The sequence below is a fragment of the Canis lupus genome, chromosome 15, assembly GCF_003254725.2.
Source record: "Canis lupus dingo isolate Sandy chromosome 15, ASM325472v2, whole genome shotgun sequence".
NCBI classification, from domain to species: domain Eukaryota; kingdom Metazoa; phylum Chordata; class Mammalia; order Carnivora; family Canidae; genus Canis; species Canis lupus.
Window position 1 is genome coordinate 36,197,997 of NC_064257.1, and position 542,101 is coordinate 36,740,097.

The 542,101-nt window shown below is 38.1% G+C and overlaps 2 protein-coding genes, 3 long non-coding RNA genes and 2 pseudogenes across 23 annotated transcripts; 5 read left to right on the forward strand and 2 right to left on the reverse strand.

The window, feature by feature from the left end:
- The first annotated feature begins 7,841 nt into the window (after positions 1 to 7,841).
- On the forward strand, positions 7,842 to 14,458 carry LOC112654847 (uncharacterized). The gene is made up of 2 exons (XR_004805242.2): positions 7,842 to 8,470; positions 13,116 to 14,458. It is a non-coding gene; the product is annotated as an uncharacterized LOC112654847 (long non-coding RNA).
- A 15,760-nt stretch (positions 14,459 to 30,218) lies between these two features.
- LOC112654410 (uncharacterized) lies at positions 30,219 to 78,670 on the reverse strand. Of its 2 annotated transcripts, none has more exons than XR_003133017.3 (7): positions 78,602 to 78,670; positions 78,298 to 78,363; positions 71,444 to 71,524; positions 63,718 to 63,889; positions 31,308 to 31,420; positions 30,874 to 31,085; positions 30,219 to 30,420 (listed from the first exon to the last, which is right to left on the reverse strand). It is a non-coding gene; the product is annotated as an uncharacterized LOC112654410 (long non-coding RNA). The 2 variants fall into 2 exon arrangements; XR_004805243.2 differs by having other exon boundaries at positions 78,488 to 78,609.
- CFAP54 (cilia and flagella associated protein 54) lies at positions 50,355 to 341,400 on the forward strand. 13 transcript variants are annotated; one of them, XR_003133013.3, is made up of 69 exons: positions 50,361 to 50,737; positions 59,096 to 59,201; positions 61,896 to 62,039; positions 66,343 to 66,514; positions 70,759 to 70,817; positions 76,067 to 76,210; positions 78,090 to 78,203; positions 78,327 to 78,428; positions 80,966 to 81,164; positions 87,496 to 87,677; positions 87,764 to 87,929; positions 88,861 to 88,946; positions 94,408 to 94,542; positions 95,609 to 95,759; positions 100,269 to 100,345; positions 106,110 to 106,238; positions 106,599 to 106,728; positions 112,834 to 112,920; positions 113,032 to 113,153; positions 135,782 to 135,958; positions 139,246 to 139,338; positions 139,607 to 139,792; positions 147,663 to 147,799; positions 152,158 to 152,305; positions 155,073 to 155,228; positions 159,529 to 159,651; positions 166,387 to 166,515; positions 168,335 to 168,449; positions 169,646 to 169,735; positions 170,267 to 170,393; positions 181,984 to 182,098; positions 182,637 to 182,737; positions 188,512 to 188,742; positions 190,779 to 190,921; positions 192,665 to 192,846; positions 194,390 to 194,617; positions 202,233 to 202,456; positions 202,557 to 202,692; positions 206,493 to 206,601; positions 214,240 to 214,392; positions 216,606 to 216,800; positions 218,646 to 218,733; positions 219,041 to 219,247; positions 221,389 to 221,455; positions 223,218 to 223,400; positions 226,264 to 226,350; positions 231,338 to 231,460; positions 235,313 to 235,366; positions 240,611 to 240,818; positions 242,542 to 242,621; positions 244,370 to 244,539; positions 251,925 to 252,030; positions 254,234 to 254,381; positions 255,203 to 255,360; positions 255,528 to 255,704; positions 255,806 to 255,932; positions 260,562 to 260,717; positions 262,290 to 262,395; positions 263,579 to 263,672; positions 269,642 to 269,740; positions 270,277 to 270,418; positions 284,025 to 284,198; positions 285,542 to 285,762; positions 289,619 to 289,786; positions 302,303 to 302,412; positions 306,235 to 306,376; positions 312,209 to 312,304; positions 315,253 to 315,327; positions 340,721 to 340,764. XR_003133013.3 is itself a non-coding variant. In XM_025438907.3 (69 exons), the coding sequence occupies exons 1-69, from the start codon at positions 50,409 to 50,411 to the stop codon at positions 340,729 to 340,731; spliced, it is 9,471 nt and encodes a 3,156-aa protein (XP_025294692.3). In that variant the 5' UTR covers positions 50,361 to 50,408; the 3' UTR covers positions 340,732 to 341,400. The 13 variants fall into 13 exon arrangements, 9 of the variants coding, with proteins under 9 accessions (XP_025294692.3, XP_025294687.3, XP_025294690.3 ...); XR_003133014.3 differs by lacking the exon at positions 312,209 to 312,304 and adding an exon at positions 310,912 to 311,057 and having other exon boundaries at positions 340,721 to 340,757; XM_025438907.3 differs by lacking the exon at positions 312,209 to 312,304 and adding an exon at positions 315,885 to 315,942 and having other exon boundaries at positions 340,721 to 341,400.
- On the forward strand, positions 197,244 to 199,034 carry LOC112654409 (translationally-controlled tumor protein-like; annotated as a pseudogene).
- A 3,708-nt stretch (positions 341,401 to 345,108) lies between the features above and the next one.
- LOC112654757 (eukaryotic initiation factor 4A-I-like) lies at positions 345,109 to 346,409 on the forward strand (annotated as a pseudogene).
- A 39,463-nt stretch (positions 346,410 to 385,872) lies between these two features.
- NEDD1 (NEDD1 gamma-tubulin ring complex targeting factor) lies at positions 385,873 to 433,136 on the forward strand. Of its 6 annotated transcripts, none has more exons than XM_035699227.2 (15): positions 385,873 to 386,023; positions 388,404 to 388,547; positions 390,387 to 390,481; positions 393,140 to 393,256; positions 396,496 to 396,636; positions 409,595 to 409,824; positions 411,243 to 411,444; positions 411,826 to 412,021; positions 417,267 to 417,395; positions 419,959 to 420,003; positions 421,152 to 421,354; positions 422,235 to 422,388; positions 423,518 to 423,674; positions 430,936 to 431,002; positions 431,471 to 433,136. In XM_035699227.2, exons 2-15 carry the CDS (start codon positions 388,412 to 388,414, stop codon positions 431,573 to 431,575), a joined length of 1,977 nt encoding a protein of 658 aa, XP_035555120.1. In that variant the 5' UTR covers positions 385,873 to 386,023; positions 388,404 to 388,411; the 3' UTR covers positions 431,576 to 433,136. The 6 variants fall into 6 exon arrangements, 5 of the variants coding, with proteins under 5 accessions (XP_035555120.1, XP_025294759.2, XP_025294760.1 ...); XM_025438974.3 differs by having other exon boundaries at positions 385,894 to 386,023; positions 411,856 to 412,021; XM_025438972.3 differs by lacking the exon at positions 385,873 to 386,023 and adding an exon at positions 386,151 to 386,272.
- A 23,719-nt stretch (positions 433,137 to 456,855) lies between these two features.
- Positions 456,856 to 461,572, reverse strand: LOC112654668 (uncharacterized). Its single transcript, XR_003133220.3, has 3 exons — positions 458,118 to 461,572; positions 457,897 to 458,040; positions 456,856 to 456,984 (listed from the first exon to the last, which is right to left on the reverse strand). It is a non-coding gene; the product is annotated as an uncharacterized LOC112654668 (long non-coding RNA).
- Positions 461,573 to 542,101: the final 80,529 nt, after the last annotated feature.

Consider the following 542,101-nt stretch of genomic DNA (forward strand, 5'->3'; position numbering starts at 1 on the left):
ATCGTTCTATAAAGATATATATTTTTTGACCGTTTGCATTTTTAACTTTAAGCTCAAGACAAAACTTCTCTGTACAAAGTCCAGGAGAAGATAAATTCTCCCTCACAGGACTATGAGCTGTTTGAGGGCAGAGACTGTATCTCTAGCAACGCCCCCAATACATGGTATGGAATAGAGGCTCTATTAATATTTCTGAAATATTAAATTAGTATGAAATTGTTGAAGGAATGACAAGTGGCATTTTACCATTCTTTATAAGAAAAAAAATATTGTGGATAATAAAAGACAAAGACAACGGTGAGTAAGAATTTTTGAAGCCAAATGGAGTTAACCTAGGAAAAAACTTTGGAGTGTTTAGCTACTATTTGGAAGCAGGGGAAGAGATACAGGCTGGCAGAGGGGAGGCCTAAGTAGTCTCCTCAGGAAGCAGGATGTGTAAGTCCTGTTAAATTTTATGCAGAAAATGGTGAAATATGTGTGAAAGCCATTGAGAGGACAGAACCTGGGTGGGTCAGCGGTTGAGGGTCTGCCTTCAGCTCAGGCCATGACCCCAGGGTCCTAGGAACAAGTCCCGCATCGATGCTCCCTGCATGGAGCCTGCTTCTCCTTCTACCTGTGTCTCTGCCTCTCTGTGTGTGTGTGTGTGTGTCTCTCATGAATAAATAAATAAAATCTTTTATTTTTTAAAGGGGGGTTTGAAAGCCCACTGGTTAAAAAAAAAAAAAAAGAAACCCATCGAGAGGAGAACAAGGTGAAGGAAATGCACTAAGTGAGGGCAGAGAGAGGAGGAGGGGGAGGTGAGCCAGGGACCTGGAGAGGGCATCAGTCTGCCTTGACTTGCTTTTACTTACAAGTCAGTTATGAGCCAGAAAATATGCATGGATGTGTACATGTGGATAGTGAAGTCACCCAGAATATGGCAGGATCCTTCTAGCACTTGTTACCAGGAGTCACCAAGACACTACACACAGGGGACATTTCAGTTCTCTTCACACCTGACCTTTCAGCAGCATGGGACTCTGTTGACCTCTCTCCTTAAAAAAAAAAAAAAAAAAAGTGCTAACAGCAAAGGCCTGGAATATTTATATTTTTTTAATCAGACACTTAAACACCCCAAGCCCCTCTTATTTTGTTGTCTCAAGTGCAATTTCTGGTGTTTCACTTTGCACACCCACTAGCTACTAACAATCTGGTTTCCTTTTTTCTTGAAATTTCTCCTACACTTCAGCATTTGGTTTGCTTGCTATCCACAGGCTGACCACCATATGTTTTTTTGTTTGTTTTAAAGATTTTACTTATTTATTTATTTGATAAAAAGAGAGAGCACAAGCAGGGGGAGCAGCAGGCAGAGGGAGAGGAAGCAGCAGGTTCCTGGCAGGAAGCCCAATGCGGGGTTCGATTCCATGACCCCAGGATCATGACCTGAGCCGAAACAGACACTTAACCAACTAAGCCACCCAGGGTCCCCTGATCACCACATGGTAACTGATAATGTGACACCCTCTCTCAGAAGAAGAATTAAATTTAGGAAGTTAGGACTGACAAGGGGATGGAGCAAAGCATTTGTGATGGCTTATTCTCCTCTGGCTAGGAAAATCTGTAGGCATGTTTTCAATTGTGTGTGGAAAGGAATTATTCTGTGCAATAAGTTTGCATGGCATGAAAGAGTAAATGGGATTTCAAAGAAATTAAGTAAATGTTTCAGAAATTTGCCAAAAAATATTAAAATTTAAAAATATGCTAAAATACACATAACACAGAAAGGAAAGACATATAATACAAAATTGACCATCTCAACTGCCTTGAAGTGTGCATCTCAGTGGCATTAAGTACATTCATATTGTCATGCAACCATCACTGTGGTCTATCCCCCACATTCTTTTTATCTCGCAAAAGGGAAACTCTATCCCAGTTAAACAATAATCCCAACCGCCTTCCTCCAGACCTTGGTAACCCCCATTCTACTTTCTTCCTCTATGAATCTGACTCTAGGTTCTTCACATAAGTGGAATTATGCAGGATTTCTCCTTTTGTGATTGGCTTATTTCACTTAGTGTGATGTCCTCAAAGTTCACCTATGCTGTAGCATGAGTCAGAATTTCCTTCCTTTTTAAGGCTGAATAATATTCCATTGTATGTATGTGGATCTGCCACATTTTGTTTACAACCTCTCTAGTTTTTGAGGCCCTCTCTTTCCTTAGCTTCCCCAATTGTTTTCCCTGGTTTTCCTCTGACCTCTCTGACTTCTGTTTCTCTGTTTCATTCCAAGCTCGCTCTCTACCACGTAGCCATTTAACGTTGAAGTTCACTGATACTTGGTCCCAAGCCCCTCCTCTCCTCTTACCCAAGACCAAGGCTTTCCTTCCTGTTTATTTGTCGTTACTTCCATGTGTACAGCTTCTTGGGTTGGGGGGAAGGGTGCGTGGGGAACAGTGAGGGAAGAGGGGGGACATCTGCCTCCTCAATCAGATCAGTAGACTCAACACTGATGAACAAAGGGCCAACAGATGTCTCAGCCAAATCGCTCTCACAGCTGGATTGGGAGTTTAAGTATGATTTGAAAGGCATGAGGCCAAATAATGCTTGAGGAAGTTGACCTGTGCCCCGGTTTCACAGAAAAGAATAGAGTAAGAATAAGCTGTTGGTGGCAGTTTAGCCACAAGGGGACTGGGATCCAGGCAAAATATGTTTTTGAGGAAAAGTGGGCACAAACTGGTGGTTGAAAATGTGGATAAAAGAAGTGATAAACAGTGAAGTTAATGTTTCCTCTAAGGCTCTTGCCTTCTTTTTGATCATGCTTGAGGTCCAAAGAGCGCTTCCTCCGAAGATTAAACAAAAAGACCCAGTTAGACCACTGAGATGTTTTCTCACTAATTCCTTGAACCCCCCCCCTTTTTTTTTTTCATCCTCTTGGGATGATTTATTTTATTTAATAAATAAATTTAAAAGTTTAGAAAAGGTTGCAGATAGGATGACTATGTAGCGTCCCCAATTGTCTATGTTTTCCTCTACTGTTTGTCTTTAATAGTGATAGTTTTTTGGTTAACAACCTCACCTATAGTCTACTGCCCCCACTCTTCAAAAACAACCGTGTTATATCCCTTTATAATTATCATTAACAGGCTTCCTGCACTTAAAAAAAAAGCCAAAAAAGGAACATGTGGGTTTTTTTAGATCAAACCTTAAAAATACCAATGATCAGTGTTATAAGTCAAGTTATATAAGAATAAACAACAAATCTCGAACATCAATAACGGCTGTAATAGGATAGTAGGCAATGAAATGGATTAAGCATAATCCTTGTTTGATAAACATAATATAATAAATATGGAGTAACCAATGAATGTAGTTAGATTGTTTGTTTTCCACTTTACTCCTTCTTCTGGTGACAGCACTCCAAGTTTGCTTTGGGCCACTGTTGGAGACAGCAACCAAAGTCCTTTTTCAGCCAAACCAAGAGGGGGGGCTGACCCAAGCTAGGCCAATCAGACGCTTGCTCTGAGGAATTTGTATTATTTTATTTAATTTTGTTTTAAAGATTTTATTTATTTACTCATGAGAGACAAAGAGAGTGAGGCAGAGACAGGGGCAGAGGGAGAAGCAGGCTCCCTGTGGGGACCCCGATACGGGACTCGATCCCTGGGCCCCTGGGCCCCGGGATCACACCCTGAACCAAAGGCAGACACTCAACTGCTGAGCCACCCAAGCATCCCAGGAATTTTAATTTTGAGTAGTGGAATGAAAAATTGAAAAAGATCACTTTCTGCTTGCTATCTGAATCCCCAAGCCTGCCCCAGTCCTTGGCTTTTCTGGGCCAGCTTATCAAGCTGGACTTTCCATTCTATGAGCTAATGCATTGAATGGAAATTTCCTTTTTGGCCTACCTTAGCTAGTTTCCTTTACTTCCAATCAGCATTTTATCTTGAATGCTCTGCAAGTGCCAGGCACTATCGTGAAGGCATTGTGTGGATGTCATTTGATCTTCACAACAACCCTCCAATTATTATTCCCCTTTGACAGAAGCTGAGCCTCAGAAAAATTAAAGCAACTTGTCAAAGTTTTCACAGCTAGCAAGAAATGAAACTGAGATTTAGACTCAGGTCACATGACTCCTGGTCTTTAGAATCTCATCTCTTGGGAAAATTCTTTAGGAAAACTCATTAAGTGGGTCTTTTGGTAATGAAGTGGTGGGCAGGGGACCCCAGAGGCTAGATGAGTGAAGCTGAGACAAACCCTTTTTTATCCAGTAAAGTACTAGAATTTGAGGAGGTTTTCTTTGACCTCTAGAGAGAGTAGATTTGGGGAGCCTGGGACTCAAAGAAGGCTGCAGATGGTGGGAGAATGAATCCTTGTAGTAGCAGCAGGCTGGAGTCTTAGAAGAGAGAAGCCAAAGCATCCATTAAAATAGGTTTCATTGGGGCAGCCCGGGTGGCTCAGCAGTTTGGCGCCACCTTCGGCCCAGGGTGTGATCCTGGGGACCTGGGGTCGAGTCCCATGTTGGGTTCCCTGCATGGAGCCTGCTTCTCTCTCTGCCTCTCTCTCTCTGTGTGTCTCTCATGAATAAATAGATAAAATCTTTTTTTAAAAAAAAAGATAAAATAGTTTTCATTGTAAGAGAAAACTGAACTCAAAGTGGGTCTAAATAATAACACTATAATTCCAGGAAGCACAGACATAGAAATGTTTAAGATTAAATATTTTGAAAAAAAAAGATTAAATATTTTGGTGAGCCAACAATAAACACTGGGTTTTATTCTATCTTTCCTTCTGTATCCTGTGTTGTGTTGCCTTTGCCCTCAGGGTAACTTTCTTTCAGTTCTAAGACAACCACAGCAGTTCCTCCTGTCACCTTTGCACAAGACAACGGTCAGAGGAGAGACTACCTCTTTCTGTGTATCTCTTTTGTTTCATTTTGTTTTCTTTAGATTGCATTTATTTATTCATGAGAGACACAGAGAGAGTGGCAGAGACACAGGCAGAGGGAGAAGCAGGCTCTCTGCAGGGAGCCAGATGCAGAACTCAATCCCCAGGACTCCAAGATCACCCTCTGAGCCAAGTGGCTCAACCACTAAGCCACTCAGGTGTCCCTATGTATCTCTTTTGGCAAGAGGAAACTTTTCCTAGAAGGAGCCCAGAAGATTTCTTTGCATGTCTTACTGGCCAAAATGCATCCTGTGCCCATGCCCACACCAGTGACTGCCAACCATAATTGGTGAGAAGAACCAGGATGCAGATCTCAGGGATGGGACTTGAAGAAGTTGGGTTCCTGAACAAAATCAAAGTCCTAGAAGAAGTAGAGAAAAGAAATGGAGTTAAACATGGATAGGTGACCACACACTCTACTAATACAGTAAGAGATTCTCTCAGGACCATGAACTTTAAGAACAGTAAAGATTATGGCAAGCCCTAGAGCCAAAAAGAAAGACTTGGACTTGAATGATGGCTCCTTCACTTACCAGCTGTATGATAGTGGGTGTAAGGATGCTCTGAATACTACATAAAATAAGGTATGTAAAATGCTTGGCACAGGACCTGGCCCATGTTAATTGCTCAGTAATTGGTAATTATTTTGATGATCATATACAACTTTTCATCATTTTCTATTCTAAGCGAGGCTACTCTCCATTATTCTCAAATGTTTAGTAAAAATCCATTACATGAAACAGCTTTGTGTTAGTGAAGCATTTAGGAATGAAAGAGAAGAGGCGCCTGGGTGGCTCAGTTGGTTAAGTGTCCCCTGTAGGCTCAAGTCATGGTCCCAGGGTCCTAGGATGGAGCCCCACCTTGGGTTCTGTGCTCAGGGGGGAATCTGCTTCTCCCTCTGCCCCTATTCATGCATGTGTGCTCTCCCTCAAATGAATGAATGAATGAATGAATGAATGAATGAATGAATAAATCTTTTTTTAAAAAAGGAACGAAGGAGAAGAGCTGGCTCCTCTTCTTGGGGAAAAGGAACATTAAGAGAGGCTACAAATGCAGGAGGCAGGGTGGTGAGAGAGGATCAAGAATTGAGCTAGGAGCAAGATGTGAGACTCAGTAATTCCAAGGGTTCTCAGGAGAGCAGAGCAATATCCAATAGGAGCTTGACTTGTTCTGTTTAATACTAAAAGAGAAGGCCGAGTGTTGGAAACATTTGGGTTACATGCACATTTAAAAAGAAGACTTCACAGTGCAAGGAAAACATGCACGAAGGGTGACACACATACTGAGTGCTCTAGGAACTCAGAAGAAAGAGAAGCCACTGTGGATTACAGTGGTCAGGAAAGGCTGCACAGGGCATGCGAAACTGGGACTTAGCTTTGAAGTTAAGGGAAGACAAGAGAGTATTCTAGATGGAGAGAATAATAAAAGAGCAAAATCATGGAATCAAGAACCTGCAAAAGATACAAAAATACCAACTGGGGTTTTTGCAATGGTCAAAGAGTAAAATGATAATTCTGTGAGCCAGGAAGCTGGCTACTGATGAGCTAAATAAAGCTACTGAGAAAATAAAGTTCTGTTTTTGCAATAGAAAAAGAAAAAACCAAATGCTTGTGCAATTATAAAGGTAGATCTAGTTAAAAATTATTTTAAAAAATAATTATAATAAACAGAAACTTAAATTCAAAATATCATAGTTGCTCAAATTTGTTAATTTACTGAAGTCAACAACACTAATGACCATTTTTTAAAAAGTTTTATTTCCTTAAGTAGTCTCTACACCCAACAAGGTGCTTGAATTCACAGCCCTGAGATCAAGAGTTGCACGCTCCTCCGACTGAGCTAGCCAGGCACCCCACTAAGGATCATTTTAAAGGGTGTTTTCATATCACCATAAAGTCATAAGATCACACAAACAATAGATGGCCATCAAGAAAAAAATATTAAGGTAGACATAACTTAGGAGAATAATGGCTATTTACTGCACACTTAAAGTGATTCACTTATATAATCAGTAGATGTTGTCATATCATCCGATAACCAGTCAATATTGTTTAATCTAAAATACATGATACAGGATAAAGGCTAAGGGTAAAAAAAAATCTGTCTTGAATAGTTACTGAAAATTACTGCACATAAGCTGTTGCTCTAAGAACTGTGAGAGACAGAAGGTTGTGACTTGGAACTGTTCTCAAGAGACCATAGTCTACCTTGATGAGTCCCTGAGTGGCAAGATGACGAAGGACTCTAGAAGCCCGACTTTTCAGGGAGGTGCCATGGAAGGTTTCAAAGTGTGGAGTAACAGAACTGATAGGCAATCTGGCTACCGTGTCCAGAGTGGGTTGGAAGGTAGAGACCCAAGATAGGAGACTAGTCACACATGTAAGATTGCACGTATTAGGCAACAAGGATCTGGGCTAAGGTGCGCTACAGAGAAAAGTCAAGGGAGCTGTGGCTTTCCCAGATGGCTAGCTCTGCACTGACTCTAGAAGCAGCCCCCTCTCCCGCGCTCAACCCCCGCCCCCCCCCACGCCCCCCAGCCCCAGCACCCTGCGGGAGGCCTCCAGGAGAGCCCAGGACACACTCCCAGTCCTGAACGTGTTCCCAACCTGTTTCCCACACTGCAGGCTGACATGCTCTTGGCCCCCTTCTCGCACTTTCCACCGACCCTGTGGACTCCACCCCCAGCACTATTTCCCTGGTTACTGATTTGGTTCCTCCCAGTTAGAGGATGTCTTTTCCAGCTACAAGAAACAAACAAACAAAAAACCCCTAATAAATAGTGACCTAAGACCCTAAGTGTATTTGGTGCTTACTTAACAAGATGCTTGTCTCCAGGCTGGTTTGGTAACTCAACAATGTTATCAAAGAGGGCAGATTGCGCCCTGCCTCCTGCGTGAGTCAGCAAGGGCTCTGCAACCCCGAAGGCGGCCACTGCCCGTGCGCAGAGGCCTTCACGCTGGAGGCAAAAGGGTTTTCTCCTCCCTTTGCCTTCTGCTATCAGGAAGTGAAATCTCTCCTCCAAGCCCTCCACCGACTTCTGCTGGCCCCGCACCAGTCAGGTCGGGCTCTGGTGCCCGCTCCCGGGTGTTGGCAGCCGCTGGCCAAGGAGAAGGGCCCACCCGGTGGCGGGCAGGGAGGGCGACGCCCCGGAGCCGGTGAGTCCAGGCCCCGCCACCCCGAGCCCGGCCTCCCCAGCCCTTTAGACGGGAAGCTGTGGACCTGATTTGACCTTTACCCTGGAGCTGCCCTGGAGCAAGCAAAATGTTGCCGGTAGCGTCTAGAAGGAAGAACCCACCGGCCCTCACCTAGCCCCGCAGGGCAAAGCTGAGCAAAGGGCAAAGCCCGTGAGATCCTTGGAACCTCGGCTACTATTTTTCTCTTCCACCTAAAGGGTTGGTAATCCAGTGCCCTTGTTTTTAAGCCCGGGAGTCTGCAGATTGTTGGATTTTGAAGAGGAGGAGGATATAAACATCAAGGATTAGAGGACAGGAGAGGCCGAAGGAAGAGCAGAGAGACTGCCAATGCGTCTGCCGACGGCAGAGCTTTTGTAAGCCTCTCACTTATCATCGCTTTCCTGTGGTTTATTTCACATTAAAATTTCACTCAGTGTTTTGGCATGAATAAACCTTGGCAATGTCTCTTTGGAAAAATAATTATCATATTTTTTTTCTTGTTAAAGCCAACTAGATTTAAAAAAAAAAATGATTACAGCTCTGGGGTATCCATCAGTACAATCGACGGGGCATTTAGTAAGTGGGTATCATTAGGGTTCTCCGATGCAGCGAATTTCACTTCACTGACCTCTCTTTGCATCTACCTTTTTATTGTTCTTTATCCTTACAGTTTTAATTACCATAAACAGAAGAGGGATATACATTTCCTCAGTTTTTATATAAGTTTTTACTTTATTTCACCTTCGATGCTGATCCTTACAAACATGCCCATTAGCCTTCATGCCCCAGAATTTTTTTGTTTGAGAAGAAGACGGCTCGTGACTAATAGGGTCCAACTCTCTCTAACTTAGTGAGCTTCTTCCTCTTCCTTAAAATAGGTTGTTTTTACATCACCCCAAGCTGTATTTATTCTAGGGCTTTCCATCTATGCCAAAAAAAAATTTATAAGGAAATTTGAGCTTGGTTGTGAAGAACCCTAAGGAAGAAAAGCTCTTAATTTTTAATTAAAGGGTGACTTCATCTTTCATTCTGCCCCTCTCTCATACCCCTCACTTGGACGGACACACACACACCCTCCCTGTTCTCTGGTCACCCTAGATCAGCCATCATTCGCAGGAAGACCTCAGACCCCATACCTTAGCTCATTCTGTTTCCTTTGTATAGAAGGGCCATACCTCTGCTTGCTTGTTCCACCCTATCCTTCAAGGCCTTACTCAAAAGTCATCTCAGTGTGTGACCTTTCCAAACCTTACTTCCCTCCTCTTTGCTGCGTTCCCACAGCAGTCTGAAAACACCTTTACTCTCGTGCTTACACTGTCTCCATCCTTGCCTGTCCCAGCCCTGTCTACTCTTAGCTGGAGTCAGGCTTCATCCTTAGCAGTTTTTCTTAGAATTGGGGCACTGCGCTTCATTCCCCTCCAAATAAGCCCTGGTACTGCTTAGACATGCCAGCGGCACCTTGTGCCTTTGGGTACCAATATCACCCATCATCAGCGAAGTGTTTCTCGCTTCTCTGGGTGTTATCATTGGAACAGCTGGATCTTCTTCAGTCTAATTTGCTCCCTTTCCCCCACCATCTTCCTTTATTGCTAGACTGAAGGGGCTGAGTGTGGGGACCAGACTTTGCAACGTGGAGATGGTATAAATTGCAGTATCTCAAGTAGTGAGATGAGAGTTGTGTTAAAGTCCTCAATTTAATTTGGTTTGAGTCTGGTGCACAGGGTTTTAAAAATAGAGGCGCCAAAGATTGTTCCCTTGGTGAAGGCTTCTTCACAAACAAACAGCTCACAGAAAAGGAAAAACAAATGGCTCTTGAATGTCTAAAATTATATTTAACCTCCCTTATAGTAAGAGAAGTACAATTTAAATGTATGTTGAGATAGCGTTTTTCACTAACCAAACTGACAAAAAGTGAAAACTTCAACACACTGTATTGTCAGATACCTAATAACAGATGCTTTTTTTTTTTTTTAAGATTTTATTTATTTATTCATGAGAGACACAGAGAGAGACAGAGGCAGAGACACAGGCAGAGGGAGAAGCAGGCTCCATGCAGGAAGCCTGATGTGGGACTTGATCCCAGGTCTCCAAGGATTAGGCCCTGGGCCGAAGGTGGCACTGAACCGCTGAGCCACCCAGGCTGCCCATAACAGATGCTCTTATGCAAATATAATTTGACCTGCAAATATCATTTCTAGAAATTCAGCCGATAGCTATACAGGTATGCGTGCAAAATAGCTTACATATAATGGTATTTATTTCTGTATTCTTTGTAAGAGGATCAGAGTGAAACAACCTAGAGTTTCATCTCTACTAGAATGAGTAAGTAAATCGTGGCACATCTACATGTTAGGAAGCCATGCAGGCAAAATCGTGTGGAAGTTTTTAATTTACTGATTGGAACAATTTCCCAGATATATTACTGGAAAGGAAACAGAGTGCAGAAGGCATGAAGTACCATGCACATGTATGGGGGAGGGAGGTTTTCACTGTATCTTTCCTTTTTTGAACCATGTGAATGCATTGTCTACGAAAGAACAATGTATATAGAAAGAGCATTTGTAACTAGAGAGCACTAGGTCTTTCCCCTAACACTAAGCACAGGGTTTGGCGTTTGACAGATGTTCAGTTTCCCTAGAAAATAGAGCAGGAGGTAGGAGTTTACATGGCCATGATTTAGGGAGGGGGGCAATCCTAGGGAAGTAAGAGTGAAGAGAAGGGCATGAGTCAGAGAAGGAAGGAGAGCGAATACAAGGAGGTGTCACTGAGCTGGCCGCTCACAACAGAACACTGCTGATTGGTGCCCAGAGAGGCTACAGGAAACCAGACAGGCCATGGATGGATGAAGGACAATTTATCTGTTGAGTTTCTCCCGCCTTCTATCTCTCACTGATTAAAGTCTACTCCACTGGGGGCATTAACTCCATGTGCCCTTCTGCGATTTTCAGCCAGCCCGGGCAAGTCTGGTAGAAGGCAGCACCTCCAGGGGTCCAAGCCACGTGCAAATACAGTGATCCCTCCTTGTCATGTGACATCATACAACAGGGACTCCAGATTTGATCGCAGTGATGATGGAAGCACGTCAAGGGGTTGAGGTTTGGGAGCGGAGACCGGATACTGTCGAGTGCAGTATCTAAACTGGTTTAATACACTGGGTACTCAAGTTTTTCTTTTTTCCTTAAATAAACTTTATTTTTAGAGCAATTTTAGGTTCACAGAGCAAAATTGATCAGAAAGTACAGAGATTTCCCATATATTCCTCGCCCCTCCCCACACACAGCCTCCTCCACTATCAATATCCTACACTGGAGGGGCACATTTGTTACAATCGATGAAACTGTATCACTATTACCCAAACTCAGAAGAGGTTTTATTTAAAAACAAATTTTTTTTAAAGATTCTATTTATTTGAGAGCGAGAGAGAGCATGAGCAGGGGCAAGGGGCAGAAAGAGAGGGAGAAGCAGACTCCCCGCTGAGCAGGGAGCCTGATGCAGGACTCAATCCCAGGACCCTGGGATATGACCTGAGCTGAAGGCAAATACTTGGTTGATTGAGCCACCCAGGTGCTCCTCAGAGGAGTTTTTTATTTGCTTTTGTTTGCTTAATAGATTGGTTGATTGGCTGATGAAAGTAGTCAAGGTATTTCCTATTAAATCACAAATCTGAGCGTCTGTAAGAACCTGACTACTTAAATTCCCCAAACGCATGATTATCTTATTGTATGCTAGATTATTCCTCTCCACTTACGTTTTTATTAAAATAGTTCATTTATTCATGAGAGGCACACAGAGAGAGGCAGACACAGGCAGAGGGAGAAGCAGGCTCCATGTAGGGAGCCCATTGCGGGACTCAATCCCAGGACCCCTGGAATCACAACCTGAGCCAAAGGCAGATGTTCAATCACTGAGCAACCCAGGCGTCTCTCCACTTAAGTTCATACATGATTGTGTCTGTTTCTGTTTAATATCGTGCGCTTTCAAAAAATTAATCTAAAAGATGTATTGCTGAATTGAAGGCCTTTTCTGGGTTGGGTGCAGGCATATAAAGAAGTAAGCCAGGGGCACCTGAGTAGCTCAGTTGGTTAAGGTCTGCCTTCAGCTCAGGTCATGATCTCGGGGTCCTGGAATCGAGCCCCACATCAGGCTCCCTGCACAACAGGGAGCCAGCTTCTCCCCCCCCCGCCCCTCCCACTGCCTGTGCTCTCTCACTGTCTCTCTCCTGTGTTCTCTCTCTCAAAAAAAAGTAAACTATATAACCTTCCAGAATTATTACAAAAGCATACAGACCCAAACAGGAATGCAAGAATTAAGAAGTCACACAACAAAACAGCACAAAATGTGCTCAGCGAAATGATCTATGGCTAAGGGAGAAGTAGATATGAGAAATACTATAAGGTTAGTGCAATTTCTTTGTACCTAGAATAATCAGGGAAGATTTGACGGAGAAACAGCAACTTGAACATGAATTATGGTTAAGTCATGGAGGGAAGAATAGCAATAGGGAGATCATTTTGGATGACCTAGCCTGAGCCAAAGCTCTGGAACTTGGGACACCACATGCACACAGTTTTGTTTTGTTTTGCTTTTTTGTTTTTTGTTTGTTTGTTTGTTTTTAAATGATAGTAGTAAGATAGTTTGAGACAAGTTCTGGAAAGGTAGGTAGGGACCTTGAGCCTTATTTAAGGCTTTCAAACCATTTGCAAATAAACTAGAATTCCATTCAGTAATTAAGGGAAAGTCATTGGCATTTTTGAGTAGGGCAGTCACGTGTCCTATAGGGAAAGTCTCTAATGAAATGTCTCCAACATACCCTTACCCTGGCCTAAATCCGAAGACATTCTCCCCATCCTCCCATGGAAATGTCTGTATCAGCTGACCGAATTCTCAAGGAGCCCATGTCCCTCGAAACAGATCTTGGGTCTTTCTGGAGGAAAGCAGTTGGTGGATCAGCAGGGGGCTGGTTGTGAAGGAAATAGTTTAACTATTGGCCCTCTCTCTCTCTCTCTCTCTCTTACACAGGATGAAGCATTTTAAAGGTCTGGGCAGTTAAGAAGCGGTTTTTAAAGTCTGAATGGAGATGAAGTTGGTGGAGAACCCTGAATCACTAGCCCCTGATGGGAAGGTGGCAGCGTTTATCAGCAGCATCTAGGAGCCCAGGGCCAGCGCCTATGACATCACGTCCTCTCCTGTCTGCTATCAGTTGGATGCAACAGGAAATTGACGAAGGTGCTAGGCAGTTTCCTTTCTGCTCTGACCCGACCAGCTTCCTCTGCAGCTTGCTCCCGGCTTATTGTAAAGGAAAATCATGAAATACCAGTCCGTTTCCTCCAGTTGGATCAAGCCTAGGACAAGGAAGGAAAAACACATTTCTAAGATTAGTCAGTTTCCCTTTGCAGTTGTGGGGTTGGTTCCGGGCCTCCAGCTGACCCTTCTCTTCGACGTGTATGGCTCGCAGCTCAGCTTTACATCATAGGCACGATAAGGACTTGTGGCAAAGTGAGCAAACGCGTGTTATGTAATTCTTGGAGGAAATCACGGGTTCATTCATGGGAAAGCTGCCCCATGACGAACAGCTTATCTGATTAGCTTTCTATTCTTCTCTGACTTCTGTCGAACTCGTTGGTTCCAGGAGGTCAAACAAAATGCAGGTACTTCTAATGGGTGTACCTGGATGAGTTCTTTTGCTCTTTTCTCAGTCTCAGACTGAGACTCAGAAGGAGCCGTTTCAATGGAGAATCTTTATGTAAAATTGACAAACGAATGGAGTCAGTTTAGTGAAAGAGCCAGGCTGGACTACTCCAAAGAGCAGGAAGTTATGTCTGGTGTCCCAGAAGGAAATGTGAATTCTGTTGGGTATGAGAGGGAGATGCTATTACCTGTTGGAAAACGTAACGGAGAGACTGGCATCCAGGGAATGCAACTGGCTTACTTTGTAGAAGTAATTCAACTTGAAGATGGGAATTACCACTTAAAATACCCTTTCAGGGGGCTCCTGGGGTGGGGGGGCTCAGGTCATGATCCCAGGGTCCTGGGATGGAGCCCTGCATTAGGCTCCCTGCTCCCTGTGGGGAGTCTACTTCCCCCTCTCCCTCTGCCTGCTGCTCCCTCTCCTCGTGCTCTTTTTCTCTCTCTCTCCCAAATAAATAAATAAAATCTTTAAAAAATCCTTTCAGCAAACTTAACAATGTGCAGGAACAATGCATCGGTGTTCACACTGAATGGGACTATATTAATTTAGCAGGTGGACGGTTCTTCATCACATTCCATTTCCTGTTATTTTAACGTACCTGTTTTTAATTTCCCTTTGAAAAGTTTCCTCATTTCTGTATTCATAGCTATTATTAAAATAATATTCCCACCAATTTCTCTTGTATAGCTTTGTATGATCTCTAATATTTATACTGTAAAAATTCCTCTAGCTAAGACATCAACTGTGCTGAAATGGGTAATGTGTTAAGAATATGACTATCTGCAGCTTTGAGATATGAACAGTTGATAAACAGACTGGAAGCATAAATAAGGTAAGAATTTGAGGTTTAACTTTCATAGCATTTGGAGCAGCCACTGTAATAGGCATCTGGGAAGGAACAGATTTGCGGGGGCTGTGGCATCCTCCTCCTCTTTTTCCTGGGGACTAATTATCTATTACTTTACAGACTTGCCAAAATACTGTGGAGCTCTTAAAAACAACTTGGTTGATCAACGAGCAGTAGCATTATTAAACTAAAAAAACAAAAGAGCTTGCACAAATATGGGGCTTACTAATCTTTCCAGGGGATCTGTAGACTTTTTCCTAACACAAGAATATGTGATACATACCAAAGGTATGTACCTTTTCTTTTGGAAGATAAATCATATCTGTGCAGAGGCATGAATACCCAGAAGTTTTTACTTAATTATCCTGAATCAGTAAAAGGATTTCCACTGTCATCCTTCACAAACACCATCATGTCCCATTTTTAACAAAAATCTATTGAATTAGGTGCCAGGCTGGCTATGCTATTGCCATTGGGATTGACCCAGTGAGCAAGGCAAGGTTTCCATTCTTGTGGAGTTTATCAAGATTTTGAAAGAGTGAGCATGAGAGAGTACAGAGAGAGGGAGAAACAACTCCCAACAACAACAACAAAAACAAAACAAAACAAAACAAAAACCAACAACTTGGGTGAACTTGCCTCACTAACATTTAGAACAAAAATAGGGCAGGTTATTAATTTAATGTGGTCAAAATTTCAGCCAGTCTTATATCCACTGCATTGAAAATGGTTTACATTTTCTGAGTAACCTGTGAATATTTTATGATATATACTTCGATAGACCTACCATACTTGTGCGAATGTTTTAGGTCTGTTTTGCCCCCATCCCTCCATCTTTTTCATCTTCCTCAGGTGTTGACATCAAGGGTGCTCATTAATAAACATCCTGCATACTACAAACTCTGTGGCAAGAGCCTGCTTCCCAGTGAACTCAGCCATCAACAGTGACTCTGTTAAAAGCATCATTGACCAACTAGAGTGTGAGTCAAAGGACAGGGTGAAAGGGATGGAGGATCCTATCATATGAGGAGGGGCTGAAGGGGGGAGCAAGAAATAGGGAGGAAAATCTTGTGTAACATGCTGACTGATTGCATAGACTCAAACCCTCATTTGAACACCTACTAAATGTGAGAGCACAGCAAATGTCTTAACCTCTCTCTGCCTCAATTTTCCAGGGTGCCAATGACAATAATAGCCCCTTGGGTTGTTGAGAAAGTTAAGTAAAACACATTGAAGACTGCCTGGCTGATAACAGTTAAGTAAAACACATTGAAGACTATCCTGGCTGATAACAGGCAAGTGTTTGCTGTTATTATTACTACTCTACTCATCAGGTAGGTGAAGGATTATTCTGAACAAAAGGGTCTGACCTGTTTGAATGGCTCTAGAGGGAGTTACTAGGACCAGAGGGTAAGAACCATAGCAAGCTTGACTTTGGCTCAAAGATTAGATCTGACAGGGAAGTGTTTGGCTCCTTGTCACCCGAGCTTGGGACTCCTTGATAGGGATGTTAAGGGTTGAGGATGGACTGGGCTGCAAATAGATGAGTTCTCTGACTCTATGACAGTAAGCCTCTCCTCCCATTATGAAAGGGAGGACATTCTCCTTCCTCCTAAGATCAGCTGTGGGCTTGAAGGAAGAAAGAAGCAGGGCAGCCCCGGAGGCTTAGCGGTTTAGCGCCGCCTTCAGCCCGGGGTGTGATCCTAGAAACCCCGGAATCGAGTCCCGCGTCGGGCTCCATGCACGGAGCCTGCTTTTCCCTCTGCCTGTATCTCTCTCTCTCACTCTCATTCACTGTGTCTCTAATAAATAAATAAAATCTTAAAAAAAAAAAAAAAAAAAGAAGCAGAAATCAGAGCTCCAGCTCACAGTGATTTGAACACCTTTTCTCCCAAACAGAGGCAGAGTGCCCTTGGCATGCACCGAGCCATCTTCTTACATCCTCTGCCTTTTCCCTTCCTGTCATCCCCAATGAGATAAAGGCATTTGGTGGGTATGTAGGCTCGGGCTGGTTAAAATTATGAGTTGGACCAAATATTTCTTTCTTTCCTCATTCTTTTCTGCTTTTTGCCATTTTCTCCTCAAATTTTGACAGAGAAATAATCTTGGAGTTAAGAGGCTTATGATTTAGTCTTAGCATAGTGAAATTCTACTTCTGTGGCTATGAACAAATGGAGGAATCTCTCTGAGCTAAGCTCTTACTTTCGTAAACGGTGTCTTTCTGTGGATGTGGTAATGCAGGAGTTGTGGTAGGTAATATTCAAGATTTCTTCAATTTACAACATTCCATTTCAGGTTAAGACACCAAATCTACAGGGTATACAGCACCTTTATGGTTTCATTTAACTGCTAAGGTCCCTCTGTCACAGCTTTTTTTTTTTTTTTTTTTTTTTTTACAGAGAACTTGATCCTTAATAGACTTTTAGATTATGTGTTAAAATGTATGTGGAAGGTATTTTATTCCTTTGGGAATCCACTTTTAGTAGTTTGTTATTAAGTTGTAGTTTAACTGTTAAATCAATCCATGGATTTGTCTATTAGAATATCTTCCTCAGAGGAGACAAACTTTGCTAACATTCTAGGGTACATTATTTAACCCCAAAAGTGACATAAATGGTAACAACATCGCAGTATATGGAGAAGAATTTGGGGGACAATGGCCTTCAATGGCCTGTGCATATTGTAATCACCATTCTAACTGTGCAGTGTAATCAGCTATTTAGTTTACCTGTTCATGCGATTAACCCATGACAGTACATAGCATCAGTGGTGGTAAATGGACTAGCACAATATTTGAGAATATAGACTTTGGATTAGAAAGCTCTTTAAACAGAACCCAGGGACAGCCCCGGTGGCGCAGTGGTTTAGCGCCGCCTGTGGCCCGGGGTGTGATCCTGGAGACCCGGGATCGAGTCCCACGTTGGCTCCCTCCATGGAGCCTGCTTGTGTCTCTGCCTCTCTCTTGGAATGAATAAATAAATAAATCTTTAAAAAAAAAAAAAAAACAGAACCCAGATTCAATCTCTTTCAGCCTATGTGACACTAGCCATTGCTAAGTCTCAGTTTTTGAATTTATAAAATAAGGTTGTTGTGAAAAATATTTCAAATCAGCAAGTATACATCATGTGTCTGGCGCATAGTGAGTACTCAACAAATGGTGTTTTTTATTCTCATCATTATTAGAAACTTGAAAATGGCTAACTGGTTGATTTTCTTCTTGATCTCAAGATCAGATTGTCTCCACATAAAAAAAGAATGCAGCCAGCTATTGTTTCACTCACATTAATTTACAAGGCAAATATTCTTAACCCTAACTCAGTACAAACTCAGGAAAAAGTTGGTGAATATGAATAGATTTTGGAAATGGTGGGACATTTCCAAGTGATGATTGAAGTGGGCAAGGTGTGAGAGTTGATAGCTGCTCTTTGATATCCCAGTGCCCAAGATGCTCTGAAGCTTCAAGGGAGACAAATAAATTATTCCCCAATTAGCCAAGGCCACTTCAGCTTTAGTTCTATTAAATTTGGCAAGATAGTTTTCTTGGCTTGCTTTTCACAAAGTCACATCCCGGAAACAGCTTGTCTTACCTCTTATCATTCAGGAGTGACTCAAATACTGAAGATCAGGGCTTTATTTCAGTAGCAATGATTTGCAAGGGAAGGGTGAACAGAGCCGCCTTGAAAGCTCTTGACAAGATAAACTCAGTGGTTTTTAATTGGTTTGGCTTTGACCATCCTGGCTGATAAGATAATCAATAATTAGCTGGTTAATCCATGCAAAATCAGAAAAATCCCTACTCTGAGGATACACTATCTTGAAGTTATTATGACTAGTTTTTGTGTTTTGTTTTTTTATGTAAGTATAAACTATGTTATCATGCATTTTTAACTTTTATTCTGCAATATTATGCTTCTGAGATTTATCCATGTGGATAGATTTCTCTTGTTTATTTATTACTATACTAAAGTCAGTTTAGTGGATACACTGTTTCAATTGTTTAGGACTAAGTTTGGCTAAAGAAGATCAACAACAACAACAAAAAACACAAAACAGAGTCTTTTTTTTTTAAAAAAAAAAAAAAAACAGAGTCTTAAAGAAGATAAAAAAAATCTTCCTTCTTGTGTGTAAGTCCAAAGCTAGTTTTCCAGAAATGGTATTGAGTGCCACAAGTTCAGGACCCAGGCTCCCTCCGTCTTATTACTCCTCTATACAGGTCCCCTTGGACTTCAAAAGAACGGCTCCAGCTTTAGTGGACATTATTTGCATTCTTACAGTAGAGAGAAGAAAAGGAGGATGTTTCATTCTCTAATTTTGCTTACATCCCATTATCTAAAACTAATTTACATGATCACAACTAAGAGAGAGTGGGAAAGGGAATCTTTATTCCTAGTGACCACATGTCAAAAATTTGGTTGTTCAGTTACCAATAAGAAGGGGAAGGTGAATTTTGGAGACCAAGTAAAAGTCTCTACCACAATGGACATTTGGGGGATTTCCAAATTTTTGCTGTTACAATGCTGTAACAAACACTCATATATAGGTCTTCTCTTGCTCAAGCGAGAGAGCTTTTCTAGGGGAATATGTTATGTTGTTGGTAATTTATTTTCAACTTTACCTATTACTCTTCAGAATGGTTCTGCCATTTTTCCCCCATGTGTAAGAAAGTTCCTCTTTTTCCACATATTCCTAACACTTGGTGTCAGATTTCTGTTTTGAAAATGGTTTTACAATCCGATGGGATTATGAGGTGGTGACCTTGGCAAATGCGGTTTTGATAGAGTTGTGGAAAGAGAAACCAGAATATCTGGGTTGAGAGAGAGTAAAATCAAACTAGTGGGTGTAAACTCCTCTTTAAGCTCAGCTGAGGAAGGAAGGAAGTAAAGCCTTAAATAGACTTGATGGAGCATTTGTGTTACAACAATTGTAGAGTCCAGAGCTTTTGGAAACAATGCAGTAGAGAATGTACCAGAGAAAGAGGGCATAGCCACTGGAGCAAATTTCCATGAGGTTTAAAATTTCAGAGGTGGGACATTTCCAAGTGATGATTGAAGTGGGCAAGGTGTGAGAGTTGATAGCTGCTCTTTGATATCCCAGTGCCCAAGATGCTCTGAAGCTTCAAGGGAGACAAATAAATTATTCATTCAACAAATATTTTTAAGCACCTCCTAGGTGTCAGGCATTGTTCTAGAAACTGGAGTTGCATGTTGAGTAAAACAGATAGAGTCTTCTCTAAAAAGAGCCGACAGACAACAAAATATGTAAGCATGAGATAACTTGTGATAGCAAAAAGAGCTATAAAGAAAATTCAGCAGGAAAAGATACTATTTTAGCTAGGATTAACAGGAGTGTAGGTGGGATGTTCTCCCGAGAGGAGGAACTGGAGGCATCAGTGTCAAGAGGCAAATGGCTGGGTAGGTGATTGTGGGTGGAAAGAGATGGGGGATTTTGCTGACTCCAAATAAATGCATCTGCTGAGGGAATTATGGATCACCTGATTGTCCTGAAAGCTGGAGATAGTGTTAGCAGATTTTCTAGCTCTGGTGCTCTCTTAGCGGAGACAGTAAAGGAGAAAAGATAGAGCTATTAATGGACAAGGATTATTGCTTTTTATCTTGAACTATGGCTTATGAACAATAGACATTTTATTTATTTTTATTTTTTTAACAATAGACATTTTAGAATGTAGTTTCCAAAATGCTTCCAAATAGATTAGAGTATTGGTAGCTATTTCTTCCCCATAACAAATAATACAATAAAATAGCTTATTTTGACTTGTTTTTCCTTTTTCCTTCTACAACATTTCCTTTTAGTCCTGGATAAGAAGACCATTTTAGAGGGATCCCTGGGTGGCTCAGCGGTTTAGCGCCTGCCTTTGGCCCAGGGCGCGATCCTGGAGTCACGGGTTCGCGTTCCGCGTCGGGTTCCCGGCATGGAGCCTGCTTCTCCCTCTGCCTGTGTCTCTGCCTCTCTCTCCGTCTATCATAAATAAATCTTTAAAAAAAGAAGACCATTTTATTTCTTTTAGAACGAAATATTCATCTCTTGATAAATTAAGAAATATCGTGTAATTCTTCTCCTTTCTCTTTACCTAAAGCCCCCTACCCCCCACTTCTAACCTTCCCAATGTTGCAATTTCTAGAATATATCTGTAACCCCAAAAGCCAATTGCTATCAGGAAAAACAGGAAAAAGAAAAGGCTTTCATTTTTCAAAGTTCATTAAGCCTTAGAGTAGAATATTTATTTAATCCAGCGGAGGGGTGATGTGGATTCTGCTGGGAACTGGCACAAAAGCCTGTTGCTCCTCGCAAGTGAGTCAGTTGAGATGAAAATGTTAATATATTTGAACAGATATCAGTCAATGCTATTTTGGAGGTGAAAAGAAGCGTGGTTTACTGTACTAGCATGTGTATCACAGAAAAACCTGAAAAATAGCGTAGGGAACCATGACAGATATGGCAATCAAACCTTTCAAACCGAGATAGTAATTTTTACAAAAGCATGGGTCCAGAAAGAACATCTAGATCAAACCTACACAAAACAATCATTTCTGGACATACAATAACACGATTTTAATGATTTTTCTCTTTTTGTTCCCAAAGCAACCAAATAAAGCAGCGAGACAAAATGAAAAAAAAAAAAAAAAGATTCTTAGGACATCCCTTCTGGCCTTATCACTAATTATACTAATTAGCTGGGAGATGATGGGTAAATCACTTGATCTCTGTGCAATTAGTTTTCTTATTTGCAAAATAATGGATCAGCCTCGGTTGCCACTCTTTCTGATTTAAAATGATACAATTTAGGTCTTCATGCTGTAAAGGGAGGCCCTGTCACAACCCTGGAGTGGCCCACAATGTACCTGCCGTGGAGTTTCCCCGAGCTGCGTGGAAATTTCCATGGCACAGTTCCTGCTTTTATGCCAGCTCCTCAGCCAGCCTTTTAGCCAAAGCAGTGGGAAGTGGTTTGCGAATGTTTGTGCACGTTAGCAACGGTAGGCTCACAGAAGGTTTAGACTGACTGTAAAACAATGATCACTTAGACCAGAACCTTCTTCAGTATTACAGACTCCTCGAGTTTGGTAAAAATACTTTGATAAGGTCAGCTTCGGGTTCAAGATATTACCTGACCTCATGAGGTAACTAACCCCTTGGTCCTCTCAAAGCCCCGTAGGAATGACAACTGTATACAGGTGCTAAACCCCAGGCAGCTCCAGAAAGCCAGGGAAAGGGCTGTCGTCTGAGATAAGGGGTTTAGGTGGTGGCTTAGGATGTAAGCTCTGGACTCAAGTGCTGGGTTATTGGTAAGTTGCTTCCTCTGTGTCTTTCAGCCCTTGGGTAAATTACTTTCCCTCTCCGTGCCTCAGTTTCCATAACTGAAAAATGGAGATGAAAGTACCTATCTCATAGTGTGCTATGAGGATTAATACAGGTAAAGTGCTTTGAACAGCACTTGACATAATAAGTTCTCCCATCCCGCCTATAATTATTGTTATTTTAGGGCAGCCCGGGTGGCTCAGCGATTTAGCGCCACCTTCAGTCCCGGGCGTGATCCTAGAGACTCAGGATCGAGTCCCAGGTCAGGCTCCCCGCATGGAGCCTGCTTCTCCCTCTGCTTGTATTTCCGCCTCTCTCTCTCTCTCTCTCTCTCTCTCTGTGTGTGTCTCTCATGAATAAATAAATACAATCTTTAAAAAATTATTGTTATTATAGATGATATTATAGGTTTAATATTGGATACTAAAGCAGATGGGGTTAGTCATGGGTGATAATAACATCCACCAGAGATTAAAAAAACACACCCTATAATCCTATTTAGGCAAAAGCAACTCTGATGACTCCTGAAAAAGAAACCTAAGATGCTAAGTAATAGGGCAGAGGAGGGCAGCCCGGAGGGTAATTAATTACAGTGCTGTGGAGTAACTGTATCGGTCTTTTATTCTTCGAGTGACTGCTATAGCATTTGCCCCCTGGATGAGGCTGTGAATGCTGCTCTCTAAATCTACTGGCATATTTGGCACCAGACACTCCCAGGTGGGTGCTGGGACTAGAGAGAGAAATAGGACAATATCCCAGCTAGCTTCCATCTGTCATAATAAGGATGAAAGTATAATTTGTTGTCTAAACTGGGACACTTTTGAGTAAAAGCAAGCACTATTTATAATTGTGCCAGGATAAGAAGTATAACCTGTGGTCATCCCAGGCAAAACAGGACATTATTTTCCTTGGTCATAAGATATGGAGAGCAGTTGCATTCAGAAAGCAAGCTTGCTATTTTCCATAAAGAAAAGACTATTTGTCCACACTCTCTTCCCTACTCAAGAATTGCATAGATTGCCAAGAAAACAAGGATTTCATGAGCTCAAACACTCCAGCTATCTAAATGGGTCAATCTAAACCGTGAAATCATTACGTGGGAGAAACCAAGAATTCCCAAACCCTTGAGGAAAACCAACAGCATGAAAGAATGACACCACAATGTAGAAAAGAAAGAATTTCCTGTGAGGAAACAGAATTAATTCAGGGAACAGAGAGATCCATGCGAATTTCTTATATCCATAAAAAAGAGCAGGCTGCTATTTTTAAAAGAAGCAATTTAAGTTCTGGGAAATTAAAAAAGAATGGCCTCTCGCTTCGGGTTGCCAGAATGAGCAAATAAAAATAAAAAACACTCAGTTAAATTTTAATTATTTCTAATTGGCTATGCATATGTGCATTAAGAAAATATTGCTTGGGGCATACTTATGCTAAAAATTACTTATTTATCCAAAATAAATTCTAAATATCTAAATTTTGTGCCACTTTTTAAAGTTATATTCCCTTTGTCTCTCCTTTTTTTTTTTTTTTTAAAGATTTTATTCCTTTATTCATGAGAGAGAATGAGAGAGAGAGAGAGAGAGAGGCAGAGACACAGGCAGAGGGAGAAGCAGGCTCCGTGCAAGGAGCCCAACGTGGGACTTGATCCCAGGTTTCCAGGATCACGCCATGGGCTGAAGGCAGGGGCCAAACCACTGAGCCACCTAGGGATCTCTCCTCCTTTGTCTCTCCTTAATTCTTTGTTATGCAGAATTTGCTTATGGAATTTCTTTCATTTTTAGCCTATGTTCCATTTACATAGCATAGTTTCCACAGTAGTCCACTTATTTCATTCTTTTGTCCACTGAACATTTATTAGTGAAAAAGTATGCTAAAAATTAACAATATGAGTTGGTAGACTGAACATACACTGGCATAAAGTCAACAACTTGGAGAAGTGGCATCCAAATTTGACTTGTTGAAGCACATAATCCCATCTTTCGGGTATAACTTGCTTTTTTATTCTTCAGGATTATGCTGTGATCTCTTGATCAATAACTTTTAAGAACTCTGTCCACTGACAAGGAGGAATATTGTCAATTTTTCTTCCCTCTTCTATGACACTACCCATATGATTCCACTAGCTGCCCTGTTGGAAGAGTAACATCCATATGAAACAGTAGAGTTCTTCAAGGGATGAAATTGTCATGGCAAGTGCCATTATAATCGTCCATTTCAAGTTGCAGGCCCATTTCTTTTCTTGTCTGTTAGTAATGTTATTCCTTTTATGGATAACCTTTATCCTGAAAAGGGTACACGTTTCCTAAGTTTTTTTCTTAAAAATTCATTCAATAAATTCTTGTAAGCAATAGGAGTGCTGCAGCTAGGTCATTTGAGCTGAAAGATTATGCTGATAACATGGTGTGGAAGGTCATTACCGCTGCTCCTCTGATTGTTTTATCTTCTGCATCTGAATTTCTCTTAATAACAAGTTGTTATTTTATCACTTTGGTACTAGTTCAAAATGCTGTATCAGTGAATGCTGATCAGTGAATGCTGTATCTCGTGTTACGTATTATTGGTTCACATTTGACTTTCCACCGTTTTTGATACTAAATAAACAACTGCATACTGAGAGCTTCAAAATGACGTTTTCCTTATTTAACGAAAATCCACCGTTCAGAAAATTCATCACAAAATGTACACTTGGGGATTGGCATTTTGGGTTCACATACACACCAATAAACAAAAATAGGTAATGGCAAGCACTGCCAACAACAAAGAAACTGAATTCGATAATCTCACAGGAGCATCAGTGTGTCTGTCACTCCCAAGTCCAACTCGCATAAACAGCGGTTGAGGGGATCCCTGGGTGGCTCAGTGGTTTAGCGCCTGCCTTTGGCCCAGGGCACGATCCTGGAGTCCTGGGATCGAGTCCCGCATCGGGCTCCCTGCATGGAGCCTGCTTCTCCCTCTGCCTGTGTCTCTGCCTCTCTCTCTGTGTCTATCATGAATAAATAAAAATAAAATCTAAAAAAAAAAAAAAAGTGGTTGAACCATTGAGAAAGCTGTGAATTCATGGACTAATGACACATTGGACTCTCTAGCTAATGCAGAAGAAGTAAAACTCTGGTTTGCTTGTAAACAAAGCCAAATCTGATCTTCTGGGAGGTTTTAGGGAGTCTGGCATTCAGGCTTTGGTGGGCTTTTAGAAGTGGAGTATTTGGGGGCTGCCTGATTTTCAGGTTCATTCCTTCAGCCTCCCGAGTAAGGCTGACTTTGAGGCATTTGCTGATGGCCTGTGGTCTAGGAGGGCAGAGCTGTCAGAGATGGGCTGACTTTAAGGACTTTGGGTTAGCTGGTTTCTGGAAGCCGGGAGCTGTCTTGATTTGCCAACTTTCAGAAACTGTGAGGTTATTGTTAGCTGATAGTCAGAGCATGTGCATTAACATGGAAGGATGCTTGTTCATAATTTGGGTCTTTGACCAAAGAACAGTCTTTTCCTTTCTCATATATGGAAAAATAAGTACTTTTAATGCTCAGTCCCCCTTTTGGTCTTCCTTCACGAAAGATTGTGGGACTGTCTAAATCTTCTTGCAGAGGTAGGTGGTCCTTTAAGTGACTTAAGCGCCAATTTCTGTTTTGGAAAAAAATAGCTAACTGCTGTTGTTTGTAATTTATTGGGGGGAAAACGCAAATAAACAACATGTAGGGTGTCTTGAGAAGACTAATGTAGTACATAGGACAAAATCATTAAATAGATGACATGTGCTGTAAATACAGAACACCTGGCAAGCCTCTCCTATGGCACAAAACTCCTACAACACAGCCTACAGCTCATTAGCTCAAAAGATGGGCTGAATAACAGAATGGATGTGGAGGAAAGGTTGAATAATAAACATGTACCATTGATTATAGATAGGTCTTAAACCATAAATGATTCATATTTTTCAAAAATGCTGAAAACAGTCACTCAACAAAGAAACGTAATGATATTTTAGTACCTAGCTAGAGCAAGTATACTGGAATACCAGAATTACCAAAAAATGGTAACCATTCTTGTCCAGGCCAAGTACCTTTCAGTCTCTAACATCTCCCTTTCTCTGCCACTTCAAATTCCCATCAAGGGATCCTCTCTACCTTTAAAATGTATCCAGAATCCAACCACAACCTCCATCCGACTTCCATCCAACTTCCTTCCTACCACCAACCTCCCTTAATTTCCCTTTAAATGCTAAGGTCTCTTGCTACTATAAGAGCCTCCAACTGGCATCCCAGCTTCTGCTCTTGCCCATCTACAGTCTATTATTTCCTCCTCAATAGCCAAAGTAATCAATTAACACGTAATCTGATCATGTCTCCACCCTCCAGTAGCTTCCTATTCCAAGATCCTTATCAAGGTTTATAAGCCCCTGCAGGAGCTTAGCCTCTGGCTACCACTTCAACCCTCAGCCCTCTTTTCTTCCATCTTCTCACACCCAGTCAATTCCAGCCAAGCTGGTATTCCCGCCATTCCAGGAAAATGCTAAAGGTTTATCTATCTATCTATCTATCTATCTATCTATCTATCTATCTATCATTCATTCATTCATGAGAAACACAGAGAGAAAGAGAGAGAGAGGCAGAGACACAGGCAGAGGGAGAAGCAGGCTCCATGCAGGAAGCCTGATGTGGGACTTGATCCCAGGACTCCAGGGTCACACCATGGGCTGAAGGCAGACGCTCAACCACTGAGCCACCCAGGCATCCCTAAAAGTTCCTTTAATGTCTTAGGGTCTTTTCCCTTGCTCTTCCTTCTTGCTGAAATGCTCATCCCCCAGACATCTAGCTTGTTTATTTTTACCTCTTTCAGACAGGGCTTCCCTGGCCACCTGTCTAAATAGCATAACCCCCACCTGTCTTTAGTGTTGGCTTTTTGTATATCCCATCTAGAATGTAAACTCCATTGGTGATAGGCTCTTTCTCCTCTGCTGTGTCTTGAGTTCCAGTTGCAGGACTCAGCACATACTATGCACTCCAATAAATAATTGTGGAATGAATGAGCTAGTCTAAGCTAAAGGGAGTTTTATCATAAGGAAATGAGTATATCTTACAGAGCCTAAAGAAAAAGATTAGAGGGCTTCAGACTCAAACTGTATCCAAAAAACCATCTCCCAGTCTGTATCTGTGTGTTTCTCTGTATATCTACTTTACTCACCTCTTTCCAGTTCAGTTTCTTTTACTCATAGCTGGTGGCAGTACCCATGCCATCTGTGCTTTGCATGGTACAGCTTCAATCACTGGTGAGTCTCACAATCCCAAGCAATGATTTTCAGGAAGAAATTGTTGGCCCAGACCTACTACTTGGACCAATCCACTGGCAAAAGTGGGGGTTATATTTTAGCATGGCTGCTGCTCAGAATGCAAAAAGTGTCCGTGAAACAAACAAAATTTATATGGATAAGTAAAATCTACTAAAAAGAGATAATAAGGTGGAACAGTATTATCTCAACAATATAGCGTCAAAAAATCTATGAAATAAAACTGTTAGAAACTATTAGAGGGGCACCTGGGTGGCTCAACGGTTGAGCGTCTGCCTTTGGCTCAGGGTGTGATCCCGGGGTTCTGGGATCGAGTCCAGAATCGGGCTCCCCGCAAGGAAGCTGCTTCTTCCTCTGCCTATGTCTCTGCCTCTCTCTCTGTGTCTCTCATGGATAAATAAATAAAATCTTAAAAAAAAAAAACTATTAGAAAAGGAGAATTTGAGAAACTAGAATCATGGTGGAAAACTTTTTTTTTTTTAAGATTTTATTTATTTATTCATGAGAGACACAGACACACACACACACAGAGGCAGAGACACAGGCAGAGGGAGAAGCAGACTCCATGCAGGGAGCCCAATGCAGGACTAGATCCCCAGTCTTCAGGATCAGGACCTGGACTGAAGGCAGCACCAAACCGCTGAGCCACCAGGGCTGCCCACACGGTGGAAAACTTTAAAACACATCTGTCTGAGAAACTGACTGATAAAGTAGACCAAAAATAAGTAAGCACTTGGAAGATTAGGACAAAACAATCCACGAACTTGAGTATATAGTATGCCCAAGCAGTCAGGCAACTACCATAAACATGCAGATGGGATAAACTTCAACAAATGTGTTCAATATGCTTTTCAGCTTCCAGATAACTTTTTGGATGAAACACCACTAAATTTAAAGCAATGTATAAAAATTTTAATCTGCCTGAGAAAAATAAAATACCTGATCTTCGATATAGTGTTTTCACAGTTTTTAGACTTTTGGAATAAAAGCTGATTTTTTGAAACAACCAATTCAGATAGACAAGCCTTAGCCTATTCAAAACGATAAAGAGAGAGAAGATTCAGAGAAGCAGTATTAAAAATCTGAAGGAGACATAGTTGCAGAGGTGGAAGAAACTTTGAAAAATTAAAGGAGAATATTAAGTACAAATTGAGAAAGAAAGCTTTGGAAAAATAAATGAAATACATACTTCAGAAGTAAAAATGTTTTAAAATTTCAAGAAGAGGTAAGGAAACTTGCATAGTTTAGTAATTGTAGAAAAAGTGGAAAGTGAGCAAAGATCTTTCTCCACCAAAAGACATTCTCCTTAGTTGACTTTACAAGTGAGTTTTTCAAATATTCAGGGAAAAAAAGATATCTTATTGAACCTTATAGAACATTGGAAAATGAAATTTCTGAATTTTGTTCTACAGGATAGAATATTCCTGATGAGACTAGGCAAATGCTGTATACACACACACACACACACACACACACACACCCCTATTAACCAATCTCTAACATGAAAGTATGGACAAAGATATTCCATAAATAGTCGGACACATTAAAGGTATATAAAATGACCAAGAAAGGGTTACATAAAATGAAAATGTGTTTATTTTATTTTTAAAAATATTTTATTTATTTATGAGAGACACAGAGAAAGAAAGAGGCAGAGACATAGGCAGAGAGAGACGCAGGCTCCCTGCGGGGACCCTGACGTGGGACTCGATCCTAGGACTCCAGGATCACGCCCTGGGCCGAAAGCAGGCGCTCAACCGCTGAGCCATCCAGGCATCCCTGAAAATATCTTTTAATATTTAGGATATATGTTATATATTATACTATATTAAGGAAATAAAACAGGGCAGCCCGAGTGGCTCAGCAGTACAGCGCCACCTTCAGCCCAGGGCGTGATCCTGGAGACCTGGGATTGAGTCCCATGTCTGGCTCCCTGCATGAAGCCTGCTTCTCCCTCTGTCTGTGTCTCTGCCTCTCTCTCTGCCTCTGTGTTTCTCATGAATAAATAAATAAAATCTTAAAAAAGAAATAAAACAGTAAATTAAATAGAGAGGAAAGGCATTTGGATAAAATATAAGATCCATCCTAATTTAACAACAGCAACAATAAAAAAAAAATCCTTTTTTTGAAGATTTTATTTATTTATTTGACAGAGAGAGAGAGAGAGAGCTCACAAGCAGGAGGAGGGCCAGAGGGGAGGGAGAAGCAGGCTCCCTGCTGAGCAGGGAGACCAATGCAAGGCTCCATCCCAGGACCCTGGGATCATGAGCCAAGCTGAAGGCAAATGCTTAACTGACTGAGCCACCCAGGTGCCCCACATACCTTTTTAAAAGCTGGTAATAGAAGGAGGTTTCCATAACCTGATAAAAGGCTTTTTATCAAATCACTATGAAGCGTTTAATGGTTATTTAATGGTTAACTACTAATGAAATTTTATTTAAAATGAAAAGTAGGCAAAAAAGCTACCACTACTATTTTTCAACACTATTTTCAAGATCCTAGCAGATGTGCAAAAAAAAAAAAAAAGTATCTGGAGAAGGAGGAGGTAAAACTGTTTGCTAGAAATAATGCAAGAAATGAAACCAGTGAGCCAATGACACAAAGAAGATTCTGTAAGATAATAAAAGACAATCCTATAAAAGCAAACATTCTGTATATGTACAAGCAATAGTCAAACAGAAAATGTCATGGAAAAGGATTGCAGCTGCACTACAACAAGAATATAAAGTATATAGAAGTAAACTTAGTAAGAAATGTTTAGGATCTGCATAAAGAAAACAACAAAGCTTTATTGAAGGTTGCAAAAGTAGACCAGAAATGCAAAAATGGGATTTCTCCCAGATATGAAAACTCAATATTGAGATGTCAATCCTCTTTAACTTAATCTCTAAATAAAATGCGCTCCCAATTAAAATCCTAATTGAATTCTTAAAAAATGCCGTTTATAATCCATCTTCTGTATATTAGTTAAGGTAATAGATAAACTCCTAAATTTTATTGGCTTATTACAACAAATGATTTATATCTTACTCTTAGTCAAGTGTAAGAGTTTGTGGTTAGGCTGACTTCCATAAGATCATTCTGGAAATCAGGCATCTTCCATTCTGTAGGTCTGTCCTCCTGTGGGGGTCCTTGGAGTCCTTGGATAGGGACAATGACCATGAAGAAGGCATCCTGCTTCCGCATCACTTTGAACTGAAGATGACATACAATGTATTTGCTTATATCCCATTGGTGAAAATTAGTCACATGGGCCTACCTAGCTATAAAGGGCTAGAGCTGAGAAATGTTCTCCCCAAGTAGGTGGCTGCTTTCTAGAAACAATACTAACTTATGAAAGATAAACATTAGTTTTTGGTGGGCAGCTGGACATCTCTGCCATAATGTGCAACAGTATAGTGCAGGAATAAGTTTTAAAAAGAATATAAAGTTAACAGATACTGAAACTTACTACAATTTTGTAGTAACAACTAAAGTAATAGGGTACTCTCTGAGAAAGACAAATGTTTCGATGAAAAAAATAGTAGAAACTGAGCTATGTATATATGGAAATTAAGTATTTAATAAGAGTATAATTTCAAAGAAGTCGGGAATAGAAAATGGCAATGGAACAATTGGTTATCTAACAAAAATAAAGTTGATCTCTACCTTATATCACACAAAAAATCTGGGTTATTAAAAGCCCAAATATGATGGGGCATCTGGGTGGTGGAGTCAGCTGAATGTGGGACTCCTGGTTTTGGCTCAGGTGGTGATTTCAGGAGTGTGACAGTGAGCCCCGAGCCTGGCTTGTGGTCAGTGTAGAGTCTGCTTGGGATCCTTTCTCCTTCTCTCTCTGTTCTCCCTCTCATGCCTTCTGTCTTTAAAATAAATAAATACATCTTAAAAAAAGAAAAAAAGAAACAAACCCAAACATGAAATACATACAAAAATATCTGGGTTATTAAAAGCTCAAACATGAAACACACACCCATACCCCATATAGGGAAAAGATCGTCTTAATATGTAACGGTATGAATATAAGTTGGCATATTTTAGAAGGGAAATTCAGAAGAATCTCAAATACACTTTAAAATATTTACCTCTTCTGATCCATCCATTTCTTCTCTAGGCATTTATACTTCAGGAGTATTCAAGTATAGGCATGAAGATATTAGCATTCTTACAGCATTCTTTTTGAGTACATTGGAGCAATCTGTCCATATAACAACAAAAAATGTATTACACGACTTATAGTAAATCCATACCATGGTAGTGTTTGGGCCTTGGGAAAAAAATGAAGTGGAGGAAAGAGGTCCACAATATAATCTTGAGTAAGATCATAAACTGCATGATAATAACTGACATTGGTTGGGTTCTTAGAATGTGCCAGGCTCTGTTCTAGGTGATTATGAGTATTCATTTTTTTATAATAATGCTATGACATATGTACTAATATTATTTACATTTTATTTTATTTATGTTATTTTTTAAAGATTTTATTTACTTATTCATGAGAGACACAGAGAAAGAGAGAGAGGCAGAGACACAGGCAGAGGGAGAAGCAGGCCCCACACAGGGAGTCTAACGTGGGACCCCATCCTGGGACTCCAGGATCACGCCCTGGGCCAAAGGCAGGCGCTAAACCACTGAGCCATCCAGGGATCCCCTATTATTTCCATTTTAAAGATTAGAAAATTTTGGCATTGAGATGTGTAGTAATTTACAAAAGGTTAGGGCAGACCTGGGATTTGCATTGAGGTGGTATTGCTTAAAGACCATGCTCTCAAGAGGCATGCTGACCTGGCTCTGTGCATAGTATGATATACCATTTTTGTTTCTAAAAAAGGCTTTTGTGTGTATTTGTATGTGCTTATTTGTATGTGCTTCAAGACGTGTGAAAAGATACCCTGTAATGTAATAGTGGTTACCCCACCTAGTGGTGGTAGTTATGGAAAGTCTGTCACTCTATCTATAGTTGAATCTTTTTTTTTTTTTAATATATTTTTATTTTATTTTTTATTTTTATTTATTTATGATAGTCAGAGAGAGAGAGAGGCAGAGACACAGGCAGAGGGAGAAGCAGGCTCCATGCACCGGAAGCCCGACATGGGATTCGATCCCGGGTCTCCAGGATCGCGCCCTGGGCCAAAGGCAGGCGCTAAACCGCTGCGCCACCCAGGGATCCCTAGTTGAATCTTTTTTTAAAAAACATGTATTCCTTGTAATATAATAAGATCTTAGAATGAAAGTTTAAACTTGTTGACATAGGTTCAAGTATTCCAAGCTATACTACAATAATTAAGATTTAATACCCAGTGAAGTATCTTTTTTAGAAAAAAGATTTTATTTACTTACTCATGAGAGACACACAGAGAGAGGCAGAGACATAGGCTGAGAGGCTATCCCTGCAGGGAGCCTGATGCAGACTTGATCCCAGGACTTTGGGATCACAACCTGGGCTGAAGACAGACGCTCAATCACTGAGCCACCCAGGAGTCCCCCACCAGTGAAGTATCTTAATTAAAATTTTTGGGGAGCCTCGGTGGCCCAGTCAACTGAGCATCATACTCTTGATTTTGGCTCAGGTCATGATCTCAGGGTCATGCGATCCAGCCTCAGCATCAGGCTCTGTGTTCAACAGGGAGTCTGCTTGGAAGTCTCTCCCTCTCCCTGTGCTCCTCCCTGTGCTGGCACTCTCTCTCTTTCAAATAAATAAATAAATCTTTAAAAAACCCCACAACTTATTGAATGAATGGATGACCAACCTTTTTTTTAATTTTTTTTTTTTTTATTTATGATAGTCACACAGAGAGAGGGGGAGAGGCAGAGACACAGGCAGAGGGAGAAGCAGGCTCCATGCACCGGGAGCCTGACGTGGGATTCGATTCCAGGTCTCCAGGATCGTGCCCTGGGCCAAAGGCAGGAGCTAAACCGCTGCGCCACCCAGGGATCCCTGAATGAATGGATGACCAACCATTTTATATCCAACTGGTGCCTACTTTGTTATTGTGCTCTCACTCAATATATACTTGTTAAGCTTACGTATATACATACACCCATTAAATTGAAATGTTCTTACATATTTCCTGCCATAGTTTCCCTCTTTTTTCATCATAGTCTTAAACTTTGGCCTAAATTTTGTTTGTATTATTGACTTAAAAATTCAGTCTCTTGTAATACATCTCCTCAATAGTAGTCATCAATGCATATTAGGAATAAATATTTTCAGTAGCATGTTATGATTGTCATTCCTAATGAAGTGAGGCTAATAACATAAAACTAATCTATAAATCATCTTTGGGTTCCACGTTGTAAAATAATATTATTGAATTTTAGAGCTCATGAGCTTTCCTTTGCTTTGGGAAATCAGTTTTAATTTGAACTGATTGGAATCTAACAGTACTCTTCCCCCCCCCCCCCCCCCCCCCCCCCCCCCCCCGCTTTAGAGAATATTGTATTTGAAAGACAATGATTTTGCTTCCAATTAGAAGAACATCTTTTGCATTTGAGAGAAGTGTAGAGCCTCTGGAACATACTGTGACAATCCAGTGCACTTAGCAACTGAAAGAGCGTGGGCTGTGAATGTGTGGAGCCTAGTGACATTAAGAAATCCATTTGCAAAGAGGTAGTTTGAAATTTGCAGACTTCTTTTCAAGGTGTTGTGAAGAGGTGTTGAAGCTTCCAAATGATTAGAAAATGACATGAATTTCACTGCTTGTATAATATTTTGTAGCTCAAATTTTCCCTGCTCTATCTGTTCATTTATTCATTCAATCATTTGTTCATTCAACAAGTATTTGTAGAGTATCAGGCACTGTTCTAAGCACTTGGATATAATAATCAACACACCAAAACAAAAACAAAGGCAGAAAACAAAAGAAAAAAACCCAAACCCCAAATCTAACCCCAGCGTCACTATCAAATTCTATTAACTCTTCACTGATTATGGCTTTGCTTTTCAGTTCATTCAACCACAGCTTTGATTCAGACCCATGGTGATTGATCGCTATGGTTTAATGGAATCATAATTAAGGAGTTAGAGATTGATATATAATTCATTAACTTGTAAATATTTTTTAACTCTGGAGGTAGGTCCAGAGGATCAAAGGGGCTGAGAATGTTGGGAAAACATCCTTAACAACGCCCATAGGTGTTGTTTATTCCTGAACTATAGACATATGAAAAGAAGAATTCTGAGTAAGATGTTGAGGGATTCACTGATGAGCCCTGGGAAAAAGAATGTGTTGTTTCAGTGGGCTGATAATGTCATTTGGGGAACAGCGTTTGATGAACTGTGCTAGTGGTGCGTGTGTCTCTGACAGGCTAATTGAGAGTTGAGGTGAATATATGTGTTTACACAGGTAAGTACTCTGAGGCAGAAAACAAAACTTGTACTTGTTTTGATCTGTGTTTCCTGCTGAACTATCACCCTGGGGAATTGATATGTCACCTATTTCTCACCTGCAGTCGTCTCTTTATCTGTTTTTCTTCTACTTTACATGTACCTGTATTCTGTACTTTATAATGCCATTTGCTGTAGCTTATTGCTTCACAAGTTGAGTTTTTTCTCTCACCATGGATATGTCGCAGTATACTAGAGGTGATCAAAGTCACCAGGTAAATAGGGAGTGACGTCTACATTGGCCTTGGCATATTATGGCCTGCAGACCAAATCTGGCTGACTGCCTTTTTTTTTAAATAAAGTTTTATTGGAACACAGCCACACTTTTATTTACTATTGTCTGTGGCTTCTTTGGGGCTACAGTGGGAGAATTGAGTAGTGGCAACAGAGATCTAGGGCCTGAAAAGTCATAAATATTTATTATCTGGACCTAACAGAAAAGGTTTGTGAGCTATGTTCTAAGAAATTAAATTACTTGAAGATATTTGAGGAAAAGATGTTTTGAAGTTTGAGGCTTTTAAAAGTTTTGCCATACTTAAGTGTGAGCAAAATCAGCAGAATCTCACTCCTTTTGTCTATGTGTTGGTGTATGTGTATGTGTGTGTGTGTATAAAACCCAGAGAGTTAAAACAATTTTCATATGTGGTGAGAACTGGAAAAAAATGAACTTTTGTTGACAGGGAACTTGGTGATTTTAACTTTGTACTCACGATACTGTTAAAAGGATTTGTTATTGAGATGAAAATTGAAAATGTACTTCAGTGGATAAGCAGAAATCTGATATTTCTCTGGTAATTTTGCAGAGTTTTGCAAACAAGTCTTTTGAAAAAATGAGCTTGTCATCTTACTGATTGCTTTTTGTATTATCCAAACAACCAATGGCTTACATTGTAGGCACTTCACTAGTTTTAAGTCATTTAATTCTTACAACAAACATATGAGGGAATTGCTATTCCTTTCATCTCCATTTTACAGATGAAGAAATTGATGTACAGAGAGGCTAAATGCATTTTCCAGAGTCACACAACTAGCAAGTGGTTGAGCCAGGCAGTCTGATTCTGGAACCCATGTCCCTAATCACTCTCCTATACTCCCTATAACCATTCACATAGTGACCTTGACAGTGAACTTGGTGACAACACTATGGCAACTACAATGGGAGAATCAATAACAATCATCATTTGTCCATCTAAACAGCATCATATATGCATATATGTTTACTTATTATATGAGCTCAATAATTAAACCTTGACATTTAAAAAAAAGATTTTATGTATTTATTCATGAGACACACAGAGAGAGGCAGAGACATAGGTAGAGACATCCCCAAAGGGAACCTAATGTGGGACTTGATTGCAGGACCTCAGGATCATGACTTGAGCCAAAGGCAGATACTCAACCACTGAGCCAGCCAGGTGTTCCAAATACCTTAGTATTTTTTGTTTAAAAAATAAGACACCCTAGTAATAACTGCTTGAAACTACTCTTTTAGCAACACTTAAAAATAATCAAACACATTTTGGAGGAAAAAACAACTCATTTGACTAATGAAAGGAGAGAAGTCTTGGTAAAGAGTACTATGGTGATAATAAAAATTGAATAGAAAAAAATTGCATCTTCCTTCAAGTTTATTTTATAAAGTGCAATGAAAATCAAAGCTCACATAATAGAAGAAAATTTGTGAAGCTCCTGTATAGCAAAACTGAAAAGTATTCTTTTCTGATGATGCCATCAAATAAGCAGGAGTCGTAGTGAGTAACTAGCTGGGGGAAGAGGGTGAAGGAGAATGTTCTGAGGAGCCCTGAAGCTGACAATAGCTAGGTAGGCTGAGTCTTGAGTAAAGCTGGATCTAGGAAGGAGTGTGTGAGTGCATGTGCATGTTGTGTATTGGGGAGGAGTGCTGGTGCTTATAGGAATATGAGTAGGACGTCATGAGCAATGGGCTAGTTAATGGTTCTCACAGTTTCTTGTCTATTCCCTAAAAGATTTTCCAAAACTTCTATATTCCTGAGTATTTTAAAATATGTATTGTGAATATTGTATTGGCAATAAGTCTTACAATGAGTAAGAATGTGGTTATGGTACCTTGTTTAAATTAAACAGTTGTTTCATCAAAGCCACATGGTGAGATTCTAGATATCTTTCTTTTGTCAGAAAGATAAGAAAAATGGTGAAAGGGGAGGAGGGGAGAGAACTTTGACTGCAGATGCCTTTGAAGGCATAAATATGTGGAAAATATGAAAGCTCCACTTCAGGAAATAGAGTCACTTAAAACCAGGGGTCTGGATCATCAGGAAAGACTATATATATGGAGTGACAAATTTAAAGTCAATGGAAGAGACTCATGGAACAGTATTAAGCTGTTTGAGCATGATTTGATTTCTGTTTTAAAAGATCTTTCTGGCCACTTTGTAGAATCAGTTGGAGAAAGGCCATACTGGAGACAGAAAGGCTAGTTAGGAGGTTTTGATAGAAACCTCACCAAAAGAAGATGAAAGCCTAAGCTAGGGCTGGAACTGTGGCGATGAAGAGGAAAAAACAGCCTAGAGTAGTGTCCTCCAACAGAAGTTTAATGTAAGCTGCAAACAAGAACCACATATGTAATTTTCAAGTGTCTAGAAGCCACATCAAAAAGATTTGAATTAATCTTAATTAATTTTAATATATTTTATTTAATCCAATATTTTATTTTTTATTTTTTTAAGATTTTATTTATTCATGAGAAGAGAGAAAGAGACAGAGACACAGCAGAGGGAGAAGCAGGCTCCACGCAGGGAGCCCTACATGGGGCTCGATCCCTGGTCTCTAGGATCAGGCCCTGGGCTGAAGGCAGCTCTAAACCGCTGGGCCATCCGGGCTGCCCTAATCCAATACTTTAAAAGATCGTCATTTCAAAATGCCAGCAATATAAAAATGACATATTTGTATTCTTTTCCATTATGGCGTCTTTGGTTTTTTTTTTTTTTTTTTTTTTTTAAATTTTTTTTTTTTTTATTTATTCATGATAGTCACAGAGAGAGAGAGAGGCAGAGACACAGGCAGAGGGAGAAGCAGGCTCCATGCACCGGGAGCCCGACGTGGGATTCGATCCGGGGTCTCCAGGATCGCGCCCTGGGCTCAAGGCAGGCGCCAAACCGCTGCGCCACCCAGGGATCCCTGGTTTTTTTTTTAAAGATTTATTTTTTATTTGAGAGAGAGAGCACATATGAGTGCACGTGGCAGGGAGGGGCAGAAGCAGAGGGGACAGAGATTCCATGTAGAACCCAACTCTGAGCTTGAATTCAGGACTCTGAGATCACAACCTGGGCTGGATGCTTAACTGACTGCGACCCAGCCACTCAGCCACCCCTCTTTATGAAGTCTTTGAGATCTGCTGTGCACTTTACATTTATAGCATATCTCAATTCAGACCAGCTGCATTTCAAATCCTTATTAGCTACATGTAGCTGATGGCTGCCATATTGGACAGTGCAGTTGTAGAATTTGGGAGTGGAAGAAATTAGGACTGGAAGTAGGATCAGAGGACTCAAAGATATCATTGTTTCTTGTTTGGGTAACTACAATGGTAGCAACCAGTTGAAGGACAACTGGGACAATTTCAACCAACTCCATCAAGTCAACTTAAATGACCATACAATCTAAATGAAAATTACATGTTTGCTTGGAAGATGCAGATTCAAAACTAGTCACCTAGCTCTTTTTTTATAAATGAATTGCCACACCAACCTTCTTCTAGTATGAATATCCTGGAGCCTCTACTAATGCTATCTATTATATACTGAAAGAAAGCAGCAGAGGTGTAGATTGGGAGAAAGATGTGTGTTTAGTTCAGATTATGTTAAAATTTAGGTACTCTGGTAGATTGAATTATTGTTCAAAATATTTACTGTTCCTCTCTGTAGAAGGATTATGCTTGTTGGGACCACTGAGAACAGCCTTGACCATTTGAGTTGTTTTAGAAAATAAAATGTAAGGGGAGGTGAGACTTGCAGTGTCCCAGATATGACTTGCTCCTTTAGCCTTAGTCCCAGAGTGAAGATAGTGCATGGAGCAGAGCTCCAGCTGATCCACATTATTCACACATGTGAATGAGGAATGAAACTTTGTTCTTCTATACTATGGAGACGTATGATTGCTTTTTTACCTTAGCATAAGTTAGTCTAAAGAGAGTGATGTAGTGTTTTGTACCAGCATTTGGGTGTTGTAAGAAAAACTTAAAATGTGTAGCATTCACTTCAGAGCCAAAGACTGGGCAGCAAGGAAACTGTTATTGGAGCCTAGAAAGATGGCGACTCATGTTATTTAATGATGAGATAGTTAATAAAACTGTTATTTGCTGTAACTTGGTAGCATGAAATATACTGAATAAACTTGGGGTTTTAGGCAAAGGGTTTGGAAACAAAAAGCATATGTTGGTTGCTACTGATTGTATTTGCCAACATATTATAGGAAAGATATGAACTCAGAAAAGAATTGGCTGGTTTTCAAGCAGGAGGAATGAAACAGTCCCAAAACTCTACGACTTTGCAGGGTTGAATTTTTATCTCAATCTGGTAAGAGATACAACTAAAGGAATTAAATATGCAGCCTCCTGACAAGAACAAAATTAAAAGTATAGTCATCATACTTTTTGTATTTCTTGCCATGAATTATGGTAAGAAGGTTTGGAAATCATTAGCCTACGGTTTATGACCAATCCCAAAAGTCAGATAAAATTTCAGCTTTTCTTTGAACAGTATATTATATGATAGACCTGATATCAAGAAAGACCTCCTCATGGTGCTCTTCCAATCTCTGCTCTTCTTAAGCTTTTCCTTGGGGGAGCCAGTTTTTGGGGTCACTATGTATCTTTGCATATTTCCTTTTACTTCCTGCTTTGTAGTAAGCTTGGAATCATAGTGTTTGGATTTGTGTGTAATGAAGAAAGTTGGTGGTAGGGGAATGGTAAGGAGAGATAAGAGTGGTAGGACATGGAGTTAAGGAAAATATGCCTATTTTAATGGTCCATGTGGACCCTAAGTCTTAAAAATGCCCGAATGTATCAAAAACTTCTGCCTCTTTTTTGATTTAGTAAATGAAGCAAATAGTACATAGTCCAAGAATGTGCTTCTAGATAAGTCCCCTCAAGTGATATAGTTATGGAAATTCTGTGTAATTCGTGCATATGGAATTTCTATTTTTAATTTGTAGTTTTGTTATTGTGTATATGTATCTTTATGCTTTAGTTAAAAAGTATTAGTTTTTTACAATGAAAATAATACATATTCACTGTGGAAAGGTTGGAATGTACAGAAAAGTATACAGAACAAAGATTCTTGCAATTCTATCTTTCTAGGAAAACAAACTATTAATAGTTTTACTTTCACATTTTTATTTTATTTTTTTATTTTTATTTATTTATGATAGTCACAGAGAGAGAGAGAAAGAGGCAGAGACACAGGCAGAGGGAGAAGCAGGCTCCATGCACTGGGAGCACGATGTGGGATTCGATCCTGGTTCTCCAGGATCGCGCCCTGGGCCAAAGGCAGGCGCCAAACCGCTGCGCCACCCAGGGATCCCTACTTTCACATTTTTAAAAAGATTTATTTATTTATTTGAGAGAGCGAGCAAGCAGGGGGAGGAGCATAGGGAGAGGGAGAAAGAGAATCAAGCAGACTGCTTTATACTTACTGTAAATGATTATCCATGCTGATTTCAAGACATGAAATTTCGTTTTTTTAAATTTTTATTTATTTATGATAGTGAGAGAGAGAGAGAGAGAGAGAGGCAGAGGGAGAGCAGGCTCCATGCACCGGGAGCCCGACGTGGGATTCGATCCCGAGTCTCCAGGATCGCGCCCTGGGCCAAACGCAGGCGCTAAACTGCTGCGCCACCCAGGGATCCCCAGACATGAAATTTCTAAGACATATGGCTTATTATAGCTTTGGGTACTCCTACAACGACTGGTCCTTAAACAAAATGGGAGTTTATTTTTTATCTCACATAATAATCTGGGTGTGGGTGGTCCAGGACTAGTATTGTAGCTTCACAGGGTTGGGCATCCAGGCTCTTTCCATGTTGCTGTTCTGCTTTCCTTAGAGTATTGCTAACATTGGCATTCAAGAGAATTTGTATTTTGGACATACTGTATGCACTGCCTTGGATTTCTTTGTCTTCACTCAATTACTGGGCCCTCAACCATTTGCTTCATTCCAGCAGCTGCTGTGGCGACTGACTCCATGCGGCCTGCTTGGTTCCACCACCTGAAGCTACCATATGGAGTTTCTGGCTCCTTCCATCACTTTTGAAGTAGGATGAAACACTATATCACAAGGTACAAAATTCAGCATCCCCAGTAGCTGCCTATGGTGCCAGGGATCCAACCTGGGAGCATGGAAATGAGTCTTGACCAATGGGGTACAGAGGATGGGAAGAAAACAGCGGGGACCTTTTCTCTCCACCTCCCCTTCTTATAGAGTATTCCAAGATATGAAACATTAAAAAGTTATATAGCCTGTTGGGAGCTATCCCACATGGCTGAGCAAATGGCTATGTGTTTCATGATTCATTGGCCAGCATTGTATTTCCTTTCCATCTGTCCTCATCTTAGTCTTTTTGGGCTGCTATAACAAAAATACCATAATTTGGGTATATTACACAGCAGAACTTTATTTTTTTGGTTCTAGAGCTTAGAAGTCTGATCAAATCACTGGAAGATTCAATGTCTGGTGAGAGTCCATTTCTTGCTTCATAGATGGTAGGCTTCTTGCTGTGTCCTCGCATAGCAGATGGGTAGAGAGAGGTCTCTGGGGTCTCTTTTATACAAGCACTAATGCCATTCACAAGGGCTTCATTCTCAGGACCTCATCAATTGCTAAAGTCCCCACCTCCAAATACCATCACATTAGATTTTGGGATTTGACATATGAACTTTTTCAGTGGTAGGGTGGCCACAAACATTTGGTCTACAGCATTCTACTTCTACCCCCCCCCAAATTCATGTTCTTATCATATGCAAAATACATTCATTTCTTTCCAATAGTCCCCTCAAATCTTAACCTGTTCTGCACCAACTTTAAAGCCTACGTGTAAAGTCTCATCTAAATATCATCTACATCAGATATGAGTGAAACTTGAGGTAAGATTTCTCCTGAGGCAAATTCCTGTCTTGCTGTGAACCTGTGAAACCAAACATGTAATGTGCTTCCAAAATACAATGGTGGGGAAGGCACAGGATAGACATTTTCTTTCCAAAAGGGAGAAATAGGCAAGAAGATAGGAGTGACAGGTTCTAAGTAAGTCCAGAAGCCTAATGAGGCCAATAACGTTAAGTCTTAAAGCTGAAGAATAATCCTTTTTAGCTTGAGGCTCTGTCTTTCAAGCCCACTGAGGTAGCAATGTTGCCCCCATAGCTCAGTGGTGCAGCCCTACAGGGGCTCTCTCAAGGTGGTTCTCCGCCCTAGGCTGGAGTCTTCAGGACTGGGGACCTGAAACTTATGTAGAGGCATCTATATGCCCCGGGCCTGTGCATTCTGTGCACTGGCAGAGATCACCAGTGTTTGCTGCTTGTTCTTCTGGAGGGGAGGCCACTGAAGCCTGATGGAGCTGCCCTTGGGGCTGTCAAGGATCTTGTGATGTGATGGGTGCTGGGTACCACTCTGTCCCCCAGCCCTTGCAACCTGGGTCTGTGATAGTAGTAGTGCCAGCCCAGCTGGTTTCTGAATTGCCTTTGAGGTCATTCTTTTTTTTTTTTTAATATTTTATTTATTTATTCATGAGACACACACACACACATACACACACACACACACAGAGGCAGAGACACAGGCAGAGGGAGAAGCATGCTCCATGCAAGGAGCCCAATGTGGGACTTGATCTTGGGCCTCCAGGATCAGGCCCTGGGCTGAAGGCAGCACTAAACCGCTGAGCCACCAGGGCTGCCTGAGGTCATTCTTTTCTTGTCTCAATTACTAGCTCCTGGCCATTGTTGAGATGGCTGATTTGTACTAATCTTATCAAATGGTCACTCAGCCACACTCTTAGTGTTCTCTTCCAAATAGCATTCTCAATTTTTACAATATGAATAGGCTGAGAATTTTCCGAATCTTTAAATTCTGTTTCTTTTTTGCTTGACAATTCCATCCTGAAGTCATTTCTCTCCTCTCACATTTTATTATAAGCAGTCAGGAGGAGCCAAGCTGCACCTTCAACACTTTGCTTAGAAATAGCTTCAGTTAAATATCCAATTTCATCATTCACAAGTTTTATCTTCCACAAAACAGCAGAATGTGAACGCAATTCATCCATGTTCTTTGCCACTTTATAACAAGATGGCCGTTCCTCCATTGTCCAATAACATGTTCCTTATTTGCATCTCAGGCCTCATCAAAATGGCCTCTACCATCAGTATTTCTATCAAAAGTCTGTTCAGGATTACTTAGGTATTCTCTAAGAAGACTGAGGCTTTCTCTGTAGCTATCCTCTTCCTTCCTAGGTGCTCAGTAGAATTTCTCTTAGGCGCCCGTTCACAGCAACATAGACTTTTCTAGCATGCACCTTGAAAGTCTTCCAGCCTTTACCCATCCCTCAGATCCAAAGTCACTTTGACAGTTTAGGGTATTCATTCTCCAGTGACATGTCTTAGTACCAATATTTGTATTAGGATTCTCCAGAGAAACAGGACCAATAAGATATATATATATATTTACATAAGGTATTAATACACATGATTATGGAGGCTAAGGTGTTCCATGCTCTGCCATCTGCAAATGAGAGAACTAGGAAAGCCAGAGGTATAGTTCAATTGAAGTCCAAAGGCCTGAGAACTAGAGTTGTCAGTGGTTTAAATTCCAGCCCAAGACCAAAAAGCTCAAGAACCAGGAAAGCTGATGTCTAAGTCAGAAGAAAATGGATGTGCCAGCTCCGACAGAGAGAGCAAATTCACCTTTTCTTTGTGTTCTTGTTTTATTTGGATCTTCAGTGACTGATGGTACCCACCCACATTGGTGAGATGATCTTCTTTACTCAGTCTATCAAATATTTTCCAGGAACACCCTCACAGACACACCAGAAATAATATTTTGCTGGCTATCCAGGCAGATATTGGCCTAGTCAAGTGGACACATAAAATTAATCATTGCAGTCCCTGTCTGGCTTCCCATTTCCCTCTTTCTTGCCTCAGGGAATTGCACTACCAAACAAAGCAGTAACACTTAAGCTTTTGCCTCAAACTCTTGTTTTCCAGAAAACCTAGGTTAACACAGAGGAGTGAGCTATAAAAAGTGGACCCTCAGGATGGGATTTTAGAGCTGAATTGCCCACTGTCTGAAAGCAATAGGGAGCCAATTGCAGTGGTAGGTGGTGTGGTAATAATCCCTGGCATGCAGTGATTTCACCCATAGTTTAATTGTGATGAGATGCAGATACAAGGTTTGGGGAGATCAAATAGCTATTGTGCTTAGTCAGTATGAGGGCAATATTAATTAAAGGAATTGTGATGTGGCTTCTTTTGTAGGCATTGACAGTCTTGCAAAAAATTTTTGTACACACACCACACACACAGACTTTCTCTCTCTTTCTAGTTTTAGGGCAATTATTTGACAACTTAAGTCATGCTCTGAAAGTCAGAGTGGCTTTGTTACAGCTCGGGGCAACTGTAGGTAGACTTTGCTCAAAATCAGGCCAAGGATCTGATCATATAGCAAAGATTCCAAGAAAAGAATGGGGCCAGAGACTTGAAATGAAGATGTTTAGGTAGACAAGGCTAAGAATTTTGAGCTCCTAGATTACTCTGAGCCTTCCAGGCGGGTAGAAATAGCCTCTAACCATTTGTCACAGCAAAACAGTCTCTGCTTGCCTGGGGGAACATACAATAATCTAATCTGAAGCAGGTGCCTTTCAAGATGATTCTTGTTTTCTTCAAGATATGCCCCAACACCCTCCATTACCTACCTGGCTAAAAACCAAAGTCAGGTTTCAGCACAGCCTGAACAGGAAAATACAAGCTCTGGGAAGAAACAGCCCACATGCCAGAGGAATTGCAGGATCTGGCTAATAGGTGTTAGCTGAAACTGGGCAAATGTGTATAGGAGTGTATCTTGAGTACGTTAGACCAGGAGGACAGAACACAAAGCTAAATAGAGTAGAATTCATTAATATGGGGGTACTTAGCCGTGATTCAGGATTCCTAATAATTTAACAGGATGGCTTTTTGAAGTGTGGACCTGATAATGTTCTTTAGCAAATGAAGTAGATGGCAAAACCTCCTTGGTATAATATTGAAGAAAGGACCAGAAGGCTTAGAAAGGTGGGAATCTTAGAATACACTTATTATGTACGTCCTGAGAACCCACCGGTTGGCTATGTTCCCTGGGATGGTCAGGGAATGTTCGCTTCCCTGAGAATGTAGAGAATGCAGTGATAACGGGAGCACCAGGATCTTTGGAGAAGCTTGATACAGTTTCTGTCTTCTGTGGGCCAGAGTTGACAGTAGAGCATCCTGCTAAGGAGTTTAGCTTCATAATATTAGTCGAGACATTGCAATTCCAGAATGGCAAAAGCCAGGTAGTAGCAGCTAACAGAGGCTACTGATGTAATTACTATAATGGACAGGCAGACAAGAGTGACAACCAAGGTACCTTTACCTATAGGGGTGTCTGGTGTTGGCTAACTGACCATGGTTTTATAAGGCAAGATGGATGAGGAGGCAACGAAAATGTCGCTCAATGTGTGTAACCAGAAAATTCAAGACAGACTAGGCAAAAATATGATATTAATTGCTGTGATGGAAATTATGGGCCCTCACTACCCTCGAAGAGGAGATTTAATATTTAGCAGAGCCCTAATCCTGGATCCCTAACCTGTGGCACTAGAGTTGTTATGGGTGGAAGGGCCAGGCAGGAGTATCTGAAAACTGTTCACACCAAAGTGTTAAGTTGGAAGCAATAGTGCACCCCAGAGGAATTGCAGATACTTGTTCAAGCACAAAAGACTTGGAAGCTTCAGGGATATTACCACCTAGAACTGTGTACCACATGGGAAGATTTTGGGTTTTAGAAACAGATATCCCCATCTATCCTGGGTAATGTTGCTGTTCTCTTTGCTATATGTCCTGACTACACACTGACTTCCTTTGGGAGCCTGTGATAAGTAAACCTGTTTAATTCACCCAAGCAGTATCTTTATCTGAAGTATCTTTATCTGAACCTGCTGTTGATATTTATCGACGTAGTGCTCACACAGTAGGCTATATATTACAAATATATTTTTCCAGGTGTGTGGCTTTTCTACTTTAGGCTGTGCTATCTTTCACCCTTCCAAAAATTTATAATATATTCAAGTTCATTAGTATTTTTCTTTCTTTTACTTCCTTTTACTTTTACTTTTGTACTTTTTAGGAAAGTCTTTACTTCAAGACCATAAATACATTACATGTTAGAATAATGGATACAGGGGTGCCTGGGTGGCTCAGTTGGTTAAGCATCTGCCTTCAGCTTAGGTCATGATCCTGGGGTGCTAGAATCGAGTCCCACATCTGGTTCCCTGCTCAGCCGGGAATCTCCTTCTCCCTCTGCCCTTACCCCTGCTCATGCTATCTTTTGCTATTTCTCTCTCTCAAATAAATAAATAAATAAATAAAATCCTAAGGGAAAAAAAATAATAAATGCATGTTAGAATTTCTTCTACTATTTTTACAACTATTTTGTATATATTACATACATACTATATTCATAATTATTATATCAATTACATGTTACTCTGTGACTCGACTCTTCTTTTACTATATTGATTAAAATTTAGTTTCCTATGGATTCTCCTTCAATGTCTATCTGTGGTTTTAGTTTGGCTCCTTCTGTCTCATGATTGACAGTATATAATCATTGTGATAATTTGTGTACCTGAGATCAGATGTAACCTTCTTGACTCCAATCCATCTTTTATTCTGCTATCATTGTTTCCCTTCTAAAACACGAAAAATACAGGCTGGATTGTATTCTTTTCTGTTTAGGAACTTCTGGTAGTTCCAAGTGAGTAATTATCTCAGCAAACATTTATATAGCCTTTACTATATGCCAGGCGCTGTTTTATGGGTTTTACACACTATTAATTCCTTTAATTCTAAACAAAACAAAACTGAGTTAAGTAGTAGTATTATTTTGCTCCATCTTACAGATGAGGAAACCACAACACAGTGAAGTTAAGCAACGTGGAAGGAGTGGGAATTCAAACCATGTTTGCTGGCTCCAGAATTTGGGTTTTTAATCTTTACTGTTTTAAATTACACTATTTTTCCACGGATTCCCACTGAATACATAACTAAATCAAAATTTCTTAGCACATCTTCCAACTACGCCTTATATTTGATCATGCTTCTCTTTCTGCTTCACCTTTTGCCCCTGGATCTACTATAGTCTTTGGTTCACCACACTAGACAGATGATTTATGGAACTCACCATGTATGTTTATAACTTTGTTCCTAACTCAGGCTTTTCTCTCAATCAGTGATATCCTTTTAAATGTTGTCTTATTTTTTTTCCCATTCATTCATTCCAACAAAGATTTATGAAGCCATACTACTCTGTACCAGGTTCCAGGCTCTGGTGCTGGGTTATCACAGTAAATAGGCAAATCCCTGTTGCAAGGGGCTTTCTATTAATGAGGAGCAGAGACAGCCTAGCGCTAAAATATAACCTCCAGAATCGTCTGTTCTTTCTCCAGTTCCAAACTTCATCTTTGGACTCCTACAGTGTTTAAAAAATCTTTATTACGGCACATTTCACAGCATACCTTTTTTTTTTTTTTATTGTGGTTAGTTGTGTGTCATCTGCTTCTTATGAGGAATGTGTGGGTTCACCTATGCATTGTACGACATGCTAAAGAAATTGTTGTGTTTGACTAAATGAAAGGATGGAGAAGTTTTTTAAAAAGTTTAAATATTAGGTGGTGAGGTAGGAAAAGGAGATCTTTGGAGGCTTTTTTTTTTTTTTAAAGATCATATATAGGTACATGTTTGGGACAGCCCAAATGATTAACTACTAAATTAGGAATAGAAAGAGTACTAACCTTATTTATTCCTTCTCTAACAGTAACTTTAGATGAGAAAGACTTTTGAATGAGCACAAAGGATCCTTGCAGCCTGCAGAGACGCTAATTATAAGGAAACAGCAATTTACATTATTTATAAGGAAGCTATTTACATTATTTAGCCCTTCCAGACACAATAGTTGCCGGGTTCCATTCTTTCACTACAGTGGAAAGAATAAAGTGAAGTGACAAGGGAGTAGAAAAGATATTCTAATAGCTTCATCTCATTACAAGAAAGATAATACTTTGAAAAATGTAAAAAAAGTGCTTCAAATATAAACTGAACAAAATGGAAACTTCCATCTTAGCACGATGATGATTCAGAGTACAGCAGCCATTTAAATATTCAGACAAGCTTTTAAAAACTACTGCAAGTGAAGCATTGTCAACTGTGTATTTGCAAGGAAGAAAATGACTAAGATGCAATGCTATGACTAAGATACATAATTCAAGTATCTGAATTTAATAAGTCACTTTTTCTTTTACTGGTGATATTGAAATGTAAGTGCCTGCACACTTAGTAAGATTGTGAGAATAGACAGATCGAGAGGGGAAAGAACCCCCACTTCATGTGTTTTATTTTTCTTTTCCTTCCTCCTCTATGACCACTTTAATTTTATCCTGCAGTTTCACATTCATCGATATAATAGGTAGAACTCAGTGGCAAATTACATCAGCTTTTGATCCGAAATAGACCAGTCCGTTATGTGAGAAAAAGGAGAAGATGAGAACAGAAAGAATTTATCAAGCTCATTTTTTCAAAAAGAAGATCTATTAATACTTTTTGTAAATGCCCCAAGAATGAATTACTTCTTTAGGCCTAAAATCTTTTTTTTTTTTTTTTTTAATTTTTATTTATTCATGATAGGCACACAGTGAGAGAGAGAGAGGCAGAGGGAGAAGCAGGCTCCATGCACCGGGAGCCTGACATGGGATTCGATCCCGGATCTCCAGGATCGCGCCATGGGCCAAAGGCAGGCGCCAAACCGCTGCGCCACCCAGGGATCCCTAGGCCTAAAATCTTAAAGGCCTAAACATTTTTACTGCTCACTTAGAGACAAGATAAAATCTTAAATAATGATTTTAACATTTTTACTGCTCACTTAGAGACAAGATAAAATCTTAAATAATGATTTCTATATCCTGACTGGAGAATTGAACTCCTACAGTGAAGTGTCTTGACAAGAAAGGTTCTTGGGTCACAATTACCTGTTCTGAAGAACAAAATCATCATCATTTTCCTTCAAAGAATATTAGAGTACAGTGCACATGACATATTAGGCCAGCCTCATAAATTAGCACAGGCCCACAGAGCCTGCAAGAAATTAGGTCAGACCTGAAAGAAATCAGGCTGTGGTCCAATAAGCTTCTTAATCTTAAGTGGAAAATTGGGCTCACAGGGTGTTAGGGTCACTATCTTTATTTATTCTTATGTGTGACAGAACCAGTAACACTTTTCAGTGTTAAAAATCTATTTTTCTAAGACATCAAACATTTGTTTCTTCTCTTAATTTTTGGCATTGCCTAATTTATAAAGCAAGCAGGTTCTCTATGAGTTAAAACTTATACCTTAAGTAAGTAAATGAACTTATTGTTGCCCATAATACGCAGGGAAAGAAGAACTTCCCTTGTCCTCACATATTTTCCTTAGGGCATACAGTTTTCCCAATCAGAAGACCTAAAATCAGTTTAAAACGCTAAAGTATTTTGAGAGTTAACACTTGAAGCCGCAAGTATGCATTAATATCCGGCAGTTAATTTCAAGTGAAATGCTTATTTAGAATACAGTGATAATTAGAGTAAGGGGAAACATAAATGAAGAACTATAATGTAACCTTATTAGGCACAGACATCATTTCCACAGTTACAGACCTCAAGGTACAAAAGGAGGGAAGAGAATGGATCATTTGCATGCACTTGATTTTATTTGTTTACTCATGAGAGACACACAGAAAGAGGCAGAGACACAGGCAGAGGGAGAAGCAGGCTCCTCCATGGGGAACCCGACGCGGGACTCGATTCCAGGACCCCGGGATCACGACCTGAGCTGAAGACAGATGCTCAACCACTGAGCCACCCAGGCGTCCCACGAACTTGATTCTTAAATTGTCAGATATTTCCTAATTTTGATTTTATTGATAAGGTTAGGTTTTTTTTTTTTGGATGGCCAGTGAAGCTTATTCATTTTGAGCCCAGGCTTTGGAGTCCGAAGGCTGGGGGATCTGGTCCCCGACACTACGGTTTACTCTGACTTTGATGCGTGAACTTTGGTGTATTAAATTGGGAAATGGAGCTACTCCTAATACCCTACGTGATAAAGCTGTTATCACGATTAAATGAGATCAATGAGATTATGTGACAAACGCTTAGAACAACGCCTGGCACATGTTAATAATCGTTATCGTCATTAAGTGGTCGAAATGGAAAACGAGTATAGTCTGAATTTGCTATTGTAAGTTTTTGGCTCTACTATCCGCGGGCTCTCTGCGCACAATCTTCTCTCTTCTCTCCTACCGCGGGGGGCCAGTGAGCAAGAGGGCAAAAGAAAAAAAAAAAGAAAGAAAGAAAGAAAAAAAGTCCCCAGGAGCGTCGTTCCTTTCTGGACCGGGCTCTCTCTTCCTTCGCCCTCCAGGGGTCGCTGTGTTTTCCCGAAAGCGCGCGGGAGGCCCGGTTGCCGCGAGACCGTCGCCAGGCAACCGCGTGTACACACACTTCGGCCGGCCGGGGTCCCGCCAACATGGCGGCGCTCGGCGCCTCCGCGACCTCTCCCTTCAACCACTCTCCCACTTCCCTGTCCCCGCCGGGACCGCCGCCGACCCCTCCCCCGACCTCGAACGCCCTCTCCGAGTCGCCCGCGGAGTCCAAGGAGAGCTCCCCGAGCCCAGTGCCTCGCTCCGCCTGCCTCGAGAGCTCTCTGCCCCTCGCCGTGTTTTATGGGCCCCTGGACGCTAAAAACCCGCTGCTGGCCTCCTGCGAGAGGGAAATCCGGGAATTACTAGGCTTTATGAGGAGAAAGAAGGCGTTGGCGACAACGGAGGAGCAGAAGCACGAGTTCCACCGGCACTGGTAAGCGGAGGCAGGGCGCGGGCGCCGGGCGCCGGCCGGAGAAGGGCGGCTCGTGGGGAGATGCCCTGGAGGCTGCGCCCGCGGGGCCGCAGCTAGGTCAGCGCGGAGGCCCTGGAGACGACCACGACGATTCGGAAGTGGAGGCTCGTTGCGAGGACAGTCCTTAACCCCTGGTCAGGGTTATACCTTGGCTTCCTGCCCGGGTCAAACTCAAAACCTACCCAGAAGCGTTCTCCTAACTCACCGTTCCCCGGAGTGCCCCGCAGTCCCTCCCACTTGCCAAGAAAATGTGTGACGCACTCAGGGCCTCACTTGCCACGTGGTGGGTACAGTTTTGTGTGTGAAGCAAAAGGCATGACTTTGAGGTAGCTTCGGTTTTTGAAAAAGTTCTTGATGCCGCGAAGTATGTGATTCTGTGAACGTGCACGTGAATTCCGTTTTGTATTGCTGTTAGGATCACAATGATTTTTTTTTTTTTTTTTTTACTGATTTTTGTAACTCATTTTGCACATGTGTTTGCCTTTTTGGGGGCTTTCTATCCCCATGTTATCACCGAACGTCAAATGACTTATTTTTAAAGGATCTTTCTTGATTATGTTACCATCTTTCTTTCCCAGTCAAAATACCTTGCAAACCGAACAGTTACCAATGTAGACAAATGTCAAAGAATACCAGCTGAAGTAATTTCCACTTTTATTTTTTAATTGTTTTTAAGATTTTATTTATTTATGCGTGAGAGACACAGAGAGAGAGACAGAGAGAGAGAGGCAGAGACACAGGCAGAGGGAGAAGCAGGCTCCATGCAGGAAGCCTGACAAGGGACTCCATCCCGGGACTCCAGGTTCAGGCCCTGGGCTGAAGGCAGGCGCTCAACCGCTGAGCCACCCAGGGATCCCTCCACTTTTATTTTTTATTCATGCATTTAATTAATATGAAGACATAGTTTTAACTTATATTTGTTATTCATTAATAAATTCAACTATTTATTGAACATCTGTGTAGCAGGTACCATTCTAGGAACTAGGAAAACATCAAATTCACAAAAGGTAGGACAATTTGTACCCTCACGGAGCATATATTTTTGTTACTACAGACAGCTACTAAGCAAATAAGAGAAATCATTTTATGGGGAAAGAAGTGCTAGGGAGAAGATTAGAGCAGAGTGTGAGGATGGAAGGTAAGTTATGACACTGAAATTTAGAATGGGGGTGGCTGGGAGCATGGTCAGGGTAAATTGAGAAAAGTGGCCTTTGAGAAAGATGAAAAAAGAGATAGAACAGCAAGTGATGAAGATTTCTGTAGGAAGAGTTAGACACAAGGGAGAATGAAGTGTGAGGTTCCTGGCATGGGATTGAGACTGTGGGAAGAACAGGTTTCTGGTAGGAGAGAGGCAGATAAAGAGTTTAGGTGTTTTTTTTTTGTTTTTTTTTTTTTTAATTTTTAAGTAATTTCTATACTCAATACGGGGCTGGAACCCAGCCACAAGATCAAGAGTCACATGCTCCACTGACTGAGCCAGCCAGGCATCCCAAGAGTTTAATTTCAGATATATTAAGATTGAAATGTAATTCAACATCCCAGCAGAACTATTATGTAGATAGTTGGTCATTTGAGTCTGGAGGTCAAAGCAGAGAGACATTTGAGATTTGTCAGCATATTAATGATATTTAAATCATGACACTTGATGGGATAGCTAAGGGAGTTGGTGTAGACGGAGAAAAGGAGAGTCTGAAGACTGAACCATGGGACGCTCCAACACTGACCTGTAGAGAAGATAAGAAAGTGGCAGAGACTAAGAAGGAGTGGCCAAGGAGGTGGGAGGAAAACCAGTAAGTGTGTGGTGTGCTGGAAGTCAGGGAGACAAACTGTTTGAAAGTAGGAAGGAATAGTTGATTAACGGTGGCAAATCCTGGGACACCTGGGCGGCTCAGTGGTTGAGCATCTGCCTTTGGCTCAGGGTGTGATCCCAGGGTCCTGGGATCTAGTCCCACATTGGGCTCCCTGCGTGGAGCCTGCTTCTCCCTCGACCTCTGTCTCTGCCTCTCTCTGTGTGTCTCTCGGAGCCTGCTTCTCCCTCGACCTCTGTCTCTGCCTCTCTCTGTGTGTCTCTCATAAATAAATAAAATCTTTGGAAAAAAAAACAAAACAAAAAACGATGGCAAATCCTGCTGATGGGCCAAGTAAGATGAGAACCACGACTTGACCAAGGAAAATGCATTACATACCTAGCTATATATATTTCTATTTAAAACACTTCTGCTCTTGTGCCTTAGATAGCACATTTTCTTCACATTTCGAGAACGAGCATTATAGTTCAAACCACTATATATTGTGCTTTCCCCACAGCCTCTGGAGTCTCAAGTCTATCCTTCACTTTAGCAGTCGGGGTAACCTTTATAAATCAACCACCCACTCTCCTATCTCAAGACTTTCTATTGCTTCCCATTCCTTTTAGAATAAATTTACGACTTCTGTCTTCTAGGGTCTGAGCATCTGGCTCTGCCTGCTTCTTCCATCTCAACCCATCCCTCACTTCTCTCTCAGGACTTTCCAGGGAGGCAGATACTGTATTTTTCATCCCAGGGCCTTTATATTTGCTGTCGCCTTTGTCTGAAATGTTTTATCCTCAGCTTTTCAAATATCTGGCTCCTTCTTTTCCATCAGGGCTTAGCTCAGTTCTTACCTCTGTTGAGTGGCCTTTCCTACTTAGTGCAGGTTCAACCACCCATTTATGTTTTTTATTTATTTGTTTTCTCGTGCATTATCCATTTCCCCCATTAGAATATAACCTCCCTGCTGACTTTGGATAATGTGTCTGTTTTTCATTTTTGTATCTAGCAACTAGCCTGGTGATTGGGGTAGAGCAAACTTTCAATGAGTATTTGATATTGAAAGAATTCAAGGATTATTATCCTTGTATTTTCAATAATTATTATTATATATGGGAAAGTAGACCTGGGCCAGTTGTTAAGTACAGTATCTGTCCCATCTTTAAAGAGACTGTAAGAGAATCACAAACATTAATGATTGACATGGTCCTTAGCAATCTAACAACCTCTTACACAATTTAGGTATTTATTTATTTATTTACACAGCTTTTATTGAATGCCTGCTATGTACCCAGCAATGCATTAGCCATAGGTTATATAATGATGAGCAAAATAGATAGGGAATCTGTGCTCATGGAGTTTACAGTCAAGAGAGCAAGAACGAGAGAGAGAGAGACAGAGAGAGGTTAGGTTTCAATGAGTCATTAAGTCAGCATACAAACAAGTGCTATGAAAGAAGAAGCTACTGAGCACTTAACATGTGCCAGGCATTGTACTAGGTGTGGGGGATACAGCAGTGCACCAAACAAGGATCCTTGTCTTCATGGTGCTTATATTCTAGAGGAGGAAGTAGGCAATAAACAGTAAAGAAGTTCATTTTATGGTAACCTCGAAAGTAATAAATGCTGGGACGAAAGCTAAAGAGAGGAAGGGTTATGGAGTAGGAGATAGGAGATTGCAATTTCCAATAATGTGGTCAGAATAGGTGAAACTTAAGCAGAGGCTTAAAGAGAACGCAGCAGGGACCTACTTTCAGACAAACGATGAAGGAGGTGACATTAAGCTGAGATTAGAAGGCTACCAGGCAAGGAGAGAGGATAAACAGAGGGAACAAGCATATAGGAAGATCTTGGCAGGAAAGAGCCAGAGACTTGGGAGGAATGAACAGAGGCCCAGTAAGCATGGCTTAGTGAGTATGAGTGCAGTGGTATGAGGTGAGATAAGAGGCATAGGTGAGGCTGTGGAAGGTTTTAGAGGCCTTTTATGGCGTTTGCCTTTATTCCAAATGCAGTGGGAAACCATTGGGTAGTTTTGGGCAAGGGATTAACCTCATTTAATATTTTATATATGTTTATCTAATCTTTTCCAAATGGAGCAAGAATGACAATTTGGAGGCCAATTAAGAATACAGGAGGTAGGATTTGCTTTTATAACATATTTGATAAATGATTATTTTTTAGAATAAAAAAGTTTTTATGACTATAGGAACTTACATAAGCATAAAGATTCACAGTATCTAAAATACAGAGTTTGATCATACTGGCAATGTTATTATATTCAGAGTATGATAGATCTTTTTAAAGATATGCTTTTGTTATAACCAAATGAGATTAACATATTCTGTTTATATAGTCTTGATTTTCTATTTTAGAGATTTCTAACTATTCAGCAGCAACTATAATAAATCAGCAATCCAAAAGATATTAATGTTTTCTTAAATGATGCACATTATATAGTGTATATTATATTTTCCTTGTTTAGTCATTACGTAAGCCATTCCCAGTGAACAGTCTTAACTTGAACTTAAAGTTCATTTAAAAAAATTATCTTATTATATAACCTTGATTGATTTAACAAAGTGGGTATTTTTCTTTTATGAGTAATAAACATAGTCATCATTATCTCATCTTTAAGGTTGGAAAGCATTAAGTCTTTCATCTACATAATTTAAGAATTCTAGCTGACTTTTGGGATCCATTGTATTTATTCTAATACTGTGACATTTCATGAAGCAGCAAATGAAAGTGAAAAGTTAAAAAAAAATCTCTTCCTTTTAAAACTTCTATGGCTGTATTTGGTACATGTATATATTTTCACATATATACAAGTATATACATATATTTCCAAAATATATTTTTTAAAGATTTTATTTATTTATTCATGAGAGACACACAGAGAGAGAGAGAGAGAGAGAGAGAGAGAGAGAGGCAGAGATACAGGCAGAGGGAGAAGCAGGCTCCATGCAGGGACTCAATCCCAGGTCTCCAGGATCGCACCCTGGACTGAAGGCGGCGCTAAACTGCTGAACCACCCAGGCTGCCCGCCAAAATATTATTTATCAGTTGAAGAAGGCAAGAATATCCTGTCCCCTACCTCTCCCTTGTAATCAATCACTGTCACTTAATTATTTGAATTAATTGACATGTTTCTGTTGAGGTTGTTCTGATAAGATCTAAACATATATATCATAAGTACTTGAGCCATCTTCAGTCCCTAAGTTTACATTCCAACCTGTATTAGTCAATTTGGGCTATTAATTACTAATTAGTAATTACAAATTAGTTTGGGCTGCCATAACAGAACACCATAGTTTGGGTGGCTTAAACAACAGACATTTATTTTCTCACAGTTCTGGAGACTAGAAGTCCCAGGTTAAGGTCTTGCAAGGTCAGTTTCTGGTGTCCGCGCTCTTCCTGGCTTGCAGAAGACCACTTTGTCTTCATATAACCTTGCCTCTGAGCAAGTACAAAGAAGGAGAGAAAGCAAATTCTCTAGTGTTCTTAGATGGGTGTTAATGCTATCAGACCAGGGCCCCACCCTTATGACCTTATTTAACCTGAATTATTGAACCTTAATTACTTCCTCAGAGCACCTTTTTCCAAATACAGCCTCACCATGGGCGAGGACTTCAACATAAGAATTTCATGAGGACACATATTCATTTAGTACACAGCGCTGTCCTCATCTAGAAATTTATGAGATAGGATTCAAAAACTGTTAAGGAAAATTTGGATTTTTCCTAGAGGCATTTGTAATTTCTGAGAGAGTGGGAAGGATTAATGTTAACTAAATGAATGAACAAAATAAGCAGTAATCTGCTACCCTTTGAAACTAATTAGAAACCATTTTGAGAATACTATATGTTTTATTTTGGTTTACATGGTGAAAAGAAATAGAACCCTAATGGACTGACTCGATAGTGAAATCCTTGAACTCTTACTAAGAACAAGGAATTTTTTTCCTAGTCATTTATTCATTTTTTCTTTCAACAAATAATTGTTGAGGACATATATATACTAGATATTCACTACTCTTGAGGCTGGGCAATGAATAACATAGTCAAAGTCCTTGCCCTCAGATAGTTTACATTCCAGAGGACAGGCAAGTATAGTGATAATACTAGTTAAGATCGTGGATATAATGAGCTTCAGTTTTATCAACTATATACCTGGGATATTGATATTACCTATCTGAAGGTTGTTGTGGAATGAAATGAAAACAAAAACGCATGTGGCAAAAGACCCAGAACAGCCAATCCAGTTCTCCAAATTTGGAGGAGAACAAATTTGTAAGACTGATACAGCTTGACTTCAATCAAGACTTCCTCTAAAGCTACAGTAATCAAGACAGTGTGGCATCAGTGAAAGAATGAAAATATACATCATTGAGACAGAACAGAGAGCCAAGAAATAGACATATATACATGTAATCAATTGATTCTTTGACAGAAGAGCAAAGGCAATACGATAGAGCAAAGATAGTCTTCTTAAAAATGGTGCTGGGAAAACTGGACATCCACATGCAAAAATTGAATCTTAGCACATACTTTATACCTTTCACAAAGATTAACTCAAAATTGATCACAAACCTAAATGTAAAATTCTATGGAACTCCTGAAAGATAACCGAAGAAATCTAGATGACTTTGGGTTTGACAATGACTTTGTTGATAGAACACCAAAGCCACAGTCCATGAGGAAAGAGTTGATAAGCAAGACTTCATTAAAATTAAAAATCTTTGGTTTGTGAAACACACCATCAAGAAAATGAAAAGACAAGCCACAGACTGGGAGAAAGTATTTCTCCAGGACATCTGATAAAGGACTGTTATCCAAAATATATGAACAACTCTTAAAAACTCAATTAATAAAAAAACAAACAACTTGACTTAAAAAATGGATCAAAGACTTTAACAGACATTTCATCAAAGAAGATAATACAAGTGGCAAATAAACATATGAAAAGATGCTCCCCAAAATATATATTATCAGGAAGATGAAAATTAAAACAATGAGATACCACTACACACCTATTAGAATGGCCAAAATCCAGAACACTGACATCACCCAATGCTGGGGAGGATGTGGAGCAACAGGGACTCTGCATTCATTGCTAGTGGGAATGCAAAGTGGTACAGCCACTTTGGAAGATAGTTTGGTGGTTTCTTACAAAACTAAGCATACTCTTACCATACAATCCAGCAATCAGGCTTTTTGGTATTTACCCGAAGGAATTGAAAACTTATGTCCATACAAAAATCTGCCCATGGATGTGTATAGCAGCTTTATTCCGATTGCCACAACTTGAAAGCAAAAAAGATACCCTTAAGTAAGTGAATGGATGAATAAAATGTGGTATATCTAGACAATGGAATATTATTTAGCATTAAAATGAGATGAGCTATCAAGCCATAAAAAATATGAGGGAATATTAAATGTGTATTACTAAGTGAAAGAAGCTAGTTTGAAAAGGCTACATGTTGTATGGTTCCAACCAAATGGCATTTTGAAACAGGCAAAACTGTAGGGATAATAAAAAGCTCAGTGGTTGCCTGGGGTTCTGGGAGGGAGAGAGTGATGCATACATAGGCAGAGCACAGAAGATTTTTAGGGCAGTGGAACTATTCTGTGTGATAGTATAATGATGGATACACATCATTATACATTTTTCCAGACCCAGAGGATGTATAACTGCTAATACTAAACCGTAAAATAAACTGTAGATGTTGGGTGATAATGATGTGTCAATGTAGATTCATGAGTTGTAACAAATATACCACTATGGTGGAGGATGTTGGTAACTGGGGGGAGGTGGTGGGTTGGAAGGCTGTGCATATGTGTGGGACATGCAGTGTATGGGGATACTGCATAACTTTTGCTCAATTTTTCTATGAACCTGAAACTACTTTAGAAAGCAAAATCTGGGGATCCCTGGGTGGCGCAGCGGTTTAGCGCCTGCCTTTGGCCCAGGGCGCGATCCTGGAGACCCGGGATCGGATCCCACGTCGGGCTCCCGGTGCATGGAGCTTGCTTCTCCCTCTGCCTATGTCTCTGCCTCTCTCTTCTCTCTCTCTCTCTCTCTCTGTGACTACCATAAATAATTAAAAAAAAAAAAAAAAAAGAAAGCAAAATCTGTTTTAAAAAATGCATATAAAGAGCTTGGATCAGGGGCGCCTGGGTGGCTTAGTCTGTTAAGCATCTGCCTTTGGCTTAGGTCATGATCCCAGAGTCCTGGGATGAAGCCCTGCCTCAGGCTTCCTGCTCAGCGGGGAGTCTGCTTCTCCCTCTGCCCCTTCTGCTTGTGCTCTCTCCCCACTCTCTCTTTCAAATGAATAATTTTTTTTTTTTAAAGAGCTTCAATCAGTGCATAGAATAAAGGAAGCAATTATTTTAACTATTTAGTAATAATTAGACATTAACAGTAAGGCACATTGGAAAGACAGTACAAAATAACTTTTTAAGGATTGTTAGTAATTAATTGAGGTTTCCTGCTGACTTTGAAAATAAGATTTTATTTTATGATTTTTACAGTGCCACCTCTTTGTTTAATATCTGGACCAAATATGCCCCCCGGCTGCCAGCTGCCTATTACAATGAAAAGCTTCTGAAGGTTGGAGATAGCCTTTGTGAAATGAAAGTAAGTGCCTCTGGAGTAAAAAGGGCCTAAATGAAACTTACTTGGGTAATTATTATTATTTAGTTTGATACGATTCCTGTTTTACATTATTTGATTTTTTTTCTTGGAAAAATATGAATGAATGCTACAAATTTTAATGAGGCACAGTAACCAAAAAAGTGTTTGTTTTTTAATTTTGTAGTTGAGATTCTCCAGAGGTGAGAGATTCCCGAATAGAAAGATAGCTGGCTGGGGTTGGGCAGGCACACAGCCCCTAGTTAACCAGGGTGTGGTAGGTGTCCAACAGGAAATGCTGAGTCATCATGTTCCTACTTCATACAAAGGAGCCCAGACACCACTTCCTGTTATTTTTCACATGGCTGACCTTGCCCAGTGACAACTTTCATGGTTCCTTGCCTTGCTGCTATGTTGTCTGGTTTCCAGTGCCCTGTTTTAATGATTTTCAGCTCCTTAATGTTTTGCTATATGTAATTATAGCAGTTATTCCTTGCATGCCCTGTTTCTTGCTTAGCACTGAGTTCCAAACTGAGCTTGTGCCCAATTTCTGGTTCCTATCAATGCCTGGGTCTTGAATTGCTGTGGACTTGGTTCGGTAAGACCACACCATAGCTGGGTTTTTAGTTAATGATAATGTACATTTTCCCTTTAGGCTCTGGTATAGGCCCCAAACTTTCCAAGGATGATTGTTTGACACATCTAGAATCCTTGGACCAAAAGTTTTTTTTTTTTTTTTTATCCAAAGTGTTCTTAAAGTATTTTCAATGTTTTCTTGAGCTTCAGTTTTTTCAGCTTTGTTCTCCTCCTCCATTTCTATTTTCTGGACTTGAATTTTTAAATTTTTATTTATTTATTTTTTGGTGAAAGGGAAATTTAGCAAATGGAGGATGAGATGTGGAGGAAATTTTATGATGAAGACAATCTATTGTCTGCTGCCAAAATTAGAGCATCAGCTTAGCTTCATGTAATTGGACCGTGGTTCTTAGGAAGTTAAAAATAAAGGAAAACTGTAGACTAAAAAGTTTCTCCAAAGGATAACTATAGAAAGCAAACAAACTGATGGACAAAATCCAACCTGTGAGCTATATTCATGTAAAGTGTAATCACTGTTTTGACAAACATTAGAAGAGTGTTCCCTCTGCTTTTATGCTTCTCCTAAATGTAAGAAGCTGGTGATATACACCACAGTTTGGTGTTGTTTATGGAGTATTTAGGTGAGTGGAGTGGATATTGGTGGAGAGAGGATGGAAGAACATGTTAGAAGTTGGTGATATTTAAGGATTCAGAATATTTCAGATAGAAAGGCCCAGATAGGGTATTGTAAAATTTACTTAAAGGAGTAAGCAAAACATTTTTATCTACTTTTCAATGATGAGAATAGTGGGCTGATAAAGGTATTTAGAATCCTGAAAATGAACTTGAGTTGTGACTTTGGTTCTAGAATCTCTTTATTTTTATTTAATTCCAGTAAAGATCATTTTGTTGGAATAGTCCTGTTTTGAACCTAGTTTTGAATTCATTATATGAATTAAGTTAGAAAGGCAAAGATTCAGAATTAGTGAAGAGTAACAAGTCAATTGAAATAGAAACAAAAGTTTGTGTATCCCTCCTATCGGGCTAGGTAACTCTGCTGGTAGTAGACACCTAGAATAGTTGCTTTTCCTGGAGACAGTTGTAGGGGAGGAAGCTGATGAAGGTGTGCAGTTGACTCATATCCACAACCCTGCTCATCAACCCTGCCCTGAAACTCCAGGTCAACTGTGCCCTGTGTGCTGTAGAAATGAGCCTTAATTTTGTTATGGAAACAGAAGCATGACTTGGGGGGTTACTGGGTGGCTCAGTAGTTGAGCGTCTGCCTTCAGCATAGGGCATGATCCTGGGGTCCTGGGCTAGAGTCCTGCATTGGGCTCCCTGCAGGGAGCCTGCTTCTCCCTCTGCCTATGTCTCTGCCTCTCTATGTCCCTCATGAATAAATAAATAAAATCTTAAAAAAAAAAAAAAGAAGCATGAATTAGGACTAACAAGAATCCTAACTATAACAGTAGCTCAGACTTTTAAAAATTTGTCCTGATGCAGCTTCAGAGACTGTTGACAGAAGAGAGTGAGCATGTTTCCTTGCCTCTCCTCTCTCTTCCTTCCTTCCTTTCTCTTTCTCTCCCTCCTTCCTCCTTTTCTCCTTCCTTTGCTCATCTCCCCACCCCCCCTCACCTCCTTTCTTTTCTCTTTTGGAACTTAGGATGTGTCAGAGAGGCAAGGCCAGTTATGCAACTCATCTGCCTCTCTGAGTAGGTGGATTACCATGACACAGTGATGTTGAATTTTTTGGATTTTGAGTATATATAGATAGATATTACTGCACACACCCTGGTGAATATTCTCATTTTTATATCATCATTATTCACACCCTGGTAAATATTCTCCTCCTTGAGATTGTGATGGCCTTATTTCACAATAGGCTTGTTGGGAGGGGATTAATGTAATTGTGTACATGAAATACCCAGTGCATGTCTTCACATAATATGTGTTTAGAAATGCTAGTGATAACGGTAGTAATAAGGTAGTGGTGGTAGTAAGAGTGTTATAGTAATAATCGGCATTGATACTATTAAGAATAATATGAATATTACCAAATTTTAATAATGATAAGCAAAATGATACTTTGAAACTTTCATCAAGTTCTCTTTTTATTTCCTCCAGGAATATAAACTGGCCCTTTTACAATGCTATGGAAGATATCTTCAGCAGTTCAGTATCAGCTTTGATGAGAATAAAGCAGATGTGAATCAGTTCAAAACTGCTTTTTTTCCAAAAGGCTTTGGAGACCAAGCTGCTGCACATACAGTAAGATGAAAGCAGTAGCTATTTTAGCTACCATTTATGATTAGCCATGTGATGCATTCTTTAGTTGACAGCTTCTAAATGTCTTTCATTTGCTCAGCATGGCATTTGTTTGTGTGCTATAAGTTACTTAATAAATGTTCTTAGTTATGGATAAGAAAGTGTACTTATTAAACTTTGTAAAGATTTTGGAGATTGTGTCACAATAATCACTCATTCTTCCAGCAGATGATTATTATCATTATAATGACTGATATTTGTAGAGTGCTTTTAGTTTACAAAGTGCTTTGGAAAACATATTTGATCCTCGGTAACTTTATGAATTAGATATTATTATTATCCTCATTTTACAAAAGAGAAAAAGAAAGCTAAGGGCACAGTTAGTTAACTAGTGGCTCAGGAGATCAAACATAGATCTTTTAATACAAAAAATGTCATGCTTTTTTCCTAATATAACCAATATTATTGTTATGTTGATTGCTACCATTGATACACAGGTTGAGTGGTTGCCAGGTGCTCGGTACTCTTCTGTATGCATTATATGAATTGTCTCCTTGTAGCTTCATTACAGTCCCAGAAGGTGGGTACTGCAATGCCTCTTTTACAGATGTGGAAACAGGGACTAAGAAATCCAGCCCACTTAAAGCAATGGGCAGAGTTGGTGTTTGAGCCCTAATCAGTCTGATTCCAAAACTATGTTATTCCGAACTTGGTGATTATTCAAGATTTCAGAAACAATATACAGTTTAATAGTGGTTTAAATCTCAAGGCATGTTTGGAGCACTTTGAGCAGTTCAATTTGGCTGTACCATAAGTACATGAATAAGAATACTAGGCAATGTAAATTGGCACCCCGCTGGGAGGAGTACTGGATGAAAAGCTTAGGAGTTTAGACTTTTTAAGGCTCCTTCTCTACCACCCCGGTCCAGGGTCCCGTCTTTTTCTCTTGTACTATTACGTGATTCTGCTTCCACCCAGCCTCTTGGTTTAATACCAGTGTACTGGTGAGCTCCTTCTAGAAAGCTCATATCCTAGATATCTGTGTGGTTCATCTCTTACTTCCTTCAGGTCTCTTGCACTTCATGATTTATTTTTCTTTATATTACTTATTATCACCAGATACACTTTTATTTGTTTATGTTTTTATTGCCTGCCTCCGCTTCTAGAATTTGAGCTTCACGAGGACAGGGACTGCTCTAATCTTTGACCTCTAGTGCCTAGAACAGTGCCGGGTATGTAATACATACTCAATAAAGCTTTACAAAATGAATGAATAAATAAAGTGATATAGTCAGAATGATTAATCTAGAAACACTACTAATAGATTAGAAGGACAAAGACTAGAGGCAGATGGGAAAGCAATGAAGCCAATGGAAGAGTGTGCCAGGAGGACCGTCATGAAAGGCATGAGAAATCTGTGAAGACTTTGGTTTTTTTTTTTTCTTACATGCTAAGTTTGAGGTTCTGGCACACTGTTTCTCAATAAATGTCTATAAAAATAAGTGAGTAAGAGAATGAATGGATTGAAAATGTAGTCCAGTAAGAGCTGGACAATAAACTTAGAGGTCTTGAGAAATTTTGTTAGAGAAATAGATTTTGGAGTTAAATACATAAAAATCATAGATGAAGCAATAATAATGTAAAATTTACTGTCAAGATATTTTTGTGCAAAGATACTTACTCATGTTCTTTAATGATCCCCCTTGTATGTACTGTAGGGAGGCATTATGGTGGGGTTGGTAAGAATTTAGTCTCTAGAGCCAGCCTGCCTGGGTTCAAAGATCTGCTGTGCACTTCCTAATGATGGGATCCTGGAGAAGTTATGTAATTTCTTTGTGTTTTAGTTTCCTCATCTGTAAAACAGAAATAACAATAAGAACTCAAAGAATTGTATTAGGTTTGGCGAGATAATAAAAGAGTTAGAATAGGGCTTGACACTCAAAAAATATGAGGTTTCACTATTGGCTTCTAAGAGAGAGAACATTTTGAAGATAACTATTCCAACATGTACATGCAGTCAATAAATCTCTTTTTTTCTGTGAAACTAGTTATATAATGGCTAGAAATAGTATATATGTATCCTAGTGGGAAATCTCATGTGGTAGAGGAAGGCCCATTTGTATTATTGTGTGTGCACTTCCACACGTTTAGCAGTAGTGATGATTCTCTAGCCAAAATCTCTCTTCTGAGATTTATGTCATGAACATCTCAAACTCCACATATCCTAAACTTAACTCATTCCTCTTCCTCCATAATTGGCACGAGCCACTCCCCCAAGGAGGAAATCACTGTATACTGTTTTCTCTCTCTTACCTCCCACATCTAAATCCTCTTGAATCTTGGGCACCTGAGTGGCTCCGTTGGTTAAGCATCCACCTTTTGCTAAGGTCGTGATCCCAGGATCCTGGGATCAGAGCCTTGCATTGGGCTCCCTGATGAGGGAGGAGTCAGCTTCTCTTTTTGCCCCTCCCCCCACTCATGTTTTTTTCTCTCTCATTCACTTTCTCTCTCTCTCAAAAAAATAAAATCTTAAAAAAATATTAAATCCTATTGAGTCAGATAAAACTTAAATCTTGAGACAAAACTTAAATCTTTCCTTTTTTTGGGGTGTCTGGGTGATGTAGTCAGTTGGGCATCTGACTCTGTTCTGGCTGCAGTCTTGGTCTCCAGTCCTGGGATCAAACCCTATGTCAGGCTCTGCACTTGGGGTTCTGCTTGGGATTCTCTCTCCCTCTCTTTCTGCCCCTCCCCCACCCCACTGTGAACATGCGTGCTCTCAAATCAATCAATCAATCAATCACTTTCTCTTCATCCCTGATCCCAGCACCCATGTCAGGACTGTGTTATCTCTGGACTACCTCAAAGGCCTTTGATTTTTCCTAGCCTCTCTGCTTGTAGCTTTGTGCCCCATCCTCTGCTTTTTATCTTGCACAATTTGTCAGGATTAACTTCTAAACTTCTAAACTATAAATCAAATCATTTTATTCCACTGCCTTTTGGCTAAAGTCCATATTCCTTGGAATGATGTGGAATACACTCCATGTTCTGACCAGGGACTACCTTAATAGCTTAATTGCTCTTTTTTTTTTTTTTTTTGAAGATTTTATTTTTAAGTAATCTCTACACCAACGTGGGGCTCAAACTCAATGGCCCTGAGATCAAGAGTGGCATGCTTCACCATCTGAGCCAGCCAGGTGCCCCAAAGTTTATTTATTTTTTTGTAGTAATTTCTACACCCAACATGGGGCTCAAACTCATAAACTCCCAAGATCAAAAATTGAATGCTCTTCTAACTGAGCCAGCCAGGCATGCCTAATCTCTTTATTTTAAGCTTTTTAACCCAACCTTATAAAAGACTTTCAATTCAGTGACCACAGCAACCACTTTAAGCATTCCTAACATTGCATGTGCCTAGAATGCTTTTCCTTCTGCCAAGAGCAGGAACCATGTCTTCGACCTTGAGTCCCTGTTGCTTTAAGAGGCAAATAGAGGTACGCAACAAACAATTGCTGAATGAATTGTGTAAATGGTAACAGTTGCATCCAAATTAATAAGTTAAAATGCTGTGAAGAATCACAAAATGTGATTCAATTCTATGTTCTTGGAAATAGAATTTTGTACCTTTTTTGACTTTTGAAGTTTTTATGACTAAGGACAAGTAAGCTTGACTAAATGGAAGCTTTGAAGAAACTTGTTTTACCACATTTCTTTCCATATGTCTTAGTCCTTGAAGGCTGTTATAACAAAAATTCATAGACTGGATGGTCTAAATAACATACATACATTTATTTATTTATTTATTTATTTATTTATTTATTTATTATTTATTTATTTATTTATTTATTTATTTATTTATTTATTTATATAACATTTATTTCTCTTAGTTCTGGAGGCTGGCAACCACTACGTTAAGGTGCTAGAAGATTTGGTGTCTGGTGAGGGCCCACTTCCTGATTCATGGATGTCTGTCTTCTCTCTGCGTCCTCATAAGGCAGAAGGCAGTAGGGAGCTCCTTGGGGTCTCTTTTATAAGGGTACTAATCCTGTTCATGAAAGCTCCACCTTTGTGACAGCCTCTCCCGAAAGACCCCATTATCCAAATACCATCACGCTAGGTGTTAGGTTTCAGTGTAGAAAATGTGTGTGTGTGTGTGGAGGGGGGAAGAATTCAAACATTCAGTCTATAGTACTATATAATTTATTTAAGCAGAATCATTTCTGTTTTGCTGTTTCACATTTTAAGAAATACTTTTCTAAGTTGCATAAACCTTATTTATATTCCTATTTATATTTTCCCTGTGTTTCAGTTTCATGCTTTAAGTGGCAAAAATATTTGCAACTATGAGCTGGTCTGTGACAATGATGTGAACCTGCAGAATAAAGATTCTGTGACCCAGTGTCTGCATATTTTGTCCTCTTTAAGACTCATCATGCAGGTGGCTTTGCCCCAGGAGCATCTTTGCTGGATTATCTTCAATGGTATATGTCAATGTCTTCTATTTTTTATCATGACTTTCAGAAAGTTATTTAAATGCCAAATTTGATCATAATTTGATTGGTTAACTTGGTTAAATGGGCGATGGATATTAAGGAGGGCCCTTGTTTTGAGCACTGGGTGTTATATATAAGTGATGAATCACTAAATTCTACTCCTGAAACTAATATTATACTATATGTTAACTAGAATTTAAATAAAAATAAAAACGACAAAAAATTATGTATCCAAATTCTAAAAAATTTCTTATAATATATTAAAATGGTGATGATTATGAAGTTTTTGTTTTTGTCTTTTTATATTTTTGTTGCATTTTAGTTTATCCTTATAAGCAGGGACTTAAAAAGCATGTCTTTGAATTTTCTGCTCAAGGGAGGGTCAGAGGCTGTGGGGATAGTCAGTTTCAGGTGTATAGAAGTGGGGGCCATGGTTAATAAGTAAATATAAATGGAGAAGGATCAAAGGACCACTGCAGGTTAGATTAGTTCTAAGCATCATCCATTTATTGGTCTTTTGCTCAAATACCTAGTCCCGTGACTATTGCTTTCTACATATCAACCTTCTCCTACTTGCTTTTGAGTGAGGAGCTCTGAGAATGTATGTGTATGTGTGTGTATAGTGGATTTATATACATATCTACATTGTATAGATACACATATATACATTATATTGGTCTTGGTAAAGAGTCTTATCTATCAAAATATAGCATCTGCTTTTCTCTTTAAGGAGTTACCATTTAAATTCAATTTAAATTATTTTTAAAGTTACCGTCAGTCACCTGCTTTATTGATCTCTGGATAATTTCTTAAAAGAAAAATGACAGTGTATTCTATGTGTGTAAGACCAGGGCAAAATCACTTAAAAGAAAATGTATTGGATTTTTCCTCATCCATGGCAACTGAAAGTATGTTTCCTAGCCTTTTCCTTCTTCTTCCTCCCCAAATAATTTTTTTTTTTGACATTTTGATTGAAACTGGACCTTACATTTGCTGCCAGAGATGAGTCCGATTTTGGAAGAAATTTTCAGTCCAGTGACTGTTAAGCTTTTGTGCCTGATGGTCTTCAAGAAGATCTGTGATTCCCTGAATAGCTATTACCTTCCTTCCCCCTGAGTTGTTTACATATCCTGGCAGGGACTGAGCAGGACCAGAGGTTCTGTGCTCAAGACAGAGTGGTGGGCCTGAGGGTTGGGTCCTACTCGAGAGGTGGAAATGATGCAATGTAATTCCTTGTCTGCAGTCTTTTTAAGATCACATGCAAATAATCCTAATATTCTAAAAACAAAACAAAACAACAATTTCTGTGTCTTCTAGATGCCTTTATTTGGTGTGTGCTTTTTTATATACATATGGTATCATGCTCTGGATTTTGTTCTGTTTCCTAAATATTTTTTCACTCAATAACATAGTTTTGGAGCCAAACCAGGTTCCTATATGTAAATCTAGTTCATTAAATTCTGCCTGTTGAATTGTATTCCAGATATCCCTACAGCCTTCAAGGTGGGCACCTGGTTTGCCCTACCTCTATAGTTGCACAAATAATTCTGCAGTGAATATCCTTGCACACGTCCTTTTACAAACCTGTGTTAGAGTTTTCCGGGATTTATGTCCAGGATTAGGATTGCTGGGTTGTGGGAGATACATATACTTAGTTTTGCTAATTAGTGTCCCTGTTTTAATGAACTCACCTCAAAGTTATTAAGTACCAGACATTGTTCTAAGTGCTAGGGACATAGGAGTAGGAGTGGACAATAGACAAAAACTCTGTCCTCATGCTTACATAATGCTTCAGGGAGATGATAAACAAATCAAAATTAAATGGTGTGCCAGGTAGTGATGAGTACTATGGAGAAAAACAAAGCTAAGAAGGGGATAGGGAGAGCAGAGGTTGGGTTGGGGCTGGGCTGCTATTTTTTTGGGGGGGGGGCTGCTATTTTAAACAATGGTCAGGGAAGGCGTCACTGAGATGACATTTGAGTAAACACCCGACTGAGACGTCTGGATATTTGGAGGGATGGGCATTCCAACTGGGGGATTAACAAGTGCAAAAACCTTGTAGTTTTAAAAGTTTGGAGTTAAAGTAAAGAAAAATAAATTGGCCTGCAGTCAGTTTATCAAAATACATTTACCTTTTCTATTAGACATTAATACTGATTCTCTTTACTTTTAATTGACTATTACACATACACACTCTTGGTTTCTTAAGATAGTTAACTGATTTTGGTTCTTTTGCAAACTCAAACTGGATGTGTGACTATTGCATAATACCTTACTTCACAACCAACCCAATCCTGACTCATTTCAACCCTCACATAGCCGGATTATTTTGGTGGTGGCCATCTTGGATAAAAAGGAGTCACACACAAGGCAATAAACTCCGTATTAGGGATTTGGTTAAAAATAAAACAAATTTTCAGAGACATCCTGAGATTGTAAAGATTTAGTCTGTGTTCCATTTTATGTCATTTACTCTCTATCAGGCTTCTGCTGTGGAAATTTGAACCATCAAAGGAGGATTCAGGTATAGTTAGGGCATACTAGGTCTGGAAAGGTTAAATCTTATTTTAAAAATACAGAGGGCCCTTGTCATTCTTGAGGGCAGTCTTCTGAGGTCTTCTGAAATTCCCCAGTTCCCATTACTGACATGTTTATACAGACTCCTGGCTAACACCTGAATCACGTGTTCTGCAGGGAGGCATGAGTTTGCTGTGGGTATCCTTACTTGGTGACTTTTAAAATAAAGAAACACAGACAATTTCATTTTTAAAGATTAAGAGCAGAGGTCAATGAAGCCTAGTTGAGGTAAGAACACTGGATTTGAGCTGTTACTAGCCAAGTGGTTTCTTCCTCAGTAAATCTTATGTGAAATAACTAATGCCATGTCGTGGGGGCAGTCACACTAAGAAGGCTGAGTCCTTGAATGTTAAGGACCTATGGCATTCTCTATAAAGTTTATGTTGCTGTAGTTTAAAAGTTTATTTGATATTTTTTTGTCACTTATGTAATTAATGTTTAGTATGCCATGCTTACAAGTGTATTTTAATCAAATGATGTGTATTTTGGAGCAGATGCTGTTTTCTCAGAAGCTTTTAAAGTTTAAGTGTGAACACGGATTTGTAATTGTTGAATTTGGATGGTTATGAATTTTAGATCACATATTTTATAGAAAATATTTAGACTACTTGTCATTATAATTACATGATTTTTAAGGCATGTTACCATCTTTGGGGTATGTTTATAGTATGATAATGTCCTTTATATATAGAGAGAGTTGTCTGGTGATGTTTTTCCCCACCCCTACCTCCATCTCTGCCAGTTTTTTAGCCTTATGGTTTTTTTTAAAATTTATTTTTATTTTTATTTTTTTTTAGCCTTATGTTTTCATTTAATTAATGGCCTGACCAAAAAAAAAAAAAAATTCATACTTGAATGGTCTTTAATAAGAACTGGAAATGCCGTTTTTCACTAGAGTGCTTATAGGACATAATTTAATAAAGGAGTAAATATTATGAGACTGCAAATAAATAAAATGCAACCTATTATACATTTTGATTTTTAAATTATCATGAATTTCCTTGTTTAGTATTGTGCCATTTTGATAAATATGTATTCTAATATTATTGGAGATAAATCTTTAGTTTTTCAATCATAAAGAAACCATAGGCACTAATAGCATTTTGTATGAATTAATAAAAGCACAGGGTACATAAATTATGCTACTAAAATATTATTTTGTTCAATATATTTCAGAACTTAAACTGCCTTTCACATGGGGATAGAAGATTTCCTATGTCAACTTACTTAAAATATGGTCAAATTAGTTTTTTATTTTATTTATTTATTTAAAGATTTTATTTATTCATGAGAGACAGAGAGAGAGAGAGAGAGAGAGAGAGGCAGAGACACAGGCAGAGGGAGAAGCAGGCTCCATGCAGGGAGCCCGACGTGGGACTCGATCCCAGGACTCCAGGATCACACCCTCGGCCGAAGGCAGCGATAAACCACTGAGCCACCCAGGGATCCCTCTAATTAGTTTTTTAAATTATTTGGCTGCAAGTTACAAAAAAATTGTAATGATTATAACTAACTCTCTAATAACCATTACCAGACTTTTTCATAAGATAATAGCACTTGTTTTAGGAACTACAGACTTAAACTATAGAAATTAGAATATAAAATTTCCCATTATGTAACTGTAAAACATGTTAACAATCTTTTTCTTTCTTTAGGTACCATTTACATTTACACCATTTGCAGAAAACTGATGGTCATAGGTCAGTCTTCCAAGGTATGAAATTTACTGACAAAATATCTTACCCCGTATTTCCTGTTCTTCTCAAGACTTTTTTTTTCTCAAGACTTTTGTTAGCACATTTGAGTGCTCAACAAAATTATTGAATCATATAGCAGTATTTAATAAATATTTGTCATATAGTTTTCCTGTTCTTTTGTTTTAACATGATCATCTGTGAAAATAAAAATCTAAAAAAAGACAATAAAGTATTAATGAAAAAAAAAAACAAATTCCTAAAATTGATAGGTAATCTCCAGTGTCCCTCAGTCTCCCAGATTAGTCATTACTTGTCAACTTGATACTAAACATCCCTCTGGTAACTATATCTTTAGGTAGGGTGACCATCCATCCTGGCTTGCCAGGACAGTTCTGGTTTATGTCCGTTGTCCTAGAGTAATTATTAATAGTACTCCTTTTTGCTCTTTAAAGTATTCTGGTTTGGGTGATAAAATATGGTTATTCTATTTATATATGCTATGAAGTTTGGACTTCATTTTCTTCGAACAGCTTGGACCTTTTTAATGGCCCATATGCTTGTTGGGTGAATATCTACCTAAACACTGTCCCAGTTATGAGCTGAGGGTAAAGGGCCTTTGTTTTATAATAAGATCTGTACTTACTGGTACTTACTGCTCAGTTTTAGCTTGATGAAGTGGCTGACACTTCTATTGACTTCCCTTCAATGTGGGTAGCACTTCTGTCTGTAGGAGACATATTTATTCCCTGTGTCAATGTCCAGTCATTGGAATATAGGCCAAGAATGGAGAATACACTCCCACTGAGACCATGCTTGAATTGTTTCTGGTGTCTGAAACATTATTACTTTATATTTCTTTAATGCATGCAAAACCTTATGCTGAATATTCTAACAGTGCAGATACTTTTTTTTTTATTTCTTCAAGATATAGCCAAGTATCCTAAAATTTGACAATGCTTAAGAAATAGAAATGGAAAAAAAAAAAAAAGGAAATAGAAATGGAAGCAAAGGTACTTGCATGCTCAATGCATAACATTAATTATGTGTTCTCTCTCTGTTTTGTTCCTCAAATTTAAAGGCTCTATTACTGACAGTGACTTGAGCAAGCTCTGTGCCAGTGTTTTGAATGTAAATTAAAATGAGGGGAGACTGTCTCATGAATAATGTAAATCTGGCCTACACACTATTCCAACAATTCTACATTCAGTTCCAGATGATTTCCTAAAGATAATTTGCATACTCCTATTGCACTTGCTGTAGCAACAAATACTGCTGCACAGAGTCATCATAGTTTGGTCTGTTACAGCATTTGTCTGCCAAAGTCTTGAAGGGCAGAGATATCTGTGTCAAAATGTAACTGTTAGTGTTTGTACTTGTTAATGCTGAGAGAATTTTAGTTTAATGTGATAGTTATTTTAAAATAATTTCTTATTTAGATCCTATGTAAGACTTGTCCTCTCCCTTCTATTGAATTTGAGCTTTTGTCTGACAAAATAAAGACTGAGGAGGATAGTTCTATAGTCCCAGTCTTATGGGATAGGAATGTAGGGAGTGAGAGATGCAAGAATTTTTGGGGTGGTGGGTGCAGTTGGCATTTAAAGATTGGAATGAGATTCTTTCAGTTTGTTCACTATAATAAGTTTCAAGGAAATTGATAATTTTCACTCAGAAATTCCCTCAGTCAGTGAGTTGATTCCTGAGCTGAGGCTATAAATGAACTTGATGGGTCCATTTAATGAGGAAAAGCCCTTGGAGGTCCAGCCACATCTGAGTACTTCTGGGTATGAGGGATCCTGATTCTCTCTCTTTTTAAAAAATATTTTATTTATTTATTCATGAGAAACAGAGAGAGGCAGAGACACAGGCAGAAGGAGAAGCAGGCTCCCAGTGGGGAGCACCATACGGGACTCTCTCCCAGGACCCCAGGATCACGACTTGAACCAAAGACAGACGCTCAACCACTGAGCCACGTAGGCACCCAGAGGGATCATGATTCTGTAGCAGTTTTAGAGTTTGAATCTGTTGTAGCTTACAACAGAAAGAGAAACAGACATGGGATCCTCGGGCTTTTCGTGGTATCATCCTAGAGTAATCTAAACTCCTATTCCTGTCGGCTCTAGACATGATGGCTACCTCATTGTTGATATTATTGATTCCTTACTATGAATTGGCTATTGTGTAACAGGCTTTGCATATATAATGTTCAGTACCATCTTATGATGTGGGCACCACCATCATCTTCATAATTTGTTGAATGAATGCCTACCATTTATCAGGTATGCTGCTAAGCACTTTCTTCACATATTATCTCATATAAGCCTCATGCCACCACTTTGAGAAAGGTGCTACTATTACCTTTATCTTAAAGATGAGGAAGCTGAAGCTCAATGTCTCACAGAGAAGTGTAACTGAGGCCAGTGCCGCAGTATACTGCCTCGCAACACCATTAGAGTAACGCATGTCTGTTGACTATGTTTAATCCTATCATGACCCATCCTATTTTGGTTCACCCACTCAAATGGAGGACCCATGTAGGTGGATTAATAGTTTTTGACATGAAGTGTGTATTCCTGAAGATATTCTGAAGACCCGAACTGACCAGGGATTTTTCTCTAGAGGAAACACTTACCTTTGTGCTCAGACAGGTCACCAGTATAACCTTACGGAATGGAGGGAGGACAGATTTATGAAGCCTCTTTCCCTAAAGACATCTAACAACATGGCTTTCACTTATAGTATTTATTTATTTATTTATAATTTAATTCTTAAGTTTCTTTTTATTTTAAAGATTTTATTTATTCATGAGAGACACAGAGAGAGGCAGAGAAACAGGCAGAGGGAGAAGCAGGCTCCCCGGACCCTGGGATCACGACTGGCACCAAAGGCAGACGCTCAACCACAGAGCCACCAGGTGTCCCTCCTTTAAGGTTTAATCTGTAGTTAAGGTTAATCTGAAGCATTTAAAACTCTATGGTACTCAGCAAACAGAATATCTACTCATTCTAAAAAAGTTGATTTTTGTTCCCTTTTGCTACAGAACTGAAATGGTTTGGTAAAATTTTGTAGCATGAAAATTATTATTATTGTCAAATTATTCCATGTACCATTTTTATTATTATTATTGTCAAATTATTCCACGTACCATTATGTAGACTTCAAATCCCACTTTGAAATGTTTCTTAGTGTTGTTTGCATCCAGTGCTACACACTGACATAAATGATGCTGCAGTGCCATCCTGTGGCTGAGCTGATTAATCGTGTGTGTTTTTCCTATGCAACACCTGAGCCATGCCCTTGCAGGGTTCTTATAACTTGGTTTTTCACATTTTTTTTCCCCTATGAAGAGAACAGTTTGCTGAAAGCACATCAACTTTTTTTTATTAATAGAAATTGTTCTTCCTAGCTTTTAGGGGCAAGAAAAAAGTCTGCAAATTAAGATTTGTTTTGTTTTTTGTTTTGTTTTAGAAATGGCTTTTCATTTTTAAACCTGACACTTTTCCAGAACCCCAAGTAGGATGATGGGTTTTCAGAACTCCCCCTTTGTCAAGGCTGCCCCACATAGTGGATAGATCGCAGCTGTATTTGGGAGTCCAAAGACCTGAATTCTATCCCCAGCTCTGTTGCTTACTAGCAGTTCAACCTCTTAGACGGTCCCTTCTGGCACTAAGATATGTTGTTGGGGTCTTTTATTCTAAGTCTGAGTGTGAACCCAAATATAATGGTAGCGTTGGTGACTGAAGCTATTTTTATTTTGAAATGTGAAATTTCTAATATTAGGGATCCCAAGGGGTTTTGAAAAGATATGTGAATTTAAAGGGAGAAAATTTATGCATGGTTCGATCCCATATCCCCACAAACCACAACAGTCCATATGCAAAAATCCACAATAGAATTTTAGTGCAGCAAATGTGAGAAAACTCGTTTGGGTGACTGTTAATTCCACCTCAGTTCACAATGTGGCAAGGTTGGCAAACAACAATGACAATAACAAAAACAACAAGAAAGCAACCCCGGGCCCACTTAGTAGAGATGTAGTATTCATTTTACTGTGGAGAAGTCATGCACTGTAAAGGTCTTTGGCAACCTGGAGCAAAGCCACAGGAGACTAGCCATGATGGAGAAGGGAAGTGCAGGCCTAGGAGATACAAAAGCGCCCAGGGATATTTGCCCTGGAGAGAGAGATGGGGGAGAAAACAGGATACATAGGTGTTTTCTAATTCATGGAAGGCTGTAACCTGGGAGTGGACTTGGGGCGGTTTTATGCTGTTCCAGAAGGCATGACCAGAACCAATGCACTGGAAGTATATCGAGGTGAATTTCATTTCAGATATAGGAAACACTTTTCATGTTTTAGAATCGCCTTCCGACACCATGTGGCATGTTCCTTGTCACTAGATATGAGAACGCTTGGACAGGGAAGGTATAGGACATCTGGTTGTGGTGCTGGTGATACTGGAGGGGATGAAATTAGATTGACTTTCAGCCCTCTGATTCTATGGCTACTTGACACAGTTCCACATTAGTACCATTAACTGGAGCTTTTTAATGAAAATCAGACAGTCAATGGATTTCAGTCATTTCAAGACTTGACTATTTTAGACATATTTTTCCTTAATTACTTCCTCAATTATTGAAGGCCGAATTTGTTACCAGAAGAAGGACTTTATTCTGTTGTCCAAATTTATTATTGTTATTTTCTTGAGAATCTCAAATACTTGTTAGCTCTCCTATGTTGTTGGTTCTGCCGACTTTAAGGTTTCTACTGAATTCAATTAATAGCACTTGGGGATATCTGCTATGAACCTGGTACTCTTCTAGGTGCTGGTGATGGAGTAACAAGGTAAGTAACAAAGTAATAAGATTCTTATTTTCAAAGAGACTGCAGTCTCACTTTGGAACTGCACACATGAGCATATTAATGGAATTGGATGGAATGTAAGTATATAGAGATATAAACATGTATGTAAATTACCTCCTACACTGCTGTTGACACTTGACAGATATTAATAAAAACGAGTCGAGTTCATGGCACTTTAGGAGCTAAGAAGGAAGACATTCTAAAATAGTTAACTTGAAAATTTTGAGTTCTTTAAATTATTCCTTTACTTTTTAAATGCTTATTTTTTTCTTGCCTCACTGTTTATGGTCTTTTGGGTTTAAGCAGTCAGCAACCATACTCACAACTTATAATTTGATTATATTGGATAGAAATCAGCATGGTTAGCTTAAAATGAAAATACATTCGAGTGTGCTCCTTTTTCCTCAGGCCTTAGAATACCTCCTGTGGGCCAGTATGTGTATGGAGTTCTCGGTGCCACTCCTGTCTGTCAGGTACCTGACGTGGAGAGCTACTCTTTACACTGCCGTCTGCCAGTGCTACTATGACTCCCAAGCTGGCATTCATGGAGAGGTAGGCCACTTTTCAATCTCAGGATTCCAATATTTAAAAATATGAGCTACTCAGCATTTTGTTCTTCAGATGCCCAGCAACACAAACACAGACAGAATCCAAAGAATTGCATTGGAGCAAAGATAAAAGTCCTGGCCAGGGTTTAGTTGCAGAAATGTGCTTGGCTTCTCCCTTGTGTTGAACCTTGGGCTCTGCATTCTGCTCTCTCCTTTATTCTCTGTTCACATTCACCTTCTTTGTCCCCTTTCTGAATAAGATTTTGGCTATCCTACCTTCCTCATTGGATTCTTGTATACAAGTCACTTTCCTTCCCTATTTAGTTTTATATTTTATATTTATATAACCCCACAGTCCATTTGTTTTGCTTTTCTCTGCTTCCAGCTACCATTTGTTTAATACACTCTATTTCTTGTTTTTCTTTCTTTTCCTGTATATCTTTTAGACCGAATACTTGGAATGTAACTTATCTGTTAGGAGTACCTATTGGCCTATATGGTACCTCTGTGTAGATGAAAAAAGACATCCTTTCTACAGCACATGGTACCTGGCTTGTCAATAGATGAGGGCTTGGTGAGTATTAGAAGTAGGCGCCCCTTCCTTTAGGCCAGCACATCCCTGTACCAGTGTGCGTGGTCTGTTGAGTGCAGTGGGGGGCTGGATTTTGGCCCTTACTCAACCTCTTGGCTGTAGCCTTATGCAGGACAGAGCCTTCACAGCTGTACAAATCTTCTTTTCATATCCTGTTCACAGCCATCTGGCTAGTTAATGGCTTTTTTACATTTAGTGTTTTCTGCCCAAATTAATTCTGAAGGATTGGATGGTAGTAGCTCATCCTATATAGCCTAATATAGCCCTTGTGGGTACATTTTCTAGCCCAAGATACATTCTAAAAACTACTCACCATGCATGTACAGTTAGTTGGCATATTTCTGTAGCTATTAAAATGGTATACACAGTTTTGACTATTTGATTCCTGTTGGAATTCTTCCTTATTGGGAAATTTAACCCTTCATGTATGTTATGTCTAGAAGCATCTTCATAAAAAATGATAAATTATAGATGAAATATTTCAAAGAAATGGTAAAATGAGGGAAGCCTGGGTGGCTCAGCAGTTTGGCGCCTGCCTTCGGCCCAGGGTGTGATCTTGGAGTCCTGGGACTGAGTCCCACATCAGGCTTCCTGCATGGAGCCTGCTTCTCCCTCTGCCTGTGTCTCTGCCTCTCTCTCTCTCTCTCTCTCTGTCTCTCATGAATAAATAAATAAAATCTAAAAAAAAAAGAAATGGTAAAATGAATTCTATAAATTGAACTATAGAGAATCATAATAATAATCATAATCATGATCTGATTAAATAAGCAGTACTGCCTTCTTCCTTCGTTTTGTCCTCAGATATTAGTAAATACTTCCTATATACTGGGTACTAGAGATATAAAAATAAATAAGAACCTTTAAGAACTTCATAATTTAGTGGACAGCTGACTAAATAATATAGCCTGTTTTAGTTAGAAGGTCAGGATTTTGAGGAGGGGTGTGTGTGTGTGTGTGTGTGAGTGTGCATGCGCACGCTCCTGCTCATAATGCCAGAGATATGATAATTTATATGAAGCTACAGATTTTGGCTTTTCATACTTTTTAAAAATTTTCTTGATTCATAAAATTAGCATATCTGACAGTTTATTAACTTTAGACCTTCAGAATTCTGGGATGCTTGTAGGAAATGATTGATGGGATAGTTATAGTGTTATACGGAGTTAGCATCAATCTAGAGTTTAACTCACCAATTAAATCAAATTCTGGGAGAATAAAACATACTGTCTTGATATATTTTTAATCACTGTAACTCTCACTTATGAATTAAATTTATTTTAATCGCATATAGGCATTTGCTCGTCGTGCTTTAGCTAAAATTGATGAGTTAAGGCAACTGGAATTAATGAGTTCCTCAAAATCACAGGAAGAATCCAGAAGATATTATAGAGAGGCCACAATAAAGGTATAAAAATTTCATGAAATAAAAGAAATTTACTGCACTATATAGTTGATTAAGTACTTAATATTAGTGCTCGAGAAGTGCATCCCGTTGTTACCTCATATATAATTCATTTTTTTGAGACAGATGGCAGTAATGATCTTCAAAAGAGGAGTATTTGAGTCTAGAAGAAAAAACAAAAGTTTCTTTAGACCGAAGATAAGAATTAACTTGAGGGAAGCTCAAACTGTAAGTCTAAAAACGTCTTCTCTTGTTCAGACTCTTCTTGCAGTATGTTTGTATCACACCTCTATCTTTGAAGCCAAATCCTGTCCCCTGTTCTCTGCACCAATGACAAATAGAGGAATGCCTTCCCACTTTGGACATAGCCTCACTTCATCCCTTACTTAAAGCTTTTGTACCTTCCCACAGTCCGAGTTTTGTGACTTTTAAGGACAAGATGCAGAAGAGGAGCCTGGGAAAGATTGAAATGCAAACTTTGAGTGGTGTCACAGAGGCCTTTGTCTTTGACTGCTTGGTGTTAGCTCAGCTGAGGTAACCTCAACTTCTAACTTTGAGGTTAGAGAGAAGGTGGAGAGCACCTTTTTTCCTCAGCTTAAGACTTCACCCTTGGGAGTGTTTAGGAACTAGGCTACACCATATCAAAAACAACCCCCCTATCTTAGTGGCTTAAAACAACCATTTATTTCCCACTGGCATCATAGTTATTAGAGTTAGTTAACAGGGGGCTCTGCTCATGAATGCTGCTCAGGGCCAGGTTGAGGAGAAGCCCTCATTTTGAAAACTGCTGGTCGTTCTGCTGTAGGGGATTTAAGAAAGCTCTGGAGAATCTTGGGCAGGCAATAATGCCCAGCATGAAAGGGACAGCAGTCTCTTCTCACATGTCAAAACTTGAAGTAATCAACATCTTCGATACATTATTATTTTTTTAATTTCCTGTGGGCAAAATTCAAGGTGTAGGATTTGAATCAAAGGATGTAAGTGCTTCTATTCTCTTGATATATATTCCCAAATTAATTAATTAATTTGGGAGAATGGGAGAGAAAGAGTGAGTGAGCATGGAAGGCACAGAAGGAACAGAAGAGGGAATCTAGAGCAGACTCCACATTGAGCACAGAGCCCAACCCAGGGTTTGATCTCAAGACCCAGAGTTCATGACCTGAGCCTAAATCAAGAGTCAGATGGTTAACTGACTGAGCCACCTCAGGTGCCCCTCTTGATTTTCTTTTTGATAATTCAGCTTTTATAAAATGACTTGTCGTTTTAACTATTTCTTTGATCCAACTTTCCTTTATATTTGTATTTACTCTTTTTATTTCCTTTTTCTGTGAATTTTATTATCCATAGTTTTTGACCATTTATCTGCTAGAGATTTTAGTTTTTAAAATATATTTGAATGAGCTCACTATTTTTATAGACATTAATATTTTGCTTGTCATGCTTGGCAGCCCATTTGTTTTTTATTGCCTTTAATCTTTTTTATAGATATTTTAAATATTTATATTTTAAAATATTTTACTTGGTATTCATCTACAGCTCTGATAAATATTGTTTCACTTTTTGCTAGTTTTTATGATATTTCTAAAAACAATTTAATTATAATTTTTGGTTTTTATAATTTCATTTTGAATATTTCTAGTTATTAGAAAGTTTATTATGCTTATAAGTATAATTTTTAAAAGCTCTGTTTTAACCTATGGTAAAAATCTTAGAAGAAACCCTTACCTCTGTTTATAAAGAGAGGCTAGGGCATGAAGTTCAAGTTTTATTGAGATTTTTAATGTATCAGTTAACCTATGAATTGAAAAGGCATAGAAACTAATGAGTAGAGAAGTTGGTGTTTGGGGAAAAATAATCCAAAGCAGCTTTAACCCTGTTTATGCTTTTCTGTCGTTATGTTATATTATAACCCTGTTACGTTTTTCTGTCTTTCTGACTTTGCTCCAAGAAAAGGAGAGAAGCAGGGGAATCATGGGGAATAGGATGGGCATCTTCTAACTCCACATGGATTCTAGAAAAGCTGACCAGAGCTACCTCTCTTATTTCCTGGTAATCTAAATACAGAGAACAGATCAATTGTTAGAATAATAGTGTTGAGGCAAGTCACAGGCAGGAGGGGAAGTCATTCTGAGATGATACAAAGCAGAGTGGCTGGGAATTCATACAGAGCTGCAACAGTCATTAGCTTATTAGTATACATCCGGTCAACTCTTCTTTAGTTGACTATAAGACCAGTTATTTATACTGTAAAATATTGTTTCAAATTTGGGTTTGAGGGCCATCTACATTAGAATTTCCTGTGGTACTTATGCAAAGTGCTCCCCCCCGCCCCCCTCCACTGAACTTCAAGATTTGGTCTGTGAATCTAAAAAGCACTCTTGAGAGATTCCTAGGCAACCAAAGCTTGAGTCTCAGTTCCTGAAGGCTGTAATTAAGGTAACACAAAGCATATGGAGATTGATGTTGCCCAAATAAAAAGACAGTAATAAACAGCCTTTTAATGCTGCCTTGGAAACATAAACATAAAGAAATAGCAAAGTCTTTGATGTAATGGCGATATGACATAAACTTTAATGGAGTCTGGAGAGATACCTCAAAAATGAAAACTATAAAAGTAGCCATCTCATTGACAGGCCAACCACTCTCTCTTTTAGCATTGATGAAACATGCCTTGCTTACTTTTGCTTATAATATTAAATACTATAGAACCTTAAAGAAGTGGACTGTGTTTTTTAAAATTTTGTTTTGTTTTGTTTTTATTCCAGTTGCCGTGGCCACGTACTGTCACAGAACGGTTGTTGGATGAGATGTTTGATAGTACTTCATCCCGGTTTCTGGCTGTCTTAGAAGCTCTTTCTGATTCAAATAGGCGTACACTACAGACTGGACCTGTTGCTACAGAGGAAGTAGAAATTCGTGATGTTGTCTCAGAACTGTTTATGGCGGGAAAAGAACTTTTAATAAGTAAATAATTTGTTAAAATAATATTTTATGGTAGAACATGAGAAACAAAAATTTTAGTGTGTTACTCCAACATATAAGAAACTGATATCCAATTTTTATTGATCTTAAATTCAGCAATCTTGTTAAAGTCAACTGATAATTTGAATAATTTATTAGATTTTCTTGTGGATTTGTTTAGGTATATAATCATCTTGGCTGTGAATGATGACTTCTATTTCTTTTTTTCCAATCCTTAATATTTTAATATCTTTTTTCTTGCATTTCTTGGCTTATTACACTGGATAAGATCTTGAATAAAACATGAAATGGAAGTTGTGATAGCAGATATCCTTGTCTCATGATGTTACATGGAAAGCTTTCAACATTTTACTGTTAATTTTGATGTTTGCTGAAGGATTTTTTTAGATACTTTTTTTTTCCAGATTAAGGAAGTTTCTTTTACTCTTGGTTTACTGACTTCTGTTTATTTGTTTTTAATCTTGAATAGTTGTTGAATTTCATCAAAAGCCTTTTCTGGATTTATCGAGTTGATTAAATAGATTTCTATTTTATTTCTATTAATATGGTAAGTTACATTGATTGCCTATCTAATTTTTAACCACCCTAAGTTTTTGGAAGAGATCTAATGTGGAGGTAAGGGTTATCCATTTGATACATTATTTGATTTTATTTGCTAATGTTTAATATTCTGCTTCTCTGTTCATGAGAGGTTTTCCTTTCATTTTTAGGTTTTGCTTTCAAGGTCATATTGACCTTATCTAAAAAGTTGAGAAGTATACCCTCTTTCTCTCTTATTTGAAAGATTTCATGTCAGATTGGTGTTTTTTCTTCCTTCACGTTCAATTAAATTTACTGGTGATAGCATTTGGACCTGGAATTTTCATTGTGGAAAGGTTTTTAACTATGGATTAAAATTTTCCCATAGATAGAAAATGATTTAGGCTTTCTTTTCATTAAAAAAAAAAACAACCCTACTATCAGTTTGGTAAATAGGACTTTGCTTGAAAAAGTTCTATTTTTGATACAATATGTTCAAATTTTCATAAAATTGTTTATAATATCTCATTATGATCTTAATGTTTATAAGATTGGTAGGTGTCTGGGCTCCTCATTTTCATTCCTGATAGTGGTCAGCTTGCCTTTTTCTCCCATTTCATCAGGAGTCTACCAGTTTCATTAGTCTTTTCCATGAGCAATATTTGTGTTTATCCTCTCTGTTGTGTATTTGTTTTCTGTATTATTCGTTTCTGTTCTTTATTATTTCCCTTATTCTACTCTCTTAGGTTTACTTTGATGATTTTTAAAAATTTATTGACTTGGAAGCTTAGATCGTGGATTTTTCAGGATTTATCTTTATGTAACATGTATATTAAGACATTTCTCTCTAAATTCAACTGTAGCTATGTACCTAAAACTTGGATTTATCATAGCTTCATTAACATTTAGTTAAGAATATTTTCAAATTCCCATTGTGATTTTTTTCTTTGATAAATGGGTCACAAATCAAAAAACAGAGAGATAATGGTAATTGTCTTTTTGTTATTGATCTCTAGCTTACTTATATTTTGGCCAGAAAACATATTCTATTTGCTATTCTTTGAAGCTGTTAAAATTGTTGAAATGTGGTTTTTGGCCTAACTTGTCAATTTTGGTAAATAGTCTGTATATACTTGAAAAGACTATATATTCTTTCATTTTGGGTACATTACTTTGTGTGTGTGTGTTGATTAGTGAAGTTTGTAAATCATATGTAGTTAAATCTTCTCTATTCCTACTGATATTTTTGGTCAGCTTGTTTTGTAAATTACTGAAAGAGAAGTGGTGAACATCATCTGCTATGCATTTCTGTTGTGGAATTGATACAGCATAGGGCATGTGTGTATTTTGCTATAACAGATACTGTCTTCCAAAATTATTTTTTTAACCAATTTAATTTATAAGTGGTATCTCATTTTATGAGAGTTCTAATTGCTTCAAATTTGGACGCTTAGATTTATTTGTCTTTTTCATTGGTCTGTTCTGGTGTGAATTCAGTAAATTCAGTAGTATTATGGATTTAATATGCATTTTTCTGATGACTAGTGAAGTTGGGCACCTTTTCATACACTTCTTCATCATTTGGATATCCTATTTTGCAAAGTGCCTGTTTAGATTTGTTGGAGGAGATCATCAAGAGGATATGACCAGCAGTTAGTTCTTGAGCTGGACCCAGGCATTTGGAGGCTCCTTACACTCCCCATCTCTCACCCCACCCTGTCCTTGGTATGTATGTCCTACCTACTATTGTACTACTAGTGGTTTCAAGGCTGTAGCTTTGTGAGAGTAAGTATTATTGAGACTATGTTTATGGTATATGTGACTGAACCCAGTTGAGTCTTGTATAGAAATGCTATAGAAACTATGGACAAGGGGCAGCCCAAGTGGCTCAGCGGTTTAGCACTGCCCTTCAGCCCAGGGTGTGATCCTGGAGACCTGGAATCGAGTCCCATGTCAGGCTGTCTGCATGGAGCCTGCTTCTCCCTCTGCCTGTGTCCCTGCTTCTCTCTCTGTGTCTCTCATGAATAAATAAATAAAATATTAGAAAAAAAAAGAAACTATGGACAAGCCTTGTATATACGTTCCTTTGTTTATTAAAACTACCACCTACCAATCTGAATGGTCTGCCTCTTTTTTTTTTTTTGGTCTCTTTGCCCTCCATGTATGGGGGCCAGTTTGTGAACCAAGATTTTTTGCCCATTTTTCTTTTCTTCCTTTCCTTCCTTCCTTCCTTCCTTCCTTCCTTCCTTCCTTCCTTCCTTCCTTCCTTCCTTTCTTTTTCTTTCTTTTCTTTTCTTTTCCTTTTTCTTTTTTCTTTTCTTTTCTTTTTTTCTTTTCTTTTTCCTTCCTTCCTTCCTTCCTTCCTTCCTTCCTTCCTCTTTCTTTCTTTCTTTCTTCTTTCTTTCTTTCTTTCTTTCTTTCTTTCTTTCTTTCTTTCTTTCTTTCTTCTTTCTTTTTTTTAAAATTTTATTTATTTATTCATGTTAGACACAGAGAGAGAGGCAGAGACACAGGCAGTGGGAGAAGCAGGCTCCATGCGGGGAGCCCGATGTGAGACTTGATCCCTGGACTCAGGTTCATGCTCTGAGCCGAAGACAGATGCTCAACCACTGAGACACCCAGGTGTCCTTTAGCCCATTTTTATGTTGAGCTATTTGCCTTTTTCTTTTCTTTTCTTTTTTTTTTTATTTGCCTTTTTCTTATTGGTTTGTCAGAATTCTTTAGAGATTCTGGATGCAAGTTCTTTGTTGAAGATATGTATTGCAAATATTTTTTCCCACTTGGTGGCTTGCTTTTTCACTCTCCTAATTAAGCTGTCAAGGAAGAGGAATTCTTAATTTTAAAGTAGTCCAGTTTATCAATATATCCTTTATAGTTAACCATTTTTGTGTCATGTTTAAGAATCTCCATATTGTAATATCATAAAGATATATTCCAATGTTTTCTCTTAGAAGCTTTGTTATTTTGCCTTTCACATTAGGTCTAAATTTTGTTTTTGTGGTACAAGGCAGAGATCAAGATTTATTTATCTCCATATAATATCTACTTGACACAGCACCATTTGTTGAAGAGACCTTCCTTGCCCCATTGACTATAATGTTCTTTTGCCATAAACTAGGTGACTGTGTGTTTTTTCACTCACTATAATTACCTTGAGATGTAGCCAAGTTGTGCGTATTAATAGTTGTCTTTGTATTGCTGAGTAGTAGTCCATGGTATAGATGTATCACAGTTTGATCTGTTGAAGGACATTTGAGTTCTTTCCAGTTTTTGGCTCTTAGGATAAAGCTGTTATGAACGTTGAGTGTGAACATGCTTTTTCATTTCTCTGGGATAAATGCTCAAGAGAATAATTGCTGGGTAAGGGTCTATGTTGTTTTGTAGAAAGTTGCCATACTGTTTTTCAGGTTGACTGTACCATTTTACATTCCCATCTACAATATTTTGTAAGATTGTGTAACAGTTTTGTAATGTTTGACAGTATTTGGTGTTCTCACTATTTTTTTTTTTTTTTTTTTTTTAGCCATTCTGAGAGGTATATAGTGATATTTCATTGTGGCTTTTCCCTATTTCCCTAATGGGTAATGATGCTGAACATCTTTTCAAGTATTTATTTGCCATCTTTATATTCTTCTTCTCTTCAATGTCTTTTGCCCATTTTCTAATTGGATTGCTTATCTTTTCTATTGGATTTTGAGAATTCTTTGTATATTCTAGATACAAGTCCTAGTCATTGTTTTTTTAAGACAATGAATATACTATTAAGCCTTTTTCTTCATCTTTCCCATTTTTCACTACTTCTTTGTAAATTCATTTCTTTTTGCTTAAATACAAACTGTAAGAACTTTGAAATAGTTTAGCTGGATATAATCCTTTGCTTAGAAGTTGGTTTATTTTAGAATTTTAAAGACATTTCTCCATAGTCTTGCATATGGTGTTGAGAAGTCTCTCAATAGTTTAAACCTTGTTATTTTACAGATTTAGCTTTTACAATGTCCTCTTCTGTGATGTTCTTATATTTTATTATGCTAAGTCTAGGGGTGAGCTTGGTAATATAGGAGGTACTTTGAGATCTTACATCTTTCTTTCATTTTTTATGTTACTTCTTTGTTCCTTCTCCTTATGTTTACTTTTTAAAAATTCTCAGGGCACCTGGGTGGCTCAGTGAGTTAGGCATATGTGACTCTTAGTTTTTGCTCACATCATGATCTCATGGGTCATGCATGAGATTGAGTCCTGAGGCAGGCTCTGCGCTCAGCAGGGAGTCTGCTTGAAGATTCTGCCCCTGCTCTCCACTCACTCACTCTCTCTCTCTATCAAGTAAATAAATAAGTATTATTAAAAATTCTCTGAGGGCCCTAATAGGAAGATCTACATCCCACTTTCCATGTCTTATTTTAATCTCTTTATTCCTTCTATTGCCTTCTGGGAAAGTTCCTCAATTCGACTTTCCAGGTCACTAATTTGTTCTTTGGTTCTTGCTATTCTATTCCATTCCTCTATTGAATTCTTCATTTCAACAATAAAATAATTTATACCTAGTTTCCGTTTAATTCTTTTTCATAGCAGTTTATTCTCACTTCATGTTTCTAAAATCTTATTTCCTTGAGAGAATACTTTTTAAGGTTAAGTGTTCACTTTTCCATTTTTGTGCTTCCTTTGGTAAAAGGTGTTTTCATTTGTGGTCTTTGTTTCAAGGTGTTTGTGTTTTTTTATTTTTTCACGAGTTTGCCTTTTGTTGCTTTGGTGCACTTTGCTAACTTGTCCATAATATCTACCTGGAAGGAGAGGTGAAAGCCTAGACCATAGCATGCATACTTTCAGGTGAGTTTAGGGTGTGTGTGTGTACACGGATCCACACGTGCATGCCTATCTGAGGGCAAGGAGTCTCTCTGCCACAGTTTGGGCCCATCTCTTCTTCATGAAGAAAATGCTCTCAGATGAGATTTTGTTCACCCAAACTTGAAAATTTGCCTTCACCTGTACCCATCCTTTCCATTGTCTTTCATTAAAATGAGAAGGAAGAGATGTTCCTTCTAAGTTTCTTTGCCTAATCTTTCCAAACAGTCCCTTTTAGCTTCCTCCCTGTATTTCTTCCTCTTGTTATAGTCAGAACTAGTCCATTTTCACTGTTCTAAATTCTTTCCTTTCTACTTATACAGTCTTCAGCTCTCTGTCCTTAGTTCTCTATGGAGAATGTCATGGACAACTCCCTTTTTGTTCAATCCAAGGGTCACTCTCAGTGTTTTTCTTCCTTTACACTCTAGTATTTGTTACTGTTGAATACTTTTTTCTAAACACTCTTCTTTCCAGCCTTTTCTCCCTGTGTCCTTCTCTTGCATATTGGGGCTCCTAATTCTCCTGTCCTAGGTAGCTGTACATTGCCCATGACTGCTTCTATTGTTTACTATGGATTTATAATGATGACTCTAAAACTGTATCCTTATTATAGATCTATTTCCTGAGCTTTGTAATATCTAGCTGCCTATTTGACTAGTTAACGCTTGCTAATTCTCTGTGTTTGAGATTCCATGTTCCTTCCTCTGGCTGGCCATCCTTGACCACTCTCTTACTCCAAATTCATGTTCAATGCCCTTCTTATTTGTCCTCACGGCACCCTGTACTTCCCCCTAACCCTTCTTGCTTCCCTATTAAGGTATAAGCTCTGTGAAGGCCGGGATTATATTTGCTTCTTTTCCATGTTTCCCTAGGGCCTAGCATTATCTGATAGTTAATATTTAGTAAATATTTCTTTGTATGAATGACATTCAGACCTCTCTCTTTCCTTTTCTAGTGTCAAATACTGGTGCAGATGGAATGCTTGATTTTCCACAGACATCTCTTTTGCAACTTACCATAAAAGGAAAAAATCTTATTTCTATAGATGCTGCTGTAAAATTTGTAAAATTAGCTTTTACTTATGAGGAATGGAGTTTATTTGAATCATCAGCTGGGCAGCTGATTGATTTTCTCCAGGTAATATATACAAATCTATAATTTGTTTTTATTTTGTTAAGATGGCTTTGAATTATTAATTAACTTGTGGGATATACTTCTCTTAGAGGCAGGCTGATCCAGAGTCAAAGAAAGCAGAAAAGGATTTAACTCTTCTGATTGCAATAGAACCTCTAATCAATGTAAAGAGAAACAAAGGTTTGGTCTTTCCAATGGAAAACTACCAAGAAGGACAGTCAGCTCAAATTTATGTTAAAAAAATTGCTTTTCATGGTGAGTATTTATTTGCCTTTTTGAAAACTTAAAATTTCATCTGATAAAATACACTCTCTCTAGACGAAGTGAGAAAGAATGTTCAAGGCAGAGGAAACAGGAAGTGCAAAGACCCTGAGGTGAAAGTGTGGTTGGTTATTGAAGGAATGGCAATGAGGCATGTATGACTGGAGTGCACTGGTGGTGTGGTGGAAGTTGAGAATGTGATAGGAAATGTGGTCAGAGAAATAGCTGGGTGCCAGATCCTGTAGGCTTCTAGGCCTTGTAAAGATGCTGGATTTTATTCTGCATGATGACTTTGAATAGATGAATAAGGCTCTACTTAGCTACTGTCTTGTTGGTAAGTGAGACACCAGAAGGATAGTAAATCAAAAGCCATCAATTCACATTAGCAAGGGAAGATTTGGTGGTGCCCTCTTTTCAGTGGGGGTAGTTTTTCATTCCAGCATTGTAAGTCTTAGAAGTTATTGTGTACATAACTGAAAATCTGCAACCTCTATTTTTAGACTGACGAGATGATTTAATCCCGTGTGTTTTATGTTTTATAATGTTCTTAAGGCATTTTATGGCTGTTCAAGTGCAGTAAATAATTTGTACCAAATAATGATATATATTTTTTCTAGTGGTTTCTGAATAGATATTTTTGTTATTTTTATTTCAACTGCCATATTTTACATATGTTTTAATATTATGAGCCTTTTTGATTCTATTTTGAATGTAGTTGGCATACAGATTGCAGATTAATGATAATAGTCTATTTTAATTGCATGAGAGCCCGCTTAGATTAGTTTTTGTATAGAAATATCTTAGTAACATATTTACCCAGATACTATTTATATCATTTTGTAGAATTTCTGTGTTTCTGTGTCTTTTCTATTTGAAATTTTGTAATTGATTTTTTTGTTTCCTTTTTCTCTATTTTATGAATTAGATTCTAGTATGAAGACTTATGGATATTCAGAAGACATTTTCCATTTGGCAGCAACCTTGTACTCTTGTGTCTGTGCCTCTCCTCAGGTGAAATTGCTTTTTTGAATATTTTGTAATAGTGTTGAAGGAGGCTATTATACCTAATGTAAAGCCAGATTTAAAATATCACAGGAATTACAACCTGCCAGAATTTTATATTGTTTAATCATTAAATAAGAGATTGAGTCATAACCTGGCTTGTGATTTTAAGTCTGATATTGTTAATAACTCTGATATTGATAGTAACTCCTTTTGTTCCTTTTTGGGAAATTCCTAGGCTTTATATTTTTAATACTGAAGGAAATAAGGCAGTCGTTTCAATTAGAGTTAACATTCTTCTTCTTCTTTTTTTTAAAGATTTTTATTTATTTGAGAGAGAGAGAGACACAAACACACGGTACAAATGGGGGGGGAGGGGCAAAGGGAGAAGGAGAAGCAGACTCCCTGCTGAACAGGGAGCCCGATGTGGGGTTCCATCCCCATAACCTGAGCAGATGCATAACCAGCTGAGCCACCCAGATACCCCTAGAGTTAACATTCTTAATGAAATACTGCTTTTCAGTCCATGAATATAGAAATTGGTTATTATTTGGAGTCACTTTGCACAAAATGGCCAGTGGACATGATGATTTGTGGGTATGAATGTTTAAGTAAAACTAGCACAGCACTGGTGTTAACACTGAATTGCAGGGATTCTCAGGGCTTTCCTGAAGTTCCTCAGGAGCTCAGTTTGTTTAGTAACACCCTAACCTCCTTTTATTAGTTAATGTTGAGATAGAATTACATTTGAAAATTTGGTTTTACTATTCTAAAAAGAGTTTGGAAACCGCAATGATAGAGCATTGTGTTAACATTTGTTCAGGGAAGTGAAACCACAGTAAGGGACTTGAGAAGTTCCACTGTTAGAATGTTTTCTATTTCTTCCGGGTTTATTTAATACTTGGGACACATATTTAATTTTTGAAAGAAAGGTATTTGATAGCAAATATAATGATTATATTTAGGAGCTAACCCAAAAAATTCTTTTTTATTGTTTTCAAGTTTTTATTTGAATTCTAATTAGTTTACATATAGTGTAATACTGGTCTCAGGAGTAGAATTTAGTGATTCATCACTTACATATAATACCCGGTGTTCATTGCAACAAGTGCCCTCCTTCATGCCCATCACCCAGTTAGTCCATCCCCCACCCTCCTCTCCTCTAGCAGCCCTCAGTTTGTTCTCCATAGTTGAGCGTCTCTTATGTTTTGCCTCCCTCTGTTCTTTATTTTTCTTCTTTCCCCTGTGTTCATCTGTTTTGTTTCTTAAGTTCTACATATGAGTGAAGTCATATGGTATTTGTCTTTCTCTGACTGACTTATTTCACTTAGCATAATATACCCTATTCCATCCATGTCATTGTGAATGGCAAGATTTCATTTTTTTTGTGGCTAAGTAATATTCCATCTTCTTTATCTATTCATCTGTTGATGGGCACTTGGGCTCTCTCCAGTTTGGCTGTTGTTGATAATACTGCTATTAATAAACATCAGGGTGCATATGCCCCTTAGAATCAGTATTTTTGTATCCTTTGGGTAAATACCTAGTAGTGCAATTGCTGGGTCATAGGGTAGTTCTATTTGTAAGCTTTTTGAGGAACCTTCATACTGTTTACCACAGTGGCTGCACCAGCTTGCATTCCCACTAACAGTGTAAGAGGAGTTCCCCTTTTTCCACATCCTCTCCAGTATCTGTTGTTTCAGTGTTGTTAATTTTGGCCATGTTCACAGCAGTGAGGTAGTATCTCATCGTGGTTTTGATTTTATGTCCCTGATGATGGACAGTGTTGAGCATCTTTTCATGTGTTTGTTAGTCATTTGTATGTCTTCTTTGGAAAAATGTCTATTCATGTCTTCTGCCCACTTCTTAACTGGATTATTCGTTTTTGGGGGTTAAACCAAAAAATTCTAATCAAGGCTGAAAAGGGCAAGGATTTTTTTTTTTTTTTTTTTTTTTACAAATAAGTATTTTAATGATGAACTTAGGACAAGTTTTCCAAACATCATATTTTCATTGGAGTATAGTTCTAAAAGTAATGATCATGAGTTATTAGCTAAATAGGAATCAGATGTAGTTATGTTCCAAATATGCCAAGAGGCTCCAACCTGTCATCCTTAGACTTGTTTTTTCAAGGCCTAATAGACAAGGTTTTATCTTGAGGACCTCTGTACTTGAGTTCAGTTGCTAAATCCAGGGATAAAGGACCAACTGGGAAAACTTAGGACAAGATGATTAAACCTTCTTCAGAGGAGAGGATAGGGTGTGATGGGTTGCTCATGTCCCTTTTATGTCCAACCTGATATGGAGAGCTCTTCTGCTATTCCTGAAACTGGACCCATTTCTGTCCTGTGCCATTCTCTTGGCCATCTTTGATGTTGATCATTAGCCATCAATACCTATGAGCTTTGATTTTGTTTATTTTTATACTTTACTTTATTGTCTAAATTTTTAAAAGATCAGGTTGGAAGCATTAAAATATCCTTTTTAAAAGATTGATTGATTGATTGGAGAGAGAGAGGGAGAGAGAGAATGCACACACATGGTTAGGGGAGGGGCAGAGAGACAAGGAGAGAGAAACCCAAGTAGACTCCATGCTAAGCTCAAAGCCAGATGTGGCCTATCTCATAACCCTGAGATCATGACCTGAGCCGAAACCAAGAGTTGTAGGCTTAACCAAGTGCACCACCCAAGCACCCTGACATATCTTGTCTGTAATATTATCCAGTACATGGTGTTTATATTCTAAAACAGAAATAGGTAGAAATTTAGTACTTTTAATCTTACTTTTTGATTGTTCTTATAAAGATTTTATTCATTTTATTTATTTGAGAGAGAGAGAAAGAGAGTGAGAGTACAAATAGGGGGAGGAGCAGAGGGAGAGGGACAAGTAGACTTCAGAGGGAGCACAGAGCCCAACTTGGGGCTCAATCTCATGACCCTGAGATCACGACCTGAGCCAAAATCAAGAATTAGATGCTTAACCAACTAAGCCACCCAGGTGTGCCCCTTGAATCTTACCTATTTTTTTAAAACTTTATATTGGAAGTATAATATATATAATGATAAACATTTTACTAGTATAAGGCTCAATGAGTTATCATAAATGAAACACATCCGGTTCAAGAAACAGAACATGACCAGCACCCAATAGCTCCTCCTGTGCTCCCTTCCCGTCACTGACCTTACCAAGGGTACTCAATATCTTAACTCCTCTGGTTAGTTTCACTTTTTTTTTTTTTTTTTTTTGTATTGTATGTAACTGGATACAAAAAATATAGACAGTCCCTGTCTTAGGATGATTTAACCTAAGATTTTTCAGTTTTACAACAGTGCACAAGCAATACGCATTCAGTAGAAACCATACTTTAAGTTGTGAACTTTGATCTTTTTGCTGGCTGGAAATATGCAATACAATTTTCTCATGATGCTGGGCAGGAGCAGCTGTAGCTCCCAATCAGCCACACGATGATGAGGGTAAATGACAGATGCACAACTATTCTGGTTTTCATTTTCAGCACAGTATTCAATAAATTACATGAGATAGTTAACACTATATTATGAAGTAGGCTTTGTGTTAGGGAACTTTGTCCTACTGTAGGCTAATGTAAGTATTCTGAGCATGTTTAAAGTAGGTAAGGTTAAACTATGATGTTAAGTAGATTAGGTGTGCTAAATGCATTTTTGATTTATGGTATTTTAAATGTATAAATCAAGGAAGATCTATGCCTACTTTTAGTATCTCGCTTCTTTCAATCGATACTATGTTTGCAAGAGTCACCCTTATTGTTGCACGTGGTTGTATATCATTCATTTTTATTGCATAGTATTACACTGTATGAAAAGATCATAACTTATTTATACCTTCTTCTACACTTATTTATAATTTCTTCTTCTAGTAACATTGCTCCTATGACCAGATGTAAAAATCTAACTTCAATTGCTTTGTCTGAATCTCTGAGGCCAAACAGTGCCCTCTGGAGGAAGAGGCTACCCTTTCCCACACTTTTAATTTCTTTAGTGTCAGAAAGCCATTCTGGTCCACTTTAATAGCCCAGATCTGCACTGTTAATCCAGTATAGCTCCTAACCAGAGTTGTTTTTTTCTAAGCCCAATTTGGGGCTTGAACTCACAACCCTGAGATCAAGACCTGAGCTGAGACCAAGAGTCAGACACCCAACCGAGTGAGCCACCCAAGTGTGCTAGGGCAAGGAAGTTTTACTACTGGATTTAAAAAAAATTATGTATGTCTTAGTTCATTCAATTCAATAAACATTTATTGCTCTCTGTTATGTTCCCATACAAGGTACTACATATGTAAATTAAGGCTTAGGGCTGCCCCAAAGGAGTTCAAGGTTTGGTGTATTTTAATCATAAACTCATTATCTTTCTAGTTCAGGTATGAGTTATATTTTTCTTTTGAAAAGAACCAACCAAATAACTGATTTGAAAGGAGATATGTTCATTATACTCATGGTATCTATTGATATGAAGTGTGATGTTCTGTTGGTTTCTTCATGTCTCTTTCCTCCTTGTTCATATCTTTTCACAGCTTCCTATTCCCTCTTCCTTTACTAGTTCCTCCTCCTCCCCACACAAAATTTAAAAAGAAAGTAGTACATAAAACTTTAAAATTTGGGTAGAGCTAATTGGCTTACCTAAAAATGTTTGGAACATTTTTAGAGAGGCAGAAGTGGCCTAGAGCATTCATTAAGAGTGTGGACTCTGAACTGGACTGCTTGGGTTTGAATCTTGGCTCTGCTACTTTCTATTCATTTCATCTTGGGAAAAATCACTTAATCTTTTTTTAAAATTTTAAAATTTATTTATTTATTTTATTTATTTTTTTTATTTATGATAGTCACAGAGAGAGAGAGAGAGAGGCAGAGACACAGGCAGAGGGAGAAGCAGGCTCCATGCACCGGGAGCCCGATGTGGGATTTGATCCTGGGTCTCCAGGATCGCGCCCTGGGCCAAAGGCAGGCGCTAAACTGCTGCGCCACCCAGGGATCCCTTTTTTAAAATTTTAAATATTTATTTATATATTTATTCATGTGAGAGAGACACACACACACACACACACACACACACACACAAAGACATAGGCAGAGGGAGAAGCAGGCTCCCTATGGGGAGCTTGATGCAGGACTTGATCCCAGGACTCCAGGATCATGACCTGAACCAAAGGGAGACACTCAACTGCTGAGTCACCCAGGTGCCCCCCAAATCACTTACTCTTTTGCTTCAGTTTGGTCATCTGGAAAGTGAGAATGATAGTAATAGCATTCACTTCATAGGGTTGTCATGAAGATTAAATGAATAGGAGTTTTGGATAGACAACAACACTCAGTCTATTGCAGTAGGTATGTAAAGCTCTTAGAGTGTTTCCTGGCACACAGTAAATGCTATATAGCTGTATCTATATGTGTATCTTATTTTTCTTACCAATTTACTTTGCCATTTTTGTTTTCAGAATGTTCAACCTGATAAAGAAATCGTTGTGGACACGATAATGTTCCTATGGCAGAAATGCAAATTAGGAATTCAGAGGGTCAATCTGTCCAGAAATGACTATGCAAAATTCACCCAGAAAATCAGTACTAATAAAGTATTCCTTTTTTGTTTCCTTTCACTTGTTTTTTAAATTGTTGCTAATTTAAGTTGTGATGCATATTTCCAATCTAAATTTTCCCTATTTATCCACCTGCTTAACTACCATTCTTTAAATGTGGGGCTAAAAAATAAATAAATAAATGTGGGACTGACTGAGCCTTTCTTTTAAGCATATTTTCTGCACTTCTGCAATTTGGTTTTGTGGAGTAGGAAGGTATTTCAGATTTTTAAGGGGAGTAGGAAGGTATTTCAGATTCTTAGTATTTTGAAGGTTACATGAACTTGGGTAAGTTAAGAAGGTTATTAATAGAAAATATAAATAGAAAAGGGTTTTTTTCCCCTGCACTAATATATTTAGACTATTTCAGAGAGCTCTTACATGGAAAGGAAAAAGTTGAGCAGGTGAATACTAAAACCCAGAAACTTAGGAGGAAACATTTTAACAGTAACATATTGGATGTGTTGTAAATAGGGTACATGGGCTTGGTTTTACCATGTACTCTGAAAAAGTAATGAAATGAAAAAGTAATGCTGTTTCCTCATTTTAGTTCCCAAAGTCTGATGGCTAATTTTATGTGCTAAGCTTTGGGGATATAGACATGAAAGATAGCTTCCAAGACACCTAGTATGAGGCCTGAAACACCTGCTTCTCCTTCACTATTTTGGAGGACTTTGATACTGATCCTAACAACTGCTTTGTGAAGGCAGAATGAGAACTTTGAGGATACTGATAATCTTTACTGATACTTTAAAAAAATTTATAATTTTAAAAAATGATAAATTTTCCATTATGGCTATCGATATGCAGATTATAAGCTTAGGTGAATCTTCTTTATGAGTTTATATAAATAAACTGATTAGGATTGATTGGGATCCTAATCAAATAAATTGATTAGGATCATTGATCTTTATAATTAAGATGTACTAATAAGGGAGTATATACCTAACATTCCCATATGTTTAGAAGATGATGACTTCATGGAAGTCCTAAGTTAAAAAAAATATGACTCTACAATGTAATGTACTTTTAATTGATTTTGCTGTATGTTTTCTCTTTTTAGTGGGTTTATCTTCTGTGGCAGATAAATGAAGTAATTCACTGCTATAAAATGGAAGACATTGACATTGTGATGGTGGCAGAGGTTACGTTGAGATTAAGTGAAATATTGGAGTTATTAGGAAACCCACGAAAGAAATTTAAAAAATCTCTAGGTAATGGAATGAGTGAAAAAGTATGAAGTTATTAATATACATAAACACATATGAATGTATAAGTATGAATTGGCATAAGGAATAACTAGTGTTAATGGAAACCAGGCATTTCAGTACTGTGCTTCCTTGATGGTTTATAACCAAAGATAGAAATAATATAGATTTAACCGGGGGGATGTTAAAAAGAGGTTATATGCTCTATGGTTCCGTCGCATATAAGTGACTTTTGCCTTCCCCTTATTCATGCATTCTCCTTCTCCATTCCTTGTTACTACTTTCACCTCTCTTCTGCTTTCCCATTCTTCCTTTTTTATTGTTCTCTCCTCCCTTTTATCTCCTTTCCTCCTCTGCCACTTCCCAGCAGAACATGCTGCATGAAGGAGGGGACTATGTTTTGCTTGCCATTGTATTTTTGGTAGCCACCACACTGCCCCACACAGACCAGGAACTTGAATAATGTCTGTTGAACGAATCTGTGTTCTACGTTTTATCTCCTTTTTAATCCTCTCCTCTCTTGGGATTCCCTCCTTTTAAAATTTGTTGTCTTCATTTATTTTGTTTTCCTTTTCTTTTTCCCCTTTCCTCTTACCTTCCTCGTTTTTGTTCTCATTTCCCACCCACTCCATCCTTTCCCTGCTCCAGCCCCTTTCTGCCAGCATTCTTCTTCCAGAAGTTTCCTTCTCTCACAGGGCAGCCTTATGCTCTGACCACCTTCTTTCTTCAGTGTGTCGTTAACCCCAGAACTGTCTGTTTTATAAGGTACGTCATATGTAGGGAGTGAGGTCAGAGTGTGGTTAGTAGGTGTTTACTTCCCTACTTCACCCCTCTTATAGAGTGTGTATGACATTTGAGGGCCTCTGTAGTAAAGTCATTATTGCTATAACTGTTTTCCCGGAGATGTGCTGATCTGGATCTGCTGTCCAGGGTTGCTGAGTGTGGCTTTAGCAGGTCGAATTTTAGAGCCACGGTTCTCAAATTTTGATTGGCATCAGTATCACTTGGGAACTTGTTAAAAATACAAAGGCCCAGATTCTATCCTACTTCATCTAGCCTGAGACTTTCTAGTCTTTATTACTTTATCTGGTGATTTTTTTTAAAAAAAGATTTTATTTATCCATGAGAGACAGAGAGAAAGAGAGACAGGCAGAGGGAGAAGCAGGCTCCATGCAGGGAACCTGATGCGGGACTCAATCCCAGGACTCCAGGATCATGCCCTAGGCAGAAAGCAGACACTAAACCGCTGACCCACCCAGGGATCCCCAATATCTGGTGATCTCAGTGTACATCAAAGTTTGAGAACTACTGGTTAAAGATGTCTGACTATCTAATACATTCAATGGTCTGTAGTCCTATTTTTTTAAATGTCCTCTCCTTAAACACTTTTTCCTTTTTTTAAAGTTTCATTATGCAGAATTTCAAATATAGAAATAAGTTACCATGTTCCTATTATCCAGAACATTTTGCTAATCTTATTTAATTTCTTTTTGTAACACAGTTTTTCCCTCTGGAGTGTTTTAAAGCAGACATCATGTCATTTCACCATCAAATACCCCAATATGTGTGTGTGTGTGTGTGTGTGTGTGTGTGTGTGTGTATGTGTGTTGGTTTGTCTATGTAACAGATAAAGATTTTGTTTTGTTTTACAAAATTATAATGCCATTTTTATTATACTTTACAAAATTAGAGGAAAATTCCTGTGTCCCTGATTGTATTAAAAATATCTTAGATTAGGGACACCTGGGTGGCTCAGTGGTTGAGCATCTATCTGCCTTTGGCTTAAGGTAAGATCCCGGACTCCCAGGATCGAGTCCCACATTGGGTTTCCTGCATGGATCCTGCTTCTTCCTCTGCCTATGTCTCTGCCCCCCCCTCCCCTCTCTCTCTCTCTCTCTGTGTCTCTCATGAATAAATAAATAAAATAAAAAAAATATCTTAGGTTGGTTTGTTCCAATCAGGATCCAAACAAGCCCATATATTTTACTTTCTTACATTTTTCTTGAGTCTCTCTTTCTAGTCTATAACAGTTCCTTTCCTCCTCCTCTTTTCAAGCCATTTATTTTTTGAAGACACTGGTTCATCACCTTTTAGGGTTCCTCACATTCTGCATCTGGCTGTTTGTGTCTTTGTGGTGTTAACTTGTTTCTCTACCTGGCAGTTAGATCTAGAATCTTGCTTAGATTCAAGTGATATCTTATCAAAAAGATTTTTTGCCAATATCTTATACATTTGGCAAGAATACTTCATAGGCGGTGCTGTTCAGTCCCTGCTGTGTTGAATCAGAAGGCATATAATGCCTAATTATCCCACACGCTGTGTTATAAAGACTTACCAGTGAGGTTAGCTATTGTTAGCCTGACCTTTCTCCTAGGTTGTTTTCCCTAGATATAGATTCTGAGACAAGTTGTTGAGTGAAGTAGTTTATTTAGGATATTATCCAGAGAAGCAGGGTTGTGGTGTGGTGGAGTGAGACAGAAAAGGAAAGGAAGGCAATACAAGGTATAGTAAGTTAAGGAGAAGGCCACTGTTGTAGGTTTAGGGCTTATTCCCATGAGAGACCTGGAGAACCTGCCCCAGAGAGCTGGGAGATTGAGATATTTATACAACTTTTATCTGTCATTCATTGAAGGCTACCAGAGGAGTGAGAGTGAGAAGCCAAAATGGGCTTCTAACTTCTGTTGTTCCTTCTGCACTTATTGTATTGAATTCTTAAGTGAAGAACTTACTTCATCAACTATTACTCTGATTATTTTTGATTGTGTGGTAGACATTATATTTGCTGAATATTTTATAGAGATAATTTGAAGCATTAGATAAGGTTAATGTTCTTCCAGAGAAGATTTATGCTTGCTTTTACTAGGTGCATGAAGATACTACAACTCCAGGATCCCATTAGTCCAGTTTGAGAGATGAAGATAATTTGAAGCTGAGATGCTCTCTTGTTGACTTATTTTCCATTTACCCTGACTCCAAGGATACAGCCCCTTCTGGCTTCTCACCCTGGTGGCCCTGGATACTAACATCTGTTGCTTTAGTTCTCTCAGAAGCATCACTCAGCTTCTCAGCTTTCTTCTCCAGAATTGATGAGAGAGTCCTCAGTTGGGAAGGTAGCTCTAATGCCCTTCTATATTATTCCCTGGGCACTCTTCCCAAGATCAAGATGATACTCTTTTCTCAAGATCCTGGCTCTATATTTATATTTTCATGATCTTCTTTGCTTACAGGTGAAGAAAAAAATTTTTTTCCAGCTTTTCTAGTGGGCTCTAGTTAGGAGAATTTTTCCAGGTTACCTGTTGTTGAAAGCAAAAGGCCCAATGATTACTTTTTTTTTTTTAAAGTCTATTTCTTATTCAATTTTATTGTTTTTTTTTTTTTTTTTTTACTTATTTCTTTTGGGAGACTATTGTTTTGTTGTATTTTACACTGTTTAATTATAAATGAACTAAATGCAATTTACTGATTCTTTGCTAAAATATTTCATTTTTAAAATACTAATCAATATTGGAACATGATCCATTTATAAATAGAAAAAGCTACATTTATGTAGTGAGGAGTTGTCCCCATTTAGGTATATAAATTCTTAGAACTTTCCAACATTGTTATTATCATCATCTTATTAGCACATAAAGCACAAAGTACAAGTCGTTCTTGTGTATTAATCATGCCAGTATGATTCAAAATGTTTATTGGACTGTTTATTAAGTAATGCATTATTTAGTTTAAATTATTTATTTATTTGAGAGAGAGAGAGAGAATGAGAGAGAGAAAGCAAGAGTGGGCAGAGGGAGTGGGAAAAACAGACTCCCCACTGAGCAGGGAGCCCAACGTGGAGCTCAGTCCCAGGACCCTGAGATCATGACCTGAGCTGAAACGACACTTAACCAAATGAGGCACCCAGGTGCCCCTTTAGTTTAAATTATTGAATACATTTTCAAATAGGAAACTAGCATTACCATATATTTATAATTTATATTCCTTTAACTCAAACCAGCCTTCTCTGATATTTGTCCAAATTCATAAAGCTTTTACATTGTTTTATGAATGCTTTTCAATAGACATTACAGACTAGAAAGACCAGTCTCTTTACCATAATATTACCTTGTTAATAATATTTTTAATTGTTTTACTGTAAGATCTTAAATTAACTTATATAAAACCAAAATTAACTTACATAAAGACATATAAAATTAGCATATAAAAACAAAATGTAATTATATGGAAGAAATAGTTTAGTGTTTTGTCAACTTCTAAGTGTTGAATCATTTCTAAAATCATGAGTCATTAAAAGGGCAACCAATTTAGCATAACATTTTTTAGGATTGTGATTCACTGCTATGTTTACATTTTTTCCTTCCTTCCTCTGGTCCTTCCTTCTTTGCCTGTTTCTTCTTTCCTACCCTCTCCTCCTCTTCCTGCTTACCCTTTTTTCCTCCTTTCTTCTTCTCTTCCCTCCTTTTCTCTTCTGTTCCTTTCATTTCTTCCTTCTTTCTTTTCCTTTTTTCCCCGCCACAGAGATATCTTTCAGGAAAGGAACTAGTGAATTCCTTGGAGTTTTGAAAGGGAGCGTGGACGTTCTTCCCATATTAAAGGTATTGCAAAAATATTTTAGAAAATACGGTTAAAAACATGAATTTAGATTTTCAAATGATATTAAGTTTATAAATGTGTAATGGTTAATTATAGAAATAATTTTGAATATTTAATATTTGAGAATTTATAGTTTCTATCTACATTGAAAACTAGGGGGCATTTTCTACCTTTTGCTTTCACTGTAGAAAAAAATCCCAATCAGCTTTAAAAATAACCTAGTAAATTATCTTAAAAGAATTACTGTTGGAGTTTTGAATGTGTTATGGTTCATAGACTCATAAAGCAGAGATGTCCTGCTCAGCATATTCCTCTGACAGAGTCAATAAGTTATTACCTGTTGAAAGTACACTTAGAATAGTCCCTGGCACATGGCAAGTTCTTAGTAATTGTTACCTTAAGAGAATTTTTTTTTAAAGAATTTATTTATTCATGAGAGATACAGAGAGAAGCAGAGATTAGACAGAGGGAAAAGCAGGCTCCCCACAGGGAGCCTGATGTGGGACTTGACCCGGGACCGGAATCATGCCCTGAGCAAAGGCAAGATGCTCAACCACTGAACCACCTAAGTGTCCTGGCCGTTCCTCTTCTTGATTATGTTTTTCATAAAATATTTGAATTATTTCTGTCCATCGAGGATTGTGTTGTTCTGTAGATCTGAATGGGAGTCTTGGGAACCACGTCATATATGTTATAAACATTCTTTTATTTATAAACAAGAACTAGAATAGCATTTTGCCAAGTCTGTCCTATGTGTTGCTAATACTATGCCTCAGAAAAGGATGCCAGAGTCAGGTAACTTTGGGTGACTCTGGATTAAGCGCAATACGTTCTTTACTGTAAGTCTTCTAAGAGGCATTCATTTGCTTATGAGCGTTGTGGTTTTCCAAGAAGAGATGGAATACTATATATTCATTATTTGAAAATAAAATCCATTTTACCCCTTATGGAATAACTACTTAAGACACTAGTGCTTGTGGACTACTGTTGAAAAATACGTTTCTATAGAGGAAGCCAGTGATCTCTATTTTTGTTTGCCTGATTAATTAAAAAACTATAATTTTAAATTACAAAAGTTGTATTAACATTAGAGGATATTTAGAGATATAAAAAGGGGAGAAAATATGCAATTTCACTATATGGATTGAAATATTTTTTATATTCTCTTCTAGTCTTTTTAATATTTTTTAGCATAGCAACATTTTGATGTTTTTTTCTATCATCATTTCGCTTGGCACTTTTCCTGTTGCAAAATGTTAATACTCATAATTGCTGTATTTTCTCTGAAAAATCAATTTGAAATATAAGACATAAAATTATAAAGAATGTTATAAGGTAGGCCCAATTCCTGTTATGAAACAATACCTTGTTAGTACAGTTGAAACTCTTCCACTAACCCCTTTGATCATATCACCTTTCCTCCTGCATAGCAGCAACTGGTATTCTAAATATAATGATGATAAATTCCAGGCATACTTTTATTACATATGTGTGTATTCTAGGAAGTAAGGAGTATTGCTTTTAAATATTTATATAAATATGTGTGTGTGTGAGATAGTGTGTGTATTCTTCTGCAGCTTGCTTTTTATCCCAGTATTGTGTTTGTGAGATTTACTCCAGTTGATTTGTATAGTCATCTTGATGATTTTTGCTGCTGTATCCAAATTGCTCATGGTTGCATGCAGTAAGTAGATTTGAACTTAGGTGTGTTGCTGTCAACATCCATGTGTTTAGTCACTATGGTACATTGCTTTTTGATTAAAAAAAAAAAAGTGTCTTCGGGATACTGGTATAAAAGATATTTTTTAATGCATAAAATATACAATCTTATAACTGGGTACCAATCAAATATCATGAATATAGTGGAGGACTGGTGGATCATTCTGAATTTACTTTCCTCTAATTATAGGTTTTAAGGGATGCAATTTTGAGTTCTTTATGTAATATTGTGTCTTAAGAGAGCTAGAGTTGAGAAATCTTAAATTGGGAACAGTAAATTTAAATTCACAAGAGATTGAGGAGGCTTATTTATAATAGCTGCCAGTGCTTTTTCCAGGGATCTTATAATGCTTGCTAAATATACAGCTTCCTATTTTCCGCTTTAGGCATATTGGATTATAATTTCCAATTGTGGAGTCTTAAAAGTTTATAATTCCAGGTATTTTCCGCTTAAAATCCCCCAGGTAGATTCTTAAGGAAACTAGAATTTCAGAATCACTGGCTGAGTGGGCCAGTACTTATTCTCTGAGGCTTCATAGGGCAGGAATAAAAACAGTAGTAGAAGTTACAAAGTGCTGGATTTTGGCTTCAGGTGGAAAATTTCTGGCAGTTAGAGCCACTAAATAAAATGTGTTTCATAGAAGGTGGCAGTTTTCCCAAATGAAGAAGCTGAAGACCCTTTATGAACTATTGCTACTCTTATTTAAATTAGAAAAATGTACCCTTTCCTTGATATGATTTATTACTATCTTCTGGGAAATTGCCAAAATGAACATACAAGTTTGTGATGACAACAGCATGAATGGCACCCCCTAAAATTGTGCAATAGGCAACCTGCCCAGCTGTACTGTGGCATATGGTAGACGTAATACAAGTGGTTCATTGGTATGACCTAAGGGCACAATGCTTGGTGTTGGAAGACCCAGAGTGGAATCTAATATTGACTATGTGATCTTGAACAGATTATTTCATCTGTTTGAAAATAAATGTCCTCATCTGTAAAATAACAGTAGAACCTATTCTACCGATATTATTTAAGTTATATCATTTAAATGAGGTATTAGTAATGTTACAGAAACCAGTACCTGGCACGTGGTAGCTACTCAGTTTTTCTCTTATGTTTTATGTAGAGCACTGAATCTTAGGGTCTCAGATCCATCTGGAGTGAAGTGGAGAGAAGGAGTGAGAATTTATTGTAAGGAGGATCCAAAATCTGTATGCTCACCTATCAGAAATTGTAGGCAGGATGAATTATGTACCTTGCATATATACATACAGCTCTTTAAAAAATGAGGTGTTTATTGTGATTACATTCAGAATTTATTTAAAAGTTTACTAAATGCATAGCATCTATTTCTTTCAATAAATGTATTATAAAATTAAAATAATTAATAGGTATCTGCTTCATAGGATAATGGCATTTAAAAAATTTATTATGTTTAGCCCAGTATCTAGAAGATAGTTTAATTAGATGTTAGTTATGATAATGACAGAGATAACAAAGATGATAGTGATGGTAGTGATGTTGATGATAGAATATAGGTATATGTGGGGGGAATGCTTGAAATTTTTTGGTGTTAAAAGGGCATCTTTAGAGACTTCTGTTTCTGGCAAAACAGCAAATCGGGTAAGGTGAAAACCCTCTTGCTACAAAGCACCTAGAAATTTTGGACAGAATTGAACAAATATCCTCAAACACATTGTGAAGCTCACAAGAAAGTAAGATAAATTCTAGGGGCCAAAATAAAAGGGGAACTGGAAACTAGAATGGTCATTTTATGAGTAGATGCTGCAGTTGGTTGATAGGCTTGGTTACCAAAAAGCTCAGGTTAACAGCCATCTAGTGACAAGATATGAGGCTTGGGCACATGAAAGATGGGGGTTTGGAACTGAGACTCACACATTAAAATTATAACTTCCAAAAGACCATATTCTAGAAAAGGGAGACCTGAAAAAAAAAAAACAAAACATTTGCCTATTTGTATGGGGAGGTTTCTCAACATGGGTAGTGAGAGGTGGGTGGGTGGGAAGAAAGTCTTTCTTCCTAACGATTTATAACCTTGGGCCAGCCTTCACATAGGTCTGTTATTTGACTTTATATTACTTGAGTTGCATGAGACCTTTCCAATGTCTGTGATTCTTGAATGGAGATATACATCTATATACTTTGGAATGGATGTGTGTAATCAAATCGTATATATTCCAGGAACACAAGGATGATTTAACATTAGAAAATCTAATGCAATACACCACATTAGCAGGTGAAAGGAAGAAATATGACTGCCTCACTAGATAAAAAGATGCAACAACAGCATTTGACAAAAATCAACACCTATCTTAAAAAAAAAAAAAAAAACCCAAAACACAACTTGTAAGTCAGGAATAGAGGAGAATTTCTATATCCCATAAAGGGTATCATTCAGAGACCTGTAATGAATGTTATAGTAAAAGATTAAAAGCAGTCCTTTTATACTGAAGTAACAACATAGAGTATCTATTCTATTTAATATGTCCTAGAGGTCTTAGACAGTCAGCTGCGAAAGAAAAGAGAAAAAAAGGCATAAGGACTGCAAAGCAAATACCAACCTTGACTTGATCCCTAGACTAGTACAATGCATTGTATATATTTGTAGTAATAGGAATCTAAATACTTATCTGAAGAGTGGATAAATAGATTGTGACATATTCCTCAGCATAGCACCATTTCATTGTGGCTGTGAGGATGAGCGAATTAGTGTGGGCTTGAACTAGAGTCAGCTTGGCATCACTGCCATTCCCTTCTTTAGCCACCTTTGTGTCACAGGGGAAAAGCTGGAACTGCATTTCCTAGCATCTCATTTCCATGTGGTTCTACCTTAGTCTTCCGATGAGGCACATTTGCATGAATTTATAATGAAGGGAAGACAGTTCTTATTTGGCAGTGGCAGATGGAAGAAGTTAATTGACCAGCCCTGCTGAGCAAGCTCTTGCAATTCGCTTGATCTGGTGTAGCAGTCACTTGTGGTGGTTGTCAGCCACCTCCTTGATTCTTAGATTCACAGAGGCTTCTGCATGCAGCAGACTTGTCACTGGCAGCTTTCTTGGCCTTTGCTCCCCCTGGCTTTCCAACAGTGACAGACACCTCTAATTCTGTGTATCAAATCCCTTTCTGCTTAAGAGTATCTAGAGTTGTTCTGTGTTGTTAACCAAACTCTGACACATTGAGTTGCATATACCAGCATGAAAAAGTTTCAACAACATATGTTTGAATGTATAAAGTGGATTGCAAAATTTTCTGACAGAATTAAAAAATATGCAGGCAGTACTGCATATTGTTAATGGATACACACATTGTAAAAGTTTAAAAACACACAAAAGAATGGTAAAAACCAAAGCACAGTGGCTTTTTTTAGGAGCAGAGAAAAGGATTGTCATTGTGGGCAGTCTATAGAGGATTTCAGTTATCTCCATGTTTGTGCTTGCTTTATTTCCTAAAAATTTTCTCGAGAAATATGGGAAATTTGGAAGTTTGAACAAAGCTGATGCCTTTTATATTATTTTATATTTGTTTCTCTGTGAGAATAATTAGAATGAAAATGTATTTCGTGAAATACAATGAAAATCATGATATATGCAATGAAAATCATGATATATGCCATTGGATTTGATGGCCTCTACATCTAAATTTCCAGCTCTGAGATTTAAAAAACAAACTTTCAAAATGAAATGTGTGAAAACGACACATTTTGTGAGTTATATTTTAAAAATTTACCTATACATTTGGTACACTCAGAATTTTGAAAACCATGAAAGGAAGATATATACATGTTTATAAAAAGTTTAACTTATAATCGGAAAAATGAAATGTATTTATTATTTCACTTTTATCAATAGTACTCCACATTTAATCAAAGACATACATTTAGTAAAAAATATAACATTGTTGATATTGGATAGACTCTTTAAATTTGTCACTTGGTTTGAATTGTTATAAAAGAAGTTTGGAATTGTTGTATATGATTTTCTCTTAAGTGTTACATTTCTGTTTTGTTTATAAAATTACTTTAGAAGAAACCTGTGGAACAGTTATTTTTGGCCTATGAACTTCTTGACAAAGCAATTGATGGAATAAATTTGAATTGCATGTTAAGTACTTTGCCAGATGGATCATCAGTGATTGACCATTGCTATACCAAGGTAAATGGGAAACTCTTACATGAGATTTAAGTGTTACTTAGCTAGAAAGAGGGCTGGTTTCACACATAGGTGCGTAAAGCATGATTTGTGGTGACCTTGCTCTCATAGACCAGAAATCTCTTCCTCTCTTGCCAGAAGAAATCAAGAAGAGTGAGGAGTCTCTCAATTCGTTATTAAAGAGGCCACTGTATTGAAAAGCAGGTTTATTAGCATGTGAATCAGATTGCAAAGAGTTGAGAGTGAACAGAATTTAGTGGCTTAGTGTAAAATGATAACTTGAGTGATAATTAGGATAGAGCTATTTTTAGTATGTTTTGATAACTGTATTTTGTTTTTATTTTTACTTCAATTCTACCAAAGTACACCCAGGATATAGATGGAGACATTTGCAAACCAGTCACACCAAATACTTTCATGATGGATTTGCATCTTGAACTGATTCAAGCCCAGCACCATATAGCTGTTGTGCTTCTTGACCAATTGCAAGGTAGTAGTCCTCAAAACATATAATTTGTTCTGCATCAATTTTAAGATGAGTTCAAGAATAGAATCAATTTAATTTGTAAATTATGTTCTTGTTGACTTAGTATTTTCCAGATAAATTTCATTCTTTTCTTTTCCCGGATTACTATCAATAGATACCTTTCATTATTGCTTTATAACTCACATAGCAAATCCCTTGGTACACATCCAAAAAATTAAATTGATTTTGTTTGAGGTGTAGTAAATTATCAATATTTTGTTAATTCAATCTATATATAATTATTGAGTGCCTACTAAGATCTCGGAATCATATTGTGTTTGGTATAAATAAGATACAGCCTCTAATTTTGAGCTTCTAGATAACTAAGCCAATTGTAACAGTTGAGCTTAATAAATGTTAACAGAAGTAGACTCAGACTATTTGGGCACACAGAAGAGGAGTATCTTTAATGAACAAGAGTCAGGGATGGCTTCCTGGGAGAAGTGATAGTTGACTAGAAGGCTAGTAAATATCTTTATGAAGAAGATCGAAAAGGAAACAGTTATTTGGATAGAGAAAACAGCCTTTAGCAAGCTGGAAAGCAAATGATTGGATGGTGCAATTTAGGAACTGCTGGAATTCTCTTATGGCCAAAATGAAGAGCACACTTGAGAGGATGACACAGATAAGCCTAGTGATATAGATCAAAGTTAAATTTTGAATGGCTAAGGGATTTATATTTATCCTGGAAGCAACTGAAGAACTTAGACATCTTTAAGAGTAATGTCAGAGCACACATGATTTGGATCTAAATTATCTTGGCCTCATTATTAAACAGGTCAAAACATTTTTTAAAAAGATGTCAATAGTAATACTAGTGTACATACAGATAATACATTTACTTGAGTTTCAAAATAAAATTTAACATTATTATGTATAAAAACTGAAGTTAAATTTTGATAAAGCCAAGTTATGTTTGGCATGATTATATAGCCAGTATTTAACAACTACTTCATTATAAATTACTCATTATAGAATAGAACGAAGTGTTCCATTCTAATATGACCTCTGATTTCTGTCTAAAGCATTCTAATTTGAAGGGATACATGCTCCCCAATGTTTATAACAGGAGCATTATCAACAGTAGCCAAATTATGGAAAGAGCCCAAATGTCCATCAAATGACGAGTGGATAAAGAATATATATATATACTTACACACACACAGAATGGAATATTACTCAGCCATAAAAAGAATGAAATCTTGCCATTTGCAATGATTTGGATGGAATTAGAGTGTATTATGCTAAATGAAATAAGTCAGAGAAAGACAAACACCATATGATTTCATTCACTTGTGGAATTCAAGGAACAAAACAAACAATCAGGGGAAAAAAGAGGGAGGCAAACCAAGAAACTGATGACTCTAATTTGTAAATTAGACTTTTGTTTGTATCCTTTGACTGACATATCTTTATCCCCTTCCACTTCCTCTCTAGCCCCTGATCACCATCCCCCTACTCTTTGTTTCTGTGACTTCAGCTTTCTTAGATTCCACATTTAAGTGATGTCATACAGTATTTGTCTTATTTCACTTAGCATCATGTCCTCAATGAGTCTCTAAAGAGTCTTTAGAGAACTCTTTAGAGAACAAACTGATGATTAGAGAAGAAACTGATGATTTAGAGAACAAACTGATGCATATATTTAGAGAACAAACTGATGATTATCAGGGGGAGGTGGATAGGAATAGGTTAAATAGATGATGGGAATTAAGGAGTGCACTTGGGATGAGTACCCGGTGTTGTATGTAAGTGTTGAATCACTAAATTGTATACCTGAATCTAATAGTACATTGTATGTTAACCATCTGGAATTCAAATAAAAACCTAAGAAAAATAAAGCATTTAGATGTCACATCATATATACAACTAAATAGGTTTAATCAAATGGTAGTTAATTAATTTTTGAGTGCAAACCCCCCCCCCCCCGAGGTTATTGAGATATAATTGACAAATAACATTGTGTAAGTTTAAGGTGTACAGATGTGTTGATTTGTTACACTAATATATTACAAAATGATTACCAGCAGGGCATTAGTTAACACTTCTATCATATCACATAATTGCCAATTCTGTTTTGTGGTAAGAAGATTTAAGATTTACTTATTTAGCCACTTTCAAGTATTATGATCTATAATCACCATACTGTACATGAGATCCCTAGAACTTATTCATCTTATAACTGAAAGTTTGTATCCTTTGACTGACATATCTTCATCCCCTTCCACTTCCTCTCTAGCCCCTGATCACCACCCCCCTACTCTTTGTTTCTGTGACTTCAGCTTTATTAGATTCCACATTTAAGTGATGTCATACAGTATTTGTCTTATTTCACTTAGCAGCATCATGTCCTCAAGATCCATCCATGTTATTGCAAATTGCAGGATTTCCTTCTTTCTGAATAATAATGGCTGAATAATATTCATGAAATAATATTCCACGATATCTATCTATCATCTATCTATCTATCTATCTATCTATCTATCTATCTATCTATCTATCTATCTATCTATCTATCTCACATATTCTTTATCCAATCATCAGTTGACAGACATTTGAGTTGTTTCCATATCTTGGCCATTGTGAATAATATTGCAGTGAACATGGGAGTGCAGGTATCTCTTTGAGATCTTATTTTTATTTCCTTTGGAGATACACCCAGAAGGGGATTGCTGGATTGTATAGTAGTTCTATTTTTGATTTTTTTAAAGAAATTAAATGGTTTCAGTCCTTATGATTAATTTTTAATCTGTTTCATGTTAATTTTTATGAGTAGTATAAAACAAGTTCAATTTCATTCTGCATATGGATATCCTTTTTTTTGTAACATCATTTATTAAAGAGACTGTCTCTTCCCCATTAAGTATTTTTCATTGTCTAATATTAATTGGAAATATATGCATGAATTTGTTTCTGGGCTCTTGATTCTGTTCTGTTAGTCTATGTGTCTATTTTTATTCCAGTACCATACTGTTTTAATTACTATAGCTTTGTAGTATAGTGTAAAATCAGGAAGTTTGATGTCTCTACTTTGGCTTTTCTTTCTCAGGTGCTTTTTTTTTGTCCATGAATGGATGCTGAATTTTTGTTACAGATTGTGTGTGGGGGGAAGGGATGTCTTATGCTGCCATTATGCTGACATCACCTCTCTGTCCTGTTCTTCTTTTATCTAGAATAATAACTCACTTTTTTTCTTTTATGACACATTTTTGAGGTTGTGTTTCTAGAACATTCTACAATCTGAATTTTCCTAGTAGTTTCTTCATGATTACATAGGTGATGTTGTTAGATACCGTTGTATCACATTAGGCTGCACATATTGTTTATTTGTCCTATCATTGATGAGGCAGACAGTTTTTATTTTGTTAAGGTGGTGTCTACCAGATTTCTCCACGGTAAGGGCATCTTTCCCTCTGCATAATGACAAAATAATTGGTATTGTCAGGTGATGCTTTGAGATGGAATAAATGTCCTATTCCCCAACAGATTTTCACCCAATGGTTTTAACTTCTGTTGGTGATCCTTGCAGAATTAGTTGTTACAATGGTTGTGCACAGTGATTTTCTAATTGAACTATTCCTTCTAAATATACTTGCTGCCCTTCTTTGTAAAGAAGAGCTGTCCTACTTTGGCTCTTCTAATTTGTGGTGTTATACTATGGACTGAGTTTTGTTTTTATTAAATCATTTATAATCAGTTACTATCATTGTTCTTCTCATGTTCAAAGTCACACATTTTACCATGGGAAGTCTCAAACTGGATTGTGTGTTTTTTGATATGTCCCCATTATTCTTTGAGCAGGTTTTTGTTTTGTTTGCTGTATAACTAAATGTTCTAGACTTACCACACACACACACACACACACACACACACACACTGCAAGTTCTTTCTGATATCACCAATTCCAAGTCCAACACTTTGAAAATCCAAAGTTCCACATTTCATTTTTGTATTTACTCTCTCTCATGTTGAGCACACTGGTTCCCAATAGTATCGATGTAATAACATTTGCTTTATCCTATCATATTAACAAAGTATTTTCAGAATTATTCAAACAATAGCAACATTAACAATGAAACTACTAAGTAAGTTTAGGATTTCTTTGCAGTTCACATTATATCTTTAGAATATGCCACACATTAGAGAACTGTGTTCAAATTCACTTGAATTAATTTTATTTTTTGTATGGTTATATTCCCAGTTGATATATACTTAGAACTTGTTTGTATTTGCATTCTGTTTATATAGAATTTCCTTTATTTCCCATTCTTTTATCCTTTTATAGTTTTCATCGGTTTATACCTTATTTTTAATATTTATACTATTTCAAAGACTGTTTCTCAAAAGACCTCCTGGATATAGAGGGAAGCAACTAAAAATGAAAACATCTCTGTGTCATCATATATAGTTTTTCAATAGGGCTTCTTAGAATAATAACCTTGAATATTTTTTTATTTAAAATTATTTGAATTAGAAATGTATTTCCAAATGTGAATGGCATTTATGTGTCAGATTTTCCTTAAGAAAACTATAATTCTCACTTAATGACTGTATTATCTTCTGTAATGAAGTGGGGTCTCTTTACTTACAGAATTACTATGCTAGTTCATTCTCTAATTGTCATCCATAAGTATTTGAAGACCAAGTGATCCTCTGAGTTTTTATCAGAGACCATTTAACAATACTGATTGTAGATATGAGCTCAGATTTAAATAGAATTAGTTATTATTCCTTTGCTGTATCTCTGGGTCTTCTTGATGTTTTTGTCTGCTTGTTGAACTATCACCCTAATACAGATTTTCATTTTTTCCTCCTTTCTTCACTCTTGCATGCTGTTGCATGCAAGAAATCCTAAACTTACTTAGTAGTTTCAGACTAATGTTGCCTAAATACCACTTGTTATTCTTTTTTTCTCCTTTATTTTTGAGAGAAGTGGAGGAGGGGTAGAGGGAGAGGGAGCGAATCCTTAGCATGCTCCATGCACAGTGCAGAGCCTGACATGGGGCTCCACTCATGAGATCATGACTTGAGCTGAACTCAAGAGTCAGATGCTCAACCAACTGAGCCACCCAGGTGCCCCTTTTGTCATTCTTATTCAAGAACTTTACAATGGTTGCATGTTGATGGCAGTGGCATTAGATATGACTTATCTATGTTGGGCATCCTTATCTCTCACGATTATAATCATGAGAGCTATCGTTTAATTAGCAATTATAATACCCCAGGTACTGAGACATGATGCATTATTTTCTGCTTTGTGTTGCTGTCGCCATATAGATAAATTCCCTTATCTTTCACCATTAAAGAAGCCTTATATCCTTTAATGGTGTCTAGTGGCATCTTTTTATCAGTCAATGGCGTTAGCACAAATAATTCAACCTCAATAAAAGGGGTTTGTTGTAAGGTTACTCTAAGTACCTTCACATACCTCCAAGGACAGAATAATATTGCCAAGTCTCTTGGGGACTATACCCAGAAAATCAAGAATTAGTGTAACATTGTCCATCTTCCTGGGGCAGCATACTTTTACTCTCTTCTCCATCATCCTCTCTTTCCTGGGCCATTATGGTGGTTGTCCCAGCTATATACCAGGATCTCTCACTGTCCATAGTCAACTGGCAATAATTTATGTGTTAGTTGAAATTCTTTTTTTTTTTTTTTTTTTTAAATTCTTGAAAGAGGAGAGTGGAGGTCTTCAGGGAATGCTCTGAGTTCTTGTGGGGCCCATAGATGAAGCAGTTCTTAAAAGTTTATGAAAAGGGAAAGTGAACAAAAGCAGATTGGATCCTATTTGTAAGCTTTCAAGATGATTTTATTTAAGATGAGATAGAAAATCAAATGTTTTTATAATTTAAATATTTTTGATGTACTTAGGCATACTGTGGCAAATAAAAGAGAATTTGTCAATAAAACTGCATTATAGTAGATTTCTTTGAATTTTTATCTATTAATGAAAAAAAAGATGGCATATGAGAAGAAGCAGTAATTTTACAAATAGTTACCCTTTAATGTTTAGAAAATATTTCCTTTCTTGAATGTGAATCTAATTGTAATGGCAATCTCCTCCTTCAGTTTTGCAGACTCCAACTGATAGCAAACCTATGTCTATCAAAGGTCCAGAAAAGCTAAAACAACCTACAAGCAATGACTGTTTTACAGGTAATTAAAATTGGGATAAACTGTTTTTCCAAAAACTTTTTTTTTTCCAAAAACTTTTAAAGATAGTTTTTAATGTTTCCCTTTTGGTAAAATGTTTGTTTTCTATTTCAGAATTGAGTGTAATGAGTAAAATAAAGAAGAATAAGTTATCCAAAGCAATTTACTTGATGCAGAAAGCTCTTCTAATATTTGAGAAAGATGCAACCTCTACATTTTCACACAACTTTTTGGTGGTAACAACATGCCATTCTTTTTTTTTTTTTGTCCTGATATACAACCTTTGTTAAATGAATGATTTAGTTCACTTTGCTAAAAGTAATGTGTTGTTTCTTAACATTAGATTATGAACTTTCAGGTTCCCTATATTCAGTTCTCTCTTGGGGAAGTAGAACAGTTCTGAACAGGGGAACCAATCTATATTGCCAGTCCTGAACTCTCCTGAAATGAGAGATACTTTCTCTGTGTTCTCTCTCTGTAGAGGCAACTAACATTGGAAGCCAAATAAAATCAGAAGGATTAAAAATGAGAGAAACTACAGAGTTTAAGTGACACTATGCTAGCATAATGGATTTCTTACTAAGGAATTAAATTACTACAAGTCCATTGGTCAGATGCCTTCTTTCAGTTGGATATTGCTAATTTATATCTTACTCTGGCCTAGAAATTGTTCTGTCTTCTTGCCAATTCATTGTGTGTTGATTTTAGAGTTTAAATTCTTGAAGGCAGTCACATTTCAAGCTAGTGGATTTTAAAAATGTCCCTGTGTATTACCCACAAAAATATGATGTATTTGCTGAGTAAATGGCGCATGGTGAAGTAGAGAATAATGCTGCAAATAGTTTAGTTGATAAGAGAAAGAAAAAAGTGGATCAAAGCGAGAGGATACAGAGATTAAGAAGAATTTAAGAGAAAAAGTTTAGCATATTTATATAATGAGTATGAAGAGCCAGAAGAAAAGAGAGAAATTGAAAATATGAGAAGGGTTAATAATAGAGCAGAGTCCTATTAGAAGAGGGAAGGAGATGAGTTTGAAAACACAGATGAAGTGATTCGTCTTCAGTGGAGGGTAGGCTGCAGGGCAGACTCCTTATCCTCTGCTACAAAAGGGAAGGAGGAACAGACAGATGTGGATTTGATTAAGTCTACTGGTGTGGAGGCAGGAGTTGAGTTGATGTCAATCATCTGATAAAGTAGGAGGCAAGGCTATGGTGGCAGCAATGGGGAATGAGAGTGGATAGTCAGACTGAGATAGGAGAAGACGATTAGAGAGTGGTGAGGAATGGACAAGGAGCGGATGAGGGAGTTGACTCCCAAGGTAAAGTACTGGTCAGCAGAGAGTTCTAGCTGAAGTTGGAGACCATGAGTTTATATTGGGCCCCATCTGCACAGTTGTATGGCACTACCCTGGGGTACTATTTTTAGTAGCTGTGACAGCAGAGATTTGTACAGGGCTGGCCTTTTACACATGAAAGTAGGGGTTAAAAAAGTTCATGATAAAAATGGGTGCAGATTGAGTAGGGAGGGAAGTGATGCCTTCAAGGTGTTTATTTATTTAAATTTTTTGTATATTTTTTATTGGAGTTCAATTTGCCAACATATGTAACATATGTTGTAGTGTAACACCCAGTGTTCATCCCGTCCAGTGCCCCCCTCGGTGCCCGTCACCCAGTCACCCCTGCCCACCTCCCCTTCCACTAACCCTTGTTCGTTTCCCAGAGTCAGGAGTCTCTCATGTTCTGTTACCCTCTCTGATATTTCCCACTCATTTTCTCTCCTTTCCCCTATACTCCCTTTCACTATTTTTTATATTCCCTGTTTGAGTGAAACCATATAATGATTGTTCTTCCCCCATTGACTTACTTCACTCAGCATAAAACCCTCCAGTTCTATCCACGTTGAAGCAAATGGTGGGTATTTGTCGTTTCTAATGGCTGAGTAATATTCCATTGTATACATAGACCGCATCTTCTTTACCCATTCGTCTTTTGATGGACACCAAGGCTCCTTCCACAGTTTGGTTATTGTGGACATTACTGCTATAAACATTGGGGTGCAGGTGTCTCAGTCATTCACTGCATCTGTATCTTTGGGGTAAATCCCCAGCAGTGCAATTGCTGGGTTGTAGGGTAGCTCTATTTTTAACTCTTTGAGGAACCTCCACACAGTTTTCCAGAGTGGCTGTATCAGTTCACATTCCCACCAACAGTGCAGGAGGGTTCCCCTTTCTTCGCATCCTCTCCAACATTTGTTATTTCCTGTCATGTTAATTTTCACCATTCTCACTGGTGTGAAGTGGTATCTCATTGTGGTTTTGATTTGTATTTCCCTGATGGCCAGTGATGCAGAGCATTTTCTCATGTGCTTGTTGGCCATGTGTATGTCTTCTTTGGTGAAATTTCTGTTCATGTCTTCTGCCCATTTCATGATTGGATTGTTTGTTTCTTTGCTGTTGAGTTTAATAAGTTCTTTATAGATCTTAGATACTAGCCCTTTACCTGATATGTCATTTGTAAATAGCTTCTCCCATTCTGTACATTGTCTTTTAGTTTTGTTGACTGTTTCTTTTGCTGTGCAGAAGCTTTTTATCTGGATTTCAAGTCCCAATAGTTCATTTTTGCTTTTGTTTCCCTGGCCTTCATAGATGTATCAAGAAGTTGCTGTGGCTAAGTTCAAAAAGGGTATTGCCTGTGTTTTCCTCTAGGATTTTGATGGATTCTTGTCTCACATTTAGATCTTTTATCCAGTTTGAGTTTATCTTTGTGTATGGTGTAAGAGAATGGTCTAGTTTCATTCTACTTCATTGGCTGTCCAATTTTCCCAGCACCATTTATTGAAGAGACTGTCCTTTTTCCAGTGGATAGTCTTTCCTGCTTTGTCAAATATTAGTTGACCATAGACTTGAGGGCCCATTTCTGGCTTCTCTATTCTGTTCCATTGATCTATGTGTCTGTTTTTGTGCCAGTACCACACTGTCTTGATGATCACAGCTTTGTAGTACAACTTGAAATCCAGCATTGTGATGCCCCCAGCTCTGGTTTTCTTCTTCAATATTCCCATGGCTATTCGGGTCTTTTCTGATTCCACACAAATCTTTTTTTTTTTTTTAATGTTTATTTATTTATGATAGTCACAGAGAGAGAGAGAGAGAGAGAGAGGCAGAGACATAGGCAGAGGGAGAAGCAGGCTCCATGCACCGGGAGCCCGACGTGGGATTCGATCCCAGGACTCCAGGATCGCACCCTGGGCCAAAGGCAGGCGCCAAACCGCTGCGCCACCCAGGGATCCCCTGATTCCACACAAATCTTAAGATGATTTGTTCCAACTCTCTGAAGAAAGTCCATGGTATTTTGATAGGGATTGCATTAAACATGTAAATTGCCCTGGATAGCATTGACATTTTCACAATATTAATTATTCCAATCCATGAGCGTGGAATATTTTTCCATCTCTTTGTGTCTTCCTCAATTTCTTTCAGAAGTGTTCTGTAGTTTTTAGGGTATAGATCCTTTACCTCTTTGGTTAGGTTTATTCCTAGGTATTTTATGCTTTTGGGTGCAATTGTAAATGGGATTGACTCCTTAATTTCTCTTTCTTCAGTCTCATTGTTAGTGTGTAGAAATGCCACTGATATCTGGACATTGATTTTGTATCCTGCCACATTGCCGAATTGCTATATCAGTTCTAGCAGTCTTGAGGTGGAGGCTTTGGGGTTTTCTACGTACAGTATCATGTCATCTGCGAAGAGGGAGAGTTTGACTTCTTCTTTGCCAATTTGGATGCCTTTTATTTCTTTTTGTTGTCTGATTGCTGAGGCTAGGACTATCTAGTACTATGTCGAATAGCAGTAGTGAGAGTGGGCTTCCCTGTCGCTTTCCTGATCTTAGGGGAAAGGCTCTCAGTGTTTCCCCATTGAGAATGATATTTGCTGTGGGCTTTTTGTAGATAGCTTTGAAGATGCTGAGGAATGTTCTGTCCGTCTCTACACTCTGAAGAGTTTTGATCAGGAATGGATGCTGTATTTTGTCAAATGCTTTCTCTGTATCTATTGAGAGGATCATATTGTTCTTGTTTTTTCTCTTGTTGATATCATCTATCATGTTGGTTGTTTTACGAGCATTGAACCAACCTTGAATCCCAGGGATAAATCCCACTTGGTCATGGTGAATAGTCTTCTTAAGGTACTGTTAGATCCTATTGGCTAGTACGTTGTTTAGAATTTTTGCATCTTTGTTCATCAGGGAGATTGGTCTATAATTCTCCTTTGTGGTGGGGTCTTTGTCTGGTTTTGGAATTAAGGTGATGCTGGCCTCATAAAACGAGTTTGGAAGTATTCCATCCCTTTCTGTCTTTTGGAACAGCTTTAGTAGAATAGGTATTGTTTCTTCTTTAAAGGTTTGATAGAATTCCCCTGGAAAGCCATCTGGCCCTGGGCTTTTGTGTCTTGGGAGGTTTTTGATGACTGCTTCAATTTCCTCCCTGGTTATTGGCCTGTTTAGGTTTTCTATTTCTTCCTGTTCCAGTTGTGGTAACTTGTGGTTTTCCAGAAATGTGTCCATTTCTTCTAGATTGCCTAATTTATTGGCATATAGCTGCTCATAATACATTTTATTTTTTTTTATTTTTTTTTTTTCATAATACATTTTTAAAATTGTTTGTATTTCCTTGGTTGTGATCTCTCCTCTTTCAGTCATGATTTTATTAATTTGAGTCTTTTTTTTTCTTTTTAATAAGGCTGGCTAATGGTTTATCTATCTTATTAATTCTTTCAAAGAAACAACTCCTGTTTTTTTGATCTGTTCTACAGTTCTTCTGGTCTCTGTTTCATTGAGTTCTGCTTGAATCTTTATTAACTCTTTTCTTTTGCTTGGTGTAGGTTTGTTTTATTTAGTGTTTTTCTCCATTTCCTTTAGGTGTGAGGTTAGCTTGTGTATTTGAGTTTTTTCCAATTTTTTTGAGGGATGCTTGTATTGCATGTATTTCCCTCTTAGGACTGCTTTTGCTATATTGTAAAGATTTTGAATGCTTGTATCTTCATTTTCATTAGTTCCATGAATACTTTTGATTCTTCTCTAATCTCCCAGTTGACCCAGTCATCTTTTAGCAGGATGCTCTTTACCCTCCATGTGTTTGAGTTTCTTCCAAATTTCTTCTTGTGATTGAATTGTAGTTTCAAAGCATTGTGGTCCGAAAATATGCAGGGGACAATCCCAATCTTTTGGTATCAGTTGAGACCTGATTTGTGACCCAGTATGTGGTCTGTTCTGGAGAAGTTCCATGTGCACTTGAGAAGAATGTGTATTCAGTTGCATTCAGATAGAAAGTTCTATATATATCTGTGAAATCCATCTGATCCAGTGTATCATTTAAAGCTCTTGTTTCTTTGGTGATGTTGTGCTTAGAATATCTGTCATTTGCAGAAAGTGCCATGTTGAAGTCTCTACTATTAGTGTATAATAATATGTATGTTTTTACTTTGTTATTAATTGATTGATATACTTGGCAGCTCCCACATTAGGGGCATAAATATTCATGATTGTTAGGTCTTGTTGGATAGACCCTTTAAGTATGATATAGTGTCCCTCTTCATGTCTTTGGGATAAACTTTAATTTATCTGATATGAGGATTGCTACCCCAGCTTTCTTTTGAGGACCATTTGAATGGTAAATGGTTCTCCAACCGTTCCTTTTCAGACTGGAGGTGTCCTTAGGTCTAAAATGAGACTAAGAGTCTAAAAGACTCTTGTAGACAGCAAATAGATGGGTCTTGCTTTTTTATCCAGTCTGAAACCCTATGTCTTTTGATGGGATCATTTAGCCCATTCATGTTCAGAGTTACTATTGAAAGATAAGAATTTTTGTCATTGTAATACCTATTCAGCCCTTGTTTTTGTGGATTATTTCTTTGGGCTTCCTCTTTCTTTTACAGGGTCCCCCTTAATATTTCTTGCAGAGCTGATTTGGTGGTCACATATTCTTTCAGTTTCTGCCTACCTTGGAAGCTCTTTATCTCTCCTTCTTTTCTGAATGAGAGCCTTGCTGGATAAAGTATTCTTGGCTGCATGTTCTTCTCATTTAGGACCCTGAATATATCCTGCCAGCCCTTTCTGGCCTGCCAGGTCTCTGTGGAGACGTCTGCTGTTAATCTAATATTTCTCTCCATATAAGTTAGGGATCTCTTGCCTCTTGCTGCTTTAAGGATTTTCTCTTTATCTTTGGAATTTGCAAGTTTCACTATTAAATGTCAAGGTATTGAATGGTTTTTATTGATTTTGGTGGGGGGAACCTCTCTATCTCCTAGATCTGAATGCCTATTTCCCTCCCCAAATTAGGGAAGTTCTCAGCTATGATTTGTTCATATTTTTTTTTTAAATTTTTATTTATTCATGATAGTTACAGAGAGAGAGAGGGAGGCAGAGACACAGGCAGAGGGAGAAGCAGGCTCCATGCACCGGGAGCCCGATGTGGGATTCAATCCTGGGTCTCCAGGATCGCGCCCTGGGCCAAAGGCAGGCGCCAAACCACTGCGCCACCCAGGGATCCCAGCTATGATTTGTTCAAATATGCTTTCTGTCTCTCTGCCTCTCTCGGTGCTCTCTGGAACCCCAATTATATGTAGATTTTTCCTTCTGAGGCTATCATTTATTTCCCTTAACCTTTCTTCATGGTCTTTTAATTGTTTTTCTCTTTTTTTCTCAGCTTCCTTCCTTGCCATCAGCTTGTCTTCTGTGTTGCACACCCTTTCTTCTACCTCATTAACCCTCGTCGTTAGGACCTCCAGTTTGGATTGCATATCATTTAATTTATTTTTAATTTTGGCCTGATTAGATCTAAATTCTGCAGTCATGAAGTCTCTTGATTCCTTTATGCTTTTTTCCAGAGCCACCAGTAGCTTTATAATTGTGCTTCTGAATTGGCTTTCTGAAATTGAATTGTAATCCAAATTCTGTACCTCTGTGGCAGAGAGTACTGTTTCTGATTCTTTCTTTTGTGATGAGTTCTTCCTTCTAGTCATTTTGCTCAGTGCAGAGTGGCTGTATGAGTGGGGTGAATCAAGAATATCAACCACAACCTAAGTAAATTTCACTCTAGATGATTCTGACGAGGTCAGAGACCAGAAATTGAAAACAAAGATCAGAACAAAATAAAACAAAAGGACCACTAAAGTGAAAAACAAATTTTAAAAGCAAAGTAGTAAAAAAAAAAAAAAAAAGGCCAAGAATCCCAAAGAAGAAGAGAAAAAAAAAGAAAAGAGAATAAAAGATAAAAAAAGCAAAAGTAAAGAGAAGAAAAAAAGGGGGGGTATTGGGAGATGGTGGTGACGAAGTTGTAGTGGAGGGAGAATGTAGTCTACCTGAGGGGTCCTAGAGGGTGATCCTGTTGGTTCTGAGTATATTGAGTTCTGTATATTAGAAGATACTCAGCCCCAAATTTATATAAACCAGAAATGCTTGTAGAAAGCCCCAACATTGACCACCAAAACATAAATGAGATAAAAGAGGGGGGTAGAATGGGAATGAGGAATCTCACAGAATGAACCAGCACAGTATACCACTTGGTTCTGGGTGCATGCTGGTCATGTTTTAGAAGATATTAACTTATGCCATTGTAGAACAAAATAAGGAAGAGAAAACAACACAGAACAAGAAAACATACCTTGTATATCTCCCAAAATTAAGTTGAGTATGTTGAAGGGAATCTAGAAGTGGAAAATATCCAGGACCTGTAATTGTAGAAATATGAAAGTCAAAAAGGAAGAATCTTAAAAATGAAGAGGTGATAAAATATGTAGTTAAGGTGGGAAAAGAGAAAAAAAATTAGAAATTTATAGTCTGATATAAAAGTGAGTTGTATTGGAAAAAGGAAGAAAAAAAATAGGAGGGGTATCCTCTAGTTCTATATACTGTAAAGCATCGACTTCCCCTGGAGCTTTCCAGCATTGCTTGGTCAAGAACTTGCTCTTCCCCTGTCATTCCAGCTGGTCTTCTGGGGGAGGGGCCTGCTGTGCTGACTCTCAGGTGTGTGCACCTGGGGGAGCTGCCCCGCCCCCTGCCGGTGCTGGGCTCAGGGGGAGATGTTGACCCCGTGAGGCCTCTGTCCCCTGGCGGCCCCACCTCTCCCAGGCACAGGGTGACACCAGGAGGAACAACACCACTGGGGGCGGCCAGCCTTCCAGCCCTGGAGTCAGCTCCCGCAATAACTACCGCAGCTCCCAGTCCGCACTGGCCTAGGTGCTCCCGGGGCGGTGGGGGCGCTGACCTGCATAGCTCGGGGGCCGGGCGGCAGGAGCGTCCCCGCTGTCCGGTGTTGTCCCGGCCTCCGCCTGTCCCGGGGGGAGCGCAGGATCCTGGGCTGTGTCCACTCGGTGCCCTGGGATCCGGGGCCGCGCAGCCCCCTCCGCGCGGAGCCGCCGCCTGACTGACCGGCTCCTCCCGAGGCCCCGCCGGGTGCGAGCTCCAGCCCTTTACCGAGATAGGCCGCGGTGTGCGGTGCGCTCTCCCCCGGGCGCACTTCTGGAGGCCCCACTGCTTCTCCTGCGGTCCTGCTCGATTTCCTGGCTAAGCGCCTTTCCCTCCGGGAAGAATCCAGTGCGGATTTGTAAAGTTCCCGCTTCTCTGGGGCTGGGCTTTCCTGTCCCGGAGGCTCTCACCGCCCCCCATAGCCTGGCTCCTCGCAGGCCTCCTCCCCCAATTGATTCTTTTTCATTTTATTTTTTTCCGCTTTCCTACATTGTTAGAAGCGAAATCCCTTCTCTCCGTAGTGTTCCGGCTGTTCTCTCTTTAAATCTCAGGTTGAATTCGTAGGTTTTCAGGATGATTTGAAAGTTATCCAGGTGAGTTGGTGGGGCCTGGTGAGGTGAGGGCCCTACTCCTCTGCCAGCCTGCCCCGCCTCTCCGCCTTCAAGGTATTTAAAGACTTTGTGAGTATGGAGATGTCAAGAGACTGGACATCTCTGTGTGATCAGGGGCCAGAAAATCAGTGTGTGAGAGATCTGGGATAATAGGTGTTTGAGGTCAGAAAGTAGGATATTGGAATTTAAGATTTCTGATATGTAGCACTTTCTGATCATCTGTCCATGACTTTGTTTCTCCAACAAATGTTTTGAGTACTTAAGATCCCTTCAGCAAATACCTATTGCACATTGACTATGTGCCTGGTATTTTGCTGGGTAGAGGGGATAAAAACAAGCAAACAAAAATCCGTTATCGACTCAGCAAATATTGATGGATTGCCTTCTCTTGATATTGATCCCTCCTTCAAAATAAATCCAATTTGTGGAAATATCGACAAGTAAGTAGGTAATTATGAGTCACTGTCATAGATACTTTAACTGTAAAAATGCCAGGAGAATTCAGCAGAAGAGTATCTAACCCAGTAGTGGATAATGTGTAAGGAGACGTTCAGAAAGGGAATCATCAAGTTGAATACTAATAAACAGGCAGGAGTGGCCGGAGAAAGAGGAAGACAAATAGTGAAAAGGACTTTATAGGAAGAGAAAACAACATGTCTTCTGAACCTAGAAGGTTCGTAGACTTCTTGTGGTTCTATAGATCACTTGGTGTCGTAGAGGCACAGATGCAATGGCAAAGGGGAGAGATGAGGCTGTTGGGAGAAGAGGGTAAGCAGTGAGACCAGAGAGGAAGTCTGAGGATTTTGGGTGGACAGATGCTGTTAATGTTCAAGGTTGGGAAATCTTTCCTGGCAGAATTAGGAAAGAGCCTTTTTATTATGGAATTTCCAGCATTTGAATGAAGGAGTTTGATGATGGTGTTGGACAGTCTTAGCTGACAAGACCAAGTGGTGCCTGACCTTTGTTGGAAGATTTTGAGGTGTGTTCAGATCCATCCAACAGATGCTCAACAGATGCTTCTGTGGCCACTTGCTACTGTCTAGTGCTTGGAGGATGCTAACACTTCAGTCCTATTTCTATGTCAAATAAAACATATTTCTTTTAGAACTATTTCTCTCAGGAGTAATCTTGTGGCCTCTGGGAGCCTGGAGAGAATAAAACCCCTGGGATTTTCTTTTTTGTTTTATTATGACTCAGTCTGATCCTTATACTGTTGTAACTGTTGTAATATGCTCGTTGCCTGTTAGGCTTCTCTCTTCCTACCTCTGACTCTGGGGAACGCACTGGAGATGTAAGAAGCCTCAAGTTTTTACCTTTTTCTCCTTGAGTATCTTTTCCTTCTATTTCTTTTTTTTTTTTTTAAGATTTTATTTATTTATTCGTGAGAGACACACACACACACACACAGAGGCAGAGACACAGGCAGAAGGAGAAGCAGGCTCCATGCAGGGAGCCCGATGTGGGACTTGATCCTGGGACTCTAGAATCATGCCCTGGGCCGAAGACAGGTGCCCAACCACTGAGCCACCCAGGGATCCCCCTTTTCCTTCTATTTCTTAAGTAAAACTATTTTAACTTAAGAGAAATTATAAATATAATGTCCTCTTAGGATAGACTCATGAGATGCATTTAGAGGCTCTATTTTTTATAAAGGGTCCTCCACAAGGATTTTCATCCACTAGGAACATTTTGAATATTTATTTAGAAGTCCTGAAATCTTCTATAGCTACCTCTGCTCCTCTGTGGTAGTTTTTTAGCCAAGTGTTAAGGCGTAATGATCAGTCCTTAGGGCACTCTCATAAACAATGATGTTATGGCTCAAATAATTGCCAAACTTTGTTTCCTTAAAGAAGACAAATAAATTTCTTTCCCTTGGCAATCATTTTCTACTGGGGTATATTACAGAATGTTTTACATTATCATGATCTTGTAATAAAATTATCCCCAAATCAGTAACTGATGCATCACCTGATACCATAAAAAGGTTTAAAAAGCCTGGGTCTTTTCAGAACTCTTAAATAATTCATACCTTATTTTAGTTTTTCAAAAGTTTCCTGACCTTGTGGAGCTGTATAATCTCATCAGGTGTCCATTTTATTCCTAATCAGTTAAAAGTGGACCAAGTTGTTGCCAGGACTGAGGTTACAAACCTTTGATAATAGCTTGTTAGCTTTCTAAATGAAATGTAGTCTTTTTTTTTTTTTTTTTAAATGGGGATTCTGCACCACCACCCCCATTTTCCTGTCTTGGTTATTGGACTTTTGGAAGTCCATGTTGGCTTTTTCACAATATACCACAGATTCACTTTCGTGTATTGCCCTTGGAACTAGTCTCAGCTGTCCCTGATCTACTTCGGATCAAATAGAGCACTGGTTGTGTGGTTTATGGTCATCATTCTCAGTCCACTTCAGAGCTGGCCAGCGAGACTTTCTGTCTCTCTGCAGATGGGGTTTCTTATTGGGAAGAGGCAGGAATATTCCTCAATCCAAGGTAAGTGTTATAAGGTCAGGGTTATAGACTGTTTTTTTCTTTCCAGTACCTGTTTCCTCTTCCAAATACCACCTTTTGAGGTGTTCCTTCTTCCCTTTTAGATGTAGTCAGGTGGGACTTTTCAGGGGCTTTCTTCTCTGCTAGCTAGTCAGAGGACTAGTGATGGGACTGAGGCCAACGGGGGACTCCTTCCTTGGAATTGAATCTTGAGTAGAAGGACAAAAAGACTAAAGCTAGTTGACATTCCTTCTTTCCAATGCCTGTGTCCTGATCAGACTATTACGGTTGTGTTCTGTAGCCCTCCAACCTCTTTGGGCCTGCTGTGGTCCTGGCCTGGTTTTCATGTTGCTCCTGTCACAAAAAACCCCAGCTGATGCATCTAGTTTTCTCCTAATTCTATTTCTTGGAACCTAAACAAGTTGGTAGTTGAGATGACTTTAGCAGTTCCAAAATCTGGTTATATTGCTTCAACTCTAAGCAAAAGAGCACTATGAATTAGCAGATTATTTTTTGTAATCGACACAATTTAATTTTATGGCCCTACTTTGGAACCAGAACTAATGAAGAAGTCCAGACACTTGAAGTTCTAATCACTCCTGGCTTTACTGTTTCCCAAATTTACACCTTCATGTCTCCTAAAAACCACTCATTAACTGGGTTAGCAGTAATTGGATTACTAAGTATAATTATTTTTTCTATATTATAGCATTTTAGTCAAATCAATTGTTTCTTTTTGGGGGAAGAATATATGTGAATCAAATTTTTTCAGAGCTCTTATCAGCATTTTTTAATTGTTCCATGCTGAAGTCTTCATCATAAAGAGTGAACCCTTTCTGATTCTGATGCTCTCCCGTGATTGAGGTCATGTTTTGACCTTTTAAAGTACTGACAAGATTTTAGCTAATTTCCATTTCAGGTTTTAAGGCATTTCTTAGGAGACCATCCAGCTTGCCTTTCCATGCTTCTTTTAAATTTAGCTTTGTATTAATAAGACAAAATACATAGTGGTTAGGAAGATACAGTTTTGGATTAGAGTTTTGGTTTTGCCACTGAATAGCTGTGTGACCAAGGTCAAGTTACTTATGCTCTCTTAAGTTTTAATTTCTTCATATGTAAAATGGAGGTTCCTGGGAAGATACAAGGAAATGATGCATATAAAATTGCTTAGCATTTGGCACAGAATAAGCAGTCAATAAATATAAGCCATTATTATTATTACTACTACTACTCTATTGTCCACTCTAAGCATTCTGGAACATTCTGTTTTATCATATCAGAACTACTTTTCATCTCCTTCTGAAATGTACATAATAGTGCTGAGAATCCAGAATGTACCCTCGGGAGGTCTACTAGGCAAGTAGTAAATATGGCACTTTATCATTATAGTCATATAACAGTTTTTTATGGATAGTTGCTAATCATGACTTTGAAAATTGCATTATTTCTTTCCCTAAGTGTTTTGCTGCACTATGGATATTAAGCTCTTGGCAAATGTATTTAATGTCAATCTGTACTCGTAACACTGAGTAACTTCTAAAAAGAGGTGGATTTGTTTCTGTAATGGAAACTGGAGGCAGAGAGGTTTACATGCAGACAATAGTACTTTGGACTTCAGTATTAATGTTTTCTGGCAATAAAACAATATGTTTTGGTGGACAACAACATGTTGGACATGTTATAGGTGACAGTGATATCCATATTGATAACACTTTTTCCTTTTTTTAAAGGATTTATTTGTTTATTTATTTACCAAACAGAACATTTTAAACATACTGTCTTAAAATGCATTATATATCATCTTCATCTGGCATAATTTCACGTCTTTCATTCAAAACACATTTATTGAACCTAAAGAGATAAATAAAGTACTGTCCTTACCACCAAGACACTCATTGTTTAGAAAGTGGGGACAGCCACACGCACGGATCATTTTGTGTAATACCTGTTAAAATAAAGAATGGAAAATGAGGAGAATAAGTACTTCAGTGTGTGGGACTTCTCTTGGGAGGATTCAGAGATGATGCTTGAGTGAGTCTTGAAGCATAGAAAAGGATGTAAAACTCTCCAGGAAGAGGAAGTTGCATTAAAAAAGCTCTAAGGTATGACAAGCATAGCTTCTCAGGGAATGAATGACTTTTTAATTTTTTTTTAATGGTTTGGAGGTTAGGTTGGCTAGGAGGTAGCTATGGGAGAACAAAAGAGTAGAGAGGGAGATTAGGCGAGAAAGCAAAATCGTGATCAGAATATACAGGAGGAATTTGCACTGTAACAAGTGTGGGAGGAGTCATCAAAGGGCTTGGGGGTAGAGGAGACTAGAGACTAGTGACTGAGAGAAAAGGTAGGAGGCTGATAAAATTATCTCAGTGGTTCCCAGTCCCTACTGTACTTCAAAATTACCCTCGACATTCACTAATAATACAGATGCTTTAGCCCCACCATGGAGATTTTTATTAAGTAGGTTCATAGTGGGGATGGGTTATTTTAATATTTAAACAAGCTCCATCGATGATACTGATCAACAGCCAGGTTTGAGAAATATCTGTGTGATAGCCCATGGCAGAAAGCAGGAAGTTTAAAAAAAAAATCTCATTTGGGTTTATGGGTATGCAGAGAGAAGCTGCTAGAGTCAAGTCAGAAAATGCTAGTGTCTGACTGGTTCACTGGAGCATTAACTGCTGAGGCAAATTTTTGGAATAAGTGAAGAAAGCCCAGGGCAGTTGGCTAGTCCATGAGAGGGGGTCAGAGGCAGTCTGTTAATATCAGGGCCTGCAAACCCATGCTGCTGGTGCATTTTATAGGCTGCATGCATAATCCAGAGGAGGGAAACTTTCAAGGCGTAGGTCTCTTCCCTTGTGTTGTGTAATTTTTCCTTAGGCTGATTTCACCTGTTCCTATGCAGCCTAAAATATCTTGGTCTCCACAGTCTGTGTCGTAAATGAAAGCATATTAACATTTAATGTTCAAAATATTATAGCTTTCATCTCCCTTCTGTTCAAGTAGGAATTTCTTAAATTTTCGACAGTTATCTGGGGAATCTACTTACTTTTTCTGCTAAGGCTTCTTCCTCATTTCAATTCTGTCCTCTTATCAAGCTCCTACCTGTTGTTGCCTTTTAAGGGAACCCGCTCTATGGGCACATCCGTCCTCTCAGGGAGCCAGAGCTGGTCTGTCATCTACGGTAGAGGGTGGAAAGGTGAATGAGCCTTGGCCCAGCCCTGTGCTTGTGTCCTCTGGCCTAAACTGGCATGGCTGATGCCATGACTCATAGTGTTTTGTGACACAGTGACTTCCACATCTTTCTTTCCATCCATTTTCTCCATTTTTCCTCAGTTTGCTTGAATGAGTGAAAAAATGGAGATGGTAAAGGATAACAGATGCCATCCTCTGCTCCTTGACTGAGTCATTCATTCAGTGATTCAAGTTATACTGAGTACTGTGTATCTGTAAATTAGCTTTTGAGTCTAAACAGCTAAGGTCTTTGGCATGTGGGCCTTAGAAATATGGTTATCATATAATACATCTCTTCTCACATGAAGGACTGATTGTCCTATGCACATGGCTAAGATTTTTGAACCATAAATACCAAAAGAAAATTTCAAGGTCTCCTGTCACAGAACAAACAGAATTTAAAAATTCGTTTATTATTATAGATAAATTTTAATCACAACTAATGATTTTAGACCTTAATGCCAACCATTTCATATAAAAAATAAAAGGAGTTAATTCTGATCTCAATTTAGGTCAATCTTTATTTTAGAAAAAAAAAGGTATGATACTACAGTTTTATTATAATCTACACTCCCACAGGGAACTGGTTTACTCACTCAGCTTTAAATATCACTTTGATGCAAATGACTCATGGATCCCATCTCCAGTCTTACCCTTTTTTTGAGCTTGCGTCCAGATCTCCAGATGGAAGCATTGAACTTAGCATGTCTTCTGCAGAGGAAAAGCACAGGTTTTTGTAAGAGAGTGAAATATATTTGAAATTTGGTAGACATTTGTCTTCCCGTTTTCAGGATTTCTTAAATTTATTAAATTGACTAGAACTTCCAGAATAAAAAGGAATAGTGGCATTGTGTCTCCTTCTGGATTTTATTGATAATTCTTTTATTTATTTATTTAGTTAGTTTTCTTAAAAAGATTTTATTTACTTATTCATGACAGACACAGAGACAGAGGCAGAGACACAGGCAGAGGGAGAAGCAGGCTTCCTGTGGGGAGCCCGATATGGCACTCAAGCTGAAGGCAAATGCTCAACCACTGAGCCACCCAGGTGCCCCTGATAATTCTTTTAGTGATTCAGTATTAGCCATAATTTTTACTATTGGCTAAAATTAATATTTTTTTCTCAGCTAAAGAAAGAGCTTTCCTAGCTTATTGAGGTTTGCCACTCCCTCCCCCCACTTTACTGAGGCATAATTGGCAAATAAATCTGTAATATATTTAGAATGTACAGCATGATATATATATACATATATATGTGTATAAAATAGTTTCCTCTGATCCATGGTTTAGCCTTCTGCAGTTTCAGTTACCCGCAGTCAACCACAGTAGGGAAGCAGATGATTATCCTTCTGAAGCATCATCAGAAGGTCAGTAGTAGCCTCATGCTACATCACTGTGTCTACATCATTTACCTCACTTCATCTCATCATGTAGACTTTTTATTTTCTCACATTATTACAGGAGGAGGGTGAGTGCAATACAATAAGATATTTTGAGACAGAGGGAGAGAACACATTTATGTAACTTTTATTGCAATAAATTGTTAAAATTGTTCTATTTTTAGTTATTGTTAAGCCCTTACTGTGTCTAATTTAGAAAATAATTTTATCATATGTATGTATAAAAAAAAAACATAGTATATATAGGGTTTGATACTGTCCGTGGCGTGAGGCATCTTGCAATGTATCCCTGTGGATAAGTGGGGATTACTGTACATTTTGAAATGATTACCACAGGCAGCTTAATTAACACATTTATCATATCATATATAGTTACCTTTAAAAAATGTTTATTTAAATTCACTTTAACTAACATATACTGTATTATTAGTTTTAGAAGTAGAATTTAGTGATTCATCAATTGCATGTAACACCCAGTGGTGGGATGCCTGGGTGGCTCAGTGGTTCAGTGTCTGCCTTCAGCTCAGGGCATGGTCCCGGGATCCTGGGATCAAGTCCCGCATCGGGATCCCTGCATGGGGCCTGCTTCTCCCTCTGCCTGCGTCTCTGCCTCTCTCTCTCTGTGTCTCATGAATAAATAAAGTCTTAAAAATAAACAATACTCCGTGCTCATCGCATTTGAGCTCATCGCATTAATGCCCTTCACCTAATTACCCCATCTCCCCCCCACCACCCCTCCAACAGCCCTGTTTGTTCCCTATAGTTAAGAGTCTCTTTTGGTTTGTCTCCCCCTTTGATTTCATCTTACTTTATTTTTCCTTCCCTTCCCATATGTTCATCTGTTTTGTTTATTCCACGTATGAGTACAATCATATGCTATTTGCCTTTCTCTGACTGACTTATTTTGCTAAGCATAACACCTTCCAGTTCTACCCACATGGTTGCAAATGGCAAGACTTCATTCTTTTTGATGGCAGAGTAAGTTACCTTTTTTTTTTTTTTTTTGAGTGAGAACACTTAAGATCTGTTTCTTTGAAAATTTCAAGTACACTGTTACTAAGTGTAGTCACCATGCTGTACATTAGATCTTCTGAACTTTATAACTGGAAGTTTGTGTTCCTTGACCCAGATCTCCCCATTCCCCTCCCTGACTCCTTGCCCTTGGCAACCACCATTCTACTTTCTGTTTTTGGTTACACACATATGTAATACCATATAGTATTTCTCTTCCTCCATCTGGCTCATTTCACTTAGCATTAATGCCCTCAAGGTCATACATATTGTCTCAAATGGCAGGGTTTCCTTTTCTAAGGCCGAATGATATTCTATTGTATATGTGTGACACATTTTCTTTATCTGTTCATCTATCAGTAGACCGATTGTTTTCATATCTTGGCTGTTGTGAATAATGCTGCAATGAACATAAGAGTGGAGATATCTCTTTGAGATAATGATTTCATTTCCTTTGGATAAATACCCAGAAGTGGGATTGCTGGATCATATGATGCTTCTATTTTTAATTATTTGAGCAGCCCCCATTCTGTTTATCATATTGGTTGTATCAGTTCACATCCTTACCAACATTTTAGAAGTATTGTATTTTCTCCACATCTTCACCAACATTTGTTATCATTTGTCTTCTTGATAATAGACATCCTAACAAGTATGAGGTGCTATCTCATGGTGATTTGATTTGTATTTCCCTGATGATTGGTGATGTTGAGCATCTTTTCATGTACCTGTTGGTCATTTGAATGTCCTTTTTTTTAGAAAAATGTCTACTCAGGTTTTTTGCCCATTTTAAAATCATTTGATTGATTGATTACTATTGAGTTAAAAGTTACTTTTATTTTCCATAGCAAACCCTTATTAAATGTTTAGTTTACAGATGTTTTCTGCAATTCCATAGGTTGCCTTTTCATTTTGTTAACTGTTTCCAATGCAGTGAAGAAGCATTTTAGCTTATTTATTTTTATTTTTGTTGACTATATTTCTGCTGTAGGATCTGAAAAATTGTTGCCAAAACCAATATCAAAGAGCTTTTTCCTTTATGTTTTTTTTTTCCCTAGGAGTTTTATGGTTTGAGGTCTTATATTTAAGTTTCTAATGCATTTTGAGTTGATTTTTGTGTATATTAAGACAAGGGTCTAATTTCATTCCTCTGGAAATGGATATCCACTTTTCCCAACACCATTTATAGAAGAGAACTATCCTCATTGTATATTCTTGGCGACTTTGTCGAAAATTAGTTGACCATATTTCTGGGCTCTCTATTTTATTCTATTTCTTTCCTTCCCCCCCCCCCCCCACCTCCCTCCTTCCCATCCTTCCTTTGTCCCTGACTTTCTTTTAATACCATATTTTTTTATTACTAAAGTGGTATCTCCAGTGTTGCTCTTCTTGCTCAAGCCTGTTTTAACTATTAGAATCTTTTGTCATTCTATATGAATTTTAGGATTGCTTTTTCTATTTATGTGAAAAATGCTATTGGAATTTTGATAGATGTTGCATTAAATTTATAGATCATTTTGGGTTGTATGGGTATTTCAACAATATTAATTCTTCCTATCTATGACCATGGGGTGTTTTTCCATTTATTTGTGTCTTTTTAAATCTCTTCCATAAATATTTTATAGTTTTTGGTGCTCAGGCTTTTTTTTTCCCTTCTTGGTTAATTTATTCCTATTTTCTTGTTTTTGATACTATTATAAATGGGATTGTTTTCTTAATTTTTTTGGATATTTGTTATTAGTGTATAGAAATACAACTGATTTTTGTATGTTGATTTTGGATCCTGCAAATTTACTGAATTTGTTTTTGGTCCTAACAGTGTTTTGGTGGAGTCTACAGTTTTCTATATATACAGTTGTGTCATCTGTAAACAGAGACAATTTGCGTCTTTCTTTTTGATTTAGATACCTTTTAATGATTGCTTTGGCTAAGGATATCTGGTACCATGTTGAAGAGGAGTGATAAGAGTGGGCACTCGTCTTGTTCTTGATCTTTGTGGGAATGCTTTCAACCTTTTATCATTGAGTATAATGTTAGCAGTAGGTATGTCGTATAAGACTTTTATTATTTTGAGATATGTTCCTTCTATATCCAGTTTGTGGAGAGTTTTTTTTAAATCATAAAAGGATGTTGAATTTTATCAACTTTCTTTTCCTGAATCTATTGAAATGATCATATTATTTTTATATATTTTGTGAATGTGGTATATCAGATTTATTAATTTGTATTACATTTATGTTGAGCCATCCTTGCATCCAAGGAATAATCCTGCTTTATCATGGTGTATGATCCTTTTAATGTACTGTTGAATTTGGTTTGCTCTGAGGATTTTTGTATCTATATTCATCAGGTATGTAGAGCTGTAGTTTTCTTTTGGCATAGTGTCCTTGACTAGCTTTGGTATCAGGGTCCTGCTGGCCTCTTATTTAAAAATTTTTTTTTTAATTTTTATTTATTTATGATAGTCACACAGAGAGAGAGAGAGAGGCAGAGACATAGGCAGAGGGAGAAGCAGGCTCCATGCTCCGGGAGCCCGACGTGGGATTCGATCCCGGGTCTCCAGGATCGCGCCCTGGGCCAAAGGCAGGCGCTAAACCGCTGCGCCACCCAGGGATCCCCTGCTGGCCTCTTAAAATCAATTTGGAAATCCCCCTTCTCTAATTTTTTGGAAGAGTTTGAGAATGATTGGCATTAATTCTTTAAATTTTTGTTAGAATTCACCAGTTAAATCATCTGATTCTGTTCTTCTCTTTTTTGGGTGGCTTTTGACTACTGACTCATCTTCTTACTTGTTATTGGGCTGCTCATATTTTCTATTTCTCCATTATTCAATTTGGTAAGCTGTATGTTTCTAGTTACCAGTTTCTTCTAAGGTTATCCGGTTTGTTGGTGTAAAATGTTCATAGTAGCCACTTATGATTCTTTGTACTTAGGTGATATCAGTTGTAATGTCTCCTCTTTCATTTCTGATCTAATTTATCTGAGTCTTTTCTCTTTCTCTTAGTCTAGCTAAAAGTTTGTCAGTTTTATCTTTCAAGAACCTGGCTCTTATTTTAGTCTATCTTTTCTATTATCTTTCTGGTCTCTACTTCATTTATTTCTCTTCTGATTTGTGTTATTTCCTTCCTTATACTAAATTTGGGCTCATTTTTTTTACTCTTTTTCAGGTTTCCTTGAAGTGTTTATTTCAGACCTATTTTTTAAAAAAAGATTTATTTATTTTTATTTGAGAGAGAGTGAGTGAGAGCAGGGGGAAGGACAGAGGGAGAGGGACACAGTGTCCTAAGCAGACTCCATGCTGAGCATGGAGCTTGCTGTGGGGCTCAATCTTACAACCTGAGCAGAAACCAAGAGTTGGACACTTAACTGACTGTGCCCCCCAGGCACCCCAGATCTTTCTTTTTTCTTAATATAAGCATTTGTACTATAAGCATCCTTCTTAGAACTGCTTTTGCTGCATCCCATAGGGTTTAGTATGTTGTATTTCCATTTTCATTTATCTTAAGATTTATTTCATTTCCTTATTGACCTCTTCTTTTTTAAAAAAAAAATTAGCAGTGAATGTTAAAGAAGTTAAAATATTTTTTTTGGCCATTGAGCCTGTAATCATATTTTTTTCTCATTTGATTTATAGATAAATTAAATTGTAATCATAGACTTACTGATATTAAATTATCCATATATTTCTGGGAGATAGAGAATATAATTACAGTATGTTATTTCTTTAATATATTGCTAGATTCCATGTATTAGTATTTTATTAAGAATGTTTGCATTTATATTCAAAGAAGATTGCTTTATGTTTTAAGTGCAGTCATTTTTCAAGTTTTCTTATCAAAGTTATAATTTTGTAAAATTATTTGAGCAGCCGTCTTTCTCTGTAGTTAGAAAATTTTTAAATGGCATAGGAATTATCAGTTCCTTAAGATTTGAAATTTGTAAAAAATGAGATCAGTTGAGGCTGACATTGCTGTGGGGAGAACTTTTTGGATATCTTTCTCAGTATATTCTATGACTGTCCTGCATTCAAGTTTTCTACTTCTTGAATTAGCTTGCTGATTTTGTGTTTTCATCTGTAAATGATCAATGATGTTGTGCATCTTTTTTGTACTTATTAGCTATTTTTTCATCCCTAAATGATCAATGATGTTATGCATCTTTTTTATACTTATTGGCTATTTATGTATCTTCTTTGGAGAAATGTCTGTTCAAATCCTTTGTCCATTTTTAATGGGGTTATTTGTCTTTATTATTGACTTGCAACAGTTCTTTATAAATTTTGAATACAAGTCTCTTATCATATACATGATTTGCAGATATTTTCTCTCATTCTGTTGGTTGTTTACTTTCTTGATGATATCATTTGAAATGTTTAATTTTTTTTTTAAAATTTTTATTTATTTATGATAGTCACAGAGAGAGAGAGAGAGAGGCAGAGACATAGGCAGAGGGAAAAGCAGAGACATAGGCAGAGGGAGAAGCAGGCTCCATGCACTGGGAGCCCGACGTGGGATTCGATCCTGAGTCTCCAGGATCGCGCCCTGGGCCAAAGGCAGGCGCCAAACCGCTGCGCCACCCAGGGATCCCGAAATGTTTAATTTTGATGAAGTTTAGTTTATCTACTTGTGTGTGTGTGTGTGTGTGTGTGTGTGTGTGTGTGTGTGTTTCCTTCTGGTGTCATATCTAAGAAATCATTGCCTAACCCAAAGTTATGAAGATTTACTCATGTTTCCTTTTAAGAATTTTATAATTTTACCACTTACATTTGGGTCTGTAATTCATGTTGAGTTAATATTTGTATATAGTGTGATGTAGGGGTACAATTTTATTACTTTTGCATGTGGACATCTAATTGTCCTAGTACCATTTGTTGGAAAGGCAATTTCTTCTCTATTACCATTTAATTTTAATCTTTACATGGATTTTTGCTTTGGAGCTCAGTTAAAGAATCTTTTGCCTTTTAATTTAAAAGACAAGTTTAATCCATTTACATGCATTATTATTGATGACATATTTAGACTTTCTTTGGAAATATTCAGATCTTCAGGACTTTTATGTTTTTGTTTTATTTGTTATCCCTTCATATTGTTACTTTTTGAAATGGGGATTACTTTTCTTTCAGGTTTACAGAATGAGTGTTTTTATTTCTTCTTTCTGATAGCAGGAAACTGTTGATAATATTCATTTCATAAATCACATATGCCAGTAGTTTTATTATTATTTTTTAAAGATTTTATTTATTTATTCACGAGAGACACACAGAGAGAGAGGCAGAGACACAGGCAGAGGGAGAAGCAGGCTCCATGCAAGGAGTCTGACATGGGACTCGATCCCAGGACTCTAGGATCACGCCCTGGACTGAAGGCAGGTGCTAAACTGCTGAGCCACCCAGGGATCCCCCACCAGTAGTCTTATTACTTGAGAGTCACATTTCAAGTTGCATTAAGTGAGGGTAGGTGTACAGTTCATTGGTATAAATGTAGATGATTGTGCTATGAGTTTTCTAAGGACAATGAAATATAAGTATTCAGAGGGTCTGATATGAAAATGAAATGTCTGATATTAATATAATGATAAACATATTAGACATATGACTCCATTGCTTTTTTTTTTTTATTTTTTATTTTTTTTATTTTTATTTTTATTTATTTATTTTTTTTTATGACTCCATTGCTTTATTTAATTTATGGCTAATTTTTACTTAGTCTTATTTAGTAGCTACTTTTTACTTCTGTAAAATCATTCAGTTCTTGAAATATGTATAACACAGGCTCAAAAAGCTACATATAGCAAGATAATGTTGCTTAACATTACCAGAATTCTACAAATATAAATACAGTTCAAATCTTGAAATGTATTTTTCTATGTTCACACTTTATTGTAGGACGCATATTCTTTAATTGAGAAGACTGAAGCAGAACAAAATACCCTATATTCATATCAAAAATATGTGGAAAGTTCAAAAAGAAAGAAAAGCAGAATTCCTCCCCCACCTATCCTGCTATCCCGAACTCATTGTTCTGTGACATTGAAACCTGCTCCATTTATTTCAGATGTTAAGGTATGTTGCCCTAATTATGATCTTTATTTCAGGTAAAGCAACACAAGTACTTTTATGACTATCATGATTGATACTTTACTTGCTCTTAGGACTTGAATAGTCTTATTTATAAGCACCGAACACTAGGATTAGTATTGTATTATCTTAACTATACTTAGCTTCTTCAAGACCTTTCTTCTTTGTGCTATTTTCCTTTATGTTCTATTTAGCCTTGCTATACCCAAATATATAGTAAGAATAAACAGGGGAGAAGCATTTCTCTCTTACGTATCTTTGTCACCATGGGGTAGCCATATGCTGACATCCTAGTGTGTTCAAGATGAAGTGCTCAGCTGAACTGGAAACAGGCATTTGAAGAGGATAGAAGTTACTCTCAGAGCCAATGATGGAGATGAGGAAATTTGGGGATAACAGATTTGGGGGTTCTTCCTAGAGTTCTTTGAGTAAATGAGGATTCTCTTAATGCAAACAAATGACAATTCCAGCCATATTGTAAATCATAAATCTTTATGTATTATTGAATAATGAACTCTTGCTCTCATCCCCAGTGCCTTGGAACTTGGCCTAAATGTGACTCTAACTTGAAATTTAGTGTCCTCACAAGCGTTCCATTTGATTTATGTTTTAAATGTTAAATTTTCCTCTGGATGATCAACAACATGCTCTTTGATGTAGTATAAAAAAGTTTTATGTTTGTCTTTAGGATATTCTGCTTGAACTTATATCAACTTGGTATTGTGGAAAGGGCACAGGCTTTAAAGTCAGACACCACTTATTAGCAGTATGACCTTAGGAAATCTAAATATACTTTGAGAGATGGTAGTGGTGTTTTTATTTGTAAAATACATTTGCTGTGAAAATTAAATGAAATAATATATGACAGTCCTGTCATATTAGTTGACATCCCTCCATATCTTATATAAAACATGTGTAGTAAATAAAGTTTGCTTAAAACAATTAATGATGGTATAGAATGTGATTATATTATTTGATGATTTTTTTCATAAATTTTGTGCATTGAGCATTATCGAGTATCTCTTATCTGTCCAGCTCTGTGTGAGATAATTGAGATATAAAAATAATCACAAAGTTTGATTCCATTCTTTGAGGAGCTGCAGACTAAATGGGATATGGACATTAGTGAGAAGCAATACCACCTTTATAATGTTTTATAATTGGTGAAATAGAAGTAATATTCATCTTACACCTAACAGTGTTGTTATCAATGCATTATTGCAATTGCTAGCATTTTTAAAGTTCAACTTTAGATTTTTTTTTGGATCTGTTTAAGAATGAGTATTTGCTGATTTTGGAAATTCAGTATATAACTAAGACTGGATGCCTTACCAAGAGTTTTTCTTTGTTTTTATTCAAACGTTCTGGTTTATTTAACCAAAATATATATTTTTTTGTATTTCAAATTAGTGAATAGATTATATTACTTCATAATGCTTAGAAATAGGAAGGTACAAGTATTTCATATCGGACCTGTAGTTGTAGGACCTGCCACTTAGCACATTATGTGAAGTTTTATATATATTATACATTAGTAGAGTTGTGCTCCACGAATTTATTACATACTCACCAACACTAGATGGTGCTGTGGGCTTAAATAAGTTTTCTGGTTAGAGGGTTCAGCCATCTTTTGTTTTATCAAAATCTCTTATTAAAGCATTTGTTTTATTAAAATCTATTTTAATAGTTGAAAATGCTGATGTTATTAATAAACTTTTACTTCTAAAGTTAGTGCTGATTTGTTCATGGTGTCTTTACTCTTGCATAGATTCTAATTACACATTGCTCCTTATAGTTACACAAACTAAGATATCTTCATTTGTGGAGCAAAATAGGAATATATATCCTTCTAAAAATGCTTTTAGAGAGAATTTTACCCTTCAAATTCTGATTTATATAGAGAGCTTAACTTAGAGAAAATAATAATTTAAGTCATATAACACAATCTTTCTGCCTCCAGCCCCCTCCCCCTTTTTGTAAAATGGTACTCTTTTTGCATGGAAAGTTAGTTTTTAAATTTCTTCTGAAATTCATTTGATTTTTTTCCCCCCTCTTGGCTTCCAGCTTCCAAGTTCTTTCAATGCTGTGTCTCTGTCCTTGGAGTTCTACCTTTGTCAAGTGTCCCTTAATTACCTGAGCAGTTTTCTGTATAGACATAAAAGTTTGGACACCTGTACCAGAAACTCTAATTCATTGAGGCCAGGCAGGCTTGGGTATATGTAATTTAGAAAAATGGTTGGTTCTGTGAAAATAGTATTTCTCTGCACAGTCAGGGTTGAGAGCCAGTCGTGCAGACAAGACACCATTAGGATTTTTCTGTTGACCTAGAGGAAGAAATAGCTAAGCTAAGCTACAGAGATAGTTGCTTTTTTTTTTTTTTTTTAGATAGTTGCTTCTTAGAGACAATTACATTTTCCCTTCTTCCCAGTTTTCCTTATCATTTAGATGTTGAGATGTTGGGAAGAGGAGCCTCTGGGGAAAAGGGAATGACACATGATGACAACCCATCCAATCCCAACCTCAGGACAATATGGCTCCTTCATAATGCTATTCCGTTAGGTATCAACTTACTCCCTTTTCCCTCCTTTCACTGAGGACTCTCCATTATTTTGACACCTTGGGCAGAAGAATCAGTTCTAATCATTTAATTAAGTTTAAGTTTGATTGTGTTTTGTAGAATTAGCATTTTGTTTTTGGTGTCTTTCTGTATTTAAGAATTATCAAATATCATGCTATTATCTGATCTTGGGCAAGTTATCGAGCATTTCTGTTTCTCCATTTCCTGTAAAGCAAAGTGACCACAGTAATCCCATTTCAGAGGGATGTTGCAAATATTAGAAAGTTTATGTAAATTTCCTAATATTACTTTGTACATAGAAACTGCTCATTTAATGGTAGTTAAAATAATCAATAATGAATAATAGTTTTTGTAGTCCCAGATAAAGTGAACCCTATATTTGTCTTTATTTTTTCGAGATTAAGCCTAAGTATATTTGTAAACTTAGGTTCCATGTTTTAAAACTCAAATAGTTATATTTTTATTTGGAAAAGTATTCCTCTTGCCACATCTTTTTTGTTTTTTTTTAAGATTTATTTAAATTCCAGTTACTCAATATACAGTGTAATATTAGTTTCAGGTGTATAATTTATTGTTTCAACACTTCCATACAATAGCTGGTGCTCATCACAACTAAGTGTCACATCTTGATAAAAGCAATTGAATGCTTTGTTAGACAGACTATGGATGATGGGTTCATCTCTCTCCTTGACAGGTTTCCTGGTACTGCATTTTGGGTTGCAAAGCAGAAGGGAGCTACGGAAAAGTAAGGCTAAACAATAATCATCTCCCAAACTCAGGAGAAGCGGTATGTCAAATTAAAAAAAAAACCTCTAAAGGTCAGGAAATCTTGTCAAAAGTCTTATTAATGACAACTGAATGTTTTTTTTTTATCCCCTTCTATCATTATTTCAGTGAATTTCTCTAATTTCAATTTAAGTCCTAACTCAAATCCAACAGTAAATACAAAGGTTTTATTTATTTATTTTATGATAGAAGAATTATTTAATTATATTTTTAAAGTCATATTACTTCAGTTTCCCATATATAAACTTGAAATATGTTTTTGTTAACAGATACCGGCTGATGGTAAAAGCATTTTTGAAGTGAAAGGTTTAGAAACTAATGAAAAATATGTCTTTGCAATTGCTGCTTATTCTTCTAATGGGAAGCTTATTGGTGATGCTGTTGGGGAAACAACTAAACCAATTCTGGTTTATCCACCTCTTTCTGCTGTTACTGCTCGGATGTTCTTGACGCAGGTAGAAGAAATTTCTGCTAATTTTTTCCTCTATGTTTTTTTTCTCTTAAGCTGTTACTAAGTAATTTCTAATGGGAAAAAAATCACAGTGGATATTCTAAAGCTCTTGTAATACATATTTCCATTACTGCAGTTTAGTCTCATAAAAATAGGAATCATTCCTTCTCTTTTTAGTGAGATTGATTTTTACAGTAACATTTTTTTCTTGGATTACAAATGTATTCAGGAAAAAAATGCTATTGTAAAATTTAATTTTAAATTTAATTTAATTTTAAATTTAATTTTAGAAATTTAGAAAATACTGAAATGTACAAAGAAGAAAATAAATGTTATCTATTATCCTATCATCCAGAGTAGCAGTTCTTAACTTGGGACAGTTTTGGTCCCCAGGGGACATTTGTCAATGTCTGGAGACATTTTTAGTTGTCATAACCTAGAAGGGTGCTTCTGGCATCTAGTGGGTAGACCCCAGGAATGTTGAAAAGCACTCTCCAATGCAAAGGACAGTTCTCCCTAACAAAGAATGACAAAGTCCGCCCCAAATGTCAGTAGTGCCAAGATGGGAGAAACCCTGATCCAGAGCTATCTTTCCATTTGTGCGTGTGTGTGTGTATACAATTTTATATACACGCACATTTTTATATATATACGTGTTTGAATTTATGTGTAATATATAATCTAATCACAGCATATAATTTTATATCCTGATATTTTCATTTAATATATAATTGACATTTTTTTCATTCCAGTAAGTATTCCTCCACAGCATAATTTTTAACACCTGCATCTTATAAAGGTATTGCCTCTTTTAACGATACTGCATCTTACAGATAGATCATAGTTTACTTAGTAATCTTTACTGGTGGGCATTTTGATATTTTTCAAAAGTCTTTTGCTATTATAAACAAAGCTGTGATGCACGTCTTGGTATATATAATCTATATATATAGATGCTGTAATCTATCTGCATCCATGATTACTTTTTTGGGTTAGATTTACAGAAGTGAAATTTCCAGACACACAGGCCTGAGTTCAAGTTCCAGTTCCTCACGTTAGCTACATGATTTTAAGCAAGCAACTTTAATGTATGAAGTGGGAATAATAATAGTGGTTACCTCCCAGAGGTATTATGAGTATTAAATGGAATTATGTTTCACCAGTGCACTTGTCACACAGTAGGCACTTAGTAAATATTATTTTTAGTTATGAATATACTCATGAATTAACATTTTTGCTGAAATGATTGCCTGCCTTATAAAACAGATCACCAGTGAATAGGACACAAGGAAGAATGACTCATTGACCTAAGTCTCTAGAATCTAATTTTAAGCCTATCGTTGGCTCTAGAAATGATGACTATTTTAAATTTTATCACATTTCTATTGTGCTATTATTTTTCTCTTAATAGTTGATTAGTATAATAAGCTAAGATCTTAATGGTATTTTATATTCTCATATTTTTCAAAGAAAATTAAATCGAGAGAATTGCTAGGATTTGTCTAGCATTGGTTTAGCATGTCATATTGGCTCATGGTTTTCTGATGTTTTTATTTCTTTGGAATCTAATATATTCCCTAATTTGCAGTGATGGAGTTATTTCAAAGTGAGGAACCGAATATTTTATCAAGGCCTAATTTTTCTCCAGGGAGGTTTGACTTTTGGGTTTCATTTGGCAGAACTTTCATTGAAAAGTTAATAAAACCAAGTGCAAGCTATTCTACTGGAATAATGAGAAGTGTCATAAAGTAATGACCAATGTTTCATTATTGACACTATATTTGCAGTACTGTGTTCATTTATGATAGTATATGAGCATTCTCTCTCATAATGTTAAGTGACTGAAGCAAAATTTTCTTACTTAGTAAGCTTAGTAAAACTTAATTTACAGCTCAAGTTTAAGCCTTTAAGTTCTAGCAAAAAAATGTATCTTTCCTTTGGAATTGCAATCTATTTTTCATGAGACTGGTTAGTTTTTAGTTTCAGGATAATTTCTTAATAAGTTCTTAAAAAATATTATAGGGGTGCCTGGTGGCTCAGTCGTTGGAGCGTCCAGCTCTTGGTTTTGGCTCAGATCATAATCTTATGGTCCTGGGATTGAGCCTCTCATCAGGCTCCATGATCAGTCAGGAGTCTGCCCCTCTCATTCTCCCCCTTGCCTTGCTCCTTTCTCTCTCTCACAAATAAATAAATCTTTAAAAAGTCATATATATTTTATAGTAAGATATAGAGACATTTCACCAAATGCCTATGATTAACTTGGCTTGGAATTTTAGGTTTACTTTCAACTCGACGTTATTCTATAGATATTAAAATCAGTGGAGTCTTAACTAGGTTTCCCCTTAATGTAGAAAACTATTAATTTATCTGGAAAATGGAGGAACCCTGATGAATGATATATTTTCTACAGATACTTTCTAATTTCCTCCTTTTTATAGCTTCATTTATTTTTATTTTTCCCCTTTAAGTCATGAATATCTAGGTAATATAAAACATAGAAAATTAGAAACCTATGAGCAGGATTTTAGGATTTTAGGCAAATTACTTGGTCTCAATTTCCCTATCTCTTTTTTAAATTTTTTTTTAATTTTTATTTATTTATGATAGTCACAGAGAGAGAGAGAGAGAGAGAGAGAGAGAGAGAGAGGCAGAGGGAGAAGCAGGCTCCATGCACCGGGAGCCCGACATGGGATTCGATCCCGGGTCTCCAGGATCGCGCCCTGGGCCAAAGGCAGGCGCCAAACTGCTGCGCCACCCAGGGATCCCAATTTCCCTATCTCTAAAGTGGATATAAGATCCAATGTCATGTACTGGGTTATTGAAGTACTCAATCAAATAATGAGTGGGCATAATGGCTTGTTGAGAAAAAGAAATGGGGAATATCATTTATTTAAAAACTACTATGTGCCAGGTATTTAAAAATTCATTATTATGTTTATTATAATAACTAGTGAGGTAGTGGTATTACTTTCATTTTATAGTTGAGGAAAGTGAGATAAATATAATCCTTCCCCTGTCATTTTATTTGAGAAAGGGTGTCTCAGGGAGGTCATATAATTGAGTAACCCAAGGTTATTTGGGTAGCGGATGGTAAGCCTGATACCAGCACTTAACTTTCTACTGCTCCGTTCAGGTTCAAGGAAGTCATGTATTCAACCTCCAACAAGTTCTTCTAGAGTCCATGTTTCTGCTCTCTCTTCTCTGCCTAGGTTGTTGTTGCTCAGTGGGTCTTGATGATCAGTTAGGCAGTAGAGTTGTCTGTCAGTAATAGTGGTGGCAGGAGAATGAAATTCATACTTTTTTTTTCACTTTATATATAAATTAAACTCTGATAGAGTTGCCTTTTCTCTATGACCAAATTAAAAACAATAAGTCTACCAGGCAAAAGATAGTTATCCAGTTTTTAAAGCTTTTTAAAGAAGTCTCAACTCTTCTTTTTCCTCTCATCCTCCAACTGAATATTGCTATTCTCTCTACTCATCTGTTTATTGATGAATTATTTATTGTCTGTTTTGTCCTAGGTTCTGTGCTAGATGTCATTTCTTCTTTCTTTGAACTATCTTTTTTATCAATCTCATTACCACAACGATAACCTATATTTAGGTAACTTGGATTTACTGTTTCCTTTAGGGCTCCGATTGCAAGTTGAGGGAATCAGCCTGACTTGGGAGAATGCAGCCAGGCCCTGGGAAGACTGTGGTCCCCGGCCGCTGTAGGTCTCCTACCTTTGGTTCTCTGTGTACATCTGCTTCTCTTCTTCTTTTTCTCCTCCTAAAGACTGACTTTATTTACTTTTCTATCTCTAATGGAAAAATGGCAGCCCCTGCATTTTTATCTCTCTCAATTGCAGCTATAACAGAGACTGCCTGGCTAGCTCCTAACCTGGATTCTAGATTCCTAGGAAAGAGATTCTGAGTAGCCCACCAAATAAAATGAGTCTGACTTCTTTTTTGATGTTTGACTACTGACTTGTTTTTAAATCTCACCCCTCTTTTTACCTTTGGTTCCATACAAAGGCAGGCTGATTGGAGGTCTGTGAGCTCACCTTTGAAATTTAAATCTCCCAGGTGTCAGTAGCTTTTCTTATTCCTATCACTTCCTTCCCTTAGCCACTAATCAAGGCCCAACCCATTTCTTCCCAGGCCTGCTAGCGCCTGCCCAACACTCCCTAGGAGCCCCTTGTGTGAATAATAAACTTTCTCTGAAATTCTCATGGTGCATGTAGTGCCTTTAGCCTACAGCAGAACCACATTTTGTGTGGGGATCCATCTTTCTTTGCAGAGGGGGCTATAAAACATTCAGCTTGGGTCAGGCACTTACCCTGGGGCAGTCAATTGTGCTATAGTAGAATTGCTGAGTTTCCTCTTCTGTGGGTAGAGGGAAATTACCACAAAAAGAAGGTTTTAAAATTTATTTAACATGTTATTATTGTGCGCTTACTCTGTGCTACGCACTGCTCCAGGCTAGTGATTCTAAACCTTGAACGTGCGCCTTCAGTGCTGGTTAAACAGATTGTTGTGCCCTGCCACCAGTTTTTGATTTACTAGGTCTGGGGTAGGGCCCAGAATTTTACATTTCCAATAAGTTCCTAGGTGATGTTGATGCTGATGGTCCAGGGATCATACTTTGAGAACCACTGTTCTAAGCAAAGTGAACAAAATATCATAAGAGTTAGGTAATAAACAACAAACAAAGTAAATAAGTAAATTACCTAGCATGTTACAAGATAAATTCTATGGGAGGAAAAAGTAGAGTATGGCCAAAGGAATTAGAAGTGTGAAGTGAGCAAATGGAAGGTAGATCAGAGTATTAAACTGGGTGATCAAGGAAGGCTCATCTAGAAGGTGAGATTTGAGCAGAGACTTAAAGGAGGTGCAGGAGGGAGTCTCTGAAGTAAGAACATTCTGCATAAGAAGCTAGGGCAAAAGCTCTATGGTTTTCAGAAGCGTACCTGGTTATGTTTGATAAACAGCAAGGAGGCCAGTGTGGCTGGAGCAGAGGGACCCATGGGGAGTAAAAGTAATTGGTTAGAGAGGGAAAGGTAAGTAGGTGGATAGGGAGCAGATCATGACAAGACCTCTAGGTCGTTGTAAGAATTTTGGCTTTTAGTTTGAGTGAAATGGGCAACTGTTGGGGAGGTTTTGTTTTTGTTTTTGAGAAGTGGTATGACGTAATGTGACTTCTATTTTCAGAGGCTTACCCTGGCTGCTATGTTAGGAATAGACCATAATAGAGATGGGACGGAAGCAGAGGGACATATCTACTTCTGTAATCCAATGAGAGATGGTGGTGCTTGGCCAGTGTGATAGTAGTTGGTGTGGTGAGAAGTGGTCAGATTTTGGATATGTTTTGAAGAGGAGTTAAGAGTTCCTAGTGGAAATAATAAAATCAGAAAAATAAAAGATGACTCTAAGATATTTAGTTGACTAACTGGAAGGATAGGCTTGATATCAGCTGAGTTGGGGAATGCAATGGGTAGTGTAGATTTGGGGCCAAGGGAGATCAGAATTCATTTTGAGACATGTTGAGGTAAGATGTTTATTAGATATTCAGAGAGAACAATTGAGTAGTCAGTGAGATACATGAATCTGGAGTGTGGAAGAGAGGTCTAGAGAGGAGGAGACGATAGTAGTCATGTGACCATTAAAGACATGGTGCTGGATGATTTCACTGAGGAAATAAGTACAGATAGAAGAGAGGAAAGGTCCAGAGACTGAGCCCTGGGACATACAATATAAAGTGATTGAGGACAAGAGTAGGAGCTTGCAAAGGCAACTGATAAGGAATGTGAGGGAAAATAAAAGTCAAGTGTGGAGCTCTGGAAGCCACGAGAAGGTCATGTATCAAGGAAGAAGTCTCTACTGTACTTAATTATTTCATTAGTCTTCTAGTTCTTCTTTCTCATTTTAGCCTCACCCCCTCTAAAGTCTATTCAACTCACTACTACCAGGTCACCATCTTGTATCATGGCATTGCTCTGTTAACCTACAAAAACTGATGAATTTACAAACCTTAGTTTTATCATGTCATCTTTCCTTATTTTACAATGTTCACTAATTGAAAATGCCATTATTTTTAGAAGGACATATTTTAAGAAGAAAGAACATTCAATTATAATTTTACCCAACTCACATATCATTTGTTATTAATTTCCATGATACATATTAAATTATATGATGTTTTAGTGACCAGTAGGCTACCTCCTTCATTTAACCAATGCAGCCAGAGAAGTGACCTCCTCTACCACTCTAAGTCTTGGCTCTACCTTTTTTACTAAATATCTGTACAAGTTATTTAACTTCTTTAAAAAAAATTTTTTTTAAAGATTTTATTTATTTACTCATAAGAGGCACAGAGAGAGAGAGGCAGAGACATAGGCAGAGGGAGAAGCAGGGTCCCTGGGACTTAATCCCTGGAGCGAGCATCACTCTCTGAGCCAAAGGCAGACGCTCAACTGCTGAGCCACCCAGGCACGTCCCAAATTATTTAACTTCTTAATACCTCAGTTTCCTTATCTGAAAAATAGGAATGGTAATGGAGCTTACCTTATAAAGCTGTAATGGGGAGTCCTACAGTAATGCATATGAAGTGCCTGGACATCTTTAAATACTTCCACCTGATTTTCAAGGCCTTCTCAGATTGTTCCTGTTTTACCTGTCCATCATATTTCCTGCTTTTCTTCAAATTCTGACCTGTCTTTCCAGTCTCTCCTAAATGCACTATGGTGATTTTCATTATTGGACCCTTTTCAGGATCTGTCTGAACTATGCCCATCTGAACCTTATTCCTACCTGAGGGTTCAACTCAAGCCCTGACTCCTTTTTGAAGCCTTCATTTCTCCTTTTCTCAGCCTCCACAATTATTATGTTATTCTTTATGGTTTTTCTGGTGATTTCATGTGTTTTATGTCTGTAACTTGATTAGAATTTAATGGAGTATAAGGTCATTTTAAGCTTTGAAGAACCTATCCTTACAGTGCTTAGCACAGAGTAGAAACTTCATAAAACCTTACTGGTTGGTTGATTATGAGTGCAGAGTTGGCAGATTTAAAAAGTTCTGGCCCTGTAAGTTATTCCCTTGAGTGGAATATATTCTAGCAACATGTCATTTACATACTTAATTTAATGAATTTATTTGTACTTTATATCTTACCTGCTTCCATTAAGGATTTAAAGCAGCACATAACTCGTGATGAGATTTTATATTGTTGTACATATTTGAACAGAATGATTTTAAGAAATAGCTGTAAAGAAATGTGTTCTACTAAAAGAAATAGATAAGTTGAGGATTTTTCTTCTTGTAAGCTTCTGTTTTTACCAGTGCAATCAGTTATTTTGCCTAATGTTGAATGTGTTGAATTAAAAACATATCATGGCCTCTTGGAAGCATCTCGGTTTTATTTTTCACTCTTTTTAGCTGTGAACCCTTTGTTGCAAAAAGCTCTGAAAGTGTCAGTCTAAACCAGAAGAGAATGAAGTATATTTCATATTTTGGGTTTGGGAAATCTGATTGTTTCTCTTGGAACAGATTGTTCATTATAACAGTGTCTATAATAAATGGAGTGCACTGCTGAGATAGATGGAAATGAAATTAATTTGGCTCAGATGTGATCTTTGTTTTGCTTATGAGAATTTGAAACATCCTTACAGGGTTTCAAATTTCCATGCAATTTAGAAATAAAAGAGATTTCAAAATGTGCCTGCCTCCCTTGCCAGTGGCTATCAATACCTTACTATGGCTCTGTAGAACAAAACAACAAATGTGAATAACTGTGTATGAAACTAATGTGTGAGCAGACTGTCTCAAAATTCCTGTTTAAAAGATACATTTCACAAATAAAAATATTGCATAAAATAATGTACTCTTTGTTGTAGGTTGCCTATCAGATTGGTAACTATGAGGTGTCTAAGAAAGTTTTCTCACCAGTTTGGGATTATTTTGTTGCTTCACTACATCATGATGAACAGTCTGTTATTTGTTTAAGCAATATAATGACTATTACACAGAGAAGGTAATTAGAAATATTCTTTTAAAATATTAATGCTTATTGAGAATATGGATGTTGGGTGTGAAGCCTATAATTAATATTCAATTTCATGTTAAGATAGTCAATGTAAAACTATTTCTTTTTTTTTTTTTTTTTTTTTTTTTGCTTTCACAAATTTCACTTTTCTTTCTTTTTTTTTTTTTTTTTTTTTTATTGGTGTTCAGTTTACTAACGTACAGAATAATACCCAGTGCCCGTCACCCATTCACTCCCACCCCCCGCCCTCCTCCCCTTCTACCACCCCTAGTTCGTTTCCCAGAGTTAGCAGTCTTTACGTTCTGTCTCCCTTTCTGATATTTCCCACACATTTCTTCTCCCTTCCCTTATTTTCCCTTTCACTATTATTTATATTCCCCAAATGAATGAGAACATATAATGTTTGTCCTTCTCCGACTGACTTACTTCACTCAGCATAATACCCTCCAGTTCCATCCACGTTGAAGCAAATGGTGGGTATTTGTCATTTCTAATAGCTGAGTAATATTCCATTGTATACATAAACCACATCTTCTTTATCCATTCATCTTTCGTTGGACACCGAGGCTCCTTCCACAGTTTGGCTATAGTGGCCATTGCTGCTAGAAACATCGGGGTGCAGGTGTCCCGGCGTTTCATTGCATTTGTTGTAAAACTATTTCTAATAAGTGTTTTAATAAGCATATACATTCCAAGTTCTTGAGTTCCTGTTAGAAATTTCTTTGCCAGAGTCAGAAAAAGCATAGGAGACATATAGATGCATTCTGAATTTAAAGTAGTGAAGGCTATGGGACAAAGATACCAAATAATGACCAAGATAATGTTGGTTATTCTAGAAAACACAAATATGCTTTGGGGACTTTTGTAACAAGCAAGTTGGGGTTAAATTTATGGTCTGATGGGTGGGCTGTTAGGATAAGAAGGTTTTTCCTTTGCTTGAAGAGGCTCCCAGGATTAGACCATCAGCAACTGCAAACGGGTTGGTAGGAGCCATGTAAAACCACAGGCCATCCTTTGCTTTATGGCCATTTTTCCTTAAAAAGAAAAAAAAATTAAGAACAACTTCAGAAATGAGCATTAGTGATTTCAGGCTGTCTCAACAAGTTCAAAACAACAGTCTCTTTCACCTGCTTGTTAATGCCTGAAATGTCTTTAACAAGAAGATAAACCCTTTATTCCTCAAAGATAATGACTTTAAATGCACATGCTGGTTGAGGCAAGACTTTAATACTGCTTATTCACATAAAGGTATAATTCCATTCAATTAAACAAATGTAGACTTAGCATTATCCATGTACAAAAATGCTAGGTGCTATGCAGGATGGATTTGAGAGGCACTTTAGAAAAGGAAGACACAGAGCTTGGAAGCTTTTATGTGACATGGGGACAAGAGAGTAGAAGTAGTGAAGTTGACTCGGATTGCTGTTGTTACCTGACTGGCAAGCAGGCCTATAGTGTGTCCTAGGAGAATGAGAGAGTTGGGATAAGTTTTTGGAAGAGATAATGGATTTGATAGGAAATATTTTGAGTTTAGTTTTCCAGCAGGATGCCTTTGTGGATATGAGGTGCCCAGTAGATGGTTGAATATTTAGTACTGACACTTAGGAAAGAGGTGAAGGCTGGAGATAGATTGAGAAAATGTCCATGAGGTCATCATTGAAGTTTTGACGAGTGCTATCTCCCAAGGAAGAACTGTTTAGCAGAAAAGATAGAAACTGGAGTTGAATGCTGGACATTGCTTACACTTAAGAGGCTGAAGCAAGGAGATGGAAACAAGGAAGGGTACTGAAAATATTTTGTGCTGGTCTCAGCCTATCAATAACCAATGCTGTATCTGAACCAGCCCTTGTGGTTCTTCTTATGATTGCAAGACGCTCTTCAGCAATAACCATCTGGAAATTTTGAAAAAAATAAAAGTTTGTTACTTACAGGATCTGGAAATTACACAGCACACCTGGGGCCGCACAGCAAGGTCATAGGTAAAGAGAGAGAGACATCAGGGGCTTGGGGTTCTGCTTTTATTGAGGTCAAGGGTGCCTAGGATTTCATAGGCTCACTCTTTGTTGTTGAATTAAAAAAGTAAGAGTATATTTAAAGCAAGGGAACAGAAATAAACAAATGGCCCCAGTTGTCATGTATTGAAATCAACCAAGATTTCTAAAACAAAGGAGCCTCAGTGGGAGAGGTGGCCTGGCTCTTTATCTAGTTGTGTGACTGGCAATATCTTGATTAGAGAAAGCCATCTTTGAAGTGAATGCCTCTTTGAAGTAGATGCTTTGGCAATCAAAACTTAAGTCAGTCCCTTCCATTACAATAAAAAAAAAAAAAAAAGAAAGAAAGAAGAAGAAGACTCAACTATCATAACTTAATTTGTAAAAAGGAATAGTCCAGCAGGTGAAAGTCTGGAAAAGTATATTGCCAAGGGAAGTGAGAGTATGAGAGTATCACCCAGGAGGGACTGGTCCACAGTGTTAAATGCTAGTGCAAGGTCAGGCAGGGGCTTTGCTCCATAAGAAATGCTACAGAAAGGTTGGGTAGGATAAAAACTGAGATGAAGGCTTTTAAAATTGGCAGTTAGGAGGCCATTGATGAGTTCAAGAGGGCTATTTTTTTGTGGTGCAATGGGCCAGAAACCGTTTGCAGTTGGGTAAGAAGTGATTGAAAATGGAGAACTGGAATAAGCTAAGATCACTCATGCGAAGTTTGGTGGTAGAGAGGAGGATGGCAGACCCCTGGGGGTGGGGGGCAGGCTCAAGGAAAGCATGTTTGAGGGTGGAGAGGAAGGAGACAGTGGAGAGGGAGAAACTGAGGATACAAGCAAATTGCTGTGATAAGGACATCATGGTGGTAGAGCCAGGAGGATAGAGGAGCACGTAGGATGGAGAGCAGAAGGTTTAGAGCATTCGCTGTTGGGATTGTGAACAAAGAGACATGAGGAATAATGGAAGTGTTGCTGAAAAGGACTAATGACGAAGGTGATATCACATAATGTGAATTTGTCATAGAGCCCAATTCCTTGTGGCTAAGGCCTCATTGACTCATCTTTATTAACCCAAGGCCTAGAATAGTGTTTTCTATGTGGTAGGTATTTGGCAAACACTAGTTTGAATGGAAAAAAAATCAAATGAAGTTAATAAGTGAATAAGTGACTGACTATTGTAGCAGGGCTAAAAAAGCAGCCAGTGACATCTATGCAAGGGCAGGCAGACTGATTTAATGGCTTCAAATAGGGGTGCAGGATCTGTAGCATTAGAGAGGTCACTATTGAAATGACTGGCCAGCGTGTGAGTCTTTAGGGAAGGAAATGGAGCCACGAAAGGCAACAGCTTGGATGCATTGCCTACCTATGTGCAGATACTGATGATCATCATGTGAGTGAAGAGAGAGTCAGTATGAGTTGCAGGAATGAGAGAACTAAATTTCTCCTAGCAAATATAATTCCCACGTTTTTTTTTTTTTATTTTTTATTTATTTATGATAGTCACACAATGAGAGAGAGAGAGAGGCAGAGACATAGGCAGAGGGAGAAGCAGGATCCATGCACCGGGAGCCCGACGTGGGATTCGATCCCGGGTCTCCAGGATGGTGCCCTGGGCCAAAGGCAGGCGCTAAACCGCTGCGCCACCCAGGGATCCCAATTCCCACGTTTAACACGGTGGTGAAGCAGCTTGTCCTCAAGTATAAATTACTGATGTCACATCCTTCCTTGTTTTTTAGAAATGGAGGGTGGACCTGAAGCTTAGAAGAGAGAGTTTGCCATCAAGTAAAGCTGAGAGCAAGGAAGGGAATATTGGAAACAAAGAAGGAAGGTTGCAGATTTCACAGTTTTGCTAATGGTTGGCACTGTTGACTGCAATTTAGGAAAGATAATTAAAAATAATCCAAGAGTTATTAAGACTCTGCCTCCCTCCATCCTTCCCTCCCTGCCTCTTTCTTTCTTCTTTTTTTCTGTACCCATGGTGGCTCTTGCTATAGGTGATCCTTATTTCCACAAAGTTTATTAATTGAAATATTGGGCCTATTTTCCAAGTTTCTGAATATCTGTAGTGATTTCATGATATTGATAGAAAAGAAGTATATAAACTTCTTTAGAACGAGAACATTTTACTGATAGTTATTTTTATGTATTTGTGACACAATATGTCAGAAGCTTCATTTTCTTAGTTGTTAAACATAATCTTTAATTTTAATTTAAGCAGCAGTGTGAGAGAAGTTATTCCACAAATTTTTGCTGCTATTTTGGGATCACTGTGTAGATATTAAGAACAGATCAATCTAAAAAGGTGCATTTACCTGCTATATCATTTTATATGTATACCTGTAACATCATTTACTTTCTTTTGCAGATTACATTCAGATATTTTGGCAGAGACTTCTTCAATCCTCTTATACCTTTTTCTTAGAAATATTTTTGTAACAAGTGACATTAAAATTAAAGAAGAAAATCTTTTCTGTGATAATATTAAAGGCAATGAGATTTTCCCCTCTCAACAAGTAAGTAATCTAAAAATGACCAAAAATGTGCCAATTTCCCTTTATTTGTTTCTTGATGTTTCAAGTTCATGTTTTTTTGGGATTGCATATCCTGATTTGTGAATGGGCTGAGAGGTCATTTTACGATCATGCAGGTTTATTTGATATTCCTTATAGGTTTCATAGGACCAAGTTCATATATATTTTTTTCTTCTTTTCAATTTATTTTTTTTGTCTCTACAAAAGTAGTATAAATTTCAGATATTCAAAAAGTTATAATGTACAAAGTGAAATGCATCATAATCCTGTTATTACTAAAAATAACTCTGATTTTGTTTTCTTTGTTTTGTTTTTATCCCTGATATTTAAAAATATGCATAGGCAAGTTATTATTTTATAAAAATGACATCACAGTCTCTTTGCTATTCCACAATTTTCTTATTTAACATTTCTTATAATTTATTTTTTAAAAAAATTTGAGTGAGAGAGCAAGAGAGAGAGAAAACAAGTGGGGCAGAGAGGCAGAGGGATACGGAGAGGCAGACTCCCCACTGAGCAGGGAGCCCAATGTGGGACTCAATCCCAGGTCTCTGGAATCATGACCTGAGCTGAAGGTAGACACTCAACTGACTGAGCCACCCAAGTGCCCCTATAATTTATCTTGAAGATATTTTCATGCAGATACATATCAATTTATCAAAAAATTTTTTTACAGTTCTCAGTTTATTAATTCTCTCATGAAATATCTGCACAATCAGCACAAAGTCACTGCAGAATCTTTACTCCTTCCGTTGTCCATTCTACAGCTCACTTTGTTGCCAGCACCAGCATTGGTTTTTTGCAGTCCTGCTGATCTTCTTCATTCTGTTCTTGCATTCCTTTCCCTGTTTTCTTGAGGTCTTCTTCTTCTCATACAGGCCATGTCTTGCAAGTCTGTGTTTGAGTTCATTATTCTTTGCATAATCCAGGGAATCATAAATCATGCCAAAGCTAATTGTCTTGCCACCACCCAAATTGGTTCTAAATCTAAATATAAAGATGACATCTGGTGTGATCTTGCCTATTTTGGCTAGTTTCTCCTGTGTTTCTCTCTTAGGTACTGTTGCCTTTCTGGGGTGAAGAACGTCAACGAGTATTTGTTTTCATACTAAAGTGTTTTTCATTTTAATACTGCATTCCTGAATAGAGGCAGGAATGTAACCTATCTCCTACTGCTGGATTCTCAGGGTGGCTATAAACATTGCTGTATGTACATCTACAACCTTCAACTCTTAACATCTCGCTTTTAAAAACAATCCTTTGCTTTATTTTTTCATTCTAGATTGAACATCACTCTTCTTTCTCCCTCTTCCTTTTTCCTTCTTTAGAAGGAAATCTTAGGCACATCGAGGTTTTTTTTCAATGTATTTGTTTTTTACAGTTGCTTTTTCCTACCCATGCATTTATTAATTAATCAACCAATAAATTGTTACATGAGACTTTGCCAGTGTCTTTGGATACAAAAATGAAAAAACAAACAAACAAGCCATGGCCCTTTTGTCCAGGGTAAGTTCACAGTCTTACAGAGCCCAAGCACTTACAAACAACATCCTGTTCATACTATGTTGCCTTTATAAAGACCATCTTTAAGTACTTCAATGAATTTCAGAATGCTGGGTTACCATTCTACTAAAAATTTACTCCTGGAAATTTCTGGTTGCCACTGATAAATTTCTTTGTATGTAATTTTGTATGTATATATAGAAAAACAGGGGCACCTGAATGGCTCAATAGGTTGTGTCTGACTCTTGGTTTTGGCTTAGGTCATGATCTTGGGGTCGAGGGATGGAGCTTCACATCGGGCTTCATTTTCAGAGGGGAGTTGGCTTCCCTCCCTCTCCTCCCACTCGTGTGCTTGCTCTCTCTCTCTCCCTCATATAAATAAAAACTAAAAAAAAAAAAAAAAAAAAAAAAAAGAGAGAGAAGAAATATAGTGAAATCTTCCTTCGGGAAAGGGAAGGAAAAGTAGGATAGGATCTCTACTTTTATAAAGTAGCATTTAATCATAATTTCTATTTTGCTACCATTTTTATTTAAGTAGCAGAAGTATAATAGAAGATTAATTTGGTCTACTGAAAATTTACCATTTTTTTTTTCACAAATCCCGAAAGAAAATGGGACTTTGTTAGTCAATGGGGGCAAAATTAGAGACAAATATTTTAATTATGATTTGTTACAATTTATGTTTTGAAAAAGCTTGATTTTTTTCTAACATTAAAATATAGCCAAGTTTTATTTTTTAATTTTTAAAAAATTTTTAAAAAGATTTTATTTATTCATGAGAGACACACACACACACAGAGGCAGAGACACAGGCAGAGGGAGAAGCAGGCTCCATGCAGGGAGCCTGAGTGGGATTCAATCCCAGGTCCCCGGGATCACACCCTGGGCTGAAGGCGGCGCTAAATCGCTGAGCTACCTGGGCTGACCAAATATAGCCAAGTTTTAGTTTTACCTAAAAATTTAAAAAGATTGGTCCTTTTTTCATTACTAGTGGTATTTGTATTATTTATAAAATGTTCTGAAGTTTAAGTCTAAGGTTGTCTTATCTATACATAACATTGTTGTGGAGTTAGAATTGTTCTTGAATTTAGATTTTCTTCATATCAACATTTTAACATACTAACATGTTGTTAAGCCACAAGGATCACATTTCCTACCCTTTCTTCTCCTTAGAGACACATTGGTGAAGCACTTGATGTTCACTTTGAGTAACAGTATCTGTTTCTTTTTTTTTTTTTTTTTACAGATTGCTAGATTAATTGAATGTGAGAGAATATTAGTGGCATTGGAACTTAGCAACTACCTAAATGATTCCAATTATGCCCTTCAAGCTGTGACTCAATGTTATGGCCTCCTTGTTCCTATAATCTACCACAATATTGTTTTGGTACCTGTCATACAGGTAAGCATATTTATCCCCCCAAATAAGGATATTTTTACAAAGGAAATTCAACAATGCATCTTAGAAAAAAAAAAACAACAATGTATCTTTTGTAATGTACAAATAGGTCAAAGACAGGTGTAAAATTTCATGAGTTAACTGAAAAACATTTTAATAACTTAAATTATGTCTGGACAAACATAAATAAGGACTAAAATGTATTTCTCTGAAAACATTCAGCCCCATTGCTATCCATGTTTAAACATTGACAATCTGCTTTTCTAGTTTTTTTTTTAAGTCATTTCAATTTTTATGCTTGTGTAATGTTAGAAACAGCATTATTTATTCAAAAACATATTGTTAAAGTCATCATCTGGGAAAATAATTGGTAGATGACCCAAGAAAAAATATTTGGTTTCTTGGTGATTGAGGAGTTGGAATTTATGGAAAAAGAGTAGGTGAGAGCTGGCTGAAGAGATTATATTAGTTGTCTCTTCTTCCTAACAAATCATTGTAAACTTATTGGCTTAAAACAATACATACTTACTATCTCATAGTTTCTGTGGGACAGGAGACTGGATATGGGTTGGCTGAGTCTTCTGTGGAGGGTCTTATCAGGCTGAAATCGAGGTGATGGCCAGAGCTGTGATCCTACCTGAGGTTGCAGAGCCTCTTCCAAACTCACTGGTTGTTGAGAACTCATTTCCTTGTGCTCAGGTGATAGGAGGTCCTTAGCTCCTAAAGGCTCACCACCAGTCCCCTGCCACATGGTCTTCTCCGTAACATGGCAGTCTGCTTCCTCAAGACCAGCAGGAAAGTCTCCTCTAGTATGCACAAGGAGGAGTCTCATATAACAAGATAGTCATGAGCGTGATATTCTTACCATATTTGCAGGTCCTACCCACACACAAGAGAAGGGATTATATAGGGCTTGTACACCAGGGGGAAGAATCTTGTGGATGGTTGTAAAATTCTGCCTACCACAGGGAACTAATGAGAGAAGTAAGGTTTCACTGTTTATCTTTTAGAAAGTTTTCACCATCATCGTTATCATTATCATCATCAACTCAGATTTTTTTAATTCACCATTGAGAAAACTAATAGGCTTGGGTAACTTAACAAATACTTGCCTTGGTGTGGCTATACTGGAGCATAGATGTGCCTCCTTCTCCCACATCCCCACATTTAGGAGTTCAGTTGCTTAGGAGATCTGCCTCCAGAATCCAAAATCTAGACTCATAGTTGGCAGCTTTCCATGTCATTTGTAGATAGATTGTAGAACAGCATTCTCAAGTGTGGTGTATGCTTCCTCGAGAACCCAAAGGCATTTATTTGGCATTGTCCTTTCTTCTTAGAGGTGAGAGATGCCAGATATCAGACCTACATGGGAGGGAGTGTCTCAGCATTCCCCAAATAGTACATTAATGTGGCAGTTTCCCGAATCTTCACAGGGTTTATTTCAACCCTCCAGAGGGCACTTGCCATTTCTTGCTTTTAATTTCGATTAACATATTATTGATGTAATGATCTAATGTTTTGTTTTTGAGAAATGCCCAGAGAGTTCAGTTCATTTCTTGAAATATGTCAGAGGCTGGGAGGATTATCACTGCCCTGGGGAAAGATGCTGAATACGTACTTTTGTCTTCCCAGTATGAATGGGAACTTCTTCTGGTTCTTCCCAGTTGAATAGAAAAGAAAACATTAGCCATAGCAATGCATAGTTTTTTAGTGTCCTCTTGCAAGGATACCACATTGGGACCAATATTTGCAACCAGTGCTCAGTTGGTCAAGTTCAGGATAATCCACTGTCATCCTCTTGCACCCCATTGATTTAGGGTGCCTTTTGCTATAGGTGAGAGAGTGGACTTTTGAGGAGAAGCCTCAAAAAAAAAGTTCTAATAAATTGTATTGTTTAAAATAGGAAAAGTGAGTGGAATGCAAGAGGAGATACTAGAAATAGGCCTCAATATGTATGAGAATATGTGACAGAATTGGCATCCACTTCAGCAGGAAGAGACTGGATATTTTTAGTAAATGCTGGTGAAACCTCTGGATATTCATCTGAAAGAAAATAGAGTTTGACACCTATATCATACCGTATATAAAAAGTTCAGATGTACTAAAGACTTAAATGTAAAATAAAGCAAAAAGTTAAGGGAAAAAAATCCCAGGTTACATGTATAATCCAGGGTTGTAGAAATCCTTTTTAAGCAAGACAGACCACTTAGAAATAATAAGAAAGATAAGAACTATTGACAATATTTATGGCAACCTATGTGTGACAAAAGGGACCATAACAAAGATAGTAGAAAATTTGTGGATTTGGAAAAAATATCTAACAACGATATTTATATATATAGTACTAACAAGTCTTACAAATTGACAACAACTTAATTTAAAAAAATGTCCACAGGATATGAATAGGCAGTTTACAGGAGAGCAAATTCAAGTGGCCAAGAACCATGAAAAGATGCTCAAACTCTGAATATCCTTAGACATACACATTAAATGAACAATATAATATTGCTGACAGAATTGAAAAGATCTGTGTAACTCTTCTTGCTCGTGACGATGTGGGGCAAAGGCATTCTCATTCATTGATAGGGAACATGTGAATTACTGTAGGCTTTGGGTTTTGGTAAAGCAATCTTAATTTTAATTAAACTAAATCTAATTTTAATTAAAAATTAAAAACAAATATACTTGACACACACTTGATACTAATCCTTCTATTAGTAATTTATCCCATAGAATAAAATCACCAGTTAGTAAGATGCTATTCCTAGTTCCACCCCTCAGTTCCCAGATCCGTGTGTTCTACCTACTGGGGACCCAACACCAAGTAATTGTCATTGATATAGAGTGTATACTTTGCCCTGGAAAATGGTGCTTCATCCTCACGAGGTAACATCTCAAAGCTGGTGCTGAAATTGCCACTCATATTGGCAACTAAGCATGTACAAGGGTGTTTCTTGTGGCCTTCTTGGTGGTGACAAAAAAAGCTGGAGACAAAGACAAAGTGCAGTAGCCGGAGGATGGCCAGTATACTAGATTGTAAAATGTCAGCTGTAAAAGTGTGTGCAACATGGGGATTCTGGAAATGGCTGAATAAATAATGGTTGTTGCACGCTAAATCATATAATGGCAGTCATTGGAAATAATGAATTTGAACTATACCTGTAGACTTGGAGGAATTTTTCACAAGACATGGTTGAAACAGAAATGCATAGTTCAAGCAAGTGTTTATGAATTCCATTTTGTGACATAGCATTATTTAACATAACATTAACCCTCCCTCTATGTATACTTGAGTATTTGTGTGTGTGTGTGTGTGTGTGTGTGTGTGTGTGTGTGTGTATACATACAAAACTACTAAATTGCTAACATGATTTGGGGATATGGTATAGTGTGAGCATGCCTTCTGAGAATCTCTACTTTCCCACCTTCTTTGCCTTCTTTTCTCACACTTACCCTCTCCATGACCTGGAAGGCTCATTCCCAGTGGCTTGTCTTGGAGGCTAAATCTGCTGGTTCAGGCTGTGCGGCAAAGGCAGTCTGCTTAGGGGTGGGGTTGGGTAGTGATGGGGAGGAATTAAAGAAACATTCCAAATACTCATAAGTGTACAGTAATGATAATAATATTGTTAGAATGGTGGCTTGTAGCAATTAGTGTGCCTACAAAAGACCAGCATCCATACGTTAACTTGTCTTTTGATAATCTGGATGATTAATAGATTGATGCAGTCTCAGCCCTGCTTTTCTGACAATAATGTTACTCAGAACAGTGCAAGAGTATTGAAAGGTAAATTTAATTATCTAGCTCTTGATCAAATTCAGGATCACATAATATGAGGTGGCATAAACACCAATATTTATGGGATATGGGATATGAATGCTTGGTTGTAATTTTAAAGGAAACTATTATTTCAATTACCTCGTATCACCATGTATTTAATATGGTACATCTTTCTCCAAATGGTTTTTTAAGGTCCTCGTAAGACTGGATGTGCCTTTAGTGCTTTGTGTATGTAATATTCTGCCTATATTTTTTTATGACACTTGTCAAAATGTGCTGTTTTGTAATCTTTGTATACTTATTTTATCCTCTTCTCTAGTTTTCAAGTTACTTTAGATGAGGGACTCATCTGAAATTGAATGTATTAATTTTATCTCAAAGTGCATTCTTATATAAATAAGTAATTTATTGACAATTACTGATAATAATAAAATTTGGTTTAAAACTTTAATGATTTGAATAGAGCATTTCCTAATGAGTGAGGGTAATGTTTTCAACAGAAACTATTGTGCTTCTATTTTTTAGATCTTGATAAAGTGTGTAGTGGTTTTGCAAGGATTACCAAATATCATCCACTCAAAGAAACATACTGCAAGTTTTGAAAGTGTACAACACATGATAGCTTGTTGTATCTTCTACATAATAAAGGTATTTATCTCATTCTTTGTCTAGTGCCATAGAATTTAGGAATAGCAATGATTTAGAAAGCTAAATTACTTTTATTACATAGAATACTTTAAAAAATAGTACCCACAGTGCATTTTAGATCAAAAGTTGCCTGAGTAGGTCAGTTGGTAAAGCCTGGAGGGTGTCTCTTAGGCCAAGAGAAGGATTGGGAAAGAGTGCATTTTGTGGGACCTCATTCACCTTGGAAACGAGAAAGAACCAAGAGCCCAGAGGCTGATAGGTAAGTTTATTTAATTTTCATTGCTTGGCTCAAAGACCAGCATTGCCTGTTTCTTCATAGGCTTTAGTTGACTGAATCCAGGGAATTTCCTCAAAGAAGGGCCATATCTGCCTGCCTGTTTTATATGGTCCTCACAGGACCTTTTGTGATTTGGTCAGGGGTCTGGAAGAACGCTGCATGGGTGGGCTGACTCGATCCATCTGTTAGGACTTCAGTTTGCTTCAGCAAAGGTCTGGAAACAGAGAGGCCTTTTCCTTCTATCTTGGCAAAAAAGTCATGATTGCTAGCTGTTTATGGCCTGACCTCAGGGGCAGAAAATTATATCTTTCCATTGCTTACTGGTTTACCACTGCATCTTTAACCTTGTCTGTGCAGAGACTGAGCGAGGGTAGCTATTAGCTAGCATAGAATGGAATTATCTAGAGATAAATTCAGAAGGCAGATCCAGAAGTCCTAACATGAAATAAAGAGTTCTGGAGGTAGGAAATTAAAAAATGGACAATAGTTTTCCTCAGTCCTAGACCGATTAATTTAAGAACTTGTGTCTTGACACTTGGTGGTGAGCTTCTTGAAGTCCAAGGATAAAGAAATATCCAAAGTTTTGGAACAGGTTATTTGCAATGGAAAGAGAATCTATTAGCTTCAGACTTTATCAGCAATACTAGAAGCTAAAATACTGGAGCAACATTTGTAGAATCCTGAGGGGAGAAGACTGAGTTCCAAAAGCTAATAACCAGGAAAGCTATCATTCCTTTGTCAGGGCAAAATAAACATTTTTCAGGAGTTCAGGCATTTAAAAAATATTCTGCCAATGTACTTATCTGAGGAAAACACTTGAGGAAATATTCTATCAAATGACAGTTGGTTCAGGAGAGAAAGCCCAAGGTAGGGAAAGACAAAAAGGAGCCGAATAATGGGAGCAATGAATCTTGCAATATATGTATTATTAAAATTAAATAGGTAATAATGAGGTGATGTCGATTTTGTAATATAAATGCTAACTAGGAATTCTTGAAATAGAAGTGTTAACTTTGAAAGAAGAAGCTTATTAGTAACCTAGAACTAAAACTTTTATCTTGTTTGGGGTCAAGGGCGGGGAGACCAGATAGAAATTCTTGGTGCATGGTTTTGTGTTTTAAAAAATACATGTAATATAAAATTACTATTTTCTATTGATAGAATATATGTATTTAAAGACGATTCAGGAATGAGTTGCCATGTGCAGTACTTTTAAAGCACAGTAGCATTTCTAAATTGATAAGAAGGAAAAATAAAGAGAGGAATGACAGGGAGGAAAAATGGCTAATTCAGCAAAACTAAGAAAAAGGAAGAAGAGATATAGTATTTAAGAGAGAAGGAATACAATCAAGATAAAGCCTTAAAACAATGAGACAAATACTGGTTGAAAATAAATGGATAAACAGAGGTACTGGGAAAATACAAACACAAATAAAGAAGGAGTAGCTGTTTTTATACCTGAAAAAGAGAAGACAAGGCCCCAAATATTAATCGGGACAAAAAAAGACATTGTATTAATTTTCTTCAAGTCTGTTTTGTCTTATCATACTTCGCTGCTTCTGGTAGGCATCTGGTCACTTTCTGTCTTAGGACAGTGTCATTGTCAAGATTAAAGATCAAGTCTGAATTAAAACAAAACTTGAATTTTTTACAACAGCAAATTAAAAAAGAAAGGCAATTAGATTAAGTAAAAATACTACAAAGGCATTTGATAGCACTTAGTAACCTTTCCTAGAAAAATTATATGTAAGTTATGAATGGAGTCTATTGAACAATGATAAAGACTTTACCAAAATTTTATAGCAAATACACTAAATGGCAATTTTCTGAAACTGTTTCCTTAAAAATCAGGTGTAGGAGATGCTTTTTTTTTTTTTTTTTAAGATTTTATTTATTTATTTATGAGAGGCACACAAAGAGAGGCAGAGACACAGGCAGAGGGAGAAGCAGGCCCCCTGCAGGGAGTCTGATGTGGGACTCCATCCCAAGACCCGGAGATCACGCCTTGAGCCAAAAAGCAGATGCTCAACCACTGAGCCACTCAGGCATCCTGAGATGCTGACTCTTAAGAGTGTGATTCATTATTTGTAGAGATTTTATCTTATGCAGTAGATAAGGATATGAAATAAGTTTACAATATTAAAAAAGTATAATTCATCTGTAATTGTAGAGGTCTCAAAAACTCATGAGAACCTAGTTTAAAAAAATATTAGAATTAAAAGAAAAAGAATTTGTAAAAATGATTGTGAGATGCGTAAAACTTTATTTTTTTACTACTAATAGTAGCCAATTAGAAATGGAGAGAGGAAAATATACCACTAATAATGTGCAATATTTTAAGACACATTTTTACTAATATGTGGAATTTAAGAAACTACACAGATGAACATAGGGAGAGGAAGAAAGAAAAGGGAGGCAAACTGTAAGAGACAGTTAACTATAAAGAACAAACAGTATTTTCTGGAGGAGAGGTGGTCAGGGGGATGGGTGAAATTAGGTGATGGGTTTTAAGGAGGGCACCAGGTGTTGTGTGTAAGTGATGAATCACTAAATTCTACACCTGAAACTGGTATTCCACTGTATGTTCATTAACTAGAATTTAAATAAAAACTTGGAGAAAAAAATACAACATTTTAAACCTCCAGAGTGCTAAAAGATCCAAATGAAAGAACCAAAATCTTACTGAAGGGCACAAAATAAGATCTGAATATCTGAATATATGGCAGGCCATGCCAAGTTCCTGAATAGGTAGACTTACTGTCACAGAAATATAAATCCTTCCAAAAATAGTATTTAAATATAATACAGTTCTAAAAATAAATAAATAAATAAATAAATACACAGTTCTAATTAGAATCCTAATGGGGGTTCTCTGAAATTGATTAGAATAATTTAAAAGTTGTGAGTAGATAACTAAAATTTATTATAAGGTTACTTCATTTAAAAAAATGGTGTTAACAAAGTAGTGGGCAAATAGTTCAGAGGAATAGAAGAGTCCAGGAATAGCCAGGCAGCCCCAGGTCTATAGAAGAACTTAATATATGACAAAGGTGGCATGTGGATTTATTGGGAAAATGAAAATATATTAAGATATTTTATTTAATAAAAGGTGCTGGCATCATTGACTATTCATCTGAAAACAAAGCCAGAGTCCTGCCTCCTATCATAAACAAAATAAAGACATATGGATATTTTCATGGCTTTGAAGTCAGAAGAGACTCCTTTTGCAATAGGGCATAAAATTCAAAAGGTACACAGAAAAAGATAAACCTGATAAAAAGATAGATTACATGATAAGTAAAAAAAAATTTTTATGACAAGACACTAATAACAGGCTTAAAGGCAAATATTTAAAAAATATTTGACAGATATTTGATTTTTAATGTGGCCTTTAGGGAGTAATCAATGAGAAAATATGAAGTAATGTTACAGTTTAGGAAAAGAAGAATCAGATTTATCTTTAATTATGAAGGATCTATTTCAGTCACTTTAAAAAGTGGGGTAGTGAACAGGTACCAGATTATGAATGGCCATCTCATGAGGTAAGGGAGGAGCCATTCCAGGGTTTTAAACCTGGAAATGATGAATTTGCGTTTTAGAAAAAAGAAATTATTTTGGGGGCACAACAACTAATAAAGTGAGATAGAACCTGAGGTAGGGAGTGAGTTAGAAGGTGAGAGATGATAAACTGAACTATGGCAGTCCCTCCTTATCTGCAGTTTTGCTTTCCATGGTCAATTCCATTCGGGAAGCAGTTGGCTGTCCGTCTAATGAGTTGTCAGAAGGCCAGTAGTAGCCTAACATTTTATTACAGTACATTGTTATAATTGTTCTCTTTTGTTAAAGTTTTTGTTCTTAACCTCTCACAGCACCTAAGTGATAAATTAGACTTTATCATGGGCACACACGTATAGAAAAAAAAAACACAGCATATTAGGATTGGTACTATCTGTGGATATAGGAGAAGGCAGGCGGCAATGAGACCCTAGCACATGTGGGAGGAATGAGTCTGGGCAGGAGATTGACCTCTTTAACAGGAGGGTAGGATGGATGGTTGTAGTTACAGGTAAGCATGTAGGTAGATTTCTGGACAGGAGATAAATTACTTTCCTTACATTTCCCCTGTGAAAAGAAAGCAGGGGGGGGGGGGAGAGAGAGAGAGAGAGAGAGAGAGAGAGAGAGAGAAGGTGGGAAGTAAGGGTGGGTTTCAGAGAGAGAGAGAAGGTGGGAAGTAAGGGTGGGTTTCAGAGACGGAGAAGAATGGGAGATTTTGCAAGAACCCCTGTGGAAGATGGGAGAGACTACTGACCTGGAACAAGAGACCAGCATCTGGGGCCTACTGCATGTTGAAGTCCTCAAATTCACATGCCTTGTCTTTCAGCTTCGGGAGATTTTTCTCTCATAGCACACAGCAGCTTGGGGCTGGCCCTGTATTGCTTTACCTGCCAGCCACAACTCCACTAGCTCTTCCCCACCCCCAACCTGAAGAATATAGTGAGAGATTATTGTAGGAATGACCCTGAATGTGTTCTGGATATTTGTAAAAACTAAAGTGTGTATCAGTGTCAGGATTTTAATATTAGAGCTGGTTTTGTCCCATAGTGTTACACTAAGAATTGCCCTTTCAGAAGCTTCCTCCAGCCTGACCAATAGCCCCAGAGCCCTGGCCTTGCCTCGAGTCCCAGACTTTAGGTGTTCATTTTTTTTTATAAACACATTTTTGTGTGGATTTTCTGTTATGACATGGAAAGCCCAATCAGTCTAATGGCTCTGGGTTTTTTTCCTCTGTTTAAATCATTGGTAACCTTTTCAGATGGCTCAATCTTTCTTCTTTAGGCAGCACTATTTTTTCTAAAAGTTGCCAGAATTCCAAATAAAGTGCCACTTCTGAAAAGTGTCATCCTAAATGTTTCATTATTTTTTGCATTTAAAAAATTATTATGCTCAACATCTGGCATAGTCTTTTTGTTTCTGTTTACCATTTGGTTTGTTAGTAGAATTGATTCTCTATTTTTCTGTTGATTGGAGAATTCTTGATCATTTATCATTTTCTACTGGCATATTAAAACAAGGGAAAAGATTACACAGTTCTTTCTAGTTCTCTCTAAGCCTTGGATCCAAGTATGTCAGAGAGCAAAGTTGAAAGGAGCGGAAGTATTGGCTCATTTTGGCTTTCTAATAAAACATACTCTCTCACATCCATTTTGTAGAGACTGAACTCTTGCCTGACATTCAAGGCCCTGCTTGACCTAATCTCATCTGCCTTTTCAACCTTTATTTCACCATTTTCCTTCCTACACTTGGTCTCACAGTCAGTATTAGTTTAACACTATTGCCTGGTTTCTCAGGAGTATTTCCAGTTCTTAGCACTCTGCATCAGGTAGGTATTATCAGATTTATGCAACCACTCATATATATATATCCTTTCCCTGCATGGGGAAAGGATCTTAAGTATAACTTAAGTTGTTGTTACTTATACGTATAACTAAGCTAATCCGCCTGATAGAACAGACCGACCTACATCTAACAAATTCCTACGAGCTTATTTATACTCTTAGAGAATTGCCCTGTGGAATTCACCATGAATGTGTCCCCTTTATATGATGCTTTGCTCCAGAGGGCATATGGAAATTACATTGCTGGCCAGGGAAACTTTTCCTGCTAGAGCCCAGGTTTTAATGACCAGGTAAAGCTATATAAATAAGGTGGGCAAGTTGTTCTGAGAGATGCCTTAGGGGTACAAAGGCATAAAGTCATGAAACCACGGGGAATGTCAGAATTTATATTCTGCTCAGAATTTATATTTTGTAAGCTTAAAGTACAAGGAAATGAGTGGTTTACCCCAGAGAAGTAGGTAAGGGCCTGGCTAGAAAAGGCCGAAGAATAGAAATTCATAAGGAATTATGGAGGAGAGGGGCTCCCCTTTCTCTGACTGTAATGTCTGTTTTCCCATAGGGTTCACAGAGAATCTGCTCACAACAGCTTATCTCTGGTCCAGTCCACTGCCAGATGTCTTTTAAATCATTTACTGATATAACTACTCCCCCCAACCCAGGACATTCTGATGTCAGTACTTGTCCATTTCACATCATGGGAGGTGGTGGTTATGTGGCCTTTTTAGAATGATTTTGTTTTAACATGGATCTTTTAAGTTGGAAATAGTTTCCTAATTGTTAACTTCCTACACCAAAATATACGTGGCTATGTGTCCCAGAAATATGGGGAATTCTGATAAGATAATCTTGTTATCTATCCTTTGTTTAAAGTAATGGAATCATGCAGTTTTAATTGTAGGGCAATAGGATCTGGAGGTAAGCTTCCAGTTTCCTTAACAAAATCAGGGGAAGTCTTCGACCCAAAACATGAATGAGACTTTGGACTTTATGAAAGATGGTGGGTGATACTTGAAAATAGACAAGTGTTTCCAACAGGGATAATTAAGAAATATTTTTAATTAGATTCTGCGTTCATGGAAAGAGTATGACCTGGCAGTAATGATTATAAATTATGGAAAAAAGATGTTGGACATCACATCAGGGTGTAAATCTCTATTTGGTATGACTGACCAAGAAGAAATGCAGGAGGAGGTAATTGATTTTTGTTTCTCATCTTAAAATGTATACTTATTTGAGTCTTTGAAGGGTCATATAGTATTAGCAAACATATTAGAAAATTGATGTTTTATTTTTATTTTTATTTTTTTTAAATTTTATTTATTTATGATAGTCACAGAGAGAGAGAGAGAGGCAGAGACACAGGCAGAGGGAGAAGCAGGCTCCATGCACCGGGAGCCTGACGTGGGACTCGATCCCGGGTCTCCAGGATCGCGCCCCGGGCCAAAGGCAGGCGCCAAACCGCTGCGCCACCCAGGGATCCCGAAAATTGATGTTTTAAATTTATCATGTTTATATAAACAAAAAATGACTGAGGGCCTTCCCTACTTAAAGAAATCCCTGCTAGAGTACTGAAGAGCCCTCTCTCACCAGTACTGATCATTAGGCATTGATAGAGAGCTTCCTACACCCAGCTGGACCTGGAACTAAAAGGCCTCTAAAGTCTCCCAAATTAAAGATTTTATTATTCTGGGTGGGTCATGGAATGTAGTTAACACATGTCAGAGCTTTTTACTTTGTTCACAGTAGATCTTTCCTAAACTCATTGTGACACCTAAATTGTCTTCTTTACGAGACTGCTAATGTCTGAGACTGCTTTTTAATATCTGCCTTGCAAGCGTGGGTCTTACAGAACCTGTTTTATTGCCGTTTCTTGAAGCTATGTGGTTATGTGTCTTTGTGGATTGAATTTTGAAATGTTGCTTAGTTTATTGGGTTTCCGAGGAACACTAGGAATCACCTGAAGCCCCTTCACTGACTGGGGTGGGGGTAGAGACTATCACTCTGGACTCTGTTTCTGTTGGAATAGCCCCATTTCTGTCTCTTTTATATGCTGAATTATATGTAAGTGTGTTTCTTTGCCACAAAAAGCTTCAAAAAAGGTACATATTTTTTTTAGCCATAATGCTTTTTTGGAGTAGAGGTTATTTGGTTTAGAGAGAGTTTTGATTAAGCTGGATGCAATTTAAGAGCTTTTCCCACCAAGTGGTGTTCACTCTCAGAGTCATCAGCCAGGCATTTATGTCACCCAGGCCAAGCTTGACTCATCACCCTGTTCCTTCACCTCGTTATAGGAAAGGACCCCTTGCCTCTTTCCATGGAGCCTCAAGCCTAGCAGAATGTCCGTGCTACTTCTCTCTAAGGCTGTAGGGACTGAGAAGCTAATACTGAATTTATAGGAGTCAGAACTCCTTATAGCTACTCAAGGTCCCCTTAAGCCTATAGGAGCTTGGGAGGGTTTTTTGTTTTGTTGAGAACACACTGTTGAAAACAAGGGGAGCCTGAGTACAGACCTGCCATTGCTTAATCCACTAATTGCTGATCTTGTTATGTTTCACTGAAAGGCAAAGCAGCAAAGGCAATTAGCTTAGTTGTAAAGAAGCTCCTCTGGGAAAAAAGAAAGGAAAAAAGAAAAAGGAAAAAAAGAATATATTTCTGAGGGCAGGCTAGGAACTTTCCTTTGAGGATTCTTAGCATTCTACCCTCAGCTGCTTTCAGAAGAGTGTGTGTATTGGTTGAAGCAGGTAGTACTAATTAGGGGGGTGGAAGTTACTGGAAGGAAGAGAAGGGAAGAGAAGAAATATTTTGGCCAACCTCCATCAAACACTGAGTATTATGTTTGTCATTTAGCTAGAATGAAATGACTATTGTGATTAATTTATATCACTTGGCCATGTAGATCATAGTTTTGTGTACCAAGAATGAAAGTATGAAATAATAAAGATTATTACTTGAAAGTGACAACTGTTGAGACATGTTGAAGTACATTCTGACACTTAACCAATGTTTTTAGGGTTCTCCTAAGAAGTCTTCCAAGCCTAAGAAGCCACAGCAGATGATAGTACCTGAAAAAATAAATGAACAGCTGGCCTTGTTGGAGACACACCTACTCAAACTGACAAAGCAATGTAGTCATTTTTTTTTCTTTCTGGATACTCCTGTTTAGCATTATGTTTTTTAAGATCAGAAAATATTTTGTTAAAAGGATTAAGATGAGATTAGCACTTGGTAAATCCTTTAAGGTGCTTTTACATTATGTCATTAATCCTAACAATACACTGTTAATAACAGATTATTAACCACTCCGCCCCACCCCCCTCCATGTGGTTCATAATGATTAAGTGATTTACTTAGGATTACATAGCTGGCTTCTTTTTGAGCCTAAATTCTGATTCTAAAGCAGAGTTTCTCAACCTCAGCACTATTGACAATTTGGGCCAGCTAATTCTTCTCTGTGGTGTACATAGGATGTCGAGCAACATCCTTGGCTTCTACTAATAGATGTGGGGCACACTATCTGCCCACCACCCCGCCCCACTTCCCCACCCTCTCACCCCACTCTGATAATCAACTGGGAAGCAAATGTTGCCAAATACATTGGGGAGGAGGGCACAAAATTGAGAGTTACTATTCTAAAGGCAGAAATGTACCTGAGAAATAAAAGGATAGTGTATGTGTGTGGGTGTGAGTGTGGGTGTGTTAATGTGTGAGTGATTTGAACCATGGTCTGTTCAAGTGAAAGAGTAGTTTAATTTTTGGCCATTGTGTCAAATAGGAATTTCATAATGGACCATTGTTAACACAGTGATGGGAATTTTGGAGTTTGCAGTTTGGAAATCTGCCTAAGAAATTGATTTAGTTACTGGTGTCAGTGTTAGAATTGGAACCCAGGCAGCCTCGCTGCAGTGGCTGTGCTGTTCATTTTTCTATACTGCTGTCTTTTAAGGGTAATTTTGTAAAGATGAAGTTGACATAATTGGAAGATTTTGGAGTCTGGGATTTGCTGATAATAAAACAGCTATTGAATACAGTGACTCATGCCCTGGAACCTCTTCACCTATTTGGTGGTGGACTCTGGCTTTTAGGGGGAAAAAATAAAAGAAGAATAATGGAGATCACAGGATTTTTTTAAACTCCAAAATATAATGATATAGTTGACATTTTATTTTATTTATTTATTTTTTTTTAGTTGACATTTTAAAGGCATATAATTTAGGATGAACATTTGAACATTTTCCCATTTTTTGTTCCTTCCGAAGAATTTTCATTTTTGGTTATTCATGTTAAATAGAACCTACAACTTACTAATTTTTTAAAACCTTAGATGTTGCAACAGAACTCTCAGGATCAGAGGACCCTATATTTCTTTACCCTGTTGTTATAAACTGGTCAGTCAAAGGTGCTGTGAAAGAAGGTAGGTAACCTAAATGTAAATATGCTTGATTTTCTACTGAAGATCATTGATCTTCTGTTGAAGATCATCTTTTATTCTGTGGGTTCTGTTGTTGTCTGAAAGCTTTCTCCTTTCTAGGAAGAAGGTTCTGGGTTCTTACCTATTCAGAATAATGTAGAATATGGATTATCAAGTAATGTGATTTAAAATCTGTAAAGTCAGAACCTTGATGGTGACTTATTTTGGTAGTAAATGACATTATTATGAAGCTTATGAAAACTAGGAAATTGAAAAATGTGAGTGATCTTTAAGTTCAGATATGAAGAAATAGCAACATTATTGTTTAACTCAGAGTGAAAGAAATTAGGATAACTAGTAATTCTGATAATTATCAGCAATTTTCTCCTAACTTGTCATATATTAGGGGCAACTTTTGAGAACTTTCTCTCAACACTGAGATATTTGAAAAGTGAAATATAGACTATAAAGGATTTTTTGATCTTATACAGGAGTTCTTGACACATTTACTGCTACACTTCTTTGTTTTCACAGTTATGAAATTTAAGCAAAGACCTAGATTTCTAGAATTCTTTACACAAGTTATGCTAAAATGTATGAATGATGAAAAATTTCATCTTATGGTGGAGATAACAAGTCCTGTTTATGACTTCTTGAAAAGGTATTTGTAATATATATTTTATTAATATTTACAACTTTAAAAGATAGGCAAGATTATTACTTTAATATATATAAGGTGGATGAAAAAGAGGGTGGTGTGTACACCTAGGATGGGGCAAACAGCCATGGAGGAGATAGTAAGGATTTGTGTTGGTGTGTGTACATAAATAAAGAAATAATCATTTTCTTCCAACAACTAGGCTTTTCTTTCACCATTGGGCATAGATCTATTTCTCATTTTAGAAAAAAGAAACATCAATAGCATGAGGTCTATTTTTAAAATGGCAGCAAAAAGAAAAAGTCCTTCCTAAAACAAGCACTTATTAGAACAAAAGCTTGGAGTATATGTGCTTTATATTCTCAAATGATAAAGGAAGAAATTGCTTTTATGAAATGAAACAGGTTATAGTATTTAGAGAATTAGAGAGTTCTGTTAAATTAAAAAGACCATAGCCAAAATTAGAAGTTTAGAAGTTATAAATCACATTCTTAATACCAAAGAGAAGCAGAAAACACTTTAGGTGTGCAGTGAAATTTGGAAGGCTGACTATGGAGGTCCAACCTAAGAATAATAGATATTCTGGGAGAGGAAATCAGAGTAAGTGGCTTAGAAGCATTGACCGGTGGTATAACAAAAGACTCAAGGTTGAAGATTGAGGAGTATGACTGAGTTCAAAACAAAGGTAATGATTTCAATTTTCAAGGCTGAGCAGATGTTTTAGGATGCTATTCTCCGAGTCAGGGAATATAGGGGAGAAGCAGATGCAACACCTTGATTTCTACCTTGATGGTAATAGCTATTTTCTTTTTATGTTCATATGCTTAACATACTTTTACACAAAGAAAGTATTCTGCAATAGGCAAACGTGCAGCTGTATTTTCCTCCAATTTTATAGTTTCATGATTTATATTTAATGTTTTAATCCATATGGAGTTTATTTTGGTTTAGGGATTTAGATTAAACTTTCGGTTCCCCAGTTTATCAGTTTTCCTGGTAACATTTAAAGAATAATCTCTTTGTTACTTATTTTCAACTCCACCTTTTCACATTCAAAATGGTGATTCTACCAACTATGCTTATAAATCACAATGAAGATATTTCATGAATTTTCATGTTTTACATGGCAGAAAAATCCACATATATGGAAATAACTGCTGAAAAAGACAAGGCTAATTTGCCAAATACAGAAATATTGAGTTTAACATGCTACTTTAAAAAGACATAAAAAGGACACAATAAAAAGTGTAATTAGTAACACTAATTTAATATATAACCAATTGAGACTAAACATTTAAAGCACTAATTAGATTTTTTAAAAAGTAATCGTTGAGCTGCAAAATAAAGCTCAGTAGATAGCCTAGACTAAAATTTATAAAGACCACATTCTTTTACAGTTTAATAAAACTGAAATTTTATAACAAAATACTGGCATATATATAATTATTGGATCAAAAAGGAAATCTAAAAGTATAGCAACATTTGAAAGTAATGATGATAAAAACTCTAGTATCAAAGGTATTCTAAACAGCAATTAGAAGTTCTTAGCTTTAGAATCCTCTATTAGTAAATAAGAAAAATAAAATCAAATGAATTTTTTTAAATCAAATGAATTTTTGTTGATCTCAAGCAATTAGAAAAATAAAATAAGTATAGGAAAGCAGAAACAAAGAAAAGAAAAATACAAGTTGAAATTAAACAACTAAAGTTTGGTTTTAAAATCATTTAATTGAAGGCACACCTGCGTGGCTCAGTTGGTTAAGCAAAGTACTCTTGATTTCAGCTCAGGTCATGATCTCAAGGTCGTGAAAATGAGCCCCCACCTAGGGTTCCACACTGGGCATGGAGCCTGCTTGAGACTCTTCCTTCCCTTGGCCCTACCCAACCCCCTGCTCAAGATCACTCTCCCTCCCTCTCTTAAAAAAAAAAAATCATTTACTTGAAAACTGCTAGAGCTAGTTCTTTGAAGATACGAATAAATTACATGAATTTCCAACCAGCATAATAAGAAAACGTGAAATACAAGTAATCCAAAGAAGTAATAATCCTAAATTTGGAAACGGTTAAATATTAGATAATAGCATATACAATTTAATATGAATAATTTCTAATCAAAAGTGATGATAATCTTGAAAAATTTTAATTATAAGAATTTATTAAAGTAAAAAGAATTTGAATGGCTCCAATTTTTTTTTAGGCTACTTCTTTCATACTTTAAAGGAACAAATAACTTTTACTTTGCTTCAGGACATGGGTATATAGTTTCATAGTGAATTTATCTCAGGAGTCTCAGATAACAGGTTTATGAAAAGAATTTTAAAAAATGGAAAATTAGGGAAGAGGGGCAAGATGGTGGAAGAGTAGGGTCTTCAAATCACCTGTCCCCACCAAATTACCTAGATAACCTTCAAATCATCCTGAAAGTTTACGAATTCAGCCTGAGATTTAAAGAGAGAACAGCTGGAATGCTACAGTGAGAAGAGTTCGTGCTTCTATCTAGGTAGGAAGACAGGGAAAAAGAAATAAAGAAACAAAAGGCCTCCAAGGGGGAGGGGCCCCGCGAGGAGCCGGGCTGAGGCCGGGGTGAGTGTCCCCAGGACAGGAGAGCCCCGTCCCGGAGAAGCAGGAGCTGCACCAACCTTCCCGGGCGGAAAGGGGCTCCCAGGGAGTTAGAGCAGGACCCCAGGAGGGCGGGGATGCCCTCGGGCTCCCTGGGACACTAACAGGGACCTGCGCCCCGGGAGAGTGCGCCGAGCTCCCTAAGGGCTGCAGCGCGCACGGCGGGACCCGGAGCAGCTCGGAGGGGCTCGGACAGCGGCTCCGCGGAGGGGGCTGTGGGGCGGGAGCAGCTCGGAGGGGCTCGAGGGCGGCTCCGCGGAGGGGGCTGCGCCACCGGGAGCTCGAATCCAACAGCACAGGCCCGGGAGCACTGGGCGCCGGGACACAGCTCAGGATCCGGCCTCCCCCTGGGACAGGCAGAGGCTGGGAGGGCCCAGGACAGCAAGGACGCTCCTGCCCCGAGCTGAGCAGATCAGCGGCCCGCCCCGGAGCCTCCAGGCCCTGCAGGCGGAGAGCTCCGGAGTTACTGCGGGAGCTGACTCCAGGGCTCCAGAGCTGGCCCCGGCCACTGGGGTTGTTCCTCCTGGGGCCTCACGGGGTAAACAACCCCCACTGAGCCCTGCACCAGGCAAGGAGCAGAGTAGCTCCCCCAAGTGCTAACACCTGAAAATCAGCACAGCAGGCCCCTCCCCCAGAAGATCAGCTAGATGGACAAGTTCCAGGGGGAAGTCAAGGGACTTAAGGTATACAGAATCAGAAGATACTCCCCCGTGGTTTTTTTTTTTTCTTTTTGATTTGTTTGCTTCCCCCACCCCCTTTTTTTCTTTCTTTCTTTTTCTTTTTCTTTCTCTTTTCTTTTTTTCTTCCTTTTTTCTTTTTTCTTTTTCTATTTTCTTTCCTTTTTTCTCTCCTCTCTTTTTCTCCTTTTCCCAATACAATTTGTTTTTGGCCACTCTGCACTGAGCAAAATGACTAGAAGGAAAACCTCACCTCAAAAGAAACAATCAGAAACAGTCCTCTCTCCCACAGAGTTACAAAATCTGGATTACAATTCAATGTCAGCCAATTCAGAAGCACTATTATACAGCTACTGGTGGCTCTAGAAAAAAGCATAAAGGACTCAAGAGACTTCATGACTGCAGAAATTAGATCAAATCAGGCAGAAATTAAAAATCAATTGAATGAAATGCAATCCAAAGTAGAAGTCCTAACGACGAGGGTTAACGAGGTGGAAGAATGAGTGAGTGACATAGAAGACAAGTTGATGACAAAGAGGGAAACTGAGGAAAAAAGAGACAAACAATTAAAAGACCATGAAGATAGATTAAGGGAAATAAACGACAACCTGAGGAAGAAAAACCTAGGTTTAATTGGGGTTCCCGAGGGAGCTGAAAGGGACAGAGGGCCAGAATATGTATTTGAACAAATCATAGCTGAAAACTTTTGTAATCTGGGAAGGGAAACAGGTATTCAGATCGAGGAAATAGAGAGATCCCCCCTCTAAAATCAATAAAAACCATTCAATACCTCGACATTTAATAGTGAAGCTTGCAAATTCCAAAGATAAAGAGAAGATCCTTAAAGCAGCAAGAGACAAGAAATCCCTGACTTTTATGGGGAGGAGTATTAGGGTAACAGCAGACCTCTCCACAGAGACCTGGCAGGCCAGAAACGGCTGGCAGGATATATTCAGGGTCCTAAATGAGAAGCACATGCAACCAAGAATACTTTATCCAGCAAGGCTCTCATTCAAAATGGAAGGAGAGAGAAAGAGCTTCCAAGACAGGCAGGAACTGAAAGAATATGTGACCTCCAAACCAGCTCTGCAAGAAATTTTAAGGGGGACTCTTAAAATTCCCCTTTAGGAAGAAGTTCAGTGGAACAATCCACAAAAACAAGGACTGAATAGATATCATGATGACACTAAACTCATACCTTTCAATAGTAACTCTGAACGTGAATGGGCTTAATGACCCCATCGAAAGGCGCAGGGTTTCAGACTGGATAAAAAAGCAGGACCCATCTATTTGCTGTCTACAAGAGACTCATTTTAGACAGAAGGACACCTACACCCTGAAAATAAAAGGTTGGAGAACCATCTACCATTTGAATGGTCCTCAAAAGAAAGCAGGGGTAGCCATCCTTATATCAGATAAACTAAAATTTACACTGAAGACTATAGTGAGAGATGAAGAGGGACACTATATCATACTTAAAGGATCTATCCAACAAGAGGACTTAACAATCCTCAATATATATGCCCTGAATGTGGGAGCTGCCAAATATATCAATCAATTAATAACCAAAGTGAAGAAATACTTACATAATAATACACTTATACTTGGTGACTTCAATCTAGCTCTTTCTATACTCGATAGGTCTTCTAAGCACAACATCTCCAAAGAAATGAGAGCTTTAAATGATACACTGGACCAGATGGATTTCACAGATATCTACAGAACTTCACATCCAAACTCAACTGAATACACATTACTCTCAAGTGCACAAGAACTTTCTCCAGAATAGATCACATACTGGGTCACAAATTGGGTCTGAACCGATACCAAAAGATTGGGATCGTCCCCTGCATATTCTCAGACCATAATGCCTTGAAATTAGAACTAAATCACAACAAGAAGTTTGGAAGGACCTCAAACACGTGGAGGTTAAGGACCATCCTGCTAAAAGATGAAAGGGTCAACCAGGAAATTAAGGAAGAATTAAAAAGATTCATGGAAACTAATGAGAATGAAGATACAACCGTTCAAAATTTTTGGGATGCAGCAAAAGCAGTCCTAAGGGGGAAATACATCGCAATACAAGCATCCATTCAAAAACTGGAAAGAGGGATCCCTGGGTGGCGCAGCGGTTTAGCGCCTGCCTTTGGCCCAGGGCACGATCCTGGAGACCCGGGATCGAATCCCACGTCCGGCTCCCGGTGCATGGAGCCTGCTTCTCACTCTGCCTGTGTCTCTGCCTCTCTCTCTCTCTCTCTCTCTCTCTCTGTGACTATCATAAAAAAAAAAAAATTGGAAAGAACTCAAATACAAAAGCTAACCTTACACCTAAAGGAGCTAGAGAAAAAACAGCAAATAGATCCTACACCCAGCAGAAGAAGAGAGTTAATAAAGATTCGAGCAGAACTCAACGAAATCGAGACCAGAAGAACTGTGGAACAGATCAACAAAACCAGGAGTTGGTTCTTTGAAAGAAATAATAAGATAGATAAACCATTAGCCAGCCTTATTAAAAAGAAGAGAGAGAAGACTCAAATTAATAAAATCATGACTGAGAGAGATCACTACCAACACCAAAGAAATACAAATGATTTTAAAACATATTATGAACAGCTATACGCCAATAAATTAGGCAATCTAGAGGAAATGGACGCATTCCTGGAAAGCCACAAACTACCAAAACTGGAATAGGAAGAAATAGAAAACCTGAACAGGCCAATAACCAGGGAGGAAATTGAAGTAGTCATCAAAAACCTCCCAAGACACAAAAGTCCAGGGCCAGATGGCTTCCCAGGGGAATTTTATCAAAAGTTTAAAGAAGAAACCATACCTATTCTACTAAAGCTGTTTGGAAAGATAGAAAGAGATGGAGTACTTCCAAATTTGTTCTATGAGGCCAGTATCACCTTAATTCCAAAACCAGACAAAGACCCCACCAAAAAGGAGAATTACAGATCAATATCCCTGATGAACATGGATGCAAAAATTCTCAACAAGATACTAGCCAATAGGATCCAACAGTACAGTAAGAAAATTATTCACTGTGGCCAAGTAGGATTTATCCCCGGGACACAAGGCTGTTCAACACTCGTAAAACAATCAATGTGATTCATCATATCAGCAAGAGAAAAACCAAGAACCATATCATCCTCTCATTAGATGCAGAGAAAGCATTTGACAAAATATAGCATCCATTCCTGATCAGAACTCTTGAGTGTAGGGATAGAAGGAACATTTCTCAACATCTTAAAAGCCATCTATGAAAAGCCCACAGCAAATATCATTCTCAATGGGGAAGCACTGGGAGCCTTTCCCCTAAGATCAGGAACAAGACAGGGATGTCCACTCTCACCACTGCTCTTCAACATAGTACTGGAAGTCCTAGCCTCAGCAATCAGACAACAAAAAGACATTAAAGGCATTCAAATTGGCAAAGAAGAAGTCAAACTCTCGCTCTTCGCCGATGACATGATACTCTACATAGAAACCGAAAAGCCTCCACCCCAAGATTGCTAGAACTCATACAGCAATTTGGTAGCGTGGCTGGATACAAAATCAATGCCCAGAAATCAGTGGCATTTCTATACACTAACAATGAGACTGAAGAAAGAGAAATTAAGGAGTGAATCCCATTTACAATTGCACCCAAAAGCATAAGATACCTAGGAATAAACCTAACCAAAGAGGTAAAGGATCTATACCCTAAAAACTATAGAACACTTCTGAAAGAAATTGGGGAAGACACAGAGAGATGGAAAAATATTCCATGCTCATGGATTGGCAGAATTAATATTGTGAAAATGTCAATGTTACCCAGGGCAATTTATACGTTTAATGCAATCCCTATCAAAATACCATGGCCTTTCTTCAGATAATTAGAACAAATTATTTTAAGATTTGTGTGGAATCAGAAAAGACCCCGAATAGCCAGGGGAATTTAAAAAAAGAAAACCATAGTTCGGGGCATCACAATGCCGGATTTCAGGTTGTACTACAAAGCTGTGGTCATCAAGACAGTGTTGTACTGGCACAAAAATAGACACATAGATCAATGGAACAGAATAGAGAACCCAGAAGTGGACCCTGAATTTTATGGTCAACTAATTCAATAAAGGAGGAAAGACTATCCATTGGAAGAAAGACAGTCTCTTCAATAAATGGTGCTGGGAAAATTGGACATCCACATGCAGAAGAATGAAACTAGACCACTCTCTTTCACCATACACAAAGATAAACTCAAAATGGATGAAAGATCTAAATGTGAGACAAGATTCCATCAAAATCCTAGAGGAGAACACAGGCAACACCCTTTTTGAACTCAGCCACAGTAACTTCTTGCAAGATACATCCACGAAGGCAAAAGAAACAAAAGCAAAATGAACTATTGGGACCTCATCAAGATAAGAAGCTTTTGCACAGCAAAGGATACAGTCAACAAAACTAAAAGACAACCTACAGAATGGGGGAAGATATTTGCAAATGACGTATCGGATAAAGGGCTAGTTTCCAATATTATAAAGAACTTATTAAACTCAACAGCAAAGAAACAAACAATCCAATCATGAAATGGGCAGAAGACATGAAGAGAAATTCCACCAAAGAAGACATACACATGGCCAACAAGCATATGAGAAAATGTTCTGTATCACTTGCCAGCAGGGAAATACAAATCAAAACCACAATGAGATACCACCTCACACCAGTGAGAATGGCGAAAATTAACAAGGCAGGAAACCACAAATGTTGGAGAGGATGTTGAGAAAAGGGAACCCTCTTACACTGTTGGTGGGAATGTGAAATGGTGCAGCCACTCTGGAAAACTGTGTGGAGGTTCCTCAGAGAGTTAAAAATAGACCTGCCCTACGACCCAGCAATTGCACTGTTGGGGATTTACCCCAAAGATACAGATGCAATGAAACGCCAGGGCACCTGCACCCCGATGTTTCTAGCAGCAATGTCCACAATAGCCAAACTGTGGAAGGAGCCTCAGTGTCCATCGAAAGATGAATGGATAAAGAAGATGTGGTTTATGTATACAATGGAATATTACTCAGCCATTAGAAATGACAAATACCCACCATTTGCTTCAACGTGGATGGAACTGCAGGGTATTATGCTCAGTGAAGTGAGTCAGTCGGAGAAGGACAAGCGTTATATGTTCTCATTCATTTGGGGAATATAAATAATAGTGAAAGGGAATATAAGGGAAGGGAGAAGAAATGTGTGGGAAATATCAGAAAGGGAGACAGAACATAAAGACTCCTAACTCTGGGAAACGAACTAGGGGTGGTGGAAGGGGACGAGGGCGGGAGGTGGGGGTGAATGGGTGGCGGGCACTGAGGGGGGCACTTGACGGGATGAGCACTGGGTGTCATTCTGTATGTTGGTAAATTGAACACCAATTAAAAATAACTTTATTAAAAAAATAGAAATTTAGGAATCAGTCTTACTTAGCAGTATATAGAAACAAAAATCAATAAAATAGTTTATAAATTCAGTGTTGAAAATGTAGATCTTATTATCTGTATAAATATAGTAGGAAATCTGTAAATGTAATTATTATTGGTTGTAATAAACAAGACTTTAGTAGATGCTAAAAAGCCATGCGGTGAAATTCATCAACCATTCCTGGCAAATTATGATTAAAAGAATATTTTCTGTTAAAATAAGCTTTATAATAAGGAAGCTTATTGTTCCTTCTATCACTTAACATTGTTATATAAAATCTTGCCAGTGCATTACAATAAGAAATAGAAATTAGGATTAGAATTCATGTGATTATCACATAATAGGGTCTCAAATATGTTTGTCAAATGAATTCCACGGTGAAGTACTGTGAAAGGGAGATAAAATGATTGGTATTTGCAAATAATGATTTTAAAAAAAAAACTTAAGCTAACTAACCAATAACTATCAGAACTAATAATAGAATTCCATAGAATAGCTGGCTGCAAAGCAATAGCTTTCCTATATCAACTAGAAAGTATAATGGAAAAAATGATCCATTTCTATGAAGCACAGGATTAAATTTATCAGGATTTGTGAGTAGACTTAGGCTGATAGAAGAAGACCAAACATTTTTACTAAGAGATCTTTTTAAAAGTGACTTGAATAAATGGAGACATAGTACATTACTTATGGGCAGATGGACTACTATAATTTCTATTATCTTCAAATTAATTTATTGGCTTAATATAATTCCAATCAAATTAGGTTTATGGAATGATGCAGAATAATGAAAAATATCTGAAAAATGAAAAAGAGCAAAAGAAATTTGTACCATCAGATAAAGTTTAGTAGAGTTCTGTTTGTGAAATAATAGGCAGACAGCTATTGGGATTCAATGTTTCGAGTCAGAAGCAGGTACTAATATAACTAATCAAAACAATGAATAAACCATGAAATCAATGATCAATGGCATTGACTACATAAAAGTTTTAAAATACCATTTTTCATAACATACCATAAACAAGAAGGTAGGAGGAAGCATTCTGTGAAGGGGTAGAGAAGTGGAGGAATCTAATTGATTCAGTGAGTGAGAGTTCTTCAGAGCATGGAGGCGAATGTTGAGAAGATAGGAAGATGGCAAATGTATATCTGTGACCTTCTGTCCTTCTCATCTCTTCTAGCAGTAACACCAAGCAGGTCGAGCATTCCAGCGGGGTGAGAGAGGCAGAAATAGGGAAGAGACCAACATGCTTAGAACATAGCAGGCATCCAGTCTCAAAATGCAAGTTGCAGAGAGGGGATCCCCACCCCTCAGTGGTCACTGGTACAAGTTTCTTAGTTCAGGCAGACAAAACATTTGCCAAAATGAATGCCAGCTAGCTGGGGGACCCTTGGAATTGCTGCTAGGCTGGAGTCCCAACCAACCACAGGATCCAGGATCATCTTCATCAAAATAGAAACAAGTGGCCAACTGCCATTGGGACCAAGATGAATTAGGAAACCCAACCCGTGTAACTAGCTATCCAGACTCATCCAGTCATTTCATTAGCCTTGTATCTATGTGACCCTACATTTTATTCAATTTAAGGTTTTGGACCCCGTTTATCATGTGATAGCAGGGTTGTTGTTTTTTTAAATTCAGATTTATTTATTTGAGAGCAAGAGTGCAAGTGGGTGGAGGAGCAGAGAGGGTGGGAGAGGGACAAGCAGATTGCGTTGATGCAGGGCTCGATCACAGTACCCTGAGATCATGACCTGAGTATAAACCAAGAGTTGGATGCTTAACCAGCTGAGACACCCAGGTGCCCCAATGGTAGCAGGGTTTTGCTGGAATTAGCTAGTACTTACTCAAAGAAATATACATTTTATTTTATTTTATTTTTCTGAAGATTTTATTTATTCATGAGAGACACACAGAGACATAGGCAAAGAGAGAAGCAAGCTTCCTATAGGTTGCCTGATGCAGGACTCTATCCCAGGACCCTAGGATCATGACCTGAGCCGAAGGCAGACATTCATCCACTGAGCCACCCTGATGCTCAGAAATATAAATTTAGAAAATACATAAATTTCAGGGAAAATAGATGATAAGTATCAGTAGAAGGAGGGATAATAAGAGACTTCACAGTATTTGAAGGGGCTGGATTACCATAGAGGTCCATGGTAGATTTAAAAAAATGAGATTAAGAACTTCAGCAAGTGATTGGGGGAAGGGAAAAGTTTTTCAAGTCATAAAATGCTTAGCACCTGTTGGTATCCAGAAGGATATGGATGTGATGGAACCAAAGAGAATGAAATTTTGCAAGAAAGAGAGCTTGTCCAGGGTCACTCTTAAGTAGTCATCTTTTCAGTTTTAAAGGGACATGTTCATGTTGTTTTATTTTCAGTCCAATTCTTTTTCTCCTATGTCACATGTCAGCTCTCATCACATTTTATGTATGATTTACATTTTGCTCTTTCAAGAGGCCAGCTATTCCTCGATGATCAGGAATATCACAATCTTTTTTTTTTTTTTTAAAAGATTTTATTTATTTACTCATGAGAGACACAAAGAGAGACAGAGAGAGGCAGAGACACAGGCAGAGGGAGAAGCGGGCTCCATGCAGGGAGCCCAACATGGGATTTGATCCCAGGTCTTCAGGATCAGGCCCTGGGCTGAAGGTGGTGCTAAACTGCTGAGCCACCCAGGCTGCCCAGAATATCACAATCTAATGTAATGCATGGGATGCAAACAATTTTGGGTATTCTTGTATAATTTCAGTGACAACATTCATTAAAGATTTATTGCTTTGGTGTAGTTTTGCAGATTCCTACAGATCCTTTTAACTGACTTTATCTTTTTCTATTAGGAGGAATGAGTCCCTACTTGGAATAAGAAAAGTGAAATATAAGGAGAATGTTTTGTGTAAAAAGACAACCAAACCTTTGAAGAAGTTCAAAGCTTCAATAATGGAGATTGGAAGAGTAAGTTATATAGGAGTTTTGAATTTAAGTTAGTGAAATGCGGAGATTCATGTATCTAAAGATGGTTGGCTGCATTATAATTTATTACAATATGAAACAGGGAAATACCAACAAACGATTTTATTATTATACGGTACATTATAATTCTTTTTATTTTTTTTGAGAAAGCATACATGCACACACAGGTGTGGAACACAGGGCAGGGGGAGAAGGAGAGAGAGAATCTTAAGCAGGCTCCATGCTGGCATCCTGGATCCTGACTTGGGGCTTGATCTCACAACCCTGAGATCACAACTTGAGCTGAAATTCAGAGTTGGACACTGAACCACCCAGATGTCCTAGTACATTGTAATTCTTAAGTTATCACATGGATATTTTTAGAGTCATATTTTTCTGTTTCTTTTGATAGTAATTTTAATTGAGGGGTATAAAGAAATCACTGTATTTTAGTGTCAAGCATTAGGGTATGAATAAATTATAGTATTTTGTTCAGAATTTAGATTTAATTTGTAACATTTTTGTCATCTCTCATATTGAGACTATAGAAATGATGCCAAGAAAAAGAAGTAGAAGAAAGGAAACGCTAAGAGAATTTTTTTCCAAAAATCCACCTATTTCCGAAATGTTGGAACATGAAAGGTATTAACTGATTACTTCTGTAAATGTTACTATGTGGTTGGCATTATTTTGGAAACTAAGGATATAGTGGCGTACTAGATAGATAAGATCACTGCCCTTGGGGATTTACATACTAATGATGGGAACACAGTAAGTGAGTAAACACAAATAAACAAGATGATGTAAGATTTTGATACATTTTATAAAATAAATGAACAAGATGATATGGTATAGAGTAACTGGCCTTGGGTAGAAGTGATGGCAGGAGTAGTTCAGATTAGGGCGGTTAAGAGCAGTTAGGGTGGTTCATAAATTACTTTTCATTATTGGTAGGCCTTATGTTCTTGTGCAGAAAAACAAACCATAAAACTTATGGTAAAATGTTTAGCTTCTATTTTTATGAGTATGAACTTATGATTCTTATATATTTTTTGTCTTCATTATATACAGAGAATGTTTTTATCTGTTTAGTTTTGGATTTTAAGAGCAACACGTACATATTAATAGAACCACTCTCACTTTGTACTTGCCTGCTATCTATTATTATTTCTTTATTTAAATTATGTCTGGGAAACTTTTTTATTTCTCCTTCTATTCTGAATGATAGCCATGCTGGATAGAATATTCTTGGCTGCAGATTTTTTCCATTCATCACTTTGAATATATCATGTCACTCCCTTCTGGCTTGCCAAGTTTCTTTTGAGAAATCTCCAGGTAGCCTTATGGGTTTTCTCTTGTAAGTTGAGGATTTCTTTTATCTTGCTGCTTTTAAGATCTTTTCTTTGTTACTATATTTTGCAAATTTAACTACAGTATGTCTTGGTGTTGGCCGGCTTTTGTTGATTTTGATGGGGGTTCTCTGTGCCTCCTGGATCTGGATGTCTGTTTCCTTCCTTCCTCAGATTAGGGAAGTTTTCTGTTGTTATTTCTTGAAATAAATCTGCCTGCCTTTCTCTCTCTTCTTCTGAGACTTCTATAATATGAATATTATTACATTTGATGGAGTCACAGTTCTCTAAGCCTATTCTCATGTTGCCTAATTCTTCTTTCTTTCTTTTGTTTAACTTCATTATTTTTCATTATTTTGTCTTCTAGGTCACTGGTTTGTTCCTCTTCTTTTTCCAGCCTGCTGTTCATTGTATCACACTTGTTTCCAATCTCATTTATTGTATTCTTCAACTCTCACTGATTTTTTTTTTTTAGCTCTCTTATGCCTCTTGTAAGGATCTAACTGATGTCTTCTTTTCTCAAGGCCAGTGAGTATACTTATGATTGTTGCTTTAAGTTCTAAATCACGCAGTGGTGGTATCACAGCCAATGAGGTTTACCCAAGGCACAATTATTGCTAGTTGAAAACTTACTCCACCATGATGACTTGAAATATCACATATTTTGGATGGGTCTAGAAAATCATATAACAACAACAACCAAAAAAACCCCCATGTACCCACTATGCAGTATAAAATATAAAACATTTCAAACACAGTTGAAATTCCCATGCATCTCTTTGGAATGTATTTTTGTCCATCTTGTCCCAGATGTAATACTATCCAAATTTGGCATTTATCATGCCTATGAGTGACTTTATACTTCAATTATATATATAAAATTATATATATATATCCCTAAATAATGTATAGTATTATTCTTTTAATAATTTACTCTGCTAATTTGCTCATTTTCCTCAATATTACATCTGTGAGATTTTTTCATGTTGATGATATATGTCTACTCATTTTACTGCTGTATAGTATTCCATTACATGAATAAATGAAAATTTATTTATTCAGTCTCCTGTAAATAGACATCTACATTGTTTCCAAGTTTTTCCTTATAGTAAACAGTGCTGGAAAGGTCATTCTTACACAAAGCTGTTGTATGCAAATGTGAGTTTCTGGCATAAATACATAGGAGTGTAGTCCCTGAGATATGAATATTTTTCACATTATTAGTTATGGCTATGTTGCTCTTAAATATTCATCAGTGGTGTGTCAAGTTTTCATTATTCAACATCCTTACCAATACTTGGTATTGTTATCAAATTTTCTAATTTTTATGGACTGTTAAATTGTGAAATTTTATGTCATTGTTATTTTAATTTTTATTTCTTTGATTACTAATGAGGTCAGGCATCTTTTCATGTTTTTTTAGACCCTAGGGTTTTTCTGTTCTCAGGACTGCTAGTTTAGATCCTTTGTACATTAAAAAACTTTCGTTTTCTTATTTATTTCTAGATGTTTGGATACTGTTGCTTTTTCCAGTTTGTGGCTCATCTATTTATCTTTTTTTTTTTAAAGAGATTTTATTTATTTATTCATGAGAGACACAGAGAGAAAGGCAAAAACACAAGCATAGGGAGAAGCAGGCTCCCTGTGGGGAGCCCAATGCAGGACTTGATCCTAGGACCCAGAGATCATGACCTAAGCCAAAGCAGATGCTCAACCACTGAGCCACCCAGGTGCCCCCATCTATTTATATTTTAAAGGTTTTCTTTTTTAAATTAAAAGTTATAATTGTTAAGGGAGCAAAATGTATCACCATTCCTCTTTGTTATTTTCAAACAAGGTAGTAAAGGTACTTTCTTTGTAAATTTAAATTTTGGATTTTCACATTTAGGAGTTTCATGTAACTGTAATTTATTTCCGTGAACATGACAGGGAGAGTCACCTTCCCCATCTGTAGTTTTGCTGCAGGTACTCAACTGGCTAGCCCCATTTATCAAGTAGCCATTATTAGCCACTTATCAAGTAGTCTATTCTGCTACCACTGTCACTTTTGTCATTTAGCAAGTTTTCACGTATATAGTTTTGAGATCTCTTTTCTGTCCCATTAGTCTCTTTATCTATTTGTGAGTCAATATCACACCATCATACTTACTCTGGTATTAAATTGATTCTTGTTGTCTGATAGAACAAGTCTCTCCAGCATGTTCATGCAAGTCTTTTATATTCTTCCACAGGGTAGTTTGGAATAGCTTGTCAAATAATACAAAAAATTCATGATTTTGATAGAGATATAATTGAATACATAGATTGGTTTGGGAAGCTTTCGCCCCCAATATTGATTCTTTCTATTAGTATTCAGACCATATACTTAGGTCTTATTTAATGTCTTTCAATAAATTTTTATGATATTTTCCATAAAGATGTTATACATCTTTCATTAGCTACATTGAAGAAGTACTTTTTTTGGTATCCAAATGTAAATGGTATTTTAAAATTACAGTTTTGAATGCTTCTATTCTTGTATAGGAACTTAATTGATAATTTGTTCATAGATACAGGTTTTCTGTGTGAACTGTCATATTGTGAAGAGATATTGAAAGTTTTGCTTATATACAGTTGGCACGCATAAAAGATGTTCAATATCATTAGCCATTAGAGAAATGCAAATTAAAGTTACAAGGTATCACTAAAACCTATTTTAATGGCTTAAATAAAAAATAATGATTAACACTAAATACTGGGTCGTTCATACACTGCTGGTGGGAATGTAAAAGACACAGCCACTCTGGAAAAGGTTGTGGGATTTTTTAAATAAAATTAATCATATGCTTACCATAAAATCTCAGGTCTCATCAAAATTTAAACTTTTGCTCTGTGAAAGACCCTGTGAAAAGGATGAAAAGACAAACTGCACACTGGGAAGAAATATTTGCAAACCACGTATCCAAGAAAGACCTTATATCTGGAATATATAAAGACCTCTCAAAATTCAAAAGAATAATAAAAACAAACAGTCCAGTTAGGAAATGAGCAAAAGACACTTAAAAATAAAATCATAAAAAAAGAAAAGGAGCAAAAAGCATGAACAGATATTTCGTTAAGAATATATACAGGGATCCCTGGGTGGCGCAGCGGTTTGGCGCCTGCCTTTGGCCCAGGGCGCGATCCTGGGGACCCGGGATCGAATCCCACATCGGGCTCCCGGTGCATGGAGCCTGCTTCTCCCTCTGCCTGTGTCTCTGTGCCTCTCTCTCTCTCTCTCTGTGACTATCATAAATAAATAAAAATTAAAAAAAAAGAATATATACAGATATAGGATGCTTACCTCATTTAATTTTGGGATTATCTTGATGGAAATTGACAAGCTGATTCTAAATTTAGGAGAAAAAACTTCATGAATAGCCAACAACTGGAAGACAAAACTAGGAAATATATATGCTCACCCAGATAGATCTATGGTTTTAGATCTCTCTAAAACCATAAGGTCATACTGATGTGTCCATTTTCAGTTCCATACCACAGGATACTTTCCTGTGTTTTCTCTCTCCCTAATTGTAATGCTTTTTTATAATGGTAAGATTCCTGTTTCTGTTCATGTAATATATTAACTTATTTGCTCAAGCTAGAATATACAGATGATTGTGTCTGGATGCCTTAATGTTTTTCTAATTCAGGTTTCCATTTCCTTTCTCTCATGGTCCCATATCACTGGAGATTTATTTATGTTGACTGTCCTTCCTGAGCTTCCGGGTCCACTCACATCTATGGCTCATAGAAACACAGAGCTGCTTGTTGAGTACCCTGCACATTAGGAACTATTCAGAGGATGCCTGGGTGGCTTAGTGGTTGAGCATCTGCCTTTGGCCCAGGGCGTGATCCTGAAGTCCCGGGATTGAGTCCCACGTCGGGCTCCCTGCATGGAGCCTGCTTCTCCCTCTGCCTACATCTCTGCCTCTCTCGTTCTGTGTCTCTTGAATAAATAAATAAATTTTAAAAAAGCAACTATTCAGGCAGTAAAAGAAGCATTCTCTACCCTCTTGGTTGGCTCTCATTGCCTTCCAAGGCCCCTGGGATCTGTAATTACCTTGAAAAGATATGTAGAAGAAGGCTGTCCTCTGTCACTGCTCTCCCTGGACTCTCTCACCTTCAGTGCAGGGGAGATGTGGCTTGTTCTGTCAAACTCTATCACTTTTTGAGAGATTTTACCTTCCATCCAGCTTCTTTTCCTTTCGTGTGTGTGTGTGTGTGTGTGTGTGTGTGTGTGTGTGTTGTGTCAGATTCAGACATATAATTCATTAAAGTGAGCACAATACTTTCACTTACCAATTGAGATTTTTTTCCTTTCTCCAATATAAATCAGATAGAATGGCACTGACCAATGGGGCAGCAACATCGTGAACATTAAAAAAAAAAAAAGAAGTACTTTGAAGAAATTGTCATGCCATGTGAGCAATTATGCAACTATAAAAATAGTTGGATGACTGAGATTTTGCTAGGAATAATTTTAAACAAATTGAATATATGGTATACTTAAAATATGACCTATTAGCTAAATTTTGAAATATTAGTTTTTTCCAGAGCATATTGAATATGGATTATAAAGTTATTTCATTTATAGTTGATTGATGTTTTATTTCTGCTGTAGTCTAGCTAATATTGGAAAAAAATTTGCTCCATTGTTTTTTTCCTTAAGGAACAATACAGAGGAATTATTTTCTTATTTAATATTGATATTAGGGGATGAATGTGAGCATTATGTTATAATTTAGTCATCTAATCTCAGTGGCTTTTTGGTTAATGAAAAGAAAAGCTGTTTGGTTTGAGTTTAAGACACAGACATCAGAGAGAATGGAAGGCAATATGTAGTGTGTTTACCCTTACAGTTTATCCTCATGCCTCGTCTACTGCCCTTTCACATTCTTAGCACTAAGGAAATGATAAATAAGTCAGAATAATTTGTATAAGGGCAGTCAAATGACTTCTTGATGTATTTGATACAAATTGGAATCATTCTTCGTTATTAAATATCTGGAAGCTTGTGTAATTTTAAGACTTGCTTCTTCTTGGCAGAAATAAGAGAACTGATGTTAGAAAACTTGCCTATCGATTCCTCGTGGATAACTTGAATCCTATAATATTAAATTTTGTGAAAAAGAAGCGGTTCCATCAAATATTTCTTGAGGAGATGCCCTGGAGAGCTCAGATGAACCTGTATCTGGCAAATGCACATTTCAACCTGCTTTTAACGAAGCTAGGGGAACATATGAAGATGAAATTTGGCACTTCAAGTGCAGTGGTCAGGTATAGAATATTATCAGTGAATGATACTTTTTTAGTATGAGCATGGATTTTATTTATATGTTCAGGGCTCCAATGTTGATAAATAACTTAAAGAGGTTTCCAGAGTGCTTCTCTACTGATCATTGGTATATTACTTAATTTCTTGTCTCAGAATCTTTCCTAAACCAATGCTGGATATAAGCACTAATGAAATACCAATCTGCATTTATCTTAAATAGGTTTGTTAATATAGCTTTCAGTAAAGAAGAAAGTGTAATTTCAAGAGAAATTTAATATAATTGTGTAATACCTATAGCTATTAGTAGGTATTAGGCAAATCTGTTTCATTTTGAGGTATATTAAGCCTCTATGAATACAGATCATATATTCTCATATGATGTAATATGTCATTAATTCAGAAGACATTTTTGAGCTCTTGAGGGTCTTTGGCTAAAGTGTTTTGGAAGATAAAAATAGAAGATAAGTACAAATATAAAATACTATATAATCATTGAAAAGGTGAATAGAATCTTTCATCCAAAAAATATAGCTGAGTACCTGTTAGATACAAGGTACTGACTGAGGTAGACCCAATAGGCATGAAAAGATGAGCAGGATGTGCCACTTAGAGTGTTGCAGGGTGGATCACAAGTGTTAACAGACAATTGTAAATCATAGTGTAAAGTGAAGTATACACAAAGTCTTTGTTCCTGAGAAAAAGGCTTTCCTCTGGCAGAAATTCACAGGAAAGGTTTTGTAGGGAGGGGCCACTTGGCCTGGTTCTTGAGGGACATGCCAGATTTAGAAATGTGCAGATGAGGAAAGAGGTATTCCAGGTGGATGGAAGCATATGACACAGAGACCAGGTAGGAAGCATAAGATGAGAATCCCAAATGGTCTGACCAGAATCTAGAGGAAATGAAAGGGAATGGTGTGAAATAATTTAAAAAGTAGATCAGTACCAGATCTTAGAGAGTCTTAACTTAATCTGAACTTTAATTTATATACAGTGGGAGATTATTAAGGGTTTATTTAAATTTTTTTTTTTTTTAGAATAAGGGTTTTTGACCAGGACAATGATAAAAGATTTCTCTGGCAGCAACATACCAAATGGATTGGAGGAAGGAGAGACTGTGATAGGAGTATGAATTAAAAGTGTTTTTATTTCAATATCCAATGATAAAATATCCAGGAGAAATCCAAAGCGAACTTGGTTCCAGTTTCTGTTTCTTTAGAATTTTGGTTAAAATCATTATCAGACTGAACTTTCATAAAAACATCTCCAAATGGTTCCATTTCCTATGTAGGCTAAACCAGATTTGCATTTAAGAAATAATTAGATTGCCTGACCAACAGGGAAGGCTTTTGGTAGACTAACCCATCCATGAGGCCATGAAAAGAGAATGGTTCAGACCAGATGGGCTTCCTAACTTTCCTCTGAACACTGAGAAGAATTCTCTGAAGTTCCAATCATATGTGACCATTCAGACATGATGACTTCATAGCACAGCAATTAGACAATGACCAAATTTGTATCAGAGAACTTGGTGCTAAATTCAACTTTACTAAAACCATTAAGACATAATATTTATGTGTGAATATATTTTTACATTTATTTATTGATCTATTTTTGGTGGAGGTCTGTTTACTGCTTAGGCCTTATTTTTAAAAAAGGAATAACATTGATCTTAGACACATTGCTTTATATAGTAGACATATGCATATATAGTAGATATATGCAGATATATGCATATATATCACATATATATGTATATATCTTCATTAAGTTGTATTTGAATCAGGTTAAATTGACATAAATTATTGTTTCAGAGCCCTTAGAATGAGTTTGGATTTTCAAGGGCCCTTTCAGGGAAATAGATTTTGATGTTAAAATTCCTAAGAGCAAAGTTACATTGTATAATTTTAAAATTTAATATGATCCAAATTTTGGGAGCACTAACTCACAGATATTTTAAAAATTAAAGTGAATTATATTTGCCAGATTCAATTCAATTTTGTTTATGGTTTTTTTTTAATGATATTCCCTCTCCCTGCAGTTTCCGATCATGTGATCCTAATATGTTCTCACTATATAATTCAGGAACAGTGTTACCAACAGCGAAATTAACTCTAGAAAACTATAAAGCGATACTTGATTTCCTTCATACAGCTAAAAAAAGAAAGGCCAACTTACCATCAGGTAAAATAAAAAATTATGATCTGTATTATCAAATTGCCCTCTATATTTTTATTCAGTGATGCAACATACACACACACACACACACACACACACACACACACCCCACAGACACACAGAAGTATACACATCATTTTTAAATGACTCAGGAGTTTAAATGAGTTGTGGTATTTTGTAGGAGATTCTTATTTGACCAGTTTTTAAAAAAAATTTCTGTATTTTTATGATATCACCATATGTATTTAGAAATATATATGTTTGTTCTACTCCAAACCAATTTGCCTGTTCACCAAATATAATGTTCTATTTATTTATTTATTTATTTATTTATTTATTTATTTATTTATTTATTTATTTGAAAGGGAGAGAGGAGTGGGGAGGGGCAGAGGGAGAAGGAGAGAAAATCTTAAGCAGACTCCATGCCCAGTATGGTGCCCAACATGGGGCTCCATCTCACAACATTGAGATCATGACCTGTGCCGGAATCAAAAGTCAGACCCTTAACCATTTGAGCCACCCAGGCACCCCTAATGCTCTTTTTAAAATAATGGTAGCCTCCTCTTGTCAGGATAGGTGAAGACTTGATATCAGGTGTTATATTTTAGTGGGAGTAAGTTTCAGAACAAATTCCACTACACATTTTATGCTCAAGGAAGTTTACTCTTGCCTTAGGATCTCCAACTAGCACCTTCCGTGAAACCTTACTCAAAGTGAATGCCATAATATTTTTGAATGGCAGGACCAACCAGTATTTTTGTCTGCTCAGGTGACAGGAGACTCACTCTGGGAAGTGGAGAAATACAGATGAACAGGGCTTTCAATCTGGGTGCTACAACTGATGACACTATTCCAAAGCAATCACCTATACCATTCATTTCACAAATAATCACTTCTAATATTTTCATATAATTACAAACCCTCTTATGTAGACTTTTAGTAATAATATTTTAAGTATTATGTAACTTATTGCTATCAAGATACTTCATATACTGGGCAACTGCATCAGGAGTTCATTCATATTTGAAGTACTTGACATGTTTTTTGATTTCTTGAGGGTGTAGATTAGATTTAGCTGGTACCTTCATGTTATACTATGAGTACTGAAGTATTTGAAAATAAATTCCCTAGACCCAGAGTCAGAATTTTGTACATAGGCTGTGGTATATAGCTTCTTAAGGTTTTTTTTTTTTTTAAACTAGCTGCCTAAGACCTCCCATGAAATCCACAATACAATACTGTGCTATTGAGATGTATTATTTAATGCAGAATTCTAAGAAAAGGCTTGCAGTAGGAGAAATCTATATTTTTACACCACACCAACAGGATAATGAATAGATATGGTTGCTACCCTGCTTAACTCTAGGGGATGCTACTCACCCTCTAGTGTACATGTCCTGGGAATAGACTATTTAGGGAGTAATTAAGGAAATTAAGTGGGATTCTGTGATTGGTCCCTCAGAAAACATGACATTCCTGCCTCTTCATTGTTCCTTTGGCCATCACTCTTGCTGAGAATGATGTTCTCCATAGTCTTTCTGCATAGCTAAGCCATGTTCACCCTTTAAACTTAGTATAGATGCCTCCTTCTCTAGAAACTTTCCTTGGTTCGTTGTGTTCATGATAATCCTGTCCTTCCTCCAAATTTATATAGCCTTTCTTATCTTAATTACTCATTTGATGCTTATCACCTATGTCTTCTGGAACTTTCTTTTTTTAATAATATTATGCTTTATTTTTGGACTGTAGATGCTGAAGAATTTTCCACATTTGTTAATTCCAGAATGAATGATGAAAATGTATCCAAGGCACAACCAGTTTATGACTCAGACTCTGAATCAGGTCTTAATGCTAAAGAAAAGGATCGAGCAACAAATTTAGGTCTATTGGATCATTTTATGAAAATCTTTTTATATTGCAGGAGAGCAATGGTAAGGTGGTCCTTCTAATTTGCTAAATTAGTAGACATAAATCTTAGGCCATTAGTTTGGACATGTAAGATATATTGTATTTATTCACTTACCATCCATAGTTTTGATTTCAACTTTGAAACTAAACTTGCTGTGTTTCACATCAGTCATTTTTGAGGTTTGTCTGCCATAGTGCTGAAGATTTACACACTGTCAAGTTGTCAGGGAGAGGGGTAAGCTGCTTTAGTCATCAGTCATCCATTGGTGCAGAGTGGAGGTGGCCTTTGTCCTTGCCTACACAATCCCTGTTAATATTCAGACACCCCCCTGCCACTTTGTTTCCACATTTGGGATATGGCCTTCTATGGTGGTGAAACCAGTGGTTCCTCTCTGGAGTTTTGCTCCTGTTTAGGGTACCATATGCCCCTTTATTCCCTCTAGCATAGGGCACACTCTTTCTGGGCCAGAGGAAAGCCCTGCTCCTGATTCCTGACCCCCTGCTTCTATAGGCCAATTGTGTCTTCTCTAAAATGCTTTTCTCTTTTTTTTCCTTAAATATTATATGATACATTATTAAAATTGGAATCATGAGGTACAAATAAATTAATTTTCCTTTTTCTCATAGCATGAATGGCATATACTTCAAACCTCTCAAGAGTTGAGAGGAAATCTATCCTTTCTAGAACACTTGAGTTCCCATTTTCTCTGTAGAGAAGGTGATTTCTTAAAAAATATGAAGGAAACCCAAATCATCCCTTTTGACCATGAGCATTGCTTCCTATCCTTTCCACAAGCTTCAGGTCCTTAGAAGGTCTGGGTCCGGCTCACTTCTTAGAACTCAGTTCATCTTGCTCTCATTCAGTCCACTGTCCTTTGTGTGATCTTGAAAGCACAGTGCTTGTTCTTTTCTCATCCCTCAAGTTCACCCTCCATCCTTTGCTCCTCCTTCAGTTTCAAATGCTGTCCTCCCCCCAACACCCCAACTCCCACCTTCACATGACATGTTCAACTCAACATTCAAGTCTTTGCTTATGTCACCTCCACAGAGAGGACATTTTTCCTGACCGCCTCATTTAAAAGGGCATATCCTCTCATGTTTGTTAGATTCTGACCCATTTCTGTTTTATTTTTCTTTACAATATTTATTAATCCCTGAAATATTTTCATTTGTCTGCTTATCTAGTGTCAGTCTCCCCTAATAAACTGAAGCACCATGAAGGCAGACCCAGTTACCCTTGCTCATTGCCACATTCCCAGATCATAGATCAATGGAAATGTTGGAGTCAGACTGCTGGTGTACAAATTTTAGCTGACCGCTTAGTAGATCATGACCCTGGGCAAGTTAGCTCCATGTCTGTGTTTCCTTATCTGTAAATTAAGTAGAATACTATAGTACACACTCATTTCGTAGGAGCTATTGTTAGAATTAACTGAGATAATGATATAAGTACACATAATAAATGGTGTTATTTTTTTTTATTGACATAATTTTTGCAGAACAATGTTCAGAGATCTTTAACTTTTGAAGCCTTGGGGTTTGTTTTGAATGTTGTGTTTGTGTTAGGTTCTTGCTCATCGTGGTGGCTATTGGACTCTGCTTCAGAACTGCTGTCGGGCCCTTTGGAACTTTACTCATGAGCTACAGATACTTCTTAAACAAGCAGTGGATCTGTATAAAACATTTCCTATTAGCCAGGATGGTTTCCTCTGTATCTGTGTTATGCCATTCTATTTGGGAGCAGAATTACTTATTGACATGTTAATAGAACTACAAAATATCAATTCTATTAAGGTAAGGGCATTTTAGTAATTATTTTTATCGTAGTCAATTAACAAAGACTTTTTGCACCTTGGGATAAACAGAAATTAATATTTTCATTGAGTCTTACTTGGTTTGTGTATATTTCATTTGCTTCTCATTATTATTTGGTTCAGAATACACAGCTCACATTGATATTAATTATAAATACCTTAGCCTGAAAATTCAACTTTTTAAAGGAAACAGAAAGTAACATTTATTGAACTCCAGCTTTTTTTTTTTTAAAGATTTTATTTATTTATTCATGAGAAAGAGAGAGAGAGAGAGAGAGAGAGGCAGAGACACAACACAGGCAGAGGGAGAAGCAGGCTCCATGCAGGGAGCCCGATGTGGGACTCGATCCCAGGTCTCCAGGATCACGCCCTAGGCTCAAGGCAGACACTCAACCGCTGGGCCACCCAGGCTGCCCTGAGCTCCAGCTTCTGTATAAAGTACCTGTAATGCATTTAATCCTCATAGCAAATTTTTGACCAAGAAACAGACTCAAAGAAAGATCATATAACTTGTCAGTTGCTCTGTACTTTACTGCTTTATCTGTCCTTGTTCTATTATTCCAGATCTGGTAGACTTTGCAGCCATTTAAAATCTACCACACTGTGGTAGAAAATAAAACGGAAAAAATGCAAACATGTTATAACTTAAACACATTGAAAATTAATGAACACATAAACACATTGAGTAATGGAGTTTATATTTACATTTCCAGATGTAAAATACATGAAAACAATAGCACAAAAGACAGAGTAATAAGTTTTTTCCACTTCATATAAATGCAAAGTGGTACACTATTAACTCTAAGTAGAATGTGGTAAGTATCCATTTAATAATCCTTAGAGTAATACCAAAGGAAGAGATATAGCTAAAAAGCCATTGCAGTGAAGTGGAAACTAAATAGTGGTCAATTAATTAAAGAAGGCAGGAAAAAAGAAACAGAGGAACAGAAACATATGGGCCAAACAGAAATTAAGTAGCAAATAATAAATCTAACCCAATCATATCAATTATTATATTAAATATAAGTGCTTAAACACCCTAATCAAAAGGCAGAAATTGTTGGATATAAAGAAAGACATGGATAGTTGGCCACATGAGAAGTATTCTGAATATAAAGAAAGTGATTGATAATAAATCAGTGGAAAGAGATATACCATGATTACAGTAAGCATTAAAAAAACTGGAGAGACTTTATTAGTATTAGTATTAGATAAAATAACCTTTATTTTTTTATTTTATTTTTTTTTAAAGATTTTATTTATTTATTCATGATAGTCACACACAGAGAGAGAGACAGAGAGGCAGAGACACAGGCAGAGGGAGAAGCAGGCTCCATGCAGGGAGCCCGACGTGGGATTCGATCATGGGTCTCCAGGATCGCGCCCTGGCCAAAGGCAGGCGCCAAACCGCTGCGCCACCCAGGGATCCCAAATAACCTTTAAATTAGGGAGTATTTAGATATTTAGTATTTAGATAGAAAAAGATAAAGATAGAGATAAAAACATTTCATAATGAGAAGAGGCTCAATTAACCAGTCATAAATATGTATGCTCCTAATAACAGAGACTCAAAGTATATTTGGACACCCAAAGCATGAAGAGCTTCCAGATGGTGAAAGCATTGATGTGTTGAACAGTTGTTGTGGCCTGACTCCATGGGGAGGGGGCATGGAAGCCCGTTGTCAAGGACCCTTCCAGACTATGTACCTCTTTCATTTAGCTTTCTCTGAGTTGTATCCTTTATAATAATATAGTTTTTTTAAGATAGATTTATTTATTTATTTATTTATTTACTTACTTACTTACTTACTTACTTACTTACTTATTTATGATAGAGAGAGAGAGAGAGGCAGAGACACAGGAGGAGGGAGAAGCAGGCTCCATACCGGAAGCCCGATGTAGGACTTGATCCCGGGACTCCAGGATCGCGTCCTGGGCCAAAGGCAGGCGCCAAACCACTGAGCCACCCAGGGATCCCCGAGTATCCTTTATAGTAAAACTGTAATCCTAAGTATAATGTTTTAAGTGAGTGTCAGTCAGTCAGTTATTGAACCTGAGGGGGTTATGGAAACCCCTAAATTTACTGTTCATTCAGAAGTGCAGGTGACCTGAGACTTGTGGCTGACATCTAAAGTAAGAGCAGTCTTGTGGAGGACTAAATCATTAAACTTTTGGAGTCTGACCTTAATTCTGGATAGGTAGTTATGACAGAATTGAGGTGCAGGACACATAGGTGGATTAGAAACAGAGCACAAGTGTGTGTGCTCATCAAGATGGATTATATGCAGGATCAAAAAATAAGTCTTAATACAATTTTAAAGACTGAAATCTTGAAGGGTATGTCCTCTGACTCCTACCATATGGATAGACTAATAAAAATTAGGAAGAAAAATCTCCAAATATATGGAAATTAACGCAATTCTAAATAATCCGTGGGTCAAAGAAGATAACACAAGAGAAATATTTCAAAATGATGACAACATATTAAAATTTGTGGGATGCAAATAAACCAGTGCTTAGAGGGAACCTACTAGTTTTAAATGTTTAATAGAAAAGAAGAAAGATATAACATCAGTTATCTAAGTGTACACCTATAGGAGCTGAGAAAAGAAGAGCAAATTAAATCCAAAGTAAGTAAAAAGAACAAAGGAAATAATAAGCAGAAATAGATATAAAACAAAACAAAACTAATAAAGTTAAAATGAATCCTTTGAAAAGGTTATTAAAATTGGCAGAATCCTAGGAATACTGATAAAGCACAAAAGAAGGCATAAATAATTGACATTAGTGATGAAAGAGGGATATAACTATAGATCCTATAGATATTAAAAGAAAAATAAGAGAATATTACAATCAATTTTTACTAATGAATTTGATATCTTTAGATGGAATGGTCATGTTTATCACAAAGCACAGCTTAACAAGAAGCAATAGAAAAAATGACACAAGAAGCAATAGAAAAAATGAATTGTCCTAAATATATTAAAGAAAATTAGTTTATAATTAGGAACTCTGAGATAAAGAATACTCCAGACCCAGAATATTTCCCTGCGGAATTCTAGCAAACATATAGAGACAAAATAATAAATTATATACAAACATTTTTTAGAAGCAAAGGCGGCTTAAATCCAAAAGATGTATCAAAAAGAAAGTAATGAACCAATATCCCTCATGAACATAGACACAAAACTCCTTAATGAAATATTAGCAGATTAAACCCAGCAATACATAAAATAGGCAAATGAGGTCTATAATATCTACAGTTATACAAATGATGATCAAGTGGGCTTATTCCAGAAATATAAGGTTAACATTTAAAGATCAATCAAGAGGCACTTGGGTCGCTCAGCTGGTTAAATATCCAACTCTTGGTTTTGGCTCAGGTCATGATCTCAGGGTAGTGAGATCAAGCACTGTGTCAGGCTCTGTGCACAGAGTGGTGTCTGCTTGAAATCCTTTCCTCTTCCATCTCTCCCTCCCTCTGCTTCACCTCCTATTTGCTTGCACACTCTCTCTCAAATAAAAAAATAAAAATCTTTTAAAAAGTAAAATAAAGATCAATCAAGGTAATTGACTATTTTAACAGAATAAAGGAGACAAATTATATGGCCATTGAAATAGAACAAAAGTATTTACAAAACTTGATATCACTTTTTCCACCTGCCTTCTCTCCCTTCGAGTTTGCTTCAGCTGCACTGCTCTTGCTCTGAATTCTGGGTTCTTGCTAAGCCAGGGCTGCCATCATGATTATCTATCTGGACCTCATCAGCCATGATGAAATGTTTTCTGGCATCTACAAGATTTTGGAGGTTGTGAGTGAGCTGTGCCTGGAGGTGAAGGGGAAGATAGTCAGCAGGACAGAAGGTACCATTGATGGAAATGTACTTTGCTGAAGGCCCCCAAGGCAAAAGTAGTGAAAGCACAGTAATCATTGGTGTTGATATTGTCAAAAACCATTACTTACAGAAAACAAACTTCACAAACGAAGCCTACAAAAAGTTCATTGTAGATTGTAGGAAATCAGTCTAAGGCAAACTTGAAGAACAGAGACCAGAAAGTATAAACCTTTTATAACAGAGGCTGCAGACAAATCAAGCATGTCTTTCCTAATTTCAAAAACTACCAGTTCTTTATTGGTGAAAATATGAAACCAGATGGCATAGTTGCTCTGCTGGACTACCATGAGGATGGTCTGACCCTATATATAATTTTCTTCAAGAATGGTTTAGAAATGAAGAAATGTTAGCAAAATGGAAAAAATGTTAACAGAATGGCAATTACTTTAGATCTGTTACCTGTCATCATAACTGGCTGCTGCTTTTCATGCATCCATACAATATCAGGACTTGGACAGTTGGATGATGTCGTCTTAATCTCTTATTTTAATGTTGATTTATTTGGAGTGGACTCATTTTTTTAAAGAGAAAAAAACGTATCATGTAGATTACCTAAAAATAAAATGCATTTAAACTTATTTGCGAGAATACCTCTTACTTTAATATATGTTCAAACTAAGTCTGTCTTGTAGTGTTACTGGAGAGGATAAAGCCTGCTTGTAGACCACAAATAGAAAGAATGAGACGAGCTTCAGGTAACTTCTACAGGGAAAACTACTTTTGGAACTGGTGTATAAGCAAAAAGAATAAGAATGGCAAGTCTTAATTCTAAGTTGAAGTAAAGGAAAAGACCATATTCATAGAGTGCCAAATGTGAAGTGGATCATTATACATTTCATCACCTATAAACAGAAATAGTTGACTCTGGAAGAGATTATTAAAAGAATAAAAAGAGACTAATACAGTTGGAAGCAAAACAAAAACAATGCCATTGATATTAAAGACTCTCAGCAAACTAGGAATACCTGATAAAAAGTAGTATCTACTGTTAACATCATACTTAATGGTGAAATATTGTGAGCTTCCCTCTAAGATTGGGAACAAAGCAAAGATGTCTGCTCATACCACTTTTGCTCAATATCATGCCAGAGATCCTGACAAGTGCAGTAAGGCAGACAAAGAAACCAAAGGCATGCAGATTGAAAAGGAATAATATGAGTTTTTACATAGAAAATTCTAACTCTTTAGTACTCTATAAAACAACTACTAGAATTAATAAACAAAATAGCAGCACATAAAGTCAATTAAAAAAATAAATTGTATTTCTTTGTACTAACAGAAAACAACTAGGAAATGAAATTTTAAAAATATCATTCAAAACATCAAATTTCTAGGAATATAGCTAATGAAATCTGTGTAGGATTTTTATATTGAATATTATAACACATTGCAGGAAAAATTAAAGAAGATCTAAATAGACACAAAGATCATGTTCATGAATGAAAAGACTTTATATTGCTAGGATATCATTTCTAATTTGGTCTGTTGATTCAATGAAATCCTAATGAAAATTCCAAAAGACATTTTTTTCGGTGTAAATTGACAGTTCATTTTAAAACTTATAAGCAAATGCAAAGAAATGTGAGTGGCCAAGAAAAATCTTTAAAAAGTACAAATTCGGAGAACTCAGGGCTTATCAATGCTGTAGTAATTGGAAGACTATGATATTGGCATAAAGAGAGAAATATATCAGTAAAATAAATAATCTTAAAATATACTCCTATGTATGGTCAATATGTTACAAAGGTATCAAAACAATTCAAAGAATTCAAAGAAATGACAATCCTTAGCACCCAGATGTGTTCTTTAAAAACCATTTCCCACTGGAAGAAGTAGGACTCCTTGGTGTTAAAAAAAAAAAAAAAAGGCTGATTATGTTTTTCTATGTGAACTATATTTGAGGAGACCCAAACAGTTAACAGCCCGTGATGAAAAATTTTTCTTTATAGAATTTCCAGGTAATAAATGAAGAAATGATGTTAAAATTAGAATATGAGGATTTTGTAATTCTTTATGAATTCATGGGAGGATGAACAGCACCAGTGAAGTATATGTACTTGTTGGAAAAAAATAAATCAACCTGGAATCAGAGCAAGTGTTTAAATCTAACCAACAATTTACAGAAAATCCAAGGGACAGAAACATTTGGAATGAAACTATGGGGATGATGCATCAATAAAAACACAGCCTATAGGAACTTCCTAATTTCAAAACTCTACAAGATAAACAACCTGGTTTCTTTAACAAAAAATTGGGGGAAAAAAAACTGATAGTAGATACCCTTCTTCTTCATGGATGGCCCAGGAAAGTTATTTCAGCTGTACTCAGGAAATGTACTCATATCTGAATGAAAAAAGAATGTGTCAGGATCCCTGGGTGGCACAGCGGTTTGGCACCTGCCTTTGGCCCAGGGCGCGATCCTGGAGACCCGGAATTGAATCCCACGTCGGGCTCCCGGTGCATGGAGCCTGCTTCTCCCTCTGCCTGTGTCTCTGCCTCTCTCTCTCTCTCTCTCTGTGACTATCATAAATAAATAAAATTAAAAAAAAAAAGAATGTCATCTTGTTGGCAGGCAGGCTCTGGCATAGCAGTCACCTGGGAAAAGCTGAGTGGCTTTACTTTTTCCACACTCACCAAGAGTAATGGTCAAGAGTGCCTCCACTTGGAATCCTGAGGTCAAGGAAATGGAGATAACCCCTTATGCAGCTTTGTGCTGCTGGAAATCTTACTATAAAATCAGTGGGTAGTGGGATGGAGCTCATAACATCAATAAAATGGAAACTACCCTTTACTGAGTATGTCCCATGTGCCAGCAACCGTGCTAAGGAGGCTAATTCACATAGGTCACATATGGCACACCTGTTATTCACACCTACCCAAGACTGACTTGAGGCATGCATTTTACATTGCACAGACAGATGACTTCCTAGATTTCTTCCAACCTTAAGGACCATGAATCTTGTTAGGGATATATGCCTTCTACTTTTGTTGATATCTTCCCTCCCCTATGTGTGGATTACCCTTACTAGTAACATCAGCTTAAGAGAGGCTGGTCTTGAGTTACCCAACTATTTCCTGGGCTGCAACCTGGCTTATAGGTGGATTTAAGGAGTTTTATTTGCCTCAAGAATTTCTAAGGGTACACACAAGTGCATCAGGGACTCATGGGAAATGAATACATTAGTTACATGGTACCTCTTTAACTTAGGGAAAAATAGAGTTTTCCAGGAGATTTCCTTCTCCATAGGTTTAACCTTTGCAACCTGATGAATGTAACCAATATATTATGGAATTGTAATTATTTGTGTATACTAAACCTGTTCTTCAAAACTTTATCTTATTGGTTTAATACAGATAGTGACTGTGTACCAGAAGTATAGACCTCAGTTTGTGCTAACATGGTAATGACTAGTCATATGTGGCTATTTGAAGTTAAGCTAAATTAAAATTAAATGAAATTAGCTCTAGTATCCACACATGCTTAGTGGCTACTATATCAAGCAACACACACATAGCACATTTCCATCATCATAGAAAGTTCTGTTGAATTGCAATATTCAGGCTTTGCTTTGCATAATAAAAACATATAATTTTCTTATCTTCAGTTCTTTTCCTGTTAAAAATAATCACCTTCAGTTTTCAGAAAAAACGTGTAGTAAAATCTGAAAATGCACATTTTTCCCCGTGTGCTACTTGTAGGTTATTGAAGAAAACGGAGAGTTCAGTGTTCCAAGCTGCTATGGAAATATTAAAAATGATAATGGTGGTTCTAGCCTTAATTTTGAGTACCATTTGGATGATGTAAATGTGGTTGGTTTGAAATGGATCCATGACTTTGTGTTGAAATCTCTGGAACTTTTATATCAAGTGGAAAAATGGGAAACACTGGTATCACTTGCCATCCAATTCAACACAATTTCACAGTAAGTATTGCTGTAAGGGCAATTAAAGGTGACGAGCTCTCGTTTAAAAAATGTGTTTTCACTAATGTCTGTTTTTTAATGTATTTCTACCCCTCTCTAGTGAGAGATACACAGAGCAAGTGACACCACTCCTGGTGTATGCCCAGCGTCAGCTGCTTCTAAGAATATCCAAGTTCAATGGCCCAGATATTACCCAACAACCTTGTGCAAGATATGAGGCTGAATACAAAGAGAAGGTGAGTTTGGCTGTATTACCTATGCAGATGTAATTTCTGATGAGTGGATATATAAAATACAAAGATGTAGAGATCAGAGAAATATTATTTTCACTTAGACATTTATCATTCAAATCAACAAACATTCCTGAAAACCTGATATGTGCCAATATTTTCCAGATACAGGGTTAACGAAAATTAAGCCCTTGTACATAGGAAACTTACCTTCAGACCAGCACTGATGTATTCATTAGACATAGTCTAGAGCCACAGTACTTTCAGAGGCCCACTGAATGTTTCATTTTTTTTAATGTGAAGAAAAAAATTAACTTTTAGGTCAAAGAAAATATTTGAATTTTTATGTTAAAATTAACTATATTTGTATTTATGCCAACATCGTCCTATGATATAATTTTTAATATTTTTTATGGATGTGTGGGTTCATGAAAGTAAATGTCTAAGGACCCAAAAGTCATGATACAGCTTTGAGTTAGGTGGTGGAAAGAGAAGTAAATTCTTTCATTTGTTAATTTAATAAATGTGTATCGACTACCTGACTGTGTAATCCCAGAGTCATAGCATACTGTTACACATTTGTGTCCTTCCCTAGGGCTCCCAGTGTAGGTGAGGCCTGAAATCTAGTCCTGCCTCCCACACCAGTCTGTGTGCTTGTGGAGTTGTGGCCACACGGTGAGGGCTCCATTTATCTTCTCACAGAGGTTCCTTATAGCCCTTGCATAGTCTAGCCTCCTGCATTTTCCACGCAATGAGAATACAGTGTGAGTTCTTGCTTTCTGGAGTTTAATTTTGCAGGGGTAGAGGTAGGGCCAGAAAATAAACCTGTAAACAGATGCATAAAAAGATTTATGATCATCATGAGTTCTCTGAAGAGAATAAACTGGGTCAGTGGGTTAGAGATAGGTGGGATGGAAGGTGAAAATCTGGAATGACTCTTGAAAACAGTAACCTTTGATGAGAAATGGCCAGCCATTCATAAGAAAGAGCCTTCTAGCCCAAGGGAAGAACAAGGGCAAAGGCCCGGAGACAAGGAGAAGGCCTATGTGTCTGGAATGTCACAGACAGGGGAGAGTGTGAAAAGAGGGGGCTTTGCTTCTTCCTCTTCTCCCCAATGTCATAATGTTAAATCTTCCTGTCTTCTTTATCCACATACTCTCCCTTGGTGAGCTCTTTCAGTCTGTGGTTCTAAGTATCATCTTTATGATAATGACTCTTGAAATTCTAGCTCCAGTCTAGACCTTTCTCCTGAATTCTGTGTTGACATATTCCCTGTATCAGTCAGGGTTCAGAGAAGCAGAACTAGTAAGATCTATTATCTCTCTCATCCATCAAGATTAATTGCTAAGAATTGGCTTATGTGATTATGGAGGCTGGCCAGGCAAGTCCAAAATCATAAGGTGGTCAGTCAGGATCATGAGCAGGAATGAACCTTACAGGTATGGCCAGAAGCTATTACCCTTAGGCGGTCAGTGAGGGATGATTCAGTCAGTAGACCTGGATGCTGTTTGGAGTCTGAACTCCTCCAGCACATTGGGGACTCACCTGCTTAGGTCAGGCCCACTGAAAATAATCTCTAGCTTAAGGCATATTTATTAGGGACTTTAATTATTATCTGCAAAATCCCTTCATAGCCACAGCTAGATTAGGGTTTGAATAGCTGTGTGCATTCAAAATGGATACTTCCCTTCTTTTTGTCCTCATAGGTCAGCCTAACCAAGTTGCCTAACCATACTGCCTAATCAACATGATCTCTTAGATGTTTAATACACTTCTGAAATTTAGTATATCTCAGATCTGTTCTGACAAGTCTTCCCCACTTCAACTGATGACAATACTGTTCTCCAGATTGCTCAGGCCAGACACCTTGGAGACATCCCAGACTCCTCTTGTGCTTTCATTACTCCACTTCAAATTGGTTATCAAAGCTTCTACCTTCAAAATGTATTCGGGGGCAGTCCCAGTGGCACAGCGGTTTAGTGCTGCCTACAGCCAGGGGTGTGATCCTGGAGACCGAGATCAAGTCCCACGTTGGGCTCCCAGTGTGGAGCCCCTTCTCCCTCTGCCTCCCTCTCTCTCTCTTTCTGTGTCTTAATAAATACATAAAAATCTTAAAAAAAAATGTATTCGGAACCCGTCCACTTAACACTACCTCCACCACATCTACTCTGATCCCAGCCCCTGTTATATTTGCTGAGATTCATGCAGTGACTTCCTAATTAGTCTTCTTGCTTCCAATCTCCCTGAATCCCTGCCTCCAGCCTATAATCTGTTCCTTATACAGCAGGTAGGATGACCCTTGAAAACCCTAAGTCAGATCATGTCATTCCTCCTCTTTAAAGCCTACAGCAGCTTCCCACCTGCTTCAGAGATAAAGTGAACATCTTTATCAAGGCCTTAATGCACCACACATTCCCCATGATCTCCGGTGACTCATCTCCTGTTAATGCCCTGCAGGTTTCAGCTGCTCTGTTCTTTAAGATGTTCCTGCCTTGGGATCCTCCATTTGCTGCTCCCCTGCTTAGGACGCTCCTCCCCACCAAATATCCACGCTGATTTTTCCTCACTTTTTTCTAGTCTTTGCTAAATGTCACTTTCTGTGTGAGGACTGGTCTCACTAGCCTACATAAAATTATGTACCTGTTTGCTCCATTTCTCTCTACAGCACTTATAGCTCTTCAGTATACTCTCTAATGTACTCCTCTATTTTGTTCATTGTATTTCTACTTTCTCTAGAATAAGTTCCATAAGAATAGGAACTTTACTTTGTTCACTATATTATCCTTGAGCTTGGAGTAGTGACTGACACATAATAGGTGTTCAATTAAGATTTATTTAATGAAACTGGGAGATGGGAAGGACTAGGTCAATTAGGGCCTTGTTAGGCCATAGAAAGGAAGGAATTTGCAGTTTATTAGATTGCTTACATCTAATTGTGCAAGTACCTACAAGGGACAATAAAGAAGCAGCATCTACATCAGACATAGATTCAAAGAGGTTGTATTTTGAGAAATAGGTTAGTTCAAGGAGTAGGAATGGAGAGACAAAAAAGGTTCTTAGACTTTCTTTTTTTTTTTGGGAGAGAGAGAGTGAGCAGGTGTGCCTGTGAGCAGAGGAGGGGCAGAGGGAGAGGGAGAGAGAATCTCATGTAGGTTCCATGCTCAGCACAGAGCCTGATGTGGGGCTTGATCTCAGAACCCTGAGATCATGCCCAAGCTGAAATCAAGAGTCCGTTGCCTAACTGACTGAGCCACCCAGGTGTCCTGGTTCTTGGGCCTTTTAAAAGAATTTCCTTTTGTCTAAAATTTTTCTGATTTCAGATATTTTACAATTTTAGGACCAAAGTGTCTGTTAGAAAATAAAGTTTTAAAATACTACAGAGGAAGTTAGTTTTGACAAACTTCACCAGGGAAGTTTAAATTGCATTCATTATGAGTAGGGTAGAAAAATCAGCCACTGGAAAAGAAGCCTATATTTTAGATATGTTTCAGCTTGCATAATGGAAGATATATTTAGACTAGTGGATTTACAGAATATCAGAAAATCATATTCTAATTGCTCTACATAATTTGCCTAATGCTCTTCCAGCTGTGCTGAACAAAAGAAATATAAAAAGTTATGTGGCTCCTTTTTTCCCTGAAACTTATCATGATCAAGTGTTATTCTGCTAGCTTTTATTTGTAGTGTCCTTTTGTATTTCTTTTTTTTTTTTGACAAGTGAAAATAAGATAAACATTTTAAGTAAACCAAATTTTCAGGCATAAATACCTTATTAAGTAATATTTGTTTTCCTTTTCCTTTTTAAGATAACCTGCCGAAATTTCATTGGGAAGCAGCTCAAGATTAATCCTTCAACCAGTGAAGTGACAGATACAGAAAACTGCACAGACTTCCTGAAAAAGTTGATCTATTCAGGTTGGAACCATTTTAGCATGCAGCTTTTTTAAAGCAAGGTTTGCCGTTGTGTTCTGCATGTCAGCTCTTCCATAATTAAAATGTTTGCAAAATCTCTTTTGCAGGCTTATTGGACTGAAACTAATCCATTTGATATTTATCATCTTATTTTGCTATAAATGTCGCATAAGGGGAATTAAAACACATGTGCTTATTAGTTTAATCTGTAAATTAGAGAAAGAAAAGGAGAAAAGAAAATTATTTGAAAAATAAGCATGGAATAGACTATCTTGTACATTTCTCCCTGTTTTTATCTCACTTGGGAAGTCATCAAATTGATCTGTTGCTATTCTTTTTGGAGCTCTGTCTTGACTCCCATAAAAACTCCCATTCCTGGGGCACCTGGGTGGCTCATTGGTTGAGCATCTGCCTTCGGGGCAGGTCGTGACCCTCAGGTCCTGAGATTGAGTGCTGCATCAGGCTCCCTGCAGGGAGTCTGCATCTCCCTTGGCCTATGTCTCTGCTTTTCTTTTTCTGTCTCTCATGAATAAATAAATAAAATCTTCAAAAAAAATCCAAACAAACAAACTCCCATTTCCATAATGAGTGTAGATTGTTCTCCTATTGGCTCTATCATGATTGCGTTGTAGGTCTTTTCACCAGAGCACAGGAGAAGATGAGGGAATGTCATGACTCCTTTGCTTTTAGCCAAGAAGCCCTGTTGGAGACTTTTGGCAGTGCAGTTTGTGGGAATGAAGCAATAGAATCAAATGAAAATGGAAATAATGCTTTCTCTTAGTTGCACTTGCCATGTGCCTCTGTTTCTGGCATAGGGAAGGAATGCAAATTTTTCCTTAGGATTCTTTCATTTATCTCTTGATTTTATGTATGTATGTGTGTAATCATTTATTCATTTATTGAGACAGGCGGCCACTCAGTCATTTGGCAAACATTTATGGAGTGTCTACTGAGTGTTAAGTGCTGTACTGGATACTGAGACCACAAAGACACTAAAGATTTAGTGAGACTAAAGATTTGTTATCCTAGAATTTACAACCCATTGAAAGAGACTGGTAAGTAAACCAGAGATGATAGTATAGAATAAGAACTGTCATGTTAGGACTACCCCTGCTGCTTCCACTGTAAGCAGTGGTAGTTAACAGCATTGCTGCTGAGAAGACTGTGCAATTTGGTGGAGCTCATTAAAAAGGAAAAGACAAAGCTGAGGTTAGAAAGATTGGCAGGTGGGCCTTAGAAGGTGGGATATAGAAAAGCAAATTTATCTGGAGGGCTAAAAAGAGCTAGATACAAGGATTTAAAGAAGGAAAGTGAAATGATCATATTTGCGCTCTGGAAAGAACCTTATGCAGCCGTGTTGGGAACCAACTGAAAGCATAGCTCATGGAAGCAGAAGGGTGGCTCCTCCTGAGGAGGAGGAGGATGTGATAAGGCTCTGGACTTAGGTGAGGATAACATGGGAGGAGACCGACATGAGAGAAAGCCTGAAGAAGTCCAGAGGATTGTGTTCTATACTGCTTAGACGAGGATGGGAGGAGTCCAGGTTGCCTTCGTTCCTGACTTGGGTGGCCAGATGGATGTGATGTCTTCACTCCACAGGAAAACTGAAGGGAGGAGCAGATCAGAGAAAGTTACTTTGGAATTAGTGAGTTTGAGGTGCCAGGGTGATTACTGAGTAGAACTATTCAGTATATGGCTAGATAGACCAGTCAGGCATTCAGAGATTTACATTTTCATCATCAGTACATTGGTGGTGGTTGAAATCAGGGGGTTTTCTTGCATGAGGTCGCTCGGGAGAGTTATATGGAGTATAGACCTGAGGACAGGCTCACTTTGGAAGCTGTATCATTCAAAATGGGCTATGCTATACAGTAGTAATAAACAATCCCCAAATCTCATCGCTTCCACACAAGGGAAAGTCTGGTTTTTTGCTCACGCTACTGTGTTTGATGAGGTTGAATATTGAGCTGCTGCTCATCATAGGTTGATGGAACCTCCATCTTGACACAAGCTTCCATGATTGTTTCCAAGGTAGAAAGGAGAACATGAATTTATCCTCTAGAGGGGCCATACTGAGAGGTGAGGGCAGAAGGGAAGGGGAGAATGGACCCAAACACAGGAATTTTATAGGGCAGAAGTTGAAGGTATTCTCATTGGGTACTAAAGATTTTCTTAATAAAGCAAGGGTTTAAGAGCCTAGCCAAGGTTACTAAAGTAGAAGATTTCAGAAGGAATGTGAAAGAGTCGCCTGGCCCCTGAGGGAAATAGAGGGAAGATAGAAGGGCTTCAGAGCAGTGGTAGAGGCTCCATTTGAGGGAGTTGGTGACCATGAGCTTGTGAGTTCTCCATTAGTGATAAATTATCCTCTCTTATTCGTTAAACAGTGGAGTTCTAATAAGAGTGTGATTCATCCTGGTTATGTTCTTCTTTTCTTGATCATATCTGTCAAACCTCTGGAGATCTCTCGATTTGGGATCTCTAGCTCAGAATGTGATTTATATTATCCCTTCCATCCTAAAAATGATGGGCAACAAATGTGAGAAAACGTCACAAATGCTTATTATCAAAAATGTTGACTAGCACCTAAGGGATAAGAAAAACATGCCTAGCAAAATCCTAGACCTGTGTGACCACTGGTCTTATAGATAGTGGATGTAACATGTCAGAAAAGCACTTCGGCAGGTTGTTGTTAAAGCTACATTTGGAAAGGCAAGATGGTTGGTGGTGGGACAGAAAGGAAGGTACGTAGGGTCAGGCTACCATGATTATTTGGGTTGATTCTCATGGTGGTGGAGTTATAGTCAGTTTGAGCAATGACTATAGCAGGAATATTTGAATGGATAAAATCTAAAAAATATTGTAATGGCAGTAATAATGAATTGGGCCAGGCCCTATATTTAGCACATTATAACCATTAGCTTTTTAAATTCTTACAATTTTAGGAGGTAGAATTATTATGCTTACATTACAGATGAGAAAATTAAATGTTACTAGTAAGTAGTAAAACCATGATTCAAACTCTAGTCTGTCTGATTGCTTGGCCTGTATGTGCTCCACTAAACTACCTGACCCGTTCACCATTTGTCCTCTTGCAAGTTAGTCTTTCCTTTAAACTGATAGCAATCAGAAAAATTTTGCTATACATCAGTGGTCATGGGGAGACAGATACTTTATTCTTGACTTACTGTGATAAGTATGGTAGTTTTTAGATATCCTGCATTCTAATTATAAGTTTTAAGCCAGTATCATTAAAATCTTGGCATCTGATTTACAGCTCTTTATTAGACTCTAGGACCTCTGTGACTAGGAGCATCTTTTGGCCCATGCTTTTGGGCTTATTTGGCAAACTTTTAGGATGGTGAATTTTTTTCAGTGTACTGAACTCAGATCATTAACATGTTTATAAGCATGATGGGTCTTATGTGTATTATCATGACATGTTTACAATACTTTTGAAAGACCAAGTGAACTCTTGCTGGTTTCCACACCAGATTGCTTCTTTAGAACATCATAGATTTTCTTTTGGCGTAACAGCATTGGGCGGTAATGCTTGATACGTTTAATTCTTCAGAACAGATATTGTAATGCTCCAGTGCCTATGAACACTTGATGTTCTCATTATTTAACAACATTCTATTCTCCCTCTAACTATTTAATAATGCATATGTATTTTGGTATAGTCTCTGTAGGATGTAGAGAAGTGAGAATACCTCACTTTACAGATTATTTTTTGTATGGATGAGTAACTTGCCTGCTTGATAAGCTTCACAGGGGAGAGAACTATGAATATGTCTTTTATTGTAGCTACTTTTGCATTCTGTCTAGAATCTGTGTCTCGAGTTTTGACCTTATCAGTATTTAAGTTATCTCTGATAGGGTTCTTCAGTCTTCCAGTATATTGGAATTTTCAAATTTTCAACCTTTGGCAGGTGTGTTTTCTTATTGAATCTCATGGGCTTTTGGATTGATGTGACCAATTGTATAGATAGCAGCAATTTCAGAGAGAAGCTCCCTCTTGAGACAGAGAAGTAAGGACGGGCCTCTGCCTCGTGTGATAGTCACAAAATCACTGGCAGAACCCTAGTTGGATTACAAGAAAAAAAGGTTTTCTAGAGTTTGAAAAAAAGGAAAGAACAACAACAACAAAAAACAACAAAGTGAAATACAGTTTATGAAAAAAACAAGGAGGAATAATTTATAAGGGGATATTTGATACAAAGTAGCAGGTTGATTGTATTCAGACCTCACATTTTAAAGACTACAAACATCTTCTGTCCCTCCTATCCTTCTGATTACCCCCAAATACAAGCTTGCCTTTGTGAATTTTTATTCCAGAGTGAAATCTCCATGAGAGCAAGGTGTGTATCTGTTTTGTTATCTCTTCAGTGTCTAGCATAGCACCTAATACTGTTAAGTGCTTAATATATATATATATATATATATATATATATATATATTTTTTTTTTTTTTTAAATACATGACTAACAGCCAATATGTTATATCTATTGGATGTTTACTCCCTGATAGGCACTATGCCTGACACTTCACACACAGGTTAAAACAATAACCCTTGGAGATAAATATTATCATCCCAATTTTAGCAGAGATTGGAAAGTTAGGGACTAGAGAAGGTAACCGATTATCTTTAAAATATTGATAGGTGAGGGGCTCCAGCTTCTGCCTTTTCCTTTGCTTTCTTTGCTTCTTTCCCGGATCTCACTATTTAAGGAGAAAAAGATAAAAATCCAAGCTCATGAATTCTTGTAGGAAAAACAAAAACAGAGCAGAATCCATATCATCTCTAGGGCATTATGCATAAGGGTAGTGGTGGGAGGAGTCGGAGCATGCCTTGTCTCTTTGTCTGGATCATGCAGGACTGTGCATGGGTAGAGGAGATAAGAGGGGAATTGAGGGAGCAAGATAGTGGACAGGACAATGAAATTGGTAGGGTAGAAGAGAGCCCCTGGGAAGTTAGTAAGAGCTTCTGTCAGCTAAATATTTGATTATCTTAAATGTGTGATAGGCAAGTGTGTCAAGAGTGAGCTTGCCAGGGGGGCAAATGGTTCTCAATGTGGCCATGTATCTGGTTTGACTAGAGCCTCCAGTATTTCTAGACATTTCAGTTTGCTTTGAGGTAGATTGAAAGATGTTTTCTCTATGGCCATAGAATGTAACTGTGCCATTTATTCCATCGGGACGTCCCTCAGCTCATAAGGACCCCAGGCTTCTTCTCTAATTATCTTTTCTTAGGCTTATTTCTGTCCTATTCTCAAAGGTTTCTGTACTTAAATTAGCAGGCCTGAATCTAGATCACTGCCAGTTACCCAAGATTTGATGCCCTCTGGCAAACTATTAGGGAAAAGTACTGGACTTGAACACTGGTTGTCTTTTGTGTCTTATAAGGGTTTAAAGTGAGTTAATGTGCCCAAGTTCACTTTTCCTCCCTTTTAAAATGTGAGTAATATTCACCTCTACTAGTTGGGGAGGTGCTGTGAGAATTAACTGAGATTAAGATCTATGTAAGTGATTATTAATGATGTTTATCCCAGCCATTTAGCTTTGAAAACTTGTCATTCATTCATTTAACAAATATTTATTGAGCACATACCACTTAATAGGCACTATTATAGGTCTGGGTTGATAGCAGCAGACAAAATGGACCAAAATCCCTGCCCTCGTGGAACTTGCAGTCTAGTGGCAGGAGACAATCAATAAACAAACAACACATAATATGTCAGAAGATAATGAGTGCAATGGAGAAAAGAGAAATAGGGAAATCAGGATCACTGATTTAAATACAGTGATCAAGGAAGGCCTCCTGAGAAATTAACTGTTAAGCAATAATCTTAGGAATAGGTTAAGTGCCTAAGGTTAAGCAATAACCTAAGGAGCTGAGTGAGTGAGACATAAGAATATCTGAGGGAAGAATGTTCTAGAACAACATGAACCACTGGTGGGGGTTTGTAGAAGATCCTTTGGATTGCTTGGATTTTTTTCCCAGTGAGATGGGAAGCAAGATCATTGGCCTAGAAAGGACAGGGAAGAGGTAATTCTTTGCCACATAGCCAAATAACCACTTTTTTTTTTTTTGTCTCTTCCAACATTGGAACATTCCCTGCATCCTTTTCTTATTCCCATTTCTATCATCCTAGTTGAGTTCAAATCACAGTATCAGTCTTGTGGACTCTCAGCCACCACCCTCTGTCTGTTGCAGTCTGCTAGCTCTTCCTAAAATACTGCTTGCGTTGTGTCTACCTGCTCAAAACCCTTCCTCTTCCTGTGCTTCCTCTTAGAAAGGATGAAGGCAACTTTCTAAGGGGTGAGGGGCTTCAGGTCTCTGGGAAGCCCTCTTTGTTCAGTGGGGGTGGCCATGTCATCTCACTGCACCCCGAGTCACCACCCTGACTCCTGCTTCTATGCCTCTCCTTGTACAAAACTGGTTCTGTGACTTCAGAGAAACTACCAGACTTCTCTATGCCTTCTTCTCCTCATCTGTAAAACGAGGATATAACGAACAGTACATACCTTTTATATTGTTTTTAGGATTTGATGAGTTTGTTACAGTAAATTATATAGAATAGTTCCTGGTGTAGTATAAGTAGTATAAGTACTCACTGAGTTTCAGCTGTTCTTATTCTAAAACTTCTTGCCTCCTTCTTCCCAAGCAAATCTTCCCTATCCTCCAAGACACAGCTAGCATATCTTCTCTCTTTCTTGAGCATCCTTTCCTCCCTGTTGCTGATCTCTCATTTCTCTTGCCCTCATTTTGGCACCAGGAACTCTCTGTTAATGTGAGTTTAATACTCCAGGGTCTGAATGCTTCATCTCTTTAGCTAGACCATACCTCTTGAGGGCAGAGGGGCATGCCTGTTAACCTCTGTACCCCCATTCCCTTGCAGGTTGCCATGCTACTCTCAAGTAGGGGGCCATCCACCTGTTCAACCTGTTGAAGAAGGAAATTCCTTTGTGATTTTTTCCTGCTTTTTTTTTTTTCTGAATTATCTGAAGCTTGTATTTCTTCCTTCTTACGGGACTGTTTCACGGTGTATGGCCGAAAATCTGTAGCCTGGTGCTAGGGACCATCACTTCCTCTCCAGGGAACCTTGAGGCCACTCGCTGCCAATAACTCTTCTTTCCTGCCATTTCTCAGGACTGTTTTTAGTTCTGCTCCCTTTTATGGCCTCATCTTCCTTTCCTTTGCATCATCCAATATTAGAAACCTGTCTTTCCCTTCTCTTAAGAGAGCACTTATCCATCCAAGCTTCTTTGTTTCCTACTTTCGTTTCTTTCCCAAGGCACCTCTGCTTTGAAGAGGCTGCTGAAAAGGGGTAGATTATTTCATCTTTTATGATCAGCAAAAGAAAAAGTAGGAGGCTTCATGAGGAAAATTGGCAAGATCTAAAGTTATTTGCATTTCATAGGAATCAAAAGTTTTCTAAATTTTTTTTTCTTTTTTTAAAGAACTTTCAAATATACCACAAAAATTTGATCTGAACGTTGAAACACCTGCTGCAGACCTGGGGGCTTTGAATTTAGCAGCTTTAGTTTGGAACCAAGGAATTCTCTGAATTAGAAAATCTTTTGCTACTAGTTGGCTTACTGCAGCATTTCATCCTCCAGTACTCTTCTTTTTCCTTTCAGAATACAGCCACGCCAAAGAGCTTGTCTGTGTGCCTGTGGACGTGACAGACACTTTGAGATGTTTTAGAGAGACCTTGGAAAAATCCAGATATCATAACAGATCAATCCGACACAGCAGAAAATTGCTTTTGTTATTACTTGCCCAGACACAAGGTAAAATACTTGCTCTATATCTCTTGCTCTTTATTTATGGGGGGAACACTATTCTGTGGATCTACCATATTCTGCCATAGGTCCCTCCTTTCCCCACCTCCCTGTCCTGCTGCCCTTCACTTGCTGCTTCTTGTCTAGTGGATCATGACCTCTCTCACACACTTCATTCCAACCAAGGACTGTCTCACTCATCTGCTTTTATGTTTCCTGTGAAACTAGCATACTCCCTTGAGTAGACACAAAAACAACATTTGTTATTTTTTTGGACTCTGTGCATCTACATTCTTACCCATCTCTTCACAAGTATGTGCTATAGTCTTTTAAAAAATTTTTTCATGAGTAGATGACTTGATTCACTGAATTAACTAGAACCTATTAACAAATTAACAATTAACAATTAACAAATTAACAATTGTTAATTAACAATTGTTAATTAACAATTAACAAAGCCCTACTTTATCAGTGTTGAGGAAATAGATGCATTTTAATATAAGCATCAACAAGACTTCTTATTAATACTGTAGATTTTGATCTTAGAGATTTCTTTTAGCTTAAAACAAGATATTCACTATCATTGGTTACATCACATTAGTTTGTTTTTTTCCTTCTCAACAGTTATTGATTTGTGAACTCAATCAAAGTAGGTTTTTGAGTTGGTTAAGTGGTAACCCCAGAGAGGAAGAATATACTCAAATTTAGGTGGGGAAAATCCTGTCTTATTTATGTTTGGGTTATTAAAAATTTGTTTAAAATCCTAATATATGTTTGTGATTCTTGCTGTTCAAATTTATTGGAATAATAAAAATAAGCTTAAAGCATAAACTTAAATTAACAGACTTAAAATAATTATAGTTACTAAAAACAGATTTAAATGTAAACTTAAGATGCTAGTATTCAGTGAACTCGTATTTCAGAAATTTGACCAAATCTTGTTTTTACAATCACTGACAAATTTTATGTATGTATACATATATATATTTATATTTGTTTTTGTTGCTGCCCCTACTCACCCCAAAAAAAGCACTTACTATGGCCTGTGCCCATAGTTTTTGGTTGTATTGTCTATAGGCCCACATTACATTAAATTAGCTTTCTATGTTATGTATAAACTTCTTTCAATTATGGTATATATTAATAATGGTTAAAAAAATAATGGTTAAGGGCATGAACAAAAAAAGCAAATATAATTCCTAAGAGTGGATTACACTGGTTCACCCTGAATCTCACCTGGTATTAAAATATTCTCAGCAATTTATCCCCAGTCCTCAGGCTACAGACTTCAAACTCTACATTAGCTTCTCTTCCTCTGCAGCTTTTGAGTGCTTCCCCTAGAATAGTTTTACTTTTTTTCTTGTGTGTTCTCTGATCTTATGAAGAGACCAATTCTTTCCCATTTCCCTCCTTAGGTCAGAACTAACTATGTGTTGCTTCTATCCCAGAGGTCTCTGCCCCAGAGGCAGACTAACATCTTACTGTTGGAAGCCCTTAAAAAAAGGCAAACCCAAACCATGTTAACGTCCAGCAATTCCCCATGAGAAGCAAAGCATTATTTCAACATTACTTTCTTTCTTTTTTTTTTTTTTTTAAAGATTTTATTTATTCAGAGAGAGAGAGAGAGAGAGGCAGAGTCACAGGCAGATGGAGAAGCAGGCTCCATGCAGGGAGCCCAATGTGGGACTCGATCCCTGGCCCCCAGGATCACACCCCGGGCTGCAGGCGGCGCTAAACCACTGCGCCACTGGGGCTGCCCTCAACATTACTTTCTGGCACAATAACAGGTATAGAGCCCGTGCACATGTACCTGAGTTCCTCAGAAATCATACTAGATACTAAATTTAAGGAAATAATGTCTGTCAAACTGCAAAGAAATCTCAGCTATGCACAGAATTTTTCCTTTTTTCTTCCTGTCCATTTCTTTTACCTTTCCCCTCCTCATCAGCTTCCCCTCTATCTCCTTTTTAAATTTCTTTTTTGAGTGCCTAGGTGGCTCAGTTGGTTAAATGTCAAATTCTTGATTTCAGCTCAGGTCATGATCTCAGGGTTAAGTGATGGAGCCCTGCATCAGATTCCATGCTGGTCTTGGAGCCTGCTCGAGATTCTCTCTTCCTTCTGTCAAGCCACTCCCCTCACTTGCTCTCATGCTCTCTCTCTAAAAAAAAAGTAAGTAAATAAATAAATAAATTTCTTTTTTTTTTTTTTTTCCGTGAATTTAGGAGATAGAGGAGGAATAAGCAATTCAAAATTTACTACCGGAAAGGTGGAATTTTGCCTGGGGACAGAAGAGATGCATATGCCAACACCCCCCAACCTCTCTCAGGAACACTTCAGAGTTTTTAGTTCAGTGGAGAAAAGTAAACTTCCCTATTCTCAACTGGGACTTGTAATTTCCTCTTATTATAAAACTATTGGTAAGATTCATTTCATTATATATTCATTTTCAGTAGCATCTTGGACATTAATGTTGAGTTTACATTTGAGCCTGAAATGCCACCTTTAAATGTCAGATGAAAGAGATTGAGCATAAAATCTTGTAGGCAGTGCCAGAACAGTGTTGGGATAACACTTTCAGTCTCTCCCAGTCTCCACGTTCCCAACTTGGGCTGTCAGCATGCTGAGGTTTCCACTCTTCTGCTCATCACCCTTTAAGTGCATCTGTGAACCAATTGTTGGAAAGTGGTCACTGTTGTGTTCTTTTGCTCTGCCCTAGCTAATCTCACTTTCTTTGTCCTTCTGTTTGATGTGGCTCTTCTACAAATTCAGCAGTATATACTCAATCTGCATTGTAGACCCAACATCCCCCTTTTTTTGTGACAGACATTTAGTAATATCCCCTTTACCCCCTGAAAAAAATGTATATTTAATATAGTCTCTCTACACATGTTCTTTAAAACAATAGATAATGTCCTAAATATAACATAAAGGATAAATAATATTGTTTTATAATAAAATAATCTATTTGTGGCAGTTAAATGCTCAGGCACTAGAAAGTATAATGATGCAGTTAGAGGCTCATATCCTGTGTGTTGAATCACCATGAATGTCATAGCTACAAATACAGCCTGAAACAGCTTTATTGTATCGGTGCTGCAAGTGCTATCAGCACTGTTAATTTTAGTGATGGTGTTTTTCTAAAATGGCTAATAAATCTAGGTGCAGTACAAAACAAAGCACTACAGTGAATGGTTGCATTTCTGAAAAATTCAGAGAATTTTGAACACATACAAAAATGCCCTATTTATATGTAAAAAATGAAGTTAGAGATTAGACTTAGGCAATTGTAAACAGGTTTCTCACTGTTTTCTTCACTGTAGGGGGAGATTCTGTGTGTTACAGGCTATCCAGTGTCTCTGGTCTTCACCGACAAAATGCCAGGAGATGTCCTCTTGTGACAACTAACAAAACTTTCCTCAGATTTCTAAAATACCCTGTAGGAGTCAGTACTGTTCTCATTAGAAACCACTGTTAGGTTTGGTTTGGTTTTTGCTATATATCTCTGAATTTATGCACTTATCAGAAAACAAAACAAAATTTAGATGCTATTAAAGGTGTGCTTTTTTTTAAGATTTTATTTATTTATTCATGAGAGACAGAGAGAGAGAGAGAGAGAGAGGCAGAGATATAGGCAGAGGGAGAAGCAGGCTCTGTGCAGGGTGCCTGATGTGGGACTCAGTCCTGGGTCTCCAGGATCAGGCCCTGGCTGAAGGAGGCACTAAACTGTTGAGCCACCTGGGCTGCCCCCCCCTTGTTTTTGCATTTGGGTAAAGGAAAAATTTGATACACTGTGATCTTGTCACATTCCTGCTTAAAAACAAGCACTTCAAGTCTTCCTATCCGTTATAGAATAATGTACACATTTCTCCACCAGAAATTCACTATCTCCTTCTATCTCCTTCTTTACACTCCCAAGAAAACCATAGTCCAGCCACCCACGTCATTTCCACATACACCCCACCCTTTCTCTATAGTGTGCTTCTTCTGAATTTCTCTTCTACTCCACCTCCACCTGCCTGACTCTTATTCCACTCTCTCCATGTTTCCTATCTCTTAGATCCAATCACTTTCTCCACCATGTTCAGGTGGAGTATCATTTGTTTTCTTTCTGTATATTATCAGGAGAACTGTGAAGGCAGTATTCACTTGCAATTTGCTTATTGGCACATTTAAGGAATGATGCCATTTAAATATTCCTGAGAATACGAGGAAGATATTTTCTAAGAACTGACATTTGTTCTTTTACTTGGTTAAAAATACAGATGTTCTCCAAGCCAGCCATCAGAGAAGTCTTAAAGTTCAGGCATTACATGAACTTGGAAGCCTTTTCATCTTTGCTGAAAAGAAAAGGTAAATTTTTAGTGGAAGTCAGTAGAACAAGGGAGAACTTTTTTGGGTAGTTTGTTTGAAAATATTTTTAATTATTATGAAAAAAATATTGTCTTTCGTAAACTTTAGTTCTTTGATAATATTCCATTGCTACATTTTATTCATCAAATGTTACCTGAAACAGTTATAAGCAGCAAATGGTATAGATTCATTCTCTCACATTTTAATTAAAATACTTCTTTAATGCACTTGTTTTCTCTTTTGGAAGATAGATTTAATGACATAGATCTTGAAAAACATGCTGCTTGATGCTCTGTTTCTCTTTTAGGGCTGCTTTTAAATGTTGGTGTCAAGCTCTTGATGAAATATTCAAATCAGAAGATGTGCTACATAAGTGGAAAGAGTTTGGTACCTCGTTCACCAATGCCAGCAGCTATTCAATTCCAGGTTCCAAAGATTATAGTGAGGAATTTCTGTCAAAAGTTGGCATTTGGGGATGTTTGCAAGGAGCGGTCATATCAGCAAAGATAGCACAGTGAGTGTGGCAATGGAGTGAGCTTCCCTTTGTGGAGTGCCCCCCTGTGCCATATAGAGTGCCGTGCCTCAGACACATGGGATTCTTAGCTGTGTCCATATCATACAAAAGTAGACAGTTTACTTATTTGTGATGCTTATTATCTATGATCATCTCCTCTCCCTCTTATGGGTTTTTCCTGACGAATCCCTCACTGCCCACCCTTTACTCTATCCTCTGGTTCTCAACCTCAGCAAGTTCAAATCCGTCATCATTTTTAGCTCCCATGGAACTGTTTTGTACCTACTGCTTTATTAGTCTACCCTGGTGGCATCCATCAATTTTACTCTCTCTCACACACTCTCTCTCTCTCTCTCTCACACACACACAATTTTAACTTGGTTTTTCTTTTTTTTTTTTTTTAAATAATGTACATACTGTCGATTTTTTATTAAAAGAAATATGCTTTGATGTACTAAAAGACAAAAGAGCCCCCAAAACCCCCCACCCCAGCCCTATTCCCCAGAGTGTGGACCTCACATGGGCACAGATCTCTGCTTGTTCACCAGTGTATCCTAAGTGTCTGGCATGGAGTTGGCACTTAATAACTACTTGTGGAATGAACAAATGAGTGAGTGAACAGTTGATATGGGATCGGTATGGAGGCAGGCCAGCTTGAGCCTAATTCAAGAGTCTCCTACTAACTCTGGGACCCTTGGCTCGCTACTCATTGTCTCTGAGCCTCAGTGTTCTCATTGGTAAACTGTGGTGGCAAGAATTGCATGACATACTCTATTAGTTTGCTAGGGTTGCCATAACAAAGGACCAGTTTGTGGGGGAATTTATTGTCTCATAGTTCTGGAGGCTCAAATACTTAGATCAGTGTGTTGGCAGGGTTAGTTTCTTTTGAGGCCTTTCCCTGCTTGTAGATGGCTGTCTCCTTGCTGTGTCCTTCTGTGGTCTTCCCTGTATGCATGTCTATGTCCTAATCTCTTCTTCTTATAAGGATATATGTCATATTGGACAAAAGCCCACCCTAGTGACCTCATTATAACCTGTTTACTTCTTTAAGGACCTATCTCCAAGTCCAGACACATCCTGAGGTTACTGAGGGTTAGGACTCCAACATATGAATTGGGGCGGGCATAATTTAGCTCATAATATATCCTGTATTAGTTTCCTAGTTCTGTAACTAATTACCACAAAATTAGTGGCTTAAAACACACAGATTTATTATCTTACAGTTATTGGGGTCAGAAGTCCTAAAATTAGTGTATTGACAGGGCTGTGGTATCCTCTGAAGGCTCTAGGAAGAATCACTTTCCTGGTGTTTTCCAGCTTCTGGAGGCCTCCTGTACTCCTGGCTCATGACTGCATCTTCTGTCTTCAGGATCAACAGTCTGGATTACCTTCCTCTTTCTCTCTCCCATTTCCTCTCTCCCTGACCTCTGCTTCTGTGTTCACCTCTCTTTTTCTGGCTGACTCCCCTACCTTTCTGTCATAAGGACCATTGAGATTACATTGAAACTAACCTTAATTTTAATCACATCTGCCGTCTCTCTCTTTTTTTTTTTTTTTGCCATGTAAAGCAATATATTCATAGGTTTGAGGGATTAGTAGGTCATGGATATCTTTGGCAGGAGGTGGGAAGCATTATTCAGCCTACTACATGTAACCTATAACACGTGACATATGTGAAAGTCTGCCACAGTGTCTTATACCTATTTAGCACTGACAGATATTTTAAAGACTTGAATAATGTGAGAAATTTAAAAAGTATGGAAGGAGTAGAAGGAGTAGAGGTACAGGTTTCTTTCACCTCTCCAGGTACATTTTTAGCTTATCTATAGGGTATGGTGGACAAAGGCATGCATAGTATCATGATCTATAGAGAAAATTTAAAAAATTCTATAAGTGGAAAAAAATCTAGAAGGAAATTAGCTAAAATGTTACCAGCAGTCATGTTTGGGTGGTAGGATTATCAGTGATATTTCATTTTGTTTTTTATGTTTTTTTATGTTCTAGATCTTATATAAGAGTATAGCACTTTTAGAATCACAAAGTCTTTTAATTTTGGAAAAGCTGTACTAGCGATGTATTTATATAAAAGTATTATTGGAAAATTGTCCATGAATCCATTTATTTTTGTGATACTTATTTAGATTTACCAAGATCTCGGAGGTTGACAAGAGAACCAACTGTTGCATTTTGTCTGCATTACTCTTTCAGGTAACATTTTATGTATATCTTCTTACAGTAGCGACCATTCAGTTGGGGAAAAAGAAGTGCAGTGGTTTATCATAGTCATAAATCTCACAGGTAGGAAGATAGCACAGACCTTGATGAGAAATCATGAGTCCACCTTTCCTTCACTGGCTAAACCCCTGTGGTTTTTTCACCTTGAATATTTAGCAGAATCTCTTTCTCCTTCAGACTCTGGAAGGAGTTTTGCAGATAAGGAAACTGAGTCTTTCATCATTAGTAGGACTGTGTTGTTAATGAGATGTGAAGCCAGTTTGTTTGACTCCATATGGTGGCCTCAGGTTACCTCATCTCTAAATAAAGTTTTGTTTGATTGTACAACGTGAAGTATACCATATAATGAAAGCAAGAAATAAGTTGAAGACTACAGAACTAGATTGTTGGCAGCTTATAGAATTTTGGTTTGACTTCATTGAAGAAAGGAGCTTTTATCTGAAATACAACACATTTTGAGATACAGGGATGTAGCCGTGGCCTTTGCAATCTACTAAAGGTTCTGTTTACTTTGAAGGGTGGACACTCATGTTCTGTGTATCAGAGGTATCTGATAGCTTATTAAATCTGGTTAGATAAACTCTCTGAAAGCCTTTTCTGGATGTAAGGCCAGACTTTTCAGTTTTATTATGTTCTATGCACCTCTTGCCTGTGCTTTAAAAGAGTGGAGGTAGAAGAGGCAAGAGTGTAAAGGGAATGACAATCTGAACCTGACTCCTTATATTGCATTCTTTACTGTCAGATACTGCTTGCTCTTGAAGATAATGCTGTTTATGTTTTAGAAAAGAAGTAATTTAAAAATTAAATTTTTGCTTACTATGGGAATGTAGTTTTTAGTAATACTACACCTAAAATAAAAGCTGCTGAGGTTTATTTAAAAATTTTTTTTTGTGATTTTTAAAGCAGATTTGTAAAATTCAAAATGTAAACAATTGCAGAGTATTTTAGAGTAGGTACCTTAAAACTTTGAGAACAATCTGATTAAAATTCTTTTCAGATATATACATTAAAAAATGTTATAATGCACTTAATTATTTAGGATAACATCAGAAGCACTCCTAAATGTAAAATTTAGTTTTGTGTATCAATCTTGTTTCCCAACATCAGATACAATGTTGGTCATATAAATTACCTAAGAAATATTGGTGAAATTAAACAACTCATCTTTTTACTTAATTCAGTTAAAAATTCAGAATTAACTCTGCTTGATTTAGACTTCTGAAATAATAGATCTCCTCTGCTTATTGTTTGGTATAGTGGAAAGAACACAGGTTTTTGTTTTTTGTTTTTTTCATTTAAATAGATGTGACTTTGAATCTTCTTTCTGCCACCATTTGCTATGTGACCTCAAATAAATTAATTGTTTAAGCCTAGTTATGTAATTTGTGAGGTAATAATCCTTCCTTCTAGGGTTAGGTTAAATGAGGATTAAATGAGGTAGTGTTTATAAAGAATTTACAAATAGTGTCCAACACAAAATTGACCCCAACAAATGATAGTATAGTGATAATTTCTTCTAAAAATAAAGAGTATTCAACCACCATGGAATTTAAAAAGCCCATCTTGAGTGATGAAAGCATTGGGAACCATAATGAGAACATTAATGATAAGTACCATTGATACGATGTTCTAGGCATATACAAAGCATTTTAGGAAGTAATATGTATACTTATCTTTGTTTCAGTGTTGGGAATGCAACTCATAGCTCTTCATTTCACCTGTTTTCATTTTTCAGGGTTTGCTTAGAACCACACTTCCACACCCCAAAGCTGAACGTTGCTATGCTCAGTATGAAATCACTCAGCTTCTCCCAGGTGTTGAGCTCTTCTCAGACAGATACAGGGCGGACATTTGCTCTGTAGTTGCCAGTCTGTATTACATTATACGTGAACTGCACTATACGAAGCAAAATTTAATAGTAAGTAACTTGAAAAATCAATAAATCTTAATTCACTTTGGTATTTCTGCCTTATACCTTCCAGCGTTCAAATTTTGCTAATGTGTTCTTGGTTGGTCTTGTTTAACTCTTAAACTCTATATTCAGGATTCTTAACCTGTACTTCAAGATAAAATATATTAATTAATATTCCATCTTTGACATCACTGGTTGCACTACATTTTGGATACAAAGTTAATGTGTGTTTGATTTTGTTCTTTTCTTACTCTGTTACTTTATCCTTTTTTCTTCCTTCTTGAGACAGTTGGGGAAATTGATTAGACTATTTCACTGGTCTCAAACAAAGGAATCTAGTGCACATGTAACTCACTGTGTTAAGTCATGGAGCTCACATCAGTACCAAAACTATTAGACTATTTCTTTGTTTAAGAAAAAAAAGGGATGCCTGGGTGGCTCAGCAGTTGAGCTCCTGCCTTCAGCTCAGGACGTGATCCCGGGGTCCTGAGATCGAATCCTGAATTGGGCTTCCTGCAGGGAGCCTGCTTCTCCCTCTTCCTGTGTCTCTGCCTCTCTCTGTGTGTATGAATAATAAATAAATAAATAAATAAATAAATAAATAAATAAATAAATAAATGCAAGCAAAGAAAGAAAGGAAGGAAGAGAAAGAAAGAATATTTCTTTGGGATCCCTGGGTGGCGCAGCGGTTTGGCGCCTGCCTTTGGCCCAGGGCGCGGTCCTGGATATCCAGGATCGAATCCCACGTCGGGCTCCCGGAGCATGGAGCCTGCTTCTCCCTCTGCCTGTGTCTCTGCCTCTCTCTCTCTCTCTCACTGTGTGCCTATCATAAATAAATAAATAAATAAAATTAAAAAAAAAAAAAAGAATATTTCTTTGTTGAGATAAATTGATCTTTGTGTCTCTGGTCTTCTCTCTGTTAAGGGTACATCTAAGTGAACAACAGATTCAAAGTGTGAAATAAAAAACAAGTACTTCCTAATATCGTAGGACATTCAAAACCCTCATACAATTCTCTTCCTTTGGGGGAAGAAAGCACAGTATATATCATAAATTTGAAGTTGGTTGCTTTAAAAAAATAGATTAGTATGTTCTACCTGTTGGTCATTTTGTACTTTTTCTCTTTTATTTTATTTCTCCTATTTTCTTCCCATATACTATTTCCTCTACTTTTGTATCTTTCCCCCACCACGTTTGCTTCTTAATACCTTTTCTTTCTTTTTCTGGTTCTTTCCTTTTCTTCTATAATTTTCATACCTACTTTCTTCCACCCCCTCATATATTGTTTTCTATTTTCTTTTTCTAAATTCACTCTCTCTCCTTATATTGAAAATATTTGTTGTCCTTTGATATGAGTTGTTAAATTATAAGGCCATATGTTAAAGAGATTGATAAATGCTTTTAACACTTGGCATATTTGGCAAGAAATTATTTACTATGAAAAGATAACAAAATGGTGCTCCTCTCATTGTTAAGGGGATTCATTTTTGGATTTAGAAAATAGTTATATCCCCTGGGTAACCTTTAGCTGCCTAGTTATATTCATATATAATACATATCACTGCACTGGAAAAGAAATGAGACTTTTTTTCTCTGAAGCTTAAGAAATTGAGAACATTTTTCTGAATAATTGAGCAATTGGCAGCAATAAAGTGGTGTGTTTTTATTTCTCACTAAAGAAAAGAAACAATCTTAAAGATAATAGCCAACTCTTATTGTTTTGTGCTGCATTAATTGTAGAAAAAGATACTGTGTTATGTTTGTAGTGCATAATTGTAAGAAAATGTATTATGTTTGAAATCATTTAAGACCATTTCAAAAGCTGTTGCCATTAGCAGCTGCCAGTTGACTGACAATTAGAGGTTCCTTAGCTGAACCTGCAAGATGTAAACAGTTTCTATTTTGTACTACACTACCCTCCAGAAGAAGCCCAATGGATAAGGAGATTGCTGTCACATACAAAATTTGCTAGCAGACCCATTGCTGTGGAATAATGGGAAATAGTTTGCTAAATAATGGGGATCCCAATATTCTTCCTTGTTCTATCTCCCTTTAGTGGGGAAGGGCCCAGTTGTGTGAACCAAGCTTAGGTTTTCAGCTGAGATCAGAAACTGATCAGAAGTCTAGGCAAACACCTGTCCCCTCAACACCTGACTCTGGCTAGATAATGACTGGATCAACTGAAATATTGATAGTTTGTAAGCCTTCACCCATATCCATGAGATTTCAAGAGGAGTGGAACTTTGGGGTTAATCCTAGGAAAATAAAAATATTATGTGAAGAGTAAGCTTGGATAGTCAGTAGAAGATATGCTCTGTGAAAGCAGGAACTTAGATTTTGTTGTCATTCAACAGTGCCTGACACATAATGGGCGTATTATAAATTTTTTTAAACTGATATATTCCAGTTGAAGACAAATAGCAGCTTCCATTGAGATGAATGAGTAGGGGACATGATTATGAGTTCCTTTGCTTTAAATTTTGCAGTTATTTGATAGCTCATTTGCTACAGTGTTTCCATAGGCCTCAGTGATTCATGCATATATGTTAAATTAATTTTTTCCAAGGAAGATAATTGATTCGATTTTCACTTTTCCATGCTTAAAACCTAGGTTTGAAACCTAGGTTTGGGGGTACCAGGTGGCATCTACAAGTCCCCCTGATAGCACTTTTGAGTTCTTATAAGATTATGAAATCTATGCTAGGCAGATCATTTCACTTACAGCAAACAGTATAGTCTCCTAGTATGGCAAAATCAATTGCTGTTTTACATAACCTCCCCTACATTAATATTTGGCTACATTTTATTATTAGGTTATTAACTCAATAAAACATGTTTTAAATCAAAACAATGTTTTTACCATTGGTAGGTTCTACCTCTCCTTGCACTGTACCAATATTTTGTTTCTGGAATTTGCCAAGACCTAGTCAGAAATATAGAAGCAAGAATCCTCAAGGTAAGTCACAAACTTTTAAGATGTTTGATATTCTTGAATTGTAAAGATACTGTTATAAACTAACTTGGTTCTAATACTCATAATAATACGCTGGTAATAACATGGTGTTGTGTTGATATAAAAAAATGTGCCCATTATTATAATAAAGTATGAGATAGAACTGGTTAGAATCTTATTTTATCCTTAAGCCACAGAAAAATGAGGAACAGCTACACCTAGGGACAAGGCTTGCCCAGCATCAGACAGGTTGGAAATCACCACTTCTGGAATATTGGTTTCCTGAGGTGGAAACAATAATGGTCCATTTTCTGAAGTTTCTGTGAACTTTTTTTGCTAAGGATCTTCATGTATATCATAATACGTGAGAAGTTTTCATTATACAGGCAATTGAAATGACAAAACAGGCAAATGCTAAATTATAACTAATTCTGTCACCTAAGAGTAAGGTGAGGCTCTCTGCCTTCATGATCCATGTGAAGTTGGCTTGAACCCCATGTGGAGGGGGAAGCTCAAGCACCTCATTTTCTCTGCCTTTTTCCTAGTGAGCTATGGTCAGAGTCACTCATTTCTGTTGAGTTCATTCTGTGCGTGAATCATCTCAATATCCAGCAGATTACTCCCTGTTCTGTACCTCCTCATCTTGAATGTGCAATTCAGTCCTAATCCACATTCTATGCATACACACACACACACACACACACACACACACACACACACATACGCACTCACTCATTTACACATAAACATACACAGCATAGTCACCCAAGGTCTTTATTTTATACTGGACTTAGTGAAAATTTGGAGCACAGGAAAATTTAAGTTGAGGCAAAACAAACAATTTAAAATAGAATATTTAGAATCTATAAATAGAATATTTAGGATTCTATTTAAAATAGAATATTTAGAATATTTAACATCTCTGAGTTTAAAATATTCTTAGCCAATACCTCATTCTTTTCCTCCCATCCTATGGCTTAATCAGCTGTGTGCTGGTAAATGTTTCAGATGTCACTCTAAACAAAAAGCTCTGATTTGTAGCATTTTCAGTTTCCATGGTGCAAATATTCACACTATAGCCAACTTCAGCCTACCAACTGAGCATTATGGAATGTAGAATTGGGACAAGATATAGTCTCCTTTTGCAATTGGGAGTAAGTGGTTCCATCATTGTACTGACTTAACCTTCCTTCTCCCTTTTTGGGAATCCTCTGTATACCCTTCTACCCCATATCTTTCCTATTTTCTAATGAGGGAAAATTAGACTTCCCTTTGAACTCCTCTCTTCATCTGGACCCTGCCCTTGGGCCTGTGATTTCAGACCCAAATAGTCCATCACATTCTATTTCTAAATAAAGACAATACTTTTCCTAAGAAGAATTCTGGTGCTAATTATTAAGAGAATATATTTGAACTCAGGAATAAGTAATTTTTTATCAGCCATGAAAATTTCTGCCTCATTCTTTCTGACTTACTGAACTCTTTAAGAGTTATCCTGCTTTTGATTGCCAATAATACTTTTTAAAAGCTGCATATAACTTCTCTCTCTCTCTCTTTTAAAAACAGTACTTGGGCACCTGGGTGATTAAATGGTTGAGCGTCTGCCTTTGGCTCAGGGCATGATCCTGGGGTCCTGGGATCAAGTCCCACATCGGGTTTCCTGCAGGGAGCCTGCTTCTCCATCTTCCTATGTCTCTGCCTCTCTCTCTCTCTCTGTCTCTCATGAATAAATAATAAAATCCTTAAAACCCCAAAAAGCAGTGCTCTGTCCAAGATTGCAAAGTTCCTGAAGTTAGAGCCTAAATCTTATTCATCTTTTAATTCTCTCTTGTATCTTGAGCAATAAATTCATATACTGACATTCCATAATTAATTATTGAATTGCATTTAAAATCTATAGACATTTATCAAGTGCCTACTGTCCACCCCTTCCTTAATGTTTAGTAGGAACTCACCTAGAAGATACTTGGTAAACATTTATTGCTTTACTGCTAAAATAACATTTCTTGAGTATCTCCTATATAAAAGCACCATGTTAGTAACTCTAATGAAAGAAATGTAACCCGTAGTCATTGCTTTCAATAAAGTGAAAATAGGGAAGAGAGACAGGATGTACACACAAGACAATAACCGGTGCATTTACCACTTGATCAGTTCCAAATAAGTATGATGAGCACTGTCTTCTAGAGTTTGGAAAAGAGAAAATGACTTTGGGTCTCTTGGTTTTACTAAGTAGGTAAGATTTAGTGAAGAAAGCAGAACTAACTGAGCAGGGGAGAGGAAGAAGGGAACATTCTTCACAGACAATAGTGCAAAACATCTGGAGGTGAGACAGTATTGGCTTGTTAAGGGGGCAGGAGTGGTTCAGTGAAGCCAGAGAGGAGACTTTGAGGAGGGAGGTCATATGAGAATACCAGAGATCCATGTTGTGATCCATGATGTCCGTGACTGGGAATGGGGCCCAGTCCTGAATTCCAAACTAAGGCATAGTGTGGAAGAGGAGCTGTGAGAGAAATGAGATTATGAAATAAGAATTGGGTGGCAGTTTTATTCTGGTCTGTCATTTAGAGGCAAGAGAAGCAGGGAATGGCTACAGTGACCACTGGTAGCATGTCAGAAGGAGATCCAGGGAAGCACTGAAAGATATTATCTGGAACGAAGCTTTTGATTAAATGGCTATGTTTTATTGGACTGTTAGCACTTGGCGACTCTTCATACTAGGGCTAGCTTAAAAGCCAGTGAACAACTGTGGACTCTAGTCTGCAGCCTTGGGTTGAGAGGTGGAATGAATTGCAGAATCTTGGTCAGAAGAAGAACATGATCAGATGTATCATGGCAACAGTGTCAGGAGCAAAGTGAGTTGGAAGTGGCATCATATTGGCACATGAACGGGAACACCCAACTAGGGTTTTGACAGAAGCAATGAAAAAGGGCAAGTGATGCATCATACAGAGGAAGAAATGACAGCCTGTTTGAGTAGAGTTTGCCTGACCTTTAGGAAGTAAACTGAGGTCAGTGAGTGGGAAGAGAGAAAAGTCATAGTCAGGAAACAGCAAACAATGCTTTCTGACAAGTCAAACAGCAGTAGATCACGCTGCTAAATTTCTGTTGTGCCCTAGTGTCTTTCAGGGAAAGCTTTAAGACCTCTTTATGATCAGTCAGTCTGGCTTCACTTTAGAACTGCCAACATCTTGAAAGATTTATTAGTCTCAACATATCCAGCATTCCTGGGAAGGGTACTGATGCTTCTGTATTTGTGTGAGTGAAGAGTTGATTTAAAGGTATTTTTTTTCTATCTGGCTTGTTTATGTTCACACTGTTGGTCATTTCTGAAAATACATGTTCATTGTTATCACCATTGCTTTTTCAAATGGCCAAATTGGTATGATAAACCAAAACAGTGGTAGCCCTAGAGGTTACAGGTTGTTCATGTACAGCCGCCTCACAGCCGAGATCAGAGGAGACAAACCTCACACAGCATTTCCTCCAAGGGGTAATGAGAAAATGTTCATCTAGAAGTCTAAAAGAACTCCTAGGATTCCCTAATGTGTACTTGGTTATTTTTCAGCACTGGGAGATTAGAGCCCAAGGTATTATAGGCAAAAATCAAAGTGTGGAATTCAATAGACAAGTGGTTTTCTCTTCTGCATTGAAAATATTCTCCTAACCTTTTATGCTTTATTTTCATATTATTGTCACATTCAACTTCCTCCTAACTTTATTTCTTTAAAATTTATATACTCGTAAGATTCCTAAGGCAGTGCTTAAAGGAAAAGAGATAATAAATGTGTATGTGTGTGTAATATATATATATAATCTTCATCCTATTTTGTATTTCATTCCTTGCTTGCACAACTTTCTCTGTTCTCACAGTCACTGGAGTTTTCAAAAACATTGGTCAGGTTAGGGCCCTGTCCTGCTCAAACTCTCCAATAACTTCTTATCACACAAGGAATAAAATTCCAGGTTTTCATTCTGGTCTACAGGCCACCTTCATACCTGCCTTCTTACCCCCTTTTGCTCTCTCTCTCTCCACACTCCTCCCACCTTCCTTGAGGACCCCAACATCCCCAGGTTGCTCGTGATGCCACATGACCTTTGTACTTGAGTCCTCTCAGCAAATTTTCACATATCCTTTTCTCATGTCATTCCCAGATTTTTCTCTTGAGTATCTTCTCAGAGAAGTCCTTCTTGACTGGAGCTTTGAAAGTTTCATTTTGTCAATATCTTCTACCTTGATAATACAGTGTATATATCTTCATGTATCACTTAAATTAAGTAAATATACACATGGAAGGAATGTAACATCCAAGAGGGTTTGGTGCATAAGAGGTGCTCAATAAACATGTTAAACGAATGAATAGTCAACTTTTGTTCAGGAACTTTTCTTCCCCATAATTTACTGATTGAAAGTCCTGCTGGATAATATTCAAAATAATGTACAATTTATAGTTACCAACTGATTAGTTTTAAGGATATGTCTTTAAAACTGACAGTGTGCATTAATTATGGGTGACAAAATGAATAGTTGTTTCTAAGTTGATACATTATAGAGTTCATCTCCTGGTTTGACTTTCCTCAGAGTATTACAGAACATCAGGGGTGTTTTTGTTTTATTTTTCATTTAAGTCATAGTTCACCATGGGAACAAAAAACAAATTCAATTATTGTTTTTAACTCTTCCATGCCTGTCATATTTTTGTGTTTGTTCTGATGAAGTAAGCCACATCTGACAAATGTCCATTGTTTTGAACAGTTGCCTGCTGTTGTTTATGAGCTTCTTGGTCCATTGCACATGCAAACTAGCTTACACACAAACACATACATCTCCATCCACTGTGTTTACCAAGCATTAGTTTATAAGGCATTACCAATTACATCAAGCAGAAATTTTGGGTCTCAGCAAGTTGATGATTTTTCTCTAAAATTTTTATTTTTAAGTAAAACAAATTATTTAATTTAAAATCTCATTTTTTTCTTTCTTTTAAAGATTGAAGTCCTTACAGATTTAGGATTTTTTTCTGAAGCCTTTTATGAGATATCCCAGATTTTTTATGGAAAAAACATGCCTTCCTCAATACCCGCTGGCTGTAAGGCTACTGGAAAAGTGAAGGTAAATCTGCTGATTTGATTCAAAGTCATTTCTTTACCTTTTGAAGGCTACATTCCTCAAATTTGGGGAATGCTTCCACAAAAATGTATTTAAAAGTCTCTAGTACTGCAAGCCTCTTTGTTAAGCCTGCTTATAGCTAACAGCAGGCTTTTACAAGGTTTCATTCTTCTAGAAGGGAAGGATGTCATATGGAGGAGTATGGCATTGGAGTCAATTTTTACAGTGGAATTCTGTCTTTATGTTACAGATGGTCTCAGTGGATGCATCGGGACGCCACCTCTTAGACTTTTTGGCATCTAATTTTACAATTTCTGGCTAATGTTTTTAGTCAAAACAGTCCCTTCTCATGTTTTAGTTGGATATTTTGATTTATATTCTTTATACCAAAATGTTAAACATGTATTGTTCAAATTGTATTTGTAAATTAGATAACTGAAACATTCTTGAAAATGAATACTGGTGCTTCTATTTAAATCAGAGTGAGCTCTTATTTTCCTGTTTGGGGTTTCATGGGAATCGCTGAGTGATCTTGCAGGTGCTTGGACCCTTGTGATCCAGCAGTAAAGGAGGTAATAAGTCAGTTTCCTGGGGAAGACAGTATACATGAGGAGTGAGACCGACAAACACAGTACATACTGGTGGGATTCAAATTTAGAAGACCTGGGATCCCTGGGTGGCGCAGCGGTTTAGCGCCTGCCTTTGGCCTAGGGCGCGATCCTGGAGACCCGGGATCGAATCTCACGTCGGGCTCCCGGTGCATGGAGCCTGCTTCTCCCTCTGCCTGTGTCTCTGCCTCTCTCTCTCTCTCTGTGTGACTATCATAAATAAAAAAAAAAAAAAAAAAAACAAATTTAGAAGACCTAGAAGAAGCTGGGGAATAGGCTCTCAGTCTTGAAAATTACTTGTATAAGCTGACATTAAATATGCATACAATGCATTCATTACTTCAGTATATTCCCCTAAAATGTCACTCCTTTCTCAGCGTGACTGCTACAGCATTATAACTGTTGTACTTGGGTAAGCATGAGATTATCTACAGATAAGCCTAAGAGGGACGTCTGTGTGTGTATGTATATACATCTCTGTCTCTTTCTATATCAATCTATCTAGACACAGGAGGAGTCACTTAGTTTTTTGTTCATTTTCTTGGCATGAGCTAGCTAACTCATCTTACCTGGATTTATGTAACTAAATTTATATTTTAATCATTTAAATATTTTATTGAGTGCTTACTGAATACAGGCACTATTTTAGCTATGGGGATACACCAGTAAAAAGATAAGTGGAGTTATTGACTTTTTGGAAGCATGTTACTATTGGACAGTCCAGTGAAGAAGACAAACAAACATATTAAGCAGATAAATAAATATATGTCAGGTGATGATGTACCTTGAGAGACAGTCAAGCTGAGCTGAGGGGACAGAGAGTGATCAGGGCAGTAGATGGCTATTTTATTAAAAATGGTTTGGGAAATCTCTCTAATAACAGAGTTTTGAGGGTGAAAGATTTGAGGGAACAACCATACAACTAGGAGGAAGTGAAGTGCAAGGGCAAAGGTCCTGAGGGGGATGCCTGAAAAAAGTGGTTGAGGAAAACCAAAGTGTCCAAGTGAGACTGATAAAATAGGAGGAGCAGATGTTAGGGATTCAAGAGCTGCAGTCACATAGGACCTCATAAGTGAGGAACCGGTGTTTACTGTAGATTAGATGGGAAACCTTATGGAGTTTTGAGCACAGGAGTGACAGGGTAGGAATTACTTTTCAAAGGACCACTTTGCTTGCTGTTTGGAGAATAGAACATAGGAATAAATAGGGAAATTAGTTGAAGATCTTTACAAATAGAGTGAGTGAGTCATGACCATGATTGGGTTAATAGTGGTTAGGGTAATAATGGGGAAGGAGTGAAAAGAGGTCTCACTGGTGGAGATCCAAGTAAATTTCAGAGCATTAGCATAGAGGTTTAAAATCATGGGACTGGATGAAATCAGCTGAAGTAGAGAGAGAAAAATAGAAGTCAAGAGGACTGAACTTAGGGTCATCCACATTTAGAGTCCAGGAAGATGAGAAGAAAAGAGAATCCAGTTGGGTAGAATGAGAAACAAGATAGAGTTGTCTTTTTGTTTTTGTTTTTTTTTTTTTTACAAGAGAGTTTTTAATATTCATTACTTTCACTAAAGCAAAGAGTCTGAAACTAATTTTTCCAAACTTCATTTTTATTAACTAGTTTTCATAAGAGCAAAGTGTGGGTGAATTGTCTTTCAGTGGATTGTGACTCTAAATTTTGTATTCTCAAAGTTAATATGAAGCTTTTCAACTTCAATTGGGAATTTAAAAAGTGTAATTAAAAGAGGAAATGCGTTCAGGGTTTATGATTAAAATAGGTGCCAATGTTATTAGGCTGCAGGCTAGTTATTTAAAGAAAGGATTAATTAATTAGATTTTAGTTGTAAAAGAAGTAACTGAAAAAGTCTTACAGATTACTATTGGACTTTCCATAGGCTTTTTAAGAGACTCTGTCTTTTAACATGATACTCATACTGGATTTCTACTCTTATCACTAAATATAGAGTTCCATCATCAACTCTCCCAATTATATCACCCAAGGTCTTCCCCTGGATTCAGTTATTTACTTTTTAGTAAATATTTAGTAAATATTATTTTTAGTGGATTAGAGAAGACAAAGAATATCTTCAAAAAGGGAAAAAATTAACACTTATAAATACTGTATTCTAGTAAGATCTGTATGTGATATCTTGGTTTAGGGGTCTTCCAAATCCCTCAGATTCTAAGACAAGGAATTGGGAACAAGTAGTATATTTGGGAGGTGATTTCAAGGAGATTGGCAAGTCCATGGGAGTCAAATAGGGAAGGAGGAGAACCATCACAGAGAAAATTAACGAGGTTCCCTACATGGGCAAGACCAGAAAAACAATTTTGTGCTTATTGGAATGGATTGTTCCTTGTAATTCTAGCCTTTTCTGAACACTCCTGTGGCCACAGAAGGCCCGCAAGCAAAGGTACTTGAAGTAGGATACCGTCCTTATGTGAATAACTACCCACAGAAGCTGCTGGTAACTTCTAGGTGACTGAGGAGATGTGGGTGGGGTATCAGTATTGACATATTCAAAAAAGGGCCTTCTGTACCGAAAGGAATGCACCCTACATGATGGTACAACCATCTTCTCTGGCAAATAAATAGAATGTTTCCAAATACAACATTGTATTTAGAGCCAAACCTATAACAGGTCGATTCACCACAAAGGAAAAGAACCACAAAAAGAGTTATTATGAAGAGTAAAATGATTTAACATCAAACTGGCAAAGATTCTTCTAAATAACCTCAAACTGGCAAAGATTCTTCTAAATGCTAATACTCAGTGCTAATACTCTTATGACCCAGCAATTCTGCTAGTAGGAATCTATCCAAAGGGGATATTTGGAAATAAACAAAATAGCCACCCCTGTTATTTAAACTATGGTGAATGATGGGATGGAACTGGGAATTAGTCCCCCTCCATGTGTAACAAAAGGAAAGAAGTTATTATGGTGCGTTCATAGGATAGAATATCACCTAGCTATAAACCTGAGGCTTACGAATGACTTAATGGCATGGAAAAATAATTCTGATATAACATTTCATGAAAAGGAATACAAACACACATATGTAAAATTTTTAAATGCATCAAAATATTAACATTGACAACCTAAAGAAGTTGATTTATGTGTAATTCTTGTCTTTTCTGACTAAAGCATGTATACTTTTACAATAAAAATTGTATACTTTTAGAACACACTAGTGGTTTCATATAAACAATATTTTTGTTTCTGAAGTTAATGTTTTGTATATTGGCAGATATTTCAATCATTTGACTCAGGAAAACCTCTTACCAGTAAAGAAAATATTCAGGTAAGGATAACAATATTTTATAAATGTTGGATATTTAGCAAGGCTAATTTTGAGTCATTTCAATCTATTTGGTAGGAGTAACTCTTGTTTTTGAAAATCTGCTACATAATACTCTTCTATTCCTAATAATGGGGTTTTATCTCCAAAGGCTGAGGGTCAGGGTAGGTTTGGACCCAAAATGATCTGGTTTTCAAATTGAGCAAATATCAATTATTACTTGTAAATGTTTCAATTATGAATGTGTATTAATTTTGTGTATGGACATGTTAAGTATCTAATTTTAATATTTATCTTGATTATCTAGACAAGAATGGCTGACTTTGATTATAAGAAAAGGATTTTGTGTATTTTGCTATTAGTCCACTTGTTTAATACTGCTTTTACTGACATCCTTTCCCCAGTCTAAGACTGCCTCTCAGCCAATTGTTTTCTCTCATTTATTAAAAATTAAAAAAAAATTTATAAAATTAAAAAATTTGGGGGGCACTTGGGTGGATCAATTAGTTAAGCATCTGCCTTTGGCTCAGGTCAAGATCTCGGGGTCCAGGGATTGAGCCCTACGTAGGGGCTCCCTGTTCAGTGGGGAGTCTGCTTCTCCCTCTGCCCCTCCCTACCACTCGTGCTCTCTCACACACTCTCTCTCTCAAATAAAGTCTTTAAAAATAAAAAAAATTAAAATGTTTTTTTATTGAGACACAATAAATTGAGACATAACATTGTATAAATTTAAGGTGTTTAATTGATTTGATACATTTTTTATACTGCACTATGATTACCACTGTAGTGCTAGCTAATGGAAGGTTTTCATATGACATTTTCATAAAAAAGTCTTCTAACATCCCAGTGTTCTTTACAAAGAGAGGACTAGACTGCGCATCTCCATACGTTTGTTCTTGTCAGTAATTGAATGATTGGGATTTAAACTTTAGATAACCTAGTAGCATTTAAATATCTTTTTGGTTTGTTTCACATTTTTATATAAATTCTAGTTAGTTAATATGTAGTGTAATATTAGTTTCAGGAGTAGAATTTAGTGATTCATCAGTTATATACAACACCCAGTGCTCATCACAACAAATGCCCTCCCTCATACCTGTCACTCATTTAGCCCATTCCCCCTCGCACCTCCTCTCCAGCAACCTTCAGTTCTCTAGAGTTAAGAGTCTGTTTTATGGTTTGCCTCCCCCCCCCCAAGTTCATCTGTTTTGTTTCTTAAATCCCACATATGAGTGAAATCATACAGTATTTGTCTTTCTCTGACTGACTTATTTTGCTTAGCATAATATGCTCTAGCTCCATCCACATTGCATAACATTTAAATATCTTAAAAACAATTTTTTAAAACCTAAGGAGTGTCGTCAGTCTGTCCACTAGAAAGCATTAGAGCAGAAGAGTGGTCGTGCAGTCTTGTTAAGAGGTTACAGCCAGGTAAGGTGTCCACACAACCAGCTGTTTATCAATGTAGAGAGACAGGTGCATATAGTTTTATTTTTTTTTAAATGCTAGGAAACAGCATTCTGTTTCATGAAGTAAGCTATTTTTATTAAATAATTTTGAGAAACATTTCTCAATATTGCTTTAGTTTTATCTTCCATAATTTTGATAGGCATTATGTCTACCTTTTATTAAATGTAATCTTACTACTTTTCCATTATTGTTCATGCTATTCCACAAACTTCACTTTTAATTATGCTTCAGATGATTCATTGTTTGGCCTTAAGATTTGTTTTGATTTATAAGCAAGTTGCCTGAAATGAAAGAATCGGTATTAGGGAGATACACATACATATTCATTTTTTAAAAATTTTTATTTATTTACGATAGTCACACACACAAAGAGAGAGAGGGAGAGAGAGAGAGAGAGAGAGAGAGAGAGAGAGAGGCAGAGACACAGGCAGAGGGAGAAGCAGGCTCCATGCACCGGGAGTCCAACGTGGGACTCGATCCCCGGTCTCCAGGATCGTGCCCTGAACCAAAGGCAGGCACCAAACCGCTGTGCCACCCAGGGATCCCCATATTCATATTTTGTTTCAGTGTTCTAAGACCTTTGGATGTTTAAGAATATTTTTTTTCCGTCATAAATTCCAAGGCATCCTAAAAACACTTTTTAAAGGAGTGTTTTTGGATGTAAAAGGAATGTCGGTCTGATAATTTCTTTTTAAACAAAAAGAGACTGACAGTATAATGGAAAACCGATTTCTATTACCTAATTAATTAAAACAGAACTGTTGGTCTCCTTAAGACTCTTCATATTACACTTTTATATTTTCTGTATAGAAGGAGAGAAAGGAGTGTTAAATAGCATTACTAATTAATCTTTTTTGATCCTCGAGTGTTTGTATGTAATTGTCAAGGCTCATTAAGACACTGTTTTCTATGGAGAAAAAGAGAAGAGAAACCTTCTCCCCTCCCCTTACACCACCAACCAATCTGAAGTTTCCTCCCTGGATGTAGAATGTCAACCGTTTTCCTAGTACTTAGTTTGTTGCCTGCTCAGGCTCAGTGCTGCTCCACGTCTGGTTCTTCTGCATGTAGAAGAGTCAAGAGAATGAACAACAGCAATAGACCTCTCCACTGCCAGTGTTGCCTCAAACTCCCCCAAACAATGAGACTTTTCTTTTTTAATTCACATAGGGCAAAGTTTCCCTCTCTTCTAGAATAGATAGCCCCAGCAGCCAAAAATATTAATGAACAAATATTGTTAATTCAACAAATATTTAGTAAGAGCCTAGTGTATGCAAGGCACTCTTCTGGTGTTGTTAAAGAGATACATCAGTCAGTCAGCAACAGACAAACTCCAAGCCCTCAGGGCGCTTACATTTTAGTGGGAAAAACTAATAATAAGCATGATATATAAGTAAACATTATAATTAAGTAAATTGTATAATAAGTTGAAAAGTGAACCACACTAAGGGAGAAAATAAACCCAGCAGCACATAAAGGGGATTGGGAGGAGCATGGGGCTAGGTTGGAGTTTGTAATTTTAAATGGGGTAATCAGGCTAGTCTTCACTGACCTGACATCTGTGAACAGGTAAAGGTCCAAGTTTAGGAAATCTGGAAAAGAACCATCTAGGAAGATGGTGCAGTGAGTGCAAAGGCCTTGAGGCAGAATTGCCTAGCTTGGTGAGGGCATCTCAGCATGGTGAAGAGCTGTGTGAGGGATGCGAAAGCAGTAGGAACTGGGGTTGGAGAGATAACAGGTTCAGTTTGAGAAGAGCCTTGTAGGGTCTTATTGTAACTTAGGTTTTTCCTCTGAACAAAGTGGGAAGCAAGTGGAAGGTTTAGAGCAGAGGTGTGGTCTGATCTACCCATTTAAAGGGATAACTCTAGTTGATCTAGTGTGCCCTTGTGCTAGGTACTGTTCTAGTGCTCTCAATCAAACACATCAATCAACAATGGAGATAAATACCCAGCCCTTGTAAAACTGTGTGTGTGTGTGTGTGTGTGTGTGTGTGTGTGTGTGGTTTTGGGGAGACTAGGAATACGGTTTTGGATGTAATGAGTGTGTGTGTGTGTGGTTTTGGGGAGACTAGGAATATGGTTTTGGATGTATTGAGTTTGAGATCTCTCTTAGATATCCAAGTGGACTATTTGAGCCAGAAGTCAATTTGACTTCAGAAGAGAGATTGGAGCTGGAAAGAAAAACTCAGGATTTCATCAGCATTTAGATGAAATTAAAACCATGAGTCTGCTGAAGATCATCTAAGGGCGGAGGGGAGCGAGATCACCTAAGGGTGAAGGTAGTAAGGAAAGGAACAAAGACCAAGCCTTGGAACATTCTGATATTAAAAATACAGGAGAAGAGGAGGAAGCAACAAAGACTGAAAAGGAATGACTGACAAGATAGGAAAGAAACCAAGAGAATGTGGTGACTTGAAAGCTGAAAGAAACATTTCAAAAGAGGAATTGATTAATAGTGCCATATTTTGCAGATGAATTAAGCACCATAACTCACTGAGTCTTACACATGGATCTTTTTTTCACATTTAATAGCTTTGAAATTAGAGTGCATTTTATAGTTGAAGACGTGATAGTTTAATTGACATATGAGATGATGATGTCTTAGATTAAAAGTAACATGGCATTTAAGAACTAAGAATTGAACACTGGTTAAGGCCAGTATAGGCCATTGATGACCTTGACGAGAGGGTTTCAGTGTAGGAAAAGAATGGGTTTAAAAGCAAATGAAAGGAGAAAAATGGGAATATTGGCAACTCTGTAGATCATTGCTATGAAGGGGAGTAAGAATTTGGGTAGTAGCTGGAGAAGGGAGTCAGGGTAGAGATGGTTTTTGTTTTTTAAGGTAGAAGAGAACAGCATGGCTATGTGCTGATGAGAATGTCTGCAGCAAGGAGACGATGTCTGAGTAGACCAGTGGGTACAGGATCAGTGGCCTAAGTGTCAGGAAGGGAGGCAGAGTGGTGGGACCGATGCTTGGTTAGGTAGGAGAGATGAAGCTATAGGGTCTATGGACACTACTCTGACCACTTTGATTTTCTCTCCTAAGTAGAAGAAGCAAGGTCATTAGCTGGGAGGAGCACCAGGAAGAAAGGGTGAGGATTTAGAGAGCAGGAGAGTGAATGGACTGAGATGTAAGATGATGGATGACCAGGTAGTGCAAAGGTTTGGTCAGGATCTTGAAATGGGACACCTTAGTCGGACAGCATGCTCCTCAGCCATCTTCAGCTGCAGGGCACACACCTAGAGAAGTCCTGGTGTTGGTGTTGGATTTTACCAAGGAAGTGGATCTGCACAGGAGGGGACCAGGGAGTCCATAGGGTGTACATAAGGTGGAGTTCTGACGACTGAGCATGGACTTGAAGCTGGGTAGGGAGCATGCTCATCTACACAGTCTTAACCCTGCTGCAGTCTTAGTACCTCTAATTTATTCATGGCAAAGCAGAGCCAGCAGGCAGGCATGGCCGATGAACTTTCGTGGGTTCTCTATTTTGGTAAGATGTCCCCTCCCTTGCTCTCAGAGTCAGGTTTACTTATTATGTGGCAGGTCTGGGCTCATGAGGCACAGGTCACAAACTGGTGGGGAGTGACAGGAGTACTTAGAACTGATGCGGTAATTCTGACATTGCACATCTCTTGCAGCAGACCTGCCATTTATGGTACCTTGCGTCTATCCTGCATTTCTTCACCCAACACCAAATGAGGAATGCAAAGGAGGATGAAAACTAATATTATCCAGAAACAGTATTTCACGGATTTGCTTTGTTTTCTTCATTTTTTTTAGGCACTTGATGAATTAATAAGTAAAGGATTGCCTCTAATTCTGGTTACAGTTGGCCAACAACATCTCTTAAGTAAGTTTTCTTACGTTAAAGCCTACTTTTTAGTAAGTGTGGCTGCAACAATAAATTGTGTCCCAGAAAATTCAGTGAAAACAATCTACCATGGACTTATTTCTGAGAGGAGTAAAGCAAACCTTCCAAACTTGAAAGGTAATTTTTTGTTTTATTTTTTACTTGTTTTTCTTTCTCCTCTTTCTCCAACTATTCTCACTCCACTCCCAATAATCCATATGAATAGTCTAGTATATATTCTTCCATATTTGGATGTTGCCCCAAGAATAGTATTGGCTGTTGCCCTAAGAATAATTGTTTTTCACCATTCAGTATGGTGTTAACTGTGGGTTTTTAAAAAAATACTCTTTATCAGGTAGGGAAATTTCTTTTTTATTCCTAGTTTTTCAAATGATTTTATTATAAAAGGGAGCTGGATTTTGTTAAGTACTTTTCCTGCATCTATTAAGATGATTCTATGGGGGGGGGGAGGGGTTGTGTGTGTTTTGTTTTGTTTTGTTTTTATTCTGTTATGGTGTAGTAAAGTAATTGATTTTTGAGTGTTTAAACTAATTTTGCATTCTTAGGCTAATTCTACCATTTAGTCATAGTGTATTCTTTCTATACATTGCTGAGTTCTGTTTGCTAGTATTTCGCTGAAGATTTTTACATCCCTATTCATGATAGATATTGGTCTGTAGTTTTCATTTCTTGTGGTATCTTTGTCCAGTTTGGATATCAGAGTAATATTGACTCTGTTTTAAAATGTAATCGTTATTATTATTCAGGTATGGTGAGGCCAACAAATGAGGAGATGGCCACTAAAACAGTTTGCCATTTAACCCTCCAAGACGTGGGGCAGGAAACTGCCTGTGAGGGTCACACACAGAAGCACCAGGGTCACTCAGAGGCAGAGAGAGCAGGAGGAAAATGTGGATCCAAGTCTTCCTAGCTTCTCTCCTGTTCTGATACATATCCCAGGGTTCTTCCATTACCAATCTCCAGGCATTTATTTCTATCTTTTTCTATCTCTCCCTCACTTTCTCCTAACGGGAGAAAACCCAGCCCCGGATCTTTCTGCTGGGCCTTTCCCAGTTCTTAAGCCCTCTTTCATACTCAGCTGACCTCTCACTCCAGATCCCCCTAATCTAGGAGAAGAGCCAGTAGGTAGGAATTAGAAGAAGAAGGGAAGGCCAGTGTGTTCAATTCTGCGTTGTTTTATACTTCCTCTGCTCCTCTGACGAACTTAGTCTCTTTAAGTAGGTATATTTTTTGTAGCACTTCTCAGTCATGTTTTTTTTTTCTCTCTCTCTCCTGTATTCTAGAAGTCAGGTTTACTAAAGCAGGCAGAGTCTGTGATCCAGATTATCTCATTTCTCCCTGGCTCAGAATAAGGACAACTTTCAGGTTGTGGGTGGCTATTTTGAGATACTTGGGAATTGTGGATTGTGCTATTCCAGATGGTCTCACTCTCTGCTCTTTGTATGAAGGGCTTATGCAAATCACTGGAACTGACATTTCCAAGGAGATCTTATAGAAATATAAATACCTGAAAGACTCAAAATACTTTGGGGAACTTAGAAGGTCCTGTGATCCCAGGGGAGGAACCACTGCTCTATATCAGTAGCCAATAATTTAAAGAACATCACCAAGCATCCTAAAGATCTTTTCAGAATTATCTGACTTGTTGTAGAAATCATCCTCAGTCTTGAATATATCTAGGGATCATTTGATAGAATAAAATGTTTCTAATTATCAATGTGGGTTTCTTAAAATGTGAAATTTATCGATTTCCCAACTAATGATGAGTTTTATGAACTAGAATTAATAGTTAAATTAACCACAGATCTCCTTGGTTCTTCCAAAATTTTGTGTCTTATAGAGCTGTGTTTAAAGGATGATGGAAGCTCAGGTGGTCAGTTTGTAAAAATGAAAGATGACTTCACTTTTAGCACACTGAAGGTAAGTTTGGAAATTTTTTCACATCATACTAAATTAGTTACTGAAATCTCCACTATTAGGCCCTGGACAGGCTCACTTTGAGGTCTGTATTTGCTTTTGGGAGACCAAGTGGCTTTTCTTGAGTAAACCTGGATTGAGGCCAGAGGTGGCATCAACTCCTTACGAGAAAATTAGATGCCCAGAGGTTGTCAGACTTTGACTTTACAACCTGATTAAGGCACTGTGGGAAATATGATTCATTATTTGATGGGATTTGAGTATTCCATGCCCTGTTTCTCATTTCCTAATAATAATAGTGATGATAACAGCAACACAACACTACCATTTATTCAGTGCTTACTACATGACAGGCACTTTGCATGATTAATTTTTACAACTCTGTGATGTAGGTATTAATCATTTTTGAACTATTATGTGCTTGAGCTGTGAGAAAATAGATGCTTAGGAAAAAATTCAGTAATGCCATGCAACTAATAAAATATGGATGGTGTTCTTAACCATTATGCTAAGCTGCCCTAGTACTTATATAATATCTACTGCTCTGTACAAACAAGTTTTTAGATACATGTTTCTTGAATGATTGGCTGGTCCCTTTCTCCTCTGCCATGCTAAGTTGCTAATTGTAAACCTCATTATCTTCACATTACCAGTTAGGTGATCATAGTTTACCTGGAAATACAGTCAATCCTCATTCACAGATTCAGTATTTGCTAATTTGCTTATCTGCTAAAATTTACTTGCAACTCCAAAATTGATACTCATTTATGGTCATTTGTGAACATCACAGAGCACAGAAAAATTTGAGTTGCCTAACACACTCAATTCCCAGCTGAATTGGACAAGGCAATGCTCTTTTTGTTTCTACCCTCATACTGTAAACAAGTGTTCTTTCCATGATCTATTTATTGCCATCTTTTTTTTTCATTTTTGTGCTTTGTTGGTGATTTCATTATTTGAAATGGCCCCAAAGTGTAGTACTGAAATGCTATTTAGTATTCCTAAGTATAAAAAGGCTGTGATGTGCTTTATGGAAAAAATAAATGTGGGGCAGCCTGGGTGGCTCAGCGGTGTAGCGCCGCCTTCAGCCCAGTGTATGATCCTGGAGACCCGGGATTGAGTCCCATGTTGGGCTCCCTGCATGGAGCCCGCTTCTCCCTCTGCCTGTGTCTCTGCCTCTCTCTGTCTCTATGTCTCTCATGAATGAAGAAATAAAATTACAAATAAATAAATGTATTAGGTAAGCTTCAGTCAGGCATGAGTTTTTGAACTATTAGCTGTGAGTTCAAAGTTAGTGAATTTACAGCATATATTAAATAATGTGTCCTTAAATATAAACACACACTAAACAAAATTATGTATGGGTCATTGGCAAAAATGTCATGACTAGGGGCCCTCAGGAACCTATCCCTGTATTTCCTCTGGGAACAATGCTTCTGTATTTACTAATTCAGTATTTGCGGCTACGTTACAGAAGAGTTTAAAAACTGTGAATAATGAGCATTGGCTGTGCATACAATAAAGGGTAGCTGTCATCCATGCTTATTCTTGCCATTTATCTCCTTTTAATTTCCTGTTACCTTTTGCCTGTTTGCTGAGTACTCTTCTCTGATGATTATGTTCAAGTTTCCTATCTGGTCTTCCATTCATTATTACTTTCCCCAGTACATGAAAAACACCTGATGAATAAGGATGAGATATTACTTGTATTGTTTTTGGACTTATGTGATTATATGGTGTTCTTTCCTTAGTCAATTTTACTGATAGAAGCTGAGGACAAGCTAAACTTCCTTGTGTCAGAGGTGGTGCATCCGGACCATAAGAACCTCTCTCAGTGTTCTGCTGGTGAGTTGGAGATTGTGGTGGAGGCCAGGCTTCAGCTGGCTGCAATTGCCCTGCAGAGACACCAGGCAGCGTACAGGTTAGTCTCTTTTCACATGGAAGAGAATTTCTTCCTCACCCTAATTTGTCAAATATACCTAAATTTTATGTGAGTTGTATAAATTCCAATATTAATAGAGCTTATTTGTGTTTTATTTTTCAGAGGAGTTTTCATATACTATTACACTTAAAACTACAGTTCTAAACAAAATGATTGCTTTATTAAAGCATATAGCAAGGATTTTTTCTATACATCCATTCTTTATATATATATAAAGAAAATTTTTCTATAAAAATATATATAAAGAAAAAATATATATAAAGAATGAAAAAATTAAAGAGCTTTGCTTTTTAATTTATGTATTTATTTTTTATTTTTAAATTTTAACTCCAGTATAGTTAATATTTAAAAACAAGCTCTATTATGAAAAAGTAACATTTTCTGAACTATGTTTTACGGAGCCATTTAAGAAACAGTTTTAGGTGGATGGTTATTTAAATGTTATGCAATTGTTAGTGTCAGATCTATCATTTGACTTGTTCATTGAGTCATTCATTTGCCCAACCAGTATCCATTAACTACTTCATTGTTAGGCTCTGATCTAGACACTGAGGATACAGAGATGAATAGAATATAGTTTCTGTGTCCAAATACTGAAAGATATTTAAACAATTAAGTGGGATAATAGAAAACAATATAGAAAAATACTAGGTTTTTTATAGAAAACCTATATTTTCCAGAACTTCTCATATCATTTGTGGTAAATACCTCTATCATGCAGCCCTCTCAGTAATGATTCTTTGAATAATGCACAAATTTATTATTTTACTATTATTTCATTCATTCAAAAAGTAATTTGGGGGTACCTACAATATGCTAGCCACTGTTTTAAGTTCTTGAGATATATCAATATCCTAATACTGATATGTACTATATAGACAAAATATTTAACAATATTAAAAACAATTCTACTCTCATGGAGTTTATGAGATAATGAAGGCTGACATTAAACTATCAACAAGTAAGTAAATTATATAGTGTGGCCAAAAATGATACATGATACGGAGAAATCAGGAGTAGAGACAGGGTGAGGAGGAGGAACTATCACTTTAAATTGTGCAGTTGTAGTAAAGAGTATGACTCCAATTTGATATTCAATGGCTGACAACTGTTAGGCCCCCCATTCCCCCTTCTGTTCCACATCTGGGCAGGCAGATAAGCAAGCCCAGCTGCTTTCTTTGGGAGAAAAAGGTGAAGCCCACCTGTAGCTTTTGCAAAGGGAAAATCAATGTGGCAGAAATCTTGCTTTGCTTTGATTAGAAACACACAGCCATCTCATCAGTGTGAGCCTTGACCAAAGGCTCCCCATGAATAACCACATCTAAATTTGATTCTATGCTAGAGCAGTATAGATTTTTGGAAATTTATAATTTTTGTGGTTTTTAAACTGAGGTGAAAATCCATATAGTCCATTTTGGAGCAGTGACTCTCAAAATGTGGTCTGCAGATTTCTAGGGTTATCTCCAAGACCCTTTCAGAGGGACTGTAAGGTCAGAACTATTTTTATAACAAAACTAATATGTCATTCACCATCTTTGGTGTGTTATTATTTGCACTGATGCTGCAAGAGCAACAGTAGTAAAACTTCTGGCATCTCACTGTGAATCACAGTGGCACCAAACCGTACTAGTGGTTATTGCGTTCTTTACTGCCTCACACTTGCAATAAAAAAAAAAAAAAAAAAAAAAAAGCTGGGGGTACCTGGATGACACAGGCAGTTAAGCATCCAACTCTTGATCTCACCTCAGGTCTTGAGCTCAGGGTCATCAGTTCAAGCCCTGCACTGGTCTCCACACTGGGTATGGAGCCTACTTAAAAAAACAAAAGCCAATTTCACTTAAGAACACCTTTGATGAACCAGTAGAATCTGTTACATTTATAAATCCATATCCTTGGATATATCTTTAATATTCTGTGGAAATATTAAGTGGGAAATACACCTAAAGCATCTTTGCTGTATATCAAAGTCTGGTGTTTGGTTGTCTTGGGGAGGAACACATACATGATTGAAATGCAAACTGATCAAGCAGTTTTTTTTCATGGAATACTGTTTTTATTTGAAAAAGCACTGAAAAACTGATTTTTCAGACTTGGGTATTTGACAGGCATTTTATTGAAAATGAACAAAATGAACATGCCACTTCTAAGAAAACAACAAATAGTATTTGTTGCTAAAGATAAAATTTGAACTTTTGTAGGGAAATGAGAATTTTGGAAAATTTCTATTTTGTCACCATGAGTGTGACAGTTTTCTAATGCTTATATCATTCTGATGATGTTGGTGGTAATTAATATTAACAAGCATCATTTTTTAAATTGTATAAAGAAATGTTTCAGCATTAAGGGATTTGCATAACTCAGGGAATTAATATTTTCCAAATCACCAGTAGATAATGTTCCAAAATCCTGTTAGCAAAATAGGTAATAATGTAACAGAAAAGGAAATTTCGTCAGTGTGTAGTATTAGCTTTCACATTGCAAGAAACTTTTAAGAAACTATCACTTGTCACATTTTGGTATAGTATTAGGGAAAAATAGTCATAATTATTTTAAAAGGATATTAAAAATACTCCATCTCCAGCAGCTATCTCTGTGAGGCCTAGTCTTCTTCATATACTTCAGTCAAAACAATATGTCACAACAGACTGTAGAAGCAGATATGAAAGTCTTCTGTTAAATAGATTTTCTCTTATTAAGCCAGACATTAAAGAGATTTGCAAAAAATGCAAAATAATGGCATTCTTCTCACTATTTTTTTTTGTTTTAGGAAATACAGATGTTTTCATAAAAATGCATTATTGATGTGAACATGTAATGGGTTTATTGTTTTTATTCTAAAATCAATTAATAAATAGTAATGAAGTTAAAGTCCTAATATGATAAGTGTTAATGGAACTTTGAGGATTCTTAATTTTTTTAAGGGTATGCCTTAAATGTGAGTGCTGAGAGAAAAAAAAGGTTGGGACACACTGATTTAGAGTATTGTTACATTTGTAGCTATCTTTAAGAATACAGTGGAAGTTGATTGATGGTAAATAGGCTTAGCATCAATGTAACATTTTCCCTTTTGAAGTTTGAGGAGAAGGAACTTTTACTATGTGATTTCTTAATAGAAAATATATGTATATATAGAAATACATTGTCTCCTTCTCTTTGTTTAAAATATATGGCTATATGATTTCCTGTAGAAGAATATGGAACTCTTTTCTCCATGCTATTTCAGAGAGCAACAGCAGCCCTAGAATATATTTCTTGTCTTTTACCTTCCTTCTTTTCCCAGCCCTCTACATGTCTTACACTCATGGAAAACATGAGTGATTTTTTTTTTCTGAGAGGAAAAAAGGAAACAAGAAACTAGAAATTAGAAAATTGCTTCAGAAAGGAGTGTCATCATAGAATTTTAACTTGAAAACCAGATAGACATATGCAAATAATGTGCAACTGTATCAGAATCACTCCTATTTTAAATACATGAATCCGACCCTTGGGACAAAACCTGCAGAAACTTTGATGTTATTGCCTTTTTGCAGCAGAGTTGTCATGTAGGGACGCCTACTGTCAAGATGAATGAGTTTTTCTTATGTGAACTTTACCCCCCATGAGCTTCTGTTTGGGCGCGGCTGAGAGTTTTGGACAGTCCCTTTCCCAAATGATGGTTAGCTTGACATTTTATGATACTTCTAATAAAATTATGTGTCAAGGAAATTGAAAGGCACATTCCCTAGGGTGACAGGTAGAGTGAGCCGCATGGATTTTATGAGAACAAACTGACCATTTTTGTCATGAATGTTAATAAGAAATAAATGGGATCAAAGTTATTCAAACTGTATTTCTCCTTCTTTTAGGGCTGCCTCTCTCAGAGTCCTATCTCTCTTTTTTGTTGTTGTTATTAAGTTCCTTTCTGTTCTCCTTTATATTTAATTTATTGTCTAAATGGGATAACATTTGAGCCTTTTAATTTTGTGTCGGAATGAAACTTCCTTCCTTGGGGATTTTAGAGTGTTTAGAGTGAGTAATCCTCCTGCACTTTCTGTCTCTGTGATGAAGTGCAGAAACTAGAATTTTCCATTGTGCACCTACGCAGTACCGGGTGGATTAGGACATACTAGCATGTTTATATTTTATTCATTAAGTTTTTGGGTTAGCAAGATTCTAAACCTCAGACCTCATTTCTCTTGCAGTCAGAATTTAGCCTTCAGAATCAGGAGGATGGGGTGGGTACCACTTCCTTCTTCCCAGGCCCTCCCGGAGCCATCCTCTGCTAGCCTCTGAAGCTGCGCAGGAAATAAGGGGCCTTTAGAAACGGGTGTGTACCCTGGAGTGGGGAAGGGTGTCAGGGAGAGGAAATTGCATTCCCATATACATACTCAATCTGCATTACAATTTTTGTTGTTTTCTTGCTTGTTTGTTTTTTAGTTTTATTTTAATAAAAACCCGTAAGATCATACAACACAAATCATACCTTAGAAATTATTCTACCAGTATCTAAACCATTTTAATGACTCAGCAGTATCTTGGGAATTTAAAATTCAATAATTAGCAGGAAGCTTTCTATTCTGGTTACTAATTTGGAAAAAAAAATCAGTTTAGCTCCTCCCATATACCCTGGCCTACTCAATACATGAGATGAGAGCAGCTAGTGTGCACCGAGCGTCATCTATCTGCTAAGCACTCCTACGTGCTAAGTCACACCCCACTCTTACCAGAATGTCAACTCCATGAGGACAGCGACTGTATCCACAGCCTCTAGATTTGTTCCTTGCCCGTAGAAAGTACTCAGTATGTATTTTTGAGCAAGTGAAAGAATAAATACATTTTATCCTTAGAATGATTCAATTTCATGAAGTCTGCAAAGTAGAATGCAAGGCAGAGAGGACCTTTATGTTGATAAAAGGTGTGGTCAAGAAAGACTGTATAGTGGTCACAAACACGGCACTGAGGAACACTGTACCAAAATAAACGAAAGACGGAGGCTATGCCATAGGCAGCAGTTAAGTGGGTTAGATTAGGCTACTGAGTTCTAATCCTGCCTCTTCTTTCTAGCTGTGTCATCTTAGGCAAGTCACTTAACATTTCTATTTCCTAATCTATAAAATAATGATGATAATAGAATCTACTTGTAGGTTTGTGGTGGAGATTAAGTAAATTAAGTCCCACAAAGCAGGTAACAGAGAACCTGACAGGTGGTAAACACTCAGTAAATACCAGTTAATTCTTCTTTTAAAGGATTGTGGAGGAAAAAAAAAAGAGAAAACCTCTGTGGACAGAGAAACCTCTGTGGACCTCTGTGTGTTAGCACCATGTTTCCAGCATTCATTCATTCATTCAAGATTTCATTTAATTGAGAGAGAGAGAGAGAGCATGAGCAGGGTGAGTGGCAGAAGGAGAGGGAGAGGCAGACTCCCAAATGAGCAGGGAGCCTGATGTGGGGCTCAATCCTGGGACTCTAGGATCATGATCTGACTCTGCAGAGAGCCTGACTTGGAGCTCCATCCTAGGACCCTGGGATCATGACCCAAGCTGAAGGCCGATGCTTAACCTACTGAGCCACCCAGGTACCCCATGTTATCAGCTTGTAATACAGCATGTAGACAAAAAAGAAGGGAATTTAAAAATATAATTTAAAAGTTGAGCATATGTACACACTCTGGGAGCCTACAAACAGACCATACCTTCTCACAAGCATCCATGGACATGTGTAAAGCTGATCATATACTAGGCTTAAAACCTCAGTAACTGACCCACAGGAAGAAATGTACTGCCCACAGTCCAGGGACATGGGAGGCCTCTGGAACATATGTGGAGGGAAGTGGTAGAATCTGATTTACCTCTTGAAGAGATTGCTGTGGCTGCTATGTGGAGAAAAAAAGAGCCAAGGTGAGAGGGCAGTCAAGAAACTCCCATTTATGCTGCTTGGAAATGATAGTGGCTTGGACGAAGGTGCTAGCACTGGAGGAGGTGAGGGGCTGCTGAATGGTACCATATTTTGAAGGTGAAGCTGACAGAACTTGTTGATGGATTGAACATAGAGTATGAGTAGCAATGGTGATTCTGGACTCTGCCTCTGGGATGGAAGACGAGGGAAGTGGAGTGGGTTTGGTGTAGGAGGCAAAAGCCGGGGGATCTGCTATTAATATATTTTATTAGTTTCCCACAGCTGCCATAACCAAGCACCAAAAACTGGGTGGCTTAAAGCAACAGAGTTTTATTGTCTTGTGGTTCTGGAGTCAATGCTCCAAAATCCAAGTGTCAACAGGGCCATGTTCTATCTGAAGGGCTCTAGAGGAGAAGCCTTTCTTGCTTCTTGTAGCTTCTGGCATTTGCCCATAATCCTTGGCATTCCTTGACTTGTAGAGGCACCATTCCAATCATGTGGCTGTCTTCTCCCTGTGTGTCCTCACGTCATCTTCCCTCTGTGTATATCTGTCTCTCTGTCCAAATCTTCCCTTTTTATAGGAACAGCAGTCCTATTAGAATACTGTCCACACTAATGACTTATTTAAACTTAATTATTTCAGATTACTACCATTCTGAGGTACTGAGGGTTAGGACATCAACATACTTTTTTTTTTTTTTTAAGATTTAATTAATTTATTTGAGAGAGAGCAGGAACAGGGGGTAGGCAAGGGTCAGAGGAGAAAAGAGAGAGAGATAATCTTAAGCAAACTCTGCGCTGAGTGGGGATCCTGAAGTGGGGCTCAATCTCATGTCCCTGGGTTCATGACCTGAGTCCAAATCAAGAGTTAGACATTTAACCAATTGTGCCACCCAGGCACCCCCACTTTTTTTTGAGAGGACACAATTCACCCGATAACACATGTTCAAAGTGATTGTTTATTAAGCTATTCAAGTGGGGACTTAGTTAGATGGGTGTATTGTCTATCTGGCTTTCATCCAGTCTTCACATGTTATAAAATAATGCTACAAAATATCTTCAGGAAGATAGATTGTTCTGCATTTTGAATTTCATTTTGTAGTAGATATTCAAAAGAAGTTGTCTCTCGATATATATTATTAAGATATTTTGAAGAAGTGTGACAGCAGTTACAGATTTATCATTCTACAGAGTTGAGAAGCATATGAAGGTTTAAAGTGAGGACAAACTTATGTACAGACCAACAGTAAGTCAGGAGAATTCCTGTATCCTCGCTTCTGTTTTCATAATTTCGTACATTTGCCTTCTGGTATTGCTAGACACCGATTAAGCAATAATTTAGCTTAAGAGTCTCCAAGTGTATAGCTTTAAGTAACAAAATTCTATAACCTCAAAAACCACATTCTGATACATATGAAATGCATATGTGCTCATTTTATTAATGAGATTGTCAGGACTAATAAGATTTAAAATATATTTTCTATTTTAGTGCTGCAATAGTATTTTCTACACTTAGACTTCTCCAGGACTCAAAACTTTTTAAAAAGAAGGTAGTACAAGATGACACAGAGAATTCCGTCTCTCCAGGAGCTTCTGTATGTATAAATTTAATATTTATCTTTACAGTGTTTACTATGTAAAAACTATTGGCATGCTAGGAAATTGTCTATTTGTATAAAACAAAGGGGTAAAGTAGAAAAAACATTGAATTCAGAGTAAAAAGGTAAATGTTGAAGCCCCATTTATGCAAGTCCCTGAAACTTAAAAAAATTTTTAATTAAAAATTTTAATTTTTAATTTAAATCTCATTTGTGAACTGATAGAATTGAATGTAATAATCACGAAGGTCCCTCCAGATACATCATTCCAATATTCTAGATCTGATTTCTTTAGCAAGTAAAATTGTTTTGCTTTATTCTGTTCTTCATTTCACTTTTGAATTTATTCCTTCAGTAGCATCACCAGTATGACAGTATTTCCTACCTTGGATTTCTCATAGTTAGATTCTTCCACATTTAAGCTCTGAAATCTGTTTAACTGGTGTCACAAATTTTTTGAAATTTTATTGGAGTTTGATAAGACCAAGTAATTTAATAATAAAGAATTGTTTAGGATTAAAAGATAAAGATTCATCACATAGAATCCTTGTTCATTATTTTAATAAAAGACTAATAAAATTACTAATATCTAGTGTCATTACAAATAAGCAAAACTAATTATCCTAAATAGAAACTCATTTCCTACTATATTAAAAGCAATAAAAATGCTAAAAAGCAGTCTATTTCAAAAATTGACTTGGAGGAATTGTTGTCAATTGGGGGCTATTTTGCCTCCCAGAGATTATTTGGCAACATGTGGAGACATTTTAGTTGTTAAAACTGGACAGGGTGCTACTGGCATCTAGTGCTTAGAGATCAGGGATGCTGCTAAACATACAATACACAGGACAGTCCTCCACAACTATCAGTAGTGCTGAGGTTGAAAAATCCTGATTTAGATTAAGTGTGATGTGGCTTTTCAATAGTAACAGGAAATGTAGGCGCTGAGAGATTAAGGTATGTGGATAGGCATTTTTTCCTGTATTGCTAATCTAAATCCTAGGCTCCTTGAGTACTTGGCATGCTCATACTAGTTATCATGTTGCCTCGAGGCCTCTGTTCACTTCTTACTCTGTTCCCTAGGGCTGGCTCACCCTCTTCTGTGCTTCCCACCTTCTATCCACATTCCAGCCTCCCACAAATCCTAATGGCCACTCCTTGAGATTAGATGCTGCTAATTGGTTGAGCTGTCAGAGATGCATAGCAGGAAATTCCTAGAACAAATGGGCATTGTTCTAGATGATTTTAAAGTTCCCAGATGTCTAAAATGGGATCTGCTCCCCCCCTTGAAAAAAAACCTCCCTTTGTCCTTCACTCTCAGGAGCTCTGGACATTGGCCACCCCTTTGTAAAGTGCAGTAATGAAGATGGGAAATCAGTTATAATACATGTTCGGAACCTGAGCAGCATGCGGCACATTAGATTAAGACTGGGGGCTCTAAATTCAGAAGAACACAAGTTTGAATCCCACCTCTGCCAAAATGTAATGGAATTTAAGCAAATATTTAACCTTCCTAGGTCTTCCTAGATCTCCTTTCTCGCATCTGTAAAACAGAAATAAGAGTAATTCCTCTTTGGCTCTTTGGGAGGATTGAATAAAATAACATGTATAAAGCATTCAACACAGAATGTAATAAGTACTAAAAAAATATTAGCTCATATTATTTATTATTTTTCAGCTGTTAAAATATTTACAAAATTTTTGAAGACACAAACACCACTGATAATATAATTTACGATGAACTGCAAAAGTATTTTCTACAATGGGTATAGAAAGAGAAAGAAAAGCTGAGGGCAGCCTAGGTGGCTCAGTGGTTTAGCGCCACCTTCAGTCCAGGGTGTGATCCTGGAGACCCGGGATCCAGTCCCACGTCAGGCTCCACGCATGGAGCCTGCTTCTCCCTCTGCCTGTGTCTCTGCCTCTCTCTCTCTCTCTGTGTCTCTTGTGAATAAATAAATAAAATCTTAAAAAAAAAAAGCTGAAAACCAGTATACCAAATATTAATAGAGAATAGTGGGATTGTGAATGATTTTGTTTTGTGTGTGTAGTTTTTATATTTTATAGAATGTGCAAGACAGATTTCCAAAATTAAAAATTTAATAGTATTAAATGATATCACATGCTTCTCTTACATTTAGCATTAGGCTAGAACTTTAACGTTATTAAACGGCAAGATAACCGTCATTCTCATGTCGTTTAGGCTACTGAAAATAAAGATGATAATGAATTTTTAGATCCTGTTTCCCTAAATTCTCGAGAATATTTCAACATTCATCTGTGGTTGAGGTGCCGCTTAGCATTGGTGACTGCATTTGTTGCACAGGTTCATGGCATTGGGATGGTGACAGGTACAAATATCCTATTTTCTTAAAGTTTTCAGAAAAATTAATTTTACTTAGGTAATGGAGGTTTTAATGAGATACATTTTATTATTATAACATTAATATTTTCTAACTTTATAGCTTGATCTGTTTCCAGAATAAGAAATTCATGTCATTAAATAAGACTAATCATTTCAGTAATTCCTTGTATTACTGAAAATGGCTTATGTGTTTCTGATGTATGCAAAACAGGCAAGGAGACTTCAAAATACTAATGTGCAGGTCTTCCTGTCATTTAGGAAGGCAGCATAGCATAGGGGTCCCCAGCATAGGTTCTGGCTCCAGGTACTTGATTTGGATTCAAATGTTCGGTCCACTACTTTCTCCCTGTGTGATCTTGGCCAAGTCTCTTAATCCCCTATGCCTCAGTTTCCTCTTCAGTTAAAATGGAAAAAAATTGTACCTACTTCATAGGGTTATTGTCAGTCTTAAATGTGTTAAATTTATAAAGTTTAAGATCATAGCCTGCCCACATATACATGTTAGTTCTTATAGTGATTATAATAATTATCTATTTGTAAATCTGTCCACCCATCTGTATCTATCGTCTACATTAAATTTTTCCATGTAGTGTCATTACTTTTACAGCACTGCAATAACCAAAAGTACTTTCTCCCAAATTGCAACACATTTATTTTTAATGTTTCATGTAGAGTCTGTTTTCCAAATTTATATCTTCCTGTTTTTCTATATTATGCAATATTCTTGTGATGGATTTTGGGAGAGTTATGTATATGTAATTTCCTACTTTCCCAGTGTATTTTAAATAACTGCATTATTTACTTTAGAAAACGATATGATAGATTACGTCAGCCTCATCAAAGAAGTGTGCGAGGAGGCAAAAAGTGCAGGTGACACGGAGCTACAGGCTGAATTCTTAATGCAAGGTATCATCATTGGCTTACAAGAAAAGCATTTAAAGGCAGACATCATAACAAACCTTGAGGTAGGAAGGAAACTTCATTCACGTTGATATTTACCTACTGATTCTGGTTAGAACAAAAGGAGAGAATTTTAAATTCCATTAGGTGCTGAATGCATGATAGTTTGGCCAGCTCTTGCTTCGGTGAATTGGAAATGGGACTATCAAAAGGAATAATTTTATTTTAATAGGCTATAATACATTTGCTTGAAGAAAGTGAATTTATTTCTCCTCGATCTCATTTAACTCTGGTGAGAAGCATGCTTTTGCTGGATGACTTAACAAAAGCCGAGAAATTCAAGGAAACTCCTTTAAAAACAGAAAAATTAAATTTGTTGACTCAGTCTCACAACATTCTTATTGAACAGGTGAGCATGATTTTGTGTCCTCAAGACTTAGCAACTTACCTTTCTGTCTTCTTATTCCAAACCACGTTAGCTAGTTACTAACTATAATGTTCCTTTTACAGATGCTAACTTTTGGAGAAACCATGGAATTTCCCTTATCAAATATGGACTATGCAAGCCCATTACAGCCTTTGAAAAATATTTATCTTCCTCATGTCATGTTATTGGCCAAAACAAAAATGAGAATTGGTAAGAACACTTAAACGTATATTACACTCAAGTCACTGAAGAAAAATTTTTATTTTTAGGAGGGTTATCATAGGAATGCACTCAAATGGAGCAATATTTATGAATACCCAGGCTCCATTTATTTTAACAAATAGTTTTTGATTATTTACCATGTGCCAGACTCTCTGTGAGGTTCTGGAAAGTTACTAGAGATTAAATGGATATAGTCCCTGATCTTAGTGTGGGAGACAGAAATAAGCAAGTAAACAAACCATGAAATACATATTATATATAAATATTGTATAAAATCTTTTAACACTTATAAAATATTTCTAAAGTTTTATAAACATTTATAAAATTTAATAAGATAAATATTCTATAAAATAGAATGTATATTTGATAACTACCAGACAAAAAATCAATGAGGATATAGAAAGCTTATGTACGGTAATGAATTTTGTATAGGTATGTAATTATAAATTGTGGTCAGTTTTATGAAAGACATGTTTAAGAGATTTCCATAGATAAGATGGCCAGCTCCTAGAGCTTAGCAAGCCACTGTCCTGTAAACATGCTTCTTAAATACAAACTATTCCAGAGGCCATTCTCTGAACCTTTATTGAGCTCCTTTATTATCCATTGCTGGGCTCTGATAATGCTGAGCCACTATTTTTCTGCCGTGATCACCCTGGGGACAGGTATCAGACTACTGGCAGAGCCCACTGAAATTATTTAGACTAGCCAATCCTAAACCTCTTAGCCTGCTTACAACATAATCACCCCCTCCTACAAAATCCAGAGTAAAGGTTTTTATCCACATTTTCTTCTTGCTCCCTCAATCTCCTGACTGACTTTTGTGCTTTTCTCTATGGCTGTGGTGTTCCCCATCCTCTCCCCTGCCCTTACCCACAAGTGTGAGTAATAAACTATCTTTTCAGTGGTACTTGTCACCTGGCCTGTTGACCTCATCACACCTGAATAGTAATAAAACCTACATTTTAAAACATTACCCTTTATCTCCTGAGCCCCATGTGCCTCTGGTACCAGCAGCTGCTCAGCTCAGGAGAGACTAGAATGGAGAAGGGAGGGCAACAGAGGTGTGGTCAAACCATCATCTGTCCAGAATCCTCTCCTTAATGTTCCTCTGCTCCTCCCTCTCATAATTATTGATTATTATTATTTTGTAATTTATCATCATCATCGATATGAATTTTGCTATTAGGGGGAGTAAATTGCATCACCTCTACATTATTGAGTTTCCTTATTTATGAAATTCGGCTGGGCTGACTGACCTCTGGCGTTCCCTCTAGCAATCTGATCCCATGAGAGCTATTTTTGTGCATTTTTAGTCCACAATTTGTTGCTTTATCAGTATATTTGATTTCTACAAGAACTTTAAGTACAGACTGTGTTAAATTGTACGGATTGTGTTAAATCAAATATATTCTCTACTTTCATGACTTCCTACTCTTGAAGATGTGTCACTACTCAGTGACAATGGTGCCACTGTTTTTTAGACTCACTTGAGGCAGAACAGCTTGTTTTCTGTTATATTATATTAAATACAGACTTAAAAAACAAAACCAAAAGCAGCTTTTCTGTCAAAACAACATCAGTTTCACAACTTCTTTTTCACAGAGTTTATGTTTATTGGAAACAGGAGCACTTCAATATTATGAAGCATAAAATCATCTGATTTGATGCTTTCTCGACAGTTTTCTTTTATAGTGGGCATACAGATTGCATCACAAGAATAGAGCCCCTTAAATAATTGTTTTTTCTTTGTGAGAGCCTCTGACAGAAAAAGGCATTTTGAGATTGTTTTTGTAAGACCAAAGATAAACATCATGGTTGTTCGGGATTATTTTTCCCATTAATCACTATACCTTAAGCTTTATGATAAGATGGAAAAGTAGATTACTGATTGATTGTATAATAGGAGTGAAGAAAGTTGCAAGAATGATGCTAGGGAGTAAGGATATGAGGAAGCCAGTCACGATCTCTACCCTCAGAAAGCCTGTTATCCAGTTAGGGGGAGAGAGAAAGAAAAGTCTTGGTGATTTCTGAAACAAGTCTGTTTCTAATTTTAACAAAAATCTAGAAGACAATTCAAGTGCTTTTATTGATACTTTATTATGCATGTATATATTCCATATATGGTACATATATATATATACATGTGCCTAAATTACATGAAGATACTTGATCTTATTATCTTATATTAATAAACAGCTATAGTATAATTTGAAACAGTGAGACGCATAAAAATGGGAGATGTGTTGGAATATGAGATTGTATTGGACAAATGATGTTAGCATATGCTTGCCTGGGATCTATTCATAATTGGCCATTGTTGGGATGAAGAGCAGGGACTCTGGAGAAAGATTTCTGGTCTGGTTTCCTTGAGCAGAGCATTTTAACTCCTCTGTGCTTCAGTTTCCTCTCTTGTAAAAGGTGAATAAGAAAAGTAGCAATCTTACTGGCTTGTTGTGAGGTGATGCAAATGTGTGCCTTGTTAGAAGGGTACCTACTTGATAGCTGTATAGACACTAGTGAGTCTCACTGTTCCGTGCCTGGCTTCCTTGCTCTCTTGGGAGCACCCTTGAAGCAAGGCTCAGTTTCTTCATCTCCATTTTTTCTCACCAGTGTGCTGTTAACCTGCAGAGTAGGTTCAGAGTAAAGGCTCCTTGACTTCTTGACTTCTTCCTGGAGGAAAGAGAGTGAGAGAGAGAGAGAGAGAGGCACTGTTTCCACCATCCGTCTGTTCATTCCTCAACTAAAAACTTACAAAAAGTTCTAGGTTTCTTGAGAACTCTTTGTAGGGCATAGCATTTTGGAATTGAAAAATTTCTGAACCCAAAGGGACCCTAGATATTTTCTGCTTCTACTGCCTCATTTTTCAGACGAAGACATTCAAGACCCAGAGGCATGTTGGGATTTGTTCAAGGCCTCAAATGACATGGCATGGACCCAGCACTTACTTCAGCTGGAACCCAGCATCTGTATCATTCTGCAGTCCTACACTACCTATCTGTATTTCTCTACTGTGCAGGTTAAACTTTCCTATTGATAAGTATTTTTCCCCATTGCCTTCTACTCTTTTTTTTTTTTTAATTTTTTTTTTTTTTTTTTTTTATTTATGATAGTCACAGAGAGAGAGAGAGAGAGAGGCAGAGACACAGGCAGAGGGAGAAGCAGGCTCCATGCACCGGGAGCCTGACGTGGGATTCGATCCCGGGTCTCCAGGATCGCGCCCTGGGCCAAAGGCAGGCGCCAAACCACTGCGCCACCCAGGGATCCCTCTACTCTTTTTTTTTAATTTTTATTTATTTATGATAGTCACACACAGAGAGAGAGAGAGAGAGAGAGAGGCAGAGACACAGGCAGAGGGAGAAGCAGGCTCCATGCACTGGGAGCCCAATGTGGAATTCGATCCCAGGTCTCCAGGATCGCACCCTGGGCCAAAGGCAGGCACTAAACCGCTGCGCCACCCAGGGATCCCTGCTTTCTACTCTTTATCCTAACATTTTCCTTGTTTAAAATTACCATAAGATAAGGCAATCTTCAGCTGCCAGTTCCAATGGCCACATTCTCTGGGAAGGCTTCCCTAACCTCTCTTGGGTCTAGAGAAAGGCCCCTTGAGTGTAACCTGCTACCACATCGCCCTGTGCTTTCCCTGCCACTCAGTTGACAACACAGTATTTTAAATGCCTCTCAGGCCATTCTCATTCCCCATTAAACACTAAGCTCCATAATCTGACTCTTGTCATATTTTAAGAGTGTGGGCCTTGGAGCCAGACTTGCCTTGGTTCTGATCACAGCCCTGCTACTTCTAGTCACATGACTTTGAGCAAAATACTTAAACCTCACTGCCACTGCTTTCTCCTCTGTAAAGTGAGTGTACTAATGAAATCTGGTCAGAATTGGGAGGATTACATGAGATATTGCTTAAGTCTTTGGGATGGAACTGAATTGTAGGAAGCACTTAATAAACCTGACCTCTTATTTTTCTCTTTTCTCATTTTTTTTCCCAGTGCCTCTCATTTTACCCAGAACTCAGAAAATGTTTGCTGAATAGATATGTCTGTCTGTCTGTCTGTCTGTCTGTGAGGGCACACAGATTAAATTTAATGCCTCTTTAATAATACAACAGATCTTCATTATGTTAAGTGCTGATGGGACCACACAAGAAGTATAGCACATGGCCCTTATCCAAATGGCTTTTGCCATCTAGTTGCAATGACAAAATATGCATAGCAAGCAACCACTAAGAGAGCTGAATAGAAACAAAATTACTGCCTATTAATATATGCAAATTTTTATTGGGAACAATATAAAACCTCAAAAACTTCCAGATGTTACCCTGCTAACAACCTCATCTTAGGAACACAGTTGTTTTGTAGAACATAATGAAATTTTAGAACTGAGACTTGAGAAATTATCCTTCATTTTAAAAATGAGAAAATGTTGAAATTTTTCAAAGATAAAGTTTCAAAGGGCCACTGTTATAGTTTGTTGAGATATTTGGGTATTGAGTTTTAAGAAAATATTTCTTAGATGCTAAAAAGACTACCAGAGTTCTTAATAGAACTCACTGTGTGAGAGTTCTGATAACTTGGAGGCTTGTTATGAACAACTTATTCCCTGTAGGACATACACTGGCCAAACAAGTATATTATGCCAGTAAAAAGAAGGATCCCTCGAAGTGGTTTCCTGCCCTTCGTCTTTTTGAAATAGCACTGAAGCTCTGTAAGATATCAGCAACAGAAGAACATGAGGTGGAAGCCGAAATTCTTTTTCAGAAAGGTAAGATGTACTTGGGGTCAGAACTATGATAAAGTTTATGGATTTTTTTTTCCTATTAACAAAAGGCTTCTTGAAAATCTGGTCAGTGACTATAAAAAGTGTCAATTTTACATAGGGCTTACTGATGACAAAGACATTGGTACCTCTGCCAGACTCAGTTTGGAATAAAGAGAACACTGCTTATTTTAAGTTTATACCAAGAAAGTGGGGGGGGGGGGGAGTACTGCTTCTTAGTTTATTTTATAATTACAACTGACCCTCCTTTTGCAAAATTTCATGTTTGGCTCAAAAATGTCATCATCAGCCATTTAGTTATGAATAATATTTCTTAATGCTTGGAAGACATTTTTTATGTATGATTTCATTCCTTAGCTAGGCATTTTAGTTAATTTCTATAAAAGATACATATTCATTTAAATTAAATAGCCATAGCACATCTATATTTATTTATTTATTTATTTATTTTATTTTATTTTTTTAATTTTTATTTATTTATGATAGTCACAGAGAGAGAGAGAGAGGCAGAGACATAGGCAGAGGGAGAAGCAGGCTCCATGCACCGGGAGCCCGACGTGGGATTCGATCCCGGGTCTCCAGGATCGCGCCCTGGGCCAAAGGCAGGCGCCAAACCGCTGCGCCACCCAGGGATCCCCACATCTATATTTATAACTTATATACAATACATATTTGCATAATACATTCATACATTTTATTGTGGCTATTTTAGCCATGAAAAGAGTGATGATGATGATTGCTGTCGTTTATTGATCATCTACTAGATGCAAGGCTCTGTAGAAATCTGTGTTTTAACGTCTCATGTTGCTAATTCTTACAACAGCTCTACAGGGTAGACATGGCCAATCCTCATTGACAGGGGAAGAAAATGATGTAATCTGGTTATGTAAATTTCTCCAGATCAGCAGCTACTTAATGATAGTGCCCAGATGTGAACTTCACAATGGGAGGCTCTGTGCCCTATTCACATGCTGCATGAAAATTGCAAATCCTTTTATAGTGATAAAAGTTTTCCCTTTCTTGCCCATTTGGCTACAGAAGTGCCATTCCAGTGAAGGCTGCAGCTTACCCTGAGGTCTGAGAGCTGTGTGAGCACTAATGCATTTGCATAATTTGTGATTGTTTTCAAATGTTCCTTGACTTTCTAGAACTTGTTTTAAGGGAAATGTTTTCTATGACATCTGCAATACTAGACAAAGGAAAGAGGACATGGATGTAGATAAAGGGAATGAGCCCTACCGGAAGAAAGGAGGGTACAAAGTAAGGAAATAGAGAGAAAAATAAGATGGTAAGAACATTTGTGTCCGGAAAGCCAAAGGAGGCTTTGACTCAATGTTGATGACTAAAGGCAAGGTGAGCCTGGAGACTCCTGGGGAAGGAAGCAAAAGATCTTTCTTTCACTATTAGCTGACCTTACAGCAAAAACAACAGACAAATGGGCAAAAAGGACAGCACATCCAGTTTTCTGAAGTTCCAGTGTGAAATATTTATTCTGAAGTTCTAAAAGATAGAAAAAGGAAAAACCATTTTTGTATATATATATTTTTATTCTTTCAGGCAAAATAGAACGTCAAATATTGATGGAAGAGAAATCTCCAAGTTCGCAACTTGAGAGTTTATTTGAAGCTATACAGCTAAGCTTGAGAAATGATCAAAACTCAGGGTAAGGGATCCTTGGGTGGCGCAGCGGTTTGGCGCCTGCCTTTGGCCCAGGGCGTGATCCTGGAGATCCGGGATCAAATCCCACGTCAGGCTCCCGGTGCATGGAGCCTGCTTCTCCCTCTGCCTGTGTCTCTGCCTCTCTCTCTCTCACTGTGTGCCTATCATGAATAAATAAAAATTAAAAAAAAACAAAAAACAAAAAAAAAACTCAGGGTAAAAAATAATCTTTCCATTATTATAACAATATATGTTTTGGTATAAGCCCCATGTTTTGGTAATACATTGAACATTCCAGGCTGGGATGATTGGGAGACCCTCTTCCCTGTGGTCTATTGTCCAACAAGTTTACTTCCTTTTCAGGACTATTGCCCTTGGCTCTGACCCAAGGCCTTGTTTATAGTGATGGTTGATTATGGCAGTTATTGTGGTGGCATATTAGACTGTGACTTTGCTTCTAGTCTTTACTCACATCGATCTCCTGTCTGTCCCAGGATTCTAGCAGCCACCTATCGATGTGATATTGTATCTAGATAAGATTTATCTGGATGTTCACTCTGGTCAGGAGGACCAGGACTGGCCAACTTAATTCTATATAAAAATCAACTTAAGATCGAGAATAAGCCACAGTTATTACATCTACACTGATTTTTAAAAATTTAAATTCAATTTGCCAACATATAGTATAACATCCAGTGCTCATCCCATCTATACGAAGTTAAATGGCTCCAACTGACAGGTTTGATAGCGAATGCACAGACCTAACCCATACTGAATCACTGCTTTCTGCATAACTCTGTGTGTCTCTTTCCATTTTAATTAGTGTAGGAGAATAGAAAAAGAGGTCTAGTTTTCAAGGCAGGTTCCTTCAGTTCTGATTTTTCACTTCTTTTGTGCCTTGTGTGCTGAACTGTTCTAGAATGGTCTTGATGCTGGGCTTCAGAGCAGTCATGTCATAGAGTGTTGTCAGAACAGGACAAGGTAGATTGCTCAAGAGCTTCCAATTTCAGTAGGGAGGAAGGTGCTGGTGTCAATGCCAACAGTGCTATGAAAAGAGGGTGTGAGTATGGGATAGATACTGGTTTTGTCTGTTTTTACCTTTAATTAGCTCAGAAATTGTGGAAAATGATGTAAAATGATTATGAATGGTGAAGCTATTTAATAAGTACAATGTTATATCATTTTAGGTTGATAAGAGACTCCTACTTAGAAATGGCCCTATTATTTTTACACATGAGGAAGCCAAAAAACAAACTTTCAACATCACCATTAACACTTAAGGTAATAAACTATTTTGTTAGAAATTGTAAGTCAGTTGTCTTTGAACCTGCTATTTTGGTGACTTGCTATTGACTTAATGAGACTGATTTTCCTGTATGACTTGGAGAAATTAATTAATTACTTTATAGTCACACTCATGTTTAGATGCCTCTTTGGATATTTTATATAGGGTTCTGAAAATAGAGATCATGGGGACATTTTTACCTGTTAAAATGTTATACATGAGATGTGGGTATGTGTAAATACTCTAAGATCTTTATATTAATCAGGAAATTGCAAGAAATGATATGTTTCTGAAGCAGATATAAGATTTTCATCATGGATATGGTATACAAACAGATCACCTTTTGATAGAGTCATTCATTTATTCATCACATACCTATTTACTATGACCTAGACAATATTCTGGAAGGTTATCAAGCAGTGATTAAGACAAACTTCGTCCTTGTCCTCATGGAGCTTACTTTTCAGTAGAGGGAGACAGACAATAAACAAGTAAAAGAAGAAGCAAGGTAGGAGGAAGGAAGGAAAAGAGGGAGGGAAGAGCAGGAAGGGGCATGGTTTAGGTGGTGAAATTGGGGATTAGGAAAGAACTTGCCTTGGTGGAACTATGAATGACTGTGTTGGGAAGACATGAGGTTCAAGGTGGGATTTACCAGATAAGGAGGGAGCCATGCAAAGAGTTGCAGAGATATATACTATGTTAAAGCAGTGCTTCCAAACTAAGGGGCAGAAGCATCGATCCTGTGAAAATGCAGAATCTGATTTGCTAAGTTGGGGATGGGGTCTAAGGTTTGGCATTTCTAAGGGGCTCCAGGTTAATGCTGTTGCTGCTGGCCTGGGGGCCACACTTGAATTCCAGGAATCTAGACTGAGGGAGATCCTGTGAGCAGGATGTGGGTGCATTGGAGATATGTGAATCCATAACTTCTAGTTTTTACTTTTTAAATTTCAGTAGACTTTTTATAATTCATCTCAGTTAAGTAATCCTTTGACCCACCAAGAGATTTTTTTCAGAAAATTTTGGTGTCAAATCTCCAACTTTTGAGACAGCATGGGCATGATTTATACCTTTAGGCAAACAGACTTTTCAGCCAGTTGAATTATTCATATGGTGGCTGCTGAGGTGGATAAAGCAGAATTTATTTTATTTTAATCAAAATTATTGCATAGAAAACTTACTTTTTATGATGTGATAAACATGTTTATTTCTAATAAGAGAAAACAAAAATCTTTACTTCCATGGCAAGTAGCAATGCAAATTAATAGGATCTAGGATAGTAATGTATCACCTTTTTGGCCTTTACTAGAGAAGTGTTTATAATTAAGAGCTTGAACAAAGTAGAATTTGAATGAAAAAATAGCATAATTCCATACGGCATCACATTTTCTATGTGACATAATACAAATATTTTAGCAAGTTATATAATTACTAGAAGCACAGAAAACAGCCAAAGACAAGCATAAATTTATCCAGACACATTCAACCATTGAAATATCACATTAGAAATTTGTCCTAATAAAGACAATGCTTTATAATGCCTTAAAAGAAAGCACTAATGCTTCACCTTATGGAGAGTCTACAAGCAGAATGACCAAGAGACTGGTTTGGGTGTGAATCTTAGCTTTGTGACATACCACCACTGTGACTGGGACCTGTCTAAACCTAGTTTTCTCATCTGTGAGATAGAGGTGAGGATACTGACCTCTTAGAGTAGGTGGGGGAAATAAACAAGATAATGGGCCTAGCATGTAATAAGTACTCAAAAAAGAGTGGTGCACTATTCTCTGTCAATATGTGACTAAACATTCACATTTTATCTTTCTAGAGTATTTTGTATATAGTAGTTATTCAATAATTATTTTTTAATTAAATGGAATTGACTATTTCACAAACATGTATTCATTCATTAACCAAATACTTATTGAGTGCCTAATGTATGCCAGGCATGTTATTCTTTTTTCCTAAGAAGCACAGAGGAACAAGGCAGAGAAATAACTATCAAAATCTAATGAGGACCATAATCAAGATATGTCCAACTAGAGAAGTGGAACAAAGTGAGAACTAATTCAGCTTTGGGGGAATACTGGAGAAAGCTTCACAGATGCGATGAATTTTGAAGAATGACTGGAAGTTTTCCAAATAGTTAAGCAGGAGGAAAATAGTTCAAAGAAAGAGATTAGCAAGCACACATATTAAAAACAGATTTATTGAGATATAATTCATGAAATTAACCTATTTTAAGAGTATAGTTCACAAATGTTTAGTAGCTTTACAGAGCTGTGGAGCTAGCATCACCATCCAGTTTTAGAGCATTCCCGTTATTTCTACCCCCAGCCCCAAACAACCACTAATTTGTTTTCTATTTCCAAGATTGGCCTTTTCTGTATATTTCATATAATGGAATTTCATATAAATGGAACCATACAATATGTATCTTTTGCGCCTGCTTTTTTTCACTTAGTGTTACATTTTTGAGGTTCACCCATGTTGTAGCATGTAACAGTAGTTTGTCCCTTTTTATTGCTGAATAGTATTCCATCTTTTGGATCTACAGTATTTTCTTTGTCCATTCTACAGTTGATGGATATATGAATTGTTCCTACTTTTTTGGCTGTTTTGATTAATGCTGCTTTGAATGTCTGTATACAAGTTTTTAAGTGAACCTGTTTTCAGATCTCTTGGGTGTATATCTAAGAATTGAATTCCTAGATCATATGCTAGCTCTAAGTTTAGCCTTTTGGTGATCTGTCAGATTGTTTTCCAAAGTACCTGTACCATTTTGTATTCCTATGAGCAGTGAATAGGGGTTCCAATTTCATCACAGTCTGGCCAAAACTTGTTATTATATGTATTATTGATTGTAGCCATCCTGGTGGGTATGAAGTATATCTCCTTGTGGCTTTGGTGTGCATTTCCCAGCTGGCTAATAATGTTGAGATCTTTTCTTATGTTTCCTGATCATTTCTGTATCTTCTTTGGGGAACTGTTTATTCAAATCTTTTGCCCATAACCTAAACTGAGATATATCTTTTTTTTTTTTAATCACAAGAGTCTTCAAAATGTATATTCTAGATTCAAGTCCCTTATCACCTATTTCCTCCAGTTGATGGCTTGTCTTTTCACCTTGTTAATAATGTCTTTAGACAAAGTTGTAAATTTTAGTGAAGTCCAATTTATCATTTTTCTTCTTTTATATATTGTGCTTTTAGTTGCATATCTAAGAATTCTTTTAAAAGATTTTTTATGTATTTATTTGAGAGAGAGAGAGAGAGAGAGAGAGAGAGAGAGAGAACAAATGGGAGGAGGGGCAGAGGGAGAAGCAGATTCCCTACAGAGCATGGGACTTGATCCCAGGACCATGGGATAATGACCTGAGCCAAAGGCAGACACTTTCCAACTAAGCTACTCAGGCACCTGCATATCTAAGAATTCATTGCCTAACCCCAGATGCTGAAGATTTTCTTCTATGTTTTCTTTTAGAAGTTTCATAGTTGTAGCTTTTATGTTTAAGTATGATCCATTTTGAATTAATATTTATGTAAAGTGCAAAGATCTAAATTCTTTTGCACATAGATATCCAGTTGTCCTGGTATCTGTTGTTCAAGTGACTATCTTTTTGACATTGAATTGCCGTGGCACACCATTTTCAAAAATTAATTGATCATAAATGTAAATGTTTATTCCTAGACTCCCAGTCCTATTACACTGAGCTATAAGTCTACCTTTATAAGAGTATCCACCCTCTTGGTTATTGTGGCTTTCAGTAAGTTTTGAAATTGGAAAGTACATGCCCTCCAGCTATGTTCTTCCTTTCCAAAATAGTTTTGGCTACTTTGAGTCTTTTGCATTTTCATATACATATTGTAAAGGCTGCTTGTCAATTTTTTGCAAAAAACTAACAAAATTTTGTCAGGGATTGTGTTAAATCTGTAAATCAATTTAGGGACAATAGGCATCTTAATATTGAATCTTCCAATTCATGAATATGAACTGTCTCTTCATTTATTTAGATATTAATTTGTTTCAGTAATGATCTTTACTTTTCAGTTATAAATTTTGTACATTTTTGTTAAGTTTATTTCTATTGTGAGTGGAATGTTTTCTTCATTTCATTTTCAGATTGTTCACTGATGATACATAGAAATACAAATGATTTATGAGTATTGAGTTTTGTGTCCTATGACCTTGTTATGCACATTTATTAATTCTAGAGATGTATGTGTGTGGGGGGGGGGGATTTCCTACATTTGTCTTCTGCAAGCAAATACCACTTTACTTCTTCATTTCCAGTCTAGATACATTTTCTTCTTTTTGTTTGTTTGCATAAGCTAGAATCTTATACACAGTGTTAAACACTTTCTCCATCTAAAAAAGATACCCATTATATTCTTTTCCTGTCCACATTATTCTATTTTGAACTCTAGCCCAACCATCTTAATAAAGCCTCCCTCTCAATTCAAAATGAGATTTGATTTCTTTTTTAAATATCTGTCACTACTTGTTCTTACATTATAATTATTAATGTTATTATGTATTCTTCATTTAATGTCTATTAGTCTTGTTTCCAGAATTTAGGTAAATTACCCAAACTTACAGAGCCAGTAAGCTGGCAAGGGCTACCCCAGAACCTAAGTAGTTTCATTACAGCTAATGACTAGGGTCTTCATATCTTGGGACAGGGCTGTATTGCTTAGATCTCCTCAGGCAGATTTCTCCAGGTATCATCTACCTCCTACAAATCTTAGCCCTTGATCTAGACCAGGCCATATTTGCATGTTGTTCTGGCATCAGCATTATTCATTGACTTTTTCCTTGGGAATCTTGTAGGCAGGAGTAAAATAAAGATATCTTTTGTTATTGTTTGTTTTATTCTGCAGTCTTGTTGAAGATTAAAGCATTAGCCAAAATATGAACATCAAAAAATTGGAACCAAGCATTCTAATTGAATAGTTTTATCCAGATTAGTTAAATCTTAAGAACTGTTTATTTTAAAGGTGACTTTAAAAATGTGAAACAGGCAGATACTATGTTACTAGTGGAGTTTCTGTCAACTTTCATAGCATGCACTTTCTTATGTTTAAAAAACTGAACACACACATACAGAAAAACTTAACACACAACACACAGTAAAAAATATCCCCATTTAATGTTACTTTTGCTATTCTATGGAATTTTATGATTACATTATCCCTTTAATAGTTTCCCAGTTAAAAAGATGATAGCAGGGCAGCCCAGGTAGCTCAGCGGTTTAGCGCTGCTTCAGCCCAGGGCCTGATCCTGGAGACCCGGGATCAAGTCCCACGTTGGGCTCCCTGCATGGAGCCTGCTCCTCCCTCTCCCTGTGTCTCTGCCTCTCTGTCTCTCTCTCTCTCTCTCTGTGTCTCTCATGAATAAATAAATAAAATATTTAAAAAAGATGATAGAAAATATGTATCAAAAATCTTTAAGTAGATAAAAAAATCTTTAACATTCTTATTTCTGACATCCTTATATATGATATAGTCAATGTATAAATCCTCTATTAAAATGGCAAATATCATTTTAAGGAAGCATTTCCTTAATATTTTTATGTTTATTTTATTGTTACTCAAATAATATAAGCTCATTATAAAAAATTAGAAAATACGATAAAAATAATCACCCTTAAAACCCAGGGTAACCACTGTTATTAATTTTCTCTGCTTCTATATACAGGGAGTATATGTGTGTACATGTCTTTTTAGAAATAGGATAACACTTTTCAAACTGTTTTGTAAGCTCCTACTTTTCCTTCTCTAATATATTTTGAATTCCTTTTCATGTCAATAGATACATATACATTATTGTTCTTTTTTTTACATTATTATTCTTAATGGCTCCCTAGTGTTCCACTGAAATGTCATCTTCAGAGAATGACTCTGAAGATTATTTGAGAAACTTCATGATGTCTTTATCTTTATCATAATGTATGTGCTATGTTTTTTAGGCTCCTACCAGAAGGCATAGTTCTATTAAAGAACCAATAGTAAATAAATTTGAAATGTACACTTCACTGGCCTGGATTGTGATAAGAGCTGCTGCCCAGGTTGGTGTGATTTTTATTTAATCTTTTTCTTTACTGTCCTATCTGTATCCTCTATCTGCCAGCAGTTAGGGCAGCACAATGTATCTCTATGAGAGAAAGGAAAATTCACATTCTTTATAATTTATGCCAGTGATGTTTCTTTGGGAAGATTAGAAATGCTCCTTACATATGTAGTGATTTTAATCTTTGTTAGCCAGACCTGGCTTTGTTTGTTTCAGCTTTTCTTTAATGAAAGTATTGGCAGATACATATGAGCACATTTTGACATTTTGGCAAATATCTGTTGTAGCTAGGTGAGAGAGCCTATTTACAGTGGCTCATACATTAATTAAATTGTCAACAGTAATGATTTGTTTGACAATGATATATACTACCTGTTGGAGATCACATGTTGTTTTCCAGATTATCTTTATTTTTTCTTCCAATGTATATTTAATATTATTTTATGAATTCACTTTTTCACATTGTTTACTTAATGGGTAATCTATGAATCAGAAAGCTTACTTTTTTGGACTTTAATTATGCATTAATTTTAGGTCAGTGAAGCTGTGCTGACAATAAATCTACTTATTGGAAAGAAGAATGCTAGAACTGATAAAGTAAGCCAAGGGACATTACCAAATATCCCAGAATTTGCCACCGTGGATCTTTTGTCTTCATACACAGACTATTTGCTTGGTATGTTTGAAATGCCTAGACATTTTATGAAAACCTGATATATATAATGTGTGATCAAGTTGCAAAGATTTAATTGTAGTTTGTTGAGTTTTAGCTTAGCAAGGATAGTGGTGTTAGGAACCTCAGGGAGAGGATAGGCTTCCTAGGGCCTACCTTACAAAACAAAGGGGAGTCATTTCATTGCATACATATACATGTTATTCAGTCAGCTCCTGCATTTCAGATGCAGGGCTCTGGACAAGTGGTATGCCCTTCTGTCTGCTTCTTTTCTAGTTCACACATGTCAAATGAGGCCTTTTGAAAATATTTACTTGTAAGTCTTTTCCTGATCCTTTAAAATGTGTACTTGCTCTCATACTCTCATGTAGCTCTTTGTTCTTTTTCTTACTTATTTTAAATGTGTGTGTATGTGTGCATGTATGAGTGTGTACCTGGCTGTACATATTTGAGCTCTTTCTCTCATTGAACTATCATCAGTTTCCTGAGAGGAGGGACCTTGATTTGCTTCCCTAACCACAGAAAATCACACATTACTTGCGCATTACAGACATTCATATTTGTTAAATGGATTAATGAATGAGAGGTTAGAATTTAAACTTGACCTCACTACTATTACTTTTTCTCATTTAGGACTCCTTTGTTAGTTAGTAAACTATAAAATAAACCTCTAAGTGAGATCAGCAGTAACATATTTAACATTCATTTGAAAAATATTTATTGAGTGCTTTTTATGTACTGAGTACTTGGATGGGTTCTAAGAAGTAAGGTTCCAGGCTGACATTTCAGTAACAACAATAATTAAAATTTTCCTTGGCAGTAGGTGAAGCATTGAGCCAAAGGGGATGAATGAAGAGTGTTACTTGAACCTGGTGGAGGTGGGAGTCGTCTTCCTAAAGCCTCTGAAAACCTATCTGTAGCTTACTCTCCTGAAGTGTTAAGTCAACTTTAGCCAAAGGGCTAGTGTCTGAAATCATCCCCTACCTTGTCTTTCTTCCTTTCCAACCTAAAAATGTTTTGCCTGGGGTTAAACCATTAGATGGACTTTTTTACACTGAGGTGTAATTTTCTTATTTTATTGCTTTAATGCCTGGTGGGATTTTGCTTCATCAATTTCATCTAAAACACTGTATTGATCAGTTATTACCAAAATTATGCTATATACTGAGCAACCCTAAAACTTAGTAGCTTACAACAAGAATTCATTCTTTGACTTGTCTCATGTAGTCTGCTTTGGTCTATAGATTGAGTTCGGGTATAGCCCATGTGCATTTGTTATGAAGCCCAGGCTAAAGAGGCCATACCTATTTGGTGCATGCTCTTCTCATGGTATACATCAGAGCAAAGGGGCCAAGCTAAATCACAGAAGCACACTCTGGGCATCTCTCCACACCATATCCCATTGGTCATAGCAAATCATAAGATCAAGTCCAACATCAGTGAGGAATGGACATCTCTGCCTGTAGAAGAGGGGAGAGGGGCATGAATGTTTGCTGAATGATAATCCAGACTGTCATACATGACAAGTTAAATCTATGGCTGGTAGCTATCTGAGAAGAATTCTGAACTGCTGTATGGAAAGACAGGAAAAGGTGTTACAATGATCAACTAATATTGTCACCCATGGGCACAAGCAGTAAGGAACAGCATCCCCTGTGCAGATGATCTTAGTTGATCCAATTGAGCAGGCAGTCTTCATCTTAGCTGTGCTTAATGCTATAGTGTATGCTTTCTTTGCCTATATTAGTGGTTTTCATAGCATATTCCAATTTTCAATTTCTGTTTTGTGCCATTAGCACTCCTTTACTATTGTATTGAAATACTAATTTGAAATGACTGAATTTTGAGGTCCAATCTATTTTGCATTTTTCCTTGCCTTAAGGATAATAGTTTTGCCCTCCAGTATTTTTCCTAGCAGACTGATAATTAATTCATTTTGATGATTTCCCTTACTTCAGTTATTTGGGTTGGAAGGAGGTACTGAATCCCCTCCTGACTGCTACAAATACCCAGATGATAATGAAGTTCATATTATAAGGAATTGCTAAAGGGCAACAGCAACAAATAAAACCTGTTTAATTTTCCTTACATTAGCATACATTGGCATCCAGAAGAAAACCTCCTCAGTAATCTCACCTTCACTAGCATTGATATGTACACAAGGTAGTGATCAGTAATCATTGTGCAGAGCACTGTGTCAGATATTTATGTCCAAAGGGAAGGAGTAGTCATGGAACACATCAAGAAAGTGAGCATTGCCTTCCATGAGCTTCCAGTCATTTACAATCAGAACAGACTTACACATTGAAATTATATAAATGCATCTTTTAAGAGGACCACATTATTGGAGACAGATTAAACTAAAACAAGACACAGGCAAGATGGGCATGTGAGTTAATTAGGAACATTTTCTTCTAGAAGTATACTGTAAGGCAGGTGTAAATGGACCAGAGACCTGGGTAGGAGAGTGGAGAGAAAGCACATTTTCTAGGCAGAGTAACTGCTGATCAGAGAAAGATGATGACAAATAGACTAGTCATGTGTATGTGTGCCAGAAGAGATTAGTGTGTATACCAGAGAGCTACTGTATGATATCTGTTGGACAATAAGGTAATTGAGTGATTCAGCTGGTCTGATTTATTGAGGTTTCTTTTACATGGTCTTATGGAAATAGAGACCTTGAAATGATGGTACTGTCAATATAGGAACATATTTAGCTTCAGTGCAAAAAACATGTTTTAGATGGCTACTTTCAGCCTATTTGTCTTAAAATATACTGATCTTTTTGTCTTGATTTTCTTGGGGCCTTAATATAAAAATTCAGCTAGGAGAAAAATTGTTAAATTCTATAAGACACTTTGGATTAAAAGAAATATTTAGGATTAGTGGTCCTGGATGCAGCCTCTCAGAACTAAATACACTTGGTATAAAGAAAAACATAAATGTGTGTCATACTCAAAACTAACATTGGTGAACCTATTGTCAGAATATAAAGAGCAGAAAACCGGAGCTGGGAGCATCACAATGCCGGCTTTCAAGTTGTACTACAAAGCTGTGATCATCAAGACAGTGTGGTACTGGCACAAAAATAGACACATATACCAATGGAACAGAATAGAGAACCCAGAAATGGGCCCTCAACTCTATGGTCAACTAATATGTGACAAAGCAGGAAAGACTATCCACTGGAAAAAGAACAGTCCAATATCTATCTGGAACAGTCCAATATCTAAAAAGAACAGCACCAATAAATGGTGCTGGGAAAATTGGACAGCCAATGCAGAAGAATGAAACTAGACCATTCTCTTACACCATACACAAGATAAACTCAAAATGGATGAAAGATCTAATGTGAGATAAGAATCCATCAAAATCCTAGAGGAAAACACAGGCAACACCCATTTTGAACTTGGCCACAGCAACTTCTTGCAAGATACATCCATGAAGACCAGGAAAACAAAAGCAAAAATGAATTATTGGGACTTAATCAAGATAAAAAGCTTCTGCACGGCAGAAGAAACAGTCAACAAAACTAATTGACAACCTACAGAATGGGAGAAGATATTTGCAAATGACATATCAGGTAAAGGGCTAGTATCTAAGATCTATAAAGAACTTATTAAACTCAACAGCAAAGAAACAAACAATCCAATCCTGAAATGGGCAAAAGACATGAACAGAAATTTCACAGAGGAAGACATAGACATGGTCAACAAGCACATGAGAAAATGCTCTGCATCACTGGCCATCAGGGAAATACCAATCAAAACCACAATGAGATACCACCTCACCCCAGTGAGAATGGGGAAAATTAACAAGACAGGAAACAACAAATGTTGGAGAGGATGTGGAGAAAGGGGAACCCTCTGGCACTGTTGGTGGAAATGTGAACTGGTACAGCCACTCTGGAAAACTGTGTGGAGGTTCCTCAAAGAGTTAAAAATAGAACTACCGTACGACCCAGCAATTGCACTGCTGGGGATTTACCCCAAAGATACAGATGCAGTGAAACACGGGACACCTGCACCCGTATGTTTACAGCAGCAATGTCCACAATAGCCAAACTGTGGAAGGAGCCTTGGTGTCCATCAAAAGATGAATGGATAAAGAAGATGTGGTCTATGTATACAGTGGAATATTACTCAGCCATTAGAAACGACGAATACCCACCATTTGCTTCGACGTAGATGAAACTGAAGGGTATTATGCTGAGTGAAGTGAGTCAATCGGAGAAGGACAAACATTATATGCTCTCATTCATTTGGGGAATATAAAAAATAGTGAAAGGGAATAAAGGGGAAAGGAAAGAAAATGAGTGGGAAATATCAGAGAGGGTAACAGAACATGAGAGCCTCCTAACTCTGGGAAACGAACAAGGGGTAGTAGAAGGGAAGGTGGGTGGGGGGTTGGGGTAACTGGGTGATGGGCACTGAGGGGGCACTGGACAGGATGAGCACTGGGTCTTATGCTATATGTTGGCAAATCGAACTCCAATAAAAAAAAGAAGCCAGAAAAAAAAATGAGACATTTATTGCATGACTTGATTTATATAAGGTTCAAGAATGGGCAAAACTATAGTTTAATGATTAGAGATTTGTTCTCCAAGGGAAAAAGTGACAGGTAAAAGGAAGCATATATTATGAAAGTCAAGTAGAGTTTACTTTGGTGGCAGGGATGGTGACCCAGGTTTTGGTAATTGGTTATAGACACAATTTCCTGGTTGTTCACTTTGCACTTCATAGTATTTCATTGGGCTTTATATTCTTGTTTTATGTACTCCTCAACAAAATAGATTTTAAATACAAAAATAAAATAAAAAAGAATATAAAGAGCAGAACTAAGCATCACAACTGACCTTTAATAATATGCTCTGCCTCTTGAAACAGAGAAAACCTTCCAGCCTGAAAAAATATGATTTATTCTTTTCTTACTGCCTTGCCCCTTGTTCAGAGACATGGGGTCAATACCAACTACAAACTGGGATGCCATTTCTTTACTACTATATTGATTTGTTCTATTTCTCCGAGACACAATTGTCCATAGGTAGGGAATTAGGGAGGCACATTACATTCCCCAATCTCAAACTAGTATACAATTTACAGATGAGAATGGAGATAAATCATTTATGCTAACAGCAGTTGTGTGTGTGTGTGTGTGTGTGTGTGTGTGTGTGTGTGTGTGCATATGATCTGTATTGGTTCATAGTATAAGCACCTGAGACAGTCGGGGGATGATAAGAACCATCCTCAGTGGAGTAGAGCTGTCCTGATCTAACACATACAAGATTCTAGAAATTTCACTGAGATCTCTTCCTTTGATGACTTAAATCTGAGAAGGAATAGTCCCATGACCAAGAGCAGAACATGCATTCTCCACCCTCTATTTTCAGACACTAGGTATGGAGAGACAATTAGGACAGAATCAACAATGAAAAATAAGCAACAGATGCAATGGAATGCTACCTTGAAGACTCAGAGGAAGACTGACACTTGTGGGAAGCAAAGTAAATGTAACAAAGTTGTTTGGAACCCTTAGCAGGGCCCAGACAGTAAAAAATTGACACAAAAACAGAAAGTCATATGCAGCAAGTACTAGTTAATAGTCGGACCAGTGGCTTCTGGTGCTATGCGTTAGTGCTTTCTTATGTGATTTCATTTATCCTTTAGGAAAATTCCATGAGAGTGTCATTATGCACATATGGTAAATGAAGAAAGGTCCTCAGGGAGGTTATGTAACTAGGATAATTTTCTACTGCTGATACAAACCCTGATCTATCCAGTTCTAAGAGCTGTGCCCTTGATCACTGCTGGGTGTGATAAGAGGGCCAGGAAATCAAAGTGCAGAATTAATGCATCACCCTTTTTTGGACTGAGCTGAGATGAAAAATGCTTTCACCTCCCCAATCCAAACCTGTAACAATATTGGGCAAAACAGAACCAAAATTGTTTTAATTTATCGCTGAGCATGAAATCAGGAAAAGAAAATCTCAAGTTACCAAAGTCAAAATAAGCAAGGGCTGAAGAGCTGGGGTGGGGACTCTGAATGCCTGGACAAAAAGGGCATCTGGAAGGAGGGCACTGTAGGTAGGAAGGTTGGAACCCAGTGAACTACATAGAATGGAGGTTCAGAGTGGATTTGCCTACGAACACATTGGGACTAGAAACACATTGCCCACTGGCTTGAGTAGATGCCAAGGAACCAGCCAAGTGCCCAGTCAGGACCCAAAATGAGCCATTTGAGAGAAGTCAGAACCCTACCTGAGACTATAAGGTTCGAATTCTCACCACCTGAAAAATGCAGGGAAATTAGCGTAAATACTGGCCCAAAACCAGTGCAACCCATCCATGCAACTCTGGCTGTGGCTGAAGGGGAACCATTGCAATGGGATATACCTTCCACAAAAGTCCTGAAGATAAACGTATAGTGTAGATTGTACCAGGACAAATTCTGGCATCACTTTCAGATTATAAAGACAAAAAATATAATTGTAAGCTTTCAATCAGAAAAAGTAGCCTTTCTATATATAGAGAAAAGTTGAGCTGGCATTACTTTTCTTCTGTGACATTAAAGACCAGATAGCATTGGCTTCATTTTTCTTCTTTTAATTAAGTTCATTTTTTTACATAAGTAATTTATTCTTAAGAATCAAAACTCCAGAGGAGCACCTGGGTGGCTCTGTTGGTTAAGCATCCGACTCTTGGTTTCAGCTCAGGTCATGATCTCAGGGTGGTGGGATTGAGCCCCACATCGGGCTCTGTGCTCAGTGTGGAGTTTGCTTCAGATTCTCTCTCCTTCTCCTTCCCACATTCTCTCTCTCTCTCTCTCTCTCAAATAATAAGTAAAATGTTTAAAAAAATAAAAATAAATAAATATTCAAAAGACATCAAAGGGCATGGAGAGAAAGTATCCCTTCTATCTTCTCTGCAAGTAACCGAGTGCTGTTGGTGCTGTTATTGTACTGACGTCCTATTCCTGCTGTAAGAAACAACCACAATTTAGTGGCTTCAAACAACAGAAAGTGTATCTTCCAATTCAGGAATTCAGAAGTCTAAAATAGGTCTCACCGTATTAAAATTAAGGTGTGGACAGAGCTATGTCCCTCTGGAGGCTTTAGGGGAGAATCTGTTTTGGCTAGAATGCCTGCCTATTTGATAGTAGATTCACAAATATTGCTTTTTTCTTTTTTGATTTACATTGTCTTAGTACACATTTGCCCATTCTTTTACTTTCAACCTTTCTAAATAATCTTATTTTAAATATGCCTCTTAAATAGAACACAGAGTTGGGCTTTCTTTGTTTTAAAACTTATAGTAGTTTTTTTGGTAATGGGCAACTTTAGCCAACTTAAATTAATTGACATGAGCAGTTACGTTTGGCATTATTTTGTATCATTTTACAATATGTATATAATAAACTAGGAAACAAAAACATTAAAATAATGTAATTTCAGGGGAATAAACAAACCATTAGCCAACTTATTTAGGAAAATTAATTACAGTAAAAAAAAGATAAATGATGGGACGCCTGGGTGGCTCAGTGCTTGAGCATCTACCTTTGGCTTAGGGCGTGATCCCAGGGTCCTGCATTGGGCTCCCCGCAAGGAGCCTGCTTCTCCCTCTGCCTGTGTCTCTGCCTCTCTCTCTCTTTGTCTTTCGTGAATAAATAAATGAAATCTTTTTTAAAAAAGGCTAAATGATAAGAACAAAGTAGTCACTGATATTTAGAAATTGAGCTGATTTTTTTTAACTCAAAGCAAATGTATTTTTTAAGATTTTATTCATTCATTTGACAGAGAGAGAAAGAGTGCACAAGCAGGGGGAGTGGCAGGCAGACAGAGAGAGAGAAGCAGGCCCCTATGGAGCAGGGAGCAGGACCTCAGGATCATGATCTGAGCTGAAGGCAGATGCTTAACTGACTGAGCCACCCAGATGCCCCTTGAAGCAAATGAATTTTAAACTCTTTGTAAAATGAGTTTTCTCTTTGGAGAAAAATATAATTTACTTCAAAATAAATTATATATAAAATTAGGGAAATCTATTATTATAGAAGAAATAATGTTACATTAGAAATTAAAATTAAAGTTTATTAATTTTAAAAGAATAGTAATAAATCCATTACAAGTTATCATAAATAACATTAAAAATCTCTTTAATGTCTGGCTTAATGAAAGATAATTGGACTCTCACACCCACTTCTGCAGTCTATTATAGCATAATGTTTTGGTTGAAATATGTGAAGAAAATCCAGTTCACAAAGATATGAGATAGAAAATGGAAAGCTATTTTAAGAGCCTTTTCAGATAATTGTAGATAGTTTTCTTTGGTACCAAACCAACAGTGGTAGTTTCTTGAAGGTTAGTTCCATTGTAGACCATGAAACAATATCATTGAACTTGTACTCTGTTAAAATAAAAATACATTAAAATACATTGGTCTTTCAGTCTGAATGGATCTTTTACTCATGCATGATTTTGTAATATCATGCATCAGATATTTGGAAAATAGTGACTCCCTGGATTATGCAGGACTTCTGGATGTTGGTACAATTCACTGGACAATTTTTAAAATATCAAAATTTTAAAATACCACCACCATTCTTATCAGAAAAGTCTCAGTATTGGAAGCCAATGGTGGCATACACAAATTTTCCAAAAGTCTAAATTTTTACTGAAAAATCTGGAGTTTATCAATGGCAGTATATACTGTCAGTTATTTTCCTTGAAGGCCTGTTACTTTATGGAAAATGTTTGCCATAGACCTAAGCCTGAAAACACTTAGTTTGTCTTCTCAGTTGTCCTTTTATGTAAAAAATGGTGTTCCGTGGTATGAGGTAGGGAGAGGTATGGGGAGCAGTGTATTCCATTTGCAACTTCATCACAGAAGTGCTTTTCTTTAAGACAGCCATCATGTATTTCCTTATTTTTTAAAGTTAAATTTAAGTTAGTTAACATAATAGTGTAGGATTGGTTTCAGGAGTAGAATTTAGTGATTCATCACCTATGTGTAACTGCAGTGCTCATCATAACAAGTGCCCTTCTTAATGCCCATCACCCATCTAGCTCATCTCCTTACCCAACCCCCCTCCTCATCAGCAACCCTCTGTTTTTTCTCTATAGTTAAGAGTCTCTTATGGTTTGCCTCACTCTCTGTTTTTATCTTATTTTATTTTTCCTTCTTTCTTAAATTTCACATGAGTCAAACCGTATAATATTTTACTTTCTCTGACTTACTTTGCTTAGTATAATTCACACTAGTTCCATCCACATTGTTGTAAATGGCAAGATTACATTCTTTTTGATAGCTGAGTAGAAACATTTTATGTGTTCTTCCCATTTTATCAAAGAATATGAAAAAAGATGTATACTTGAGGGTCAGTAGTTAATAACTTTAACTTTACTGCTTCATCAGGGACATTCTTAAGTGAAACTGGCATTTTAATTAATTTATTCATTTTACTGCAAGTGCACGGCAATGGAGAATGCAAAAACAAAAACTAACTACTAGTGCAGTTTGATGTAAGTGCCTGCCTAGGTTCATGCTAAGGCACCATACTTTTATTTACCATTTCTTTTCGCCATCAATGCACACATCAACATGATTATTCCAGGATAAACGATGGGATTCAGAAAGACTATTTAATATTTTTCATATTTCACTTGAATTATTGCTAATCATTCACATACAAGATCTTCTTTCAGTAGTCGGTACTGATACTACTAGATAAATACAAGCAAAACAGTATGTCCAACAATGTCTGTAGATTTGAGCATTTGTAAGGAAAAAGTACAACTCTGCAGATGAATTATTAACTGAGTCTTCATGTTTGCAACTACATCTTTAATTCAACAAGTTATTTTATTATTGGAAAGTGCTACAATTTTGTTTACTGATTTTTCAACCAGGGGAAGCTATTGCAAACAGGACCTTTAGCTCTTAGACTTCAGGGTATATATTCAGCAATGTCAACTTACTAGTTTCTAGGCTTTTGTGTGCTGATAACCTACTCTATATGATGCTTTGCTGACTTTATCATTTGTAGTTTGAAAAGCTGTAACAAATAATTTTTTTTTTTACTTTAAAGAGCTCATCACATCCATGTGCAAAATGTATATGTATTTATTTTTCTTTAAACTCTGAACAATTGGTCTTAAGATGCCTGAACTTAACTGGCACCATAATACTGTTTTAAAAATATTCAACTCACAGTCAAGAAGTATACATTGCTATTTCTTTCTGCTTCCTTTGTATCCTATACCTGCTGACAACTATTTTGGGCACAATTCCATGCATCTTGTGCTTTGGGGTTTGAGCTTTTTCCCAATTTACTGAAAAAAGAATTTGTGTTTTTGTTACTTGCTTTTTGTGTTGTTTTGGGATGATTTCCAGGAGAAGGGGACATGCCAATACCATATGAACACCTTTGCTGGAAATCACCACAAAAATATTTTATTGTATTATAAATAGGATAAATCACACAAATTCCTGAAGATACAGCTTCATTCTATATCATAAATGTAATACCCATATAACCATCATGGGTCAAAAATGGAACAAATCCAGAACCCTAGAGGTCTACATCATGCCCCCTCTCAACCCCCCTTTTCCCCAGCTTTATTGAGATATAATTGACATAAGACATTGTGTACATTTAAGTACAGTGTGATGATTTATATATGTATACATTGTGGGATTATTATCACAATAGGGTTAGTCAGTACATCCTAACCTCCCTGCTTTCTGATTTCTAACAGATGGATTAGTTTTGCCAGCTTTTGATTTTTGTGTAAGTGAAATTATACAGTCTATACTATTTTGTATCTGTCTTCTTTTGTTCAACGTTATGTGTGTGGAGTTCACTCTTTGATGGACATAATAACAATTTATTATCCATTCTACTATTGATAAATATTTGGGGGTCATCAGGGATGATGCTTCTGTGAATACACTTGTATGTTAAATTTTTATGCACAGATGTACACATTTTTATGTATATACCAAGGAGTAAAATTACTGGGTCATAAGTATATATAGTTTCAACTTAGCACTATCAAGAAGTTCTCCAAAGGAGTTTGAATTTAAATTTTACCTTGGTAACTAGAAAGGTGGGAACTATTATATATAGTATTGGCTTTTGCTTAGTCTTTTTTGGGAACTCCTTATTCAAGAATCATGCCCAGTTTTCTTGGGAGTTTTCTGTCTTTTTCTTAGAAATCTGGAGAAATTCTTTAAGTATTCTGGATATGACCATTTTGTAGATTATATGTATTGCAATTAATTTTATACCCTCTGTGCTTTGCCTTTTCATTCTGCTAGTGATATCTTTTGATTATACAAAGTTCATAATTTTAATGTTGTCCAGTTTATAAACCTTGTCTTTTATGGCTTATGCTTTTTGTATCCAGTTAGAAATCTTTTTCTATTCAAAAGTCACAAAGGTACCCTCCTATCTTTACCTTCCTTTTTTTTTTAATTTTTCACATTTAGATCTACAATCCACCTAGAATTTATTCTTGTATATGGTGTGAGGCTGAAGTCAAGATTTTTTCCATATGATATACAATTAACCCAGAGCCATGTATTAAAAAGACCAAAGACCTACTTTCTTCATAACATTGCAGTGTCACATCTGTAATAAATCAAGTGGCTAAATATGTGGAGTGAGAGAGAAAGGGAGAGGGAAAGGCAGAAAGAGAGCAAGAGAGAGAGAATCTTTATGTTCTTATATTTATTTCATTGCAGAAATAAATATAAGAATATTTTGCAAGACCATAAGGAAAGATAAGTGTTCACATTGAAAAGGCCTACTACTTTCCAAATTGAGAAGGCTTAGATGAAAAATGATATTTTAAATTACCACAAATGACAAGGAGTTCATTAAAAACATCACAGAATAGGGATCCCTGGGTGGCGCAGCGGTTTGGCGCCTGCATTTGGCCCAGGGCGCGATCCCGGAGATCCGGGATCGAATCCCACATCAGGCTCCCGGTGCATGGAGCCTGCTTCTCCCTCTGCCTGTGTCTCTGCCTCTCTCTCTCTGTGTGTGACTATCATAAATAAATAAAAATTAAAAAAAAAAAAGTAAAAAAAATCACAGAATAGAGAAGATGGTCAAACACAGAGGAATGAGCATTTGACTAGTATCAGCTTCTCCCCAGCAATGATGGATACTAGAAAACAATAGAAGGCCTTCCAAGTTTTAATGAAAAATGAATTTCAACCCAAATCATATATTTAGCTAAATAATCAATCAAGCATGAAGTCCCTGTAAGGACTCAAATGGTGTGTTTTGTGTTTTGTGTATGTGAACTTTTTAAAATAAGTTACTAGAAAATGTACCTCAGTACATAAATATTACAAAAAAGAAACAAGTATGTGAGATAGGAAAAAAAAAAAAGAAAAAAGAAAAGGAAGGAAAGAAGGAAGAATATAGAATTAGGGAGGGGTTTGCACAATATTCCAGAAGTACTGGGAATATTCTATTTGCTAAACTGGGTGGTAAGTACATGGGGATTCAACTTATTACTCAAGAAAACATACATAGGCCATTAACCATAAAAGATTCTATTCATCTTTCCTCCTTTCCTTCCCAGAGGCAACCACTATCCTAATAAAATGCTATATATTGTGTGCATGTGTACACATAAATAGTACAAAATATTGCATTGAGTTTTTTTTTTCAAATTTAGACAAATGGTAGTATACTCTAGGTATCATCTGGAGCCTACTTGTTAGTTTGGTGTATGTTGTCAAGATCTATCCAGGATCTTTCCATGCCCATTTTAAAGACAAGAACATTAAAACCCAGGAAGTCAAAAGTCTAGAGAGACCTACAGTACAGAGAGGTTCACGCACTGGTGAGAAGTACATCAATAATTTGAACTGTGACACTACACTGTATACTTTCTGTCTTAGATCTAATTAATTCATTTTACATGCCATCAAATAAATAGACTTCTGTTTATTTTTCCTTTTTTTTTTGATATTACAATGGTGTCATGAATGTCTTCTACCAGAGTCCTCATACACTTTTATCACTTACATGAGTATCTGCATTTTTAATTGCATTAGATCCTGCCAAACTGCTTTCCCAAGAAGTTTGAACCAGTTTCTTCACATTATTATCAATTTTTCTTATTTTCAGATTTTAGTATCTATCAATTACTGATGGTTGGGAAATGGTATTTCCTTTTTAATTTGCATTTTTCTGATTTTAAGTGATGCTAACATTTTGGCTATTTGGGTCTCCTTTTCTATGAGTTGACTGTTGAAATTCTTTGTCCACTTTTCTGTTGGACTCCGACTTTTTCTTTATTGATTGGTGCAAGGTATTATATATATTTGAGAAAAATAATTCATACATGTTCTAAATATTTTTTCTCAGTCAATGGTTTGTCTTTTAACTTTGGTGTCTTTTTGTGTTACAAAAATGTTTTTAAATCATTAAATCCCATGTGGTCCAATGTGTCAGTCTTTCCTTTATGGACTGTGGTTTTTTGGTTTTGTTTGTTTGTTTGTTTGTTTGTTTTATACATGGTTATTTTTCAGGGGAAGCATAGTATTTATCTTACAAACTTTTTTTGCTTACTGTTATTATTATTTTTCACTTTCAGATAACTACCAAGTGGTCTTCCAGACTGCCTATACAGTCTCTTGTCAAAGTGAAGGCGTGTGTGACAGCACAGATGCTAGAAAAAAAACTCAGACTAAAGTGGATATTACATGGATTCTTCTACTGCGCTACTATATTCATCTGCAAAGGATTAATAATATGAGCAAACTTCTAGGTAGATTTTTGATATGTTAAGAACACATTCTTTTCCATTTCTTGTTTAAGTCAAGCTTCTTATTTAGAATTGTAAAATGCTTTTGACATCTTTTGGAATGAATTCTTATGAGAATGTGGAAATTTCAGGGGTTCTTGAGATACACAGATCTTTGGGTAGAATAGTATTGCAACATAACTGACTTCCTTTGGCATTCTATATATTTTATTTCATGTATTTAAAAATATTATTGTATAGATTTATCCAGAGGCTTCCCAAGACAGCCACTCCATTGAGTTGTTTTGTTTTGTTTAGTTTTTTGTTGTATTATTAATGTTGTCTGAAGAACATTCAGAAAAACTGATATAGTCTGCCTCACATCAGTCCTTCTTGTATTTGTGCCAATGTATGTTGTGTTTTATCTGTGCACATAAAATTGGTGATTTCATGTTATTCATTACTGCAAATAGTCGGAAAAGACAGTTTGACCCATGTCAGGGCCCAGTGGAGAAACCAGCCAGAGCGACTAAGCACAGCTACGAGGTGTTAGCAGTGGGATAGACAAGCCTCAGAAAGGTGTCAGGTATAAAAGGTACATTATGAAAAAGGCAAGAATAAAAGAAGTTCAATGGCAAAGAATGTGGACATGAGCCAGTACAGCACACTCTGGCAGTGCCTGCCCCACAGCAACTCAGCTCACCTTTGAATTCACCTGCTGGCACTTGACATGTCACACACCCACATTTTACTCCTTTTCTGCTCTGGGCTCTTCCTGAAACTACTGAGACTTACTCAGCCCACTGTCAGGACAGCCCAAAGTGCCAGGGATTCCACACATACTAATGAGGTAGGGAACCGTAGAAAACATTCCACCTTCCCGGTCCCAGATGATTCTACAGGTGATTTTCCAGAAGGTCCTCAGCAGGACTGAGCCTTTCTTGTCCAAAGCTGCAGCCCACCCATTAACTCACTTTCATTGGCTCTTTTCTCCATCACACTTTGTTCCTTCTCTCACTTACGCTCCTAAAGATCACTTTTCAAATAAATTACCTGCATCTAAATTCTTGCTTTAAGATCTTTGTTGGGATGAGTCCCAGATAAGATGACTACATAGAATATTTTGCATTGTCAAGACTTAAAGCTTAAAGCAATATTCTCATATCCTTCTGAAATTTTCTTTCATTCCTGGGGCAAGAAGCAATTCCATGAGTGTATAAGCTTAAAAAATGGAGGAATTACACTGACAGACACTAGCTGAAGTGGTGTGAATTACAGCGATAGCAGTTAATGAGCAAATATCAACAATACTGAGACTGTTCTGTTACCTAACATGATTCTAAATTAAGGTATTTTTCTTCCCTAAGCATCTCCAAAGCCAGGATCTGGAATTTCTTTGCCAGATGACACACTTCTCACATCCCTTTTCAACTCTGGGCTGATTTTACGCCAAAAAGAAATGCATTTTTTCCTTAAAAGATTTTTACAGCTGTATTCTTCCTCCTGTATTGATGAATTTCCAAAAGAACTATGTCAAGGATTGGAAAACTCTGGTTTTTCAGAAAAAATCTTATATGACTCAGTCAAGGTACTGTTCCAAACATTATATATTTTTATAAAACTTCTTATAACCAGTATATTTCTGAAGGAAGCACATTTGAGAAAACTCAAGTGGACATAGTATATTATAAATTTCCAATATGTATTTATGAAATGAAAAAATCAAGTCATTTCCATTGAATTCTTTCCAAACAAACAAACAAACAAACAAACAAAAAATCAGTCCTTTATTTTCAATTATCTTGATTTTGGAATCCATCATATAGTGCTTTCATTGTTATGATTATAGACTTGTCCATACCAGACTTGGCCATATTTCATATCCTAGAGAAGTGACCTGAAAATGTGACTTCTTCCAAATTGAGAAATTTTGGTTATCTTATCCTGCTAGATTGTTGGGTAGATAATAATATTTTTTAAAAAATCATTCTTTTGAGCAAAAGAGTGAGGTAACTTAATAAATTGTGATTTTAAAAAGCAGTGGAAGATCTATTTAAGATATTTAAGATATTTAAGAATTCATTTAAATGTGATTCTTAGGGTTATGGAGTTGTTCTCAGGGCAGTGTATTAGAACCCACATGGGAGGATTTTTGAATTAGTTCCCAGATACTAGGGATGAGCACACCCAATATTCAACATCCCTCTTTCTTGCCCACATTATAAGTCATTTGAGAAATAAAGAGTTTAAGAGTTTGGGATTAAAAATTACCCACCCTTATGAGTCATAATGTTGACCTTGCAGGATATTATTTATATTTACTGGTAAATGGTCTTCCTGAAAGCAAACAGCAAATGGACAGATTTTACCAATCCGGTTGTGTTTGTTTTTTTGTTTGTTTGGTTTGGTCATTACAGGCCCCCTTAAAATCTGTATGGATACAGACCCCTTTAAAATCTGTCTCATGAAGAAGTAGAGGATAGTCACTCCCTACAAAGAGAACACTCACTCCCTACAAACCATTCTCTTTCTTTTCCAAGAAGAAACAGCATAGCTATACATATCCAACATTTTTTCCCCCCAAATTCACCAATCAAGTAGCTCTCCAGGGGAAGGGAGTGAAAGGAAGCAGAAAGGCCAGTAATGTACTATGAATGTCTGGCACTCTGTAGGGTAGTAAGCAGCAGGAATGGGGTAAAATCATTTCCATCTAACACCAGATCCCGATTCACCCCTCCAGAAATTCTGACTACTTTTGGGGATAACTGCCATGTGTTGCAGATGCCTCAGAAATTCTGGCCTAGGAGGCAGAGAATGAGAAGGTGGAGAATTATAGTTTTAGTGAATGTATTCTTGTGATTATTTTGTATGAGTCTGGAAACTAATAGGTGTGATTTCTTAAATACTGTTCTGACAAGAACTCTACTTGAGTATTTTAGGATTAAGGGCAGCCTAGCATTACCCATTTCCTAAGCATGATGTTCCAAATGTAGAACCTTGAATGCATTGTAAATATATGTGACATTTCTAATGGCAGCAGCGTTATCAAAGATTGTTGTACTCTGTTTGCTCTTAAAAAAAAAAAATAATTAGTGTAACACTCTCCCAGAATAATCAGCTCTAGAGATCACTGTCACTTGTCTGACAGGTGCAAGCCACCTCATCATGTGTTCGTTTCACTGGGGTAGACAGCTAATGAGCATAGAGCCTTTTGGATTTTTTTTTTAAATAAACTGCAAGCTTGGCTGATTTTTATAATAACGTTTTTGAGCTTTTAATCACTCAGGAGGCTATTTCAATCAAATTCTTTCTATAATTTGATACTTAATCCTGCTTTTCCTCCACAAAGAAGTAGATGTCTTTCCAGAGCGGTCATTGCTAGGTGCCAGGCTCATCAGTGTGTGCGTCTGCATATTGTTAGGTCTATTGAAGCTCTGTCATGGAAAAACAAAGGTGCCAAACAAATTACATTAAAAATTCCAAGAAAAAAAGATATGATTAAAATTATGCACAATGCTGGGTTATTCATGTTTAGACTGTGTTGTAAGGTCAAATAATTGACTAGTATAAAGTGATTTGTTGTTTATAGGACTGTGGCAAACAAGACTTCTCCTGGTAGGACTGTTATTTCATTTATTTCAAAGAATAAATCAAACATATCGAAAATATTCAGTGTATAGTCCATCAATTAGCATATATACTTAATTTCATTAGTGATTGGAGTTTATGTTTTTTTAAAGATAATGGAAATTAATGTCTATTTTGATACTGACTTGTTACAATTTAGCATTCTTAGACCGTCATGTTAGTAAATGCTGTATACATTGAAATAGTAAATCTTTTCCTTATTTTTTTCTTCTTAGTTATTAAACATGAGTTCTTTGCTAAAATAGTTGTCAGAACCTCTGAAAGGCACTCAGATATGAAAAAATATGAGAAATTATTTTTTGAATTGATTATTTACCTGATTTTTTTTTTTATTTACCTGATTTTTTGGTGAACTGCCTGACAGAATTAATCTTTGTTGAGCACTTTAAATGATTATTTAAACCTAATGATCTTGTTCATTGTTTATTTTGCTCATGCTTTTTATATCATAGTGCTAATAAATGAGGATTCTGGCTTATATACTTTTATAATGATAGTCTCTAGATATTTTTGGAAAGTTTTCTTCTTTAATATTACCTTTCAGTCATGACATATTTTTTCTTTAATCAGTAGACAACTTGAAAGGTCAGTGTCTTTATTTCTCTTTTTATTTTATTTTGAAGACTCTCATTGACAGTGTTATATTATATCTTGAATAAGCTCAGAAATAGTGGAAGGTACAAAGCCTTACAGAAATGCCAGGCATTTTTTACTGGCTACTTCAATGTTCCCCTTCATCAAACCTTAAGATAACCTTAGATGTCAAAAGTTCCATGGAAGAATTGCTTCCCAGATACCATGCTATAATCTTGGGAATTACAACAAGTTAATTTTGAAAATAGTTTGCACTCCATTAAAGAAGGTTCTTTTCAGATTTGAGGTATTATTATCACTATTATTATCTCTCTGGCTAGACTGTTATTTTTTGGGCAGCAACCATGCTTTGCTTTCTCAGCTACTTTTAAAAAACTAAATAATTTATGAAATTTCCAGTTGCATTCTACACTTTATGTTCCCTGAAAATTTCTGATTCAGGGACCTGGTTGCATCAAAGCTAGGCCCAGATTCACCAAGATTGAATTTACAAATCAGCCATGTTCATGTAAAGAGGGAATGAGAGCAATTGATTTTAATATTTTCAGCAAAAACTGTGTCTTATTTTGAATATGACACTGACAAAAATGCTGGTGGAAAGTAGATATTATTTAAAATCGTATCTTCAGTTCATTTACCATAGAATAAACAAGAAAAAAAGTAGATGTTTCCAGTGACCTGAGGTGGTCTTAAGACTGAAAGGATACCATTGACATTTTCCTCTCTAGATCTTTACTTTGGGAGAGTCACCAAACTGGATGACATTTGTTGAGTCCCATAGTTGTCGTTTGTTTTTTGGTTTTTTGTTTTTGTTTTTTTGTTTTGCTTTTTAAAAAAATCTGTTTATTTATTTGAGAGAGAGAGAGAGAGAATCTCAAGCAGACTCTGCACATAGTGCAGAGCTTATTGTGGAGCTTGATCTCACAACCCTGAGATCAGAACCTGAACTGAAACCCAGAGGTGGACACTTAACTAACTGCACCACCCAGGCACCCTGAGTCCCATGGGTTTGGAAGCATATTTTTTGTAGGAGAATCTTCTCTGATAACTGGGGACAGTTTTATAAGCTACACCCATAAAACAAAGACAGTTCCCAGAGTATTATAATGTAGCCAATACTGAATGGATATTGAGTGAATGTTTTAGATATTGAATGGATTTATTTATTACCAGCAATTAAATTGTTTTTTATTTTTCCCTAGTTATGTCATGGCAGTTCTCTACACTCCGATTTATCATTAAAGCTCTCTACCGGCCCATCTTCTGCAGATGTGCCATCAGATATGAAGATACAAGATTTAAACAAAGAACTTTGCTTTCAGTGGTACATTCCCCCTCTAGAAAGACCTCCAAAGGACACAGAACCTCTGGTATGTAATATAATCACAAAGCTAAATCCTATATTTAAATATAAAGTTTAACTTGACCATTATAACTTGAAAATAGAGAATACCCCCCCTTGTCATATAGGTGAGAATATACAGCAATTTAGAGCCTATATTGTCTAGTAGAATAAATCTGAAAATAACTAAGAAATCAGGAAAAGTCTAACTTGAGTTGATCATTTTTCCTTTTTCCTAATCTTTAAGGGAAACTTTCTAATGTGTCACCATAATATATGATCTTTAACTTTTGTTTTGCAGCCATTCTTTTTCACATTAAGGAAGTTATTTTCTATTGTCCACTTGCTAAGAAATTTTATCAGAATCTTTTGCTGTGTCTTTAAGATGATTTTAGAATTTTTAAATATACTAATTGATCTCAGTTTAAATGTTAAATCAATCTTGTATTCTTTTTTTTTTTAATTTTTATTTATTTATGATAGTCACAGAGAGAGAGAGAGAGAGGGGGGGCAGAGACATAGGCAGAGGGAGAAGCAGGCTCCACGCACCAGGAACCCGATGTGGGATTCGATCCCGGATCTCCAGGATCGCGCCCTGGGCCAAAGGCAGGCGCCAAACCGCTGCACCACCCAGGGATCCCCAATCTTGTATTCTTGAGATAAAGTCCAATTGGTCATGTATTAATTTTACTAGATTCAGTTTACTAATGTTTTGTATTGGGTTTTTGCCACTGTTTAAGAGTAATATTGGGTTACAAATTTTCATATTCATACTATCTTTGCCAGATATATTTTGTATCAAGATTTTGTTAGACTTATAAATTCATGATAAATATAATCATGTTTTTCTATTCTCTGGTACTCTGGTGACATTTCTGTAAGTTTGGAGTAAACTTTTCTCCTCAGATATTTGATAGGAACTCATCAGTAAAGCAATCTGACCTGTTTAATTTGTGAGAAAATAGAAAACTAGTAATATAATTCTCAATAGGTAGGGGCAGTTGTTAAGCACTAGTATTCATTTACTAGATACCAGACTTGGTATTAATTCTGATTGGGTCAATATCTGTTCTAATGGTTAGTGTCCATGTCAAACCAAGTATTAAATATTTTGACTATCACCCCTATTTATAGAACATTGGAGTTTTCTGTTTCTCCTTGAGTCAGGTTTGTTTAAATTGCTTTATCTAGGAATTTTTTCATTTTATTTAAAAATTTTATCATACTTTTAATCTCTCCAGTGTATTTATATTGAAGTGTCACTTTTTATTTCTTACATTGGTGGTTTATGTATTTTTTTCTTGGTCATTGTCACCAGAGCTTTCTCATTAATTAATCTTATTTCACTGATCTATATATCTTTCTTCTATTTTGTTTTTGTTTTGTTTTGTATTCTTTTTCTAACTGCTGACTTCTTGAGATAGATGTTTGGCTTAATATTCAGTCCTTTCTTCCCTAATGTATGCATTTTAAGACTGAGTTTTTCTAAACATTACTTTGGTTTCATCCCACAAGTCTTTATTATAGTATTATCAGTATTGTTCAGTTAAAATAGTTTTAAAATTTTAGTTATGATATATTCTTTGACTCATGGGCCATTTCAACATGTGTTTTTTACATTCCAAATTACACAGAACTTGTATATATTCTTATATATATTCTATATATTATATTAGAAAGTTATCTTTTATTTTTTATTCTTAGATTATGTTGTTCTGTGATAATAAAAAAATGCTCTACATGATTGATATTGTTCAAACCTGCTTTTTTTCTCCAGGGAAAGATTTATTATATAAATATTCCATTGCTCTTAAAAAGAATGTGCAGTCCTCGGTCACCAGGGCAGTGTTCATATATATATATGAATATATATATTATATATTTATATATATATATAATATATATCCAATAGGTCAGTTGGTTAGTCTTGTTCAAACCCCTTTTCTTGTTTACCTTTAATTTTTAAAAATCAGTTATTAAAAGAAGTATATTTAAATCTCTTGTAGTGATTCTCATTGTTTAGTCTTTCCTTTACTTCTGTCAAATTTTGTTTTACATAATTTAGTTTTACATAATTTGCAACTGTGTTCTGACTGTGCAGTCAGTTTAACTCTGTATCTTCTTGGTGAACTGAGCATTTTATCATTTTGATATGACTCGTGGCCTTTTTGTAATAATGTTTTACCCTCATAAAGTCTGCCTTGTTTGATATTACTATATTACTATAGGAAAATGACTTTCTTGTGGTTATTTTCACACTATATCTTTTTCCAACCTTTTGCTTTCAACCCTTTTGTGTTCTTGCATTTTAATTGTTTTTACCAAAGACATGCACTTGAATATTTTCAAATATAGTCTGACATTATATGTTGACTGGGGAATTTAATACATTTACATTTAATGTAAATGCTAATAGATTTGGTTTTAAATCTGTCATGTTATTTTGTGTTTTTACTTGTCTCAGCTCTTCCGTTTTTCTCTTTTCCCTTCTTTTGGATTATTTTTATCATCTGTTTTTCATCTATGAGTTTTGAAATTATACACTTTTTTCAGTGCTTTTAGTGGTTACCTTCAGGACAACCTACATACTTATCAAAGCCTAAAGTTAATGAATATCTTTTTACCTTTAATGACTTCTATGATATTACTGTACATTTTCTTTATTAACTCAAAATAATAGTTTTAATTGCTTTATACAAGAGTTATTTCATTTAGAATTTTCTCTGTTTTTACTGTAGTTTTTGTTTTGTTGTTTTTTTACCCCATCTTGCATTTTTGACATTTTATCCAGGATCACTTATTTCTGTTGAAGTATATACTTTGGGATTTCCTTTGGTGAGGATCTTCTAGAGGCAAACACTCAGTTTCTGTTTGTCTGACAAGTGTCATTATTTTACATTTATTTGTGAAATAAATTTTTATGGAGTAAATAATTTAAGATTGGAAGTTATTTTATTTCATTGAAAATATCATCTCATTTCCATTGTTGCTGTTGGGAGACTAACTTTTATTGCTTTAAAGTATTGAATTCTTTCACTAGCAGCTTTTGAAATTTTCTCTTTGACTTTGTAAAATTTTACTGGGAATGGCTTTGTTTTTATTTATTTTGCTTATATTAGTGTAGCGGTTAAGAACACAGACTCTAGAGCCAAATTACATGGGTTGGAATCCCAGCTCTGTCACTTAATAATTTTGTGTTCTTCAGTAGATTAGTTAACTTTCTTGTATCATAGTTACCCTCCTCTGTAATTAGAGATATTTTGGGTAGGGGCTTCTAGGTGGCTTACTTGGTTAAGCATCTGCCTTTGGCTCAAGTCATGATCCCAAAGTCAGCCTCACATTGTTGTCAGCAGGGCTCTCTGCTCAGTAGGGAGTCTGCTTCTCTCTCTCTCTCCCTCTGCCTCTCTCCCCAACTCATGTTTTCTCTCTCACACAAATAAATGAATAAAATCTTAAGAAAAAAAGAGAGAAAGAGAGACAATTGGGTAAATGTCTAGCCTCAATAAATAATAGTTGGCATTTATTATTATCTGAAATTATTTTAAAATTATTATACTGTTTTAAAGTTTAATAACTTCAAATATACATGTAATACACCTGTTAAACATTATTTAAAGTCTTCTTTTAAAGTTTAGCAACAAAAATAAAAAAATAAAGTTTAGCAACAGTATCTTCTTATAGATACTTTAGCTGCCAACATTGTATAGAAAAGAGAGTAAACTGTGCCTTACCAGCAAAATTTAAATGCATAGCATATACGGAAAAAAACCTTAGTTTGCTTCTAAGTGCCCTTCATAAATTCATATCACATATATCACTCCTTGTTTTAATGTTTATTATTATCTTTTTCTAACTCTGTGTCTTTATCCGTATCTATATCCATATGCATGGAAAGACCTTTGCACTAGCGCTAATTGGGGAGCAGGAGGAAATGGAGGCAAGTATTTAGAAGCAGTTTAATATCAATCCCCAAACAATTGGAGAAAGAACAGTGATTCGCATTCTAGGAGAATCTCTATGAGAGGTCAAGCTTTAAAAAATGGAACAGTTGGTCACCACAGCCATTTGCAGAGGGACCTCCCACCATAGCATTCCTTTGATTGCTGCTCTCTCTAAGAAGAGCCTCAGGCTTTTCCCCATAAAACAATTGCCATATAGTTTTGCCCTATTCAGCATTTTCTTTGCTTTTAGCCTTCTGCATTGGTCTACTCTTGAATTTTCCAGCTCTTGAGTGCTGTCCCCTCTAGCCACGCCTCTGGTAGCTTCTGTTGCTCCTTGACCCATGTGACCCTGTCAGATTGTGAAGCCTCCTGGGCTTACCTCTCTTTGCTCTCAAGCACACTTCTCCCATTGGTCTCTTCATTCAGCCTCTTTAGGCTGGTAACCTGCTGCTAACTCTTGGTCAATTATATCTCTTTTTACTCATACAAAAAGAGGAACTTTAACATATCACTCCCCAGGAATATTTAAAGCTATTTCTTACATTTTGAAAGTACTCTCCTTCCCACACTTTCCACATCAAACTTTTGCCAGATATTCTATATACATTTAAAAATAATAAATCTGCATAGTCTCTTTTGGGGAATTTAGTAATGTAGTTTTCAATTTGTGGATCCAAAAATACTAATGGACCATGGAATCAATATTGTGTGGGTCTTGAGTAGTATTTTTTTTTAAAGAAATTAAAACAAGAAAAAAAATGTTTACTGAAGTTTTTGTTTCACGATGTTGTCAAAAAGAAAATTTCTCAGATTAATTGATTTTCAGTGTATGTCAGAATTTATTTACTTGCTGGCAAGAGAAACAACCAAGTGATAAAAGAGTATATCCATGCAGGGAGGGTATGGGTACAGAAGGATTACATACTTGGGAAATAGAATGTTTACCTAAGCAGCTAATTTTAAATAATAAGGAAGAAAAGTATGAAGTTCATTTTGCAAGCTCATACAAGTATCATATCCATATCAGTCTGAGACAGTGATCTGAGAAGTTAATGCTATGACTATATCTGTGGCTGATAGAGTAATAGGGTTTTATGCATCAAAGATTGTGTCTGACAGTTAACATGGAAGCATGAACTGGTGTCAGAGATTAAAAAGAGAGCACCAGCTAACAAATTATGATTTAAACAGATTGCTAGAGTGGTTTTCTTATGCCACAAGCAAAGACACAAGAACACACGGTTTTCCCGTTTCTTATTTCCCCTCTTTGGATAATAAATCTGTATGTATTGGGTCATGATAAAAGATGTAGTTGCTGACATAAATTTTAGTCAAAAAAATGGGAAATGGTGACTTGGATGGACTAGATATCCTCAGAGCTGAGATTCTATCTTTTCAGAAGATAACACTGAAATTTGTTTGATGATTTAAGTATTGGTGTATTTGAACATTTATCTGCTCATTATCTTAGGTGTTTAGTGTTGAGTTTTGTATTGAATAACTGGCTACAGCTCATAAAACTACAAGATAATAGCAATAGTGAATGTAAAACTTAGTATATTCTAGATACTTTGCTTATATTAACTTCACAACAACTCTGTGAAGTGGGTACTATCATCAGCCCCAATTTACAGAAGAGGAAATTAAGACACAGGACAGAGGAAAGCTAGCTGACAAGGAATCAGGATTAGAGAAATCTGATTCCAAGTCTGCACTCCTAAGCATGGTGCTTTGTTGAGTCCTCAGACAATGGTCCTGGCTTCAGGCACATCTAGCCTCTGGGCGGGATGATGATGAAAATTAATATCTGACCTAAGATGTTGGAGTTTCCAGGGACTTAGAGGGTTAACAATGCAAGTTAATATCCCTTGATTCACCTACTAAGTCCTCTTCAGTTAATCTAGTATCTGAAGCAGAAATGCTGGTAGGAGCTAAGGATGCTGGTGGCAGCAAAGCAGAAATCCTGGAACTAGGGATTTTGACATAAAATTTTTAGAATTTTCAAGGGCTAAATATTTCCATGCCACAATACTTTTGAGGGTTAAGTTTATAATATGGGAAAGTTTAACTTTAAGTATGGGGGTAGAAATTGTATTATCCTATTTAACAAGATAATCTTTAGAAGAATATAGTAGAACCACATATAAGCTCTTCACTGGAATTTTGTTATAAACTAAACATCTTTTGAAAAATTCCAGTATCTTCTAGAGACAGAAACTACAGAGGTTTCAAGGAGCAATCATTTTAATGAACCTCCTGGACACAAGCTTTAAAATTAGTTGTGAAGAATGGCTCAGAGATGCATAACTACAGCTCAGCTTAAAAAGGTGTAACTACAGCCAGAGGTTTGATGGCCCAGATTTGTCTTAAGAATATATCTTAGGACCTTCAGCTTTATTGTAACTCATCTTCTTGTTATTTTTAGCATCCAGAGTTCCCAGTATGTTGGGATTACAAGCCAGCCCAGGTTTTAAAATGAGACTTGAATTATGTTTATTACTTGATGAGACTCAAAGGGATGCAATTGGGAGCTAGCAGGGAGGAGGGGCAATAAAGAAGCAGTAATGGGGCCTTTCTTTTGGTCTATGAGACCTCATTTGGAGGGAATCAGACTGTTGCTAGGCTATTGCGTTAAGTGCAGCTAGACAGTCCAAGATACGGTATTTAGAGGCCACAGAAGATTTAGGCAGTCAAGCATGATCAAGTGCAAGGTGTCTGATCAAGCAAAGCACTGAAAATTAGGACTCCAAGTGTCAAGTGAAAACACAGAGTTGGATAGAACCAGAAAGGTTCTTGTAGATAGGTCTATTCAATGCAGAAATCCAGCCAGTCTGGGAACAAGAAATATGGAGCTAATGCTCTTTTCTGGAGATTTTTATGACCCTGGTTAGAGCTAGACTGTATTTCATAAGCAGGCTGTGCATTCAAGACAAGTTCAGTCCTATGTACTGAAGGAAGAATTGGGATTCCTAGGAAAACTATCAAGTCATAGTAAATTCAGAAGCTCAGTGTTGTCAGTGCAGATGTCAGGAGTGCTGAAACTCAGAGATCATACAGATGCGCAGGGCTTCCCTCTGAGGGGCTCTGGATTCTAGGTCTTGTTGGCCAAGTGACTAATGAGAGCCTGGTGCTGCAGATGAGGCCCAAAATTACACCCTGCTTCTGGAGCTGGGGAAGACCAAAACTGCATAGAGGAGACAGGGACTGGCATCTGAGAATCAAAGACCAGAAGCACTGGCAGCTCCTGGAAACTCATTAGAAATGCAGAATCTTAGGTCTTACTCCAGATCCACTGAATCAGTATATGCATTTTATTAATATCTCCCAAATAATATATACACATTTAACTTTGAGAAGCACTGGGCTAGGCCAGGGCTACCAAAACACCCCACTCCAAGAAGCTACTGCATTGAGGCTTACACAGCTCCCACTGGAAAACTTCTCTGACTTCTCTTAGTACCACCCAAATAAAATTTCAGAAATGAAGAGAAACTAAGAGACTGTCTATTTGATGCCCTCATTTTACACATGAGGGAGCCAAGCCCCATGTAGGTAAAGTGACTTGACCAATGCCACAACTTATTAATGAAAAAAATGGACATGGGGACCATAGTCTTCTAGTTCTTCATATGGATTTCTTTATAACATGCATATAACTTAGCTGCTTACTAACTAATTAATAAAACATTGATTGAGTACATACTCAATACATGTACATATGGCAGGCACTTTGTTAGGTGACTAAGATACCAAGGTGGGGAAGTAATGAATCAACTCCATCTAGTAGAGGAGGGGCTCTTTTTTCACCCATTGCAGGGCTGTAAGGGATTCTGCATTCAAGCCAATTTTAAATACAGTATTCCTCAATGTTTGTCAAGATCACATCACTTCTTTGCCATTGAAAAACAAGTCTTTGCAGAAGTGACTAAGGAGCATTGGAAATGTCGTCATTGGTGTATTGTGTCCTGCAGAATTCAATCCTGAGTATGTAAAGTGTTACAGGGTGACACTTATCCCTGAGGAGTGAGGACAATTTGGGAATAGAACTAAGCACATGGATTCAATGAGGACAGCCTGGGAAGTCATACAGGAAACTAGCTTGGGTTTAGTAGTGGGTCTTAAAGACTATGGAGAATTCTCCATAGAGGTACCAAGCAAGGGAGGGTGAGGAGCCAGGAGTGGGCATGACGGTCGCAACCACAGTAGTGATGCTCTAAGCACTTCACATTGACCCATTGAATCCTCACACGATCCAAGGGATGGGCATTACCACACTTCCATTTACAAATGAGGAATTAAAGGCACAACACTTTCATAATTTGCCCAGATCACACAGTGGTGGGAGCAAATTCAGGCATTCTGGCCCCAAAGCCCAGGCTCACAACAAATATGCAAGTGAGCTTAGTGTTCTGTTGTTCAACCACTGCCCTATTTTATCCAAGTCCATTTTGATTTCAGACTGTTAAACTTTGAATTCAGTTGTGATATACTCAGATAGAAAAGGCTTTAAAGTTGCATTTCAAAGCCATTGACAAGTGTCAGCCTGAGGAGGGAGAAAGTCATTTTCATTATCAGGGGTTAAATTTAAGTATGTTGTCTATTTAAATTTTTCCACTAATGTGCTTTGGGGAACTTCATTAGCTCTTAAAAGATGGAATGAAAATTTCAGAAATATAAAGATATTAATTAACATGAAGCAGGTGCTGCAAGCACTACTAAAAAGTCCAAGATGTCACTTCTGTCACAGGGATTTCATATGCTAGTTTGGGAGTCAAGGCTAACAAATACAAAACAACAGCAACACCATAAGACAGACTAATCTCTCTGGGACTCATTACATTTTCATTTCAGAAATGTTTCATCAAATTTACCATAGTTTGAAAAACCAAATTTAAAAGACTTTTAACGAATAAAAAGTATATTTCTTTGTCTAGCTGTCCACATCTCTGAATTCCACCATTAGATACAACTACTTTTAACTCTCAGCTGTCTCTGTTTGTTTAGGTCCCCCCCCCCCGCCATATATCTACATTACATGCTCACATGATAATTCCTTGAGTTATCAAACTTACATACTACTGTGGAAGATGAAGGCTAATATCAACCTCTTTTCCCCCTCACATACATTCTCTCTTCCACACATTCTCTTAAATGAATTCTATCACAATTCTTAAACCAATAGCCAATGTTTACAACTATGTAAATATCACTCACAGCTGAACCAGATAAGGTACTATTTCCTTCCTTTCCATCTTCTAAAGAAAAAAAAAAAAACCTGCTTTTTTTTTTTGTTGTTGTTGTTGTTTTGTTGTTGTTGTTTAACTTAGTGTTCTCTGTATTCTAAAATCTCTCATTCTTCCTAAACTTTCAGAGAACATACAGTTCTTCTCTGTATGGTCACACTCATCAACTTGTCTCTCATTATTTTATTGTCTTTGTTTTCAGAGATATTCTCCAAACTGGATTGATTGCTCTCCTGGCTCAGATACCAACATAAGAGCCCATTTGCCTTCCTTCTGAGAATTCCTTCATCTCTTTCTGAGATGGGTTCCCTGGGTCCCATGTTTCTCTCTATCTTGACTTGCTCTCTTGTGTGGAATGAATACATCTTCCAGCTTCCCCAAAAACGGTGTGTTGGAGGTTCTGATTATTCAAAGGATATACCATATAATATATTCCACAAAGTATATTCATGGAAGATTTTGGTAAAGGATAAGGTGTGGCAGGATAAAGTAAGCAAAGATAACCATTAGAAAGATCCAAGATGCCCAGGAGCAGTTGCCAGGGTCCTTGCTCAGTTGCACAGGACACACTTCATCTACAGATCATAAGCACCAAAATATGGTAAGATATCTTGGTCTCAAGAGGGCTGATGTCTCATCTGAGGAAAAGTCTTTCATAACTCTGTTCATGTGGTCAAAACCATGCATAGGATCAGATTTAGTGATAGAAATGAAGAGAACAATAGAATGCAGATGCAAATCATCAATATGTATATTTTCTACCAAAATGCTGACAGGATGGCACAGGCTGCCTCCTGGTGCTTCAGAATCAAGGACAGGACTGCAGTAGTACATTTCATTCAGGTTTGGCCAAGGGCCAATACCATGACTACAGTCCCCTGAGGTGTGAACAGGTTGCAACAGATTGACCGAGATTGACCCTATGCTTACACAGAATAGAAAAGACCTTGAGTGTCCGACAGAAAGTCATCATTTTAATGCTGACTTCATTATTCTTTAGGCATAATTCTAAGTTGAAAATTATTTTCCCTAAAAACATGGGAGACATTGCTCCACTGTCTCTGGCAATCCTGCATTGCTGTTAAGTCTGCTCCTATTCTGATTCCTAGTTCTTTCTTTTGATTTTTTTTTCCTCTGGAAGCTCTGGGGATCTTTCTTTTGTCCCCCTTATTCTGAAATTCTGTGATGAGCCTTGGTGTACCACTTTCATCCATTGTGCCCCTTTCAATCTGGAAAGTATAGCCTTTAGTTCAAGAAGAATATTTTTCTTTGATAATTTCCTCCCTCTGATTATCTCTATACCTTCTAGAATTATTATTCAAATATTGAATTTATCAATTTTTTCCTCCTCTTTTTTCCCCCTGTTACCTGTGTTTTAAGTTTAGGTTTACTTCTGGGGAGATATATATTCAACCTTATATTTCATATCTTTTGTTGATTACTCAGTTGTGTGATCATATATTTTTTTTTTTTTAGTTTTTAAGAGCTTTTTCTTGTTCTCTGTTCATTTTAACAGCACTGTGTTCTGGATTCACAGAGGAAATATTGTCTTTATTCTCTTTGAAGTTCTCAATTATGGTTTCATTGAAGTTTTTTTCTGCTCTCCATCTTATACCTGATTCTTCAAGTTCCTTTTTTTTATTAGTTTTGGTCTCTACCTTTCATTTCATGTCTAGTGACCCTTGGCTATTCATTCATATTTGAAGGTGCTAAAAAGTGTATCAGGTCAGACTTATTGATTTATAGACCTCATTGTAAGGTAACTGCAGGAGCCAGCAGTTTCATTGTAGGATGCTGAAATGTCAGTGCCCATAGGTCTTTTCTCTTTGTTTGGTCAGTTTCCTTAAAGAGGATGCTTTTCAATTTCTGTCTGGTTTCCTACATCACGGGCAGGGCCCGCAGTGGGGTAGGGGATGTCTCTTGTTGAGAACACAGGCTTTGACTTAATTCCAATGTTTTCTTTTCTTTTCTTTTTTTTTTTTTTTTAAGATTTATTTATTTATTTTACGAAGTGTGTGCTAGTGGTGGGAGAGTCTTAAGCAGACTCTGTGCTGAGCATACAGCCTGATGTGGAGCTTTATCCTACAACCCTGAGATGATGATCTGAGCTGAACCAAGAGTTGGACGCTTAACCAATTGAACCACCCAGGTGCCCCTCTAGTGTCTTCAGTTCAGCATCTCATTCCTGTACCTAACTCCCCTGAGGATAAGTCTCTGATTTAGCCTCGGCAGAGAGGAAAATGGAAGACATTTGGCCAGAGAGGAGTTAAGTGAAATGGGGAAATCTGGTTGCATGGGCTTGTCGAAGGGATAGGAGAGAGATTAAGATACCTGACGTCTCCAGTTCCTAAGCCTTTCCAGGGCTCTCCGTCATGCTCATTGTTGGAAACCCCTCCCAAGGCAGTCAGGACACAGCCTTTCCTTTTTTCTGAGTCACCCAGTGCTCTTCTGAGTACATTCTGTCGTTCAGCATGTTGCTAACACCTCCTGTCTCCTTTACCTTGTCTCTTCTTGTCTGTCTTTGTAGATTTATGCCTTTTTAAATGCATACTTTACTCTTATTTTAGTTTGACTATCAAGGAAGCAGAGATAAATGCATGTGCTTAATTAGTCAATTTTGACTGGCAGCTCTGGGCCTGAGTTTTTTTATATCTGAAGTGAGGGCCTTAGACAAGATCCTCTCTAAGGTTCTGTGAATCTCAAATTCTGTGAAGATGGCCATAAATAGGTACTAGAATATATGGAATTGCCTTTAAAGATTGTCAAAATGCAAACAACAGGGAAATTACCAGAGCATGAGTCATTAGTAGAAGTTCTACATTAGAAGTGGGGACCAAAATGCTGTGTGTAGGTTGAATAATGGAAAGAGGAAAGGAGAAGTGTAAATGATGCACAGAGCAGCTATGACCACTGGTGGGGAAAGTGCATATTGAGAAGTAATAAGAAACAAGGTTGGATAGTCACCAGGTACATATTTCCAATATACAGAGGGCCTTCGAAGACTGAGATTTAAACTTAATTGCAATAACAAATGATACCCTTCAAAAATAATATTATTATCAAATGGCATTTATTTTACATCATAAACTTCATACAATTCTCGTTCATATTATTCTTCTTGAAAGTGAATTGAGGGGGCACCTGGCTGGCTCAGTCTATAGAGCATGAGACTCTTTGGTCTCAGGGTTGTAAGTTGAAGCACCACATTGGGCATAGAGCCTACTGAGAAAAAGTTGTTTAAAGTGAATTGAAAAAAATATTGTTTTCTCTTTCAAAGGAAAACTTTAAAATTTAATGATATTATTTTGAAGCAAAATGTAATTTTGATGCCACATTTTATGTCCTTTAATTTTCTTATAGGTTTTATTGTTGTATGCATATAATATGAAGCCTCAGAATATTTCAGATGCTGCACCTAATAGCACTTCTAGCAATGTCTGTATTGGCTCTTTGTGGGTTCCACTGAACAGGCAAGTAATGGTGAATTTTCTACAACTCTGCTGATTTTTTCATTGGGATAGGCTGTTTTAGTAATGTACAAGGTAAATCACAGAACTTTTAGAAGCCTTTTTTAGAAGAATCTTCCTTTTATTTAGAGGAGTATGATATTGTAGTGGTTAAGAGCATGGACTCTGAATCCAGCCCACTTTGGTTCAAATGCCAGTGGTGCACCTTGCAACCTTGAGCACGTTACTTAACCTCTTTGTGCTTAACCTACCCCTATCAATGAAGTGGGTATAATAATAAGAGTACTTAGATTTGGAGAAACAGTTCCTAATGCATCATAAAGATGATAAAGAGTACAAGGATACTGTCTGTATTATATTTTTCTGAAATTTGAGATGTGTTTAAAAAATAACATGTGGCTCTGTTTTGGGTTGCAACATTAAGGACAAAGTCCACCACCTCCCTTGCCCTGTGTCAGATCCTAATTTATATTGTTCCCCACATCAGTAGTCTCTGCCTCATCTAGGTTGTCTTCCTTCCTCTCCATCAAACAGGGCATATCCCTAATTTTGCTCATGCCTGGTTTCTCTCTTTTCCCAAGAATTTACCAAATTCCTAGTCTGTTTTTAAATTTTTCATTGCTTAGTTAATTTAGTATTGATTCCATTGTTCCTTGCCCTTGTGACCTCAGCCTCCACTTCCTCAGTTGTAAAATGGAAATAATATCTACTCTGCCTGCCTTTCGAGGTTGTTGTTAAGATCAAGCAGGACAGTGTGTGCACATACCCTGAAAGGCCAAAAGCACTGGGCAAATGTCAGGTCAGGTCTCATTATTAACCTCTGTGTCTGTCAGTGTCAACTCTGTGCACTGCTGGGCACCTCGTAAGTGCTTAGTGAACAGAGACTGGGTGCTTCTCTGTTCTTCCCTGATGAGCTTTGTTCATGCTCCATGGTTTTCATTTTGAAGGACTTCTTGGCCTCGCCATAAAAGAGAATAAAACAAGAGATGTTTCAAGAGCTGGCATATTTTCAATTATTCAAATTTCCTTTTTTTTTTTTTTTCTCAGTGAGGCAGAAATTCTAGACATGGGACATATACTAGCCCAGCTAAGCAACAAAGTTAGGAAATTAAACACTTGCTTTGTAGCCAGAAAAATGGCAGGATTTTTTTTTTCAGAATCATATGTAAATGATTATAATTTCTGCAGAGTAGAATGTAATCAAACTGACAGAATTCTCTTTTGTTCCAACAAGTTCTTAACTTGGAGTGTTTATGAGCCATGGTAGGTTTCCTAAGATTAGGGACATGGAGCAGTCACCGAGGTAAACACACGGGAGCGTGCCTGATAGTTTCTCAGCTAAGCTGTCCCTCGGTGGCATGGGGCAAAGTGGCGTCTGTCTCTCGCTGAGGCCGGCATTCCTTGTGCTCCTAGGAGGGTCAAGATGGGATCAGTATGTGGGAACTTGCTCCTGTTGACCATCATTCAGGAGGCAAAGTAAGAGTACAACAGATCAGAAAAAATAGGCTAGAGAAGAGACCTGAATAGCCTTCAAATTGGGCAGCCCTCCTTCATTTCATTTCCTAATCTCCAAATTAAGTACTCACCAAGAAAAACCTATTTTAATTATTTGCATTTTTTTTTACCACAACAAAGGAAAAGATACTGTTCTCAATAAACACGCCTAAAGATTTGTGTTATTCTATCTAATTAAACTCTTCTAACCAAGATCCAGCTCCCTACCTACTGTCTCTGCCTTCAGGTTTCCCACCACCCACATTTCTACTCCTGGCTGGGTCCTGCCTCTCGGCCCCAGCAGCCAGGTAGAGTGAGTGCTCATGAGTCAGGAAATGAGAGCAGAGGCTGTAGGCAGCTGGTCCAACCCAAATGGGATGATGGATATTTGTTCATGGGCCAATGTGGGAGTTCAAAAGCTGGACCCAGCTTTGATGTGGACAGAGAGGTGAAGATGTATGTGGGCAAGACGTTGGGGCAAATGGGGTCAGAAGGCTTGGGGCCTGAAGCTGAGAAGCTAGATCCTCTGATGTTGCATCTTGCACAAGGGGCCCAGCCTGCTCTGCTTGGTCTCAGCCTGCTTTTTACAGAGTTGGACCAGGCCATTTATTTTTGAAGCAGATAGTGCAGCTCTGGACATTCATTGACAAGCTGAAACCCAAACATCAAAGGATAGTTGATCCATCCTGCAATACCATATATTAGAAAGGAAAGCTATGTTATTTTTGAAAGAGAAATAAGAATTCTTTCTCCAGGTATTATTAGCATGAAGAATGGTGTGTTAGAGTATCATCTTTCTTTCACGTGGTTTCTTATGTTTAAGAATGAATGTAGTTATGTCATTTCTTACAAAATGCTGTGAAGTAAATGAAGTGGGTTTTATAGTTCCAGTCTTGCAGTAGGAGGAATGTCAGGACCAGAGAAGTTAGGTGATTTGTCCAGGGTCCCATGCTGGTGTGTGATGGAACCAAGCGTGACCCACCCAGGTCCTTTGAGTCCTATTCTCTCTCCAATGCACCAGGCAGTTTTTCTAGCACTATTGGAGATGACCCCCTTTTTTTTTTAATCGATGTATTCCAAGTAAACTTTTAATAACAGATTTTTACATTTTATCCATTACCTTTTTTATAGTAGAGTTTTTTAAACATGCAATTTTAAATCCTCTTATTTAATTAAAGGTTCTTTTTCATCTCATATTGCCGAGAACCATCATTATGATAATCAAGCATTATCCCATGCTGCAGGTGAGGGCCCTGTGGGACAAGAGAATTGACATTCCTGACTCTATTCCTGATGGCAGTTTGCTTTTATGGATCAGTTATGTCTTATAAAAGTTTTCCTCTCTCCATCGGTGGGGACACCCACAGTGGTGTACACATGCATACGTGTGCACACATGTGCTGTGCCTGTAGCATGGAATCACTGAAGGCCATGCAGGTGGCTGTTTGCCTCCTTTAGCAGCTTCAAACGCTTTTCCATCTCCTGACTCCCTCATCCATCCATTTACCTCTGCCTTCAGAGGATCCACTGTTCCCTGGCCTGTGGCTCCAGAAGCTTTCCGTCTTTGATATAATTGCCCCTGTGTCCTCTGCCTTCCTTCTTGGCTTTTGCTTTTCCTTCTGTCTTGATTCTTCTACCTACCCTTCCACCTCTCTCCCAACAATGTACTGTGCATTCCTGTGGCCTCATTTATTGGCCTTTTTTTTTAAAGATTTTATTTTTTCATTCATGAGAGACATAGAGAAAGAGAGAGAGAGAGAGAGAGATACAGAGACACAGGCAGAGGGAGAAGCAGGCTCCATACAGGGAGCCTGATGTGGGACTCGATCCCAGGTCTCCAGGATCAGGCCCTGGGCTGAAGGCGGCGCTAAACTGCTGAGCCACCTGGGCTGCCCTGATTGGCCTTTTTGAACCATGCCTAACTTGCTGTAATTCTTACTTCAGGTCAGCAAGGCAATCATATCATGGCATCAAGATTTATACAGGAGCAAACTGTCATTTCCTGGACTTTCTTTGCCCACATGGGTTTTATTTCCTTTATTTTTATCTTAAGCAGTATTTTGGATGTGTACCTTTCTGCCATTGTGCCTTTGCCAGTCATTTTATATCTATTTGAGTGTATAACTAGATCATAAAGATTATGGAGCTTAGAATTGTGTCTCTTTGCTCATGTTTCTTGAATGAATAAATGATTGAATGAATGATGTTTGGGAATGTCAGAAATCCAAGTGTTAAATAACTGAGGACTTACTTTACACATATTATTGATTCTGGGAATAAATGAATGCCTTTCTTATTTCTTCAAGTAAAATATGTATTTATTATTTTTAGAGTTATTTCAATTCATGAGAAACTATCTAATCTTAAGCAAATAGCTGAAATATCATTGCCAACAACTCCTGAAATTACTTCAGATGAAAATGTATCTGAAATGAAAGAAATGGAAGAGAAATCAATTGATAAGGAAATGGAAGTAAGTTATTAAATAATAGAAAATTGCATTACTATTGCAGCATGGATGTCATTTTATATAATTATTGATGTGATTTTTTTTTTTACTTCATCAAAGCTATGTAACTAAATTTGAACTTTGTGGTTCTATTGTTTTCTCTCTTTGGAGTATCAGGTACGATCCAATGTTTTTTGGACACATAGGTAGTGTTTCCTTCAAAGCTCTTCTAAGCCTACCAATTATAAGAATCTGATGATGAATGAAAACAAAGGCAATCTAGAGAAATCATTCAGATATCACTATGAATCCCAAAAAACAATGCTTTGTAACTTTATATTATTCATTTACCCTTTTTTTTTTTGTTTTTTTTTTTTTTCTTTTTAATTTGAGAGAGAGAGAGAACATGAGCAGGAGGAGGGGCAGAGGGAGAGGGAGAAGCAGGCATCCTGCCAAGCGAGGAGCATGACAACATGGGGCTTGACCCCAGGGCCTTGGGATCATTACCTGAGCTGAAGTCAGCTGCTTAACTGACTGAGCCACCCAGGCATCGCCTTTTACTCTTTATTCTTAAGTCTATTGTTTGAACATTTTTGTTACTCAAGAAATGTGTGAAGGAAAACTAGAAAATATAGATAAGCATATATCTCTCAGACTTTTTCTTTGCATGTATATTTTTTGAACAACAAAAAAAAAGTTTACACATCTTAATGATGCATTATTCATTTGATCACCCAGTTGAGTGGTTTCTGTGGTGATTGGTATAATGTGTTTGGAGAAGAGGGTCAAATCTCTTTTACCCTTCCTGAGTTCTGAACCCAGTTGAGGAATGGGATATAGGAGATGAGTAGTGGAGATCAAAATATCAGCATCATTGCTGGTAAAGCTGACTGGTTAGCAAACGTGGCTTTAGGTCTGTGACCAAATGAGCTTACTAATATCTCACCCCTGAATGAGCTAGACTTGCCCATCTCATCACACATGTGTAACCATAGGATTCTCCACTGCCCTTCTGCCCCCACTGGGCTTACTGCACACAGGAGCCAAGACCAACAGTCCTGCAGGCAGGGTGCCTCCAGAAATAAAAGCAAAGATTTCCCAGAAGGGGCTGAACTAGCATGTTCTTTTGCTTTTTCCAAACTTACCAAGCAGATTAGTTACAAGTCTGAAGCTGGATGTCTCCTCCTTCAGGAGTGAAGTAGCAATTCCTTACCGTCTGTGGAAATGAAAGGAGCAGAGAGATATTTGTTGTCCCGTATTCATTTGCTCTTTGAATTTCCATTTGCGCATAAATCTAATTTCTTGAGGTATAGATTCTGTAGTTATTGTGGCCATTTTCAAAATCAAATTGCTCTACAAGACTTCCTGAAAAGGGACAAGCTCCTCCTAGCCAACCTCTCCTCATTACATAGTCCTGTTCTGCAGAGGCAACCATTTTCAACTCTTTCAGCTGTTTCACTTGTTATTTACTTCCATGTCTATAATAATAAGTAGTATCAGTCATGAAAAATTCCGTAAGAAACAGCCTTCAAATCCAAGTGGGCTGAGTGAGGCTCTGCTCCATATCTCCTCAGGCCAGCATCCAGGCTGGTAGCACATCCATCATATGAAATATTACCAGTCACAGGGCACCTGAGTGGCTCAGCAGTTGGCATCTGCCTTCAGCTCCGGTTGTGATCCCGGGGTCCTGGGATCAAATATCACATGGGGCTCCCAGCAGAGGGCCTGCTTCTCCCTCTGCCTGTGTCTCTGCCTCTCAGTCTCGCTGTCTCTCATGAATAAATGAATAAAACCTCAAAAAAAAAAAAAAAAAAACACCAGTCACAGCAACAGGAGACAAAGAAAGGGGGTGAATCACACACTGGCTCTTACAGTTTCTGTCATGTCACTTCCACTAATATTTCATTGGCCAAATATGTCACATTCTACTGACTTGGAAGGAGGAAAGCCAGAATAGTGCTAATATCTAGAACTAATTGTTCTTTTTTTCTTTGATGTATCAATTTGAGATAATATCTGTTGGTTTTATTATAGTATATAAGGATTTAATTCATTTATACTTCTCCCCAACTTATCCTTTCCCCTTTCTTGAGTATTATATCACAGAATTTGGTTAAATCGATATTTGGTGTTTACACTATTGCAGCCAAGTCAAATAGTATACTATGGTTATTTTCCTTTCATATATGAGCTTTGATTCTTCTTGACTTGTCTTTTTTCCTTAACTTTCTTCTGATCATTACATTTTCACATGTTCATCCATAGATTTTTACCCAAGTGTTGATGCTTGTCGTATAATATCTCATTTCCTTTATTTCTTGTCTATTTGGGGACTTCTTTCCCCCAGTGCCTGCCTCACAGTCTAATTCTGGGACTGCCTTTTGCTGCTTTCCTGGTTGAATTTCCACCCAGTTGGGGCCTGGCTCTTCCCCACCCCCCCCGCCTCCTTTAAGATTTTAGGATCTTCCCTTCTTTTTTGGTCTGCTCTTTTTCCTTAAATCATTTTTTGCTAGGTTAATATTCAATTACCAATAACAAATCATTTTTAATTCTTAAAGAATAGTATTGGTATAGCTCTTTTTTTGTCTTTTTTCTAATTTTTTTTTTGCCATTTTAAACGTTTCTTTTTATTGAGGTATAGTTGACACACAATGTTACATTAGTTTCAGGTGTAGGTTTAGCTCTTTTTTGTTGTTGTTTTCCTCATCTATGTACTCATGTGAAAACATAAAAGTTGGCAGCTCTCCTGATTTTCAGAATATACTTGTTGGCATTTTGAATCAGAATTTCCAGTAGAGTGAGTGACTGCATTTTTCTTTATTGTGAAAGCAACAAGCCTAGGTATAAAAGGATTCATCAGGCAAGAACAGTTAGTTTTTGCAAAATGCTGCTTTCCCATACCTACATCTCCTCTGCTGTGTGCTTGGATTGATCATAGAATTGATGTCTTAGGTTTTGGGTTATACATCCCAAAATCTTTTGAGTCTCTTTGTATGTTACCATATGAATTACCAGGTATTTCGTGATAATTACTGATATATACAGAGTACTTATAATAAATCTATAAGATGAGATATCTTAAACCCATGAGATTATATATAACATAATAAAATAACATACATATTTTAATAAAGTACCTGGTTTCCCTTTTATATCTGTTTTCAAGAAAAACTCAGTTCTCGTGTCATTTTTGCACTTCTTTTGTAGATCACTTCATAATCACAGTTTTTTAGTTGTAGACCAAACATATCACATTAATGTCTTTGAGCTATAATCCGGAATATTCTTTGCTAAGATTATCCCTGAATCCACTTCATCTATGAAAAAGGATTATTTTCTCCTGAACCCATTTGTCTTTTCAGCTGAGATTGTCTGAGGCAGGAGAGTGAGCATCCATACAAACAGGAAGTCTAGGTTGTGCTCTGCCACTCGGTTTTACTACGAAGGGTCACTCACTTAACTTTTTCTGGGACTAATTTTCTTCTTATCTCTAAAAATGATCATTTAACTAAAATAGTGCTCTGAGCAGGAGAGCTATGCCTGTTGGTTGGAATGTGAGTCATTAGAATTTCCCTGGGGTCCAATGTACGTATCAAATTTATCACAATGAGCCCAACGTCTCAGTCAAGAGGTTGACTATGAGTATAAATAAATACCAAGTAAATGGGAGTACAGGCAGCAGTTGAATGTAAGCAGAGAGAGGAATCCAGAGGCCCTACCTTGCCTTAACTAAGGTATGTGGCTTGCTTTCATGTCCTAACTGGAATGGTCTATGCGAGTGGATCAATCAGTCTTTGAGTAAAACTGCTTTCAAACCTGATATTCTCCCCTGTATCTTTGAATTATTCTTCAACTTAGAAAATGTTTTTTCAGCTTTAAGTAGGGCATTTTTAGATGTGTTTTAGTTCTGTTGGTTCCATGTATGAGGGAATCTCATCAAATGGAAGACAAACCAATATTTGTTTAGGTGAATTGGCAAACAGATTAGTTCAGAACATTTGAAAAGTTGGGAAATAGAAGGAACGTATAAAGTTTTCTTTCTTTTTTCCAGTATGCTAACTGGAACTTTTTAAGAAAAGGCAACTTTATTCTGTGTTTTAACAAATCCCATTGACTAAATCTGCCAGTTGGTTGTCATGCCAACCTTCACTTGACGCTAATTAGAAGTTAACTAGGACACTTGAAGAGATCGATTCTAGTCTGGAATTGGACAGGATTTCATAACCTCTATAATCTATTCTATTTATTTCTATCACACTATAGATTTTTGGTGGGTTATTAAACAGAAAGGCCCAGAAAATGTGCCTTTGGTTGATATGGGGGATAATGAATCTTAAACTCTTTCTTATTCTCTCTTCCTTTGGTTTCCCCCTCCCCACCCAAAGCCTATGGTCTGGAATAAGCTAAGAAGTTCAGAATACAGATATTAGTTTAAGATGTAACGAAAGGGCTAGAAAACAGGTGTTCTCATCACTTCTGGCTTGAAAACTATGCGTATCTTTCTAAAATGAACAACACTGGCTCAGAATTACTGAGTTATTTTAACCTGTCATTCATAGCTTTAGGGATATCTTCAGAGCTTACCAACGACTTTAAAGCATTATGAAAGATGTAAACCAGACTGACTTTAAGAGACAAACACATTATTTGGAAAAATAGCATACTGATATGAGAAGCCTAAAATATGTTCACCAATTCACCTAAGGTTAGTTGAACAAAGTTATGAGATGCCTGGATTGTAAAAGGCAATTGAAATTTGTATATTGTCAGGGCACCTGTGTAGCTCCATAAGTTAAGCATTTGACTCTTGATTTCGGCTGAGGTCATGATCTCAGGATAGTGAGATCAACCTCCACTTTGGGCTCTGTGCTCGGTGTGGAGCCTACTTGAGATTCTCTCTATTTTCCTGTGCCCCACCCCCCAAAATAAAATCTTAAACAAAACTTAATATATGTCAACGTATCCCAAATATCAAAGTACCATGAAAACAGAAAAAAATAAAATTGGACATTAGCATCAATTAACAAATTCTTTTTGAGGTACTATTATAAGCAAAAATTTTCCAGGCTTGGGGAGGAGATAAGGACATACAGAAATTAGTACAATTAAACCTTTGTCATGGAGGAGCTTAATCATTGTATGAGTATGGCTGTAAGTACCCAGATGTCATTCATAATGAGCCCAGCCACCTGGTGGTCCTCTTTTAGCAAAATGTGGCATTCAAAGAAGCATCAATCTGATGTTCAAAACCATTGAAAATAATCTAAATCTTAATGGAGTGTCTCATAAGAACATTCAAGAGGGAATCCTTTTAAAATACATAGCAAAACTTTTTATTTATTTATTTATTTATTTATTTATTTATTTATTTATTTATTTATTTAGCAAAACTTCTTTTAAATCTTTTCCCCAACTGTCATGTTCTTTAGAATCTCTGTGACATCCACATGTGGCCTTCCAACAAAATACCCTGTACCCTTACTGTATTGTTTTGGCAGTTATGTGTTTCTGTGTCTCTTTCTCTCTCTTGACCACAAATTCTTTTGCTGGAGGTCTTATTCATCATCTTATCTCCAATGTTTAGCCCAGTGCCTAACACATAGTGTCTCTCTAGTACTTGCTTGGGAAGCTTTTAGTTGGAGGGCATGCATAGCAGACTGAGGATATAGCAAGAGAAGGAATGTGAAGTCAGGGACTGAATGTTATATTTGGAACAATGAGCTATCTGTTGTGGCAGGAGAACGGGGGTATGTAGTGGGAGATGAGGCTTGAAGAGGTGGGTGGAATTAAGCTTTTCCTCCTCTGATTCACCACATGGTGCTGTAAGACTCTTATCTCTCCTTTTCTCTCCACTAGACCACCAATCAGCTCCTTAAGAACTCTCTTTCGGTCTTGTTCATTACCATCTTATGGCACTTAGGATGCATACAGTAGGCATTGAATGACAAAATGGTGAGTGAACTTGGTTCTGTAGGGAAGAACCATGAAAAGGCAGGGCTGAGTACAAGTGGTAGGAGAGAAAGGGGGCAGCACCTGGAAGGGCTTTTCATGATCTACCTTATGATTTGCTGAGATAAGCCTGGTGGCATGTGAAGGAGAGATGAGGAAGCAAGAGTTTGGAGGATGGAAAACAATTTAGGAAGCTTTTTCCATAGGTGAAAGAGATGAGGATTTAAACTAAGTCAAAGAGTCAGCATGATTATTTTTGAAGTAACTCAGAAAACTATCCTTGTAGAATTAACAGATGCTCCTTTTTAAGGGAGCAATGGCAAAGATTGAACAAGGGTCATTCTGTGCCTGCCCAGCCCCTTGCCAACCACGCACAGTACACCTCTGGCAGCTTTCTGCCTGGTGTGATGAGCTCAAGGCTATGTTTCAGCGGTAGCCCAGCATCCAATCAGCCAACTTTGGATGTTTGTAATGGCTTACTACAAATAATGCCATAGAAATAGGATGTTGCTGAGGTGAAATTTCTGCTTGATAAATGTTGAGACAGGTAGTGGAAAGCGTTTATTTATCAGGTAACATTGCTGTCTTCATCTGTTACGTGAAATGATTAATCATGTAGACAGTCTGACTTTGCTTGATAGTACTTGATGAAATCATGACATTACTGCATCATGGCTGTTATTGAAACCTTTCATATAGGAAGGAAACATATTTTAACCAGTCCTAGGAACCGAATTAGAAATAGAAATAGAGATAAATAAGAGAATCAGAGTGCAGACAGGGGTATCCTCTCTGTGGGCCAAGAGCCTGTGAGGTTCATCATAGGAAAGTGGTGTCACCTGAGCAGTGCTGGATACCCTGCTTGCCCTCCACCTTTTTTGGTCCCACTGAACCAGGCCCCCTTCTAGCCATGATCACTTCACACCCAAACATTTTGAAATTAGCCTCCTGGTTAATTTCTCTTTCTTTTGTCTCTTTCTGAGTCCAGTTCACCTTTAAACTATGGCCAGAAGTACCTTTTCAAAGCAGCTGGATCATTATTTCCTCAGTCCAGTGCCTCTCAATTTCCTTACTTTCATTTGTCCTGTTATAAGTTCACTTCTCTAGCCTTATTTCTCATCATTCTTACTGACATGCTTCCTATACACACCCACAGTAAAGACCATATCAGATGCTTTTTGCTCCTTGCATATCCACTGTTCTGTTGCTAACTTGGCTCCCTCCATCTGGAAAGCCCTTGTCCCCAGTGTCTGCCAGTGAAATCCTACTATTCATTCAAGACTCAGTTCACATGAACCTTCCTCCAGGAAGTCTTCCCTGTTCTTTGCAATTCCTCTTTCCCACCTCTAGGTTCCTATAATATATTCCTATCCATGTTCTGACCACATTCTGCTTGACATTTTATTTAGATGTGTATGAATCTATTCTTCTCAGCCATTGTACACTGTGAGGATAGGGTCTATTTCTTCACCTTTGTGTTCCACAGCATCTCAAAGATATTTGTTAAATTGAATTGAATTAGAAATAGTTTTGGAACTCTAAAATGTGGTCTTTTTCTATGTTCCTGCATTTATCAAAACTCAAATATAGTATTGTTTGGGGCTGTGAATTGAGTGGTTTGCTTCTTTCAGATTTTAATCAGCATTGGGGAGTCATAATTTAAAAATCAATGGAACTTATGGTTTCACTCATATGTGCAATATAAGAAATAGTGAAAGAGACTATAAGGGAAAGGAGGGGAACTGATTGGGGAAAAAATAGAGAGGGAGACAAACCATGAGAGACTCCTAACTCTGGCAAACAAACAAAGGGTAGCAGAAGGGGAGGTAGATGAGGGGATGGGGTGATTGGGTGATGGGCACTAAGGAGGGCACTTGATGGGATGAGCATTGGGTGTTATACTGTATATTAGCAAATTGAATTTAAATTAAAAAATTATTTAAAAAATTAATGGAACTGTCATTTTCATATTTCTGAATGCTGGTACATGTATGTATTAAATAACCATAAAAATGAATTATTGCTGGATGCTGGCAACATCACCAAGCTGCCAGTCAGAGATAGTCATGAGTCCTTTAGCTATAAGTAAAGAAGGGCTACTTACACTGTTCAAGTAGAGTAGGTGTGGCAGGAGGCAGTATGTGGCAGGGTATAATGAGTAAGTTCATACATAAGGACTGGAAAACTAACGCAATGGGCCTCACAGAAAATGGAACTGGTGAGTCAGGAGCCAAGACTGTGCTTACTTATTACAGGGGGTGTAAGTTCTCACTCATCTGTTTCCTTATCTTATTCATCTTACCTCTGGCTCAAAGGCTGCCTTTTCCATGTTTGTATCAGGATCTTGAGCTCCTATAGTCAGTACTCACTATAGCTCTCTTCTCTCGCCCTTCCTTATATGAAATTATAATAATAGAGAACTGAATTGATTCACCCCTGCCCATGGGTAGATCCCTCTGGGTTCAGATATCTACATATAAACACGGCTGTGTCCACACAGTAGAGGCTGTGGCAATGTCATCAACAATGGAGAATATATGACATTGACTCTCGGTTCCTTTTCATTTCTCTTTCCATTTATTTCTCAATTCTCAGCCATTCGTCTCTGCTTAAATCCCTTTCTGGGTTCTGAATCTATTTATCCCAGGGTTCTCTTCTCAGAAAAAAATGATTTTCCAAAAATTTATTCTGGTGTGAATTCTGTAACATATGTATTTTAACAGTAAAATAATGTATTTATTCATAAGTAAATCTTATCTGTTGTGGCCATCCTGTGTCTTTTCAAATAACCTCAATTATTTGAGGGATTGTGATTTATGAGCCCCTCTAAGTTGCCTCCTGGGAATTAGAGGTAGGTGATGATGGGAAAAAAAAAAGAAATAGTTTATAACTAAAATATCTAGTAGTTAACCAGTAAGTTCAACCTCATTATATTGTCTTCTTATTTCTAGAACATGATTATTGAATGTTGCTCTGAAATAATAAGTCTATTTTTGACTGATAGAGCTATAACACCATTGTCTGAGGTACGTATCTTTTTAAAAATGTATCTGATTCTTTTATAAGTATTATCGCTGCTATGGAAACAGAAATACAGAAAACATCTATTATGAAAGTATCAAGGGCCTAACCCTCCTTAATTAATGTGAAAGAGTGATAAACAGGAGTTTATAATAGCATGTTATTTTGATTAAAAATATTCTTTGTTAAAAATTAAGTACAGAGAATTATAAAGAGGATAATTTTTAAATCATCTCAAATCTACTATTCAGAGAATAGTGGGCATTTTGGAAAATATTTCACATTTTTTCCATGTATAAGTAAACTTTAGAATTTTTACATCAATGGAATTTTACTGCACATGCATTCCGTAGCTTGTTTTTTTTTTTATTAATTTAACAATAGTATTATGGAGATATTTTTATGTGAAAAGCCTACTTTGTCATGCTTAATGCTTGCATAGTGGTCTCTTTTGTATATTTATTATCAGGCTCTATTTATACAACTAGATTTTTATTCATAGATCTTGAGGTTGATGGATTCTAGCATATACATATTTCACCCGTCTGTCTTATCTCCTCAGAGTTATTTCTTAGGAGTACAATTTTGGAATAAAAAAGCATATATACTTTTTTATTACGGTAAGATATACATAATTTAAAATTTACACTTTTAACCATTTCTAAATATACCCTTCAGTGGCATTAAGTACATTCACAATGCTGTGCAACCATCTCCACCATCCATCTCCAGAATTTTTTTATCATTCTAAACAGAAACTTTGTACTCATTAAATAATAACTCCCCATTCCCTCTTCCCCCAGCTCCTGGTAACTTCTATTCTACTTTCTACTTCTATTGTACTATTGTACTATTGCCTATTCTAGATACCTGTGCAGAGGGGGAATCATACAATCCTGATCCTTGGTGGCTGGCGTGTTCCATTTAGCACATTGTTTTCAAAGTTTATCCTTATAGTATGTGTCAGTACTTTATATGTGTGTGTGTGTGTGTGTGTATGTATACATACACACACACACATATATATGTGTATGTATGTATTTATATATATGTATATATATATATACACACATACACACACACACACACACACACACACACACACACTGTCTCATCGGCAGTAGATGAGAGGGCCAGCTTACCCACATATTTGTCTACACAGGCTCTCCTCCCCTATCTTCCCTCTCTTTTTCCCTTCCCCTTATTTTCCCTCTCTTCTTTGTCTTCCTTATTCCCTTTTTCTAACCATTCTAGGTATGATAAGTGAAAAAAAATGACATTTTCAGTTATTTCATATTTATTAATAATATAGCCAAATATAGTTTATATGTTTATTGGCAATCAGTGTTTCTCTTTTTGTGGAATAATACTCATTCATTTAGTTAATCCATAAATATTTAGAGTGAACCGTCCTGTGTCAGGAACCCTTTTCTACACCCCAGAGAACTAGCTATGAGCAAGCAGCAAGGACCTTGCTGTCTTGGAGCTGCCATTTTTGTGGAAGGAAATAGTAAATAATAGTAATAAATCACTAAGTGGGATAATTTTCAGATTTTGTTGAATGCTATGAAAGAAAAAACAGAGTGATATGTTAGAGTAGGGTTAGCAAACTACAGCAAACTATAACAAACTAACAGGCCCACTGCCTGTGTTGTAAATAAAGTTTTATTGGAATACGGCATGCTTGTTTGTTTGTGATCTATAGCTGCTAGCAGAGTTTGGTAGTTTTGGCAGAGACCATACAGCCCACAAAGGCTAAATTATTTATTTTCTGGCCCCTTACAGAAAACAAGTTTACTAACCCTTGTGATAAAAGGTTATAGGGAATGGGGCAACAGTTTAGATAGGGTGGTCTGGGAAGACCTCTCTTAGGAAATGACATTTGAAGTAAGAACTGAAATATTACACTGTGTTCCTCCCACCAGATCATTAGCTTCTTGGAGGTTGAAAAATTACTATCTTTATTTTTTAATACTTAGAGTGCCTAGTACAGTGTGTCACTTGGTTACTCTTTCTTGAATGGAATTAAATTCCCTTTAGTTTTAAATATCTGAAATTCAATATTTGACTTAATTTTTTCATTTGGCCATTCATGTCCTTTTCCCATTTTTTAAGTGGGGACTCTAATTTTGCATTATGGAAATTTATAGATTTACCATGGGAGACACTATAATAAAAATCAAGTTTAATCTAATTTTGTACAAACTATGGTTAAAAATAAAAATAGGTCAGAGAAGGAGTTGCTTTTTTAAGACACATGATTTATAGCACTAATGGGTTTGGGCATCTGACAAACCTGGATTAGAATCCCAGCCTTGAATCTTACTAGTTGTAGAACCACAGGCAAATTATTTAACTTCTCATATGTAAAGAGGAGGTAGTAATGCCAAGCCTTCACAGGTGTGAGGACTAAAGGAAATAATACAGGTTAAGTAAGTATTTAGAATAGGGCCTTGCACAAATAAATGTTTTGTAATTGTTAGCTGTTTAGGCATCATCATCACCTCTACTGTGGCCCTGCCGTGTGTGAATTCTTCATCCCCTAGTCAACTAATTCCAAAGAGATTTTTAGGATCCAAATTTGTTTTGAAATACTGATAGAAAAGGAGAGGAACAGTGTTAGAGAAAGATGGGGTGCCTGGCTGGCTCAGTTGGTGGAGTATGTGACTCTTGATCTTGGGGTCGTGAGTTCGAGCCCCACATTGGGTATAGAGATTCCTTTTTTAAAAATCTTAAAAAAAAAAAAAAAGGTAGAGAATGAATCAGGAACCATTTTCTTTGTGATATAAATCACTGTTGAATCCTAGAGGCATTAGGTCAGTGTGCGGGATCCTGACTTGAGATCCCTGCAGTGAAAGGGTCCACCAGTCCAAGAGAAGGGGCTCCCTGGTTGAACCCCATGAACCCCATACTAATACCTCCACAGAGAGCAAGCCTTACCTAGTAGTGCTGGGGCAGTGCATAGGAATTTCTGAGCCTGTTCCAAAAAGCAAATTGTTAGACAAAATTACATGCCTTAGTGAAGCTCTTTTTGTCACTGAGATGAGATCTCACTGTGTAATTTGTTTCCTTACTGAACATACCTATTACAATCGCTGTTGCCTGTACTTTGTCTTCCTAATTAAAACAAATAGTGCCATGCACAGCCTGTGACCAAAAAGAATTGAGAATACCAAGAAGATGGAGGAAGGAAATGAGCGCTCCCTGCTAACCTTCTTAGTGAGTAATCACAGGCTATAAATGACCGTTAGGTTTCATTTCTGGTGTACCAACAACAAAGTAATCCTTTCCTTGCTTACATAGGTTGAAATTATTGCAGTTTCTGGGTTGTCAGGTAGGATTCAAACATGATGCTAAAAATATACTTCCTATTCTTGCGATAACTGACGGTAGGGAGGACAAAGTCATAATATACAACTGTCTGCTCATCAGTAATTATTGACTTCCAACTGCACACAGAACAGACTTTTGTTGCTGCAAAAGCAGCATAGGTTAAAGGTCCTGTGTTCAGCTAAATTAAGTATTTTCCTATTGGCTCATATGATACAAATAAATTTACTGTATGTGTGTCTGTGGGAAGTGAACGGACCAGAGTCATACAGAATCAGCATGGGAAGAAACTCCTAGGAGCAACCCTGATTTGAAGGTGGGAAAGGTGATCCTAAGCCAAGAGATAAGCCACGCTGTAATAGAAGATTGCAAACTAGTTTCCCTTGGCTGCATGAATTTGGTAGGATTTCTTTTAGTTCAGGATTTCTAACTAGACCTAGTGTAGTGCCTGACAAATAATAATGATAATAATCATTAAAATGCAAATGCTGCTACTAGTAATAATTTTTATTGAGCATATGGCATGTGCAGACACTATTCACTGTTTTACATATGGTATCCCATTGAATATTACAAGAACTCCGTGAAGGTGATTGCTGTTATTATCCCCTCATTGGAAATGAAGAAATTAAGTGGCATGTTCAGGATCTTGTGCCTTGTAAGTGAAGGAAGCAGGAGTCAAATACAGGTCTGCTTCAATCCTGGATCTGCACCTTTAACTAAATTACACCCAGCGAATGTCTCATGAAAATAGGGAGCACGGAACCAAGGAGTGAGAGAGTGAAAGTTGCACGTGTAGAAGAATCTTCAGGAAGGTTTCGGTGAGAAGTCCGGAGGGGGAAAGGAATGGCTGAGGACGGCACTAGGTTGGGAATTGGGATGAGGGGAAAGAGCTAGGAGGGATGGAGTTTGCCATCTAGAAGAGAGAAGGACAAATGATGGAGGAGGGCCTTCAGAGAGAGGGTGGGAACAGAAAGACATGGACAGCCCAAGCAAGAGAGCTGACCAGGAACAGAGGAAAGATGCAGATTAAGGTGGGGGAGTGTGAGTGAGTGCTTAAGAAAAGGTTGGAAAAAGCTGGGGCAGTTCACACCCAGAGGTTTTCACTTACCCCAGGAAGTAGAGGCAAGTCTACCTGCGGTGGAGCAGGGTAGAGGGTCAAGGGCATGGTCTTCCAAGAGAAAGACAAAGGTCTTGAGTATTCATGGTCATTGAGTATGACGCAACTCATCACAGCTGAGCAACAACAAATAAGAGGACTGAAGACCACACTAGAGATTTAGAAATCATACATTGTTGGGGCACCAGGCACCCTGGCTTGTGTGTTTCCTCCAGCCCCCTTGCCTTCCTGGACATGAGAGAGGAAAATGCCAATAGGGAGGCCAATGCGAGAGGAGAGGACTACTAGCAAGGCAGCCAACAGCGTGCGAGAGGCTTGAGTGGGTTTCCTGAGCTGTGGATTTACCTCATAACAGATCCCAAAACTCATCCCTTCCACTCAGAGAAAGCGCCAGGATGGCCTGATGTCTGCCATTGTTTCTCAAGCCCTGGTCACACATAAAATAGTTTAATTATATAGTATATGTTCTTAAAAATAACTTGAATTTAACATAAAAATCCTTAATGACAGTTAAGTTCTAATGACCTCCATCTTATTCATGTGTATATCACCATGTGTAGTCCTTTTAACATGGTTGAATTTAGTGTACACATGTTCTCTTATGTCCGATTCTTAAAGTAATCAGTTTTTTTGATGTATTTATGATCAGATATTGAGACTCACCACTAAAATAATTATTATCTTTAAGAAGGCTTGGGGAGGAAGAGTAGAGGGCACAAGAACAGGTAGAAGCAGACGTAGTCACAGATATATTAACCTGTCTTAGTTTAGTCATTAACATCTTTAATTTTATATCTGATGTATTGATTCTATCGTGTGACCGCCTATAACCACGACCCCTTATGGCCTTAGGACCCTGGCTGTCAGCTGGAGGATCGCTCTACCATGCTAGCGTCTTATCTTTTGCTAGCTTATCATGTAAAAATGGGAAATAACGCAGAGTCTGTTAACCAGACCCAGACTTCCTTCTTGTTATCACTGCCTCTCAAGACCGTGGTTTAGATCTCTGTGCAGAGTTCTTACCCAAATGTGTTCTAGTGATGTGCTTCCATATCAGTCTCCCCTGCCAGAGCAGATTCAGTCTTATATAATAAGATTGGATCTTACTCCATTTTTATGCTCACCACCTGGCCTAATGCTGAATCCCACAGAGGTGTTTAATAAATGTTTGTGAAGTGAACAAATGCACTTGATACATCCTCTGGGGGTCCCTCAAGGGCTGCAGTTCTAGTCCGGACATTATCAGTGACTTTGGGCTCACCAGCTACATGCATTTGAATAGTAAACACTTGGCAAATGTGTCCCCTTTGCCAGCCATTAGGCTGGACATTGGGGTACAGAAGTAAAAGCCAGAGTCCCTGCCTTCAGTTTAGTGGGGGAGACAAATACAAAAGTCATTACAGTATGGGGTAAAACAGGGGCCTGGTGGCCAGACAACCCTCCTCAATAATAATTTCAGTTAATATTCTGGTATCATCTTGACATAATTCTAAAGGTGAGAAATTCCCTATGATATCTTTTAAGAAGAGTTCAATAGTTCCCTATAGGAAATCAAATTAGTAGAAGCTCCTGTGGCCCGTGGTTAGGAGTTTTAATTATTTTGGAAAGCGATTGGAAGACAGTAGAGAATCCTTGGGTGGATATAAACATGATCAAGGGTACCCGTGAAAGCCTTTTTCTCTGATTAGGAAGAACTTTGAAAGTCGAGGCAGAAAACCCAAGTCCCAGTTTTGGCAGCCCGCTCAGTGGTAAAGGCATGATTTAAGACTTTGTTCATGGGGATAGAAAGAACAGAACAAATCCCCAAAGCCCTGGATACAAAAAGAAAGACAAGTTCAGGGATCCCTGGGTGGCGCAGTGGTTTGGCGCCTGCCTTTGGCCCAGGGCGTGATCCTGGAGCCCCGGGATCGAATCCCATGTCGGGCTCCCGGTGCATGGAGCCTGCTTCTCCCTCTGCCTTTGTCTCTGCCTCTCTCTCTCTCTCTCTCTCTCTGTGACTATCATAAATAAATAAAAATTAAAAATTAAAAAAAAAAAGACAAGTTCAAAAAAAGAAAAGAAAAGAAAAGAAAAGCCAAAGTCAGCTCAGTTACTGGCTGTAGTTGAGTACATGGCACTATGCTGGTCCCAAAGGAATGAGAAGTGAGAAAGACAAAGTCCCTGCCCTGATGAGGCTGACAGTCTAGGAAGGAGGAATGGGGCTAATGCTTCATGAAAAGGAGAGTTGTGCTTTTAAAATGGTTGGCTGTTTTGCATAAAGTGAGAAGAAAGGTTAACAGAGGTTAAAAGACCTACCCAAAGTCACACAGCTGCCAACAGCCCCGGCCAGAGCCTGCACTCTAACCATTGTCATTACCGCGACACCAGGAGTGTCCCCCATTTGCACTTTGGACACTCATGGCCATCAGGGGGTGGGGCTGGACTGAGCCATATGTGCCAAGGGGGAGGTAGAGTCAGAGTTTGGGAAGTGGTGCATGTGGCTGTTAGTGGACAGGCTAGTGAGCCAAAAAACTGCCTGGCTCAAAATCCCAGCTTAGCTCTGAGATTGCTAGTTGTGTAACCCAGAGCAAGTTGTTTAACCTCAATGCTTCAGTTTCCCTATTTGTAAAATGGGAATAAAAATGGTACTTACCTCGGGGTGCCTGGGTGGCTCAGTTGGTTGAGTTCTCCACTCTTGGCCTCAGCTCAGGTCTTGATCTCAGGGTTGTGAGTTCAGGTCCTGCACTGGGCTCTGTGCTGGGCATAGAGTCTACTTAAAAAAAACAATAGTACTTACTTCATGAGTTTGTTGTGTAGATTAATTAATCCACATAAACTCTCAGAATAGTGCCTGGCACCATCCTAAGAAAACATTATGATCTAAGAGCTATGTGAGTTCACTTGGAGTTAAACCCTTGTAGGTAGAGGAGTGGCTATAGTAGAAAAACAACACATGTAAGATAAAGCTTTGGAGTTCATTCCTGAAAGAGAGGCTGCAGTAATTCTAGTGCTTGGAATGACTGCCCACATCACTTTTAGCCACATGTAGTTCCCATTTTCGTCTGTTCCAGTTACTATTATCATATAACAAAGCACCCCAAACTTAGTGCTATGAAATGACCCAATTTTTTTTAAAGATTTTATTTATTTATTTGAAACACAGAGAGAGACAGAGAGTGAGGGAGAGCAGAGTGGGGGCAAGGAGAAGGAGAAACACATTCCTCCTTGAGCAGGGCTCATTCCCGAGACCCCCAACCAACTGAGCCACCCCAGTGCCCCTAAATGACCCACATTTTAATGAATATTTGGAAAGGACCCAGCAGGGCAGCTTATCTCTGTTCTGGGGTACCTGGACCATCAGTTGGGAGGACTCCATGTTTGGGGATGATTCAGGTGTTTAAGGCTGGGATCCCTGAAGGCTCAAAGGCTAGTTTGGTTTGGTGCTTGATGCTTGGCGAGGGGCTGAGGGCTGGGAACGTAGAGTGGGCTCTGGGCCACAGTGGAGTTGGCCACGTAGAGTGGGCTGTGGGCCAAGACACGTGACCCCTGTGTGGCCGGTTGGGCCTCAGTACAGTGTAGCGTCTGGGTTTCAAGAATGAGCCTCCCAAGAGAACCAGGCAGCAACTGTGTATGCCCCCAGCTTTTTAAGTTACATGATGACTTCTCCCGGCTAGCCCCCAGTCCACCCAGATTCAGGGTTGAATATAGACTCCACCTCTTGATGGGCAGAGTGTCAGTGTCAAATTGTAAGAAGGGCATGTGGGTTAGGAGCTATCATTGCAGCCATTTTTGGGAAAATGCAATCTGCTGCAGCATCCAGCGAAGCACTCCCAATTGGTTGGCACCTTCCTGCTCCAGCAGAGGCCACTCCTGGCCAACCTGCTTAGGCAATTTTTAAAATTAGTCCTCAACTCTCCCCAAATATGCTCGGTAACTATCCTGAAGTTGCTGAGTGTGTCATATGGAAAGGGTAGAAGATAAACTAGGTGGGTTCTCAAAGCACCCTTTGAAATGACCGATGTGGTTTTTCTGGGTGCTGGACGGGGTTGCATGTGTCCCTATTTATGTAGGAAAGCTTCCACCTCACTTTTTTTTTTTTTATATATAGGCTGTTAAATCCTAGAGGGTGATGCTAAACTATTTAATTTATTTTCGCTAGTCTTATTACATTACCATATGCTTCTTGGTTTCTTTTTTTAAAAAAAACTTTCCAAATGGTGGCCATAACCATACTGTCTTTAAACTGTCACTTACAGCATTGGGCTTAAGGTTTCGCATGGTCTATGTTAGGTGTGTACTAAGTATTTTAAAATTAATTTGACTTACAACTATAACTTCTTTTGATTGAATGTTGCAGATTTTCTTTTCTTTTTCTTCCTCTTATTCTGCTATTTTTTTTTCTTTTTTTGTACCAGCCAAGAGCTGTCTGAATAGATTTTATGGGCATCTAGAATTACATCTTTCTTCTGTGAGACATTATCATTCTGTCCTCAAGTGAAGAGTATCCTTTGTGTGTAAGTTCATGAGACATCCACTTAATATTCTTATATTCTTTTGAAGACAAAGCCGGATGACATCAGTTCCACACTGCTTTTAAAACATAGCCCTGACTTTGATTCCATCCTCTCACTGTTCACTTCTAACTGTCAAATTTGGCTAAGGGAAAAAGAAGGCCCTTAAGAAAAGGCCAGGCTATTAATGTGCTCTTCAAAATGCTAAGAAAAGGCTAAGCTGTTTATAGCGTTTTCAAAATGCTCGTCTCCCAGAGATTTGCCAGCAATAGTGTCAAGGTGAAATACGCTCTCGCTCATCATGGAACCAAGAGCCTTTGTGCTCTCTGTGCTCAAAGTATGGGTCCTACTTTTGTGAGATGTGCAATTTGCTGGTATAATGATACTTGGATGTAATTTAAACCAAAATATAATCATGAACCTGATATTGTGTATTTACTGTCTAAGTGGCAAGAAGAGTGTGTACGGCTGGATTAGGCAAGCCTGGCTTCATTCAGGATAAAACTGCATTTCTGAACCAAAGGGACGACTTCCTGAAGTTTAGTCGCTTTGGGTCACTTTAAAGGAGGTGAAAGGCAGGGGTATCATTAGCAAATTTGTTTACTGCTTTCCATTTTGCCAAAAACAGAGGTAAACATCTAGTTTCATTTACTTCATTCATTTTGCTAAACGATTTTGTCTTGATTAAAAAAACTGTACCCTTACAGTGGGATCATATTTTCATTTTAGGAGGATATTGGCTTTTGCCTCATATAGCTGAATCAATTGGCAAGCTTTGGAAGGTCTCTGCACAAATATTCTTATATTAAAATAAATCCACAAAGAAGGCACAGGTTTAAATTTACCCATTTTTATTGTTAATACTTTGGACACTAGCCATTCGAGATTTTTGCTCTGATTCTGCCTCTGTCTCAGGCAGCTAATGCCATTATGTTCTTTACTCAACCATCTGTGAGAGCACAGTATGGTAGGAAGAGCGCTGGGCACGGGTTCTTGTCCAGTTTTGCCCTTAAAGACCTCAGGTCTATTAGATTCTGTTGAAATTCTCGGAAGCAACATAACTTACTGGATAAAAACATGATTTAATTCTCTATTCCACCATCTATTGATTGTGTGACCGTGAGCAAGTCACTTTGCTTCTCTATACTTCAGTTCCTTGTCTTTATGTTCTCTTCATGGAGAACTACATTAGAAAAAGCATGCAACACTTTCCACATGGTGCCAATATAACGCCAGTGGTAAGCATTCGGTACATTGTGGTCATCTTTATTTTTTTCCAGCTTTATTTTTTTTAAGATTTTATTTATTTATTCATGAGAGACACAGAGAGAGAGAGAGAGAGGCAGAAACACAGGCAGAGGGAGAAGCAGGCTTCATGCCGGGAGCCCAAGGTGGGACTCAATCCTAGGACTCTAGGATCACACCTTGGGCCAAAGGCAGGCGCTAAGCCACTGAACCACCCAGGGATCCCCTCCAGCTTTAAATAATATGAAATGAGTCTTTGTTCATTTGACTATTAGAAACTTCCTTCATTAGTGGCTTTCAGCCTAAATATTTGCTCCATTTTCAAAAGAGTAAAGAGGCAGCTAATAGATGTATTATTAATATTCTTTCTTTAGCCATCCTCTTTTTAATTAAACATTTTTTTGAGACCAGTATAGATTCTCTTGCAATTATATGAAATAACCTAGAGAGATCCTGTGTACCTTTTATTCAGCTCTCCCTAGTGGTAACATCTTGCAAAAAAATATTACGACATCACAACCAGGATGCTGACTTTAGTTGTCAGGGTACAGAACAATTTTGTCACTACAGGGACCCCTTTCATTGTCCTTTTTAGACCCTTCACCACCCACTCCACTGATATCCTTAATTTCTGACAATTACTAATCTATTCTCCATTTCTATAATTTGGTATGTTATATAATTTTGTCATTTTATTACATTCTATAAAAGGAACCATTCTGTATGTAACCCTTTGGGGGTTATCATTCTTTTTTTCACTCAGTGTAATTCCCTATTAGAGCTATTAGACCACACTTCTGATGAACCAAAAAATTCTCATGAATGTCGGCACATTTTATTTGGCTGCAGGATTATCCTTAGCCAACAGTGCCTAGTGGAGTCAGCTGGCACCTCACAGACATTCTGGGAAGCCCAGTGGTGAGTGTCCACTCCGCTTCCTTCCATCCTTCCTCTTCCCCCGTCTGTCCTTGCCCCCCCCATTCTGCACATCCTTTCATTAATATTGACAGAGGTTCACTGCTCACGTTAGAAATTCTAAAAAGCAACCTGTAAAATGATTTCTGTGTAATTCCTTCGTGAATTGCAAGCTCCGTTAGACTGTCTATTGGAAATTGCCAGTCAGTGTTGGCCATGTGGTAAGAATGCTTTGCCACAGCTCAGGGTCCACCCAGACGAATGAAGAAGCCCGTGTTTCAGTTTTTCCTCCCACTCCACACACGGAAGGTCTGGCTTCCAGTTGGCCACTGCCGGTGGAAGCTCCTGACAAAGCCTGTCATGCTTTGCTTCTGAGCCACAAAGTCCCACAAACAAAATGCAGACTTCAGTCCTTGTTCTTTATTCAGGCCTTTGTTCTAAGACTCTCCTGTTTTTGGGTGCCAGACTATAAGCCCAGTGATCTCCTTCATAAAACACTATCAAGAAATGCCACACTGTCTTGATGACCACAGCTTTGTACTACAACCTGAAATCTGGCATTGTGATGCCCCCAGCTATGGTTTTCTTTTTAAAATTCCTCTGGCTATTTGGGATCTTTTCTGATTCCACACAAATCTTAAAATAATTTGTTCTAACTCTCTGAAGAAAGTCCATGGTATTTTGATAGGGATTGCATTAAACGTGTATATTGCCCTGGGTAACATTGACATTTTCACAATATTAATTCTGCCAATCCATGAGCATGGAATATTTTTCCATCTCTTTGTGTCTTCCTCAATTTCTTTCAGAAGTGTTCTATAGTTTTTAGGGTATAGATCCTTTACCTCTTTGGTTGGGTTTATTCCTAGGTATCTTATGCTTTTGGGTGCAATTGTAAATGGGATTGACTCCTTAATTTCTCTTACTTCCGTCTCATTGTCAGTGTATAGAAATGCCACTGACTTCTGGGCATTGATTTTGTATCCTGCCACGCTGCCAAATTGCTGTATGAGTTCTAGCAATCTTGGGGTGGAGGCTTTTGGGTTTTCTATGTAGAGTATCATGTCATCTGCGAAGAGGGAGAGTTTGACTTCTTCTTTGCCAATTTAAATGCCTTTAATGTCTTTTTGTTGTCTGATTGCTGAGGCTAGGACTTCCAGTACTATGTTGAATAGCGTGGTGAGAGTGGACATCCCTGTCTTGTTCCTGATCTTAGGAGAAAGGCTCCCAGTGCTTCCCCATTGAGAATGATATTTGCTGTGGGCTTTTCATAGATGGCTTTTAAGATGTTGAGGAATGTTCCCTCTATCCCTACACTCTGAAGAGTTTTGATCAGGAATGGATGCTGTATTTTGTCAAATGCTTTCTCTGTATCTATGGAGAGGATCATATGGTTCTCGGTTTTTCTCTTGCTGATATGATGAATCACATTGATTGTTTTACGAGTGTTGAACCAGCCTTGTGTCCTGGGGATAAATCCTACTTGGTCATGGTGAATAATTTTCTTAATGTATTGTTGGATCCTATTGGCTAGTATCTTGTTAAGAATTTTTGCATCCATGTTCATCAGGGATATTGGTCTGTAATTCTCCTTTTTGGTGGGTCTTTGTCTGGTTTTGGAATTAAGGTGATGCTGGCCTCATAGAACGAATTTGGAAGTACTCCATCTCTTTCTATCTTTCCAAACAGCTTTAGTAGAATAGGTATGGTTTCTTCTTTAAACATTTGATAGAATTCCCCTGGGAAGCCATCTGGCCCTGGACTTTTGTGTCTTGGGAGGTTTTTGATGACTGCTTCAATTCCCTCCCTGGTTATTGGCCTGTTCTTAGACCTGCCCTACGACCCAGCAATTGCACTGCTGGGGATTTACCCCAAAGATGCAGATGCAATGAAACGCCGGGACACCTGCACCCCAATGTTTACAGCAGCAATGTCCACAATAGCCAAACTGAAAGGAGCCTCAGTGTCCATCGAAAGATGAATGGATAAAAAGATGTGGTTTATGTATACAATGGAATATTCCTCAGCCATTAGAAATGACAAATACCCACCATTTTCTCAACGTGGATGGAACTGGAGGGTATTATGCTGAGTGAAATAAGTCAATTGGAGAAGGACAAACATTATATGTTCTCATTCATTTGGGGAATATAAATAATAGTGAAAGGGAATAGAAGGGAAGGGAGAAGAAATGGGTAGGAAATATCAGAAAGGGAGACAGAACATGAAGACTCCTAACTCTGGGAAACAAACTAGGGGTGGTGGAAAGGGAGGAGGGTGAGGGGTGGGAGTAAATGGGTGATGAGCACTGAGGGGGGCACTTGATGGGATGAGCACTGGGTGTTCACTGGGTGTTATTCCTAATGTTGGCAAATTGAACACCAATAAAAAATAAATGTAGTATTTAAAAAAAAAAGAAATGCCAAGTATTACTTAGACTCTGGGGTTTTTATGACTATGTCCCAGGTCAAAAGCACACAGGCAGCCTGGACACAGCCAGTCAGGAGGGAGCCCAGCATCCTGTACCCACTTAAAGCATCTCTTCCTACAAGTTTGCTGCTGAGATCCAAAGGCTCTACCTTTCAGTGAAGTTAAGCCCTCACTTTGATGGCATCACACCCCATGATAGGAGAGGACAAGTGTGCCAGCACCTGTGTGCCTTAGACAGGATGGGCTGGGTTATGCTGCAACCACAGACCCCAAATATCAGGGCAATAAAGGTTCATTTCTTTCCTGTGCAAAGTCCAGTACAGGTGGAACAACTCTCCTTCTCCTTGTAGCTGTGCTGTGGCCTCCAGCCTCACCAGTGCAGAAGAGGAGAGCTGAAGGACTGCACTGGATGTTTCCAAGTAGGGCGACCACACATCTGAGTTTGCCTGCAGCACTCATAATGTATACCCGTTGATTCGGAGAGATGCTTAATATACTTCCCTTATAGTCTCAAAAAGTGTCTCCACTTAGGCCATAAATTAGGGCGACCATTTCCAAGAGCAAGCATGGAATGACCGTCATAATTTCTGTTCATATCATATTGGCTTCAACCTGATATGCAAGAACATAGAGAATTGTAGAGGAACAAGTATGTACTTTAGGGGACACTAATACTTTCTGGTACAATAGGCATTTTACAGCAATGCCATGAATATTTATTTATTTACTTTTAAATTTTAATCCCAGTATAGATAACATGTTTACAATACAGTGATTGAACAATTCTATACATTATTCACTGCTAATCATGATAAATTTACTTTTAATCCCCATCACCTATTTCATCCATCCTCCCCTTCAGGACCCCCAGGTGACCACCAGTTCTCTGTTGTTGAGTCTGTTACTTGGTTTGTCTCTTTCTCTTTTTTCCCTTTTGTTCATAGTGTTTTGTTTCTTAAATTCCACATATGAGTGAAATTATACAGTATTTGTCTTTCTCTGACTTCACTTGGCATTGTACTCTCCAGCTCCATCCATGTTGTTGCAAATAATGCTACGAATTTTTAAATAGAAACAATTCAGTAACTCCAGCTACCAGCACTTTGTTGAGGAGATAGGATATAAATATGATGTTCTTGTGAACTCAACCGTATCATTTAACCACCCATGTGGTAGGCTGAATCATGGCTCCCGCAGAGATATATCCACATCCTAATCCCCAGAACCGTTTACCTTGTATGACAAAAAGGGCTTTGCAGATATGATTAAGTTAAGGTTGTTGAGATGGGGAGATTATTCTGGCCTATCCAGGTGGGCCCTAAATATAGTCAATCTTATAAAAGGGAAGCTGAGGGAGATTTGACAATAGGAGAAGGCACATGATGATGGAAGCAGAGCAGGCTACAAATCAAGGAAAACAGGTGGCCTCTAGAAGCTACCAAAGTAAAAAAACAAAAAACAAAAAACAAAAACAACAACCAGATTCCCCCCTTACCACGCCTAGAAAGAACCAGCCCTGCTGACACCTTGATATTAGCACAGTGACACTGGATTCAGATTTCTTATGTCCAGGACTGTAAGAGAGGAGATCTATAGTAAGGTACTAAGTTTGTCATAAATTTGTTAGCAGCAATCAGACATTAATATACACATATATTCTAAAGGTCAGCATGTGACTTTAGATTTCTGTTTCTAGTTAAGGTGGATACTGTTATTATCTGTTTATGGCATGTGAGAAATTTAAGTGACTTGCCCAGGTTCTTTCCTCAGCTAAGGAGTGTCAGAGTACCTACACCTCAGAACACGTTCCTAACCACTGCTGTGCTGCCCTTCCCCCCCCCCCCAACTGCCTGACTGTCCTCCGAGCTCCCTCCCACCATGTGTGGCAACCACAGAAAGCCCCTGCTCCCTGCAGCCTCTCCCCCTACTCCCACCTGACTGCAGTCTCCTACCCCTCACCCCCCGGCTCTGTGGGACTTGGAACCCTTTTCCAGCTTTGACTTTGGAAATTTTATGGAAGGTTCTAGGGCTTCCATATGGAATTTCTCAAGTAGAGTCAAGCTTAGGTGAAATTATTGAACTTCTTTGTATTTAAGTTTATGGAAAGGTATTATTTGAGGGAAAAAAGACTGTTTCTGAATCTTCCTCCTATTCTTTGTTTCCCAGTTCTTCTCCTTGTACTACAAAATGGGGACTGTTCCTTGGGGTAATCAAATAAAGTGATTAATAGGAGTTGTACTGAAAATATATTAAGCTTGTTTTGCCATGACCCAGAAAAGCAGCATTTGGAAATCTGGCATAAGAATACCTACTTAGTTATTACTTTAAATCTCCCTTTGGCTTATATTGGTTATATACTAGTATGCATTTTGTCATATTGCTAGTTGTTTAATGGTTTTACAGTTGACCATTGAATTAAATATTTGTGCCTGTCACAGCCCCTTCACTGAGCCACCCAGATCTCCCCTTCAGGACTGAAGAGCTCATTTTCCCAGCCCTGGGAAATGTGCTGACTGATGCTTTCAGTTCTCAATCCTCTCCAGGAATTGCCCACAGGGAAAAGAGATGGCCTCTTCCTCAGGGGAGGTCTGCATCCAAATACTGGTTGATATGGGGTGCAAAGACCTGACCCCTCCCTACCACAAATCAGTGCATCTCTGAAGGGTCAGCCCAGCTTCAGAACTCCATGGTGTTGGCTGAGCCCTTCCTCAGGACTGCCCTGCAGCCCATCTTCTCTCTGCTAATCCTGCTGTCTTCTCCTTTTCTCATGAATGTTGATCCCAAGAGTATTTCCTAATAAGCTTCCTGGAAGCAAAGTCTCATCTCAGAGTCTGTCTCCCAGGAACCGGAACCTCAGCAGTGAGGTAAAAAATAAAGATAAAATCCCTAACTGGTGATGAATACATGGATGCTTAATTAATCCTTGTTTATGGGAATTAGAAGAGTGCCAAAGGAAAACGGAAGCATACTCTGGCTTGAAGTTTACTTTCCAACAGAGAAGTAAGGAGAAAACATCATATGCATGTCATCCAATCATGATTAAAACTACATTCTAGGGATCCCTGGGTGGCGCAGCAGTTTAGCGCCTGCCTTTGGCCCAGGGCATGATCCTGGAGACCCGGGATCGAGTCCCACGTCAGGCTCCCGGTGCATGGAGCCTGCTTCTCCCTCTGCCTGTGTCTCTGCCTCTCTCTCTCTCTCTGTGTGACTATCATAAATAAATAAAAATTAAAAAAAAAGATAAAAAAAAAATAAAATAAAATAAAACTACATTCTACAATGTGACCTCATAGCTCAATCACATTTTCTCTTGACCTCCATTTCATTTGTAAACGGTCAATTTACAGATGAAATAAACTCTGTAAAACAAAGACTCCAGCCCATTTGCAATCATCCATAAATGCAGGCTTCCTCTCTTAGAAAACATATTTTTTTCAGAGTAGGAAAACAAGGACTTGGTAAAGCTTTCAAACTATCTTCTGCAAATAAAGGCAATGATGTAAAATGATGTAATCATATATAAATACTGTATCAGAATTTATACTTTGCATCTGCACAGAGAGTGAGAAATAGGCGTTCAGTTTTATAACACATTGAACACAGGCATTTCCGTGAAATCCTCTATCCAAGGAACTTTAACTCTTCCCCCAGAGCCCTGATTAGAAGCACCGAACCACTGGCCATGAACTTGCATCTTGCCTTTATGCCTCATGTACTTCCTTGTTGGTTGCATAACTCATCCTTCTGTTCTGATTAGAGCTTTTGATATTTTAAAAGGGATTTGCCCTGTTTGAGACCCTTTATTAGTTCTCTGTATGGTGAAAAATACTTTCCTGGAGAGAGAGGGAGAGAGCAGCTGCTCTTCCTGCACCATAGGGTGTCACATTTCAAAGATTCTTTTTTGGTGTGCCTTAGACTCTTAAGCAGTTAGAACAAGCCTGATATGGACAGCCTAAACTTTTATTTTTTTTTCTCAAGGATCTCTTTTGGCATTACAAGATTGTTTTCTTAAATAACTCCCTATAAAAAGTGCATATTCCCATAATGGAGATATCACTGCCGGCCCTATCATTTCTCATCGAGGAGTGCCTCCACTTGGCCTGGGGAGGAGAACGAAGGGCAATGTGCACAGACTAGCTGCCACAGAGGAGGGGAGTGTAGGAGAAGGCCCCAAAGGTCCAAAGACACTCACCAGCTGAACATGGCCCTAATTTACATAATACCAGATATGACTGTTAGGTGGTTTTTCCTGACACCAACCAGTTCTGCAATTTGCTGACACCAACTGGGTGTCTAACCATTCAATTCAATTCTAACACTACTACCTAGAGTTAGCACAGACTACACGAATTAAAGCTGTAATCCACTTCAGGTGCCAGTTACAAATGAAGTACCCAGGCAATCCATCCACACTTTTGCTCAGCAGACTACAGATTTGAGAGTTCCCATGATATCCTTTCAGATCTGATAATTCACTAGACTAAATCACAGAACTCAGGAAAGTGCTTTGTTTGCAATTATTTTATTATAAAGGATACAACCAAGGAACAGTCAAATAGAAGAGATGTATGCAGAAAGCAAGATACGGGGGCTGGAGAGAGGGGCAGAGCTTCCATGCCCTCTCTGGGAGCTCCACCCTCCCAGCACTTCATTGTGTTCACCAACCAAGAAGTTCTGTGGTTATGGGGTTTCCATGAAGGTTCTATTACATGGGTCCAATTTATTAAATGGTTGGCCACTGTGGTCAAACTCAATCTCCAGTCTCCTTTCTTTCCCCAGAGATCAGGGCCTAGGGCTGAAAACTCTATCTCTCCAATCACATGGCTGGCTTTCCCGGTGACCAGCTCCATCTTGAAGCTATTAGGCCCCTTCCCTGCCGTAGTCATCTTGTTAGCATACAAATGAAAAAAAACAAAAAAACAAAGGAAAACTCTTTTAGGAGCTCTATGCCAGGAAGCTGGGACAAAGATCAATTACTTATTTTTTATCATACCACAACTGGAAACTATGAACATATCCTAAAATTGACTTTTAAACATACACCCAGTGGATGTAGTCTCCTTCAATCGATCTTCCCTTTTGGAGGCATTCTTCATGTATTTCAATAAGAGGCAAAGAGGCTATTGTTCAAAACATTTTTGGCATCTGCTTAGATACAAGAGGAGAGACAAGGCCGAACAGTTTCTGGCCTGACTGAAACATTTGGTTTCCTGCACATGTGGGACAACATGTCTGAACAAGAAGTGTCCTTTATTAAAAGGTGAACTCTGCTCAGGAGCTCAAGGAAATGCCATGCACAGCCAAGGCTCAGTGCCGGGACAGTGACAGTGACAATAGTAGTGGTGGTAATGATGATTTAAGAAGAAATCAATCCTATTTTTAGATAGTATAAGATTTGAACCAATTCTCTGTATAAATTCTTTCTCTCCCATATCCCATCTTTAGTTTCTCAGTTTCCTGTTCCTTGCAAGATGTCTTTATAATCCTGTTATTTCTTTAAAATTTAATTTAAAAAGATTTCTACTCTTACCAAAATGACCCTTTGATGTCGTATTATGTTTTAAAAAGAGCCTTTTTTTCTGTCATATTTAAAGTTTTCTTTTTTTATTTTTTTAAAAGATTTTATTTATTTATTCATGAGAAACAGAGAGAGAGAGAGAGGCAGAGACACAGGCAGAGGGAGAAGCAGGCTCCATGCAGAGAGCCCGATGTGGGACCCAATCCTGGGACTCCAGGATCATGCCATGGGCCGAAGGCAGGAACCAAACCACTGAGCCGCCCAGGGATCCCGTATTTAAAGTTTTATTAACACAAAACTAGAATGAGAAAGATAATCTTGTTCTCAGCAGGGATCCCTGGGTGGCGCAGCGGTTTGGCGCCTGCCTTTGGCCCAGGGCGTGATCCTGGAGACCTGGGATCGAGTCCCACATCGGGCTCCCGGTGCATGGAGCCTGCTTCTCCCTCTGCCTGTGTCTCTGCCTCTCTCTCTCTCTCTCTGTGTGACTATCATAAATAAATAAAAATCTAAAAAAAAAATCTTGTTCTCAGCAAAATGTGAAATTTCCTGTGGCCTGGCAGGGTTGTATACAAGCCCTTCTCACCTTCTTAAGTATTGGGTGCTATTTTTGTTATATTGGGGAGATAATATGTGTTACTGTTGGTGAAGGGATTCTCTTAATCATATAAAGTAAAGTGAAACCAAAGATCTCTAGTTCCCTCTCATCTGGAACTTTTATCGGATGGGTCACCAGTCATTCATGATATTGATTCTTAAGTAAGCTGGTATCATATTATCCTTCCTACTTTGGAATGAATGTTTTTCCCCAGTCTGAAAAAAAAATCCAATAAATTATTAACTTCGAAAACTCGGGGGATATATTGAGATAGAACTCTAACATGGTACAGAAACTTATATGTGAGAATGCTGGATGAAAAAAGCATTTGTTTTCTTATCTTGAAGCTTTTAAACCTTTTTTTCCCCTGATGGCTCTGACTCTCTGTGTTTGAAAGTTCTTGAAAGGAGACAAAGTTAAATCCACCCATATCACTATGCCCACAGGTTTTCATAACCCACTTACCAATTACTAGGAGTGGATTTGGTGTTCTCCCTTCTTGGTCATTAACACTTAGAATCACTGAAAAGGCAACTGGCAATGTGCTGAGAGAGAAGCAAGGGGAGTTCTCAACGTAGGTGCTCAACAAAAACTCACTGGATTGAGAAAAACCAGAGATACTTTGAAGACTATAGGACTTCTCTTTCAGTCAAGGAAAGTTATTGCAACAAAAGAACAGAAGTAACAAAAATCTTTCATTAGGACAGAATCTAGTTTTCATGCAGAAGCTCCTATAGAATATAGCATTGGCAAGTAGCCTTAACTGTCCAGTGACTTTCAGAGCTCCCCCAGACAAGCTCAAGTCCTGGCAATGAACCCCTTCAGCGTGCCCCAACTTGATTACCTCTTTTCCCTTCCTCCTATTATTTCCAACTTCTATCCTTTCCAGACAGGCAGAACTATCACCATTTCTTTACTATTGCCCTTTAAAGCATAGCCTGTTTGAACTAATTTACAGTCTGCTTACCTGCCAGGTGGTTTTCTTCCTTTCTCTCCACAAAGCCTTTCTTGATCCATGGAAAGGAACCGGGACTCCTTGGTACCTTATCCAAGACAATTCAGATTCAAGGCTGCTTACAAAAGACATAAAAGGCTCCCCCACAATTATATGATCACCAATCCTGTCTCTATTGAATGGCAAAAGGAAAAAAAAAGAAATTCAGTAATTTCACATAAGCTTGACTTTACTTGAGAAATTCCCTGTGGAAGCCTTAGAAACTTCCATAAAATTTCCAAATACCAAAACTGGAAAAGGGTCAATAGCACCACGGAGCCCACAGGAGGAGCAGGAGATTGCAGTCAGGTAGGAGTAGAAGGAGAGGCTGCAGGGAACAGGGGTATTTCACGAATGCCACACACGGTGGGAGGGAGCTCAAAGGACAGTTGGGCAGCGGGGCGGAGAGGCGGTACAGCAGAGTGGTTAGGAACGTGTTCTGAGGAGCCAGGAGTATAGATCCTGGCTATGATATGTACTAGCCTAGGGAGTTTGGGTGAGTCACTGAAAGTCTCTGAACCTCTGGGGCACCTGGGTAGCCCAATGGGTTAAGCATCCAACTCTATATTGGGTCAGGTCGTGATCTCAGGGTTGTGAGATTAAGCCCCCTGTCAGGTTCTGCTCAAAGGAGAGTCTGCTTGAGATTCTCTCCTTCTCCCTCTGCCTCTTCCCACCCTCAAATAAATAAGTAAATCTTTAAAAAAAGTCTCTGAGCCTCATGGGTGTGTTCACATTATAAAACATTATATGAGCTTACTTTAAATGTTCAGGTATCAAGATTGAGTAAATACAAGTCAAGAAACATGTCTCAGGAAATGTTTTACCTTTTAACTGTATCATTTTATTTGAGATCTTATAAATTCTAAGTTTTAAAATCTTGAACTCTCTGGGGAAAAGATATAACTCTGACTTCCTAAAGCACATTCAGATTCTCTTAATGTTTATAGCATTGGTGTACTCTGACTATGAGATAAATTTCTCATTTTCACCTAACTCAACATTTTTAAAAACTGAACTCCATGTTTTTGATGATAGTGGCTTTTTAATTTTACTGTTTAATAAAATAAAATTTCATAAATTACCCAGAACATGTTTAGGTGGTTTCCTCCTATTCCTAATTTAAGTAGAAGTTTTAGGAGTAACAGGACTCCATAGCACTTCTAGGAATCAATATTACTTTCAGATTTTTAGCTACTGCAATCAGGGAAGGGAACAAAATCATATGTAACATAAATACTAACAAATAATGAAGTTATATTTATTTGTAAATGATATAACTGGAAAACGAAAATGTAAGGGTTTAAAAATGATTAAGAGAATCTTTTTTTTCTTCTTAGATTTCTATTTTATTTATTTATTTTTTTTATTGGAGTTCTATTTGCCAACATATAGCATATCACCCAGTGCTCATCCCATCAAGTGCCCCCCCTCAGTGCCCATCACCCCATCACCCCAACCCCCCGCCCACCTCCCCTTCCACTACCCCTTGTTCGTTTCCAAGATTTAGGAGTCTCTCATGTTCTGTCAGCCTCACTGGTATTTTCACTCATTTTCTCTCCTTTCCCCTTTATTCCCTTTCACTATTTTTATATTCCCCAAATGAATGAGACCATATAATGTTTGTTCTTTTCCAATTGACTTATTTCACTCAGCATAATACCCTCCAGTTCCATCCATGTTGAAGCAAATGGTGGGTATTCCTCATTTCTAATGGCTGAGTAGTATTCCATTGTATACATAGACCACACCTTCCTTATCCTTTCATCTTTTGATGGACATTGAGGCTTCTTCCACAGTTTGGCTATTGTGGACATTACTGCTATAAACATTGGGGTGCAGGTGTCCCGGCGTTTCACTGCACCTGTATCTTTGGGGTAAATCCCCAGCAGTGCAACTGCTGGGTTGTAGGGCAATTCTATTTTTAACTCTTTGAGGAACCTCCACACAATTTTCCAGAGTGGCTGTACCAGTTCACATTCCCACCAACAGTGCAAGAGGGTTCCCCTTTCTCTGCATCCTCTCCAACATTTGTTGTTGTCTTGTTAATTTTCACCATTCTCACTGGTGTGAGGTGGTATCTCATTGTGGTTTTGATTTGTATTTCCCTGATGGCCAGTGATGCGGAGCATTTTTTCATGTGTTTGTTGGCCATGTCTATGTCTTCTTTGATTAAGAGAATCTGATAAAGTGGCTGATATAAAAATCAATAACTTTGTTTCTACTAAGAATAACCATTTTTAAAAAGATTTTATTTTTAAGTAATCTCTACATCCAACGTGGGTTCAAACTCACAACCTTGAGATCAAGATTCACATTCTCCACCATCTGAGCCAGCCAGGCACCTCAAGAATAATCATTTTAAACAAAAATTTTAAAACTTTAAAACATTCACAATAATAACAAAATGCCTAGGAATAAATTAAACAAAGATAGTACAGGATATAAGTAAAGAAAATAATGAATTTTAGTAGTAGGCACTTTTACAATGCCATTCATTAAATAAACCTTTCCCTTTTCCCTGAATTAAAAAGTTAATCATATGTTTATGACTTCCTTCACCATTTCTAATTAACACAGCTTGAAGATTCTCAGCCAGTGAAGTAAAGGGAGAACATAGAAAGGTGGAAGTATGAGAAAGGAAGGAGTAAAATTCTTATTATTTATAGACATAGAAAATCCAAAATAGTCTTCAAATAAACTCTTAGAATGAATAAGTGAATTTAGCAAATTTGCTATATGCTTTCGAATGTAAATGTAAACTTTATTTCTATATATCGGGAAAAATTTATGAATGAAATATTTGAAAAGCTATCATTTACAGTAGCATCAGGGAATTAACACAGAAATGCAAAGGACCTGCAATAGCCAAAACCATCTAAAAAAAGAACAAACAAACAAAAAAGAACAAAAGAACAAAAATAGAATTACATTTCTAGTTGTCAAGTCTTACGAAAGAGCTGTAATAACAGTGGGGGATTGGAGAGGGTATAGATATAGACCGATGGAACAAAATAGTGTCCAGAAAGAGATCCAGGCATATTGGGTCCCATGGTTTATGTCAAAGGTGACTTTGCAGTGCAGGGAGGAAAGAACAATCTTTTCAACAAAAAGATCTGGGTTTATTGGTTATCTATACCTCTGTATTTATGATTGAAGTGTTAACTGCCATAATCGTATCGGAAAAGTAATCTGACAAGAAATGTTAAAATGTGAAATGTGAACACCCTTTGACTAAACTAAACCATCGTGGGGAATCAGTGGTCCAGAAATAGGAACATCGATGTCCAAGGATGTATATGAATAAACAAATGTACAAAAACTAGAGACGACCTCTCTGGCGAGTGGTTGATTTATAGGATACGACCATCCCATGTATTGTTTTGTAGCCATAAAAAAGAGTGTGTTCGACAAGGATAGTAACATGTAGCCTTTGTTGTGTGTTCATTGTATGCTAGGCACCGATCTGAGTATATATTTAAATTCATTCCATCTTGTAACAACAATATATTGTGATAGCAATTGTAATAACAATATTCTAATTTTATGGATGACGGAATTAAAATTCAAACAGATCAAGTATTTTACTCAAGCTCACATAGCTGGTATGTGGTGAAGTCTGAATTTGAACAAAACAGTCTTACCCCAAAATGCACACTCTTAAACTCCATGTAGTTTATTCTGTCTCCCTGAATTGATTAAGGAGGGATTTCTCTTACATATTGGTAGTTGAAAAAGCAAATAATGGAAATCCAGTTATCCTATTTCAAGAAACGAAGGAAAGCAAAAAGGGAAAAGAAAAACCCACATGAATAATACATTTGTGAAAGGACTTTAAAAGTTTTGGGAAGATACTCCTCAAACTGGTAATACCTAGTACCTCAGGATCAAGTGAGGAAGGAAGACACTATTAATTGTTTCGCCTCTTTATTATTTTAAGTTTTAGAAGGCACTGGAATGCTTTGGTCGTGTTTTAATCCAACGAAATGAAGAAAAGGAAATAAAAATCAGCCTCCACTTTTAGTTTCACTGTGTTTCCTTAGGAAGAAAAAGTTCGTTTAACAATTTGACAAGAAATTAATAAAACTTGTCTTCTAATCTCTTGCCAGAATTTAGGCCCACAAGGATCTAATCCGCTGTGGTCATTCTACAAGACATTTGCTCATTCATCTTCGAAAGTATCTAGATCTGCATAGAATAGGTCCCCAGGAAATGTTAATGTTCCTTCCTGTTTATTATTCTCACCTTCCCACCTCTCTCTCAATGAAATAACCAGTGCTCTTATTTTCCGTCTTTTATATCTGTTCAGGTGTCTTCGGCTGCACCAGGTAACCTCGCGCCTCTTTCAGAGAGAGTAGGCGCCAAACATAATTTGCTTCACTGTGGCAGGACTTAAGCTCCAGTAAGACAGGGACATTTGTCAACTGGGCAGCCTGTTAATGGAGGAAAGCGTTTTGTTAGGAAGAGGGCCAAAGTCCTACCTTTAGAATCATCTACAGTGATTATAGAGATGCAAATAGTCTCTATTTCTAAAATATCTGCTATTTTATAGGCTAATCTATGAATCTTAATAGGATCTAAAATGATAGTGTGTGACATTTCAGCAGCGCAGAGAAATGAAACTTTGCATTTTACCTTAGGCAAGAGTTAAATATCTTTCACATAAAATCGTTATATGGAATTGGTATTTGTAGGTTTGAGAACTTCACTTCAGCCAACAGTTTGAAATGATGCATTTCATGAACACTTTCTGCTTTTTCTCAGGTTCCATTTGATATCTCGCTGCCATCTATATTCAATCTTGAGAGACTTTTCGATCTTGCTAATGGTTGTATCGTGTCAGGAGGAAGCCTTTTCAACTGGATGGTGTCAATTATTCCCTAAACATTCTTTATGTGTTAATTAACCTTATAAAGGATTTAATTGATACTGTTTTTCTTGGTTTGAATACATTTTTGGAACTGTCTTATAAAACAAGCAAAATATAATTGTTTCTTACAGAAGCTAAATTTCCTCAAAAATTGTAGCTTTGAGTGATGTCTTACATTGTATCTGAATTAAATGATAATGCTTTGTAATACCATCTTACAGAATTGTTCGTAGAAAATATGTGTGTGCAGGTGCAACTATTTCCATGTTTGTATAGTTCACATGTGAGGTTGTCTTTAGATGTGTCCATAGATCAAGAATGGATTAAAACAGTGGTTCTCAACTGGGGATAATTTTGCCTCCAGGGGACAAGTGGCAATGTCTGAAGGCACTTTTGATTGCTATGCCTGGGAGGAGGGTGCTAGTGGCCTCCAGTGGGTAGAAGCCAGGGATGCCACTCCCTATCCTACAATGCCCAGAAGAGCCCCCAACAACCAGGGATTATCTGGCCCAAAGTGTCAGTAGTGCCACGGGTGAAGAACTCTGGATTAAACGTCAACATGTGATCAGTTCAACGTTGGGAGTTTGTCTATGTGGCTTGGAAAGAAATCTGTAGCAATTTAAGACCTTTTATATTTTATGCTGCTGAGAGGCAACATGGCATAAAATTTTAGAGCATAGACAATGGAATTATGCAGACCTGAGTTTGAACAGTAACTTCACTACTGCAGAGTTCTGCAACTGTAAGAAAGAAACAGATTCTTTAAGCCTTCATTTCCTCACCTGTAGAATGAGGCTATTAATAGGATTGCTGTGTGAATTAGGGTGAGATGATGTAACAAGGTGCTTAGCACAATACCTGAGGTAGTAATAGCCCTTTGCTAGGAGTTATCATTTCCCTGCCAAGTTGGAAGAGGATCACGCATTTCTGACCCATTTAATTTAGCATCAAAGAATGCTGTACCTAAATGCTTCATGTATGCGGGCCCATGAATAGTTAAGGGAAAATGAAAAAAAAATCTTAAAAAAAAAAGACTTCAGGCTTGATTTAGCATATCATGGGGTACTTTTACCGGTGATTAAGGAGAGGAGTGGCAAACTCCTGACACTAGTGGACATTCAATAAATGTTAAGTGAAAATGAATGAATGTATGAAAAAAATAATGGAATGACTTTCAGAGAAGATAAGTATGCAGTATACAATGGAAAAGGAAGAAATAGAGACAAAGCCAGTAGGAAACTATGCTGCAGAGAAAGAAAAAAGAACAAAATATTTTCCATTGAGTTCAGAAAAGGAAATTGCCTGATGGCTATACCTTCATAGGAAATAAAATTTAGGTCTTGCAGAAAAGCCGTTAGGATAGTGGCGGCTCTTATGTGGTGAGGGCTTCCTAATCCTTCAGCCAGACACTAGAGTTTATAAATTTCTCTCGTGGGAGAGAGGATGCTTTCAGGGGTTTTGTGTTTCTCACAGGGAAAGTTTAACTTATGGCAAGTTTAGCCACCGGGGCAAAAAAGGCACGAGAAATTACCTACACATTTAATACTGGAGTGAAAGTGTAGCATCACTAGTAGCCACGGCCATTCACTTCAACCTAACGTTAATTTCCAAGGAGTGCATATTCATGTCTTCCACTAATAAATTTTTACTAAATGGGTGCTTTTCATTTTTCTTTATTTTAAACATTAGTGGATATAAAGGCATGCACTATTTATAGGACCCTAGAATAATGCCTGGCACATGTCTGTAACATTTCTTGGATGGATGGATGGATGGATGGATGTGACCCAGGCAAGATGGCACTATGGGGCTCCAAAAGGAGGGGAAGTGAAGGTATCACCACCACCTCCACCACTGCTACCACTACCATTACTGCCTAACCTTTCTGGAGCATTTGCCATGCTAGACACGATATTATATGCCTCCTATGCGTTATCTCCTCCTGTCCTCATGAGAATCCTGACCATGATTCCCATAGGATGACTGACCCCATAATACTGATGAGGAAACAAAAGCATAAGGCAATTAGATAATTTGCCCAATGATCACAGCTAGAGGTAGAGCCAAGACTTAAATCTGACTGGAGCATTTTAACTCTTCATTGCTACACTGGCTTCCACAGCTCTTACACCCACTCCATTGCTCCAGGAAATTTGAAAGTCAAGGAGAAGGAAGACATAGCTGAGCCTCAAGCTAAAACTGGAACACCTATTGTCTACCCTAGGAGCAGATTTTTTTTTTTTAAATGACTTGCAGACCTGAACGGATGCCCCCAAGGAAACAAGGCTGTGGGAGTGGGGACTGGGGTGTCCCCATTGTCATCCATGCCAGTATACTGGTTTCCTTTGGGGATGGTGGATCCCTTCCAACTATCACAGATAATAAATATTTCAACACGTTTATTTTTTTCTCCACTTTTAGTAACTTACAGCTGCTGTTATTCTTAGGCATTGTTTTGACTGAGAGAAACACTGCCTAAGGCTGCACCACACCCTACAGACACACTTGCCCCATTTTAAGACATGATTCCAGAAATTCCCCCATCTCCTCTAAAAGAGGAGCACTCACTAGTTAAAGCTGAAACTTTACTTTCCATACAAGGCGGTGAGGAAATAATGAGCAAATGGGCTGAAGTACAAACAAAAAGAAAATTCAAACCTACCAGGATGAAAGATGTGTTTATTTCCAGAATGTCTTTCAGGGTGTTTTTTTTTTTTGTTTTTTTTGTTTTTTTGTTTTTTTTTTAAGACCAAATTACACAATTTGCAGCTGCTTATTTCTTCATGTACTATACAATATCTGCAAATGCTTTATAGCAGACACCTGCAATGTTTTCCATTTTAATTATAACAGAGAGTGACAGGACGCAAACCGAAAGGGGGAAAAGGGAAGCCGAAAGAGAGGGGAGGCGAGCAAGGAGCCGGAGAACAGGAGCCAGTGCCAGCAGCTAAGTGATGGGTAATAAAATCCCAGAGCTTCCCAGATCTTTCTCCATATCAATCTCCAAGAAATTGCTTTAGAAATTGACCACCTGCCAGCTATTCAGAGGCTTAAATGCAGTAGTCTCGGTTCACTTCCCGTGTAGGCGCTTTACACATTGCCCATCCCAGCAGACTTGTTCTCCTTCATTGAATTGCAGGGGGAAAATGGCACATTTCTGGAGAGTGCTAGAAACTTGGTTTCTGTCTCTAGTCTGTATTGCTCTTCCTTCTCCTTCTGCACATTTAAATGAAATCTCTCCATCCTAATTCAAATGGCAGAGCAGCCAGGTCCCAGGGCTCCTTGGGTGCTTGCTGGTGCCCTGCTCATTTGGCTCTTAATAGTGCCCTTCAGCACAGAGTTTTGCGTTGTTGTATTTTCACAAGCAGTCTGATAGCCTTAGCTGTAAAGTGTCATAAGTGTGTGAGTCTGCCCCCCTTCCTTTGGGTTTTATTTAGCTTGAGACTGAGTACCTCACTGTTTGTTAACATATCTTGGAATGGACAAGCTGTCCATGAAGTCTGGAAACCACGGTGAAATATGTATAATGTCGTCCAGGGTATCTTCCACCTATGGAAACATAAATTTTAGTAGTTGAAAATTACCTATGTGTGCACAGGATTGGACAAGCCCTTAACTGTGGATTAGGGAAGAATACAGTGGACCAGGAAGTCCACTGTTTAACCGCCTTTTCTTGTTTTCCCACACTTGAGACGTTGGCGGTATATCCCCCCAAAGAAGCTTTGCCCACACACCCAAGGAAATTCGTGCAAAAATGTTCACTGATGCCTTGATTACAATAGCAAAAAAACAAAAACACAGAAAACCAAATCTACCTGGTATTCCTCAGGTGGAGAATAGATCAATAGCGGTGTAGTCATACAGCACAACAGTACACAGGAATTAGAAATGAATGTGTAGGGATCCCTGGGGGGCTCAGCGGTTTAGCCCCTGCCTTTGGCCCAGGGTGTGATCCTGGAGTCCCGGGATTGAATCCCACATCAGGCTCCCTGTGTGGAGCCTGCTTCTCCCTCTGCCTATGTCTCTCTCTCTCTCCTTCTCTCTGTGTCTCTTTAAAAAAAAAAAGAAGAAGAAAGAAAGAAAGAAAGAAAAAGAAAGAAAGAAAGAAAGAGAAAGAAAGAAAGAAAGAAAAGAAAAGAAATGAATGTGTAACACACTACTGCACAATAGTTGTAAATGAATTAAAGAGACATATGTATCTGGATGCACTTCAAAAGTAGGTTGAGCAAAAGAGAAAAGTGAAGTGTTGCAGAAAACATATGAACACATCATTCATATAAAAGTTTTTAAAACAGGCAAAAGAGTTTTCTAAGGATCATGTCTGCGAGTCAGGATTCCCGATCCAGAGACAATGGCCCTGATGGGATGGAGCTCAAAGGCGTCATCGATAGTAACTGAATGAGATTGTTGACAGCTTTGATGACATGAACCTCTCTGAGTCCCTTCTCTGTGGCATCTATGCCTATGGTTTCAAGAAGCCTTCTGCCATCCAGCAGCGAGCCGGTCTTCCTTGTATCAAGGGTTATGATGTGATCGCTCAAGCCCAATCTGGGACTGGGAAAACAGCCACTTTGCCATATCAATTCTGCAACAAATTGAATTGGATCTAAAGGCTACACAGGCCTTCGTCCTGGCACCCACTAGGGAGTTGGCTCAGCAGATACAGAAGGTAGTCATTAGGAGATTACATGGGTGCTTCCTGCCATGCCTGCATTGGGGGGACCAACGTACATGCTGAGGTGCAGAAGCTTCAGATGGAGTCTCCCCATATCATCGTGGGCACCCCGGGTCATGTGTTTGACATGCTGAACCGGAGATACCTGTCTCCCAAATACATCAAGATGTTTGTACTGGATGAAGCTGATGAGATGTTAAGCCATGGATTCAAGGAGCAGATCTATGACACATTCCAAAAACTCAACAGCAACACCCAGGTGGTTTTGCTGTCTGCCACGATGCCTTCTGATGTGCTTGAGGTGACCGAGAAGTTCATGAAGGACCCCATTCAGATTCTGGTCAAGAAAGAGGAGTTGACCCTCAAGGGCATCCGCCAGTTCTACATCAACGTGGAGCGAGAGGAGTGGAAGCTGGACACGCTGTGTGACTTGTACGAGACTCTGACCATCACGCAGGCAGTCATCTTCATCAACACCCGAAGGAAGGTGGATTGGCTCACCGAGAAGATGCACACCCAAGACTTCACCGTGTCTGCCATACATGGAGACATGGACCAGAAGGAGCGAGATGTTATCATGAGGGAGTTCTGCTCGGGCTCTAGCAGAGCACTGATTACCACTGACTTGCTGGTCAGAGGCATCGAGGTGCAGCAGGTGTCTCTAGTCACCAACTATGACCTTCCTACCAACAGCGAAAACTATATCCACAGAATCGGTCGTGGTGGACGATTCAGCTGTAAGGGTGTGGCTATTAACACGGTGACAGAAGAAGACAAGAGGACTCTTTGAGACATCGAGACCTTCTACAACACCTCCATTGAGGAAATGCCCCTCAATGTTGCTGACCTCATCTGAAGGGTGGTCCACTACCTAGCCTGACCCGGGCCTCGGTCTGGGGGGCAGAAGAAGAGCAGGAGGGGGGAGGAAAAGGAGCCAAGGGATGGACATCTTGTCACTTTTTTTCCTATTTTTTTCTTTGAATAAATGTCACTTTTTGAGGCAAAAGAAGGAAAAAAAATTTAAAAAAATAAAAGGCAAAATGACATAATACAGAGTATTTGTAGTTGTGTAAGTAAGTACTATGTTTCTCAGTGCAGGTTCACGGGCAACCCAACATTTAGGTTTGGAGTCACCTCTTGGATAAAGAAGGGGGAATGAGATCTAGTAAGAAGGCAAGAAGTTTCATTTGTACTTGTAAAATTGTCTTTTTTAAGTTGGGGTCTTGTTATATTGGTCTCCACTTTTTGCACATGCGAGGTATTTCATAAGCTAAAAGCCAGTACATCGTCTACCTTCTTTATCTTGTTGGCCAGCGTGCTTTATGTGGTTATTGACTCACCTATGGGTAAATAGCTATTAAATGTGAGTTGTGACTCTGGTCTCATTATATAGCTGTAGTTCACATCTGGTTCTATAATTTAGGGTTTTAATGACAACTAAAAATCATTTTGAAACTAATGTCAAGTTATATACATGCTCATTTTGGAAAATTCAATCTATGAAAATATTGTTTCTTAAGATAGTAGGGCCTCAATATATGCTTAATTAAATTGAGGCAGATTCCTTGAGCAGTGTCTGTCAACGGTAAGTTCCCTAGTTACACTTTAAATTATTTGATTTTCCTAAAATTGGAATATATGCAGAACTTTATACATGACTTGTTATGCAAAATGAGGTTCATTTGTAAAATCCATCTACTATCCATAATTTCAATGCTTTTAAAAATATATTAAGAAGTTTTTCTTTACTGAGACTCGTTTCCTATTTTTGCTTTACACTTCAGTAGAGCTTTATGAGATGCAAGTCTGACACTAAAATTTCCATAGCAACATATTTTTTTGGTCATAAATAGAGGCATGATTAAGAGGAAAGCTTTAGTGACAGCAGTTTTCTTCACAATTAAATTCATTAGTTAAAATGCTGGGTTAAGAGGCATAGGAATTTTATTACAACAAGGACATTTTCAACTGGAGCCTTGGAAATAACACAAAATTAATTGCTAATAAATTGCCTTTGGTCCTGTTTGGTATTTTTAATAACATTTATACATTTTGTATTTAATAACAGAATAGAACAGGTCTAAAAAACACATTCTGCCAAAGTGCAAATCACCTTGAACCCTCCCTTGAAACTGTCCACAATGTGAAAGAAAACTCAGGACATTTCTAAATAATTTGAAGATTTTCCATGAGTTTCACAACTGTCCTAATTTAATTATTCCCTGCAAGAGTCACAAGAATAACTTGAACTGACTTCTCATCATTACAAAAACATTTCAGAACTAATATTGAGAATTTTTGAAATATTAAAAGGTACAAAGTAGAAAATAAAAGTTACCCAGAAATCCACTGCTGTTCAACAATGTTAACATTTAAATACATGTCCTACAGCATATCTAATTGTCTTCCTTAGTAGCCAGAAAAACACAATCTTAGAGTTTAAAGTATTGAGATTTGAGGCAACTATCCATATTTCCTAAGGTGCAGCACAGACACCTTTCCAGAGCATACTGGTTGGGAAAATGCCTGAATTGGGAGTGTTTAGACCTGGTGGTCTGGATGAGATGGTTAGAAAAATCAGGATGTCATTAGATCCAAAAGTATTGTCTAGAGCTCTACTTCCTCATAGTGAAGTATTTGGTAATGATCCATAGGAAGGAAAAAATATATCAAATCTTCATTTTGTCCTTTGGAGGCTGGTCATTTAAATTTCCTTCGTAGATAGACTAGTATTTCCCTGAAAAACTTAGCTCATTTGTTCAAGCACACATTGTTCATTTGATGGATTTTATTCATTACTTTGTGCCTTTGCTTTTTGGCAAGAATGTCCTTTCTCACTCTTTTCAGTTAGAAAACATTTATCAAGTGCCCACTATGTGCCAGAGAGCAGCCACAAAAAATGCCACGATTCCCTTCCTTCAAAAAAGAATAACATCTAATGATACCAGCTCTTCATTCTAGATTCAGCCTTGGTGTCTCCTCTGCCTTGGACCTGTCTTTAGTGCTGCCCCCTCGTGCCTTCACGTACCATGCCCTTGCTCACACCAGACCCACTCTATTTTACTGGGCAGATAGGCAAATTTGCCTATCTCAAGCAAGGTCAGGGAGCAAGGTAGGTGGATTTCAAGGAACCAATGAATTTATTTCCCCATTTTTAATGGAAGTTTCTCATTAAATTTTGATTCATGTTTCTTTGACCACAACTGAAGTTGAATGGTTCTTATATTTGTCATGGGCTCATCACATGTTTTACTATTTTCATGCCTCTTCAAGACCTTTACCTGTATGTCCATCTATTTTGTTGCTGTTGTTATTGTTGATTTCCAAGATCTTTCGATGTCCAGGCTATTAACTCTTTTCATATAACTCATGACATTGTTTTCAGGTTTTCATCTGCCTCTCTCGACTTTCATTTACAGTTCAGTGGTTCTTGTTTTTAAAACTATGGTCATCAAATCCTGATAATTTAGTCAGTTATAGTCAGACCTGCTCAAAAAGGATGGAAGAGAGCTTACAAGTGTGCATTCAATACAAAGCTAATATTAGTTAAAGCCAGCTAAGAAAAATGAGGCAAAGGAAACAAAGGTAGGACCCAACTGTCATCTCCCTTATGCTGGAGACAGGAGTTGAATTAATTTCTTGAAAAAAAAAAAAAAAAGATGGTATTACAACCTTTACAGTCACTAGGGGCCAGCCACAGATGGGGCGGCATGCTCTCCGGCAGTGTGTGTTGACAAGCAAGTGCAGCACACTACAAGATCAACGGTGTTGTGAGGTGAAAACAGACCATGTATGTAGAAGCACTGGTACTCCCAGTACTAATTCTGGAGAACAGTTTTTTCCTCGGGGGCCTTATGAGAATATATTCTAAATGAACTGTTTCTTCAAGGGCAGCCTGAAGTGAAATGCAGCCCATTTCATAGATCATCTTTAAGATCATAGACTTCCAAGGGGTTGTATTTTGCAGAATTTTTTTCAAGAATTTTTCATTTATTTTGCTTGTTTGTTTTTTTGCAAAACAATATCCACTTCCGATAAATCAGCTTAAAACAATGTGGGAGGCATGTAGCATGGGACAGGTATCAGGAAAAGGGATATTTTTATTGATTTTAGAAACAGTTTCAGAAAAAAAACCTAAATGTGGCTTTTACTCTTAGAGAAATTTTACTGGTTAAAATTACTTTCCAAATGTGTTTGGGGTGGCATGGAAAAACACACCAAAATGGCTGTTTTTTCAAAACTTGAAAGGTTGTTGATTTGAATTGCTTGAAGTAAGTTGGTTTATCAAACTCAACACCACATTCAGAAATGAACGCAATATATAACCAGCACTGCGGCAGGAAGTTCAGGCAAAAACCACAATATATAGTTTGCTCGAGGTGCTGTAAGTCAGATTCTAAAGTAGAGAAAAGAGAAACAATTCTGTGGGAGCTGAGTATACATGGAAATACCATTTTGTGTGTACATTTTCTGGATTTCTGACTGAAGGAAAATAATTTTTCTAATGTGAAAATATTTTTGGTTGATTGAAGATTATAATTTTTATAGTAAACAGATTCATTGATTTTAAAGAAACATAAAGTTTATTCAGTTCAGTCCTTCTCTGCTGCAAGCTTAAATCCCCTCTAAACTGTCTCCATCAAGGAAAGGCAACCCACACTTAAATAGCAACACCATGCAGTGGCTAAGATAGCCAATGATGACAATGGGCCATGTGGACTGGAGTCCTGGCTTTCCTACTGACCAGCCACATAAACTAGAGTAAGTTTCTTCACCTCTCTGCACTTCAGCTTTCTCATCTATAAGTCAGGAACGGATAAAGCACTTGTAACAGTGGCTAGCAGGCCCACAGTGCAGTTAGCTCTCACTTTAATTATATCTTATATCATTACATGCACCTATCAGGAAAGTTCAATTTTGCCTAGAAAGACAAGAGAATAAATTTATTTATTTATTTATTTATTTATTTATTTATTTATTTATTTATAACAGGAGGTATTAACTTCTAGTTATTAGCAGAGTAGCATTCATTGAGCTATCATTTAGTCATAACAATTTTGAACTTTGGACTAAAAAGAAGTGTAAATAATTATAAAATCAGAATTCAGGGATCCCTGGGTGGCGCAGCGGTTTGGCGCCTGCCTTTGGCCCGGGGCGTGATCCTGGAGACCCAGGATCGAGTCCCACATCAGGCTCCCTGCATGGAGCCTGCTTCTCCCTCTGCCTATGTCTCTGCCTCTCCCTTTCTCTCTCTATGACTATCATAAATAAATAAAAATTAAAAAGAATTAAAAAAAAATCAGAATTCAAATAACTATTTGAAGCCCTGGAGAAAATATACAGAAATTGAGGGGGATGTGATCCTTAAAATAAAGGGGAAAAAAGCTATGTAAGATAGACATTTATTTATTTATTAAAAGATTTATTTATTTGTTTTAGAAGAAGAGAGCATAGTAGAGTGCAGGGAGGAGGGACAGAGGGAGAGAGGGAATCTCAGACTCCCTGCTGAATGCTGAGCCCTATGCAGGGCTCAATCTCACCACCCTAAGATCATGATAAGAGCCAGATTAAGAGTTAGATGCTTAACTGACTGAACCACCCAGGCACCCCAAGAGCCACATTTGAATAGCTTTTTCCTGGAGGGCACTCCTCATCTTGTAAAGTAGATGAGGGATAGAGCTCAGTCAGGAAGAAGCAGATGGATGGGACTGAGGATTTGCAAGGCAGAGTGTGGCGTTGTCAGAATAGTTAGAAGTTAAGGAAAGATATTTCAAAAAGTTGGGCGACAGAGTGGGAAGCCCCAAAATCTGCACAAATTCCCCTCAAATTGTTGGCTGCACTTGCATATAATCGTATCCCAAAGAATTCAGTGGAAAGTAAGACCTGGAAGGTTTGAAGAGCTGAGCAGAGATTTCAGTGGGTGCCTGGTGCTAGAGAGACAAGTTTTGGAATTCAAGACCAGCCAAGTAAAAGAGACTTAAATTCTTTGTACTTTTCATTGAAACCCTAAGAGGGCCATGCCTTAAGAATGTGAATCCCAGGACTAAGAATGACAACTCAGGCCTCAGGGCAAAACAACAATTTCATCCAATCCTCCACAAGATGAAAGTGATTTGTCAGTAGTTTAATGGTCTCCTAGAACAAAACTCAATATTCTTCAAAGGAAGATAATGTGTCATCTACAATATATTGTCCACAATGTGCAGTATATAATTTTAAAATTACTGTATTTATACAAAGAAGCAGGAAAATGTGCCCACAATCAAGGAGAAAGATAGCAAAACAGATCTATTAAAGTCCCAGATGTTAGAAATTGAAGATGAAGACTTTAAAATAACTATGTTACACATGTAAAGGACTCTATTAGGAAGATTGATATAATAGGTAAAGAGATGAGGAATATCAAGAAAGATATATAAAGTATAGAAAAGAATCAAATGGGAATCCCAGAACTTAAAACTATAATCTCTGAAATAAAAAAAAATTCATAACATGAACTTTTTTTTTTTAAGATTTTATTTTTTCATGAGAGAGACACACACACACACACAGAGGCAGAGACACAGGCAGAGGGAGAAGCAGGCCCCACGCAGGAAGCCTGACGACCGACTTGATCCCAGGTCTCCAGGATCAGGCCCTGGGCCAAAGGCGGCGCTAAACCGCTGAGCCACCTGGGCTGCCCTGTCAGATCAACTTAATATCAAATCAGGTACCATGGAAGAAAAAATAGACTAAATTTGTGAAATGGCAAGCATCAAAGCCAGTCCACATCTTTGGCTCACAGAAATGATTTCTGCCTTTTAAATAAGAACCCATACCCAAGCAAATCATATTCAAACTTCTGAAAACCACAGACAGGAAAAAAATATAAAGCCACCTAGAAGAAAAAAGGTGTAGCATATTAAGAATAGAACAATGGTAAGAGTAGACGAATGTCTCATCAGAAACATGGAAGGTGGAGGAAGGGCAAGAAGGCGGAAGAGTAGGGTCCCCAGGTCACCTGTCCCCACCAAATTACCTAGATAACCTTCAAATCATCCTGAAAATCTACGAATTCGGCCTGAGATTTAAAGAGAGAACAGCTGGAACGCTACAGTGAGAAGAGTTCGCGCTTCCATCAAGGTAGGAAGAGGGAGGGGTGTGTAGAAATAAAGAAACAAAAGGCCTCCAAGGGGGAGGGGCCCCACGAGGAGTCGGGCTGAGGCCGGGGCGAGTGTCCCCAGGACAGAAGAGCCCCGTCCCGGAGAAGCAGGAGCTGCACCAACCTTCCCGGGCGGAAAGGGGCTCGCAGGGAGTTGGAGCAGGACCCAGGAGGGCGGGGATGCCCTCAGGCTCCCTGGGACACTAACAGGGACCTGTGCCCCAGGGAGAGTGTGCCGAGCTCCCTAAGGGCTGCAGCGCACGGCGGGACCTGGAGCAGCTCAGGAGGGGCTCGGGCAGAGGAAGAGGCTCCGTGTGGAGGGGGCTGCACGGCTCCGGGAGCAGCTCGTAGGGGCTCGGTCGGCGGCTCCGCGGAGGGGGCTGCAGGGCCGGAGAGCGAATCCAACAGCGCAGGCCCGGGAGCACAGGGCGCCAGGGACACAACCCAGGATCCGGCCTCTCCCCGGGACAGGCAGAGGCCCGGAGGGCCCAGGACAGCAAGGACGCTCCTGCCCGAGCTGAGCAGATCAGCGGCCCCGCCCCGGAGCCTCCAAGCCCTGCAGGTGGAGAGCTCTGGAGTTACTGCAGGAGCTGACTCCAGGGCTCCAGAGCTGGCCCCGCCACTGCGTTTGTTCCTCCTGGGGCCTCACTGGTGTAAACAACCCCCACTGACCCTCACAGTGGCCTCACCGGATAAACAGGATAAACATTAGTCACTGAGCCCTGCACCAGGCAGGGGGCAGAGCAGCTCCCCCAAGTGCTGACACCGGAAAATCAGCACAACAGGCCCCTCCCCCAGAAGACCAGCTACAAGGACAAGTTCCAGGGGAAGTCAAGGGACTTAAAGTATACAGAATCAGAAGATACTCCCCCGTGTTTTCTTTTTTTCTTTCTTTCTTTTTTTATTTTTTTTTTATTTTTTTTTGCTTTTTTGATTTTTGTTTGCTTACCCACTCTTTTCTTTTTCCTTTCTTTCTTTTTCTTTCTCTTTTTCTTCTCTTTTTTTCTTTTTTCTTCCTTTTTTTTCTTTTCTTTTCTTTCCTTTTTTCTCTCCTCTCTTTTTCTTCTTTTCCCAATACAACTTGTTTTTGGCCATTCTGCACTGAACAAAATGACTAGAAGGAAAACCTCACCTCAAAAGAAGGAATCAGAAACAGTCCTCTCTCCCACAGAGTTACAAAATTTGGATTACAATTCAATGTCAGAAAGCCAATTCAGAAGCACTATTATACAGCTACAGGTGGCTCTAAAAAAAAGCATAAAGGACGCAAGACACTTCATGACTGCAGAATTTAGACCGAATCAGGCAGAAATTAAAAATCAATTGAATGAGATGCAATCCAAACTAGAAGTCCTAACGACGAGGGTTAACGAGGTGGAAGAACAAGTGAGTGACATAGAAGACAAGTTGATGGCAAAGAGGGAAACTGAGGAAAAAAGAGACAAACAATTAAAAGACCATGAGGATAGATTAAGGGAAATAAATGACAGCCTGAGGAAGAAAAACCTGTTTAATTGGGGTTCCCGAGGGCACCGTAAGGGACAGAGGTCCACAATACGTATTTGAACAAATCATAGCTGAAAACTTTCCTAATCTGGGAAGGGAAAGGCATTCAGATCCAGGAAATAGAGAGATCCCCCCATAAAATCAATAAAAACCGTTCAACCCCTCGACATTTAATAGTGAAGCTTGCAAATTCCAAAGATAAAGAGAAGATCCTTAAAGCAGCAAGAGACAAGAAATCCCTGACTTTTATGGGGAGGAGTATTGGGGTAACAGCAGACCTCTCCACAGAGACCTGTTAGGCCAGAAAGGGCTGGCAGGATATATTCAGGGTCCTAAATGAGAAGAACATGCAACCAAGAATACTTTATCCAGCAAGGCTTTCATTCAAAATGGAAGGAGAGATAAAGAGCTTCCAAGACAGGCAGGAACTGAAAGAATATGTGACCTCCAAACCAGCTCTGCAAGAAATTTTAAGAGGGACTCTTAAAATTCCCCTTTAAGAAGAAGTTCAGTGGAACAATCCACAAAAAGAAGGACTGAATAGATATCATGATGACACTAAACTCATATCTTTCAATAGTAATTCTGAACGTGAATGGGCTTAATGACCCCACTGAAAGGCGCAGGGTTTCAGACTGGATAAAAAAGCAGGACCCATCTATTTGCTGCCTACAAGAGACTCATTTTATACAGAAGGACACCTACAGCCTGAAAATAAAAGGTTGGAGAACCATTTACCATTCGAATGGTCCTCAAAAGAAAGCAGGGGTAGCCATCCTCATATCAGATAAACTAAAATTTACCCCGAAGACTGTAGTGAGAGATGAAGAGGGACACTATATCATACTTAAAGGATCTATCCAACAAGAGGACTTAACAAGCCTCAGTATATATGCCCTGAATGTGGGAGTTGCCAAATATATTAATCAATTAATACCCAATTAATCTTAGTATGTTAAGACATACTTAGATAATAATACACTTATATTTGGTGACTTCAATCTAGCGCTTTATACACTCAATAGGCCTTCTAAACACAACATCTCCAAAGAAATGAGAGCTTTAAATGATACACTGGAGCAGATGGATTTCACAGATATCTACAGAACTTCACATCCAAACTCAACTGAATACACATTCTTCTCCAGTGCACATGGAACTTTCTCCAGAATAGACCACATATTGGGTCACAAATCGGGTCTGAACCGATACCAAAAGATTGGGATCGTCCCCTGCATATTCTCAGACCATAAAGCCTTGAAATTAGAACTAAATCACAACAAGAATTTTGGAAGGACCTCAACACGTGGAGGTTAAGGACCATCCTGCTAAAACATGAAAGGGTCAACCAGGAAATTAAGGAAGAATTAAAAAGATTCATGGAAACTAATGAGAATGAACATACAACTGTTCAAAATCTTTGGGATGCAGCAAAAGCAGTCCTGAGGGGGAAATACATCGCAATACAAGCATCCATCCAAAAACTGGAAAGAACTCAAATACAAAAGCTAACCTTACACCTAAAGGAGCTAGAGAAAAAACAGCAAATAGATCCTACACCCAGCAGAAGAAGAGAGTTAATAAAGATTCGAGAAGAATTCAACGAAATTGAGACCAGAAGAACTGTGGAACAGATCAACAGAACCAGGAGTTGGTTCTTTGAAAGAATTAATAAGATAGATAAACCATTAGCCAGCCTTATTAAAAAGAAGGGAGAGAAGACTCAAATTAATAAAATCATGACTGAGAAAGGAGAGATCACTACCAACACCAAGGAAATACAAACGATTTTAAAAACATATTATGAACAGCTATACACCAATAAATTAGGCAATCTAGAAGAAATAGACACATTTCTGGAAAGCCACAAACTTCCAAAACTGGAACAGGAAGAAATAGAAAACCTGAACAGGCCAATAACCAGGGAGGAAATTGAAGCAGTCATCAAAAACCTCTCAAGACTCAAAAGTCCAGGGCCAGATGGCTTCCCTGGGGAATTCTATCAAACGTTTAAAGAAGAAACCATACCTATTCTACTAAAGCTGTTTGGAAAGATAGAAAGAGATGGAGTACTTCCAAATTCGTTCTATGAGGCCAGCATCACCTTAATTCCAAAACCAAAGACCCACCAAAAAGGAGAATTACAGACCAATATCCCTGATGAACATGGATGCAAAAATTCTCAACAAGATACTAGCCAATAGGATCCAACAGTACATTAAGAAAATTATTCACCATGACCAAGTAGGATTTATCCCCAGGACACAAGGCTGGTTCAACACTCATAAAACAATCAATGTGATTCATCATATCAGCAAGAGAAAAACCGAGAACCATATGATCCTCTCATTAGATGCAGAGAAAGCATTGGACAAAATACAGCATCCATTCCGGATCAAAACTCTTCAGAGTGTAGGGATAGAGGGAACATTCCTCAACATCTTAAAAGCCATCTATGAAAAGCCCACAGCAAATATCATTCTCAATGGGGAAGCACTGGGAGCCTTTCCCCTAAGATCAGGAGGAACAAGACAGGGATGTCCACTCTCACCACTGCTATTCAACATAGTACTGGAAGTCCTAGCCTCAGCCATCAGACAACAAAAAGACATTAAAGGCATTCAAATCAGCAAAGAAGAAGTCAAACTCTCCTTCTTCGCAGATGACATGATACTCTACATAGAAAACCCAAAAGCCTCCACCCCAAGATTGCTAGAACTCATACAGCAATTTGGCAGCGTGGCAGGATACAAAATCAATGCCCAGAAATCAGTGGCATTTCTATACACTAACAATGAGACTGAAGAAAGAGAAATTAAGGAGTCAATCCCTTTTACAATTGCACCCAAAAGCATAAGATACCTAGGAATAAACCTAACCAAAGAGTTAAAGGATCTATACCCTCAAAACTATAGAACACTTCTGAAAGAAATTGAGGAAGACACAAAGAGATGGAAAAATATTCCATGCTCATGGATTGGCAGAATTAATATTGTGAAAATGTCAACGTTACCCAGGGCAATTTACACGTTTAATGCAATCCCTATCAAAACACCATGGACTTTCTTCAGAGAGTTAGAACAAATTATTTTAAGATTTGTGTGGAATCAGAAAAGACCCCGAATAGCCAGGGGAATTTTAAAAAAGAGAACCATAGCTGGAGGCATCACAATGCCGGATTTCAGGTTGTAGTACAAAGCTGTGGTCATCAAGACAGTGTGGTACTGGCACAAAAACAGACACATAGATCAGTGGAACCGAATAGAGAATCCAGAAGCGGACCCTGAACTTTATGGTCAACTAATATTCGATAAAGGAGAAAAGACTATCCACTGGAAGAAAGACAGTCTCTTCAATAAATGGTGCTGGGAAAATTGGACATCCACATGCAGAAGAATGAAACTAGACCACTCTCTTTCACCATACACAAAGATAAACTCAAAATGGATGAAAGATCTAAATGTGAGACAAGATTCCATCAAAATCTAGAGGAGAACACAGGCAACACCCTTTTTGAACTCAGCCACAGTAACTTCTTGCAAGATACATCCACGAAGGCAAAAGAAACAAAAGCAAAAATGAACTATTGGGACTTCATCAAGATAAGAAGCTTTTGCACAGCAAAGGATACAGTCAACAAAACTCAAAGACAACCTACAGAATGGGAGAAGATATTTGCAAATGACATATCAGATAAAGGGCTAGTTTCCAAGATCTATAAAGAACTTATTAAACTCAACACCAAAGAAACAAACAATCCAATCATGAAATGGGCAAAAGACATGAAGAGAAATCTCACAGAGAAAGACATAGACATGGCCAACACACACATGAGAAAATGCTCTGCATCACTTGCCATCAGGGAAATACAAATCAAAACCACAATGAGATACCACCTCACACCAGTGAGAATGGGGAAAATTAACAAGGCAGGAAACCACAAATGTTGCAGAGGATGCGGAGAAAAGGGAACCCTCTTACACTGTTGGTGGGAATGTGAACTGGTGCAGCCACTCTGAAAAACTGTGTGGAGGTTCCTGAAAGAGTTAAAAATAGACCTGCCCTACAACCCAGCAATTGCACTGCTAGGGATTTACCCCAAAGATGCAGATGCAATGAAACGCCAGGACACCTGCACCCCAATGTTTATTAAAGCAGCAATGTCCACAATAGCCAAACTGTGGAAGGAGCCTCAGTGTCCAACGAAAGATGAATGGATAAAGAAGATGTGGTTTATGTATACAATGGAATATTACTCAGCCATTAGAAATGACAAATACCCACCATTTGCTTCAACGTGGATGGAACTGGAGGGTATTATGCTGAGTGAAGTAAGTCAATTGGAGAAGGACAAACATTATATGGTCTCGTTCATTTGGGGAATATAAATAATAGTGGATGGGAATAGAAGGGAAGAGAGAAGAAATGGGTAAGAAATATCAGAAAGGGAGACAGAACATAAAGAGTCCTAACTCTGGGAAACGAACTAGGGGTGGTGGAAGGGGAGGAGGGCGGGGGGTGGGAGTGAATGGGTGACGGGCACTGAGGGGGGGCAGTTGACAGGATGAGCACTGGGTGTTATTCTGTATGTTGGCAAATTGAACAACAATAAAAAATAAATTTATTATTAAAAAAAAAAGAAACATGGTAGGCAAAAGATAATGGACTGACCTAAAAGTCTCAATGACTTGTATTTGACTTACATTCAATCATATCATTAATTACACTAATTGTAAATGGACCCATAATTCTGGTTAAAAGTCAAATATTGTGTGCATTTTAAATAAAAACACTGACAGATTGAAACTTAAAGGATATAAACAGTGAACATAAGAGATCCTGTGTAAGTATATTAATATCAAGATAGATTTCAAGATAGGAATTGCTGCCAGAGGTAAAATGAAGCATTTCATAATGTTAAAAGCATCAATTGATTAAGATGACATAACAATCCTAAGTATACATGCATCTAATGATAAGAAATGATTATTTTCAAAACATCTGGTACAGTTACTTATTCTCTTTAAGGAGACTTCCTTGATTAGGAAGATGTTTCTGTCTTTTGGAGCAGGTGGTTTCTGTGAGTCACAGATGTGAGCTGGCTTGGATGCTTCAGAGAAGCAGATAAAAGGACTTTACTTGAGACATGGAAATAGAGTCACCAATCTTGCCACTTAGCCCAGGACTAAGATGCTTTTTGGGACACAGAACTTTCAGTATAAAAAGCAGGATGGTCCCCAAATTAAGATAGTCCTAGGCAAGCTCATCCTACAAAGAGAGGAATTAATTTCTTTTTATTTTTTTTTATTTTTTGTAAATGGAGGAATAAGAGAGTAAAGAGAGGAGAACAGAATGAATAGCCACGAGATAGTAGGAGGAGGTTGTATGGTAGTTAAAGTGACCCCTTTTAATAATCCCACAAGCCCTAAGTAAAATTACTCAACTCACAAAATGATAGGCTCTGAGTATGTGTGTAGGTTTGGGAAATTGTGATGAGGTGGAATGGGTGAAAAATAGACAGCATGTGTCATGGACATGGAATTCATGGAGCAATGACCATGAATGCTATGGACTGAATTTTTGTGTCCCCCTCCAAAATCATATTTTGAAATCCTGACCCCAGTTTGATGGTATTTGGAAGTGAGGTCTCTGACATGTAATTAGGTTTAGATGAGGTCTTGAGGATGCAGTCCTCATGATGAATTGATACCCTTAGAAGAAGATACCAGAAAACTAACTCTCTCTGCTGCGTGCCAGTACAGAAGGAAGGCAGCCATCTTTAAACCAGGAAGAGGACTCTCACCAGTCACTGAATTGGCCAGCACCTTGATTTTGGACTTCCCAATCTCCAGAACTGTGAGAAATAATTACTTGTTGTTTAAGGCACCCAATCTATGGTAGTCTCTTTAGCAGCCTGAACTAAGGCAATAAATCTTCAGGAATTTGTAGAAATCATGAAGATGACCTTGGGCTTTTATAGGCTCTGAAATGGGAGATTTGGGTCAAGCTGGTATATTAAGAGCAAAAAGATCTATGATTTACATCTGGATCTCATAACTATGTTAGTTAAAATGTTTTTGGTTTTACATAACAGAAAATCTATCCAACTATGATTAGACAATAAAGGGTGTTTATTCATTTGTTAACTAAAAAGTGCAATGGCAATGTGGGCTTCAGGTTTGATTCAATCTGGGGGTTTCACAGTCCTTCTGCACTCTGGTTCCCTTTCTCAGCAAGTATCTTAGCAACCTCCTCCCTGCACCTTTCATGTTCAGACTCATTTTCCTCAGAGTGGCAGCAATGGCATAGCAGTTCCAGGACTCATGTTCTCGTAGGACATCACAAGCCAGCAAACTTGGTCTGTAAAGAGCAAGATAGTAAATATTTTAGGTTGTGGGTCTCTGTTGCAACCAGTCAACTCTGCTATTGTAGTGCAAAGGCAATCATAGACAATATGAAAACAAATGTGCTTGGCTGTGTTCCAATAGAACTTTAAATATCAATTTGAATTTCATATAATCTTCATGTGTTATGAAATACTCTTCTCCTTTGGATCAGTTTTTCCTAACCATTTAAAAATGTAAAACCATTCTTAGCTCAATACTGAACAAAAATAGGCAGAGGGCCTTTTACCCACAGATCATAGTCTGCTGACTCTTTACTTAAAAGATTTAAGCAAAATCTCTCCTTCCTCGCATGTGCTCCTTTTTCTCTTCTCCATACTCTCACTCAGGATGACAATATCTGTTCCATTTATGTGTTAAAGTCTTCCAAATTTTCATCTTCAACCTAGATTGCTCCCCTAACTCCAAAATCCTACGGCCACCTGTCTGCTTGACCTCTCCATTTAAATGTTTAATAGCATTTTAAATTTAATGTAGTGTAAACCTGCTAGGGAACTCTGCTTCTTAAAAATACACTCTGCTCCAAGTGGCAGACACAAGGCAGGCACCTTGGCATTTCCATGGAACTGACCCCAATGCCACAGGATGATTCTTCAGCATTTCTTATATTTCTAACATGCTAATGGTGAAAAGGAAGTATTCTGATTACTTTTTTCCTCCTTGAGGGATGAATAAAACTGAGAAATAAATCAAGAGTGTGACATCAGACTGAGGAATGTTTCAGCAATATCTGTCACCTTTTGGAGATTTGGTGAGAAGAAGTAGTCATGATTCAGTATCTTATTTGTATAGAAGGCACTGGGTGTGACTTGGAAGTTGCCCCATGTGATCCTTTATGATGTATTCATATTCTCCAGATCTTGCTTTGAAATTTTGCTCTTGCTTAACTGGCCTCTTGCAGCCTCAAGAGTGTTTTAGCTCCCATTGGGGCAGTTAAAGCCCTTCTTTCCTATTACTTATAGATCTGTGTAGTATTTCTTCAACTCACCTTGGTTTGTCCAACTGATTTATTTCCTTATCAAGTTACTTTGGCTTCTCCACTTTCTCTTGTGTCTTAAAAAGTACTAAGTTTTGGGATAAAAATGATTGTCATTTTTAGACAAATGATTGACAAATGATTGTCTGTCTACTTAGTCCTTCATCTACTCAATACACATCTTTTGATTATTGCTATATGCTGGACACAGTTCCAGACCCTGAAAATATAAAGATCAAGAAGCTGTGGCCCACCCTTCAGATGCTCACAGTCCATTAAGGACAACAGAATGTAAACTTACAACTCACGATACAACAGCATCGGTGTTGGAACAAAACCTGAACAAAGTGTGTAGGAAGAGAAGGAAATAGCCAGTGTTCACAGAGATGATGCAGTTACTAAGTTAGGAAAAGAAAGAACAAAAGAGGGAAGGAAGGCAAAAATGAGAATCCTGAGCCCAAGATATTGTTAGTTGAGCCACAAGAATGATTACTTCCGGAAAGAGGAAGAATTGAGAAGATGTATTAGGTATATGAAATGCCTAATGAGACCATAAATGAGGAGAATTGCTTCTTACAGCATATGAGGAGATAATTTTTATCAGATAATGAAATTGTTTTCAGTCTTCAGAATGAAAATGAATCCCTTGCTAATGCAAATCATGCTAATAAAGGGAGTGAGAGAGAATGTCGGAATTACACTTGGCTAGCGGTAGGCAGAAACCAACCTAAATAGTCTAGGAAAAAAAAAGAAAGATAATGAAGTAATCAAAATAATTGCTTAATAGGGAATGTGAAAGATCTGCAGTGTTAAACTATAAATGTACATTTTCAAGAAAAATGAGGTGACCTTAAGGAACAGATTAGAAACCCAAACTCACGCCCGGTAGAAGCCGTGCTTTTCATTAGCGAAGCTGAGGATTAATTAAATCTGGGAAGCTTTTTGAAATCCACAAGTGTGAGTTACATTAGAACACAATACAACCGGTATATTGTGTCATAATGATTAGCACGGACTTCTTTATTAAATGTATTCTGGCATCGTTCATGCGACAGAGGTGAAATGAAGAGGACAAAAATGTGTTATTTAAAACCAAAATTGACTTTCACGGCATCTGCTTTCAAAAGTAGGGGGAGTCATAGTTTATCTAGCAGGGAAACATGTTGTTCTCTTCCACCTCCGGAATTGCCTTGAGACCCATCCCAAGCAGGACGGAGGGCACCCTGTCCTCTCACCAACTCTCTAGGGAACTAGGTGGAGAGTGGTGGCTTATCAATTATTTTTCAGTGACTTCTGAATCAGATCTCTTACTTCAGCTGTATAATTTCAGAGACAGGTAGCAGAGCTTAGTGCTGCTCAAGGTGGAAGCTTTGGAGAACATGGTCCATTGCTTACAGGGCATGGTAAGTATAAGGTAACTGGAAACCCTAAGCAAGGGGGATGCAGTGGTCTCAGTTATTTTACAGGAAAAAGTAAAGGGAAATTAATTTGCTAGGGACCCCAATAGAAGAGAGAAGTGAGGAAAGGAAGAGGTCTGAGGGGAAAAAGGTGAGAAGCAACAGGGTAAAGCCCTTTCCTCTGTTCCATGTGCAGATGCCTCCTACGAGAGACAGACATTAAAGGGGAAATCAGAAAAGCCTGCTCCGTGTCTAGGGTGCATGAGGGAAGGTGATCCGCAAACTGAACTAACTCAGAGATGTGGAAATTCAGAGTCAAGGGTGACATAAAAATGTAAACCACACTCCAACCCCAGAAAGGCAGAATTATACAGAGCTTACAGGAAGCAACTTCCACAGCGTGGGCCGAAGCTGTGTGTGCCACAGGTGCAGTCACAGCCTCCCATCTTCAGAATTCTGCGGGCGAGAAGCACAAGGACAGCCTCAAACTCAAGGGACATTAATCCTTCCTCCTAAAGGCTCTGTCTGTTCCTGGGGGCCCCAGATTAAGCTGCCAGATGACTGCGGTCCTCTCTTGCGGATGTGTAGATCTCTACCATGCTTCTCTCTAGAACCACCCACCCCAACTCCATTTTTGCAGCAAAGAACACTCTTTTCAGTACCCCCATCATTTTCGTGATGGAGCATGGAGAGAGGAGAGAGGGGGAAAGCCACAGCACTTTTCCTCTCCCAGACATCCCCTGAGTGAACGAACTCTCATTTACTCATGTAAGATAACCCAGGTAGGGCAAGTGTATGCGTGGCGTGGCGGGAGGCGGGAGGGAGGGGGGATGCAAGGGGCCTGTTTTGCCATCTCTTGACAAGTCCTGGAAGTGGGTAGCTAGAAGCTTCCTCAGCAATCTTTAGAATGTGAATTGACTTATTAACCACTGATCTCATCTCTAGGGCTTAGGAAAAGTCTAAGAATATAAGAAAAGTTCCATTCCACATCTTTTTTTTTTTAATTTAAACTTAAAATTTTTTTCACTCCACATCTTTTTTATGAGGTTATCCTTCACAACCACTAAAAGAGGCTTTACTTATGTATGCATGTATCTGTATGTTTTTAATTGAGACTTGTTTTAAAGATAGAAACTCTTAGGTGTAAAAAAGTCCATGGATTCTTTCAGAGCCTTGAAAGGATCAGTGACAGACAACAGGGATTCTGTTTCTCCTCTGTTCAACTCTCTTCATTGTGCCCCTTCTGAGGACCACAGACAAGACAGATATGGTCCCTGCCTCCTCAGAGCTTACACTATCAGGAAAGATTACTAAAAAATATGCAATTGCAGTAAAGTATAATCATGCTTTGATAAAGGGATCACAGAGCAAGGACTAGGAGCCCTAATGTAGGATAAAAGATTAGATGCTTTGAAGACAGGCTTCCAGAATTGCCTTGACTCCAGTGTCAAACACAGATCTTATCTGCCCTCTATGCTGGGCTGTGCTGCCAATGCCAGGGACTCAGCACCCAGGGGTCCTGGCTCCCATCTTGGTCTCCACACTCAGCTAGAGATTCTCACTCCTTGTGCACCACTCAGATCTGCTGAGAGGAACACAAGCGATGGATGACTCCAGCTTCTGTGCTCTGACTCCACTACTGTGTTGGTGCCGATGTTCCTCTTCCTCAGGTTGCTCTCTGCCAGTGACTAAGTGACAGAGGGAGCGCAAAGCAGGCCCATTCCTGTGAGACACAGGACTCCTGTGACAGGCAGCTTTGGGTCTAGGATTCCCCATCATCCTGACTGAAATTTTCTTAGTAAGAACCTCCTTCCCTGACTCCATCATGCTTTGACATTACTCTCTGCGTTTTCCACCTTTTCCCACTCCCTCAACGTCCTCATAGTTATTTTGAACAATCAATATTTTGGACATTTAACTCAGTTTTGACATCTGCTTCTCAAGAGGATCCAAATGAGCACATGTTGGAAAAAAGACTTTTCCTCTACTTTTCTAGGTTTGCTGACGGGGTCCTGTGAAGAAGTAGACCAACGAAAGGCTGATTAGCACAAGATAAACAGTTTATTGATGTGTGTAACATGCACACAAATGGAAGAAATTCAATGATGAGTAACTCAAAGGGTGGTTAGAACTTGGTGTAGGGGCTCCTGGGTGGCTCAATCCGTTAAGTGTCTGACTTTTGCTTTTGGCTCAGGTCACGATCTTAGGGTTGTGAGACTGAGCCCCAAGTTGGGCTCTGTGCTAGGTGTGGAGCCTGCTTAGGATTCTCTCTCTCCATTTGCCCCTCTGCATTTCTCTCTCCCAAAACAAACAAAAAACTTGGGCTTATATATCATCTTAACAAAGAATAGTAAATCTGTAGAGAAATATAAGACAAGGAGGGGAAACTATGAGAAGGTAAATATATGGGAGAAACCAGTGAGTATATTTTCTTTGTGCAGATCCACTTGGTGCTGAATTTCCATCTTCTCTGTGGCCATAAACCTTCCCTGGGAGAGGAGATTTCCAGTAGTATTCATTTTTCAGAAGCTTTTGCTTTTCAACAAAGAAGGGAAGCTCCAGAAAGGCTGCTTTCTGTATCTCTTGAATCCCAAATGCTTTCAGCTCAAAATAATTCTCATTCCAAGTGGCATATATTGGCACATAGAAGTGCCATATATTGACTCACTGCACATGACATTGTTGGATGGGCAATCTGGTTTTCTGAGAGGCTGCAGAAAGGGCCAGATGTCATGACCTAGAAGAATGAGATGGCTAACTCTACTTGGGGTTTTAATGTCTGTGAGGTCTGGGAATGCACAGTGTGGGAAGTCAGAACTAAGATCTTGGCATAGAGCTGAGATCCTCAAAAGGCCAGTCTAGTGGGAAACAAAAGACACAGGACATTGGGGCAAACAGATTCCTCTGCTTACCTCCTTCCATTTTGAGGCATCGTTTCTCTGTACCATCACCTTGAGAATTTTTTTTTTTTTTTAAGATTTTGTTTGAGAGAGACACAGAGAAAGAGAGAGTGAGCATGAGCAGAGAGAGGAGAAGCAGACTTCCTACTGGGCAGGTAGTCCAATGTGGGGCTCAATCCCAGGACCCTGAGATCATGACCTGAGCCAAAGGCAGACGCTTACTCAACTGAGCCGCCCAGGCGCCCCTAACCTTGAGAAATCTTGAATAATCAAAAATCATGTCTGCTGAGCATACTGCTATATTCTTAAGGCTTGTCTTGCAGCGGTGGCCAGTGTGCTAACACATTTCCAGTTGCTGCACCTCCTGTCTTGCTTCACCCATTTTTTTCACACTTGCTTGCCCTAGAATTACACATCCCTGCCCTCCCCACAAAGCACCAGCATTAGTTTCTTGCTTTAGGCTCTGTCATCTAGGAAATCTGGGCTAAGACAGATTTTAAACTAATACTGGGTTTAGATTCGTAAGTACGAAATAGTTTCTGAAGATGGAGGGAAATAGTCCAGACTCAGAGAATAGCATTTTGGGACCCCTGAAGGCAAACTGGAGTGTGGCTTTTCAAGAACTGGAAAGAAGTTCAATTAAGCTGGATCCTAAGCCTACAGTGGTGGTGCAGGGACGGTGAGAAGAAGGGCCTAGAGGGCTATGAGTGCTCACTAAATGCTCCAGGGGCCACGGTGAGGTTGTGAAAGCTCCTGAAGGATTTGCAGCCAGGAAAAGATGAGGTCAGATTTGCACTGCAGGTCATTCTGGCTGCAAGAGGGAGAATGAATTGAAAACAAGCGGGCAAGATGTAGTTATCTTTGTAAGCCCTCACCAGGGTTGTGGCATTGGGTTTTTTAATGATAAAATCAAAGTAGCCTGCCCTACAATAGCTCTTCCAAATGTATTCGACCCGTCCAAGTGTAGCATTCCCTACCACCAACTGAAGTAGAGTTCTCTTTTAAAGTTATGCTGAGGGGTGCCTAGGTGGCTCAGTTGGTTAAAAGTCTGCTTTTGGCTTAGATCATGATCCCCGGGTCCTGGGATCAAGCCTCGCATCAGGCTCCCTGCTCAGTGGGGATCCTGCTTCTCCCTGTCTGCTTGTGTGCTCACTGTCTCTGAAATAAATAAAATCTTTAAAAAATAAAGTTATTCTGAGAAAAATCCCTGAAGCACAATGAAGGGCCAATTTTGATGTTAATTGATTTTTAAATCTATGAAACCTTTCCAAATCTATGGGATATTAAGAAAAACTATGTACAATTGGAAATAGGCAGAAAGGATCACTAGGTTTCCTGTCAGTGGAGAGCTGGGCATTGTCTAATGTGCCTAAGGTACATATCTGATTATCTAGCGCTGTAAACTTTTGTTTGGCATTTGATTTATTACTGATTAGGACATTCTGCATCTCTGTAAGAGTGGAGGTTGACTTGTAAGAAACTGATAGTAAAAATGTAAATGAATCTTGTTGGAAAGGGATACCAGTGATGGGAAGATAACCCAAAGGTTGATCCCTTATTTGTCCCGTAGGACAAACCCAGTTTTGTGTCTAAACTAGCAATCTCATTCTCATATTTTAAAGGTGCTCTTCAAATAAGTCTTACCATTTAAAGGCTTTCCTCCCCAATTAATGAGTTGAAGTCTTCATCTTATATTCATTTTATATTTTTATGACTACAATGTTTTTAACTTTTGCAGATTATATTTTGACAGAGGAGAAACTTATCATATACAATGTAGGAAAGAATGGCTAATTATGCAACGTGGAGTGTTATTATTTACTTTATGCCAGAGACGAGTCAGGAGAAAGGTACTTAACTATTTTATGTTGTTCATCGGTACCTACTTGACATTAGTTTTAAGTTATATTTATAATACATTTTCTAAATATTGCTTCTCTCTCATCCACTTGATTCTCTTCAGGAACTCTTACCCCACATGTTTTGGATCTTTTCTTTCTACTCTCTTATCTACTTTTCATCCAGGCATTGTTCTAGATGGCGTCTCTACATTTGCCTTTCAGTTTGTGAATTCTCTTTTCGATTCTATCAAACCTGCTGTTTAATCTCTTCATGAAAGTTTTAATTGCAAAGGCTATCTTCTTCAGTTTTAGAATTTCCACTTTGTTCTCTATTAAATCTCTGATATTTTTTATAATGTCTTGTTTTGTTATTCTGATTCTTTTCTGTTGTCAGTCATTTAAAACATACTCATTTTTCTTTCTCTGTCAGATTTTTCTGTTCTATGAATCTTCTGTGATACTGATTTTGCTTTCGGCTGTAACTGCTTAACTTGGTTTATGCTAAATTATTTTCTCTCTCCCTCTCTCTTTTTAAATTTGGATTATCATTTTAAGTAGAGTAGTCTCAGAACTTTATCTGTGTAAATCGTGTGTGCCCTGGGCTAAGGTTGGGTCTTTCTAAGAGGATTTTTCCAGAAGCCACTCCCTGAGAACAGTTAATTTGATAATTTCTCAGTTTAGAAGTCCAAGATCCTACGCCTAGTGAAGGGCAAGGCCATGGTAATAAAATCTTACTTTTTAAGCTAAAGCACCAGTATATTAGATACATTTCCTTGTTTTTTACTTGTGTTAATGAGCAGATTTTTTTCTAGTCTGATATTTATGGAAGATGAAGTCTGCATTAGTTTCCTATTGCTGCTATAGTAAATTATCACAAACTATCTGTAAATTTGTAGGTCAGAAGTCCAAGATGTATCTTACTAAGCTAAAATCAAGGTGTCAGGAGACCTAGCTCCTTCTGGAGGCTCTAGAGAATCTCCATTTCTTTCTCTTTTGAAGCTTCCAAAAGCTGCATCCATTCCTCAACTGGTGGTCTCCCTTCCATTTTCAAAGCCAACAATGGTGAGTCAGGTCTTTCCCACACTGCATGGCTTTGACCTCTTCTGTCTTTCTCTTCCACTTTTAGGGATTCTTATGATGACATTGAAACCACGCAGATAACTCAGGATAATCCTGTTATTATAAGATCAGTTCATTCACAACCTTAATTCTCCTTTGCCATGTATGGTAACATTCACAGGTTCCTTTATTAGGATATGGATATTTTGAGGGAGCCATTTATCTGCTGGCCACATGATGTTTTGAAGATCTCAGCTTCATAAAAGGATCTTAGTTATAACATGCCATTCTGTGCAGTCCCAGGCCCTTAAAACCTACATACACCCTTATGTTATTAAAGCTAAAAGCTTCATTCAGTGGGGCTATAGTATCAGCTCATAGTCTTTCTACCTTAGATTTCATTTCTTCATTTCCTTCATTTGTTGTGCCCAAGATTGTGAATCCAAGAAACCACCAAGGAGCCAACACCGATGCAAGTGCACGAGGGTTTATTTGCAAGCTCGAGCTTGGGTCCAAGTATACCCGACAGAGTGGAGCAGGGACTTGGACCCCAAAGTGCATTACAGTTGGGTTTTTTTATAGGCTGGTCTAGGGGATTTTTCAGAAGGGGTGGAGGAATTTCTCGAGTTCTGTTTACCTTTGATATGGGGCTTTCGAGGGCATTGAGCTCTGTTCTCATTCTAATATGGGACTTTCTACCACAGGTGTGGGCTCTGTTGTCTTTCTGATATGGGATTCCCTGTGAGGACGTTGAGGACATTCTGCAGTTTTTCCTATAAAGTTCAGCTCTTATTCACAGGGGCCTAAGATGGCTGTACTTGTGCTAATGCTAAACTTGAGGTGGAATGGCCTTGATTTTTCTCGGCCTCCACACATTGAGGATTGCTTATTCTTTTCTAAAGCTCATACACAATTTAAAGAAATATTTGTTACATTTAACCAGCATTTCTAGAGATTTTTAGAATGCTACTCAACACTTTCATAGTATGAGAATCTGGAGACTTTCTAGCCTAAAATATTTCCAGAAAAATAAATCTCCAATATGACCATATTTGATCAGCCAGGGTACAAATAGAGGCACATGAAGTAGTATTCAAACACTTAAAAGTTATGCGTCAAGTAATAATTTTTGAAAATTTCCTTTATTTTTATTTTTTTTTATTAGAGGGAGAACATGCATGAGCAAGTAGCGGGGGAAGGGTAGAGAGAGAATCTCAAGCAAGCATTATGCCCAAAGTTGAGCCCAATGTGGGCTCAACGACCCTGACATCATGACCTGAGCCAAAATCAAGAGTTGGATGCTAAAAAAAAAAAAAAAAAAAAAAAAAAGAGTTGGATGCTTAATCCCTGAGCCACTCAGAAGCACCCCAAGCTACATTTTTAAAAAATTTATTTATTTATTTATTTATTTATGATTTTATTTATTTATTCATGAGAATACACAGAGAGGAGAGAGATAGAGAGGCAGAGACACAGACAGAGAGAGAAGCAGGCTCCATGCAGGTTGCCTGATGTGGGACTTGACCTGGGTCTCCAGGATCACGCCGGGATTGAAGGTGGTGCTAAACCTCTGAGCCACCCGGGCTGCCCACTACATTTTTTTTAAACCTAAAGTGTGTTCTGTCATCCTAATGACAAATATACTTCTATAGTGACCTGGAAAACGTTTTTAATGTAAGATTCTCAAATTGGGGTACTGCACAGGAACTTGGTTACACAAGGAAAGATGCCTTCAGAGGTGCCCTCTTTTCTCTTTTCAACAACCCCCTCCACTGCACCCAGCACTATGAGAGGCTTCATATACATGCACAGTACCCCCTACCCCCCTACCTGACTGGGAAGTTCTGTACAAACCCTTGGCAAACAGCCAACTGAGGATATTTCTCAGGTATAAGAGTTATGTATACAAATAGCAAGTTTTGTCCTCAACAGGAAGGACCTGGGAAAGAATAAAGTTTCTGGATATGGGCTAAGGTCAGTGTAGGCAGGTAATTCTAGGGTTCTGGGCATCTGAACTTAAAGGGAGGAGTGTGGGTCCAGGCAGGCCAGTGTCTTGGCTCTGGGTCAGAGAAGTGTCCAGAATACAGCTTTTCAAAGAAATGTCCTGGGCAGGAGGCCCTCTTGCCTGACTCTCAGCATAGTTCTGCAGTCAGCTATCAAAATAGTTTCACTTAGACTTGTACTATAAATTGTAACCCTCTCAAGTTATTTCATGCTTGGACTATTGCAATAGCTTCCTAACTGTATCTTGGCCACTATCTTGGCCACTATCTCACCCTCAGTCATTAAAAGTCAGAGAACCTGGTCAAATCTTGACACTGCTACTTACTAGCTTTGTAACTTTGGCCAAGTGAGTTAACCTTTTTTTTTAAGCCTTGATTTACCCAGCATAGCTGCTCCCAAATTCCTGACTCACCGAAACTATGAGAGCTATTGTGTTAATTGTCTTAAGCCATTACATTCTTGAGTAATTTGTTACAGAGAAATATGTAAATAATATATTATGAACTCCACTCCTGTTCCTCAAATCATGGTATGATATCCATATTCCAGAACAACTTTCTAAAAGCCTATATACAAAAACAATGGTAAAGGTCATTGACTAAAAATATTTTAAAATAGTTCTACTTGTTCTATTCTATTTGTTCTTCCACAGTCTAAGCACAAAATTGTTTTCAAGAGGAAGACTAAAGAAAACAATAACAAAATAAAACATACATGTTAAGTCAGGTATCTATAATATCAATGAATGAAGATGTTACCACATGGAGGATGAAGACGGTGCTGTGTCCCCTGCTCCAACACTAAGCCCATCGCACCCTGCAGTACTGTAGTCACAACACTCTTTAAGGACAATCACTAAGTCACAGAGACCTTAGTCTTCCTGATGCTTACCTGGTAATACTTATTTGATTGGTCAAACATTATATTTAATATTTACCACAATTATGAGATTCAAGCTACCTGAAGAACCTGGCCAATATCCAAGATCATCATGAACATAATTATCTTTTGCAGTGGTAGAGAATACTAATTTACTATATTCCTATTCTGAGTCATTAAAACCTGTTTCTAATATCTTTACTTTGGTCATTTATTCATTCCTTCACTTAGTTATTTGTTTAGCATTTAACTAAGTATCTCCTATGTGCTAGCTCCAGGAGAGAGCATACACTACATAAGACATTTGCTCTCCTCTAAAGGAATTTAAAGTCTAATAAAGAAGAAAGAGTCTTTAAAAAAGGCTAAAAAATAGTCTAAAAAACAGAAAAAGTTATTTTAGAAAATAATCCCTTTGCATGAAGAGGAATTGTGTGTGTGTGTGTGTGTGTGTGTGTGTGTGTGTATTTACTCTCCAATCCTCCAGATGGAGAGGGGATATTGCAGGGTTTTGTTTTGTTCTTTTCTTTCTTTCTTTTCTTTCTTTCTTTCTTTCTTTCTTTCTTTCTTTCTTTCTTTCTTTCATTCTTCTTCTTTCTTTCTTCTTTCTTTTCTTGTTGAAGTATAATATATATACAGAAATTACATGAATCCAAAGAATATAGCTCAATGAATTTATTCAAATTGAACATACCTAGTGACTACAGGGAATAAAGAAATAGAATTTCACTAGCACCCAAGAAGCCCTTTTCTGGTCAATACTTCAGCAGAAGGAAAGAAATATATCAAACAACCTTTTTTTTTCCTATTCAACAATCTGCTTAATGCTTACCTTCCTGCGTCACAAGTCACCCTTAGACCATTTCTAGTCAGCTTTCAAAAATAGTTTCTCTGAGATAACTCCCCCGTCCCCAGAAGCTGAAATCAGTGATGAAAGTCCAGGTGAAAAAGAGCAAAAAATTTCCAGCTGTCAAATTAACAGCCAGAAAGCATTTTTTCCTAACAAAAGATGCATCTAGACTCATGGAAATTAGAAGGGGAAAAAAATCCATTAGGTCATCAGGTGAAGGATTGTTCCCTCTGATATAATTCCTAGTTTTTTCTCTAGTTTAAAATGAGAGCAGCTGTTTTATTCAAAGTCAAGCCACACACATAAAGCACACCTAATGTACCCTTTATTATAAAAGTAGACAGGAAGCAAGCACCAAGCCAATTAAATACTATAACCCCATAATGCTACATTAAAGTCTATGGCATGTTATTAAAAACCAAGTGATATAGAGCATTCTTTATTTTGTGTTTAGAAGGTACAGGACAGCTAGCTACCTGACCCAAAGGTGAACCTATGTGGCTATAGGCAGACAACACATTCTTCATCAAGGTATAGGAGTGCAGGGCTGCAGTGTTCAAATCTCCTTGAGTACTATATCTATCAGTAGCTACAAGAAATGCAAAAAGTCACTCTTTGGGATGAATCCTCCTTTAAGCTTTTCTAGGACAGCCTCACAACAGTTCAAACAAAATCACTAGAAGTAAGAGTGGGACTAGAGAAGGCAAATAACTCAGGTTGAGCTCTCTTGGATCATATATTTGATGTTGTTTTTTCATGGAATTAGAAATGGCATGAATTGCAGCATTTGTGTTGTACATTTCAACCAAGCTGCTGTTGTTTAGTGACTTTTCTCCAAAACAAGGAGCTCTTTTTTTTTTTTTTTTTTTTTAACAAGGAGCTCTTTTAGGCAGAAGCCATATTTTTGTTTTATTTTCTGCTGCTATAACATCTACTACAGAACATGGGACATGGTGAGTATTTAATACACGTTTGGTGATTCAAGACTAGCTATAGGTACCTAGCTAAGGAGTTAGAATTTATCCTGAAAGTGATGGGGAGCCATCTTTTGAAGAACATTCAGGAGAGGAGTGAAATGGTCATATTTATTTTGTAGGAAGGTCCTTCTGTCAATAGGATGAAACATATACAATCAAGGGACTGACCTAGAGGTAGGATGAGTTGCTAAGAGGTAATGGTAGTATTCCAGACTGGATAGTTGGAAGTAGGGTAAGGCATGTTAAGGTAAAAAGTAGGGGCTGATTTGAAGGATACTTAGAAAATAACATGTGTCTGATCTAATGATTGACAGAATGGAGGAAGAGAGAAGACAGGAGAAGCAACTCTAAAAGTGATTCTTGGGATTCTGGATTGAGCCTATGGTTGTGTGATGGGGTTGGGTGATGGGGTCAATCAGTTGAGATACAGAATATAGTAGGTAGAAGGAGCAGGTTTGGTGTCAAAGACAAGTTTATTACAGCCCCTTGGTCTAGAGGGGCCTGTGGGATGTCTGATTTAGAGTCTACTCTGTTGAATTTGGGTTTTGATACTATTTCACAGGAAGAAAAGCACAGCATGAAAATTTCTGGGGCAAAGTGCCAGAAGGAGGCCAAGATAGAGTGGCCAGAGAATTGGGATAAGAGCTAAGAGAACAGAATAAGAAAGAGAAGATAGCTAATGGAGATGCGGACATCAAAAAGATTGGATGAGCTAAAGGCTTGTGTAAGGTCATATTGGGTACATTGGAACTAATTTGTAAGTGAAGCAATTAGGTCTCTTTTTTGTTGCAATTACGGGAAGCTCATGTCAAACCAGCTTAAGGAATTTATTGGTTCCCACTGATGAGAATGAGAAGGGAGGAAGCAGGTTTTAAATTATATTACCATTTTCTCTCCATTTCTTGCCCTAACCCCTTTTCCACACATCCCTGTCCTTCTATGTTTTGGTCTTATTCTCTCCTACTAAAAACAGAATTCCTGTCCATGCAGGGACAGAAGACTGTGGGCAGCCCCAGGCTTACATTTCCTCAGCCATATAACTCCAGAGAAAAAAGGGAACAACTCTTTCACCACTTTAAAATATATCACATGGTTGGAAGAACTCTGATTAGTCAGACCAGGGCCATAGGCCCATTCCTAGGCCAGGGAGTAGGTACTCTGAATGGTAACATGATCAAAATCACATGGTTTGAGAGGGGAGGAATAAATCTAAAGGAAAGAGGAGGAAGAGGTGCTGTTTCCAGAATATGTGGGAAAAATGGAGGGCAACCAAAAACAACAGATGTCTACAGTCTGTTGAATGATGATGGTGGAATCTAGTTTGCAGCTGAAATCTAGTCAAACTTTTAGACTTAGCTCTGATAGATACTGATTTAAAAACAAAACCAACCCCCCATAGATGAGTCTTCATTTTGAGGAAGATGGCCTGTTAACTAAACATAGGAATTAAGATGTCTATACTCTCTGAAAATCGCACACAGGAAAGGCAGGCTTTCTTCTCCTTTATGGTGGTTGAAATTTGTTTGGGGTATGAGAAAATATTATAAAGTGATTTTCTTTTTAAACATTAGGTAAAAAAACTAGAACATTTTCCAAGGTATTCACTTTAAGAAGCTGTACATTTATTCTAGCAGTGAAATCACTGCACAAGATATTTCTGAAACTTCTCTTGAATTTGTCTCAGAGTTTGGAGGGGCACAAATATATTTCTTTAAAGGACAGATTTGAGCTTTTAAAATAATATAAGTTGTTATTTGGAGTAAAATTTGGTGGAAAAGGTGAGTAATAGGAATACAATACAATCATGTAGTACAATAATGAGATAGATTAATTTTCCTCTCCAGGATCCTTAATGATCTGCTCCCTTTCCCCCTTTCTCTCCCTTAATCCGTTCTCTCCATCTCTCTTTCTCTCCCTCACTCTTCTCTCTCCAGTAGCTCTTACAAACACCAGCCAGATTAATCCGCTGATGTGTAATTCCAATCGTATCACTGCCTTTTTCAAGATCTATCATTGACTTCTGGCTTCTCACATTAATATGTCCAAACCTTTGGTTTAGAAGTCTTTATAGTCTCATGGAAACTTACTTGTTCTCTTTCACTCAATGAACTGAACTCTTGAATATTTTATGTTCATTCTCTGTGACTTTTTGTATTGTTGTTCTGTACATCTAATTTCTGTATCTCCTTTATGACACCAATCAAATGTCCCATCTTTCCCATGTGTTAGCCTTCCCTAACTGTTGTACTCCAGTTGATTATCCTTGGTTTCCACCACCTGGGGTAGACAGGTCATCCTTATACCATGGAATACCCAGAGTTCTTATTCTATTTATCTGGAATTTTATGGGAATATGGTGCTATCATTGATGTAATGTTTTAGCTATCAGTAATGATGATATATTTAATACAGTACTAAGATTTAAAAGAAATGGACAATAGTAAGACATCTAACACAGATCTTATTGATCATTACACTCTAGTCAAAAAAGCTGCATAGTTTTTAGCATTACTAGACAGATTGGGTTTGAATCCTAGTGCTTCCACTTATCAGCTGGGTGTTTTTAAGCAATTTATTTAATGTTTCTCTAAGCACCTATTCTTTAATTTGTAAAATGGAAATGATGACATCAGTTTCTTAACTTTATTGTGAGGATTAGAAGAGTCATGGAAAAGATTTTTTAAATAATTTTAGATGAAAACCTCTACAAGTATGATAAAACCAAGAGACAATAAAAGGCTTATATTCTGACTACTTAAAATATAAACATCTTTGCATGGCAAAATAATACCATAACCAAAGCCAAAAGAGGGTAAACTAGAAAAAAAAAGTTGCAACATTTATGACAGATAAAGGGACTATTTTCATTCTCTGATCCATCAATGAGGAAGAAAACTAATCCAGTAAAAAAAGAAGAAAGAAAGAAAGAAAGAAAGAAAGAAAGAAAGAAAGAAAGAAAGAAAGAAGGAAAGAAAGAAAGAGACACAAAAATAGTCCACAGAAAAGAAAATACAAATAACTTTTCAACATATCAGAAGATGTTCAACTCACATGTAATTAAGAAAATGCAAATCAAAACTCAGTGATATGCTATTTTTTTTTAAAGATTCCATTCATTTATTCATGAGAGACACACAGAGAGAGAGAGAGAGGCAGAGACACAGGCAGAAGGAGAAGCAGGGTCCCCGCAGGGAGCCCGATGCAGGACTTGATCCCGGGACCCCAGGATCACGCTCTGGGCCAAAGGCAGGCACCAAACTGCTGAGCCACCTAGGGATCCCCGTGATATGCTATTTTTAACTGAACTGAGGGGAATTTAAATAGGTACAACTTCTTTGAAAGGCAACTCTCCTCACTCTTCTGAGCAATTCCTCTTCTAGGAATGTATATACTTATCTTGTCTAATATGGTAGCTGTGACCATAACTGGTTGGTAAGCACCTGGAATGTGGCTTGTCTGAATTGGGTTGCACACTATAAAATATACACTGGATTTCAAAGGCTCAGCCCAACCACTGGATTTCAAAGATTCAGTCCAAGTAAAAGAATCAAAATTCTCATTGATGATTTTGTTTTAAAGATGTTATTTATTTATCTATTTTAGAATGAAAGTGAGGGAGAGAGAGAGAGCGCATGTGTGAGAGTGGGGAGGAACAGAGAGGGACAAACAATTTCTGCACTGAGCACAGAGCCTGACACGGGGGTCATCACATGACCCTAAGGTCATGATCTGAGCAGAAAGCAAGAGTGGGATGCTTAACCAACTGAGCCACTCAGACCCCCCTCTCATTGCTGATTTTTTACTTTGATTTACAAATGGAAATATTTGGGATATAATGGGTTAAATATATTTTAAAATTAATTTTACTTTTTCTATTGTTTAAAAAAATTATTTATCTATATGAGAGAGAAAGATAGCATGCACAAGTGGGGAGAGGGGTAAAGGAAGAAGCAACTCCCCATTGAGCAGGGAGCCTGACATGGGGCTCGACATGGGACTTGACATGAGGCTGGATCTCAGGACCCTAAGATCACAACCTGAGCTGAAGGCAGATGCTTAACTGACTGAGCCACCCAGGTGCCCCTCTTTTACTTTTTCTTTTAATGTGGCTATTAAAACATTTAAACTCACATAAGTTGTTCACATCATATTACTATTGAGCAGTGCTAGCAAATACAGTTCTAATTATGTGTATGAGAAATTATGCATGTGTAAAGAATATCTGGAAACATCTATAATATACACTAACAGACGCTTTGTTAAATAAGGCATGATACATCCACACAGTGGAATATTATGTGATGAGAGAAAGGAATGAGACCAATATGTACTAAGATGGGGAATTCTCCAAGCCAAATTGTTAAGTGAAAAAAGAAGAGCACAGGACAGATGTCTAGTAAGCTAATGTTCCTGTTCAGTGAATACTGAATGGATTTTTGAAGGATGTATGTAAAAGTGTACATTATGTATAGAAAGGTGCATAAAAATTATTTTTAGTTATTGTCCTAGAGGGAAAAATGTGGCTCAGTATCTGGGGTGGGAGAAGATTTATTTTTAATTCTACCTTTTGTACTGATTAAATGTGTCATAATATATATTCATTATCTATTCAGAAAAAGTAGTATTTGCAAGTCTTCATTGTTTTTGAAGATTTCCCAAAAAGTAGTTCCCCAAATCAGTTATGACATATAATGACTCATGTTCATTTTTAAAGAGAAAAGATGGGTGAGAGACACCTGTAAACCATGGTGTCCTCCCCATAGTAGGCTCCTAAGAAATATCCATTCCTTTCCTTTCCCCATGCTTAGGCGAATAGCACAGATGTCGTAACAGAATCTTTCCATGTTTTGGGGATACCTTCAATATTACATCACATTATGACTCTGGAGAGGTCAATTATTTGTAAATGGGATAAGGCATATTTACTATGGCATGCCCTGGAAGTTAGTTATTTTCCCCCAATAAACCCCAGAATCTTACTTGCTTACTTTTTTATGTCTCTCATCAAAACGGAAGGCAGCTTATATAATGTATAACCTTGCAGTCAGTATAGTGTTGTAGACTATCTGCAAATTTTATTACTATATTAAGGGCAGAAGCAAACTTTTCCAGTTATTACATCCTCTGCACTAAAATCTTCACTCTCCTTGTCAGCCTCTAGATTCTTCGGCAGTTAAAACACTTTCTTTTACTTCTGTATAAAAAACTCTGTGTGCCTTGCTAACTCTTTGTCTACTTCAATCGCCTCCTCTCACTTTCAACAAACTTTCAAGTTTGTTGATTGATTGCTTCTCACGGGGTACGTCTGGCTTTCCAGCCCTTTGTCTAAATTTAAAACACTGGACCCATCCTTCAGAAAATACACAGAGCTCAATTGCATTTGCTGATAAAATATCTTTTGTTTTTTTTTGAACAAAAGTCTCTTGATTCTGATTCCTTATTTCCATTCCTCTTGCCTCTGCCTGAGTCCAGGCTCTCTTCATCTTGTCCAGAATATGTCAATTAGCTCTTAACTAGTCTGCATGCTTTCAGACTCCCCACCAGCAATCCATTTTCCACTTTACTGCTAAATTCTAAGAACAGCTTTTGAAAAACAGATTCATTCATTCATTCATTCATTCATTCTTCAATCATTTATTAAGTGTCTCCTTTGTGTCAGGCATCATGCTACGTCCTGCAGATGCAAAGCCATAGTTTTCATAGGCAGGCACTGTGCTCCTGAACTTCGGGTCTAGGGCAGGGGGCCAATGAGTAGATGCACGATTTACTGGAGTCGGCAAAGGATGCTGTGGCCACACCCAGCAGGGAGGACAGTTTGTCGGTCTCTGCCATATGATCAAATTGGAAAGAGGAGGGACACGTTCCAAACAGAGGAAGCAGCAAGGGCAAAGGCTGGACAAGCTGGTACATGGCATATCTGGTCAGTAAGGCTGAACAGATGGCCAGAGAAACACTGAGGATGTCAGCATGAGGCCATGGTGATGGGCCTAGGAAGCTGTGCAAAGGAGTTAGATTTTATTCTAAGGACCTGGGTTTTAAGCAGAGCAGTCATGTGATCAGATTTGCCTTTTATGAAAAGCAATATGGTAGGAGTTTGGAGGATAGTCGGAGGGATAAGAGCCTGAAGTTAAGAGAACAAATTAGGAGGATACTCTTAACAATCCAGCCAGGGGTCACGGATGCTTTAAATTGAGTTAGTAGCAGTGGGGATGGGGAGAACTGGACAGATTTGAGAGTTAATCATCAACAGAATAATCTCAGGTTAGTGATGACCTATCTGGATGTTTATGGGAAGGAGGGTAGGAACAGGAGAAAGTCAGTATTGACTTGCAGATGTCTGATTTGAACCCTTGGGATGATAGGAGGGGCTATGGAAGAGGGGATGTTTGGGCAGTTGTATGATTTGATAGGAACAGTAGCGATGGGGTACATGGTTCTGCACTCAGGTGAGAGATCTAGATTGCAGATATTCCGTCTTCATCCATTCACACATTCAACAAACAACAAGTGCTGGCCGACAATATGCCAGGCAGTATTCTAAGCCCTGGGAGTACAGTAGTAAGGGAAAAGGGGTCAAAATTCTTATTCTCGTGGCACTTTCATTCCAATAAAGAAACTAAACAAACCAAACCAAAGTAAATAAATGTATAATATCATAAAATGTCAGGTAGGTATGTGCCTTGAAGACAAATTCAGGTAAGAAGACAGAGCATGATGAGGTGTGGGGATATTTCAGAAAAGGTAGTCAGGAGAAAAGAAGAGGTAAAGTTTGGGTACAAACCTGATTAAAGTGCCGAATGAGCCACAGGAAAGTCCCAGGGAAGAGTGTGCAAAGAAGAACCACGTGGGGCAGCAGGGTCCAAGGGAACAGGTGGCGACAGTTGGGAAGGAGTAGAGAGGGAAGGGGTGTAGACCTCCACGTGATAGGGCCCTGTGGGTATCCGAAAACTGTATGTTGTTAAATATATGTCATCTTGCTTCCTTTTGAAACCAGTCCTAGCTCCTTAGGTGGTACTAATTCCACTCCCCAGCACCTAATAAATATTATAGCATTTATCACTTTGTATCACTAGTAGGTGTTACCTTGGTATATCTGAGCTCATCCAAGGTAGGGATATCGTGTTCACCTTGGTGACCAAAATAACCGGCACAGCTTTCTGGGAAGTTGGAGGACTCACAAATGTTCATTGATGTTACAATAATAACAATGTGGCTTTTGGCATATTCCTGAAATCCACTATAAAACATACTATCTAGCTGCTCTAGCCTTTCTAAATCTTGATGCTTTAAAATATGAATGGGTCAGTATATTGTACTTACTCTTTTTTTTTTCTTTTTAGGTTTACTTTACTTAAAATAATCAGACATATTGGAATAAATTATAAAGATGAACATAAAACCACAAAGCTAAAAAAATTAAAAAAAAAATGCAGTCCCTTGCCCGTACCCATTATCACCCACTTACTACTCTCCCTGAGGCAACTTTTTTTGCTCTGTCTTTTGTTTTTCATCTCTGTCTCTGAATAATAAGCTAATTCATGATAAATAGTTTTTCAATTTTAGGATTTACCTATTAATTTTTACCATGGAAGAGAAGGAATCAGTTCTACAGGACTCAACTACACACATATGCATCCTTCCCACCTCCCTAGCACCTCAAGGTAGCTGTATCACAATTTTGGTTAAGGTAACATATCATGTCCACCTTTTACAATTACATTAACATTACTCATCACAGAATTATATGGTAAATTGTGGTTGCTATGTACATTTTTCCTTTCTTGCACAACTTTTTGTTTCCCTAGCATTAGTTTTCTCTTATTGTTTGGCTGGTTGGTTGGTTTTCCATTTTTTTTTTTTAAATGTATTCAGTCATGAATTAAGCCCTTACCTGCTCTCTCCCAGTTCTGCAAATCTCTTCTTAGCACCATTTAGCATGTCAGATATGGGTGTGTGGGAGTGTGTGTGTTTGTGTATTTTTAGTTTTGACAATAGCACTCCAGGAGCCTTTTCACCTGCGTCTGGACTGATTGCTCTTTAAGCCCGGTGCCTGGTTGTTATCCCCAGTGACATCCTGGGGATCCCCTTTCCCTTTCTCAGAGGGGTACCCAGGTTTGATGCTCTGGTGGAGTACCCATCAGGTAGCTTCCTCATAAAGTGTATGGGAGGGAAATTTGGTGAGATGTTACATGACTGAAAATGTTTTTATTCCTCCCTCACACTTGAATAGCATTATGACTAGATTAATTTTTGGTTAATAATCTTTTTTTCTTCAAAAATATAAAGGAACAGTTCCATTGTCTTATGAATTCTCATATTACTATTAAGAACGTGAAAGCCATTCTAATCTTTATAACTTGTGTAGTAGCTTTTTTTTTTTTTCATTTTGGGAAAAAAAAAATCAAAGTAAAGAACATTTCCATCACCACCAATTGCTTCCTTGACTTCTTTAGAGTTCATCCCTTCCACTGCCCAGGCAATGCTACACTGCTTTCTGTCACTTTGGACTAATGTGTATTAAATGTAGATTGATAGCAGCTATAGGTCCTTTGAATTTGTCTTTTTTAAAAAAATTGACATTCCAGCAATATTTTGCATCTCATTTATGTGATATAGCTCTCTAAGTCTTAGCTTCTTTCAGCAATGTTTTATAGTTTTCAATGTGTAGTTATTGAATATATTTTATTAACTTAACTGTAAGTATTTATGCTTTTGGATGCCATTGGAAATGGAATTGTAATTTTTATTTCATTTTCCAATTGCTTATTGCTAGTATTTAGAAGTGCTACTCTATTTTTGTGTATTGATTTTGCATAGGCCTTGCTAAATTTACTTATTGATTTTAGGAGCTTTTAAATGTATTTCTTATGATCTTCCAACCCAATCATGTTGTCTGCAAATAGAGTTTTGTTTTTTCCTGTCCATTCTGTATGCTTTTCTTTCTTTTCTTTCTTTCTTTCTTTCTTTCTTTCTTTCTTTCTTTCTTTCTTTCTTTCTTTCTTTCTTTCTTTCTTTCTTTCTTTCTTTCTTTCTGTTATTGCACCAGAGAGCACCTCCAGTAGAATTTGAATAGTAGTTGTGAGACTGGGCACCCTTGTCTTGTTCTTGATCTTAGAAGAAAAGCATTGGGTCCTTTAATCATGAAGTATGGTACAGCCTGTGAGCTTTTCATATGTGTTCTTGACCCAGTTGAGGTATTTCCTCCCTGTTTTTTTTTTTTAAATAAAGATTTTATTTATTTATTTATTCATAAGAGACACAGAGAGAGAGGCAGAGACATAGGCAGAGGGAGAAGCAGGCTCCTCGTGGGGAGCCCAATGTGGGACCTGATCCCAGCATCCCAGGATCACGACCTGAGCCAAAGGCAGATGCTCAACCACTGAGTCACCCAGGCATCCCTCCTCCCTGTTTTTTTCCTAGCTTGTGGAGACTTATTAATCATGAATGAATGCTGATTTTTTTCAAGTGCTTTTGTTTCACCTGTTGACCCATAATTATATGGGTATTTTTTATTTTGTTAAACTGATTTTGGGGATGTTAAGCTAACCTTCCATTTCTGGAATAAACTCCACTTGGTCATATGTATGATCCTTTCTATATGTTACTGGAATTAATTTGCATATATATTTAATTTGCATACATGTATAATTTTTGTATGAGGAACATGAGTCTAGTTATTTCTTATAATATCTTTGGTATTCATATCAGAGTAATGCTATCCTTAAAAAAATAAGTTTAAGAGATATATCCCCCTCTTCTGTTTTCAGAAAAAGTTTATATTGGATTCATATTATTTCTTTCTTATGTATTTGATAGAATTCAACAGCGAAGCCATTTGATCCTGGGATTTTCTTTGTGCAAGATTTTCCTTAATTATGAATGCAAATTCTGTAGCACATGACTCCTTGTATTATTTCTTTTTGTCTCTTTTAATGTTCATGTCTTCCAAAATATTTGTCCATTTTATTTAAAGTCACCAAATTTATTGTTATAAAGTTGTTCATATTATTCCCTTACTATCTTTTTTTTTTTTTTTTTTTTTTTTTTTTAAAGATTTTATTTATTTATTCATGATAGTCACAGAGAGAGAGAGGCAGAGACACAGGCAGAGGGAGAAGCAGGCTCCATGCACCGGGAGCCCGGTGTGGGATTCGATCCCGGGTCTCCAGGATCGCGCCCTGGGCCAAAGGCAGGCGCCAAACCGCTGCGCCACCCAGGGATCCCCCTTACTATCTTTTGAAGTATCTTTTGGTTTTGTATTGACAGTCTTTCACCTCTCATATTGGTAACTTACGTTTTCTCTTCCTTCTTGATAAGTCTAGGTAGAGATTTATCAATTTTATTAATAATTACAAAGATCCACCTTCTGATTTTATTGACTTTTTTCTACTGTTCATTTGTTTTCACTTTCATTGTTTTCCACTCTAATCTTTACGTCATGTAATTTGCTCCTCTTTTCCAGGTTCCCTAAGATAATCATAGATCATTGACTTTAGAGCTTTCTTCTTCCTTCCTTTCATACAGAGTAGTTAATAGTTTTCAGATCTTCCACATCTATACTTATTGTTTTTCTTATTTGGATAGTCTATCAATTACTGAGAGAATTCTGTTAAAGTCTCCAACAATGATTCTGGATATGCCTTTTCCCTGTTTAATTGTTGGTATTTATTCTTCACATACTTTGAGATTCTGTAGTCACATATATGTTTATAATTTATGTTGCTTCTGGTTTTACTGACAGTTTTATTGTTATGAAATATCCCTCATTGTCTCTGGAAATATTTCTTGTTATGATGTCTACTTTTGGAAAGGTATATATGTTTATATAATTCATATTAGTGAGGTTTCCATCATTTGGCTTCTATTACTTATATTTTATAGATCTGAGGAAAGTATGCACATAGACACAAGGGTAGGAACAGGAATGACAGAATTGTCTAAAGACCATATAAGTTTTGATGAGGCTGTGGCACCAGCAACGAGGGGCAGTGGAGGTTAACATTTGGCTCTTTATGCTCTGTTTTAGCTCTTGACTAGATAGCAAAAGGACTGAATAGCAGTCTTTGTAGACTTATGCTTCTGGGTTTAATTCCTGTCCATATCATTTAACTGTGTGACCTTAGGCAAGTTACTTAACTTCTGTTTCTTCATATGTAAAGTGGGGGACATATAATAGTATTTTAGAAGGATGACATATACATGTATATATAGTATACATATACACATTATATCTATACATGCATACATATGTTTAGTAAAGTATGCATTCAACATCTATTGTATACATTTGTTATATCAGAGTATATAACGCGTATTATATGACATATATTTTTATATTTCGTTTCACATAAATTCTAGTTTCAATTTTCTTTCTGGCTCTAACTTTTCAGAGATTTAGTTAATTGTCCTTTCTTTCTCATTTGCCCCAATTCTCCCTGCCCTTATTCCCTTACCCTATTTCCTCATTTTCCAACTTTTTTTGGCTCCTATTCCTGTCAAAATTGGGTTTAATAAACTCAAGAACCGTAAACTATACACTTAAGGCAGTTGCTGCTTGCTATCTTTCTCCTTTTGAGGCTCCCCACCAATCTTTACAACTTGGTTAGGATTGCAACTTCTGATCTGAAGAAACGGCACTCAGAGTTTTTGGGTTTATTTGCAACATGGGTACAAATAACTGGGGCTTATGTACCTAGTTCAGAAACCCACTCCTACTCCTTCCCCACACTTGTGATGAAAGAATAATCCTGTTTGCAGAAGAAATGCCCTACTGTCCGTATTCTCAGCAAAAGTTATCAGAGCTACAAAAAAAAAAAAAAAAAAAAAAAGAAAAAAGAAAAAGAAAAGGCCTTGGTATTTAAGACTCAGTTCAGCTCTTCTCTTTTCCACTCTGGGAAACCTCCCTTTCAAAAGCCTTCCCAACCAGGTGGTGTTTGATGTTCCTGACCCTGCAGCATTTTTAAGAAAGATCAATGATCAGGAAGCAAGACCATGGGTTTTGAAGTCAGATACCTCGGGCACTTACACATTTGGGTATTTTTTTTCGCTTTTCCGAGCCTGCCCTCTGGTTTGTAAATTGCACGGGGTATTATCTGCTCTCCATGGTTTCCTCTGCGATGAAATCTTTCCTAAACCCATATCCGTGCTCATTTCCCTTTCATCTATTTTTCTTCCCGGGTTAGCTTTCCTTTGAAGCAACGGGCAGTCCCGCTCTTCGGGTCTTGACTCTCTAAGTCGGCCTCGTAGCGAGCGAGCGTAAGCTCCCCGAGGCCAGGGCCGGCGGGGTAAGCCGCGCACCGCCTCCCAGGCTAACCCGTCGCCGCGCCCAGTCCCGCCTAGCGCCGGGGGCTCGGCGGGAGGGCGGCGAACAAATGCACACCACCACCGAGGCTGGGGCGGGGGGAGCCGCCGGGAGGCCGTTCCCACCGCCCGCGGGGACCGCGACCCCCGCCCCGCCCCGAGCAGCCCTTCCCCCTGACGCCACTCGCGGGCGGGACTTCCGGCCGCCCAAGTTTAACCGTCCGGGCGGGAGCCGGAAGCCCAGCGCCGGAGCGGGCCGCGCCGTGGCCCCCGGGGTGCCGCGGTGGAGAGGTGAGGTTCCGGGGGGCTCCGCGCGCTGCCGCCCGCCGCGTCCTTGCTCGCTCGCGAACCCCGCCAGCCTTCCGGCCACCCCGGGGAAGGGTCGGAGGCCCCCAGGCCCCGCGCGCCCCGGCCCGTCCGGTGCTCCGGACAGTTGTCGGGCAGGGGCCGGGGCCGCGGGGTTGGCGCGGAAGTGCCCGGGAGCCGCGGGCCGGGGGCGCGCACCTCGGTGGGCCACGGTCCCCGGCTCGGCCCTGAGAGGTGGGCGGGGTCGCGGGGGGGGGGCGAGCGGTGACGGGAGTGGGGTGCTGTCCCCCGGAAAGTTGGCCGCCTCTCCGCCGGCCGCCTCCCCCTTGTAGCTCGCATGCACCTCGGGCTCGCATGCACCTCAGAAGGTAACCCCGGCTGAGCAGTTCTCCTGCGAGGAAAGTGCACTTCGGGCGGAGGAAAGTTGAAGAACTTCTGTTGCAGCGAAGGGCTGTGGTGGATTGTGGGTTTCCGCCCTGTAGGCGCTGCCCCTAAATTCGGGTGGGCTGTCGCCTGCCGCCTCGCGTCCTGACCGCTCACTTTGATGGGACCTTGTTGGAGACGCTGATGTAATCAGTGCGTCTCCGTTAGGAGGTGCTCGGCTCCCCGAAGGCGCAGGTGGGGCAGGTGCCCCCCCCCGTCCACTCGAAGAGAAGGGAGCGGACATCCAGTGACTGCCGCGGCCCCTGGCCCCTGACTTGGGGGCCGATCCTGTGAACCCACTTTTTCTCAGCCTTCACTTAAATGTCACCTTTCCGCGCTTACACCACACGGCTCAGCAGGAGGGTGTACGATTGTAGTGAAGACATTTTTTCCCCAAGTTGTGTGTACTGGGTTTAAGAGACCCCCTTGGCAGCATGCACTTGCACCTTGAGCAGGGAACCAGCCGCACGTTACCACGTGTCGAGGCCCCAAATCCAAACACGGCCGGTCTGCATTTCAACAGATGACTGTCGGCGTTTGGAAACATTGAACTTAGCAGATGCGTGAAGCATAATGAACCCCATACGTGACTGTCCTGGTTAACAAAAGTTTTAGTCTTTTCATAAGCACATTAAAAAAAATTCTTTTTTGTCTCTTGAGAATCAAGTGGGCCCCATAATTTATTACACCTTTTAACTTGGCCTCTGAAATAAGATAAACTGGACATAAATGTGATGCTTTGTTGGTGACTTGGGACTCTGTGACATCACTAGTATTGTGTTGTAGTCTTAACACTCCACACCAGGAAGGTGTGGAGGGTATATAGTTCTAGGCCCTGTTCCCTTCCTTTTTTCCGTATATTTTTGAGCAATTTTTTTTTTAAGATTTTATTTATTCATGGGAGACACACACACACACACACACAGAGAGAGAGAGAGAGAGAGAGAGAGAGGCAGAGACCTAGGCAGAAGGAGAAGCAGGCCCCCCTTGGGGACCCCAATGTGAGACTTGATCCCAGGACTCCGGGATCAAGACCTGAGCCACCCAGGCGTCCCAAGCATTTTTTACTGACTGGTCTGGCATTGCTTCTACTTGCTGTTCTTGTGTATTTGAATTATTTACTGTGAACAAATAATATGCATGAGGGCATTGTAGAACAAATATTGGTATAGGGACTTAGTGACATCTCTTTTGGCTATATTTGCTAATTTTGGAGTTTTTGGGAAAAACTGGAGTCATTGGATTCTGACCCGCAGGGATGTTACAGTTTATCATACATTTTTAAAAGACATAAGAAGTTTTCTAGCCAACAGTTATTTGATTACTTGTGTGCCAGGAACATTTCAAGACTGATCGTAAACAAAGACAAAATCCATTTTCAGGATCTTTGTTTTGTTCAAGTCAGGAGAGGCAGACATTGTTAGGAGAACAAATAAGAGTTGCAAATAACAGAAGATGCCATGAAAAAAAAAGAATGAAACTGCATAAAGGGTAACTGGTATGGGCTGTGTTAGCCATGGCGGTCAGGGAAGGCTTTTCTGAGGAGACATTTGAGCTGAGACTGAAGTGAGGTGAAGGAGATGACCAGAGGAAATCTGGGGAAAGGACATTCCAGGCAGAGGGGGCAGCAGATGGAGAGACTAAGGCAAGAAGGCCTGTGAGTCTGGTGGCCCTGGGGAAGAGGAGTAGGACAGTTTCACCGGAGCCAGGTCATGTTAGGCATGCCAAGGAAGTTGGATTTAGCTATAATTGCTGTGGAGAGCCATTGGGAGGGTCAAATGAGAGAATGTGATTTTAGAAGGATCATTCCAGCTACTCTGTGGTGAGCATCCCTTCTGGAACAAAAGTGAACCAGTAGAGCCTCTTGATTTAGATTAGATCCTTCATTTTGGCCTGTCCTTGATTACTTTTTTTAAAATATATTGTTTTGAACTATTTGTAGGTGCAGTCATGCAGGAAAACCTCAGATTTGCTTCATCTGGAGATGATATTAAAATATGGGATGCTTCATCTCTGACATTGGTGGATAAATTCAGCCCACACACATCACCACATGGAATCAGCTCAATGTGTTGGAGCAGCAATAGTATCCTTTTTTTTTTTTAATTTAATAACCACTTTTTGTTAGGTTAAATAACTGGTATCAATGAAACTTTTACATGTGCCTAATAAAAAATACATTTTGCATAGCTATGAAAGCTAGATAGATAAAGTGAAATAGAGGTTTCACTTTATTGTTTATTATAGGTGCATCCTAAAAATATATATATTTTATATATGTATAACTATTATAACTAGATACAGACCATATAATTAGTTTTGTTATCAACAGTTCATCATTGAACCCTAATGGCATAAGGTAGGTAATGGTGAGAAAACTTCTGAAAGATTTTGGAATGAGTTTTCGTATCTACATTTGGCTATTTATGGATCTGGTCTGTATTAAAATTAAAGACAGAACTCAAAGGCAGAAGCGAAGTTGGGGGAGGAGATAAAAAATAAAGTTGTGCAACATTCTCATCTTACTCATGTATTCTGTATTTCTCTTTCTGTGTATGATGAAAAGTATGATTTCTGAAACAGAAATTGTCTAGATTTAATTTTCCAAGCTTTTTGTGTTTCTGATTTCCACCCTCCCTGTCTTAGTAAGCTTCTAAATGTGGATAAAATAAACGAGTGAAAGAAGCTTAGAAATCAGAATTTCTCAACTTTGCACTATTGGCATTTTGGGCTAGATGATTCTTTGTTATGAGGATTGCTGTGTGCATTTTAGGATGTTTAGAAACCTTCCTGGCCTTTACCCACCAGAAGCCAATCGCCCTCAGTAGAACCACTGCTGTAAACAAAATGCTATGAAAATGTTATATAAACTTGGTATGCTAGAAATTATCATTCTTTTGTATAACTTAAACATACAGACTGTTTCTTAAACGACAAATTTTTAACATACGCCTGACCTTATAAATATCAAATTAATATTGTTTCCTGATGAAAGTAAAAGTATCAAAGCTTTAAAATATGACTGATTTATGAACAAAAAACAAGTTTTCACACCCAACCTAATTATTCTTGCAAATTTGCAATAAAAATGATTAATTTTCTTACTGAATTAAATATACCTCTTTATCATTCCTTGATTTTGTATTAAAGTAGCAAAGTAAATTACTTTGGTGCTCTATTAATCAAACTGGTGAAGGGAGTGCATTTTTGAAGGACTCTTCAGATGGGTAGTGGGGGGAAAATGTTTTAAAGAGAGTGACGGATATGTGAGGTTGCTTCTGTCTATTATTAGGTTTTTATTATGTGTAGAGCTTAATTTCCCTGTTACTGTATAAGAGAAAAGCAGTTCTTGATAAGATTTATTAGTTTGGGTTTATTTTTATTCCAAGGAGTTTTATTAGAGTTGGCATTTGCTGATAAACCACTTAATGGTCTATCAACAAAACTGATGTGATTGTGAGGTAGTGTGGTATGATTTTTGGAAACTGGTCTAATTTTTTATTTGTTTCCTAACTTAAATTGGTACCAAGTACTGTGTTAATAAATAACTATCTTGAGCAGTGTTTATAGATGAAAAGGCTGATTGATATTTGCTGATGTTGCTTTTATCATGATCTCATTCTTTAAGGATAAAATTAGACCTTCTGGCCTATTCTTTGAAAATGGAGTAGTATTTCACTTGGGTAAAATAGCTTTCAAGTAATAGCAAAGCCGGAGAGGATAGGTCTTCCCTGCGGTAGTAGTAAAGAGAATTACTCTTAGTAATTAGTAACCTGAGCCATTTGTGAAAGCTGATATATAAGCTATATTCATTTCTTTGTCTTCTTAGGTTAGTGCAGTGCTTTTATCATCACAATTCTTGCAATAATAGTCTAGTGCTAGAGATGCTCATGGATTGTTTGATGCTCCATAACTCTTCATTTAGATAACTTTCTAGTGACAGCATCTTCCAGTGGTGACAAGATTGTTGTTTCACATTACAAAAATAAACCTTTTCTACTTTTCGAGCTTGGCGAAGGGGTAAGTGATTTAAAAAAAACAAAACAAAACAACTTTTAAAATTAAATCTTAGTTCTACTTGGATGGTAACTGCTTCTTATAATGCTTGCAGCTAAATATAAAGGTGTTTAAAAGTATTATTCTTAACCTAAACTCAAAAAAATACAGTAACATTTAAATAAGGTTTGAGGAGATGAGTACTAAAACATCTTTAGGTAAAATAATAGTGGATCCTAGGGGAGCAATTAAGGACTTAGATTCTGTCTTCTTGTCACTTGCTTTCTCCATCTCTCTGTGGGAAATTAAGATTCCCTGGTATTGCTGCCTTCTTAAAGCCCAAGTCCTACCTAGGTCACCAGGTTTATTTGACCTTAAGAGTCCTAATGATGTAGCCCTGTCCTTACAGGACCATCAGCTAAGACCCCTGGGTGATGGTAACTTCTGCTTTAGCTTCTGTCCTTCTGGTTACTGAGGGGCGTGCCTGAGTCTCCCCAAGCTCTCCTGGAACAGGTGGCTTTGTCAAACTGAGCTTTGGTCCCAGAGCATTTGTATGAAGTTCTCCCTGCATACTGTTTTCTCATCCTTTAGTTTTTACACGTTAATCCCTCTGATTTGGGATAATGATAGTGGCCCCATTTTCAGTCACATATATTCCTTGGAAGCTAATTTTCTTTTTATTTTTCTTTCTTTTTTTTTTTTTTTAAGAATAAGGTTTAACTAAAAAGGTACAAGTAGTTGTTAGCTTTTTCTCAATTTAAGGTTCAAAGTTTTCATAGCAGGCCCTAAAGCATTATGAATTGTCATAATTTTATACACTGGAATAGGTAAGGTAGCTCACTTGGAACACAGAAGGACAATGAAATATGACCTCTCATCTAATTTAAAAAGGACTTTTGAGGGGATCCCTGGGTGGCGCAGCGGTTTGGCGCCTGCCTTTGGCCCAGGGTGCGATCCTGGAGACCCGGGATCGAATCCCACGTCGGGCTCCCGGTGCATGGAGCCTGCTTCTCCCTCTCCCTCTGCCTGTGTCTCTGCCTCTCTCTCTCTATCTGTGTGTGACTATCATAAATAAATAAAAATTTATAAAAAAAAAAATAAAAAAAAATAAAAAGGACTTTTGATTTCTATCCATCCTTTCCTGAAGGTAGGTGGGATTGATGCAAGCATCAGTTCTAGCCCAGATATGCTGGAGGCTGGAGCGGAGAATGTCTGCTATGGGTAGATAAGGAATTTGAGACCTACTGCCTCAGTTACGTAAAACTGAGGAAGAGAGCATCTCTGGTTGATAAAAGGCAAACCGTGCTCTTCAAGAGCAGGTACAGCATCTTAGTCACACTCACAGATACTCATTGTAAGAAAAACTTGAAAACCTCTGTATTTTTAGCCATTTATTCCATAAATATTTATTGAGTATCAATATGGTCTTTGCTCTAACGAAGCTGACATTCTGGTGGTAGAGAGTGAACTACTAAACAGAATACCCAGATAGTGAGTAAGGTGTTACACAGAGAACTGAAAGAAGATACTGAGCGGGGCAACATTAGGTGGCCAAGGGAGGTCTCCTGAAGGGGTGGCATTGAAGTTGCTGTCTGTCGGCCAGAAGAAGTCATTAGCCAGAGTTCAGGGACTTTAGGTTTCCAGGCAAGAATATTTGTGTGGAAGCCTTGAGGCAAATACAGGGCTGATACATTTAAGGAATGGAAGAAGGTCAGTGAGGCTGGAAAATTAGAGTGTGAGGAGGAAAATGGGGAGAGACCAGGTAGGAAGAGATTTGAAAGGCAGGTTAAGGAGTTTGCAGTTTATTCTAGGGATGATTGGAAGCCATCAAAAAATTTTAAATGAGAGAGTCATGATCTGATTTGCCTTTTGTAAAGGTCATCCTACATGTGAAGCATTGAATGTAGGGGAGTAGGGTTGGAAATGGGACAACCAGTTAGGAGGCTGCTGTTAATCGTGGTTCTGTAGGGTTTGGATTAGTGTGCTGGTAGCAGTGGTAGATAAAGGGGATCCCCTCTGATGTTTATGTTAGGCTTGGAGTTGAAAGAACTTATGGTAGATGGCAGGGAGGGAGAAAAGAAATCAAGGATGATTCTGGATTTTTATCTTGAGAAACTGAGTGGATGATGCCTTTACAGATGTGAGGAAGAGTGTCGAGTCAGGTTCGGATGACCTGATGTTTGAGACCTGGACTCCTTTTGGGGAGACTTTGTTGTGAGACTTTGGGCAAATTATTTTGTGCGTTTTATGAACGTTCCCCATCTATGAGAGAAGAGGTTTAGACATCCTTTATAATGTCTCTTCTGCATTTAGTGTTTTCTGAGCTATGGGTTGATTCTAATTAAAGATATTCTGTGAAAGTGCAAGAGTAGGTTTTATTAAGGGGCAATAGTAAGGGCAAGTAAGCCATGACGGGAGGCCAAGACTGGCTGGTGTTCCTAAGCTTCCTCTGTCCCCTCTGTTCTCTGGAGGAGAACACCATTCTGGTTGAGTTCCTTGAAGCCTTTTTGAACTCCTTTTAAGCTGTTAGATGCATGTAGAAAATGATGAGAGGTGAATCTAAGTCTTATCATGTTTATAGCATTTAATTCAACATATAAAGTGCTTACTAAGTGTTGAATGGGACTGGAAAGTCAGCTCTGAGCTCTATTAAATTAAAACTTTTTTTTCTTTCTCTAATAGCAAAAACAGACATGTGTCAGTTTAAATTCTACATCTATGTATTTGGTAAGTGGAGGCCTAAATCACACTGTTAATATTTGGGATTTAAAATCAAAAAGAGTTCATCGATCTCTTAAGGTAAGCAACTTGTTTTTTCTTAAATCCTTATAAGTAAAAAAGTATCTGAGGATGTTTAGTTACCAGACTTTTAATTTTGAGCTTTTATGATAAAAATAAGATGTTTCAGAATTGAAGTGAGATTTGTTAGGGAAAATAAAGATGCTATTTAGTCAGAATTTTTTTTTTTTTGGTCTATTTTTGCCTCCATGTATGTCACTAATGCATATTGTTTGTGTTTAAAACTTTTCCCTAATTTTTTCACTTAGTTCCATTCTTTTTGAGTTAATCACTTCCTTAATTTTTTCTTAAGTGTGAATTGTCATCAGAGATCTTTTTTTGAAATCTCTTTGAAAATAATGAGAGTGGTTTTGGGATGGATGTAATAGACCTACTAATCAAAGTTGGGCATTGACTTCTTAGTTCTCTAATGTATTTGGTTGCTGCTATTTCTGTTATTTTTGTGTGTATATGTTTTCATTTTGGTCATGAAATATTTTCTAAAATAATTTACTATTTACAATTAGTGTTTCTTTAAATACTTAGCGTTTTTACAGTTTTAGAAAATAAAAATAGTCATCACATGAAAGCTTCTGCATTATGATCTTTTTGGAATTCTGCTTCTACTATTATGTATATTTAATATTTGGACACTGATCTTTAAGTTTATTTTTCATTTTCATAGGTCTTTTTAAAAAAATTTTAATATGAAAAATTCTAAACATTGATATATATACCTACGTACACATATTCATTGTCTGACTTTGATGATTAGCTCATGACCAAGATTATTTTATATGTGCTCTTATCTACTCTCTAATCAGATTATTATATAATCTCACCCTTAGATTAGTTTGAAGCAAATACTAGACATCATTATCATTTTGTTAATGTCAAATGTCGTGGAGTTAATTCTTACTAGGGAAATTGTATATAAAAGAGAATTTCTTTTAGTTAAACAGAAGTGTAATCCTGTAATTGCTGTTTAAACTCTTACCTTTGGAAGTTCATTATTTCAGATATTAGCTAAACTTTGAAGAGTCTTAAGGAAAATTGAAGAGTTGCCAATAATGAGAATAGTTAGCTTTTATTGAGTTCTTTGGTATACCAGCCACTGTGCTTAACATATGTTTATTCTGTGTGCCACAAGAATTCTGCAAAGCAGAATATACCTGTGGAGGAACTCGTTATACCTGTGGAGGAACTCTGGTTCAGGGATGTTAAAAAACTTGTTCTATGTAAAACAACTAGTAATGACAAAGATGAGATGCAAACTCAGATATTATCCATGTTTAAGCTTTTAAATTATGAAAATTAAAGCTATTTAGAGGGGTATACCTACTATGAACAGAGAATACAGAAATTGAGAAGAGATTAGAAGTCTGTGGCCACTTTTGTCGCATGTTCTCACTTTAGGAGCATCACTTACCCCTGTACTTTTACGGCATGGCAAAATTCTCTTATTTTTCCATCCTCAGTTTTCCCAGTTACTCCAGATCGTTTTATCTTCTTTCTTACTGGTTGCAACTCCTAGAGTACTTCATTTCTTTATTCATTCAGTTAGTAAGTATTTGATTGACTGATTGTGATAGTAGGAAATCTAATCTTTCACCTTTGGGTCTCTTCTCTGCGGTCCTCTTCCTGGGAACAGTTTCTGGCACTTGGTAGGTGCTTATTGCATATTTACTGGATGACTTATTTTTCCACAGTCAAAATAAGGACGATGCTTGCCTCTTTATAAAGTCATACAAATTGTATTGGACCCCGTGTTCTTAATTTTCCAAATGGGAACAATGCACTAAATGTCCACTGTCTTTTTTTTTTCTTCTCATCAGACGTTTTTTTTCCTCAGGATAGCAGTTATTTCATTGACTTAGGAAGGGAATAAAGTGTAAAGATACCTCCAGACATACTAGTAATCATAAAAAATTATGATTACAAGGGGAATATTATAGCTACTGTTTTTGATACTACATTAATCTAATTATTAGATACACAAGTTAGTTTGTTTATACAACAGCAGAGGGGCACCTGGGTGGCTAAGTGGTTGAACACCTGCCTTCGGCTCAGGGCATGATCCCAAGGTCCTGGGATCAAGTCCCGCATGGGGTTCTCCATGTGGTTCTCCGCAGGGAGCCTACTTCTTTCTCTGCCTGTGTCTCTGCCTCTCCTTGTGGGTCTCTCATGAATAAATAAATAAAATCTTTAAGAAAAAAAAAAGAAAAGATAAAACAACAGACTGTTAAAAACTATACTCCTAGCCCTGATCACTTTTCTATGCTCCTGCTAGGTATCTCTAGTTTGATGTTGGAAAATACAGTTTGTTTAAAACCGGTTTTGTTTCCTCAAAGTGAATTCCCCTTTGTATTGGGAGACAGCCTAGTACCCTGAGAGGGAAATAGGCTTTGGAGTTTGGCCTGGAATTGAATCCTAGATCTGCTTCTTAGTAGTGATGTGAGCTTGCACAGATTTCTTAGCCTTTCTGTGCCTCAAGTAGTTAACTAATCCATAAAAAGAGAAAAGTGACCTTGCCTCTCAAGATTCTTCTGAGGACTAATAAGAATTCCTAATGTTCCCAGAATCAGTAGGTATTCAGAAAGTGGAAACAGCTACCTTATCTCTAAGTCATGCCTTGCTTGTTCTGGCTTTGGGGCTTTTTTTTTCCTCTCTCTCTGGTTTTGCGTGTCTAGTTTCTTTCCTCTTCCCCTACTTATCACTCATTTTTTCTTTTAAGGTTGAACTCAAGTTTTATGTCTTCCCCACTGCTTCTTCTGTCAACTCAGGTCACCGTGATGCCTCTTTCCTAGGACACTTCCCCTCCCCTACTCATCTAGCATTCCTTCTGCCAATTTCATGTTAATTTAAATGTCCGGTCTTCCTAGTCTTCCTCATTGAACAGTGATACCCTGGAGGCCAGGGACTCTCCTAATAGTTAACTTGCAGTAAAGGTTACTTGTCAGTGGAAGGTAGACGTAATGCCGTCTAGAAAATTACCTTTCCTTTTTGTCTCTTGTTTCAGAGTACCTGATCATTATTACGATGATAACACCAAGTCTCTGTTCCCTGAGAAGGCTTGGTGTTGAACAAATAGTTTCCTACTCATTTGAGTAATTTTTTTTAAGGTTATTTGAGGAAAATGTTAAAGCAGATATTAGATTTACAAATACATAATATTTTACAATAAATGAAATTTACAAACATGTAAATAAATGTAAGGTGTGAAGGTTATGTGGCAGTGTACTTACTTTCATTTCTTTCAGGATCATAAAGATGAAGTAACTTGTGTCACATATAATTGGAATGATTGCTACATTGCTTCTGGATCTCTCAGTGGCGAAATTATTTTGCACAGTGTAACCACTAATTTATCTAGTACTCCTTTTGGTCACGGCAGTAACCAGGTACAGTATGTATTTATTCAAATCAGAATTGATAAGGTAGATTTTGGATTACCTTACATAAGTAAATGAATTTTTAGTTTTCAAAATTAAGTACTTTAAATTTGCATTTGGCTTGCTTGAAAAACTTAGAGCTAGCTATTTTTTAATGGTATTATTTAAAAATGTTCAAATAACAAGCTAATTCATACTAGATTATGTTGTTTATATGAGTTCAGTTATGCCATTGAAAAGTCATATGCTCCTAGAATATAACTGTATATAACAAAACACAAACAGTTGTTGGTAGGGTGAATCTGAAATGTGGATATTAATCTTTCTATGACATCACAGTTATCATAGCTCAAACTATGTCAGCTACAAGACAGATACTTCAGTTCATAAATTCTGTTTGGTGGACATGGATAGTTGAGTGTGTTTAGGCACAGGATAAATTGAGCTTTGATTTTTGTGTAAGTATATGATAGTCAAAGAGCCAAAGCTTATTTATGATGTACTTTCAGGTTAATATAGAAATAGGGAAACTTTATGAGGGAAAATTATTCAAGTAACTTTTTTCTTTATAAAACATTACTCTGTAGAATTTGTTAAAGAATAAATGCAGTTACTCAAGATATGTAACTCTTGGCCAGCTTTCCATGAAATTATCTACAGAAATTTCCAGTGAGGTGCAATCTCTTTTAATCCTTACTTTTTATTGTAATCACTTTGGCCATAACTATTATTAGATAAAATATGGGAGCTCTTCACTTTTGAAAAGCAGTTTTCGGAATCATTATTTGAATAGTATGTAGTATTTAAGGAAAATTTAATGGATATTAAATGATACAGAAAAAAGTCTTCTCAAGTTTCATGTATTGGGGGAATAAAAAATATAAAAATGATATTGGTAATTGATATAAAAACAATCTTATGGTGATTCAGAACAGTGAGAGAATTATCTGGGAATAAAATAGGGAAAATTGAAAGGGAGGATTTCATCTTTGTCTAATGCTTAAATGATTTTTATTTTGTTTTATTTTTACTACAGTATAAATTGACTTCTTTGCTAATTACTTGATTCTAATTTATATTCAGGTTAGCTCTTTACATTCCCACTTTATAGCTGGAACCATGTCTTATTTCTTTGTCCTCAACCATTATATGGAAAAGATCTAATAAATATGTGAATGGATTTAGAGAGGACAAAGATCTTAATAGGCTAGTACAGAACTTTGGGAAAAGGATATTTTATATGTAGGAAATCACATGAAGAAAAACAAGGACTAAGGAAGGTTTTTATATAGGGCCAATGTGAAAAAAGATTGGAAAGGAAAGTATGGACATAGTGTTGATGTGGAACTCTGAATGCCAGACCAAAGATTCAGCTTTTATTTTGGAAGGCAGTTGAGGAGCTAATCAGAGTTTTTGATTAGTTGAATGTCAGAAACCCTAGAACCTTGAACTGAAAGAACGCCTTTACAGGTAATTTCACTTTCTGTATTTTATGGATGTGGAAAGTGATTTGCCGTAGAGAATGTATTAATATAGTCCTAAACAAAGGAGGTAATATTTTTTGTCATTCTTTGTTTGGTTATTTGTATTTTGATAATGAGACATAAAACCTTAAGCCCATAGACATTGGAACTAATGTGAAAAAATCTTACTGTTCACATATCTTGCTTTTTAAGGAAATTAATTTTCTTTCTTTCCTTTTTTTTTTTTTTTTTAAAGATTTTTGATATATTAGAAGCATGACACATTTAGATTTAGAGGTCCTGGGCTGACTTTTTAGTAATATAAAAGTTAGGCCAGATACCTACCATGTATATTCTTACATTTCAGTTTTTATTGTATCTTGTGAGAGAGTTTTGTTGTTGTTTTTTTGTTTGTTTGTTTGTTTTTTAGTTAAAACCAGATATGAAGGAATAGTTTTGAAAACATTAGGTTAAGTTATTGCTCTTGGCTTTATTATGTGTAAAGTATTTAGATTTCTAAAATTGAGATATAACTTGCATAAAAAGGCGCATACATCTTAATTATACAGCTTAATGAATTTTTATATCTACATATACCTGCATAACTACCAGGATCAAGGTATAGAACATTTTTGGCACATCAGAGGACTCCCTCTTAACCCTTTCTAGGCACTACATCTATTTCTTAGAATAGGATATGTCTGGTTTCTTTTAGTCTTCATTATGTTTGCTTTGATGCATGAAGTAGTGGTTCATATTGTTTTACTACTGTGTAGTTTTCCATTGTGTGTATATGTCACAGTTTGTTGATGGACATGTATTTTGTTTCTAGTTTTTAGCTGTTACAATAAAGCTGCTGTGAATATTCTTATGAATGTCTTTTTGTGGACATATATTTTCACTTGTCTTGACTAAATATTCAAAAATGGATTTTGCTTAGATCTTAGTGTAGGCATCATGCTTTACTAAAAAAAAGCCAAAAAGTTCTCTAAAGTGCTTGTGCCATTTTACACTTCTACCAGCAATGTTTGTGAGATTCACTTGGGTCACATTTTTGCTAATACCAAGAATTGCTTATCTTGTTAATTATAACAATTTTGATGGTTGTGTAGTGGTATCTTATGGTTTTAATTTTTACATTTCTGCATGTTGGATAAGTTGGGTGTTTTCTCATATGACTTCTTTTGTGAAATGACTGATAAAGTCTGTTCTTGTGACAAAATACTTGTGTTTCTTCTGATAGATTTATACTTTATTATATATTCTGGATGGAGTAATTTTTTGTATATGCATGTTGTATATATCTTCTTTTAGCCTACAACTGGCCTTTTAACTCTAATGCCTTTTTAAAAGAATGAACAGAAGTTCTTAGATTTAATGAAATCTAGTCTCGTATATCGCTTTCGTTTATGGATGCTGCTTTTTGCGTCTTGAAAAAATCTTGCTTGCCCCAAGGTCTTAAAAATAGTGCCCTTTTTTTTCCTTTTAGGTAAAACTTTATTGTTTTACCATTCCCATTTATGTCTATTATAATCCATTTCAAATTAATTTTTGTGTATGGTGTGAGATAGAGGTTTCAGTTTTCCATACAGGTATGTAATTATGTCAGTATTATGTATTGCAAAAGACCATCTTGTTGCCACTGGGTGACTATAGGTAATGAGAGGTTTGGAGAGCATTTCAGCAAAGGTACCACTACCACCTTTGTAGAATTCTTACTACCATTTCTTGTGTTTCAAGCACTATGAATATTGCTTTACATTACATTTTCTAATTTAATCTTTGCTACTCACTTGTGATATGTATGTTATTTTCATTTTACACATGAGGACTTTTAGATTGCAAGACTTTTGACTATTTTGAAGATCTGTTCTGTAAGAGTAGTACCACTGTTTTTATTGGGATCTCTTTCTAGCTCAGGAACAGCTGAATGTATAAAGATTTGAGAATCCAAAGCTTCTGGGAACTTTGCAGTATTCTCTTGTTACTTTCAGCATATTTTGAAATCCTGTGTGACAAATAGGTCACTGTATTGTTGGCTTTCAAAGGATTTTCATTGATTATTTGCATAGCAAAACTGAATTTAAATTATCTTCTGGTTGAGGAAAACAGTAATGCTCTAGGCTTTCTCTTGTGCAAGGTTACCTGAGATTTTCCTGTGTCTGCTGCCCCTGCTAGCACAGGTCAGAGTCTCTATAGGGTCTTTGGTATCATTCTGTATCCCAGGTCCCACATTTATTTGGAGAGCTAGCTGTGCAAACTTGGGCGAGTTACTAAACTCTTGAGCCTCCTTTTCTTTATCTGTCGAATGAGAATGAGAATATACTTTCAGTAGAGTCCTGTTTTTGTTTGTTATGAGGGCTAAACGAGATGCTGAGAGTATTTAGCATCGGTGCTAACATTTGGTAAGAGATCAGGGAACTTCAGTGTGGGCTTTTAATGAGTAATCATGTTAAATCATTAAAGTAACTTCTGTGATTCACTTTCCCAAACTGCTTTGAGTATATTTAGTGTATTCCCTCCAAATCCCTGCTGTTTGCCAGGTATAACTTGACCTCAGTAATCATGTTGCATGTGTTAGACTGACTTAGGAGAAGGAGAGCATTAAAGAAAGTGAAGAAATTGAACTGGAGTATTTTAATTTTTCCGCTTTCCTCGGAACATATATTTGTATATTTTTTTGTGTACTGTATTATTTTTTGTATACTATATTATTTCATTTTCCTTAGCTTTCTTTTTGTGAGGAAAGTCATAGTTTTCATAATTCTCCATACTTATTATTTCCCTTTTATGAGTATTATAATTGAAATTATTGGAGTGATTGTTTTGTTTTTTCCTATAAATTATTTTGTTATGCAGTATTTTATCTATTGGTTACTAGAAACGTAGAATTGCTACTTGAGTGTTCATTTAGATTTCTCAAAATTCATTTACGATTTTAAATATATTAAATATTCATTTCTTAAATTTAATCAATGTTCATAAAAATTTAAGTCTGCCAGAAAATGGGCATAATTTTTATGTTGGTCAGTTACTATAGGTAGGGTCTAGGTGTTGGGAAAAATAGTAGATAGGGCACATCGAATGATTAAACATTTTAATTTTTGTTTCTATGAACAATCAAGAATTTGAAATATTTAAAAATCACCAAATTGATTTCTTAGCAAAAGTGACAAAAACCTGGAGTGTCATTGAATCAGCATTATAATACTGAATTTCATATTGGAAGTGAAATTCCCTGAATATATTTAGATCTTAACTTTGGAGTGTCTGAACTGAATTGAAGCTGTTAGTTTTATGTGGAACACTGCAGGGGGGAAAAGAGCCTTACTGCCTCTGCAGAACTGCGGGGGCCGACAGACTTCCTAGATTACAATTGTATGTTGCCCTTTGGCAGGTTCAGCAGTGTGGGCTCACAAATAGGTTAACCTGTGCTGCCTTTCCCAAACTGCAGCCCTTTCAAAGCAGTTACAGAGTGGATCTATTTTATGGATTCCTTAGACTTAAAAATGATCCTAAATGCAGCAGGTTATTTGTGAGATTTTAAATAATAGTCTATTTTAAAAAAGAAATACAATGTATTTCAGTATGTGTTAAATGAGTTTATTTTATTCAATGTAATTTTTTGACATTTTAGGTATAGATTTTGTAAGTATTAGTAAGCATGTTTGGTATAGAGTCTGGTGAGTGTAAATAATTAGTAGTTACACTTAAAAATAATTATTATCTTATCAAGAATGAGTTTAATTTTAATTGGGTTAGCTTGTTTGTCTTGTTATATCTTTACCCATATAATTTTACCACTCAGAGGGTTTGGCTGACTACAAAGCTTTATTTCTAGAATGGTGGTCTCCTTGATGTTACACAGGAACATTTATTTGTTTGCATAATAATATGTCCTCCATGTATTTTTTTAGTATTTGTGTATATTTGTCTAGTCTATATAGTATGTTTTTTGAACAGTTTTATAATTGACATGTTGGCATAAAATAAACTTCTATATCTTTAATGTAGATACTTTTTAAAAGCTTTTTTTTTTTTTTTTTCATTCTATATCTGTCTTCCAAATTTTCTGTAATGGGAAGAATGTTTTCTTGCAATGTTTCTATAGTTCTATCTTCCCTCCATGCAGTTAATAACCATTCTGTCGATCTAGTCTTGTTTTCTGCCTTTTTTACAGGAGGGTTCCATCCCATTTTATTAGGTGAGAATCCCATTTTATTAGTATTCATAACCATAATTTTTTTTAAAGATTTACATATTTATCTTAGTGCACACAAGTAAGGGGGAGAGGGAGAATGGGAGAATCTTAAGCGGATGCCACACCCAGTGTGGAGCCCAACGTGGGCTTGATCCCACAACCCTGAGATCGTGACCTGAGCTGAAATCAAGAGTCAGATGCTCAACCTACTGAGCCACCCAGGTGCCCCCATAACCATAATTTTTTAATGGCTCTATAATATTCCATTGTTCAAATGCCACAGTTTAAACATTTCTGTGTTTTAGGTATTTTCCAAAATTTTATAATCACAAAGAGTACCATACATTAATATTGTTTCCATAAGTATGTGTTTTCTGCTTTTTGATTTTTCTCTGAGATAAATTCTCTTTTGATGTAACTCAGTAGCAGGGTCACTTTTTTTTCCCCTTGAGGAACTTCAGTGTTGTTACTCCCATCATTTTTGGTCTCCAATGTCTGATGGTAATTTAAGTATTTTTTCCTCAGAAGTCACTTGTTTTTTTTTTCCCTAGGTGTCCAAAGGATATTTTTTTTTCTTCTATAAAGTCCAGTAATTTTATTAGACTGTGTCTTGGTATTGGTCATTCTGTATTATCATTCATGAGGACTTGGGGTTCTCATTTTATGCATAGTTTCAGATCTTTTCTTTCAAGGAAGTTTTTTCAAATTCCTTTTCATATTTGTTATTTTCCTTATGTTTGTTTTTTCTTTACTAGATCTTCACTGATTTATTACTTTGAAATCATTTTAACTTTTTCCTTATTTTCGATTTTCAAAAATTCTCTCCTTTTTGCCTGTCTCTAAGATCTTATCTATTGTGTTTATTAATTCTTATATTCTTTTTAAATTGACCTTCATTTTTGAAGAGGCTTTTAAAATTTCTAATTCTTTGCTGAGTTCTGACATTTCTAAGTTTTCTAATTCTGATTTATATTGTTTGGTAGTGTCTTGTATCATTTTATTTTCTTTTTGGTCATCTCTTGAGAATGCCTTTCTTCTTGTTCTCTTTGTCCTTCTCATAATAACTTCGTAGCTAGTTTCCCTGAATTTCTACACAGAGATGGGGCTCAGGGTATCTTTTCTAGCCTTACAAGAGCTCCCTCTTGTTTTGATTTAGTTTTGTTTTTGTTTTAATGGTGACTCATTTCCTGAGGTTGCCCAACTTTGTTCCACTCACTCACTTGCAGGTGAACTTCTGCTCTCCTCAGCTTTGTTGACTCCATCCTACTCAGGTTTGCTCCCACTCCTACCAGTGTCTCCTTAGTGTGGTGCCCTGACTTGGGAGGAAGGCGTCTCGACTGCTCAGTTTGGGGAGTTTATTGCAGCTAAACTTCTCTAGCTCTTCATACCTTTCTGCAGACCTCTGTATAGTTCCACCAATGCAGCAAATAATCCTGGTTTCAGCTGATGTTGTCAAATTGGCCACCATGCTTTTTTTTTTTTTTTTTTTTTTAATATATCTATTGGCTACTTGGGGCTTTTCCTGTTCTCATATCTGTCCAGGCTCCCTGTTACTTCCTGCTGTTTCCTTTAGCATAGATACTAACACTGTGAAGGACTTGTGGCTGCTAATTGTTTGACTTACTAACATGACTTACTAACATGACTCAGGGGGATATCTGATCATCTGATTTTGTTGTAAATGTTCATGGGATTTTAGTTTTGCTGTCTGTAACACTCACACACTCACACTCACACACACACTCAGACATTTACACTCATTGCACTAGGGATTCCCAACACCAAGTTTAGTGATTCATTGGGACTACTACAACTCAGCATATAATCATACACGTGGCTATGATTTATTACAGTGAAAGGGTAAAAGCAGAATCAGTAAAGAGAAAAGGTGCCTGGGGTGAAGCCCCAAGGAAACCCAGTATAGAATTCGAAGGATCCTCTCTCAGTGGAGAGGATGTACTTAATTTCCCCAGCATCAAATTGTGACAACATGTATGAAACGCTTCTACCAAGGAAGCTCATTAGAGACTCATTGCCCAGGGTTTTTATTGGAGGCTAGTTAGTTACATAGGCACCCTCTATCGAAATTCCAGACTCCCAGAAGGAGAGCAGGTATTCAGGCATGGTTCAGCCATAAGCCATATATTTTACACAAACAGTGTAGGCACAGTGAGCCACTTTTATCAGTGAGTGGCTCTTACCACTTAGGGTAGTGGGAATTCTCCCCAAATCCTAAGTTCCCAGACACCAGCCAAGGGCCAACCTTGAAAAATAGGACTTTGTAAGGATAGGCAGTTCAGGCTTACTTGTTGTCTTTTCTGTGTGCGTGTTCATACAAACACAAATATATGTAGGGGAATTCAGAGACATATTCAGAAACTCTGCCACCACCATAACAACTAACTTTTCAGGGACACCTGGGTGGCTCAGAGGTTGAGCGTCTGCCTTTGACTCAGGGCGGTGATCCTGGAATTCTGGGATCGAGTCCCAAATCAGGGTCCTGCAGAGAGCCTTTTTCTCCCTCTGCCTGTGTCTCTGCCTCTCTCTGTGTCTCTCATAAATAAATAAGTAAATCTTAAAAAAAAAAAGAAAAACAACTTTTCAGTCTTCAAGTGAAAAGGATTTTAAGTAAGACAAATATGTTCAGATTTCTAGTTTTGAAGAGGTTACTGCTGCATTAATGTGAAGGATGGATAGTAAGCCACTGAGAATGGAAGTGGGGCATACATCTGGTGACAGTTGATTAGTGCTTGAAGTAAGACACTGCAAATTAAGAGGGAAAGGATGGAGTTGAGGGGAAACTATATATTTATGCACATATGTCTGTGTGTACATGTGTAGTATCTATTGTATGTACGTAGTTGCATGTATAGTGTCTAGCATATATATGTATATATACATGTGTATATGCATACACACATATATTACAGAATATAAAGCTATAATAAAATATGAATGTACAGTCTTATCTCTGTGAAGGTAAGGCTTTTCTAAGTATAAGAACAAAGTCATAAGTTAGGGGGGCAGATTTGATAAATTTAAGTACATAAAAACCAAAAATCTGGCAAAAAAGCAATATATAAAAAAAATTAACAAAATTGAAAGAAAAATGGGGAAATAGATATACTTATGAGAGCATTAGTATCCTTATTATAGTAAGATCAATTGCAAATTAGGGTTTAAAAAAATCGTAATAGCCCAATAGAAAATAAACTAAGTAGATTAATATGCAATTCACAAAAGAAGGAAGACAGATGGTCACTTAGCATTTTTCAACCAAGAACCTTTAAATCATGAACAACAGTGAAATACAAATTCCTTCATAAATTAGCAGTTAGGGTACTTGGAAATTGGAAATAACCTATATGTCCAATGTTGGATTATTTAGATAAGTTGATATGCTCATACATTCATTACTATCCAGCTGTTAAAATCATGTAGAAAATATTAGTGACAATGCTAACTTTATAATAATAAAGTGTGATTCCAGGTTTTCTGTTTATACTTACTGGATACACACAAACATACATTCATGCAGAAGAGTATTTAAACAATAAAATGAAGACTTACAACAAAATTAAATGTTAACTAGTTTTTTTATAGGTGGTAGGATTATGGATAGTTTTCTCTCTCTTTTTTGTTTATGTATTTTGTTTTTTTATTTCACACATTTATAGCAGGGGCTGACAAACTATGACCCAATAGCTGACCATTATAATTATAAATAAAGTTTTATTGGAACACAGCCAAACTCATTTATACTGCTTTTGCATACAACAGCATAAAATATTTACTACCTGGTCCCTCAAGAAAAAGTTTGTCAACCCTTGATCTATAGTGAGTGATGTATTTTTTATATTTAGAAACATGTATTTCTTCACAAGCACATGCCATTCTTACATAATAATAATGTATCGTAAGAAAAAATGGCATTGCGCTTATAGGGATTTTTTAAGATAATGTTCTTGTAAGTATTTTTTTTCTTAGAAATAGCTTGAATTTGGAACTAGGTAGGGGCCTAATAAGTGCTGCTGATACTAACATGTATTAGTACTTATTTTAAATATAATTTAGTAGATTAATACTTCATTTATCCAGGTCATTGGATACTCTCTTAATGCTAATCTAAAGACATGATGATTTAATCGCTGTAGAAAGGTCAGAAATATATCAGAGAGAGGGGAGCCATTTAAAGAAATTAGTTTGCTACTTAAGGGTCTTATTAAAAATATGTATGAAGTATGGTCAAATGGGTACATAAACAATGATGATTGAGTCATGAACCTGTGAGAAGAGTGGCAATTACTACTATGTACATGGCCCTGTGCATAGATTGCTTAATCCTTAGAACAACTTTGATTGGAAAACAAGAGCATTTTCTGTTTTGTAGATGAGAACACTGAGGTTTGGAGAGTTTAAGTAATTTACCCAAGACCCTACAGAGTTTGGCCAAGACCCTGCTTGAACCTAGGTTATCTGAGAGGAAGGTTTATGGTTGTCATTAGCCTTTTTTTTCTTTTCTTAAAGCGTTGCCATATAGATCCACAAAATATGAGGCAATATTTGGAATTTAGGTTTTGACTTAATCGAGAAATGCATTTTTAGCTATTTATAAGGTTTTGTTATATGAAGTAATAGGCTCCCAGTTCCTTGCTATATTCTAATAGATTCTGGATTATCATATTCCAGTAGGAATCCTGTGGATAAGAGGTTGAATATTATGTACTTAGAGAATCTATGAGATCTGTTTTATGGTGTTAGGGTTTTTTTTCTTTTAAGTAAATTCTGCTTGTGTATTTAATCCAGATTTAGATTATATGAAGGACCATAAATATATGAACTCTAGTGTGCTGCAAAGTTTTTTTTAAAAATTAATGTTTTGATAGGTTGACACATGACTCTATAGACATTGCAATTTACTAAGGATCTCTTTCTTTCTTTCTTTCTTTCTTTCTTTCTTTCTTTCTTTCTTTCTTTCTTTCTCTCTCTCTCTCTCTCTCTCTCTCTCTCTCTCTTCTCTCCTCTCCTCTCCTCTCCTCTCCTCTCCTCTCCTCTTCTCTCCTTTCCTTTCTTCTTTTCTTTCTTCTTTTTTTTTTCCTGAGAGAGAGAGAGAGAGAGAGAGAGAGAAAGAGAGAGAGCGCTTGGGGGTGGAGGGAGGGGCAGAGGTAGAGAGAGGGAGAGAATCTCTCCACGTTTAATATGGAGCCCCTGATGCAAGGCTTGATCTCATGACCCTGAGATCATGATCTGAGCGTAAATTAAGAGTCAGATGCTTGGGCATCCTAAGTGGCTCAGCAGTTTCGCGCTGTTTTCAGCCAGGGCGTGACCCTGGAGACCCGGGATCGAGTCCCACATCGGGCTCCCTGTGAGGAGCCTACTTCTCCCTCTGCCTGTGTCTCTCATGAATAAATAAATAAAATCTTTAAAAAAAATGAGTAAAATTAAAAAATAAGAGTCAGATGCTTAACCAACTGAGCCACCCACATGCCTTCTATGTCTTTTATATAGTCAAGGTCTCAGTAGTTTATTTTCCTTGAGTATAGACCAGAGGAAAGATTTGTCTTTTGGAGTAGATATACTTTTGCTTAACAGAAATGCAAAATATAAACCAATGTTTTCTCCTTGTACTCTAACCATATGAAAATGAGGAGCCAAATTTATGCATGCCCATAGTAATTATCTTACCTTAGGGTGTCTGGTAACAAATAGTCCTTTTGTTTCCTCAGGGAGAATTCGTTTTGTATTACTCCTAAATATTTTTGTTGTTAAAGGCTGACAGGTATTATTTTGAAACATCTTAGAAATAGGTAGTATATGAGTTTTTAATCTATAGAAGCTAGTGGTTTCTATGTGGTTTCTAGTGGTATAGAGAAGCTTTTGGACTATAATAGATAAAACTAGATAGAAAAAACAAAAACAAAAAAACCTTTCAGATTTGACTTTTATTCTGTGCCAGGTCTGTCTGGTACCTATATGTCTAGCTACTATATGCCTACTAGAGCCTGATTCATAATTTTATCTGGTACTATAACTTAACTCTTTGAAGATGTCTTATAACCAGTTTCCCAGTCTGCAGGTTCTACTATTAATTTCTATAGTTATATTACTGTTTCTGTGCAGGAAAAATTATCTTAAATGTAAAATACTTAATCCCTCAGCTCAGTAAATTACAGTATCAGTACAAGTTTGAAAGCAACATTTTAGTAAAAGATAAAATTTATCCAGTTTTAATTCAAGATCTGTTTACTCAAACTGAATCTTTGTTTATTCTGGTCCAGCAGAAGCTAGAAAGAGAGACTATCTCCACTGCCTTCAGGGATGAGTGTTTAGAGAAAGGCCAATATTGCCCTCAGGCTGATGCTTTTAAAAGAAGGATATAGTCCGTCCCCAGTCTAGAGTGTTGTCAGTTCTTTCCTTGTGGTTTAATTAATTTTTTATTATGCTTCATGTGTTAAATTGCCAGTACATCAGATGCTCACTCAGATTCAAGCAAATATATCCAAATACCTAAAATATATATAGAAAATAAATTTGAAATACTACTTATTCTCTGCCAGTCTTCTCTTATACTTATTTTTTTTTAAAGATTATATTTATTTATTCATGAGAGACACACAGAGAGAGAGGCAGAGACACAGGCAGAGGGAGAAGCAGGCTCCATGCAGGGAGCCTGATGCGGGACTCGATCCCAGGACCCCGGGATCATGCCCTCTTATACTTACTTGTGATTTGGCTGTGATTAGCTACTGGGCCTTTTATTGTGGTAGATGTTCCTAACCCTGATGAATTTTTTTTTTTTTTTTTTAAATTTTTATTTGTTTATGATAGTCACCGAGAGAGAGAGAGGGGCAGAGACACAGGCAGAGGGAGAAGCAGGCTCCATGCACCGGGAGCCCGATGTGGGATTCGATCCCGGGTCTCCAGGATCGCGCCCTGGGCCAAAGGCAGGCGCCAAACCGCTGCGCCACCCAGGGATCCCTAACCCTGATGAATTAACGTAGTTAATCTCAACTTGGTATTGTATTTTTCCTCTACAAAAGGGGAAATCGAGGTAGCTCTAGTCAAAGATAATAAAACCATGACAAATATTTGATTAGAATATTGGTATGTATTAGGTTCATCTTATAGCCCACTAAGTGATTTTATGGTTGTGAAATACTTGAAACCTGTTACTCTATAATCCAGAGAAGTCCTAAATCCCCTGTGAATGGTGTGGTTGATTGTTGGCTGTTATTTATGTAGTTTATATAAGATGTTCTTATGAATGCTTACAATTACATAAAATTTATTCTTATTTTTATAGTCTGTTCGACACTTGAAGTACTCATTATTTAAGAAATCACTACTTGGCAGTGTTTCGGATAATGGAATAGTAACTCTCTGGGATGTAAATAGTCAGAGTCCATACCATAACTTTGACAGTACGCATAAAGCTCCAGCTTCAGGCATCTGTTTTTCTCCTGTCAATGAATTGTTATTTGTAACTATAGGCTTGGATAAAAGAATCATCCTCTATGATACTTCAAGTAAGAAGTAAGTGTGACACGATCATTTCTTAATTAAGTAATAAGTAACTATTATCTCATTAGCAGACATATTTGTGATTTGCATAGACCTCTGATTAATGTTTGGGGGATCTAAAGTTTGTGTGCTTGATATCTAAGAGGATAGAATTTTTTCTTTTTCTTTCCATGCAGAAAAAAATATATGAGGTACCAATATTCTTTAGAGTGCATCCAGATGGTAAATGTTGAGGATAGCCTGTTAATGATTGCACATCTTTATTTTAGCATATAGGCATAGTATTCTTTTTTAGAAATATAAATATGTACATTTTAAAAGCTATATGATTAATGTGCTTTAAAATTAATTATCAAGAGCAGGATTTCTAAACTATTAACATTTTGGGCTCGATAATTCTTGGTTATGAGGGGCTGTTCTGGGCATTGTAGAATATTCAGCAGCCACCAGAGGCTAGTGACACTCCCCAAATTAGCAAAAATAGCAAAATTGTCCCCAGTTGAGAATCACTGACCTAGAACTGGAGGGTACATCATCTCCTAAGTATCTGGGTCCATTGTGCCTTCTGTCCTTCTTATAGTTATAGGTGTGCTTGGTTCGCTATAAAAAAACAAAAATGGTACAAGAATGCTACAGGTATATTGAAGACACATAACAATATCCAAAGACTCTGTGGGAGAAAATGGCAATGTTATGACTAGGGTAGGACTTTCTGTCAGCCCTTGTTAAAAGTTTGCTGTTAACTTGTTTCGCTTTCTTCTTTTTAAAAAACTTTTCTTTTTTTATTCTTTCTTTTTGAACTAATTGACTGAACCTTAAGAGTCAGTAAGCATTTCTTTCTTACACTGTGAAAGATACTGTGGCAAAGATACTCAGCTTCAGCAGTTCAATATCCATATTTCTGTATTAGCTTCATAAGGATCAAGCCATGTGGATTCTGTTAGTTTTTTGGTCAAGAAATGCTCAGCTAAGAGCAAAGTAGCAGCTGCTTCCCTGCAAAAGGTCATAGTCCTCTTGAGACGTGAGCAAGTCAATAAATGGAAAGGGGACAGTTAGGGCCTCCTTAACCCTGAGACGAGAGCCCTTGTTTGTGGAGTAAGACCCGGGAGGCCTGTCACGTTCACTGTCAAAGTAGTAATTACTTAGAGAAGTAAGTGCTGCTTCTAGATGATGTAGACCGTACCCATTGCAAGTGAATAGAAAAATAGGATGGAGTGTTCAGTGCCTTTATATGCCATTCTATTAGAAATGTCTCTCAGTCTAATTCTGAATTTCTGCTTTACACAAATATTGGGGATGCATATTCTAGGTAACTTTGCCAAATTCTAAGTAACTGGTTTTGGTAGATAGCTATCTTGATATCACATATGCTTATATACTTGCGTATGCTCACATATCTATGTATATATATTTTGTTACTCTTTCCAAAGGCTAGTGAAAACTTTAGTGGCTGACACCCCTCTAACTGCAGTAGATTTCATGCCTGATGGAGCCACTTTGGCTATTGGATCTTCCCGTGGGAAAATATATCAATATGACTTAAGGATGTTGAAGTCACCAGTTAAAACCATCAGTGCTCATAAGACATCTGTGCGATGTATAGCATTTCAGTACTCCACTGCTCTTTCTAAGGTAAGGTATTTTCTTTCTTTTCATTATTTCTGCTTTTACTAAATAAGTCTAGCTCAGAATATCGAAGTCATGTTTTATCCATTAAACACAGGTACTTTTACATTATAATCATTTTTATATGAAGGCATTTAAATGATTTTAGTACAAAGCCATTTGATACTTAATTTTAAAACTACTGTTTGTACTTAATTCTCGTGTTTCTCTCTTCAAAAATATTTTAAAAGGGTTTTTGGTTCAGAGGGAAACTCTCCGATCTACCGGCAAACTTAAGATTCGTAAGGGAAATTATATATTTTTAACCTAACAGGGAATTGATAAAATATTAATGTATATTATGGAGCATTAGAAACCTGAGATTTTAAATATTCCATTACTTTTCAGTCAAGTTTAAATAAAGGCTGTTCAAATAAGCCCACAGCTGTGAACAAACGAGCCATTAATGTGAGCGCTAGCAGTGGAGGAGTTCAGAATTCTGGAGTCATCAGAGAAGCAGCCACCACTTCTGTTGGCACACCTCTACCACAGTCCATGACAACTGCCGGAGGGAAAGGAGCGGTTGCTGTTCAGGACAAAGCAGGTAAATACTCATTATGTATAGTATGTGGTGTTACTACCTGGCACCCCACCCCAATGTATATCAATAGTGCTTTCTTTAAGAACCGAGAACTCAAATTCACTTGTGTATGTAGGTAAAATGGAAGTAGGTTGTGAAAGTGGAAGAGGTGACCGTTTTAACTCGAGTTGTAAATTCTTGAAAATTACTGAAAGGTACTTAGTCTATTTAGCTGAACTTTTGTTGTAAGAAATATTGGTTATTTTAAAAACAGCATAATGTTTTTACCCTTTTTTAAAAGATTTTAATTATTTATTCATGAAAGGCACACAGAGAGAGGCAGAGACATAGGCAGAGGGAGAAGCAGGCTCCCTATGGGGAGCCCGATGCGGAACTCGATCCCCAGACCCAGAACCCCAGGATCATGATCTGAGCCAAAGGCAGACTGACACTCAGCTGCTGAACCACCCAGGCATCCCCAGAAACTACCTGAATATCATTCCAGACTGGATGACCTCCACTGTGTCTTCAGATTATTCAGTAGAGAATATGATTCTTTGATGCTGTCATTTTGATTTGATCTGAGTCACAAAAAAAAGCTTTTAATGGCTTCTTTTATTTCATATTTCATAATGTAAAATAAGTCAGGTGATGAAGTGAATGTATTTAAGTGCCAAATAGTGCCTGGCACATATTAAGCAGGATAGTAGTAGTTTATTAAAGAAAAATAAACAGGAATGCCAGGATGGCTCAGTGGTTGAGTGTTTGCCTTTGGCTCAGGGTGTGATCTTGGGATCTGGGATCAAGTCCTGCATCAGACTCCCTGCGGCAGTGAGACTGCTTCTCCCTCTGTCTATGTCTCTGCCTCTCTCGATCTCTCCGTGTCTCTCATGAACAAATAAATAAAATCTTTAAAAAAATAAATAAAAATAAAAATGTTGTAATTTTAAAATAATTTTTCCTCCTCGGATAATCATGTTGATGAAATGGTTCTTAAAGAATTCATTTAGACTTTGTGATGATTAGCTTCCCTGTATTTGCTGTATTTGTTGTTGATATTCTTTTTCTCTAAATTCCTGAAAACTTTTTTTTAATTTTTTTATTTTTATTTTAAGAAGTTATTCTATACTGTCAACTTGCAACATATTTTTTAAAAGTCTGTATGGTAGGGCCACCTGGCGGCTCAGTTGGTTGATTGTCAGACTCTTGGTTTTGGCTTGGGATAGTGATCTTGAGGGGTGTGAAATCAAGCTCCAGGTGTTGGGCTCTGCGCTCAGTGGGGAGTCTCTCTGGGATTCTCTCTCTCCTTCTCCCTTCCCTCCTGTGTTCACTTGCTTCTCTTTCTCTTTGTCTCAAATACATAAATAAATCTTTAAAAAAAATTAAAAAAAATTTTTTAAAGTCTACATGGTATACCACTGTGTTTCCCAACTAGTTTCATTAGAAATGGATGTATCCATGTCTTTTTAAGGTTTCAGGACAAGTATTTAACTTGAACAAAAATATTCATTGTACCTTCTCAACATAAGTTTACAATTTTCAAGTAGAATTGAAACTTTGTTAGCCTTGATAGTATATAATGGTATTTAAAAAAAATACTAAGTAGATATCTTTGTTATAAATTTTCTGTTAATATCTACATCATCCTTATATAAGTCATTTACATATTATTTAGAAAAATAATTAGTTTCTTATTTAAGAACTCCCAGAAACAAATATTATTTCTTAGAAGGAATTCATTTTGAAATGAATAGGTAATATTTGCCAAGATGTTGAATTAACTATATTATGAAAATTGTCATTATTTTCAAAGATTATTTTATTATTGTTGACTCTATTCATAATTCCCAAAATTAAACAAAATAAAGTTTTTCTCATTTACTTTCAGCTTTCTGAAGTTTCACCATTATTCATTTAGTTTTTAATAAGGAAATTCGTGTAATGATGACAGCATTAATTAGGAAATGCAAGACTTGGGTCTTCAGGGTCATTGATTAATGATAACTCTTGGCTGATTAGCAGTGTTTCTGACAAAATGAATGTTTGCTCTGTACCCACTGAGTTAGAAACTTTTGTTTATTAATTTTATTTTGAAATAATTGCAAACTTATAAAAGAATTTCAGAAAAAGTACAAAGAACTCCTGAGCTGTAGTATATCCTTTAGTAGATTCACTGTTTTATAAATTTTGCCACATTTGCTTCATCATTTGCTCTCTTTCTCACACACACGTGTACATACATTTTACCCCCTCTGAAACATTGAGAGTATGTTAGGCTTAAGTCTTGGGTCTGTGACGGCGTACCAGCATGACTTTGGGCATTTTTCTTAACTACTCTGAGTCTTATTTTCTCTTCTGTAGATAATATTTAACTTTTAGGGTTATTGTGAAAACCAGAGAAAATGTATCAGAAGTGCCTGGCACATGATAGGCACTCAGTAAATTATGGCTTTGCTAATGTTGTCATCACAATTATCATCATTTCTATTACTATATTTTAAACTTTCTATAAAATAAATTGGAAGTTTGAAAAAAGTTCACGTTGCTTCTTCTAAAGGCACCAAGCACTACATTTCCGCCAACAGTGCGGGAGGGTTCTCCTTTCTCCACATCCTCACCAACACCATTTGTTTCTTGTGTTGTTGGTTTTAGCCATTCTGACAAGTGTGAGGTGATATCTCATGGTTTTGATTTGCATATCTCTGATGAAGAGTGATGTTGAGCATCTTTTCATGCGTCGGCTGGCCATCAGGATGCCTTGTTTGGAGAAATGTCTGTTCATGTTTTCTGCCCATTTTTAAATTAGATTATTCATTTTTGGGGTGTTAAGTTGACAAGTTCTTTATATGTTTTGTTTACTAATCCTTTATCAGATACATCATTTGCAAATCTCTTGTCCCATTCTGTAGGCTGCGTTTTAGTTTTGTTGATTGTTTCCTTTGCTGTGTGGAAGCTTTTTATCTTGATGAAGTCCCAATAGTTTATTTTTGTTTTTGTTTCCCTTGCCTCAGGAGACATATCTAGAAAGAATTTGCTATGGCTGATGTCAAAGAGGTTACTGCTTATGTTCTTCTGTAAGATTTTAATGGTTTTAGGTCTCACATTTAGGTCCTTAATTAATTTTGAATTTTATTTTTGTGTATGATGTAAGACAGTGGTCTACTTGTTTATTCTTTTGCATGTTCTTGTCCGGTTTTCCCAACACCATTTGTTGAAGAGATGATCTTTTTCCCACTGGATAGTCTTTCCTGCTTTGTCAAAAATTAATTGACCATATTAATGGTAGGTTCCTTTTTGGGTTTTCTGTTTCATTGTTCTGTGTGTCTATGTTTGTGCCGGTACCATACCATTTGATCACTTTGTAGTACAACTTGAAGTCCAGAATTGTGATGCCTCCTGTGCTTTTTCTTAGCTCTAGAGAACAACCTGGTGGTTACTAGAGGGGAGAGGGGTGGGGGGGATGGGTGAAACAGATGATGGGGATGAAGGAATGCACTTGTGATGAGCACTTGGTGTTGTATGGAAGTGTTGAATCATTATATTGTACACCTAACCTTTATGTTAACCAACTGGAATTTAAATAAAAACTTAGAGAACTCCTGGAGACTTGTTGCTAGTGCTTTTTCGGTAGGAAACAGCTGTTTAAGAAGTAAAAAAAAAAAAACGTCTTTAGCACTACTTTCAAATGATACCAAACTTTCTTTCTCCTGAAGTTCCAGAGGCTAGAGTTAGGTATTCGTACATGTTTAAAGACCTAGAAGAAGGAGAGAAAATTTCTTTGTAACAGTTTAATTAACTCTTGGTATAAACACTTCAATGACACTGATGTACAAATGTTCATTAACATTTTAACTTTTTTTTAAAAATATTTTATTTATTTATTCATGAGAGACGCACGGGGAGAGAGAGAGAGAGAGAGAGAGAGAGAGAGAGAGAGGCAGAGACACAGGCAGAGGGAGAAGCAGGCTCCATGCAGGGAGCCCAATGCAGGACTCGATCCCGGGTCTCCAGGATCATGCCCTGGACTGAAGGCGGCGCTAAACCGCTGAGCCCCCCGGGCTGCCCACATTTTAACTTATTATCAGGTGTTATTAGAAAAGTTTATTTTATTTGCCAGGTTTGGACATTTTTGGATATTCTGGTGGTTCTTTGCTTTTATCCTAGCTTTTCAGTTTTCATTTTGGACCAAGATGGCAACTAAAACACTACTTAAAAGGTATTATTGGGAGCACGTATATGGCTTAGGTTGTGATCTCGGGATCACGAGTTCACAGAGTTTGAACCCTGAGTCAGCTCCTTGCTCAGTGGGGCATCCACTTAAGACTCTCTCCCTCTCCTTCTGCCTCTCCCCCTCTCTTTCTCAAAAAAAAAAAAAAAAAAAAAATCTTTCTCAAAAAAAAAAAAAAATCTAAAAAAAAAGTAATACAGTCACATGCTACCATTTAAAATACCAGACTTTCATCATAGCTTTTGAGTCTCTAGAACTTAATCCTCAACCCAAAAATGAGCAAGAAGCTGTTGAGCTCATGGATTTTCTCTTACAAAGTCCTTGCCCTGATTCCTTGCATTATAACTGGCAGGGAAAATAAACTGCTGCATGCCTATTCATTGTTGTCTACTATGGTATTCTTTATGGGTTTAGTATTCTGGTTTCTTTCCTCTTGGTTAAATCTGTCCTGAGGCTAGTAAAGTCATTTGAGGTCCTTAATACTGAGAGCAGTGTTAAGCTTCCTTTTTTTTTTTGTGTGTGTGTGTTAAGCTTCCATTGTGAGTGAAAAGACAGAAGAGGGAAAAAAACTTCGATTTACTGCAGTTGTGGAAAGGAACTAAGATTACTTGAATCCTGCTGTATGTTAGGCATCGTGCTATATGCCTTAAATACTTTGGAAATCATTTGTAGATGCTCATAAGAGCAAACCCATTATGACAGAAGTTGGTTGTGTTCAGTATACTTTGTTAAAGAGAGTAGCAAAGTATTATATGCTTATATAATACTTATTTTAGGAAATTTTCACCAAAATGGTCAAAATAAGGTGGTATCATACAAATAAATAGATTATTTGCTTTTGAGGAGCCCTTCATTCCATGAAAATCATGGTTAACTAAGCTGTTATTACCTTGTTTTCTTTTCATGGTGCTGACAGTTGTAATAATAATACCAATTATTACCAATAATTTGGATAATGCATTAGTTTATAGAGCCTAGCTTCTGATGATAAATTCATTTTGATGTAGTAACAATTATTTTCATATCTAATTTTCCTGTAAGGTTTGCCACGAAGCATAAACACTGATATTATATCTAAGGAAACGGACAGTGGGAAAAATCAGGATTTCTTCAGCTTTGATGATACCAGGAAAAGTAGTTTAGGTGATATGTTCTCACCTATCAGAGATGGTAAGTCTGTTCAGATCAGAGGATCATGTTCTCTTGCTGGCATTCATTACATTTTTATTCTAGCTGAAAGATTTGGGTAATAGCTTCAGTCTGATTCTGTTCATGACAGTTGCTAATTTTCTTAGTCCCTGGGGTGGTATCTTTTCCTTTGCCCTGATATTTCAGATGTTACCATTCTGAAGTATATGCTTGTCATTTTCACATGGGAACTATGCAAATAGCTCTCAAGTTAGCATTTTAATTTCCACAGAAGTTTCTTAAAGGAAGTTTTGTCTCTTTAGGCAATTTTTTAGTTGTATCCTACTTCTAAGTAAATCTTAAAATCTTGGGTATTTTGTTAGGCAAAAAATATCTTTCTAATCTAAAAAATTTGTTTTTTGATTATTAGTATCTAATTGATATTTATTCATTGTTTTCATGAAGAAATTTGGCTAGGTGATAGATTGCCTCATCTTTTACACTAACCACACACACACATACTCTATCCTTCTCTCTCTCTCTCTCTCTCTCTCCCTCCCTCTCTCCCCCCTCTCCCCCCATTGCTAGGATATGTTGCCATTAGAAGGAAAACAAAAACATAAAAAACTTTACCATTTTGATAAATAGAAACATTACCTATCTTTGTTAATACTGTATGAACTAGGTACATTGTTTGGCTGTGTCTTTTTGAAACTGATGGTCATACTATTTCCATTAATTGGGTAGTCTGACTGCTAATAGCAGTATTACTAACAATATGAGTAAATTTCTAGGGCATAATTTGGTAGGTTAAGTATTCATACTCTTTGGCCTGTTAATTCCATTTCTATAAATTTATGTAGAACATATTCAGAGAATCCCACAAAGATTTGTATGCATTGTTTTTTTTTTTTATAATAATGGATGGAACTCTGAAACATATCTAAATGTCAACAGTAAGCAGGATGTATAAATTGTTATATCCACTCATGATCTTATAAAATTTCACTTTTTCCTTTAAAGTCATCTGTTTTCCAAATTTTCTACAGTTGATTTCATAATCAGAGAGAATAAATATATATGTGATGGCACAGAATTATTTAGCTTCTTCTGCCTTACCCTGGCCTAAAAATGACTACTCTCATTGCCAGGTCAGATTCCCCTATCTTCCACTTAATGAAAGAGAGAGGATTCCTTTCTTTTGGGATGAAGAGGGATCAGACTACATAGTTAAAGAATAAAGAGAGGAAAGACATGGGCAAAGGAGGGAAAAGTGGCCTGGGCTGGAGTTGAGAAAGGTTTTGGAGGTTAGTAACCATCTGTGAGCTTTGGCTTATGAGAACCCCTGGGGTTCTCTGAATTGAAGAATGTAGGAAGGGGCTTTTTAAAAGTGTTTGAGCTATAAATGAATTCCTCGTTAGTAGTTTTTTTTTTTTTTTTTTAAGATTTATTTATTTATTTATGATAGAGAGGCAGAGACACAGGAGGAGGGAGAAGCAGGCTCCATGCCGGGAGCCCGACATGGGACTAGATCCCGGGACTCCAGGATAGTGCCCTGGGCCAAAGGCAGGCGCCAAACTGCTGAGCCACCCAGGGATCACCTCGTTAGTAGTTTTTAAGAGAAATGAGTAAAAGATAGAAATTCCTCTTTACTTTTTAAAAATATGATTAGAATTTTGAGCTATATGCCCTTCATTTATTAGTATTTCATATTGTTAATAAGCATGGATACTAAATATAGTACTGGTTTTCATTGTCAAGAGGTTTATGAATGCAACTCTCCTAGGTAAAAGGCTTATTAGTCTGTCCCTCAATTTCTTCATCTTCTGTTTTTGTTTGGAGAAAACTAATAACTTCTAAGTGTATATATGTTGTGTGATTACTAGGTGTGTGTGTGTGTGTGTGTGTGTGTGTGTATAAAATGCCCACACATGCAGATAGAGGAGTGGATGATACTCCTACTACTATGGTAATAATGTATGATAATTTATTGACCATTTGAATTTCTGGTGGATTTTTTTTATGGCTTTTGCCTGTTTTTTTATTTGCTAAAATGGAGTGAAGCAATTTTTGGTTGTTAGTTGGTAAATAAATAGTATTATAGTATTGGAATATTCTTATACATATTCTGCTATTAAAATAAATATTAATAAACTCTTGTTTTTTATATCATTGTAATGCTTACAAACTATTTTTATGTTGTTTCAGTTGCTCCTCAAAACAATCTTATGAGATCATCAGGATGTTATTCTCATTATATAGATGCAGAAACTGAAGTTTAATTATATTAAAGACTTGTCTAAGGTTATAAAACTATTAAGTGGTATAGCCAGAATTGTATTATAGATTTCTGGAGCCTTCTGCAGTGCTTTTCTAGTATACCTTGCTGTCTCATTAAATGACGCTATACCATAGAATTACTTTTCATATTTGTTGCTATGCATAAAGCTGAAAGAAAGAAAAATGAAGTTTATGAGTCTCAGCTGTAACTTCACTCAGATTTCCCTTCTTAAAATCTAACTCTCTGGGGAATGAATAGGAAGCTTAAGTTGCTATGGCTTCTTTTTCACAATTTTAAAAATTTGATTTTCTAATTTTATTATAGATGCTGTGGTTAACAAGGGAGGTGATGAGTCCATAGGCAAAGATGGTAAGAACTATTGAGAAGTATTTTTATGAAAATTAAAAGTGATATTATGTTGTCTATTGATATGTAACAAATTACCCCAACATTTTAAAAAAAGGTTTATTAATTTTGGAGAGAGAGAGAGAGAGAGAGCATGAGTGGGAGGATTAGAGAGAGTGGGAAAGAGAATCTCAAGCAGACTCTGCATTGAGCACAGAGCTGGACATAGGGCTTGATCTTACAACTCTGAAATCACGACCTGAGCCAAAAACAAGGGTCAATTCTTAACTGAATGCCCCACCCAGATGCCCCCAAATTACTCCCAACATTTTGAAACTGAAAAGAACATTTATCATCTCATAATTCTGGGTTAAGAGTCTGAGCACAGCTAAGCTGGGTGCCTTTCGCTTCAGGTCTCTTCTGATGCTTTAATCAGGATGTCAACAGGGCTGCAGTCATCTCAAGGCTCGACTGGGCAAGGATCTTCTTCGAAGCACATACATGTGGCTGTTAGCAGAAGATACCAGTTCTTTCCCATGTGGACCTCTCTTACAGGGCAGTTAGCAACATGGCAGCTGGCTTCCCTCAATTGAGATAGTCAGAGACAGCACTAAAAATGGAAGCCACTGTGCGTTTGTAACCTAATCTTGGAAGTGACATCCCACCGCTTTTGCTGTATTCTCTTTGTTAGAAGCAAGTTACTAAGTCCTGCCCACATTCAAAGGGAGGGAATTACATGAGAGCATGGATCCATGCCAGCAGGCAGGGATCATTCAGAGTCATCTTAGAGGCTGACTACCTATATAAACTACAGATACATACCAAATTAACAATTTTCAGTTATCAAAAACTAATGATATTAACTAAAACATTCATTAGGCTTTGCAGTTTTCAAAGTGGTTTTACATAGTATCTCTCTTTAGTTTCACGACTCAGGGTGATGGATATCATTATTGACATTTACTGATCAGGAAACAAGAGTTTTTGATTTTTGCCCAAGATTTTGTACACATCAAGTAAGGAGTAGAGCTGACAAATGAACTTGCCTCCTGAATCCAGATTGCATGTCTTTCTACCATATCAACCTGTCGGTCATGTTAAGTGCTTTTCTTAAATATCCAACATTGAGGAAAACCACCATATGCGAATAGTTTTTTTCTCCTCTTTTTCAGCCATTGATTTTCTACCACAATTGAATTCAATCCTTCCTCCAAGAAAAAATCCAGTAGCTTCAAGCACTTCAGTATTGCATTCTAGTCCTCTTAATGTCTTTATGGGATCTCCAGGGAAGGAAGAAAATGAAAATCATGATCTGACAGCTGAATCTAAGAAAGTGTATCTGGGAAAACAGGAACCTAAGGACTCCCTCAAACAGGTATCTGCCTAAAAATAGTACTTGAGCTCACTGTGTGCCTTTGTTAGTAGCAAGCATATGATGAAGCTCATCATGAGAGAGAAAGCAGGCAACTGTCGGGGGATATGTCCTAATTATTGACAGTGCTGTACACCTATCAGGGAGAAAAATACTCTTAAATCATGAAGTCACATGTTAAAAACTAAATACTTTTTGAAAATCTGTCTATGGAAATGGTGGTGGTAACAGCAGATACAAACTTACACTGTTTTTTTTTTCTTGACAAGGTACCTGACCTAGTTCATACCTGAGTTTTTTTAGAATTTATTTCCATTGCAGCAGAAAGCACAAGTTACTGGTCAAGTCATTTACTCTAAGTCTTAGAGCTAATTGGTGGTGCTAAGAATGTATACATCTTCATTACCTTCTGCTATAATACAGTATCCAAAATAGCCAAGTAAGGGCTTAGAATGGACAGATGTTACCAGCTGTTACCAGCAAGGCCACGTCTGTCACATTTTCATATTGATTTTTTAGAATGATATTGAAAAGATATTTAAGAAGTACAAAAATGTCTTCTGACGTATTTTTTTAATATTTCTGGCTGGTTATCACATGAGTTTAGGGATTTTTTTTTTTTTTTTTTGATGTGTGTGTATGTCATTTTCAGTGACACAAAAGCAGATGCTTAGCAAATGAGCATTTCCTTATCATGTTATCATTGAAATTATTTTTGATTCGTAAACTTGTTATGTTTTGCCCCTTTTCTAGCAGTTTCTTTTCCTTCTATATCCCTTCTTATTCTTCGCTTTTTGACTCTGCTAGAAAAAAGAAAAGTAGATACAAGTTATGTATATAATAATGATAACACCAGAATTGATATATTGTTTATTTTAAAAAGTTTGCAAAGTTGATTTCTTGTACTGAAACTGGAAATCTGAATACCTCTCCGTCATCTAACCAAACGAGAAGTCCTGAGAAATTTGAAAAGCCAGAGAAAGAAATTGAAGCCCAATTCATATATGAACCCCACCTCATTGGATCTTCAACTCCAAGTAAGTACATAAAACCTCCTGATATTTGAAAGTGTTAAGTTGAAAACTCCCACCATTTAACTTGAAGGGATAAATAAACAGTGATCATAGGCTAAGGAAATAAGAGTTTAAACTTGACGAGGCTTGTCTACTGTGACTCTCTTACTAAAGGACAATGACATGTATATGAATGGTTAAACTTGGCATTGATTTGATACTCTTGGTGTGAATTTGATTTTCAATCCAATGTATAAGGGTCTTAATCTAATATGATACAAATAGGAATATAATGTAGGACCCTTTGAAAATGAGTCATTAACTACTTGAAATTGTCCCTCCCCCCATCCATACTGAAGTCCTGTGTAGAGTTCATGCCATAGATCCTAAAAACTTGATCACATTTAATGGGATATTAGGTTCAGTTATACAAGTTATCTATAGAAACTCTTTGTATAGAAGTAACTCTTTTATATAGATATTTATATTTTAAGGTTTCTGTGGATATATTGCATTAGTATAAACACTGGGGCTTTGCTTGTAGCGGTACTTTACTCCTATATTCCTTCTGTTTATTTTTAATAGTCTTGGTTTATCTAGTTTGTGATGTAGCATGTCACATTCATTTTTTATAAGAGTAAATGGTTCTAAGATTCTTCAAGATTAATCCCTCTGTCGTATGTTATTATATTAGACATTTGGCAGTTTATAGATAGATAGATAGATAGATAGATAGATAGATAGATAGATAGATAGATGAATGACTATTAGAAATAATGTCATAGAAAGTTTCTAATATTTGTATTCCAGACAGTGAGTTTTTCTAAATGTCACAGGAACACTGTTCTTTACCAGTTTTTTTTTTTTTTTTAAAGATTTTATTTATTTATTCATGATAGTCAAACAGAGAGAGAGAGAGGCAGAGACATAGGCAGAGGGAGAAGCAGGCTCCATGCAGGGAGCCCGATGTGGGATTCGATCCGGGGTCTCCAGGATCGCGCCCTGGGCCAAAGGCAGGCGCCAAACCGCTGCGCCACCCAGGGATCCCTCTTTACCAGTTTTTCAAGTCTTCTCATGCCAAATCTTATTTACAAATGTTTAATGTCTCTTAGTTTAAGCTGACTATTAATATTTTCTCCATTACTTATTTTAGATCCAAAGATAGCATCCTCTGTCACTGCTGGAGTTGCCAGTTCACTCTCAGAAAAAATAGCTGATACCATTGGAAATAATCGGCCAAATGCACCATTGACATCTGTTCAAATCCGTTTTATTCAGAACATGATACAGGAGACATTGGATGACTTCAGGTAGTTAGTAATTGAGAAATTGCTCTTTCTATCTAGACATTACCTGGCTTTTTTTATTAGATGTAAAACCAGAACCATAAGTAATATTGACAGTTGCTACTTTTGCCTAGGTTTTGGGGTTCATAAAAACAATAGAAAACATGATGAGTTCTGTTGATCTTGTTGTACTGAATTTATTGAATATCAGCCAGGAAAAAGTACATTTACCTAGGGCAATTATTAGATAGCTTGGCAGGGCAGTGTAGCAGGCAGGCTGCCATCATGTATTTTTTTTTATCATCAAAATTTGAACAGATTCTGGTAATTCCCAATGATATTCTTACCTGAAATATTTATAGATCACCTGTTAAGTATGATATGTGTAATAATGTAGTAGAGAAGGAATTTTTTAAAGGAATTCTGAATATTTTGAAGCAATGCATCAGAATATAATAGTGAATAAAAAATTTTTTGCTAAGAATGTGTTCAACACTGTTGCTTCCTTTTACCTATCATCTCAATATATATTGGAAGCTATTTTCAATTATTAGAATCTTTTGTGTGTGTTTTTTCCTTTTCTGACGTGTAGTTACTTAGTATTCTTGCTCTGATTTGGAATATATTTGAGCAACAATGCTAGTTAAGATGTACAGCTTTTGTTGGTGCAGGTTCCTTTTTTCATTTTTTTTAAGATTAATTGATTGATTTTAGAGAGAGAGCACAAGCAGGAGGGGTAGAGGGAGGGAGAGAGAGAGAGACTCTCAAGCAGACTTGGTGGGGACTAAGTGTGGAGCGTGACATGGGGCTCAATTTTATAACCCTGAGATCAAGACAGGAGCTGAGATCAAGAGTCAGATGCTCAACTGACTGCACCACCTGGGTGCCCTGGTGCATGTTTCTTTTAAATGTTAAAAGTGTTTTTGGGGCACCTGCACGGGCACAGTCAGTTGAATGTCTGACTCTTAATCTCAGCTCACCTCAGGATTCGTGAGTTCAAGCCCCACATTGGGCTCCATATGAGAGCCTGTTTTAAAGAAGTGTTTTGAAAAAATATTTTTGCATGTTAACAGTGTATTTTTAAAGTAAGATAATCATTTTTGGTCATTTTTGACATTTACAACATGCCTAGTATATGTACTGCATACTAGAGATACAATTATAAGTAATCTGCCCACAAAGGCCTTATAGTTGAATTATGGTAGGTACAATGTGTCCGGTTAAGGTATATATTCTTTAATGTGGATTAATTCATTTGTGACTGGGAAATAGGACAGTGATGACAACGATGGTGAGGAGTTGTGTCGGTTCATATAACAGTTGCTAAGACAAAGTATATGAACATAGCTGAAGGCAGCAAACCCCCTGTCAGTGCCCATCTCTTCCTGTTCCCTTCCTTTTAACCTGCTTTGGCTTTGTGCCAAAAAACACAAAATGTTTGGAAGGACTTATTTTGTGATTGTTCCCCACCTTTGGATATTTTATCCTTGCCTCCATCCTTGACAGCCCCAATCCTTTCTTCTTTTTTCTTACCTCTTGATTACCTCACCATTTAAACAATGCTAGTATTTTTACTAGGGTTTGTTTATTGATTAATTCATTATTGATTATTGATCAAATAGTCATTGATTATTCATTATTTAAACTATGCTAGTATTTTTACTAGGGTTTAATTGTTTTTATTAATGCTCTCTCTGGTTACAAAGTTGCATAAATTTTAGTTAGTCTGCTCCTATCCTTTTTCTTTAAGTCCTGTTATGCCCGTTTTCTCTCTCTTTTTCTTTCTTTCTTTCTTTCTTTCTTTCTTTCTTTCTTTCTTTCTTTCTTTCTTTCTTTCTTTCTTTCTTTCTTTCTTTTCTTTCTTTCTTCCTTCCTTCCTTCCTTCCTTCCTTCCTTCCTTCCTTCCTTCCTTCCTTCCTTCCTTCTTTCTCTTTCTTTCTTTCTTTCTTTCTTTCTTTCTTTCTTTCTTTCTTTCTTTCTTTCTTTCTTTTTCTTTCTTTCTCTTTCTCTCTTTCTCTCTCTCTCTTTCTTTCTTTCTTCTAGTAGTTTTATTGTGGTGAAAACATTTACAATGAGATCTACCCTCTTAATAAATTTTAGCTCTACAATGCAGTATTGCTAACCTTAGGCACAATATTGTACAGCAGATCCCTAAAAATTACTCATTTTGTCTAACTGAAATTTTGTATTTGCCATTTGGCTACTTCCTATTTCCTGTTCTCCTCAACTCCTGATACCTACTATTCTATTCTTTGCTTCCATGAGTGTGACTGTTTTAGAGATCTCATATAAGTAGAATCATTCAGTATTTGTCCTTCTGTGACTGGCTTATTTCATTTAGTGTAATGTCCTCTAGGTTTGTCCATGTTGCATATTGCATAGTACACGATTTTCTTTCTTTTTTTTTTTTTTTAATTTTTTTTTTAATTTATTTATGATAGGCACACAGTGAGAGAGAGAGAGGCAGAGACACAGGCAGAGGGAGAAGCAGGCTCCATGCACCGGGAGCCTGATGTGGGATTCGATCCCGGGTCTCCAGGATCGCGCCCTGGGCCAAAGGCAGGCGCCAAACCGCTGCGCCACCCAGGGATCCCACAATTTTCTTTTTTTATGGCTGATAATATTCTGTTACACACACGGTACATTTTTTAAAATCTAGTCCTGCTATTTTCAATATATAATTTTAAAGAATATGAGGTTTTTCAGGAATGTATAAATGTGGCAAAGAGAATTGTCTGGGTACAGCTGACCTTAATATAGTGTGAGTAAAGCAGTGTTGGAAAGGGAGACAGCTCTTGTGCTGGGGCAGATTGGGAAAGACAGTGCTGCCCTGCCTTCGGCTTTCAGCATGTCTTGCATACCTACCTGCACCTGGGGAGTAGGGATGAGTAGGGCTGCTCTCAACTATTCTGCCCCTCCATGAACCATAGGCAGCCCGTGCTTGGGACTCAGTGCAGACCCGGAGTGGCTCAAAGGGTTTCTATAAATTCACTCACTCTGATTTCAACCTACAGTAAGTCTTGCATAGCTATACCGTACAGTAGAGGAACGGAGGAGGTGTGGAGGGGCTCTATCAGCTGTCCTTTCTCAGCTGTGGAGGCTGCTATCTGCACAAGGGTCTGGAGTGCTTCAGGCAGGTTACTCTCAGTTTCCACAGCCCGTGGACTTCACAGGCCCTGTGCATTTCTGCCCTACTGTGTCTCTCTCAGCTCCCTGCCCTTCCCCTAGTTTTTTACCTCAGCACTCAGCAAAGGCCTGTGGCAAACAGTTGGTGAGTGGACGGAGACTGTCTTTGTGGCTAGGACTCCTTGGATTCTAAACTGTTTGATTCTAAACTGTTTGATTCTAAATTGTTTGATTATAAACTGTTGTGCCAATCCTATTTGGCCTTCAGAAACCTATAAAAATTGCAGTTAGTTCTCCCGACCCTATCAACAGCCACTGTCCCACCCTCCACCCCCTGCTCTATTGAGGATGAAAAGCCATGGCTCTCTCTTCTAGGAGGGACTCATCATTTTCTGGACTTTCATTCATTTAGATTTCTTTGCACTCTCAAGTTGAATTTAAAAATGTATGATTTTATAGGTTATCTGCCTTGTCCTCACTCTGAGAGCTGGAGAGATTACTTCCTAAGCAGAAGTCTGTGGGTCTACTTTTATTATCTTTCAAGAAGATTCCAGTTTCCTCTGGCAGGCAGATTACTCTGTTCCTATACTTGCTGGCTTTCAGGTTTTCTTGGGGCTAGTTTATTTCTGATTTGCCTTTATTCCTAGCGTTTAGTCTCTGCCCTTCTAGAATGTCAACTGAATATCTGGAGCATTCACCGGTCTTTTTCCCTTGGTGGGTCCTGAACTTTGGCCTCTATTTCCCCAGCATCACAAGGCTGCCAAAATCTTTGTCTACCCCAGCTGCTGCTTTATGTTTGTTTTTCTGCCGTCTAACCCAGTATAGGCATTGCTGAGGAGTCAACAGATATCTTGAGGGGGAGATTGCAGTTTTAGGTTTACTTTTCTGCAGGTACCTTCTTGGTACCTTGAAGCCTTGGCTGCTTTGCTGTCGCAAACCCTAGCATTCCCCAACCCAGTGAGACTCTCTCAGACTCCAGGCTTCTGTTTTCACTTCAGCCTCTTTTCCCCAGAGGGAAAACTGTATAATAGACACATTCCCACAGAGGGAAAAGCAGAGGTAAATGTGGGGCTTACCTACCCAACTTCCCTTCTTTGCAAGACCATAGCCCCTCAGATCCTGACCACCTTAGTGGTTCTTTGATGCTTTCAATTTGTTTTATTTTTTTTAAGATTTTATTTATTTATTTGAGAGACTGAGATAGCACAAGCTATGGGGAGGGGCAGAGGGAGAGGGAAAAGTAGACTCCCTGCTCAGGAGGGAGCCCAACTCAGGGCTCGATCCCAGGACCCTGAGATTATGACCTGAGCTGAAAGCAGCCACTTAAACGACTCAGCCGCCCAGGTGCCCCCAGTTTATTTGTTTTAAATCCAGCTTTTGTCATACTTGAAAGCAGAAGAGAATTTAAAAAAAAAAAAAAACTTATAGTTGTAGCAGAAAAAGTAAGATACTTAGGAATGAATCTGACCAAAGATGGTAAAGATGTTTGTAGAAAAGCAGTTAATAATTTATCAGTAAGCATTAACACTTAAATAAATGGAAAGATATGAAGATGTCAGTTCTTCTAAATTGGTCTGTAGATTGAGTACAATTTCAATCAAATCCCAACTGTGTTTTTTGGAAGATGATGATAGGATAACTTCAAAATTTATGTGAAAGAAGAAAAGATCCAGGAATAACCAAGACACTCTAGAGAAGAACAAGGTTGAAGGGGACTTGTTTGTCAGATGGGTAAGCTTAATCTTTAAGCTATAATTACAATAGTGTAGCATTAGCACAGGATGGACAAATTGCCCAGAGGAATCAAATGGACGAGAGCAAAACCTGGGCATATATAGAAATCTGATATATGATAGAGAAAACTATAGATCCCTATTCCCTGATATTAAAAAAATCAATTCTACCCAGCATAAAAGTTTAAAGGGTGAAATTTTAGGCATTGTGAGAGAGTTTATATGTGACTTTAGGGTAGAAAAGTTATTAAAACATAAGAGGATACACTACCAATAAAAACAGATTGGCAAATTTGATTGTGTTGTTAGGTCAGTCATTAGAGAACGTTGATAAGGACTACTCATTACAAGACACCATTAACAAAGTGAAAGGACAAAAATCTATCTGCTGGTCTCATATATCCAACAAAGGATCAGATAATGTAAAGAACTCTCAGAAACGAAAAAGAAAAAAAGACATTCAAGGGGCACCTGGTTGGCTCAGTCAGTTAAATGTTTGCCTTCAGCTCAGGTCATGATCTCAGGGTCCTGGGATTGAGCCCCGTGTCGGGCTTCCTGCTCAGTGGGGAGTCTGCTTGTCTCTGCCCTTCCCCCTCCTTGTGCTCTTTCTCTCAAATAAATAAATAAACAAACAAACAAACAAATAAATAAATAAATGTTTTTTAAGATTTTATTTATTTATTCATGAGAGACACAGGTAGAGGTAGAAGCAGGCTCCATGCAGGGAGCCCTGTGTGGGGCTCGATCCCGGGACTCCAGGATCACACCCTGAGCCAAAGACAGGCACTCAACTACTGAGCCACTCAGGGATCCCCATAAAATATTTTTTAAAAAAGGACATTCAGTAGAAAAGCAAGGTTAAAAGACATGGACAAGCATTTCACAGAAGAGGAATGGTCTATGAACATCAGGAAAGATGTTCAATCCTGTAGTTAATCAGAGAACTGAAAATGCAACAGATTTTTCACACCCATTAGATGGGAAAATGTAAAAAATCTGGCAAGACCAAGTCTTGGTGTGGATACAGAGCAAGAGGAATTGTGTTATACTACTGACAAGCATGTTCACTGATACTACCACTTCGCAAATAGTTCGCATTATTTTGTAAAACTAAGTAAGGATACATCTGGATCATACCTTTAACTCAGCATATCTACTCTTGGGTATATCATCTACAGATATGGGTGCATGTGGATTGGGAAATTATATATTTGATTGTTTATAACAACATTGTAATAGTAAGATCGTGCAAACAATCCTAAAATCCTAATGTCAATTGACAGGAGAATCTGTACACTGATACAAATCAGTGGCTTACAAATATATAAAATATGAATATTGAAAACATGATATTGAGTTAATTTCTTAAATGTACACTACTCAGTACTAAATAGGATGTGGTATTTTTGTAATGCTCAAAACCAAGCATAGTGAAAATATATTGATTGCAGCTTCTATGTTACACAGTTTTTTAAAAACATTTTTTTTTAAGATTTTATTTATTTATCCATGAGACACAGAGAGATGCAGAGAGAAGAGCAGAAACACAAGCAGAGGGAGAAGCAGGCTCCATACAAGGAGCCTGATTTGGGACTTGATCCTGGGTCCCCAGGATCAGGCCCTGGGCTAAAGGCAGTGCTAAACTGCTGAGCTACCCGGGCTGCCCCTAAAAACATTTTTTAAACAAAATTCATCAGAATAGTGACTTCTTTCCTGGGCTTCTTCTATGTTAAGTGATAGAGTCAGAAAGGAGCACAGAGGAAGCTTCTGTAATTTTGGTAATGTTCTAGCTCATAAATTGTGTGGTGGGTAACTGATTCTTTTATTATTATACTTCATAATTTTCATGTATTCTTTTGTAGGCATGAATGAATTAATTTTATAGTGTAACCTATAGTATAACCACCCAAATAACCCTTTGGCATTCTACTGGAAGTATTTTTTTTTTAATAGCCAAAACATTGATAATAGTTAAAACATTGTAACCTAGTAAATTACCTATATTATTATAATATAATAATATAATTATTATAATATAAGCCTGTGTCTTTCCTTGATGTCAGTTTCTACATTAAGGAATGTGTAGTATGAAAACTGTATAGGTATACAGTTGGGATTTGTATACTAGCTCCAACATTCGCTGCTTGTTTAGATAAGTTTTAACTGCTCTATGGCTCAATTCCTTCATTGGTAAAGTGGAGGTAATAATTGCACCTAATTGTAAAGATTAAATAAGTTCTTCCATTTAAAGTACAAGGAACAATGCCTAGTACATAGTAAATAAATTCTAGGTGCATTGGTATTTTTTATTATTAGTATTATTATTACTAACATCCAATAATTTGAAACAATGAGAAAAGTTTATGAATGATCTAGAATTGGTGAAACCATTATAATTTTACCAAGTATTTTACGTTCTTCCTTAGAGAAGCATGCCATAGGGACATTGTGAATTTGCAAGTGGAGATGATTAAACAGTTTCACATGCAGCTGGTAAGTATGACATATTTTATTTAAATGAGTTTAGAGTTGTGGATCTAAAAAGTCCATTAAAAAGTCATATGTTTTTGCTTTATTATATCTAGTTGTTAGGATAAATAAAGAGGGAGTTTTAGAAATTTAATAAGTAAAAGAGATTTTAACTAGTCACCCTTCTTTTTAACTTATTCTGGTTAAGGCTACTTTTCCACGGCTTGCTTGCTTGTTTGTTTGTTTATTTATTTATTTTAATAAGTAAGCTAAAAATTTCCCACATTTGCAAATATAAGCCTTCCAAATATATAACTTTTACCAGTGATCTTTCATTTATATTAACAAAGTAGTAAGGATGGTTAAGTACAAGAAATACCATTCAGCTAGTTAATTGAACATGACAGAAATGATAGCTGAATGTATGTAAAACAGCTTGCTTGCCAAATGTGAAATACCAATGATTTCAAAAGCATTTTTCCCCTTTTCTAGAATGAAATGCACTCTTTGCTGGAAAGATACTCAGTGAATGAAGGTTTAGTGGCTGAAATTGAAAGACTACGAGAAGAAAACAAAAGACTACGGGCCCACTTTTGAAATTTCATTGAATACTGCAGTGTTTTATAATTTGGGAAGCTTCTGGCAACACAGAACTGCCTGGAATCAGTATTGTTTTCATGGTCTTTGGGGGAAAAAAAGTTTTTTTTTCAAGTAAAATGGTGATGGGATTTTTACACCAACCACTTATTTCACCTTCACCGACTCAAAAATATTTATATTTTTATATTAAAAAACTGTACAACATGTAATCTGCCTAATAGAAAAGTCAACAGGATCTTTATTTTCTGAAAGCTTTAGCTATACACTAAGTGCCCTTTTTCATAAGAAAAGAAAATTGTGCAAAAAAAAAATAGGTTATGTATGTTTTTTAATCACCTTTTTTTTAACAGATAATATTTTTGATTGACCATTGCCTTCCAAATTTTTTTGGATGTTTGATGATTAAAGAGTTTGATATGCCTTCTATTTTTATGGTAAAGGTAATTTTAAAGTGGCAGTTGGTGTTTCTAAGCAATTGACTAGTAAAACACAAGGTTGATTAGTCATTATTTTGTTAACTTGATATTAAGTCAAGTATGACTATTATTTATTACTTGTACATTTCATAAGGAATTTTGGGGGATTTTGAATTGCACAGATTACATTATATATCTATTGCATTTATGTGTTTTGTACTTCTCACAAATCTCTACTCCTGTTTGGTATTTTTTAGCTGATTTCACTTAACCTATGAAAACGTTTAGGGGTTTATAAGACTTGACTAGAGCTGTGTATCTACTGATTATCTCATGAATTAATACCATGCAAAGTTACTCTGTAAAGTTTCAATCAATATAATTCAACTTAAATCAGTGAAAATTTTATATTAGATCCTAAGCATTATAGTATTAGTTTCATTTCTTACCTTCCAAATGAAAGTGTGGATTATTTTGTTTCAGGGTTCATATCATTAACTTTCTGTAATTCTTTGTGTGCTGTGTGTAATGTTTTTATATTTTTGACCTTACTACAAAATTTAGAAAGATTAATTGTCAGAAGAATTTACATCTCTCTGGTAATGGGGTGGCTATATACATCTACCTGCTATGATCTACAGTTTTAGTGGTATAAGAATAGAAGGTCTACTGGCTTGTTTATCTTCTCGTAGTCTCTTGTCCCAAAGATTTAAACTATGTACCTTATATACAACATTTGTACCCTATTTGACCCAATAAAAAAGAAATCTAGCTAGCTTACTAACTTTATGATTTTCCAAAGTGGCGAAAATTTTAAGGATATATTTAATAAGTGTAAACCTACTAATAATTACTTCAGGGAATAAAAACAAATATTACTTTTTCCCAGGGTGGCTCAGAGAATATGTGTTGAAGTGTAAAGGGGTATTAATGTGATCTTTTTTCCTGACAGATTATTGGAAGCATTATGATTTGTAACAAGTTTCCTTGTATATCATCATCAAACAGGTTTAGAAAACGTAAGTGTGTTTTGCCTACATGCTGTATTTAAGTCCATTAATGTTTTCCAATTGCCTTTTTCTGTAAATGCACATAATGTGTATTTAAAGAGGTGGGATAATAAAACAATTTTAGTAACTTTATAGATGAAACATTTTTGTCATGGAATTTAAAAGTTAAGTAAATACAAAAAATAAAAATTGTATATGGTAAAAATGAGATACCTGAAATGAACTTCTGCCTCTGGCCAATGGAATAATAGGGATTGGATTTACCCATTTGAAATTCTAAAAACACAAAATATGAGACTCTTTTCAAATATTAGATATTAGACAGCACAGGACAGTGTCTCCAGAGAAAGGGAAACAAATGAGACCCAAGAAACTCAGTGAACCTCTAAGTATAAGAAATAAAACTATACCAAAACACATCATAATCAAATTCCTTAAAACCTGTGGCTGAGGAAAGGTCTTAAAGCAGCTAAAGTTAAAAGAAGACGAAAGACAATAGTATTCAGAGACAGTGGAGTAACTAGCATCTTTAAAGTACTGAAAGAAAAATACTTAACTTTGAATTCTATACCCAGCAAAAATATCTTTCAAAAACAAAAATGAAATAAAAACTTTTTCGGACCTTGAAAGCCTGAAAGAATTCATCACAAGCAGACTTGCCCTACAGGAAATGTTAAAGAATGCCTTTAGACAGAAGGAAAATGGTACCAGATAGAAATATGTTTCTATGAAAAGTAACCAGGGCACCAAAAATGGTAAATATGTGAACAAATATAAGGCTTTTTTTCATTTTAAATTATCCTTAAAGGGTAATTAATGATTTAAAGCAAAAATAATGACAAGGTATTGTGTGGTTAATAAAAGTAAAGCAAAATGTCTGATAACCGTATCAAGATAGAAGGAGGGAAATGTAAGCATACTACTCTAAAGTTCTAATGTAATACTACACTGTGAGATAGTGTAGATTAGTTGAAAGTAGACTGATAAGAATGTATACTGTAACCCTATAGCAACCATAAAAAGGAAAGATCATAACTGATAAAACAACAAAGATGATAAAATGTAGCCACAAAAATTATCCAAAAGAAGGAAGCAAAGAGACAAAGAATAAACGGGACAAATAGAAAAAAACAAAACAAAACAATAGGATGGTAGATTTAAACCACAATATTGATAATTACACTCATTATAAATTGTCAGTTACCCTGATCAGATTCAGGTTTTTAATCCAACCATATACTGAATCCATGAAATCTATTTAAAGACAAATGGTTTAAATGTAAAAAGAAGAAATAAAAAGAAAGTATATTGAACTTAATATAAATGAAAACAAAAATTTCTGGGAATCGGGTAAAGCAGTACTTACAGGGAAAATTATATCATTGAATGTCTATATTAGAAAAGAAAAGAATTCAAATCAAGGACTTTAGCTTCCACCTTAAGCTAGAAAAATAATAGCAAGTGAAACTCAAACAAATGAAAAAGGATTAGAGAAGAAATCAATGCAAAGAAAATAAAATCCAATGAGAAAGTCATTGAAGCTGAAAGTTAACTCTGAGATCAATATAATTGATAAATCTTTAGACTGATGAGAAAAAAAGACATAAATTGCTGATATTAGGAATGAGAGAAATGATGTGACTACAGATTCTATAGATATATATTTTTTTAAGATTTATTTATTCGAGAGAGAGCACATGCAAGTCAGGGGAGGGGTTGAGGGGGAGAGAAAAATCTCAAGCCAATTCTGTGCTGAGTGCAGAGCCTCAGGCAGAGCTCAATCTCAGAACCCTGAGATCATGACCTGAGCTGAAATCATGAGTCAGGCACTTAACCAACTGAGCCACCCAGGTGCCCCTACATATATTCCTGACAGAAAATGCCAAACTCGACTTTCTGGTGAATTCTTTCAAATATTGAAGGAGGAAAATATCCACTTCCCCCCAAATACACCCATGAAATAGAAGAGGGGGTAATTCCCAACTCCTTTGAGGCCAGAATTACTCTGATACCAAAATCACAAGAAAATGACAAAGATTTATCTCAAACACAGATGCCAAAGTTCTAAACAAAGTTTAGCAATTTGAATTGAACAATGTGTAAAAATGATATGTGACCTAATAAGGTTTATGTTAGTGCAAGTTTGGGCTAACATTAGAAAATTATTGCAATTCACTCTATTGACCTACTAACATAAGAAAACCATAAGATCAACTCAGTAAGTAGAGAAAGGGCATTTGACAAAATCCAACATTCATTTCTGATAAAAACTCTCAGGAAAGAAAAAAAAAGAAAACACCCTTAACTTAATAAAGGGCATCTTAAGAAAACCTGCAGCTAACCTCATACTTAATGGTGAAAGACTAAATGTTTTTCCCTTAAGATCAGAGACAAAGCAAAGATGTCTACCGTCCTCTTCTATTAAACATTGTATTGGAGTTTCTAGGCAAGAAAAAGAAAAACCCTTCAAATTCTAAAGGTAGAGTTAAAAGTCTCCTCACACATGACATACTGGACTCTACAGAAAACCTATGGAATATATAAAAATTCTTAAGTTGATAAGGGACCAAGGTTATTGTATACATGGTCAGTATACAAAAATCAGTTGCTCCCCCTCCCCAACTTCAAAGTATATACTCAACCATTCTTCACAACCCTAGTGCCCAAGGGTTCTGTCCCTATGCTTTAATAAAACCACCATTTTGCAGGTGTGTGTACACACACGCAAATCAGTTGCATTTCTATATATGACCAAAATTGAAAAATCAATACTATTTATACTAGCATCAGAAATGTGATGTACTTAGGTATAAATTCGATAAAAGTTATGCAAGACCTGTGTACACTGAACTCTACAAACTTTCCTGGGAGGAAGTAAACCTAAATAAATGGAGAGACACAATGTTCATAGATTGGAAGGCTCTGTTGTGAAATGTCAGGTCTTCCCATATTGACTTACAGATTCAGTATTATCTCCAAAAAATTTTTAGGAGAAACTGTTTTTCTCTTCAGCTATGTCTAATTCACTGTTTAATCTAGTAAATATTTAATATCATGTTTCATTTTTTAACTTAGAGTTTCCACTTGGTTCTTTTTTTATAGTTTTTAATTCTCTATTGAAATCTTATCATTTAATTGCTTAACATGCATTCATCTTTGCCATTTTAAAGCCCGTATCTGATAACTAATATCAGGATATCCTATGGATTTGTTTCTATTTTATATTATTTCTCTCAGTTTTTGGTCACATTGTGCCTTCTAGTCTATTTAGATATTTCTTTTGAGTGATTGACATTGTTATGAAAAATTGTAGAAATACTCTGAGTCTTTGAATGCTGATATCTTCTCCCAGAGATTTACTTTTCACTGCCAGGAAGCTAGGGATGAGGTGGTTCTAAGTTGAGTTTAAGTCCCTGGTTTTTCTTATTTGGGGGTTTAATCCTTCAGTTTCTTTTCTTTTTTTGTTTTTTTTTTTTTTAAGGTTATGTATTTATTTGAGAGAATGTGTGCGAGTGGATGGAGGAGCAGAGGGAGAAAACTCAAGCAGATTCTTGTGCTGAGCACAGGCCTGACTTGGGGCTCAATCCCACAACCTGGAGATCATGACCTGAACCAAAATCAAGAGTCAGACTCTTAACCAACTGAGCCACACAGGTGCCCCAGTCCTTCAGAGTTTAACCCAAACCACTAGGGTTTCATCAAATCCTATCTTACTAATCGAGTCATGAGCTACTAATTTTTGTCTCCCCAGCTCTGTAAAGATTTTCAAAGTTCTGCTTCTTTCCTTATTGAGGTTTAGATACACTATTTTGCAGTTGAAGTTAACAGAATGACAAGTTAGTACCATGGATAGTCAACTTTTTTATCTAAAATATTTCTAGTACAGACTTATTTTATGTATCAAATTATCAAGTTCCACATTCTTAGATGAAATGGGCCTCTTAAAGACTACAGAACTACAAAGATAAAGAAATAATATGCGTAGAGATCTAATCTACATATTATTTGCATGAAAATCAAGGGTGCGGCTATAGAAACTGTTCTGAAACTCTGAGAAGAAAATGGGTATCCAGACCAAGGGTTCTTAAAGTGTAGCTTGGTGATCCCTGGGACTTTCCAAAGTCCTTTTGGGGCCTGGGGAGATCAGGTTATTTCATAATACTAAGATATTGTCTTTTTCTCTCGTGTTTTCTCATGAGCACAGTGGAGTTTGCCAGAGGTTACATGACAAGTCAATACCATTGCCCTGATATTTAATGGAATGGGTACTTGTACCCATTCTTATACTTTCTGGAATTTTTTAAGGTGAACTCTTTGGAGTCTTCAATTTTTGTATAAAAGACATAGACTGAGAAAATTGAGAGCTTGAAGGATACCTTTTCAGCTGAAAAAGGGACATTTATGAAGATTAAGGCCATGGGTCCCCATTGGTCAAATGTGCTTAGTAGTGGTAATTAAGTCAAGAGTGAGAGAAAAGAATGTCAAGAAAAGAATTATGGGTGTGACTTCTGGCATTTGGCACCTAGAGTAGACTGTGGAATCAAATGCATAGAAATTCACAAATCATTTCAGACCATTGAATTAACAAAAGCACTGCCATCTAGGACTAAAAAAAATTGAGGTTTCTCAAAAATATTTTTTCAATTCCTGAGAAAGTTGCTCCATTGGTAAAATGGCGTATCTCCCAAAACCCTTTTCAGAAGTGGTTGAGGAGGAGGATGCAATCTCCAAGAGCAGAGTCAGAACCAGTAGAGAACAAGGGATGGCAGGGAGGTGCTCCCAGGAAACAGAATCCTGGCCTAATCAAGACACATTCCCCATCCACAGAGCGACATTTTTCCAGTGGGATTTCGGAATTGCTGTGGGCCAGTGACAGCTAGGAGCTTGCCGTTCTCCTTAAAAGGGAGTGTGTTTGCAGGTATCCTGCCCCAACTTCACCACATTTATAAGCTCTGTGTGCACGTGTGAGCAGATGAGGGCAGACAGCTCATTCTTTTGTTTGATACTCTCTGAACGAAGAACAATTGTTCTTTTCAAACATGAGACTCATCTGGATCTAATCTTGACTACCAGCTCTGAAACTTGGAATGCGATGCTGTGATTGGCTGTGGCTTTGAGAAACCCATTGTTGGGGATAAGTATATATTGTATTTGGGAGGCACAGGGAGTAACTGCAGCCCAGAGGGCAGAGTGTGATCTGTTGCATTATTGACACCAGTCCCCACTACCTGTTTTCCTGCCCTTTGCCATTTTATTTTGCAGTTCCTACTAGTAAAGAGTCAGAGTATTTTTTCCCATCTTGTGACTTTGGGTTTGGCTGGTGGCCAACAAAGCAAAAGTGATGGTACGCCGGTTGCAAGCTTAAGGTTTAAGACCTGTGACATCTTACTACCTTGTACTTCTTGAACTACAACTCTTGCACTTGCAAGGTGGACACCACGTGCGCGTATGCACACACACACACACACACAGGAAAGCATGCGCTGCCTGGGCAAGCTGCTGGTCCCAAGCAAAAGATGAGACACACAAAGGAGGGTTATCTCAGCCTCGCTGCTCAGCCAAACCCAGCTTAGTCCAGCCCGACTGATCACTGGGTCTGTGAGCACAAGCACTATTATGTGCACTAAGTTTTTTGTGTTAGTATGCAGCCGCAGATAACTGATAAACTTCTTGACTCATCTCTATTCCAGCTGCTATGATTAGAGCTTCAGCATGCTTTGCTGAGATATTTTGTAAGAGCCTCCTAACGAGGCATTCTGTGGTCCTCTATTCCTTCCTGTCTATTGTATTCACCTCTACTACTACTACCTCTACCCAAAAGGCAAGTCTAACCACCCATAGGAGAAAGCCATGGTCTTTGGCGTGGCATTCTGAGGCCTTCCTTGAAGACTTGTCTCTTACTACTCCACACACCCTGCCCCTGATACTTCAGTCTCAGGTCCCAGCAAGTGCCAGGCCATTTCATAACTCTGGGCAATTACCTTCACAGTTCCTTCTGCCTGACAAGCTCCTACAGATCCTTCAGGACACTTCTCATGTGTCACCTCTTTGTGATATTTTTAAGCCCCTTAAAAGCAATCATATTCTCCTCTGTGCACCTGAAAATTCATTTCCTATTATTATACATCTTACACAGAATGAGGATCATTTTATCTCCAGGTTTCTCTCCCCAGTGGGAGAGAGGCCATTTCTTATTCCTCTCTGTGGATGCAACATCTAGTATGATGCTATGACCTCTGTAGAGATTCAATATCATTTCTAATCTTATTGTTGAACAATGGAACCCGTGTAGGGATTGTTATATTAATTTCTGTGTGGTGTTTTTGTTATATTTGCAATAAACTGGAAATGTGAGTAACGATGATTCTTCCTCACACATGTCAAATAATAGCACTTACATAGTAGGATAAATTTATGAACATAGAACAATGACAAGAATGGGTGAAGATAGTTGATATGCCCTTGATGCAGATATTGTGGGTCATTTTCAAGTGAAATCTGACAACCAGCTCACTTAAAATTAAAATGTCAAAAATCAATGATGCTTCATTTTCCATTCAGACAAATTGAACTTGCCAGAATTTATTTGAAGCACATCTTATGTCAAAAGACACCTACTCTATTATTTGAATACTAGTGAAATGAGAAAACATTTTATTTTTCATTTTTATAATGATCATCACAGTAAATCTTTATCTGCCAAAATGAAGCTGAAAAATATCTGGATGTCTAAATATTGCCATAGTTATTGAACTCTCTTTAAATAACAAAGTTACTGACCTTGGCAAAGAAAAAAGTTGTCTAATAGGAGGAACTGCTGGAACCTGAACCACACCAAGGCTGTGCAAAGTGAAGATTGAAGAGTTAGGTGGGGCAGATCAGGAAAGGCTTATAAGACAAGGCTAAGAGTGTAGAACTCATCCAAGAAACAGAGACACTCTCCTAAAGATTATGGAGTGAGGGGAGACTTTCTCTGTCCGTCCCCTTCTTGTTAGACTGTATGCAGACACCACCATTTTTAGCTTTGTTAGCATTTCATTTTGTACATAAGGCTTGTTTTTTTTTTTTTTTTTCGTTTAAAGGGGAAACAGCACATCCTCTGAGTGTGGGTGTAAGGTGATAATAAGCAGGTCTATAGGATATTTCAGATCTGGAAGGTTGACTGTGGCAGTTTCTTTTAGGATTGGTGGTAGATCATACTTCCAGGCATTTTTAAAATAAAGATTTTATTCATGAGAGACACAGAGATAGAGGCAGAGACACAGGCAGAGGGAGAAGCAGGCATTTTCATCTGGTCTGGGCAATTAACTCCCACAGAAGATTCCATTCTAGCCTGTGTTTCTGTAGAGGTATTCCAACCAATACAGGTCACCTTTGCTCCTTTGTCTCAATTTTTAAATCATTCTTCCTTTCAGTGAGCAGTCGGTACCTTCTGTGTGCTAAGCACTGAGCATCACTGAGGAACACAGTCATCAAGTAGAACAGACGTATCTAAATGGGATAATCACGTGGCAGGAGTAGGGAATGGATATCTGCATGGCACTGTGGAGGAGCAGCTGACAGGGGCATTGGCTGTAATCTAAGAGGTAGTGTGGTACCTGGGAAAGCTTCCTGGAGGAAGGAAGTTCATAGGAGGTAAATTGGGAGGTAAAAGACCTGATCTGGGGATTAAAAACGAGTTGAAATACCTCTAGAGAAGAGGGAGGGGGTAGTGCCTCAGGCAGGAGGCTGGAAAGAACATGCACAGGACCTACAAGGACCAGACAGGGAGGCAGGAGGTAGGTTGCAAACATTAGTGCAATCAGATCACCAAGAGCCTTGGGTGCATGCCCAGGCACTAGATTTTTCTTTTGAGGATGAAGATGAACCAATAAAGGGATTTATTTATTTACTTATTTGCTTACTTATTTACTTTTAAAGATTTTATTTATTTATTATTGGGGGGGGGATAGGAGGGGGAGAGGAGCCCTACATGGAACTTGATCCCAGGATCACCTGAGCCAAAGGCAGATGCCTAGCCAACTGAGCCACCGAGATACCCTGGAATAAAGGGTTTTAATCAAGGATATGACATGATCAAACTTAGAAAGATAATTCTGACCGCAATGAGGGGAATATTTTGAGAGGAATCAGGCCAAGGACAGTGATGTTGTCTTACTCTGTTCTGGCTACTGTAACAGAATGCCATGACTGGGTGGCTTAGCAACAACTGAAATATATTTTCACAGTCTGGAAGTTGGGAAGTCTTGGCTAAAGGTGCTGGCAGATTTGATATCTGATGGGGGCCCTCTTTCTCATAGATGACTATGAGGACTCTGTTTCACATGGCCATTGCCAGAGGGTTGAGGGATTTCTTTTGGGGCTTTTTTTTTTTTTTTTTTTTAAATAAGCACACTGATCCTGTTCATGAGGGCTCTGCCCTCAATACCAAATTACCTTCAAAGGCCCTACTTTCTAATATTATTACTTTGGGGGGTTTCGGATTTCAACATATGAATTTTGGGAGGACACGAACATTCAGACCATAGCAGATGTCATTTAGGAGAACTGCTTAGTCATTCAGGTAAATACTGAAAGCCTGACCCATTGAAAGATTTGAGGACTATTTAGAAGGTGAAATAATCAAAGCTTGACCAAAAATAGTGGATTTAAACTGGAATGCATATAGAAGTTCCTGTTAAACATTTGGTGGTTTGAAAAGGCTTTTTATGCTTAATAATTATCCCATTAGCCCTAGTTTTCAAAGAGTTTTAAACATTAAAGGTATGAGCATAAATTCACTAGTTTCCAGCATCTATTGAGTTTTATCCCCCTTTTTAACCTGTAGATGCAAGTTGCAATGATTTACTTTTGAATACTAACCTATATTTGGGGGTATGTTCTACATGGTTAGGAAGGATTGCTTTCTTTGTATGCTTACTGTTGCATCTTTTTTCCTGGTATTTTATTTCAGAATTTTAGTTCTATTTTCACAAATGATATAGGTTTCTAATTATCCTTTCTAGGTTTTTCTTAACAAAATTATGTAAAATGAAGTGCTATTATATTTCTCAGGTCTAGTGTATTAGTTATATTTTTACAGTGATGCTATAAAGTTATATTTTATATCATAATGTTTATTATGTTACTTGTGAATTTATAAGATGAACAGCATTTTATGCCATCTTCTACAACTTGAAGTATAATGTTTTCATTTTAAATTATTATAGATGCTCTGGATCCCTTCTTTGCTTTTATTTTATAAAAACTGACCATATAAGTCATAGTAATGACTCATCTGATGCTGGGTCATCCACTCCCTATTATACAATTATTCCTAGGGGAAGATACTGACTCAAACAGCAGAAGCAAGGGAGCCACTGGGGCAGAACAGTCTGTGGACTATTTATGTGCTGCTGTGTATTATGTAGTAAGGGTGCTTTTCCATTTGTTTCTTTCCTTTTTTAAAGGCTTTATTCATTTGTTCATGAGAGACACACAGAAAGGCAGAGACACAGGCAGAGTGAGAAGTAAGCTCCCTGCAAAGAGCTTGATGTGGGACTCGATCCCAGGACCCCAGGATTATGACCTGAGCCAAAGGCAGATGCTCAATCACTGAGCCACCCAGAGATCCCTCCATTTATTTCTTTATGGTTGTGCTTTGATTCTCAAGGCTGCTATGTTTCTGCATTTTGTTTTTTCCTTCATCTGAGAGCAACTGGTTCCTCGAAGCTAAAGAAACCAGAAGAATGAAAGTCTGAGCAAGCAAGTTACATATCCTATTGTAAAGTAGAGCAAGTCAGATTGAAGCTTCACTCATCACTTCCCTTTACTGGGGAGCTGGTTAGAAATCCATTCAATTTTGTTCTAACCAGTCTATTGTTTTGATTGTCCCTTTAGATATTTAAGCTATTTTGACAAAAGTGTAAAAATACGACAACAACAAAACATCTTGCTAAGTTAAAAGCTTGTTAGATTTCTATTTCTGTGTAACAGATTTCCACAGTTTAGCAGCTTTGAACAATCACATTCATTATCACACAGTTTTTCTAGGTCCAGAGTCTGGTGTGACACAACTGGATTCTCTACTCATTGTCCATAGGGCTGTTGTCAAGGTGTTGGCTAGGGCTGCATTACTTCCAAAGTCATTAAGGTTGTTGGTAGAATTCATTTTCTTGTGGTTGCATGACAGGCCCTACCTAGTTTTTTGCTGGCTGTCCACCATAGGCTGCCAGGAGTTCTTTGTTGGCTTTTCCAACATGGCTGGTTACTTCATCTCCTTACAAGTGGAGTTTCTTGCTTTAGGGAGGATGCAGTCTTTCTTTTGTGGGATTTCACTTGAATGAGTCAGCCCCCCCCCCAACCTGAATAATCTTTTAATTAGTCAAAATAAACAGATTAAGGACCTTAATTTCATTGGCAAAATTTATTCACCTTCACTGTATTGTTTCTGCTCAAAGTCACAAGTTCCATTCACACTCAAGGGCAAGGGATTTTACAGGATTATATATCAGGGGACAGGATTCATTGCAGCCACCATAGAATCTTTCCACCAGAGTTTTATCTTACAAAATATTTCTCATTCTAATATTTTATTAGAAAGTTACACTTTTTAATGAAGTAGGGGAAAGGGACAGTTGTTTATGACTGTGTTTGTCAGCTGCATCTGAAATATAAAGGCAAGACTTTTGGTTTGGACACCTTAGCTTTTGTAAACCCTATGCGCCAGACAACTTGGGCCACTTGCTACTTGCAAACATGCCACCTCCCTTCATCATGACTTATCATTGTATAAATGCTTATCCCTAAAAACTTCTTTCTGCCCTTACTCATCTTTCAAGACCAGCTATAATTATACATCCTATTGTGGAGCTCTGACAATTTTTCTCAGGAAGAAAAATCTCTGTTCTCATGATAATTTTCAGAAGTCCCTTTCCTATCAACTTTTATCTGGGGGTGTGGTAGCTCTTTGTTTACAGGCCTGTCTTCTTGCTTTCTCTGAGTCAGAAACCATGACTTTCTCTGTTTTGTATCTTTAGTCCTACATTTCCAGTGCAGGCCTTGATATATAATAGATACTTCATAAATTAAACTTAGAAGAATGAGTGAAGAATGAAAATGTGCTACACTAATAACAAAACAATTGTGGGAAAAAAATTAAGAGGAAATAGGAAACCACAGTGTGAACAGAATACAGTGACAGAATTTTTATAGGATTTTGTTAGAATATGAGGATGAGAATGTGAAGAATAGTTGTGAATAAGTCTACTAGGAACAGATGATGGAAGATTTTGACATTTCCAGGCTAGATAAAGTAGACTTCATGGAGCTTTAAATCTAGCATTGGAAGAGACCTAAATAATTTCACATATGCATAATTTCAAATTGTGAAGAGCTCTATGAAGGAAATGTATAGTACACTATAGTAACAATTAGCAAGGAGGTCTGATTTAGCAAAGGGCACTTACGTATGTGACATTTGAAGGGAGACCTGAAGTTTGAGTAGAGTGACTTATTTGAAGGTTCAAGAATGGTACATAATCAGGCTGGAGAGGAAATTCAGAATCAGGTCTTGCTAAATCGTATATGCCATTTTGGTCTTTATCCTATGAATAATGGGAGGAAATTGAAAAATTTTAAATAAGGTGGGCTTGGAGTGGGGATAGGAGAGTGAGAGAGAGAGAGACATGATTTGATTTGTCTTTTTTTTTTTAAATCCCTGAATAGTAGACCAAAAGAGTATAAAAATGAATGCAGAGATCTGAGTCTAGTTAGGAGACCTTTAATGGTACAGGGATTAGGCCCTAGTAACTTGATCTAGGGAATGACAGAGGAGCTTGAAAGAACTGGGCAGATTCTAGATTTATTATAAAGACTCAGTTGATGGGAATTGGATATGGAGACTGAAGGAGAAGGAAATGTTTCTAACTTCCATGGCTAGATGAATGGTGGTACCCAGAAAGAACAGTGGAACATGAGCAGTCATGGAGAGGTAGGAGACCATGAAGTCTGCTTTGGGAATGTAAGGGTTGATATGTTGAATGGCCTTATGGATACGTATGGGTCCTGAGCTCAGAGGATAAATCTGTGTAAAAGATAATAAGAGTTCCTGTGTGTCTATGGTTAGCTTATTTTTGACAAAGATGCCAAGACCAGTCAATGGAGGAAAGAACAAACTCTTCAACAAATGGTGCTGGGACAACTGGTTATCTACGCAAAAGATGATTTTGAACCCTTACCTCACATCATTTACCGAAGTAACTCAAAATGAAAATTCAAAAGGAAGAGGAGGAGCAAGATGGCGGAAGAGTAGGGTCTCCAAATCACCTGTCTCCACTAAACTACCTAGAAAACCTTCAAATTATCCTGAAAATCTATGAATTCGGCCTGGGATTTAAAGAGAGACCAGCTGGAATGCAACAGTGAGAAGAGTTCGCGCTTCTATCAAGGTAGGAAGACGGGGAAAAAGAAATAAAGACACAAAGGCCTCCAAGGGGGAGGGGCCCGCGAGGAGCCGGGCTGAGGCCGGGGCGAGTGTCCCCAGGACAGGAGAGCCCCGTCCCGGAGGACGCAGGAGCTGCACCAACCTTCCCGGGCGGAAAGGGCCTCGCAGGGAGGTGGAGCAAGACCCAGGAGGGCAGGGATGCCCTCGGGATCCCCGGGACAGTAACAGAGCAACTGCGCGCCCAGGAGAGTGCGCCGAGCTCCCTAAGGGCTGCAGCGCATGGCGGGACCCCGCGGGACCCGGAGCAGCTGAAGGGGCTCGGGCGGCGGCTCCGCGGAGGGGGCTGCGCGGCCCGGGAGCGCGAATCCAACAGCGCAGGCTCCGGAGCACAGGGCGCCGGGACACAGCCCAGGATCCCGCCTCCCCCGGGACAGGCAGAGGCCGGGAGGGCCCAGGACAGCGAGGACGCTCCTGCCCCGAGCTGAGCAGATCAGCGGCCCCGCCCCGGAGCCTCCAGGCCTTGCAGACGGAGTTCCTGCCGGAGCTGAATCCAGGTTTCCAGAGCTGCCCCGCCACTGGGGCTGTTCCTCCTGCGGCCTCACGGGGTAAACAACCCCCACCGAGCCCTGCACCAGGCAGGGGCACAGCAGCTCCCCCAACTGCTAACACGTGAAAATCAGCACAACAGGCCCCTCCCCCAGAACACCAGCTAGACGGACAACTTCCAGGAGAAGCCAAGGGACTTAAAGAACACAGAATCAGAAGATACTCCCCTGTGGTTCTTTTTTTTTGGGGGGGGGGGGGGTTGTTTTGTTTTTTTTTTGTTTTTTTTTTTGTTTTGTTTTGTTTTGCTTTTTGATTTGTTTCCCTCCCCCACCCCCCTTTTTTTTCTCCTTCCTTTTTCTTTCTCTTTTTCTTCTTTTTTTTCTTTCGTTTTTTTTCTCTTCCCTTTTTTTCTCTTTCTCTTTTCTTTCCTTCTTTCTCTCCTCTCTTTTTCTCTTTTTCCCAATACAACTTGCTTTTGGCCACTCTGCACTGAGCAAAATGACTAGAAGGAAAACCTCACCTCAAAAGAAAGAATCAGAAACAGTCCTCTCTCCCACAGAGTTACAAAATCTGGATTACAATTCAATGTCAGAAAGCCAATTCAGAAGCACTATTATACAGCTACTGGGGGCTCTAGAAAAAAGTATAAAGGACTCAAGAGACTTCATGACTGCAGAATTTAGAGCTAATCAGGCAGAAATTAAAAATCAATTGAATGAGATGCAATCCAAACTAGAAGTCCTAACGACGAGGGTTAACGAGGTGGAAGAACGAGTGAGTGACATAGAAGACAAGTTGATAGCAAAGAGGGAAACTGAGGAAAAAAGAGACAAACAATTAAAAGACCATGAAGATAGATTAAGGGAAATAAACGACAGCCTGAGGAAGAAAAACCTACGTTTAATTGGGGTTCCCGAGGGCGCCGAAAGGGACAGAGGGCCAGAATATGTATTTGAACAAATTCTAGCTGAAAACTTTCCTAATCTGGGAAGGGAAACAGGCATTCAGATCCAGGAAATAGAGAGATCCCCCCACTAAAATCAATAAAAACCATTCAACACCTCGACATTTAATTGTGAAGCTTGCAAATTCCAAAGATAAGGAGAAGATCTTTAAAGCAGCAAGAGACAAGAAATCCCTGACTTTTATGGGGAGGAGTATTAGGGTAACAGCAGACCTCTCCACAGAGACCTGGCAGGCCAGAAAGGGCTGGCAGGATATATTCAGGGTCCTAAATGAGAAGAACATGCAACCAAGAATACTTTATCCAGCAAGGCTCTCATTCCAAATGGAAGGAGAGATAAAGAGCTTCCAAGACAGGCAGCAACTAAAAGAATATGTGACCTCCAAACCAGCTCTGCAAGAAATTTTAAGGGGGACTCTTAAAATTCCCCTTTAAGAAGAAGTTCAGTGGAACAGTCCACAAAAACAAAGACTGAATAGATATCATGATGACACTAAACTCATATCTCTCAATAGTAACTCTGAATGTGAACGGGCTTAATGACCTCATCAAAAGGCGCAGGGTTTCAGACTGGATAAAAAAGCAGGACCCATCTATTTGCTGTCTACAAGAGACTCATTTTAGACAGAAGGACACCTACAGCCTGAAAATAAAAGGTTGGAGAACCATTTACCATTCGAATGGTCCTCAAAAGAAAGCAGGGGTAGCCATCCTTATATCAGATAAACTAAAATTTACCCCAAAGACTGTAGTGAGAGATGAAGAGGGACACTATATCATACTTAAAGGATCTATTCAACAAGAGGACTTAACAATCCTCAATATATATGCTCCGAATGTGGGAGCTGCCAAATATATAAATCAATTATTAACCAAAGTGAAGAAATACTTAGATAATAATACACTTATACTTGGTGACTTCAATCTAGCTCTTTCTATACTCGATAGGCCTTCTAAGCACAACATCTCCAAAGAAACGAGAGCTTTAAATGATACACTGGACCAGATGGATTTCACAGATATCTACAGAACTTTACATCCAAACTCAACTGAATACACATTCTTCTCAAGCGCACATGGAACTTTCTCCAGAAGAGACCACATATTGGGACACAAATCGGGTCTGAACCGATACCAAAAGATTGGGATTGTCCCCTGCATATTCTCGGACCATAATGCCTTGAAATTAGAACTAAATCACAACAAGAAGTTTGGAAGGACCTCAAACACGTGGAGGTTAAGGACCATCCTGCTAAAAGATAAAAGGGTCAACCAGGAAATTAAGGAAGAATTAAAAAGATTCATGGAAACTAATGAGAATGAAGATACAACCGTTCAAAATCTTTGGGATGCAGCAAAAGCAGTCCTAAGGGGGAAATACATCGCAATACAAGCATCCATTCAAAAACTGGGAAGAACTCAAATACAAAAGCTAACCTTACACATAAAGGAGCTAGAGAAAAAACAGCAAATAGATCCTACACCCAAGAGAAGAAGGGAGTTAATAAAGATTCGAGCAGAACTCAACGAAATCGAGACCAGAAGAACTGTGGAACAGATCAACAGAACCAGGAGTTGGTTCTTTGAAAGAATTAATAAGATAGATAAACCATTAGCCAGCCTTATTAAAAAGAAGAGAGAGAAGACTCAAATTAATAAAATCATGAATGAGAAAGGAGAGATCACTACCAACACCAAGGAAATACAAACGATTTTAAAAACATATTATGAACAGCTATACACCAATAAATTCGGCAATCTAGAAGAAATGGACGCATTCCTGGAAAGCCACAAACTACCAAAACTGGAACAGGAAGAAATAGAAAACCTGAACAGGCCAATAACCAGGGAGGAAACTGAAGCAGTCATCAAAAACCTCCCAAGACACAAGAGTCCAGGGCCAGATGGCTTCCCAGGGGAATTTTATCAAACGTTTAAAGAAGAAATCATACCTATTCTCCTAAAGCTGTTTGGAAAGATAGAAAGAGATGGAGTACTTCCAAATTCGTTCTATGAGGCCAGCATCACCTTAATTCCAAAACCAGACAAAGACCCACCAAAAAGGAGAATTACAGACCAATATCCCTGATGAACATGGATGCAAAAATTCTTAACAAGATACTAGCCAATAGGATCCAACAATACATTAAGAAAATTATTCACCATGACCAAGTAGGATTTATCCCCAGGACACAAGGCTGGTTCAACACTCGTAAAACAATCAATGTGATTCATCATATCAGCAAGAGAAAAACCGAGAACCATATGATCCTCTCCATAGATACAGAGAAAGCATTTGACAAAATACAGCATCCATTCCGGATCAAAACTCTTCAGAGTGTAGGGATAGAGGGAACATTCCTCGACATCTTAAAAGCCATCTATGAAAAGCCCACAGCAAATATCATTCTCAATGGGGAAGCACTGGGAGCCTTTCCCCTAAGATCAGGAACAAGACAGGGATGTCCACTCTCACCACTGCTGTTCAACATAGTACTGGAAGTCCTAGCCTCAGCAATCAGACAACAAAAAGACATTAAAGGCATTCAAATTGGCAAAGAAGAAGTCAAACTCTCCCTCTTCACCGATGACATGATACTCTACATAGAAAACCCAAAAGTCTCCACCCCAAGATTGCTAGAACTCATACAGCAATTCGGTAGCGTGGCAGGATACAAAATCAATGCCCAGAAGTCAGTGGCATTTCTATACACTGACAATGAGACTGAAGAAAGAGAAATTAAGGAGTCAATCCCATTTACAATTGCACCCAAAAGCATAAGATACCTAGGAATAAACCTAACCAAAGATGTAAAGGGTCTATACCCTCAAAACTATAGAACACTTCTGAAAGAAATTGAGGAAGACACAAAGAGATGGAAAAATATTCCATGCTCATGGATTGGCAGAATTAATATTGTGAAAATGTCAATGTTATCCAGGGCAATATACACATTTAATGCAATCCCTATCAAAATACCATGGACTTTCTTCAGAGAGTTAGAACAAATAATTTTAAGATTTGTGTGGAATCAGAAAAGACCCCGAATAGCCAGGGGAATTTTAAAAAAGAAAACCATATCTGGGGGCATCACAATGCCAGATTTCAGGTTGAACTACAAAGCTGTGGTCATCAAGACAGTGTGGTACTGGCACAAAAACAGACACATAGATCAGTGGAACAGAATAGAGAATCCAGAAGTGGACCCTGAACTTTATGGGCAACTAATATTCGATAAACGAGGAAAGACTATCCATTGGAAGAAAGACAGTCTCTTCCATAAATGGTGCTGGGAAAATTGGACATCCACATGCAGAAGAATGAAACTAGACCACTCTCTTTCACCATACACAAAGATAAACTCAAAATGGATGAAAGATCTAAATGTGAGACAAGATTCCATCAAAATCCTAGAGAAGAACACAGGCAACACCCTTTTTGAACTTGGCCATAGTAACTTCTTGCAAGATACATCCACGAAGGCAAAAGAAACAAAAGCAAAAATGAACTATTGGGACTTCATCAAGATAAGAAGCTTTTGCACAGCAAAGGATACAGTCAACAAAACTAAAAGACAACCTACAGAATGGGAGAAGATATTTGCAAATGACATATCAGATAAAGGGCTAGTTTCCAAGATCTATAAAGAACTTATTAAACTCAACACCAAAGAAACAAACAATCCAATCATGAAATGGGCAAAAGACATGAACAGAAATCTCACAGAGGAAGACATAGACATGGCCAACATGCATATGAGAAAATGTTCTGCATCACTTGCCATCAGGGAAATACAAATCAAAACTACAATGAGATACCACCTCACACCAGTGAGAATGGGGAAAATTAACAAGGCAGGAAACAACAAATGTTGGAGAGGATGCGGAGAAAAGGGAACCCTCTTACACTGTTGGTGGGAATGTGAACTGGTGCAGCCACTCTGGAAAACTGTGTGGAGGTTCCTCAAACAGTTAAAAATATACCTGCCCTACGACCCAGCAATTGCACTGTTGGGGATTTACCCCAAAGATACAGATGCAATGAAACGCCGGGACACCTGCACCCCGATGTTTCTAGCAGCAATGGCCACGATAGCCAAACTGTGGAAGGAGCCTCGGTGTCCAACGAAAGATGAATGGATAAAGAATATGTGGTTTATGTATACAATGGAATATTACTCAGCTATTAGAAATGACAAATACCCACCATTTGCTTCAACGTGGATGGAACTGGAGGGTATTATGCTGAGTGAAGTAAGTCAGTCGGAGAAGGACAAACATTATATGTTCTCATTCATTTGGGGAATATAAATAATAGTGAAAGGGAATATAAGGGAAGGGGGAAGAAATGTGTGGAAATATCAGAAAGGGAGACAGAACGTAAAGACTGCTAACTCTGGGAAACGAACTAGGGGTGGTAGAAGGGGAGGAGGGCGGGGGGTGGGAGTGAATGGGTGACGGGCACTGGGTGTTATTCTGTATGTTAGTAAATTGAACACCAATAAAAAATAAATTAAAAAAAAATTAAACACCAATAAAAAAAAAGAAACATATAATCAAATAAATATAATACATAAACCTTGATTATTTATATTAGATCCTTTAAATAAAGTGATAATAGTTACTATGAAACAAAAAAAAAAAAAAAAAGAAAATTCAAAAGACCTAAATTTAAGAGCTAAACTTTAAAACTCTAAAAGAGGGGATCCCTGGGTGGCGCAGCGGTTTGGCGCCTGCCTTTGGCCCAGGGCGCAATCCTGGAGACCCAGGATCGAGTCCCACATCGGGCTCCCGGTGCATGGAGCCTGCTTCTCTCTCTGCCTCTCTCTCTCTGTGACTATCATAAATAAATAAATAAATAAAATAAAATAAAACTCTAAAAGAAAATGCAGGGACAAATCTTCATAGCTTTGGATTTGGCAATAATTTTTTTAAAAAAATGATGTCTTAAACATAACACCAGAACAAAAGCAACAACAGAAAAGAATAATGTGGACTTCATCAAAGTTAAAAATGTTTGTATATCAAAGAACAGTATCAAGAGAGTAAAAAGTCAACCTACAGAATGGGAGAAAACATTCGCAAATTATATAGCTATTAAGGGTCTAGTATTTAGAATATATCAAGAACTCTTACAACAAAAAAGACCACTTTTTCCCATTTAAAAGTGGGAAAAGGACTGGAGTAGACTTTTTTTTTCCCAAACAAGATATGTAAACAGTTAAAAAATACACAAAAAGGTGCTCAACATCATTAGTCATTAGGCAAATGCAAATCAATACCACAAAGAGGATGGCCATGATTTTGTTTGTTTATTTATTTATTTAAAAATATTTTATTTATTTATTCATGAGAGATACATAGAGGCAGAGACACAGGCAGAGGGAGAAGCAGGCTCCTTGCGGGGAGCCTGATGTGGAAATTGATCCTAGCACCCCAGGATCAGGACCTGACCTGAAGGCAGATGCTCAATCACTGAACCACCCAGGTGCCCCGGATGGCCATAATAAAAAACAAAACAAAACAAAACAAAAATAAATGTTGACAGGATGTAAAGAAATTAGAATCCTCGTACACTGCTGGTAAGAATATGAAATGGTGCAGCTGTTATGGAGAGCATTTTAGACGTTCCTCAGTTAGTGACACAAGTAATACCATATGACCTAACAATTCCACTCCTAGGTATGTATACAAAAGAAATGAAAAAAGAAAGTATTCAAGCAAAAACTTGTACACTAATATTCATAACAACATTTACTCATAATAGCTAAAAGATGAAAATAATCGAAATGTCTATCGGTAATAGGTAAATAAAATGTGGTATAACTATACAGTGGAATATTTTACAGCCGCACAAAGGAATGAAGAACTGACACATACTACAGCATGGATGAATCTTGAAGACATTATGCTGAGTGAAAGAAGCCAGACACAAAGGACCGCATGTTGTAAGATTCCATTTCCATGGAATATCCAAAATAGACAAGCCCATAGAGATGGAAAGCAGATTAGTGGTTGCCAGGGGCCAGGGAGTGGGGGAAAACAGGTCTGGGGTTTCTGGAGATGATGATGAATTTCTGGAACTAGATGCGAGGGCGAGGGTTGTGCTAACATTGTGAATGTACTCCATGCCATTGAATTGCACAATTTTAGGTAATGAAAATGATATGGATCAAGATGAGCTGTAACATTTTGAAGGACAGGTAGAGGAGAGTGCTGGACTGGAGATCGGAAAGCAGGAGCTAGACTTAGAAACTCAGACCATGTGGTTTGATCATGAAGGTTAGTGACATGCTGTTGAAACTAACCAGGAGCTGTTGGAGGCTTTAAAACAGTGATGGGATCCAAGTTTTTTTGTTAGGAGAATTCATCTGGCAGTTGGATGCAAGGAAGGTTGGAGGAGAACCTGGAATGAAGGGGCGGGGGAGTTATCTATTCTCATGGGAAAGATAGGTTGGATTAGCACTAGGTCCTAGACGTAGTAAAATTTGACAACGTGCTGGGTTTGGGTGGACTCTTACACCTTGGTGGTTTGGATGTTAGCAGTATTATTAACAGGAAGGTAGAAGTTTAATATTTCTCAGAGCAGGGTGTGGGTCATCTTGAGCTGGACTATTTTTCACAACTGTACCATCTTTTAGGTGTAATAAAATGCTTGATGCAGAATTTTTTCACATCTATGAAGTTTAAAATTTCAAGAGTCTCCTCCATATTTAGAGATGACTCTATGCTTTATTAGTTTGTATTTCAAGTTATCTAGACTTCTATTTGTACCCTTTTAGATTTTCCTTTCTTGCAGCAAAACTAGGTAATCATAGGGCCAGCAGGCACCTTACAGATCATTGATCTCCATTGGCTTTTCTACAATGGATGTGAGGCCCATGGACAGTATTTCTCCCTATATTAGTGATGTCACCACCCTTGTGGGCTTTTCTTCTCTTGATTTCCCCTCCTCCTGTCAGCTGTCCCACCAACCAGTTGTCAGTGTTGTCAGATGACAGAGGTGTCAGAAGGTAGTGCGTATTTCATTTATTAATAAAGTACATCTTAAGCACCTACTGTGTACTAATCACTATTTTAGATCCTGGATATAAAGAAGCAAACAGATGAGTCATGACCTCAGAGTTTTCTACTTTGAAGATTATGTTTAATTAGTTGCTAGTATTCTTTTTGATATCACATAGCATGATAGTTTTCTGGCTGCAGTCAAATGAAAAGTAAAAAACACTTTAAAAAAGATTTTATTTATTTATTCATGAGAGACACAGAGAGAGAGGCAGAGACATAGGCCGAGGGATAAGCCCGATGCAGGACTCAATATCAGGACCCCAGGATCATGACCTGAGCCAAAGGCAGACTTCTGCTCAACCACTGAGCCACCCAGGCACCCCCAGTAAACATTTCATATGTATATATAAAACATAAAACTCAAAGGTTTGTGAGTGTTGGAATCTTAGGTAAGGAAATATTTGCTTGCATATGAACAAAGTGAACAAGATGTGTATCCACCCTCAAAGGACACAAATGCTTCTTGTTTTGTCCATTAGACCATTTTCTTTTTGTTGTAAGCCAGTTCAAATGTGTTTAGATTAAAAATAGAAGGGGCAGGATAGAAGTGCCTTATTGATTGAATAATTGAAAAGTCTAGCAGACAGATTTTGGACAATGATATGTGTGTCTGTGTGACTCAGGAAGAAGGGTTTAAAACAAAGCCCCTGTGAACATAGAATAAGCACTTCAGTATTTAGTCAAGGTCATAACCACATGCATTTAGCATTATAATCCTTTTACATCTTTGGAATTACTGTTCATAATACATACAGTATAGCCTGACTTGGTGTGGAGTCAGGCAACAGGTTCTATTCTTGCAAATACTCTTCTCAGAGCTGTTGATACTGTTCCTTGAGATGCCTGGCTCCTTTTGCTTTTGTTCTGAACTTAGAAACGTTTACTTTGTCCTGATGTTTATCAATCTGATATTTGATTTGAGGCCTGTCTATCGTGTGTCAGGCAAGCATATTTTCAATACAACTTTGGAATGATGGATGCTTTCATCTTGTGGTTCTCAACAGTATCTTTGGCTAACTCAGATCCCAACCTAGTCAGAAATTAAGCACTATTATTCATTCAATTTACCCTGTTACTAGAATACCATGGTCTTTCCTTTGAAACCTTTGGGTTTAAGAACTTATAATTTTTTAAAAATTGAGTAAAGATAAGGGTTTATATACCTTAGATAGTTTGATGCTTCTGGCAGGTTCTGCAACAGCATCTTGTAATCACACATATTAGCAGTTCAGATTAGCAAGACATAGGAATATTCACATTACGTGAGATAAGTAAGGACTACGAGTAGCCTCGTGTCCATGCAGGTCATGTCTTTTTTGTCACCAAATGAGCTACAAAAGGACTTTTGGATTTCCAGAAGGTTGTGGATTTTGGAATCTCAGATAGGGAGTGTCTGCTTGTTGACGAACAAGGTAAAGTGTCTGCCCTCAAAAGACATGGATGCTTCATGTTTTGTTTATTAGGCTTTTTTCTGTTGTAAGCCAGCTCAAATATGTTTAGATCTTTAAAAACAAAAACAAAAACAAACAAACAAACAAACAAACAAACAAAAAACAACAGGTAGAGGGGCAGGAGTGCCTTGAAAAGCCTAGCAACATATTTGAACAGTACCATATTCACAAGATCAAATGATGCCACTTGGCTGAATTTTCTTAATCTTTCACATGGTGTTTGTTCCAAAGTTTTCAGTGTCTCTGCCTACAGGGCCTCTGTATGCTCTAGGCCAACACTTTGTGGTGGCAAAGATGGTTAGAGCAGCTCATGCCACACTCACGTCTTCCAGGCAAGGAAAAGAGGTCTTCCTTCTTGCTGGAGCATTCCCAGCAAAAATCTTCCTGGCATTTCTTTGCCTCTGATATGGTCACATGTGGATCTTCAAACTAATCACGGAGGTCATGTAGCTAAGATGTGCTGATTGGCTTGGGTCTAGGGCATATGATCCATTTTGGCCACAGGAGGGTCAAGTGCATTAATGAAGCAGGTACAAATTTGTAAAACAAAAACTGGGAGTTGTTTCTAGAGGGTGTGGAAAACATTGGATGGCAAGAAACAAACATCGCCCTACAGGCTGATGGGTTGGGTTTTTGTTGTAATTCTTCTGATGGAATGCAGTAGAGTTAATGTCAGCTGTTTATAGCTTTATTGCTAATCACATAGTGACACATTATTACTCTTTTTTATGTAACAAAATTTGTAAGAGCCTGCAAATCGGAAATCTGATTTAACTCTAAACTGAATTCCTTGTCAAACTTAATCATTAGGAACTCACTGCATCTTCAATGACAGCATGGTGAACCTTAAGGCCTTGGGCAATAACCCCAGAGAGGATAGACTGCGAGTGGATGCCGAGATCACCTTTTTAGTCTAGAACTGATAACTCCAAGCTCTCTATCTGGATATGTTGTTAAGTATTGTTTTACTTTTTCATACAGAAGCAGTTTTGCATGACAGTTAAAAATCTAGACTCTGGGGCCCAATTGCCTTGGTGTGAATCTACTTCTACCACTTAACTTGGATGAGTTACTTTAACCTCCCATGCCTCAGTTTTCTTGTGTGTAAAAAAGTATAATAAATGAGGATCACATGAATTAATACATGGAAAGTACTTAGATTGGGTCCTGACACATAGTAAATGTGCTTTAAACGTTACCTGCTATCATTGTTATTCCACAGGGTAGCACTAACTCTGAAATTCCCCATAGTGAAGTAAGAATTTTTACAGCATGGGTGTAACATTTCTGTGCCTTTAACTAATATTGCTGCTGCCATGTGAACATTATTATAGATAATACCATTTGTCTTATTGTTAAGTTAAAAAAAATAAGCCAACCGTAATTTTTTCGAAAAGCATTTATTTTGACACAAGAGATTCCAGTCAGCCTTACAAACTTAGAGAGTAGAAATCCTTCCTGAACTGATGGAAAATGAATCCAATTTCAAATCCCAAAACAGTCTCCTGTTTTTGTTGCTCTTCTTCCCTAAAAAGACAAAACCTGATGCTTTCCCAGTGTATATAAAACAAATTTTAAAATCCATACATAGCGCAGTGTTTACCACCCACCCCCATCTCTGGTCATGAATATCACAAATTCTTTAAATTTCCCAAACATGAGATAAATGTCAGACCATTCTATAAATTGACTTTATGAAGCATTTCTGAGCTGAGCTTTCTGACATTCACACCAATGTTTCCATAGTAACTAATGTGTTCAGAAGGGGGAAAAGCAGGAGGAGATGAAGAACAAAGGAGATGATCCAAATAAAAGAGATGCATATGTAAGGGAGAGTAGAAGGTTCTATAAACTTTGAACCATTGCTTCTCGCAGGAGACTAGCATTCTTGTTCTTACAGGCAATTTCCCCTGTTGGTTGACTGATTCTGGGGTCTGTCCTGGAAAAACTCCCAAAGTTTGACCAGTTGACACCCAGTTACACTTGGACAATGACTCATTAGTGCCAATTTGGACTATCCCTTCCCCCTTTTATTTTAATCTTAATGTTTTCTCTATGGCGGGGGGGGGTGGGTGGGGGGGTGTTGTCCCTTTGTTACCATGGTAACAGTCACATAATTTGTGCCTGTCACGGAACTGTCAAAAAAAAAAAAAAAGCAATATCAAGCCGATTTATTTTTTTTTTATTTTTTTTTTTTTTTATCAAGCCGATTTAAAGAATAGTTAGTAACAGGGTAGGAGGCACATAGGTGTTAGTGATCATCACAGTTGGCAAAAATGGAAGTGAAAAGTGCTGGTGTGCTACTAAAACATAGGTTCTGTTTTCATGTCTTACTAAATGTGTCCTATCAATTACATTTAAAAGCAGATTTTAATAAATTATTCTCCTGTGATGTTGAAAGCATAGCATCTTTTTCTTACTGAACTTCAACAAACTTACTTCTATGAAAATGTGCTTCGATCCCCAAGTTGTTTGCAGGCTGGATCAAGTAAATGTCTAGAGAGGAGTCATTTTTTCAGAGTCATTTGGGGGATGGGATAGGTAGAAAGTGTTTACAGGCATCCGTCTCAGCAAAAGAGGTACCTGTGGTGAGCAATGCAATGACACTTCAAAATCTCCACGTCTCAATCCCCCCCAAATCTGTGACCATGTTCACTCACCTGGCAAAAGGGATTTTTTGCAAGTGTGATTAAGGATCATGAGAAAGGAGGAGTGTCCTGGATTATCCAGGTGAGACGAGTGTAATTGCAAAGAACGTTATGAGAGGGAGACAGGAATGCCAGAGTCCAAGAAGGAGACGTGATCGGTGGAAGCAGGGGTCGGAGTGATGAGGACCCAGGAGCCAAACAGTGCAGACGGCCTTTAGATGCTGGCAAAAGTGAAGAAAGAGATTCCTTCCCAGAGCTCACAGAATAAAGGCTGTCCTGCTGACGCCGTGATTTTTAGCTCAGCGGAATTGGCTTCAGACTTCTGACCTCTGGGACTATAGGAGGATAAATGTATATTGTCCTAAGCCACGAAGTCTGTGTGATTTGTTACAGCCGCCCTAGGAAGATAACCCAGCACCGATGGCAGGCTCTGGTGGCACCAGGCCCTCTAAGGCACTTGATATTTACCTTTACATTGCAGAAGTGAACGCAGCCATTGATGACCGTTGGCTGGGCATCTGGATGTACCTACCTGAGGGTACCAGAAGTAGGTGTCTCCCTAGGAGATACCTCAGGGCCCTCATGTCCAGCCATCAGGAAGGTGCCAGTCATGGCAAGGCCAGCTGCTGAAGTGAAGCCTCGGCTCGAACCCCTGGAGAGGCCAAGGGCTCACCAGTTCTGGGGGAAACATTCTTGAGCAAGAGAACACTTGCACTCACCGTCTGTCCATGACAGTGCACCTGTTTGCTGGCTGAGTGGCCTCATCCTTCAGCTAGACTGTAGATGTGTCAAAGTTCAACGTCGTGATTTCTGGGTGGCCTGCAAATCCCATGGTTCCAAGCGCCTTTCTGGATAATGGTAGATCTTTGGGAAACAGTAACTGGGGGAGTAACTGCTCCTCAGGTGGGTTTTATGTTGTCTTCTCTTCCCATGTGGATGCTGTGTTAGGCGCTTGATGTATATTGTCTCCCCAGGGCTTACCAGCGCTCTGAAGGAAATCTTAGACGTTCATTGTACAGATGAGGAAACAGAGATTCAGGAACTAGACCTGAAGGTCACAAAGTGAGCAGGTGGCTGAGCTGAGCTCAGAGCCCAGGTATGCCTCTGTGACCCTTCTCATTGCTGCCTTGCTGCTGGTCAGAGGCCCTACGCACTGACTGTCAGTGGCCTTTCTTGCCTATGGCCCTCAGTAAATGCCCTTGACCCTCTGAGCTCCAATGTTGACCCTTAATCCTCCTCAAACAGGGGGGTGGAAGAGCAGAAGGGAAAGGCTGGAGAGGGCTGAGAGCTTGAGGCCAGACAGGAGGAGGGATCCCTTGGGCCTTTAGTCACTGTTGACATTGGATAGGGATTGGATGACTATAAATTAGCACATTCCTATAGCTTTATGTTTTCTTGGTTTATTTTCCTCTTTTCCAACACCCAGTAATGCACTTATTAGATCATATTGTAATCCTATGTTTAATCTTTTGAGGAAATGCCATACTGTTTCCACAGTGGCTGCACCAGTTTGTATTCCCACCAATAGTGCATGAGGGCCCCCCTTTCCTCACATCTTCACCAACACCTGTTGTTTCTTGAGTTTTTGATTTTAGCCATTCTGATGGGTGTTGGATCGCATCTCATTGTGGTTTTGATTTGCATTTCCCTGATGACAAGTGATATTGAGCACCTTTTCATGTGTCTGTTGGCCATCCATATGTCTTCTTTGGAGAGATGTTTGTTCGTGCCTTCTGCTCATTTTTAATTGGATTACTTAGGTTTTTTTTTTTATTGAGTTGTTTAAGTGTTGTTTTATAGTTTTGTTGATTGTTTCCTCAGTTGTGTAGAAACTTTTTATTTTGATGTAGTCCCAATAATTTATTTTTGTTTTTGTTTCCCTTGCCTTAGGAGACATATCTAGAAAAATGCTGCTATGGCTGATGTCAGAGAAGTTATTGCCTGTGTTCTCTCCTAGGATTTTTATGGTTTCAGGTCTCACATTTAGGTCCTTAATTCATTTTGAGTTTATTTTTGTGTACTGTGCAAGAAAGTGGTCTAGTTTCATTTTTTTGCATGTGGCTGTCCAGGTTTTCCAAAACCATTTGTTGAAAAGACAGCCTTTCTCCCATTCCACATTCTTGCCTCCTTTGTTGACAATTACTTGACTATATAAAAATATATTTTTGGTGTCTCTATTTTTTCCCATTGATCTACTTGTCTATTTTTGTGCCAGTACTGTACTGTTTTTGATTATTATAGCTTTTTTGTATATCTTGAAATCTGGAATTGTGATAGCTCATGTTTTGTCTTTTTCAAGATTTCTTTGGCTATTTGAGCTCTTTTGTGATTCCAGACAGATTTTAGGATTTTTTAGGATTATTTGCTTTAGTTCTGTGAAAAATGATGTTGGTATTTTGGTAGGAATTGCATTAAATCTGTAGATTGCTTTGGGTAGTATGGACATTTTAACAATATTTGTTCTTTCAATCCTTGAACAGGGAATATCTTTCTACTTGTTTATGTCATCTTCAGTTTCTTTCAACAATGTTTTATAACTTTCAGTGTATAGGTCTTTTGCCTCCTTGGTTAAACTTATTCCTACATATTTTACTATTTTGATGCAATTGTAAATGGAACTGCTTTCTTAATTTCCCTTTCTGCTACTTCATTGTCAGTATATAGAAATGCAATGAATTTCTGTATATTGATTTTGTATCCTATGACCTTACTGAATTCATTTATCAGTTCTAGTAGTTTTTTGGTAGAGTCTTTAGGGTTTTATATATATACTGTCATGTCATTGTGAATACTGAAAGTTTTATTTCTTCCTTACCAATTGGGATGCCTTTCATTTCATTTTCTTGTCTCATCGCTGTGCTAGCCAATACCTTTAGTTCAGCCACGTGAGAACTTGAAAAGAGAACCCTGTACCCAGATGCCCAATCCACAGAAACTATGAGATAATAAATGAGTGTGGTTTTTGGCTGCTAAGCATGTGCTAATTTGTTATGCAGCAGTGGAAGACTAATACATCTTCCTGAAATTTATTTTAAAGGAAAAATCATTTTAGGTGGCTCTAGGGAGGAAAAAGACGCTGCCTATGTTTAGATACTGTTTGGAGAATTAGAAACCTTAAAACACCTTTAAAAAAAAAAGTTGAGAAGAGCATTTTCATTTGTCCGGGATTTGTTGTTACAACTATGTGACTCCCTTTAGTGACATAAGTTATCATCTCTGATCAGTTCCTTCCAGGGGGAACTCAGGGAGAAAGCTTTTCTGGCCCCTGAAGCCACTGGGAGCCTCTAGGTACACCTACCAAAGGGGCAGAAGATAGCTAATAACCCAAATGCCTTCGGAAGCTTTTAACGAGGGTATGAGCTGGAGGGAGGCTCACCACTCTTTCAATGGAAGAGACTCACTTTTTTTCTTGGGAAAGGGGTCAGTCCTTCAAAACACAAGGCTTCTCCTCAGGAGGATATTATTCTGTAGGTTCCACATCAACCCCAGCTACTATTTACCTCATGAGTGGCAGCTCTGTCCCTTTCTTTCTTTTTATTTTTTTATTTTTTAATTTTTATTTATTTTTTTAAATTTATTTTTTATTGGTGTTCAATTTAATAACATACAGAATAACCCCCAGTGCCCGTCACCCATTCACTCCCACCCCCCCCGCCCTCCTCCCCTTCTACCACCCCTAGTTCGTTTCCCAGAGTTAGCAGTCTTTAAGTTCTGTCTCTCTTTCTGATATTTCCCACACATTTCTTCTCCCTTCCCTTCTATTCCCTTTCACTATTATTTATATTCCCCAAATGAATGAGAACATATAATGTTTGTCCTTCTCCGATTGACTTACTTCACTCAGCATAATACCCTCCAGTTCCATCCACATTGAAACAAATGGTGGGTATTTGTCATTTCTAATAGCTGAGTAATATTCCATTGTATACATAAACCACATCTTCTTTATCCATTCATCTTTCGATGGACACCGAGGCTCCTTCCACAGTTTGGCTATTGTGGCCATTGCTGCTATAAACATCGGGGTGCAGGTGTCCCGGTGTTTCATTGCATCTGTATCTTTGGGGTAAATCCCCAACAGTGCAATTGCTGGGTCGTAGGGCAGGTCTATTTTTAACTGTTTGAGGAACCTCCACACAGTTTTCCAGAGTGGCTGCACCAGTTCACATTCCCACCAACAGTGTAAGAGGGTTCCCTTTTCTCCGCATCCTCTCCAACATTTGTTGTTTCCTGCCTTGTTAATTTTCCCCATTCTCACTGGTGTGAGGTGGTATCTCATTGTAGTTTTGATTTGTATTTCCCTGATGGCAAGTGATGCAGAACATTTTCTCATATGCATGTTGGCCATGTCTATGTCTTCCTCTGTGAGATTTCTGTTCATGTCTTTTGCCCATTTCATGATTGGATTGTTTGTTTCTTTGGTGTTGAGTTTAATAAGTTCTTTATAGATCTTGGAAACTAGCCCTTTATCTGATATGTCATTTGCAAATATCTTCTCCCATTCTGTAGGTTGTCTTTTAGTTTTGTTGACTGTATCCTTTGCTGTGCAAAAGCTTCTTATCTTGATGAAGTCCCAATAGTTCATTTTTGCTTTTGTTTCTTTTGCCTTCGTGGATGTATCTTGCAAGAAGTTACTGTGGCCGAGTTCAAAAAGGGTGTTGCCTGTGTTCTTCTCTAGGATTTTGATGGAATCTTGTCTCACATTTAGATCTTTCATCCATTTTGAGTTTATCTTTGTGTATGGTGAAAGAGAGTGGTCTAGTTTCATTCTTCTGCATGTGGATGTCCAATTTTCCCAGCACCATTTATGGAAGAGACTGTCTTTCTTCCAGTGGATAGTCTTTCCTCCTTTATCGAATATTAGTTGACCATAAAGTTCAGGGTCCACTTCTGGGTTCTCTATTCTGTTCCATTGATCTATGTGTCTGTTTTTGTGCCAGTACCACACTGTCTTGATGACCACAGCTTTGTAGTACAACCTGAAATCTGGCATTGTGATGCCCCCAGATATGGTTTTCTTTTTTAAAATTCCCCTGGCTATTCGGGGTCTTTTCTGATTCCACACAAATCTTAAAATTATTTGTTCTAACTCTCTGAAGAAAGTCCATGGTATTTTGATAGGGATTGCATTAAACGTGTATATTGCCCTGGATAACATTGACATTTTCACAATATTAATTCTGCCAATCCATGAGCATGGAATATTTTTCCATCTCTTTGTGTCTTCCTCAATTTCTTTCAGAAGTGTTCTATAGTTTTGAGGGTATAGACCCTTTACATCTTTGGTTAGGTTTATTCCTAGGTATCTTATGCTTTTGGGTGCAATTGTAAATGGGATTGACTCCTTAATTTCTCTTTCTTCAGTCTCATTGTTAGTGTATAGAAATGCCACTGATTTCTGGGCATTGATTTTGTATCCTGCCACGCTACCAAATTGCTGTATGAGTTCTAGCAATCTTGGGGTGGAGACTTTTGGGTTTTCTGTGTAGAGTATCATGTCATCGGCGAAGAGGGAGAATTTGACTTCTTCTTTGCCAATTTGAATGCCTTTAATGTCTTTTTGTTGTTTGATTGCAGAGGCTAGGACTTCCAGTACTATGTTGAATAGCAGTGGTGAGAGTGGACATCCCTGTCTTGTTCCTCCTGATCTTAGGGGAAAGGCTCCCAGTCCTTCCCCATTGAGAATGATATTTGCTGTGGGCTTTTCGTAGATGGCTTTTAAGATGTTGAGGAATGTTCCCTCTATCCCCACACTCTAAAGAGTTTTGATCAGAAATGGATGCTGTATTTTGTCCAATGCTTTCTCTGCATCTAATGAGAGGATCATATGGTTCTTGGTTTTTCTCTTGCTGATATGATGAATCACATTGATTGTTTTACGAGTGTTGAACCAGCCTTGTGTCCTGGGGATAAATCCTACTTGGTCATGGTGAATAATTTTCTTAATGTACTGTTGGATCCTATTGGCTAGTATCTTGTTGAGAATTTTTGCATCCATGTTCATCAGGGATATTGGTCTGTAATTCTCCTTTTTGGTGGGGTCTTTGTCTGGTTTTGGAATTAAGGTGATGCTGGCCTCATAGAACGAATTTGGAAGTACTCCATCTCTTTCTATCTTTCCAAACAGCTTTAGTAGAATAGGTATGGTTTCTTTTTTAAACGTTTGATAGAATTCCCCTGGGAATCCATCTGGCCCTGGACTCTTGTGTCGTGGGAGGTTTTTGATGACTGCTTCAATTTCCTCCCTGGTTATTGGCCTGTTCAGGTTTTCTATTTCTTCCTGTTCCAGTTTTGGTAGTTTGTGGCTTTCCAGGAATGCGTCCATTTCTTCTAGATTGCCTAATTTATTGGCGTATAGCTGTTCATAATATGTTTTTAAAATCGTTTGTATTTCCTTGGTGTTGGTAGTGATCTCTCCTTTCTCATTCATGATTTTATTAATTTGAGTCTTCTCTCTCTTCTTTTTAATAAGGCTGGCTATTGGTTTATCTCTCTTACTAATTCTTTCAAAGAACCAACTCCTGGTTCTGTTGATCTATTCCACAGATTTCGTTGAGTTCTGCTCGAATCTTTATTAACTCCCTTCTTCTCTTGGGTGTAGGATCTATTTGCTGTTTTTTCTCTAGCTCCTTTATGTGTAAGGTTAGCTTTTGTATTTGAGTTCTTCCCAGTTTTTGAATGGATGCTTGTATTGCGATGTATTTCCCCCTTAGGACTGCTTTTGCTGCATCCCAAAGATTTTGAACGGTTGTATCTTCATTCTCATTAGTTTCCACGAATCTTTTTAATTCTTCCTTAATTTCCTGTTGACCCTTTCATCTTTTAGCAGGATGGTCCTTAACCTCCACGTGTTTGAAGTCCTTCCAAACTTCTTTCTGTGATTTAGTTCTAATTTCAAGGCATTATGGTCTGAGAATATGCAGGGGACGATCCCAATCTTTTGGTATCGGTTCAGACCCGAATTGTGACCCAATATGTGGTCTATTCTGGAGAAAGTTCCATGTGCACTGGAGAAGAATGTGTATTCAGTTGAGTTTGGATGTAAAGTTCTGTAGATATCTGTGAAATCCATCCGGTCCAGTGTATCATTTAAAGCTCTCGTTTCTTTGGAGATGTTGTGCTTAGAAGACCTATCGAGTATAGAAAGAGCTAGATTGAAGTCACCAAGTATAAGTGTATTATTATCTAAGTATTTCTTCACTTTGGTTAATAATTGATTTATATATTTGGCAGCTCCCACATTCGGGGCATATATATTGAGGATTGTTAAGTCCTCTTGTTGAATAGATCCTTTAAGTATGATATAGTGTCCCTCTTCATCTCTCACTACCGTCTACGGGGTAAATTTTAGTTTATCTGATATAAGGATGGCACTCTGTCCCTTTCATTACTTCCACCCTCCTGCAAGGATCCACGGCAGGGTTCATTCAGTCACTTTATTCATTCATTCATTCATTCATTCATTCATTCATTCATTCATTCATCAAACTCTCATCCTGTTGTTAATGTGAAGAAGTTGGTGTCCCGCCCGGGCCACCCAGGAATGCACTGACCCTCTCCTCTCTAGGAGGAGGATGGAGCTGATGTAGACCCGGGCGCCTAATAATCCTAAGCAGCAGCCTTTTGAGAAGACCGAGCATTAGTGGGGAGCTGCGCTACGAGGTCTGCACGCAGGACCTCACTCATGCTACCCCGGGTTCATCCCTCTTGAGTATTCACTGTGGGAGCCTGGGTCCAGTCTGACCGGCAGGGTGTCCCTGGTGCACGTCCAGCACTTGCAAAGGAGCAGCGTCCTCAGGGCGTATTTGCTGTGAAAGAACGAACGGATGAAGGCGTGTATGGTCCTACCTGACAACCCTGTTGAGATTGTTGGTGTTGCTGCCGTCTTCTTAGATGACGTTCCGGTAAGTGAGGAAACTCATGCCTGGTGCTAGAGCCCAGCTGCCCTTGCTTGTCAGCCGCCACGGCCATCTCCTGTCTCCTCGGCTCCACCGTGGTGGCAGCGCCTGGCCTTGGCCTCGGGTGGCAAGCCTGGCGGCGGGCACCGGCGCTGAGGTGGGACCGTGGACGCCCCCCGCCCCCCCGCGCTGAGGAGGGACCGCGGGCACCCCCCGCCGCCGGCGCTGAGGTGGGACCGCGGGCGCCCCCCGACCCCCCCGGTGCTGAGGAGGGACCGCGGGCGCCCCCTGCCCCCGGCGCTGAGGAGGGACCGCGGGCGCCCCCCGCCGCCGGCGCTGATAGCCGGTGTTCCCTCTGCCCAACACCGACCGTAAGGACGCCGGCGCCGTGAGGCCTACCCAGTTGCTCTCCCATCTCTTCCCCACGTCTCTCAGAGGAAACACGTTTGCCCCCATCCAAGCAGGTTTTACAAGGAAGACGATATGTTCGTTCTCCCTTTAGAATCAGTGGCTGTTTTCTGGTTTTCACATCTACCACGTACCAGTGGGGTGGGTGGCTTTGTCTTTGATTCTCCCCTTCCTACCCATAATCACATTCTTCATTATTTCCATATTTTTTTTTTGCCGAAATTCCAAACACATAGAGCCAACTTTTAAAATTTCTATTTCTAAAACTCCTGCAATAAATACTTATTTCTAACGCCTTCCCCATCCATATTCCCCGCAAGGGGAAAGATAGCTCCATTTATTAAGAGTGAGCTATAAAAAGACAGGTCAAAAGAAAAGTACAGGAGAGGCAGTGAATTACTCTGAGAAGATAGGATAGGCTTTGGCTAATCTAAAGGATTTGGTTCTCTTGCCAGAGTGTTGGAAAAGATAGTTTGAAGAACGTAGTCCATCGGCTCTCAGGCAGCTCACCAAAAAGAGGCTCGAGGATATTTGATTTGGAACTGCCATTCTTTCTTTTCATAATATTGAGTGTTCCTGATCACTGTATGCTAGATATTGAACACGAGCTTTTAATCTCTCCTACCAAAATGTTTTGTGTCCATTTGAATGTTTCTAAATTGAAATTCTGAATTATTATGCATTGAAAACTGGTTTGACACAATGAAAGGAACATGAATGAAACCTAAGCCTTTGCTTTTCCAAGTACGTTCAGTTCCTTAGGAAAGTCATTGTTGCTGGTTTAGGGAAGATTCATTCAATTCCCAAGTGCCACCTCCAGAGGGCACAGCTGTCTCAAAAATTTTTTTCTTTTTCTTCTTTTCTTCTTCTTTTTTTTAAGTTCCTTCTCTAATGCCAAGTGAGGGAGTCTTTAGTCTGTAATTGTGATTCCTAGAACCCAAATGTGAACTATTTTTACCTAATACATTTTAATGTTCATTTAGATATTATGGTATTCTTTTATTTTCAGCAAGTAGGTGTTTATAAGTGAAGAATTAAAAGTCACATTAATTTCTTCCCTGACTTAAAAATCTGTCTTACTTTTTTCTGATTTTAAGTAATAACTCCAGACAGATCCAGGCACTTAAGCATTTAAATTTTAAGAATGCATTTAAAAGTTTGTTACAGCCTAACTTTGTATTCCCAAGAGATTGCACTCAATGTCCCAAGTCTCCTAAAAAGAAGCGTATAATACACTGTATCTTTCATATAATATCATTGTGGATTTAGTGCCCAATGTGTTTCTGTAGAGTCCACTATTACGTTCAGAGTAAATGCTTTGGAAGCTTTTTACTTCTGAAGCCACACAAAACATCTGGGGATTTATTTGCAACATCAAAATTTATGGTGGCTTTTTATTTAAAAATGCTTTTATTCATCTGCAGAGTAAGGGAAGTTGACATGAATTTTCTCAGAAAAGAATAGGGTTATATCCTAAATTGTATGTTAAGTGATTCACTCTTTCCCTCCTTTGTCTCAACCATCTCTGCTGTGTGTAGTGTGGAATTGGATCCTGTAAAACTAAAATCTGACAGGGAGAACTAAGGGTTCATGGAAATGGTTGCCATACAGTAATCCCCCGGTTTTGCCTTCTGCAATTTCAGTTACCAGGTCAACTGTGTTTTAAAGCAGATGATCCTCCTTCTGACGAACTGTCAGAAAGTTAACAGTAGCCTCATGCTGCATCACTGTGCCTATGTCATTCCCCTCACTTCATCTCATCATCACCAGAAGGGTGAGTGCAGAAAAATAGAGTATTTTGCACGTGTGAGAGAGAGACACTGCGTCCATATAACTTTTATTACACTATATTGTGATATTGTTCTATTTTATTGTTATGGTGGTTGATACCTTACTGTGCCTAATTTATAAATTGAACTTTATTGTAGATAAGTATGTATAGGAGAAAACAGTGTGTGTGTGTGTGTGTGTGTGTGTGTGTGTATAAATGGTTAAGGTACTACCTGTACTTTCAGGCATCCATGGGGGATTGGAACGTTTGTCCTGCAGATAAGGAGGGACTACTGTATATTTCTTCCTTGTGTTTTCTTTCAAGCTTTCACTTGCTGCTCACTTTGGGCCGTTTCTTTTCCGGTTTTTTTTTTTTTTTTTTTTTTTTTTTTTTAACATTACACATAAATAAACTGGCAACAGGGTGTGAAAAGGACTGTTTGTGAGTATTTAAAATTGCTTGACATCTATTTGTGTGAAAATGCTTTTTAGGTTTTTGGAAGCTTATTTCCATGTTAGCGTGGAAAATTTTGGAAACTAATACAGGCTAGGTGTTGAAAGTGTTTAACTTTCATGTTTGCTTTGTATAAAATGGGAAAGAGCTAGAGCAGCCACCAAAATGGAGTGTGTTTAGTAAGAAACCATGCTTAGGAAGTGGTAGCAGCTGGTCGTGTGCAAGAGTCAAGAGAGGCCTTGATGAAATGTCCCTGAAGTCAGGTTAAGCCATGGATGAGCCATTCAAGGCTAATGTGTACAGCACAGAAGTATAATTAGCAAATCCATGAATTATCCCTCTTCTATTTCAATTTTAAAAACTTAAGGTTAGTTTAAAGATTTATTCCTTGGCCTTGGGTATTAGTTTTGTCTCCCTAGTGAGACAGTGGAAGATGCTTGATGGGGAAGAACCACATCTGATAGATTTTTTTTTTTTTTTTCCTGATCCATCATGGTAACTAGACCACAAAGGCCTTCCACAAATAGTTGTCAATGAATTGTTAGCCCACAGAATTGTTGACCAGGATTTCACTCCCTGGTTAGGGAATGCCAGACTTGAAGGTTTTGAGCCCTTGTGAAATGCTCTTTCTCCTTTGTGTCTCCATGAGGCTCCTGGCACTCTCAGCATTTCCTAGGTGAATGGGTGTGACACTGTCATCTGATAGGTGATTTGCAAGAAATCAGTCTTTGGTATTTTGGGTGGTGCCATTCTTAAGAATTAGATAATAAATCTGAGGCTAGCATGGTGGAAAGGATTCAAAGGGAGGTGAAGTTACATAGAAAATTTGACATGGAAGGATCAGGAAACCATCTCAGCAGAATGGAGAGGACTATAATAAAAATATGCTCTCCTCTTAAGTGTTCCCCTCATTCATGTATCACAGAACATCACATATTCATCTGTAAACGTTAACTGCTCTCTGTGAGATCCCGTACTCCTGAAGTTGAGGGACATGTAAGAGCCTTGAAAAGTAGTCATCTCCCATGAGCAGATGTGTTTATGTGAGGCTACCAGGCATATTGTGCTTCTGAGGCCTTGGAACTTAGAGGAAGGTTTTGTTAGGTGACCTTTAATGGTCACCTGCCAGTGAAAATGCTGTGTGGCTCTGCATTGGGTTAGCATACTCATTTTGTTAGAGTCAATGATAGTTTTGACAATGCTGAAGCATCGTAAGGAAATGTGAGAGGAAGACCACCAAGGTAACAGTGTGGCATTGTTAGATTAAGGGTGTGTCATCCTCACGGGAGGACCTGCTTCTAGTCCTATTAGCCAAGGAGTAGGCTAATGTGTTTGTTACATGAGTGGTTCAGATGTTCTGTCTCTCATAAAGTTCAGTCTAGTTTGAAATATTTATAGTTCCAAGCCAGTTAGAAATGCATTCAAAGAGCTAATGCTATTTGTAAGAATTTTTATTTATTTATTTATTTATTTATTTATTTATTTATTTATTTATTATTTGTAAGAATGTATTTATTTATTTTTTATTTTTTTAAACAATTTATTTATTTATTTTTTTATTTATGATAGTCACACACAGAGAGAGAGAGGCAGAGACATAGGCAGAGGGAGAAGCAGGCTCCAGGCACCGGGAGCCCGATGTGGGATTCGATCCCGGGTCTCCAGGATCGCGCCCTGGGCCAAAGGCAGGCGCTAAACCACTGTGCCACCCAGGGATCCCTATTTGTAAGAATTTAGATGTGAAATCCATCAGCGACATATATGGACCCTCAGTCAGGTGAATCATAACCTGATTTCGAAAGTATGGATGTTCTTCTGTTGGCTTCACTTGAAGTCTGGCAGAACTTTCAGGAGAATTCTGGGTGTAGTTGCACAATTCATTTGTTCTTACTGTATGACTTACTTCAGGATCTATATTAAAATTTTTCTTCTCCCAGCTACCATCACCACAGTCTTCAGAGATGAGTCATTTATTTAAAAACAAAAACAAAAACAACAAGAACAACAAAAACAAAAAAACAAAGGTCAGTGATCTAAAGAGCTCTAATTTCCTGCTCCTTGTCCAGGCACCCCTCATGCTAGAGGAGTGAATTCCTAGTCAGAGGCAGTGTTGCAGGCAGAGTGAGGTGCATCACAGATGCTCGGTACACGCTGAAGCAGCAGTAGTATCACCATCCCTTGGTTAGGTTAGTTGACTTTCAGTTCGCTGTGGTCACCGGCTGACTTTCCGTAGTTAGGGCCTAAAAACCAGGACAGTGCTGCGGTGCAAAGTAAGTGGCCTCCTGGTGGCACTAGAAGGAAACCTGCTATCCATAGAAGGGTCACACTTTTGGCAGGCAGAAAAGAGAGAGAGTCCTCTTGCCACAGGCCACATGATGCCTTTTCAAGGTCTGCAAGATCACATTTGCTGTGAGGTGCACGGGCTCCTGTAGTTTATCCTCAGTCTCAGAAAGTGGTTTGGGGCTGCATACACATTCTCTTGTTTGTTAACACCTGAGGTGACACTTTTTAAGTCCCAATGTCTGGTGTGTCCCCAGTTCCAGAGAGGACAATCTTTGACTCTTTGACCCTATAAGAAAAATCCAGTTGTTTGCTCTCTTGTAGCTCATGCCCATGGCTTTTGTTGCCTGGTCATTTTAGCAGAGATTTTCTTTCTCAGGCTAGAGTTATGGCAGGGGGAAAAGTCTGTGAAGATATTGTAATAATAAAAATAACAAGCTGGTGGAATTACAAAGATAGAGTGATTCTTAAGAGGTTAGAGCAGAAACTGGTTACGGTTATCAAGCTGGAGGACTGTTTTGCATGGTCCAGAGCTTTTTTTAATGTCATGTCTGCAGCATTCCTTACTTTGAAAATCATTCTCGGCTCCCCGAGAAGAGAAAACACAGGCTAAGGCATCAAATGCTCTGGATACGTTTCACTGAGTTGCGGCCCCCCCACCCCCCACCCCCGCAGCCTGGTCCTCCTGGTGGTTTGCAACCTCTCCAACTCTCTAATAATGTTACTTGGAGAATTAAAGACAACCTGAAAAAGCAAAACAATGGCAAGGAAGAAGGGCAGCAACAATAACAATGAACGGAATTCTCCAGACTGTTCACAGAATGGCAGCAAAGACAAAGAACTTTTTGCTTCTTTATAAAAGCTGCCCTTCCCTTTTTTTTTTTTTCCTTTCAGACCTTTTTCTTCCCGTTCTTGGCTTCCTTGCAGCATTCAGCGTCTTATCATGAATGGCTATTTTAACTTCTCCTTTTTATTAATAAATAAGATGATGTTACTGTTGCGAATTTACTGTTTGAAAAATAGGGGCTTTCACACGGCACTCTTGGAGGTTTTAGGGTGACTGAATTTCAAGACTTTTCTTTTTCTTACCCATTGAATCTGATTTTTCTTGTAGCCAAGTGTTTGGCCTATTCTTTTAATGCTGGTTTTGTTTTCTGTTTTTTCTGTTTTTGTAAGGATAATTGTTCTACAAATATAGCTTTAAAAAAAAAGAATCATATTTCTCAGTGAAAAACAACCTCCCTGAAATGGAAGCCAACCAAAATCATACCAGAACAGACTCAAAGTCTGACATCCTGGGAGGAGAAGGGAGAAACGCTAATGCTCCCAAGTAATCAGTTTGGGCCATTTCGGTGCTAAATGACAGGATCAAGAAGAAAAATTTTGAAATTGATTTTTAAGACTGTCTGAAAAAGGAGACTGAAATGAATATTAAGTGATTTCTTTGGGGCTGTCAGAAATAATAATGGAAGAAGAGACAAGCCCAGGCTTGCTGCTGATGGTAGGATCAGGGAATTTAGAGTCAGTGCAGCTTGGAGATGAAGTTCTGCACTCCAATTTTAAAGAAATGGTAATGAACAGAAGGGAAAGGAAGCAGCAAAGGAACCTAACGTTGAGTAGGTATGAGCTGGAAAGGGGAGAGGGAAAGACAAGTCTTTTGTGGGAGTGTTAGGGACGAGGCACCGTGATGGGTGTGCTGCGTGCTGTATTCTGTGAGGATTAGCTCCCCTGTCCTGAGAGATTGTGCCACACGGGCTGTGCTAGCAGTGGAGGTGCATTTGTCTGGACACATCCATCCTCTCTGCTTCCCCTCTCCCCACGAGCAGCCGTATACATCTATCTATCAATTGGCTGGTTGGAGTGGGGCTCCGGGTTGGCTGTTGAACAAGCCCATATGGCACGAGGATTGGATTCGTGTCTTTGGTCTCATTAGCACCATGTTGGAACCACCATAGTTAGCTGACTAATTAATACAGAGATGCATTGGGTGTTTTCTGGGATTTGGAATTAGTTTCCCTTAAATTAGCCACGTCAATTACCACAAGTCCGTAGATACTAGGAGTTGGAAAAAGATCTGGCAGGATTTAAAAACAGATAGGGAAACAGGGAAAGTTTCAATAAAAATGGGAAAGTGCACCCGCTTTACTAGGATTGTGCTTTTCCAGGATGTGGATGCTAAGTGGCACAGCATGGGGAGGGATGAGTACACTGTTCTGATGGACGACTTTTTCTAACAGTCTGTTTTCAGAAGGTTAGTAGGTTCCACTTTAAAAAAAAAAAAAAAAAAAAAAAAACTTGTTCTCCGATTACATGGGCTAGAAAATGTAATCTTCAGCTTTCTGCTTACCAACGTTGACATGGACTATAAGCATTAATTCTCGTATCTTTTGGGATCAGTAGCCCGACTTCCTTTTGGGAGATTTACCCATCTTCTCTTTGTCTTATGGGATTACACCTCAAGGGCCCTGGCCTCTCCCAAGCCATCAGATGGGTAGTTTTGAGAGTCAGTCTAAGTCGGTTCTCAACTGGGGTGATTTTGCCTCCTGGGGGACACTTGGCAATGTCAAGACATTTCTGGCTGTCACAACTAGAGAGAATGCTACTGGCATTAACCTTCCCGCCCCATAACAAAGAATCATCCAGTCCAAGATGTCACTAATGCAGAGGTTGAGAAGTCCTGACCTAAGGCAACTGGACTTCACCTTGGGACTGTGAAAAATCTGTGATGTGCTATAAGTGATACCCCTCTCCCCCAAATGATTGGAACTTATACATTCCAGCAGCAATTCCTAGTTAAGACTGTCAAGTTGTCCTTGTTAGCTAGAACTCAGCCCTTTCTAGGTTTCTACCTTTTTTTCTGTGCCAGATCTCCAGGCTTTTTTTTTTTTTTTTTTTAATCTATCCCAAGAACTCTGCTATCTGCTCTTTGGATATAGAGTATGTATCTTTGGATATAGGTCTCTTTCTGCTTGTGCATTAGCCAGAGTCCTTTTCTGTTGTTTGTAATTAAATAACTCTAATCTGAGGTGAAAGAGCTGGATGTTTGTTAGATATATGTGTTGTCAAACGATACCTCATAAACAGATGGTACCTTAAAAATCCCATCTATGGCTATTACATAACTGTCTGGTGGTTGAGCATCAAGTTAGAGCAAACAGAAGCAGTGGAGCAGAGAACCCCATACACTGGGGGGTTTTGTGCTGACCAGTCATTACAGTGGTAAAGGAGAACTAGCAGACCAACAAAGGCTTGACAACTCACTCCCAAGCAGGGAAATAAAGTTTTTCAGGACAATAGGGCATCAGTGGCAGCTGGTCAAGTACAAACATCGAAGAGCAGAAGCCTAGAATTTTTTAAACTATGCATGCCTTTGACCTCTTTGGGCACTGTGTACAATGTCGAAGCCATGAGCTGCAGATGAGTAATTTCTTTTTTAAAAAGTCATTCTCATTTCAAGCTTCACTTTAATATAATGAAAGCATAGATGGCCATACCTTACTCATGGGCATATAAGTTTTCTTTAAAGATTTAAAAACTGTGGGCGGGCGCGAGTGTGGTGCTGTATACTCTATTGAATACGAAGAAATGTTTTTCTTCCAGGGAACAGAGTCTCTTGATTACCAAGGCTGGGCCAGGCAAGTGTGGGTGGCAGCCTGAGCTTGTTTAGCTGTTGGTAACCTTGAGGGCTACTTCATAAGAGACCTGTTTTGCTGGAAGCTCCTCTTTCACTACGTGCATGGGTTGGAATATGTTAAAACTCTTCAGTGAACAAAATTATAAAAATATGTACGCACACAAATAGAAGACTCGTGTTGGAAATCTCATGGGGTTCATTGTACCTCTCAGAGAGGGTTTCCTTTTTTAAGATGCCAGCAAAATGCCATGGTATTTTATTTTTGTCTCCGGCAAATTGCTTTGGAAACTTAAACAAATTAAATGTCCTGTTTTGTGTTTCTGAGGCTTGCTAGGGAAACTCCATCTCCCCAGTCTGATGCTTCAGTGGGAAGAAAGGTGTGTGCGTAATCACCTTTTTTAAATAGTTATGCGTGTGCTGGCATGAGGAGAGGGTGCACGGGCTACTCAGTGTCACTGGCATCGCAAGCAGTTGTGATTGTTCTCTAAAGCAGAAGAAAGCAAAAGTGAATTTTTTGGAGGGATGTGTGTGTATGTGTGTGTGTGTGGTGTGTGATACTGTAAGATGAGAAATCCTTTCCATTGTTTTTTATACTTTGAGAATTGATTTTTAATATACTATGTAGTAGAAATTAGTATGTGTATTAGTATGTATGTATATGTAGTAATATTTAATTAAGTCTTGTTGAAGCCATTTGAAAACAAATTCAAAATCTTAATAAAGAAATAATGGTCACCATTCAAATGGAAGGCCAATGAGGCAGAAATTAGTAACTGGAACTATAGAGCTTGCCTTTGGATTTTAAATAAAAACTTAAGAAAAATAAAGGGGCTCTGTTTTTCTTGAGTTGCCCATCACTGAAAAGCATTTAACTTTGTTTCCTATGATGGTAAATGGAAACGGCTCTGAGATACGAGCACCCCCGCCACCCCCCCACCCCCGTCCAGAACACTTCCACCCCACAGCTTGAACATGCACACACAACTGGATTTCTCCAGAATCGAAAGATTGCTTCCCTTCAATACCTTCCTGCTAGGAAGAATGGAATAGTCTGGAAGCCTTGTGCCCCTGGGCCCAAGTGATAAAATTAGCCGGTGTGGCTAATTTTAGTTGCTTCTCTCTTTCAACAGGGTCTCCTTGACAATAGGAACTGTCTGGCTTGGTTACTTTTCATGAAAACATCTCAAACCCCCAGCAGCTTGAACTCTGAGTTGAAATATTACATTTAAAGGGCAAACAGAACACAAATGAATGGATGATTGCAGCACCTTTCAAATGTCACTTAAAAAAAAATCCATGAAGTGAAGGTTCAAGTCCTTTGGGAAGGAGCAGAAATGAACTCTCACCGTATCCTCCCTTTGCTTAGATATTGGCTCTCTTCCCCCTCTTTGCTCATTTCTCTGCTCTCTTTGCATTTCCACCCCCTACCTCCTCCCACCCACACCTGAACTGTATGAAATTCTGGTTTGGGTGTATGCCCTGGAGGCTGAGCTATGCAAGGAGCGTCATCTGTGGAGGCGTTCCCTTTTGGAATGTCATTGTAACTTCAGGGTCCTGTTATTCTTGTGTGAATGAAATGTCAGAAATGAATTTCACCGTGTAATTTCCCCGCCATTGATGGGCCTTTGCCATCTGTCATTGGATCGTGGTTTTTACCTTTGGTTTCCTGCCATGTGTAGGGTTTTGACCTACCCCTTTGAATCCTGGTAATTTTACCTCTCAATAGAGCCTTCAGTGGAGGTCTCTGCTGCCAGGTGTGACTTTTATAACTTCAAGGTATGGGGCGATTTCTTTCAGAGGCTCTGCTTTGTATTATTTTAAAAACCTTGAGTGTCATAAATTCTGTCAGTTGAACAGTGTTGATTGGCGACTAATCCTATGTGTGTTATCTATTCTGGTCCTCAGTCTGCTGATGAGGAGGGCCTCGCATTACCTAAAAGTCTCAGCCTTGCTTTTTGAAATGTAAGACTTGAGTTCTGTGTGCTGAAAAAGGTGGTTTGGGGGGGGAAAGAGTTAGGGTAGGAAGAGAAGGGAACATGAAATGGCTTTTATAAAGAACCCAAGTTTAATTGGAAAGAAGAAAAACTGAAGTTTTCATTCCCTGCAATGTGAAGATTTTGAAAAATCCTCCTGCTCTGAAGTCAGAAGATGGATTTTTGTAAAGTACAAGCAGATTGTTTTTGAACTGAATGTTAAAGCTTTGCTGTCAGAGTTGACAAGTTCCTGAATTCAATTTTCAAACTAAAACTTAGAAAACTGAGGGTCTCCTCAGTAGCTTATCAAAAGAAGTTCCAGGGGCAGGCTCTCCCTGATGCCTTGGGCAGTCCAGGTGGAGGGAGGAGAGCACACCTTCTTCATATGATTTCCACTCCCTATTGTAGACATGCATTTTTGAGGTGGGCTAGGATAGGAAGGGCCCCCGCAGCTCAGGCTTGCTGAGATCAGGTGACCATGACAGGCAGCCCAGCTCTTCTCTCCAAGAATGGGGAGAGTTTTACCATTTTTAGAGGGGTGTCAAGCACGAGTGAGCCGTGCCCAGGACTTATTGGTCTTCATGGTTGGCAGAGAAAGGATTAAGAAGCATAGGTATTAGGGATGGCTGAGTGGCTCAGTGGTTGAACATCTGCCTTTGGCTCAGGGTGTGATCCTGGAGTCCCGGGATCGAGTCCCACATCGGGTTCCTCACATGGAGCCTGCTTCTCCCTCTGCCTGTGTCTCTGCCTCTCTCTCTCTATCTGTGTCTCTCAAGAATAAATAAATAAAATCTTTAAAAAAAGAAGCATAGGTATTAGTATACTAGTTGTAGCATTACAAGAACAATGTTTACCTATATAGAATTCCAGGCATAGTTACTATCAGCCTCATCTTTCTCTTGGGATAAAAATTAGCAGTCTATGGCTCCTTAGTTTTCTTAAGATCTTCCTTATGTGTGTAGATAAGAACTGGTTGTCCTAAATAAAGAAGATACCTTGCAAGTAACTAAGATCTGTTGCAGGAGAGGTGGCTAGAGGGAGGCACAATAGTAGTAATGGGGATGACTACAATATAGTATGATGCTGATACTATATTAATATAAGCAAGTGTTAAATATTTACAGTGTGCCATACATTGCCCATTTCAATTTCATAACAACCTGTGAAATAGGTAATACCATCACCATGGTGTAGACGGGGAGAGTGAGCCTTAGCTTTTTCAGGATTTCCCAAATACTAAGCAGAAGAGCTGGGATTTAGACCCACCTCTGTCTAGCTCCTAACCTTGTCCTCAACATTATATTGTAAAACCACCTCCAAAGCGATGACAATGATGAGCTCAGTGGTAGAATTTCTTCCTACAGATTTTTTCAAAAGTAAATAAATATCATGACCTTTTGAATACTCTTCTGGTTGTGTGATTCTATTAAGTCTTAAAATTTCACAGCCTTTTATTTTGTATTCATTTGGTCTTTGAAAATTCAGATTTATTAGTTGCTGTATTTTGTTTTTATTCCTGTAACTGTTATAAAACCTTATTAAATTGAAATCTTATTACCTGGAACTCTCAATTAGCCAGACTTTTTTTTTTTTTTTTTTTTTTTTGTACTCTACTTTTAGAAGGAAGGAGAAAAACCACAGAAAAATAAGCTCATATCGGAATTTCTTTTAAAGGTTAAATATGTCCTATGGTCCTGTGTCTTTTAGATGTTATGCCTAACATCTAAGTATGCCTAGTTAGATGTTAGAATGTAAGTATATTTCTTTATGATTTTGCAATGCTTAACCAACAGCTAAGGCTGCTGAAAATGTTAAGGGAGTTGTACTAGTAAAGGTAAGCTAATGGCTGGGACCAAGGGTCCCTGCATTTTAATAGCTTATTGTAATGAAACCTGATGTCTCATCCATCTGACAATGCAATGGGAGTTAGTTGTGGTGGGGTGACGGGTGGTTGTTCTGCTCTATACGCTCATTCAGATACTCGGACTCTATCTTATGGCTCTGATAGTCCTTTAGAATTTCAGTTTTCTGCTGACACTAAGGATCCTGACTGGCAAGCAAAGGAAGGCAGCCACCCGAGAAGATTCTCTGGGAAGTTTTTTTGAGGGCCAGGATTGGAAGTGGTACACACTCCATCTATCTACTTCCAATGGGTTGACTCAGTTACATGACACCCCTCAACTGCAAGGGAGGCTGGAAAATGTAGTCCAGCTCCGTACCCAGGAAAAGGCTTGGTATCTAACCTAACATGATCCCTGTCACTACAGTGACATAGAATCTTGAGATCTTACGGCCCTTCTGATATTGTGAAACATCTAAGAAACATCTGATTATCATCTAGATTACTGGCTTCACCAATCTGGGTCATTAAAAAAAATGTTTCTGGAACTTCATTTAGACTCATACAGAATCAGAATGGTAGTGGGGTAGCGGTAGAAGCAGGCCAGGAATCTACATTTTTCAGAAGCTCTCCAGGTGATTTGGAGATAGCCAGTCCGGTGCCATTTTGGTGTTTGCAAATGACTGATCTAGATAATGCGCTAGATAAGCAGATTAGATAAGGGATATGGATTCATTCATTTCAGGAAGATTTTTAGCAAATAGGACTAAAAGAAAAACAAGAGATCTTTAGTTACTTCGTAATGTATATGAACTCAGCTCCTTATTTATATCAGCCATTCTAATTAGTCAGACTTCAAACCTATCTGTGGTCAGTGGTTTTGAACTTCCCAAGAGTGCTCCATAGATTAAACTACTTCATTTCCCAATGAAACACCTTGTATGTGAGGAGAGCCATTCTGGATTGTGTGGAAACTGGCTAACTGTGTTTTGTTATAATTATAAATAATAAATTCTCCATGTCTCATTTCAATCTTTTCCATCCCCCTAGCAAGCACCATTATAGATTCCTAGTTACCTAAACTATGGCAGTAGATGTGAAGGCAGTTTCTGTAGTAAAACTGTTTCTCTTTTTCTTTTCTTTTTTTAAATTTAAATTCAAGTTAGTTAACATACAGTGCAGCAATGGTTTCGGGAGCAGAATTCAGTGACTCATCACCCACATACAACACCCAGTGTTCATCCCAACAAGTGCCCTCCTTAATCACCCATTTAGCCCATTCCCCCCAATCCACCTCCCCTCCAGCAACCTTCAGTTTCCTGTATAGTTGAGAGTCTCTTAGGGTGTAAAACTGTTTTCTAAAGCAAACAGCCATTGGTTTTTAAACATCAAATTGTGTGTTTTCTGTTTTGGTCCTTAAGTATATGAAGTTGCCAGTTTTTGTTTGTTTGTTTGTTTATTTGTTTTTAAGCCACAGATTCCTCACATGAAATACTTCTGCTTCATGTAAATTTTTAATAGTGTGTGGCTTTTGAGAGATAAAGGTAACCTCTTGTAACCAATAAAAGTCGCAGTGTTGAAATTGGTCTCATCAGTTTTGCAGGGCTGTTCCATGGTTACTACCCAAGTGACAGTGGGAGTGCACAGGGTGATATTTCAGGTTTACGTGTTTGTATTGCCATCAGGTTGGATTTATGAAAGATAGGGGAAATTTATCACCTTTCCCTGTTATTCCAAAACCATAATTTTCTAGTCTCTTGTTTGCTTGTGAACATTTCTGATAAAATGTATACCACTCTGAACCTTTGTCATATGGATTTGTTTAAGATCTTAAATTATAGGGGCACCTGGGTGGCTCAGTGGGTTAAGCATCTGTCTTCAGCTCAGGTCATAGTCATGATCCCAGGATCCTGGGATGGAGCCCTGCATCAGGCTCCCTGCTCAGCAAGGAGTCTGTTTCTCCCTCTGCCTCTTCCTCTGCCTCCTCTCTTCCCTCCTCCTCCCCCTGCTTGTGTGCTCTCTCTCTCAAATCAATAAATAAAATCTTTTTTTTTAAAAAAAAGATCTTAAATTATATATTGCTGTGATCCAAGCAGAGGATGAGAGGCCTCAGGCTGCTGCACTTCCATACCAGAGGTGGCCTTGCAAACCATTCTGTACAGAGTTTTAATCACATCATCTTCATAGTTATTCCATCTTGCCTACCTAATAACTCCCACCTTCCTTAGCTTTACATTTAACCACTCCCATAATCTGAACTCTGCTTAAAACTGCTAGAGAGCTTTCCAGCCATTTAGCCTGTAGGTCCCTTACCCAAAATCTCTACACTAGCCAATTAGTCATCCTACAGAACATCTTGAGTTTCCTGCCCCTTTATCTTTGCACCTCGTTATTTCCAAACTCCGTATCCCCCAAATGAAATTCAATACATTCTTTAAAATTCAGTTTGAAATGCCACAGACTCTGAAATCTTTCCTGTTCAAGTTAACTATGGCAATAGTTGCCTGCATATGCCAGATACCATGATACATTCAGTGTGGGATACATGTTAGATTTTCTACTGGAGTGGCAGCTCCTGGAGATCGAAGATCCTACTTTATTCATCTCTTATTCCTTATAGTGCTTTAACCATAGTGAGAATTTGGTAAATAACCTTCATAATAAACAGCATTCCATTGAGGATTATAATGCACAGTGGAAACCCAACCTGAGACTATTGATTTTGAGCATAGTTTCCCCAGTGGAATAGTGATATAAGTTACTTTGGGAAAAAATATTTGATTACATTTATGTAGGTTACTTTATTACATGACTTCTCAGAGCCTTTAATATGCTTCATAGAGTGTAATATACTAATGTGAATATCAAGGAGAGAATGTAGTAGGTATCATATTTCATTTCTTTTGACCACAGAGCTCTCTTTTGTGAAGCATATTGATGAACCAGGATTTTTAGTAAACCATCCTGGGAAATACTGACTCGAAGTAATATTCTGCATTTTTATAGAACCCTTTGTTATCAATAGTATTTTCACCATTAGTCACCCTCATTTTCTCAAACTACTGCTGGTAAGAAAACAAAAAATAGTTTGCACTCCTAGACATAACTAGTTTGGGTGTTGTGTGTATGTGTGATTATAACTGTCAAAATTAATCAAATATACCATTTACTTTAGCATATATATATATATATATATATATATATAATTTCAGAAAAACCCTGGTGATCTAAATAAAACCTGCAATAATGAAGACATGCAGCTGACATCATTCCCTTGTCAAACATCTCTGAAGAGATATGCAAACGCCTTTGTCTTAATAGTAATTTTCTTGAAGGTCACTCACTGTTTAGACTATTTATGTAAATCTCCATTAATTCAAGCTTCATTTAATGATTTGCTGAATGTAAAGTCAACAATTAGGGTTTTTACCCCCCATTATTGATTTATCTGTCCCACACCTTCTTTCCCTGGACATAGATTTAAAAAAATCAGATCATTGCTATGTTTAGATTTCTCTCCTTTAAATGAGGTCTATTATTGTCAGCAATCATTTGTCAGGGCTGTAATTGCATGTACAGTGGGTGATATCGAATTTCAGAGCAAGAGGAGCTAAAGGATCTTTTAAGTTGAAGTTAAACCTATGATTTTTTATGAACTTTGGAGCGCCTAATTAAGCGATGAGTAACAAGCAGGAGTTTCCAAATGTCAAGTATATAATTATGAAATAAACAAGAGCTGTTTTTCCAATAAACTTCTGTGCCATGCCCTATTACCTCTTGATAGGCCTCAAACAAAGTCTTCTAGTGAAGAGCACAAAATATGGTTGGATTTCCACTGCTGATAGTTGGAAATCTCATCTTCTGGACCGTAACTACTAAGCACTTAAGATATGTTTGAACTTGGTAAATAGATGGATGAATATCAGTGTCATCTTTTAAACTATATGTTGTAAAGAAATTCCATTTTATACCATTTTTGTCTTTATTTTGCTCCTTTCAGCTTCTCTTACTGGTAATCTTCACAATCAACATTTCCCTTTCATTTTAGAATTCAAAATAGTTAATTTTTTTAGCTGATAAGTGAATTAAATTTGGTGAGAGGTGGGGAGGAAGGGGCTATAAAGATTAGTCAAACATATTAATTTTTAATGGAGCATAAAAGCTGATATAGGGCTAAGAGAAGTAAACAACCTTTCAGCCTATAAAATATAAAGTTATTTAGGATGAAGGATTTCATTTTTTAGGCCCCCTCCCCCACCTCACCATTTACCCTCAGTGTTCCTGTACAGATAGTCAGTGTTTGACAAATTCTGACAGATTTTGACCAATCAAATATTAGGGCATATTATATCCTACAGAGAGTGGCAAACACAAAATAAAAGTTCTTATCCCTGCTTCTGGGAAGCTTAAAAGGTTTATCTAGGAAGCAAAATATATACAGGGTAGAAAAAATTAGCATTTTTATAATTAAAAATTTTTTTGTTATTTGTTATACAAATAATACATAAATCCATCAATTGCTTGAAAGTATAATGCATATATCATTTATTTTTCTCTCAAGTAGATAAACATAGAGGTAGGTGAGTAGATAGGTAGATCTTTTCTTTTAACTACCTTTATATCAATGTTTAAAAAAAAAGATTATTTATTTTACAGGGAGAGAGCAGAGGGAGGGGCAAAGGGAGAAGGAGAGAGAGAATCTCAAGCAGACTCTGTGCTGAGCACAGACCATGATGCAGAGTTTGACTCCACAACCCTGAAATCATGACCTGAGCAGAAAACAAGAGTCAGACACTTACCCAACTGAGCCAGCCAGTTGCCCATGAACATATTTTTATATATTCATTTCTCTAATGATAGGTATTTTCAGTGTGTTCCAGCTTGGCTGCATGAAGTAGAAAATCCTAAATAATAGTGTTCAAATAAGGTAGACTTTCATTTTCCACTCATGAAAAAGAAGGCCCAAGGCAGGCAGTGTATGTATGTTCTTACTGCTCCATGCTACTGGTAATACCCAGGCTCTTGCCAGCTTACTACCTGGGTTAGTCCTTATCCTTATGGTCCAGTGTGGCTGCTAGAGTTCCAGAGTCACGTCTACATTTCATGTGGTGGGACTGAGGCTATGGATCAGGAAGGTCTGCCTTTTCCTGATTGACCAACATTTAGTCCAGTGGCCATAATTAGCTGCAAAGGAGACTGAGTGTGTTGTTGTTGCTGTTTTTCAATTTTTATATTTTTTAGGTGGAGCAGCAGTAGACCCAGCTAATGATCAGAATTTTTATAACATAGAAGGGTGGACTGGATTTTAGGAGGCACTGGCAGTCAATGCCACAAGTTTGTAGTGTTGTTTGCTATTGCAAACAGGGCAAAACTGAACATTCTTGAATGTGGATAATCATGTTAATTCATCCTAGTAAGTAGTATGTGTTGAGCGGGTCACAGGAAGAGCCCTTTGAGGAGGGGCTTGGTGAAGTGTGAGATTATGGTGGGCTGAGGTGGCTGTGGTTCTGGTGGATGGGTACATGGCAGATGGGAGGACAGGGAGTGTAGCCAGGCCAGGTGACTAGTGTGCAATTCAGTCAGGCACTCAACAGCTATTTCTTGAGCATTTGCTGTGTGCCAGACACTAGTTGCTCAGAGAGGTGCCCATAGTCCCTGTCCTCATTGGAACTCACAGACAAATAATTATAATAATAATAATAATAATAATAATAATAATAATTCATGCCACTTTGATACGTGGGTGCCTTGGGGATAGGCAGTGAGGGGACCCAGATCTGGGTAAGAAGGCAAGAGCCAACTTGGATAGTACTTAGAAGCCTGTTTAAAGAGATTAAATTGACTTTGTAGTTAGTGGGGAGCCACTGAAAGCTTTTTGATCCAAGGAATGATCTGATCTGGGTGGGCGGTGTTTGGGGAAAGCAAACCTGACCTACACAGGTTGATTGGAGAAAGGTAAGGAGGACTTGAAGCAAGGTGGTTGCCAAGAAGTTGTTACAGAGCCTCCCTCTGCGGTGGGGAGAGCCTGAGCCAGGGCGCTGGCCAGGGCCATCCAGCGTGGTTGCTCGGGGCATGCTTTGCAGAGAAAAGGGGTCCTGGCTTTGGATCTGACCTCTGTGCCCTCGTAGTGGGTTGGGCATGGTCCCTATCATAGTACAGCCGGTCATAACAAAATACCATAGTAGCTTAGACAACAAAATTTATTTTCTCACCATTTTGGAGCCCGGGAAGTGCAAAATCAAGGTGCTGGCAAATTTGATTTCTGGTGAAGACTCTTCTTGGCTTGTAGATGGACACCTTATTGTTGTGTCCTCACATGGTAGAGAGAGAGAGAGAAAGAGAGTATGAGTAAGTGAGCCATGGTGTCTCTTCCTGTTCTTACCAGGGCACCAGCCCTATTGGATGAAGGCCCCATCCCATGACCTCGGTTAGCCTTTATCACTCCTCAGAGACTTTTTTTCCATATGGTCACATGGGAGGTCGGGGCTTCAACATAGGAGTTTTGGGGGATGCACATAGTCCAGTCCCTAGCAGTCACAAGTTCTGAGCCACAGGTTTCTCATCTGCAAAATGGGGAAAATTCTATCAGCCTCTTTCTCCATAAACTTGTCATGAGAATTAAGTAAGGTGAAGTTTGTCAAATATTCAGCATGGTGTCTGATACATGGAAAGTCTTCAGACGCCGGAAACTAGAAGAGACAGGTAGGCCAGGCATTTCAGTGGAAAAATTTTAGGACTGGGGGAGTGGGTATGGAAGACGAGGGAGAGTGAGGGCACAGGGATGATGCTGAGGACATAAGCCAGGTTGATGGGGAGAATGATGTCAATTGACAGAAATAGGAGAGTCTGGGAAGAAGCCAGTTTTGGGGGAGAGATTGATGAATTTGATTTTAGGTGCGTGGCATTTGGTGCGATGACTGGCTATGCAAGTGGAAATTTCCAGCAGACAGTTGGGGTTTATTTACAAGAGGATATATGGCTGCTAACGACAGCTCCTGGGGGATGCAAAATTGGTAGAGGCTGAAATTCAAGAGGAAAGAAACAGAGAATTCAAATGAACTTGCACAGACCCAATAAACTGGAGGCCCTAGCCTATGCTGTAGGAATTCGGTTTTAGAAAGTTTTCTGGCCAAACAAATGAATACTCTGAGGCAAACTTCAAGCTGGGGCTGAATTTTCTGGATCATTTCTTCAGTTCTTCACTTTGCTTTGCATATTGTAGACACAAGGTGATAGTTTAGGGTTCAGTGCCTAACAAACCTGCGAGGAAAAATTTATATCTTGAGCATTCATTCTGGTTAAGGATTTCCTGTGAAGAGAGAAAGTGGCTTTCTCGGTGTCAGGACAGAGTAGCTGGGAAATTTCTGAGCCAGGATATTGTCTCTAAACACTGCCGAGTCTTGGACAGTCTGAAAAGCCCTTAGTCCTTCAGGATCCAATTAAAAGGGAATTATTTTCCCATTCCACAGCTAAGGAAATGGATCAACAAAGAGACTGAATGGCTGTTTTAAAACCTGACAGATGTAACACAGCAGACAAGGGAATGGGATTTAGAAGGCTCCTCCTTTCTGAGATGCTAAGTTATTTTCTACTTAGTATGGTCTGTCAGTTCTCCCAGAAATGAGTCCGTCGAAATCAACCATTGATAGACTCATGCCAGTAAATAAAAAATAGCCTGCTTTTATCCAGTTGCAGGCAATGGGAAAAGCAAGTGCTCAGAACTTATCACACTATTAGCTTTTCACTTTCCACCTTTTTGTGCACAATCCTTCATATTCCTCAAAAATAAAAGTAAATTACTGTTTTCCTCATTTGAGTTTGCATCTGCTTACTCTATTCTTCTGGAGTAGTTCTTGCTAACAGCCCTGGTTTTTTATCACAAGATCATTTGGACTTTTTTTTTTAGTCCCTTTCTGATTTTTTCTGCTGTTTGACGCTACTTCATCTAAATCTGTTATGCTGGCTTCTATGAAATCTCACTCTCCTGGTTGTTGTGACACCTCATAGACTGTCTCTTCTTGGTTCTCTTCCCTTACTGCTTACTTGTTAAATTCTGGCATTTTTTTTCATCTGAAGTAGACTATTTTTCTACATACTCTCCTGGCTGGTTCATCTAATCCATTCTTATTATATCAGTTATCATTGATATATCAGTGAGTCCTGAATTTTATCTCTGCCCTAGATTCTTCTTCCAAGCTTCAGGCTTACATTTCCACTGGATGGCTTTATTCAGATACCTTCTAATCACATCAAGATAAGATAATGAGTCTTTTCTCCTCCAAATCTTTCTTCTCCCTAGCATCCTCCCATCTATGAAATTTGAAATCTGGGAACCCATGATAATCCCTTTCTCCATCAGTACTCAGTATCTACATGGTAGTCAGTCACTTACTAGGTGGTGCCAACATCATATTTCTCAAGATTGACATTTGGGGAATATAAGTACAGCATGATTTATAAAAAGGGGAAAGTGAAAAAAATTTGGATCTAAAATGCTCAGAATATAGATGGTATTTAGGTTAAACTGTGATCACTCCCATGTTCTGTCTTCAAGGTAAACTAGTTTCCCCTGAAATGATTGAAGTGTTTTGACAAGAATCACCTTTTGTGTGTGTGTGTTTGGGGGGGAGGTGGGGGGCTGGTGAACGAGAAGTAGTAAAAATAGCAATTAAAAGAAACATTGAGTTTTGTATGAGAAAGTGTATGTCCTTCTCTCATTTCTAGATGAACATATGGAAGTCCAAGGGAGTAGGGTTGTAGAGCTAGCTTCTAGTAGACTTGCATGTCATTTGATTTTTCTCTTTTGTACTCTTCCTCCCTTACTACAAGTCTTTCCTTAGTAATGTGCAGTGCCCTACACCTAGGAATGACTCAGGAAACACAGATTAGATTCACTGGCATTCTCTAGAATCTTTACTGCTGAATTTCACTCAATCCTTTAGACTGTTCATGCTGATCATCCAGGTGGAGTTTGGACATGACCAGACATGGCCTACCAGCACACATGTCATTACCTCTGCCTTCCCTATGCTAGGTATCAGCAATCAATCCAGCGCCATATTCCTACAAGCCCAGGAACAGCCCAAAGTGCTTAACATAGGGCTCTGGACAGTTAGTGTCAATCAACTGGAGTTTGATGGAGAGTTGAAACCCTCTAGAAGTTGCTTTAGCCCCCATTTCTTTTGTCTATGGATGATTATTGACTGGGCAGTCCATTGTTGTAATAGCACCTGCCTTTCCTGAGCTGCATTTCTAATCATGGATGAGATGATGTGCTAGAGTGTTACCTCCTACTTGTTGTGGGTTTTTCCCATTAATCCATTTCTGTGCAAAGGCCCGTGCTGGGTTCTGGTTTCTTCTTTGTGAGAGTTTGTCAGATCAGAGTATTTTTCACTTAGGGCTAGAACAATTGAGGTACCAAGGAAGGAAATACAGAGGTGTAAGACAGAAAGTCAGTAGTGGAATTTTAGTCCTTGGACTTCTAGAAGTTCATTACCAAGATGGTATATACCTTCCTAACACTTATCACACGGTATTTCCTAAAATACTTCTCAGCATTAATATACAGTGCTTTCTTTTCTTCATGTTAATTTTTTGGGGGAGTATGCAAACAATGATATTTCTAAATTGATAGAGTTTCTGAGATTCAAAAACAGAATGCCAGATGGCTGGAGCAGCAGGAAACACATCCCGTCAGGAGTAGAGAGGTAATTGTGAAGGAATGGAGAAAAGGTAGGAGGGACTATAAAATGATAATGAGGGAATAGAGAGAGAATAGGTTATTGTAATAATTTTAAAAAGAAATTCCAGTTGGATTTCATGACATTTAATTGATCCTAGATACTCATCATATTATTTCTCTATTTCTAACACTATCCTAGTCATCTTGAAATATATGAATGATATGGCTCCTTTCCTGGAGAAGCTTAAAATGTTACCAGAAAGAAATACTAATGAAGGGATGAGAGAAAGATGAGAATTGTCTCCCCATCAACTTTCACATCTGAAATTAGTATCCTGCCCTTCTGACCTGAGGTCTGTGATGGTACCACTTCTGGTCTAATACCTATACACCAATGGCAGAGCTCTCTCAACTTCATTTTCGTCTTCTTGGTGATTAGTCTCCCAGGGTTATATCTCCTTTATTCTCTCCCCTTCCCCCCAATCCCTGGCACTATTCCAGGTGCATAAAGGATGCTCAGTCATTGTTAAATTGTTACTTCTCTCCATGCTTTGGCTCTTGTATCTCTTTCTTCTAGTTCAGCTGTTTGGCAAACTCAGATTCACTCCTTCCTGATCTCACACTTGGATTATTCTGCATTCTTCCAGATCAGTCTTTCTAAAATGCCACTTTTCTCAAATTGTTTCCTTGTTCGAGGATTTATTGGTATTCCCTATTTCCCATAGTATCAACTCTGTATTTTTCTGCTTAAGCTTTTAAGGCCTCCTTGATATCCCAGTCTATCTCATCTATCATCCATCATTAGCGTCAAAATAAGCCTGGGGCTTCATTGGTCAGTCTTCCTCTCAGCTCCTGTTGATAGTTATGTTATCCTCTGAGCATGTGGGCCTGCTACTCTGCCTGCAATGAATAGCCTTTACTTTACTCTTTTGTAATTTACTTATCAGCTTCATATCGGTCAGCAAGACTTCTCTAATTCCTTTAGTCACTTAACCAACACACATTAATGGACTGTCAACCATGGAAATAAAAAATCAGGAAGATGTGATTTCTTCCCTTAAGAATCTCACACTAATCTAATACTCTAAACCTTGTGCTCAGAAGAGTATTTTGTAGTTTTTACAGACTGAATAACAACAGCGGTTCCTCCACTGCATGACCTTGAGCAAACTACCTAAACTTTAACAGCGTCAAGTTTTTTATCTATAAAATGGGAATAACAACAGTATACATGGTACTTAAAACGGTGGCTGCTCATGGTGAGCACCTATTACTTTAGCTGTCATTATTATAATTTCTTAGCTTTTATAACACAATACACAGTAAAGATATACAGTCTCACATGGTCTTAAAATAGCTTCACATATTTAGTGCTTCTCTTAATTGGGCTGGAGGTTTTGGGTGGACCAGGTTCTGTCCTTGTTCTGGTGGAGCCATTACAGTACCAAGTGCAGAGCTCAGAGGTTGTTCTCAGAAGGTTCTTCTTGTAGTGTGAACTCATGCACAGCCTTTCATATCTCTTGCCATGGCCAGTGTGCAAAGAACCCAGGGAGATAGATTGCATTGGTCTTCTCAAGAGGCAGGGCAAATAGTGCAAGGAGGAAAGTGAGTGGTTATGGAGAAGAAAAAAATAGGGGATTTTATGGATATCCAAGTTCTTATAAAAAGTATTTTAGATAAGAAACAAATCTTGAAGTTGGAATGAGGATGAAGAAGGGCATTTGTTGGGTGCCAGGCCCCAGGCTCACTGCTTTCATGGGCACTGTGTCATTTATTCCTCACACAGCCCTGGATGGCAGATATTGTCATTTCTGGTTAACATATGGAGAACCTGAGGTCCAGAATGGGTGCTTGCCTGGGAGAGGTAACATAGGGAGTCATCAGCAGAATCATATTTTCTACTGTAGTATGCATGATATTTGTACTATATGACAGTTTCTAAGAAAATCTGGCAAAAGTTGTGCCACTCAATTGAATTTAATAAGGTACATACAGGGTGGATAATACATCAGCAGTCACTGCTCCATTTGTTAGCGCTTCTGACTAGTTCACATTCTGTTGTTTTAGGCCTTAGCCTTATAGCATCTCAGCAGTGGGTGAGGAAATGGGTTTGGCCTTGGTGTATATGAAGAGGATAGTGAGACCCCATTCTGGGCCTCCCTTACACAATACAAGTGTATGAGGGATCATTTGACAGACATCAGTAGACACTCTTCTCCTTTCCCTGCAGGGACATCATGCAGGTCATCTGGAATTTCAACGTTGCTATATCTTTGGGTAAAGATATTAGAGGCCCTTTAAAAAAAATAATCATGTATCTTGGGAAGTGGGGGGTGCACATGGGACAGCCATCAGTGTCCTGGTTTAGTGAGTGAACCTGTCATTCAGGGCCTGGATGGAATGGCTCTATAGGGCAAGAAGGACAAATAATTTGTTGCTGCCAAGAGGAGAATGGGAAAACATGGGCACTGAAATGGGGATCTTGGTCAGTCAGGGAGAGTAGGATGCTGCCACACACACAGTTGCGAATGCAAATGAAAATGGATGGGTGGGAAAGATCAACTTCAGATGCTTTGTGTTCTTTAATTTAGCACAGATTCTGGCCATCGAAGGGGTAGCAGGTGGGCTTTTTTGAGTGTTGGCTCTAGGTTGCTGGACATCCCCTGACTTTGTATTGTCAGAAGATTATTTTCCTTAGTGCCATTTTTCATGAAAGCTGCGCTGTTCTGCATTTGCAAGAGGTTAAGCACATTTTTAATCTGGAACAGCCTGCTATGTATGTTTTCTGGAGATGAGGCTCATTAACTATCACAGTAAAGGGATTCTGGATGCCTTACCTGTAGGTCAGAAGGTCCTCATGGGCCCAAGAGCTGTTTATGGAGGAAAGGGAAAGTGAGAACAGTGGGTACATAATAATATTCTCTTAGTGATATCTTGTCCTTCTCCCTCCCCAACCCTCACCAGCGATTCACCCTCTGTCATGCTTTGGGAATAAGGCAGTAATTAAACAAACTTTGCAATCACTAAGTGAAGTCAAACCAGGCAACTTTGATTTCCAATCTCTTAAAACCTATGTTGGAGCAGAGGGAGAAGAGAACATAAAAGCAATCCTTTGGAACCTACCAGCTGCAAGTCTGTTTATGTGGGGCATGATGGCATGTACAATCATCAGACTTGTGTTGATTCCCAATTATTCTTGTGACACAGACACAGATTATGGGGCTGGAGTGTAGGGAATAAACTGAATGTGATATGTCGTACATAACCTTATAGCCAATTATTTGAGAATCTGACCTTGTTAAGATTTGGAGCTGAACAAAACTAAATTATTCCATAAAAATTCTTCACAATGGAGTTAAGCAGTATGTAAATCTTGCCCATCCTTTCTTCTAGAGGTGGAGGCAAAATGAGCATAATACTGCCCTTTTCAAATCTTGGCCTTTGATTAAAATGTGCATTTTAAATGTAGCTCTAAGGGTTGTTTTTTTTTTTTTTTTTTTCTATGAAAGTATGCCATGTAGGCTCCAGAGAGGATAGTAGTCCTGTTGAGCTGGGTGAAGATCAGAGGTCAGAGCACACAATTATTCCAGAAATCTAAGAAGATTAAAAATGGTCAGCCAGAGAATATTGTCAAAGGCTGAGTCTGTCTTCATTATGAAAAATAAGTTTTAGCATGTATGTACGTACCGTGTGTTTCATTTAGATGGGTATGTAATTCATGGGAATGGATGTTTCTTTGTTTTTTCCATTGCTCAATTTGCATTGATAATCTCATTGTCTCATGAGAATGAAATGAGACCCAATTCAGTTGGTCTGGAAATTCTTGAAGAAGAATTTCTTGGGAAAGCTAATTCATCTTTGGAGCAGAATTAGAAGGCAACAGGCATGGGGTTAAGCATAGATCATTGTTACCAAGAAAAGATTAGAAAGAAAGGAAAACCTTTGTATCACTGATTCTTTTAACATTTCTGAGTCATAGGATCATCCTATAATTGTCAGCATAAGAGGCAGTTAAAAAATCTCTTAAAATTTTGTTCTATTTCCTTTATGCAGTACCAAGGAATTTTCTTTCTGTTTATATTTGTTATTACTGGAAATTCTTTGGAGATCTATATGTTAGACATTACCAAATGAAAAAATACCAAGCTGTGGACTAAGTTTAGGGTTTAAATAAATAAATAAATAAATAAATAAATAAATATTGTGATTGGCTTGGCCCATCTGGTTCTTACTATAATGGCAAGCTACATTGAGCAAAATCATCAAGAAACTTTGAGGAACAAGATTTATTACTCACGGATGCTAGAGGGTACAAGGCATGCCAGAGGGCCACACAGCAATGTGTTGGGCAGTACAAGGAGGGGAAGCACAACCTGGTGCTCTGCCTTTATTATGTTCCAGGGAGGAGTGTCTAGGGTTTTGTGTGTTCACCCTTTTATCAGCTGTCTTAAAGTATGAGAGCAGGAATTAGGGCTTGGGAAAGGGGTAGTGGGGTCACTCAAGTGGTCAGTTATCCAGATTACTCAGGGCTGTCGGAAAAAGGGAGCTTCCTGGGTAGGGGATCCTAGTTCCTCATCTGGTTGTTTTGCTAGTAACTGTGTCATACATCTGGCAATGTGTTTATTCAAGATGGATGTCTTTTGAAATGGATGCCTCAGCAATCAAAAGCTTAATGTCAGGCACTTATGCTACAATCAGAAAGTTTAATGTCAGGCACTTACACTACAGAAGAGCACTGGAAATGGTAAATATGTAGGTGAAATAGGATATATCTAGAGCAATATCTTTTTTGTCTTGTTCTCTTAATTTCTTTAAAACTATAAGATTGTTTAAATCAATGGTTATAATACTATATTGTGGGGTTTATTACATAGACAGGTGTAATATATCTAATAATAATAGCACAGAGTTCTATTGGGGAAGTTCTATTGGGGGAAAATAGGGGAAGAAATGAAGCTACATTGAAACAAAATTGATATATTTTACCAGAATTCCGTCAATATTAACCTGAAGTGGACAATGACAAGTAGAGATACATATCAATCCTGAAGCAATTACTAAGAAAATAACTTTTAAAAATGACTTAAAAGTCACCAGAAAAATTGTAATGGTATCCTAACAAGTAGTTAATGCAAATGGAGGCAATACATGAAGAAAATGGAACACAGATAGTCATATTGAAAATAAATAAATTCAATCAAATTAATAGTTACATGGAAATTTTAAAATATGAAATCTACTAGCCAAGAAATCCATCACATCAGATGGAAAAAATAAATCCACCCATAACAATAATTTCATTAAACGTGAATAGAGGAACACTCGTATCAAAGACAAACGTTATATTTGATAAAATAGCAAGACTCAACTATACATTGTCTTCCAGAAACATAATTTAGATTCAAAGACACAAATAGGTTAAAAGTAGTAGGAGCACAGGAAAAGATGTAGCATGCACACAGCAACCATAAAGAGCTGGAGGGGCTATATTTATATCAAAAGTTAACCAGATAATTCTGATGTGCAGTCAGAAATTAGAACCCCTCACTTCACCTACCATGGGGCTACAGAGCATCAGAGAAGGCTCCAGCAGGAGGCAGTCCTTGAGAGGTAAATTGATATCAATCAGGTAAAGAAGATGATGGGTTAAAGGCCATTTTATCAAAAGGAAAGGATACAGTGTGGGTCGGCAATTGGGTGCTAGGGGGGCTCTAGTTGGGAATTGTTCCAGGGTTAAGAATGATGAGGTGGGTGAAAGGAGAAGTGCAGGGTTGCCAGGGGACCCATGATCGATGGCCTTCCATGTCGTGTACATGACACAGGAATTCTTTTATGTTGGCATGTTAGGTTTTAAGTGTAATCACTATGAAGCATGAAGAGTTGGGAGGAAAGAAGACCTGTAATCATCTAATAATGGAAGAATTAAGCCTATGTAAGAAGAGAGGGAGAAGGAGAAGGACAGTGGGTCAATTGCCATAGACCCCAAGGCCCCTCTTGGTTTTTGTACATGTGTTTAGTTTAATGGTTTGTGGTGAAGATGTAAGTGGGTTAAGCTAGTTTACCATGCTTCATATCAAGAGTGGCATACCTGAAGCTAATTTCTTTCCATAAACAAAAATCTGTGTATTTGCACAGAGAGTCTTGTCAATTTCATTTATGTCTGTTTCAAATTTAAGACTTCAGTAATTAGAAGTGGCCCTCTTTGTGACTCTTGGAGCATGAAAACTTCTATGGGTTGCATCTTTACAATACTTCTTTGACAGTGTATTGCCTGTAGTAGTGATTCCTGAACTTTTGTGCTTAAAATGTAGGTAACAGGGTTCCATATCTGGGATCATTATTTCTGGGATGGGATTCAGGAACCTGCATGTTAACAACCTCCCAAGGTAACTCTTATAGAGAAGTTTTTTGGACCCTACTTTGAGATGTATATAGTTTCAGGACTTTCCTCTTCGACTATTTTTTTCTGAATATGATGTGGTAGTCTTTTTACATATGGAGGAAACTCTTTAGAAAAACCACTCTGTTCAAAATTCAATGACCTAACATTGTTGGGAGAAAAGACATGCAAAAACTAATTTAAATGTCAGCAGAGCAACAAATCTTCAGTGTACTTAAATGTTGGAAATGTTATCAAACAAAAATGAATGTTATACAACAAAATACAGATCAGTTATTTGAGGAACTGCCAAAACTATTTTCAGAGGTAAGAGTTTCATGATGCTGTTTAATGCCAAAATCAATTCCCTCAGCTTGTGAGGAAATCTGTATCTCACCAGCCCCCATGGCATTGTAGAAAGAACAGGGCCTTTGGAATCCAACCTAAATTTGAATCTCAGATCCGTGTTTTTTTTGTTTTGTTTTGTTTTGTTTTACAAATGCGATCCCTTGTACAAGGATCTTACTTGGCCTTTTTGAGTCCTGTGTTTTGTGTATTTCATATACAATAGATGGATGAGAGTACAACCATGCAGTAGTATAGAGGGGATTAAATAAGAAGATGCACAGAAAGCATCAGGCATACAAGCTCCTGGATGGATCAGTTGGCTAAGCATCTGACTCTTAATTTCAGCTCAGGTCATGATCTCAGAGTCCTAAGATCAAGACCTGCATTGGGCTCCATCTGTGCTGGGCATGGAGCTTGCTTAAGATTCTCTCTCCCCCTCTGCCCCTCCCTACCTCCTAGTGCACATGTGCTCTCTCTCTCTCTCTCTCAAAGAAAGCACTGGGTATAAGCATGTACTTGAGAAATGTTGATTCTCATTTATACGGTCCATAGATACTCCCGTAGAAAACTGAACTTGAGTTGATAATGACAAGGACATATTCTGATAGTCCAGAGACAAAAACATATATGTCTACTAGATGACAAAATAGTCCTGGCAGTGCAAAGGTATGATTCAGGGTGCTGACACATTTACCTGTTTCTCAGGGGAGTTTTGCCTCACTGGTCACAAAGGAGGATAGTATCGAGGCCCTCCAGGTTTAGAGGGTGGGGAGCAACAGTCCTGTCTTATCTCAGGGGTTCTTCAGTCCTGTGACCTAATCTAGTTTATCCCTTCACTCCTAACCGCAGGCCTGTTTTTCCTGCCTGCCCCCTGCCTTTTTCCCTCAAGACCCTGGCAGATTTTAAGAAAGACTTTGCTAATTAACCGCGTTCAAGTGCACAGGAGAATTGACAAAAGGTAATGAATCATGAGGCCGACATTTTAAATATGGGAATAGTAGACATTGTAATAAATTTTCTCTCGATAATATAATTTTTGGTCCTGTCTTATTTCTGAAAAGATTCAAGCATCATAAGAAATGCAATAAACTGAAAATATGATTATTTAGGTGGTCACTCTGAGAATAGCATTTAGATCACATTCACTTTTTGGGGGAAAAGAGTTGTAATGATGTTCGGAGTAGAAGGTTCTATACCTTTTAATAAATTCAGACTTCAAGGTGAAACTGAACATTTTCTTTGCTGAACAAAGCAAACAGACTAACTTGGCCGTGACTCTCTGACAGCTGTAGGGGAACAGAAAGAAGAAGAAAGGTGACTCATAACATCAAATGGACTAATGGAAGGTGGTATTCATTTTGGGTCTCGCAAAGGTATTTTTTGTTTTGGAATTGACATGAAATATGAATTTATTACTGATTTGTATGTATTGCAAATTTAAAATTTTCATTGTAAAGAAAAAAGCAAGTATGTATACAGCCCTTTTATTAGCAACAGGCTAGGCAGTGTTTGCTAATTTGTAAGTCTAAAGATTCAATTCTGAAGTGTAACCCAGTTGATTTCTGCATGAAAGATCACAAAAGAAGATAGGCTTATAGACCGTCTTTTCTCCCTTTCATTTATTACCTTAACTGATACTGAGAAATGGAGACAACTTTAGGCAAACACTTTTAGAAAGAGTCCTTATTGGAATAAAGAAAATAACCAGTCAAGGCATACTGGACACACAATAAATACTTTTGGAAGAATTTAACTTAAGAAATTTTACCTAGTTTGTGTATGTCTTTGTTACATAATTATTAAGTAATTAAATGAGTGGGGGTAGAGCAGGAATGTATGTGTATAAATTTATCTGTTTTGAGTCAATGCAAATTTCTTTGATAAGGTATGATTTCTGGTAATGAGTATCTTTCAAGTGTGATTTTGGTAGAAATGACATTTATGAGGAAATTACCATGAAACTAGTTTAAAGTTATAAGACTTTGTACATAGATATGATCTTGAATCTCCAGCCTGAAATAGTAAGGTGAGGTTGACAAGAATATCTTTTTGGTTTAACAAAAAGTTCATAGAACAAAGGTAAAGCTTGAACAGATCTCGTTATGTGTGTGTGTATATGTGTGTGTGTGTTTAAACCACTCTGAGGAGTTACTAGTCGAAAGACCGTTTCACATCCAGACAGCATAGCAACAGTCTTATCAGGAAAGAACTAGGTAGGGATGCCTGGGTAGCTCAGTGGTTGAGCATCTGCCTTCAGCTCAGGTCGTGATCCCTGGGTCCTGGGATCAAGTCCCACATCAGACTTCCTGTGGAGAACCTGCTTCTCTCTCTGCCTGTGTCTCTGCCTCTCTCTGTGTGTCTCTTATGAATAAAGAAATAAAATCTTAAAAAAAATAAAATAAAAGGAAAGAACCAGGTAGACTGGGACAAAGTAAGTGTCGGTTACCCATAGTCACCCTGGTCTAGAAGCAGATGATCCTCCTTTTGACGAACTGTCAGAAAGTCAGTAGTAGCCTTCTTTGTGCTGTGTCACAGTGCCTGCATCATTCCCTTCACTTCATGTCATCATGCAGGCATTTTATCATCTCACAACATCACAAGAAGAAGGGTAACTACGGCACAATAAAGCATTTTGTATGTGTAAGAGAGAGACCACATCCACATAACTTTTATTCCAGTATATTGTGATAATTGTTCTATTTTATCTTCAGTTATTGTTGTAAATCTCTTACTGTGCCTAATTCATAAATTAAACTTTATCATAGGTTTGTATATGTGTGTAGGAGAAAACCTAGCACATGTAGAGTTCGTACTACCTGCACTTTCAGGCATCCACTGTGGGTCTTGGGATGCAACCCCCATGGATAAGAGGGAGACCGCCGTACATGTATCTTACTGCAGAATCTTGAAACTAAAAGCAGCTATGTCATTTTGCAATTTTGGAAAGGTATGGATTCCAGATACTTATTTTAGATATAAGGTTGGTATCAAGCATACAAATTTTATTTTTTTATTTAAAAAATTTGTTTTCCAAAATATAGATTTCAAATGTAAGGAAAAGAAATATCCATTTCATTTTCAGTGTGTTGACTCCTAATCCTACCTTCAGTATGGAGAATATTATATTTCTTTCCTAAAAGGAAAGAAGCACATAGGGAGAGAGGGCATAGCTTTCATAGCTCTTTCCCCTAAAAAATTTGAAGTTGCCTACTTTGCCATTTTTTGGTGTTCTGCTCATGTTAAGTATACTTTAGATGAATTTGAAGATGCTGAATCATAAATAATGGACACAGTTACAAAGCTGCTGGAAATTTTATAAAATTGTCGGTTTGAGCTTCAATAAGCCGCCAGGTCAGAAGCAAGTTCCCACTGCTCCATTGTCTGAGGCAAGTGGTTGTGTACAGCCTTGCATGAACTCCAAAGGGCTGTGCAAAATTTATTTTTCTCTAAATTCATAACTATGACATGAAACCCAAGAACTAGGCTAAGTTGTTTTTTTCCTCTGTACTCATAATCAAGACTAAACCCCATTGTCTTATTTCCATGTTTAAAAAAATGTATTTGTCGTGGATATATAATCTTAAAATTAAGGAAAATAATATTTATTTTGTTCCCTTGCACTAAAATCACTTCATATATCATTTCCACATGGAAGTACCTTCTCTAAAGTAGGCAAGATCATTTAAATAACTCCAGAGAGGTGTTCTGTGGAATATACAGAAGGGTGATTACTATATATATATAACTAGATTTCCTCCTTGTTTAATATTTCCAAAGAATGGGGGAATTAGGGACCCCTTTTGAATTCCTTCCTCCTTCCCACTGTCTTCCTTTCAGCTGCTAACTGCCTCCTCTTTTAATTATGACAAAAGAAAGGACAAATGATGTCATCACAAGTATCAGAGATCTTCCCTATAAACAAAATATTTTATAGTTGCTACTTTGAGTCCTTAACGCAGGCTGATATTTAAATTAGGAAAGTAAAGGTAAAGAGCAGAGGCATTTATCCATACTTGGGGACTGAGGAGCTACAAACATTTTAAATATATTTTGATCATATTTATTAAGGATCAGAAAGCTGTTGAGAGCTAGTTTTTAAAAACCCTTTAAGATCTAAAATAACCACCAAAGACCTTTTCATTTTGAAAGAATAAACAGGATTATGAGAATAGGTAACTTTTTCCTCGAGGAGCTATAAATGCAAGTCATTAGTAAAGTTCATTCGCTCCACCGGAATTCATTTCTTATAAGGTCTGTTGGATAATTATTCTTTCTAAACACGACAACAAAAACTGAACAGATGTTTAGGTAGATAACAAGTTTGATGGATAAGATATAATGAATCTGTTCTTTTCATTGTTTTTAATAAAAAAGAAATATCTGATGGTAAGATTTCTTTAAGGTTCTTAATAGGAATATGTTCCCCAGATTAAAGAAGGAGAAAAAAAAGGTGGTATAGAACTTGATGTGATACTAGGATAATGAAAAATGTATCACTTAACAAGGTCTGCATTATTCAGAGTTATGCCCATGCAACTGTGTGCTCTAATCCCTAGCCAATACGTTGCTTGGTAACCAGTTACCTGCACACCTGCTCTGTAGCTATAAGAGATAGTGCGCGTATGGTTATTGGCTGTATTTAGTACTGAAGAAAGAGATAAAAATCCAACAAATATTAATATTTTATACAACAGCATATCTTTATTACTGCACTTACTGTTTAGCCAAAGATTTTTTTTTTAATCATAAGAGTCCCTGCTTCTCATCACACTATCACCCCCTGAATAGCATGAGAAAGGACCTAAAATCCTTTCAGAGCATCTATAATCAACTCTGTTTGCTGCAGACAACAGATGCTACCATTAGGAGGGATTTTGCACTTAGGTGAGAGGGAAGAGTGAATGGAGAATTTTAGTTTATAAAAGATTCCAGCCGTGGAGGCAAAATCATTCCAGAATCAGTTTGACCATAAGGGTCTGTCTACATGAAGGCTTGATTAACACAGCCCTAGAAATATCAGTCACTGTGATTAGGCTGTGGCGTAGCTGGATTGTTCCTGATTATTTCTCTCTCAAGTTACAATTCAGAATAGTGCTACCATTGATTGTGTGGCAGTGACCCGGTAGGGGAGCCCTAAGAGGCAAGCTTTGGGACCAACATGAAGCTCATGTATTTTTTTCCCATTAGAAGGTTGATTGCACACTATGCATTTGAGTCTTAGGGCTACTAGAAAGGATGTCCCAAGGGCCTCAAAGTCATTTCCTCTCACTTCTGGCAAGATCGCAGCAATTTATTTTTTATTTTTTCCTTAAGAGTTGGAAGGTACCTTTAGAGATCATTTAGTTCTTTGGTTCTCAGCCCTGCCTACACATTAGAATCATCTGGAGAGCTTTTAAAACATACTGGTGCCTGGGCCTACCCAGTGATTCAAGCCAAAATGGTATATAGGTGGACCAAGGCCAGGTATGTTATGGTAATTGATGGCTCTTCACTTAGAGGGAAACATTGGGAGTGAAGAAGATGTATTCCCTTTTGGCTAATTACCATATTTTTGTCTTTTTATTGGCTTTACCATTTGGTTAGCCAGAGTGGGGACTCTTCTGCTCAGGGGAAGGAGGAGCAGCTTGTTGGAGCAACCTACTCTCACTTCTTCAGACCTGTCCTCCCATGACTACCTTACTCCTGTGGGCCTCAACCTGGAGCCACAGGGGGGCAGTGAAGAGTTTACTTGAACAAGTCTCTCAGCTGAATGAACTTGTAGGCTACTCTGTTCTGTAGCTGACTATCAATAGCTTGTTCTGTTTTCCATCAGATATATGATGGCACACTGCCCATGTCTTGCTGTGAGATTAAATGACAACATTACAATACCACAAGAAATCAAAATGCCAACATCATTAAGATGCCTCCAAAGTTAATATCAATCCCCTATATAATGTCTAATGAGAAATTAAAGTCTAAAGGATCAATAAAATCCAGAGGAATTGGAAGTCCAAAATCATGTTTTATTGCCACTGTGATGTGAAAGTCCATGGAAATTGAAATCAGTAATCCATTCTCCTCAGTTTGCTATTTTGATCAGTCTTAGTGAGAGGTGTTCCTGATTCTGGATAGATTTGGGGAATTTTCCAGGAAGTGTAGTCCAGGTAAAATCTCGTGAAACTGGGCAGGTGTCTCTGTGCCTTGGAAGTTGTATTAATATAATTCTAGGTGTTCCCGAACATCACATGTCAAGAAACTAAAGATTTAAGAGGATACTCAAGGTCATTGGTTAGAAAATAAGCCAACCCTTCACCTTTAAACTGTCAACCCCTATCCTGGGCAAAATAGTGTTCCAGAACCTTGTTCTTAGAGTGGCCAAAGGCTGAAGCAGAAATGCATGGGTAAGTGTGAGGACCAGAGGAGAAAGTTTGATTTTATCAGGAAGCCGGTTGGCTATTTTCAGCTTTCTGAAACACACAATATGTGACCTTAAACGCAATGGGAGACGTATCAGCAAGAAGTTGGCTAGTTTGGGCATGGGGAATTGAGTCAACCTGGGGAAAACACCACCTACGTTCATGTCTCCTCCCTTTACATGCCATCTGAGGCATTGCGGCTCTCTGACAAAGAGTAAAAACTTGAAACGGAGGCAGTTGTTTGAGGATCTTATTAGAGCTATTCCGCCCCCCCTTTCTTATCATGTGTATTTGAAACCTCTATTTTTTTCGCGGTTTATACTGCCTGCTTACACAGCACTAACCATTTGAACCCAGGACTCAACTAGAGCTCCTCTGTATACAGCAGAGCTCAGCTACTTTGCAGTTTTAAAGGAGTACATTATTTTTTTGCAGTCCTGCACCTATCCTATCCCTCCACAGCCTTTTACAGCACTGAAGCTCTCCCCTTTGGTGAAGTGCTGGCCTTTGGTAGAGTCCTGTATGTGCCTCTCTGCCTCTGGAGAAAGTTACTTGCTTGTAGACAGAGCCACCACAGTCTGTAAGCGGGGGAATCTGCCAGAGGGAAAACCATCCTTGGTCCTTTGTCCAGGCCTAGCAGTTCAAAGTCAACTGCCTGTCAAAATCAGCTTCATAGGAGAGGCAGCTGGCCTGATCCAGTGGCAGTGTGCTGGTGTTGAGGCAACTGAGTATGATTGGACTTGCAGTATCTTTGCATTTGCTCACAGGCCAAAATGCGAATCTCCTTGAAGACCCCAGTGACACACTACTGAAAATGTGAAAGCTGAGATCCAGGATAAAGACATCATCTCCCCTGACCAGCAGAGGCTCATCTTTGCAAGCAGGCAGCTAGAAGAGGGCCCCACTCTTTCTGACTGCAATGTCTAGAAAACATCAACCCTACACCTAGTTCTCCATCTGAAGGGTGGCTGTTAATTCTTCTGTCTGGCATTCACAGTGCCCAATGATGGTATTGTTCTTCACTCTAGCTATTTCCCCCAATTTAAATTTAGAAATTAGTTTCGGTAATGCCTGAATAGCTGGTTTTCTCAGTGGCTGTTCAAAATATTAATAAAGGTTTTATTGAAAACAACAACAACAACAAAATCCAACTTCATGGACCATTTAACATGCTAAACACTAGCAAACGACCCCAAATCACAGATTCCACCAGAGGACTGTACCTCAATTGCCACCATTTTGTCTTATTTCTCAAAGTTCTCGGTTCCTGCACCAGATGTTGGGGGTCAAGTTTATTTCCTACTGTGAGGAAAACTGTGAGCCTCCCTGCTTTATGGAAATGCAGAATAGAATGTATACTTCCCAAGGACCTATTGCCCTTAAGATGGAGGGAAGAGGAAAGGGTGGACTACACATGCCCCATTTCTCTACCAGATTTATCATCAGATAAATTGCTATAGCTCAAGGGGGCAGGGAGTATGAGGGCAGAGAGGCCTGGAGTTTTATATTAATTGATGTTCTTTGTTCATGTTTCAAGAAACATGAGGAGTGGGAAAGAGGTGTTCCCTTCCTAATACTTGTCTACCTCTGTCCTCTTCCCAATCCCCATCAGGGTTGCCATGTTGTCTTTTACTCTACCGCCTAAACATCATGGGCATCAACCTTTCCCTTCTGTCTCCACCGCTCCTGCCTAGGGCAGGCCTTTGTTTTCTCTTTTACTAAGAGTTGTATTCTCTTCATGACTGGGATTCTGACCTCTGTGCCCTGCCCCCTTCCCCACTCCCATTATACAAACGAGCAAAACCAAATTGCCTGCAAGATCTGTACTTTCTCAATTCCTATGACTGGTATATAGGATCCTTCATAGTTAAAAGGTGGTTAAGCTTACGGACTCTAAAGAAAGAATGCCTGGTATCAAAGCTACTGACTAGCTGTGAGATGTTGAACAAGTAACCTTTTTGTGCTTTACTTTCCTCATCTATGAAATTGGTTTCATGATAGTACTTATCTCAAGGGGAAATTGTTTTATGATAGTAATATAAGTGCTTTACTCGAACACCTATCACTGTGCCTGGCACATAAGTAGTGCTCAAAATTAGTCATTATTTTTATTTGGCCTCTGCTTGCTCCTCTAGCTGTGTGTGTCCTACTGATTGCCTCATATTGTTAAGGTCTGGTCTTAGCTCTTGCTCTTCTATGGCCCTGCCATGCTTTCTCAGGTCTTTATGTCTTTCGCCCATGCTGGTTCTTCTGTTGGAATGGCCTTGCCTGCCTTGATTTCCTGGCAACGTCACATTTATTGTTCAGTTCTCAGTTGAAGTGCTTTGTCCTCTGTGAAGAGACTTCAGTGTTCAGCCTCTTGCGCTCCCCCTTCCCAGCTTAGGAAAGCAAATATGCCCATTCCCTTAGGACTGTACTTCCCGAGGCTGGGGACTGGGTTGTTCTCCCTTTATCTCCTAGTACCTGACGCGGTGGGAGGCCTATATGGAAACTACTCAGAAGTGTTTGTTGAAAGGGTGATCATGGGAACGAGAAGGCTCTTTTCTAGAGGAAGTAATTTCAAGTTTTGAAAGCTCTGCATGAATGGCATTTCTTCCATCTCTCCCATCTCAGAGAACCAGACCTCAGCATATTTTCTAATGCAAGTCATTGGAAAATTCAAATTAGAAAGAATCTTAGAATACAGATAATTGCTATCTTCACTGCAAACTACTTTTTAAATTCTAAGTTCAGATTAAGAGATAAACCTTTTGTTTTTTTGGAAAATAGTTCACATCTAACCTTTTAGCTACCTTCTTTGTTGAAATAACTTTTCTAAAACTAATGATACAGTTGAAGAAATCTCTTGTAAATGAATTGCGATGCGTTAATATACTGCCCTAAGTAAGTTGGTTAGTTTCAAGGCAAACGATTCTTGTATGCTGATCATTTAGAGATATTTTTTTAAAACTTTTAAAAAGGTCAGTTGGTTTATTTTTATGTATTTAGCAACAGTTTACAAAGCAATATTTTAGAGCTGTCATTGTATTAATTTTCATGGTTTTAGTAATTGTGCAATTTATATTTCCTTGGGAAGCAATTAATACATTTAGGAAACTCTCCTGGGTTTCATAAACACATCCAATTAAAATGTATTGATTTGGCAGTGGTTTCTCCTTAGTACTTGTTCACAAAGACCAACAAGCAATTCATGTGACTTTGTCTAACCTGAATGTGAGCAAAAATGACACAACTGAAGATATTATCTCTTTTTCCCTTAGAAGTTAATTAGTTCTACAGGTATTATTAGCCTGTAAGCGTCTGGAGGGCAAGGATAATGTCTTATTCATTATTATATCTCATCTAGGTCTAGCTGAGGCCCTGCATATATTAAGGGGAGCAGGAATTTGCATAAATGGAGCAGCTTTGCCACCAGCCAGTGTGGAGCCTAGAAGAAAATGAGCAAAGGTTGGGGCAAGAGCTTAGTGAGTGCTGGGCAGACAGAATGGACTGCAACTTCTCAGAGGCCCCTGGGATGAAGTCTGGAAATAAGGGCACAGCAGAGGAGCCCTTCTTAGAAAGCCTGGGAGTCTAGAGGGGACCCAATCAGGGGACTTCTGGATGTGCTATAATTCCTGGAGTACGTTTCAGGTTGGAATCATCTGGAGGATTTGGGTAAATAGCATTTGTGGGAACTTGGGAAAGATTCCAAAGCAGAGGGATAGGAGTTCTGGTTAGGGGTATTTGTGATGCTTTCGCACTGTGGTGTGTGTCTGGTATATATGTATGTGTGGGCTGTGTGTAGAATGTATGTGCGTGTGTTTGTGTGTGTATGTGGTGTGTGTGGGGAGTATACATGGGGTGTGTGTAATATGTGTGTGGTGTGAGGAGTGTGTGTATGTGGGATGGTGTGTGGTATATGATGCCTGGAGTTTGTGTAGTGCGTGTGTTGGGGGGGTATGTACATGAGTGTGTATGATGCATGTGACTCCTCATCAAATATTAGGCCACTGCTGGAGGAAAGGATTGGAGTTCTCTCTCAGAGGCTAATTCTTATGTTATAGGGATCAATAGATCCTTATTACCATGTGCCTAATTCCGAGTTAAGTCCTGGGGAATACAAATAAAATATAAAATATGGTATGCTCATTAGTAGTTTACAGTCTAATTAGATATAAGCTTTAGAACAGTATATGATACATGAGAAAATAGGTAAGTTGTTCAGTGTATTCAAAAAAGAAGATCACTCTGGGAGAGTTTTTGAAGATGTGAGACATGATCTGGACCTTGAGGGATGAATGGATGTCATTCCCATGAGTGGGGAATAGATGTCACATTTAGACTCTAGGGTACAAACTCACAGGTTTTGAGTGAGTGTTCAGTTGGAGAGTTAAGGCAGGGAAAGGTGGAATGTACTCAAGACTATAGTTTGGGCCTGAACTGTCTATCAGGTGAGGATCTCTGAGCTTCACCCAATAGGCAATGGAGAACTGTTCACAGTGTTTTACCAAGGGACTGACATGGTCAAACTTGTCTTGTAGAAGATTACTTTAGCAAAATTATGGAGACTGGATTGAAGGAGAAGAATCTGAAGGCAGTGAAACCAGTCTGGGAGTGTCCATTTCCTAAAACTCTGGAACTGTGTATGATCTCCATTTGTCCAAAAATAATTTGGCCACTTTAAGGTCATTCTTATTATCAACATATAAAAAATAAAAACAACTCAATTTTGTTTACATTTTCTTGATCATATTGCATAATACAATATAAAACATCTTTAAAATTCTCTTCACACATTTAATTAAAGAATATAATTTTTTAGAAAGATATGATTATGACTCTCATACTGATATACAGTGAACATTTGTTAAAGATTTTATTTAACTCATTAATGAAGGAACTTGTAAGGTGTCACAGTTCAAAGAAGAATCCCCAGAACGGATGCTCTGATGGATTAGGAATATAGAAATGGATGTATAGATGGAGGTGAGACTGGACTGTTTCCACAGTAGGAAAGGGAAGTCCATTCTACTTCTGTGAGAAAGAATTTCCATGTCGGGGACCTGGGACGCTCAGTGGTTGAGTGTCTGCCTTTGACTCAAGTCATGATCCCGTGTCCTGGGATGGAGTCCCACATCAGAGTCCTCGCAAGGAGCCTGCTTCTCCCTCTGCCTATGTCTCTGTCTCTCTCTGTGTCTCTCATGAATAGATAAATAAAATCTTTTTTTTTAAAAAAAGAATTTACATGTCTATCAACAAGAACTATTTTCAATAGCTATCAGTTATCTACAGTTTACAGAGTTCTAGAAGAGTACTCTAGAATAGCACTTATTAGCAGTGGAAGGCCAGAATCTGATAATCCAGAAGGGTGTGCTGTAGACAAGGCAGGATTTTCTGTGGAAGTACAAGGTTTTTTCTAGATTTCAAAGATTTGTGATACCCTTCTCTTTATACCAAATTTTATTTTTAAATGCCCATCTTTACCTCCTCCCACACTGGGCTACTTTCTGAGATCTCTGGATCAGTCCTCTTTTTCCAAGAGCAGTTCCAGATCCTTCCTTTCTAGTGTAAATTAATGAATTCTTTCTTCCTTCTCTCAGTTTTTCTTCCTTCATTACTGGATCAACTTATAAAGACTCCGTGCTCTCCTTCTCCTTAAAAGGAAGTCTGTGAAAACACGGAGTTCATATTTTCTCCATCACACCCACACATACAAATGTTTATGCAATTGTTTTGGACCAAAAATATTTTGAGATTGTAATATGGATTGCCAATTTTCCCTTAAAGAGTGCAAAAGACAAAAAGTGGGTGGGAAAAATCTTAGATTTTCTCTTCTTATTCCAGTATAAACCTCCTTCTATGAGATCTTGCAGTCCTCCCTTGTTTGAGAGCTGAAGCAGCTGAGGATAGATTGAAGGCCTTGTCCAGTTAAAGGCAATGAAGAGACTGGATTTGGGTTCCTTGGTCTAAGAGTCAGTCATACAGCACAGATGTATTGAGTTCCTGAAATGTGCCAGGTCTTCATGGAGCTTACATTCTATGTGGAGGAGATAGGTAATAAATAAGATAAATAAGTAAAGTATGCAGTGTATTGCATACACATTATATTGTATTATGCAGAATGTGAAAAAGTCTATGAAGACAAATAAAGCAAGGTGTTCAATAGAGTGATCAGGGAAGACCTCAATGAGAAGGTGGTATTTGCACAAAGACTTGAAGGAAGTGAGGGAGTGAGCTCTGAGGATTATATGGGGAGAACCTTCTGGGCAGAGGGCACCAGAAGTACAAAGGCTCTGAGGTGGGAGTATGCCTAGTGTGTTTGAGGAACAACAGGAGGCCAGGGAGGCTGGAGAGATGAAGTAGCTCAGTAGGGGAAGGAGATCAGGTCAGTAGGGAGAAAGGGTGCAGATCATATAGAAGTCTTGTAGGTCATCATAGTGTTTCCTGATTGTGGTGGGAAACCATCGGGAGATTTTGAGCAGCATTCTCCGTTTTTTATTTTAAAGATTATCCTGGCTATTACATGGAAGTGCTGCGGCCAGCAGGGAGGTCATTGCACTAAACCAGGAGAGGAATGATGGTGGTGTGGGGCCAGTGGGGGAGCAGTGGAGAGGTGGTAAAATAATGATAGGTACAGTGTTGACTTTGGGTCAGCTTACTTCAATTATCAAACAGCTTGCAGTATTTATTAGTTTTCTAAGCATCTTGTTAGGGACTGGAATACAGAGTTATGTAAGATCTAGCTCCTGTCTCTGAGAAGCCTAAGTTTATAAAAGAGGCTATTATGAAAAATATTAAAAACATTACAATGTTTTGTGGCAAGCACGACAATAGAAACATGTGCAAGGTATGGGTGCAGACCCAAAATGAAAAGGAATGGCAGGCAAGGAAGGCTTCTTGGAGGAGCTGTATTTTAAAAAAAGGAACAAGAGCTTTATAGAGTTCCCTTCCTAGGTGGAGGGAGACACTTCAGGTAGAAGGAACAGCCAGAGTTGTGGAATAGTGTAAGCTGTTACCTTGTTCATTCTCTTTTATTCTTGGTAAAGCAATAGATTTAAAGTGTTGAAACAAGACTCCCCAACCCTACTTCTGCTACATGATATGAAGGTAACTCGTGGTGGGAAAGGGGTACAAGTCTGCTTGTATGGGGCTGGTCAATGAGTTCTTGGGAGCAATGATGAAGTTTCTCCGTGGCCAGTCCTAGAAGCTTCAGAGAACTGTAGTGGGAGAGGTGTGGAGTATAGTAATTAGGAGCAAGAGTCAGGCTAATGAGTCAGATCCCAGCCCCATCACTTACCCTGGGTAGGTCACTTGACCTTTGGACCTTGACTTCCCCACCTGCAAAATGGGACTGGCTCCTGACTTGTCTATGCCTACCTTATAAGGCTGCTATGAGGAATAAGTAGGTGAATGTATGCAAATTGCTTGGAACAGTGGCACTGAATAAACATATAGTAAGTGCACTATTAGTAGGTGCCCTTCTTTTTTTTTTAATTTTTATTTTATTTTATTTATTTATGATAGCCACACAGTGAGAGAGAGAGAGGCAGAGACATAGGCAGAGGGAGAAGCAGGCTCCATGCACTGGGAGCCCGACGTGGGATTCGATCCCGGGTCTCCAGGATCGCGCCCTGGGCCAAAGGCAGGCGCAAAACCGCTGCGCCACCCAGGGATCCCAGTAGGTGCCCTTCTTATTACTGTCCTGTGGGATGAGCAGTGCTCATGGCCTGCAGATGACCTGGACAGAGGTGGTAAGTTCAGTCACAGTAAGGGCCACTCTGTGAACCTGGGTCAGGACCTCTTCCTTGTGGTAGCCCTGCAATCCTAATGGACCTCCCTGGAAGGAGGGGACTGAGTTCAGCACCTCAATCCTAGGGAATGGCTTTCTCATCAACACTGGTGAAGAAAGCCTGAGCCAGTTTTAATTTTATCTAGAAAAATAAAGAAATGTGATGTTCCTCAAGTGTATCATGAAGCAAATTCTTAGTGGTTATGTGTGCTTAGGGAACTATAGGCAGTTATAAATTGCTGAAAGATAGATTCTGAAGTGGCAAGTCATGAAAAAATGGGCAGGGATCAGATCAAGATGGACTTCAAATGCCCTTCAGTGACCTTCGCCTTATTCTCTACATGCTGGGGAAAGGATTTTTAAGCAGAGGTAACGTAAACGGATTTAGATCTTTAGTAACTTTATTGATGACAGGAGCGTAGATGTAAAATTATTGAGGTGAGAGAGAAAAAGTGATCAGTTAAAAGTCTGTTGCAACAATCCTGAGGAGGAAGACTAGGGGCCAGGATAAAGATATGGACAACAAGGATAAAGAAGAAACAGTGGAGCTGAGACACATCTAGAAATCTCAGATGTGATCTTGGATATCAGGGAAGTCAGGCTTCTGGCTTTGGATATGGGCAAGCCAAGAAAAAGAACAGACTGGGGGATGACAGTGACTTCACCTTGGGTTCTGTGAGCTTGAGGTGCCTATTTTGAGTGGAGGGATAAAAATTGGGCCAAAATTGGGTTTGGGAATCATTAGGGTGGACGTGGTTACAGAGGGTGTGGAACTGCTTAAGGCAAGGCAATAGAGTCAGAATAGAACTTGGAAAGGCCAGAAGCTTTGGTGAGGATCACTGAGAAGAAATGGTGAGACCAATACAAAGATAATGGAGAGGCAATTGCCAGGGAGCTGGGAAAGGAGTTTCCAGAAAAGTTCATGATTAAATTCAGAGAGTTTGGGAACAGAACTTTTTGCCAGTGCATGTTGGTAGGCTGATGGAAAGAAAGTCCATCTTTTACCAAGTCCAGAAAGGATCAAGAAGCAGGGATGTGGTGAAAGTTAAGTGTGAACCACACTTTGAAGAAACTTAGATATGAAGTAAAAATGAGCATGGAAGCCAGAGGGCAATGCAGGGTCAAATAGTATTCCACTCCTAACCATCCAGTTTGTAAAAATTTATGAAATAGCCCATGGAGAAGTTCTCAACTTTTTGCCAGTGCATGTTGGTAGGCTGATGGAAAGAAAGTCCATCTTTTACCAAGTCCAGAAAGGATCAAGAAGCAGGGATGTGGTGAAAGTTAAGTGTGAACCACACTTTGAAGAAACTTAGATATGAAGTAAAAATGAGCATGGAAGCCAGAGGGCAATGCAGGGTCAAATAGTATTCCACTCCTAGCCATCCAGTTTGTAAAAATTTATGAAATAGCCCATGGAGAAGTTCTCAGCAGAGAGAACATTTGAGGATTTACACGTGCACACACACACACATACACACACACGTGCATATGTGCACACTTAGAAGGCAGGGAGGGACATATGTGATATTTTTAGAACTCTTTCTCCAAAACAAGTTTTAAAAAATCACCAGTGTAACTATCTGAAAAACTCACATAAGTTGGGGTGGTAAGTGAAGAAGCCCTATATTTAAATGATGTTTTCATCGAAGTTTGAGTCATATTTTCTGAAATGTGTTTTATTCCACATAAGTTAAGTAGCCCCCAGGAACCTTATCTCATTGCATGGCTGTGTATGCTCTATGCCATAAACTTCTTTTGAAACACTCTTTTAAATTTGATATGAAAGTACACAGTTTATCCTACAGCACAAGTCAGAAACTTAAAACCATCAGGTGCTGAACAGTGACAAAATCCATTCTTATGATTCAGAAGGATACATGCTTCATGGGCAAAAGGGAGGGAGCTTTTACTTTTGAGAAACAGTAGGAACACTGCAGGAGGTATATGTGGGATAATTGTAAATATAGTTTTTCCTTGCACGAGTGAATATTAGATTGTTAGTTAGGAATATTCTGAAACAATACAATTATCAGCGAGAAAACACTCAGATGCCTCATTGCGTTCAGTGGTTTCTTTTTATTAACCATAACACCTGCCGTTTCACAGCCTGTGACTCCATCTCCAGATACAAAGGGAAGGGGGTCCCACAACAAATATTGGGCTAATTTAAGCCTCCAAATAATAAAATAATGATCAAACTGTGTACTGAGTCTTAGTAATCTGGATATGTCATGTAAAAGCAGTTTTCTTCTTATCAGAATGAAATATATATGATCTGAACTGTTGATTCAACAAATATTAATGAAACGGCTTTTATGTGCCAGGCACTGTCCTAAGGCTCTGGAGTTGTGGTGTGGTGACTCAGATGGACAAGTTCCCTGGCTCAATGTCATTAATGGTTTCATGTATCAAGACTATGTTAAAAAATAATTGAATAGGTAAAGAATGAAAGGGAAACACAGTGGGGCATAGTGACATTCAACAGGCAGGAATGTAGAGCTAGACGAATCAATTCTGTTTATCCCTTTACTCTTCTCTGATGTAGGTAAAAACACTGATTTACCATTCCTGAAATTTCCTCCATGTGGAGGGACACTCATTAGACATCCTACTCAGCCCTTAATGCTCTCTTGTTCCCTTCTTCCCATGGAAAGAGAAGAGGCTCACCTAGTGAGCCTAGTTGGGAGAGGACCTGGGCACATCTGACTTGCCGTCTTCCCCTTCCTGGGGAAGAATCTACCCTGTTCCTTGGCAAGATCTTCAGGGATGATTTCAAACTGCTGGAAGATGGCTGAGTTCCCTATGCCCTTTTGAGCACTGGCTTTCAGTGATGAGTGCCAGATGGCAGAGATGGATGGCACCAAATAATGTTGATCTTCAGGCCAAGACAGGAACTAACCTCTTAGATTTTATTTTCTTGGCCTTGGGCTCCTTAAGATCATGACCACTCTATGGTCTTACTTTGGCTCTGCACTGTTAACTATATAAACTCTGGGCATGGGCTTAGACTTTCAGGGCTCCAGTGGTGGCCTCACCCATGAAGAAGTATAAGATTTTATTTAAAAAGAAAGAAAGAAGGAGCGACAGAAGGAAAGAAAGAAGGGACCCTTTTTTTTTTTTTTTTTTTTTTTTTTAGGGACCCTTAATATAAAGAGCATATGCTGTATTCCTGAGTTGCAGTGGGGAAACTATTCCACAAAATCTTTGTAGACTGAAAATCCAGAAAGGCATTTCAGAAAGCCTACATCTGGGACACTGTCTTTAGGTATCAGGTTTACTTAGAACATCAGGCAATACCTGGAGTAGTCTGGAAAATTCGCTTCAGTCTTGCTAGTAGAATAGGAGCAGTGGAGGAATGAAAACCAAAGATAGAGGAAGAAAGACAGTTTGATTATTTGAAGAAAAGAGAAATTCCTGGGATGCCTGGGTGGCTCAGTGGTTGAGCGTGCCTGCCTTCAGCTCAGGGCATGATCCGGGTTCCAGGATCGAGTCCCACATCGGGCTCCCTGCATGGAGCCTGCTTCTCCCTCTGCCTGTGTCTCTGCCTCTATCTCTCTCTCTGTATCTCTCATAAATAAATACATACATACAAACATACTTTTAAAAAAAAGAAAAGAGAAATTCCTTATATTAAAAAATGAGATATTCTTGGGCAAAGCAAACAGACATGCATGAGATGAATAGCAAGACTATGGATAAGCATTTATCTGTCTCTGTAGATTTTACATTTTATTAGGAAAACCAGATAATAAACAATAAGTAAGTTATATACTGTGTTAAAAAAGGTGTCATAGATAAGAAAATACATCAAGGTAAAGGAGAGTAGGAGTTCCTGGGAAGGAAGGGATGGTGGTGTCAAGGTGGGCCTTATTGAGAAGGTGGTATTGGAATAAAGATTTTAGGAGGTGACTAAGCCATATGGTGTCCCAGGAGAAGAGCATTACAAGTAAAGGGAATAGCTGGTGCAAACACAGGAAGGTATCTGGTGAGTTTGACGAGAAGCAAGGAGGCTATTGAAGTATAAGCAGAGTAAGCAAGGGGGAGAATAATAGGAGACGATATTAGAGAGGTAATGAAGGGCCATATTGTATAGACCCATTAAGGTCATTGTAGAGGCTAACTTTGAATAAGAGAGTCCTGAGATTGTTGTAGCAACGCAGGAGGGGAGTGAAGGTAGTTTGGAGTAGTAGTAGCAGTGGAGACTGGTCATCTTGTGGGTGTTTACAGTTGACCCTTAAACAACTTGGGAGTTGGGGGCACTGATCCCAGAGTCAAAAATCCATATATAGCTTTTGACTCTCCCAAAACTTTACTAGCACCCTACTGTTGACTAGAAGCCTTACTGATAACATACGCAGTCAGTTAATGCATACTCTATATATTTTATGTATTATATATTGTATTCTTACAATAAAAGAAGCTAGAGAAAGGAAAATATTATTAAGAAAATCATAAGGAAGAGAAAATACATTTATAGTAGTGTACTATATTTATAAAAAAAAATAGCCTCCTACAAATATACTCATGCAGTTCAAACCCATGTTGTTCAAGGGTCAACTATATTTGTATAATCCCACTATGTGAGACACCTGACAGCAGTGAATAATGAATGAATTACTGCTGCATGTATCAACGTGGGTGTATGTCAGAAATGTGAATGCAAAAGGTGAGACAAAAGAATCACCACAGTATGATGACACTTTTTAAAGTTCAAAATCAAGCAAAGCCAAATAATAGAGTGTTTAGTTGTACAGCTATTTGTGGTAAATGTCTATGAGAATATTAAAAGGAGGTTAAAGAACCAAAGTTCAGGATTATAGTTGCAGCCACAAAGGGGTAGGAACCCCAAAATGGCTTTGGGGAGGAACACATAGAAAATTTGCTTGGCAATGTGCTGTTTCTTAAGTTGGGTGGAAGTTTGGGGGAATGTGTTTTATTGTGCTTCATTCGTAATTTATATACACATTACATATAGTCATTAGCTATACAAATACTCTGTTAAAAAGAAAAAAGAGAGAACAGATGATACTTGACCAAAAGGAGGAAGATAACCAACAGAAGGGACCATGTAGCAGGAATTAAAAGTGTGGGCGTTGCTTTATTTCTGGTTTAGCAGGAGCTCCAGCTATGGGAGGCCGCAGGAAGCCCCTGGAGTCATCACTGAGGTAGCTTTCCTTAAGAATATGAATGCATGCAGGCCCCTCTTACTCCCTGAATGGCAGCCATGAGGTGAGGGACCAGCCCCAACTTCTGGGAGAGAGAATGGCCTGGAATAGCCATGAAGGCGAGGGGACCTTAGTCCCATACTGGTGAGGGAGCAGACTGTGGACTTTATGCCCATCCCAATGCTCTCAGTGACTGATGGTGGACACCTGGGAAGGGACTGTATACACAGTCTGCGATTTTGTTTTGGATTCTAGTTGACCTGCTGTCTAATGTACTGTGTGAACTTGGTAGATGTTAGCTCTCTGAGCTCCAGGCTCCTCATCAGTATAATTAAGGGGTGAGACAAGAGCAATTGTCTTCATGTTGTCACCTTCAGAAATCCCTGGTGATACTGTTGGGTCACTTAGAGGAGTCTATATAGTTGAAAAGTAGTTTTCAGTCAGGCTACCCCTGGTTCAATCAGGAGCCAATCTGATGGATGTTGTGTTTCCATTCCGTGTGTGACTTCATTTCAGAGGAGAGTTCTGTTGTTAAAACAAAAAGCAGTGAAAGCTCAAACAAGTAACAATTTGGAGACCAGTGGTCTAGATTAGTATCTCACAGATCGATCTATGTATTAAATTATTCAGATTAATTTAAAAAATGCAGATTCCCTCCAGACCTTACCCTTGATTTATTGAGTCAGTATTTTCAGGAGGAGGGTCCGCAGACACCTTTGTAACAAGCCTTCTAGGTGCATCTCACAGCGGCAGCCCCTCTCTGACCATAGGCTGGTTTTGGAAACCCCCTGATGTGCTGGAACTTTGGAGTTCTCCTCTAAAGCACTAGCATACCATGAGCCTGTGTTTATATTCCTCCTGTGTGTAACACCTTCTGTTCCATTTGTTTATTTTTTCACCATTTTTGCAAAAACAACAGCTTCTAAGAACCAAAATATCAAAATGAAGCTGCCATCCAATTTTTATTTTTTTCCCATGTGCAAAATTTAGGATTGTTTTTCTGTTTTTTGTGTCTCCCCTCCTCTTGGAACATTGTGTATAAAAATAGGCTCTTTGTTTTTCTACAGTGCCTACCGCTGTAGCTCCCACATGCTTTGGAAATCATGCCATTCAAGTTTGAATAGATACTAAAGGAGCCCAGGGGGTAGTTTTCCCTTGCATCGTTTGGGCGACAAAATATTTCCAAACTGTGCTCTGACATTGATTTTGAAATATTTTCCCCTTCCTGTTTGCTCCCACCCTCCTGAAAGCATATAAGCATGCTTGATTGAATAGCCCACTGGAGAGAGTTAAAGATAAGGCTGGGAACACCTGCTCTTGAAATAATGTCTGTGGTTAGTACCCCCTAACAAAGAAATATGATTCTTAGAAGGGCCAGTAAAGGGCAGATGAAAGAATTAAGGGAATACGTGGGCTGAAACATGAGGTCAAACTAAGAAGATTAAGACTTTCAGCCCACAGAGATGAAGGCTGCATGGGGAGATGATCAAAGTCGATGAAGCCAGGAAGGGCATCAATATGTTTGTGTTCACCAAATTCCAAAGCACTAGGATGAGCAGGAAGACTCTTTGAAGCCTGAAAGAGGAGAAATTTAGGACAAATAGAAGAAAACATTACTTTACACAGCAAGTCATAAACTTTTGAAACAAGTCATTCCCAAGATATGGTCTGGGTTAAAAATAATAAAGGTTCACAAAACGTGTAATATATTTATAAGGCATAGAGACACTGTTTTTTTTGAGAGTGTATTATACTGTTCTGTGGTACCTCTTTGACATTTTATATTTGGGTTGGTGCCATGTTTGAGACAGAGTGCTTGGCTGTGTTTACTCTGCAGATAATCTAATATGACAAAATTTATGTCCTTCTGGGGTTAACACTTTATTCAGTCAGATGCCTTCAAAATTTTAAATAATGGAAATAATTTCCTTACTGTGTAGGATCTTGCTTTAAGAAAACCTTTTACCCATCTTGAAACCTTATAGCTTATTAGTTGATGAGGCCTGTTTTCACTAACAGTGAAAGGTGGGATGGGAATGAAACAACTATAATGATGAATATTTGCATTGTTTTTTCATTTTTCATGTTTAACCTCTAAACAGATTGGCAAGGCCGGAGAGGGAAAAGACAGGAAGAGGCCTCCACTGATGCCACTGATGTACCATGAGGCCCATACCAGTGAGAAAGCCATGTGAATACCTCTCAGCACCACACATGGGAATTCCTTTCTGAGGCAAAATGACCTTTCTGCCTTTTCAGTCATGCAAAAGGCTGACTGTTGAGGCTGACAGACAGGGAAACATTATATACTGGGATGTGAAGTTAGCCATAGGAAAGGTGGAGATCAGAAGAGATAGTAAAGTAGGAGTTTTAACCTTCCTTACTCTTTCTCAGATTCTGATAAAACATATCCATGAATAAATTATTCTAGTAATATTACACCAAATGGCAGGACCAAGAGTTGATTCCTTCCCACCCTATCAAAATTATACTGTAAAAATGGCTGAGTCATGTAAGGAAATTGCTGTGTAACAAACTATCCCAACACTTAGTGGCTTAAAGCAACAACCATTGAATTATGCTCATGGGTCCTGTGAATTAGTAATTTAGGTGGTTAATCCCTTCTCTACAATAAATGAGACCTCCAAATGGCTGGGGGCAGAATGATCTTGAGGCTTTTTCACTCACATGTTTGACACCTGGGTTAGGAGGACTTAAATGTTGGGCTCAGCTGAAAATGTCAACCAGAGCACCTGTATATGACCTCTTGGTGTGGCTTAGCCTCTCACAGCACAGCAGCTGGGTTCCCAATGGGGGAATCTGGAGATATGGAAGCTATCATATGGAAGCTATGTGGCCTTTCTGACACAATCTAGTTTCAGAAATCATGAAGTGATTTACTTTTGTTGCATTTGTTGGCATAAATAAATCACTGAGGCCAGTCCATATTCAAGAGAGGGGTATTAGACTCCTCCTTTTGGTGGAGGGTGGTGGTAAGGTAACATTGGCAAAGAATGTGTTGGAGGGTAGATATTTTCATGGAAATCTTGAAAAATGAAATATAGTCTACCATAAGGATGTGTGTTGTATGCATGCGTGTGTGTGTGTGTGTGTGTGTGTGTGTGTAAATGATAATCTTTTTCCCCCATGTTAAGATCTGAGAGGGGAATTCTTTTGGCATCCAGAGACAGGGAATGCAGGATGTGTTTATTGAGGGTGGGAAGAGGTCAGAGGATTAAGAGCAATATTTGCAACTTATCCTTTAGATAAAACTTTCTTCAGTAAAGGATGAGCAAACAGGCAAACAAATAAAACCAACCTGGGGCCTTTGGAAAGTTTCTGCAACTTGAGAAACAAAGGACTGTTGCCTTGAAGATACAGATGGAAAGTATACTTTGAAAAATGACCTATTAAAATAAAAGAACATTTTTGAAATCTTTTTTGGAAGGAAGGAAGAACATAACTGAGACTGCAAAAAAAAATGTGTCTGTTACCATGAAGAGAGAGTTGAGAGTCACTTTAGAACACAGAGGAAATCATCCAAGAGATGAACATGATGATAGCAAAGCTGATCAATATGGAAGGCAGAGAATAGATAGTGACACCCCAAGTATCAAGAATATCAATGGTATCAAAGTAATAATAATAGATATGAAGAAGAAAGCTTACCCAAATAGAAGAAAGATTGAGTCAGCATTTGATAGCACTCAATAATTCCCAGAGAAAACAAGCAGAGTAAGACTGGTTTCCAACATGTCCTTACAAAAATGTTCAAATTTAATAAGACAAAACATTGATGCAAAACCCTGAATTCCCAAAAGTTTTCATACAGAGGAATAAAAATCAAGCTGAATTTAGATTTCAACTCTATAATACTAAACACCACATGATAGAATAACCTTTGTAATATGAAGCACTAGGTAATAATAGTACTATGAGGAAAAAATGTTTTGATCAAAGTGTTCATCCAAATTTTTATCAATGTGTGATAGCAGCAGAAAAGCATTTTCAACTGTACACAGTTTCAGAAAGTAACCACAGATGTATGATTTCTGAAAAATTAAGGATATTATCTGTTGATGGCTGGAATGAGAAAATATGCATATAAGACACTGATTATGTGGATTTCAGATTTCATATCTCATCTTGGATTAGCAAAGACTGACAAGTAGTCATGAGAGAGACAATGCTGATATTCTTAATTTACAAAGGGAGAAATGACAAAGATACTGACTCTACTGCTCCAAAGCTAATTAAAGATTGGTTGAGCAAAGTGGAGAAAACTTCAGCCATAATATCTGCAAAGGAGGTTGCAGCCCAGCCTGACTAGAATGTTCCAGAAAGAATCTAGATTGGAAGCTCAGAGATAGTGGGTAACTGAGAGAGTGGAAATGAGAGTGCAAAAAGCAGGGAATTGAAGGTGTATACTTAAAGGCCTGTTTAAATAAGGACATATAGACTCTTTTTTTCCTTCGGAAGGTCTAGCAACCAAACATTTTCCTCTAGGCAAAAACAATGACAGCAATACACTAAAAACCCAGAGTATTCTTTTCTAAAGAAATTGAACAAATATTTTAAGAGAACTTGAGCTGTTAGTGTGGGTATTATCACCCCGGAGGAGAGCCCTTCACATTCTGTCATTTTGAGGCCCATAAATACAACTGGTTCTTCTCACCTCTTCACCTTAAGGGAAGCCTGTGAGTTGGGAAATCCTGCTCCCATCCAGCCTTATATTTGAGGAAGTTCACAAACATGGAAAAGAAAGAGTGAAAGATAATCATAGAAAACTGACCCCTACAGAAAGAGAATCCAGGAAACTGAAAAGAATTTAAAAACAGCAATAACAACTCTGTTGTCCTCAGAGAGATTTAAAGAATCTATTGCCTTCATAAAAGGAGACCAAGATGCCATGAAAGTGAAAAATACAAAGAACAAAGAAAAACACTTGGAAATTAGAGATGATTGCTCAAATAAAACATTCACAATAATTGGGAGGAAAAAGTTGAGGAAATATAAAAGGTAGCACAACAAGAGAGGCTACAAGGAGAGAAAGGATAGAGGTTAATTAAGGCGAAGACTGAAAAGTGTCCAGTGGATAGATTTAGCAAAAAAGGAGGCCACTGGTGATCTTGCCAGAAATAGTTTTAGGGGAGCAATAGAGTGAATACAACATCAGCGTCTAAATGATGTGATTTTGTCTGTCTGGCTTAAGACTGGTGCAGTGCTTCAAACTTAGTGGAAAAGAATCCGTATCTCATCCCAAATATATGATCCTAACTCATCTATATAGTTCAATGGATGGTCTTGAGTTCTTACCCAAAACTACCTACTGGATGGTTTGTCACTTTTGGTTCCAGGTGGGTAGCAGTGATCTCAGGCCAGAAATAAGCAGGGCCAAATTTGTCTAGATTGTTAATTAATTTTTCAGGACTCTAGGTTATATACCATTAAGGATCTTAATGATATTGATAGTATTTAGTTGCAAATTGGCTATTTCTACTAAGAGAAGGACACGTGGGTCATGTAATTAGTATCCATTACCATATCACAAAGTGGTACATAACTGTTGTGTGTGTGCGGGGGGAGGGGGGTAGCGGGCAAGGTGCAGAGGGTAGAGGGAGAGAGAATCTTAAGCTGGCTCCATGCCCAGCTTGCAGTCCAGCTCGGGGCTTGATCTCACAATCCTGAGATCATGACCTGAGCTGAAATCAAGAATAGGACACTTAACTGACTACCCTCCGCCCCCCCCCCCCCCCGGGCCGGTGCCTCTGGCATATAACTTCCTATATAAGCAGTTTGAGATGTTTCTGGCAGTAAGCATTGTGGTTTTCCACACATAAATAAAATAAAATAAAATAAATCCACAGATAGATATTGGAAGAAGGAAATAAAGATTAGGTAGCAGGAAAAATGATCTTTAAACTACATTTTTCAAAGATTTACGTGAAGTATTTATTGGCCCTAAAGTAGTACTTCACCAGTAGCAGCTTCCTAAGAAAAGCAGCAGCTGGATATTGATATTATTATTATATTTTGAAAGGGGGAAAAGTTTGCCTTCCAGGTAAGAACTGTCTTGGAGTTCCTTGTTTAACTACAAACAAAGGGTTTTCAGCTCTGTGGTGCTCTTTAACTTTGTACCATTGGCAGGAGGCAAAATGATAATGGGTAATAGCTAAAAAAGTCACTTTTTATATAGCAAGTGAGCCTGAGACTTTCAGTCCTGCAAATTAAGTTAAAATGAATGGCTTCTGAACGGCACATTGGGTGACAGGAAGTTTATAAATGTTATGTCTCCTGAGGTGTTCCAGTAATAGTAAGTTTGGGCAGAATAAGCTTTTTCTGTAGCAGTCTCATTGGAAGGACCAGCAGTCTCCAGAGAGATTGGTTAATAAGTCAGTTACCTGGGTGTTGAAAATGAAATAGAAGAGGTAGGGAAATAAAAAAGACTTTGAAAGAGAAAAATGTTAATTTAGCCAATTCAGTGCTTCTCTTACTAGAGTGATATTCAAAGCTGGCTAACGTACTCTCTGTGGTTTTGCTCTAATTTCAATTTGTATGACAGCCTCCGTGAATGCAGGGCTTTTTGTTTTGGTCATGTGGAGCTGACATGGAGAAGACAGTGGACATATGATTTAGGTTTGGTACTGGGAGAAGTTTGGAAATGGCATTAGGAAGACCACCAGGTGTGCTGTCTGATTGGACAACCCAGCATGTGGAATATGGTGCTGTTGCCATGAGCTACCCCTTTCCTACTGTTGCTTTTGTGGATCTCAGTAGGAATCAAGGCAATGGTAAGTGGTATATCTGTATGTCACAATCTGACAGTCGTCCCTACAAAAGCATTTTAATTTTCTCATGTAAAGGTGCTCTCATAGGAAACACAGTTAATTGGCTTCTGAAATGCATTGACACTTCAAGATCATTGGACAGATGACACTGTATAAGTTCACAAACAGAATGTGCTTGATTATGTACAAGAAAGAGTGTTTTTTTTTTTTTTTTTGAAAAAAGGCAGTGTTGTTTGCTCGAAGTGTTTTTTTTTTTTTTTTTTTTTTTTTCTCTTCTTGTTCTTGGGATGGATAAAATTCTGAAACGGCCCTGAGAGAGAGAAGATTGAGGTCTCTGTAGATTTCACAGGCCACCAACAGGTCTCATGGTTTTGTTTCCTACACGAACTCTACATATGTTTACACATAGTTTCTCCTATTTTCTGCTAGCCCAGAAGTTAATAGTGTTGTTGTTAAATAAATGAATGTATTAATTTTAATGTGAAATGATTTTTGAAAAAGCAATAGTGTTTTCTCAGGAAAGCTCATGAAGTATTCATTTTTCTATCACTACACTGTAAATTTGTTTACCAGTTATAATCATTTGAAGATTTAGTTTGTATGCTCTTGGGTGATTATTTTGACTGAGAAGTCAGGGAAACATGACATCATGTTACCATCTCTTACCTTCTGCCCTTCTTTCTCTGGTCACCATGTCATTGCCTCAGTTGAGGTGTGCATCCTCTCTTGCCTGGACTGCGGCAGTAGCCTCTTCCTAACTAGGTTCCTTTCTCCAGCTTTGTCTTTCTGCAGATCCTCCATATAAAAGTGATGGGTCTCAAGGACCTATATGATCAGGTGAATTCCTTCCATGGTTTTCAGGGTTTAGAATGATAGAATATCCAAACCCCGAGCAAAGCCATTCATAAATTGACCCGTTTTTTAAAATTATTATTATTTTTTAAATTTTTATTTATTTATGATAGTCACACACACACACACACACACACACACACACACACACGCAGAGAGAGAGAGAGAGAGAGAGAGAGAGGCAGAGACACAGGCAGAGAGAGAAGCAGGCTCCATGCAGGGAGCCCAACGTGGGACTCGATCCCGGGTCTCCAGGATCACACCCCTAGCCGAAGACAGCGCTAAACTCCTGTGCCACCTGGGAATCCCTTAAATTGACCCATTTCTATCTCTCTAATCTAGTGATTCTCAACCATGCTCAATTTTACCTCCCAGTGGACATTTGACAATGTCTGTGTACATTTTTATTGTTATTATGGTTTTGTGTGTGTGTGTGTGTGTGTGTGTGCGCGCGCGCGCACGCGTAACTGGTATCTAGTGGATAGAGGCCAGGGATGCTGCTGAATGTCTTACAATGCACAGGACAGCCTCTACAACAAAAAAGCCTGAAGTCTAAACTGTCTATAGTGCTGAGGTTGACAAACCCTCCTGGTGTCTAATTTGCTCATTTCTTCTATGCTTCCAGTACTCTAACCACAGGGAACTACTTACTCCTCCATGACTGTGCCATGTGGTGTCTCTTTTGTCCTGCTCTTTGCACATGCTGTTCCCTCAGACTGGAATGCCTCCCTCCTCCTTTACCATCTGGAGGTAAAGTGTTATCACTTTACCTGGGCTCTCATACCATCCCTTGAGCTCCTGTGTAATATATGCTGATGTGGCATTGTAATGTTGATTTTTAAATTTTTTCCCTTGTTCCCCACCCTGGGAAGAGCTATTCATGTCAGGCATCATGTCTGACATCTTTCTATTTGTGCCAACTGGTGTTAATCTTAGAATATAGTAGATGTTAAATGTATTTGTTTGTTGGATACTTGGCGAGATGCATGGATAATAGAGTCAGTGTTTATATCAGATGATAGAGATCAATATTGTTCATATTCCAAGGCTTCTAATATTTTGGCTTGGAAATTAATTATCCTTTTAGTTCACTTTTTTTCAGTGTCACCTTCTTGGTGACTTTCTTTTGATATCTGCTTTGACTACTGGTGCCTTGGATATAGTAGGTGATCAGTAACTATTCAATGAATGCTGGCTACAGTCTATGTAGCACTGGATAACCTTAGATTCATTTTCTTTAGGAAGTTAGGAAGAGATTTTTTCCCTTCAAAATTGATCTGGGTCACTTTGTTCCTACTTTCCCCCTCCAGGCCATTGGGACCTTCCTGCCCCCTACTCCACCCACTATAGATCAGCATACCCTCAAAACTGGGTGCAGAACTGAAGAGCCCAGGAGTGAGAAGGCTTTCTCACCAATACAGCTGCCTTAATTCACCTCACTTAAGGTTCTGATGGGATCAGAGCCTCAGATCCCATCCCTGCTGTGCTAGTAATGGCATAGGTTTATCTCCTCTTTGGGCCACAACCTCTTCTGTAGGTTCTGTCCCCTCCAATTATGAATGCTGGTTAGTTCACCCTGTTTCTATTCTCAAACAGCAAGTTGAGCTGTTTCTATCTTTAGCTTCCCTTTATCATCTGGAGGAGAGTGGTCTATCTAGTTTCTTCTGAATGTCCTTTCTTCCTCTGTCCAGAGACATGGATCATTAGGGAGAAATAACTTTCTCAGGGTTTGTATTCAGGTGATTTTCCATTCACTTATGCAGCTTCTGCATTCCCACCTTTTTCTCAATATAGTCAGTTGGCTGTTGATGGTTCTTGGTTTTGGACACATTTTCTTGTTCCCTGGCTTTTCCATTTTTATTATAGATTCTGGTCCACTTCTATCTGCAACATAATTATTTTTATTTCATGAAGTTTTCAGTAATTCTCCTGAACTCTTATTCTCTGCCCTCATTTCTCTGTAGGTACCCATTAGCACTTCTGTATCTTTCCTATCAATTTACCATATCCTTTCTAGGTGATGGCATTTTTTATAGGCCATTACTTGAGTCTTGCACCTATTGTACCTCTTGAGTAGCAGATGCTTCGTGGTCTTAATCTTTGGATTTTATTGTGTCTGGAAATGGAGTTGGATGTGGAGGGGGGGTAGAAAGGGAGTATTTAAGGAAGAAAAAGGCAAGAGATCTTCATTTCAGTCTTATCAGAAAAGGACAAGGATCACAGTGACAGGGATTCCTTTCTATTAAACTCAGCTCTGGGTTTTGTAGAATTTCCTTCTCTTTCTTAAAGCCTTGATCTGTACTTCTACCCATAAGCAAAGTTTCAGTAATTTGTGGAGTTTGAAAAAGGAGCACCAACCCCATGAAGATTACTGTTGGAGTCTATTCAGTATTAGACATGACAAGCTAAGAAACATACACCTACCCATAGCGGCAGTCCAAGGGGAGGTAGGTAGGTGTGTTCAAGACTAGCGACATTAGATCAGCAACAAACTAAGGAAGAAAAAAGTTTTCAGCAGGAACTTCACAATTAGGAAATTGTCCTTCCCACAAATATTAAACAAAAACAAAAATAGAAATAAGCAATAGAAATCCTTCTCTTTCCTTTGCCACAGGCAGACAAAAAATACAGACAGTCCCACCAGCAGCTCAGAGATTAGACAGGCAGTAAGTCATTACACATCATAAACTGAGAGACAAACAGTGTATTCCAAGGGTTTACACAGAATGTAGGCAGCCAGCATGTTACAGAGAGTATTGGCAGGAAGAAAAGTATCCTCAGCAAAATGATTGATCATGAGAATGCATAAAGTGAACTCTGAAGTGTGTTGAAAGACTTAACAAAAGGACACTGATGAGAATTGCAGTTACTCCACTGTGGACCAGGGTGGAATAAGAATAGTTTGGAAAGGGAGGAAAGGAGGAAAAGTGCAATTCAGATTATGTCAGAAACACAGTCCCCTACCTTCAATGGCTAAGAGTTTTAGCAACTTTTTTTTTCCATAAGAAAGAATAAGGTGTTTCTTTTGGAACCCTACCCTCTTTCCTTTGTATTTGTATGTGAATGAAGTTCAGTTATTCTCAATATGCTTGTTATCTTCATGAAGTCTGAGGGTAACGTCACCTGCTTTTATTACACCCAGACAACTGAGCCTGTTTCAGCCATGAGTCAGGCATGCAGAATGGGAAGAGTGGGTAAGCATCAGTCTTACAGAATGTTGTCATGACCAAACTCCCCTATTTCTGCCCTAAGTTCTTTTGTAAGGTAAACCTCCTATAACCAGAATCTGATTAACCAGAATGTTTCTGTAGTCCCAATTCTCTCACAACACTTGCTGTGGTTTTGAATATTTTTAAAAATCTTATCAGAAAAAGGGCAAATATCAAGAAACTATATGGTAGCAATATGGAGTACATGAAAAATCTTGAAAGCTATTTACAATCAATGAATAAATAACGTGAGATTCATATAGATTCAGCTCAATCTCCTTTACATGATTTAAATCAGTAGCTATGGAAACTCCTACTTGAAGTTTTTTATAATAAGCATAAAATGCTGACCTCTGTCATCAAAGAAAGACTCAGCTGTGTTCAGGATGGTGAAGAGAACTAATAATGCATCTTCGAAGGGTTTAAAACAAAGGTCAAAAGCAAAGGTTCCAAGAACAATCTGAATACTTTTTTTTAATGTAAAATTTAGCTTTTTCACAATGGGTTTGCCACCAGAACACAGGTGTCATGAAAACCACCACTAAACCTAAACCAAAATGGGAAAGGAAAAGACTCACATCAACATCATCATTGTTGGACATGTAGATTCGGGCAAGTCTATCACTACTGGCCATCTGATCTACAAATGTGGTGGGATCGATGAAAGAACTATCAAAAAATGTGAGGAGGAGGCTGCTGAGATAAGAAAAGTCTCCTTCAAGTATGTCTGGGTCTTGGATAAACTGAAAGCTGAACGTGAACATGGTATCACCATTGATATCTCCCTGTGGAAATTCGAGATCAGCAAGTATTATGTGACCATCATTGATGCCCCAGGACACAGAGACTTTATCAGAAACATAATTATAGGCACATCTCAGGCTGACTGTGTTGTCCTGATTGTTGCTGCTGGTGTTGGTGAATTTGAAGCAGGAATCTCCAAGAATGGGCAGACCCATGAGCATGCACTTCTGGCTTACATACTGGGTGTAAAACAACTAATTGTTGGTGTTAAAAAAAAATGGATTCCATTGACCCACCCTACAGCCAGAAGAGATACGAGGAAATCATTAAGGAAGTCAATACCTACATTAAGAAAATTGGCTACAACCCTGACACAGTAGCATTTGTGCCAATTTCTGGTTGGAATGGTGACAACATGCTGGAGCCAAGTGCTAACATGCCTTGGTTCAAGGGATGGAAATTCACCCATAAAGATAGGAATGCCAGTGGAACCACACTGCTTGAAGCTCTGGATTGCATCTGCCACCAACTCGTCCAACTGATAAGTCCTTGTGTCTGCTCCTCTAGGATGTCTACAAAATTGGTGGTATTGGTACTGTCCCAGTGGGCTGAGTAGAGACTGGTGTTCTTAAGCCTGGCATGGTGGTCACCTTTGCTCCAGTCAGTGTTACAACTGAAATAAAGTCTGTTGAAATGCACCATGAAGCTTTGAGTGAGGCTCTTCCTGGGGACAATGTGGGCTTCAATGTCAAGAACATATCTGTCAAAGATGTTTGTCGTGGCAATGTGGCTGGTGATAGCAAAAATGACCCACCAATGGAAGCATCTGGCTTCATGGCTCAGGTGATTATCCTGAACCATCCAGGCCAAATCAGTGCTGGATATGCACCTGTGCTGTATTGTCACAGCTCACATTGCTTGCAAGTTTGCTGAGCTGAAGGAGAAGACGGACGGTCGTTCTGGAAAACAGCTGGAAGATGGTCCCAAGTTCTTGAAATCTAGGGATGCTGCCATTGTTGATATGGTTCCTGGCAAACCTATGTGTGTTGAGAGCTTCTCTGACTATCCTCTTCTGGGCCATTTTGCTGTTTGTGACATGAGACAGACGGTTGCTGTGGGTGTCATCAAAGCAGTGGACAAGAAGGCAGCCGGAGCTGGCAAAGTCACCAAGTCTGCCCAGAAAGCTCAGAAAGCTAAATGAGTATTATCCCCAATACCTGTCACCCCAGTCTTAATCAGTGGTGGAAGAACCATCTCAGAACTGTTTGTGTCAATTGGACATTTAAGTTTAATAGTAAAAGACTGGTTAATGATAACAATGCATCGTAAAACCTTCAGAAGAAAAGAGAATGTTTTGTGGACCATTTGTTTGTGTGTGTGTGTGTGTGTGTGTGTGTGTGTGTGTGGCAGTTTTAAGTTATTAGTTTTTAAAATCAGTACTTTTTAATGGAAATGACCAAAAAATCTGTCACAGAATTTTGAGAATCCTTAAAACAAAAGTTTAATGAGTAAAAAAATAAAATTTAACACACAAAAGTGAGAGGATGATATAATGATCCTAAGGTTCAATTAGATTCGAGTCCAGTTTTTAGGCAAGACTTTTTCCTGGGTGGTGTTCTATGCTTTTTGTTGAAATGAAGCCATAGCGTCTGGTTGTCCCACTTGAAGTGAGACTGAGATCCATGAGTGGGGACAAATATGTTACCCTCATCCCTCCATTATAAAGTTTCTGGTTTTTGGTGATTGTTATCTAGATCCACTGTTCTTTATTTAAGGGCTTGAAAAAGGTTGATTTTCTGATTCTATCATTCCTTCTGCATTTATTTGCAGAAATTTTCCAAAAAAGGAATTCCTTTCATTGACTATTTGATTACCCTGAAATACATAAAGTACCCCATTAGGTATAGGAAGGGCAGAATAAATAACTCATTCATTTCTTTTATTTTTTAGCTTTTAGAATCACTTGTTGGAGCCCCAATAATTAGATTTGTGACCACTTAACAAATGGGACCTGTGGGTTTGTGTTTAAATTCCATTTGCTAAGGTCATTGATGAGATGCTTTTGTCTCCTCATTCTAGAATTATATTATTTTTCTTGGTCAACTGTAACCTTCCTACCTCCCACACATAACACTGCCTTCAACAAAAACTAGTAAAAATTCTCAAACAGAAGTGACAGTAGAGGTGTTGAGTTGAAGGAAGAGTTATGGTTTTCATGTTCTTTCTTCAAGAATTTGATTTGAGTTTAATGCAAGGACCTCCCAGACCTGACATTGCAAGGGTAGGTTTAAATATAAATTCTAGATGTTGAGCGGTGATGTATGGTCTCTTCTTTACCTTGTGGCAGCTGTATTGTAAGGACGTGCACATGCTTATGATATATGGACAGGAAACTCCTGTGGAAGTGGCATTGTTGTATGTTGGGCTCCATGTATCCTGGAAAGGATGTAATTGGTATGGCCAGCATGCTCTGTCAGGCATTTTAGGAAGTAACAATAGCATGCTTCTATGGAAGATTTCTACTTTACTGTAGACTGTACTGTAAATAGGTCTAACCCAAGGAATCATTAGCTGTACTAACAGTGGGCAATGTACTAACTTGATTAGTACTTTATTTTGGAGATCAAGTGGCACAGAGGGAGAAGGAATTATTTGAAAGATAAAATAAATGTATATATATGTATGTATGTATGCATGTATTTCCCTCTTTTTTTTAAGTCATCCCTTGGGCCTCTGAATTCAGTTTGATGACTGTAGAATGCTGAAAGTAAAAAGCTTATGGTTTGGGGGCACCTGGGTGGCTTAGTCAGTTAAGTGTCTGACTCTTGATTTTGGCTCAGGCCATGATCTCAGGGTTGTGAGACTGAGCCCAGCGTTGGGCTCTGAGCTAGGCGTGGAGCCTGCTTAAGATGCTCTCTCCCCCTCCCCCTCCCCTCCTCTCCCTCTTCCTCCTCAAAAATAGCTTATGGTGTTTGGATAAAAAAGCTTCATGAAATTTAATTTTTGGAAGCTGTGTGTGCTAAAACCTTTTAGAGAACAAGACTAAAGTCAGTATCAAAGAGACCTTGAAAAAAAAAAAGAAAAAAAAAAGAGATCTTGGAGGATAGGGTTACTGGATAAAATATAGGATTTCCAGCCTAAAGTTGAATTTCAGATAACGATTACATTTTTAGTAGAAGTATATCTCAAATATTGCATGGGGCATTATTCCACTAAAAATATTATTCTTTTATCTGAAATTCAACTTTAACCGGACATCTTGTTATTTTATTTGCTAAATCTGGCAACTCTGCTTGGATGGCTGACAGAACAATCTGAGAGTTGTTTGTGGTCCTGTGTGCTGAGCCTCCAGCCCTATAATTATCTCAGGAAAACTCAAGGGAGTGGTAGTAATGTCCATGAATATTCCTATACTATGTGCTGATGATATTCATCAGAGCAAAACCTGCTGTTACCTAATAGACTTACTTTTTAATGTCTCTCCTAATTTTATAAAAGTGAATAGCATTTTCTGGGGCATAGCATTTTCTGGGGCATAGCATTTTCTGGGGGTCAGAAGATCCCAGGCTAATCAGTCTTTTTCACTGAACATCTTAGTTATGTGAGGTACTCATCTGGGAACTGTGAAATACTAGGGGACAGGGCAGTTGTCTTTAGATTTAGCTGGGTGAAGTGGATACTGAATAAAATTTTATTTAGCTTGTTCAGACATCTAGTGAAGAGGCCAGTGTGAAACTTGCATCTTTCATGACCTGGTTATAGAACTGGAGAAATTAAAGGAGGTGTGAATATCTATTGGTTTTAAATGTTGTTGCAAGAAATAGGTCACATCAAAGCCTATATTTTTGGTGATCCTTGAGAAATTTGCAATCGAGATTTCTCTGTACTTTCAGCAATGTCTAGAGGTGTTTCTTTTTTCCTCCTTATATAGCCCATGTTGATTTTTGTAGTGTATGTAAATCTGAAATAGAAACAGGGACACCAGCCATCTGCATGTGATGTTGAATAATTCTCTAAAAGGAGCCTTACTTATAACATAAAGAACTAAAAGTTTACATAGTTGATCATACAGGGCTTAATGATTTTATTTGTCTTTTGTAAACGGTATTTCCTTTATTTCAATGTTGTTTCTATGAGCTGCCATCTTTGTAAAACATGTCTGCAGAGTCAGCTTCTGTGGATTGGTCGAGGGATGTTACTTAATTAAAAACTGGACCAATCATAATAGAGCTCTGTCCTTAACCCTTTCTGTGATCACCTGAGATGTCTCCAGTATTCCTCCAAAAACCAGTAAGTTCCTATTTTACCATAAATCAAAAAGTTTAAGTTGGGTTTCTAAAATTTGCAACCAAAAGAATCCCAACTCAGAATTAAATTTTTATGAAATATTTGTATAAGCCTTTTGGTTGCTTTAAAACAAAAAGAAAAAGAAAAAAAAATAAAGCCCAACCTTGCCTCAGCCTACTCTTGAAACATTTCTGTTTACATATATTTTAATGTTGGCCCACTTCCAGGAAGATTTTTTTGAAATTCTTTTTTAATTCAGGGAACGATCATATTTCATTATTTATACTACTCTAATCACAATTTATATCATATTATATCACAATTATTTTGCTCACCTCTTTTTCCTGTACTTGTTAGTAGAGATCATTCTTTTACTCATTTTAGTAATGCTTGTAATACATACATTGTAAGTCAAAAATAATATTATTAAATGGATGAATAAATATTCTCTCAGTTATTTGTTCTTATTGGAATATAATAGAGGTTTGGGTTGTTTTATCCCAAAAAAGCAACTTATAATAATTTTTTTTATTACTTAGGGATGTACACATATGCATGTGGTGTATATAATACAACATAGAAAAATTCATTTTTGAAAATCTGATTTGAAAGGCAGTGGAAAGCTGTGCCTGGCTTATGGAGAAAGAGAATTTTGTCCATCTACGTTCTCTGTATGCTCTGAGAAGACCAGCCTCCATAATGAGTGACAGAATGACAGAGGGAACTTCTTAATTGTCATGGGCCATTAGAGACAGTGAAAAAGATTCCCAGCCACATGCTTGAGTTGCTTCTGGGAGGATAACAGAATGAGGCTCATTAATAAAGTCAGGCTGTGGAATGGACTGGATTGCCAGAGAAAGCCATAGTGAAGGGAGGCACGGGGGGCACTCAAGTGAAGTCCCCCTGAGGGAAAACATCTGGAGGCTGCCCAGAGTATAGTGGGTGGAGTATCAGAGAGAGTAGCTCCAGGTACAATACTTTGATGATCCCTAACCCGAGTTGCTTGGACTGGCCCATTGTAGTTTCTGGGGAAGAATTGTATCTCTGGGGCCTATGAACTCTTTTTTTTTTCCTAAGGGAAAACCCTTAAGGTGACTTTTCATAGGAAGTAGAAGGAACTATTTTCTTGGCCAGAGATGAATGTCAGAAGTTGGCCTTTCTGAAGAGGCCAGCATAGGTGAGAATAGCTGCAGGAAGGCTTTGGATAGAATTAGGGAAAGTGAGATGAAGAGCAGAAGGGTTATGGGGTTCATTTCCATAGCCATCTTCCTCCTAGGTCTCCTTTTCTGTCCACCCCAGAATCAAGGGGGGGAATAATTGGGGAAGTGATTCCTGGAAAAGTCTAGACCTAGTAATAATCAAGCCAGTGGGGCCTTATAGGCTGGTAATGTGGTAAACATGAGATAGGTATATTGCTTATACAGTGTTACAGTAAGTATAAAATACTATGTAGCATTATAGTAAATAGTGTTATCATATTATAGTAAATGTATAAAGTATTACAGAAAACACAACACATTTGTATTCACTTGGATGAAGTTAGGATGTTAGAGTGGCAGGTTAACTATTTCCAATTATCCATCGGTTTGCCCTTTATAGATCTTGGAAACTAGCCCTTTATCTGATACGTCATTTGCAAATATCTTCTCCCATTCTGTAGGTTGTCTTTGAGTTTTGTTGACTGTATCCTTTGCTGTGCAAAAGCTTCTTATCCTGATGAAGTCCCAATAGTTCATTTTTGCTTTTGTTTCTTTTGCCTTCGTGGATGTATCTTGCAAGAAGTTACTGTGGCTGAGTTCCAAAAGGGTGTTGCCTGTGTTCTCCTCTAGGATTTTGATGGAATCTTGTGATTATGTATGTATGGGAACCTCACGGAAGTATGAGACTCACATGTGGTCAGGCAATTGAGGTTTATATGCCATTATGAGCTGAAGAAGGGGGTAGGAGTCTGAGGTTTCAAAGGGGATGGAGACAATTTATAGGAAGATGAGAAGAGCAGATGTTTGGTAACAAATGTTTGTCGTACTACAGACTCAGTGGGAACCAGAGAGAAGTTTGATCTTCAAGCCCTGCCAAACTCCCGACAGTTTACCACATCTAGCACATATTCTTTGTAGTTATCTGTGGTCATAATTCTCTTTCTGGAACAAGCCCTCTATCTAAATTATTTTCCCTTTTAAAAGATTTCATTTATTTATTTGACAGAGATAGTGCACTCAGAAGTGGGGGAGGAGGAGCAGAGGGAGAGGGAGAAGCAGGCTCCCCTCTGAACAGGGAGCCTGACCCACGACACAAAGGGCTGGATCCCAAGATCATGACCTGGAGCTGAAAGCAGACACTTAACCGACTGAGCTATCCAGGTGACCCCCTAAATTCTTTTAGGTGAGGTAAAGCTCTTCCTGAGTGTTTGAGCCTTGATTGACTTCAGCTCAACATAATCCACATAGCAAAGCAGCACATTTTGGGAAGGCTTGTTCTGAACCCCTTCAATATGATGTATTATATTAATAAAATTTCCTTTATAGTACTTAGATAAATGCTACTTGTTTTTGGTAGAATTATTTTTAAAAAGAACAACTTGATTTCCTTTTTATGAAAGAAATATGTTTAGGATAGAAGGTAGAAAAGCAGAAAAGAGAAAATAAAGATCAACTATAATCCTGCCTCCCTCCTGGAAATAACCATTATTAAAGTTTAGATATATACAGTAGATTCTTGAACAATGCAGGGCTTGGGGTTACTGATCCCCTACACAGTTGAAAATACGCATTTAACTTTTGAATCCACAGAAACTTAACTATTGTTACCTTAGTGTTGACTGGAAACCTTACTGGTAACATAAACATTTAATACATGTTTTGTATGTAATAGCTATTATATACTGTATTCTTACAAAGATAAGCTAAGAAAAGGAAATGTTATTTATTTATTTTTTTATACTAAATTTATTTTTTATTGGTGTTCAATTTACCAACATACAGAATAACACCCAGTGCTCATCCCATCAAGTGCCCCCCTAAGTGCCCGTCACCCATTCACCCCCAACCCCCGTCCTCCTCCCCTTCCACCACCCCTAGTTCGTTTTGCAGAGTCAGGAGTCTCCATGTTCTGTCTCCCTGTCTGATATTTCCCACACATTTCTCTCCCTTCCCTTATATTCCCTTTCACTATTATTTAAATTCCCCAAATGGGGAGTATATGAGAACATATAATGTTTGTCCTTCTCCGATTGACTCACTTCACTCAGCATAATACCCTCCAGTTCCATCCACGTCGAAGCAAATGGTGGGTATTTGTCGTTTCTAATGGCTGAGTAATATTCCATTGTATACATAAACCACATCTTCTTTATCCATTCATCTTTCGATGGACACCGAGGATCCTTCCACAGTTTGGCTATTGTGGACATTGCTGCTAGAAACATCGGGGTGCAGGTATCCCGGCGTTTCATTGCATCTGTATCTTTGGGGTAAATCCCCAACAGTGCAATTGCTGGGTCGTAGGGCAGGTCTATTTTTAACTCTTTGAGGAACCTACACACAGTTTTCCAGAGTGGCTGCACCAGTTCACATTCCCACCAACAGTGCAAGAGGGTTCCCTTTTCTCCGCATCCTCTCCAACATTTGTGGTTTCCAGCCTTGTTAATTTTCCCCATTCTCACTGGTGTGAGGTGGTATCTCATTGTGGTTTTGATTTCTATTTCCCTGATGGCAAGTGATGCAGAGCATTTTCTCATGTGCATGTTGGCCATGTCTAAGTCTTCCTCTGTGAGATTTCTGTTCATGTCTTTTGCCCATTTCATGATTGGATTGTTTGTTTCTTTGGTGTTGAGTTTAATAAGTCCTTTATAGATCTTGGAAACTAGCCCTTTACCTGATACATCATTTGCAAAAATCTCCTCTCATTCTGTAGGTTGTCTTTGAGTTTTGTTGACTGTATCCTTTGCTGTGCAAAAGCTTCTTATCTTGATGAAGTCCCAATAGTTCATTTTTGCTTTTGTTTCTTTTGCCTTCGTGGATGTATCTTGCAAGAAGTTACTGTGGCCGAGTTCAAAAAGGGTGTTGCCTGTGTTCTCCTCTAGGATTTTGATGGAATCTTGTCTCACATTTAGATCTTTCATCCATTTTGAGTTTATCTTTGTGTATGGTGAAAGAGAGTGGTCTAGTTTCATTCTTCTGCATGTGGCTGTCCAATTTTCCCAGCACCATTTATTGAAGAGACTTTCTCCCAATGGATAGTCTTTCCTCCTTTATCGAATATTAGTTGACCATAAAGTTCAGGGTCCACTTCTGGGTTCTCTATTCTGTTCCATTGATCTATGTGTCTGTTTTTGTGCCAGTACCACACTGTCTTGATGACCACAGCTTTGTAGTACAACCTGAAATCTGGCATTGTGATGCCCCCAGCTATGGTTTTCTTTTTTAAAATTCCCCTGGCTATTCGGAGTCTTTTCTGATTCCACACAAATCTTAAAATAATTTGTTCTAACTCTCTGAAGAAAGTCCATGGTGTTTTGATAGGGATTACATTAAACGTGTAAATTGCCCTGGGTAACGTTGACATTTTCACAATATTAATTCTGCCAATCCATGAGCATGGAATATTTTTCCATCTCTTGTGACTTCCTCAATTTCTTTCAGAAGTGTTCTATAGTTTTTAGGGTATAGATCCTTTACCTCTTTGGTTAGGTTTATTCCTAGGTATCTTATGCTTTTGGGTGCAATTGTAAATGGGATTGACTCCTTAATTTCTCTTTCTTCAGTCTCATTGTTAGTGTATAGAAATGGCATTGATTTCTGGGCATTGATTTTGTATCCTGCCACGTTGCCAAATTGCTGTATGAGTTCTAGCAATCTTGGGGTGGAGGCTTTTGGGTTTTCTATGTAGAGTATCATGTCATCGGCGAAGAGGGAGAGTTTGACTTCTTCTTTGCCAATTTGAATGCCTTTAATGTCTTTTTGTTGTCTGATTGCTGAGGCTAGGACTTCCAGTACTATGTTGAATAGCAGTGGTGAGAGTGGACATCCCTGTCTTGTTCCTGATCTTAGGGGAAAGGCTCCCAGTCCTTCCCCATTGAGAATGATATTTGCTGTGGGCTTTTCGTAGATGGCTTTTAAGATGTCGAGGAATGTTCCCTCTATCCCTACACTCTGAAGAGTTTTGATCAGGAATGGATGCTGTATTTTGTCAAATGCTTTCTCTGCATCCAATGAGAGGATCATATGGTTCTTGGTTTTTCTCTTGCTGATAATGATGAATCACATTGATTGTTTTACGAGTGTTGAACCAGCCTTGTGTGCTGGGGATAAATCCTACTTGGTCATGGTGAATAATTTTCTTAATGTATTGTTGGATCCGATTGGCTAGTATCTTGTTGAGAATTTTTGCATCCATGTTCATCAGGGATATCGGTCTGTAATTCTCCTTTTTGGTGGGGTCTTTGTCTGGTTTTGGAATTAAGGTGATGCTGGCCTCATAGAACGAATTTGGAAGTACTCCATCTCTTTCTATCTTTCCAAACAGCTTTAGTAGAATAGGTATGGTTTCTTCTTTAAACGTTTGATAGAATTCCCCCTGGGAAGCCATCTCGCCCTGGACTTCTGTGTCTTGGGAGGTTTTTGATGACTGCTTCAATTTCCTCCCTGGTTATTGGCCTGTTCAGGTTTTCAATTTCTTCCTGTTCCAGTTTTGGTAGTTTGTGGCTTTCCAGGAATGCGTCCATTTCTTCTAGATTGCCTAATTTATTGGCGTATACCTGTTCATAATATGTTTTTAAAATCGTTTGTATTTCCTTGGTGTTGGTAGTGATCTATCCTTTCTCATTCATGATTTTATTAATTTGAGTCTTCCCTCTCTTCTTTTTAATAAGGTTGGCTAATGGTTTATCTCTCTTATTAATTCTTTCAAAGAACCATCTCCTGGTTCTGTTGATCTGTTCCACAGTTCTTCTGGTCTCGATTTCGTTGAGTTCTGCTTGAATCTTAATTAACTCTCTTCTTCTGCTGGGTGTAGGATCTGTCTGCTGTTTTTTCTCTAGCTCCTTTAGGTGTAAGGTTAGCTTTTGTATTTGAGTTCTTTCCAGTTTTTGAATGGATGCTAGTATTGAGATGTATTTCCCCCTTAGGACTGCTTTTGCTGCATCCCAAAGATTTTGAATGCTTGTATCTTCATTCTCATTAGTTTCCAGGTATCTTTTTAATTCTTCCTTAATTTCCTGGTTGACCCTTTTATCTTTTAGCAGGATGGTCCTTAACCTCCATGTGTTTGAGGTCCTTCCAAACTTCTTGTGATTTAGTTCTAATTTCAAGGCATTAAGGTCTGAGAATATTCAGGGGACGGTCCCAATCTTTTGGTATCGGTTCAGAGCCAATTTGTGACCCAGTATGTGGTCTATTCTGGAGAAAGTTCCATGTGCACTTGAGAAGAATGTGTATTCAGTTGAGTTTGGATGTGAAGTTCTGTAGATTTCTGTGAAATCCATCTGGTCCAGTGTATCATTTAAAGCTCTCGTTTCTTTGGAGATGTTGTGCTTAGAAGACCTATCGAGTATAGAAAGAGCTAGATTGAAGTCACCAAGTATAAGTGTATTATTATCTAAGTATTTCTTCATTTTGGTTATTAATTGATTTAAATATTTGGCAGCTCCCACATTCGGGGCATATATATTGAGGATTGTTAAGTCCTCTTGTTGGATAGATCCTTTAAGTATGATATAGTGTCCCTCTTCATCTCTCACTACAGTCTTCGGGGTAAATTTTAGTTTAACTGATATGAGGATGGCTACCCCTGTTTCTTTTGAGGGCCTTTTGAATGGTAAATGGTTCTCCAGCCTTTTAATTTCAGGCTGTAGGTGTCCTTCTGTCTAAAATGAGTCTCTTGTAGACAGCAAATAGATGGGTCCTGCTTTTTTATCCAATCTGAAACCCTGCACCTTTTGATGGGGTCATTAAGCCCATTCACGTTGAGAGTTACTATTGAGAGATATGAGTTTAGTGTCATCATGATATCTATTCAGTCCTTGTTTTTGTGGATTGTTCCACTGAACTTCTTCTTAAAGGGGAATTTTAAGAGTCCCCCTTAAAATTTCTTGCAGAGCTGGTTTGGAGGTCACATATTCTTTCAGTTCCTGCCTGTCTTGGAAGCCCTTTATCTCTCCTTCCATTTTGAATGAGAGCCTTGCTGGATAAAGTGTTTTTGGTTGCATGTTCTTCTCATTTAGGACCCTGAATATATCCTGCCAGCCCTTTCTGGCCTGCCAGGTCTCTGTGGAGAGGTCTGCTGTTACCCTAATACTCCTCCCCATAAAAGTCAGGGATTTCTTGTCTCTTGCTGCTTTAAGGATCTTCTCTTTATCTTTGGAATTTGCAAGCTTAAGTATTAGATGTGGAGGTGTTGAACGGTTTTTATTGATTTTAGGGGGGGGATTCTCTCTATTTCCTCAATCTGAATGCCTGTTTCCCTTCCCAGATTAGGAAAGTTTTCAGCTATGATTTGTTCAAATACATATTCTGGCCCTCTGGCCCTTTCGGCGCCCTCGGGAACCCCAATTAAATGTAAGTTTTTCTTCCTCAGGCTGTCGTTTATTTCCCTTAATCTATCTTCATGGTCTTTTAATTGTTTGTCTCTTTTTCCCTCAGTTTCTCTCTTTGCCATCAACTTGTATTCTATGTCACTCACTCGTTCTTCCACCTTGTTAACCCTCGTCGTTAGGACTTCTAGTTTGGATTGCATTTCATTCAATTGCTTTTTAATTTCTGCCTGATTGGATCTAAATTCTGCAGTCATGAAGTCTCTTGAGTCCTTTATGCTTTTTTTTAGAGCCACCAGTAGCTGTATAATAGTGCTTCTGAATTGGCTTTCTGACATTGAATTTTAATCCAGATTTTGTAACTCTGTGGGAGAGAGGACTGTTTCTGATTCTTTCTTTTGAGGTGAGGTTTTCCTTCTAGTCATTTTGCTCAGTGCAGAATGGCCAAAAACAAGTTGTATTGGGAAAAGGAGAAAAAGAGAGAGAAAGAAGGAAAGAAAAGAGAAAAGAAAAAAGAAAAAAAGAAAGAAAAAAAGAAAAAAGAGAAGAAAAAGAGAAAGAAAAAGAAAGGGAAAAAAGGGTGGGTGAAGCAAACAGAAATCAAAAAGCAAACAAAAACAAAAACAAATACAAAAACAAAACAAAACAAAACAAAACAAAACAAAACAAAACAAAACACCACGGGGGAGTATCTTCTGATTCTGTATACTTTAAGTCCCTTGACTTCCCCTGGAACTTGTCCTTTTAGCTGGTCTTCTAGGGGAGGGACCTGTTGTGCTGATTTTCAGGTGTTAGCACTTGGGGGAGCTGCTCTGCCCCCTGCCTGGTGCAGGGCTCAGTGGGGGTTGTTTATCCCGTGAGGCCCCAGGAGGAACAACTGCAGTGGCGGCGGCCAGCTCTGGAGCCCTGGAGTCAGCTCCCGCAGTAACTACAGAGCTCTCCGTCTGCAGGGCCTGGAGGCTCCGGGGCGGGGCTGCTGATCTGCTCAGCTCGGGGCAGGAGCGTCCTTGCTGTCCTGGGCCTCCCGGCCTCTGCCTGTCCCGGGGGGTGGCAGGATCCTGGGCTGTGTCCCGGCGCCCAGTGCTCTAGAGCTTGCGCTGTTGGATTCGCGCTCCTGGCCGCAACCCCCTTCGCGGAACCGCCGCCCGAGCCCCTCCGAGCTGCTCACGGCCGCGCAGCCCCCTCTGCGCAGAGCCGCCGCCTGAGCCCCTCCGAGCTTCTCCAGGTGCAGCCGTGCCCGCTGCAGTCTTTTAGGGAGTTTGACTGCGGGGTATGGCGCACTCTCCTGGGCATGCAGGTGTCTCTTACTGTCCCAGGGAGCCCGAGGGCATCCCCACCCTCCTGGGTTCTGCTCCAACTCCCTGCGAGGCCTTTCCCTCCGGGAAGATTGGTGCAGCTCCTGCTTCTTCAGGTCGGGGCTCTCCTGTCCTGAGGACCCTCGCTCTGGCCTTAACCCGGCTCCTCGCTGGGCCCCTCTCCCTTGGATGCCTTTTGTTTCTTTATTTATTTTCCCCTTGTCTTCCTACCTTGATAGAAGCGTGAACTCTTCTCACTGTAGCATTCCAGCTGGTCTCTCTTTAAATCTCAGGCCGAATTTGTAGATTTTCAGGATGATTTGAAGGTTATCTAGGTAATTTGGTGGAGACAGGTGATTTGGGGACCCTACTCTTCTGCCATCTTGCCTCTCCTCCACAAAGGAAATGTAATTAAGAAAATCATGAGGAAAGGAAAATGCATTTATAGTACTTGACTGTATTTATTGAAAAAAATCTGCATACAAGTGGACCTGTGCTATTCAAGTCTGCTTTGTTCAAAGGTCAACTGAATATGTTTAGTCTGTTTTTTAATGAACACATTACAGTGGCTTTCAAGCCTGGTTGCACAACACAATCACCTGTATTGCTTTTAAAAAATATGGATGACTAGATCTTGTCTCTGGAGATTCATCTTCAGGAGGTACTTTCTTAAAACACTTTCTACCATTATGTTTAATTGTCACATGTCATAGGTTTTTATTTATTCACTTTCCTTGGGTCATTTCATCAACTGTCAACACTTTGATAATCTATTGAGAAGTGACCTTTCCTACCCTTAGGCCAAATGGCTATACCAAGGATGAAAACCCTATGTCCCAACAAGTATTACCCAACTCAACATGGATGTGCTACAGGTTCCCCAAACTCAAAATACCCAAAACTCATCTCATTACTTAATGGCAAAAATTGGTTATTACTTCAGAAATCCCAATAACTAATTCAACCATCTACCCTCTTATTCACCTCAATCCACATAGCCAGTCAGACTCAAAAATAGTTCCAGTGATCCCTACTTTGTCTTTGTGTAATTCATGTTTTTGTATAATTCCCTCCCCTTAACTATGGGCTGGCCTAGCAACTTGCTTGTATATAATAGATGGCATGTCATTTCCATGATTAGGTAAAAAAGATTATGACTTCTTCCATGCCAGCACATTCTATCATTTCCTGGCTTTGCTGAAGCGAGCTACCATGTTGCAGAGGAATGTTCCATATAGGAAGGAACAAAAACCCTCCGTCCACATGCTGCAAATCCTGTCAAAAACCATGAGGCTTAAAGTAGTTCCTTCTCCATGAAACCATCAGATGAGACTCTAGCCCTGGCCAACACTTTGATGGTAGACTTGTATGGGACCAAGAAGCAGAAGACATGCCCTGACTCCTAATCTATCAAAATTATGAGATAAAAAATGTGTTTATGCGGGATTAGTGGTAATTATTTTGCAGCAATAGGTAACTAACGTAAAATTAACCCCCACATCCTATTGTTTCAGTATCTCTCTCAGATCTGATATACTCAGATCTGTACATCAGATCTCTCAGATCTGATGTTCTCACAACCAGCTGTCTAGGTCAGTCATGATCATAAATCCCCTCAATTATTACAGTCTTCTCACCCTGTCATTAGTCTTATGGTCTCCATTCTAATTTTTTCTTAGCAAAATCATCCTTCACAATGGAAATTAGATTGTATTCCACTGCTTAAAAATCCTTCAGCACTCTTACACTGTTCTTGGGTTGAGATTCAGTTTTAAGCATGAGTCACAAGGTTCTCTATGTCTTGGACCCTTCTTGCCTCTTTCATATCCTAAATACATCAAGTTCTCTTGGTTCTTGGCTTAACTCTTGCTCTTTCTCTGCCCAGAGTGCTCTCTGACATACTTCTCCACTTGCCTGGATTCCAAATCTTTCACCTACCACACCTCATTTTTCGAATACAAACAATTTCCTTTAGCAAGACTTTCCCAATTGTTAAAGTCTGATCTGGATGCCTCTGTGGATTTATCTGCTGGCTCTACATTCTTCACCTATTTATCTATCATCACCATCGCCTATCTATTTGTCTCAATCCTCTATTGACTGTAAGCTTTGGATCACAAGGATCATGCTATTTAATTTCCTAGTTGGTTGACAATAAATATTTGTTGAATGAATAAATAAGTAAATATCAGTGGATGGTCTTTGTTCTCTAGGCTTAGTGAAACTTCTGAAACAGAGATTCAGTTTTCTGCATGCACCATGTCTGGATCAAGCTGTGGCTTGATCCTTATAACCAGCATCCAGTCTCTTTCTGCAACATAGCCCACGAGATCTCTGATACTGTGCCAGCTTTCTGCTTTCTTTTGTCGAATGGATCCTGGGCCACATCCTTTCTAGTGTTAATGCTCATGAGGGATGGAGTGGAGTGCAATTGGCTCCTGTTTGTCTAAAAGTCCAGCCCAGGCCTCCAGCTTAGGAATGTTAGTATGATTCAGCCAGGGCTTCTTTCACTTAAATCCTGGGTTTGCCGCTCTTTTTTAGGAGGGGGCAATATGAATGGAACACATTCTGGACCTTCTCTCAATATCATTATCTTCATTGGATGAGAGTGTTTTTAAAATTTTGCCATGTGAATGCTGTTCTTCTCTTTCAGGCTTGCAGATAAAGGATTTCCCCTGATTTTATTGGGAAAGTGGGGAGGAAGAAGTTAAATGACTGTGCTTAATGCCATTTGACCTGAAAAAATATTTGTAATTATTTAAGCTTTACTCCTTAACTCATATAATGTTCATCACAATCCTCTTATACATGACTGCCTGATTTCTAAGCTCCTGTTTTTAATTTATCTTTGTTCATTGTAATGTATTTAGAGTTCTTATATATCTAGGAATGTTTTTATCTTTGCTTCATAACAAGTGGATAACAAGTTGGTGAAATAGAAATATTTAGATAGTAACTGTTTCTGTTCAAACTCTGTAGATGTTGATCTGTAACCCTCCAGCTTTTGTTATAAAGAGAAGACTGGCCAGCCTGATTTTTTTTCTCCCTTGTGTATCACCTTTTCCTTTTTTTTTCTATCAGGAGCCTAATGTAATTTTTTAAATTTATCTTTGTAATTAAATTTTTTTCTAAAATGTAAAATCAGTTCTTAATTTTTCCTAGAATGCAGTAAGCCCCTGCTTACTGGTCTGTTTAGGCATATATTGGAGATACTGTGGGTTTAGTTCCAAACCTCTGCAGTAAAGTGAATATCTCAATAAAGTAAGTCAAATGAGTTTTTTGGTTTCCCAGTG

Bases quoted from the DNA above. Each gene is read 5' to 3' on its own strand.
- CFAP54 (XM_025438902.3), top strand. From the start codon at position 50,409: ATGGCGGCGCTCGGCGCCTCCGCGACCTCTCCCTTCAACCACTCTCCC. The intron at 255,705-255,805 runs GTGAGCATGATT...TTCCTTTTACAG, and splicing joins ACAACATTCTTATTGAACAG to ATGCTAACTTTTGGAGAAAC. The intron at 269,741-270,276 runs GTTGGTGTGATT...CATTAATTTTAG, and splicing joins TGATAAGAGCTGCTGCCCAG to GTCAGTGAAGCTGTGCTGAC.
- NEDD1 (XM_035699227.2), top strand. From the start codon at position 388,412: ATGCAGGAAAACCTCAGATTTGCTTCATCTGGAGATGATATTAAAATA. The intron at 412,022-417,266 runs GTAAATACTCAT...TTTTCCTGTAAG, and splicing joins TGCTGTTCAGGACAAAGCAG to GTTTGCCACGAAGCATAAAC. The intron at 422,389-423,517 runs GTAAGTACATAA...TACTTATTTTAG, and splicing joins CATTGGATCTTCAACTCCAA to ATCCAAAGATAGCATCCTCT.